Source organism: Rhinolophus sinicus, chromosome 4, assembly GCF_057876585.1.
Source record: "Rhinolophus sinicus isolate RSI-liver-muscle chromosome 4, RSI-T2T, whole genome shotgun sequence".
NCBI classification, from domain to species: Eukaryota; Metazoa; Chordata; class Mammalia; order Chiroptera; family Rhinolophidae; genus Rhinolophus; species Rhinolophus sinicus.
Genome location: NC_142504.1, coordinates 86,393,022 through 86,960,006, shown reverse-complemented (window position 1 = coordinate 86,960,006; position 566,985 = coordinate 86,393,022). Strand labels below are relative to the sequence as shown.

General features: G+C 35.6%; 1 protein-coding gene and 3 pseudogenes across 6 annotated transcripts; 3 read left to right on the top strand and 1 right to left on the bottom strand.

Annotated features, from left to right (window-relative positions):
* The first annotated feature begins 49,896 nt into the window (after positions 1 to 49,896).
* LOC109452096 (large ribosomal subunit protein uL16-like) lies at positions 49,897 to 50,507 on the top strand (annotated as a pseudogene).
* A 69,438-nt stretch (positions 50,508 to 119,945) lies between these two features.
* Positions 119,946 to 181,418, bottom strand: LOC109452086 (glandular kallikrein-like; annotated as a pseudogene).
* A 95-nt stretch (positions 181,419 to 181,513) lies between these two features.
* Positions 181,514 to 491,238, top strand: NOL4 (nucleolar protein 4). Of its 6 annotated transcripts, none has more exons than XM_074340178.2 (11): positions 181,514 to 183,444; positions 268,783 to 268,932; positions 269,920 to 269,982; positions 286,515 to 286,626; positions 287,518 to 287,630; positions 293,182 to 293,314; positions 351,854 to 352,137; positions 400,685 to 400,864; positions 417,925 to 418,038; positions 457,055 to 457,235; positions 489,248 to 491,238. In XM_074340178.2, exons 1-11 carry the CDS (start codon positions 183,178 to 183,180, stop codon positions 489,439 to 489,441), a joined length of 1,791 nt encoding a protein of 596 aa, XP_074196279.1. In that variant the 5' UTR covers positions 181,514 to 183,177; the 3' UTR covers positions 489,442 to 491,238. The 6 variants fall into 6 exon arrangements, with proteins under 6 accessions (XP_074196279.1, XP_019596403.1, XP_019596404.1 ...); XM_019740844.3 differs by lacking the exon at positions 269,920 to 269,982 and adding an exon at positions 401,591 to 401,782 and having other exon boundaries at positions 181,526 to 183,444; XM_074340175.2 differs by lacking the exons at positions 181,514 to 183,444; positions 269,920 to 269,982 and adding exons at positions 184,021 to 184,393; positions 401,591 to 401,782.
* A 10,074-nt stretch (positions 491,239 to 501,312) lies between these two features.
* On the top strand, positions 501,313 to 502,331 carry LOC109452085 (large ribosomal subunit protein eL38 pseudogene; annotated as a pseudogene).
* The last annotated feature ends 64,654 nt before the right edge of the window (positions 502,332 to 566,985 follow it).

Below are 566,985 nucleotides of genomic sequence, written 5' to 3'. Positions count from 1 at the left end.
ATATAATTTTCTTTTGTGTATTTGTATATATTTCCTGTTTCACGTTTTTATATAATTTTCTTTTTGGGATATATATATGTCTGTGTGTGCGCGTTCATATTCATTTGTGTTACTTAACTCCTTAGATAGTAATATCAAGAAATTTTAGCCAATATTTTTGGGGTAGTCACCAATTTCATAATGATTTACAAATTTCACTCAAAACCTTTTTAAATGCCTGATGCATGTAAAGAGCTGTGCTATGTTTTAAAGGATATAGAGAAGTTTAATATTTGGAACCTGTCCTCCACTCGTTTACATCTAGTTGTTGAGAATATATATATATATATATATATATATATATATATATGTATTTATATATATGGTAGAGAATATTCACATATTATAGAGAATATATATATAATATAGAGTATATATATATACATATATATTTGTAGAATATATATATGTGTATATATATATTCTCTATATTTGGTGTTATATCTATATCTGTATCTATATATGTGTGTGTGCATATATATATATATATATATATATATATATATATATATAAACATATATACCAAAAAGTCTACAAGAGAAGCACTTTATTATTTTTGGTGTTATGAATTGTCACAAAGAAAGTACAAGATACACTTCTTTCCTTTTTACCAATGTAATTTCTGTTCCACATTAAAATTATTTCATTTGTCTGTGTGCCCCATATTTCAGTCTCTCATTGACTCCCACAACATCTCAATGGCCAAAGTAATTTGTTACCTTTACCCTTCACCTACACATCCACCATACTCACATAAATACCACATGGGGATTTTTTTTCCTTGTGATTATAAAAGTTTTCACAAAAAACACTGTGTACCTTTTGTTCAGGTGTATATAAGAAAATTCAACAGTCTTCTAATAATACAAGGAAAAGAGAAACGGCGTGTGAGAGAGAATGCCTCAAGGAAAAGGCAGAAGAGTAAGTAGTGAAAAGAGGTGGGGGAAGGGAAGAATAAAAGGGAATTAAGAAATTACAAGATAAGGGAGAGAAAAAGAGGGGGGGAAGCAAAAGAAGAAGAAAAAGAAGACCAACTTTCAAGTGAAAACCAAGATTTTCCACATTTTTCTGTGTGGAAAACAAATTTAGGAAATCACAGAGTTTCTTATTACTATGATTTTTTTTTTTTTTTTTTTTTTTATAAACTGACAGGAATTTAATGGCAATGACACCAGGTGTCAGTCCTGCAGAGACAACACTGAAAGATCTCAATTTTTAAAATTCAAGTGTAGGATCCACTAGAAGAAATAAGTAGGCTGACCCATCAGTATAACGTAATAATAAAAAAGACAATGCCATCAAATAGTCACGGTATACATAGATTTTATGAAGAAATTGACACTGAAATTAAGGGCAATAAATGGGAAAACAAAGGCACAAGAATATTAAGGTGGGCAATAAAGGCTTGCAGTACTTAATGCCAAAAATAGTAATAATTATATCATATATTTTTAAGAGTACTTCAATTTTCAAAGTACTTTTCATACCATCTTTATTGAATCTGATAATAAAGAGAGGCAGGCACTTTTGTGGGCTTCATTTTGAAAGACAGTAATAATTCTTCCAGTTTTCTACATGTCGAATAGAGTATGCTGAAAAATTTCACTCATTGTTTTGGAAATATCATTTATATTTTCTGACCAGTCAACACTAAAGATATTGCTCAGTATCCCTCCCTCCAATCCTTCATAAACAATACAACTAGATGGATACCTGGGCATAGTTTGCAACAGTGATTGATAATCCAGGATTTTACACAGGCTATTAGAGTTAAACTAGAAGCTTTAGCATGTAGCAGATGCTAATGGCTTTGTAGTATCTCTGGGAGATTTCTGTAGAAGAGGTGGAGGCCCAAATTGAACAGCAATATATCAAGAGCACTTTTCTTTTGATCTGCATACTCATGGCAGGATTTGCTTTAATTAGAGGTGTATTTAGGTTTGATGATTATAACATGTGTTTCTGAAATGCATTACAACTTCAGTGACTCAACAGTCACTAGCAGTTTGTGTCAAAATACCTTCAAGTAGGGAAAAATATTTTTAATATGGCTATGTACACATATTTATGGGTCGTAATAATTTAGGCTATCTTTATCAAGAAAAATAAATTGCTGATATTTACTATTTTGCTCTTATAATTTCTTGACTTTTAAGATAGGTTATAGTTAATGAGATTGGTTATAGGTAAAATCAGAATGCTCACTATGGTACAGTGAAACTGTGTGCATGCGTTTTATAAATACAATGATATATAGAGTGTCATAGGTCAAATAAGAATGATTACTATTACCTATGCACTGGTAATAGTTTGGGGGCATGAGGAATTAAACATTTTGGAAACTTTACAAGATTTGAATGACAAGAGTAGAAAAGAAGATGGATTCAAAAAAGTTGAAGAAGTGAAGACACTGCTATTTTTATCAATTAGAAACACTTATACCTCCTGGGTATAGACGACTGTTTCAGAGAAGGATGATTTGGGGCTTGAAGAACACAAACTATACATAAATTCTGCTCCTCCAAGACACTTGATTTTCCTTCTTGATTAGCTTTCAAGAAAGAAAAATTCATTACCAGTTCAACACAGGATTCAAAGTGATGGATCAACTGAGCTGTGGCTTGGAGGATTCATGGTTAGATTTTTTGGGGAGGGTGAGAATTAACAAATTTTGAGGCCAAGATGGGCAGAAAGAACCCTTTGCTGTTCTCTGACTTTTCAAGATACCCCCATTTTGGAACTCATTAGCCTCAGACAGAACATTGTCTTCTGACCGCCACTGAGATGAATAAATTGTGCCCTAAGCATTCATGAAAATTGAGGGGATGTAAAGTATGTGTTTGTATTAATAAACACCAAGGGTGTTCGTTCAGTCTCCTTATGCATCACTTCAAAGTGCATATTTATATAAAGTTAGTATCTAATTGTCTAAGAATTGAGGCATGGTCCTGTCAGTTGTTTGTGAGTAAATGCAAGGTCAGGAGAACAGAGGTATTTTTCCTTTCATCCCACCTGTGTATGCTCCCCGCTCCCTTAGCTAGACTGAAGCCTCCTGTACACAAGACAGTGCCTTGTAATTCCGCTGCTTTGTTAGTACATATTATGGTGCTCAGCCGCAGTGTCTCTTGTTTGATTTTCCTGTCTGCCTAAGATCCTCAGGAGAAATGCGTTTGCATTCCCCATGTTCTCTTGGGACAGGAGAGAACATTGCTTAAAAACGGGTGGGTCTAAGTGGTCAAGTGTATTTTGTTTTCTCATGTTGGTGTGTACAAATCTGTTGCCATTTTACGTAGCTGTGATTCCACCTTGTAATGGCAATTCATTAACTACATATTCTAGTGGTTCACAGCTCTCAATGGCATCACACCAGTGTGCCCTTTATTCCTGGGAGAACTTATTTTTCATTGGACCACAGATAAAACATAAATATTTTAGGTGAAACTCAAGTGTGCTGTCACAGAGGAGATAGTGAAAAGAAGCCAGCCGGAGAGTACAGTTTATCAGGAGGTGCTTATAATCTATATACTTTGCTGCTAGAATTGCTTTTAACTCTATTTTTCATTGTTTTAGGGCTGAATGTTTTTGTCTTTGTTTTGCCCAAGAATACAGAATATCTTGGTACATGTAACCAAGAATAAAATTGAATAAATAATAAACATCATCATAATAAATACACTTGATCAATGTTGATTACCAATCCAAATAATTAAGGACAAAAATGCTGTTTATTGAAGATACATTATCTGAATAGCGATCCACATTATCTCAAGGAACTGTCAAATTTTTCCTTAATGATTCTAAATAAAACCTAATGATTTTAATAATACCAAAGAAACCAGTTACACACGGAAGAGCTTCATTAAAACAATTTTATTTACATGAAATCAGTTCGTCTAACTTATTTCCCAGTGAAATGATTTTTTACATATTATATAGATCGAGCCCAAATCTCCTGTATACTGTCAGGAAGCATGTTAACAAGTGCAGTTTAATTTCAAAGTTAATCCCTATAGTAAATACCATATAATTATTTGATGCTGTGAAGCATTGCATTTTATGAGAAACTAAATGAAAAAAAATGGGTGGGAGAGGAAAGGAAACTAAACTAACCAAATTGTAATCTTTAAAATTGTATAACTAATACATGGGTAGATCCATAATTAAAATTTATTATCGGAAATAATGGTATTTCACCTTTTAGGGGATACATTTTGAGATAGTTCAAAGTGTATTCCTATAAGGTGATAATATATTTATCAATATGTAAATTCTATTTGTTAATTAAGATGCTTATCTTTTATTTGTGCCACAAGTATCATCTATGATTCTCCTGTTTTTTGTTTTTCTTTTCCTCCTTTATATCCCTGATCTGCATCACCAGATCAACTCGAACATTCTTCATGGTTTCAATGCTTTTTTATTTACATATTTCTCTCTCCCCTTTTTATGTCTGTCATTAGACAGAAAGGAACAGGAATACTGGGCATTTTACAATGTTTTATCATAACTACAAGGCTTATTTTATACCCAGTTCAGCATTGTCTATGCTTTTCCCTAGAAATACATGAAAATTTCCTGATTTTGAAACTGTCATTTTTTTTATGTGCACAGATCTCAAAAAGCATTTTAAGATGCTCAAGGACAGAGGCCATGATGAAAACATCCTTTTTTTACTTTTTTTCCTCCCTAGAGAATCAATCACGTTTATCTCATGTAGCAAGTGCTTGGAAAATACTTGTAGGCATAGGATGAGAATGATGGTAAGTAAAATTCAAAAATTTTACTTCTGGCCCTGTGCAGTACGTAGAGACAATTCTTTTAGGCTTGCAAATGTCTTTAATAGAGCATGTTTTTGTATGTTTTATATGAACAAGCTGAACTGGATACCCTGTGTGTGACTTGCTTTTGCTATTGGGGTACATGCAACTTTTTCTCTGTGTATTTGAAACAAACCAAAAAATATTTTGGATGACAGAATTATGTACATGTAAGAATATTCATTTAAATCTTGTTATTAATACCAGTGCAGTATTTCTCTTTGTAATGATATTTCTTCAATTTAACTCCACTCATCTATCTCTGTGTCTTAAATGTTTAGAAGAAAAGATGCTCAGCATTTAAAATATATTGTATAGTTCACATCAGAGAACATAGTGGATATTTTAGATCTTCTGGTTCTTAAAGAAAATAGAAACAATTTACTTATTTTATAGAAGTAGAGTGAATACTTTAAGGATTATATGCATTGTATAAAGTATTTGTTCCAAATCCTCTCTGTTCTTTTCTTAACCATCATTCAAAGTACATTTTCCAACTCAGCATTATCCACCCTCCTTGAACTCACTTTAAAGACTTACTCTTGGAAACACTGTCTTCAAATGTGTTCTGTTTCTGTTTTTATCTAATCATTTTATGTGTATTAGACATTTGGATTGTCCACTCCTTCACCAGGATTGCAAACTCCTTACACTATACGTCTCTTGTACATTTCACAACTTCTTGTAGTTATTCAGTAAATACTTGCTGATTGCTTTGTTGATTAACTGAAAATAAGTTACTGTTTTGACATGACATTGCCCCAAGTATGAGAGAGTAATGTGTTCTTTCTACTTATTATTAATCTGCATGCATTTTCTAATCTTTAGATATATATTCCTGACACAATATTAATTTCTTTATAATTACATAAAGTTTGATAACAGAAATCTTCCTCCTATATCTGTAAATAAATAAATAAATAAGAATTAAACCAAAATCAGTGTGTTGCTTAGTTGCAAGAAGTAATTACTGCCTATGATATCTTATATTTTTGCCTTAACCAGATGTTATTACTACAATATCATTCATTTTGGATAATATAATTTTATTTCCTACTTTAAGGAACTTTGAAAAACAAATGTGGAGGTATTTAAGTATAAAGGATTTTCTTTCTTTGGTATCTTTTCCTCAGTGTTATAAATTTTTCGTAATCTAAAAATTGAAGCTGATTTATTTTTCCAATTACATGCTCATCATACTACAGAATGGTTTATATTTGTTCAGAGAAAATGAACAAATATTTCAACAACTGAAAATATTTGTTGAATGTCAATGTATATTAAACACGTTTGTTTTACAATAAGTCATATCAAAGAGCTGCGATCTACAATCAATAGTTGTTGTGCGGGGCGGCCTGCGGGGTCTCAGCCCCCACTCCCTACTCAAGAACGCAGGATATGGTGAGGCCAAAAAGGAACACCCACAGAGCCATAGATAGGGGAGTCACACCACTATAGTCTCGCGGGTAGCTGGGTTGGAGACACAGGAGCCACATGATCTGCAACCCTCACTCCGCCACTTGCTAGCTCAGGCACCATCTTCTTGCTAGCCCCCATTTTCTGCTAGCATAGCCACGGCAGTTATACTAGTGGCCAATGGCTCACTGGTTACAGCTGATTGGCCAACTAGCCACAGCTGATGGCCATCCAATCGCAGTTGATGGCCATTTACTACCTGAGCCAGCACCTTTCCATGTGAGGCCGAGAGCCTGGAAACTGCACTTCTGGCTCTGTCCCCACAATAGTCTTTAGGAAATTCAAATTTACTACCTTAGCTTTTATTTCTAAAATAAAAACCTCAATTATAATTTTCTTCACATCCTGATAGAAGAACAAAATACACTAGGACTTTCTCCACTGGTATTTTTACCTCATCTGACGTAAGAACATTTCTGGTCATTTTTCTTTAGCTGGAATGCTTCCAGTGACAAAGGACTGGGCTCCTTCTCTTAGTTTTTATTTGCACTGCCCTGAGGCTCCTTTAACCTGAGATAAGACAATCATGGAGCAACAATCCTCAGTCCAACAAGGACAGGATCACCCAGTAGGTATACATACTATGCCTGGGCTTTTAACATTAGCAACAGGGGCACTAAAATAATTAACAGATGTTTGTTAAAGCCTTCAAAGTAGTTGTCATGCGGGGTGTCATGTGGGGTCTCTGGTCCTGCTCCCCACATAAGAACGCAGGATATGGTGAGGCCAAAAAGGAACACCCATGGAGCCATAGATAGGGGAGTCATACCACTATAGTCTCGGTGGCAGTTGGGTTGGAGACACAGGAAGCAGGAGCCACACTATCTGCAACCTGCCGTCCACTTCTCTCTGCCAACCAACCCCACTTGTTAACTGCAATCCACTTTTGCTAGCTCAGCCACCGTCTTCTTGCTAGCCCCCACTTGCTGCTAGCGTAGCCACGGCAGTTATATTAGTAGCCAATGGCTCACTGGTTACAGCTGATGGCCAACTAGCCACAGCTAATGGCCATCCAATCACAGTTGATGGCCATCCAATCACAGTTGATGGCCATTTACTACCTGAGCCAGCACCTTTCCATGTGAGGCCAAGAGCCTGGAAACTGTACTCCTGGCTCTGTCCCTACAGTAGTTATTCATGAAAAGGAAATAAAAACTTCACTGACCTTGTTTAACGTATTTATTTTTATGGTTCCTACAGGTTCCTTCAACTTTCTTTCAAACATACATAATGGTACCCATTATCCAGCAGAAGCAATGATTAACCCATGGCCAAACACTTCCATATCCTCATTTGTCTCTGCACCCATATTGTTTTCAAGGCACATACTATATATCATATACATTCATCTATAGATATTTCAGTCTATGGGTGCATAATTTTAATTTGTAATTACTCAATGGGGATAAATAAACCAAAATACCGTAATATTTTCAGTGTTCAGGGGCTTTACAAAGTTGAACTTGGCTCTCATTGAATACATACATACTTAAAGTCAGCGTGGTTACATATAACATACACACAATTACAAACGCAAGTGTTCAGCAGTAAATAACTTAAAGACTGTTCATCCTTGGAGACGCCGGTCCAGTCTCTAGAAACTGCTCCTTACCATAGCTTTTACTTCTTTGTTTTCTGAGTTAGTCTTGTTTTGTAACTCTACGCCTTTATACATGGTCCAGATTAATTTCTACCCCAAGATCTGGCCAGATTGGTCTTTTTCTTTGGTTTTGTCTTTTGTATTCTTTCACTCTGTGTCCTGCCTTCTTTCCCTCTCCCTCTCTCTCTCTGATTATAGGCAAGCTGTCTGATGATTTAGATAAATGTACCCACGTATACACCCTTATAACCCACTCACACCAATCAAGACACAGGGCACCAAGGAAACTCTCTTGTGTCCCTTTCTAGTGAATATTTGCCTACCTCCTACACCTGGAAACAATCATTATTTTGATAGCTATAGTTTTGATTTGTCTGTTTTAGAATTTCGAGGACAATAGTCCCCTCTTACCCATGGTTTCACTTTCTGAGGTTTCAGTTACCCGTGGTCAACTGGCTCTGAAATTATTAAATGAAAAATTTCAGAAATAAACAATTCATAAGTTTTAAATTGTGCTCCATTCTGAGTAGTGTGATAAAACTGCACAATGTTCTGCTCAGTCCTACTCAGGACTAGAGTCATCCCTTTGTCCAGGGTATCAACGTGGTACACACTCCCCACCTGGTAGTCACTTAGTAGCCGTCTTGGTTATCAGGTCGACTGTCAATGGTACCGCAGTGCTTGTGTTTATGTAACCCTTATTTTACTTAATAATGGCCTCAAAGCACAAGAGTCATGATGTCTGTAATTCAGATATGCCAAAGAGAAGCCATAAAGTACTTGCTTTAAGTGAAAAGGTAGAAGTTCTCAACTTAAGACATTTTATTATCTCACATTATCACAAGAAGGGTAACTACAATATAATAAGATAAAGAGACCATATTCACATAATTTTTATTATAGTGCTTTTTAAAATTGTGCTATTTTATTATTAGTTATTGTTATTATCTTACCTTGCCTAATTTATAAATTAAACTTTATTATAGGTATGTATAGGAAAAAAACACACAAATATATAAAAGGTTCAGTACCATCCCTCAGGCATCCACTGAGGGTCTTGGAACATATACCCGCAAATAAATAGGGACTACTATAAATGAGATCATACAGTATATATGCTTTTGTGTCTCTCTTTTAGTCCAGCTTTATGTCTGTGAGATTCACCACAACCAACATCCATTATGTGTATCAATAGTTGGTTTCTTTTTATTGCTGAGTTCTAGTCCACTGCATAAATATATTACAATTTGTTTATCCATTCCCCTGTTGATAGACATTAGATTGTTTACAGTATTTGACACTTACAAATAAAGCTGCTCTGAATGTTTATGTATAAGCATTTTTGAGGGTCTATATTTTCATCTCTTGAGTAAATATGCCCGATTGGTTTTATTTTTTTTGAATCTATATTTTCATTACTCTTTGGCAAATACTTGATAAGTGTTATAGAAGTTATCAATTTTATTTATCGATTCAAAAGATCAGCTTTTGGTTTTATTTATTGTCTCTTTTGGCGTTCTTTTCTTTTTTATTGATTGCACTCTTTATTCTGTTTTGTTTATTTGAGGATTAATTTACTCTTCTTATTCAAGTTTCTTATGGTACAAACTTAGATTATTGATTAGTGATTTGAGGTGATTCTTCTTTCCTAATATTAGAGTTAAATGTGATAATTTTCTCTCTAAGCACTGCTTTAGGTGCTTCTCACATATTTTGATATACTGTTTTTTCATTTATGTTCACTTAAAATTCTTTTTCTAATTTTCCCTGTGATGTCTTTTTTGATTCATTTTATTTAGAAGTCTAATTTTAATGTCCGTATATAAGGTGGTGTTTCCAGACATTGTTTTGTTGTTCATTTGTCGTTTAATTCTGTTGTGGACAGAAAATATACTTTGAATGATTTCAATTCTATTAAATTCATTGAGGTTTATTTTGTGGTCCAGAATATGATCTGTTCTAATAAATAATCTGTGTTCACATGAAAATAATTTATTTTCTTCTGTTATTGACAGAAGTGTTCTATAAATTACATGTAGGTAAATTGATTGATATTTTTTAGAGTCTTCTATGCATATTTTTTTATCAATTATTGACAGAAGGATGTTGATACCTCCAATTATAATATTTGTGTTAGATACCTATTTCCTCATAGCAAATTACCCCAAATTTAGTGGCTTAAAATGATGACACATTTTTAATATCTCTGAGTTTCTGGTAGCCTTCAAAATTTTCTTTGAATTTTTGGTTTTCATCAGTTTAACTGATGTACTGATGAGTGTTTTTCTTTATAGCTTTCCTGTTTTTGGTTTTCTGAGAATCTGGAAACTGTAAATATAAGTGTTTTACGGAATTTTGGAAATAGTATTATATATTCAAATATTATTTCTACCCTGTTCTCTTACTCCTCTCCTTCTTAACTTTAATTACTATGTGCATATTAAACATTTTGATATCCCATAGGATGCTGGGACTCTGTCACTTTTTCAACCTATTCTTCATTTGGATCATTTATATTCACATACCTTCAAGTTTATTTTCTCATTCCCCTGTATTCTCCATTCTACTGTTAAGCCTATCTTGTGAATTTTTATTTCATATATTGTATTTTTTTTAAGTTCCAGAATTTATTTTTAATTCTTTTTGACATTTTTTTACTTCCTTGCTAGATTTCCTATCTTTTATTCACTGTGAGATTATTTTCCTTATATCGTTAAGCATAGTTAGAATAGCTGCTTAAAAATACTTGTCTGCTAATCCCAATTCCTGGGTCATTTTAGATATGACCCAGGGGTTGGTGTCCATGTCTTTTCTTTAAAGAATAAGTTAACATTTTCCTTGTTCTCTGTATTTTAGGTAGTAACTGAAGTTTATCTAGACACTGTGAATGTAAGTTTGTGAATATCTTTTCTTTCAAATTCTTCCAAAGGATGTTGATGTTTTTCATTTGTTTCAAGAGGCAGTAAACTTGATGAGACTCAAACTGCAAATGCTATCTCTGTTGTAGCAGCTCAACTCACAGTTCAGTTGTTTCATCCTTAGCTGACCTCTGTCTCACACGTGCATGATTTAGGTAGGTAGATGAGCATAGTTTATATACAGAATTAGGGGTCTTTTTCTTTGTCTCTCTCCTTTTTGGTAGTTCTTCCCTCACTTTCCAAGAGTTGTGGTTTCCTTGGAATCTGTCCTCTGTTTCTTTGGGTCAGAAAGTCTGCACATTTTTCTATAGAAATTTTATCCACTTTGTGAATCATGCCTCCTGAAGCATTCTTCTAGGTTAAAAATGGTTTAAAGAAAGGTAAAACACCGTGTGTTGCTCCTTTTTACAAGTATTGACCTCCTCTAATATGCACCTGTTTCTTTTTTTCACCATACAGCGACTTCAGATAGTTGTTTTGTAATGCAGGCAGTCTTTGCATGTACATTACATTGTTAACTGAAACTTGTGAATTTTATAACGATGCTTTCACTTTGCGGAGTAACTGCTACTATAGAATTGTGTAAAGCAAGGACAGGGTTCCAATATGCATGCGTTTCAGTTAACATGATATCGTGCAATATGAGCCCTGCCCTATCTATTAACATCAATCACAACAGCCTTGCCGCAGTCTGACTCCATAGTTGTCATCTGGAGGATGTTTGTTCTGGTTGGATCCATCTTGTCCACAACAGAAAAGGAACCTCTTCCCTGATAGATTCTTGTCATGGGCTTATGCTTTTTTCCTTTGTAGCACTTTTCACAATTTGTAATTATTTATTTAATTTATGTCTGTGCACTTATTTACTTTTATACTCTACTGTTAAAAGGGTATGACAAGTAGGAGATACTCATTCCTTGAATGAAGGAATGAAGCATTGTATAACTAACTATCTTCCATGATGGTTAAAACTTAGGTTGCAAAATGGTTTCAATTGCATTTTCAAGATACCTTCAGGGACCACAATCAGATAAACAGTACTATGATGGAAGCCCAGATAAGATCCCCATGTGTGTTTAAGCTCTGAAATAGGCACTTTAGATATATTGTAATAGCAGGATTATCTGATTCCTGTTTGTGTAGGATATTTTCTTAATAATTTCTAACTGAAGAGATGGGAAAGGACTGGAAGTGTTAATATTATAGTTTTTAACAAAGCAAAGTTTTAAATACATAGATTTTTTTAAAGTAACTTATTAAATGATTAGAAAGCTATGTTTTTATAGTTTTTATAGTTGTGACAGATCACAATAACACCATATTTATATGATAGAGAACAGATCTCTTGTTTAATATTTTAGAGACCCTGGTTCTTTATGTAAAACATCTAGTATAGTACTAAGCACAGAATAGAAGCTCAAGAAATGTTAATTTATTTCTTTTTGTCTCACCCTTCTCTTCTCAACAGCAAATCAAGTAAGTCCTTTTCAGTCCATTCAGTTTACTAGTTTCTAAGCATCGTGGCAAACCTATATTTTAAAAAAGCTTAATGAAGCTCAGGGAAGAAATAGCCCTCTGTGTATGACTTAAAGCAATCTCTATAACAAGACTATAAAAGAATGGACCATTTATTGCAAAATGAGTAAGAACATATGTATGTTCTGTATAGCTCTCCAAAACTCACTTTGTTTTTGCCCTGGTGAATGAAGGGCCTTGGTTGAGATTTTGTTTTTTTAATTAATTATTTATTTATTTATTTATTTATTTATTTAGAGATTTTAAAGTAAATTTCTCTGCGTATTACTTGGCTAGAGTGGAGGAGGTTCACATACATGGTCTGAACCATTCCTTTTTTCTCCAGTTTTATTGAGATATAACTGACATATACCATTCTATCAGTTTAATTAAGATGTACAACATGATTTGATATATATATACATTGCAAAATGATTACTACAATAAATTTCGTTAACATTCATCACCTCACATAGTTACAAGTATTTTTCTTGTGATGAGAACTTTTAAGATTTATTTTCTTAGCAGTTTTCAAATATATAAATACAATATTGTTAACTATAGTCACCATGATGTACATTACAAAACTTATTTATCTTTGTACTGGTTTTATATGAAGTATAATTCAAGCTATTTCCTTCATGATGCATCTCCTCAGTTTCACATTTTTTCTTTGACTAAGTGTATGACCTTCGGGCAAGTGACACCATAAAACTTGATGAGCTGAAGACAAGTAAGACAAAAGTGGGATCTCTATAGGTGGATGACATGAATTTCTCACTCACTGACTGTAGATCCAGTAGGATTATTATCAATGCTTCTCAGACTTTAATGTGCACAGGAATCACCTAGGGATCTTGGTAAAATGCAGATTCTGACTCAGTAGTTTTGGAAGCGACCCAGAGATTCCGCATTTCTAGGAAGATCCCACGTGATGCCCATGCCGCTGATCTGAGGCCCACACTTTGACCTGTTAGGTTATACCACTGACTTACTATGTCAACTACGATGGGGCTTAGAATATTTGCTCCTATTCCCTTCCTTTTAAGATTGTGATTACTACAACCATAGAACTTACTAAACTGCCTGGATAAAAAGACTACGTAAAATAAATTCCACATCACATCAATCACAACAGCCTATGATTTTAGATTTTCTTGACAGTTGTTCTTTCTGGCACATTTTTAGTACACCTAACATGTTCAATAAGAAACTCTTTATTATTGAAAACTTATTTTCTCAAGATGTAGTGTTTATATACAGTAAAATATACTAACTGAAAGGAAACTTAGCTTTCATTCTAACTTTGCTCTTCACAGATGAGGAGACTGAGGCTAAATTACTTATGTGACTGGACTGCTTACATGTTTCGAGCCTCTTTAACATACAAAAAATTAATGTATATTGATTTGGAAGCAGATTATGTTGTGGTTTTATCTATAAAAATTATTAAATAACTGCTTTGATTGTGTGATTTAAGCTATAAATTCCACAAAATAGTTAGAATTGTTTCCCCATTGTCTTGAACCACTTAGTTACTTTGATTTATGCAGACAGCATATTCAGAGACCTCTTTTGCCAGGAAAATTAGCATTTCACATTTTATTGGCAGTATTAAATTGGAACATTCACTTAAATGGTAAAAATTCCCCTTTAATAATAAATATTCAGTTTACTAAGCTAATCTCTGCCAAATCAGAAGACATCGTTCATAATATGGTAGCAAAGCACATGCGTATAAGAGACAAGATTAAATGCAGAATCTGACCAATGTATTTTGGTATAAATTTAAAACATCAGTCATATGAATGACTAGATCCCTTCAGTTTTTCAATGTGATGCTCAAGTTAAAACTTTAACACTTTATTTGTCTATTTTTTCAGTGAAGGTTTATTTAAAATTAAAATGGATATATCCCTGACCTTTCACCCAATTTCCACTACACACAGCACATTTTCTTTCATATATCTACTTATGCTTCAAATTAAAAGTCTGTAAAACTAAACTCACATTTTCTATTTTCTCTAAATGCTTTCCATGTTGAATTAAGTGGAAATGTAATTCTCCCAACATTAAATTGGAATTGTCTTTGACTCTTTCTTCTCATTAGCTTTATACATCATATCAGCCTCTTTTTTCGAAATGCTTTTGTTACTCTTTGAATTTTACTGATATCACCTTTACTCATTAGGTCACACCTAGTTTAGAAGACATCCCCTCTGTTGATTCTTCTTCTTTCAGCCTCAGCTCTCCTTTAATCCACAACTAACTCTTAACACCAGATCATTCCTGTTAAAATCATTATTATGCTCACCTTAGCCTGATCCCTACAATAGCTCTCCATTACCTGTAACATATTCAAGGCTCTTTATAATCTGGCCCCAACCTATCTTCCAAGGTTTACTTCATACTAATTCCAACATAAAATCTATACAATAGTCAAATTGCTTGACTTTCTGTCTCCCAAACATGCCATATACTTTCCAGCCCTTATGTCTTTTGCCATTTCCCTTACCTTGTAGACACTCCCTTCTCCTCTATTGTCATAGAGATACATTTAAGTGAAAACTAAAGCATTTTTGACTGGTAAAAGTGTTAGAGTTAATTGAGGTCAACGTCACATCTCTTACATCATTTTAAGAAACTAAGAACCACAAAAATGTGGGTTCATATTTACTAATGTCTAATGAGTAATATGATAATCATAGTATAAAATCAGTTATTTTGAAAATTATGTGGTTCGTTTTCTATCTCCATTTACCTGAGTTTATGATAATTTTTTGAAAAGACCAAAAATCTACTAAATTTGACCATCATAAACTATTGTAAGGAAGTTCAAATGAAGATCAATTTCCTACATGTTTTATGAACTGGCTAATGAGAAGTTCTGAACTGGCTTTTAATTGAATCTTAGATTTTCATGGTCCCAGGAAAGAAGTGCTCAGACTTTATGCCCTGCTAATATCATGAAGAGTCCAATAAAAATTCAGAAGCTGGGCTTTAAGTAACATTTTAAAATCTCTCAAACATTATTAGTGTGTATGTGTGGGGGTGGAAGCGTAAATTAGCTGATTATAAAAAGTAAATCAACTAATATTTACTGAGAATAGCCCTTAATAGGGGATGATAGTGACAAAGGAGAATTATTCCCCTCTATACTGAAGATAAAAGGAGTCTGCCACGTACAGGTTAACATTCTTAATGTTAAGAATTAAAACATATTCCATAGTTACCTCAAAATAATCTATTCCAGGTGATTTTGTTGGTTGTACAATATTCTGTTAGGCACGTGGAACTATTATATGAATCAGCTGTAGGCATTTATGATTTGCTATAACCTGAGATTAGAAGGGACATAATTTTCTAGAAAATCTGTGTACTGTGATATGAATTTGAAATACAAAATAATTGCAGATATCTGACAATAAACTGTTATAGTTTATGGAAGAAATAGTTTCAGTTGACAAAGCATAATAAAATAGTGTGTCAATTTTCAAAAATGAAAAAGCACCAATGATATAAAGATGTCTTTAGGAAATTGTCTATCTCACAAGGGCCAGCACAGAGAAAAATAAGATGTCACCTCCTCACTGATATAATGGCAACATACTTGTATATACCCCAGAACTTAGAATCAGGGAGGGAAATGGGGAAGAAGGGTGAGTAAAAATATGAACTCTTTATTCACTGGATGAGTTTACTTGGAAATCACTAAGACTGAATATGCTGTTACTAAGTCAAATGATGGCTCAACAGAAATGTAGTTTTAGGAAAATAAAGATATTTTCACTCACTCTTGAGTTCACGGCTTGTGCTATAAGAAGTGATGGTTCTCAATCTGAAGTCTACCTGAAGTAAGTTAGATGTTGTACTCAAGCCTATTTTCTGCAGAGAATGTCCACTCAGTGGCTGAGTGAATTACAAAGTCAGTTACGCTGTGGGTGATTCATTTGCTCTATAGGTGCCTTGCTGTGATCTATTGTTTAGTTTGGATCTGGAATTATAAAATTAATAGTTACCATGACCACCAAAAGCCAGTTAAGAGGGTGTTCACAGCAGCTTTATTCATGAGGGACAAAATTTCAAAATGATCCAAAAATCCATCAACAGAAAATGAATAAACAAACTGGTATATTTATACAATGGAATACTACTCAGTAATAAAAAGTAATAATGTGACCACTTTCTGTTTCATATCTAACATGTGAAGAGCTTAAATGTCACCACTTCTGTTCTTATATCAAAAAGGAAAAAGAAAGCTCAACAAACTGAAAACCAATGACTTTTCTTGGCCCCCATCTGAGAACTGAAGTTTCGGGGCGAACCATCATCCTGAAATCTCAAGAGACAGGCAAATGCAGAAGATCACAACCAAGATATATTTATGTGAAACAGAAGCCAGCGGAGCCACAAACTGGCAGGAAGATGGTTAAATTTCATGGATTGTTAGAGACTGAATGTAGACTAGTGTGAGTGAGAAATTCATGACTGCACTTTGTGGGGATCCCCACATTTTCAGAGGTACTTCTTTCAGGAACCCCTCCAGATTATCATGCTGTAGATCCAAGAAAGAACCTTTTATAGAGACATGCTTGTGAAGGTCACAATTCAGAGACATATGCCCACAAATTTAATAACTTAGGTGAAATGGACCAATTCCTTGGAAGACACAAACCACTCACACAAGGAAAACTGATAATCTGAATAGGCTTATGTCTATTAAATAAGTTGAATCAATAATTAATAACTTTTCAGAAAAAGAAAGTACCAGGCTCAGATGATTTCATTGCTGAATTCTACTGTGAAATGAGACCCAATCAAATTCTGGCTCCACTGAAGGAAGAGTTTCTGAAGTCAGTATTGGGTTTTTGTTCTGAGCACAAAAGAGCTCCCCCTAGGTGTCCTATTCCTCTGTTATCTTCTGCAAACTAGCTGGTTCACAGTTTAGCCTCTATCTTGAATATTCTCTCAATATCCTTTCACCACAACCTCCACTTTTCTTCAGCGCACCTTTAGGCTTGAACTTTTTCACTCTCTGTTGTAAATGAAATCAGTTCCTTGTAAATGAAACCTGTTTTATGCCTTGTTTCTCCCTCCACTCTATCAGGAAAAATCTTTGAGCTTAGGGTAGGAACAACGACAAGCTTCTTACTGAATGACAAACCCACTCTAAAAGCTGAACACTCAGTGGGTGGGGGCCAGCAGACTGAGGACCTCTTTGCTTGTCTCTCCTGGTATGGAAACTCTGTTTCACACGGAGAGGGAGGGCAATTGTTACTCCAGTGTTTTCAGCATGCCACGTTCAAGCTAGAACCTCTGTTCCATTATCAGGGGCTGGACCGAAGAAGGAAGCCCCATGTCTCAACCATACTCAACAGGGACTTAGCCTCAATATCCTTGAGTCTTCCATGGGGAGTCTGTGTGCACACACCGTGTACACTTCTTCTAGTGATACTAACTTCTCTTGAAACCAATAGTAATCAGAATTTTGACTAGATTGGAGCTGAATATAGTATATATCCAAATAATAAAATATTATCTTTATTTATTGCTGTCTAATTTATATTATTCTACTGTATTTATTTTTTAACTAGACATGAACTTAGTTGAAAAGATTAGACTTATGTTAACATGTCTAAGGGAGAGCGTCTGAGGAGAGCAGAAGAATATAAGCAGGCAGAGTGTTTTTAATTAATGATAAGGGCCATAAAATATTAGATTAATAGATTAGCATGTCTCATATCATTATCATTATTTTGTCAAAACAAAATACATAGTGCTAAATGAGTTTTAATATGCCACTGCTTCGATGGCATGAGCATTCAAGCTGCTCCTGCAATGTTTACTGTAGCAGATTTCACATTGGTAGCATTAACAATTTATAAAATGCTGGCACATACATGACAATTTTTAATTTCTTTTCTCGTGATATTTCTGGAAAGCAGATAAAACAGGGTCCTCCCAACTGAGAAGTGAATAGCAGAGCCTGGGCTCAAATCCTTACCCACTCCTGGTGCTTACTTCATTTGATAATTTCCCAGACACTACATGTTATTAACAAACATACATCTACATTTTAATAGGGTTTCTTTACTCTGCTGCTGGATCATCTCTATAGCGACTGCACTTAGAGTTTAAAACCTGTGGGTCTGTTAAGACAATAAAGAAAAACTGTAGTTTTTAACTCGTTGAAAGATAAACTGAGATATTGTGGGGACAGAGCCCCAGAGAGCAGTTTCCAGACTCTTGGCCTCACGTGGAAAGGTGCTGGCTCAGGTAGTAAATGGCGATCAACTGTGATTGGTTGGCCATCAGCTTTGGCTAGTTGGCTGTCAGCTGCAACCAGTGAGCCATTGGCCACTAATATAACTGCCGTGGCTATGCTAGCAGCAAATGGGGGCTAGCAAGAAGATGGTGCCTGAGCTAGCAAGTGGTGGAGTGAGGGTTGCAGATTGTGTGGCTCCTGTTTCCTGTTTCTCCAAACCAGCCTCCAGCAAGACTATAATGGTATGACTCCCCTATCTAAGGCTCCGTGGGTGTTCCTTTTTGGCCTCACCATATCCTGCATTCTTATGCAGGGAGCGGGACTAGAGACCCTGCCTGACACCCTGCATGACAGATATATTAAAACTTTTAAGAGTTTATTTGAGCAAAAATCCATTAGAATGGGGCAGCACCAAACCGGAAGTGGTTAAGAGTGCTGCCCTGACAGAGCTCAGGGAGAGGTTTTTATAGAGAAAGGTGGAAGCAAAGTAAGGAAATTTATTAATTAGCTAGAGCTGAAAGCCTAGATGGCTGTTTGTGATTTGTTGTCCTTAAGTTTCAAATTCATAACCTTAAGGTATTTACAAGCTTAGATTTTGGTTTGCTTATGTAGATGCCATGGTATCAGAGCTATCTCAGTTGAATGGCCTCCTTGTTTAATTAATTTAACATTTCCAATGCTTAGTCTCTGTTCTTAGTTGGAACATATCCCTCTCTGACCACCACTTTTTACCTTGATTATGGAAAGTTGCCTTTCTTAGATTCCATAGTACTCTGAGGTTACCTCTGTCATAGTACCTACCACATGACTACAAATGTTTCTTATCACCAGAATTAGCACAGCACCAGGCATATACCAGATCATCAAGGAATGTTTGTTGGGTGAAGAAATGGCTGACTACATAAATGTGTATTGTCCTACTTCCTGTTAATCAGTTTCTATTTTCTAGTTTGTTGATTTTTTTCACTCTTGTTTAGCTTGTTGGTCATTATCATTGTGCCTTTCTATTCTTCTCTCTAAACCACTATCAATTACATGGCTTCTAGAATTTCTAAAGTATTGGCAGAGGAACTACAGTAAGTGGATAAAATGTTTTATCAAGCAATTTTCAAGAAGAAATTTAATGTCAATACTATTGTATTTTAGAAGATTAATAAAAACTTAATGAATAAACAAAGGAGGAAACACTACATTTTCTCAATGATGTGGATAAATGGGCAGGGACAGAATCCAAAGTAAATTCTGTTCCCCAACTCTAACAGAAGCGGGAGAAAGTAACTATTACCAGAGGCTACATATTTCTATGAAGGCTAGTTTGCAAATCTGATTAACTGAGGGAACTTAAATAAAACTTAACCAGCCGTCTAATAGCTAACATTAATATTGGAAAACATTTTCTTAATGAAAAGTTTTATTTACAAAATTTAAAACATTTACATATTAAAATTTTACATTTATTTATATATTACACATTGCATATTCTATATTATATATTACATAACATTATACATATTATATATTAAATAATGTAATACTATGATGCCATTAATTATACTAGTAAATCATTGTTTATTCATGTGCAAAGAAACTTACAATATATTAAGTGACTAAGCAGATTATACAAAATATGTTTCTGTGTTTGTTAAAAAAAAGTAAATTTCTATATACTCATATATGTATAGGACACTCTCTGGAAAGATGTACACCAAAATGTTAATTGTGGGTCTTCTAGGCAGTGAGATTAAAAGTGATTTTTACTTTGTTCTTTGTATTCTTTTGTTACCTGCATGTTCATAAAGGAAATGAGCAATTTGAAATATAAAAAAAAGTACATTCATTCTCAATAATTTGTAGTGTAAGGCAAGAAAGAGATGGTCCATTAGTCTAGAACGATACTCCTGTACTTCTATCAAGTAAAGTGCCACATAATTTACTTTTCTGGTTTTTACATTTTAGAGAAAAACAGAACCAATTATTTGGAAATTTGTTTTTATCAGCTACTTGGAATTTGTTCAATGATTTTAGCAGATTAAACACATGTTAAATTAAGTCAAATATCTAGTTTTAATGTAGTTCATCCTCATGAAATCAGTTGTTTTGCAGAGGATGGTGATTGCAAACTGTAAAAATGTGCTAATTACATGTTTTAAATGTCACCATATTCTTAAAGCAAAATCAATTTGAAATTATTAGTCCTAACACTAGTGCTTTTTTTTTTTTTTTTAAGGGAAAGATTATCTGGAAATTGGGGGATAATCCAAAGGAGGCCTGTAATTTTTATGGTATTGTTGGCAATTAGAGAAAAAGTATAATGAATGAAGAAACACAGAATCAAGAAATTATAGAGAACTTGAACTTTTATTCTATATCATTTCCCCCCCTTTTTTCTCAGTTTATTATGTTGAAGGAAAGCAGACTGTTACTAGAGCTAACAAATTGGTAGCCTGGGGTGGAGATTAATCCTCAGACTTGGTTTTTTGGCCCACATGTTTTCTTTAAAAAATTAAACAGTAACCAGCATTTTAAAAGCTGCAGCTCTGACGTAGAAATGGAAATTTTTGGAATCCTTTGAAGATCTGTATCATTATTGATTCTATTACTCTACTGTGCAAAAGTAACCAATCAATTGATGTCAAGGTCAATGAATACAAATTAACATGATTTATAATTTTCAAATGGTTATATTAATAATAGAAATTCACAGAGAACATCAGCATCCAAGGGATGAATTGAGCTGGCTGAAAATTTTCGTGACATCTATTGTATGGGTTTATCACTTGGCTTCCTTGATTGTGTATGAGGCAATTTCCTTGTAAACCCTAGGACCCCAATTTGGGACGTTGCCACGGATGAAACTTAAGCTTATAGTTGTTTACAGAAACATTCTTTCCCTGATTTGAAGACCTCAAAATGATGACAAATATACAATTGAATCATTTTCAGTTTTTCTATAACATAAAATATTAAAATAACACAATAATTAACAACTATCTATTTTCTAACAACTATCTATTAACACATTGCGTACGGTGGAGTTTAAATCCCTCGTGAAGATTCTCGTGATCCCTACGCAACGTGTTAACAACTATCTATTTTTAATATTTTAAAATCATGTTATTCAGAAAGCTTGTTAAACAAATTTAAGCATCTAAGTACAATTTTGTATTTTTTCTCACCAAACTTTATCTGCTTTCCATCTTGCTTTTTTTTTTTTTTCCAGATTTCATCTGAAAGTTTGGATAATCAGTCATTCTGAACTTTGAATTAGTCAAAATTATGCTTTCTCCATCTCTGATTTTCATCTTCACATCTCATATTTAAAATTTTATTTACAACTCTTTAGGGGAAAACAATTAAGTTGCCTTTCTAAAACTCCTATTATTTACGTGAAAATGCTAAGTATATCAATATAATATGTTATATTATATACTTACATTATATACTGAACATAAAATGTTCAGTATATAAACTGTAATGGTATATTAGTGTTAATTAGTGTTAGTTATTGTCATTCTTTTTTTTTCTTTTAAGATTTTATTGGGGAAGGGGAACAGGACTTTATTGGGGAACAGTGTGTACTTTCAGGACTTTTTTCCAAGTCAAGTTGTTGTCCTTTCAATCTTAGTTGCGGAGGGCACAGCTCAGCTTCAAGTTGTTGTCCTTTCAGTCTTAGTTGTGGAGGGCGCAGCTCAGCTCCAGGTCCAGTTGTGGTTGCTAGTTGCAGGGGGCACAGCCCATCATCCCTTGCGGGAGTCAAACCGGCAACCTCGTGGTTGAGAGGACGCGCTCCAACCAACTGAGCCATCCGGGAGCTCAGCAGCAGCTCAGCTCAAGGTGCCATGTTCAATTTTAGTTGCAGGGGGCGCTGCCCACCATCCCTTGTGGGAGTTGAGGAATCGAACTGGCAACCTTGTGGTTGAGAGCCTACTGGCCCATGTGGGAATCGAACCATCAGCCTTCGGAGTTAGGAGCATGGAGCTCTAACCGCCTGAGCCACCTGGCTGGCCCCCTGTCATTCTTTCTTTTAACCCAAGGAAAAAATGATGTTTGAAAGTAACAGGAATAATATAGATTATTGGAAGTGATATAGATCATTGCTACCATTCATGCATCTTGGTATGGCTCACATTTAGTGGGAAACAAATGATCACTATAACAACTCCAGCAAGTGAAAACAATTTTGAAACATGACTAAAATTTTTATGGTTTGAAGTAGCCACAGAGGAAAGGCTTTCCTGGTAAATGAAAGGTTTTTCTGATATGTAGTGACTATATGAATTGGTTTTGGAGTCAGGTGAACCTGAATTACTTTTCAAAATTGTACTAATGTTTAATCGCACAAGCGCCTCATGAATAATTTTTTCTCTAAGAATTCAAACACAGCAGATAAATATAAATCTCCTTTGACTATCTTTTCCTACCCTTAATCCTAATCCCTTAGCAGAAATTATTGTTGTCAGTTTGGATACAGTCCTCCCAAAGTTTTTCTAAAACTTATATACCGTGTTTCCCTGAAAATAAGACCTAGCTGGACCATCAGCTGTAATACCTCTTTTGGAGCAAAAATTAATATAAAACCCGGTCTTATATAAGACCGGGTCTTATATAATATAATATTATCATATTATATTATGTTATGCTATGCTATGCTATATTATGCTATATTATATTATATTATAACCTGGTATTATATTATATATTATATTATGTTATATTATATTATACCCTTGTCTTACAATAAAATAAGACTGGGTCTTATATTAATTTTTGCTTCAAAAAACGCATTAGAGCTGATTGTTCGGCTAGGTCTTATTTTCGGGGAAACATGCTAGATAGAAACATATTATAGTTGTTAGCAAACATAGATATAAATAGATCTCCATGGAAAACATATGCTTTTCATTGGTATTTTAGTCACTCAGCACTATGTGTCAGGAATGTTTCCATAGCTAGCAATGAATGCTAATGGTTGTTTCCATTTATTTGCTATAACAAACAGTATAAGTAATAGTGAAATAAATATCCTTGTGTCAGCTTCTTTATGCAAACATAGGAGGAGTGATATTGCCGATTTATGGTATATGGACATTTTTCACGTTTACTGAGCACTAATGTGCCCAGCACTCTTATGAGTATGAGGTGAGTGCTGTTATTTCCCCATTTGACAGATCAGGAAACTGAGGCATAGGGAGGTTAAGTATTTTTAATAAGAAGATGGAAACCAAGGTAAGAGAGAGTAAGTACCTCACTGAAGATGATATGGAGATTAAGTGTCAGAGCGGGAAGCTGCACCTAAAGTATGTCTGAGCTCTTAATCATGTTGTTGCACTGTCTCTGGAATAGATACCACCAAACTGAACCGGTAATTAAACAAATTTGCACTCTCCCTAGTATTGTGTCTGAGATCCCATTACCCCTTACCTTCACCAATACTTGATACTATAAAATGTTGATATATTTGCTAATTTGATGTACAAAAATTATCTTGTTATTTTAATTTGCATTTCCCAGATCTAGCATTGTTGAACATCTCTTATGAATTATCAGACGCCTATATTTCCTTTTCAAGGTTTTATTATAAATATCTTAAAATTGAAGGATTAGCTGTAAAGGAAATGAATCCATACTCTGGATCTCTCTCTCTCCACACACACACATGCACACACACACACACACACTCAAGGGTTGATGTCAGTTTCTATATGTATATAGTGCCAAAAATGTATACACATTTTAAGAAAGGAAAACAGTATGAAAATTGTAATAATATATACTGATAACAAAAGATGAATGCAAGTCATGTTTGACTTCTGCAATTACAAGAGGTGCTCAAAGTGGTTACCATCAGTGTCCAGACACTTCTGATCATGGCAAATTGCTTGAACAATGTTGACCAAAGTGTCCATTTGCATACATTTTTTGGCACCATACATATATATATATACACACACATATGTATGTATATATATATACACACATATATACACACATATATATATATACATACATATACATGTATATATGAAACTATACAGTCAGTATGTGTACCCATATAATACAAACAAATGATTTACAAACTTACAATGTGGCCTTGGTGTTAATGAACTGGTTATTGTCAGCTGTTCCCCATCTAGCCCCATTGTCTGCCTTTTGACTCCTGCCATGGGAGAATGACCTCTAAGGACTGCATCACACTGATTCCTTTGCCCTTTGGCTTCTGGTTCAATGGAAGGACCTGCAGGAGATCAGAGGGCAGCAGGAGAGACAAACTCAGTTCTTATTTCTTCTCTCCATTGCTATCTCTCTGTGGTTGTAGCAGTAGTTGCCTACTCCATGGCCAGCTCCTGTTGGGCAGACTTTGTGTAGGGCTCCACCTCCCAAGGATTCAGGTTGTACAATTTTCTCTTCTTAGGTCCAGGGCTTGTCACAGCTTCCCACTGTTCTACCTCTTGGGTGTTTCCTATTCCTTATCAGTCCCTGTCACTCTGATCACTCTTCTATAAGTAGTCCTTTCATTAAAATCTCCTCAATTAGTTGATTTTGAGTAGCTCCTGTTTTTCTTGCCAAGATTTTGTCTGGCATAACTTCTAATTAGAGTACTAATCACATCCTAATCTAAGAGTAGCTAGAAAATTTCTTTCCTGACTTTGGCCCAAATCCTCTTCTTCAGGAAATCAGATTTCACATAATCTAGTTATTTATTCTACATCAAGTAGATTTATGTCAGTGAACACTTTATTGAGTATTTGCATATCTCAGCTGTGATTCTTTCTAACAAGAGTACAATCTGAAGTTCAAGCTGATGTTTAGATAATATCACCAATTGTTTTATGCAGGTTATACTTCTGTCCCAAATAACACATATATTCTTTGGAAATTTTCAAACATATACAAAAGTAGATAGAATAACATAATGAACCCATACAAGTATATACTCAAAATTCAATTTCAATAATTATCAACACAGAGCCCATCTTATTTCATCTAGACCTCCACACTTTCTGTCTTCCCATATTATTTTGAGGAAATCTTAGAGATTATATCACTTCCTTCATAAATATTTTGGTAGGTCCTTAATATCATCAGATTTATAGTGTTCAAATGTACAACCGTTGTATATTACACTTTTAATCATTTCCATTAAGACTCCACATTTCAATTGGTTATAATGTCTTTTAATTCTTTTACCCATTTCTCCTCTTTCCCTTGTAATTTGTTTGTTGAAGACATGGAGTCAGCTGTTTAAAGAATTTCTCACATTTTGAAATTCACTGTTTACCTCTCCATTTTGTTTTGCAATATGTTTCTCTAAACTCTGTATTTCCTATAAGTTGGTAGTTGGAAAGTGGTAAGCTTTTATCAGTTTTAGGTTAGTTGTGTTCCCATCAAGAAACATCTAACCTCTAGTTGCCTCTCTTTTAGTGACGTTAGTAGCCACTTAGTTAGTAGTCAAATCCTGGGTTCACTTGGGATTGCAAAATGGTAGTATCTATATTCTATTGTTTCTTCTCCATTTATTTCCCAGAATACTTCTGTCAAAAAAAAAATCCAAAAGCAAAATTTTCTCTTATCTACTATTTGTTTATCTGTGAAGGCAGAAGAAATATTCAATTCTTTTGCTTTCTTTGCTATTTTAAAAATATTAAGTTGACTTATTATATCCTCCAGTGGTGACCAATTAGTTTATTTTACTATAATTATGAATTCATGAATTTAAACACATTGATGTGTTCCAGTTATTATTCTTAATGAAAGCCAAGTTGTCCCATCTTTCGCCAGTGGGAGCTTCTTCAAATTGACTATAAGTCTTAATGACATAACCTTAACAGTCTTTGATAGCTTCCTTGGTATCTGGTATTCCAACCTCATTATTGTACATTTCTGTCTCCCGATCTGGGATCAGCCCTTTCTTGCAGGACCCCTATTTCTTTTCTTTTCTTTTTGTTTGTTTTTTTTCAAGTGGAAAATGATTTTTCCAGTTCAGAATCTAAGCCTTAAGGGTGTTCTTTGCCTTTGGTATGCTCTTTGTTTCTAGCCTTTCTACTATCCAAATTCAGGGAGAAAAAAAAATACATTATGAGTTCTTGTTTATACCTCCAATTCAAATTTAGATCTACATTTAAATGACTTTTCTCCAGGGTATAAGAATTAGAGATCACTGGGAATAAGAATTAGAACACTACATAAGTTTCTTTTGCATTCCAAAAATGCATATATAACAATTTCAGAATACCATTAACAGCACCACAACCAATAATGTGATTACTTGAAACAGTTGAATTATTATTATGTTTCCAGTTCTTTCTGTCTTAAGTTATATCTGAGTCAAATTATTATGATTTGACATCACTTGGAATTGTGTCTCTTTACATAATTATGTCACAAATGGTATTCCCATTCAGGTTCAGTTGTTCCATTTTATATTAAAAAAATTTAGAGTTTCTTTGTTAAAATTTAATTAGTTTCACAATTATGCAAAACTGTTTACACAAATTCAAATCACCAGTCCTTGTGTTGATATCTCTTCAGTGTTTTGGGTTATCTGACGTTCACTCCCTAGTAGATGTCTCAGGAAGGACACTTATTTCTTTAATTAATGGATGGTCATAAAAATTTATGATGTTTATAGTAATAAGTGATTATCTGACATTTTATCCTAATACTTTTAGTGCTAAACAGTACTCCTTACAAAATAAAATCCTAAAAATGGCCTCTTCTTGTATATACAAGGCACATCCATGATACATCCAACAAGGAACTTCCCTGATAGGAGTTTTAGCAGTTCTTCCTAATTCGCACATTTTCTTTCTTATATTTGCATTGAACCTCAACATATTAGGTCAGACAATTAGGTTCGTGAATTTATTGCAATGATGTTGCTAATCTTTTCTGATATCAGAGAGATTATTCATTATGAATTTGTACCAAATGGACAAACAGTTAACCAAGTTTACTATTTGGAAGTGCTGAAAAGGCTGTGTGAAAAAGTTAGACGAAAACAACCTGAACTTTTTGCCAACAATTCATGGCTCTTGCATCACAACAATGTACCAGCTCACACGGCACTGTCTGTGAGGGAGTTTTTAGCCAGTAAACAAATAACTGTATTGAAACACCCTCCCTACTCCCCTGATCTGGCCTCCAATTACTTCTTTCTTTACCTGAAGATAAAGGAACTATTGAAAGGAAGACATTTTGATGACATTCAGGACATCAAGGGTAATATGACAAAAACTCTGATGGTCATTCCAGAAAAAAGAGTTCCAAAATTGCTTTGAAGGGTGACTAGGCACTGGCATCAGTGTATAGCTTCCTAAGGGGAGGACTTCAAAGGTGACCATAGTGATATTCAGCAATGAGGTATGTAGCACTTTTTTTAGGATGAGTTCTCAAATTTAATTGTCATACCTCCTATATGTCCTTCGTTCTGCACATATCCTTGAAATTTTAAAATGTTAAAATTTAGTGAGTTTTTACATAGACTTGTTACTCTTAAACGTATATTTTAAAAGACTATATTTTAATTCATGCAAACAGTATATAATACATGAGTATATATGTATAATTAGGCATATGCAGTCAAATTATATATAACAGAGCACTTACCATATATGTGTGCATGTGAGTTGCTCATGGGAAAACGAGTAAAGAAGAAAGACAGACTCAACTTTGGGTATGATACAGAGGGTGCCAAAAACATGTATACACATTTTAAGAAAGGAAAAAACTATTAAAATTACACTGACGGTAACCACATTGAGCACCTCTTGTAATTGCAGATGTCGAACGTGACTTGCATTCATCTTTTGTTATCAGTATATATTGAGTATTAAAATTCTAATACAGCTTTTTTCCTTTCTTAAAATAGTATACATTTTTTGGCACCCTCTCTATATATTTAAGTGAAAATATTCTATAGGCAATTGTCACTGCATACATGCACACATTCACATATCATATATAGTGTATCATCTGTTTTATATACATAATTGGACTGTACATCCTTAACAGGATGCTACCTAAAGACAACACATATACACAAACACATCTATAGTAGTTTTCTCATAGTCTGAATCATAAAAATGGTCACAGGTTCCACAGAGACCAGTATTTTTAATTTCTTTCAGTCAAGACACTGTATTAAAAATATAATCAAATTAAAATGTGCTTCCAAATATATATCTCCTCTTAACTTGTTAGTTATTTACAAATGCTTCTAAAAAGTTTGACTTAACTATACCCAAAATTGAGTACAACTTTCTCCTTCACCACTTTCTTCTTTCATCAGAAATCCATACACATACCAAAATATCACCAAAAACAATTTCCTTTCACATTTCTCATTTCTCTCTTGTCCAATCTTATAACCTGCCAGTCCTAAAGCTTTCGCATCATCTGTGATTTTTTTTCCTCTCTTTTCTCATATATCTTTCATATTCAATCTGTCATATCTCCCTTGGGAAGATCTTCTTTAATCTCCAGGTCTGCTGCATAGTTTCTAGTATGCAGCATTTTTATTGCGAAAGCCATATTGTATTTATTGTTGAAATGAGACTGGGTTTAGAAACCACAGAGGCCTTGGTTCAAATTCTGACTCTACCATTTACTATTTGTGTGATTTTATTAATGGATTAGTCTCTCCGCTGTTGGGTTTCCTTATCAGAAAATCTAGGTCACATTAATTTCTTACAAAGCTGAAATGAATACTAAAGAAATAAAAGTCCTGACCAGAGCACTGTGCCAGGGATGTAGTAGACACTTACTAATGTAGTGATATTTATTTCTGGGCTTTTATTATCAGGCCTTACCTGATTCCAAATATTCTGCTTTCTTCCTCTATTAACAACTCTTGGCACTTAACCAGTCGGCATGATCTATCTCTAAGAACTCTGTGTATCCATTTTCACTTTAACCTGAGTAAATATAAAGAAATTCAGCTACCAGATAGTCTATTCCACACTATCTCATCTCTCCTTTGATTAGGTGCTGGAATCTGAGCTGATCTTTTATATCTTTCCCTAACCATGATTTTTACATTGTCCTTTGTTATTGAGTGGATCTCGGTTGTACTTCCTGTCCTTGTGTCCCTGAATTAATAATCTGTTTAGTGATCCAGTCCTTTTTTGACCAAGGCACCTGCTTTGCTCTTGAAAGTATCTCTTCTAAGCTCTGGGTCTTTCTTCTCAATCCTTGCTTGTTAATTGGAGCTTTGCCAACTGTTGGCAGATTATCCTGGTATGATCCACCAGTGCTGCTTGCCTGCATACCCAGGTCTCCAAATATCACAGGATCTTGGATTCCTCACTAACTCATTTGCAAACGTCATTTGGTCCATGTTGGATTGCTTTGATGTTAACCACCTCATGGAACTTCTGCTTGCCATATCAAGAACCCACCCCAAATATGCTGCTGGGTTGATCTGCTCACTGTCAAGCCCTTCCAAATGTGTAGTTCTGGTTCAAAAATATGACTGCTTTTATCTGTTCTTCTTTTCTAGTTAATTGACAAGGAGACGGGCCTTGATATGTGACATCATTACTTTGTCCTTGGAGTTTTGAAACATCAGATCTGCTCTCCCTGTACCCAGATATCCCTTTCTGTGCTCAAAGTATTCAGTCGACTGAAGCTGGACTAATCTTCAGAACACACACACACAGCTCTTGCTTTGTTACTCCTTACCTACTGACAGACCATACTTCCCTGTTAGAGCATTCCAACGCTCCAAAGCCTGCTTTTGAAGTTCTTCTGTAAACTGATGCTCTGTAGAAAAATGATCCTACTCTCAGACACCCTGTACTCCCTCAGACCTGTCGGTAGTCACCTTTGACCAATCATATTCCTTCTTATCATCCTGCCATTGCTCACCCTATTCCACTCAGAGGCAGCATTTTTCATTCTCACATCTGACAATTAAATACCACCTTTCCTTGAATTCCAATCAAGCTCCATATTTCTCAGAACACTTCTCTAACATTGCCCCGTCCAAATTCTTTTTTCATCTCAACTCCTACAGTGTTTACACAATACTACTTACCTTGATAGTGTATTTCATTATGCAGCTAATTAAAATATATTAGACATAGTTTCATTAAAGACCTTCACAAAGTGGGTCAAATCAGAAACCTGGCAGTCATTCTGGAACTTTCTGTAATCCTTCCCCCATTATACATGTATTCTTACCAATTTCCCCTTAACTCTGCCCTGACCCATACCTTTCTATCTATTTGTGCTGTCCTTGCCAAAGCACTCCCTGTTTTTCTCTTGGTTAGTTGGACCTCCCTCTTAACTGAACACCCTCTCCACAGTCTTGACCTGTAAGCATTTGTATTCTATGTAACAACCACAGCAATCTTTGTAAAAGGCGAACTCCCCCATTTAGACCCTTCAGTGGCTTTCTGTTGCTGTTAGGGCAAAATCCAAACTGATTGTCATGGCTCAAAAGACTTGTATAGTTTGGCCCCAGACACCTTCCCAAGGTTTATTTTTAACGTTTTCTCACCTCTCCCCATCCTATATCTTTTGTACTGCATGCCCCAAGCACTCTAAACTCCTTGTAGTTCCTCTTGTGAGAATGCTCTATCCCTTCTCAGGGCCTTTGAACATGTTAGTTTCCCTTCTTCTAGGAACACTGCCTTGCATCTGGCCCCCTTCGCCTGGATAACACTCTTCTTTCCATTCTCAACTTAGACATCGCTTGATTAGAGGAAACTTCTCTGAGTCACCAAATCTGGGGTAGTCTACCCTTCTTTGTTCTTCTGTATCACAGTTTATTTTTCTCCTCATACAACTTATCATACAGCTTGTGATTGCCCCTTTACTGTCATCAGCTAGTAAACTTCCTTTGTCTATCTTATTCAGTATTATATTTCCGTTGTCTATCACATGGCTTTCATTTAGCCCAGTCTTCAAGCCTTGAACTCCAGAAACAAAATAGGCATATAGTAAATCCTTAATGAAGGGAGAATGGAAGAAGAGAAAGAAGGAGAAGAGGGTGAAAGAAAACAATAAAGAAAAGAAAGACCAAAGGAGGGAAGTAAAGAAGGAAGGGAGAGAGGGAGGGAGGGATTGCTTTCACATCTAAACTACTTATGAGCTCTTTGAAGCAGGCAAGATCTATGCCTTGTACTTCATTTGAATAACTTGAGCATGAAGCAGAGGTATCCTAGCTGACAATGGAACAAGTCATAGTAGCTTTTATAACATACATGTGTTATGTTGTCTTTGATCTTTCTTCTATACCTTGAAAAACTAGGAGTTCTCTCTCTCTCTCAGAGAGAGATTATATATATGTGTGTGTGTGTGTGTGTGTGTGTGTATATGTGTGTGTGTATATATATATATGTGTGTGTGTGTTTATATATGTGTGTGTGTGTGTGTGTGTGTGTGTGTGTGTGTATAAATCCCTCTTTCTTTTCCTGTCTCTCCCTCTTGCTCCACATACTACCAGGCACTAGTAAGAATTGATTTAGCATGGCTTTAATTCAGCTCAGTCTTCAAGCCTTGAACTCTACTTGGCCTAATGAAAGAATTAGTTAGGCATGTAGGGTGAGAAATCACGTTTATATATAGCATTCTAAGATAAAATAAAAAGTGAAGCTGTAGCATGAGGTACTTTTAAAATGATAGGGACATATTAAGGTGTATTGTTCTGATAAAATAACACATTCTATAAAAGGAAAGGAATATATTAAGAAACACATACCTAAATATGAAACAGTTACATACCATTATAGAGACAAGGTTTTCAAGCATGTGAATCAATTTCTCCTTTCTCACATATTTGAATTTTTTTCTACTCACAATTATATTGAATTGTTATTTTGGATAGTAAACATGAAGTGATTTTTTTAAAAGTGGACCATGTTGAATCAATGGTCTTATATATAAGAAAACCTATATTATATTATTGAAACATAGATAGTTGCTATATGAGTATAGGGAATTAATGGCTAGACCACAGCTTTTAAATTGATTTTGTTTTGATTCAACTGAGCACATAAAAAGCAGTAAGCAATTGTTTTAAAATCCTAGAACCCTGTTCTGCCATTTAGATGAAGCATAACTAAATTTGGGAGAGGGTTTGGGGTGGCAATATTTATTACATTTTTAAATTCACATATTCTGATACAACAGTTCTAAGAATTTTTCTTAGAAGTTATGAACAAGTGATTAAAAGTATATAATAAGTCAAGGATATATACTACATCATTATTTTTAATAGAGAAAAAATGCAAACAGTTAAAATCCTCATTATTGGCTAGTTCCGGTAAAGATGGTGCAGTAGGTAAATGCTGTGCTTACCTTCTCTCACAACCACATCAAAACTACAACTAAACTACAAACAACCATTGTTGAGAATTGCCTGAAATCTTGCTAAACCAAAGCCGAATAAATAAGGACATGCAGAAGAAGCCACCTCGAGACTTTTAGGAGGAGCAGAGACATGGAACCAGCTGGTTTCACACCCTCATATGACCATTAAAAATCGGGAGGGATATCTTGGCTGTGGAGGTGCCCCTGGAGGAGTAAAGGGGTCACAGCCCCACACCAGGCTACCCATCCCAGGGTTCCAGTGCTAGGGAGAGAAATCCCCACAATTTCTTGTTGCAAAAAATAGTGGAGATTGTGGCGAAATGCTCCTGTTAAAGGGACCATGCCAGACTTATTCACCAATGGAATTACTGGCTCTGAGTTCCTGTGCTGGGGCAGCAGCTGGAGAGGTGGCAGGGACATATAGTGGGGAACAGTTGTCTTGTTTCAGGACAGGGGTTGAAGGGGCAGCTTTCTCCCAGATGGAGGAGCTGGCAGAGTCCATTGTTTCTTTGTTGAGCACACAGGCAGATGCCTTCTTTCCTGTGTTGAGCCCAGCCGCTCTGGGCAAACCTGAATCTAATTGGCCTGGTGAGCTCCGCTGCTCCACTCTGCTGACTCACTGGGAACCCGCCTCACCCAATTTGGGCACCGCCAGAGACAATTTCTCCAAGAGCAGCAAGCCTCTCCTTCATTGCACTCTTTCTTAGAAACCTAGTGGAGTTTCACCGGGCCCCAGGAGGGTGGCAACTGGTGTCGGTGTGTTTTGAGATTTTTGCTGATTTGCTCCAGGCTCAGCACTGGTACCAAACCCAAGTTATATTAACCTGGTGACCACAACTCTTCCCACTCTAGTGAATCCCTGAGATCCTGACTCATCCAACTCATGTACCACATCAGGCTTTATCAGTGGCTGAATCTTAAGGGAGCTGGCATTTCCAGCAAGCCTCCGGGTGTCCTGGCTTTTTGTGGAGTTACCCCAGGCCTGGTACCAGTGGCAGTTGTCCTCAGTTCACAGTGTGGCCTCTCCCATTCATCTCCAGGTTTAGCACAGGCAATGAAAACTGCGGATCACATTGGAGCACCTACCAGGTAGACCCCAGCAAGTCACAGGCAGTGGCTGACCTGGGCTTGCAAGAGAACCCCTCCCAAAGGGCCCCAGAACCAACATAGTTAGAGGTTGGCTTCAGACTATAGCAGAGCACCACCCAATTAGCCCCACAATTGGCAAACACAAAGGGTGCTCTCAACAGGCACCAGAGCCAACTGTGACAAATCCCACTCAGTAGGGTAACCTCCTGCACAGCAGCCCATAAGCTGTAGACATAGCCAAATCCCACAGCCCGTCAGATTGAGGGTCAATCCCATCCACTGACTTGCCAATAGCAATCAAGGCTCAACTATAACAGGAGAGCACACACAACCCACACAAGAAACATTTCTGGATGATCTGGCACATGTGACCAGGAAGACTGTGACACTGGGCCCCACAGGACCCCTACAACATACAGCCACCTGGCCAAATGGCCAAAACTGGGAGACATAGCAGACCTATCTAATACATAGAAACAAACAAAGAGAGGCAGCCACAATGAGGAAACAAAGAAATGCATCCCAAATAAAAGAACAGAAGAAAAATCCAGAAAAAGAACTAAACAAAATGGAGTCAAGCAACCTACCAGAGATAGAGTTCAAATCAATGTTTATAAGGATGTTCAAGGAACCTAGTGAGAACTTCAACAAAGAGATTGCAAACATAAAAAAAAAATAACATAGAAACCATAAAAAAGAACTAGTCAGTAGTAAAGAATATCATAACTGAAATGAAGAATGCACTAGAAGGAATCACGAACAGACTAGATGAAGCATAGGATCAAATCAGTGATTTGGAAAAGAAGGTGACAGAAAACATCCAATCAGAGCAGCAAAAAGAAAAAAGAATCCAAAAAAATGAGTATAGTTTAAGAGACCACTGGGACAATATCAAGTGTGACAACATTCACACCACAGGGACACCAGAAGAAGAGACAAAGCAAGGGATTAAGAGCCTATTTGAAGAAATAATGATTGAAAACTTTCCTAACCTGGTGAAGGAAAATAGACATACAAGTCCGGGAAGCACCGAGAGTCTAAATATGATAAACCCAATAGGCCCACACCAAGACACATTATAATTAAAATGGCAAACATTAAAGACAAAGAGAGACTCCTAAAAGTGTCAAGAGAAAGGCAACTAGTAACTTATAAAGGAGCACCCATAAGACTTTCAGCTGATTTCTCAACAGAAACTTTGCAGGCCAGAAGGGATTGGCACAAAATATTCAATGTGATGAAAAGCAAGGACCTACAACCAAGCATATTCTACCTACCAAGGCTATCATTTAAAGTCACAGGACAGATAAAGAACTTCCCAGACAAAAAAAAGCTAAAGGAGTTCGTCACCACCAAACCAGTAGTACAAGGAATCTTAGAGGGACTTCTTTAAGATAGAAAAAAAAAAGATCAAAATTATGAATGGCAAAATGGCAAAGCTACATATCTATTAGCAATTGCTTTCTATGTAAATGGATTAAATGCTCTAATCAAGAGCTAGGAGGAATGAATGGATAAGAAAACAAAGCCTTTACATATGCTGCCTACAAGAGATTAACTTCAGATTGAAAGACACACACAAACAGAAAGTAAAGGGATGGAAAAAAATATTTCATGAAAATGGACATACAAAAAACTGGAGTAGCAATACTTAAATTAGACAAAATAGACTTTAAAACAAAGGCTATAAGAAGAGACAATGAAAGACCCTATAATCCCACTTCAGGGTATTTATCCAAAGAAATCCAAAACACTACTTCAAGGGGATATGGGTACCCATATGTTCATTGCAGCATTGTTTACAATGGCCAAGATATGGAGGCCTGGGTGTCTCTCGATGGATGAATGGATAAGAGTATGGGTACATATATACAATGGAATATTGCTTGGCCATGGAACGGAATGGGTTCTTGCCATCTGTGGCAGCATGGATGCACTTGGAGAGTGTTGTACTGAGTGGAGTATATCAGACAGAGAAAGACAGATGCAGTGTGATTTCACTTATACGTGGAATCTAAGAACAAAATAAACAAACAAAACAGAAACAAACTCATAGATACAGAAAACATTTTGATGATTGCCGATGGGAATGGTGTTGGGGGTGTAGGTGAAAGAAGGAGAAGGGTTTAAGAAATACAAATTGGTTGTAACAAAGTGGTTATGGGGATGTAGTGTATCACATAAAGGATATAGTCAATAATATTGTAGTAATTATGTATGGTGGCAGATGGGTACTAGATTTGTAGGAGCGAGTGATGGGAGGGGTTTATGGGGCAGGGTGAAAAAGGCGACGGGATTAAGAAATACAAATTGGTAGTTACAAAATAGTCATGGGGATGTAAAGTAAAGTATAAGGAATATAGTCAATGATATGGTAATAACCATTTACAGTGCTAGGTAAGTACTAGACTAGTCAGAGTGGTCACTTCTTAAATTATATAAATATCTAACCACTATGCTGTACACCAAAAATTAATATAAAACAAGATTGAGTGTCAAATGTAATTGATAAATTTTTAAAAGGGGGGAAAATGGAAGGGGAAAAGGTGTCTAAATGTCCAGGTATAAAACAAATAAGTCATGAGGATGCAATGTACAGAGTAGGGAATATAGTCAATAATATTGTGATAGCATAGTATGGTGTTGATGGTTGCTGGACTTATCATGGTAATCACTTCTTTAGGTATATAAATGTTGAATAACAATTGTGTACACCTGAAACTAATATAATATTGTGTGTTAGCCATATTTTAATAAAAATTTTTAAAGAAAAATAAAAACACAAGAATAGGTTTTAAGTTCCATAAAGATATTGTGGACAATATCTACATAAATATTTTATATTATATTGCTATTCTGGTATTCTTAAGGACACCAAATATCTCTAAATATAGGCACAGCAGTGTTGTCTCTTATGGGCTTAATATAAATACAATAATTATAAAATTAGATATTTTTCAAGGGAAAACATAAGAGATAAACTGTGAAAGCTCCCCAAGCACATTTCTGAGGCACCCAGTGGGTAATTTTGGTAAGCCTACCAAAATAAGTCTTCAGTTTAAATAATGAGAACCATTTCCCTTCAGGGAAATTAGAGCTCATTTAGCTAACTCTAAAAAAATATATAAAATAAAATATAAAATTAAAAAAAAATAATAATAATAAAAAGCAAAATTAATGAAGTAGAAAACATAAAAACAATAAAAGAAAAACAATAAAATCAAAATCAAAAGCTTTCAAAAGATCAATAAACTAATAAACTTTTAGTCAAAGTAGTGAAGTAAAAAGAGAACAGAATTACCAGTATCAGGAATGAAAGAGGAAACATCACTGTAGATTCTATAAGCATTCAAAAGATAATGAGAAAATATTCTGAACAACAAAGTCAATAAGTTAGATGTAATGGAACAATTCTTGAAATATCCACACTACTAAAGCTCACTTGTGAAGAAATATTTAACCTGAATAAGTGTATATCTATTAAAGTATCTTAGTTATGGAAAACCTTTCTATAAAGAAATTCCAGGCTCAGATATCTTTGTGAATTTTACCAAACTTTAAGGAAAAAATAATGCAAACGGACACAAACTCCCCCAGGAATTAGAATGAATAGGAATTCTTTTCAACTAATTCTGTGAGGCCAACATTGTCCTGATACCAAAAACAGACAAAGATATTATAGAAACAAACAAACAAACAAACAAAACTCTAGACTAATATTTTTCATGAGGATAGATGGCAAAGATCCTTAATAGGAGTTTAACTCATTGAATGCAACAGTATAACAAGGAAAATAGTCATGACCAAGTGAGGTTTATCACAGGAATATAAGATTGGTTTACCATTCAAAAATCAATCAATGCAATTCACCATATCAACAGACCATATGATTATCTCAACAGATAGAGAAAAAAATATATTTACAAAATTCAATATCCATTCCTGATAAAAACTCCTAGAAAGGTAGACATTGAGGGGAACTTCCTCAACCTGATGCAAGACACCTATGAAAAACCTATGTCTAACATCATTGTTCATGGTAGAAGACTGAATGTCTTCTTCCTAAGATTAGAAACACAGTGTGGCTATCTGTTCTTAATACCTCTATTCAACATTGTACCGGAGGTCCTAGCCAGTGTAATAAATCAAGAAACATACATAAAAGGAAAATGAATTTAAAAGAAAAAGTAAAGCTGTCTTCATTTTCAGTAATGTTATTTTTATCACCTAAAAAAAAAAAAAACATTAAAATTTGGCAGTGGTGGGAAAAAATCAACTACCTATGTTAAATTTTTACCACCTTTATCCAGTTTTCCGTCAATAAGTGGGTTGAAACTATTTCATTTTTTTGAAAAGCAGACTTTAGTACAGAGAGAATTAATTTCATTGGAGAGGATAATACATATTACCCCATATTCTTTTCAAACTTAATACATCAAAATATCAGTAGATATAAAATACATTATCCTGCAAAGTCAAACAGTCATGAAACTACTACAACTAATTCCTGATCAATGAAGCATGGGGAAAATTCCATATGGAATAAACAAGTGTGATGCTTATTCTCTCCCCTCAGACTTATCCATATAATTTAGGCATTAGTTTTAGTAGATAAGTGATTTAAAAATCTGGAAGATAGAATGTAACTGCCATACTCTTTGTGTCTTATAAAGAAGGAGAGAAAATATAATCATGGCTGTTTGGCTCTTAATTCTGCTTTTAACCACAGATTGTGTAAAATTACAGTGAAACAATGGGTAAATATAGGAAATAACCAATCACTGAGATGATTTCTGGCTTTTTAATTTCTATTTTCAGATCGGCTTTGTAATACTTGTGGCTTATAAATTCTGTTTGAAAAAGTTCAAATGAAAATAATGCAATTGCTATGATCTTGAATATAAAATTACATATTTTGACACCAAGCATTTTCTTTGGTTTGTTTGTTTGTTTACATTTTTTCTTTCTTTTTTAAAATTAAAATTTATCAGAGTGACAATGGTTAGTAAAATTACATAGGTTTCAAGTGTACAATTCTATAATACATCATCTATATATCACATTGCGTGTTCACCACCCAGAGTCAGTTCTCCTTCCGTCACCATATATTTGACTCCATTTACCCTCTTCTACCACCCCTTCCTCTTTGCCCTCTAGTAACCACTAAACTAGACACCAAGCATTTTCTATCTTGGAATTTTATTATGAAAAGTGAAGAAAAATGTTGTCTTATCAAAGTGGTAAATTAACTTGCTAGGAAATACTTTATACCCTAAACACTGTAAAGAAAATTTGTCCTAATTCTTTCCTTACAACTAGTAAATAGCTTGCAGTTTTTTACTATAATTTTTCATATTCAGAGATTAACATCCCATGTTTTGAAAAGTATGATAACTGCACCTATGCTGTGCTTTCTTATTATTTTGGGAAAGCAAATGTAAAGAAAGCACTCTTTCTTTCACCGTGTTAGTTCTGATAATCACTGGGTATCTGTCCATATCCATCCAATCACCTGCATCATTGTGGGCAATAACATTATGAAGTAGAAGGCATACAAATAAGGATATACAAGCTGTAGTTTTATTTGTGTCATTACCTTATTTTCTGTCCATGGACACTTGAATTTTGGGGGCCTCAGGTAATCTTATCAGTAAAATAATAATTCTCTCATATATTTCAGATATTGAATATGCCAAAATTATTTAATCCATGTAAACATATCATTAAGTGGGCCATTTAAACATGATTAACAAAATTTTCAGCCTCTATATCCTCAGTCATTAATTTGTTTCTTAATAAGAGGGAGTAGGGAGTAGCGAAAGGAGCACAGTTCTTGGAATGAGACAGACCTACATTTGAATTCTGGCACCATCACGTACCAGCTGTGAAATCTCAGGCAAGATATTCAACCTTTTTTAATAAGTCTGGAAAATGAAATCAATAGCTTCTTTTGGAATTTTGAGTATTAGAGTCAATATATAATGTACGAGAATGTGGCACACAGTATATAGGGTTAATACAGGTGCACTTATTATTAGATATGTGATCTTTCCTCTGCTTTAGGACAACATTTCAGAGCTGGAAACAGAATGAATATCTGTTTCATCACTTCTTATACTCTGAGCTTAAGATGGACTATGGAGGCAGCATCTAAAGGAAAATCTGCATAGTAGCGTAGTCATAATATCTGGATGACCTTGAGTCCATATTTTTAACCCCTCTATTTCCTTCCCTGTAAAAGTGGGTAATAACACCATTTTTTAAGAAGGTTAAAGGATGGGTGGCCGGATGGCTCGGTTGGTTAGAGTGTGAGCTCTCAACAACAAGGTTGTTGGTTCAATTCCTGCATGGGATGGTGGGCTGCGCCCCCTGCAACTAAAGATTGAAAATGGCTACTGGACTTGGAGCTGAGCTGTGCCCTCCACAACTAGGTTGAAGGACAATGAGTTGACTTGGAGCTGATGTGCCCTGGAAAAACACACTATTCCCCAATATTCACCAATTAAAAAATAAAAATAAAAATAAAGGTTAAAGGAAATTATCTATCTATCTATCTATCTATCTATCTATCTATCTATCTATCTATCTATCTATCATCTATCCTCGCTTAGCACTGTGCCTGGTGCATAGTAAATGATTGATAAGTTCGCAATGGTTTTAGTAAAACTTGGTAAGGATAGGAAGTACAATTTTTTTCATTTTTACCACTGCTCATTATACTTGCTCAGTGAATTCATTCTTTCTCTGTCCTTCATGAGATGTATGACATGCCCTGTAGATTTTCTCATCCTGTTTAGTCACAAGAACAAATCTCATCTGAGCAAAGTAAATGTCTCTCTGATATAATAAAAATTTTAAAGTCACTCAAGTTAAAGTTTCTCCTCATTCCCAGCACAGTTACTGACTCTTTCTCTCATCAATGCACTTTTTATGTTTTTTAGAGAGCCCTCCATGGCATTCCTTGTCCACATAAACGCCTCTCTTAGGGCTGTCCATTTTGCACTCTCCCTTTACCTGCTGGTGTTCTGGCTTCTACCCCTCACATAGTCTCTTTGTTAGAATCTTTGTTCTCCAAAAAAGTAATCCTCTTGAGGAGAAATCATTTTAAAATGAAGTCAAATACAAGTTTGTATTTTCCCAAAGATTAGCAAACATTATCTTGGCCCAAGGGAAAATTCATGCTTCACTGCCTCACTGTTTGTTGAAACAGTTCATTCCCAATTCTGCTCCCCACGACTTTTTTCTTGCTTCCTGCTTCAGGCCAAAATTCCACGGGAAACACATCAGATTCTCAGAATGATCCTCTTGAAGCCTCTGTGGCAGTTAACGCTCATTGTCTCCTGCAGGGGATGGGTAGGAGGTGGAAGATACCTGCAGCCCACAAACAACCACCACCAAACTCACTTTCTCTTGACCTCCTTACTTTGCAGACTCTTCTTTCCCCAGCTTGTCTTTAGAGGAAAGGCTTTCCCATTTCGAGGGCTCTCTCCAAAGTTCTCTTCTCTCTTCTTATAACAAGAGTGGAGGGGGGCAATCCAAAGTTGGTAGAGTCATTTTCACAATCCAGTAGCATGTTTTGAGTATAGTCTCTCACTTTAAGGTCTCAAAAAATTTGGTACCTGTCATATTGTTCTCAGACTTCGAGGCTCAGTCTAAAGCAGAGTAATTCCACTTTACCATTTTGTTGGAGCTAGTGAATATTGTTTCTCAAATTAAAGTTGTTGGCCTCATGCCCAGATACAGCACCATGCTTTTTTTTTCCTGCTGCAATTAGATTAATTTTACTGAGGAAAAAAAAAAATCAACAATTGGGTTACTTTCAAATACTGTCCAATTTGTCCCAGTTTTATTGAGAAATAATTGACATATATCACTATATAAGTTTAAGGTGTATAGCATGATGGTTTGATTTACATATATTGTAAAATGATCACCACAATAGGCTTAGTTAACATTCATCATCTCATATAGATACAATAAAAAGAAAAGAAAAACAATTCTTTGTGATAAGACCTCTTAGGATCTGCTCTCTTAACAACTTTCCTGTATAACATTTCTTATATAGTTAACAACAGGGTTAACTGTAGTCATGTTGTATATTACATCCTAGTAGTTATTTATCTTATACCTGGAAGTTTGTACCTATTGACCACCATCCTTCAATTCCTTCTCCCCCAACCCCTCCACCTTCGACAACCATAAATCTGATCCCTTTTTCTATGAGTTTGGTGTTTTTTAATTGTGGTTTTAGATTCCACATATAAGTGAGATTATATAGTATTTGTCTTTCTCTGTCTGACTTATTTCATTTAGAATAATGTTTTCAAGGTCCGTCTATGTTGTCAGAGATGGTAGGATTTCCTCATTTTTTTGGTGACTGAATAATACGTTATATATATTATTATATAATATATAATGCATAATATATATTATATAGAGTATAATATATCCATTGTATATACCACAGCTTCTTTATCCATTCTTCTAACAATGGACACTTAGTTTGTTTCAATGTCTTAGATATTGTAAATCACACTGCTATGAAGATGAGGATGCAGATATTTTTTCAAGTTAGTGTTTTTGTTTCCTTTGGATATATTCCCAGAAGTCAAATTGCTGGATCAAATGGCAGTTCTATTTTTAAGTTTTTGAGGAACCTCCATACTTTTTCCCATAAAGGGTATTCCAATTTACATTCCCACCAACACTGCACAAGTGTTCCCTTTTCTCCACATCCACACCAGCATTTGTTATCACTTTTCTCTTTGATGATGGCCATTCTAACAGGCATAAGGTGATATCTCATTGTAGTTTTAATTTGCATTTCTCTAAAGACTAGTGATGTTGAACATCTTCACGTACCTGTTGGCCATTTGTATATCTTCTTTGGAAAAAGTGCCTATTCAGGTCCTTTGCCCATTTTTAAATTGGATTTTTTTTTTTTTTTTTTTTTGCTATTGATTTGCATAAGTTGGGTATGTATTTTGGGTATTAACTTCTTATCAGATAAATGATTCACAATGTTTGTGTCCCATTCCATAGGTTGTCTTTTCACTTTGTTGGTGGTTTCTTTTGCCATGCAACATTTTAGTTTGATCTAGTCCCATTTATTTATTTTTTAATTCTGTTGCTTGTGCTTTAAGTGTGATTTCTAAAAAGTCACTACCAAGACCGATGTCAAGAAACTTTTTTCCTTTGTTTTCTTCTTGGAGTTTCATGGTTGCAGGTCTTACATTTGTGCCTTTAATCCATTTCCAGTTAATTTTGTGTGTGTGTGTGTGTGTGTGTGAACACCATTCTTCATTTTTAAAAGTATAATGCCAACATCCTTAAAAGAGAAAAAGCACTAAATAGTAATTTAAAACTTTACAATTTTGGTCTCACCTAAAAATTACAAACTTGGAATTACATTGCACTAATTGTGCTATCACATTATTATTAACTAACATATTAATAGATAGGAGAGAGTATAATTAGTAGATCAGTAAATTTTTTTAGTGTTTATGAAAGAATGTACAAGAGAGATGGAATCAGAATAAATATGAGCTGCCTCAATTAATGTAGGGTCTAAAGTTGTATGATCAGTCCATAGATTTTTTTTTCTTTAAATGACATAGAGGGGTTTCTCTTCGGTTACATGGGATTGTTTAAAAAAGCAATTCTCTATAAACACATTCAAAAGCCTTTTTGTTTGTTGTAATAGGCTATGCCATGAAGAGACATTGTGAACTTTTCCCTGATGTAGACATGGTCATAAAATCATTGTACTTGCTTATAGAAAATTTATTTCTCAATGAACAATTTCTTTAAAAAAAACCAACCAACCAATTAACTAATCAACCAACAATCAGACAAGGAAAGGTATTATTATCTTTGCAGCTCTTCATCCAGTTGAGTATCTTCTATGGTCTGAGCACTATCAAGCAGGAGTTCATAGTTTAGTCAAGGATGATAGGAGTAAAACTGGTCAAATGATTTTCAACAGTGGCAGAGACACTGGCGAGGGTAGGAACAGGGGTTTAGGAGCTTGAATTGCAGTATGGCTACATATTAGAACTTGGAGTGGGGGAAAGAGGATCACTGTAGAAAAGATTAAAGCTAAAGAGTTGAGGAGAAACTGGATCAGGAAGTCTGGTTAGACCTTACCCTAGAAACAATACACAGTCAATTAAGAATTCTAAATTAGATAATCATCTTATGTGTCAACTTCCTTTATAGATTATAAATCCCTTGATGGCAGGGTCCATTTTTCCATGCTTTCAATGATGTAAGATTTGTTTCAGTGTTGTGCACAAAGTAGGTGCTAAAAACATGCTCATTAATGATGATGAGGAAGGCTTGCTCCTAGAACACAAGTTCTATGTGGGCACATAACTAAAAATAGTCCCCTATGAGCTACTGGATTCTCGGTTAAAAGAGAATGTAATATACACTTCTGAAAATATTTGTGTAATTTTCTCCATATGTGAGAATTTGCAAAAGAATTAGAGTCGTATTAATGGAGAAAACACTGACTTTAAATTTTTATTTTCTACTTGAACCTATGTACTTGCTATGTGACCTTGGGTCTCAGTTGTCTTCATCTATAAAGCACAGGTAATAGTACTTTATTCATAAAATTGTTGTGAAAATCAGACAGCAAAATGAGTGTGGTAAAATGCCTGATTCAGTAAACAATAGTGAGATTCCGCTTATACATAATATTTTAAATAGAGTTGACTCTTGAATAATATAGAGGTTAAAGCGCCAAAACCCCATGCAGTTGAAAATCCACATAAAACTTTTGACTCCCCCAAAACTTTATTACTAATAGCCTAATGTTGACTGGGAGCCTTACCAATAATATAAACAGTGGATGAACACTACTTTGTGTCTTAGATATATTATATACTGTATTCTTTACAATAAAGTAAGCTAAAGAGAAGAAAATGCTAAGAAAGTCATGAAAAAATACATTTATTGAAAAAATCTTCATATAAGTGGACCCATGCAGTTCAAAACTGTGTTGTTCAAGGGTCACTATATTTTTGTTTCATGACCTAATAAAGTGTTTTACATTCATGATGACATTTGTTCGAATAATGGAAAAAATTCATTTTTTTTTCTGATTACAAAATAATGCTTAGAACTCAAATTGTAATTTCCCCCCCCCCAAATTTAATTTTAGTTTATTTTTCCATGGTCAGTAAGAAGTGTAGTGTTGAATAAAGCTCATGTACAAATCATCTGTGGAAGAAAAGACAATGAATTCAGCCACAAGTAGGTGAGCAAGAAGGAGGAAAGGTTACATGGGACGAGGCTATTTGTGTTCTGAATAAAAGTTCTTAGTCAGTGAGGAAACTCACTGATTTAAGCTGACTAAACCCAGTGTTCCCTTGGAAATCTTAATAGTGGTATGTCTAAATTTTGTTTTGCGAACATTTAGTTGAGAAAAATTTGAAGTAATTTTTGCAATTACAAAATTTATGTGCTAGTAGTTTAACATTAGCAATGAAATTAATGGTAGAAAATAGATTGCGTACTTATTTCTTCCAGGATAAAAACAACTACTAAATACAGTTTTATGTTTAAGAAAAATGAGAGAGAGAGAGAGAGAGAGAGAGAGAGAGAGAGAGAGAGAATTGCTAATTACTCTACTACTTATTCTAAGCAAAATCTTTAGAAAAAATATTGTAACAAATCAAAGGACAAGCAGAAATCATTTATCACATGGCTCTGTGACTGCCCAAGAGATTCCATCATCATCATCATCAGGAATTGCTCTGTCAAAGCTTCTCTTCTTTAAAATGTCAGGGTTCCAGATGGATGACTGAAGATAATACAGGAGCAATGATGGGCCATAGCAGAAATAATGGAACAGCAGCAAATGCAACATACACCAGAAATTCATGTCCCTATTTTTCCGTCCTCATTCTTAGATGTCAGCTCAAGATGAGCTCCTCAAATAAATTTTCTCTAACCCTCCTGTTGTGGATTGAATTGTGTCCAAAAAGATATGCTAAAATCATAATGCCTAAGGGAGAGAGATTTGGAGACACAGGCAAGAAACTCTTAGGACAATGGATGCAGAAATTGGAGTGATAGAACTGCAAGCCAAGGAACGCGAAGGATTGCTAGCAACCATCAGCAGCTTGGAAGAGGAAAAGACTCTTCCTTAGGGCCTTCAGAGGGCCTTGACAACACCTTGATTTCAGACTTCTGGCCTCCAAAACTTCTGGCCAAAAAAGAGAGTAGATTTCTATTGTTTCAAGCCACGCTGTTTGTGGTTATTTGTTATGGCAGCCATAGTGAACTAACACACCCCAGACTAGGTCTATTCCCCTGTGATAAGTCTCCGTGAGCTTCTATTCCTCTTCCTCAAAGCCCTTTCAAAATAAAAGTGAATGAATTAACATGTAATTAGTTTTAAATGTCTTTCTTGTCTGCTAGAATGTAAGCAGAACATTGCTAGGAAAGGGACTGTGCATGTTTTGTTTACCTTTGTATCCTCAGCAGTACTACGTTGCCTGAAATAAATAGGTACTCAATAAACATCTTTTATCTTTTAAATGCAGAAATGAATTTATCTGCTGTGTTACATCTTAAATGCATATATATTAAAACTCCATATAATTCTGAAGTCAAGTCTATCAGTTTCTATGTCAGTTAGAAATCTTTTAGATACATACAATGGAAAACAAAACAAAACAAAAAAAACAGCTAAAACAAACAAATGAACAAAAGAATTATACACTGGCTTTATCTTAAAATCTAGTGGTACAGCTAACTCAGTATGGACTGATCCAGCCAGATTTTTAAACCATGTCACCAAGATTTGACTTCTCTTTGTCTCTCTGCTCTGTCAGCTTTAATCTCGGGCTTTACATGGTGGCTCCCTTTCAGGTCACAAAATACCTAAGGCAAGCCTCGTACACGTAAGGCATGCCATCTAAATGGAGATCAACCACCATAGCTTGTGCACATGTCATGGGACTTTTTCTCTTTATTGGTCTAGAAAGGGACATGTTTCCATTCTTGAACCAGTTACAGGGCTTAATTCAAAGGCTGGACACAGAGGTCAATCCTGTTCCAGCCACATGACTAAAGATTTGGGAAGAGAGAACTCTCCAAGGAATATCAGAGTACTGTTGGTAGGGAATAAAAGAAATGGATGCCAGGATGGTAACCAATTTATACGTAAAAATTTATTGTGCGATTGGTTGTATTAAAATCTCCTAGCATTGGAAATATTTAGCTATATTCATAAGAAATATTGTATAATAGAATTAAGTAGGTGATTATCAGAATTGGCGTTAAAATGAATGAAAGTATTTGAACAAATGAATGCCAATTCAGTATTTTAGACTGGTTTTAAGATACTTCCTGAATTAAACTGTCTTGTTACTATTATATTTTATATATGATGTGAAGAGTACAATAATGTGATTTTTGTTCCTAATATTTATGTGCCTCTCCTAGCAGTATGAAATCATGAACCTAGCAGAACATAAATTGTTGACAATTATAATCATCATCATCATCTTAGAATTGAGTCTTAATATTTAATAAACATTCTTTAAATGATTTACAAACACAATTCCTTCCCTGAAATTAAACTTAAAAAATGTCTGACATAAGATGATGTAAAAATATTGATAAAACTGAGAGGTAAAGCATTGTATACATTTTCTACATATATTAGGTTGGTGCAAAAGTAATTGTGGTTTAAAATGTTAAAAATAATTGCAAAAACTGCAATTACTTTTGCACCAACCTGATACATGACAATGCATTACTTAATGATGATACTTAAGTAAGAAATTTAGTCTATTAAGTAGATTATTTGACCCAGATATGAACCTTGACATTTTTTTATTTATATAAAGATTATAATACACAGTTATCCTAGGTCCATGATAAGCATTGACATGCAAAAGTATCATAGCAGTTAACATTTATTGATTATATATATATACATATATGTGTTATATATATATATGTATATATATGTATATATAACACACATATGTACACAAAATAGAAATACGAAAAAACATAGCTCAAATGCCAATAATGCACAGGATACTGTGATCTGCTAAAAATGTGCATTGTTCTATGCTTTATTATATGTTGTTTTTTTTCATGTTTTAAAAAGAAGCGAACAGGTAGAATGCATATGCATATGCAGCATTCTTCTAGGAGAAGAGAGAAAGAAGTCCTAATTTGGCAGGCTCAAGCACTTTGTCTCTAAAGATGGTTTCTCTGTGTTGGGGTATTGATAGACTTCCCTACTACTTGAGTGAAATATTTTTCCAAAACACTTAATGATCTATTATTTTATGCACACTGAATAGATTTTTCTAATTAACTTCCTAAATGCCCGATTTATAGAAAAAGATTTACCCTGGCTAGTGGGCAGAAGAATTGATGTGTGTTCTAATTTAAATTAACAAACTGGTGTTCTGGTTTTCTAAACAGTGTCTTGGGCGTTTGACAAATTTGCATCTTATCAGTTCAGGGAGAACTGATGAAACTGCATTCCTGGAGCAACCCAGGTGGGTCCAAACATGGTACCATGATGGCTGTTCCACAATGTGGTTCATCTGAGAGGGATTGCCTGAGTATCCTGCGGCCTCCTTGTTTGGTTGCAGTATTGGTAATTAATGTAAGTAAAGGCAACAGGAGGGAAAAGGCAATTGTCACTTTGTAAGAAAAACTAAAGAAGGAAATAACATGTTATAAACAATTCAGACTGTGTTCAGGATCCCTGCTTAGGACATTCCACTGGAACTAGATAAATAAGGCATAGATGCAGTTAGATTCTCATATCTGCATTCAATCTGTTGCTCTCTGTTGTTTTGGTTGTAGCATATGATAAATATTTAGAAAAGAGAACAGAATTTTAATAGCCTTTTCAGGTAGTAGTAATATTCTTCTTTGACAATTAGTCGTTTCTTAGAGGTTAGTTGTAATCTGTTTTCTCACATAATATCAAGGAAGTTTCCTTCATCTGTTATACATTAAAATCCACTGGTCAATTCTGTACTTTGAATAGAAATTTTTCCCATGCAACATTTTATAACATCATGCACTGGTCATTGGAGTGTTATAGATCTAAATGTTGACATTTCATTTCATTATATTTTAAAAATCATATTCATTATATCATCACCTATCTTATCAGAAAATTCATCAAGTATTTTAAAGCAGAAAAGCTCATGGTAGCAGGTATAAATTTTCCAAAGTTTGAATATTCCCTTGAAAGTAAAATTTTATAATTGGTAATAAAATCTGTTGCTTTCCTCAATGTGAGAGGCTCACCTTTACTTATGTTTTAAAAAGTGTGCTAAATAAGCTAATCTGAATCACTGTAGTGTGTCTGCTAATGATTCTTACAAGAAAAAAAAATGGTGCTCCATAAAAAAACTCAGTTAGCTCAACTTGCAACTCAACCGCACAAGGGCTTTCTCTCAAGGCAGCCATCATTTTCTGGAATGCAAAGGATGTGCTTTATGTTAACTTTCCATTTTGTCACACAGAATACTGAAAGCACATGTACACAAGATTTGAGATATAACAAAGTTAATTTTTTCCTCTTAAATAGCATTTTTGAGTGAATCTGGAACTTTTACTGTGCAGATCTGAGTTTGGTGTGTCACTGCATTGAATCATGCTAAGGTGGCAGCAGTTTTACTGACCATTGTTTTTGTACAATCTGTGCAAATGTCAACATGATGAAACAGACTAACATTTTAGAATTATTAGGAAAACAAATTTGAGCTCATGGGCTACTTGAAAGGTTGAGATTTTAAAAAAGAGCTCTTTCCCTTCGGTGTGCCACTAAAGATCCTGGTGACACCATGGGCTGCCACCCCACCTGATTTTACGGGTATTGCAAGAACAAGCCTTACCCAAAGTCTTGCTTTTGGCTGAGGTTCCCCTGATGCTAAGATTCACATCTTTGTCCTGGGGCAGAAGAAGGCAAGAGTGGATGCGTTCCCACTCTGTGGCCACATGGTGTCAGAAGAACATGAGCAGCTCTGTTCCAAAACCCTGCCGGCTGCCCACATTTGTGCCAAAAAGCACATGGTGAAAAGATGGTTTTCACATCCAAGTGCATTTTCACCCTTCCATGCCATCCACATCAACAAGATTTTGTCTTGTATGGGGGCTGACAGACACCAAACAAGTATGCGGGGTTCCTTTGGAAAGCCCCAGGGTCCAAGTGGCCAGGGTCCACTTTGACCAAGCCATCATGTCCCTCTGCACCAACCTGCAGAACAAGGAGCGTGCGAATGAGGCTCTATGCAGGGCCAAGTTCAGGTTCCCTGGCCACCAGAAGATCCACACCTCCAAGAAGTTGAGCTGTACTACATTTAATACAGATGAGTTTGAAGGCATGGTGACTAAAAAGGTGCTCATCCCAGATGGCTGTGGGGTCAAATACATCTCTAATTGAGGCCCTCTGGACAAATGGTGGGCCCTCCATTCATGACAGTCTTGGCGCTGTCCCCTCCTTACACCCACCAATGAATTTTACTTCTTGTTAAAAAAAAAAAAGGAATATTACAGATATATTTGAAACTCTGTCTCCTCCAATCTAAAACTTATCTGCCATCCTTCTTTTCTAGAGGTGACTGTTATCCTCAAGTGGATATGCATTCTTATCCTTGTGCTTGTATACTTTTAACTACACATACACATACTGACCATTAATCTGTACCATTTAAGGTCATTTCAAACATTATCTAAATTATACCTATTTATGATATAATATTAAATTATACCTATTTATGATATAATAAATATTACACAATGTACTTATTTCCTGTCAACAAATATGTTTTAAGGTTTACCCATATTGGTATATGTAGATATACTTCATTTACTTTAAAGCTTGTACAATCATTCCATTGTATAAATATTCTAATTTATAACTATGTATAAGTAAAAATATATGTAATATTTATCTAGTTCCATTCACCTATCAATATACACTGTGCAGTTTCCAAGTTTTTGGTATTACCAACAATGCTGGATTTAACACCCACAATACACATTTCCTCTTGTACAGATGTGAGAATTTCTTACAGATATTCATTTGAAAGAAGTCCTGAGCTATGCTGGTAGGTTACAAAAAATAATGTAATATAAGATAATAAGCTTAACCTACATTATCGATATTATAAATCTATATATTTATTGGTTGGCTACATTATGGAGTAAGCGTTTGTGGTTTTAGTCTTTCTTCCTTTCTCTCTCTTCCTCCCTCCCTCCCTCTATTTCTCTCTCTCTCTCTCTCTCTCTCTCTCTCTCTCTCTCTCTCTCTCTCTCTTTCATAGGCTTTACAGCGAAGAGAGTACTGCACTTGACTAAGGCAGCCTAATGGGCATCTCACACATTATGCTCAGAAAGATACACAAGATGTTTTTCTAATAAGATCAACTGGAACATGGATTCTTCTGGACAACTTCCCCGACCTCATCCCTCCGAGGAGTCAGGACACTCCAACCAGTTCCTTGAAAGCAACTGTGGATCGCTAGAGATAAAGTCCCTAGGAGTGCCTTCTTATTTTTCATAAAGAAAATTTTCATCAGATTTTTTTGGTCTTCATTTGTTACTTTCATTCTAGGTTTTCTCAAGGCCATCAGCCTAGCTTCTGTACAGATTGCCTTGATTTCGGCACCAGAGACATCATCTCTAGCCGTGATCAAGTCCACCAGCATCATCTTGTTTGTGTGATTCTGAAAGATGCACTTCTTAGTCTTTTTGTCTGGCTAGGGAACTCGATCTTCCTGGGAACCAATCAGGTGGCTATTTGTGATATTACGTCTATGAGAAAAAAATATTTCAAATTTTAAATAAAACAAAATCAAAGGACAATGTTTTGGACTACAATGTGCTTTTAAGTTGAGAACTGCTTTTCTTTTTAATTTCTCACCTGAGAACTTAGTAATAATATAATAAGGACTAACCTTTAGAAATAATGTTTACATGTGGCACATTCATGTCTAAAAACCTGTACTCAGCAAAGTAAGTGCAAAGAGAATCCCATTTTCTTGCATGTAGAGAAACAAAGAAAGAAGATGGAACTATTTTTCACTAGAGCCTATAATCATTGTTCCACTTTCTAAGGAACAGAGGGTAAACTAAAAATGTTGGATAATGGAGATTTATTATCATGACTTAGAGGAAAGAAGTTACTCTCCCATAAATTCTAGGTAATTTGTCTTTTTCAAGCTATCTAGTAATGAATTTCTATTTGTTTACAGATTGGGTAGGAAAACCTTTTTTTGCAAATGGCCAGGGCAACTTGCATCTTTTATCTGTCTTCATTTATCTGAAGCTGTGTGCATCTGGAATTTTAATTTCTTTTTTGACCCCAAAGCAGATAGGTAAGTATTGAATTCTATACCTGATGACTAAGAAGGCATAACCATTTCAAATGGCTAATTTCATTTAGTCACAGGTGAACTATTTCTGCCTATGTCAAGAAAGACCTAAGTAGAAATGTCAGTATATGGGGAAAACATGAACTGCTGAATTGGATGTGATCTAATAAAACAAACAAACAAAAAATAACCGCTTCCTAAAAACAGAATATTCTTGTTAAAAATTCTCATACACTAGAGGGAAAAGACTTTTCATGCTCATGTTTTCCTAAGCAGAAAAGTGGTAAATTATTACCGCTTACCACTTATATTGTCTGTGGTTTATTTATTCTTCATAAAAAATACGTACTGCCTATGGGAGCTTTTGAGAGGCAATCAATTCTTATAGTACACAATTCAGAAACTCCTAACACTTAAATTAGAGTAATTAGCTGTAGTACCTTTCAAAAAAAGCTGGTTTATTAGTTTCTAATAAATGATCTAAAACTATACCATCATCTCAAAGCTGTTTATGATTTCATTCTGCAAGATTCATTTAAAAGGAAGAGATAAAAGCCTGCGTAATTTTAAAAATATGAACATTGGGAAAGTAAATGTAACTTTTTGAAGATTACTGATGATTGGAATAAAAAACTCACAGGATGAAGTCAAAAGATGTAAGTAAAAATTTAACTTTTTTTTACATTTGTTACACTACGTAGTCATGAAGTTTATTCCTGATTGCATACAGACATTTTTCTGCTGGATTGTATCATATTTTTATATAGAAAAGAACCAATGAAATAAAAAGAGTACTATGTAAATAAGATCAAGCTTTTCTCTATGCTATTAAAATTTATATACAAATATCAAGATATTATAGGTTCATAAGCAAGAACATAGAATGGCAGGGCATACAAAAACAGAAGTGTCTCTTAGTGCCACAAACTTCCTCCAGGCCCTCCAAACTCTTCCTCCCCATAGGCTAGAAATTAAAAAAAAGAAAAGAAAAATGATTGATAACTATTAAAAGTACACGAAAACAGCTATGTAAATTATAAAATATAAATCATGGTTTTGTTTTCTAGTAACGTAAAAGCCTGCAATATCTATTAATAGAAAACAAAATCATAGAAAAGATATGACTGCCTTTCATCAACTCCTGGAAATGCTCAGAAAAGTCTGGCAAACAGTAAATGCTGTAAAAGATTTTGCTGTTTTTACCTATGTGTTTAAATACAGTATATGCTTTATTTAAAAAAAAACCAAAAAAAAACCAAAACACTACCCTTTTCAAGAAAGATACAGAGTGCTAGCAAAAGGAAGGGAGATGATTGAGGTAAGGAAGAAGATCTTTGATTACATGGGATATCAGTGGCCATGACAGTGGCCTAGCTCAGGAATCAGTCACTGCCAATCACCAGGGTGAATTGAGCTAATCTGGACATAGATGTCTCACTCACAGGAATCTAGGTTTGTTTTAGGAACTAGAAAAAATGTCCGGTATAATTCCATTTTCTAGGCCTTATTTCTGGTCTGCCTCTCCATGAGTTTTACTGAATAGGTCCCTCTAAGAGGAAGCTTTCAGTTTTCCAGGGCTAGACCTACCAATTTTGGTCCAATATTCAGGTTTAACCTTTGGAGGCTCAAATGTATCTTGTATCTGTCTTGTTCACAGGCATAAGTCACATTCTCCATATCAGTTCTATCAAAACTAAATGAAATACTTTTATTTTCCTACCTGTCTTCTCATTTTTCTTCTTACATAGTTGATAATTTGGGGGGAAAGCTAAAGGATGAAATTTACCAAGCTCTCTCAGACCCTAAGTTATATTCTTCTCTATTCTTTCATTAAAACATTAAAAGAACAAGGAAGCATAATTTCTAGACAGAGGTTTTCCTCAAGAAATTTACAAACATTGTGTGTTATTCCTTTTATTGCTAGAGAAGGGCACCAAGATTTTACTATACTTAAGAACAACAGACAAAAGTCATACTTTACCAATCCCAATGGATTCCCATGAGAGAGAGGTATGCCGTTACTTATACTGTAAGAGTTAGAACTTCAAGCATATAAAGGGAAGTATGAACCTAACCTTTATTTGAAGTGATTATCTACCCAGATTGAGTAAGTACATTCTTTAGGCATAGGTATGAATACTTCATATGCCTGGTAGATCCAACAATTAAATTACACGCTTACATCAGGGAGATGGCAATAAAGAGGGCATGCTCGGGTGTGAGACCTAGGGAGGTAAGACATAACTTTTCTTGAAGAAATCAGAAGTAGTTTCTTCTTCTTATATACTGAGAAGAACAGATAAGATGGTTTAATTAACACCAGTTGAGAATAGTCTGGTAACAGATGGAGGACAGACTTGTGGATCTGATTTCTTATGGGTTTTTTTTTTCCAATTCCTCATGTGTAAATTCTTCCTCTCTTTAAGGATCTCATGTTTTACTTCTTTGCTGAAACTTTCTGTCCACCAGGCAAGGAAGAGGACCTATTTCTGTCTCAGCCATCACAGGTCTTCACCCATGTCAATTTTTCTTAGGACTCACATTACTTTCTTTCTTGGATTAATGTAAGGAACTATTTATGAAACTGCTAATGCATGGTGTTTGAGGGGGCCCAGCACAGGGTAGCTATCTCTTTTCTATCTCAGTTTTGAACAAAATTAGAAATTAAAATCTAGTAGACGGGAATCAAATTGCTCCTTAATTACTGATAAAGCAAAAATGTACTTTCCAGTGCCCTGTCACCCACAATGCTGCCCCTGTAAAATTTATGGTATAAAGGAAGACTCCATTCTGTGCTTCTTGTAGGCAGCTGACTTCCAAGTGGAAGGGAAAGAAAGGAAATGGGCGTTGAATACCCACTTCCTCTCTCCGTCATGCAACTTATTTCAATTCTGTGGGAAAAGTTTGAGAAGAGGCAAGAGATGAGTAGTATTTAGTGATAGTCCTTCCTCATGGAAACCACATGAGGTCTATATAAATATTTACCTAACGCTGCTTAGTGTTTTGGTTCCTTAACACTTTGGACTTCATCTTTAAGCTTCTGGTCCCCCAGAAGTGTGTCTATCCCCCTTGGGAAAGGTGATCAGCAGTCTATCGAGAAGCTCTGCTCCTGTCTTCCTATGGCTGCTTCCCATACATCACAGCTTTATGGGCTCCCCAGGGATGGTGCTGGGTGAATATTTTGTATCAGAAGAAGAGTCAGATATACACCTAAACAGTTCATTACTTTAAAAGATTCCAAGACCACTGTGTATTCAAGAGTGAAATCTCACTTCCTGTTCTAGTCCCATCTCAAATTATGTCCAACTGCGTTGTGCCCTTGGAAAGTTGGAACTCTTCAATAGCAGCATATGGGCTGAAGTTCACTAGAATGGGTACAGTTCCTTCTGGGCTCTGATGTGCCTCACTGTTAGTATCAGGTCACACAAAATTATTACAACACTGACCTTCACTCACATATTGCCAATGCCGAATGAAGTGGTCTCAGGCAAATATTACCAGATCCATTACTTTATACTGGCAAAGCAGAGACACAATGATACCTGACAGAAGGAGGGTAGACAGGGAAAACCTTGATCTCTGCTTCTCCAGAATCCCAGTCAGTCTAAGCCAGTTGTCTGGAGTTCATAACCTGCAAACAAATAATTGGGAGAAATCTTTTTTGCATGAGAGAGTCACTATATCTGGGGAATGAAAGTTTACCTGTGCCCATTGTCTGCTATCATCCTGAGTGGCATTTGAGACATGGCGACTTCTTTCAATTTAAAAAATTTACAATTCTGGTTGTCCCAGTCAGGGGTTTATTTTGAGGTATATTTTTAATGTATCACGTTCAGAACTATTTCATTTCCATTTCTCCTTTGAACCCCAGGGATGTGTTCTGAGAAGACATCTCCAGACTTTTGCAAAAGATATTTTTGGTCCTGTGCCTTTGCCATGTGCTTCTAAAACTTTATGAATGTTTCAGGCCTTGCCTGAAATAGCGAGAGCAGTTAGAAGTCTATTTAATTATCAAGTGAGAGATGATGGTGGCATGGATCCAGGTAGCAGTAGTGGAAGTGGGTGAGAGGACCAGAATATTTTGAAGATAGAGCAGCCATGGTTTGATAATAGATTGCCTGTGTGATGTGGAAAAAAAGGGAACAGAAATTCTTTTTTTTTTTTTTTTTTTGGCCTCATCTCTGCAAGAATAGAGTTACTACTAAGAAGAAGTATTACCTGAAACCTACCCAAGAATGCTGTCAGTATTTTAAGCTCTGTCCTCCTTGTCTTATTCCTTAGATCTGTCCAGCGATTTTACAATCACGTGGTGTATCTGTTCTTATCATTAAAGTTTGTCCCAATTGCTTACACTATGGCTTCTCTAGTTTGGTCCTTACCTGTACAGTTTTTAGAGAGTCTTGATATGGGCTCACTCTATCCCAGGGAGGTCCTAACTGTTTTCTACCATGGGCCCTTTTGTGAGGTCTGGTGTAGCCTAGGGATTTCTTCTCAGAATAATGCTTTTAAATGCATAGAATAACCTACATAGGATTATAAAGGGGACCAATAATATTAAAATCAGTTATCAAGAAATGTTTAAAATGTGTGTCATAGTTATGTACGTGCTTCCTGATCAACGCATTAAATAAAAAGATCTAACATTGAATCCAATAACTAATTTCAAAGTAATGATAAACGTAAGTGATATTTTAAGATCCTAGCAAAAGGATAATGTGATAAGAAGATATATGTGATTTATATTGGTGACCAAGTCCAGGCACTACAAATCTACTGTGGCTTATTATCTACAGTCACCATTGAAGGAAATGCTAAATTTTGGTTCTCCAAGTGATATTAGTTAGTAAAAATGAAATGTATTTTTGTCCTCATTCAAATTCATGGAAATCCTTTGAGGATGAAAGAGCTGACCTGACCATCTGTTGTACAATAGAAACTGTTTGAACTCTGGAGTAAAGTGAACCCAGTATGAAGGAAGGGAAAGTAGTTTTCCCCTCTAACACCTATTAAAAGCAAGGCATTACACTAAGTTTTTAACTTACATCATCCCATTTAATTGTCAAAACAATGCTGTATGTTAAATATTATTTTCATTTCGTAGATAGGGAATTTGAGACATTAAGAGGCAGAGTGATTTGCTCAAGTTCCTATGACTATGAGTTTCCAACCTAGGATATAGATCCAGGTTGCTCCCACCCTAAAAGACATACACTTTCATCTAGAAATTACTATCACCTCTGAGCATTTGGATAGAAATCATATATTACTTCCACAAAACTGTAAACTCCTTCATGCCATGATTACGTTGAAGTCATATCAGCATCTCCCACTGGCTTTGCAGTGTTTCACACCTTGCTTTAAGCCTATTATATTTTGATTTGTAATATTAGCATAACTGAATAGCTTTTGAACACAAAATAAATGTCAAAACATTTTTTAAATGCTTCTCTTCTGGCCATGTTTACAGAAAAGCCAGTTGATGGGGTGACTATAGGGAATTTAATCTCTGGTAAGATCATGGATAAACTTATCCTGTATTAGCTACTGAATAATATTGTGAAGCAAAAGCCTTTCTGGAATGCTCCCTCATGCCAGTGCTTGTATTCTTGGTTATGACTTATATACAGAAGCTACACAGGGAGCAGCATCCAAATCTCTACATTAATTATAATCGTACCAAAAATAAACAATGAAAACACAACTAACTCTTCAGTTGTCCTGCTTACATAGTTTACTAAATAAAACAAAATCAAACACAGGCTTAGAAATTTCTTTAACTGAGAGAAGTAATGGTTGTTAACACTAAATCTTCCTTTTTTTCCATTAAAGGCCTGTAGCATATTAATTGCATCATCATCCCGTTTATTGATTTTAATGCCTTGCAGTTTGCTAAAAATGAAATTCTTTCTAGTTACTTTAGGATTCCTTGAAATTTAATACATACAGTGATTTGGGGACAGAGAGGTTCCACTGGCCACTTTTAATTAAAAAATACAATATAATGAAAAATAACACTCTAGGTTCACCAAATTACTTTTTGTTCAGCGGGGGAAAAAATCCAGATAAATCAGACTTTCTTGCATTTACTTTACTAATGAGGAAGTACAAGCCAAGCAAAATAAATCTCTTTTTGCTGAAATGGCAATTTGTTAGTGCTGGAAGTTTTATTTCTTATTGATTAGGTAATAGAGATAAAGAGATGCATTACTCTTGAGTGCTCTGACTTGAAGAATGCTAACATGAGACAACTTTAGAGAGATTTTGAGTAATTCTAGGAGTCCACCTAGTGCGATTTTGCTCTTGCTGTTTGTTTTTTACTACAGTCTTCAAAATGAGAAGCAAGTACAATACAAATACTGAGTTTTTCAATTTATTTAAAAAAAATTCAGCACTAGAAAATACACTGAAAAGTACTTTTTGTTCTAATAATTTAAATTCCTCAAGCTTCATTCTTGGGTTTGTTCCCCAAAGGCACAGCACATTAGATTATTGAAAAGGGTCTGGAATCTTAAAGACTTGAAAACAGTAAGATTTTCAGGTATATCCCTGTGTAAGCAGCAGTCCCCAGACTCTGAAGTAATATTTACTCAGACAATGTGGGAACGATTCCTGAACTATTTCTTATGTGACATTTTGAGGAACATCTTTCCATTTTTTGCTATTTACGCGAGAGAGACCAAAAGGTATTAGTCGTTCTTATTTTTATTGTGCTGCTATGTGGTTCAATGGCTTGACACCAAGCTATCTTCGGCGTTCTTTGAAGAGTTCTGACTCCACTCAGTGGTTTGATGGGACATTAGTGAGGCCAAATTAACTAGTCCTTTTATATTTGTTTTCCAGTGGGATCCCATTATGTTACTGTGGGAAATAGGCAAAGCCATCTGTGGGTTTCAGGGGTTACCAGCCGAGGCAGCGGACCTCAGCCTTTTTGATTAAAAAACCTGATGCTATCAATTTATCTGAGCATCCTCAGGCTGGGGGATGGGGGTGACGTTGGGGGTGGGGGCAGCCAGAGCCTTCAAACTGGGCAAGGGTTCTAGCTTAGGCAGATATTAGCTTTTTTATCTGCATGATGGTACTTACGCTTGTTCAGCCTTATTTTCTTCCCACGTGACATGGGGAGAGTAAGACGAACACTATGAGGGTAACACTATGGGTCTGTGGTGAAGAAAAGTGATAATAGGTGACAGCCACCTGACTGAATGCCAGCATAAGGGAGCAGTGTGGTAGCATGGCCCAATATACAGTGACCTAAAATGGACTTTTATTTTAGAAAGATAATCTGAAAAACAGAGTATAGTGAAGGCTGGAGGTGGGGGGAAATCCTAGCAGCAGAATTTTCTGCTAAACTCTGAAAGTCTAGGACAATAACCTAACCACCACCACCACCCCCCCCCCAAAAAAAAAAGGCAAATGCTACTTTGCTTATTTGTGCCAAGGTAACTACAATATTTAGGTCTACTACATGTGATATTGATATTGTCAACCATTTAAAAAAAAGACCATTCACACAAATTATATGGGGAAATAATAGTGTTAGTGATTTTCTAAAGTAGGTTCTACCCACAATTACATTGTCATTCAGTCTGTTTGTGGAGAGAAACAAGGATTGTGTTTCACTGGACAGTTAAATGAATGGTGCTTTTCTCAAGAGTCTAAAGGGCCCTTGGATGTTACTGTCATGGGCACTTTATGTAAGTGTGACAAAGCAAATGATACGTTAGAAAAAAGTGAAGATAAAAAGATCCCCTGGAACTGGGTAACTGGTATACATTTTGTATCACTTTATTTTCCAGGTGCATCTGTTTCATATCCCCTCTCTCTCAGCTACAGTCACAGACCAACAAATCCATTTTTTTTTCTCCAGTCAGAGTTAACCGTATCAGTTATCATGTCCTAAGGGCAACCAGCCCATGTCTCCCTTGATCTGTGTAAAATCATGAGGCAAAGTGTTCTTTCTGGATGTAATTGAAAAGTTTGTCTCGATCATCATCTAACCTTTAGCATTGAGCTCATCAGCACCTTTCTCTCGTATTTGGGTATGGTTAGAAGCACACCCTATCCATAGGCACTGTTTTTCATATGTTGTGTAGGGACCACCTGCTTCAGAATCATTTGAGCTGCTTGTTGAAAATTCTGATTCTGGAGTTCAATTCGGACCTTTCGAGTCACTTCGGGTGAGTTCTAGGAATCTGTATTGGGTCCAACGTTGGTAGTAATGGCGATGGGAAGTCTAGGATCCTTCCCTCCCTCTACTGCCAAGAGGAGCTCTGAAACTCCTTGGGACTCCACTGTGTGCTGGGTGTGGGTTTTTTGAGGGAAGAGCACAGTTTGTCTCACTCTCTTAAGACACATCTCCCGTGTGTCACGTGCAGTAAATAGGCCCAGTTGTCCATCCTCACTCATTAAACAGAAAAATCGGAAAACACAGCTGGGCCCTAGAAAGAGGAAGGAGGGAATCGCTAGGCTCACAACTGGACAAACGCAGTTCACAAGGTGGCGAAATTAGACAGAGTTGAGGAATCCAAACTTTGAGGGAGTCATACAAATAAGCATTTGTTAGAGAAGTGATTTTCAAACTTTTGATCTCAGTATCCCTTTACATTCTTTAAAATGACTAATTATCCCCAAAAGCTTTTGTTTATGTTTAATCTATCAATGTTTAAGGTATTGGAAATGAAAGCTAAGGAACATTATAATTAATCAAAAAAATAAAATCATTAGAAGTTAACATAATTAGCATATCTTTATTTGAAAAACTATATTGTTTCAAAATAAAATCAATAGTGAGAAGAGATGTTATTTTATACTTTTATAAATATTGTTACTATCTGGCTTAATATAAGACAGTTCTTATATCTGTTTTTGCAATTGATTTGTTGTAATATGTGTTTTTTGTGTGTGTGATGTATATGAAGAAAATGTGGCCTCATATAGACATGTAGTTCAAAAGGGAGAGATGTTTTAATAGCCATTTCAGACCGCTCCTTTGGTATGATACCAAAAGTTAACCAGGGGTAGTTTTTAAAACTTGGTTGTAATATGTCAAACCATATCAACGAACTCTTTGTGCTCTGCTATATTAAAACCCATTAAAATCTTGAGTGGATGTTTCACCCATGTGTGATTTTGTAACTTAACACATTGATATTGGGAAAATACTACTTCATCTTAGTATACAGAGTTTTCAAATATTGACACATTTTATTTTACAATAAGAAAAAAATGCTGTATTCATTTCTTAGGACTGCTGTAACAAAATATCACAAACTGGGTGACTTAAAAAAATGAATATTTATTGTCTCACAGGTCTGGAGCCTTGAAGTCAGAAATCAAGGTGTCAACAGGGCCACCCTCCCTCTGGAACCTGTGGTAGACTCCTTCCTCGCCTCTTTCTACCTCTGGGGTTTGCCAGCAATCTTTGGGTTCCTTGCCTTGTAAATGCTTCACTCCAATCCTACATCTTCACGTGACATTCTCCCTGTGTATCTTCACATTTTCTTCCTTCTGTGCATGTGTCATACAGGGTGTCATGCGGGGTCTCTAGTCCCACTCCCCACATAAGAACGCAGGATATGGTGAGGCCAAAAAGGAACAACCACGGATATGAAGAAATGAAGGAGCCATTTATAGGGGAGTCATACCACTATAGTCTCGTTGGCGGCTGCGTTGGAGACATAGGAAGCAGGAGCCACACGATATGCAACCCGCCGTCCACTTGTCTCTGCCAACCAACCTCACTTGGTAACTGCAATCCGCCTCTCTGCAATCCGCAATCCACACTCCGCCACACCACGCCACACCATGCCACGCCGTACCACGTCACCACACCTTGCTAGCTTAGCCACAAGTTATATCAGTGGCTAATGGCTAATCAGTAGCAGCCGACGGCCAACTAGTCACAGCTAATGACCATCTACTACCTGAGCCAGCACCTTTCTATATGAGGCCGAGAGCCTGGAAACTGCTCTCTGGGACTCTGTCCCCACAGCATGTCTGTGCCCAAATCCCCCCCCACCCACCCCTTTTATAAAGACACTGGTCATATTGGATTACAAAATACCCTAATGACCTCATTTTAACTTGATTATTTCTGTAAAGACCTTATTTCCAAATAAGGCCTCAATCTGAGGTACTAGAATTTAGGATTTCAACATATCTTTTTCTAAGGGACACAATTCAAGCCATAACAATTGTAATCACTAACATTACCACTGAACTCATTCCACAAAGTCTGTAATTATTATGAAGTGGTCAAGCTCACAGTGGTGGATACAAGTTTTCCAAAATTCTAATTTTTGCTTGGCAGGTCATATTCTGTCATTGGCACCAAATACTATCAGTTGTTTTCCTTGAAGTGACAGGCTCACTTGTTCATTTTTGAGAAAATATCTGCCAAATACTTAAGTTTCAATAGCCACAATTTGCCAGTTGTTCTTTCAAATAAAAATGGTGCTCCATTAAAAAAGGACCCAGTTCACCTTGCAACTCAATCACTTTTCCCTGTGACATCTTTAATGAGTCAGGCTCCTGGTTAAAAACCTGTGTGTGATCTTTCAGGCCTGACCAGGGGCCATTATAAGCGCTTTACCTTGCAGGCCTCACAGGGGAAAGCTACCCTCACTACACCACACTTGGCGCTCAGCCAGTGCATTGCAATCTCTGAACAGTTATAGTCAAAGACAGCATCCCCTCCCCCGCCCTGGTCTTTTATACTCTTTGCATAATATTTCCTCTCCCAGCGTAGGCACCTTCATTTCTAGATCTCTTTATCTGAAGCTTTGGGCAGAGGTCTTCCTCAGATGCCAATGCTTATGGGGAAGTAAGGGAAACGCTTGCAGCCATTTTTCCCCACTCTGATTCAGTACCAGTACTTTTCTACTCCAAGCTGGACCCCAAACCCTACCCCCTGACCTCAGAGCCCATAAAAGAGTTGGAGACTTTTGTTTGGTGTTCTCTTAACAGTGAGACGATCTCCATGTCTGTGCTGATCCGCCTGACCCACGACTGGTGTGCCTTTCCATGGGGAAAACAGCATTTTTTTCCTAACCATCGCAGTAAGTGATCGTGGGGACAGAGCCAGGAGTGCAGTTTCCAGGCTCTCGGCCTCACGTGGAAAGGTGCTGGCTCAGGCCATCAACTGTGATTGGATGGCCATCGGCTGTGGTTAGTTGGCCGTCAGCTGTAACCAGTGAGCCATAGACCACTAATATAACTGCCATGGCTTTGCTAGCAGCAAATGGGAGCTAGCAAGAAGATGGTGGCTGAGCTAGCAAGCATGGAATGTGGCGGAGTGTGGATTGCAGATTCTGTGGCTCCTGCTTCCTGTGTCTCCAACCCAGCCACCAGTGAGAATATGGTAGTATGACTCCCCTATCTATGGCTCCATGGGTGTTCCTTTTTGGCCTCACCGTATCCTGCGTTCTTATGTGGGGAGCGGGAGCTGAGACCCCGCCGGACGCCCCGCGTGACAGTGATTAACTCTTTTAATTCTGGCTTGTTGTTTCAGTGGGCCACTCTGACATATGTCAGCTCAGTTCTTTATCTCCCAGCTCAGCTGAGCTCTTGACACTCAAAGGGCATTTTTTTTTTTCAATAACTATCACACTTTGGAGTGTAGCAAAAGTACTTTATGTGTACCTCTCAGTCACACAGAATATTAAAAAGCCATGTACTCATGGATTGAGTTTAATAATATTTTAACATATTTTACTACACAATCAAAGACATTCATAAGTGAACCTGGCCTTTCTTTTCTTCATTGTAAGTGCATGGCAGTGAAGAATTTAGTGACTTCTGGTACATTAGCTGCCACTGCCTTTTTTTGTTCAGGGCGCCAGTAGTTTTACCAACCATTGCTTCTGTATATTCAGTACAACTATCAGTACAATGAAAAGCAAGCAACATTTTAGTATTATTATGAAAATAGTTTTGACCTTGAAGTTCCCCCAGAATGGTTTCAGGGCCATCCCCCCACCACACACACACACACACACACACACACACACACACACACACACCGATCTCTGTACCACACTTTGAGAACTACCGTGTGCATATATTCTCTGAGCTAGATTTACTCCCCTCATAGTTACCTAACAGGATGGTGTTACAGAAACTGATGGCAGAGGTGGGTAGGGCGGGTTCAGGATTTGGGAATTCATGATCTCAGCTATTCTTTCATCTCTAATACCTGGTAGTTTGTCGCACTGAATATGTAAGTGCTATTCAAATTCAACTGCAAAAGCTAGGCATACTCAAGAGCACGGAATAAAATCCCCAAAGCAAGAGAAGGTCTGACATGGGTTTGTTTTCCTTGGGCCAAAGTCAAAACAAGAGAAGGTATATTTTCTTTTTCTTGTGGACCAAGTTCCATGTAGAGAGAGCACAGCACCTGTCCCAGAAGGGATACTCTAACAATTATATCACACTGGCAAGGTTAGGGATGCTGGTTTTCCCAGAGACCACTGCACATTCTTACGGAGATGTCAAATTGCAGCTGAGTGTATCCACTACAAAATTGTTGGGAACCTGTGATGACAGTAATAGTGATCCACACTGAATGAACAATAAATACAGAGTTGACAAAGAAAGGGGAGGGAGTTTGGGTCTTGTATTAATATTTGTAAAACAGAAATACAATCATTCCACTTTCTTGTTTACAATCTTCCAGGAGTGTTTAAGGTGATAATTATACTCAGCTGAGCACACAAAACAAAGCCCTTAGCCGAACACTCCATTCCTGATTACCTTTCCAATTTCATCTCTTTTGAGTTCCTGCCCTGGCTTCACATGTGCCAGACACCCAAAGCAGAACAAGTCGCATTCCCTCGCATTCCTTTGTCATTACCTACCCTGTCCTGCCTGTGATGGCTTTCTTCTACCTCCCCTGACTTCATCAATTGGCCAAACTCTAAGCCATCCTTCAGGACTCAGCTGATGCCCATTGAAAGTCTTTCTGGTACCAGACATTTTAATTTTGTAGACACTTTGACATTCCAGTTGCTTGTGACCCTGGAGTGTTTTCAAACAACAACAACCAATTCTCTGATTCTTCAGATACCAACTGGGTATCCTACAATTAAATTCTGTTCCAACGCTAACTACCTGGAGTCAGCATCAGGTCCCACAAGTTAAAGGACTGAGCCCCACAGACTGCTCCCACTTCAGCCATTGATGCAAGTCCTGGGCCACCCATCCTTCTGACTGACTGACTATAAATTGGGGGTTTCCATGACCACCTCCTTAGTTTCGATAAATTGCTACAATAGCTCACAGAACCTTGGAAGGCACTTTACTTAAATTTCCTGGTTTGTTATAGAGGACACAAATGAACAGCCAGATGAAGAGGTCTGGAAGGGTTCTTGAACACAGGAGCTTCTTTTTCCGTAGAGATGGGGTGGGCCATCATCCCTACATGTAGATATGTTCTCCAACTCTGAGACTCTCTGAATCCCATAGTTTAGTACTTTTTATGGGGGTTTCATTACATACTTATGATTGAGTAAATTGTTGGCCATTGCTGATTAACTTCAGTCTATTTCCCCTCCCTAGAGGTTGGGGCTGAAAGTTTCAAGATTGTAATCAAGGCTTGGTCTTTCTGGCCATTAGTCCCATCCTAAAGCTACTGAGGGGCCTACCAAGAGTCACCTCATTCAAAGAAAAGATACTTTTATCACCTTCATTACTCAAAAAATTCCAAGGGTTTGAGGAACTCTATGCCAAGAACCAGGAACAAAGACCAAATACCGTTCTATGATACCAAAGACCCTGAAAACCAAAACATTATAACTCGTATCATTCACTCAATTCATTCCCATGTTTCAATATCTCAGACCAGGCTCAGGGGTGAGGTGACATTTAGACATGGGATGAAGCTCAAGGATATGATGAAGGTATCTATGGCATACCTGGTTTGATAATTGTGAAAAGGTGAAAATTAAATTAAAAATTTTAGTCTATGAAAGGTTTATAGTCTTTAATAGCTGCATCTAGCCTTCCTGCTTTATAACCTAATCTCACAGGCTGGTTTACTAATCATAATATGTATCCTGGGCATGCTTCAGTCATGGCACTTACCGCAGTGTACCTGAATTATTTACTTATTTATTACCCTGGGTTTTAAGTAGGAAGTCTTTCCTTTCAGTCTGCCTCTAGTATAGGAATAATTCACATTCCCTACTTTACCCTATCCTCTGCGCCATATGTAAATCTATCGTAGTACCTTTGATGTATTATGGTGATTACTTACATGTTTCAAAATTTGGTTGTTAGACCATAATCCAGCTGATGATTTGGACCACTATTTATTGGTCTGATGTTCCCAGTGATTGACAGTTTGTCAACTTTTATTCAATGTTGGAATACATAAATTGAGTGTCTGCTTCTCTAATGTCATTACCTCCGACTTGTCTTTTCCTGTCACATACTCTAGTAACTCCCTACACATATGTTTTATATCTGCATTCCTGTACCACAATTCCCATCTTGGTATGTTGGACACATAGACTGCTACCTTCCCAAACTCTCTAATAACTTTGCGCTTCTTGCTTGCCTCGAAACTGACCCCTAATATCATCCCATTATTCATTCAGCTTAATTAATGTATATATATGTGTTACTTGCCTACTACGAGACCTGTACCAGAGGTCCACTAAAAAGGAATTTTCTGCATTGATCTCTGCTGATCTCTGATAGACCCACAGTAGCTCCAGTAGTGAAGGCCATGGAGAAGCTGAACTGTTGGATGGCACTACTGAAACCTGAAGTAACTCATAGTTGAATCTTCCTGGTGCATCCAGAGACTATTCTATGTAAAATTATATCATTTTCCTTGTCTCTCTAATGGTAGTAAAGATTAACACCAAATTAAAAAATATCCAAAGGTAATATAACAGCCACAGTGTATGTTTGACAAAGAATTGGATGGTTTGTACAAAATCATCATTGCTTTTCATCATATGAAAGTTAATTATAAAGTCAAAGGTAGCATAACATTAATGGGTCATTTTCTCTTAAGTGAGGCTTGCTCAGTTCTTTTGTTGCTTCAGTATTTAGTTATTGCATCTGCTACATTCCAGATGTTATTCTAGCAATCAAGCACTTTTTTGCCCTCCAGTTCACAGTGTGGTTAGCTAAATGTACATATATAAAAAACACATTGTAGTATATTATGCAATAATTGCCACAATATTTACTCACATATTCATTCAGAATATATTGTTTGAACCTCTACTATGTGCCAGATACTGTTATGATATTAATGAACCATTACTTTTGTACTTTGAAGTTATGTGGTTTTAAAATATTTGTTATCATCTCTGTTAAATCTCATTAATTTTTATTATTAGCTTCAAAAATAATTAAGAATTTGTTGAATTGGTGAAATCTTGATAAATAAATAATAATGAGTTTCAAAGATTGGCAATATTTCATTAAGAAAAATTTTAACTCTTTATATATTCTGTAACAGAGAAAATGGTCTCATTAAATAATTATTCAATTCTGTTATCTAAAAGGGGACCATAGTAGCATTGTCTGTAAGTCCTAGAAAAAGAAACTTATTTTAGTTTTAAGTGGGTCCTTTGAAATGTGAAAAAAAGTAGTTTAGTTGCTTAAATGTGGTATTATTGCAATTGACTTCAGATGAGTTAGCTAGTTTGGCATTAGGAGAAATGTTTATGTTACTTAATTTACCAACGAGGATTATAATTTGCCATGCTCCTAGCATGAGTGTATTTCAGTGGTACAAACAGAATTAAAGATGACTTCAAATCAGATGGGGAAGATAGTGCATGAGTATGGCTATCAACTGGTATTTCCTGACAGAACAAAATAAAAAGGAGCTTGAGTATCTTTTTGATGTATATGCTTATTTCTTGCATCAAAGGAGAGTTCTAGTAGGAAAATAATGGCTATTTTTTCTCCCAGTGAGAAAGGATAGCTTTAAAGAAGTGAAAATTGGCTCCTTAACTCAGAATAAAAGAGAATCACCTTTGCTTGAAATATCCAGAGGCTCCGAACTGGAAACCTGGAAGCTCTAGTGCCAGCATTTTCTGGTGAAAGTGGAAGCACTAAGCCTGAAAGCGAGGGGAGACATCTAATGGCATTCCTCATTACAAAGAAAGCATAGTAAGTCACACATTGTGTAGAATGTTTATTTTTAATTAAATATATTATTAGAAAATAAAAACTACTCTCAAGTCCTAAGCCCTAAGATTTGTGAGAATACTAGATTCGGGAAAATAATTTCCCAGAAATGTAAGAAAATAAAACATTACTTCTAAGGAGATAAGTGGTGCTCTGGAACACACTGGTTTTAAGCAGGAGTTTTTCATCTGAGGTCCAATATTTCGTTTTATTATAAACAATAGCTTTACTCACTAAAATGATCATTTTTATGATTTTTAATAATTTTCATAATTATTATGATGAATAATTATGATCACAAATAATTTTGTGATCAAAAGGGAAAAACAGTTTTACAGTTTTCTTTAATCATTTTGACCTACTTGATTTCAGAAACTAGAGAATAGAGTTGTTTTTTAATGCTTTTGGATTTAGGCATGATATTCATTTCCGCCTTTTTAACTGTTCCAATTCTATTGCCTCTGAGTATATTAACTGCAAAGATTACAAACAAATTATCATAACTAATAAATGCTTCTATAGGCAACGTAAGAGAAAAAACTATATTTCTATGGGAACGTAGTTCATAGTGATCATGCTAATTAGTATTCTGACCAAAATTGTGGTTTCCTTGGGTAGGCATATATTTTGCAACAGAGGAAAATAGAAATTTTGGAGGTCTTTGAACTAACCCATTATTTCATTGTTCATAGCCATCATAATAGCTTATATAGTTTTCTTTTTCCATTTATTTGTATCAGGATTCAAGTAAGTCATATTTTGTGTTTGACTGTCATGCTTCTATAAATTTGCTCATAGTCTGGATAGTGCAGATTGTATCCTAGCGCAATTGTTTAACATGTTCTAAATTTTCTGTAAATTAAACTTAGCTCTAGAGGTTTGATTGGATTTAGGTTTGATTGCCTTGGCAAGATGGTGAATTCTATCAGTAGGCACTCAATGTCTGGATATTTCTCTTTTGGTGATGTCAGTGACCCACTGATACTAGTGCCTAAATTCAATTGGGGGTTTAGAAAATGATGACATATGAAACCATCAAACTGTCTGTTTTTCTGGTCATTTTTTATTTGGGATACTTTTATGAAGATTTGTTCTCTTCATCTCTTACTTGGTTTTACCCAGTTGTATAGTTCATACAGGAAACAGGATAAATGCTTGGTATATTCTCTTTATCTACCAATATTGAAAATAGTAACTTGATTCTTCATCGTGGTCCAAAAGTGACCAATTCGATTATTTTTTTAACTACCCTTACAAACTCATGAACTTAACTGTACTTGGTTATACAATCCACAGTAATCTTTAACATTTTGAAGCTAAACATAGTCTATTTTTGGCCAGTTTGTATCTCTTTAAGCTGATGCCGAAGTCCTATTGACATGACCTTAGTAGTCATTGATAGCTCCCTTACTATCTGATATGGCAAGATGTTTTGGATTTATTTCATACATTGTGTGCTGCAGAACTGGCATTAGCCATTTTTCTAAGTATATCTGTTTCCTTTTAGTGGGAAATGTATTTAGAGACCATAATCTGGGTGCTAAGGATGCTTATTGCTACTAGGTCCATTGTAGTTTTTAAGGTTTTTTTGGTTTTGTTTTGTTTTTTCCAGAGGATAAACTGAGGAAATATATACCCCCAAAATATATAATATATGAGTTAAATAGATTAATATAAACACATATGTATAGATTATCATGAATTCTATTGATACATCTAATTCAAATTTAGGATTATAGTGGTTTTGTTTTTGTTATTCTTGTTTATGAGGGTTTTTTTTGTTTTGTTTTGTTTTTGCCTAAGATCTATTTGCACTTTGTTTTGACCTTCCTTCCCCCACAATAAGAATAAATAATCCTGGTTTACAACCACACCAGGAATATAATTAGAATATTGTGTAATTACTCAGTTTATTCTGCAATCCACATATAACTGTTTCAGAATAACAATACCAACCTGCCAACTACCAATACTACTGTCAATATATGATTAATGAAAAGAGTTTAAGATTTATTTTTCTTTTAACAGTTTTCTTAATCCTCAAATTATATCCCAAAAGGCAGTGAAATTACTGTTTTAATGTCACATAGAGCAGTTCTTTTCTATGTGCCACGAATTAGATACACATTTAATTTTAATTTATTTTATTTTCTGTTTTTTAAAAATCTTTAAATTTTTTATTTTATCTTATAATGACCAAATTTAATCCTTACATTTTTTTTCAGGTGAGGGGCAAGTTAAAGAAAGAAATCAGGGGTAAAGAAAATCTAGGCTCAGTGAAGTCTAGTAAATCATCCAAGTCAAATAGCTAGAATTTGAGCCTACATTTCTGTAGAACCCCAATGTTTTAATACCATACTACCATAATGACTTTGAATAAATTTCACGTTAGTCTAAATGAACTATCAAGTTATAATTAGTAAGTTAGTTTCTGATTTTGAGTATAGTTTTTGCTGAATGTTTAAGTAAAGAAAAAGTGAATTTTTGCTTGCACTCTAGTGACAATATTTTTGTAAAATTATGCAGTTTGTGATAAATTTATTGTTTTAATTTTGGATATATAGCAGACATGTTTTCTAAGAACATGTCTTTATCATCAATCAGTTTCTTTATCTATAAAGTGGTGCCAGCATTTATTCATTAACTTATTTAGCAATTGTTTATTGAGTTTCCACAAAGTGTGATCAAGAAATATGGTGAATGTTTAAATTTTAAAAAATGTATTACAGTAAAAGACACATTGCCATTAATCCCTGTCAAAATACTCCCCCTCACTTTGAACACACCATCCTATCATTCTTGCCATTTTCTGAAACAGTTCTGGAAGTCCTCTTTTGTGAATGCCTTTGGTTGCGCTGTTGTGGCTGCCTCCATGTCCTGAGTTGATTCAAAACACTTACCTTTCATGGTCATTTTGACTTTGGGGAAGAGCTAGAAATCACTTGATGCCAGATCCAGTGAATGAGGTGGATGAGGAAACACTGTAATGTTTTTATTTGACAGAAATTGTCCTACCAGAAGTGATGTATGACTCAGAGCGTTGTCATGATAGAGGATGATTTATAGCACACTTTAAAACACACCTGCTCTCAACTATACCTCACATCTGACTGACTGTACTGAACAAGTTGAAATTTGTCACACATTGCTCCTAAGGTTCGACACGTCACTTCCCATATGGAATATCCCTGTGTTTCTGTTGGATGGTACTGGGCAGCAGCATTCACCATATTTGTTGATCACACATCGTACTGTGCTAGATAACATGCTAGTTATTGATACAGAACAATAAATAAGATACTTTCCATGCTCAAGGAGATTACACACTAAGTGAGAAGACAGAACTGTAAATAAGCAATTGTAATATAGTACAATAAATGTCATACTAGGGGTATGTGCTAGGTGCCATAGGTACATGTAGGAAAGGCAAGGCATGACACCTTGTAGTATAAAACAAGTATAGCTAGGGGGGTAAAGGTGAGGGCTGTCAAGAAGGCTTCACTTACTTGAATGCTGAAGGAACAGTTAAAATTAACCAGGTTGGAGGATGAGAGGAGTGAAATATTTTCCATGTAAAAGAATACAGATGGTTAATATTTTGAAATATTATGTAATATGTGTTTTTGTCTCTGTGACTCTTTTTTCCCTGAAGCCTTTCCAATATTCAGATCAGATTTCAAAATAACAAAAATCTTCATGTATTAATGTTTTTTTTAAAATTAATGTTAAATGAGTTTTGCTAACTTTTTAGGATCAAAGTTGGATTATTTTAAAGAAAAGCATAACGTTCTATTTTATTTTTAAGATATGTAGAAGGAAGAAAAAAGCAGCATTTATTTATAAAGCACAAAATAAAGTAAGATTAGTGAATTATTCAGCTAATTTCATTATTTCAGGCCAGGCTGGACAGACTGCAGTGATAAAATTTACTCTATAATGCCATATCATTCATGGTGTCATTGCATAAGAAAGACATATTTGCTATCTTCTTTACATTCTGTACATTTTCTATTTTCTTATGAAAATTCTTAGTGAAAGTGTAAAATCGTAATTATTTGTTGTCCTAAGTATGTAAGTGTCTCAGTTATTTATTAAACCTATGTTCATATGCTTTAGTGTATATAAATTTAAAATTGTAGACTCTCAAGGAGAGACTATAAAATGGACTATAACATGTTATTTTTCAGATATTTTGAATTAATGTAAATATATATATATATATATATTCTTAATAAAAAGACTAAGATTTATTACCTAGGCAAGGGAGAAAAAGACCTAAGTAAAATAAAGAATCATTTTTTAATTTTTTTACTTTGAGTTTCATTATGTATTTTTTGATAAGTCTATATCAGACAGTATCTTAAAAGCAATTCCGAATTGCAAGAGGCAAGAACTTGAGAAGGAGAAATGCTTTGGAATGTTAAGGACTTTTCTTTGCATGTCAAATACAAAGCCTGGCTGAATCAAGGCATTGAGCCCCGTATCTTAAATCACAGAGAAGAGAAAAAACTTGTAAGGACAAAAAGTTGTTTTCCATTATTCAGAGAGCAGATTAAGATCCTACTGAATTGAAGTGGCATCTAACAAACATTGATAAGCATAGAAAGAACACTTAGATCAGTGTGGACTTCTGATACCATCTTCTGGCCTCTTCTTCAAAGGGAGAACCTTGGAAAAGGAGGGGCAGTAGAAGTCCTACATAGATTTGGAGATCTGAATTCTGGGGAGAGGCAATATTGTAGCCTTCCCTAATCCCAGTGGAGTAGAGGTGGTGAGGAAGACAGATGGAGTGCTTCTTCAAGTCTTTTGGCTCCCATGGAAAATAATGGAGATCAAAAAGTTCCATTGTGCCAAGGTAGGGTGCAGAAGATAACTGAGAACTAAGAACCGCTGTGCCTCTCAGAGGTTTCCCCTCTGAGCTCAGAGAATTAGTAATAAGAGATGAGATAAAGGCTGAATCAGCAGGAAAGACCATTCAGTGCTAGCCTCCAATCCAATGACCACCATTATCTGTCCATGGAGAGAAAACAGATGTTCTTAGAGTCGTTAGAGTCATCAGCAGAGCAGGCTGAGGGCAATCACTAAGACAAGTAGTGACAGTCCTCCCATCAGCAGAGGCTAGCAATAGAAGATGACACTGTGACCAGATGTCCCTTTCCAAATATGAGGAGGGCATCTATCACTCTGGTGACAAGAAAAAGAGAAAGGCGATGGCTGAGAATTCTAGAAATGTTCTTAAACCTGAAGTCTCCTTCAATGTCCTTTCCTTAAACATAGGTACTTATTAGGGTTCTGACCCAGCCCTTTTGTCTCCTCATTTATAAACTTTTCCTGGGTGATCACATTCAGGCCCATCCTGCACTTTCATCATTCTTGCACTAATGATATCAATTCTCTCTCTTTAGACCAGATATCTCCTTTTATATTTCAGACCTATGTATAACTTTGACCTATCCAAAAGGAAACTCATTTTTGCCTCTAATCTGTTCCTTATTTCAGTAAATTACACCTCTTTACATGTAGGTATCAAGATTTCTTGCATGATTTCCTTTTATTCCATTATCAGCCATCAATTACTACTCCTAACACTATTGAATCCCCCAACTCTTGTCCATTCCCTTTGCCACTACCTCAGTTCAGGCCAGATCTAAGGTCATGTCTCATCTGCAATATTAAACAGTGTAATTATTTTTCTTGTCTTAATCCTTGTATTTTCCCAATATCATCTAAACCACAGTCAGAGTGATATTTTGCAAATTTGATTCTGATTAAGTTGGTTGTGAGTTAAGCATTCTCCATTAATAACTCTGATTGCTATCAAGGCAAAATTTAAACTCTTTAGCTTGATAAACAAGTCTTTGTGTGACATGGTCACAATAAACTTTCTATTCTTATTTTACTATTTACTGTCTTAAACTATAACCTCCAAGTATATTGAATATCTTTTAGTTCCAGAATCCTTTGGCTTTCTCCACATGATACTTAAATTACCTGAAGCATTTACCTAACTACCCTTCCCCACATCCACAAATTAGTGCTGTAGATTCCCATCTCTGAGTATTGTTTGATGTCTCCCATGGGATGGATTCTGGGAATATATATATAGTTTTTCCTAAATAATAGAAAGCAGAAAAAAAGAATTAGTTCTTGTCTTGGTTAATGGCACCACCAACCTCCTGAAGCCAAATCAGGGACTAAGTTCTTCTCTTCCTTTCTCCCTTTATATTGAGTTCATCATGAAGTTGTATTAATTCTATCTCCCAAACATTCCCTTTTGATCCCACTCTAATTGTTCCAATTCATATCTTCACCATCATAGCCATTCAACAGTTCCCTTTGTTTCTAGTTTTGCTCTTCAAGCTACCAAAAATGGAAATTTACTATTATTGGTATACTATTTAAAATTTTCCTTTCACTAGCTGTCCATTATCTATAGTCTACATGCATGACATCAAGGAAGAAGACCCTCCCATTACTTCTCTTTGCTTACCTTAAGTCTCACTACTTCCTCAAGACTCTCTTCCAGTCACACTAAACTAGGACACAACAGTTTCTGTAAAGAGCCAGATAGGAAATCTTTTAGGCTTTGAGGACAAAAGATCTCTTTGCCACAACCATTCCAACTCTCCATTTTAGCACAAAAGCAGCCATAGACAATACATAAACGAATGAACATGGATATATTCTCATAAAACTATTTATGAACAATGAAATTTTAATTTTATATAACTGTTGTGTGTTAAGGAATCATCTTTTTGTTTTCCCCTCAACCATGTGAAGAATGTAAAAATCAGTTTTAGCTCACAGGCTGCATGAAAATAGGTGGCAAGCCAGATTTGGGCCATAAGCTGTAATTTGTTGACCCTTTCAGTAAGCCGTTTTGAGAGCACCGAACCATGAGGTTTTAGGCACATGTTTTCTTTGCTTGACATGGCCCTGTTCTTTAGACTGGAAAACTTTAACCTAAGTGGAGCTTACATAGAAGGTAAGCTACATTATCATCTCCTGTGAGGTGTTCCATAATCCTTATATGCCAACCCAGCGAGACATTGATCACATCTTTTACGTTCTTGCAGTATCTTGTAGATACTTCTACTATAGTAGTTTTTATGCTTAATTGCAATTATTTGTTTGCTTGTGTGTCTCCACCACTCATTCAGAGTAATGGATTATGTTTTATCTAGTTTTGAATTTCTGGCTCCTTGGAACATAAAGCCACTTACCATTTTTGTTTTATGAGGTCTTCAAGGAAGAGAACAGCTGGGAGACTTAAGTCCTATTTTGCACATAATCATTTGATGAGCAGAAAAATTTCAATATGTGTAGTAAGAGAAGTGTTTCAGGTGGGAATAGAAAATAACCCAAATAAGAGAGAAAATTAGTGATTAGATGACTGGTATCTAAAATAAAATTGACTAGAGGATAATTTAAAATATACAGTCTTTTTCAATTACAAAGGAAAAAAACTCTTTGGAGGTTAAAATAAAATAAAAAGTTCAATTGTACAAAATTAAACAAGTTGGGGCTCTTTATATATTGCCTTTTCTTCCATTTTATATTTCATCAAAAACTCATGGTCAGTTTTTGAAACTTTCATAGGTAACAGAAATAGGAAAGTAAATTCCTCTTTGGTCTAGAGTTAAAATTTCATATTATCAACTTAGAAAATTAATTTCTCACTTTATAGATTCAGTTTATTTTAAATGAAGTTAACAAGTGTCTTGAGGCTTTCTGTACAACTTTTAAAAAAGATTTTTATTAAAATATAGCTAACATACAATATTATATTAGTTTCATGTATACAAAATTGTTATTCGACATTTAGATACCTAAAGAAATGATCACCATAAGTCCAGGAACCATCTGACACCATACTATGCTATCACAATATTATTGACTATATTCTCCATGCTGTACATTACATCTTCATGACTTATTTGTTTTATACCTGGAAATTTGAACCACTTATTCCCCTTCACCTCCCCCCCTTATAAAATTTATCAATTACAGTTGACTGTAATACAGTTCAATATTAGTTTATATTAATTTCAGGTGTATAGCATAATGGTTAGACATTTATATAATTTAAGAAGTGATTTCCCTGACTAGTCTAGTACTCACCTGGCACTATACATAGTTATTACCATATTATTGACTATATTCCCCGTGCTTTAATTTACAACCCTGTGACTATTTTGTAACTACCAATTTGTACTTCTTTTTCTTTTTCTTTTTTAATTTCAGGTGTACAAAACAACACAGTGACTAGACATTTACACCCCTCACAAAGTGATAACTCCTCCCTAGTCTACTACCCCCTGACGTCCTACATAGCTATTACAATACCATTGACTATATTCCCTATGCTTTACTTTACATCCCCATGACTATTTTGTAACTATCAATTTGTACTTCTTAATCCCTTCACCTTTGTCACCCTGTCACCTAACCCCCTCCCTTCTGTCCCGCAATAAATCTACTACCCATCTGACACCATACATATTTATTACAATATTATTGACCATATTACTCATGCTATACACTACATCCCCATGACTACTTTGTAACAACCAATTTATACTTCTTAATCCTTTCCCTTTTTCACCCACCCTCAAACCCCTCCCTTCTGGCAACCATCAACATGTTCTCCATATCTATGTGTTTGTATCTGTTTTGTTTGTTTGTTTATTCTTTAGATTTCTAAAGAACATCTAAGCAAAATCATATTGAGTCTGTCTTTCACTGTCTGACAGACTTCACTCAGCCCAATATCCTTCAGGTCCATCCATGCCACCCCCGTTGGCAAGAACCCATTCCCTTCCATAGCCGAGCAATATTCCATCGTATATGTGTACCACCGCCTCTTTATCCATTCATCCATTTAGGGACACCCAGGCTGCCTCCACATCTTGGCTGTTGTAAATAATGCTGCAATGAACATATGGATGTACACATTCTCTTGAAGTAGCATTTTGGGTTTCTTCAGATAAATACCCAGAAGTGGGATTACTGGGTCCTTTTTGTCTCTTGTTATAGCCTTTGTTTTAAAGTCTGTTTTTGCTGTTACAAGTATTGCTACCCAAGCTTTTTTGTTTTGTTTCCATTTTCATGAAATATCTTTTTCCATCCCTTTACTTTCAGTCTCTGTGTGTCTTTCAATCTGAAGTAGGTCTCTTGTAGGCAGCATATACTATAAGTGTCTTGTTGTCCTATCCATTCAGCTCCCTTATGTCTTTTGATCAGAGTATTTAATCCATTTGCATTGGATGTAATTATTGATAGATATGTAGTTATTGCCATTTTAATATTGACAGTTTTTTTCTTTTTCTTCTTCATCTTAAAGAAGTCCTTCTGACCTTCCTTGTAATACTGGTTTGGTGGTGATGAACTCCTTCATTTTCTTCTTGTCTGGGAAGCTCTTTATCTGTCCTTCGATTCTAAATGATAGCTTTGTTGGGTAGAGTAATCTTGTTTGTAGGTCTTTGCTTTTTATCACTTGGAATATTTCCTGCCAATACTTCTGGACTGCAAAGTTTTCTGTTGAGAAATCAGCTGACAATCAAATGGGAGCTCCCTTATAAGTTACTAGTTGCCTTTCTTTTACTGCTTTTAAGATTCTTTCTTTGTCTTTAAACTTTGGCATTTTAATTATGATGTGTCTTCATTTGGGCCTCTTTGGGTTCATTTTGTTTGGGATTCTCTGTGCTTCCTGGGCTTATATATCTATTTTCTTCGCCAGGTTAGGGAAGTTTTCAGTCATTATTTCTTCAAATAGGTTTTCAATTCCTTACTTAGTCTCTTCTCCTTCTGGTACCCCTGTGATGTGAATGTTGGTACGCTTGATGTTGTCTCATAGGACCCTTAAACTCTCCTTTTTTTTTTTATTCTACCTTATCTTCTAAACCACTGATTTGATCCTCTGCTTCATATAATCAACTGTTGATTCCCTCTAATGTACTCATCATTCCAGTTATTGTTGTTTTTATTTCTGACTAGTTCTTTTTTATGTTTTCAATCTCCATTTTTGTGTTTTCTATTGCTTTGTTGAAATTCTCCCTGAGATCATTGAGCATCCTTACAACCAGTGTTTGGAACTCTGTGTCTGGCAGATTGCTTGTCTCTGTTTTGTTTAGGTTTTTTTTCTGGAGCTTTGTTCTGTTCTTTTATTTGGGAAATGTTTCTTTGTCTCCCCATTTTGCCTGCCTCCCTGTCTTTGTTTCTATGTAGGGCTGCTATGCCTCTTAGTCTTAGTAGCATGGACTATGTAGTAGGTATCCTATAGGACACAGTGCTGCTATCTCCCTGGTCAACAGAGCCTGGTGCTCCAGATGTGTCCCTTGTGTGTCTTGTGTGTGCCCTCCTGTGGTAGTTGAGACTTGATTGCTGTTTGTACATCAGTGGGAGAGATTGACCCTCAGGCTGATTGGTTATGAGGACTGTCTGTGACTACAGGGAAGAGATGTTGTGCAAGGGCTGACCCTATGGAGCAGGGTTCACTCTAACAGGGCTCTGGTGCCTGCCCAGTCTTCCCTTTGTGTGCATCATTCTTGGAGGTGGAGGGGATGCTCTGGCCTAGTCCAAAGCTAGCAGCTGGGGTTGCCAGCCCCAGGGCCTCCTGGGAGAGGACCCACTGCAGGCCAAGTTCAGCTACAGTCTGTGCCCAGGGCCACCTGGCATGAGCCACAAAGCAATCCAGAGATGGATGCCTCCCATGCTGTGCTTGGAGGTGCCTTGACAGGCCAAGCCTCAAACCAAGGCTGGCTGTCACTAGTGCTGGACATAGGGCTCAGCCAGAGGTCTGGGATATGCAGAAGCCAGATACTGCTTGTGTGGGTTTTGTGAACCTTTGAGAGATTTTAGGCAAGTCCGCAGCATGAGCCAAGGCAGGCTGTTTGTAAGGAAAAGCCGCTGGAAGTGGCTTGGGTGTGCCTGAAATTTGGGTGGGGTGTGGTCTCAAGGAATCAGGGTGGGACAGATGAAAGGTGATAGCTAGTTGGATGGAAACTCAAATATGACATCTGCCTGCGTCTGCATGCAGAGAGGGAGAGGGCTCAACAAAAAAATAATGGCTTCCACCAGCTCCTTCATCTGGGAGAAAGATGCTACTCTAGACCTCACCCTAAAGACAGACAATTCAGTTCCTCCCTGTATGTCCCTGGTGGCTTTTGAACTGCTGCCCAAGGACGGACTGGAACTCTTAGTGAATGAGTCAGTTGGTGGGTAAGTCCAGATGAGGGCCCTTTAAGAGGAGTGCCTGGGAATGCAGCCACCCTCCATCTCACCCAGCCACAATCTCTGCTGGTTTTCACAGCCAGAAGTTATGGGGCCTTATCTCCCTGGCACTGAAACCCTGGGCTGGGGAGGGACTGGGACGCCTCCCTTCTCAAGGGGGGACCTCCACAGCTGAGATATTCCTCCCAATTTTTAACGGTCACACGCAGATGTGGGACCAGCCCATTCCACATCTCTGTCCCTCTTACCAGTCTCCAGGTGGCTTTTTCTGTAGTTGTAGGGCTTTGGTTCAGCTAGACTTCTGGCAATTCTTAGTGATGATTGCTCTGTCGTTTAGTTGTAATTGATGTGGTCCTGAGAAGATGTGAACACAGCATTTATCTACTCTGCCATCCTGACCGGAAATCTCCTCTGTGCAACTTTTTAATGGAGATATTTCTCAATATAAAGTTTGGAGTATAATATGTGTAATAATGCATGGAATTTTGCTGCTTGTCAGGCAGACTGTCACACAAAGTTAGTTTGTAAAAATATCTACCCATGAAATTACTTATTAGATAAGTAAAATATCTGAGATAATTTTTTTTTGTTGTTAACTACATGTGTATTGTGGCAGCTAAACTTTCTCATTACTTATAGTTTTTTCCTCAAAATTTTAGTTGAAGATAGTTTTCAATAATGAAATGGATTTTGGCTAAGAGTGGGAATAGAAGTCACTGGGACTTTGTTTTATCTTGCAGGTATTAGATTGATATTGCCTTACACATAGAACTAACTTATAAATTATATTCCTCTTTCTAAAGTACAAGTTCATTGAGGGCAAGGAGTCATTCTTTTTAAATCCCTTCTCTTCCATACCAAATATCTAACATAGTAGTATAGAATCTCATTGTGAAAGGTAGGTCAACAGCAGGTTAGGGGTGAGAGTTTATGTTCTAAAAATTGCATATAAATAAAAAATTGACCCTGTGAAAATGCTCTTAAAAATATCTTACATTACTAATAAAAAGGAGAAAGCAGACATAACAACTTTCAATAATTCCAGCCCAGTTAGCTTTTCCTACCGTTTTGGAGACGTTGATTGGCTGCAGAACACATGAAGTACTTTGCTTACATTTTAGGGGCCAAGTTGAACCCCCTAAAAGGCAGCCAATATGTTTATATGCTACCATGGTAATTCATGTTTAATGTATAGAGTTGAATTTCTCTAACTTAAAGATACATACAATGTGACCTTATACACAATAAGCCTCAGTGGGTATTTACTAAATACTTGACTGATTGAACAAATTAAAATATTATTTTTTCTAGAATATAACAGATAAATATTAAGCAAAAATCCCTTGATAATTTTGTCAGCCTTCTCTCTAGTACAGGGCATTTCTTTACAAGGTCAGTTTATGCTCTTTATAGGAAGGGTTGAAATATTTGTTTGGAAGCCAGGTGTTATTCTGCAACTCATAAAAGCTAGGAGCTATAGTTCTCTTGAGCTATGCCTGTTAGTAACAGCTACAGATATGACCTCAATTCTGCTGGCAGCTTTACAGTTGAGGGGCCACAAAATGTAATAATTATTCTGGTAAAACCTCATACATTATCCCTGCCTTATGGGAAAAAGTGATATCTTTGAAGTTTTGCTAAGATGTCCATGCCCATCAAAGGGTACCAGAGCTACATTTGTTAAATTAATAGTGTTTGGAAAATATGATGACTTTTTTAGAACCCAATGCAAAACAGTTGGCATGGTGTGTTTACACAAAATGGGCTTGTTAAAGAAGTCCAAGAATATAATATGACATTTTAATAGCTACCAATGCTGTTGATTTCTTTTTGTTATTATTCCATGATAGAGTTTCTAAACTCATTGAATTTATTAAGGAAGTTACCATCCTTATATGAGCATTAAGGAAACATGATTCATTATTTTATGGGTAAGAGATGAAGACTGGCATTAAAGCAAGATATCTCTGGAAAACTTACTGTTAGGAAAACCAACAGGATTATTTTTCTCCCTGATGTAAAAACAAAAACAAAACCTGAACAAAACTTGTAATAAAAGCAGTAGTAATCTTAATGGTGATTTTAAAAAGAATGCTTTGCCACAAAAACTTGCTTTCTCAGTTATAATGATAGATTTACACATATGAAGATCATGGATGCCTAATCCACTCTTTAGAGGAATAATAAATCACCATTATAAATAGAAAACTATCATAACTATCATTTTCCTTTTGGTAATTACTATCCTAGCCGTGATGACTGTTTTTATTGTCTCATATGAAGTCCTTCATAAACCTAAGTAGCTTTTTTTTTAAATGGTGGACATATTTTTTTGGAACTGTGGTTAATTTTGAGACAAGGAGATAGAAAAACTTTTAAGTTATTTCTGCCTTCACATAGGTTGATCCTTATTAATGCAGAGATAAAACTACTCAACAAATTCAGCAGAAACATAATTCAGAGCAAAATGAAGTCATCAATTTGAGTGGCATAAATGAGAAAATTGAGATAAAGAAAAAGAAATCATGTGTTTTGGTTGGTTTTTCTTTTGGACAGATTAATTTCTGGTTAGAGAAATACATCTGCCACATTTAGATACGTTTGCTTGCATTTCATGCAACTAATTTCCATAAAAAATAAAATTTTCACTCATATAACAGGAGAAACAGAGATATACACACAATAAAAATCATTCCCTTAATTTTCAGTGTTATTTATTTTGTAACAAGAATACAAAATATGTAAAACACATAAAATTGTATAAATTGTAAAGTCATTTCTATAGCTTACATGAATCCTTTACATACATATTTCTTTTAGGATATAAAAAGATGAATTGGAAAATCAAGATAAAGGTATTGCTAAACAAACTATAGAATCAATCACCTAATAATAATAATGTTTCATATTTATATAGTGCTTTACAATTTATAAAGCACTTCCATATACAGTATATCATCATGGGTTTAAGCAGTATCTTCCCTTTAAATACAAATATGTATCCTACAAGTTATCCAGGTACCACAGGTAGAAGGAATCAAAAAAGAGAAAGCCCATGAAAGGTGAGGAAATGAATTAGTTAGAAGATAGTTGATCTATTAGAAGACAACTTGGAGGATTTCAAGGAGTGAGTGCTAATGCTACTTATAGGGAAGGAATCAAGTAAAACTCAAGCTGAAATATGTCCATTAGATTTAGCAATTGGAGAAAAGATGGGGGAGCAGTTAGAAAGTGTAAGCAGAGGAGGATATATTGTGAAGTTAATGGAGTTTAAGCATCAGGACTACTCAAATGCATATTCTTCTTCACATTCCTAACCTCATGTTCATAATTTTGTAATCTGTCTTCTGAAAGGAGACCTCAAAACTGTAAGCCTGATCCATTCCTAATTTTGGAGAGGAAGCCTGATACAATGAGTTGAAATGTGAATGGGAGAGAAGAGGACAAGATGGTGAGTGTGGGCTATTCTTTCCAGAAGCTTGCTTGTGGTCAGGGGAGTTGTGTGTGTATACACAGAGCCTACTTTAAGGGTGTATGGCCAGTACATTAACACAGGGCCCCGTGCTCACAAGAGCCCTTCACTTGAATTTAATGTTCTTCCAATGCTGTGTTGATATTCTTTTATCTTTTAGTTATGTCTTGTAAGGGAGGGATGATCAGAAAATGCACTGGGTCTAGGGCTTTGGCCCTCCTGCTGTCCTGCCTCTTTCAGTGAAGAGGTTTTCTGTTACTTGATCCCCAGGCCTCTGGCACTCCAGCTCCACATGGCCTCCACCTGCCTGCCACCACCCTGCAACTCCTGCTGCCCTCCGCCTCTAGAAAAGTGCCTGGGAGTGGGCATGAGAAGTGTCTGGGTTGGGTGTGTATGAGGTCTGACAATTAAGTTCATGAACTCATCCTAGAAAAAGTGCTACATACCTCATTGCTGAATATCACTACGGTCATCTTCGAATACTCCCCTTGGGAAACTATGCACTGACACCAGCACCTAGTCCTCCCTTCAAAGCAATTTTGGAACTCTGTCTGGAATGGCCATCAGAGCTGTCATCGTTTTACCCTTTGTGTCCTGAATGTCATCAGAATGTCTTCCTTTCAATAGTTCCTTTATCTTTGGGTAAAGAAAGAAATCATTGGGGGCCAGATCAGGTGAGTAGGAAGAGTGTTCCAATATAGTTATTTGTTTACTGGCTAAAAACTCCATCACAGACATTGCTGTGTGAGTTTGTGCATTGTTGTGATGCAAGAGCCATGAATTGTTGGCAAGAAGCTCAGGTCGTCTAACTCACGTAGCCTTTTCAGCACTTCCAAATAGTAAACTTGGTTAACTGTTTCTCCAGTTGGTACAAATTCATAATGAATAATCCCTCTGATATCAAAAAAGGTAGGCAATGTTGTTGCAACATGTTTGTGAACTTAATTGACAGACCTTGCCTGTCCTGCCATGTCTTGGGGCTAGGTGTGGAGACAGCTGTCCCCTCACTGGCTGACAGCATCATGGAGCATTTGGTAAGAGGCCGCTAGAGGGCATGTGTCATTGGGGATTAACTTATCGCTCACCTTGGATCCGGGTACTTAGTGCTTCCCAGAGTGGAGGTTTTAAGGTCATTGTGTTTCACCCATTTGTGTGGCTTGTGGTGACAGGCCTGTGGGAAAGGGAGATGATTGGCTAGACTTTTACAAATCCTGCCCCTCTTTGGGATGGAGCACATGGGTAGGGGGCTGGTGCAAGGGGATCCTGGCCGTCATAAGGCTGGAGGGAACGCAGCCCTCCAGATGGTGAGGCAGAGCACCTGAATACCTACAATGGGCTTCACTCCCATGCTCTGTGACTGGAGGGATTCTGTCTTCCTCCCTCCAACTTTCCTGATTCTGGCTCCGTTTTGTCCCTTTTGGCCAGCTCAGGGCACCCTTTGGGGATGAGCAACAAACAATGAATTTCATAATTTTGGTGATGTCACACACAAGTTAAAACTCTGATATTTGCATTTAAAACTGGCATTGCACAATATAAAGATGAATGGTAAAATTTATGCTAAAAATTTAACACTTTAATTTTACTATTTTAGAATGTCATTAAATAGCAAATAAACAGCATGAAAAGTTGAGAGAGATTACAGAAGATATGAAAAATGCTTTATACATACCTTTAAGGGCACTTTAACTCTACTCTGAACAAAAGCCCACATGTTCATTTTCCACTGGATTCCACAATTTTGTAGCTGACCTGTGTGTTTGTGTTTAGCAGAAAGAGAAAAAATGGAGCCAGAGAGAGTTGGGAAAAGCCATCTGCTTGATGAGATAAATTTAATTTTGATAAGTTAACTGCCATTACCTTTGATGAAATGAGAGGGTTTTGCTGAACTTCCTGCTTAAATCACTCAGGTGTGTCTGATTGGGTAGAGTCTAGCTCATGCCTGTGCCCTAGCTGCAAAGGAGGCTGGGAAAGCAGGCATTTCACATTTTATATTTTCGTAATGCTAAGTAGTCTCTGTTTCCTACGAAGGGTCCTAAAAGTAGGAATTGTCTAAACCTGGGAAGAAGTTCAGATGGTATAGCAGTACCTATAGATGCCTTACTCATATCCTTTAAAACTTACCCCTTTGGTATGCTCTGGCTGACCTTGACATTTAACTGCCAGGGTCTTTGCTTAAAGTCTATTTCCAAAGCTAGTAAAGGAGGCACTACTCATTCACAAGGCTGACCAGAAATGCTGGAGAAACTAAGTGCTAACGGGAGCTACCTCTCTCATCCCTCTCTTCTTGGGTGGGATAACTATGCGATTTGTATTTTAAACCATTTCCCAGAATTCCCAGTGAGAGTAACCTCTAATCTCTCACTGTGGCAGTTGTCTTGATAACATCTTTCATTGGCTGCCACTCCTCTGATCCAACTCTCTTCCCCTAGTAGTGTTTCCTTTATTTCCCAAACAATCAGCTTATACTTGAATCTTTTTCTCAAGAATAGCTATGAAGGAGTTCAAACTAAGATAGATGAAGAACAGGTGAAACAAAACAAAGCAAAACAAACCAGAAACAACAACAAATGTCTATCTTTCTAATATAAGTATGCACTTCTCTACTTCGATAACAGCTCTCTGTGTACATTTCTTTAATAAACTTATCTCTCTGCAAGGTAATATTTATGTATCTAGTTCCTTGGTTAGACCCACAAAATCAGACCCACATACTTTTGACTGTGTGTCCTCAGTGTTCATTGTAGAGGCTGGAAGTAATGGGTGCCCAATAAATATCTGCCAATGCACAAGTGAACGAACTGATGAATGGTTATGTGTATATCCAAAAATAATGGCTCATGAAAAATGTACCTCTTATTACTGTTATCTGAAATTCGGAATGAAAAGATTGTGATTATCTCTGTATTTTCCAATCTGCCCAATTTCATTTTTGGCCTGGTTGCTGTGTAGATGTAGGCATGTGATCAGTGCTAATTTGTGTATGTGAGGGTGTGCAAGAACAATGCCCTACTGTTTTGTGTTTTGTTTTTTGCTTGAAATTACAGAAAAATGTCTCTAAAATCTGCCTTCAGAATGCAAAATTATATTAAGCAGACCTAAACTAGGTGGCAAATCTTGTTTCTTTTGCCAGATGCCTGAAAGTTTTTGAAAGATCAAGATGTGTATCTTTTCAGAGACTCAGCTCAAACATGTCCTATCCCCTGAGTTCAGTCTTAGCATTTCCCATAGAGGTGTCCTTTAACATTTTTCTTACTGAGTTTTTAAGCTGAATTTAAAGCTGGTAAAATCTGTCAGCTCAGGACTTGTCAAATCAGAGGATCTGTGTTTCCTAGAGAATAAGTTTGACTCACAAGAGCTAATACCACTCACATTCCAGAACCCTACTAGAATGTAGGCTCCAAGCAAATGACTACGCATACCCTTTACCTTCTCTGAATAAAACCATTTTTGAAAGGGCATTAATTTGAAGGTCAAATCTCCTGATTTTTAAAAATTCTTTTCCACATTATTGTCATAATTGTTCTTTTTCTTCTCCTCTCTCCTCTTTCTTAAAACAATGAACAGGAAACTGTGCAGATGGCAGCGTGTGTTAAAGGCATTAAGCAAGGGACTGTAAACCCTGAAGGATGTAACAGTGAGTTCTTCAGTCACTTACATACAGAAGAATTTGCTAAGGCAATGAAAGCAAACTATGTTTTTCAGTGTTCCAAGTTAAAGATTATTTCTAGTTTGAATATGGAACATGAAAATGTGAATGGAGTTATCTCTAGGATAATTCTAGTACTAGGAGTATTTCTAGAATAAGCAACTGACCCTAAAGTAAATAAATGAATAGCTAAAACTTCAGTTCTGAAATAATTAAGGATTTAAATAGAGTTGTGTAAGTATTTGAATTTCCTACTCTGATATAATATTTAAACTTCGGCATATTTTGTTAGCATGCTTTTTAAAAAATTGGTGACCATGTTTTAGTGAAAGTTTATTTACTTTTTTAATTTAAAAATAATTAAGCTTCAAGAAAGTCTTAAGACTGTATTAATTTCCTATTACAGTTTTAATAAATTACTTAAAAAGGTAGTGGCTTAAATCAATACAAGTTTATTACCATGTAGTTCTGCAGGTTGGAAATCAGGAAAGGGTTTCACTGGGCTAAAATCAAGATGTAAACAAGATTGTGTTCCTTCTGGAGGCTATAGAGGACAATCAATTTTTTCTTTTTTCTCCAGTTTCTAGAGGTTGTCAATGTTCCTTTAACTTACGGTCTTTCCTCCATCCTTCAAACCAGCAATGATGGGTTGAGCTTTCATATCAAATCACTCTGACTCATCCGCCTCACTCTTTCACTTATGGGGACCCTTGAGATTACATTGGGCCTACCCGGATAATTTAAGATAATCCCTCCCACTCAAGGTCAGCTGAGTGGCAACCTTAATTCCATCTACAACCTAATCTTCCCTTGCCATGGTATATATCATATTCACAGATTCCAGGGATTAGGGTGTGGCTATCTTTGGGGACCCTTATTATGCCTAGCACAAGACGATTTATAAAACTACACAAAAATAACAAAATAACATAAACTAAAACTGAGAATAATACAACAACAAAAATAAGTTGATTGGGGCATAAAACAAATCCAGAAATAAAGCCAACAGAAAAATGCACACTAATGAGGTCCTATACACCTTTTTTGAGTTCCAAGTCAGTGATTCTTAAACTAGGGATTTAAATCATACTTTTAAACACTATAATTTTTAGTGGCATTCTTGACGGGATTAAAAGAATCAAAACCAGACTAATCATGTCACCAATAATTATATCATAATCGTTACCCCAGTATAATTCTCTCCCATTTTTATTAAAGCAATCTTAGTTAGAAAACTTGATTGCCCTTAAGCATAGTTATTGCTTACATAGAACTGTTTACTGCTTTTTACCTTATGCTACCATGAAATAATAAGGTAAAGGTCTTGCCTGTTCTGTAAACATCTTCCTTTTGGTGCCAGCCTAATTTTACTTTATGCCTCTCTCATCTTATTGCATCAAGATGAAACTTTCTTTACACTTTATTAAACAATTTGCTCAGTACGACAATCCATTTCATAAAAATTTCTATGACGGTAGGTGTACACAACTGTAACCAAAAAAGAAGTCAAAATGCTGGTCAAAATATGGGTGCGCACTCATGCAATACCAGAGGGTCAAATCACACCAGTTCTAAGCTCTCTATCATTATATACAAAGAGAGATACATACATTAGTATGCATCTGATCTGTATCATTATTCATAATTCATAGCATGTATAGGATAAAAACATTAAGTTTTAGCAGGTCAGCTATCCCTGAAAATAGCTATCATTCCCATTGTACTTACTGTATCTCCACCTATCACTCTTTGAAGTGCCCTTACATACTTTAACTGACTTAATCTGTACAATGAGTAGCTTCTGAGTTTATTCTTAGTTTACAAATGAAGAAATTAAGGCAAAGAGAGGCTAACTGACCTCTCTAAGTTCCCACAACTAATAGGTAGCAGTCTGGGATTTGTATCCAGCTAGTCTGGCTTCGACTCTGTGTGCTGTTACATCAACGATATTGGTCCAAAGAACAAAATGAAAAAAAAAAAAAATACATTAAGCAATCCTCCTAAAGAAGACATCATGCCAGGCTTTTTATAAAACTTATTACTTTGCATAACTACATCTTTTGGATAATTTTACCAATGCAAGGTTGTGTGAAAATGACACCTCAATCATTGGAGAAGATTATATTCTTCTAGAAAGCTCCTTCACCAAAAATTCTGTCCTCTTTTTTTTCCTTCCCCCTTTATTTGTTAACTCCTAATATTGACCTTAGAATAAGTATCACTTCTTTAAGAAACCTTTCTATACTCTCCTGTTTCTATTATTTAATTGCATTTGGTTAAATTCTCTAATAAAGCGATGTTCTTTTTCCTTCATAGCATTCACTTCAGTTTGTAATTAATTTGTTTGAATTTTTGTTTGTTTGTTTAATTTGTTTGTAATTTATTTTAAGATGTGTATCTTCTCCCAGACTGTAGCAGCCATGAAAGAATGAATCTTGTCTACTATTTGCTCCCCATTTACTCCTAGAAATAGCATAGTGCCTGTCACTTAATAGGCGATTAATAAGCATTTGTGAAATGTATGAATGGAATCTTTGTTTCTGTTTATTTGTCCTTCATATTTTATTCTAAGTAAATGTATATCTCAAATTATAGGACAAATCAATTTGGTTGCAAAAATGGTTTAGAAATATTTTTATCTCCGAAATTTTATAGGTATTGCATTTAGTAGAACATTACTTACATGAATACAAGCTGAAAAATGATGTTGTGCTCTTATTACTATTTACTGTTCCTTGCACATACTCTCAGACCCCTTGCTTCTCATTGTATTCTACTCCATTAGCTAAATCAAAATCAGTTCAATGCAGTCTTTTGCCTCCACTGTGCCCTTACCTGCAGAGTTACCCAGTGCTGAAGGAAAACAGAACACTTACAACTGGTAATACCTGAAATCTGTGACCCCTGACTATAAGGGGCTCCTTAATATTTTTTTGGCAATTACACTATATTATTCCCTCCTCCATTCACTCATACTCTCCTAAAAGACTGCCTCTTCTCTCTATTTGCTCATCTAACACAGTCTTCCTTTTCCTTGCTTTCGACTGGTATCCTTGTTCAGACTTTACTGAAGAGAAGACTCCCACAAGGTCACACTACCACCTCAATCTCCTTACCCACCTCTGTTTGTACATGTACAGTCTGTCTTCTTGCCTGCCACCAAGCAGGAGCCATCTTAACTCCGCTCCTAGGTCCTATTCTCTCGTGGTTCTTCAAGCTACGTCCTCCAGCGATTCTCCCTTTACTCCTGCAACTTCAGTGTTTTCCTCTTCTACTGAATCGTTCCAACTAGTCCTCAAAATGCTATTATTTCTCCTATTTTGAAAAACAAAACTAAATAAAGCAAAAAAAAACCCCAAACAACAAAAACAAAAACCCCACCTGTTTTGACCCTCCTTTCTCATTTCCTTTCTTTAACAAAGCTCCTTGAAAGGGTTGTCTATGTTCCCTGTCTCATTTTTTCCCAGCAATTCTTAGGTTAAACCAATTTCAGTCAGACTTTCATATCCTTCCCCCGACAGACATTTCAAGTGGTGCAATGTGTTCAAAGTACTCTGAGCTTTTGCATCTACCACTGGGTAAGCAAAGTCCAGTCGGTCCAGAGTCAGTATCCATTCCTGTCAGGACCTATTAGTAGACCCCTCTCACAGGGCTACCAGCACCAGTCTGACTTGCCAGCTGTGTTCAGGGTCTTCCCACCAGTGAATCTACCACACAGCCATCTGCAATCTTTGTCTCTCTTATTGTCAGACAGATCACTTTTTATTGGCATTTTTGTGCCTCAGAAGGTGCAGGAGGAATACATCTAGATTCAGCCCATCTCTGCACTGTGGCAGTCAGGTGGCCATTTCCAGGGAGCCCATGGAGATACCTGCTGGTCAATTCTAGTCACCTTCCGAACCTGGAAGCAGTTCTTCTGACAGACATCCACATGTTCTTTTTTTAACACACCCCACTAATTTCCGTAGAGCTGAGCCCCGTAAGGGCATCGCTTTAATAGGTCAGATTTGCACTGCCCTCCTGCCTGGCCATACAGCCAGGCCACTGGCCACTGCCTATGAGTCAGTGAAAAAGCCAAACATAGGGGTTTTTACCACCTTTGAATTCTTCCATCACTGCTAGGAAAACAACAAACAATTCAGCTCATTGAACTGATTTGGTTTTTCTGTCTTTGATTAGAGTGGCCTTCCAAACAAGACGTTGTGCATTCACTGTGGACAACAAACCAATCAGCTCTTTTTTGTTCAGTTGAGAGCTCTTCATAGGGCACTGTCCAAGTGTCAGTAGGATCTAGCAGCTTCTCATGCAGTTCCAGAGTCTGTCCTAGGCGAAAAGAGGCTCCCTGCTGGTGAGTAATTCCACTTTGCAGTTCCCAGGTAGCATGATCTTGTATAAACCATTTCCATTTTATTATGAAAATTTTCTGGGCACTGCCATCCCTATTAGAGCATTTCTCTGGCATCAACCAAGATAGGGTGGGTTATTTCAGGTTTCAGGGTCATGTTACGTTCTTCAGTCATAGATAGAACTTCAATTAAGACCCAAGAGCAAAGTTGTAAATGTCCCTCAGATGGAAATTGTTCAGTCCTAAATTGCAGTACTTGTTGGGAGGCACTCACAGGCTTTTTCCATAAGTCCTAGTCTACGCCCCACATAGTGCCAGGGAATTTGTTCCTACAAAAGCTCTCCAGCTTCTAGCCTACACTGTGTGGGCTCAGGCATCTTACTGATTCCCACTTAGCATGTGTAATTAACATTGCTTGAAGGGCAGATTTACAATGCCTTCTGTTTTGTGATAGTAGGTGGGGGAATTGTTTTCTAGTCAGATACAGTATTCATCTACATAATTCAATCAGGTAAAAGCCACACAATCACTTCACATAAAGCCTTTACAAACATACCAGTTTTACAAACTTTACCTTAATTCCATCAACCCTTACATTCCTAACTGTGGCCCCTGTTAGGACTTCATCAACAGGTTTTGATTTTACAGTATATGTAGGGGAAGTGTTTCCTGGCTAGACCTAATCCAGTCCGTAAAAGATTCAGGTAAAGTTTACACAACTTCTTTATATGATATCTGTTTAAACATTTCAACTTTCATAATTGTATCAACCATTACATTTTTATATTCTCTCAGTCTAATTGTAACACAAGTCAAGGCTTCACCAATGGGTTTTGGCACCACAGTTCTATATCAAGGAGTCCCAGAAACTTCTCATCTCCACCCCCTGACCATTTCACCCACTCTTGTGCAAAAAGGCTGTGGGTGCCCAGTGACGAGTCAAGTCCAGGGAGCAGGTCCTTTTTGTCAATTTTTATCTTGATGCATCTGCCTAACCACTGCTTTAAGTGGTTGCTGGTCAGGTTTCTCATAGTAATCCCTACCTTTGGAGTTTTTTAATTTCTACAAACAAAAATAAATAGTGTTGCCAGTGGTTTGGGTGCTTGTGATCTCCTAGGGTGGAAGTCAAGAGAAATCACCATAATCAAGTTAAGGCAAGAGGCAAAGGTTTATTAAGCCTGTGCATAAGGGAACCGACACTGAGGAAGGAAAGGTTTGGGTGGCTCCTTGAGAGAGTCTGGGGCAGGGTATTAAAGGGGAGAAAAGGGAGCGGGAGTTCCAGGGCACTGAGAGAAAAGTCTGTGTTTCTTCAGTCATAGATAATGCTCTGTCCTATCTGACTCCCTTGGAGATGTTCCCCCCTTCTGCAAAACAAACTCATAAATTCTCCTTAAGGCCCTGACATTATTTTCTCCTGTTTGACAAAGAAACAGCACATCAGCAACACAAAATTATACTGTGAGTACAGGAAGAGCAGCTAACCCGTCAACAAAGGCCTAATTGAGAATTAAATTATTTCATTCTAGCTGCCAAAATACCAGGAACATTAAAATTACAGGGACTAGGCTACAGCGTCACCTGGGGTGTTCCACTTGGCATTCATAGGAGGAGTTGGGCATTTCTCTTTTTCAGGGTAACCAGACCTTACAGTGGCTTTAACCCAGTCCACTAGGCCAGCTGTTCCTTCAGGAATAACTCCTTGTGTGTCTGGATCATGTAGAGACCTCTGTGATTGTTCCATAGAGAGCTGTGTGTCCTGTATGAACCCAAACATGCCCTTCTACTCTGCAGCATTCAAAACTGAAAACACTCCTCGTAAATTAGTCACTCTCATAGTAATCCATTTTAGTAAAGGTTCCTCAGGAAGCTGATGCCAATTTATAAATTGAAACCATTCCTTCACACGATACTCTCTGGTTTCAATAGTGTCTTGCTTTTGCCATTTCTCCCATGTTGACTACTACCTTCTTGGTGACCAGAGTTCTTAGAGGTACTTTTGCTATCAGTTGAAAAGTCAGTGTGCCCGACCAATACTCAAACATGAGAGTTCGGAGTAAGAAAAGGTTTATTGATCCAGAGGGTGCCAAATCAAGAAGATGGGGGGCTCTAGCCTTTCCTCAAATCCATCTTAAGAAGGCAGAGTTCAGGCTTCTTTTCTGTGAAGGGAAGGAAAAATGGGAGTGGCAGTTTTTGTAAAAACTCAAGCAGTAAAGAGAGTTCCTCTGATGATTAGCCCATCCAAAGCAGGAGCTATTGGCTCCAAAGCCACGGGAGAAATGCAGGCCCAAACAAGATGGAGTCAGCATTTCACTCTGTTGCACTTTCTGTGATTCCTGTGTAATTTTTCCTTCAGAGGGAAGGATGGGTGGCTTTGAGACTAGTGACTAAAGCTCAGACTCATTGAAATCAAAGCTTGGTCTAGCATCAAGGTCCAATTGTCCCTTTTACTTTTAGTTTAGCTATTACAGATGACAATAACCAAGGGATTGAATATTTTGCCTTTTTCTTATTAGTCTGAATTTCATTATGCATCCAGTGAACCAATGCACCAGGAGATGGATCCATCTCTAAATTCCATTGATAAATTTACCTTTAATAACTAATTACAGCACAGCTGCTGCTCCATATTAAAGATGACCACATGGGCACTCAGGAGTTAAATGTTCTTTATCTTCTATCCTTTCATCTTTTCTCTTCCCAAAGGACAGTTTTCTGTGAGCCAGGTATGATCTAGCATCACTGACACCAACTCTTTTAGGGTTCCTGGACCCAATTCCAATGCATGTGGAGGGTGGGGGGAACTTCCCACACAATACCAAGCAATTCTTGGACACCAGCAGGTTGTCTAAGAATTCAACTCAATTCTGATTGACACTATCTACCTAGAGATAGCATCTTATGCTTACCATTCCGGAATTATCTCTTACCTGGGTCTGTCTCCTGTTCTTTAAGCATATCCATTTGCCCTTTTAACATATATAAAACTGTTCGATGATACACTCCCTCCCCAAATACATTCTATTTGCAGTTGGCCTCATACCGGGAAATGGCAAATTCATTCTTCTACTTATTCAAGCCAAAGTGCTAAGAGCCATCTTTGACTCCTCTCATTTACTTTAAAATAGTACATGAGATCCGTGGACTTTACACCACCTTTAGTATTAAAAAAGAAAAAAAAAAGAAAATCTTATGAAAAACAGCAGTTTACCTGCCTCACTTCTCCTCACCCTGAATTCAAACTGGTCCAAAGCAGTATATTGGCCACATGGGGAGCAGTGACCAATTCTACCTCGTGAAATCAAGAAAAATTTGCAGGTTACACTTACGTTGAATCTTGAAAACTAAGAAACAGTTTGCCAGGTATGTAGAAGACAGAAAAAATGAAATCTAGGTAAAGGAGTAAATGAGAATAAAGACATCTTGATTCCGCTTATTGTTTTAACAGTGACTTTAAAAATAACAGACTGCATAGATCTAAATCTCGTTGGTTTGTCTGGGTACAAAATGTTTTAAAGGATGGAAAGAAAAAAGACTAAGTTTGTAATGACTATTTTGGTAACTATGTTGGAAAAAAAAAACAAAAACAGCCCATATGTGGATGTGAATAGTACTGATTTTTAAAAATCAAACGCTTTTATTTGAATTGATAGGTAAATAGGCTCTGAGAAAGAAGTTAAGTAGCTCAAGCAGAAGGTATAAGCATGTTAATCTCTGAGGGTGTATTGATTTGAATACAAATGCGAACCAACTTTGTCATTAATTTGTCAAAATCTATTTAGGTGGGAGAGTGTAGTTGTGATTGTATTAAGACTCCAGGGCACAAAAGGTTCTACAGCAGGTTCTGAGACCCCTATGGGCAGAACCATCTACCTCCAGATATATCAGATGTTTATCTCTTTACTAACAAAGTTTTTTGCTGTATTTGGCCACTTGACAAATGCTTGTGTGAGCTTTGATGTATGGTTAGAGTTATCCAGCAGGAGGGAGGGGAGAAATAATTTTGAGTGAGGGGATAGGAAAAGGAAAAGGAAAGGAGAATAAAGACCTCAAAAAAGCCTAAAATTTTGGATTTTAGAGAATCACCAAAATAGATTCAAATTTCAAGATACTTAGAATTCAAAACTGAGTAACTTTCTCAGTATTTCTTTGTAAAATTTAACTTTTGTTTTTATTAAAGTAATACATATTCATAGGTTTTTCTAAAAAAAAACAATCTTATGAAAAACAGCAGTTTACCTGCCTCACTCCTCCTCACCCTGAATTCAAACTTTCTAGAGGCAACCACTTTTAACTCTGAGAACTGTTTCTTCTGTTATATTCCTCTGTCCCTCCAAATACTAATATGCTCACATTTTTACTTATTTTTTATTCTTAGGCATTTTTTTTATTGCATCTTACTCTGGAAGAGGAATAATTAGCCCTCTCACCACCACACCCCCTACCTACAGACACTTTTTTTCCCATTTTCTAAATATAGTTATTCTATAATTTTGAATTAAGTCAATATTGCAGTTTTTACAAAATTGGGAGCGTGAGTTGGCATTTCGTATATGTGTTCAAGATAGCCTGTGTACACGTCACAAAATATTTGTGTTTCTTTGGGATTTTGAACAATGATTCAATTCCTTAATGTTATAACTTCTAAAATGTTTTAATTTAAGCTTTTGAGTGCAACTTACAGAATTTATTATTCTATCTATAATTTATTAGTATTAATAGTCATTTATAGTCTTTATTAATGTTTGATCCCATTTACAAATTTAGTTTATTAGAATCTTATAAGCAATTTAAACTTTATTTCCTATTTAATATATATTTTTTATTTTTCAATTTCAATTGGCATTCAATGTTATTTTATATTAGTTTCAGGGGTATAACCCAATAGTGAGACATTTATATAATTTACAAAGTGATTCCCCAATAAGTCTAGTATCCACCAGGCACCAAACATAGTTACTATAATATTATTGAATACATTTCCTATGCTGTACATTACATCCCTGTGACTATTTTGTAACTACCAATTTGTACTTAATCTCTTCACCTTTTTCACCCAGCCTCCCAACCTCCTCCCATCCGGCAACCATCAGTTTGTTCTGTGTATCTACGAATATGTTTCTTTTTTGTTTATTTGTTTATTTGGTTCTTTAGATTCTACACATAAATGAACTCATAGTATTTGTCTTTCTTTGTCTGACATATTTCACTTAGCATAATATCCTCTAGGTCCATCCACGCCGTTGCAACTGGTAAGATTTCATTCTTTTTTATGGCTGAGTAATATTCATTGTATATATGTATCACCTCTTCTTTATCCAATCATCTATTGGTGGGCACTTAGGTTGCTTCCATATCTTGACTATTGTAAATAGTGTTGCAGTGAACATAGGAATGCATATATATTTTCGAATTAGTGCTTTGGATTTCTTTGGATAAATACCCAGATGTGGAATTGCTGGGTCATAAGGTAGTTCTGTTTTTAACTTTTTGAGGAACCTCCATACTGTTTTCTATAATGGCTGCACCAACTTGCAGTCCCACCCACAATGCACGAGGCTTCCCTTTTCTCCACATCCTTGCCAATACTTGTTGTTTGTTCTGGTTGATGATAGCCATTCTGACAGGTCTGAAGTGATATCTCATTATAGTTTTAATTTGTATTTTTCCGATGATTAGTGACATTGAGCATCTTTTCATGTGTTTATTGGCCACCTACTTGTCTTCTTTGGAGAAATGTCTATTTAGGCCTTCTGCCCATTTTTTAAGTTGGATTGTTTGGTTGTTTGATGTTAAAGTATGTGAGTATCTTTATAAATTTTGGATATTAACCTTCTATCAGATATATCATTGGCAAATATCTTCTCCCATTCAGTAAATTGTCTTTTTATTTTGTTGATGGTTTCCTTTGCTGTGCAAAATCCTATTTAATATTTTAAGTATTTTATTTTGCTGACTCATAAACAAAAACAAGAATTTGAACAACCTTAATATATCTAGCAAAGTAAACTTATAAATATGGTGATTCTCCAGTTAACTTAAATAGTCCAACATGGCTGATCTATTTTCTAATATATAATCTTATACTTTCCAACTAAAAACATCAAGACAAAAATCAAATACTCCATAGTATTAGGACAAATTTTTTTTGAATTAACTAATCTGTTGGAATGCCAAATTCTTACATACCAAACTAAAGCAAAGGTATTAACATATTTGTTATGGGCTACATTTAATATAATGTTTTATACTTTAAACTTCCCAGAGTTAAAGACTGTTACACTAAGGAAACAATCACTTCTTCCTAAGCAAATTGGGATTCTTATCTCAGGAAGCCTAAGCCTAAAATTATTTGTTTTTTAAGGTAAATATTTAAAAAATGATTGATCTTCTGATCATGTGCCTGGGATTCCAGTAACTCATTATTTAATTTTCAAGTTTAATTTAAGTCTGAATTTCTCCACTCCTATACTTCTAAAATCAAGTTGTTTCATCACTCGATTGGATTATTCTAGTTGATAATATTCTGAGTTCTTTTAATATTCCTCAAGTTTGGAAAGGTCACAACATCTACAGATATAGAAATAACATTCAATTTTATTTTATATCCTTCTCATGTCTCAATATCTTTCTGAATGACAATCACTATATAAATGTTACTCTAGCTGAACCACGTGATGTTTCATTATTACATTTCCTATCTTGAAAATATTGTTTTTCATTTGCTTTGTTATTTTTGCTCCTAATATAGTCTATGGATTCTAATACATGTTCTTTTTGTTTTACAGGTTAACATATCTGAAATCAGAACTCCACAAATGAATGTTTAGAAATACCTTTATCAATTTATTTTGTTTGTATTTCTTCTTTATATGTTTGTCATCATGATATAAATTCATGTCTATTTAAGTCTAAATATTAATAAATATAAATAAAAGTCATCCTTAATCAGTAAACCATTGTTTTTCTTAGTTGTAAAGAAAATGATGGTGTATTTTAGAAATTGTGATATCTTAGATTTAAGGAAATACACTGTCACTTATTTATCCTAAAACTCTCTGAAGGAAGTGTAAAATTCCTTTCAACATTGCCAAGCACATCAAATCATACCTTGGCTTCTCTCCCTACTCTCTGGTTTGGTTGTTATCTGAATCTGCTACCCAGCTGTTGTTGTGGAACTTCCTTCATCATTATCCCTGGAATCTCTTTCTCTCTCCTGTCTTGAATTCCCTATTCCCAGAATCTTATATCTCCTTCTTCCTTTGGTTATTCCTCATTTGGGAGAGTTCATCCTCGAAATCTTGATTTTCTGGAAAATATTTTGTCTAGCAACATATATATATATATTGTCTAGCAATATATATATATATATATATATATATATATATATATATATATATTGTCTAGACAATATATATATATATTGCTATATATATGTATATATACATATATACATATATATAAAATTTCCTCTTGTCTGTGTTCTTTTTAAAAATTTTTTTATTCCTTGTTTTTTTAGGGAACAATTTATCATTTAGATGCTGTTCATCCTAGATTGATCTTCCATTTCTCCTATCTTATTTCCTATTTTATATTTTTTTGCCTTTCTCTTTTCAGAATCATTTTCTCACATTTATCTTCCAAACCTTCAATTGAATTTTTAATTTTTGATTTTCTATGTTTAATTTCTGCGAGCTTTTTCTTGTTTTCCAAATATTTCTTCAAAACTTATATTACTTTCTTGTTCTCTTATCCCTTTTACAGTGTTAAGTTTATTACACTATGGAAGTTTCTTCTGCTGCCTGTATTATTCCTGTTTCATTCAAGTTCCTTTTTATGTATATTTGTTTGTTTGTTTGTTTCACGCTCTTTCTCACATTAAATGCTTTATTCCAAGGTCTGCATCCTGGGCTGGCCAATTTGTCCCGAGAGGAATCCTCCGTCTGTCTGAGGGCTACAAGCCCACTGCTAGTGATCAGTGAGCTGAGTAAGGTAAGGAAACAGTAAGAGGACTCAGTTAATCCTACTGTTTCATCATAGTGCAGTACCTCACCCCAGCTCTACCTCTGGATCTCAGTCTAGAGCTTCTCAGTTCAGCCTTTCCAAAGAGGAAGCCTCTTTGTTTTCCCTAGATCATGAGGAGGATATAGCTTGAAGTCAAATGGGTATAGCCCTAGTACTTCTAATGGGATATTTAGGTACAGGAGAAAGGTATCAAATGCCCTTTAATAAGTGAATGGAAATTTTAAAGACAAATAATACAAAGTAAAGGCAAGACCCAGTCATATTCATCTTCCTTTCTTTCCTCTTTCACTTACTCAACAAGTATTTATTTAGTATTTGCTTTGCACTTGTAAAAGGCAACACAAACACATGATCATCAAGAATCTTTTATGGTGCTCAGGGACAAACCAGGGGAACAACATTAAAGAAATCATTACTTAATCAATTAGTTAATTATATTTGTATGAGGTGCTATGAAATAAAAGCCAGTATCATGAGAATATATGAAAAGGCAAATAACATATTCTGATGCTTGAATGTGTATGTATCAGACTAAGAGTTAACTAGACAAAGTTGGAAGATGGGATGGCATGAGGGAGGAAAGACATTCTAGGTAAAAGGAACAGGATGCTTAAGACCCTGCAACCCAGAGGCTGGAAGAACATTGGCTTGTTTAGGAATAGAAAGGAAGCCCATGTGACTGGAATACAATGAACCAGCTGGAAAATAGCAGTAGAGGAGGTGGAGAGGTGGGTGGGGCAGAGGCCCCAAAGCTAAGCTAAATATTTGGGGTGGGACTTGATCCAGTTTATTTTTCAAGATTACTCTCCTTACTGATAGAGAATTTATTGAAGGGAGAACATTTAACTGACTGCTGTGTGGGTGTAAAATTATATAATCTTTCTGATAAATGATTTGGCAAAATACATCCAGAGCCTTTAAAAATTCATAGCCTTTGGCCTGTTAATACAATGTCTATAATTCTTTCTGGAAAGGTTAAAAAAAAGACAAAGATTTATATACCCACATATATTCATATTTGTTTATAGAAATGAAAAATTAGAAATAATTCAAAAATCAAATAACTATAGCAACAACTAAATGTGGTTTGCTGTTTTTAGCTATTTATGTATATTAACTTTTAAATTTCCTAATAATTTTATGCATAAGTATTATTAATGTTGCCATTTAGAGAGAAATACTTTTACAGGGAAAACACTGAGGAGTTAAATAAGTATCTTTTCCAAGGTCACAGAGGTGGTGGAGAGGAGACCTGGCTGTCTGAATCCACATCCTGAATTTCTTACATGAAATTACTAATTGGCAACCAGTTAAACAGCTAGTAGACCATAGGATGGAATGTTCTACAAATATTGAAATAAAGTCCTCAAAGAATATTTTATGATGTGGATAACATGTTTACAATTAAGTATTCAATAAAAAAGATCAAAACACAAAATTAATTGGATATGTAAGCTTTTGATTATGCATGTGTGGCAGGACTATTAATCTGTATTAAGCTATAATTCTCTTGAGTCTTCCTCTCCTCCCTAGATCATAGAATTCTCTTATTCTTACTCCAAGGGTCCTTTTTCCAAGTCCATTTCACATAATAGGCATCAATCACCCACATCAGTAACTGCTCTAAAGATGGTAAATCTCAAAGACAGAAGTTGCAAACGACTGATGTGCTGCATAAAAATATTCACAGTCTTGTTGGAGGAGCAGGTTTTTTTACTTCCTGAAAGACAGAGCTGTGAAGAGGAAGAAGCAGCCTGAGAGAACAAGCAGATGGGAAGAAGGAACTGAAAGACCTCACTCCTTGGGGAGGAAAATAGAGCCTTCTTTTGCAAGTACCTGGAAAGTATAGACAACTGACAATGCCAAGCAGTCCTCTTGTTGTTAACTCAGGAGTTTCACCAATTATCAGCTTAGTACCTCAGAGCGTCTGACCCCATCCAACTGGTACTTGCAGTCAGTCTACTAACTGAAAACTGTAGGAGATTTAGATGTCCAACAAGGAAATGATGCCAGGAATAGACTTTAAGCTGGGACAACAGCTAATGTACCTCTCCTGTTACAGGGTCATAGAAACAAAGAAGTTGAGAAAATACAGCAAAATGTCAACATGTTCATATATTGGTGATGATTATAGATGATTGTTATTTTGTTTGTTAAACTTAATTGTATTTTCAAAATATTCTATGATGTATGACTTTCAGACAAATGTTAGGAAAGATAATGAAGGAAAGATAATTTACAGTCTTCATGGGGTTATGTGCCTGATGTACGACAACGCCATCTCCATGCTGGGTTTGGCCAAGACAGCACCTGCAGCAATGTCAAGAGTCTTCTCTCAAAGTCCATCTGAGTTCAGTGCAATTTATATGTAAAGAAATTCAAAGGCCCAGAGTTCTTAACTGTAAAGCACAAGCATAATGACTTTAGTTTGGATAGCCAAAAGTCGAGTCTAGAAAGAGAGGAGCAGTCTGAGGGGTCCTAACTTCAGAGAGGATGAAATTAATTTTTTTTGTCTCTGTTGTACTCTGGACTACTGGTTTGCATTGTGGCCTATAATCTCTTCTGAGTACCTTTCTCCACAGTATTTATTTCAATGCCAATCATTCTTATTCATGTGACTAACTAATGCCTGCCTTCGTCAGTAGACTTGAAACTCCACAAGAGCAGAAACTGCATTATTTTCTTTTATTACTTTTGAAAACTTCAATCTAGAGACTATGCTTGGTGCATAGTTGTTGCTCAATAAAAATGGTGGACTGAATGAAAACCGAGACCCCATTCATCTACAGGGAGAGGGAGGTTTTCCCTGTGGTATTTTAGAGATCAGCCAAGGTAAAAATGACTTGGGAACTTCTGATTTGTGATCATATTCCATGTAGAGATATTGAAAGGCAGGGCACTAATTTAAAGAGCTAGACATGTGAGTGAAGACTTCATCTTGGACCTCCAACTCATTCAAGTCTTCAGAGACTCCAGCCCAGCCACCATCTGTCTATAATTGCATTAGAAAACCCCAGTGATAATTACCCAACTCAACCAAGTCGGCCCATAGAACCATGAGGTATAATAATAGATGATTAGGTTATACCACTGCTTTTTGGGATATAAGTTATTACACACTTATAGATTACAGAAACATCTCTCAATCTCAGGACTTCTATTTTATTCCTATCCAAAGAATAAATCTCCAATTCTCTGCTGACGTGAGAAAGAGGTAGTTGCCTAGATCTACAGAGTAAGGGTGGGGACCTGAGGGTCTAACTTCTCCTTAAAATGGTATTTGAACCATTCTTTGCATTTCAACCACACATTATCCTCACAGCCATTAATTTCTGATCCATTTGGAAGTTCTGAAGTTATTTCTTGTTACTGCACAAGTTCTACCACTGAAGCTTAGAATTTTTCTTTCTCTAGTTTTCTAAGCAGTTTCCCCATATCCGTCTGCTTTCTAGCTTCCAAAATTCAGTTTTGGTTATTCTCCTGTTCTTTTTGTCTCTATAGTTTTATGGCTTTTAAGGATCACTTTATTTGGGTGGAGTATCTTTAATCAAAATCCCTAGGAACCATTTTATTAAGGGCATTACTCAGAGCAGAACATTGTAAACAAACAAAAAAAATAGGGTTTTCAAACAGATTAAAATGAATTACTTTAAAAGAGGTAAGTCTTGAAGACCCTCGTTATAAAATCTGGGACATCAGCTTCAACTCCTGGAGTTCCCTGAAGGATTAGTCCAGGTACCTTTTAAGCCCATACTTATACAAGACAATACACAGGCAGGCAAAGGATGTTCTTAAAAGCACTCTGCTAGGGATTCTGAATAAATATTACCTGGACTTATAACAAGATTTTAGAGAGATTCAATATGGCTCCTGTTTTCCTCAACGATTCTTCCTTCCCCTGGAAATGTCCTATGCCAGTGCAGTTCTGTGGTTCATATATACTTAAGTAATATTCAGAAATAATTTGCTATAATAATTTTGTGATAGCTTATTATGGAAATATATATTTTGTCATAAGCAGCAAAAATAACAAGGCCCAACGTCTTTCAAGATGAGTCATATTTTTTGAGAGCATCGCCATGTAGTCTTAAACTTTTAAAATATTTTATTTTGCCTGTAAAAAGCAATATGACAGCCCATAAATGGTATAAGAGAGCAATAAAACTTGGGGAAGCTATGAAGGACAGAATTAGGTAGCAAATGATTTAAGCAACACTAACCTATTAGGATTTCCCTTTGATTTTTATGTCTCAAAATATAATTTTAGTTTATTCAAGTCTTTAATATGATTTAATAAGGAATCCTCAGACAAATCTTTACTTTCAAATGCAGTGCAACATGACTATCATGAGGCTTTAATTTTGAGTTAATTATCATAATATGCTTGTAGCTTTCATAAAATCTTCTGGAATCCTTTGGGAATGAAAGTATTACATTCTGCTGCCCCCTGCCAGACATTTTGTTTACTGAATATTGTGAACGGCCCTAAGGAAAATGGAAACAGGATACAGGCTGCCCTGTCTGTACATCTCCACAGAAGATAGAATATTCTATTATGTGTTTTTTTGTCCTATGAACAAATATTACCACTGGAATTAAATTTGTTTGAATTAGGACTTAGCTGAAGCAGAACTAGCTCATCTAAATTCTCGGCCTCAATTTCTCTGTAAGTGGGAATAGTTAATATTAAATGAATGCCAAGAGGATGAGCGTTATAAAAAGAGAATGAGTATTATAAATATGTCATAAAAGAGAAATGCTACCATCACTGTTTTAGTCACTTTATCATAAATTCAACCTGTGAATCATAAAGCTAAATACAGGTAGACTTAAAGTCAATGTATATTCTCAAAGGTTCCTGGGATGACGAACACTTTCAAACTATAGACATTAATTTGTGCACACCTGCTAGAAGAGAATAGTAAACAAATTGAGCTGGTGGGAAGAGGTATAGATATCATCCCCTCGATCACCTTGACTATGTTAAATTGCTGTTGGGGCATATGAGAAATAATGTGTGGTCTCCACATGAGAGTCAAGTCCATGTGACCAGAAATCTGTAGATGATGTACAAAATGAGGGCAAAATAAAACACACAGTATTGATATTTCCTGTTTCCACTTGCTGTTTTTGAGAGTAGAAGAGACAAAAAGCTATCTTCATGGTGACAAAGGAATAGACATTTTTCAAATTGCCTAGGATTTGTTATAACTGATGTGTTTCTGGGGGTTATTTACCAGAAGTCAAGTGGGCAATAATCTAGTTCTGCCTGTATCTCTCTTTTGTCAGGACTGTTCTGGGACTGGGCAGGTGAGGTAAAGTTGAAGGAGATCAGAGAGGTATCTGATTGGAATAACAGCCACTGACTGCTGTTACCTGCTCTGGTCCACCAGGATTTTATTGATTTCTAGGTAGGATAGAGTAATTTTATTGTAGATTTTGCATCAAATAATTAGGTCTGCTTCTAAACTTATCAAATTAGATCTCTGAGGATCAAGCAGATAATCTGCATTTTAACATTTTAAGATGATATTTAGGCAATAGTGAATCTTGGTGAAGCAATTTTTGTTATACTGTATTATTTTAACTGTATTGTCTCTTGGAAATTTGATGGTAAAAAATATCTGTCTGATATCATAGTGTAGATAGTGGCAAATTTCCTAGATTCTTTTTATACCTTCTTGTACAAATTCCAGATATGAATCCCATGTGAGTATATTCAATGTAAAATCTGCCTGTGTATAAAACGTAATCAAAAATACAATGGAGGATTGTCTCTTATTTTAACAATAACCTTCTGAAAGGTTCAGGCTGAGTTCTTATTCCAGGGCCAGCATTACTGCCCTTGACAATCTTTTCATTTATCAAGTTCTATGGTCTGCTCTTAGCGTAATGAAAATAGGTTAGCGGGATTAGCAACAAAATCCTTAAATACTTTTTTTTTGTGTGTGTACAGCTAGTCCTGAGTTAAAGGATTTCTGTTTTCTTTCCCCATACAAACATAGGCATACATACCCACATGTGTTTCTGATTCACATGTATTTCATATCTGTGTCAATGCTGGTCTGTTTTCCTGGATTATGTGTTGTATTTTTGTGATTTAGGTTCTTGGTTGTTATTAGGTGTTATATTTTTCTCTGTATTTTGTAATATATATCTTGGAGAAGAGATTTATTGAGTAAAGAGGCTAAACAAGATGATCTCTGAATGTCCATTCCAGTTCTCAGACACAATGATTAAATGATAACTTTCAATTCTTAGGAACTACAATACTTCTAACAGGTCTATGGATTCTGAGTAAGTAGTAAGGAACCATCTTTACTAGATTCTGTTTCATTTTTTATTCATAGGTTTTATTCTGTTATAGAAGTCCTAGGTTTACAGAAAATTTGCACACTACAGAAAGTTCTTGTGTGCTCCCTATCAAACGTCCCCCCGCCCCATGGTTTCTCCTATAATTAGCATCTTGCATTAATTTATACACTTGGTGTAATTGATGAACCAATACTGATACATTATTAACAACCAAGGTCTATAGTTTATATTAAGTTTCAATCTTTGTGTTGTATGGTTCTATAGGTTTTGACAAATGTATAATGCTACATATTTCCCCACTACAGTACTGTATAGAATGATTTTCATTGCTCCAAAAATCTCCTGTGCTCCACTTACTCAACCATCCATTTCTTCTTCCTTCAAAATCCCTGGCAACCACTACTCTCTTTACTGCCTGTCTAGCTTTGCTTTTTCTAGAATGTCATATAGTTAGAATCATATAATATTAGCTTTTTAAACTGAGTTATTTTACTTAGCAGAATGTATTTAAGGTTCCTCCATGTCTTTTCATGACTTGATAGCTCGTTTCTTTTTATCGCTGAATAATATTCTAGTGTGGGGTCTCCTCCCCATACCTGCCCATGTCCCCTTTGGTGAATGTTCCATATAAGATTGAGAAGAATATATATTTTCCTTTTGTTGGATGAAGTATTGTATAAATGTCAATTCAAACCATTTGATTAATGGTATCAGTCTATGTATGCCTCTCTCTGTGCATTGTGTAGACATTAAACTTAAATTTTTACCTGTTTTTTATTTTCTTTTAGTAATAAATGTTTATTAATTATGACTTATCATTACCTTTACATCATGTAGTTTATTTTTGGTAGGAAATGTTCCCAAAAGTTGACTACAGGCCACCAAGTTACCATATAACCTGAGCTGCTGGTACTGTTTGAACTACCAAGCTATAAATTGGGGAATGCACAGCAGCACTCTATTTTCAAATGGAAGGGGTACATACTGGATTTGGCACAAGTAGTTCCTAAAAAGCATCAGTAAGTCACGTGAGGAGGTGGCCCAGATGCCTTTGGCCTCTACTCCTACTATGTTCCATTCTTTCTCCTAATCTCTCAACCTGTGGTCTCATAGGGAGTTCTCAATAACCAGTTGAATGTGGAAGAAAGTCATTGGGCCTGGTTTTACAAATGGTTCTACAAAATATACAGGCACCGCACAAAGGTGAATGGCTGCACCATGATAGCCCTGCTCCAGGATGCCCCTGAAAGACAGTGATAAAGGGCAGAAAGTAAAATTGATCCCTTTGCTTTCAGTCTGTGTGTGTCTTTTGATCTGAAATGAGTCTCTTGTAGGCAGCATATGTAAGGTTCTTGTTTTCTTATCCACTCAGCTCCCCTATCTTTTGATTGGAGCATTTAATCCATTTACATTGAAAGTAATTTTTGATAGGTATGTAGTTATTGCCATTTTATTATTCATATATATGAATGATATATATATATATATATATATATATATATATATATATATATATATATATATATATATATTTACCTTAAATGAATATATATATATTCATCTTAAAGAAGTATCTCTAAGATTCCTTGTAATACTGGTTTATTGATGATGAACTCCTTTAGCTTTTTCTTGTCTGGGAAGCTCTTTATCTGTCCTTCAATTTTAAATGATAGATGCTGGGTAGAGTAATCTTCTTGGTTGTTGGTCCTTGCTTTTCAACACTTTGAATATTTCTTGCCAATCCCTTCTGGCCTGCAAAGTTTCTGTTGAGGTATCCGCTGACAAACTAATGAAAGCTCCCTTGTGGGTAATTAACTGCTTTTCTCTTGCTGCTTTTAAGATTCTCTTTGTCTTTAAACTTTGGAATTTTAATTATGATGTGTCTTGGTGTTGGCCTCTTTGGGTTCATGCTGTCTGGGACTCTTGGTGCTTCCTGAGCTTGTATATCTATTTCCTTTACCAAGTTAGGTAAGGTCATTAATTCTACAAATAGGTTTTCTTTTCTTTTTCTTTTTTTTTTTTGTTTTTTAATTTATTGGGGTGACAATTGTTAGTAAAATTACATAGATTTCAGGTGTACAGTTCTGTATTACATCATCTATAAATCCCATTGTGTGTTCACTACCCAGAGTCAGTTCTCCTTCCATCACCATATACTTGATCCCCCTTACCCTCATCTCCCACCCCCTTTCCCCCTTACCCTCTGGTAACCACTAAACTATTGTCTGTGTCTATGAGTTTTTGTTTCTCATTTGTTTGTCTTGTTCTTTTGTTGTTTTTGGTTTATATACCACATATCAGTGAAATAATACTGTTCTGTGCTTTTTCTTTTTGACTTATTTTGCTTAGCATTATACTCTTAAGATCCATCCATGTTGTCACAAATTTCTTACTCACTCTCTTCTCCTTCTTGTACCCCTATAATGCAAATGTTTTGTATGCTTGATGTTGCCCCAGAGGCCCCTTAAACTCTCCTCAATTTTTTGGATTCTTCATATTGTTTTGATTAGGTGTTATCTACTACTTATCTTCTAAATTGCTGATTTGATCCTCTGCTTCATCTAATCTACTGTTGATTCCCTGTGATGAATTCTACCTTTCCGTTATTGTAGTCTTTATTTCTGACTGGTACTCTTATGTTTTCTATCTCCATTTTTATGTTTCCTATCTCTTTATTGAAGTTCTACCTGAGATCACTGAGCATCCTTATTACCAGTGTTGGAACTCAGTGTCTGATAGATTATTTATCTCCATTATGTTTAGTTCTTTTTCTGGAGCTTTTTTCTTTCTTTTTTTTGGGGTGGGGTGGGGGGGAGAGATATGTTTCTTTGTCTCCTCATTTTGGTTGCTACCCTGTGTCTTTTCTACATATTAGGTAGGGCTCCTATATCTCCTGGTGTTAGTATAGTGGACTTATGCAGTAGGTGTGCCGTGGGGCTCTGTGGTACAGCCTTTCTGGTCACTTGAGCCATGCACTCCAGGTGTGTTCCCTATGTGGGTTGTGTGTGTCCTCCTCTTGTAGTTGAGCCGTCTTTGTTATTTGTATGTCAAATGGAGGGATAGACCCACTGGCTAATTGATTGCAAGGACTGGTCTTGACTATGGTGGAAGAGTTGTGGTGCAGGGGTGACCCTACAGAGCAAGATCTGCCTCAGCAGAGTTCTGGTGCCTGCCCTATCTTCCTCTTGTGTGTGTCATCCCTGAAGGTGCCTGGCTGATGCTCCAGCTTGTTTTGAAGCTGGGCACTGGGGGCGCCAGCCCTGTTGCTACCTGGGAGGGGACCTGCTGCAGGTCAAATTCAGCTACAGCCAGTGCTCCACCCTCAGCCACCCAGTAGGAGCCACAAAGAAATTCGCAGATGGCCACCACCTGTGTCATGCTTGGAAGTACCTTGAGAGGCCAAGCCAGAAACCAAGGCTAGCTGCCACTGGTGCCAGGCCTAGGGCTGCTCAGCCAGAAGTACAGAACATGCTCAAGCCAGATGTCACTTATCTGAGTTCTGCAAACCTATAGAGACTTTAGGAATGTCTGCAGCATGAGCCAAGGCAGGTGGTTTGTATGAAAAAGCCACTGGAAGTGGCTTAGGAGTGGCAGAAAGTTGGGCAGGGTGAGGTCTCTAATCACCAGGGCATGGGGAACCAACAGCAAATGGCGTTGGCCAGCTTGGTGGAAACTCAGATATGGCAGCCCTATATCTGCACACCAGGAAGGCGGAGGGCTCAACAAAGAGACAATGGCTTCCACCAGCTCCTCCATCCAGCTGCAGCCTGAAACCAGAAAACTCAGTTCCCCACCATATGTCCCTGTCACCTCTCCAGCTGCTGCGCCAGTTCTGGAGCTCAGAGCCAGTGATTCCATTGGTGAGTAAGTCTGCACATGGTCCCTTTAGGGGTGCTCCTGAGACTCTAACTACTCTCCATCTCAGTCACAATGTATGCTGGTTTTCAGAGCCAGAAATGATGGGTGTTTCTCTCCCCAGCACTGGAACCCTGGGCTGGGGAGGGGCTGGGACCCCTCGCTCCTCCAGTGGGGGGACCTCCACAGCCAATTTTCAGTGTCACTTATGGGTGTGGCCCAGCTTGTTCCGGGTTTCTGCTCCTTCTACTAGTCTCGAGGAGGCTTCATCTGTGTGTCCTTAGTTGTAGGGCTTCAGTTTAACAAGATTTTAGGTGATTCTCAATGATGGTTGTTTTGTTGGTTGTAATAAGGAAATTTGTATTCAGAACTTACTCAGCACAGTAGAATGAATCAGGATTTCTTTCCCTAAAATCTCAATTTCTTAATTCTCCCTTATAACCGGCAATATATTTCCGGACTAATAAGATAAAATGATCTGTAAGTAGTCACTCTCTACCATGGTTGTTTTAATTCTGTACACATTCTTCCCCACGTTTGATCCTTTTTTGTTGCCCTCAATGCTCCTTTCCTTTATCTCTACCTTAGCAATGTGGTTGCTGAACAAATTGCTTCAGGCTTTTAAAGGAAATAGACAAGACTGCTTTTTGTCCTGATTAACTTTGGGGATTTATGAGGGAAGCTGCTCACAAATGTGGGCAGAAATCATCCACCACCCATATGTTGCTGGCACTGATAACATGTAAAATCTATGGAGTAATTAATTCTGCATAGACAAGCTTGCCTAACTATGAAGAACACTTCACTTGAAGGTTTTGTTTTATGTTCCATTTTTCTTACCAATTATTTATCCTCCAAAGGAGTTACCACCATCTATCTTTCATTGTCTTGGAAAATATTTTAAAATCATGTGAAAATAGGAAGAAATAAATGGATATGGTGAAAGTGAGTGAGAAAATTTGAATCCAATTCAGTTTTTAGAAACTTCATAATAAAAATCACCCTGGATTTGTTGATATCTAAGTTATAAGGAAATAAAGACTATTCATTTTTATGTGGGTGGAAATGTTGCTAGAGCTTCTATTAACTTCAGTCTTAAGTATGAATAGTATTCTGTTATTTATAACTAATCATATCTCTCAAAGGTATTTCAAGGAAAGAAATCTGACTCACATCCTATAGGTAAAATATTTCCAATTTCTCTTTTGAAGAGGAGAGACTACTGAAGTTCAGAGGGCTAAATGGCAAGCCCATAAGTCACATATGTGTGGGATGGAACCTAGAATCCAGATTCTTCCCACCCATCCCTATGCTTGTGATGGTTAGTCACATAACACTCAGGACAGGGGGCAAAATGCTTTCCTCTAAAGCTTGCCTTTGATTGTTTCCTAGGTCTTCACAGCCTGGGTGATTACTGGAGATTACTGGCACATCTCAAAAGTTGCAGAACAGAACGACTTTGGATATAAGAGTAGGGCTAGATGATGGACAAACTAGCTGAGAAATGGAAGAACCCAAAGAAGGGGAATTGTTCATTCTAATGCACATGTAGTTCTAGAGACACACTTCTACTATTTCATTAATTCAGAACTAATTTCTGAAACATGTAAGCCCCTCTTATTAGTTCCTTAGTTATACATGAATGTACTATCTGTGTAGTTTTGACATGAGAAGCTGGTTTCTTTGGAATCTACAATATTGTTACATAGTCCTAAAGAAAGCAAGCATTTAAATAAGAGATCAGGTAGACGGGTTATATTCTACACAGAGATTAATAAGATAGAAAAAGACATGAGGCTAGGAGAGAGTGTAAATAAACTTTACTAACATTGTAGATTTCATTTAAATAGAAAATATTGACTAGTTTACCTTACGATAAATTTTGCACTATAACATATAACTGAATCATATTTTTAAACAAATGATTAAATAGAGAAACACATTTTAAATATCAATCTCATTATTTGGACCCCTTTGAGAACAGCTATACAGCATAGAGAGAGATACTATAAAACAGCAGTTCAGGAACTGAGACTCAAGAGTCAAATGGATAATGGTTTGAATGTAGATTTCACCACTTGACACCTGTGTAACCTTGGATAAGTTATTCATCTCTCTAAGCTTTATTGTCCTCATGTATAAAATGGGAATAATAACTGTGACTGCCTATTGAGGTTGATATGAAGATTAAATGACAGTTCACATTAAATATAAGGTTTTATTACATGATAATATGTTTACTTTTGTGGCTAATGGAACATACTATTGGCAGGTATTAGGAATATATTTATTCTCTTTCTGACCACAAAACCAAGATCAGATGCTGTGAATGTGTACATCACTGAAGGTGGGAGTGGAGTAGTCAGATGGTTGGCTTGATTCATGTTTGGGAGTTTGCAGGGCAAGAGCATCCAAACAAGCAAAATGGGGTTGAGAAGGATGGTAAAGAAGTAAGTAATATAACATGCCTAGTGGACTAGGCTAAATGTGGAAATGAAACCCTTAACATGGTACAATACAGGAGAAATCAGAGACACTCAAAGACTGGATCAAACACTAGGTGGAGATCGGAGGTATGGTAGATGAAAGCTGAGAGGACAGGAGATTATGCCGGGCTGACTGAGCATTGGTGCATACACTTTCTGAGGTGGAGCTGTTATGGACAACAAAGTCCAAGTTGCCGTCAGGCTGAAAAGGAGTGCATATTGGAATTAATTGTGAAGGTCAAAGAACTATGCAGCCAGGGTGACAGATGGGTGACTTACATGTTGTCATGCGGGTTGTCATGCGGGGTCTCTGCTCCCGCTCCCCACAAAGAACACAGGACATGGTGAGGCCAAAAAGGAACACCCATGGAGCCACAGATAGGGGAGTCATATAGTCTCGCTGGTGGCTGGGTTGGAGACACAGAAAGCAGGAGCCACAGAATCCCCAACCCGCCCTCTGCTTCTCTTCCAACCAACCCCACTTGCTAGCTGCAATCCGCCGTGCTAACTGCAATCCGCGCTTGCTAGCTCAGCCACCATCTTCTTGCTAGCTCCCCGTTTCCTGCTAGCATAGCCAAGGCAGTTATATTAGTGGCCAATGGCTCACTGGTTACAGCTGATGGCTAACTAGCCACGGCTGATGGCCATCCAATCACAGTTGATGGCCATTTACTACCCGAGTGAGCACCTTTCCACGTGAAGGCGAGAGTCTGGAAACTTCACTCCTGGCTCTGTCCCCACACATGTTCATTGAAGTCCCCAGAATGGTGGCGGAAGATGGCTTGGAAAGTGAACAGAAGGTGGATAAATAATATCAATGATGAAAGGTAAAGGGTGTAGTAGCCGGATACCTCAGATATTCATGGAAGGAGGGGTTATTCCAGGAAGTTCACTCAACAGTTAGTTAGCCAAAACACAAGGGACACAACTTGTCCTGAGGCGTTTGGGATTTCTGAAAAAGTGTCTAAACTTGAAAGTACTCAAAGGAAAGCAATATTTGGAGGGGAAAACGAAGTTTAAGATAAGACTAGGAGGTGAGGAAGGTGCAGGGTAATGATTCTCACCTGACTACATTAGAATCACCCCCGAGGCTTTTAAAAATCACTCATGTCTAAGCACTTGCCGAAACCAACTGAATCTAACTCTCTCAGATTGGGGTTGTCAACTGTATTTTGCAAAAGTTAAAAATTACTACTTAATGGGATGTTTAGGTGAGAAGTTGCTTAGGTCAAGAATGAATCAGCTGAGAGAAAGAGATGACCTAAGGGGCCGGCATTTAAGGCGGTAATAGGGATGAGAAACATGAAATTAACTGTTCTCTGGATGTGTAATGAGACTTTAAGTACCTCGTGCATTTTAATTGTCTCTACACAGCTTCCTGGGAGCTTTTATTACTCCAATAGGTGGATATTGTGCAGGCAGGAAGTGAGGAAGACAACTGCTGTGGCAAAATGCTTGGGATGAAAGGTCAGAAACAATTTATTTACTTGTATTTCCTTCATGTTCTCATTGTCTTTTTTCTCTCTCTCTAAAACCGGAGGTTGGTGGGACTTCGCTGCCCCTGTGAAACATAAGTAACTTACGAGTATTTAGCTCTGGTGACTGCTGATGGAGGATACTGCATCTGCTTGCCGTATTTCCTTTTCTCTCTGTACTCAGAGACAATGCCCCAGCCCCTTCACCAGTTTTCTCAGAATCTCTTTTCACAAAGCATCGAGCCAGGCTTCTAAAGCAATAGCATTTGGGTTTAAAGGTGTTCTGGATGGTGTATAGCACCTACTAGCAGGCAATGCTTCAAGGAACCTCCTACTTTCAGAGCCACGGACACATCCAAACTAGGAGGCAAACAATGCCAGGTGGCTCCTGGTTCACCTAAGAGCCTCTGTTCAGCATCCTAAACACCCATACCCTTCTTTTTGGCAGTACCTTTCCAGGTTTGTTCATTTATATAGCTATGTGTGTTTAGCTCACCTCTCTAAAAATAAATCTACTGTGGCCATAATGTTCTTATGTCCCACATAATCATTTTTAAAAAGCTAGGCCTTTTTTCTTCACAGATATATATTATATACATATAAGATATATGTATATATCTTTTATAAGATATATAAGATTATAAGATATATATGTATATAAGATATACATATTTATGTATATAAGATATATATGTATATAAGATATATATGTATATAAGATATATATATATCTTATAAAATATATATGTATATATATATATATCTTATATATAATATATATAAATAATATATATAAATAATATATTATATATATAAAATATATATAAATATATAAAACATATATTCTATTTAATTTTAAGTTTCCTCCTGGAGCTACTGTATTCTGAATAAGGCCTAACAAGGGTCGAAGTGCCTACATGGATGCATCTTTCCGATAATGATTAGGGTCCTACATTGGAAGCCATCCGGAGGGCATGGATTCTGACCAGGTCCCTAAGATTATTCTGGGAAACCTTTAAACCAATAGTCATAATGCTGAGACCTTATTTATCAAGGATTTGTCCTCTGGAGGCTGAGTCATATACCTTCAATAAGACCAATTCCCTAAACCTAAACTGGTGATTCAACTTCTATCATAAACGAGTGTTGCTCCCTTCCATGCCTAAAATTTCTCAATTATATTTAATAGTTCTGTGTGTAGCAGAAGACTCTGGTTAGAACACGTGCATGGTGGCTTTGTTCTTTTTCTATGTCAGTGTGATCAGAAATTCTACATGTAGAGCTAGGGTGGGGACAGAGCCAGGAGTGCAGTTTCCAGGCTCTCGGCCTCACGTGGAAAGGTGCTGGCTCAGGTAGTAAATGGCCATCAACTGTGATTGGATGGCTGTCAGCTGTAACCAGTGAACCATTGGCTACTAATAAAACTGCTGTGGCTACGCTAACAGAAAATGGGAGCTAGCAAGAAGATGGTGGCTGAGCTAGCAAGTGGCAGAGTGTGGATTGCAGATTGCAGAGAAGCGGATTGCAGCTAGCAAGTGAGGTTGATTGGCAGAGAAGTGGATGGCAGATTGCGGATAGTGTGGCTCCTGCTTCCTGTGTTTCCAACCTAGCTGCCAGCGAGTCTATAGTGGTATGACTCCCCTATCTATGGCTCCATGGGTGTTCCTTTTTGGCCTCACCATATCCTGTGTTCTTATGTGGGGAGCAGGACCAGAGACCCCGCATGAATCCCCGCATGACAACTGGTTACCCTCCAAATCACTGAAGGCCCCTTGGCATGTCCTCAGGCCTTCCTCCATAGCACCCCAGCCTCACTCCCTCCCCTACACAGGAAGTGCTCTGGACATAGAGATCAAAGTGATGCCAGGCCCCAAAATTGATCTTGGGGATGCCTCTCCATCTCCTATCCCAGATTCTTCTTTTTCCAGGAGTCATTCAATAAATTATTCAACATATATTTATTGGAAAATTATATGCTAGGTCCTGGGAAACGAGTGGTTTAAAAAACAAGTACAAATTTTTATAGTGATTTATAATGCTTATATTCTAGTGGAAGAAGTCAATTAATAAAATACTTAAGGAAAAATGAAATACTTAAGGAAAAATACTATTACATGGTGATAAGTTTTGGGGGGAAAAAGAACTCAGGAAAAGGGATGAAGAATGTTGATGTGATTTATTTTAAAATACAGGGTAAGTAGAGTGGTTAGGAAAGCCCTCACTGAGAATGAGAATCTAAGAAAGATCTGGGAAGATAAGAGAGTAAGCCAGGTGGGTATTTGGAGGAAGAATAGTCCTTGCACAAAGACCAACAGGAGCAATTATACAAATAGAACATGCCGGGACTCTAAACTAAGGGTACCATAGAAAGGAGTCTATGGTCACTTCAGAAAGCACATTAAATATGAGTCAATACAGTAATTCTATCCTGGAAAGGTAATTATGGCATTGAAATGTTAAACGAGAATTCAGAATGTAGGAAACACTTGGCACCTTTCCCATTAAATACTCAAAATTGTCAAAACCTCTACATACTCAGTTCTGATCCTATCACTACACATGGCAATGTACATGGAGAATAGTCAAAGGATGACAATATGTGATAATGCAAACAATAAGGAAGCTAACAAATTGATATTATTTATCTGAGGGAAGACATGACAAAGAGGTACAATATAGTCATCAATTTGCTGGAAAAGAAAGTCCTTTGTCAAAAATAAAACCACATTATAATAGGAAAGAAGACTGAATTTCAGAGTGAAACAAGCATGGAATAAAAAATCCTGGCCCTACTACCGTGTTTCCCCGAAAATAAGACCTACCTGGAACATCAGCTCTAATGCGTCTTTTAGAGCAAAAATTAATATAAGACCTGGTATTATATTATATCGTATCATATCATATCATATTATATCATATCATATTATATTATACCAGGTCTTATATTAAAATAAGACTGGGTTTTATATTAATTTTTGCTCCAAAAGATGCATTAGAGCTGATGGTCCTGCTAGGTCTTATTTTCGGGGAAACACGGTACTAACCTGCATGACTTTGGGGAAGTAACTTAACATGTAGTTTCTTCAGCTGTAAGTGGGGATAAAATACAGCCCTTCATGAGTTATTATATGGATGGGATTAAATTCTATAATGTAAGTAAAAACACCTAGCATAATGTCTGATCGAGAGCAATATTAGAAATGACAATGATAAATTAATAAAGCCTGTTAGTAGTATTGACCTTCATTCTGGCAGTACTGGATAGTGGTTAAGAACATGATTTCTGAAGCTACATTGTCTGGGTTCAAATTCTAGCCATATTACTTCCTAGCTGTGGGACAGTGGGCTGATTATTAAAATTCTCTCATTTTTGTCATTTGTTAACCCAGGATTGTCTATATAGATTTTGTGAGGGTTATATTAGTTAACATGTGTACAATGTTGAGAATAATAGTTCCAGAGACTATTGTTTTCTGCTTTTCCTCTTCCTTTCCCCCTCCCCATTTCCTTTTCCCTTCCCCCTCCTTCTTATAGTTGGTATGGTTTCAGAGCAATATTTTTGACATTTCTGATAAGTTATAAATATGGATATTGATTCATTGCAAAAACACATCAATACTGGTCTCTTTTGTTTGCCTAGTCCTCCTTTCTTCCCTTTCATTTCAGATGATAATCCCAAGAGCACTCCCTAATGAAACTTCTATATCCAGAGTCTACTTTCTGGAGAACACAGCACATGACGACACTCTGGCTACTCTCCTCCAATCAGTAATGACACCTTCACAGCAATACTAATAACTAGCATTTGAATATTTATTATGTGCTGAACACTATGCCAAATGCTTTATGTTTATGTTTATTATCTAATATAACTTTCAACAGGTACTAATGTTACTCCATTTTATCTGTGGCTACTGCGGCTCAGAGAGGTTAAGAAAATGTCCTTGGTCACCCAGCTATAAAATGATGGAGCCAAGATTTGAAACTATGTAGTTCAGCTCCAAAGACAACACATACTTCACCATGAGACTATGGTGTCATTTAGTAGGTACTCAATAAATGCGTATTTATAAAAAATGCTGAGGTGATTGGGTATTTTCACTGAGTTGTTTTAAGAACCTCTCACCATAATACCATGAATAGATCCATTATTGTTGACAATAAATGCGAACAACTGGGTGAATGGACAGTAAAATTGGGAAGAAATGCAGAGAAATGTCAGGTCAAGACATTTCTCTAAGGGAATGTTTTTGCTGAGAAGATAAATGTGTTAAGGAATTTTGAATGCACAGTACACATACAAAAATGCACTCAATGTCACAAGCAGTTGGAGTTTTAGTAGATACCCATTGAAACATCACCGAGATGTGATCAGACTCACATAATTTGGAAGGAACTGATGTTAATTTTGGCAAAGGGGTGGGAAACTGAATCCCACCTTACACTGCTGATCAAAGTTGTAATCACTACTTTGGAGAACAATATGACACTATTCAATAAATCTGAAAAATGCTTATACCTTACAATTTTGCAGTTAAACTCATATATCTAGAGAAATTTTTGTGCACATCCATTAAGAGGGAAATATATGGATGTTCCAACAGCATTTTTTTTTGTGTGTGTGAAGGCCAACAACTTTTTAAAAGTTAAAATATCTATCAATAAGGGAATGAATATATATAGTATGGTAGTATATCTATATAACAGAATGTTCATATAGTATTTAAAATGACTGAATTCAATATATATGCATCAACATGGCTAGATCTTGAAGATATAATGTTGAAAGAAAAAAACAAGTTTCAGGATGTTAAATACAATATATCATTACTGTAAATTTTAAAAGATAATCAATATGTTTATATTGTGAACGCATACAGATGTGGGGTGAAAGCATAAAATTGTGAACTGTTTATATAGCAAATCCATGATAGTGTTTATCTTGTTGGAGAAGAAGAGATGGTGTGTACAACAAAACTGCTGAGAGAAATAGTGGAAACTTAACATTTCCTCCAAAATTTTATTTCTCAAAACAAACTGACAATAACAACAACAACAAAAAAAACTGAGGCAAAGACGAAAATAAATCAACATACTCTGCTTGAGGGCAACGGGTTTTACCTTTGTCCTTTGCTTACCTGTGTTCTTTGGTATTTTATTTATGCTTTTCAAAATTCATAACAATAAAAATAACAAGAAAAGAGAGATCTTGTGTGTAACTTCAATCACGAATTGCTTTGGAAGTGAAGTCTTAATTGAAACGTAATGATTTAAATAGAATCCAGTTATAGAGGTTATTTCTAGGTTGGCTTCCATGTACAAGCATATTTTACACTAAAAACCAGGAAATTTCCACTTTCTTTAAAAAAGGAGTTTTTGTCTCATTGGGGGTGATTTAGAGGTGGCTTTTCTTGTGTAGGGAGCATGGAATAGGTCAGTAGTTCCTAAACCTGGCTGGTCTTCAGAATCACCTGGAGAGTCCTTTGATATGCAAAAGTGGGAACCACACCCCAACTTTAGGAACAATATTCTCTTGGGGTGGAGCCCAGAGATTTGTTCCCTTTATTTCTGTAGTCTCTGATAACTCCCAGAGGAGTCTGATAATTAGCCTAGCTTGGAAATCTACCTCCAGATGTCCTCTCAAGTTCCCTTCCTCCCTATGATTTTTTAAAGACTAATTGATTTTAGTATAGGAGTAGAGTGGTTGCCTCTCAGGAAGAAACTAGAAGAGGGAAATAGAAAAGGATTCCAGTACGTAAAGTGGGCCTATCTTGTAACAAAGACCCCATTCGGTATATTCCTCCTTACCTCCTTATAAATCAGTTCAGGCTTAAGAAGTTCCATTATGCTTTAAAAACAGATACTTTCAGTGTCCTCTTTTATATAAAGTCCAGAATGCTTGTCTTGCTTTGTGGTCGCTTAGTCATTTTTTTCTCTTAGTTTTCAAGAATGCTACAGACAGTTGAATATCAATCAGAAGAGCATTACATTTTTGAGTGCCAGGAAAATCAACATTATTGCAGTTCTATTTTTAGGAAGCTCCTTTTCAGTACAAAAAGTAAGGAGCAAGCACCGATCTTTGATTCTGAATTGCCATGTTCTTTGTACTTCACTTGCAGGTGACTATAACCTCCATTCGTACCACAAAATAAAAATGGGCTAATGATTTGTGCCTGCAAGGCATTTTCTTTTTGAGAGAGGCCTTACTATAAATCCTTCTGTGGATTATGGAGGAGTTATATGTCTTACAGTGCTTGAGACTATAAATATATGGGTCATAAAGGGAGAGCCTCCTGACAGACTTTTCATCTGTATCTGCCTTATAGGGCTTTGCTGAGGACTGGAAAGAGGGAAGACAGCACAGAAGAAATTATCAGTGAAGCAATTTTCTTGTAGAAGCATTTTGTGTTCACCAGGTTTTAAAGACTATATCCTAAGATGTGGCCTAAATATTTATTTCTAAATAATTTTTCGACATGAAAAGATAGAAGTAGCAGGTTGCTATCAAGAGTGATTTTATTTTGATGCATATATGATTTTACTAGGGATCAGGGACAGGACGGGGGCATTCAGGGATTGGCTCCATGGTCTCCTTGATCCAGTCCAGGAAGGACAGAAGTTTGGTAAGATGCCGTGCATATTGGGTCGGCCACACGGGGTGCGTCCCCAAGATGTGATTCCTTGAAACACACCATCACAGATCAGTGGGCCCCCTGAGTCACTCATAGCGATGTCCTTGCCACTCTGCAAGTATCCAGCACACAGCACGACATCTGTCACCTTCTGGGGTTGGGCGTTGGCACACACATCGTTGGGCAGGAGCTTGAGGTCCACACACTGGAGCTAATCTGGGTACTCATCTACAAATGGATCTACTTCGATGTTGCCGCAGCCGGGGTGTAGCAGGTGCTCCCCATTCGGGGTTTCCAGGGGGGCAGGCCCAGGACCTTCACAGTATCTGTTATCTGGGCAGGCTCTGCCAGGTGGAGCAGCATGAGGTCGTAGCTGTAGTCTTCTACTGGATAGGCGGTGTCGTTCTTCAAAAGGCTCAAGTTGAATTGAGGGTGTGGGAAGCTCTTACTGACCTGGACAAACTGTGCTGTGTCTTCATTCTCAAACAGGTTGTGGCGACCCTGCCAGAGCTGGTAATTACTGGGGAGAGAGAGGGACCAAGGGAATGAGGAGAGAAGAGCAGAAAGGGAGAAGGGGCAGAGCAGCAGGGAGGTGGGTCCCAAAGGAGAGAAAGAGAAACAAGGAAAAAACTGAGCACGAAAGGTTTAGAATCATGGAGAAATAGAGGCAGTGAGAAAGCAAAAGAATGTGACGGTGGGAAAAGCAGATCCAGAGACAAAGAGAAAGGCAGTGAAAAATAGCTTAAAAAGATACAGGAAATGACAAAGGCAGAGGGGAGAACAGAGAGATAAAGGGGGCAGAAAGGAGGCAGGATGAGGAGGAAAAAAGACAGAGATAGTGAGAAACAAGACAAATGGAAGAAGCAGGAGTGAAAAAACAGAGCAAGGGAGGAGAGTGAGAAATAGACAAAGGGAAAGGGATAGAAGAAGTAAAGAGAGAGAATGAGAAACAGGCAAGAGGAGGCTAGGAGATGACAAAGTGAGTGATTTTTTATTTTTTTTAAGTTAGTGATTTTTTTTTTTAATTAGTATCAGGTGTACAAAACAATGTAATAGTTACACATTTACACCCTTCACAAAGTGATAACCTCCCCTCCCCCTATCTACTACCCTTCTGACATGGTATATAGCTGTTACAATTCCATTGACTATCTTCCTTATGCTGTACTCCACATCCTGTGACCATATATATATAAAATTATAGTTGACATTCAGTATTATTCAGCTTCAGCTTCAGTTGTACAGCACAGTGATCAGGCATCTACACAATCCATGAGGTGGTCTCCCTAATAAGAAAAGTGCCTATCTGACACCCTGCAAAATTATTGATTATATTCCCCCAACTGTCTTTCATACCCCCATAGCAATATTGTGACTAGTAATTTGTGCTTTCTAATCCCTTTATCTTCTCCCCCATCCCCACCCTCCTCCCATCTAGCAACCATCAGTTTTTTCTCTATATCTCTGGGTCTGTGGTACATTTATACAGTGGAGTATTACTTGACCATAAAGAAGAATGAAATCTTACTATTTGCAATCATGTGGATTGACCTAGAGAATATGATGCTAAGTGAAATAAGTCAGATGGAGAAAAACAAATACCATATGATCTCACTCATATGAGGACTCTAATAGAACAGAATAAACGAGCAAACTAAACAGAAATAGACTAAGGGTGGTTGTTTTGATATTTTCTATTGTTTCCTCCAGTCTGAACACAGAGTCTAAATTCTGCTCTGACCTTGTGCCTTTAGCCCATTCTGACCCACACACCTTTATCTTCATCCAATAAAAGGGACCTCTAGGAGCCACGCTGTTCATGAAGTTTTAGACCATCGTCATTCATTCTCACTCTTGTCCCCTGTCCTGCTTCTGTGTTCACTCAACAGCTCATCTGTGGCTTTCCTGCTAATATCCTAACACTTAGCCCTGAGATCTAATTCTGAATTGAACTTTTCCAACTGGACCCTCACGTTTGCTCTTCACTTCAGTTTTGCCCCCTGTGACCTTATCTGTTCTATTTCTGTATTTTATATACCAACCCAATGTTGTCTTCGTTCTTGTGACTGACAGCTGAAAAGGAGGACACCCTCCCCCACAGTGGTAAGGGCTGATGCTCCCTTGCCCAATTTTGGTCTGATATTTTAAGTAAGTGTTTGCATCAGTCCTCTAGTCCTATCTGAGTCTCTGTGGCTAGATTTCTTGTATAAATACTCATTATGTTTGCAGGGTTTTACATGTATTCTTATGATGCTGCCATTCTCAGAACATTTTCGAAGCACCCCATTTGGAATTGCCTTCTGAACACAATGCCTTGTACAATAAGAACTCAACTGGCGTATGTTGAATGAGTCAAATACAAATACATACAAGAAAAAGTAGCTTCATAAGAATACTTTTGTTAAAGTCAAAAGAGCATTTCTCAGTTTTCATCAGCTACCTTATTCATAACATATCGATAGATGACTTTGGAACATTTTAAAAAATAAACACCCCTCACCCCACAGCAGAGGATTTATCAGCATTGGAGATTATTAAATGCAAGTGCCACAGACTGGAAATGAATTTGCTAAATAGGTAATTTGAACAAGTTTCAATTAATGGTGGAATGTCTAGGAGTAAATAGTCTCCTACAATGAATTCTTAAAAAGGGATTATATTCATTTAGTTGATATATTTGATGGTGATTTTTAAAATCAGTGACAATATTTCATAGCCACCCTTTTTACATTGAACTTCCTGGAAATAGTGTAATCTTGGGCCTTTGTTGAGTATAGCATCATTTGATTGTACTTTATGTAAGACATCTAAGCAGAGAACAGTTGCCTACACCCCTGCCCCAGTCAAGAACTCTCTAATCCTTGTAAAGCTATAATGAGTAACATATTCAAAGAAACAAAGTGGAAAACTTTCTTTCTAATTTTCTGCTTTATAGGTTTTCGTTGTTCCCACATATACTTTATTTACTATGCCACCAACCTTGCCTGCACATTTTCTCTTTCAGGCACTGCACTAGGTACTGGTCATATAGCAATAAATAAAATAGTCCCTGTCTACAAGAAAGAAACAGTTGCTTTGGGAAGGATAGACACATAAACAAATTTGCAAACCGTGGTAGGTACTCTTTAGTGTCTTGCCAAGAATGCTCTAGAATTACAGAAATGATCTAGTGATTAGGAGACTAAGATGGAGTGATTACTTCATAACAAAATTCGTGGTATTTATATAGGCTGGAAGTCAGCGAGTTTTTTCAACAAAGGGCCAGATAGTAAATATTTTAGGCTTTATGGCCAGGCAGTCTCTGTTGTAATTAGTCAATTTCACGGTTGTAGTGTGAAAGCAGACATAGACCATAGGCAAATGGCTGTGTTCTAATAAAACTTTATTTATAAAACCAGGAAAAGCAGAAGACCAGATTTGGTTCATGAGCCATAGTTACTGACCCCTAATCCAGGTAAGGAGGGATGAGTAATATAAAGGTATTCCAAGTACAGGTAACAATATAATAAAAGATCAGAAGCAAGAAAGCATACGAGCTCTGCCAACTAAGTTTGCGAACTTGTTGCAACGATGTTGCTAAACTTTTTTGATATCAGAGAGATTATTCATTATGAATTTGTACCAACTAGACAAACAGTTAACCAAGTTTACTATTTGGAAGTGCTGAGAAGGCTGTGTGAAAAGTTAGATGACATGAACTTTTCACCAACAATTCATGACCCTTGCATCACGGCAATGCACAAGCTCACAGGGCACTGTCTGTGAGGGAGTTTTTAGCCAGTAAACAAATAACTGTATTGGAACACCCTCCCTACTCACCTGATCTGGGCCCCCATGTCTTATTTTTTTACCCAAGGATAAAGGAAATATTGAAAGGAAGACATTTTGATGACATTCAGGGCATCAAAGGTAATACGACGACAGCTCTGATGGCCATTCCTGGAAAAGAGTTCCAAAATTGCTTTGAGGGATGGACTAGGCAGTGGCATTGGTGCATAGCTTCCCAAGGGGAGCACTTCAAAGGTGACTGTAGTGACATTCAGCAATGAGGTACGGAGCACTTTTTCTAGGATGAGTTCACGAACTTACTTGTCAAACCGCATATGTATTCATGGGTAATAGCAATGATAGTCAGAATAAAATTTTTAAAAATGCTGAGAATGAGCTGAGTAAGAGTGACTAAGACTATATTGTGCAACGCTTCATATGTCAATTTAAGCAGTTGGATTTTACCCTCAGGGGAGTCACAAAATGAGCTTCTGTCCTGTAAAACTAGTATAAAATCAACTTGTTCATCGTCAAAAGGAAGAGATGGAAAGTCTATTAGAAGAAAAAGCATAAAGTGAATCAAAATTCTTATTTTTAACATTTTTAATAATTACCAATGGCTAGATTACTGGATGCATTATAATCTTTTTTCTTCAGTTATGTACAGTTTTTTCTGCACAGCAATTACCAAGAACCTGACAAAGGCAGCATACACATATATCAATGACACATCCCCTCAACCAATTCTGTCTTCAACCAACAAATTGTTTTTGCTGTTCTCCTAGAAATAATGGGACACTTTGGAGAAAATTGCTCCCTCTAATGACTTTTCTGTAGAAATTAGAAAAAAAAGCTACTGGAGAGAATAGCATTTAGATGAAATGCTGAAATGAGTCAACTGCAGAGATGAAAAATTGCCCTGTAGCTTAGTAGATTTTATGACAACTTATCTGGATAATAGTTTAAAAAATAATTCTTTAAGAAAAAAAATCTCAGAAATCAACTATTAAAACCACCTGTAGCGTTACGAGAATCTTGGAATATTTTTTCTGCCCAGAAATTGGCTGAACCTAATAGCAATAGTTTGTAAAGGGATTTTAAAGCTAGTTAAGAGTTGATAACGTGTATATGATTAAATATTCCTTTTAATCTTAATATTTTTAATATTCATTATTTAAATAATTTAATAATGTTTAATGTTAATAATTACTTGTATGTAATTTTAATTTTTATAATTGTAATAATCTTCATGTCCATGATTTTCTAACATGAGAAGAATAACATGGTTGGGGAGAGAGTTGTGGCCTGTCAGAAGCCTGGAAGTAATAATCCATCTGCAGGCCTGCAAGTCTGAGCCATCTCTCTGAGGCCAGATGTACCAATTCTTTGACTATAATGAAATAAAAAACATGAAATACCAAAAAAATCTCAGCAAAGGAGGTCAAAGCTTCAGGGATTTCTGGAGGTCTGTGAATGAGCATGTTCAGTTACAACTGGCCACTTCGGGGGCAGGAATGTTCTGACCCACTTCATAATTTCATCCAGGTAATAAGGGGCCAAAATGACACTTTATAACAATCTTTTTCTCCTTGATTTGGGACACTGATCACACGATTTCTCTCTAATCTATGCATAGACTATGTAATATCTAAAAAGTAAGCAGTCATAATTTCTCAAAGAAAGGGAGATTTTTTTCTTTTGGCAAAGAATATTTAAATATGGCATGAATATTGAAGAAAAACTTTTAATAAGGAATTTTCAGAAACTGCATGAGTCTCTTTCATCACAAGCAAGTTCTTTCTTGGAAAGGGCACAGTTTACACAAAAGCACACTTTACACCAAAGCAACAGTGACAGTATTATTAATGCCTTAATCTCGTTACAAAAGGGAAAAATTATTTCACTGAGGTGTCAAGAGGGCCTCAGGTCCTTTTTGGTTATTTTCCTGATTTTTTTTTCCATTCAAGTAGGGGAAAATTGAGACTTAGGTCAATCTGAGGCATTACAAACAAAACACAAATGTCTTCATGTGGGAAATGACTCTCAGATATCGTATCTTCCCTGGGAGGCTTATAATCAAGTTGCAAGTGCCCTCAGTGACTTTGATAATGAAACTATAACTGGGGACCCCACAATGGCAGAATGTCACGGGAACCAGAAGACTTGAGATTGATCAGAAGGAGCACTGATCATTCGGCAATGAAATCAGCAAATAAACACTGGACGTTATGGCACATATGCCACACCTTTCGTTTGTGGCAGTGTACAGTGGTGCACTAGTCCTTGAAATGGCACAAAGTGGGATTGTTATCTACTGTCTTTCTCACCTGTTCCCTTACGCCTATCAGCCTAGTTTTCCTTTTGGGAACTATCCCTTCATTGCATGCAGTCTTGGTCAGACTATAAATCAAGGTCTCAGGATAAAAGTTGATCAGAAAATCAAGCCAAGTTAAACACTCTACTCCAGAATTTAAACGTATAGCAGATGTGATATAAGACACAAAATAGTTGTAACTGATCATTCTAGTTGAGAAGTGGGGTGACATTTTTTTATCTGCTCAAAAACAACAACCCCAAACAAAACAAATAAACCCCAAATCCACAAATACCACCATCATCAACAACACTCAAGTATTAGCTGATAGCCATGAGGAATTGGCATAAAGATGGTTATTCCTGAACCAGAGCGAGTGCCATTCTGTCCTGTGATGGGTGCTAGTGCTAGCCACATTCTTTTTGAAAATAATCAAGGCAATTACATAAAATAACTTCCCTTTAAAAGTCGCATCAATGATAAGTTTGTAGTTTTCATTATGAAAGTGAGAGTCATTATCACACCTTCAAGGAATATGATGGTTAAAGAAAAAAAAAAAAAAAAAAAAATCAAGCCTATCACCAAGCTCTCGAAGACACATAATCTTTGGCATTGAGTTTCCTGGTTTTTGTTATGATGTGCCAACCTACTCTTACAGGTTTTCCTCTCTAAATATTCTCTCAGTCTGCAAACCCACTGGAAGCCTGTGTCAGTCCATAAAGGCTTCACCACATGGTGGCACTCTGGTTGTGCCTTTAGTGAAATAGCTTAGTGTTTTCTTTTTAGGAAAAGGGTTGATCAAAACACGGAGTGAAAAACAAAAACAAACATCCACTCCTCAGCTTTCGATGCTCTTAGGAAACAATGGTCTCGCTAGTATTTTTCTCCATGTCACCCCTGTATCATTCTCCTGTACCCTTGACTTTGTACTCATACAATTAGTTACAGCCACTGGGTCCCAAAAGTGAAGGCCGGAAACTGCCTGATTCTGAACAATAGGAGGCTGATTCAAAGATATTGCTAATTCTTTCTTGTGACTGTTCCTCTCTTTGCCCATTCAGAGCCCCTGTCCTCCTCTTCATAAATGAATCACCGGGGAATTTTCTGCACACCCTAGCTTCCAGACCAACAGCTTGCTCACTCGTTCTAAACACCTGAAGTAAAATAAGTAGTACTAAGTAAATCAAGAAAAACGAGGTCTAATGGATGAGGTCTCCGGATGAAGTTGTTCCACTTTAATCTTCAAATCTGCACAAAGCACTCAGCCCTAGAGTAAAGAATGCTGTAGAACAGCAGTGCCTTTTGCCTCTGGGGAGCCTGTGTTTTCTTTTGAGAGAGAGTTGCCTTAAGGTAGAGGAAGGTCCAGTCCTGTTCAGCACACCAGGAGAAAGGCTGACTTAGTGATTTCTGATAGATAATTCACAGGAGGCAGAATAACATTTCAGCTGAGCTATGTGAAGAGGAAATTATAAATTAATTATTCAAGAAGTACTTTTTTGATAACAGAAAAGACTATTAAATTATCTGTTATTTTTTTCTAGTTGTTCTCTACTGCTGGTAACAAATTCCCATGAACTAAGTGGCTTAAAAAGCACTCACTTATTGGTTCTGCAGGTCAGCAGTTTGCCAATGGTGTGGCTGGGCTCTTGCTCAGAGTATCTCAAGGTTGAAATCAAGATGCTGACTGCAGTGAGTTCTCTTCTGGAGGCTCTAGGGGGACAAAATCTGCTTCCAAGCTCAGCGGTGGTTGGCAGGATCCATTTTCTTGTGGTTATATGACTGAGGTCCACATTTTCCTATTAGCTGTAAGCCACAGGCCACTATCAGCTCTTTACCATGTGGCCTCCATAGGCAATTCACAACATGGTTTTGGCTGCTTCCAGGGTAGGCAGAACATGTCTTCCTCTAAAACCAACCAGAGGGGGAGGAAATATCTCTACTTTTAAAGGGCTGCTGTGTTTGATTAGTTAGTTCACTCCCACTCGGATAATCTCCCTTGGTGAAGATTGACAGATCTGGGTCCTTAATTACATCTGCAAAATGTTTTCACAACAGCACCTAGGTTAGTGTTTGGTTGATATCTGGGAGAAGGTGTGTGTATACCAGGGGTTGGCATACTATCTCACAGTAGTTGATTTATTTTAATTCCACCCCCTCACCCCTGTTCTGCTATGGGCATTGCAGCAAGCCTCGGGGATGGCCACAGTGTACTCTGCCTTAGGAAGAGTTATGGTTGTAATCCTTATCACCCTCCTGGGCTAAGTCAGAGGATATAAAAGTTAGAGCTGGAAAAGTCATTAGAAATGGAGTTCAATATATCTGAGACCAGGAGAGATAGAGAGTCAGAAACAACTCAGGGTCACGTGGAGGCTGGCCCATCTGGCTCCGGCCAAAGCCTTCGGATTTCTGGTCTAGTCTCTAGCTTCTTCCAACCAGCCAGTGCTGCTCCATGGTGGAGTTTTCACCAGGATAAGGGGAAATCAGAAAATGAGAACACTTTAGTAAGTTTTAAATTATCCTAAATATTTTTTTGTTTAAATTATTAGGAGATTATACTGCCTAACCCCCGCCCCCCCCCCCTTTTTCTTTGGTTGTGATGAGGGGTGAGCTAGCTCAAGTGCCGAGAAATTACCTGTATGGTTCTTCCATAATTCATTTTTTAGCCATGAATACAATATCAACCTTTTGATTTCTAGATCAGGACATAAATATGACATCATGCTCTTCAGAGTGTAGGGGGAGATCTTTTAAAAGAGAAAGGAAAACCACATCCAAAATGAAAATATTATGATCCAACTATTTCACATGCTTAATCTGTATTTTAGTTATTATTTGCTTTTATTCTTTAAACAATTCATTGCCTTTAAACTCTTTAAATTACTTTACAATGTCCCCCCCCCCCCCTTTACACTATAGTGGTGAAAAAACTTAGGCATAGAAAAGTCAGTTGTTATTACTGTCATTGATATTCCAGTGAGTGGCAGGATCAAACCACCAATCCCCTGAATTTCTAATCTATCCATCTGATGTGTTCAGAATATATCATGGGCATGACCATTATTTTTCTTGCTGATTGGTAAGTGTATTTGTAGGGATTATTAAGAATTGATGATAGGATAAAGGAAATGGATAAATATATAAAAAGTTATCATTTAGTGACTTCTGTGTGCCTCTAGGATAGGCACTCTGATATATTTTCTTTAAATCACTCATCAACCTGAAAGGTAGATTAAAAATCCTCTTCATTCCACATGGGGATAACAATTTTCAGAGAGATTCAGTACCTTGGCCACAGTTAGAAATCTAGGAAATAGCAGAGCTGTAATTCGACCTCAGGACTCTGTAGTCCAGGGTCATTCTGCTATACAGTATGTGTGGCTATCCATCAGCCACTTCTGTGCATGTGTATTTCTTTCTATCACTGCCTGAGAATAATGATTCCATTCAGAGATGAGAGATGATACTGTAGCCTAGAATACCTAGACCTGGAATAGCGAATGGGGTCTAGACTTGACACTGTCACTAACTGTGATGGACTTGGGTGCGTCACTTTGTCAAGTTCTCTGAGCTTCAGTGTCCTTGTCTGTAAAACAAAGTGATAGGTCGGATAAAGTGATTCTCATTGGTGCCTACTGACCTGAAAGTCTGGCTCCCTTACATTTAGGTTAACTTGTCTTACTTTATTTAATCACGTCCTCCCTTGCACACTGCCTTCCTCATCCTCATTTATTTCTGTGGCTGTTACAATTGCCCCTGTTAATATCATTACTGTGGCAACTACCAATATGACTGTACTGCTGCCCTCATATTTACTGCTATAGCAGCTGCCTCCAATATCACTATTAACTTCCACTGCATACATTCTCCCCTTTGAATTTCAAAATCTCCAAGAAACAGTTATTATTACCTCCATTTTACAACTGAGAATAAAAATGATTGGATAAATTTTAAAAACATACTAGAGGTCACATGACTAATCAGTGGAAGGTATAGAATTCAAAACTGTCTTCAAAGCCCCAGATCTTTATTATAACTACCAACATGACATTTATTAGATTCTCCTTATCTAGTGTTTACTTTAGTAGAAAAACAGTCTTTTAAACCTGACCTAACAGAGGTAAAATGGACTTTCCAGGAAGATGTGCTATGTTTATCCCATGACCTCTCGTGCTCCCTGACACACAGGCATATACTCCTGTGAGTGTGTCAACCTAGATTGAGAAACGGAGGGAAAAGGATCTAATGCTGGGATTTTGTTTAGTCAGCAGCTCTTTACTGGATTCTGTTGGGTCACACGCACTGTGCTAGGTACTGTGGATGCAAAGATGAATAAGACACAATCCCCGCCCAAAGCAGTGAGGAAATCAACTTAGTTCTCCAGTAGCTGCTCCAGGGCCGAGGGGGCAGGTCACCACTTAGCAGTTTCCTGAAAAGGAATACTCTAAGAACTCTGTGTCACCTTCCTATACATCAGTGAGAGATGTGCAAAGCAGGGTTGTCAAACTGGCCTACATACAGGTGCTGCCCAGTTTGGGGAGAGTGATTTTTCTTTGAAATGGAAAGATTTGGCTTTGGGGCCTAATAGGGGAGGGGTTATGGAGGAAGCAATGGGAAAGAACATTCCCTGAGGCACTAAGGAGAGTTTGGCGGAAGATGATTTTTTTTCGGTGATGAAAATGAGCATGAGCTCAGAAGCCCAGAGGCCTGAAACAGGGCATGGGAAGGCAGATACCCTCTCTCTGTGACCAGCCAGGCAAGTGTGTGTCTATGTGTGTGTGTGTGTACACAGGTGAATGTGCCTGCACATGTGCGAGTGTGTCTCTGTGAGCACAGGCCTGTGCACATGTATGTTTGTGAGTGTGCCATTAGCTTGTGTATGTTTTTGCATGTGTGAGAATGTGCGTGTGCATGTCGGTACATGTGTGTGTCTCTGTGCACCTGACTGTGTGCTGTGTTCATGTGTTGTGTTGTGTGAGCATGCATGTGCCATAAGGGAATCCAGCAGGAAGTATTTCTGTTGATGCTGTACGTGCTTACTCTTAGTCTGGAATGGATATAAACTGGAAAATCTATGAATGGATGTGGCTAAGACCCATAAGAATAGAAATAATGTAAATTTTGAGGATTAACAATATTTTTGATGTCTAATGATTCCAAAACCAGCTTGCAAAGCTGATCATTTTAACCACCGAGATCGACATTGTAGGTGAGGAGTGGTGTGGAGGTAAAAAGGGGTTTATTTTCTGTTATAATCTATGCTTTCTATAATGCAGTCCTCTGCCCCCTACTTGCCAGAGAAATTGCTTCCTTTGTCTGAACTTGCTTACAACAGATGCCTTATTACAGCCTGGGTTTTAATTGTCCTTATGAATACTGAAAACAAAATGAAGAGAGGGGAAAAAAAACAAAACAAATAGTATCTATCTACAAACATTTTAAAACAGAGCTGACGAGCATGGTAAATATATTTCAAAATGATTTTAGTTTGACAAGGAGGATGGAAGTCTAACCTTTTCCCAAAGGGGTTAACTCTCTGGGGAAGAGATAATTATGACTATTTGTGTTTGTTATACACACAGAGCTGTAAGGATCTGTTGTCTTTCTCACTGGTATATGATTTCTACTCAAGTGTGCTTCTGCTAAAACACAGCTTTTATATTTATTTCTGAAACCAATTTTAGTCATTTTTCTCTCATCCAATACCAAAATATTGTATTTCAGGTACTGGTTTGATAATAGTGAAATTCCAGGCCTATAATATAATGCAACATTTTTTTTTTTTTTTTGATCAAGAGTATATTTTCATCTGTGCATATGAATGTGATGTTGTATGTATTAAAAAGAAAGCAGAGCCTTTCTTCCTTCATTTACTACTGATTGAGAAAAAAAAAGGCCAAATGTAAATCTAAAGTCAGAAATTACCAAGCTTTGGAAGTATAATTATTAAAACAGTCTCTGGTTCTCAGAAGGCAGTCTTCGTACACAGCTTTGCCTGTCCTTCTCGAAATCTGAGAGCTGTTGCACTACATGTCCAGGCTGTAGCAGCATGACCCAGCTTTCAGGGTACGAAGTGTCTCTCTTAGCGACTTAATGGGGGATTCAGAGAACCCACTAATTATCAAGAGTGCCAAACACCTCTCGTGTTCACGTTCCCTTTGCAAAGGAACATGTTAAGTAGCTTTGAATCATGTAGCATTTAGTCTGTACTTTGGAAAAAACAATATATTGGGGAAAAGGGAGAGATGCTGAGTGTCTTGGTAATCCTGTATATTAACAGCCATATTTCGTCCCTTGTGAAGTCCACAATACATTGATATTAAAGAAGAACTCAATGTGCAGCACAGGAATTATCCTGGCTGACGGGGACAAAACTGGAGAGTGACAAGGAGCTCCAGTGACTAGGGCAGTAATTTGAATCCCACTGAGGGCCGAGCTGAGAGGTAGGCAGTAAGCAGGCAGAAGAAGGAGGAGGTGAGGAAGGCGTGGATGGAGGTCAGAAGACTGCTTTTAAAACAAAATGGCGTAGGGAGCATTTGTGTAAGCAAGCGTGAAGAGGAGAGCAAGATAAACTTCAAAAGGTATTCAAAGGAGAGCAAGCTGGGATGACTTTCACAGTCAGGACCCTAGCACAAAGGCAGGGACTGCAATGAGTCATTTAACATTACTGACCATCAGCAAAATTGTGGACAACTCATGGCCGTCCAGGCTGGATGAAATATTCTCTTAGAAGGTATGGATTAATGGTTGCAGGTGAATTATAAACAGGGAGCGTGGAGGGGAATAGCACATTCAGGAAAAATGGAAATAAGACAGTGTTCAGGTTTTTGCGAGCAGTAAAAGGCTTTCCAATAGAAGCCACGACTCGGGTTTTCTTCTTATCCCCTAGCAGGGTAACTGCTGCCTTCTGACTATGGGGAATTGTTTGGGGCCCCAAGTCATGCAATTTAAGTCATAGAACTCCCTTTCTAGTAGGTGCAGACAATGTAAAGATATGTGAACATGTGTTTGGGGGTCATGGTATTCCAGAAGCTGGAATGTGTTGGAGCTGGAGAAAACTTTGCATATCATCTCATTAAACTCTTAAATTATAAATGTGGAAACTGAGGCTTAACAAGGTGAAAAGACGTAGCTAAAACCCACTCAACTTGGCAGTGGCAGAGCTGGTGTAATAAGCGTCTCCTTGCTGTTGTTCTGTTCTCTCTCTCACTCTCCTTTACCTTTTTTTTTTTCTGTTGCTCTGAGACAAACAGTGAATCTCATTTTGATCAATGAGATTGATTCTTTAAAAAAAAAGTTAACACACCTATGTAAACACTAACAGAAAATACTTGTCTCCTTTTCTTTTTTTTCCGTTCAGAGCTCCCATGCATCACATCATCCAAACTTGAGAGGCAGCATTTTCTCCCCAACATTGACTCCACCTACACTGTGGTTTTATACAATATGCCAAACAATATGCCATAATAGGCTCATCCAATCTCCAACCCTATTTACTTAAACCTTACTTTGAGGCATGAAGCCATGAATTTTCACAGATGAATTCATTTGAGAAGAGCTCAGCAGCTACCATGTGCCAAGCAATGTGCCAAGCAATGTGCCAGAGCAAACTGCAGAGATACAGTTCCCATCTAGGAGTCGTGACATGGAGCATGCAGTCTAGCAGGGAGAGCGCCATTCATGTAAAACCACCAGTCCATATCAGGAATGCATGGTGATCACTGCTGTGGGCTGCCCAATTGTTTCTGCTATAGTACTTTTATTCATGCAATCTCAACATTTTAACAAGCCTATGGGCTAATGGAAGGCCAGCCAACAGCTTAGCTCCAAATAAGCAAGCTACCAATAGCATGAGTATAAGAAAGATCTTATAGATGGCCTTTGTTTATGTGTCTTTACTTAGTAAGTGCCTTGACTTGAGCCTGCGATTTTTGTTGTTGTTTTCAAAGCTTCTTAAAGCACTTATAATAAGCCAGTCAACTCCACAGTCTTTACAGCTACCTTTGTCCTTGTTCTGTTGAAGAACCCCCAGCTATTACAAAAACCAGTGTTTCCTCTTCCATCACATACAGTCCAATCCAGCACCCACAAAAATCTTGGTAATTCTGACATTGTTTCAAGTCAAGGCTTCACACCACTAGTTTGCAGATCTAAGCCAGTTCTCAGACCCAGAGTAACTGACTGAGATGGAAGCAGGGTCCCCTTGAAGAAGAACCCTTCAATGCTATTGAAAGTATATACTCATTCCCCCATCCTTCCCCCAAAGTGATCTTTAGCCATTTACTTGGAGAAGGGGAAATATTTAGAAATTGTAAGTGTTTTCAGATACCAGATCTGACCTGATACTCAGAAACCCAGCAGTTCAACATGATTCAGTGGTTAGAGTGATTAGAAACCAGGAGATAAACAAAGTCCAGACCTGAGTCTCTCCGATGTTGGGTTAGTTGAGTTCATGGATCCAGCCTGTGGTTATTTACTCAGTCCCTGAATACATAATTGGTGTGGATGTACTTAGCAGCTGGCAGAGCCCTCATATGGGTTCCCTGGCCTATAGAGTAATAGCCAATATTGTAGGAAAGGCCAAGTGGAAGTCCCTGAAACTGTCCTACTGCCCTGCCAATGCCTAGCCCAGCCAAAATAGTAGATCACACCTTAGGAAGAATTGCAGAGATTAGAGCTAACATGAAAAATTTAAGGCTACAGGAATGGTAGTTTCCATTATATTCCTATTCAGTTATAAGGCCTCCACAAAACCTCAGTGGGTGGTGATGCATGATGATGAATTGCCGTAAACTTAATCAAATGGTAGTCCCAATTGCACCTCTTGCGTTGGTTGTGGAATCTTTACTAGAACAGTCTCTGGCATTAGATATGTGAGTGTTGAACTGGCATTTTCCCTAATCCCATTAGTAAACAAGACCGAAAGCAGTTCTAATGTGTGGGAAGACCATCAACTCTCTAGCCCCAGAGCTTCATTAACTTCCTTGTCACAATATAATTGTCGTGGACCCTAATCAATTTGATATTCTGAAGAACAGCACATTGGTCTACTATATTGATACCAATATGCTAATTAAATTCCGTGATCTGGAAGTGGCAAGTACTGGGTATTCCCTAGTAAGACACATGGAGGCCGGAAAGTGAGAGAATAACACCATGAAGATTCAAGAACCTGCAATATCAGTGCAGTTCAATGGCCTGGGGAATATTGCCATTCCCTTTGAAGCAAAGGACAAGTGTAGCCAGCGTACTCATATCAAAAAAGAGACATAGCTCTTGGTGACTTTTTTTTTTTTTAGCTTGGAAGCTACATATTCTGTGCTTATGATTAGTGCTATAATCTACTTTTTGGGTGTTGTGGAAGGCTGATGCTTTGGGGACCAGAGTAAGAGAGGACTCTGCAACCAGTCTATGTGACAAGCATATCTGATGCTCTATGTAGTTTCTGTTTAGTCCAAAGAGGAGAGTCAAGGCCCAGATACTTGAGATCCTTAGGCAACATCACATACGCCATACCTTGTGGGTCAGAGAACTATTTGCCATTTGTAAAAGCAGCTTTGCGCATGCTACTACTGGGCTCTAGGATAGGGTGATGTCTGATCACAGGGCATCAAGTTATTGTATCACCAAGGCTTCCCATCAGAAGCCGAGTCTTCTCACACCCACCCATGCCTTAGACTGCCTTTCCTTCCTTCCCTGAGTCATCCCTGTCTGCTGTGTATTCTTGTTCCTTAGGATCAGTTTCCAAAATAAACTGCCTGAATGAAAGCTTTTGCCTTAGGCTCAGCATTGTGGAGCGTCTCAATAAGACAATAGATGTCCTCTAATTCAACTTTTTTGTTTATTTGTCTGTGTCCCATTTATGGAGTGTGGGAGTGGGCATGTATTTTCATGATTATATCTGCTTGTTGTTACTGTGTTCAGATTCTCCTGCTCTGGGTATGCGTTTTATTTTACTCCTCTAGGTTTTGCTTTGCCCAGTGTGCCCTGTTTTTTCCCCCGTCCTACATTTTTTTCCTACCAAGAAGGCTTTTCCCTGTTTACTTCCCCAAATGTTGGGCTCTGGTATCTGTGTAAAAAGTGGGACCTTTGTTTGTTTTTGTAAAGGTATATATGAGGTGAAATACTTATGCTGTTCCTTAATTTTCCATCCTTAGTAGTTACTGGAAATGGAGTATCCATTTGAAAAGGAAAAAAAAATTATTTGTGGTATATTCAGAATATTTTAGAATTTATTAATGTATAATATTTGGATAATCATATGGACTCTGTGGCAATCCTAATTTAAATAACCAGTACAATTATTTAAATTTTAGAGACATAGCCTGATTCTCTATAAATAATTGTGCTGAATTGATTATTCAGAAAGGTTTTATTTTATTCTAGATGGTTTGCATTTGTTTTAAATCATTGAGTAGCAATTCAAAAGAGCTACCACTTGATTTTCAGTATCAATCAGAATTGAGAGAACAAAAGCCATACACTTCACGTAGCTCCTAGTTCTTAATAAGTTAATAAGTTAATAGTGACATTTAAGTAGTATGTCAGAGGGAGAAAAACATATTTCCCCATTTCTGTTTTAGCTGTATGCACATATCTGTAGCATGTATAATGGTGTGTGTGGTAGAAGCAATCTCATCTAATTAAAGCTCCCTTTCAATAGTATCTTTCAAGTGATGAATACCAGAGTGTGTTATAAATGGCTGATAAAATTAATGCTGAAAGTATTCTACAAAAATATAAGTCAACCAGAGCAACTGGAGCTCTGATTTGAACTATATAATTGGGGAAAAGTCTCTCAAAATGAGCCCCAAAGACACAGCTCTAAGAGGAAGGTGAGTGGAAAGATCTTATCTTGGAGATGTTTTAAGCTAGCCGACTTACAGATGCATCCACTATCAGTGGACTTCAAGATATGTGATGTAATATAAAATTTGAGAAAGACTCAGCACTTTTGCCACACTAGTATATCAATTTTAAAACAAAATATAAAAGGCTATTTATTAAAACATTTAAACTTCTAATATATTTATAATAAGATATTAAAAGCCATACTCCTTCAAGGTATCTGCTAAATATTAATCTATTTTCCACAAAGAATGATAATGCAACTTAAACCTAAGATTTATACTCCATGTTTTTACTTGGTTGTTAAATTTAATTTTAGGTCAGACATTTAAAATAATCTTTTTTTTTCTCATCTCCACAGATGCACACAGAAATAGACACACACACACACACACACACACACACACACAAGCATACATAAATATATTATTTTCTGAATAACAATTATAGTTTCATACTCACCAAAGCGTTAGACTACTCTTTTTCATAACTTATACCTATAGACATAGACAGATTTTTAATAAACAGTGCAAAAAATCAATAAAAATAAATTGAACTTTTCCATCAAAATGTAATACATTTCCTACCACTTATTAACATTGTCAAAATATTAAAACATTCTCAATGATCTCAAATGTCTCTAATTCATTTTATACATGATAGTAATTACAAATATATAATTTGAATATTAAATAATCCTCAAAAGAGGATAATGCTAAATAACTAAATAATGCCCACATATGAAAGGTATAGTGTCAATTTTGATAGAGTATTTTTGAAATCTCCTGATGTCAGAAAGGTATTTAAGAAAACACTGTATTAAAATTAAATGTTTTAAAATTTGAGTTTCACAAATAAAAAAAGAAAATGAAATATTTTAAGAGAAAATGAAATATTAGTTGTTTATACGTCTATCACCCAGTTTAACTTGAGGTTTCATTGAGAACTTGAACCACAACATTTTCATCTTTATGTTCCTAGCATTCAACCCAGGGCCTGACCCAGAGCAGTGTTTAATGAAAGCTTGTGGAATAAAAGAAAACCTAAGTGTAATAATCGACAAATTATCCTCACTATGTCCACCATTATTTCTAATTGAGGATAATTATTTATTTTTGGATTCTTCTCCCAAAATATAGAACTTTTCCCTGACTCAGATAGACAATTCATTGTCTGGAGAACACGACTCCATGATGCTTAAATACACAAAAACGTAATAGAGCCTCATGAATCTAGAAGACAGTTTTCAAGGACCTGGAAGCATACAGAAAGCCTGAACCAATAAAATAGATACTGACAGGAAGGAAAAGCCCCTGAAAAAACGTTGTATGAAGACACCCCAAAGATTGTGTCTGACATAACGTAGTTCACTGACCAGAAGGAAACCAGTTTGGTTTTAAAGCCAACTTGCTGCTGTGCAAGTAAAAGCAGTACCAGAAATGGATGAAATAGAAAGGAAAAAGAAGTCAAGATAAAGAAGGGGAACAAATAGCAAAGAGTAGAAGGAATAGCAGCAAGATAGCGACAGTAAGCAAAGTGAAGAAAAAAAGTGGGAGGCAAGTTCTAAGGGCATTGTAGTGCTCCCCTCTTATTCTCCAGAGCATAACTGTGCTCAGGGAAGAAGGTAGGATTGAGGAAACACTGTAGGCATGCAGATGGCTTCACATACCTCAACAGAAAACATTTAGAGAGAAGGCACGCTAAATTCCATTCATTTTGATTGTCTCAAAGCACATCAATATTCAATGTCATGCTTAAGGCAACCCAACAGCTGTCTGTGGCCTGTTCACTACTGTTCAGAGAAGAGTTAACAGTAACAGGGTAGAGTGCTAATGTTAGTGATGCTGTAATCAGGTGTTGCATATAAACTATCCTGCACTATGAGTCAAAATTTACCCCAACTGCCAGCAAACGCCTCCCTTTGCACTCATTGCAAATTAAAAAAGCAAAGTATTTTATATGCAAATACTGCTGACTGAGTTGTGTGAGACACAAAATTAGAAGGTTAGGTGTAACTGGTTAAAAGAAAAAGAAAACAGAAATCCATGAAGTTACAGAACAATTTTGCAGCATTTTTCCCTCCTGAAAAGAGTCTAGCCCCTTAAATAGGTTTTTTTCCCCCATGCTGATGAAATTGGCCTATTTTGGCTAAGCTTGCTAAATTCCAGCCTAGCAGGGGCCAGTGAATCAAGTGCCTGAGGGTGTAAGAAGAATAAGGCAAGGCTGACTGCTATTATATGTGCAAATATTTCAGGCTTCAACAAAATAAAATCCCTGATGATGGAAAAATTCCACTCTTCTAGAATTTTCATAGGTGTCACATTTCTATACTGTTATAGTCTATAAACTCTTTCATAAAGGGATATAAACTTATTCAAGTCCCTTCACAATTTCATTCACTTTATTTTTTGATCTCCGACCCTACAGAGCAGACCTGAGTAAGCTGTACCCGCTCTCCCTCCCAGAGAAAGGGCAGAGAAGATTGTTTGTGTAGTGTTTTAATATTGGAAGTCCTGCATCCAGGGAAACTGTCAGTCCTCGCAAACCAGGACTTTTGCCCACACTAGTTCCAGGTTTATTTGCACCCTTTTTTTCAGGGGCTATTTGCCCCTGAGGAGTAGGGGAATGCAATTGGTCTAACCTAAGAAGCATAATCTCCAAAAGGAAGGTCTGGAAGCATTTTGGATAATATAGGATGGTAGTTCTCAGTCTTGGCTATACATTAGAATCACCTAGGCACCTTTAAAACCTACTAAAACCTGTGTCCCACCACCAGGAGTCTTTGATGTAATTGTTCTATGTGCGTCCTGGACAAGTTCCCAAGGTGATTTCAATGTGTAGCCAAGACAGAACCATTGACGCATGGAGACATTTAGTGTTTTCTCTATTTACTATGTTAAACCTTCAACATGAATACTTTTTATGAAACTGATTTCTATTTAACACCAATTATTGATAGAAGAATATTTAAATTTCACTTTTTTTATATATCAATGATCATACAAAATAGCCTGGAAGAAAACATGAACATAGTTCCCATTCTGTCTTCAACGAATGAAAACATGTATGTAGTTATTAATCTGCCATTTCAATTGAATAAATTATGCATTTTCATAATTAAGCTTCTTAAACATATGACCCTTTTATGTTTCACATCTAATAATGAACTTTTCTTCATTTTTTTCATAACAGTTTCTGTTCTAATTGACTAATTATTCCTTTCTGAATATTTTAATCTCTATTTAGCCCACTTATGACTCAACAAAGTTGTAGAGTAGGGTGATATGCAAAATATTTATCAATTGGTAAGGTACTGGCACTGACCAATTGACAAGGAATGGCCCTGGCTCTAGATCAGGGTCCTGAGGAAACCCTAATGGGGCAGAATTAACCGTTTAATGGCTGAATTAAAATGAAAACTTAGGGGTCCTCAACCATGTCTGAAAGGAGTACTTGTGCGGGCTTTGGACAAAACGATTTTATCAACCAGCACAAAGGTTTAAAAATATATAACAATATCATTTTGCCAATTTAAATCCATTGAATCCTAGTCCTAATAAAGAGTTCATCAAAACCTCTAATTTAAAAATGTCCTCAAAGAATCCTAGTGAAGTCAGTGTTAGAGGATATCACTCCACCCCCTCACTTGCCATGTGAAATCATTTTGTAGCTATCATCGTGTTGTAAAATGGACTTTGAATTCAGGCTGACCTGGATAGCAATTCCAGCTTTGTCACTTACTGCTATGTAATTTTGGGTAAAGTGGCTCTCTGAGTCACAGTTTCCATTACTGCTTAGGTTTTATGAAGATTAAATGGAGGCAGGGGTCTAGGATCTTATTATGTACTTAATAAATGGTAGCTACATATATTATAATGGTGAACACTTTTTAGCTTCTGTTGAGATACTTTTATTGCTCACTGCGCTGCTATTCAGCTCTAATTGCTACAAAGTCACACCTTACTATAGGTGATCATATTTTTTGTTAAAAAATTCACTATCCATCTTCATGAAAATAATATTTCTCTCCATCTGATTGGCTTTAAGCTTGGCCATGGGACTTGCTTTGGCCAATGAAATATGAACAAAACTGCTGTGTTTCATTTTCAGAGAATCGCTTCAAATACCAAAATTTGATTCTGCCTTGTTCTATTTGTTCTTTACCATAAGGCTATCAACATCTCAGATACAGACTTCTCAACAGGCCTGGGTACCACCAGGAAGAACATGGAGTGAACTGATTTACAGTCAACGTATATGGTGAGTGAGAAATGTAATTTTGTTTTTTTAAGCCTGACATTGAGAGTTTCAGGTTACTATGACATAACATTCTATACTATCCAATACAAAAATTGGTACCTGGAAGTGGGGTGTTGCCTAAAAAAAAAAGCAAAACTAAATTTTGTGACTTTGATTTCACTGATGTAACTGTTTTAAGACTCATCCATGTTGCTGCATGTATGTATCATAATTTATCCATTTATTAGTATATGTACATTTAGGTTGTTTCTAGTTTGGGGTGAATAAAACTGCTATAAATAGCTGGCGTGGGTTTTTGTGGGGATATACATTTTATTTCTCTTGAGTTGATACCTAAGGGTAAAATTATTTGGTCATATGGTAAGTGTATAATTACCTTGACCAGAATTGCCAAACTGTTCTCCAAAGTGTATGAAAAAGGAGCTGTACCACTTTGCACGATCCAGTTACTCTTTATACTCACCAGCACTTGATATTGTCGGTGTTTAAATTTTACTAATTTTAATAGCTGTGTGATAAGTATGTGGTTTTAATTTGCATTTCCTTGATGACTAATGTTGAACAAATTTTCATGTGCATATTTGCTATCAATCACTCTCCTTTGGTGACCTATCTGTTCTAATCTTTTGCCTACTTTTGTGGAGTTGTGAAAGTTCTTTATATATATTCTGAATAAAGTCCCTTTATCAGATATATGTTTTGCAAAAGATCCATTTCAAGTTGATTTTTGCATTTTGAGCTCTGGGTGTAGATTCACTTTTTTTGCACATGAATGTTTATGCTTTGAGTTTGAATAAATATATAACATCTAAATATGGCAATTTGGGGGACTCGTAACTGAAATGCAGCCAAATGTTGTTTTCCACTGCCAGAACACATCAAATCTCAGATGTACTCTCCAAAGCATCTCTATACCTTATTTAATCTACTTAAAACACAACTTTAATTATGTTACTTCCTTGCTTAAAAACATTCAGTGAAGAAAAGAGATTATTCAATAACTGATGTTGACACACTTGGATCTTTATTTGACAAGAAAGTTAATTCAGATCTCTGCATCTCATTATATATACAGGTGCAATTCTAGATGGATTTAAAATATAACTGTAAAAATATAACAGTATTAGAAAAATGTAGGAGGGTATTTAATATTCTTGATACAGAAAGTACTTTCCAAGCAAAATGTAAAACCCAAAGACAATGACATGAAAACATTAACATTTGTGACTGCATAGTATATGAAGAACTATGTGGCAAAATAAAAATGAACTGAGAGACAAATGAAATATTAAGAAAGATATTTGCAATATGTAATAGGAATACAGATTTTTCATCCTTTAAAAAATTGTCTTATAAATCAGTAAAAAAAGACTAATACCTCTGAATATAAAAGGGCAAAGGGCATAAGCTATAATTCACAATACAGCAAATATTCAATAAAAATGAAAAAAAAGCATTAGTAATAACTAAAGAATTCTAAATTAAAACATCAATCAGATATTTAAAAATTATCAAATGAGTAAAGATTAAAATGTTTTATAATATTCGATATTAGTAAATGTCATAGGGAAGCAAAATCTTATGCATAATTGGAATATACATTGATATATCATTTCTGGAGATTCATTTGACAAAATACATCAAACTTGAATTATAAACATATTCATAAGAATTTAATATAAGAAAACATTAAACAAGTGTGAAATGGTATATTTATTATAGTCAAAAAGTTGAAAACAGCCTAATCATTCACTAAAAATGTATTGATTAAATAAATAAGTACATCGATTCAATGAAATAATTAGCAGCTGTTAAACAGAGTAAGGTATATCTATATATGATCTATGTCTATATTTTTATCTGTCTATAGCTATATATCATACCATTGAACTTAAAAGGTTACAGTATGGTATATATATAGTATAATTGATCCATTTTATATTTATATATTATTTGTGTTTGTGTGTGTGTGTGTGTTTGTGTTCTCATATCAAAGTGTTAATGATATTTATCTTTGGGGAATATGATTTGTGGAAACAACATTTATATTTAAACAAATTTGATATTGTTTAAATTCCTTTTATCACAAGTACAATGATTTTTGTAATGTTAATTAAAGTTATCCATATTAAATTTAGAAAAATTGAAACAGTAAAAATATGATTATACAACACAGGGATAACTACTGTTCTTATCACCCTGTGTTCCCTGCTACAATGTTTTCTATGCTTACATATGTGTGTTTAGACATATCAGATATCATAGCACACAGATATGTTATAACTGGTGTTATTGAGTCTGTCATTCACCGATCTCCATTTATTTGACATTCATTACCTTTGATGGAAAGCTCTGGTTCATACTGTGGGGAATGCAAGACAAGGAAGGGGAAATATTGAGAAGAGAAGAAATCTACCATCCAAATACTCTTAATTTACCTAATTTATTAATTCAGCAAGTATTTATTGAGGACTTTTTATGGACTAGGCAATGTTGTATATGTGAGAAGCATGTCCCAGGCAATCTTCTGTTCTTAATGGAAACAAATAAAAATTTGTTTGACATGTCTTAGTTTTAGAATAAATAAAGACATGTTTGGTCTTCAGATGACCTAACAGGCATTTAGTACACTAACTCTGTTAAAATTCTTTAAATGACTAGGGTTTTTGTTCTCTTGAGTTTAAGGTCGTGATCATCTAAGTGTGTTTCAGTGAACATATGCTGGCAAACCCACGCCAGCTGAATTAATGAGTAGGAGATAAATGTGTCCATCGATGGAAGAGAAGGGACCAATGGAAAGGCATGTGTGGCCAGGAAATGAATTCAATGATCACCTTTGTTCCAGGAGCCAAAAAATTGAATGAAGGCAAAGACCATATGGAAGAAAATTCAGAAGTTAATATCAAGGGTAACATGGTAATTATAAACAGATTCCTTCCTGCTCCTTGCTTTAATATTCTAGATTGCTCCTCTTTCTTGTGTTAGGGAATTGACTTCCCTGATGACAACAGCAGGTGTTAACAGTCCATCATGATAACCAGGGAGAGGCCATGGTCCAGAACCAGGCAGGTCCTGGCAGGTGACTGGGGAAAAGCAATGAGGAAAATAGGCACACTGAATTTCAAGAGAGGGACTGAGATATCAAAAAATACAGTAGGCAGTCACTGTAGATGGGATACAAGATGGGAGCTATGTCTCCAGAACAAAGCAAGGACTTCGTGAATAGAGCAGAGTATGAGGCCAGGGAGACACTGAGTTCATGGCTTTCTTCCTTTTTGTTTCTGTTGACAGCCTGGTCCCAAAGCTACAGATGTAGCTTACTCTCCAAATGGAGATTCACCCTATTCAGCTATGGAACCTAGCTTTGGGAGAAGCTCATTATATAGAGTGGTCACACCTCTCAATGGTATGAAAGCCAAGGACTTGTATGGAATCGGAAAATCATATCCTTGGGGTCATATCTTTCTAGATCCTCTGATTACTAAGTTGGACCAATTAACTTAGCTGTTTGAGTCTTTTTTCTCCTCACATTGTGATGCTTCTCTGAGGACCCCCTTACTTTTCTTTCTATTTTCATTTTAGATTAAAATGAGAGTTATATTGAAAACATTGTGATGGTAGAGCTCGTTAATTATATCTTGGTATTTGTGTCAAACAAATGCTGACAACTGCTTGTTCTCTATGAAGAATTTTAGATAATTTTATCCTCTGCTACGGCTGGGTCAGTTAACTAGATAAATTGGATTTAATACAAAGGATATTTATCCTCTCCAAACAGTCAGGATGCAAAGCCACTGACTGCTGAACCCCAGGGTCTCCATTCTCACTCATCCTGAGGTATTATATGTTGGGGTGCCCTGAAGTTGTACTGTGTACTGCCTGCATGGCTCTTTGGAGTGACATGGTACACCTTCATCATGTTATCAGTCAAATTTAATTTCCCAAAGGTCAGAAGACTCTTAAATCACTTCATGTTTGCGTACCTTACCCTTGAAAAGAGAAGATGGCAGTCAGTCTAGTTTTACATTAATTCAATTTATCCTTTGGAATTTCTCACCTGGTGATAAAGAAAACTGCATTTGTTATAAGTCGAAGGAGCTTAATTGAGTGTTGGTTTTGTTATAGATGGCTATTTGTAAGTATGCAGAAACTAAATGCCACTTGGGAAGTAGAAATCACTGTTTCCAGTGCAGTATTCTTAATTATGCCTTTTCACCTGAGCTTCAGGGCAAAAGTTCCAGTTTTCTCCCTGCTCATTATTAGCAAAACCCACAAGGACAGGGGTTTCTAATTTCATATTTTTAAGTGAATTTAGCATGCAAAGTATTCTGAAATGACATTAGATATGTATTTAAGATAACATCTAGGCTCTCGGGTTTCTTCACTTTACACATATCTTTACATCCTACCCAGATTGACTGCCCTTCGTTCACATTGAAATACTTAACCAGGCAGTCTCTGTGTTACTGAAAGTATGTTTGCTTGTTTGTTTAATTTGTGTTGAGTGTGATTTTGTGCACCATACAGACTTGCAAACATTTTAACGTTAATTAACCTGGGCAAAATTGAATTCACCGGTCTAGGTTCCTTAATAATATTTTGACTAAGACATTAAATAATAAATGAGAGGAAAATGGAAGTGGTGAGATTCCAAGGAGAGAGAGCAAAGATTGAGGCCTCCTGAGTTTTTAATCCCCATCCTGCCATTGTTCTCTCCTGTGACCCTGAGTCTGCCATTCTTTGCTTCTATTTTCCTGGCTATAGCAGGAGAGTGATAGCAAGCCCAGGGAGTGTTGCAGTGAGGGTGAATGAATGCCTAAAATGTGCTTTGAGAGCCTCAAGTAAAACACACTATGCTGCATGTGGAAATGATTATTAGTTCATTCTTCATGCACTTTTAGTCCTTGCCCTCTAGGCTCAGACTGCTAGCCAAGGTACCAATTACTGTCGATGGGACTGTTGGTCCTTGTGATATGAACACCTGTCCTCCAGCAAATGAACTGAGACAATACCTACCAATTTACTATGTGTGTCATATGCCCTACAAATTGAATCTCCAAAATACACTCGGAGTTGAATAATAAATGACACTGGGTTTAAATGACAGGAAATAGACTCAATACAATTGCTTGGGCATCTGTGTCCACCCAGGCCTTTGTCCACCCAGTCTGCTGCTGAAACGCCAAGCCAGGCTTTCCTCGGCACTCTCAGAGCTGACTAAGGGGCCATCTGTACGGGGAAAGTCACTGCACAATTGCTGGCTTCCCTGGGACAGCCTCAGGCTGATTAATTCAGTCCAGCCAGGGCTTGGCAGATCCAGCTCCACACTACTCATCAGATAAGACAAAATTGCAACCAGATACAATTCCAGGAGCCTTCAAATTCAAATGTTTAAAGAAATATTCATAAGGCAACTGGACAAGCTGCCCCATACAAATCATGGCCCTAAAATTTACAGGAGACAAAATTTCAGAGTGAAAAAGGGAGCAAAACAGTCATACCGTGTTTCCCCAAAGACAAGACCTAGCCAGTTCATCAGCTCTAATGCACCTTTTGAAGCAAAAATTAATATAAGACCCGGTCTTATTTTACTATAAGACCCGGTCTAATATAATATAATATAATTAATATAATATAATATAATATAATATAATATAATATAATATAATATAATATAATATAATACTGGGTCTTATATTAATTTTTGCTCCAAAAGATGCATTAGAGCTGATGGTCCAGCTAAGTCTCATTTTCAGGGCAACACAGTATAGGGTAGTGCTTGAAAGAATGGGCTTAAAGGTCAGACAGAAACTGGCATGAATCTTGGTTCCACTTTTACTAGCTATGTGACTTCTGGCAAGTTACAAACTATAATATCTCTAAACTTCAATTTCCTCAGTGGCCTCGAAACTAGGACAATACCTAACTTGCTCACCATTACATCCCTAATGCCTGGCACATTATTTGGCACATAGCAGCTGCAGAAAACCGATTGGATGAATGAAGATTTTCCTAGTCATTTTTACTACTTGTTACAGCTACTAATTTAACAGCCAGGATAGGCAATGGTGGTGCACAGCCATCTGTGTCAACTCACTCCTGTGCTTTCCTTGAGGTCTCTATGGGAAGAACCTTTGGGAGAGGAGAAAAGACACCCTTCGGTATTTGTCCTGCTCTGCCTAAGCGCCCAGCCAGGAGGTTAAGCATAACGCTTAAGCTTCTTTTGTGTAGCTCAGCCCCCCTCCCTCAAATAATTTATAGTACACAGCCAGGGCTTCATATTTTGATACGTTGCATTTATTTATGGAATTGTGTATATGTAAAATTCTGCATTGTTTCTCACGGTGTCCTTTCAGTTTAATAGCATGACCCTTAAATAAATTCAGGCCTCTGTACCTCCTCTGGCTGTATTTAACGTGGACATACAAGTATGCACACTTTCCCTTTCTTTCCTGTTTTAATTACATGTTAGTCAGAACTACACTGATCCAGATACTACCTATTTCCTATGGCCCTAATCATTCCCAGCACCCTTTACAGATCAAGAGGAAAGGTGGAGAGGAGAACAAATGCCTGGGAACATAGAAGCAAGGCTATGAGAACAGACCAGGGTACTTACTACAATAATGTCAGTTTTCTATGAATAGACATGCCCTTATTATTCTACTTGGTGGGTTTTTGTTGTTGTTGTTGTTCTTCCTCAACTAATGCCTACATAACCTAAAAAGACAAAAACTTAGTCTATTTTTAGTTTCTATGTCACCCCACATTGTGCCTTTGCTTTGTTTTGTGGACTCATCACTTGCAGTCAGGGCTGTTGACACATATAAACTCAGAGAAAAGTGCCTGTTCTGCAACTAGTTCTCATCATTGAGTTGGTGGTGAGCACGGAGGCACTAAAGGAGGCACCGACAAATCTGCCCCAAGGGCTCTGCCTGGAATATGAAGCTGGTAGAACTTCCTTTCTCTTAGAAGGATCCCTTGAGAGTGTTTGTACAATGCTCCCCTTCTGTGCATTTATCTCAGTTTTCTTTACCTCCACCCAGGATAAGCCCTAAGAACCCTCCCTCTGCCACTTCCTTCTAATTTACCTCATTTTCTCATCACTGCCAACACCTGAATTCCCTTCCTCTACCTCATTCTTTGACTGTTTTAGGACACTGCACAGGAAATGTCACATAGGCAAGTTCTCTCTTGCTTTCCCCAGGTTCTAAGATCTTCTCTCTGTCTAGACTTTGCTTTAGAACATATCTCTCAATGTGTCCTCGTTCCACTTCCTCACAGCTCTGCTAAGTGGCACTGGGTGGTCTTAGGTTACGGTGTTAAATGGAGGATAGTGAGAAAGAGGGCTCTTTATTAATTAGTTCAGGTTTTAAATTCCACCTCTGCCACCTACAAACTGTGTTATCTTAGCAAGTTAAAAACTTCTCCATGCCTCAGTTTTCATTTACTAACTTTTTTTTATTTTTTCTAATGCCCTCCAGTCTCTAACCAGCACCTACCTTTGCCTGAATCCAGCAGAAAGCCAGCTGACAGAGCATCCTGAGAAACAGGATGCTGACGGAACATCCTGCAGGTCTTGGCGCATGGTATTACGGAAGAGAACAGGGCAAGGTGGAGGTATGCATCAGAAGGCAGACCAGCCCAGGACCAGCACACAGCTCGTCCTATTTATGTAGGTGTCTGCCCTCTACAAATGTGAGCTATCTAGGAACAGGGAATGCATCTCCTCCTGCTTTGTAGTCCCTGCACACTACCTCAAATGGCATGCCATCTTAATAAATGTTTATGGGGTGGACTGCATAGTGGAGTTTAAGTAATATCCTTCTCAGGAAACACTTTTGCATTTTGTTAGATGGTCCATGCTGCCAGTAATGGGTATTGATGAGTGTGGTGGAGAGAGGTCTGGAGAAAGGACCAACTAAAAATTGTTGAAAATTTTTCCAAAAGCCCTACTAAGCTGGACAAAAGATAGGTTAGTTTTAACAGCACAAGGGAAGAATGAGACATTCGAGAACACGGGAAGCCAGTGGGAGAGGACTGGACAGGTGGGGCAGTGTCATGGGCCTGGACAGACAGATAAGGTATAGCATGAGTCCCTGATGTTAGAGATTAGTGTAAGGAAAGAGGCACTGCCAGGAAAATGAATATACAAACCATGAAGCTGGTATCAAAGGCAGAACCACATTTAATTTACTTTGCAACACTACTTTGGGTTCATCTCATAAGTTTTCTCTTCCCTCCATTAGTTTCATTCTTCTCTATAGCAAAATACTCTCTCATGTGTTTAGGACAGTGCCTCGCACATTAATATGTATTGAACGAAAAGAACGCAGCAGGGAGAGAGTTTTAAGTGTTATAGAATAATGTCTACATGTAGGTTTACTTTAATTCTGAAGCTGGAGATGTAAAAGCATGTGTGGCTTAGAGATCTTTCTGTACTGGTTTTCCTTTTAGAACAGGCACTCTCTGTCCCTTGGAAGAACAATGGAGAATAGTCACCAGAACAATTGCTTTGACCTTCACAGGGATGGTCAGTTTAGCTTAGGAAAAGGTGAATAGGAAAATGTAGCTTCTCATAGCCTACATACATTGTTCGTCATATCTGTGGCACATTGTATTATATATTTGCCAATTACACGTTCGCTTTCCTTTCTGCCAAGTAAACCATGTACTTCTCATTCCATCACTTTCAGTTTGGTCATGTGATTTGCTCTGGCTGGTGAAATGTGAGAAGCTGTGATATTGCACATCTGAGTGAAATCTTTGAATCTACTTATTTAGTTCTGGTTTTATATCTTTCTTGTGTACCCTTTACTTGAGAAGAGCATGACCCAGAGATAGATTGTAGTTACTTCCTCGAACTGTGTTCCAGAATGAGAAAACTCACAGAGTAGAGATGAGCAGAGCCTGTTAGAGCCACAGCTGACTTACCTTCAGGTAATTTGAGCAAGAAATAAATGTTTCCCATAGTAAGATAATAAGTATATGTATTAGTTTTCTGTTGCTGCTGTAACAAATTATCAGTTTAAAGAAGTCAAATTTCTCTCTCAATTCTGTAGCAAAAGCTCACAATGAGTCTCACTGGTTAAAATCAAGGTGTTGGAAGGGCTGTGTGCATTTTTCGAGGTTCTAGGGGGAAAATCTGTTTCCTTAGCTTTCCCAGCATCTGGAGGCTGCCTACATTCTTTGGCTCAGGGCTCCCGTCCACCCTCCACAAAGCCAGTAATATTGCATCTCTCTGACCATTCTTCTCTAGTTACATCTCATTCTGATTATCTGTCTTCCTATTCCATTTTTAAGGACACTTTTGATTTCACTGGGCTCAACCATCTAATTCAGAATTATCTCTCAGTTTTTTTTTTTTAATTCTCTTTTTAAATTATTATTATTAGTTTCAAGTGTGCAAAACAATGTCAATAATGTTGTAAAGATTTTGTAGGTTGTCAGATGAGCACATGTCTTATTAGGGAGACCACTTCATGGACAGTGTAGATGCCTGGGTACTGCACTGTATACCTGAAGCTGAAGCTGAATAATATTGTATGTTAACTATAATTATATATATATCATCACAGGATATTATGAACTACAGCATAGTGGAATTGTAATAGATATATACGATGTCAGAGAGGCAATAGATTGGAGGCAGGGGGTTATCACTTTGCGAGGGGTGAAATGTCTATTACATTGTTTTGATCTCTCAGTTTTAAGGTCAGTTGATTATCAACCTTAGTTTTGTTTTGTCAGGTAACCTTGATATGTTCACAAATTCTAGGGATTAAGAGATGGACATCTTTGGGGAAAATTATTCTGCTGTATGGATATTTTCATCAAGGCTAATGTTGCTAAAAAGGCAGAGAACTAGCAATTACTTTGTAAATAAACATAAAACTGCAGCTTCTGTGGTTGTTTGAAGTAATACGATAAAATATATAGCAGAATGACATTGAATCTGATGACCTGGCTCCATGCAGCATACAAACTCTAGCTGTAGGACCTTGGGAAAGTCATCTGATTTATTTCACTCTTAGTTTTTTCAGCTGTAACATGGAAATACTCAACTCTAGAGTTATTAATCTTTCAGGATAATTGAGTGGATCAAATCAAATAATGTAGTGTAAGAATATAGATAAACTTCATTCTTTTTTCTCTGTAATGATACATAAAACAAGAAGACGTATAGGTTGGTGATAGGGTCATCAGATTCAACCTTCCCCAAATTACTCTTTTAAATGGATTGTGCCTTCTCTGTCGATGTATGTACATTTTGTGAGCTTGTAACTGTCCTGTGAATATAGATTAGGTTCATTCACTTTTCTGCTGAAAAAGTAATAACAGCTTCCAAAGATGCATACCTTCTTTAAGATTTCTTCACCCATGGAACTATTAAAAATTATTCAGTAATAATTGGTAAAATTTTGACTTAAAGTCCTATGTTTTCAGACAGATATGTGCATGCATGTGTGCGTTTTTGCACCACATTGTAAAAATTGTCTTCTATTTAATCTTCCATATCATATCACAGCATGGCCTTGACAATTCTAACTTCCCAGTTATATAGGCATTTCAACAAGAAACTCACTAATGGTATGACCATATAAAATTACTTTTTCCTTTTGTTGGGGGTTCAGCTTGGTGCTCACTGTCTGACCACCTTGGCCAACTCCTAAGGCACCTCTGGCTACGTAGTCAGCTGTCTCTCCCCATGGCAGTTGGAAGCTCTTCTTCCTCTCTTGGCATCTGTGGAATGGAAGAATTTACCTTATCATTCCGCATATATTCATGAACAGTCAGAATATTATAAATACCCAAAGAGTTTGTATCTTTCTACATTTTTTATTCTTTTTGCCAGCTTGTACATGTGCTTTCCTATTTTGACATGTTTAATTAAATGCCTTCCAGTGTGTATATATACTCAGTTATAAACACACAAATATATGTGCTATTATTCCAGGTCAAATTATGATACTTGTCCAGTGATAGATTCACGTTTTTAATATGCTATTTTCAGGAGATCACAAATTTGTCAGTTGGAAGCTAAATTTTTTAGCAAAGCAATGCAACCAGAGATAAATATCACTTGTAAAGAATGTTTTCCATATTCAAGATAGAAGCCTATAACCACTCCATGGACTTTGAAATTATGCTATGTAGTGCTAGGCATAACATAAGAATTAGTCCAAAACATGACACTAATAAACCTAAAATTTTTACAATATTCAAATTCAAACTTTACAAGAGAAATAATAACTAAATATGTGTTGCATACACTGTGCCATAATGGTACTACATGCCCTCAAAAGTAAAAGGATTTGATCTTTTTGAGAAAGAAGTCGTCTTGAAAATTAATGTCTAATAAAATGAAATATCTATTCCTTGCCTAGTTCTGTTCTCTAAAATTAAATATTATAAAACAGTTTTTGTTTTGTAGTTAATTTTAGTGTTAAATGCTACATTCTCACATTTTATAATGATTGTTCTAATTCTTGATTTATATTAGACAGTAGCTGTCTAAAGTAACAGAATAAGATATTGAACACAATACCTTTTAAATGAAAATTACAAGCACATACAATAATTCATACTTTATAAAAAATATATAAGCAAAAGGTCGTTTGGGGGCAGAATGCAGAATTGGATTAGGAGATGACAATAAAGGAATGTATAAATTAAAGAAAGAATAAAACAAGAGAGGTACTTAATATACTATGAGTTAAGGACCATGATTAACTTTACCTTCTGCACTAGGATTTCAAAAATATTAATTTGTTTTCATTTTAGCCTCTTTTGGGAGCAGTGGTTGAATTTTGGATACAAGTTATGATGACTCAAGGAATTTTTAAAAAATGCCCACGTTGGAACCCAACTCCTAGATTTTTTTGATTTAATAACTCTGGGGTGGAAAATAGGCATGTGTATTTTTCGTGATTAAATAGTGCAAAGTGAACACATCTGTATACCTCTAATCCAAATCATGGAATATTATCAGCATCAAAGATGCTCCTCTCCTTGAATAGCAGTACTTTTTAAAGCCCCAGATGTGTTCTAATGTTTGTACAGGATTGGGGATGATTCTTCTAGTTCATACTCAGGTTTCTTATGACACTCTTTCTCTTGCCTTTCTTTTTCTTATTTTGTAATATTCCAAGCGGTATTTATTCATAATGGATAGGGATGTTTTGCAAACCTTCCCTGTCTTTATATCTTAAAAATGTATTTATTTTCTCAAACTTGATTGATAGATAACTATATGAAGAATTATTATCTAAGATCATTTTTGCAATCAAACTTGACAGTATTTTCCATTGTCTTTGAGCATCCAGTGTTACTAAAATCAGTTTGGTTCCATTTGTTGTACATATCATTTTTATTATCTTTTTCCTGGAAGATTTCTTTATTTCCTCCTTAACTTGAAGTCCTGAAATTTCACTAGAATATATCATTATGTGAGTTTCTGCTATATACTGAGCTCATAGGTCCTTTTAATAAAAAAATTTCTATTATTTCTTTGATTATTTCCTTTCCTTTATTAATCATAAACTCCTCCTGGAATGCTTATTATATTAACATTGGCAATGTGGAATTGAACCTCTATGTTGTTAAAATACATATTTAAAAATATATAAAATATATATAAAACTCATTTATTTATATATAACTTTATATATAACATAATTAAATTTATTTATATATGTGTATTTTCATTAACAAAATATGTGTATCAGTGGGCTTGAAGGGGGTGTAGAGAGTGTTATTTGCATAAAATTTGACATCTTCCGCCAGAAATCCTGATGATAGATTTTCATTAATTAAAAGGAAAATGCATATAGTTATTGGTTAAGTCTAGTATATCAATGACCAGATTCATTAAGTTTATGACCAAGATTTTACAAAAAATGAAAATATGACAGACAATACGAACATTTGAATGAAAAATTTAGAATCAAAAAGGAAACAAACCTAAGATGTATTGGTAATTGCAGATCTGATGTACAGATTCAATGTGTTTGTGGGTAGATAGACCAACATTTGGGAGCTATGCCTATTCATTTATCTATTAATTCATCTGTTCATTTGTCTCTGTTACTTGATACTGATTTCCATCTATCCAGCAGGTCTTAAAGAAAATAATGAAAAATGCCCAACTTTCTGAGTCTTCCAGGTAAAGAAGAAGATATTGATACTAAAACTCTGTAACAATATTTAAATTGCACCAAGGGTTTATAACTTTTTTTTTATCATGAACTCCTGAACTTCCTTAGTAATCTAGTAAAGCCTATGGAACCCTTCACAAAACAACATTTTTAAATGCACATAATAAAACACACAAAATTACACAGGAAGCCAAGTATACTGAAACATATTTGTTACAATAACTTAAATGTGTTATACATTTCAAATTTCTGGTGCATATTTTTTTTCTTAATTAGTCATACCAAATGAAAAACAGATTATCGTTCTTTTCCAAGAACAATTCATAAAAAGTATTGCTATTTTTTATTTTTCATGAATTTCAAAGCTCTCATTTTTATTTCCTGTTTTCTTCTACCTTTAACTATATTCTATATTTAGTCTGTTGTTCTTTTTTTCTAGCCTCCTAAATTGGAATATTACCTCATTAATTTCAAGCCTTTTCAAGTATAAGAATGTTGATTCTATTGGTGTTCCTCTGAGTAAAGTTCTACTGCACTGAATACTTTTGGATGTGTAGTAATATTATCACTATTCCAGTGTATTTTCCAGTCCTCTTTCATATTTCCTCATTGCTTGAAGAATTGTTTAACAGAGTACTTAAAATTTTTAAGTGTCTGAGTGATCAGTTTTTTTCTGAAACAATTTTATTTATTCTTGAAGTATATTCATTCACTGTTCCCTTATAAAGATTTTTTGTTTGTTTTATTTTTGTCTGAACGTAACCTTAACTACATCTTCATTTTGTTGTTGTTGTTGTTTGCTAAACATGTCTGTATCTCACCTTCATTCCTAAATAATAGCTATGGGTAGACATAAAATTCTGGCTGGCATCTATGTTTTCTTCTTTGAAGATAATCTTCTAGCTAGCTTCTGGCTTCTATTTTTGTTTTTGAGAATTCAGCTGTTTTGTTGTTCCTTCACTTAAAAAAATGTCTTTTCTCTCTGACTTTTTAAAGTCTTTATCTTTATTGACCTACAGTTCCACTGTAGTTTCTATATTATGTCTAGGCGTGTGTTTCTTTTGAGTAATATTGTTGGGAATTCCTAGGACTTTCTGAGTCTGTGAATTGATATCTTTATTGGTTATGGAAAATTCTTGAATATTGCCTTTTTTCATTTTCCATATTCTTTTCTTAGGAATTCTGAATAGACACATAGTGACTTTTTATTCTATCCTTAACATCTCCTAATCTCTCTTTCATGTTTTAATTTCTTTATAATTTTGTGCTGCATTCTGGGTCATTTGTTAAATTCAATATTCTCCTTCATGAATTCTCTCTTTGGCCAGTGGTAATTTTTGTTTAGCCCATCTATTGAGTATCTCTGTTTAATGATTGTATTTTTCATTTCTAAAATGTTTCTCTCATTTAATGATTATATTTTATTTAGAAATGAAAAATATGCCTGGTCATTTTTTAAAATCCTTTGCTCTGTATCATAGTTTTGTCATCTTGTTCCCCCTTAAGCCTACTTGTTTTATATTCCTTACCTCATAATATCAATATATGTAGTGTTTGGGGTATTATTCTGCAGGCTTTAAAACATTTCTTTCTTGCTTTATTCTCTCTCTCTCTCTCTCTCTCTCTCTCTCTCTCTCTCTCTCTCTCTCTCTTTCTCTCTTTCCCTGATGGTAGCTATGTGGGGACAGAGCCCCAGAAAGTAGTTTACAGGCTCTTGGCCTCACGTGGAAGGGTGCTGGCTCGGGTGGTGAATGGCCATCGGCTGTGGCTGATTGGCCGTCGGCTGTGGCCGGTTAGCCAATTGGCCGCTGGTATAACTGCTGTGGCTACGAAGGATTGCCGAGGAGCCGAGAGAGAGGGGAACAGAGTCGAGAGAGTGGAGGAGAGTTGTGGGTCGGTCGGTTGGCAGAAAGACGGACGGCAGGTCACGCGTCCGGTGGGCCCAGCCTCCAGTGAGACCATAGTGGTATGGCTCCCCTACCTATGGCTCCGTGGGTGTTCCTTTTCGGCCTCACCATATCCTGCGTTCTTGTGTGGGGAGCGGGAGCAGAGACCCCGCAGGCCGCCCCGCCTGAAAGATGGCGCAGCGAGAAGGCCTCCGCGCACGACAAATGGCGGAGCAAGCAGGGTCTCCCGCATGACAAATGGCGCAGTGAGCAGGGTCTTCCGCATGACAAGCTACTTCCCTGATTTTGGGGATTTTGTGAGGCTGAGGTTCAAAAGTAATTCCTTCAGGGAAGACTTGTTCTGGTTTCTGTAGATGAATATGGACACTAACAACCTAGGATTGCTTAATATTTGATATATGGATTTTTGTGGGCCAGATAGGTAGTGTTAGGTAATTTCTTTCAATTTCAGGCGAAGGTAAACTTATGCTTGAGAAATTTCAGGGGGAAATGTTCTTTTCTCTTTCTAGTTCTGTTTAGGTTGATGTCCAAGCTAGGCAAATATCCTACGATGTCCCTCTGTGTTTTTTCTTTTTCTTTTGTCCCTTTGTAATTCAACCTCAGAGTGCACTGTCTTTCAGGATCCCAGGCTCTATGTGGTGGTTTCGGATTCAACCTTTCTCTTTTGAGTTCTCCCCAAACAGTAATTTTGATCATTCCCCATGCCTGTGCCTCATTAAAGCCCAAGTTATATGTCAGCATAATGTTCCCTTTCCTCCCTAAAAGTCTCCGAAACCTCTTATATCTGCCAGCTCATCTATGAATTTAAACATTATTTAAAAAATATCCAGTGAGCACACCTGTGCCCAGTTTGTGGTTTCTAAATACCATTTTGGAGAAATGGTTGCTCTGGCTTAGGACTGGCTTAGGGAAAGTACACAGTGAGCTTGATACATCTTGTTATGCCTGGACACAAAAAAAAGCTCAAAGAATGAAGACATGCTACAAGGATCTAGAAACCAGTTTTGGAACAATTTGAGCATAAAAAAGAATAATGAACATAATTGACTGTAACCTTTAAATATATAAAAATCTATGAACCCATTGTGGTGACTGAGAGTGAGAGATATGCTCCAATGAGGAGATTACTACACTAACTCCTTATCCTCAAAATTAAGTCATTAAAGGAAAAGTTAATCATTTAGCAAAATCCTTGGAGGAAGTGCAGTTCAGCCCATGGTAATGATAAAGCTCTCTTCTCTTTTTTTTAAGCAGAAGTTTAAAAATGCTAGTTTAAAAGGAGGGGTAATAATAGAATTAGAAAATGACCATTTTCTAACCCTAAGGAAAATAATTCAGAAAAGGAACATCACTAGAGGCTAAAATCATTAGAGGAAATATTGTTGAGGAACAGGATACTCACTGGAGACCGAAGTATCACCCCCTAAAAATCACTTACTAATTTCAGTGGGCAAGAAAAAAAAAACACCTTTACAATGGAGAGGTCTGGGAGCCACCATCTTGAACCACCTGGTGAAAAGTAGTCTCACTAACAGTGGACTATGTGGCATTGTACACCTCCCAATGAAGTATTGCAGGACATACAAAGTCATCCTACTTAAAGTGCTACACCTGAATCAAATCAAGTCTTTAGATTTAACTTCCTGATTGTAGGAAATGCAGGGGATTAGAAAAGCAAGAAAAATGACACCAGGAGGAAAATGTGATCCCAGAATGTGAGATCTTGTTTATACTGACTAAGTCTCTTCAAAATATCAGATGGCATAGGAAAAAAAAAAAAAGTAGGAAACATGAACTTTGATTGAATCAAAGTTTAAAAAAAAAAAAAGAAGACTAAATATGCATTTTTGGAGAATATTGGGGAAATTTAAAAATTTGAAATGAAAATTTGAAAATTTATAAATTGTAAAATATGATAATGATGTTCATATTAGAGTTTTCCAGAGGAAAAAACCCAATAGGACGTGTGTGTGTGTGTGTGTGTGTGTGTTCACTTATATATGTATGATTTTAAGGAATTGGTTTATGTAATTGTAGATGCTTAGTGAGTCCAAAATCTGATGGGAAAGGCTGGCAGACTGGAACTCAGGAAAGAGTTACAGTTTCAGGCCAAAAGAAGTCTGCTGGCAAACCAGGAACAGCTGATATTGCAGCTCAAGTTCAAAGGCTACCTGCTAGCAAAATTCTCCTTATTCAAGGAGATCAGACTTTTATTCTATTGAGGCTTTCAGCTGATTGGATGAGACCCACCCACATTACTGAGGGTCATCTCCTTTATTCAAAGTCTACTGATTTAAATGTAAATCACATCTAAAAACACACTCATGGAAACATCCAGAATAATATTTTCCCAAATATTTGGATATATGGCCCAGCCACACTGACATATTAATGTAACTATTAAATTGTTGTAATAATGTAGAAGCAAGTTCTTATTCTTAGCAGATACATGCATAAATAGTGATAAAGTGTCATAATGCCTGCAGCTAACTTTCAATGATTCAGAACATATTTATATGTATATACAACTACATTTTACATATACAAATGTATATACAAATATATGCATACATATATACAAATATACATATGTACACAAATATACATATACATACACATATGTACATACATATACATATACACACATGGCAAAATGTGAACAATTGTTTATTCTAAATATTGGATATAGAAAGTTAAAGCTTTGGGAAATCTTTTTTTTAATTACTTTCACCTTTTTATTTTGTTTTGTTTTGTTTTAAAGATTTTATTGGGGAGGGGAAACAGGACTTTATTGGGGAACAGTGTGTACTACCAGGACTTTTTTTTCCAAGTCAAGTTGTTGTTGCTTGTGGAACATGCTGTTCAGCTTCAAGTTGTTGTCCTTTCAGTCTTAGTTGTGAAGGGTGCAGCTCAGCTCCAGGTCCAGTTGCCATTGCTAGTTGCAGGGGGTGCAGCCCACCATCCTTTGGGGGCCTCGTGGAGTTGAACCGGCAACCTTGTGGTTGAGAGCCCACTGGCCCATGTGGGAATCGAACACACAGCCTTCAGAGTTAGGAGCATGGAGCTCCAACCGCCTGAGCCACCGGGCTGGCCCCCAGGGAAATCTTTTTTTAAATCCAAATTTTTCAGTTGTTCAATACTTTAGAGGGTTTTTCTGGATGTGTACTTTAAGATATACCCATAGCACATAATAGGTAACACAATTTTATTTTTAATTGTTTTTGATAAATGGTCTAACTTTATAATTTATCTAATTATCTTTAGTAATTTGCTATGTCTTCCAGAAATTAAATTGTCAAGACCCAGTGAGTGAACTTATCTTTTCATAAAGCGTTAAGTTAATGCTTCCATAATTTAGACTCTAGTTTGCTGGAATATGTTTATGTTATGGAGTACATGATATATGTTGAAGCATATATTTATGATTAATTTAATTAATATTAATCTCTTAGTAACTATGTGTTTCATTAGTCACATTTGTTAGTGTGTGTTATTCTTTTATGTAATATTAGGTTGGTACAAAAGTAATTGTGGTTTTTGCAATTATTTTTAGCCTCTTAAACCACAATTACTTTTGCACCAACCTAATATTTAGAAGTAATAAAACTACATAGTATTTAATGTACTTATATTTTTTTAGCCAGAAACTGAACTCTTTTTATTATAAACAAATAATATTTTCTCCCATTTGGATTATTCTTTTACATGAGACCCTTTGCCGTATTTTTTCCTCTTTATTTTGTACTAATAGGGATGTGTAATTATTAGAAATATGGCAACTAATGAAAGAATAATGAAAAAAATTAATAAAAAGTTATATTTAGAAATTTTCCTGAAGAATAATAATGTGTCTTTAAGTATTACTCTACTGGATGTTTATAGCTGCCATTATATGAAATACTAAGTTCTTTGCTAAAAATATACAATTCAAATATTCTTTTAAATTGCAAATACATAATCACATCAGACACAGTCAAATAACCTTAATGATACCCAAAAAGCTTAGTTAAGACAAACATGTTAAGATTTTAGAGTAAAGGGCCTAAAATAATGAATTTCTAGTTGTTTTCTACTTCAAATCTTGCCTGCCAATTAGTCTTTGACACTTAAAGATATTTGATTAAATTCATAGTTAATTTATAAGTGATTAACTTTCTTAAAATAATCAGTTCTACTTTAGAAGAAATTAATAGAGCACAATAAATCTAAACAATATAATTTATGTGTTTTACTTCTTTATTATTCAGCACAGGTATTTGATGTCTTCAAAGGAAAGACATTCTAAATAGCAGTGAAGTCATCTCTTCTCTCTAGGAATATCTGGGAAGCAGAATTCTAGGTTAAACACACTTTATTCAAATAGATTCTGTGTTTCCACTAAGAAGAAACACTTTGAGATGAAAGAATATTTTAATTTCACCCTCGCTTTTTCAATTTCTCATTGAAACAGTGACCAGCTGTAAGAACTCTTATTTATGAAAAGGTGAGAATGAAATTCATCTATTATAATTCACATAATTGTGAAACAGGCAACATTCTTGAGCAAAAATAACTTCACAAATAATTTTAAATCAAAACAGAATCAGCTAGTCTGGTTTTCCTAGGAGTTTTTAAAAGCCCTATCTTGGGGCAATTTTAGGCACGGTGTCAAATTCAATATTTTTACTAAGAGTTTAGGAGAAACAAGGTGGTTTAAATAGTGAGAAAAAACAGAAATTCTGGAATCAGAATAGCTGTGTGACATAAGATAAGCACTCTCCTCAGTATCCTAATTTCTTAAAAAAGTGACAAAAGAGTACCAACATTCCCTAGGTGTTGCTTTATTGTTCAGGTTGGCAATGTCTTACAACTACATTCAACATAAGAATCCTCACGTTATCCTTGGTTAACACATACCTTACCACTGGCCCTGCGGCTTTAGCAGCTCCCACCTCATTCACTGCTTTTCCTACTACACATCACCTCTCCACCAATACTAAAGACCAAGTTTTCTGAGACCCAATCCATTGTTTTCTTTCTAGCATGACTACTATTCCTAAAATATTTGTTCTGTTATCACAGACGAGCACTTAGTAGGCTTGTACATTTGATATAATACTTTTCTTATCGAGGTACCACTAGATTGTCATAAGTCAAGCTAAGTATATTATATAGTAACATCCCTAACTTTCCTTTCATGGGCCAATTTTGAACATTTGTGTTAGTTAAGGTATAAATGTTTTATACTGTCACCTAGTGGTGATTGCTTGTCCACTAACAGCTTAATTTTGGCACAGTTGTTTATGTTATACAAATGTTTGTGTAATTATTTGAGTGTTCTAGTCAACAAATTTTTATTGAGTAGCTAGTATGTCAAATCTTGTTTCAGGTATTAAGGCTACAGTAGAAAAAATAAAACCCCAAAAAACAAAACCCCTGCCTTGGGGTGTTTATATACTATTACAATTTGTTCTCTTTTCTAAATAAAAATGCAAGACAAAAACATAGAAAAATACAGGAATCTTTAATAAAATGAGAAGTGTAGAATACATAATTTTATACAATTGAAACTAATTAGATGCTAAAAGTGGAAAATTTTAAACTTGGATGGATGCTCATTGGGAAGAAGATGTGTTGAATAACAATACAAAATTCTGAAAATATGTAATGATCTAAATGCAAAACATTAAGACTTTACAATATGTTCTTCTAAATGAACTGCACACAAATATTCTACTTTAGACTGTATTTATTTTCAACAGAGGTATGTGTTAGCAATTCTGATGCTGTTTTATGAGTGGTCTAGCACTGAGAAAATAAATGTATGTGGATAGTGATAGCCAAGTTTCTTTTTTATTTTTTGTGGAACGTAGTTATAATATTTACCCTTTTTACAAAGGACTATAGTTAGAATGAACCATGCATTGCTGGATTGGAAGTGGAGGCATCAGTATTAACAATTTCATATAGATAGATAGATAGATAGATAGATAGATAGATAGATAGATAGATAGATATAGATAGATAGATAGATATAGAAATAGAGATAGATGTACGCAAGTGTGTATACATATATTTCTGAACTCTCTCCTTTGAAAGGGCCTAGAAGCTGGACCACTTAGCAATGAACACAGCTCATACTCAGATCTTAGTTTCCAAATATCACTCTTTAATAAAATAAACTAGTGCTTTTTGGAGAAACATTGATTCCAGTGTTGGGACAGAGAAAGTACAAAATGAACCTAGAATAATGTGTGGTGTCAGAAAGTAAGCAAGTGCTTAAAAAATTATGACAGCATGTTGAAAGGGTACTGGAGCCAACTTGGAGTTCCCAGAGGCTGCATCTGGAACAATTTGAGCAAAAAATAAATAAAGATATTGATGGCGTATAACCCATAAATTAAAATACATTTTTATGAGCTTATACTGGTATAAATAAATAATTGAATACAAAATTAAAGGGAGGTAAGGGATACCTCTTCATTATAATAGAATTCCAATTAACAAGTGAGGAAGAATTGATGAAATTTTTAAAAATTACCACTTGATGAATATACCACAGTATTAATTGTTGCAGGCAAGAATCATCAGTGGATCCTAAAATTAGTGGGAAGTATGTCATGAGAAATAGGCTATATCCATAAATTCAAACTATTCCCCCATAAGATATGTATTTACTATAAAGGGAAAAGTAGTAACTTTACAGTGGATAAACCTGGCAGACATCCTTAACCAAGTGATCAAAGACAATAGCACCAGTAATATAATTGATACGATGCACTGTAAAGGGCATAATATCATTTCAATATAAAAAATGCATAACTTGAATTTAATCACAAAAAAATAGACAAACCTAAACTGAAGAATAGAAATAACTGGCTGATCTGGTCACTTCAAAAGTTTCAACGTCATAAAAGTCAAAGAAATAAAGAACTGTCTAACATTAGAGGCAATTAAGGAGGCATGGCAATTAACTGCAATGTACAATGCTGGGTTAGATCTTGGATTAGAAAAAGGATATTAACGGGACAATTGAGAAAGATTTGCAGATTATTTAAAAGTAGTTTCAGTTTCCCAGTTTTGATCACTGTACTATGGTTATGTAAAATGCTAATTGTCGGGGTAACTGGATGAAAGGTATACTGAAATTCTGTGAAATATTTTTGCAAGTAGGAAATTATTAGAAAATATTTTAATTAAGAAACGTTTTTACCTGGTAAAATGGAATTTTCCCTTCCAATCCCAGTACGATATAAAACTTGTAAATTTGCCATTCTATTTTCACACATTCAAACCTTGTATGATTTTAGGAACTAATATTGTGACTGCTCGAGGTAGTCTCCAGAGTAATAGAATCATTAATAGTGACTAATTGAGTAACATTTTTTTTTACAGCAGGTACAACACTAACAGACAATTTAATAAGAAAATTATAATTGTATTCCAGTTACAATTGCAATTATAATTTAGTGTGGATCTGTGGTTTTCAAACTTGGGATAGTATCAGAAGCATCAGGAGGGCTTGTCAAAATGAAGATTTTTTTTTTTGGATCCACCATCCTGAGTTTCTGATTCAGTAGGTCTGGGGAGGGGCCTAATAATTTGCATTTCTAACAAGTTTCCAGGAAGGCCTGACACTGCTAGTCCTTGGACCACACTTTGACAAACACTGATCTAGATGATAGTTTGAAATTGTAGGATTAATGTATCACTACATCTCTACTGTTTCTAGTGTATATAGTTACATACAAAGACCAATAAAAAGGCTTATTTTAACCCCATTACTAATCCAGAATATGCATGTTGCAAAACTACAAACAATTTTCATGGAGACTTTGAAATCTTAATGCCCAATGTCATGGTATTAGGAAGTGTGGCCTTTGAGAGGTGCTTAAGTCATGAGAGTGGAACCTTCATGAATAGGATTAGTTCCTTATAAAAAAGGCTCCAGAGAGATTCCTAGCCTCTTCCACCACAGCGAAAAGATTTAAGCTGTGAACCAGAAGGAAGGCCCTCAGGAGAATGTGACCACGCTGGCACATAAATCTTGGACTACCAGCCCCCAAACTGTGAGAAATAAAGGTTTGTGGTTTATAAGCTACCCAGTCTGTAGTATTCTATTACAGCTGCCTGACAAACTAGGACAAGGTCTGATATGTAAAGTATTTGGAAATCCTCAGTCCTGTCCTTACAACAAAAAACAAAGCAGGGGCAACTGAAAATCAATGAATTTTCTTGAACACATCAGAGAATTGAGGCTGCAAGACAAACGGCCAGCCTGAAATTTCAAAAGATAGACACATCCAGCCAGATACAGCCAAGATTTGCCTACTGGAACTGGAGCCACTGGACTTATAAAGTGGTAGATACACTTCAATAGTAATTTTGATGAATTGCTGGAGGCTGAGTATGGACTAGTATGAGAACGATAAAGTCATGGGGACCATCATCTCAGGAGGTCCTCCACACTCTCCTGGTCTTTCCCTCCAAGAATCTCAACAGGTTCTCAGGGTGAAGATCTAAGAAAGATATCCTCAAAGCTCCAGCAGGGGGTGAGGAAGAGTAATTATTGTGAATTATGCCCAAAGCCTTCACATCCTACCCTTGAAGGTAAAAGATCCTGCCAGAGCCTTACCCCAGCTGGGGGAAGAGTAGTTCTAGCCTTCCTGTCTCACATAAAGGGCGGGGGGGGGGGGGAATAGTCAGTAGCAGTCAGGGCTTCAAGGAAATAGGTTAAGAATACTGTAGTCTGGGAAGGGAGAAGGTGGTAAGAAGAAATAAAAAGCTATACCACTGAAAAACAATTTTGATGATCACAGGCTTGAGATAGAGGCTGAGTCAAACATTGAGATTTAATTAAAATATATGCCCCCTCACTGACACCTGCCTATGATGGTCATGGCTCCAATATTATGACAGTGATTACAGCTGAGAGAACTGCAAACACAGACTATGTCTGGGGAGTAATAGTACTTAGAGAATATCAAAGTCAAGGAAGGAGACAAAAACAAGAGCATTGTGAAGGTTCTGGCACCTATACTATAGCAAACATTAAACATAGCTTAAGTCCTACCCAAGTGACCATAAATCCTCACAATAATTGAAGGCTTATTTACCTCAGTTGCTATTACCTACTACAACACGTCCAGCTTTCAATAAAAAACTTCAAGTGGTGCCAAAAGATGATAAAAAAAATACAGTCTGAAGAGTCAAAGCAATCATTAGAACCAGACTTCGATATGACAAAGATGTTAGAATTATCAGAAAGGAAATTAGCATACCTATGATGAACATGTTACATGCTCTAATGGGGAAAAAAGTAGAAAAGCTTCAAGAAGAGAAATGTAAGCAGAGAGATGAAAACTCTAAGAAAGGTATAGAAGAAACTATTAGAAATCAAAATGCTGTACCATAAATGAAGACCTTTGTGAGTCATCAATAGACTGGACATGTCAAGGAAAGAATCACTGGGCTTGAAGGTATGTCAATAGAATCAACAAACCACAGATCCATGAAGAAGGACGCTTGGAGAATACCCAAGTAGAATAAATACAACAAACAAACAAAAACACCCATACAAAGCTAAGCACATCATATTCAAACTGCAGAAAATGAAAGACAAAGAGAATATCATAAAACACCTTATCTATAGAGTAAGAGGGAAAAGAATTATAGCAAACTTCTTGCTAAAAATCAAGCAAGCAGAAGACCATGGAGGAATAAAATTTTTCAAATGTTAAAAGTAAAAAGTCTGCCAGACTAGAATTCTATATCTAGCAAAACTGTCAATCAAAAATAAGGGAGAAAGAAAGACTTTCTCAGATAAACAAAAACTGAAGGAATTTATCACTAGTAGACATTCCGTGCAAGAAATGTTAAATGAAATTCTTCACATAGAAGAAAAATGATCTAGATCAGAAATTCAGATCTATATAAAGAGAGTTAAAGCAGGAATAAATGAAGGTAAAATGAAATATTTTATTTGTCTTATTTTAATTGATCTGAAAGATAACCATTGTTTGAAACAATACTAATAGTAACAATTTATTGAATTATTATAGCATATGGATACTATAAATGAATGATAGCAATGCCACAAGCATGGTATCAGTTACAAGATACCAAGATACTTGAATTAAACATGTAGTGGTATAGTCTTATTTGAAGGTAAACTTGTATTAGTTTACAATGCATATAGTAAATACTAGGGCCACCATTAAAAACTTTTGAAAGAAGTGTAACTGGTACACTAAGAGAGGAATTAAAATGGAATCATGAAAAGCTTCATTAAAACCAAAGAAGGCAGAAAGAGAGGTGGGAGAAAAAACAAAAAACAAATGCAATGAATGACTAGAAAACAAAAACATGGTAGATATTAATCCAACTATATTAGTAATCACTTTAAGTGTGAATGTCTAAATACACCAATCGAAAGACATAAAGTATCAGAGTGGATAAGAAAACAAGACCCAACCATATGTTATGTACAAGAAACCCACTTTAAATATAAAGGCTCAGATAGAATAAATGTAAATAGATGGAGAAATATACATCACCCTAACACTAATTGAAAGAAAGCTGAAGTATAAACATTAGTTTCGGCTAAAGCAGACATCAAAGCAAGAGAAAAGATCAGAGATGAAGAGAGACATTACATAAAGATCAATTGCCTAAGAATACATAATAACCAGTAACACGTATGCAGCCAACAAAGGAGTCTCCAAATACATGAAGCTAAAACTGAGAGAATTGAAGGAAAAAAAGACAAATCCACTATTATTGATGCACACTTCAGCATCCTTCTCTCAGTAATTGATAGAGCAGGCATAAATCACTAAGGATATAAATGACCTGCACAGCACCATCAGTCATCAGGATCTAAGTGACATTTATAGAACCTTCCATCCAACAACAGCAGAATGCACATTCTTCAAGCTCATATGGAACATTTACCAAAATAGACCATATTCTAGAGAATTTTAGAAGTATAAAAATCATACAAAGTATGTCCTCAGACCACATGGAATTAAATTCTAAATCAACAACAGAATGATAGCTGGACTGGACACATATTTTGTGTTAATTTTTTTATAAACTGTAAGGTTTATAAAACCTAACATATGTCTAGGTTCATATAGCTATCCCGTTGTTCTAGCGCATGTCTTGAAAAAGACCACCTATCTCCGCTGAGTTGTGTTTGCACCTTTGCAAAGTCAGTTTGTCTTATTATGTTTGGGTCTGTTTCTGGGCTTTATGTTTTGTTCCATTGATCTATGTGTCTATTCTTTCACCAATAACTTGTTGCCTTGCTTATTTTAGCATTATAACAAGTCTTGAAATTGGATAATGTAAGTACTTCAACTTTGTTCTTCTTTAATATTGTCTTGGTTATTCTAGTTCTTTTAACTTTCCACATAAATTTTAAGATCAGCTTGTTGATAGCTACAAAATAGCTTATGGGGATTTTGATTGGGATTGATTGGATTTATAGATCAAGTTGGAAAGAACTGACATTTTAAAAATATGAAGTCTACCAATATGTGAACATGGACACCATTCCATTTTTTAAGATCTTCTTTGATTACTTTTATCAGAATTTTGTAGCCTTCCACATACAGATTTTGTGTATATTTTGTTAGAGTTATACACAAGTATTTTTATTTTGATGCTATCTTTCTGTTATTGATTTCCAATTTAAGATTCTGGAGTCTGTGCAGAAACAGCTCCAAATATTCCATGAAGTGTTAACCACCAAACTGTTTACAAGGCAGGAGATTTCACCAAATCCAAACAGATGATTCTGTATATCAGGATCCAGACTATGTTTATAGGGTGACAGCTCAGGACAAGAATGAAAGCAGAATGAAGTAGTACATTTGGATATAGTATATATGTTAACATTACATATAATGACATTTTATATAGATGTATGGTGTAGTGTGTATACGAGTTCAGACAATTAGGTTTGCAAACTTGTTGCAACGATGTTGCTAACCTTTTTTTAATATCAGAGGGATTACCCATTATGAATTTGCACCAACTGGACAAACAGTTAACCAACTTTACTATTTGGAAGTGCTGAAAAGGCTGCGTGAAAAAGTTAGACCTCTTGCATCACAACAATAACTCTTGCATCACAACAATGCACCAGCTCACACAGCACTGTCAGTGAGGGTGTTTTTAGCCAGTCAACAAATATCTATATTGGAACACCCTCCCTACTCATCTGATCTGGCCCCCAATGACTTCTTTCTTTACCTGAAGATAAAGGAAATATTGAAAGGAAGACATTTTGATGACATTCAGGACATCAAAGGTAATACGATAACAGCTCTGATGGCCATTCCAGAAAGAGTTCCAATATTGCTTTGAAGGGTGGACTAGGCACTGGCATCGGTGCATAGCTTCCTAAGAAAAGGTGACTGTAGTGATATTCAGCAGTGAGGTATGTAGCACTTTTTCTAGGATGAGTTCGTAAACTTAATTGTCAGACCTCATATACATATGTATTATGTACATATATAGAAATATACAAATACCATGCATATATACAAATGTATGGTGTATATACATTACATATAAAAATGTATTAACATTATATATAATAGCATTTTATATAGATATATAAAATATAATGTTAGACTATTTGAAAATAAGTGTCAATTCTTATACCCACCTATTCAGATGGGTTCTGCTCAGATCGGGGAATTCATTAACATTTTCAGGGTATACGCAGGGAAGCATACATCTGAAGAGTGCCTCTTGTTGTCATTGTTTTAATAAACTTAAGAACTTTTACAGAAGTTTCTCTTTTCTCTTGGGGATTCACTATACCTCCCAGTAATCTGAGATATGGGTTTTGCCTTTCATTCTGCAAAGGCTTGAAATAAACTCAAGTGAAAATTATAAATAGTAGCAAGGACATGGGGAATTTTCAGTGAGTGTCTTACAAGGCAAGTGTAACTCTTACTCAGGCATTTGACCTTGCATTATGGTGTCTTGGTATGACCTTCTTTTATCCTTAAGAGAGTCTTTTTGGTATATAGGTCGTAGATGTAGAATATTAAATTTTTAATTTTGTGATGATGATAATGGTGATTTTTAATTTTTTTCCCTTTTATATACCTACAGTCTTCTCAGCTCTGTGTGTTTCTAGGATTCTTATGGATCAAAAACAGTATAAACAACATTTGCTTTAAAACAAATATATATTGTAACAGTGGTGAGCACTGGAAAGACAGTTAAGGTCTTCCATCCTTAGGAGAAGTACACGATTGACAGCTGGAGTGAGGGCGGTGATCCTTAGTTAATTCATACAGTTTCAAAGCACAAAACACTTTACTGCACAAAGTACCATACTGGTTGCTCAAATTTTCTAGCTTTGGACATTGGTAGCAGTTGCAAATAGCTTCTGTATCTCGTTGACATACCCGATCTTTGGTGTTTTTTTGTTTCTGTTTTGAGTTTTCTCTTTTTCTTTTTTTTACACTTACTTTTTGGCACAACAAGATACTCCAGGCTCATCTTTTATATTTCCTGCCCCAGTCCAATAATTAGCCATTGCTCCAAGGAGCTCTGGTTCCTTCTATTGTAGCAGGGTATTAAAAACCAAAATGTGGGCATTAAGTATGCTCATTACCACTGGGATATTGTAGGCCCTCTCAGATAACAGAAAAAGGCAATGTATGTATATTCTAACTTGGGTATCTACAGACATATAAATATTTCCATATGTAAACATCTGTATCTATATTAAGTTAAACATGAGTTCATACAGATGTCTCCAATTCTAATCCAACTAATATTAGCATGTAGGTTGTTCTAGCCTTCTCCCTTTGCTTGTCTATAAACTCCCACTTCAGCAGTGAGATCTGGCTCCAACCACCTGACATCCATTTACTTTATAATTCAAGTATAAATGTATAAAATTATGAAAAATGTTAACCCTTACCCCCATGGGAAATATGTTTGTCAACTAGATAAAGTTTCTTTTGCCTTTAGTGTCATGGACTCCACTTATTTCCAACATTACATAGGTCAGTATTATTTTCCCCTTCAGTGATATTGTATTCAAACATTTGCAATTCAGTTAGATTGTTTCATCATATTCTACATTCCATTCTGGGATCCCTACATCCAAAATGATTTGACATCTGCATACGTTAAAATTGACTCTTTGTGCAATGAAGTTCTATGGATTTCGACAAATGCAGTGTCTTGGATTCACTACTATACAATCATAGTGAATGGTTTTAACATGCTAAAAAAAAATCCACTCTTCTTCACTTATTCAAACCATCCCCACACGAAACATCTGGAAACGATTGATCTTTTTACTGTCTTTTTCTTGGTCTAGAATGTCATATAATTAGGAAGAATGGTATATAATCTTTTCAGACTGACTTTCACTTAGCATTATGCATTGAAGATTTATCTATGTCTTTTTATTTCTTAACAATATTCCATTGCATAGATGTACCATAGTTTTTGCACCCAATCACCTTTTGAATAACACTTGTTGCTTCCCGTTTTTGGTATTAAAACCGGTATAAACTTTTACAAGCAGTTTTAAGTGTAAACAGATTTTCATATCAGTTGGGTAGAAACCTCAGAGTCCTTTATCAGATATGAGTTTTGCAAATATTGTCTCCCAGTCTGTGGCTTGTGTTTCCATTCTCTTAACAGTGTTTTGCACACAGCAGAAGTTTTCTTTTTAATAAAGTCCAAATTACATATTTCTTTCATAGATTGTGCTTTTGGTGGTGTACTTAAAATCTCATTGCCAAACTAAAGGTCACATGGATTTTCTCCCACGTTTTCTCTAGAAGTTTTATAAATTTAGATTTTACATATAGGGCTATGATTTCTTTAAACATTAATTTTTATGTAATTAGAAGTATAAGGTCTGTGTTTACGTTCTTTTTTTTTTCTTACATATGAATGGTTCCAGCACCATTTGTTGAAAAGAGTATCTTTTCTTCATTGAATTGCCTTTGCTCCTTTGTCAGTGTATTTGTTTGGGTCCATTTCCAGGGTCTCTATTCTGCTTCATTGATCTATATGAATATTCTTCAGTTACTAGTACCACGCTGTCTTGATTACTGTGGCTTTGTATAAGTTTTGAAATAGGGTCTTGTGTGCCCTACATCTTTATTCTCCTTTATTATACTGCTGACTATTCTAGGTCTTTTGCCTTTCTATATAAATTTTAGGTTTAATTTGTTAATTTCTACAAAATAATTGAGTTTTGTACTTTCCTGCATATCGATGCTGTACATTTTTATTTTAGATTTATAGCTAAGAATTTCAGAGTTTTTTTGGTGCTATTACAAATGTTATTAAATTTCAAATTATGAGGGTTCATTGCTACTTTATAGGAGCAATTGATTTTTGTATATTGACCTTGTATCGCGCAGTCTTGCTATAATTGCTTATTGGTTCCAGGAGTTTCGATTTGTAGATTATTTATGGCTTCCTAGATAGACAATCATGTCCTCTATGAAAAAGAATTATTTCTTCTTTCCCAATCTGTGTATTTTTTTCTTCTCTTTCCTCCCTCTTTCCCTTATTTCTTTCTTCATCTTATTACACTAGCGAGGACTTATAATACTATGTTGAATAGAAGTGGTGAGATAGAACATTCTTTCTTTGTCCCCAAATATTGGGGGAAATTATCTAGTTCCTCACCATTAAATATGATGTTAGTTTTAGGAGTTTTGTAGGTGTTCTTTATCAATCTGAGAAAGTTCATTTAATCCTATTTAACTGAGAATTTTACCATCAGTGGTGTTGGATTTTGTCAAATGCTTTATCTTTGTCAAGTGATATGGTCATATGATTTTTTAGCCTCTTGGCATGGTGGATAACCATGATTGATTTTAAAATGTTGAACCAAACTTCTTTATCTGGAATAAATCCCACTTAGTTGAGGTGTATTATGTTTTTGCATATTATTATATGTGATTTTGCTAACATTCTGTTGAGCATATTTACATCTATGTTTATAAGAGATATTGGTCTGTAGTATTTCTTTCCTGAAATGTCTTTATCCAGTTTTGGTACTAAGGTAATGATGGCCTCATTATGAGTTAGGAACTCTTCCTTCTTCTTCCAGTTTTTAGAAGAGATTGTGGAATGGAATCATTTCTTCCCTAAACGGTAGAATTCACCAGTGAAACATTCTGGGCTTGGTGTTTTCTTTTTCAGAAGGTTATTAATTATTGATTCAATTTTTTAATAGATATAGGTCTATTCAGATAATCTATATTTCCTAATGTGAGTTTTGGCAGTTTTTGTCATTCAAGAAATTGGTCCATTTTAACTAAGTTATCAAATGTGTGGGCATAGGTTTGTTCATACTATTCTCTTACTATCATTTTAATGTATATGAGATAAATTTCATTTCTGAATTTGTAAATTTATATATCTCTCTTTTTCCTTGTTTAGTCTGTTAGAGGTTTATTGCTTTTATTGTGTTTTTCAAAGAACCAGCTCTTGATTTTGTTGATTTTTTTTCCTCTACTGTTTTCCTATTTTCAACTTCATTGATTTCTCCTCTTATTTTGTATTATGTCCTTTCTTCTTCTTGTTTTGGCTTATTTTGCTCTTTTTTTCTTAGTGCCCTAAGGTGGAAGGTAGGTTACCACTTTTAAATTTTTCACCTTTTCTAATAGATGTATTTAATGATCTAAATTTCCTTCTAAGCACTGCTTTTGCTGCATCTCACAAATTCTTAATAAGATATATTTTCATTTTCATTTAGTGCAAAATATTTTTAAAATTTCTCTCAAAACTTTTTCTTTAACCCATGTATTATTTATATGTTTTGTTTAATCGCCAAAATTTGGGGATTTTTTCAGCTATCTTTCTGTTACTGATTTCTAATTTAACTCCATATAGTCTTTGGACATACTTTGTATAATTTATATTCTTACAAATCTGTAAGTTTTGTTGTTTGGTCCAGAATGTGGTATACCTTGGTAACTGTTCCATATGAGCTTAAGAAGAATGTGAATTTTGCTGTTGTTGGATGGAGTGTTCCCTAAGTATTTCTTAGACAAGTTGATTGATAGTGCTGTTCAGACCATCTATATCCTCATTGATTTTGTGCCTGCTTTATCTATCAAAACTGGCAGAAAGCTGTTGAAGTCTCAACTATAGTGGTAGATTTATTTCTATGCAAGTCTATCAGTTTTTGCCTGACATATTTTTTATTTTAGGTGCATATGCATTAATAAAAAATTGTTATGTGTAATTGAAAAACTGATTACTTTGTCATTATATACACCCCTTTTTATTCCTAGTAATTTTTATTGTTCTGAAGTATGCTTGTTTGAAATTAATATAGTGGACTATTTTCTTTTGAATGTGTTAACATGGTATAGCTTTCTCTATTCCTTTACTTTTGATCATATGAATTCTTATACTTAAACTGAGTTTCTTATATACGATATGTGTTCATATCTTGTTTTGTTATCCATTCTGAAAATCTCTGTCTTTTAATTGTTATGTTTAGACCATTCACATTTAAAGTTATCATATTGATATCTCTCATGTTTGTATCTGTCTTTTTTCTATTTGCTGTCTTTTTCTTTTCTTCTTTTCCTCCCATCTTTCTCTATGCCCTCTGGTTTTAATTATTCTTTATGGTTCCATTTTACCTCCTCTCTCAGAATATCAAGTATATTAATACTTTTAAAAATATTGTTAGTGATTGCGCTACAGAATTTGCATGTTTATTGCTTTTTAAAAGTAAATTACTTAATTGAAGATTAATATACATGGGGAAAAGTGCACTAAAAGTTAAGTATATAACTCAAAGGATTTTCACAAAGTGAACCACCTGTGTAATTATCACATAGATTAGGAAACAGAATTTTACTAGCATTTTAGAAACCCTCTTAGTGACCTCTACCAGTCACTACAACACACTATGCTGACTTCTACTACCATTTATTAGTTTTGTCTGTTTTTGAATGAAATCTCTGGTGGTTTAGTTTTCTTCTTGTTACTTGTGCTGGCTTTCATAGATGATAATTGGTTTTCTTCTTGTTGGACATTTCTAATTGTATGCTCACATTTGGTTGATCTTAATATGAAACAAACCTGACTACTCAAATTGTGGATGTTTTCCTTTATAGAGGATGCAAATCCTCTATAAATATAAAGAATTTATATTTACTTTACTATGAGCTAGGAGGCAAGGCCAACCTCATAACTATTTTAGCACCCTTCAAGGGTCTCTGGCTTAATACAGAAGTTTCAGGCACAAATCCAACATTATACTACTGATCTAATGCTCCGTCTTCCTACTATAAATGTTGATAATGATTTTTCTTATAAGATACTCTAACCCCTTTGGTGTATTGACTGCATACTAATCAGTATTCGATGGATTTTTTTTTAGAGCAGGGAAGTGAGATACTTTCCCCATGTCCTATGATGCATTCAAAGTTACTCATTGTACATCCTTGAGTTGTTTTCTTGAAAAAGGGCCTCCTAGAGTTTCTACTCAGCAACTGCACGAGAAGCATATATTAATTTTATTCTTAAAATGTATAAATTAATACTATGCCTTTACCTTGATGGGTATTCACAGGAAAGTGAGCCAATATTATTACTATATATTTCTTGATTAACAGATTAGTACTTATAAATGGCATAGTTTTCTGATATTTTAGAAAATAATGGTCATATGAATATCTTGAAACAATTTTTAAAGGTATAAGGCATGAAATCACTTCATTGTACTTAGGATTAATAAATTCAATACTCCAACAAAATGGTATACTCAAATGATTTTATTTGAGTTGAAGAAATCTTGATATTTCAAGGATGATTATTGTTTCAAAATTCATGTATATTTGTGTTTCTAGAAGAACATATTAGCACATAAATATACTCAGAAACATAGCTGTCTTGTAAACCATTCTCTATCACTGATCCTCAAGGAGATGTTTCACCCTCCCCTTGTATATGGGAGTTATCCAGTAATCATACCGAATTATAAATTAATGACTAAAATGACTCTTAAATGTTTGATTGGCTCATAGTTTCATTGTACTTAGTGAGGTTGTTCTTAATAAATTATGCTGTATGATATGTTAGACAATTTGTGTGTTATGCACAAATGTGTAGAACTCTGCCTTGAAGATTAGTTTAATCTGAAATTCACAATTCATTAAGATAAATGGAAGTGTGTCATCTCCATGTTGGTGCTAGCAGTGTATCACCAAAGCAGACAGTTTGAACTGAATTGCCTAATAAATACTTTTGCATAAGATGAAGATTTCCATTTGTAAAAAGTTAACTCTCATTTCCAAAACTCAATATAAGCTATAAAAAGAACTTAGATGTTTGAAACCTCTAAGTGGTTACTCTGCTTGTTGATCAAGATGCCTAATTAAAGAGTTTCCTACAGACTTGGGAGATGTTCATTTGAGAAGAGAAAAAAAGAAATATCTAAAACGTTTTTTCTGCCTTGCTTTTCAATGCCTATTACTATAGTCTCAGTGAAAGTAGCAGTAGTTATTCCTTGAGCTTCCCTTTTTTTCAAAAACAGAAAAACAAACAAACAAACAAAAAACGGTATTTTAGCACTGTTACAGCTATTTTCCAGATTCTGATGTTTGAACTCAAATGGCTCCCCTGTGAAAACTATTTCTAGAGTCTGTGGTTTTAGCAAAGAAATCTCTGTGTCTATTCTTATCACTTTATCTTGCAAGTTAAACAAATGTCTTACATGGAATAACAATATGTTACAATTAAAATATAAAGCCTAGATGATCATGATATTAATCGGTTCACTCAACAGAAATCAGAGTAAAAATTGGAAATATGGAAAAGTATTTAATATAATGGAAGTTGAACAGAGGTGGGTTGCTCCCTCTTCTCAAAAGCATTATTTTCTATGACAAAATAACTATTCTAAAAATAGTAGAAATTCTACAATAGTAATGTCCACTGAGATGAAGATGAATATGTGGATTACTGTTTTAAGACATATATTTTGGAAGAAAAGATAAGCCATATGGCTGGTGGGAAATAAAGCAATATTTGGGACCAGAAAAAAAATGTATATTCTTGTCTATTAGAAGGGACAAGAACACCAGACTTAACTTTGGACTTTATCATAGTTAAAACAGCTAGATAAAAATGTTGGATGGATAAATGTTGAATAAATCCATATGCATGAACTCGCTGTGCCATGGACTTGCTCATACAAAGATGTTAAAGGTAGGAATTAATGAGAAATTAAGCAAATCCTCTAGACTGTCAAATTTAATTTATTCTTAGTTTGCATTCTTAAGTATTTATGGAAGTTAACTTCTGACAATTACATCATATTTATTGATGACCTTACCAAACAAAAGTATCAATTTAATGTTTGAGCCAGACAACAAACATTAAATTTATATATTTTTTCTTTTGGTTAGAAAATAGAATAAAGATACTGATATTATAGCTTACAAATAAAAAGAGCTATTTTTCTGTGTCTTAGTAATGACAGCCATAAAGATCAGGATAATATTTAAACTCTCTCAAAAGCATTTCTTTCTTGAATGAAAGGATAGTTACAGTATACTAAAGATAGGCTCTTTTCAAAATACTTTGAGAGAAGAATCAATAGAATGGAAGTCAACTAATAAAATCAGATTTGTGACTTTTTTTTATGTAGTCCCAAATTTCCCTATTTGCGTGAGCTATACATTTCTGCTTTTTTGTTTTTTTTTGTTGCATTTTGAAATGTTACCATGCTATATGGTAATCAAGTTGCTGATTGAGTTGGCCATTTGCTTCCTTTACAAGTTATTAATAGACTGTTAAGCATCTGAATGCATAAAGATGTTCAGAACTTTCCAGTTTCAAAGTAGGAAGTACAATCTCTAGCTAAAAGGGCTCAAATTCCCTCACTGGCTCAACTCTGTAGACAATCATTGTTCGATCCCTTCAATGACAGATTTGCACAGAGGTCATTCTCAAATTTTAGATTCCTATTTCAACACACCTCCAGGTCATGATCTAATCTAGAATAGGCCTAACCAAAGCTTTCAATCTTTCCTTTTAAAATTTTAAATTATTTTAAATCCACATGAATTTTGGAACTCATGAGACGTTTAGGTCGAATCAAGGATTGATCCAAATGGCTTTGCTCTTTTTCTCAGGCCTTTCCACTATCAGTGTTATACCAATAGAAGCCAACTTCTGCTATTCAGTACATCACATTCTGTTTTAGTCATGGAGTATTAGTGTGTACAAAATCAATATCAAAAGATAGAGGCTTTCCCTTTTAAGGAATGGAGAATTGTGGGTAGAGGTGATGTCATTCATTCCTATGGGTTTAAATCCCCTGTATTCATATCTCCATCCCAGACTTTTCTCTGTAGTTCTAGCTTCTATATTCAAAAATGCCTACATGGTCAACTCTCTTGGTATTTTAAATTTAAATTCTCTGAAATTAAATTCCTTCTTCCTGCCTCTCCACCCGACCTGTTTCTGCTCCTACTTCAGCCGTCAGCTCCCAATCTTTCCTTCAAACTCCCCTCTCTAAGACAATGGCCTTAATAGCCATACTACTAAAGCTATAAGACCTACATGGTTATCCTTTCTTTTCCCTTGACCCTCAGCTGCCACATGCAATCCACTGCAAGCCTTCTTCTATATGTAAAACATATCTTCAATCCATGACTTCTCTCCTTTTGCTTTGACCATTACCTTTCTAATCCATGACCATAATATTTCACCTAATTTACTACAACTACTACAAGCTTCCTAACTGGTCTTCTTGCTTCCATGCTTGCCCCCTTACAATCCTTTCACCTCAAAGTGGCCAGTGAAACTTATAAAAATGCATCTCAGATCATGTAATTCTCCTTTTTTAAATCCTTTGATTTTCTAGTGAACCAATAATAAAATGCAAACTCCTTATCGTGGAGGGCACTGCCCTACGAGATCTGGCTGCAGAAGACTATTCAGACCTCAAACCCTAGCTCTCTCTTTCAGGCTCAATAAGCTCCACTTGCACTGACCTTCTTTTTATTCCTCAAACATGCCAAGAACTCTTGCCGTAGGACCTTTGTGCTGTGACTATAGCTCCTTTTCAGGGATCTTAGTATGTATGGTTGTCTCCATTGCCATCTTTCAGGTCTCATGATAAATGTTACTTAATCAGGGAGAATAGCATTTACCTCAAGCACCAATTATTTCCTTGTTTATTATAGTTTCCTTAGAAAAATTCAAGTTCCATTAGATGAGGACTGTATACAGAGGGTGCCAAAAAATGTATACACATTTTAAGAAAGGAAAAAACTATTAAAATTATGCTGATGGTAACGACTTTGAGCACCACTTGTAATTACAGAAGTCAAACATGACTTATATTCATCTTTTGTTATCAGTATATATTATTACAATTTTAATACAGTATTTTCCTTTCTTAAAATGTGTATACATTTTGTGGCACCCTCTGTATATCCATCTGTCTTATACTTTAACCTAGAGTGTATCAGAGTAATTGGCGCTCAAAAAATTTATGTTGAATAAAAGCACAGTTATATGGATGGATGAATGAAGGCTTCTTTATTCTTTGAACCCTATTTTATGATTACAGATTATATGTTGTTTACACTACAGTGTTTTGCTGATAAATACCTAGTGTTACATGAATATTTGTGATTGATATTAAATTAAAATGCAAGATTTTCAGATTGTTTTTGTCATATACAAGTTTACCATGTGGTTAGGATAAATTTTACTTTCATAAGAAATTTTATTTTTATATGCAAGCTTACCATGAAGTTGGGAGAAATTTTGAGTTTTTCCTCAAATTTTGGATTATCTTTAATTAAAATATGATTTTATGATATAACAATTTCTGACTTCTTCTCCCTATAAATAGCAACCAGCAGCATGGACTGGGGTTAGGGATTCGTATTCAGATACAGGAGGTGAAGAGTCACTTTTTGGAGAGAGGTACTCTGTGGAGAGGCAATTCTGCAGTAAGCGCCTTGTGAAATGTCAAATTAAATTCCAGTCAGCCTGTTCAAATGAATCATATAGCTGAAGGAAAGGATCAGTGTGACCCTCCAGGTAGAGCTGGGAAGACCTCTCTAGAGAAGTTAAAAGTAAACGAGTGAAATAAATCCAAAGTAAATTCTGAAACAGATTTTAGATTTTGTCCGGTGCTTATGCTCTTAGTGAGGCAAGATATGGCAAAGGATGTTGATGCAGCCCATGCAATCGAGTACAAGTATAGAACAGAGTACACTTTGGTTCTCCTGGAGATAAAAGAAGAGTCCACAGGGCTCTGAGAGCTTGGCCCTTACGATTCTAGGTCTCTCTATTCCTCTAGTCCAATGTGAATATTATTTCAATAATTAATCATTTACCTCTTCCTTTTAAAAATAATGTTTCTTGTATGATCTCTTTTAATTTTGTGTAGTTTTTTTCTTTTGCTGGTATACCAAATCTAGTTATTATAACTGAGGGTTGATTACATATTTCCTTGTACTCTGTGAGTTCTTTATGTCTCAAGTATTGTAATTGCCATGCAATGAAGTATCATGCATAGTCATAAATATAATGAACACATGTATGTGGTAAGGCCTGGCATTTCCTTAAGTAAATACCAATTCATTCAAACACCACCCAGCAGAAGTCAAAAGGGATTGTGCCTACTTGCTTCTTCCTTCCTTCCCTTCCTCTCTTTCTTCTTCTTTTATTAACTAACTCATCATATATTTACCAAGCACTTACTATGCATTGTTCATTGTGCTAGAGTTACTTGGAAAACAGGAAAATACCAACTCTCAAGGGTCTTCCATTCAAGATTCTATTTGAACAACAAAAGGTACTTATGTGAAAATATAAATATAGTACAAGGAAGGGTGTAGTTCCTATGATCTAAAACAATGTTTCTAAACTATAGGTCGCCAATTATCCTTTGCTGGATCATAAAATAAACTTATTCGGTTAGGACCACACTTTACATAATAATAATAGTAATAATAACAGGGAGAAAATGGCATATATCATTGTGTACTGCATGTAATAAAATATTTGTTTCATAAAATTTTTGGAGGACAAATTTATTTATGCATTGTATGTCAATGTAAAATGTATGTCTTACTATGAGACATAGTTTAAAAAGTGTTTCAAAGATACTATCCAGAGGAGTTTAAAGAGACATTATTTTAATTAGAGTAATTAAGAAGGAAGGCTTTATGGGTCTGAAAGTACTTGAATGAGACTTAGAGTAGATGGGATGATTTTTCAGGTGAAAGAGCCACCAAAAAGAATTCTGCAATTGTGAGTTAAGTTATAACCGTAAGAGAAAGTAAACTCTACAGAACCAGCTTACTCTTGAATGAGTTACCACCCTAGGACCAGAATCTTATAGGAAACTTATGGCCGATATACAATAAAATCTAGATCTCCAGGCTTGGAATCATCCTCCATCTCTGATGCCACAAGGGAAACTTTTAACAGAGTTGTTCCTGTGAGGTATACCACACTTAAGTGATTCAAAAGATTCTTCTATTCAAGTGCTTATTCTAAATATTTATGTATTTAAGATACTAACAGTGAACTCTCTGAGCTTTTTTGGTCTAATATTTATCGGGCAAAAAGTCAAGGACTCAAGATAACTGATTTATTTTGATATATATATATGAAGGAAATAAAAAAACAAAAAACAAAAGTCAGGGTAGCCTCTAGAGAAGGGGAGCTGTTGTTGTAGAAATCTTGCAAGTTAATGAAAATTCACCGGGGACTCAAGAGCGACTGAGAGGGGAGAAAGGAGAAGAGGGTTGGGGGGGTGGGGGGGGTGGATAAAACTCTTCCTTTGCAGCTGGCCCTCTCCCTCATTTGTTGCTCCAATAAGCAGTAATTAGGTCCTGAGCTAATGGTGTCAGCTGATCTGCTGTTTTTAGGCTAGACCCAGAGGAATCTCCATGGAAACCCTGCTGGAGTCGTCCCCCCACCTGGATGCTGAGTGCTCCTTTCCGCCACCTGGCTGCCGCCGGGCCCGCTGCTACCTCCTCCAGCCTCTAACCTGCAGCCTGCAGCATGCGCACTGCCCCCGGGATCCCTAAATGGGACAATTCTGCCCGTGACGTCAGCGCCCAGCCGTCTCCACAGAAACTTTTGTCCCATTGACCAATCAGAGAGCTTGGAAGGGGCCGGGGAGGGGGGGTTGGGAGGAGAGGGGAGTGGGAGGGGTGGGGGTGAGGGGAGAGGCGAGAGGTTTAGTGTGTGGAGCTGCTCGCGCTCCGCCCGGGCTGTCAGTCCCGGCTCCAGCCGCCGCGAGACCTTCCCGGAGACGCGCGCACACACAGTGCACCCCCCCCACCCCCCGCACATCGCACACCCTCGCTCCCTTGCTCACACACGCACACACTCAGCTTGGCGGAGCAGGAGCCACTGACCATTCTGCAAGTGCTGGGACCGGCTGAGGCGCATTGGGTACAAACACTCCGCGTTCCCATTCGGGGCTTCAGTCTTTGAGACAACGACAAGGGGCGAAGGTGGGCTAGAACGCGGACCAGGCTCCGGGCACTGGCCGGGCCGCTTTCCTGGCAGGGCCACCTCCCGGGACCCGCGCGGGCATCCGCAGAGAGTAGAATAAAGAGGAGCGGCCGCAATCGCAGCGCGAGGAGGATGGGAACTCCCCTATTTCCAGCTCTGTAACAAACGGATGGGAATCCTGAATGGAGGAACCACAGATTTCATTTGCTTGAGAAAATCGTCCAGAGGAACTCATATTTGGCCACTCTGAGCAGTGGAGGGGGTGTTCATGACGTGGCAGGGGGAAAACAGACACCCGAAACCTCCTGTGTGAACTGCAAACTGTAACCAAGCAAGAGGAAAATGATCTCTCTATATATATTTTAATTTCATGCAAAGGGTTTTAAGCATCTGTACCATAAACTTACTTCTATGCTTGTTCCCAATTCAGCAGAAAGCAGAAGAGACCCTGTCTGGAGATCATTATCCGGAAGACCCGCCGTCAGCGGCCTGCCTTCGTTTACCCACATCCCCCTGGAACGGAGATCTGTTTGGGGTACCACTGTCTATACTATAGAACTATGGCCAAATCTCCATGAATGCTTTGCTAATTCTGTGACTTAACTCCTGGGACCTACCTGCAGATCTGGAATTTAGCCTAAATGCCTCTGAAGAAATGACATTTTAAGCCGTTTTAAAAATACCTTAAAAAATTTTCCTGTGGAGCAGGATTTGATAGGTTTAACAACGTGACAGGTAAGAACTTTCTTTCTAGTCCCTTAACACGCCGCGCAACGAAGGCCGAAGCAGAACAGGACCCTGGAGGAAGGAGAGCCCCTGGACCCAGGTGCCCTTTGGGGCTCCAAGGCGCTTCGTCGGGCGGCTGTTTTCGAGAGAGGCGCAGCCCTCGCCCCTGGACCGCAGGGCCAGCGGCTGGGGAAGCTTCTGGGACGCGCGCAGGGAGGCGGCGCTGCGCTCCACCTGCCCGGCTCAGGACACAGCTCCCAGGCGACGCGTCGAGGGACCACCCGAAGTCAATATTGGGATTTTTTAATAAACCAAGGAATGGGATTTTAATTATTCAAAACCCAGCTCCTATGGACCAGATGCTGTTGGGATGGTCCTAGTCACACAATATTAAAGAGACCCATCACTGAGGACGAGAAAAGCGTCCAAGACATCCGTTGCAATTACGAATGAACCAGAGACTTGGCAGTACAGGACATTGACTGCTGTTGCCCAACCGGACCCTCCTCTCCCCATTCCTTCCCCCACCCGAGTCCGGCTCCGGCGGCAGCCGGGACCTCGGGTCCCTGCTTGGTGGCGGGGGCTGCATTTTTCATGAGCCCGGGGTGAACAGGTGCGAAGTGCGCTGGGGACATCCGGCCGACGGCCGGGCGCAGGGATCATGGAGAGCGAGCGCGACATGTACCGCCAGTTCCAGGACTGGTGCCTCAGGACTTACGGGGACTCAGGCAAGACCAAGACGGTGACCCGTAAGAAATACGAGCGGATTGTCCAGCTCCTCAACGGCTCCGAGTCAAGCTCCACGGACAACGCCAAATTTAAATTCTGGGTTAAATCGAAGGGCTTCCAGCTGGGCCAGCCGGACGAGGTCCGCGGGGGCGGCGGCGGCGGCGCCAAGCAAGTGCTCTACGTGCCGGTCAAGACCACGGTGAGTGACTCGCCTTCCTCTGTTATTTGTCTGCCAGAGCAGCCTGGCGGGGAGGGGGGAGAAGGGGGGGGGGGGAAGAAGGAGCCGTGAGCCACCGTTGGCTCATGTGCCCCCACCCTCCTCAACCCCCTCCCCAAGTCATTCCCACTCGCATTAGCCAGGCGCGTTTCCCCCACGGTGGAGTCTTTGTGGTCCTTTATTTTAAAGCGGCAGCGCACCGCCGGAGACCGCGGCGCTCCTCGCCTCCTGGCTCCTGGACCCTGTACAGGAGCTTCCATCCCCGGGTCGGGCGGCATTCCGCGTCCTCTGCCCGGGCCATTGTCCCATGTCCTTCGCTGGGCTCCTGGCGTGTGTCCCGCCGTCGCCACAGCGCATAAAGGCCACGCCGGAACCCCAGCCACACGCTCTGATAATAGATGATTCTGATCGATAGTCTACAGTGCCTCCTTATTGGTACAAAGCCCGAATGTGGCGCTAGTCATGAATAAGGGGTTTCCCCCGACACTATCAGGTTTTATTGTTACACCACCGCCTGGGTGACATGGGGCTGTCGGATCGCCTTGATCACTTCCAGAGATCTTGCCACGACTATTTAGATTGTAGATAAGGTCCTGGAGATTCCTCCCTCCCACCCCCATTTCCTTCCTCACTCCCCCTTTCACAAATAAAGCTGTAGCTACATGATGGACAACAAAGAGAGATGGGTTTGGGCGCAATCAAATGATGTATGTATTTGTTCCTCATTCTGGAATGGCTCTAGTTTTATGGCCACAAGGCTCTAAGCCCAGGCACTGCACGGTAATGGCATTGAAAGCCCAGTGTATTTCAGCCTCACGAGGCAGAGGAAAGCGGCAGCAGCGTCAATTTCCTTTTTAAGAAGATGGGAACTGTGGGCTACAAGTAGGATTGCAGATCAGATCCATGAGACTTCTTTCTTCATCATGCCACGGTGGGTACTCGCCTGGAGTAGGAGTGGGGGAGGGTATATGGCATCCTTTGCATGTTTTGCCTCGCTGTGGGGTTTCTTAAGCATTTGCTCCTTTTCCTCCCTTTCCACTGGCAACTGTTTCCCGGTGCAGTATTCCTGGAGGATGATAGAAAGGAGATGTCTTGAATCCCATTCTTCTATCTCAAACGGAGGTATATTAAATTGAAAGTAAAGTGCATAAGAGGGTTTTCAAAGGGTGATCTGGAGGACTCTTGTTAGGTTTGGAAAACAGTTTACGGTTTCCCGAGATTAATTAGGTGTACTCGTATGAGGGAAGTATATTTGATTTGAATTTATACGGGAAATGTAAATAAAGGTGAAATGGAAACATACATAAAAGTTATGTTTTGTTTTTTTTTGTTTTTTTTTTAATGTGCTATTGTTTGGAAGGTTTCTAGGAGATATATATATATATATAAATGAAGACTTCTCCTTTAACATTGGCACTGCTAAAGACAATGGTGAGATTACTGGCTTGCGTTACTAAATAATGAAGACTAGATGGGCATGGATTAGAACTGAGGTTTATTTACATCTGGCTGAGCCAGAAGTCTGTTGTAGAAAACGAAGTGCTTTGATTCATTTATATTGGGATTAACATTAAGAACCTGAATTTTGAAAATAACTAATTGTTTGGCAAAGTAAATTGGAATTCAGAACCTAATAATGTATTTTCCTTTGGGCAATAGTGGGCTAATTAAATGAGTAAAATAATTATATACGATATATTTACTAAATATTATTTAATAATATTGTATATGGGTGTTTTGTTTTTTTAATTGCTACCTGGGAAGTTTGTTGTTCATTCTTTTCATGTTTTAAACTTAGGTCCCTCTGCTTACCTGTCTGATAGCTTCACTTGTTTTGGCCCAATGCGTTTATACTTGCATGGAATTGGTTACGTCCATTATATGTATGTAACAGATGTGCCCTTTTAAAACATTAATTAAAAATTCTAAATAACAAATTCTGTAATGGTTATAGAGGCACTACTATAAACATGTCAGTAATTCTCATACTTAGATACCCATATTTTCTTTCAAAAATTAATACAGAGTTGTTAAAGAATTATTGCTAAGACATCTAATATAGAGTAACAACTCCAGAGTTAATAATAAAGTAACACGTTTTTCTCTTTTCAGTAAAGATTCCATATATTTATGGGAGAAATGTAATCCATCAAGTGATATTCTTAGATATGGTTTCCATGTAGTATTTAAGAGCTCTGCTCCTCATTCAGCCTGTTGAAATGTTGAAGAGGTTTTTAATTCATGAACTCTTCTGTTGCTCTTTATGAAAATTTTATGCTGCGTCTGACATAGAATTATAGGCTCCTCCTTCTCTAAGAGACAGCCAATCGTCATTTCAATGAGTTTAAAAATAAAAAAATAATCCGTTTTTATCATGTTGCCCCACATCTTAAATTATTTCTTAAAAATATGTTGTTTCTTAAAAATTTTCTTTATAATAGCAAGAATACAATCACCAGAGAAACAACAAAAATATATTGTATTTTCCTTCAATGGCATATATTGGTTGAATAAAATATTGTATTTGAATGGTATTTTCAAGTAGGCTAAGCATCATTCTAGCTATCTGAAGCTAGCTGTGGTGTCAATGAGAGAGATTTGCACCTGATGTTGCAGTAATGCTCTGCTGTTGATAATTAGACATCATTACTAAAGAGAAAAGGGAATGAGAGAAGGGGAGAGGACCGGCTAGGGATAATTAACTACTTGTGTTTAATGAAAGAAAGGGAGACAGATAGCCCCTGGGAGATTGTACTAGAAGAGAGTAGACACCCCACAGACACTTATTTGAAACATAGCTATCTTTCAGTCTGAAAGAAGCTAGGTTCTACCTCTTATTTTCCCAAAATAATAGAGGTAGCTTTGCAAATACTCTTTCCCCTAAAGCCTAAATTTAACTGATGATAAAATCAAGCAAGTGACAACAGGCTTAAAATAAAATTGTAGCATACTGGAAAAGATAAACATGCCCTTTAGTATTTGTCCTGGCCATGCCTAAAGCTGAGGGGACGTATCTGTCACTGTTTAGATTACTCTGTGGCTGAGGAGATACTGTTTGGTCACCAAGCAACAACATCCTGCAACTCAGCCATTTTAGGTCTAGAGTGGGACCTGTTTGCTTGTGCATGCAGGCATGCTCATGCATACACACACATAGGCAGCTTGTTGAGCATCGCATCCAAGTTTTTTTTCCTCCATGTTATCACTATTGTTTTTATGAAAGTGTCAGAAATTTAGAATAATGGAATGATGAATAACTTAAAACAGTTTGAAAAAGATACAGCAAATGTCTGACATTAATTATAAAAATGTTGAATCAGTGATTACTTTAAATTAGCATCACTATAGTTACTCTACATCTTTGATAGTCCTAATTTAGTCTGTTTTTAGAAGCTTTTCATCTTGATTGACATTTTTTCTGGCAACAATTAGTTGAAACATCACACAATTTATACTACCAAAACATATTATACCACTTGATATTATGGAAGGTAAACTTAGAAAATAACCAGAAAATCCATTAAACTTTTCCATTAGTAGTATGATGAATGCGTTATTATGTATTTTTAAAAATGTTAATGTATTTAACATTAAGAAATTTGGTGAATTCACATTTTTATTTGTTTTTTAATCTTACGCACACAAGGTAATGAATATCCAAACTGTAAAATCAAATATGGGTGATGCTTTTCTTGACCTGTATTTGTAAGAACAGATGCTTAGGTCTAATTTTTGCCTTTCAGGGTTTTTTTTTTTAATATATATTTATATATATTCATGGGAAACATGAAATGAATTTTTCATGCAGAGAGGAAAATGCATTACCTTTACTTTTGTCATTTTAAAAATGATTTATTCAGTTCTGCAATCTGTAGCCTCAGATTTCATATTGTTCTTGCTATGTATGCTACTAATTGATTACTGTACAGTGATTAGAATGAATATTCATGGACTGGTTAATAAACAGTTACTGATTTTTTGTTTTTTAGTTCTCTGGCTATGGATTTGGTTATAAATTCTTTATGCTACATCAGAGTGAAGGAAATAATGCCTCATAAGGAGTCTGTATACATTTTTACCTGGCCTAACTTCATGCCTGAGACATACATCACATATATTAAGCCTTGATCTAGAATTTCTACAGAAATGCCAAAAAACAGAGCTGAGGAACAGGACCAGCTATATAGTAGGTTGGTGTAAAAGTAATTGTGGTTTAAAAGGTTAAAAAAAATTGTAAAAACCTCAATTACTTTTGCACAAATCCAATATTATGATACCTTTTATCTATGACACAGAGACAAATTGTGATTGTAGTCACTGAGAGAAAAAATCTTGCTCATCTCCTATACTTTCACAGTGGGCATTGCTATTGATAACCGATGCATTTTTATCTCCATTTAAGTATTTTGGGACACTATAGATAGGTCTTTGGAGTCAAAAGTCCCCAAGTATGAATCGCAGCAATATGACTTATTGGCTGAATTTAGTGGTTCCTTGTGAGTTGTTGTGAGCGGTAAGTCCTAATGGCAATGCCCTAGCATAGGACCTATGTCAGGCTCTCAGGGAATAGTGGGAACCTTTACTAGACACCAGTCTGGCATGAGAATTAAGGATCAATGGGCTTGTAGAGGTAACTCCCTTGAATATAAGGAGGAAGTCAGACCCTGTTAATATTAGGTTGGTGCAAAACTAATTGTGGTTTTTGCAAATTTTTTTTTTATCCTTTTTGAAACCGCATCAACCTAATATATGAAGACTATCCCACACTTATTTCCTAAGATACCAGTTCTTGACTTTTCCATTGGTTCCTTGTCTTATCAGTAACCACTGTGGGGATGAGGGGCAAGATTCAGCACTCATATATATATGCCTTCATAAACCCCCTGAGTCAGTAAGATTCTACTCCTCAAGGTTTCATACTCTAGACTTTCTGCACAAGATAAAGATGAAGAAGCAAATACAGGGATGTGGCAGCAAAACTTCCAAGAGTTTCAATCCCGTGTGAAGAGCATAAAGACCTTTCCCTAGTAGCTGGGGAAGATTAAAGTGAATTTAATATGTTTTAGGTTATATTCATTTGCATAATCCTGGGATAACAAGATAAAATAAACTTCATGAACAACATAGATGGCAGAGTATATATTTTAGACCAAGATTTAAATCCTAGATTTGATATTTACTGGAGTTATGAGTTAGGGGAAGTTTCTTAACTAAAGATGTAGTTTCCCTTTTGTAAATGTCAGTAATAATGTTTGCCTAACTCATTTTGAATACGAATTAATAATCACAACTCATAAGCATATAGCATATGCCCAGCACATAGTAAATGGTAAAAAAAAAAAAGCTGTTCTAAGTATTATTAAAAATGCAAGAACACCATGATGTGATTATAATTAGGTATATGTTATGAACTCAAAATCACACTGCAACAGAGATATAATACAAGATATATAATGGGGGGGGTGCCAAAAAATGTATACATATTTTAAGAGATGTTATCTATGCTCAAGCAGTAGTTCACCGTAATCAGAAGTGTCTGGATGCTGATGGCAACCACTTTGAGTACCTTTTGTAATTGCAGAAGTCAAACGTGACTTGTGTTCATCTTTTGTTATTGGTTGGTATACGCATATACTGAGTATTGCAATTAATGCAGTTTTTTTCCTTTCTTAAAATGTATATACTTTTTTTGGCACCCTCTGTATATACATATGTATGTAGGATTCAGATAGTTTTCCTGCCTACTCCATTTTTAGAAAATAAAAATGACTGTTTTTGTAAAAGTGATACACTCTCATTATTTAAAATATATAAATGAAAAGGAAAGAAAAAAGTTAAAAAGTCACACTACATCCCCTACCCAGAAAGAACCACCATTAGCTAATTATGAGCATCATTATAGATGTCTCTCTAAATATTTATACCAGAGGATTAGACATAAAGATTGATGGATATAATGATTGATATGGACAGGCAGAAATAATTTTCTGAAATTGGGATGATAATTATATGCTAATTTAAGTAAGAGGAATAAAACAAAATGTAACAAAAGAAAAACAAATATATAAAATTTAAAATATTGCTAATAGATGCTCCTCAGAGGTACTTTTTTCTGAAGCTAATAGAAAAGATAAAGGAAAATATTAAAAGGTTGAATTATTTTTTTCAACTACAGATTTCAATTTTATACATATCATTGACTTTTTCCAATGGTAGGTAAGGAACAAGCCACATGATGGGACCTTCTTATTGACCACAATACAATAGCTAGTTTCATAGCCATACTGAACACTCTGTTTTAAAAATAGTTGTTTTATTTATTTAAATTATGGTTAAAAAGCACAACATAAAATTTACCATCTTAACCATTTTTAAGTGTACAGTTCAATAGTATTAGGTATACCATACACATTATTGTACAATAGATCTCCAGAACTTTTCCATATCTCAAAACTGAAACTGTGTAAACACCAATTCTCTCTTTCTCCCCTCCCTCCAGACCCTGGTAACCATCATTCTACTTGCTGTTTCTATGAACATGACAACTTTAGATACCTCATAGAAGTGAAATCATACTTTGTCTTTTTGTGACTGACTTACCTCCCTTAGCATAGTGTTCTCAAGATTCATTCATGTATAGTGTGTGACAGTTTCTTTACTTTTTTTGTTGTTGTTGGTTTCTTTATTATTAATTTCAGGTGTATAATGATTAGATATTTACACTTCTCACAAAGTGATAACCTCCTTCCAGTTTACTATCCCTCTGACATCATATATAGTTGTTATAATACCATTGACTGTACTCCCTATGCTGTACTTTACATCCTGTGTGTGTGTGTGTGTGTGTGTGTGTGTATATATATATATATTAATTACACACATATACATATATATTTGCATCATATATGTATATATATATATATATATATATATATATATATATATATATATATGTTTAGCTAAAATTGACATTTGATATTGTTCTACATAAGCTTCAGGTGTACAGCACAGTGATCAGGCATCTACACAGTCTATGAAGTGATTCCCCCCAAAAAGTCCAGTGCCCATCTGGCACCCTACATAATCTATACATTATTGATTATGTTCCCCATACTGTATTTCACATCCCCATGACTATTTTGTGACTATCAATTTGTGCTTTCTAATTCCTTTACCTTCTCCCCCATCACCCTTCCCATCTAGCAGCCATCAGTTTTTTCTCTGTATCTCTGAGTCTATTTCTGTTTTGTTTGCTCGTTTATTCTGTTCTTTAGATTTCACATATAAGTGAGATAATATAGTATTTGTCTTCCTTAATCTGACTTATTTCACTTAGTATAATATTCTCTAGGTCTATCCATGTCATTGCAAATGGTAAGATTTCATTCTTTTTATGGCAGAGTAATACTCCAATGTATAAATATACCACAATTTCTTTATCCAGTCATTTATTGATGGGCATTTTGGTTGTTTCCATATCTTGACTATTGTGAATAATGCTGCAATAAACATAGGGGTGCATATATTTTTTTGAATTAATGTTTTGGATTCTTTAGATAAATACCCAGGAATGGAATTGCTGGGTCATAAGGTAGTTCTATTTTTAATTTTTGAGGAACCTCCATACTGTTTTCCATAGTGGCTGCACCAATTTGCAATTCCACCAACAATGCATGAGGGTTCCCTTTTCTCCACTTCCTCGCCAACACTTGTTCAGTTTCTTTGCTTTTTAAGGCTGAATAATATGTCATTGTATGTATACCACAGTTTGTTTATTCATTCATCTGTCAATGGTTATTTGGGTTGCTTTCACTTCTTGTCTATTGTAAATAATGCTGCTATGAATGTGAGTTTGCAAATAGCTCTTCAAGACACTGCTTTCTATTCTTTTGGATGTATACCCACAAATGGGATTGATGAATCATACGGTAGTTCAATTTTTTATTTTTTTGAGGACTTGCCATACTGTTTTTCATAGTAGTTGCACCATTTTATAATCCCACCAGCAGTGCACAAGGGTGGGCACTTTTTAAGGCTAAGGAACTGGTGACTTTGCTCCTCATCTAGAATTATTCAGTGAGTATACTTCTTTAGGCAATTGCAAGTATTGAGTGTAATAACATAATTAGTAATAATATTTTAAAGCCTTAAATTTATCAAGTTCTTAGTATAGGTTAAGGATTGGACTAATCACTTGATACAAAAGGTCCCCTTTAATGTTCACAATAGTCCTATGGTATTAACGCTTTATATTATACACATTAGAAAATTATCGTTATAGTTAAGGTGAATGTCTGAAGTCGAACAGCTTCAGAGTATTACAGTTGGGATGAGAAACCATTTCAGTTGGATTCCAAAGTCCTTGCTTTGGTCTCCAGACTTTTTAAATATTGCACTCCAATTTTTTTGAAAAATTGAACATTTCCTCAGTATGTAATTTTATAAACTACATAAGTTTACTACTGTATCAATACTTAACACATTATAAAACATATTAAAGCATAAGTACTTAGGACTGATATGAAAATGCAGATAAATTTTAGTATTTTCTTCTTCACCTCAATAGGTCATCTCATGTACTCCCTATGTACATACCAATTTACAAACAATTACTCTAATCCATAGTACAATGTTGCCTCACAGTTGAACACTGTGATTAAGACTTTACACTTCAGCAAAAATATCACCTCCTCGGTACTTAACACAATATTAAAATAATATCTAAGTCATACCACTCTGTGAAAACCATAAAACAATTATACACATTTGGTATTGGTATGAGGGGAGAGGTTATTTCATGAAAGGCATTTTCAGGGGATGGTGCACAGTTAAGAAGAGTTGAAGTGTAGGGTACAGTGGGAGATGAGGCTTGAAAAGTAGGCTGGGGAAATATTATGGGAAGCCTCTACTACCGTGTTTGGACTTCATTCTGTAAGAAGTGGCAGCTACAGAAAAATGTTTAAGTAGAGCTGTCATGATGTACGTCTTATAGGTAGGGGCTTGATGTCTCTCAGTGGTTTATGTTGCAGAATATAAATCAGATGAGTAAAGAATAAAAGTTAAATAGTTCCTTTGACTCAATTTGTTGTTTGAAATATTATAGTTATAAATGTTATACAGGTATTAAAACAAACTATCAAGCAGTAAATCAGTATTATTCAATAGCTTGTTGCTGTGTAATTGAATCATGCTGTATAGATCTCAGACTTCATTTCAATAAAATATTAAAAATAAGGTTCTATGAAACTTAAGAAAGAACATATTTAAAGGTACCTAAAAAGAATATGTATGCATCAAATTATCTTGTAATAAACAAGGTGTTCTGTTTTGTTTTGTTTTTGGACTTGAGGAGAAATAATTATTGACCTCCTACTTGTTACTACATCCACAATTACAAAGACTTCCCAAAGAAATCTTTCCAAAAACACAAGTGGAGAATTCTATATACAATAATTATTCAAGCATTGTCCTTTTCTAAGTAAAGTAAATAATTCAAAAAGTTCTTAAAATGTGAAATCTATGCTTTAAGGCAATATTCTAGATCTTACCCCCAAGTTGTTTCTTGTTTTTACTTGGGTTTTATACCCACATGCTCATCTCTGTCCCTAAGACCGTTCTGGTTCTTCAATTTTTCTATTTCTTGTGGTAGGCAGGGTTCTAAGATAACTCGCAAATGACCCTCTTGCTTGTATATTCCCCTCCTCTTTGAGTGTAGGTGGAACCTGTGTATAGATGAGCTATTACTCCCATAGTTCTGTTATGTTGTATGACACTGTTGACTTAAGTAAGGGGGTCTATCAGGTGTGACTAATCACATTAGCCTTTTTAAAAGAGAGGTGTGTTTTTTCCTGGCCCGGAGCAGAACAAGTCAGAAAGTTGCAAATTCTGAGATGGATTCAATGCAAGGGAGGTTCTCTGTTGCTGAGATGGAGAGGGCCACGTGGTTAAGAACTGACAGCAATTTCTGGGAGCTGAGAGCATGCTTTGACAACAGCTAGCAAAACAGTGGGGACCTAAATCTTACAACCACAAGGGAATGAATTCTGCCAGCAACGCAAGGAAGATTGGGAGTGGATCTTTTCCTAGCAGTTGGGCTTCCAAATAAAAATGTAGTTGGCTGACACCTTGATTTTAACTTTATGTGAACCTGAGCAGAGGATCTGTTTGAAATGTGCTGGACTTCTGACTCACAGAAATTGTAGGTTAATAAGTTTGGGATGTCACCCAATTTGTCATGATCAGTTATGTTGCAAAAGAAAACTAAAACATAGTCCTTTGGTGTTAATTTTCCCCAAAGCATTTGTGCAGTTAAAATAAGTCAACTATTTAAAAATCGTGTTAACTAAGATTATGTGTGGTTTAAGATACAGCTGGGAACAATTTAAATGTTCTTTCCTCCTAATGTGTTGACATTTTCATAATTTTTGAAGAGTTGGTCCATAAATTAGTAAAATATATAATTTTTAACAGATCATTTAAAATACTGAATTATGGCTTCCATTAGGGAGGGAGGGAGATAGATAGATAGATTAGATAGATAGATAGATAGATAGATAGATAGATAGATAGATAGATAGATTAGGTAGATTAGATAGATAGATAAATAGATAGATAGATAGATAGATAGATAGATAGATAGATAGATAGATAGATAGATGATAGACAGCTAGATACTGTGTTTCCCCGAAAATAAGAGCTAGCCGGACAATCAACTCTAATGTATCTTTTGGAGCAAAAATTAATGTAAGACCTGGTTTTATTTTACTATAAGACCAGGTCTTATATAATATAATAACATAATATATAAGACCCGGTCTTATATTAATTATTACTCCAAAAGACACATCAGAGCTGGTTGTCTGGCTAGGTCTTATTTTCAGGGAAACAGGGTAGATAGACAGATATAGATATATTTTTTCCCTTAATGTTTTAATTTTAAACATTTTTTATTTCATTATATTCCATCTATCTCCTAAATAGACTACAAGATGGCCTACTGTTTTAAGTTTTCATGAGAGGGTGGAGACAGAGGAGTGACTATATTAAAAGAGATTATTATTCACATAGTTATATTAATGGACATCTAAATATTTTTGAAAACAATACATAGAAGAAACTACAACAAAATATAACATTCATTTTCATTTATTAGAAATAGCCATTCTGTCATTTCATTTTTAAATATTTTAATATAGTGTGCATTTTAAAGAACATCTACATAATATTTGAGGAATAGAATACAGAAAGTAACAGTGATAGGTAGATCTTCTTCAGTTGTTAAGATATCAGAGGGAAGTGGAAATAATTTTTCCCTCTCTATGTAGAGAAGGGAAATCTTTATTTTGATTTTCTTCCTTTCTCTCTATGAGGTTTATTCAATAGGCTCTTATGTTCCACTCTTCCTAATTTTAATCAAGTATTCACTTGTGGTAGTTATTCTCACAGCTACAGATATTTCAAGTGTTTGGAACTGTTAGAAAACTGGAAGGTTGAGAAGGAGATTCAGAGTATAAGCCCAGGAATTTGTAAGCTTAATTTTGGTAATAAGAAGGAATAGCCTGTCTTACAGGTAGAGAGCTGGTGTTTTTGTTGTTAGTAATTTTTCTTCCTTCTTTTTAGTTATATTGTGCTTTCAGACAATATTACTTGAATATTAGAGTCTCATCATTAACTACAAAGATAGTAATCATCGAAATAAGATCGGCCAAAGTCTTTGAAGTTTCTTTTTTCTTTTTTTTGTTTGTTTTTGTTTTTGGTGGAATATGGGGGTGGGTGAGTAGGGGGAGGATACTCATTGGCCTGAAGTGAGCCAGAGGCAGCCTATCTCTTGGTTTTCAGCAGTCCTAACTGCAGTTGCCAGATGGCTGGAGGATTTTAGGGGTTTAACCTAGGGCCAAAGCTGAGTGGTACATATGAGGATCTAATGTCTAGCTTGGTCATATTAGTACCATACTCTAACCAATTGACCTAATTAGATGAGATTTTCAAGTCTAATATCAAAGGTTTGTTTGAATTTCAGACATAGGCCCGTTGTTCTCTTACTAGTCTCTGTTTACATGTTCATTGGTTTTTACTTGAGGTCAAGAAGGAGTTTTGCTGTTTGTTTCAGCTCATTTTTCTCTATAAAAGCTACCATTACAAAACAGTTCATTTGCTGATTTGTTTGGTCTCACTAATTTGGAATATGTTGATTTAGAATTAGCATTAATTTGAACAGGGGTAGAATGCCATTCACCTTGAAGTACATATTAAAATAGGATTTATCTACAAATACATAATTAATAATATAGCAGAGAGGGCGTGCTTATCCTCTATAATGAGAAAGACTTTTTCTTAAACCAGCTCTATCCTCATATAAACAATTTATATGTCCGTTCTATTATAAATGGCTCACTACTTAATAAAGTAGGCGTTATGAATAAAGTACCCTTTAGCTAATTTGCATTACTGTGTTTGTTGTCAATACACAGAGCATAATAATAATGTGTCTCCTAGAATTTTCAAATAAGGGAAGTAATATATCCCTCTAGAATTAAAACTTTAAAATCAACAAAGTTAATCTGTACAGTGATCTTCAAAGTCACTTTACAAGGATAGAAGGACTACCAAGATGTAAGATTAGATGGTATTTTGCCTGAAAATATAATAAAAGCTGCCTTAATAGAGCATCACTAACTAGAGAACTAACCAAAACTCTCTCTTCCCTCTTAAACACACTGATTCCCTTGGTAGGGACAGACTCAGTCACAGCATTCTACCCTGTAGTTACTTGCAATTTGTGCGCATAAACTTGACCTGTATGCATAGCAGTGGTTATATTCCTCCCCTACCTTTTTTTCCTTTTTTTGCTAGTTTCATTTATTGTTATCAGTATGTGATTTAAATATTTCATAAACTGATGAAATGAGTATAAGAACTTCAATACTCTATAAAGATTCAAAATAAATGAGTATGAATCACTAAAAACAACTGGGAAAAAGTAAGAAAACTTAGGTTTCCGCACTGCCTGGATTGCTTTATAAGTAATGACTAACTTCTCATTCTACTTTACAGTGACTGTGAGACTCGAAGTCAGAGTAATGCATTATAGAGGGCTTATCCACTTGGAATGTTAATCAGTAGACCTGTACTTAAAGAAAGGATCTTTGTCCTATCACAAAAGTTTAGCCAAAAGAAAATTTAGCAAATAATTACACATAATATGCATTAAATGAAAATTTGATATTAAAGTATTATCTTTTATGACTTCCAACTTTAACTTTTTTGTATGCTGAACAACTTCATAATGGATAACGAGCTTTACGTATTTTTTATTTATTTGTTTTTTTTAATTAAGGTTTAATTGACATACAACCTTATTAGTTTCAGGTGTGCAATATAATGATTCACTGTTTGTAGATATATATACAGAGGATGCCAAAAAAATGCATACACATTTTAAGAAAGGAAAAACCTGTATTAAAATTACGCTGATGGTAACCACTTTGAGTACCTCTTGTAATTGCAGAAGTCAAGCGTGACTTGTATTCCTATTTTGTTACTAGTATATATTATTAGAATTTTAATACAGTTTTTTTCCTTTCTTAAAATGTGTATACATTTCTTTTGGTACTCTCTGTGTTATGATATGATCACCACAATAAGTCTAGTTAAATCTATCACCATATACAGTTAAAGAATTTTTTCTTTTGTGGTTAGAATTTTCAAGATGTACTCTCTTAGAAACTGTCAAATATGCGAGACAGTATTATTGACTGTAGTCACCATGCTGTACATTACATCCCTATGACTTATTTATTTTATAACTGGAAGTTTGTACCTTTTCATTCCATTCACTTATTTTGGCCCACCACTCACCATCTGCCTCTGGTAACCACCAATCTGTCCTCTGTATCTATGAGTTTGTTTCTTCCTTTAGATTCCACCTATTGTATTTGTCTTTCTCTGTCTGATTTATTTCACTTAGCGTAAAGCCTTCAAGGGCCATCCATATTGTTGTAAATGGCAAGATTTCATTCTTTTATATGCCCAAATAATATTCCATTGTGTGACTTATACATATATATGTATGTGTGTATATATATGTGTGTGTGTGTGTGTATATATATATATATATATATATATATATATATATATACTTATATATATGTATATCCCACTATCTTATTCATTCATCCGTCAGTGAGCATTTAGGTTGTTTCCATATTTTGGCAATTGTGAATAATACTGCAATAAACACGAGGATGCATATAACTTTGTAAGTTAATGTTTTGTTTTCTTTGGATAAATACCCAGGAATGAAATTGCTGGATCATATGGTAGTCCTATGTTTAATTTTTTGAGGAACTTCCATACTTTTTTCCATAGTGGCTGCACCAATTCACATTTCCACCAAGAGTGTATAGCGTTCTCTTTTTTTTACATCCTTGCCAGCATTTATAATCTCTTGTCTTTTTGATGATGGCCATTCTAGTAGGTGTGAGGTGGTATGTCATTGTGGTTTTGATTTGCGTTTTCCTGATGGTTAGTGATGTTGAGTACATTTTCATGTACTTGGCCTTCTTTATGTCTTCTTTGGAAAAATGTCTATTTAGAGCCTCTGCCCATTTTTTCATCAGAATTTTTATTTACTGTTAAAAATTCTTTATATATTTTGAATATTAACCCCTTGTCAAACATGTGATTTGCAAATATTTTCTCTGATTCAGTAGATTGTCTCTCATTTTGTTAATGGTTTCTTTTATTGTGCAGAAGGTTTTTAGCTTGATGCAGTTTCACTTGTTTATTTTTCCTTTTGTTGCCTTTGCTTTTGGTGTCATATTCAAAAACTCATTGCCAAGACCAATGTCAAGAAGTTTTACTGCCTGTTTTCTTCTAGGAGTTTTATGGTTTCAGGTCCTACAAGTCTTTAATCCAGTTTGAGTTAATTTTTGTGTATGGTATAAGACAGTAGTCAGTTTCATTCTTTTGCATGTGGCCAAGTAGTTTTTCCTACATTATTTATTGAAGAGAGTGTCCTTTTCTCATTGTATATTTTTGGCTCCTTTGTTATACGTTAGTTGGCCATATTATGTGGGTTTATTTCTAGGTTCTCTATTCTGTTTTATTGATCTATGTGTCTGTTTTTATGTCAGTACCGTACTGTTTTGATTACTATAGCTTTGTAATATAGTTTGAAATCAGGGTGCATGATGCCTCCATCTTTGTTTTTCTTTTTCAGGATTGCTTTGGCAAATTGGGATCTTTTGTAGTTCCATACATATTTTAGAATTGTTTGTTCAATTTCTGTGAAAAATGCTACTGGAATTTTTATAGGGATTGTACTGAATCTTAGATTTCTTTGGGTAGTATTAACATTTTAATATAAATTCTTCCCATTCATGAGCATGGAGTTTCTTTCGCTTTAGGTGTATCTTCTTCAATTTCTTTCATAAATGTCTTATAGTTTCTAGTGTACAGGGCTTTCACCTCCTTGGTTAAATTTATTCCTAGATATTTTATTTTATTTTTTTGATGGATTTGTAATTAGAATTGTTTTCTTAGTTTCTCTTTCTGTTAGTTCACTATTCGTGTATAAAAACACAATAGATTTCTGTATATTGATTTTGATCCTGCAACTTTACTGAATTCATTGATTTGTTCTAATGTTTTTTGGGTGGATTCTTCAGGGTTTTCTATATATAATATTATGCCATCTGCACATAGTGACAGTTTTATTTCTGCCTTTCCAATTTGGATGATTTTTATTTCGTTTTCTCACCTAATTGCTCTGGACTTCCAGTACTATGTTGAATAAAAGTGATGAGAATGGGCATCTTTGTTTTTTTCCTGAACTCAGATAGAAAGTTTTCAACCTTTCACCATTGAATGTGATGTTAGCTGTGGTACTTGTCATATATGATATGACCTTTACTATGTTAAGGTACATTTCTTCTATTTGTACTTTGTTGAGAGTTTTTATCATAAATACATGTTGAATTTTTTCAAATGCTTGTTCTGCATCTCTTGAAATGATCACATAAATTTTATCCTTCATTTTGTTAATGTGGTATATCACAGTGATTGAATTGCAGGTGTTGAAACATCTTTGCATTTCTGAAATAAACCCCACTTGATCACGGTGTATGATTCTTTTGATGTATTGTTGAGTTTGGTTTGCTAATATTTTGTTGAGGAAGAGTTTCATGTATTACTATAGAAAGAAAGTGATACTAAGTGGTGTTATTCAGCCATAGAATGAGTTAAAGATACAAATATTGGTGGTGTTTATAAAATAATATACTGTCGTGATGACAGAAGAATTCAGTGTTTTCTGAATGTATATCCCTATTATGGAGAAAAATATTTCCATCCAGAAGTGTCTGACACCTTAACTTAATCATTTGGTATTATTCTATCTTCTTTAAAGCCACATTTAATAAGCCACCTTTCAATTATTTGGGTTCCTATGTGGCTTAAATAAAGAGAGAGAATGCACTGGTAGAACTGTTGACAATGTCGGGAATATTTAACAGTTATATTTCTCAGTGTAAATTAAGTAATCTTAGGTTTATACAACAATCTTTTGGAATTTTGGTTGAGTTTTGAATGACTATGTCTAATCAACTTATACACACTGATGAAATCTCCAAACAAACATTGGAGAGCTTTTGAGAAGGGAAGGAGAAAATGGATGCAAGGGAGGCAACAAAATGGGGTCCACCATAACCTGACTTACAATTCTTCCATGTATGTGATCATTTCTCTCTTGATTTCCAGTTCCCTTGACATCCTCGTTGCTGTTCTCTTTTGAATCAGTTATTTCCTAAAATATGTTACCTGGCATATTTTTTAGACTTATAATAATAGCTTAACATATTTTTGAATCATGCTCTTTTATTTAAAATTATCATTACATTTTCCAAAGTTACTACATAGTCTTGCTCATTATTTTTATGGCTTCACAAATACTTAATCAAGTATTTCTACCATAATTTTATTTTCCATTTCTATATGTTGTAGCATTTTATTTATTTTCCATTTTAAGTTTTCCTTTCCAGTGAATTATCATTACTCTTTCATTTAAAAATGTATGTGTATGTGCATGTGTGTTAAGGTTCACTTTTTAGACCTTGTTGAAGGACTTTACAATTTTTTTTTTTTTTTTTTTTTTTTTTTTTTTTTTTTTTTTTTTTTTTTAACATTCTAAGAGCATTTTGAATCTGTTCCTGTCATCTAGCTCAGGATATCTCATATTGTAATGTGCTTACCAGTCACTTTGGGAATCTTGTTAAAATGGAGATTCTGGGTGAAGGTGAGGCTCATAATTCTTTATTTTTAAAATGCTACCATATAGGCTTTCATTGCTAGTCAAAATGGCATAAGCCCAGGTGGACTGTCTCTTCCCATTATTACACTAAAAACTCTAGAGAGAGTATAAAACACAACTACCTGAGAATTCTGAAAAATAAACAGTAGCAAGAAGAATGGACATGGAAGTCAACTACAAGTGTAATGGTACAAAGTGTGAGTATTCTTTCTTGTTTCCCTCTTCCTTTTTTGTACTGGATTTAATCCAAAAGTAGTTCCAGTCATGAAACACTATGGTGATAGCACACAAATTCTGAAGGAAACCTCCTTTCTGTTCAGAGGAGGAGAAAAGGGGCCCTTGCTGCCTGGAGAATCACTTTTTTTTCCCACTGAAATCCCTACCATGAGGGCAACCCCAATTATGGAGCTGTGTGGTGGCAGTGCTGGCAAAGAGGGACCTAAACTTTGAACAGAAAACCTGTCTTTTTGGCTAGAGGAATAGGGGGAAAGGGCCCTTGTAGTCCAAAGAGTATGCGTGACAACTCATTACCAGTTTCTCTCTTTTCTCCTGATACATTTTTCTGAAGATGGCCCTAACCTCATGGAACTATGCAAAGGACAGACAGCTAAAACTCTGAGAGGAACTGAGATTATTTTCAGGCCAGAGGAATCAGAAAAAAGGTAGATATTGGGAACAAGAGAGATTGAGGGAAATACCAGAGAGATTTCCTAAATCTTGAGTTTATTGGCAAGCTGTGAAAGTAAAGAACACACGTAAAGCACTACAGCCAAGTCTTTGAGAACAGAGGTATGATATAAACCACTGCAAGCCTCAGACTAACACCTGAGCTGCCCATATGCAGGATAGACCCAAACGAGCATAGCAAAATTTGAAAACTGAACTGATATTGGAATCACTGGTGAGAAGGCTAGACAGAACTCATGGTCTGAATCTAAGAGGGCTTGCTGCATGCTATAAACTTACAATACTTTCCAGAAGATTTTAACAGTACTCAGAGTCTCATGAGCTAATATTCAAAATGTTCAGAATGTAACCTGAAATTATTTGACATATAAAAATGATGAGAATGGGACAAATTTTAAGAGTTAAAAGGAAAAAAAAATCAATAGATGGCAACTCTGAGTTGAGCTAGATGTTGCAATGATGAAGAATTTTAAACAGCTATAACAATGTTTCATGCAGAAAATGCAAACACTCTTGAAATGAATGGAAAAGTAGTCTCAGCAGAGGAAGAGGAACTATAAAAAAGAATAAAATGCAACTATTTGAACTGAAAAATATAAGTGATAATTCACTGGGTGGGCTCAAGAGTAGGATGGAGATGATAGATGAGTCAATGATTTTCAAGACAGATCAATAGAAATTATCTGAAAAACAGTGTAAAAAGTTTGAAACAAATGAGCACAGCCTAAGCAATCTTTGGGACAATATCAACAAATCTAACATCTGTGCCATTAAAATCATAGAAGACGAAAAGAAAGGAATTAATGTAGGGAAAAAAAATTAGTTGGAAAAAGAATGGCTGAAAGTCCTAAATTTGGGGACAGGCCAATTCAAGATGCTCAGTGAAACCCAAGTAAGATAAACTTTATATATATATATATATATATTTATATATATTTATATATTTATATAAATATATATATTTATATATATTATATATATAATATATATATATATTTATATATGATACATTATAATGAAACTGCTAAAAGCAAACAACCTCAAAAACAGCCAGAGAAAAACAATTCATTATATGTAGGTGAACAATAATTGAAATGATTACAGCCTTCCTATCAGAAACCATGAAAACCATTGGACAATAATACAATTTTTTTAAGTGTTGAAAGAAAAGAATTGTATCCAGTGAAAATATTATTTAGGAAAGAAGGTGATATAAAGGTATTCTCAGATGAAGAAAAAATGTGAATTATTTCCAGCAGACCTGCTTTAAAGTAAACGCAAAATGAAGGATGAAAGGGAATGATACTAGAAGAAAATTTGCAACTTTAGTAATAAAGGAAGAGCAATAGAAATGGTAAACACACTACTTTTCATCCTCTAAATTCTTTAAAACATGTATAAATGTTGGAAGCAAAATTATACCATTTTCTGGTGGGGTTTTAAGTCTATGTAGATGTGACACATGACTGTATAACATCTGAAGTATGTTACCTGACCACAAAGGATTTAAACTACAAATCAATAAGACATAGCTGGTAATTCCCCCAAGCATTTAAAGATTAAATAACATATTTCCAAATAATCTATTGAAAAAGGAAATCCCAAAGGAAATTAGATAGTACTTTGAACTGATTGAAAATTGTAATGTAGTGTATCAAAATTTATGGGATGCACCTGAAGCAATGCTTTGCGGAAAATTTGTGGCAGTAAATGTTCATATTACAAAAGATAAAATGTTACAAGTCAATCATCTAAGCTTCTACCTGAGGAACTAGAAAAAGAAGAGCAAATGAAACCCAGTGAAAGCAGAAGTTTAATTTTAGTTAATTCCTGGTTATCTTAGTCTGAGTGGTACCTTTTTGCTTGGGGTTCTAAGGTTTGAGGATGGTTCCCATAATGTAATAGACTCAGACTGGGGAGGACTTGGCCTTGCTTATCTGCTGTTGGCATTGGCATCCACTGACATAATTTCCTCATACAATTTGCTTTATCATGTAGATTGGTAACGTAGCATACCTTGCTTAGGGAATATGCAAGTGTGGGACCTCTTTGGTATTTTGGTGCTCTTCTGTTCTCCTGTGGAAACCTCTGAGACTGTCTCACACAATATGCATTGGCTCCAGCCATCTCTATTCTAGTGATCATAAACTGTTGGATGTGGAAAAGTAAAAAAAAAAAAAAAAAAAAAAAAATGCCATCTACCTGTTATATTTTGAGGTTGCACAAATTCCTAAAAATATCTGGGTATAGCTTCCCAGAATTCTTCAAGTTAGACTTTAGGGAGGCATGGAAAGCAGGGCTTTTTCTAGGGACTTATAAATATGTAGGTTACATTTTCTTCCTTCCATGTCTCTTTACCCACTGAGAGAATTGTTATCTCATTGAAAATGTGAAAACTTTATTACTTCATTAACATGTATGCACATCAACATTATTTCTTATGACATAAACATTATGTGATGAGTTCTCCAGGCTTTAGGTTTCTGAAACTCCAAATCTCAGGCTCTTGCAATTCCAATTAAACTTTTGAAACATAAATCCAAGACTTGAATGTTTTTAAAAAATGCGTTACATTACAGCAACCTATCCCCAGGGTGGTGATGCTGGAATGTCTGGTTTTCTTTGGGAAAAGGACTATTTATAGAAACAGAAATGCAAATGAAATAAATCAGTTAACACTTCACAAAGTCTCCCAACATATGTGAAATGGAGAGATTAAATGATTCTATTTCACATGGTTACTGTGATGATTAAATGAGTCAATGCATGTGCTGTGTCAGTTTCTGACAACTAAGAATTTAAATATTAATTTTTTCTTTTCTAAAAGTCACTGTCACCTCTTTATCTTCCTCAATAAATACAATTGACATAAACATGAATTCTGAAGTATCATCTATATCTGCAGAGTGTTAATATATCTTAGAGCCTATTCAATTATCTATGAAACAATTTAGAAAAATAACGTGCTTGACGAGAGAGGCCCATGGCACCAGAGTAGAACACAGCTGGCCAAGGGAAAGGTAGGGAGTTATTTATACATTCTTATTCCTACCCATTATCCATGATATATTTTGACCATAACACATGTTAGTAGTCTCTTCATGTGAACCCAGTGAGTAATTTGAAACGCAGTATATTTTTAATTATAAAAATCCAAGGATTAGGGAAACTCAGAATATTGAAATAAAAAAGAGTAATATAAGACAAACATTATAGAGAGTGTGATGATAAAGATTGCCTTATGGACCATTGGATTAAAAACACTTATTGCAAACCACAGAATTAATCACTGGCTGATCTTATGTGCAAAAAAGCGTTCTGGAACTCACTGTCAAAGGGTACAGGTTCTTCTCCTGTTGCAGACTATTTATGACAATCAGATCATGGAGATATGTCATAATGCTATTGTGGAGGAATAGGGTGTTTTGTATGCACATATTTAGGTTTTGTTGAGACCTGTTTTGGGGAAAAAGAGTATTTTTAATGACTTAGAATTATATAAGGTGGCATCAAATGAGTTAGGGTTTAATGAGGAGAGGTATTCGTATATACTGTCTGTGCTGCCTTATTAGCTCTTGTCACATTCTGTTCATTTTTTAAACAAGTAGAAATTAATTTTTCTCTCATTTAAAAAAGGCCAAATGTAGGAGTCTAGGGATGATGTGAGGGAGTCCCAGTGTTACAAAGGACTAATGTTCCTTCTGTATTCCTATTCATTATCTTTAATATACAGCTTTCATCCTCACTTGCTGGAGTAGCTTTACTTCTGGCAGACATGCTGTTTTCCAGGCAGAAAGTTGTGTGTGTGTGTTTTGTGTTTTGTGTGTGTGTGTGTGTGTGTGTGTGTGTGAGAGAGAGAGAGAGAGAGAGAGAGAGAAAGAGAGAGAGAGAGAGAGAGAGACTGCTCCAGCTCTAACCTCCACTTTTGAATTGAAATTTTTGTTGAGATACTTGTAGATTCATATGCAGTTTAAGAAATATTACAGAGAACCCTTGTACCCACATCCCACCAATGGTTAACATTTTGCAAAACTATAGTATAATATCACACCCAAGATAATTATGAGTATGTTGGTACAAGTCACCAATCTTAGAGTTCCCTAGTTTTACCTGTTTTGATTTGTGTGTATATCTGTCTGTTAAGTTCTACACAGTTTCATTTTGTGCATGAGTTTGTGTATCCACTACCACATGCAAAATACTGAACAATTCTAGCAATACAAGTGTATCTCATTCTACCCTTTTATAACCACATCCACCTCTCTCCTGCCCCCTTCAACCCCTCATGACCCCCAACTCTTGACCTCCAGCAATCGCTGATCTAGACTACATTTCTAAAACTTGTAATTTCAAAATGAAATCATATAGTCTGTAACCTTTGGGGATTGGCTTTATTTCACTCAGTGTGATTTCCTGGTATCTTACTCAAGTTGTGTGTATCAATAGTTTGTGTCTTTTTTATTGCTAAGTAGTCCTCCATGGTATGGATGTAGTTTAATCATTGGTCTGTTAAAAGATATCTGATCTGATTTCAGTTTGGGACTATTACACATGAAGCTGCTATAAATACTCATGTACAGGTTTTTCTGTGAACGTAATTTCTTTGGGATAAATGCCCAACAGTGCAAAGGAGGTATTGCAGAGTAATTGCATGTTCGGTTTGTTAAATTTCCTAACTGTTATCTAGCATGTCTGTACCATTTTACTTTCCTACCAGATATGTACACATGATACAGTTTCCTATCCTGTCCATTTTTAAATGAATGGTGACTTGACTGATACCAATAATAGCATAAAAAGCAGTACTTTCTCTTGGAGCAATTATCCAGTTGGTGTCTGAGGATAACTCACTGACACAAACACGACCGTATAGGTATCATTGTAATATTTTTTCAGACAGTTTTTATTTTAGAAAAGTTACGGATATTTTCTGAGTTTATCATCTCCAGCATCTATATCTATTACCTAAAAGGCTGGATGTCTATCACTTCCTTTGAAAAGTCCTAATAGTGCTCTACTCTATAGTCAAGGGTAGAAAAATTGACATGTTTAATCACCCAGCCAGAAACTTCATAAAATGGAAACTGTGGAAATGAATACTTTTCATGCTCATGTTTCTAGGTGATGAAAGGAAGGATTCAATTTTTAACTCTAGCACAAAGATATTGAAATGAATCTATATTACAGTAAATTATGAAGACTTGTAATTCATTACTTAACAAATAATTTCAGTCCGGTGGACTGAATAGATCATGCCAAAATTTGTCTCTCAAGCATAAGCACCCTGACAGTGGCAACACTGACGTTAATCTTGGTGTCCCTAGAACTCTGTGTGGTATCGAACTCTTAGTAAGTACTTAGTACATATATAATTAAAGAATAAAACTGTAGCAAAAGTGGAATTGTAACTTTACTCTTTAGGTCAATAGAAATTGAGATCAGCTTTGTTGGTTCTAAATCTCTAACAGATTCCCAGACTCAGAAAAAATAAAATTCAATGGTATTGTTTTACTTTAACTTTTTTAATGCTCAAAAAAGGAAAATCAGCAAATGTACATGTTGATAATAAAGAAGATATTTACACAACTTAGGTAATAAGAAAATTTTCTATATGGAATAAACATAGGTCTAGATGATAGGATAAGTAACTTATTTCTTGACTAGAGCAAATTTACATAGAACGGTGGTATTCTCATAGCACTGAATATAAGGTTTGCATTTATGATAACATATACTTAAAGGACAGATTCAAGTATAAAATTTACGAATATTTTAAAAATGTGATTCTGGCTGTGGAAGCATTTTGAAAAATTCCAAGAGGCTGTTAGGTATTGAACTGAGAACCCCAGATCAAAGTTTTGAACTAAGAAACTTAGTGGACATGGGTGGCCTGATAGTCAGGTAGGTGGGATAAGAAGTAAAGCAGTGAAAGAAACATTTTTTTTTTTATGTCTAATATAGAAAAGATGCTAAGGAAAAGTATCAAATAATTAGGATTTTTTGTATACTTTATATAACTTATTCTGCACAGTCCTTAGAAGTGATAATTTTGCTTTATACACTTCCTACCATTAATTCATATGGTGGCAGCAAGGGTAGCAGTTAAGAACATGAACTCTAAAGGCAGGTTACTACCTGGGTTTTGAATGCCAGCTCTACCACGTATTCACTTTGGGCAAGATAGTTAATGTATCTGTGTCTTACTTTGTTCATCTATAATTGAAGATAGTACTTACCTCACAGGACTTTTATGAAGATTCAATGAATTAAGATTTGTGAAACACTTGGAAAAATGCCTGGTACATAGTACATGTTATAGAAGTAATTGCTATGTAAAAATTGTGTGTTTGGAAATGACAATGTAAAAAGCAAATAGAACATCATTCTCCTTTCTCTCACTCCTCTGTCTCTATCTTTGTGTGTCTCTGTGTCTGTCTTTTTCCCTTTCTGTCTTTCTTCTCTCTTATTATACAAAACATCAACCTTATATACAGGTTGAAACTTACAAGAGAAATATACTGTTAAAGTTAATTCATTCAAATCAAGACAAAAGTGGACCTTTGTTTTTGATCAGAAGCTGAGCTTCAGTTTTGAAATTTCCTCTATACCATAAGGAACTGTTCTATTGTATAGGGCCATTCTGGAAAAAAAAAAAAAAAAAATCCTCTTTCATTTTGGAACTCCTCTTGCCACACAGAACTCTTACATTGAATGGTTTCACTGAATTAGCCTGCTTACTCATTCCAACGGTATATTTTTTATTCCTCTTAGCTGATTATCTCTCTCCTATTGGCAGCTGTCTTTTGGTACCTCAGTGTGAAGGCTAAGTGTCTGACCTCAATGGATTAGGAGCCATTGTATGTGTTACTTTCTCAGACAAGTTCTTGGGACTCATTTTATGGACTAGTAAATTAAAAAGAAAAAATAATGAGACCAAAACAAATTTTCCATATTTTTGTCTTGCCACATAAGGATAGAAGAGCATTGAAAAATAATCCAGTCATCTATTCTACCAGCATTTTATAAAATAACAGAAATTTTACCCTAACAACAATAACAACAAAACTAGGAAGGATTTAATTTGAGAATCAAGAATCACATTTTAAATTGATTGAGTTTAACTTAATGAAAAACTCATTTCTTTTTAACGTTATTTTTTATTATTTCTCTTCAAATAGTGAGAACGATATCATGGACTGGCACCAAAACTGGGACAACGTCATGTCTTGAGGGATACATATTTTGTTTGGTTTGATTCCAAGTGTCTGTTGATTATAGAAGAATAGCCATTGAAGTGCTGTCAAATCATCATGGCTGTGTGGCCCAATTTCTTGAAATGGTGAAAGCCATGACTCAAAATGAAGTTTCTAAAGGGATCTTCCTCACAGTAGTGGTTTTTTTCTCCTATTCTGATGAGATCGAACATGTTAATTTCCCTGTCAACTCTAATTTTGCTTACTGCTGTGATGACACTGTACATGGTGCCAGGGGCTGACAAACTACATAACGATTACTAAAATGAAAGCTGAAGATAAAGGTAGAAATTATAACAGAGGTGGCAAATAATATACCGTTTCCCCCCCCAATTTAAGTTGCTGCTGCTCTTATTGTTGGTATCCAGTAATGAGAATAGGCTGGAAAGAACTAATTGACACCAGCCACCATTTACAGTTGTATATTTATAGTAATCTGCCTCCTCCCTCTCTAAATCACACCAGTTTGATGTGAAACAATATTTTTTAATGAACAATTAAATAAAATAGCTAGAACTATAAGATGAGGATTCATCTTTTGGTGTCACCTATAAAATTTTATATTGTTTTTATGGTTTGGACGAGTAAAGAATGTACCGTGTTTCCCCAAAAAAAAGACCTAGCCGGACAATCAGCTCTAATGCATCTTTTGGAGCAAAAATTAATATAAGACCTGATATTACATTATATTACCTTACATTATATAAGACCCGGTCTTATAGTAAAGTAAGACCCGATTATATTACATTATATTATATTATATTATATTATATTATATTATATTATATTATATATTATATTATATTATCTGGTTTTATAGTAAAATAAGACTGGGTCTTATATTAATTTTTCTTCCAAAAGATGCATTAGAGCTGATTGTCCGGCTAGGTTTTATTTTTGGGGGAAACACAGTAGTTAAAACTACATTTAATGCTGTGGATACAAAAATTAAAAAGTCCAGATTTTTTTCCCTTAAGAAGCTCAATTTTTTGTTTGTAAACAGGTAAACCTGATTATGTTACCTTTTATATCTTTTTTTGATCATTCTTGCCCCTCTGTCCACTTGAAGCTGCCATTCCATTTTAATCAGATTTCATCTATTTAAAATACTAAGACAGATCTTAGCATTGTAACACCTGCTTGTGGATCAGGACATACAGCCCAGGGACCACATAAAGGAGGAAGTTGGAATTGAGACCCCCTCATACAAAGCTAAAACCATTAAAGAATTTCATTCTCTATGGAGAATGGACTAGGACATAAGAAGAAAATTTCTCTGTGTCAGGGTTGGCTCTGGAAAGGAAATAAAACTTCTGAGAATTTATAACCATTGACCCCCATGTATGTTGATTTAGGGTTCAAATATACAGCAGCAGTGTAGTCTGCTAGATTCCAAGCAAAGACATTGTTTTGGGTAACATGTGAGTCAGGGTTGGTAACACCTAAGTGTGAAGTTGGTAGAAGCTGATGCAAATTCCCTTTGGAATAAAATGCATTCAACACAGGCCCCGCAGGATTTCAACTGAGAAAGCCCAAATGAACTTAAATTTGCAATTCAAAATTATACCCATAACTAAGAGTCAGCAGAAATTGCAAAAGAAAGACTTAGTTCTCCAAGAACTTAAGGTATTAGAATCATTGTGTATAGCGTATGTGGTGATTAAATATCTTTCAATGTATAGAATCAAAATATAAGAAATAGGATGTTTATCAAAAAAAGATAAGATTTAAACAAGAACCACATACTTCTAAAAGTGAAAAAAAAAAATCATGAAAATCTGTCTCGGTTTCCCAGGGCCAAAAACTGGGTGACATTAAAAAAAAACAGAAATTTATCATCTCAAAGTTCGGGAAGCTGGAAGTCCAAAATAAAGGTATAAGCAAGGTTAGTTCATTCTGAGGCCTGGGTGGGAGAATCTGTTCCATGCCTCTCTCCTACCTGCTGCCGGTTTGCTGACAATCTTTGGTGTTCTTTGGCTGTGGCAGCATAATTCCGGTCTTCACATGGCATTCTCCCAGTGTCAGTGCAGAAGTTAAACAGAATATTAGACACAATTTAATAGAGAATTTGTGAACTGAAAGATAAACTTGGGTAATTATTTTAGATTTAATAGATGGGCAAAGTGATAGAAAATACAATTAAATTAAAATACATTTAATTAGAGTTCCATTGGTAGAGCATAGAATATGAATAAAAGAGTGTAATGAGACGTTTTCATATGAAAGTTGAAAGATTTTACCATTAATAGAGCCTCACCAAGGAAATTTTAAAGGATATATTTTAGGACGAAAGAATACAGAGATCTCAAGAAGAATGATCAGATCATCAGAAGAAATGATGAACATAAAAATTAGAAAACATGAGGGTGTATTAAATATTATTATAAAAGGATGATAGGTAATACTGAGAAATAAAGAAAAAGTGGTAGCAAAGTTCTGGACAGAACATTTTAAATGGAAGATAACTGATTGGATTTAAAGCAATTTAAGTTTGTATTAAAAGGAGGGCTGAAATATTGTTCAGGTTTGGACTTTATTAAATATGCATTTTAAAATTATAAATGTTATTAATGTAAGAATAGAAATAACATAATGTGTAATTTGTTAGAGAAACAAAAGTAAAATATGAAAAATCACTTTAGTGCATTGCAAAAATGTTATCAAGGGAGGAAAAAAGAAACGTAAAAGAAAGAATAGCATAAAATGATCTAATAGAATTAAACCCAAATATATAATTAAATACAGTAAATTAAAAAGGACTAGACTTTTTTATTAAAAAGGAAAAATTACAATGTTAGATTTAAATAAATCTAATTCTAGCTAATATGGTCTTCATAAATTTTTAATTTTAAAAATTTATTTTTTAATTACTGTTGACATACAATATTATACTTGTTTCGGGTGTACAAAATAGCATAGTGATTAGACATTCATGTACCTCACAAAGTGATAACCCCAATAAGTCTGTTACCTATGACACTGTATGTAGTTATTACAATATTATTGACTATGTTTCCTATAGTATATTTTACATTCCTGTGAGTATTTGTTTCAGTTATAGTTGACATTCAGTGTTATTTTATATTAGTTTCAGCTGTAGAGCATAGCAGTTAAACATTTATATAATTTATGAAGTGATCCCCTCAATAAGTCTAGTACCCATCTGACACTATACATAGTTTTTACAATATTATTGACTGTATCCCCCACACTGTACTTTCACATCCTCATGACTATTTTGTAACTTTCAATTTGTACTTCTTAATCCCTTCATCTTTCTCAACCAGTCTCCCAACCCCCCTTTCATCTGGTAATCATCAGTTTGTCCTCTGTATCTATGAATCTGTTTCTGTTTTGTTTGTTCATTTAGGTTTGTGCTTTAGATTCCATATGTAAGTGAAATCATATGATATTTGTCTTTCTCAGTCTGACTTATTTCACTTAGCATAATATGCTCTAGGTCCATCCATGTTGTCACAAGTGGTAAGATTTAATTATTTTTAATGCCTGAGTAATAGTCCACTGTATATACAGAGGGTGCCAAAAAAATGTATACAGATTTTAAGAAAGGGAAAAAACAGTATTAAAATTGGAATACAATGGATGATGCTAGCATTCATTTAATTAATGCCATCTTTTGAGCGAACGTCATACTACACATTGCTACCATAATTCAATTCAACTTCGAAAAATAATATATAGATACCATCTCTTAAAATGTGTATATTTTTTTGTCACCCCAGGTATGTACCACCTCTTCTTTATCCAATCGTCTATTGATGGGCACTTAGGTTGCTTCCATATCGTTGCTATTGTGAATAGTGCTTCAGTAAACATAAGGGTGCATATATCTTTTCGAATTAATGTTTTGGATTTCTTTGGATAAATACCCACTTTTCAGATTAGTGTTTTGGATTTTATTGGATGGATACCCAGAAGTGGAATTGCTGTGTCACAAAGTAGTTCTGTTTTTAATTTTTTGAGGAACTTCCATCCTGTTTTCCACAGTGGCTACACCAATTGGCAATCCCACCAACAGTACATGAGGGTTCCCTTTTCTCCACAGCCTCCACAACACTTGCTGTTTGTTGATTTATTGATGATGGCCATTCTGACAGGTGTGAGGTGCTGTCTCATTGTGGTTTTAATTTGTATTTCTCTGAAGATTAGTGATGTTAAGCATCTTTTCATATGTCTATTGGCTATCAGTATGTCTGCTTTGGAGAAATGTCTATTTAGGTCCTCTGTCCATTTTTAAATTGGATTGTTTGGTTTTTTTTTATGTTGAGTTGTATGAGTTCTTTATAAATTTTGGACATTAACCCCTTATCAGATGTATCATTGGTGAATATCTTCTCCCACTCAGTAGGTTGTCTTTTCATTTTGTTGATGGTTTCCTTTGCTGTGCAAAACCTTTTTAGTTTGATGTAGTCCCATTTGTTTATTTTCTCTTTTGTTTCCCTTGCCCAAGGAGATATATCAGAAAAAAATATTACTAAAGTAATGTCTGAGAGTTTACTGTCTATATTTTCTTTTAGGAGTTTTATGGTTTCAGCTCTTAACTTTCACGTCTTTAATACATTTTGAGTATATTCTTGTATGTGGAATAAGAAGATAGCTCGTTTCATTGTTTGCATGTATCTGTCCAGTTTTTCTAGCACCATTTACTGAATAGACTGTCTTTACCCCATTGTATATTTTTTCTTCTTTTGTCATAAATGACCATATAGGCATGAGTTTATTTCTGGGCTCTCTATTCTGTTCCATTGATTTATGTGTGTGTGTTTATGCCAATACCATGCTGTTTTGATTACTATGGCCTTATAGTATAGTTTGATACCAGGTAGCGTGATACCTCCAAACTTGTTCTTTTTTTCCTCAAGATTACCATGGCTTTTAGTGGTCTTTTATGGTTCCATATAAAGTTTAGAATTATTTGTTCTAGTTCTGTGAAAAATGCCTTTGGTATTTTGATAGGGATTGCATTGAATCTATAGATTGTTTTGGGTACTATGGACATTATAGCTATATTAATTCTTTCTATCCATGAGCATGGTATATGCTTCTGTTTATTTTTATCTTCTTCAATTTCTTTCTTCAATGTCTTATTTTCCAAGTATAGGTCTTTTCCTTCCTTGGTTAAATTTATTCCTAGGTCTTTTTTGTTGTTGTTGTTTTGATGTAATTGTAAATGGGATTGTTTTCTTAAGTTCTCTTTCTGATAGTTCATCATTGATATATAAAATGCAACTGATTTCTGAATATTAATTTTGTATCCTACTACTTTACTAAATCCATTTATCAGTTCTAACAGTTTTTTGATGGAATCTTTTGGGTTCTCTAAGTATAGTATGTCATCTACAAATGATGACAGTTTGATTTCTTCCTTTCTAATATGGATGGCTTTTGTTTCTTTTTCTCCTCTGATTGCGGTAACTAGGACTTCCAATACTATGTTGAATAAAAGTGGTGAAAGTGGGCATCCTTGTCTTGTTCCTCATTATCATGATATATCAAATTGAAAAGGTACAGCTTAAAATTAAAAGTTCAATGAATATTAACATAGTAGGTGCATGTATATTTATGTCAGACTAAATAGAATTTCATTGTTAGTAACAATATTTGTATGGTAAACAGAATCATATAGACATAAAAACTAAATATTCTAAACTTGTGTGCTAATAGCATTATAACTTTTATTATATGTTCAGCAGAATTTGACAAAATTGTATGGACAATTGAGAAAGCCACTATAATAGTGTGAAGTTTATCACATATCTACCATTTAGTTTTTTTCTGATTTAACTACTATTTGCTAAAGAAATACAAGGTTTAATCTAACAGTAAATAACCTTGGTCTAATGAATATATATTTAACCTTTATCTAGCAGGTACCACATTCACATTGTTCTTGATGTGTTCGCTATTTGTAAAAATTGGATATACAAGTTGTTAAACAAAAATTTTAACTTCCACAGTTGAAAGTATTTTTTTTATAGAAGTTTTATTGAGCCAAATGCTAGCCAAAAGGAAGACCTATTTAGGGGCATGAAATCTAAACCACAAGCAGCATAGCTAGATGGAAAAAAAAATATGTGTTCATCCTCTGGGTGTTTGCAAGTGTTTTTATACATCAAGTAGAGGGGTGAGGAAGAAAGATGTAACCAGTCTAAGAGAATTTATATTAGATATAGGCAAAGGGGTGGGAAAACATGAAGGGGGGTCAGCTCTGGGATAGGTGCAGAGTCGGTAGAAAGAAATGTGTGCTCCTATTATCAGCAGTCCAGAAAGCCCACAACTTGTGCCTGGCTAAAATAATCTAAGGAAATAGCCACCTGGAAATTAATCTGAAGTTCCAACGGACATAAAAGCAGTGTGAGAAGTTTTTTGTGAGTTGGCCTTCAGCCATTAACAGACTAATAGCTGTCTCTTTCTCTCATTCTCTGGTCACTGTAATTTAACTTAGAACATCTCAAAATTGTCACATTATACTATAAGAACAGGTTTCAATAAATTACTAAAACTCTGATTCATGCATTCCATTTTGACCCAAATTGGTTAAGTTAAAATTAAAGATGAATTATTAAAAATATAATCAGAGATTTTAAAAGTACACTTTTAAATAATTCAGCAATGAAAAAATAAAAATGGAAATTAGAAAATATTTTAAACTAAATTATAAAAAATTTTTATATTAGAATTTTTTGTGATGCAGCCAAATTGGTATTTGTAACTGTTAATGCTCTTCTTTATAGACAATGAGGAGGACTGAAAATCAGAGGGATATCCTGTTCAATTTATGAAATTAGTAAAATAATTATCTGAAGGAAGGAGATAACAAAAGAGCAGAAACTAGTAAAACCTTTCAAAAGTTTCAGAAGATATTTTTCCAATGACTTCTGGACTGCATGCTTTCTAATGAGAAATCTAATGAGAAAGTTGTTATTGTATGAAGTGTGTGTTATTTTTTTCTTTTTTTTTTTAAATTTAATACTTCCAATTTTTAAAGTATAGTTGACATTTTTTCTTTAGTTGCTTTGAAGATGATCATTTTATCTTTGATTCTAAGCAGTTTCACTATTATATGACTAGGTGGGGTTTTCTTTGTATTTATTCTCTATGGCATTTGATAAGATTCTTAACACTTGTAAATGTTTATGTATATCTTTCACAAATTTAAGAAAACTTTGCCCATTATTTCTTCAAATATGTTCTCTGTGCTTCATTCTCTGACTCCCTTCCTTCTGGGACTTCAATTACCAGTGGAGGTTCTGATATTTTTCCATAAATCATCAAAGCTGTGTTCATTTTTTGTTTTTGTTTTTTTCCAGTCCCTTTCCTCTCTCTTCAGATTAGGTGATTTCGATTGATTTATCTTTGTTCATGTCCTTAAATTCATGGTGCTCTCTCCCCAGCAAGGGCCTTTGCATATGTTGTTACCTCTGCCAGGAATTCAGACCATCCTCCATAACCCCTTTCACCAAGTTAACCGCTATACATTCCTCAGATCTTATCTCAGGCAATACCTTTTTCAGACATAATACAGGCTTCTGTCTCATTAACATTACTTGTTTGCACTAATCTCACTTTATGATAATATGTGTGCTAAGTGTGATTATTTAATTAAAGCTTTTCCTTTCCATCAAGTAAAACAGACACAATTTAAGTTTTTCCCCACCTTTGTACAGCCCATAGCACAAAGTAAGCGTATAATAAATGTTGAGTGAAAACATATGGCTTTGTTCTTTTATAGTATTTTTCAGTCCATACACATGTGTAGACAAGTCAAATATTTAATTTGCCTCTTTTTTTTTTTTTTACTTCACCTTGTTTAACTATAAAATGAAGGCATTGGGCTAGACTTTACCTGTGAATCTATTCAACTCTGAAATGACATTTTTCACCTACTATTGGTTTAAAAGAATGAACTTACCAGAAAAAGGTTTCTGAACTTACCAGATCATAGGTTTCAGGTTTCTTTCCATTTTCTTAATTGTAAAGGTACAATGAAATGGAATAGTATATTGACTGTCACTGAAACTTGCTCAATTACTGTGTTATATATTGGAATTTTATATGAATTAGCACTTTTTTGTATTGTTTTCTCCACCCACAAATAATTATGTATAAATTAGAGTAATGGATCTGCACAAATCCATCATTACATTCTCCACTCCAAAAAAACAGAACTCAAAACCTTAAGCTATATCTACTTTTTTAAAGGACTTTTGAGAGACTACAAAGGCAGCAGACGTCCATCTTCAAAAGCTCTAAAATATCTGCCTATCAATTTAAGAAAACCTTCTTAAAGAGTGTTATCAGAAATATCTAAGGAGTTATAAAAGTGTGTTTCTGTACCGTATTTGATTAAATTATAGTCATTCAATTTAGAGGAAATACTCATTTGTTGAATATTATTTCTTAAACTTTTAAGTGTAGCTTCTCTACACAGAGAAAGGTAAAAGTTAATGGAAAATAAGTGAAAGTATTGCAAAGGAAAAGTGTCTTCCTGATGGATTTTATAAATGCCAAATAATCTTTTCGTTGTATGGAAATTTGCTGTTAATTCATATGTTTTGCAGTAAAAGTGTGAATGAATCTCTTCAGAAATATTTGCTTGAGGGCCCTCAAATGCCTGCTGTGAATATTTAATCAAAATTCATGTTCTCCTGAAAATAGTTCAGTGATGGCAACTTCACCTCCAGCACAGGCCATTTCCTTTAATATATGTTGAATTATGCTGTGGTCTAAAACCACTTTGTGATTCTGACCCTGCCTGGTTTAAGTTGTGAATACATATGGTTTCCATTTCCAAATCGCTCTGATCAGCATTTTCCATTAGATGTTGTGATGTTTTCATACTTTGATTAAAACAGAGTGATTGAAACTTTGTAACCTATTTGTCCTTAGTATTTCTAAGAGAAATAAGTGCACACATTCAAGTGGCCATCTCCTCCTAGCTTTAAGATTTCACCAACAAAGTACAATAGAACAAATAAGTTTCTCTGTGTCCTAAAGAAATGTGAGGGGAACAATGTTTTCAGCATAGACATTCCTGAAGGGAATCTGTTATTGAATAATTAATACTTTTTTTCCCCAAACATAAGAAAGAAAAGGTGCATACACATGGTGCATAATGATCCTTTTTTTTTGGGGGGGTGGTTGTGTCAGAAAATGAGACTTTATTACCTTGTATGGGTTTTCATGAATACATCTATTTCCTTAGTTTGATCTTCCATAGTTATCTAATTTTTTCATTGGGAAAGTTGGATAGAGATTAGTTTGAAGAGTAGAAAAATGAATTCATTATATACTGGCAGTGATTTTTTTAAAAAATACATATTGATCCACTTGTGCACCTGATGCCAATCAATGATATTTCACCCTACTGAAGTAGTACTAGTAAAGAATTCAATACAAGGTGACATTTATTAAAGTCTTAGATATCTTGACCAATGCTAATGGAAAGTAAAATGCATACATCCATTTGTAAAACTGGCATAATTGCCCTCAATGCAATGGCAACATAAAAGCTTATTTTAGCATATATAGGTACATAACTTTATTAAGGTTAAACAGCATTCGTTTTGAGAAAACTAACATTTATTTTATAAATACTGAGACTTAAAGGAAAACATGTAGGTATGATTTTAAAAGGTCACCATCTATCCATAGACACAAATTTTATGCAAATTGAGTTTGGTCTTTTCATTATTTTGCATTAATAGAATCATTAGGTTTTGCAACTTCTGTTTTCACTTGGCTGATTGGGTTTCTATGCTGATAAATATTAATTTTGCTATTTGTGACTCATCCTTAGGTTATTCTTTTTATTAATTTCAATTTTGAGAAAGAGTAATTAGAAAGCATACACAGGTTAGTAATAAAATCCATAAAATGCACATTTGACAAAAATGATGTGGTCATGCTTTAGTGTTTCATGAACATTCTCTCAATAATTTCTGATAAAATGTCATTTACAATATTATTTGTAAATGATTTTATACAAGCCTCCTATTATTATAAGATTCTGGTAAGTCATTTGAAATTCCCTTTTCACTGTAAACTTTCATCAGTTTGAATTAGGTTGGAGTCAGTTAAATATCTGTATGTTAAATCTTAGCTCTGTAAAAAATATTTGCATTTAGGTGAGTAGTTTCTATATTAATTACATGCAAAAATGATCACAGCCCTATCATCCAAAAATTACTGAAGATGAAAGAGCTAACTTTGTCGCTCTTGGAAAATGAATAAGGTAAAACAAAATATGTAACATGCTTTTAAATTTGGATTTTGAACAAAGGCATTCATCAATGCTGGGAATGGTTACATTTTCCCCAACTAACTTAAAAGATTCATATTAAGTCCAACAAAAATTTTGGCTACTTTTCTTTTTCTTCTTTTCTCCCCCTCCCACCTTTAATACTAAATACAGTACATTTCAAAGAGTTGCAAACCTGTGACAGCTGTTTGTATTTGCAGATGCCAACAAAGTGGTCTGATTCCCTTTAGGTAAAAAATAAAAATAAAAATAAATAGCCAAGATTTAAGAGATTTAGTATACATTCTGGACATAGTGGACAGATGTACATATGATGTCTTAGCACATCATAATGAACAGCATCTCACAGAAGCCAGTAGTTGCAGGAAAAAAGTGCATGTATGTGTGTGAGAGAGAGAGAGAGAGAGAGAGAGAGAGAGAGAGAGAGAGAGAGAGAGAGCAGGAAGGGATAGATAGGTAGGTAGGAAGATGAATTTTGAACAATGTAGGGTAAATTAGACAAATCCAGTAGAGATGTGGCAGACCTATAGATTAACTCCCCCCACCTCCCCAGCCCCCAGCCCTATCTGGCCCTTCTCTGATGGTAGAGCCTGCTTTCCCTTGTAAAAGTTGAATATGCTTATGTGCTTGCTTTCCCAGCTTCCTTGCAGCTAGGGCATTGGAATAGACACTCAATCTCGTCAGTGGAACCAAGGAAAGTCTTTTAGGAGGCTTCAGGAAAAATTAATTTTCCATAAATAAGAAAAAGATGAAAAGTATAAGACACTCTTCTTTGCTGGATTTGGTGGTGCATATACATGAAGGACTTACTTGTATCTTGCAATCACCAGAGAGAGCTGACATGGGGGGGACGACAGAGGAGACCAATGGAAAGTACTTACTTGGGTCATAATAATACCTGCTTGACTCAGAACCAAATCTGAAACAACAATGAAATTTTTGTGTGCAAAATATTAATTGTATAAGTAATTTTAAGGTGGCTATTCTGTTACAACAATATCATCTTAACTGACGCAAGTGTCAATTGTTCATCGTGTATGTTATATGTAGGTGTATATGTGTGAGCTTATGTATGTGTGTGTGTGTCTGTGTATTTTTCTTCACTATTCTATAATTCATTTTTCAAAGCATTTACACAAATTGGAATGAAGAGATGGAAACTTTACTATTTTTCAACTGACAGTCTGTTGGAAAACTATGTAGTTATTAGAATTGGGTAGAGATACACTCAAGTATTTATGGAATTATCTTGATTTATCATGTATATCCAGCATCTCCTGAAACTTTTCGATAATTATATAGCCATATTTTTAAGAAAACACAGCTAAAATTGGGTTCTCATTTCTGTGCTCTGACGTCAAACTAAAGTTTCTTAGCTTATTTAGTAATTTTTGAGCAATATCTCCATAATTTTAAATATAGGATACTTAAGACTCATGGACCCCAATGGGCTTCTTTGGTTCTGTTAGCATAGTTTTGTAATTGCATATGAAATAATTTTACATCACGTACCAGGCTCATATATAAATTGCCATTTATAATTGTTTTAAAATAGAAAGAAATTCCTATAATATACTGAGATGAATGAAGTCATACTACTTTACAGTGGGAAGTAAATATACAGCTAATAAAATGCAAAATAACTTTAAAATCATTGTCAAAACATGGTTATGTGTGTATTTAAATAAAATCTTATTTAAATTTTAAACTATCAAAACCTAAAATTCCATTTACTACTTTTGCATATTAGCCCTGTTTTTGGACTCTTCCTTTGGCCCATTCCACTCAATTTATGAGTATATACCACAAAGAGAATAAAGAAAATGTGACTCAATATAAACTGATAAATCCTACCAACAGTTCAGAACATACATTTTACTTGTGGTGACTGGGTAATCCTATTTTCATATATATAAAGAACAGCACATTAATTCACATAAATATTGAATATATAAACATAATAGAATTGAACTGAATTTAAAGTTATTTGACATTTGTTTATAGAAGAGCACTTGGGAGATATAGAAAATCATTTATATCATTTGTCCAGTTGCATTACATTTTATGAGACTATTGTGATTTGTATTCAAGCTTTTGTTTGCATGTGATCTGTTACAGATGGCCTCTAGCCATTCTTATCAAGAGATAAGCATTCTCAGCTCTTCTAAATTATGGTGAATGAATATCAATCAATCTGTTTTGCCTCTTTATATAGACTATAATTCCAGACAGAAGCCTGCTGTTTATAAATCTGAATTCCTGCCAAAACAGAGATGTTGAAATTCATTTGGATACTATCTGTATGCAGTGAAACTTTTATATATATATATATATATATATATATATATATATATATGTACTTTAATTTTTTTCTCTATGTAAATTGTAACGTAAGAAAAACAATCATCCAATATGTAGTTGGGATGGAAAATCTGATGAGGTCATAACAACAAGCAAAAAGATGGTTAAAAATTCATCTCTAACTCTAAGTGTCAATGTAAATTTTCTGGATTCAAATACCTCACCATATGGAAATCAAAAATATATATTTTGAGGTTGAGGAATGGAAATAAAATATTTTGAACTCAGGCTAAAGGATTTTAGCCTTAATCATTTCAGACTGACTTATTTCTAAACTAGAGTAACATTAATTCAAAATACACTAAATGACGTATGATCGTGAAATACTTTATTTGATATAAGGTGAAAAACATAAATGTATAACTTGGTATTCATTAACTTTATTGGTAATAGAAACTGATTTGTCTCACAATATCTTATTTGTTCTAGACAAGTGCTTAGTATAGTAAACATAGTAAACACTCAATAAATGTTTGTTGAATGAATTAACTTTGAAAATCAAATTGCCATTACTCTAAGTTTGGGGAGGTCCTGACTAGAAGTTAACGTATATAGCTCATTACTCCTTTAATCTCTCTGTCTGTGCAAACAAAGCACCAGTAGTAGAACATTAAGGCTAGGTACCTTGGGACCACAAATCTATTTCATTTGAGAAAGAACATCATCTGTGAACAAATAATACACAAATATATAAAATCACTACAATTCCAACAGTGACTAACTGCATTGTTTAAAGACACATTGGAGGCAGAATTCATCCTTCTAATCACTGACACAATCCTTTTTAATTTCTTTAATTTTTTAAACTCAAATCCTAGCATTTATTCAATTATTTCAAGGCTTTATCGTACATTCAGTGGATGACAAAAAGATGAATAACTTTGGCTACCCTTAGGAAGTTTATAATTGAAATGGAGATATAATGCATAGGAAAGTAGTTGCAATACTGAACATCATATGTTATTAAGGAATTGCAAATTTAAACAGTAATGAGACTCTACACACACTCTTAGAATGGCATCAATCTAAAACACTGACAGCACCAAACACTGGTGAGGGTATAGAGCAGCAGAAACTCATTCATTGTTGGTGGGAATGCAAAATGGTACAGCCATTTTGAAAGAGAGTTTGGCAGTTTCTTACAAAACTAAATAAACTCTTACCACAGGACCCAGTAATTGTGTACCTTGGTATTTAACCACATGAGTTGAAAATTTATGCCTAGACGAAAACCTGAACACTGATGTTTATAGCAGCTTATTCATAATTGCTAAAACTTGGAAGCAACCAAGATGTCCCTCAGTAGCTGAATGGTAAATAAACTGACAATGTAATATTATTTAGTGTTATAAAGTAATGAACTGTCAAGCTATGAAATGACCTGGAGGATCCTTAAATGCACATTATTAAGTGAAAGAAGCCAATATGAAAAGGCTAACTAATGTATGATTCCAAAAATATAACATTCTAGAAAATGCAAAATTATGGCGACAATAAATGATCAGTGGTTTCTAGGGGTTATAGAAGAGGGGAGGGATGAATAGGTAGGGCATAGATAATTTTTTAGGTCGGTGAAAGTATTCTGCATGGTGCTGTAATGATGGATATATGTCATTATACATTTGTCTAAACCTATAGAGTACAACACCAAGTGTGAACCCTAATGTAAATTATGGACTGAGTGATGATGTAGTTTCATCAGTTGTAACAAATGTACCACTCTGGTGTGGCATGTTGATACTGTGTGAAGTTGTATATTAGTGGGTGCAAGGAGTGTATGGGAAACGTCTGTACCCTCTACTTAATTCTGCTGTGAAACCTAACTGCTCTAAAATATAAAGTATTTTTTAAATAGCTATATTATAAAGTAAGGTGTGCAGTGTTCCAAAGGAGGCATAATCCACAGGCTTTGGGATTTTGTGGAAGATAGTTATTAGTTCTGTTTAAGGAAAATTTTGTAAAAGATATAACCATGATATATGGATAAGATTTTTTTAGGATAAAATTAAATATTGCATGCAAGAGGAATGTCAAGGGCAAAAACTTTGGCAGGTAGTACTCAAAATCACTTTCTGTGGAATGGTACATAGTTTCATTGGACTGAACAGCAGAGAACACTTAGTGGAGTAATGGAAACTAAAATATGAAAGACAGACTTGTATAATTTTACTGCTAGTTAGAATGCTTGTTTGAAACACCCATTCCTCATTCTATAGATAATGAAGGAGGCTTAGAGGTAGGATAACACAGTTAGTAATGAATAAATTTGTTCACTTAATTCCTAGTCCAAATTTTTTATTTTATGCTTTAGTAACTACAGAAGATCCTTCAATGTTAAAATAAGGAGTTTTAGATTTTATTCAATTGGCCATTGGTGATTTTTTTATGTTGGAGAGGGGCAAAATAAAACATGATCTTAAGATCAATATGGTGGAATGAGCAGAATGAATCATGCACAAAGTGGAGAGACTCGAACATGGAGAACACTGTCATTTTGGTAGGACAGACCAGCGCTAGGGTATTTGCAGTGGAAAATGGAAAAAGAGACTTGGCATTAATTTGGACTTGAAGAATCAATTTGGTATCATAGTCATGGTTGCATAGACCAAATTTAAACACTGATTGTGTAAAAGGAACTGGACGTGGAGACTGGGGTTGAAGAGTCAACTATTGTATCATGCAGTTTTGGATCATATTAGTTCTTAAAATAAGCCCATATTACAGTTGCACTTTAAACATAACTATAAAGAAATAAACATATATTAAAAGGATAATAGGGCTTTAATATTGACACTAGGTAAGGGAGAAAGAGGAAATAAAAGACCTGGAGGTTGAGCATGGATTACTAGTGCAACCAGGTTCTAAGTGGCAGGGGAAATGTGAGACAGATTTGTGTCTGATGGTAGGTAGATCATAGTAATGAGTTTGTTTTGGAAATGTGAGATTTGAAGATTTTTACCACTTGAAAAATTTCTAGCAGGGAAGTAGCAATACGACTCAGAAATTCTGGGAGGCCAAACTGGATTGGCAAGTCATGCTTATAAAAGTTGTCGCCTTGGAGTCAAAAAGATGTGAAGGAGAGTAAAGAAAAGGACAAAAGAAATACACACATTTAAGGACTGTGAACTTTTATCGGGCACTCATATACTAGTTCTCAGATGGTCTGTGTGTGTGATAGTCAAAGGAATGGGTGAAAATCTTTGCTTTCAAGAAGCTAACAGACTAGCGTTTCTCAAAGCAAAATCTTTGACCTAGTATTGAATGGTCCACAAGCAGTTTAGCTGTTCAGAGAAAAAAAGGAATGAAGCATTTGTTGAAATACATTTAATGAACATGAAATGCAAGACTGAATATGTCATCATCATCAGATTACATTCTTAATACATCCTCAGTTACATTTTCAATAATGGTTCATGACTGTTATATCCTTGGTTGCTCAAGTACTATGCGGGAAGCATTAGTCACTTCGTCGTGGTTAACATTCGGTTGACAGGGAACAGGTCAGGTGGGCAAAAGTGCTTTCCTACTATTGTTTCTATTTGTGAAATTTGCATGTTATTGTATTGCACTTTATCCTGAATTCACAAAAGGGGGCAAGGGAAATACAATGATTTTTTGAAGTATGAAAGTAATGTAACTCAAAGTGAAGTGAACCAAATAGGGAATACACAATATATGTCAGGATAAATGGATTTGCAAATGTAGTATTTCCACCAAGCAGCCCCAAAAGAAAGTTACATAGAGAATATAATGAATATCTGAAAATTGATTTTGACTGTGTGTCTATTTACCCTCTTTTTCCTGCACATGGGCAATAATGAAGTTATCAGCCAGTGCTTGACATCATGAACATTTTGCTTAAATTTCTAAAAAGGAAAACATTGTGATCTCGGCAAAGCAATCAAAACTGTCTTTCAGAGCGAGAGTAAAATAACAGTTTCCACAAAAAAATGGATCAGTTTTGTCAGGAAAGGCCAAAAAGTAAAGTGACATTTTTCAGAACTGAACGTATCTTTGCCAAACAAGCATGATTATTTCTGATTATGTTGTAAGACTAGTTATAAGTCAAGTCACTAACATGCAATAAGGGAAAAAATTTTTTTGATCAAAGAGCTGTTAGTTGTCATATCATATTGAGCATTCAGGGTAAAAGTAGAATTGCTATCACATACATGTTCTAGATAGATGATATTACAGGTCTTTTGAGGTGGAGTAAGAGAAGTTCATAACAATTGTCTTTATGTCCTTAGTGAAGTAGGAGATAGGCCATGATTGGAGTGGTGTAGTGATGTTCTTAGGGAGGTAAATTGTATTTAAGTCTTATGCAAGAATTGGTAGATGTCCTTAAACTCACTCTAAAAAGTTAAAGAAAATGCAAAATTACTTGGGGATCTGAAGGAAACTTCATGGGAAACAAGAAATTTTCATGGAACACAATTAAACAGAGTAGAACTTAGCCTGACAGGAGTTTGTCTTTCTTCTCCTTCGTGGGATTCATGGTGGCTTGGAAGCATAAACATTCCTTTCTTTTCTCTGGAGATTACTTTTTTTTTTAAGTAAGACTTTGCTAGTTATCTTCTAGTGTCTTCAGGTTCACTTGGCACTGTCTTGCCGTGGCACCAATTCTTGGTACCAGTCTTTTGTCTCAATTTCAAATTATTGGGAAGGTGGATTTTGGTCCAGTTAGGTACATTTATGTAGCAAAGGTTTATGTGTTGCGGACATCCTTTGCAGATTATCAGTAGTTCTCTGTGAATCAGAGGGGTGCAATCAGGCTTCTTTAATATAGCCAAAAGATGAAAATAATAATGGTAAGTATCTGTGATGGCTGCCTGAAATTCTTTTTCATGAATTCATAAAGGATGCAATAAGGTGTAATTTAATAACTTTTCATAGTGAAGATATAGCCCAAAAACCAGGAGAGAAAATTTGAGGAGAGTTGGAAAGTGATTCTCTAGCATTTCTACGTCTGTCTGATGAGGAGAGGCACTGTGTAGAGTGAATAGACTTGGAGGATAGAGATGGTGTCTCCCGTTGAGTCAAAGAGTAGCTTTGCTCACTGTTTAGTATAATAATGATGATAGCTTCTTCTAAGGCAAAGTGCAGGTAGGTTTACTATTCATAGAAGAGTCAAGTTCCAAGCGTAGGATTTCATTCTTGTAGTACACCTCACTACATGTGCAGATTACATTTGGCATTCTTCCCATTGCTCTTGTGAGTATTGGAGTTTGGGGTAAGTGATGCAAATATGGATACTCTGGCCACTGCCATTTTTTGTAAATAACTGATGGTCCTTTGTCACTGATGCAGGAATCATGTCTTTTGCCACCATCCACAAAACTGTGACAGGCTAAATTGTTAGCTTGTAAGTAGGGCAAAATTTCAGATCCTTCACAATTGTTGACAGGGAATTATCCAGATTTTAAGATAGACATTGTTTCCCAGGGGAGCCTAAGGTAAGGAGGCAAGTGAAACTGAAAAGTGGACTGTTGACTGGAAAGATAGTAGAGTGTGAAAGTCTTAACTACGGGCAAAATAAAGAGTGTAGAGAAATAAGAGGTTGTATTTTAAATTAGGTAAGAGAAAAGCTTTTCAAAGAAAAAAATACATTGTTTCATATTTACATCTCTTTTTATATTTATAGTGTAATTATCTTTACCAGAGCTCTTTATTTCTTTATGTGGATTTAAGTCACTGTCTCATTTCTTCTCCTTTCAGCTGGAAGACCTTTCTTCAGTGTATTTTCTATGTACAGTATACTACGAACAAATCCTTTGAGTTTTGTTTTGTCTAGGAATGCTTTAATTTCTCCTTCTTTTTGAAGGATAGTTTTGCTGCATATAAAATTCTGGTTGACAGGTTTTCTTTGTTTTGTTTTTCTTTAGCACTGTGTATATGGTTTCTGGCTTTCCTGCTTTCTGCCCTCACTGGTTTCTGATTAGAAATCAACTATTTATTGCACTGAGGATCTCTTGTATATGATGAGTTGCTTCTTTCTTTTTGCTTTCATTATTTTCTCTTTGTCTTTGGCTGCCCACAGTTATGAGATATCTGGGTATCTTCGTCTACTTGGGCTGCCTTAAAAAAATGTCATAGTCTGGGTGGCTTAAACAACAAAATTACTTTTCACAGTTCTGTAGGCTCGAAGTTCAATGTTACGGCACCAGCATGGTCAGTTTCTGTTGAGAATTCTGTTCCTAGCTTGGATGGCCACCTACTGGTTGTGTCCTCACATGACAGTGAAAGAGAGTACACATTCTCTGATATCTCTTCTTATAAGGGCACTAACTCATCATGAAGTTCCCACCCTTATGACCTCATCTCACACTTATTACCTTCCAAAGACCCCATCTCCAGACACTATCACATTGGGGATTAGAGCTTCAGCATAGGAATTTTTGGCAGACACAGTTCAGTCCATAGTACTAGGTGTGACTTTATCTGAATTTAACCTATTTGGAGTTCAGTAAGCTTTCTGGATGTGCAGATTTATTTTCATCAGATTTGGAAGGTTCTTCCCCCCATTATTTCTTCAAATGTTCTTTGTGCTCCTTTCTCACTTCCCCAATCTGGGACTCCCATTTTGCAGTGGTGTCCTACAGGTCTGTAAGGTGTTGCTCATTTGTCTTTATTATTTTTAATTCTGTTTCTAAGAATGGATAATCTCAATTAGCTTTATGTTCATTGAATCTTTGGCCTGCTCAAATAGCTCCTGCATTTTTTTCTTCTGCTTTCTTCTGTCGAGCCCCTCTAGTAAAATGTTTGTTTCCATGATTCCACTTTTCAAATCCAGAATTTCTATTTGGTCCTTTCTTAAAAAAAATAATTTCTTTCTCATTTTTGATATTTCTGTTTGGTGTGACATTGTTCTCATGCTTTTCTTTGGCTTCTTATACAGAATTCTCTTAAGCTCTTTGCACATATTTAAAATAGCTGACTTAAAGTATTTTTCTTATAATTCTAATAAATGGGTTTCCTTTGAGAGAATTTCTATTGATTGATGTTATTTTTGTGTATGGGTAATACTTTCTTGCTTCTTTGAATGTGTCATTCAATTTCTTATTGAAAAATTGACATTTTAAATAGCATGGTGTAGGAATTCTGGAAATGATTTTTTTCCTCTCCAGGGTTTGCTTTTGCTGCTTGTTATAGTTATACATTGTTCTATGTTTAATGAATTTGTCTGAACTAATTTTGTAAAGTCTGTATTGCTTATCATGTGTTAGCCACTAGCATCTTTTCTCTAATGATAGAACAATTATTTCCTTAAATTTCTCGAACCACTAAATGCCTCAGTATTTCCTAAGAGGCTCTCTGTGTTAGGTCAAACATTTGACACTAGGCCATGTAGCTGACTAGTCTTTCCTAACCTTTGCTTCCTGTTTGTGTAGAGCCTCAAGGTCAATTAGAAGTGAGACCTTAGGGCTTTCTTAGATCTTCCCTGGACATGCACACATCAGTATATTGGAGCATTTCAGAAATTAATATACATCTCATTCCATAGTGTTGACTTTTAAGCTTTTATTTAGTCTATTGTTTGACTCAGATGTTATTTACTGTCTTAGGCAGCTGCAAAGATAAAACATTTTTCTGTAATTGTTTTCCATAAGTGTTCCTGGGTGAAGGCTTTTGCATTGGGTGAGCTCTGAGTCAGGTGAACTTCAAACAACCTGTTAAGTGGGGTCTTCCAGGAACTCCAAGATAATGTGATGGTACGTTGGGACTGAGGCTTTGAAAAAGCTCCAGTTCTATTCTCTTCCCTTTGGTGGCTACCAGGCTGCACTAATAAGGTGGGCTGTTATATTTTAAGGCTACTGAAGAACAACACCTTAGGAGATGGAACTAGAGCAAATTAAAACACTATACATTTCCCTGTTCTTTCCATGATTTAGCCCTTTTTTCTTTAAATAAATGCTTGCTGGGTTGTTATAGGCCTGTGTTGAGTTCCCAGTGTTTTGGAAAAGTTGATTCTGACAATTTTTGCCAGGTTTTTCATTGCTTTAGGAAGGGCAGATTTTCAGATCTCCTTACTCTGCCATTTTAGCTGATGTCACTTCCATACTCTACATTTGAATAGTTCATTTTAAGCATCCTGCCAAAAATTTTTGGGTTTTACACTGGCACTTTAGTTCAGGATCACTCTAGGGGCTAGCAAACTGGTATGACACTACTCACTGAATAATGCAAAGCAGCCAACCAATCCATTTTTCTCATTGTTAAATGGTGTTTACTATTTAGTTGCTTGGATTCACTTTATGAGGTCATGTATTTCCTAAGGTATTTTTAAACTTTAACTGAAACAGTTAATAAAAAGCATCAATTGACATCAAAAGGAGGTTTCCAAATGAGGAAATGGGGAACAATTATTGTGATTGAAGTAAAATAAATATTATATTCACATTGAAAAAAACGTATCACTCATGTTGAGATGATGTTTTTCCTTAGTAAAAGCACATTTAGACAATACGTAGCACTGCCAAGATTTGATTTTCATACATTTGTAACATTTTTGAGTGTGGCAAAAATTTGCCTTTCAAAAATTCATATCATACTCTGAATATAGGTCAAGATATGTGGAGCCCGAGCCTGAGAGCAGGTTAGTAGTTTGGTACCCCTTAAACTGATATACTTCAAATGTTTTCTACCATTTATCTGGTGGATACAAGAAAAACTGATTTTTTTATTTACAAAACATTTACTTCTTTATTTTCATATAAAAAAATTTGAAAACTTTTAATTTGGACATATGACAATTTCTTATATTAATCAGCATTTAAAAATGAACGATTCAAAATCATATTCATCAGTAGATTATATTAATATATTGATGTAGTTATCCAAAAGTACTTAGGCCATTTGTTATTATAATACTGGCTGGTAACATAACAGAGACATATAATTTCAAATATGTAACAGAACCTCACTTAGGCTGTCAAAGTATATTTTGTGATAATTTGCTGATTATATATATATTATATATACACATATAATATATATTATATTTGTGATAATTTGTTGATTATGTATATTATATATAACATATATAATATATATAATATGTATATTATATATAACATATATAATATATATAATATAATATAATATAATATAATATAATATAATATAATATATATAATATATATATGTGTATATATAAAAATATACAGAGGGTGCCAAAAGTGTATATACATTTTAAGAAAGGAAAAAAACTATTAAAATTGTAATACTCAATTTATGCCAATAACAAAAATGAATACAAGTCATGTGTATACATTTGTTGGCACCCCCAGTACATATAGGTACAGTATGTATACAAACATATAAAAATGCATAGCATATATATGCGTGTGTGTGTGTGTGTGTGTGTGTGTGTGTGTGTAATATCCTAGGTTAGAAATTATTGGGTTTTTAAATAAAATATTTGTTTTCTGTCTCAAGTAGTACCATATCCAGATTGCAAGAGAAAATATATGTACTTGTGTAACATGGGAACAGTAGTAAAATAATATATTAATCAAAGAAATAACAGGTGATATTAAGGTTGTATATTCAACAGACTGCGGCCTTTGATTCTGGAAGGAAGGTCAAAGTTGAGGGTAGCATGATAAAATGAGGTTTGAATGACTCATAACTCAAGTCTTTTTTATATTTAAAATGCTATAAAACTCCATCTTCTTATAAATTCTACCTAAGTCATATTGATTGTACAATGCCCATCAAAGAAACATATATGGTTTTGATATATAATATATTCATGATACTTAATTTTCAATCTGTCTTTGACATTTCCCCTTAATGTCTTATTCAGTATCTGAATTAGTAAATTTTCCTGAGATTTTAAACCAGATAAATACAATAAGACACTAGCTGGAAATGTAACAAGAATAATATCTATTTTAATTGCTATAGATATGGCAAGTTTTAGCCTCAGTGCTTATTGAAAAATCATGGGCTGCCATATTAAACTACAGATTAACAATCTTGGAAATTTATTTTTAATTATTATTTAGTATGTAGACTATACATTTCTCATCAAGTTTATAATTGACAAAAGTTAATTTTATTTTGATATTTTCCTAGTGAGATTATTTTTTTTTTTAAAAATAGATTGAAATGTTAGTAAATTCAAAACCTAACTTCCTTTATTCAAAAAAAAAAAAAATATTTGAGCATAGTTGTAGACAGAATAATGGCCTCCAAAAGATGTACTTATATTAATTGCCAGAACCTTGAATGTGTTATCTTATGGGACAGAATGGACTTTGAAGATGTGATTAAGGCTAGGATCTTGAGATAGGAAGATTATCCTGGAATTTGCAGATGGGTCCCATGTAATCTCAAGGATCCATATAAGAGGGAGGTGAAGGGCTAGAGTCAAAGGAGATGTGAGGACAGAAGCAGAGGTTGGAGTGATACATTTTGCATATGCCTTGAGCCAAGGAATGCAGATGGCCTCTCAAATGTGGAAGAGGCAAGGAAATGATTCTCCCTTAGAGCCTACAGAAGGGATCTGTAGAAAGTTGGGGGTGCGGTTAAATGGAAGAAACAACATGTACAAAGGCTGAAAGCTAGAGAGAAAATAGATTAAGAATTGAAAAAAGAATTGCATGGCTAGAGAGTAGAATTAAGACAGGGAGACTTGTGAGAATCAAAGTTAAATAATTCAAAGGGCCAAGCCATGAATGGTTTGGCAGTTCATATTGAGAAGTATGTACCTTACTTAAGTGCATATTAAATACAAAATGTAGTAAAATATTGTCCTTTTTCCTATATGAAGTTTCCTTCAATTCCTACTTTCCTGAGTGTTTTTAACAGGAATGGATGTTGGATTTTGTCAAATACCTTTTCTGTGTTGTTGAGCTAAGCATGAGGTTTTTCATTTTTAGTTAATATCATGAATGACATTTAATTGATTTTCAAATGTTAAACTAACTTTGCATTCCAATGAAAACCCACCTCCCACAGTGTTGGCATGGTGTATCTTTTTCCCATCCTTTTACTTGTAAATTATTTGGGACTTGAAATATAAAGTGTGTTTCTTATAAATAACATACAGTTGGATTTTGTTTTTTTCAATCTAATATCTGCCTTTCAATTGGGTGTTCACTAGAACAGTTATATTTAGTATGGTTAGGTTTAAATCTATCAACTTGCTATTTGTATTCTAGTTTTCCACTCTGTTCTTCGTTCTTTTCCCCCTCTTTTTGTGAATTTTTGAATTAAATATCAGTGTTTGCTTTAGAGTGTATAGTATACATGTTTCTTTTCTTTTTTTTTTTTTTTAGAATAAATGAACAAACTAATCAGAAACAGTCTCAGAGATATAGAGAAAAACGGAGGGTTACTAGGGGATGAGGGAGAAGGTGAGGGGATTAGAAAGCACAAACTGGTAACCACAGGATTGCTACGGGGATACAAAAGACAGTTTGGGGAATATAATCAATAATGTTGTGAAGATTCTGTAGGTTATCTGATGGACACTTGTCTTATTAGGGAGACCACTTGAGGGATGGTGTAGATGCCTGACTGCTGTGCTGTACACATGAAGCTGAAGCTAAAAAACAATGAATGTCAACTATAATTTAATATATATATATATATATATATATATATATATATATAGTTACAGGATGTGGAGTACAGCATATGGCATAGAGTCAATGGAATTGTAACAGCTATATATGATGTCAGAGGAGTAGTAGATTGGGGGAGGAGGGTTAGCACTTTGTGAGGGGTGTAAATGTCTATTACGTTGTTCTGTATACCTGAAACTATATATACAGACATATATATATATATATATATATATATACACACACACACACACACACACACACACACACACACACACACATATGTTATACATCTTCAATTTATCAATGTCTGCCTTCAAGAGTTATACCACTTGGAGTTGTCCAGTTAGCTCAGTTGGTTAGAGCATGGTGCTGGTAGCACCAAGGTTGCCGGTTGGATCCCTGCATTGGCCACTGTGAGCTGTGCCCTCCTTAAAAAAAAAAAAAAGAATTTTACCACTTGCATAATTCAAAAAGTTTACAGTAGTGTACTGTCACTTCCCCTTTTGTGACTTTTATGCTATTGTTGTGAAATATTTTTCCTATAGATATGTGATAAATACAATAATGCATTTTATTTTATTCAGAGATCAATTATCTTTTAAAGAGATATACATTATATGAAATATATACTAATATATATAATCCATGTGGTTACCGTTTCTGGTGTTCTTCACTCCTGTTTGTAGATCCATATTTCCATCTGGTATCATTTCATTTTGCCTGAAAGATATTTCTGCTTGAAGGATATTAACATTTCTTATAGTATAGGTCTATTAGTAATGAATTATTTTGGCTTTGTACATCTGAAAAGATATTCTGTTTTCATTTTTTCAAAGGTATTGTGAATATTTGCACATGTCTGTATACAGAGGATGACAAAAAAATGTATACACATTTTAAGAAAGGAAAAAATTGTATTAAAATTATGCTGATGGTAACAACTTTGAGCACCTCCTGTAATTGCAGAAGTCAAATGTGACTTGTATTCATCTTTTGTTATCAGTATGTATTGAGTATTACAATTTTAGTACAGTTTTCCTTTCTTAAAATTTGTATACTTTTTTTGGCACCCTTTGTATTTTAATATCTCATTCTTTGTTTGCTATTTACCTTGCTGTTTTTAGTATGCCCTTTTCTACTACCATGACATTTAAATTTTTTTATTTACCTTTTCTCTTTACTGATTTGGAATTTATATAATAGATTTATCTTAGTGATTGTCATTTAAATTTGACCAAACGTATTTCTTAAATTCTACATCTTTTTTTTTTTTTTTTAAGATTTTATTGGTGAGTAACAGGACTTTATTGCGGAACAGTGTGTACTTCCAGGACTTTTCCAAGTCAAGTTGTTGTCCTTTCAATGTTAGTTGTGGAGGGCACAGCTCAACTCCATTTGCTGTTGTTAGTTGCAGGGGGCACAGCAACTAACAATAGCTATATATGATCAGGAATCGAGGAGTCGAACCGACAACCTTGTGGTTGAGAGCCTGCGCTCCAACCAACTGAGCCATCTGGCCACCTGGGAGCTGAGCGGCAGCTCATTGACTTCATTCTAATTGCGGAGGGCGCAGCTCGCTGGCCCATGTGGGAATCAAACCGGCAGCCATGTTGCCCTGAGCTCGCCCTCTAACCAACTGAGCCACCCGTCTGCCCCTAAATTCTACATCTTGACCATCCTGTTAATCATTTGACTCCTACCCTATTGTTGCGAATTACAATCTTGTGTTATTAAGAGTGTAGTTTAACTTCCTTTTCTTTTGACCCCAAAATGTAGACATTATTGTTCTTTCATATAATTATTTCTTTAAAATATAGATTATATGCAACATAATTATCTTTATTTAATAGATCCTATTGCTTTTAGTTATCTTCAAATTCATTAGTTTCTTTTCCTATTACTTTTCCTAGTCTGCTGGAGTTTTTTCTCCAGGACCATTTCCGCCCTGAAATTTGGGCTTTAGAAGCTCCTTTAGTTTCAACCTGTGGGTAATTTGTTAATTTTCTAGCTGAAAATATTTTTATTTAGACCTGTTATTTTAACTGTTAAATCCTTTTATAAAAGGTAATTTTCTTTTCTGTACTCCATTACACCTCCTATTCAGAAATGTGCTGCATGTACTAATGTCCTCTCTTTGTAGATGATCTGTATTTTTTTCTTGACAGTCTTTAAATTTTTTCTATTTATCTTTCTTTGGTGTTATTCAGATTCACTAGAATGTGTCTAGGCAGAGATTTTTAAATAATTACTCTTTTTGTTATATATTTCTTAAGTTTCTGAATTTATGACTGTTATTAGTTGTGGGAAAATTCTTCAATTAAAGGGAAAAGTGATACAATAGTACTAGCAGATGAAGAAAATAAAAGAAAAAAATGTGAAAGTACGAACTAAAAGGTTTCAGTAGAAATTTAGATCACATTGAAAAAAAGAATTAGTGAACTGAAATCTGTATGTGAAGATATTACCCCAAATGCAGTCATTTTTCTGTCATCCCTTTCCCTGTAATTCCTTGCATTTACAAATCAGCTTCATTTACCCTACTTTTCAAGAAGCCAAGGCTTAGTCTCTTCTTCCTACTCCCTCCAATCCACAGATGCTGTAGGTTCCTATAGGCAGTTGCTCCCAGATAAGCCTGAGCTTTAGTTTTCTGACATAGCTCACTCCTCTGGTTTCTATTTTACCATTTATTTTAAATTTCATTTTTGGATCCTTGTGGATTTCCCATACTTAGGTGATGTGTGACCTCAATAATATTTTAAAATCCCTCTGTCTGTCTCTCTCTCTCTGTTTGTCTCTCTCTCTCTCTCCCTACACACACACACACACACACACACACACACACACACACACACTTAGAAGTTCCTTTTAGAAAGATACTTTAGGCTACTCTGAGAAGAATGAATTATAGGAGTCAAAAATGAAACAGGTAGTAAATTGAGTAAGTAATCCAAGCAAGAAATATAGGCAAGTATCAGCACATTTGAGAATGGCTTAATAGTTAAGTTTAGTAACAGGCTATGTGGGAGGTGTAAGAAATCAAAGATGATTTATTGTAAAGCTTAACAGAACATTGTATATCAATTATTCTATATCTGTTGGAGTAACAGATTGATTGTTATAAATTTATAAGCTTTGGTTAATATTGTTCTATTGCTCTAGTAGACATTATTGCATTTATAGACATTTACTGTCAGCTCAAGTTCTCTGATAATGGGACACTGGAGAAATGGAGATAGACAAATTTTTGTATAATCTGTTTTCTGTAAAAGACAATCATTTTTCAGTCCCCCGTTCCCCCCCCCCCCCCCCCCCCCGCACACCTATGATAGTCTGTTTATTTATTTTAAATCCTGGTGCAGGATCTATCTTCTAAACTGCCATGCCCTGTTGAAGTGGGAATTGCAAGGTGGCTGGATTTATGTTGCGTCCTTTTATTGTTCTATCAATGTCTTTCTATCAAATGCTTTAACTCCAACTTATAAATTAATTGGTACCCATTAGCCCAGATAAGCTATGATGTGGTTATATTCTGATTGAACAGTGCATAAAAACTGTCAACTTTCCATCATATGATGCTTCGGAAATTTGACAGTTTTATATTAAGGTTAATGAATATCTTAAATGTAACAATTTTTTATAACACTATTTAGTAAGTAACTTAGAGACTTATATACAAGTTTCTCTGGTTCTGTTTCTGGTTTTAATAACCTGTGAAATGTTCCCAGCTCTTGGGAAAACATATTTTGTAAATTTTTATTCAGTTGGCATTTTTTCTAGTATATAGTTCAACCTAAAGATTTTGAGCATTGAAAAGGATAGTATTGTTAGTCACAACTAATAGATTAAAATAAATGTATGACAAGCTTTTTAAAATGTAGACATTTATTAATTTAAAAATATATATATATATTTATTATTCAACTAATACCTGCTTATTATAGATTTCTTGAAAAGTAAAGCAAAAGAAAGAAGTCACCTCTGGTTCTATTATGTAGAGATATCTATTAACAAAAATTACATATTGAGTATGTGATGTTTCTTTAAAAGTCATTTCTTAATCAGTTCTTTTTCCAGTTTCCTTAATTCCAGTGTACAGTAATATTAAATGATTAGATAATTATTCATTTTGAAAGCTTTATTAGCAGTTCTGTTATGTTCTATATTTTAATGCTCCAGTATAAATTGTGCATTGAGAAAATGGAAAAGTACTTGAAAATGCAGACATTGAGACCTAACTGAAAGCATGCCAGAACTGCAGAGGCTTCTAATGCCATGCAAAATGTATGATGTGAGAAGCTAAGCTAACCTTTTCAAATGGCAAAATAAGCAGTCCTGAAGGCTGAAAGTTTTCCTACTTAGCATTCAGTTAAACTTCCACACACTAGAACATGGGGTGCTCTGATCATGATCCTTCTGTTGAGATCCTGATGACATAAACTGTGGCATGAATCATCAGTTCGTATACGTTCTATATCTTATATACAGATCTCATGTTTGTCGTGATGCTGCACTGCCAGACGTATACAAGTATAGCACAAACAGTTGTATACAGTACATAATACTTGATAATATAAATGACTGAGTCACTGACTTATGTGTTCACCATACTTTAAATCATTACTTTAGAGTGTATTCTTTCTCCTTATAAAAAGAAAGCTTGCTGTAAAACAGTATGCTGTGTTAAACCAGAGCAGCCTCATATATCTCCTGTTTACCGTATCTCTTGGTTTCATCATTTTCTCTTGTGCTTGATTTAATCTCTCTTGTTTTGTACAGTAACTTGCTGTACAGGTTTGTAGCCTAGAAGCAACAGGCTATACCTTATAGCCTAAGTGTGTAGTTGCAAACCATCTAGGTTTGTAGAGGTGCACTCTATGATGTTCACACAACAATGAAATCGTCTAATGACCCATTTCTCAGATTGTATCCCAGTCTTTAAGTGACACATGACTGCATTTGCCTTTAATCAATGTGGGCGAAAGAGGTGCAAATTTGGCACTTGAGTACTGGATAATATCCTTAGGGAGATACTAGAAAGATTTTGGTCAGTATAGAAATAATTTGGCAGTTGGGAAGATGATTAAAGATATATTGTCTGTTAAAGTCATATTCACTGAACATCACATATAAATGAAATTCTTTAGGAAAATCATCTTTCGAAATAACTGCTTTACATAGTTGAATATTTCAGTGCAAAGACACCAGGTATTAGGTAATTCAGGTTACCAATCAGATGGCACTTCAGTTTGCATTTTAATGCATATATCTAATCTCAGAACTCTCATTCAATGATTCTTTATGTTTTAGTATCCAAATATATATATACACATATCAAATATATACAACAAATCATTTCAAAAATTTTTAAGCAAATGATTAAACTTAATTCTAGTTGATAAATAGTTTTTGTTTCCCTACATATTTTCTCCAGTTAAAGATTGTCTGCCATAAGTGCTAGGGAACCAACAATTATTTAATAACATACTGACTCATCAAGCATCCATCTACATATGTTTGGGAAAATCAATGATACAATGTATATTCAGCAATACATGTATTGCTTTCAAATTTATTATTTTTCAAATTTTGCTGATCTCATTAAAAAGACAACAAAAGCTTTCATTATGGAAAGTTCTGGTTATATTAGTTTCTCAAGATGACAGCTCCATATTGTAAACATTGGAAAACTGTCCTCAAAATTTCAACCGGAGAATGAAAAGTAGTTTCTTTGGCTTTTCCTTTGTCTACATCTAAACAATAGTGTTTATTTCTTTGAAAATCCCAGTGCCTTTTGATGCCGTGGAAAGCAAGGCAACAGTCCCCACTGACTTGGCTGCCAAAACAGACACCCTTCTCCGCCTGTGCTCGTTTTGCTCCAGTAAATAAACACATGCTTCAGTTCTTTTAGGCTCTGAACGAAATCGGTTTGTGTGTGCAATTTTGAATCGTCCATCAGCGTGCATCTGCTGGACCCGGTTTACCTGGCTGGGGGTGGCAGGACATTGCCTGGTGACAACCCCCGCATCCCCGTTCCTCAACCTCATGTCCCTCTCCCATGGGAAGCCTGGTCGAGCAGAGCAACTGACCCTGGGGGAAGCCTAGGTCCTCTAGAGCCCTGACTGCTCTGGCTTCCTTCTCCTGTGTGGCTTGGAGTGTTACCCTTTGCTCCCTGAAGCCCAGGGAGAAGGGCCGAGAAAGGGAGAGGACTAAATGTTCTCGTCTTTGGAGATAATCAATCCTAGGTGGGCGTGAAAGGCTGGGGGAGGGTGTTGCTGCGTGGGCCGAGACGCGGAGGAAATGGGGGAAGAGAGCCCATAGGCAGCGGGGACTTCTCTGGGACTCCTTTTGGAAGGTGGCCTCGGCCTTGCTTCCATGTGGGTGGGGATAGATTGGGCTCTGTTTTTAGAAGGTGACATGCATAACTCCAGCGTGACTGCGCCTCCCAGGCCCTGTCCCTATGGGTTAAGGAGAGAGGAGACACCTCCTGTGGTGCCTGGAGAGGGCGGTCGGGCTGAGCCACTACACTGGCTGCTGGAGGGTCGGATTCGGGGTGTCCAGCCACATCACCCACTCCTCCTAGTGCCCCACGTGGCCCCACTCTGCTTAAGGAAGACTCAGACCTCCTCCAGGCCCTTACACTCCAGGCAGGGGCTGGAATGTGCTGGAGGGAAAAGGGCCTTGGCCTTCCTCTCCCAGCCGTTGCCAAGGCAACTGTGCAGTTAGCCAGGGACGCTGGGGAGGCTGGAGCACAGCTCCGCTTGGGGGAGCACAGGGCGGCAGTCAGAACCAAGCGTGCGTGGTTGGAGGATCAGCCCAAAGCGAGCCCGAGGTCGGGGGGAGGACAGGCGGGGGCTTGCAGGATGGAGGGTGCCTTTCTCACTCCTACCCCCTCCAGCGTTGCCATGGAGAGCGTCAGGGCAACCTCACCTGCACCAGCTGCTCTAGCCACCGCCGCCAAAGTACAAAAAACAGCAACCGGAGCCCTCTTTTGCCCCATCGGTCTCTTCCAGTAACTCTATCCCAGCAGCTGCCACTGCTTGCCTCCCACAAACAGGAAATAGGAGGGCAGACGTCCAAAATTTACTCCGGCTTCCTCCACCATGCCTTTATTTGGCTTTCCATCCAGAATTTTGTATCTCTGTATTTTCCACAATAAACGGTCTAGGGGATGAAAACGTGGCTCCCTTTATACTGCGTCTGCCACACGCCTCTTCTGTTAACAGCTTACTCAGTTCTACAGAACACTGTCCAGGGCCAAATCTAATTATCAACAGAAAGGTTTTAAAAGTTTTTAAAAATTCGAGTAGTTTTCATTCATAGGATATGGATAATATTTATAGGAATGTCCTCTTGCTGAAATTAATCACTTTTTGACAAATGAGTGGAATAATTATGTGTCAGAATATCTGAGTACATAATAAAGAATAGACTGTTCAGAAGTGCCTTCCGTGTGTGTTTGTTTTCCAGTTTTATATGCCAATCCAATGCTAAAATAATCTTTTCTGGACTCTGTTTCTTCCATGCTTGAGATCAGTTTTCGGCTTTGCCAGGGGGTTATTTTAGTATGGGTTTGCCTTTGAACTGGGTGGGAGTAAATGAAATACCCCAGAATATACTTTGCTCAGGTTCAAGATTTAATGCGTGGATGCGTCTCTACTGACCACCAACATGAATGCACTTAGCAAGAAGTACTCTTCTAGATTAGAGTAAGCTGAGCATCTGTGATCTTGAATTGCCAACCATGCCCTGGCAGGCTCTATGACCTGCTCTTGGTCATAACCCTTTGCTTCTCAGTTTTTCTTGCCTGTGTAATGTGTATATGGTACAGCTTTCATTCTCTGAAAGCATCCTGGTAGCTTTCGCTGCTGATAATCGTGAGTTTCCTTACATGGTTGTCCAATTTTGAATAGACCAGCCTTTTCAACTGACTTTAATACTACCTCTTTAGAAAATCCCAACAATGCAGGGTAATGATTTCTTTCCTAAAGCTGACAGGTGAGATACTTAATAATTTGTGATTTTTTTTCACACTTTCTGTGTCATGGGGTTTTCAAAGCCACTAAGACATTTTTAAACAGTCCAAGCCCTAAGGTAAAGCAATGGATTTGAAACAACGTTTGTTTTTAATTTCCTAATCCACTTGGTTGCAACGTCTCCTAGAGATTACCAGGGTTTCCTAAACACCAAACCTGATTCATCCTACTTGACTTCTCCTAAGAATTTGACACTCTTGATCTAATTTGTCATTTTCCTTGAAAATCTCTCCCCATCTTCTCCTGGCACTTCTCTGACATCTTAAAAGGCTATTTCTCAGTCTCACTTCTTCCTTTTCCTTCAAATATATATATATATATATATGGTTAGGTTGGTGCAAAAGTAATTGTGGTTTAAAAGGTTAATAATTGCAAAAACCACAATTAATTTTGCACCAACCTAATATATATATATATATATATATATATATATATATATATATATATATATTTATATATATATATATGCTTTATCCATCTGTTCTGCATATTTTCCTGGGCCTTCACATGCCCTATTATTTTCGTCTTCTTGATCTATGCTACCTTGTGCAGATATTTCTCTGAACTTTAGACCCCTATTTCCAGGTACTTCATGGACATTTCTGCTTGTCTTTCCTGCAGGCATCTGAATTCAACCTATCCCTCACTGAACTATGTTCCTCTCTAAACTTGCTTTTCCTACTGTGTTTCCTATCTCAGTTAATGACCTTACTATCCTCCCCGTTACCCAAGATAAGAAACATGAAGCCATTTATTCTTACATTCATCTAATCAGATTTTTTATTGGTATCTAACATGTGCCAAGCAAACACAGTCATGAAGCTTGATTATAGTGGGAAAGACTGAATAATACATTTTCAGCTAAGTAATACAATTACAGCTTTTTAGAAACACTACTACAGAAGTCACCAGGGTGCTATATGATAAAGAACAGTTTTATGTGTTGAGTTGAGAAGAAGCCACACATGTAAGTTGGAGAAAGAACAGATCATGCACAGAGAAGAATGTTCACAAAGTTCCCATGGTAGTGAAGAGCATGTTGTGTTTAAGGAATTGACATAAAAGCCAAAGGGCATGGTGAGAAGGGGCAAGTGGGGATCAGTGAAGGTGGAAGAAAGAGGCTGGGGAAAGATTTTGCAGGACTTTATGGGCCCTTATAAGGAGTTTGGATTTTTTCCTAAGTTCGGTGGGAAGCCACTGAATATTTTTAACAAGAGTGGCATGAAATGTTTTATAATTTTGAAAGATCATTCTGGCTTTGAGGTAGAGAATGAATGGGGTGTGTGTGTTACAGTTTGGAGGTGGAGAGGAAATTAAAGACTATGAATTGTTAGTGATTAGAAGATTAGTGGTAATGGATGTGGAAGTGGAGAGGGGGATACGTGAACAGACATGAGGTATTTTCAGTGGTCTTTATCCCTCATTTCTGTCCTTAGAGTGTACCATGCCATATGGGACTTTCCACTAAATCTGAATTGGTATGATTCTTATTCTTTTATAGCCTGAACTGTCAGTGATAGTTGCATGATAGCTGACAAGGAGAATGTAGAGAACAATAGATAAGAAAACTGGCTCTAGAGTCAAGCTGCCTTGATTCATATCAAAGCTCTTTGACTTACTAGCTGTTTCATTTTGGAACAATTGCTTAACCTTTCTGCTATAGAATAGCAATAATAATAATATTAATACTAATGCTTATTGTCAGGACTTTACAGGGATTAAATAATGCATATAATACACAGTGCATGGTAAGTCCTCCGTAAATGTTAAATGATGATGTTGGTGCTGGTGGTTATGATAGAGATCTTGAGATCTCGATACTCTGAGATTTTCATATAGTTACTTGGGGGGAAGTTCTGCAGCCTTTATTTCTAACTTACAAGTAAGTTTAAGAATCAGAAGAGGAAGGGCATTATGCCTCGTCTTGAGGGTAGAAGGAAATGGGAAACATATTGACAAACAGGCATCCTCAGGTTGCTACTCCTCAAACGTCCCTTCTTGGGAAAATTCTCTTTGAGAATAGGGTTTGCTGTTCCATGTTGATTTTTTAAATCTCACTCTCTTTAACCCTACATTTTGTCATTTTATTTTCCTTTTTATGAGTGCTCTGAAAGAACAATGAATATGGAGTTGTTAATTATGGCAAAAATGGTAGAATGCCTTTAAGTTGGGAAAAATCGGGCTTTGCTGCTACTTGATCTATTTTCTTTATGTCTTGCTGATTCCATAGGAAGCACTCCTCAGTAATTCCACACTTACATTTTCATAGGTTCCCATCTGCCAATATTGACTGCCTCATTTTATCAGGTTATCACTATCTTTGCTAAATGGCCCCTATCTCATAATTTCCTTCATCAGTTATCAAGTCTTCTCAGTATTGAATAAATATGTGAATGAATTAGTCCTTTGTGAAATACCTCTTTCACCTTTTTCCTTTTCTTCCTGTTATTGTTGTGCTTTGTCTAAATTAGACCTTCATTACTTTTCTCAAGGAATATATACATAATTCTTTTAACATCTCTCTGCTTGACTTTTACATATTCCACGCAGATTAATTTTCTCAAAGTATGGAGCTATTCTTGCCACTCTTTCATTCAAAAAACTCAAAAGCTGTTCACTGAGAAGAAAGTTACAAACTGGCAAAGGATTCATATTCTGACTTTATATAGAACTCCTATAAATTAAAAAGAGATCACGCAATAACAAAATGGGCAAGTGAATAAGAGAGATATTCAACAAAAGTGGCTCTCCAGATGACTAATAAACATAAGAAAGGATTTTCAACCTCAGTAGTCATCAGGAAATGAAAATTAGAACTACTAAATAGTCATCAGGTAAATGAAAATCACACCCACCAGAATGGCTACAGTGAAAAAGAATGACATTCCCAAGTGTTGTGAGAATGTAGCACAAATAGAATGTTCATATACTGCTTGAGGGACAATAAATTGATACAGCTTCTTGGAAAAATCATTTAGTATGCGCTACAAAAGTTGAACATATGTATAACTCTATGAAGCAATTCTACTGCTTGGGTATATACCCAAAATAAATCAGTGATGGGTACACCAAAAGCACGAAAGCAGTATTTTTTTTAATAACTGGAAACAACTATAATGTTTATCTTGAGGACAATGGCTTAAAAATTATGGCATATTCTATAATAAAATACTGGGCAACAATAAAACATTAAAAAAATACTGTTACACACTCGTTGTATGAACCCCACAAACGTAATAGCATATCAAGATAGGCAACACTAATCTATATTAAGAACTTAAGGTAGTGGTTATCTTTGGGGAGACGAAAAATGTTAGTGATTGGGAAGAGTCATGAGGGAGTGTGTGGGAGTGCTGTTACTCTTATATTTCTCAACCTGAGTGATTATTACATGGGTATATTTAATTTGTGTAAATTTAGCGGGCTGTCCATTTATGATTTGTGCATTTTTGACGGTTATATTTGAATTAAATTTTTTTTTTAATTTAACTATTATATTAGGTTGCTCACTTCAGATTGGCATCAATCTCCCCCAGTTGGATTTTAAACCTACTTTCCGAGTCATTTTATTTTATATCTTTGCACATGTCCTATGTTTGTCAGATCTGACTAGTAAATGAGGCAGAGGCATCCACTTTTTCACTATATTCATTGTTTGTTTTCTTCCTTTTAGAAATAAATCCTCTGAATATCAGCTGTACATTGACTGCATTGATCAGCTTAGTGGCTAAGTTTGGCTAAGTGATCTAACTTGCCTTGCCTCTGGGTGTGGTCCTGTGATCAAATTTGGATCAAAGCTGCATAAGCAGACATAATGAGTGCAACTTATTTCTTGTACATTCTAGTTCACTTTTACTTCTTGCTGGGAAATAGTGAAGTCTGGAGAATCCTTGGTAGTCACATGTTTCTGATGGAGCTACCATGATGGCTCCAGCCCACTAGACTGTTAGCTGAGAGAGAAATACATTTCTATTTAAGTTACAATGTTTTGAGGTCCCCAAAAGGTGAGACTTTTTTCCCCCAACCAATAGGCAAATGAAAGTAAGACAAATCACCTTCATCTTGTCATTTCTATTTACAAATGGGCAGATTTTTTTTCTATCCCATCCTTTCAGTAAACATGTGTTTACCTTTTTTTGAGGGTCCTGTTTTTATATGGAGGTTTCTGTTTTAAGTCTTATGGCCCATTACTCACATAACTTAGAAATTTGCATTACTTTGAGAGCTCTGCATTTTAAACTCTGCTTGCCAGTAATCATTTCTAATTATTTTATGGTGGAAAGTTTCTTTTTTAAAACAATATTAATAGAAGTGAATGTTTTATATCCTTAGCAGACTTTTAGTTTCAGTATGAACTCTTCTAAAAAATATGAAGAAATGTTTTTAGAAATACATGCAATTTAAAAACATATAATAAATTTTGTTGTTTTTAGAAATATATGCAATTAAAAGAGATATAATAAATTTTGTGTTATATTTTTTTCTGTGAATTTTCAGTTGACTTTTTTTTTCATTGACCAAGGTTACTTTACAAAAAATACCTTGAGATGATTTTTAGTCCATTTGAGTAACTTTTCACTGTGGTCACACAGGAAAATAAGGTTTTCACTCTCAAAAGGAGTCCATGGCCTTTTACTTAATTTTATCCCTTTAAAATAGATCATTTTTCAGTTCAGTTTTTAGTTTCCTGGCATATTAAGCAAAAGGTAGGGATTTCTCATATAACTGCGACCCTCACATATGCATAGACTCCCCCATTATCAACATCCCACATGAGAGTGGTGCATTTGTTACAACTGATGAACCTACATTGACTCATCATTATCACTAAAGTCTGTTGTTTACATTGGGATTCATTCTTGTTGTACATTCTATGGGTTTTTGATAAATGTGTAATATAATTACATGTGTCAACTGATGGCTATTGGTGCCACTTCAGTGCCAACAGGAATCCCCTATTTGGGGTGCACTGAAGGAGGAAACTAAGATGTAAAAACAGTTCAATCATGATACAGCACAGCTGTGGAACAGCTCAGTAGTGTTATAGCTCAACTATGAAACAGCATGGCTGTGAGGTGGCTCTGGGGCAAGATGGCACAAGGTGTCCACTAGACAGCTCTGGTCTACTCCATTCTGCTCTGCCCTGCTTTGTCCTCTCTGCTATGCTCTGGCAAGACATCTTCAGTGTTTCAGTGACAGCTGGGGAAATGCAGGTTTCAGTCTTGGATGGAAAAAGAAAGTGCACTCCCCAAGCCAGAGAGGAGCTGACTTTATTTAGGGAGAAGTTCCTGACCCTGATCCTTAATTGGTCTGTCCTCATACAAATGAGGACTCCAAATCCTGACTGTCTGATTGGTCCAAAAAGTTCTCACCTGATTGGTCAAAATGGAGCTACTCTGATTGGTCGGTATGCTAATGAGGATCTAGCTGTGCAGCTCTGATTGGATGGGGAAAGTCTCAGTCCTATTGGTTGAAATATGATTCCAGAAACTCTTTGACATGCAGGGGACCCTGCTCACTGCGCCATTTGTCATGCAGGATGTCATGTGGGGTCTCTGGTCCTGCTCCCCGCATAAGAATGCAGGACATGGTGAGGCCAAAAAGGAACACCCACGGAGCCATAGGTAGGGGTGTCATACCACTATATTCTCGCTGGCAGCTGGGTTGGAGACACAGCAAGCAGGAACCACAGAATCCACAATCCACACTCTGCCACACTCTGTGCTTGCCAGCCACCATCTTCTTGCTAGTCCCCATTTTCTGCTAGTGTAGCCATAGCAGTTATATTAGTGGCCAATGGCTCGCTGGTTACAGCTGACGGCCAACTAGCCACAGCTGATGGCCATCCAATCACAGTTGATGGCCATTTACTACCTGAGCCAGCACCTTTCCACATGAGGCCGAGAGCCTGGAAACTGCACTCCTGGCTCTGTCCCCACACTCCTTTATAAGGGTTGATTCAGATGACAGGAACACAGTGCAAGCAGGCAGGCAGTTCAGTGCAGTGGCAGGAAGTTTAGTGCGGGCTTCTCCCTGAATCGCAGCTTGTGTGAGAGGCCCTTGTTTAGCAATGCCTACTAGTCTACATTTGTAAATTTGAACCCAGTTAGCCCTTCTTAGTAAGTATCTTCTTTCTTGGGGTCAACACTTCTGTCCGCCACTATAATATCATAAAAAGTAGTTCTGTTGCCCTAAAAATCCTCAGTGCTCAGTCTCTTCATTCCTTCTTCCCTCCTAACTCTTGGCAACCACTGATCCTTTTACTGTCTCCATACTTTTTCCTTTTCCAGAATGTCATATAGTTGGAATCATACAGTGTGTGGCCTTATCAAATTTGCTTGTTTTACTTACTAATATGCATTTAAGGTTCCTCCATGTCTTTTCATGGCTTGATAGCTCATTCATTGTAGCACTGAGTGTACCACAATTTATTATTTATTCACCTATTGAAGGACATCTTGGTTGCTTTCAAGTTTTGGCAATTATAAATAAAGCTGTTATAAATATATGTGCAGATTTTTGTGTGGCCATAAGTTTTCAACTCCTTCGGGTAAAAATCAAGGGGTATGATTGCTGGATGGTATGGTAAGTGTGTGTTTAGATTTTTAAAAAAACTGCCAAACTGTCTTCCAAAGTGGCTTTACCATTTTGCATTTTCACCAGCAATGAATGGAAAGTTCCTATTACTCTACATTCTTGTGAGCATTTGGTGTTGTCAGTGTTCTGGATTTTGGCCATTCTAATAAGTGTGTAGTGGTACCTTATTATTTTAAATTTGCATTTTCCTGGCGACATATTATGTGAAACATCTTTTCATATGCTTGTTTTCCATCTGTACATCTTCTTCAGTGAGGTATCTGTTCAGATCTTAATTCACACTTTTTAATCATGTTTTTTTGTTTTCTTATTGTTGGATTTTAAGAGGTCTTTGTATATCTTAGAGAACAATCTTTTATCAGATATGTCTTTTGCAAATAATTTCTCCCTATCTGTGACTTGCCTTCTCTCTTGACAGTGTCTTTCAAAGAGCAGAAGTTTTTAGTTTTAATGAAGTTCCGCTTATCAATTATTTCTTTCATCCATAGTACCTTTGGTGCTGTACAAAAAAAAAATCTATTACCATTTCTAATGTCATCTAGGTTTTTTGCTATGTTATCTTCTAGAAGGTTTTATAGTTTTGAGTTTTGCCTTTAGGTTACGACTCATTTTGAGTTAATTTGAGTGCAAGGTCTGTCAAGTTTTGTTTGTTTGTTTGTTTGATTTTGCATATGGATGGGCAGTTTTCCAACACCGTTTGTTGAAAAGACTATCTTTTCTCCATTGTATTGCCTTTGTTCCTTTGTTAAAAATAACTTGATTATATTTACATGAGTCTGTTTCTACACTTTATATTCTGTTCCACTAATTTGTCTATTCTTTAACTAATATGACACTATCTTGATTACAGTAGTTTTATAGTAAGTCTTTAAGTCTGATAGTGTTAGTCCTCTGACCTTCTCTTTTAATACTGTGTTGACACTTCTGAGTGTCTTTTACTTTTGTCCACATTTTTAAAGAAACTATCCCCCAGACTCTGTCTCTTTATGTGAAAGGTTTATTGTAAGGATACACGTTATCTATAAAAAAGTAACAAGTAATCTTTGTTGAATGCTTACTAAGTTTCATGCAAATTTCAAATTACCTTCAAACCAAGCCAAACAGATAAGTGCTATAATTATTTTCATATTTCAGATGAGGAAACGAAGACCCAAAGAATTGTCAGGGAATTTCCCAAGGAAATTTAGGAAGTAAATGGTGGAATGTGCTGGTTTGCTTCAAAGAGGCATAATGTCGTATCACTTCCTAATATCTACAAGCATGAGCCAACTATTTGGGAAAGAGATTCTACCTATTATCCAGGTTATAAAGATATAAATTAGATTCTAATTGGATGTTTACTGATCAAGTACTATATACCAAGGACTACTCAGGTATTAAAATTTTAAAGTAATTATCAATAAGAAGCTTCTCTTAATGAGTGCATTGTGTAGAGTACGGATCTTATAGTGATGATGTAATATAAATACAACAGAGTAGTAGCCTTTTTCACAATAGTCCCAAACTGGAATCAACCTAGATGCCCATCAAGTGGAAAATGGACAAATTGTGGCTTGTCCATGCAGTAGAATATTATTCAGAAATAAAAAGAATGGAATATTGATGCATACAAATACATGAATAAATCTCTAAATTATTATGCTAAATAAAAAAATGAGACACAAACAAGTACACATGTACCTATTCTATAATCCCACTGTATAACCATTTGGAATAGGCAAATACTAACTTCTGGTGATTGAAATCATCAGTCATTGCTTTGATGGAGTTGACTAAGAAATAACATGAAAGAATTATCTAGAGTGATAGAAATATTTGTTGTTTGATACATTTACCTAAACTTGCTGAACTGTATACTTAAGATCTGAGCATTTCACTGTATATAAATTATAAAAAATAAAAAGAACACATAATAGTATATTAAATACTAAAAACGGGAACAAATAAAGGGAGGCAGGAACACGGGAATAAGTGAGTAACTTAGCTTTAAGGAGTCAGGGAAAGCTTTATGGAAGACTGGACATGTGAGATGGGTTTTGAAGGGTGAACAGGAATTTTCCAGTTGAAGAGAGACATTCTAGGAAGAAGGCAGAGAACATTTATTTATTAATTCCTTAATTTATTCATTTATCTGCAAAAAATTATAGTCAATTCTCTGTCTGGTACAATTCTAGGTCTGTGATATAGCAGTGAAAAAGACTAATGAAGTCTTTGCATGCAGAAAGCTTAGATTCTAATGGGGAAGTCATGAGTCATAAGTTTTATGGAATTTTCAGGGAAAGCTGAGTTCATTGTGATTAGAATGTGTTGGAATAGTGAGAGAGAAGGTGAGTAGTGGTAAGTAAATTGGAACTATATTAAGATTTCAATGTATAATAGATTAAGGAATTTGAATTTTATCTTAGAGGCATGAAAGTCTAGTAGAAAATAAATCGTAAGTTGATGTAGTTATAATTTTTAAAGAAGATTATTTTGGAAATTGAGGACAGATTGGAACAGGGAGAAAGGGAGAAATGCATTGAAAAGTGATAAAGATAATGCTGTTTCCATAGTCTAAGCCAGGGCTGGCAGGAACTCAGTACATGTGCTACCTCGTATTTTTGAGTCCATTAGTAGACGGTGCTAATCTATAATAGTACGCCTCCTCACCAAGTCAAAACAAGTCATTACATATTAGATAGCCATTATCTAAAATAGATTTGGCACATGTAATAAAACCTATTTGTGATTCCTGGTCTAGGCTCTAAAAGTTATTTCCTGAGTTAGTTTATTGGAAGCCCAGTAGAAAAGGGGGAAGGAGGGTACTGGAGAGCCAGCCCCAAAGGTAGAATTATTTTATTATTGGATAAGAGAATGATTCAGAATTTTAGATTGTGAATCTAGGTGACAATAACATTAACAATAATCAAATAATAATAATAGTAATAGCAGTAACATAGGGCATAGAATGTGTTTGGATTCTTGGGGAAATATGATGAAGTTTTGACAAAGATCTCATTGACACATTTGATTAATCTTCACAGTTACTTCCCAGTGAGAGTCTATTGTAGCTCTTCTGATCAATTTATAATAGAAGAACCTTTCTTTCTAAGCTTTAATTTCTTCTTTATAATTAGGTCAAACATTTTTACTTTGTGGTCAAATGTACATAACTCAGTTACTACTTTCAGAATTTTCGTAAAATTTAGTCTTTCTTTTTTTCTGGGATTATGACTCACAAGCTTGGCTTCTTAACTGTAAAGGCTTTAAATTATATTTTATCTCGTTAGCATCTCCTTTCAAATATATTCACGCATTATAGGCCATTGGCCATGGACACCATATGTCTTTGGCCTATTGATTTTGTTATCATTAAGTTTTCAATGAACATTAGCATCTCTAAAACTCATTTTTATTTGCGTTGCTCTGGTTCTTAGTACTAAGGGTACAAAAGGACTATACCACTCTTTCAGGTAATGTTTCTGTCTGTTAGATAAGGGAAAATGCAAGAAGATGCAGTTGTACTGCTCAAACACAGCTAAATAATGAGTTATCCACAGTGATGACCCAAAAAGGATAGCTCGAATGATTCTAAATCTTCAGATGAACGCTAAATTTATATAAAATAAATCAGTTTTCAAGGAAAGAAATTTTTATTTTTTACCTTTTTCTTGGTTACTACATAAATGGTTAATAGATGTTAGTGCAGAGAAATAATGAGAAATCAGGGAAACATGCAGCCTGAGTAATATGTGGTTAATCAGGCCCTCAAAATCAAAAGTTATTTGTGTTTCAAAGGCAGCCACAGCATGTGTCAGGGAAGTGGTGCAAAGTCACTCCCATAAGACAATATCTGACAAGTAAAGCTCATTTTGCCAGCATCTGAACATATGGCAAAGCAGTGTTTTTCCAGACTTCTTTTGTGCTGGAAGGGATTGGACTCCTAGTAACTTGGACTTTTGTTTGTGCTGAAGAGAGAATGAATATTCTCCATAAATAATTATAATTATCTTCTCACGCAGAAACATAAACTTGGAATTCAATGTGTTTTCTTGGGTAAATCATCAATTTTGGAGAGAAGTGGTATTAAATTTTCTCTATTTTTGCAAGTGAATTGCTGGTACAAAATGAATACATTTTTGTATAGGTTTGCCTGTTGAAAAACTTATTTTTTTTAGGTTGAAGTATTTAGGTTGAAATATTTCAGTTTTCTCTTTATGCTACTTTTGCTTTGTACTATTTTTTTCTTTTCCCATAAATATTGTTTGTTTAAAATTCTACAAATTATCTTCTTGTTTTCCTTTCTAAAAATAGTAACTCAAACACTGTAGTTGTTAAAATATGCTGCAGATTAAAAGTCATAATTTGGTCTATAAACATACTATTTTACATATGATTAAGGCGATTTCCTTCAATAATCAAAAATGAAATTGAAGATTTTTTTAGCTCAAGATTTCTTACAGATTATTTACCAGATGTTTTGCTGTTTTTGTTTTTAAATCTATGAGTGAACTAAATCCCTGAGTGCCAAATGGCAGGATCTGCCCCTAAGGCTAAAAAGAAAGTTTAGAGCTGCAGATGGCCACTTTGAAAATTAGCACATTCTGCTTGAATAAGAGTGAAAATGCATATTTTCATATTTCTTTCATCTTCGTAGGGGTAACTTCTTGGGCTCTGGAGCCCTGGGTTTGTGTCCTACCACACTCTACTGATTTGAAAAAGTTACTTATGTTCCCTGTGCCCAGCTTCCTGCATATAAACTGGGAATGGTAACGGTGTCTGACTCCAAAGATGGCTGCGAGGCTAAAGGACCATGTGTGCGTCACATTAGAGGGGCTGCCTGCCTGAGCACTGCGCAGGCTCGATGCACAGCTGTTGCTGCTGCTGATTTCCTCCTTTCTCCTCTCTCAGCTCGGTAGCTTCCCCTCCATCTACCAACCTCTCTCTTTCATTTTACTCCTTAATTTTCCCTCATTACTTTTTCTTTGTGTGTGTGTGTGTGTGTGTGTGTGTGTGTGTGTGTGTGTGTGTGTGTGTATGTGTGTCTCATTCACTTCTCTGCCTCCTTTTAAACTCATTTATTGATTTCTTCAACTCACCCTCACATTGAAACAGTCACCAACAATGGCTCAATTTTGCTTTCCCATATTTTCTCTCAACTGTCCCTTTCTTTCCCCTTTTATCATTGCCTCCCTTGTTTAATCTGGATATACTTTACATTTTACTGTTTTAGTAGTTGTTTAAAGCACTGATCTGATTTTGCTGATTTGGGGATTCTTATGTTTTTTAAAAAAACAACAAACCCTTGAATAGTTTCTCATTACAGGTAAAATAATATATTTCTACCAAGTCTGACACCCACTACTACCACACTGAGTCTTCCTGAGCATTCGGGTCCATTTTCATCTATTACTAACTTCTCTACCCTAATTTTTCAACATTGGCTGCACATTAGAATCACTGAGGCAAATATTTAAAAACCCTATGCCCAGGTGCACCCCTGACCTATTAAATCACATTTACTGGGGGAGGAATCTAGGAATCAGACTATTTTTTAGTGTTCACCAGGAGATTCCAGTGTGTAGCCGAGGTTGAAAACCAGGCTTAGAGCACGCTGGCTTTATCGCATTTTACTTATGACAGTCTTTTCTGGCATACCTGTGAAAACTTCTAGTGGTAGACTATAACTCTTTAGGTAGGGAAACTAGAGATTTTTTTTTTTCTTTTTCTTTTCAAATCAGCCGAAGTGATCTATCACAGTGTCTTGCACATAGCAGAGGTAATTTCCTAAGTTTTCCAGTACCTGCATCCCCTCATACTGCCCCACTCTCAGGCTTCCTGATGGCATCTCTTGCAGAACTGTATTCCAAGGCATCTGAATGTCTTTATGTAGTTGCGGTAAGCTATGTTTTGGATACATTTCAATCTTCACAGACTGAATCCCCCTCTTCTTTCATTCCTCATCACTGTATCTTAGAGTGGGAACACTGATCTGCCAATGGAAAGGGAGCTTATGGAGTAACTGAATATGATAAGAGCAAGGGTACCTTTTCAGTTTAGGTAGAGCATCAAAGGTATTAGTGAAAATTATATGAGGTTATTTACAGATGGTCTCTGTAAATTCTTGAATTTAGTACTCTCGAAAATAGAACATTGGGAATTTATACGTATTTCACTATGTCTTTTCTCTTTATTATGTTATTTATGAATTGGCAGCCCTTCATATTACTTTTATTTCTAAATATTTCACTAAAATTGCTACCTATCATATCAACTAGTTTATTATCATGATTTTGGCAGTTAAGATATCTGTTTGGTAACAACTGCACTGAGGAAAAAAGGAGATAAATGTTTCCGTTCATTGATTCCTAGACAATAAATGTGCTATATTTGCCTTAATTTGAGTTCTCTATTATAATTTAAATAAAGCTTACTTCAGTAGACGCTATATTTGAAATATAAAAACTTTGACTACAAATATCATTTTTAATTGAGTGGAAAACTGTCCTGTATTGATCTAAAGAGTATGCTTGAGTTACAAACTAGTGTCAATGGCTATTCATATCTTGCCATATTACGTCCCAAGAAGATAATCTCCTGTGGAGGATGGGAGTCAGGAAGGATTGCAGGAGAGAGATTTACCCCATAATGCTTTGTTTTGTTTTGTTTTGTTTCCCATCAGTTACTCTTGTCTGGCTTCATAATACAGTTGGAAATGAGGAATTTCAAGTTGAAACTCAGGGATATCTTCCAAATAAATAGATTCTGTAAGACCAAAAAGAAACATGTAGAACTGCATGAAAGTCTTTTAACATAAATGACATTTTAATTTCATTATAATAGTGTTAGTATCACTAAGTTTGGTGTCTCTCATTTATCAATCTCATATGATTGTTTTAAATTTTAATGTGTATATATGTATATATGTATATCTCATCAATTAGTAAGCTAGCAGAAGGTTAAATGAGGGTGACTAATTTTTTAGCTTAACCATTGTTTTCCTTTAATATCATTTTATTGTGTTAATATAATACAATAAGTGCATTAAATAAACCAATAATTTTTGAGCACACACTTGCCATCACAAACTCAATTTACAAATTTGATTAGTTTTGCTATCATATTATCTTTAATACAAAGTTTATATTTACAATATAGTAATTATATTTTTTATAACATGCTGAGGTGTCAGGTTAAATAAGTTAGTTTTTTGAGATTCTGTTATCAGAGGCTTTTTGTATGAACAGTTGACCATAGAAACTATACTATAAGATAGTTACTTAATTCTTTAAAAATGTCATTCACTTATCTTGAATGACATAAAAACAATGGTATCTTGCAGCTAGCTTGTACTAGCTTATGAGAGCTAATAGTTAAATTTTTAGAAATTTTTTAAGTCATTTGAGAAACACAACTATCATTAAAGTTAAATAATATAGACTTATTAAGGAATGTAGGGGTAAATAATCAAAACTTATCACTGCCTATTTTACTACAATATACTATTATCTATACTCTTACTGTGGTTATTCTGGTCTATAATATCAGTATGATGAAAATACTATATAACAGCACACTATTGTGCATCTCTTCCCAACTCTGGATTCAGTGACTTCACATTGGTAGCTTAAAATATGCCACAGTAGAAGTACTTACACTACAGAAATCAGTAAATGCCACAAATCAGAGCCAGATTTATGGTTTTGTTTATTGTCTTTGTGCTGAATCTGAAAGAAGTTTCAATTTAATAAGTAAAATTTATATAAGGGAGAAATAGTTCAATGGTAGATCACATATCATATTAAATTACAAAATCTTATTGAGAATGGAGTCTGCAATGAAATTCTATTTGACATATCATAGTTCAATTGAAACTGTAGGCTGTGTAGATAACAGGAGTTCAGCAATAGTCAACAAAAACATTCTGTGAGAATTTGTTGTCTATATGGAAATTACAATAGAAAGTATTGTATATTTTATTATTATTTATAAACTGTATACTACACATCCTTTATATGATTAAAATTGATAATAACCATATATTTCTGTATTTTTTTGTGAGACAGTTGGTAAATGTTTACTAGCATACCACTATAAGCCTTGGTCATTGAGCTGCTTCCACTTCCACTCTAAGTTCATGGGTTTGTGGACTGTTTGAATTTGTACTGTATAAGCTCCTCTTCTTGTTTTTTGTTTGTTTTTCCTTTTTTAAAATATTTGAACTCAAAATCTAAATCTATTGGAGACCCAATATTTTAATAACGTCATTGAGATATAACTGACACACCACACAATCCATCCATTAAAAGTGTACAATTCAATGTTTTCAGTATATTCACAGGATGTAAAATCATCATCATCTAATTTTAGAACATTTTTATCCCTTCTAAAAGACACTTGTAATCATTAGCAATCAATTCCCATTTTTCCCTCCTCATGAGTCCTAAGCAACCAATAAGTTATTTTAAATCTAAGTAAATTTTTCTCATCTGGACATTTCGTATAAAAGGAATCAGACAATATGTGTTTTTTGTGTGTCTGGCTTCTTTTACTTAGCTTAATGTCTTCAAGGTTCATCCATGGTATAGCATGAATCAATTATTCTTTTTGAGGGGAGAATAATATTCCTTTGTATGTTTATACCACATTTTGTTTATATATTCGTCAATTCAGGGCCATTTGAATTGTTTCTACTATTTTTCGTTATTTTGAATAGCCTGCTATATTTTGTACAATATATTTTATGTAAATACATGTTTTCATTTCTCTTAAATATATACAGACATGTGGGCTTGATAAGTCATCTAGTAAGTTTATGTTTTGTTTTTAAAGTTTTTGTCAAATGGTTTCCAAAGAAATGGCATCATTTTGCTTTCCCTTCAGCAATGCATGAGGATTCTAATTTTTCTGTATTTTCACTAATGATTATTATTTTTATTGTAACAATGATGTTGATCATTGTTTCCTGTGTATTCTGGCTTATTTGCCATTTGAATATCTTTTCTAGAGAAATAGCTATTTAAATTCTTTACCATTTTTTTAAATTGGGTTGTTTTACTGAGTTGTAAATATATTCATGTATTATAGATGAAAGTCCCTTATTGGATATACAATTTCCAAATATTTTCTCCCATTTCTGTGGGTTGTCATTTCACTTTTTTGATGGTATCATTTGGAGCACAAAATTTTAAAAAAATGTAATGGGTTCAATTTATCAAATTTTTTGTTGCTTTTGCTGTGGTGTTATAACTAAGAAGACCTTGTCTTACCAAAGGTTAAAAACATTTGCTCTGATGTTTTCTTGTTAAAATCTAAATTTATACCTAGTATTCCATTGTAAATGAAATTGATTTTCCTAATTCATTTTTGGATTGTTCATTGCTAATGAACAGAAATACAATTGGTTTTTGTATATTGATTTTGAATCTTAACCTTTCTGAACTCATTTATTAATTCTAATTTTCTTTTATTGGATTCCTTAACATTTTCTATATACAAAACCATGTCATCTGCAAATAGAGATGTACTTTCTGCTTTTTAATCTAGGTGACTTTTCTTTTCTTTTCTTTCTTTCTTTCTTTCTTTCTTTCTTTCTTTCTTTCTTTCTTTCTTTCTTTCTTTTCTTTCTTTTCTTTCTTTTCTTTCCTTTCTTTCCTTTCTTTCCTTTCTTTCCTTTCTTTCCTTTCTTTCCTTTCTTTCCTTTCTTTTTTGTTTTGTTGCTTAATTGCTCTGACTAGACCCTCCAATGCAATGCTAAATAGGAGTGGTTAGAGCAGACATTCTTATCTTGTCCCTATTAGAGGGAAAGCATTCAGTCTTTCACCATTAAATAATATATTAGTTGTGAGGTTTTTATAGATGCTCTTTATCAGATTGAGGATATTTCTTTATATTTCTAGTTTACTAAGTGTTTTTGTCAGAAAAGTATGTTGCCTTTTGTCAAATACTTTTCCAGTATCTGTTGAGGTGATCATATACTTTAAGTCCGTTATTCTATTATTATGGTATGTTGCATTAATTCATTTTCTTATGTTAAACAAATGTTGTATATGTGGGATTATTCTTCTTGATTATAGTACATAATAACGTATATATATTGTTGGATTTTGTTTGCTAGTATTTTGTTGAAGATTTTTTATATCTAACTTCATAAAATGTATTGGTCTGTATTTTTTTTCCTTGTGATTTATTTAGTTTTGATATAAAGGTAATCCTGACCTCATGTAATAACTTGAAAAGTGTTTTCTCATTTATTTTTTTTATAAAATTTTGTGAAGAATTGTCCTTAATTCTTTGAATGTTTGGTCCGTGCAGTGAAACCCTCTGAGTCTGAGCTTTTCTTTGTGGAAAGTTTGTTTTTTAAATACTAATGTGTCACTTTACTTGTGACAGACTTATTCACATTTTCTATTTTTTCAGTCAATTACAGTAATTTATATATTTCTAGGAATTGTTCATTTTATATAGTTAATCTAACTTATTAGCATACAGTTGTTTACAGTATTTTTTTATAATTTTGTAAGGTCAGAAGTGATGCTCCTTTTGTTACTGATTTTAATAATTTAAGTCTTTTCTCTTTTTATCTGGGTCAGTAAAGCTAAAGTTTGTCATTTAAAAAAATCTTATCAAAGACTACCCTTGGTTTTGCTGAATTTGTCCACTGTTTTCTATTCTCTTTAATTTGTTTCTACTGTTTTAAAATATTTCCTTCCTTCTGCTTGATTTTAGTTTATACTTTTTCTAGTTACTTAAGGTGGAAAGATAAATATCTAATTTGAAATTTTTCTAATTTTTAAATATAGGCTGTTACTGTTATAAATTTCTGTAAGTACTGGTTTTGGCATGCAGTGTTTCTGTTTCCATTCATCTAAAAGTATTTTCTAATTTTATTTTTGATTCCTCTGACCAGCTGGTTTTTAGAAAGGTGTTTAATTTCTTTATATTTGTAAATTTCTCAAATTTTCCTCCTGTCATTAATTCATAATTTAATTCTATTTTGAAAAGAAAACATATTTACAATTCCCTACAACTTATTGAGACCTGTTTTATATCCTAGGATATAGTCAATCATGGAGAATGTTCTGTTACTGTCATGTGGAGTGCTCTCTGTATGTCTACTAGGTTTACTTTTCATAGTGTTGTTCAGGTCCTCTATTTCCTTGTTTATTTCTGTCTTCTTGTTCTATTTTTGAAAGTGGAATTTTGAAATCTCCAACTATTTTTCTTGAATTGTTTATTTCTCCTGTTAATTCTGTCAGTTTTTGCTTCACCAATGTGTGTGTGTGTGTGTGTGTGTGTGTGTAAAATAGTGGTTGCACTAATTTTATTCCCACCAACAGTGCATGAGGTTCCCTTTTTTCCACATCCTTGCCAATGATTGTTATTTCTTGTCTTTTTGATACCGTGTTTCCCCTAAAATAAGACCTAACCAGAAAATAAGCCCTAGCATGATTTTTTTGGATGACATCCCCTGAACATAAGCCCTAATGTGTCTTTTGGAGCAAAAATTAATATCAGACCCAGTCTTATTTTCAGGGAAACACGGTAATAGCCATGCTGGCAGATGGGAGGTGTTATCTCATTGTGGTTATAATTTGTATTTCCCTGATGATTAGAGATGTTGAGCATCTTTTCATATATCTATTGGCCATTTGGAGTTCTGTTGTTTGGTGCACGTATGTTTATAATTATTATGCCTTGTAGGGAATCAACCCTTTTATTATGAAATGTTCCTCTTTATCATTAATAACATTTGTGTGTGTTTTTTAATGCTTTAAATATATGCAATTTATTGTATGATTCTATTAACTCTAATTTAGTCAATTTTATCAATTTTATAACTTCCCAAAATATTCCTCAACATATCTGGTCCATTTGTGGCATCCTTTCTGGCTTTCATTTTAAACCTCAAGTTAGATCCTGAGTTTTACATTCAACTAAGCCATAGATATTCCAACGCAGGATTCTTTCCAGACTAAAATCTTCACCCACTGTATTTTTAAACTTTATTTTATTGAAGTACAGTTGACATAACATATTAATTTTGGGTGTACAACATAATGACTCGATGTTTGCATACATTGCAAAATGATCACTATATTCAGTCTATGTACTGTCACCATACAAAGTTACAATTTTTTTCCTTGAGATGAAAACTTTAAAAATTTACTTTCTTAGCAACTTGCTAATATCCTATACAATATTATTGACTATAGTTTCCATGATGTACATTACATCCCCGTTACTTATTTATTTGATAACTGAAAGTTTGTACCTCTTGATCCCTATCACCCATTTCATGAACTCCCAACTCCCCTCCACTCTGGCAACAACCAAAATATTCTTTGTATCTATGAGGTTGGTTTTGTGTGTTTTATTTGTTCCTCTGTTTGGTGTTTTAGATTCCACATATAAGTGAAATCATATGGTATCTGACTTATTTCACTTGGCATAATACTCTTAAGGGCCATCCATGTTGTTACAAATGGCAAGATATCATTCTTGTTTATGGCTGAGTAACATTCCATTGTACATGTGTACCACATCTTTATCCATTCATCCATTGATGGACATGTGTTGACTATTGTAAATAATGCTGCAGTGAGCAAAAGGTACATATTTTTTTAAATTAGTGTTTTTGTTTTCTTCAGAGAACAGAAATGGAAAAATGAAATTGCTGGGTCACATGATAGTTCTATTTTTAATGTTTTGAGGAATCTCCATACTTTTTTCCATAGTGGCTACACTAATTTACATTCCCACCAACAGTACACAAGGGTTCCCTTTTGTCCACATCCTTGCCAGCACTTGCTATTTTTTTGTCTTTTTGGTAATAGCCATTCTGACAGGTGTGAGGTGTTATCTCGTTGTTGTAATTTCTATTTCTCTGACAATTAGTGATGTTGAGCATCTTTTTATATTCTATTGGTCCTCTTTGGAGAAATCTCTATTCAGGTCCTCTGCCCATTTTTTAATCCGATTTTTCTTTTCTTTCTTTTTTTGTTTTTTTGTTATTCAGTTGCGTTCTCTATGTATTTTGGATATTATCTGCTTATTGGATATATGAATTTGCAAATATTTTCTTCTATTTTCTAGGTTGCCTTTCAGTTTTTTTATGATTTTCTTAGCTGTGCAGAAGCTTTTTAGTTTGATATAGTCCCGTTAGTTTATTTTTTGCTTTTGTTGCCTTTGGAGTCAGATCCATAAAAACATCACTAAGACTGATGCCGAGGAGCTTACCCCCTTTGTTTTCTTCTAGGAGTTTTATAATGTCAGGTCTTACATTCAAATCTTTAATTCATTTTGATTTAATTTTTATGTATAACAGTATAGTCCAGTTTCATTCTTTTGCATGTAGATGTCTAATGTTTTCTGTTTGAAGTCTATGTTCTCGCATACTAATATTGCTATCCATGCTCTTTTATGTTTTTTTTTTTTTTTTTGGTGGTGTTCTTGCTTGCATCACATATCCTTTTCCTTCAACCTGTTTGCATATTTGAATCCAAATTGTATCATCTAGCTAGTATATAATAGCTCTTTATTTATAACCAATGTGATGATCTCTGCTTTATGTTGGATGCTTAGCTCATTCCTATTTAATATTATCATTGACATGATTGGATTTATATTGGCAATTTTGTTTTATTATCTGTATCTCTCATGTCTTTTTTCCTTTATTCCTCCTTTTTGTGGCTTATTTTCTATTCAGTGCATATTTTCCCTTGTAAAATCTTCAATATTTTAGTGATTTTTATTTTTTTGAAAAAATTTGGGTTGCTGTAGGGATTACAGTATAAAATTTAAATGAGTGATTCTGCTTCAGATATATACTGACACAGTTATAATCTAATATAGAAACTTTATTTTTATATAGCTCTATTTTCTCTTTTTTATTTTATGACTTTATAATATCTAGATATGTTACAAATTCAACAATGTACTGTTGTAATTGTTGTTATATAATCTTCTTTCAAAGAGCTGAGAGAGTAAAAGTATATATATATATATATATATATATATATATATATATATATATATATATTTGTATAGTCTTTATGTTAACCATTTTTAGAATATTTTTTTAGTTTCAATTACAGTTGGCATACAATATTATATTAGGTTCAGGTGGACAACACAGTGATTAGACATTTATGTAACTTACGATGTGATCACCCTGATAAATGCATTACCCATGTGACCTGATACATAGTTATTACAATACTACTGACTATATTTCCCATGCTGTACTCTACATCCCCATGACAATTTTCTAGCTAACAATTTGTACCTCTTAATGTGCTTCTGCCCTTCACCCATCCCCTAACACCCTCCACAACCAGCAACCAGCAAAATGCTATCTGTATCTATGAGTTATTTATGTTTTGTTTGGTCATTTATTTTGTTCTCCAGAGTCCACATATAAATGAAATCATAATGACATTTGTCTTTCTCTGTCTAACTTACTCCACTCAGCACAATACTGTCTAGGTCCATCCATGTTGTAGCACATGACAATATTTCACTCTATTTTATGGCTGAGTAATATTCCATTGTATATATGTACCACCTCTTCTTTATGTGTTCATCCATTGATGGACACCCAGGTTGCCTCCATATCATGGCTGTTGTAAATTTTGCTGTAATGAACATATGTGTGTACACGTCCCCTTGAAGTAGTGTTTTGGGTTTCTTTGGATAAATACATAGAAGTGGGACTAGTGGGTCCTTCTTTGTCTCTTGTTATTGCCTTTGTTTTAAAGTCTATTTTGTCTGGTATAAGTATTGATATCCCAGATTTTTTTTTTCCTTTCTATGGAATACCTTTTCCATCCCTTTGTTTTCAGTCTATGTGTGCTTTTCGATCTGAAGTGAGTCTCTTGTAAGCAGCATATATGAAAGTTTGTTTTTTTATCCTTTCAGCCACCCTATGTCTTTTGATAGATATGTATTTATTGCCATTTTGTCATTTATATTTTGATTTCTCTTTTTTTCATCCTAAAGAAATCCCTTTAACATTTCTTGTAATACTTGTTTGGCAGTGTTAAACTCTTTAGCTTTTTCTTGTCTGGGAAGCTCTTTATCTGTCTTCTGATGCTAAATGATAGCTTTGCTGGGTAGAATAATCTCTCTTGTAGGTCCTTCTTTTCATCACTTTGAATATTTTGTGCCTATCCCTTTGGGCCTGCAAAGTTTCTACTGAGAAATCAGCTGACCATTTTATGGGCTCTCCTTTCATGTAACTGCTTTTCTTTTGCTGCTTTTAAGATTCTCTCTTTGTCTTTAACCTTTGGCATTTTAATTATAATATGTCTTGGTGTGGGCCTCTTTGTATTCATCTTCTTTGGGACTCTCTGAGATCCTGAACTTGTATGTCTATTTTCTTTGCCAGGTTAGGGACGTTTTTCTTCATTATTTCCTCAAATACGTTTTCAATTCCTTGCTCTTCCTGTTCTCCTTCTGGTACCCCTATGACGTGAATGTTGGTATGCTTGATGTTGTCCCAGAGGCCTTTTAAACTATCCTCATTTTTTTGGATTCTTTTTTCATTTTGTTGTTCTAACTGGGGGTTTTCTGCTACCTTCACTTCCAAATTACTGATTCAATCCTTGGCTTCATCGAATCTACTGTTGATTCCCTCTAATGTATTCCTCATTTCAGTTATTGTATTCTTCGTTTGACTGGTTCTTTTTTATGTTTTTTTTTTATCTCCAGTTTTGTGTTTCTTATCTCTTTGTTGAAGTTCTCCGTGAGATCATCGAGCATCCTTATAACCAATGTTTTGAAACTGCATCGAGTAGAATGCTTTTCTCTATTTTGTTTAGTTCTTTTCCTGTGTTTTCATTTAGGACATGTTTCTTTGTCTTCCCCTTTCGGCTGTATCCCTTTGTTTGTTTCTATGTATCAGGTAGAGTTACTATGCCTTCTTGTCTTAGTAGAGTGGCCTTATGTAGTAGGTGTCCTGTGGGACCCAATGGTACAGTCTCCCTGGTCACCTGAGCCAGGTGCTCCAGGTGTGTCCCGTTTGTGAGTTGTATGTGCCCTCCTGTTGTAGTTGAGCCTTGGTTGTTGTTTGCATGTCAATGGGAGAAATTGACCCTCAGGCTGATTGGTTGTGAGGACTGGCTGTGACTACAGTGGAAGAGCTGTTGTGCAGGTGCTGACCCTATAAAGCGGGATTTGCTTTAACAGGGCTGTGGTGCCTGCACAGTCGGCTCTTCAGGTGTGTCTTTTGTGGAGGTGGTTGGGTGGTGCTATGGTGTGGTTTGTAGCTGGCCACCAGGTGTTTTGGTTCTGGGGCCTCTTGGGAGAGGCTCTTTTGAAGGCCAAGGTCAGCTCCTGCCTGTGCTCTGCCTGGGACCACTTGGTATGAGCTAAAATGTGATCTGCCGATGTTGCCACTTGTATTGGGCTTAAAGGTGCCTGAAAAAGGCTAATTAGTGATCTGATACCAGCTGCTGCTAGTGCCAGGCTTGGGACTGCTTAGCAAGAGGTGTGGAGCACACCGAGGCCAGATGCTCTTTGTTTGGAATTTGTGAACCTTTGAGAGATTTTTAGGAAATTCTGCATCATGATCCAAGTTAGGCTGTTTGTATGGAAAATCCGCTAGAAATGGATTGGGTGGGCCTGCAAGTTGAATGTGGCCGTGTCTTAAGGAATCACCACAGCAGGACAAATAGTGTTAGCTAAGTTGATGGACACTCAGATATGGCTCCCACTTGTGTCTGCATGATGGGGGTTGGGGGGCAAAATGCACAAGAAAAGAATAATGGTTTTTGACGGCACATCTGTCTGAGAGAAAGCTGCTCCTCCAGCCCTTGCCTTGATGCCAGACAGTTCAGTTCCTCTCTGTATGTCCCTGCTACCTTTAGCCAGCTGCTGCCGCAGCACTAGAGCTCAGAGTGAATGAGCCCATCAGCAGATGATTTTGTGTGCAGGCCCTTTAAGAGGAATACCTGGGACTCCAGCAGCCATCCATCTCACTCAGCCACCATCTCTGCTGGTTTTCAGAGCCAGAAGTTGTGGGGACTTCTCTTCCTGGCATTGGAACCCTGAGCTGGGGAGCCTTGCATGGGATGCATGGGACTGGGACCTCTCACTCCTCAGGGAGGTCCTCTGCTGCTGAGATATGTCTCCAGACTTTTAACCGCCACATGTGGGTTTGGGGACCAGGCTGTTCCGAGTCTCCACCCCTCCTATCAGACTTGATGTAGCTTCGTCTGTGTTTCCTTGTTTGTAGGCCTGCTGTTCAACTAGACTTCAGGGAATTTTCAGTGATGATTGTTCTGCAGTTTAGTTGTAATTTTGATGTGGTTATGAGAGGAGGAAAACACAGTGTTAACCTACTTTGCCATCTTGACTGGAACTCTTAATATTAACCTTTTCATTTAATGTTTTTTTGTTTTTATTCTCTTCCTTTCTACCTACTGATTTGTTACCATCCTGTGTCATTTCCTTATTCCAAACTCCAATACAGCTTTGTTACTGTCTCTGTTGTGTTGTTATTGTCAAGTATATTACATTGCTGTATGTTATTATCCCAATAATACAAGTATTTACATATTGTTTTAGGCAGTTGTCTTTTAAATCAATAAACAAAGAATAAATAAATAATTATACTGTCTTTGACTTGCTTATATTTATTTGTTTGTTTGTTTGTTTGTTTACCTTTGCTTACCTTTACTGGAGCTCTTGGAATTTTAATGTGGTTTTGAATTACTTTCTGATGTCACTTAACACTTAGTTTCAGACTGGAAAACTTCCTTTAGTATTTATTTTAAAGCATGTTTGCTAGCATTGAATTCTCTGTTTTCCTTATTTGGGGATGTCTTTAATTCACTTCAATTTAGAAAGTTAGTTTTTCTCGATATAAAATTCTTGTTTGACACTCTTTTACATTTAGCACTTTAAACATGTCACGCCATTGCAATCAACCTCCATTGCTTCTTTTGAGAAGTGACCTTTTAGTATTATTGGAGGTTTCTTATTTGTGATGAGTCATTTATCTCTTGCTGCTTTCACGGTTTTCAATTTGTTGTTGGCATTCAACGTTTCCTCTATAAAATGTCTATTTGTGAATTTCTTTGTATTTGTGGTATGTGGAGTTCATTAAGTTCCAAGTTCATTGAATATCTTTCTTCCAGCTCCTGAAGTACCTCATTACTCCTTATTTTCTTACCACAAACTTTTGGCTCATCTACATTGTAGGTCCTACTGTTGAAGGCATTTTTGCATTTTAATAAAAGAATGTTGATGTGAATTGAGCTTGAATCTCAGTTTTGAGTAAACAGGTCCATGTGACAGAAGGATAAGAGATGATTTTCTTTTCTCAATATATGTGATTTTAATATTAATGTGTTTCCCCGAAAATAAGACCTAGCCAGACAATCAGCTCTACTGCATCTTTTGGAGCCAAAATTAATATAAGACCCGGTATTGTATTATATTATATTATATTATATTATATTATATTATATTACCTTACATTATATATTATATTATAAAGACTGGGTCTTATAGTAAAATAAGACTGGGTCTTATATAAGACCGAGTCTTATATTATAGTAAATTAAGACCGGGTCTTATATTAATTTTTGCTCCAAAAGACGCATTAGAGCTGATTGTCTGGCTAGGTCTTATTTTTGGGGAAACACAGTATCTCGATAAGCGCTGAACTTACATTTTCTTGAAAGAATGTTGACTGTTAGCCAATGATTGTGCAGCATCTCCAATATATGCTTTCATAGCACAACTTGTACCTCCTGTTCTCTAATACATATCATCTGTAGTTGGTTAAATAATGGCCACGCAGGATTTCAAGTCCTAATCCCTGGAATTTGTAAATGTTACCTTGTTTGGAAAAAAGGGTCCTTGTAGATATAATTAAGTTGAGAATTTTGAGATGAGATTACCCTGCATAATCTAGTTGAGCCTTAAATGCCATCATGTGAGATAGGTTCTTATAAGAGTGAGACACACAGAGAAGAGATTCCTCAAAGAGGAGGAGGCATTATGATATAGCCTCAAGCCATAGAATGCTGGCAACTAACAGAAGCTGGAAGAGGCAAAAAATGGATTCTTCCCTGGAGCTTCCAAAGGGAGTGCAGTTCTGCTGACATCTTGATTTTGGACTTTTAGACTACAGAACTTTGACAGAATACATTTCCCTGTTTTAAGCCACCCATTTTGGGATAATTTTTTACAGAAGCCACAGGGAATTAATATACATCACTGGCAATGATTTATTCTATATTTTTTTTGTACTAGGCAGTGAACTCCACAAAGACCTGGATTATATGTCTCATGCACCTTGATAACTTCAACACTTAGCAGAAGGCTTGGAGACATTTGGTCTTTGTGGGATATCTGTTGAAGGAATGACTAAGTAGGCTGTGATTACTACATCACTCAGAGTGTATGTACTAACTATACAAAATTACTATATTTCTGCTTGACCAGCAAAGGGACTGAGAGGAAACTAAAAAAAATATATGACTAGGAGAAAAGAAGACAAAGTTTTGTGGGTGGTTTTGCTGCTGGGTAGAGTTAGAAATTGGATTTCCAGCCTAGGAAATATAGAGTTCACTGAGGAGTAAGGACTAGGCCATGGTGATGGTGGTGGTGGGTGGGGAGAATCTGAAATCGTGCTTTCCAAGCACTGTCCTCTAAGCTACAAAAACTTTCCAGGCTGTTTACTGCCGTGTCTCATGCAGCTGCTTTGTACTAACTACATAATGGTCTTGCATCACAGGACAATGAGAGATTATCCATGCAACCCAGTTTAGAAGAATGATAAAGGATATAGTAAAGGAGAGAAGCGAGAGAAGCGAGAAAGGTCTGAAACCTAATGCGGATCCACGTGCATCATAGATAATTTGTGAGAGAGCACTTCACATTTAACAAAAATGAAATGCCTGGCTGTTTGGCCTTATATACAACTTCTCATAAATATACTTATTTGAGTGGGCAGCTTTAGGCACTGCTACTCCTGAGGCCTATTGTAAATCAGGAAAAAAAAATTAACTAAATGCACCATGGAACTTCTTTTCAGGTTTTCAGTGAGTTGAGTCTGCTGGGACTACTGTTCGAAGAGGCTCTTGCCATTTGACTCATTGACTGCATAATAATTTTGCTGAAATTAATCACCCCTCTGTGCTGTGTGCTAGCATTAATGGCCATGTCATGTTACTTCAGGTTATGGCTTAGGGTCCAATGAAGAACACTGTGTGTATGTGTGTTTGCAAGCAGGAAACTCATGTTGTAGCCATGTTACATTAAATTTCATTCTCATCCCAACCTTATTTCTTATTCTTTTCTATCATCTATGGGAACTTTTGGCTCTTTGCTACACTTCCCACTGCCATGGCTTTTGCCCTGCTTGAGCTACCACCCATGTCAAATTCTATTTCTTCAAAGAAGCTGCTTCAGCAAGAGGTGATACCTTTATTGTCTAAACTCCTATTTTGCTTATGTTTTTACCATGACCATCAAAGTGACAAGAGCCACCATTTGTTAAGTGTTAACTATATGCCAAATATTGGGTTGCATCTTTTACATATATTATTTCATTTAATTCTTACAATTCTGTTAAGTGGGCTCTATTGTCTCTGTTTTCCAGTTCAGAAAACTGAAATTTAGAGAGATGTAAGTGATTTTCACAAAATATACAACTTCCAAGTGGAGGATTCAAAGTTCACACCTAGATACTCTCTAGAAATCACATGTTTCACCTTTACCACATGCTGTCCCTTAGTCTAATACTGATAGCATGATAGATACATTTTTTCCCCCTAGATTATATAACGTTTAAGGATAGACATTCAATTTTTATTTCTCTAATAACAACTTCCTGTCCTCAGCAACTCAATAAATATTGATTGGATGAATGAATCAATATCTAAAATGAAATTATTGTGATAAGACTATTATTGGGCCTTAAATATATTTAAGAATAATTTCAGAAAGTTATACTGATGGCTACAAAGAAGTCATTATAAGACCTTAAAAAGGATAGTATTTGTGAATAAGCATGATTATGCTAGATATCTTTTTTCATGTTTCTTAAAGTTATATATGTAAATAATGTATAAAATGATGAGATACTTATTCATGATCTTTTGAAATTTCCTATTTAGATGATTTGGTTCAGTTTATGAAAATGTTTTTGTTTAATCAACTTTATGTGTTAACTTTGTATTAAATGCACTTTTAAAAAAATAAATCTTGTGCTTTTTTTGTTTTTTTCCAGGATGGTATAGGGGTAGATGAGAAGCTGTCCTTACGGCGGGTAGCTGTGGTTGAAGATTTCTTTGACATTATCTATTCGATGCATGTGGAAACAGGGCCAAATGGAGAACAAATTCGGAAACATGCTGGACAAAAGAGAACTTACAAAGCAGTAAGTTAAAAAAAAAACATGAAAAAGAAAAGAAAAAAAGGCATGCATTTTGAAATTTGGTATTATTAAGGCTTCTTAAAAAAAGGTTAAATAATTATAAATATTTTATCTTCAGCATAAATTGGACCATATGGTTACACCTAACATTTAGACTATAATTTATTAATAATTATTATTGATTATATTTTGATATATGTTCACCAAGTCTATTATATATAATTTAAACCTGTCTCTGGTATTCTTATATTGTTTTCTTTAAATATACATAAATTGTGGTAGTCCCAGTCAAATGCCCACATTTGAAGATATATTTGTGTTATTTATTCACTGTATCACAATATATGAATTATGGACTGGAACATATGAAACTTTTGTACTACCACTATAGTCTTAACATTCCTTCACCTTTAAATCATATTACTGTGTATAGGTATTTCCTATTTAATACTTTTAATGACATGAATAAGAAAATTTTATGTACTTTTTTTATGTCTCCTTATATTAAATACATCTTTCTCGAAGGGTATACATTTCTTAGTTTTCCAGAATAGATTATTAAAAGATATGTGTTATTTTCATAGATTTAATGCCCTTGAACATTTTTAAATGAATATATATAATATTTTTTGTCATAAATTATGTGAAAAGAAGATTTAATTAACTTTTAGATATTGAAATATATATATATATAGTCAAAATGGAGTTATGTATTTGTTCTCAAGTGTCTAATTACACTTACAGTTTGATGTAGACACTTTAATCTAGCTTTTTCTTTAATTAAAAGTTTATGGAATTATCTTAATATAGCTATTTCATCCTTTCCAGGAAAATTGAACAGTAAATTATTCTTTTCCAATATGAGCAAAGTGTACATCAGAAGTACTTTATGAGCAACAGAATAATATCCTTTTTTAGAAATCTTATTTAACTTTGCTTTTGGCTGCCTTTATATTAACTGTTTTCAGCTATATTGATACACAATATCAGTCTGGATCCATTTTTTTTTCAGATACAGAAAAATGTGTGAAATGCTCAAAGTTTCAAATACAGGTACATATGTTTGAAAATTAGCTACTGAGCATAAGAAATAGCTTCTTTTCCATAACTATTTTTTGCTATATTTCCAGGGTCACATTGAATCTTTGTAGTTGCATAATAACCCCTAATACATGTTGTATTTATCTCTCCTTCTCTATGGTTTTGTTTCTTGGCTGTTTCCAAATTGCATGGTTTGTGGGCAGGCACTATTGTAAGTTTCCTTACATAATTCTGCCACATAAACTTTCTTTTGACTTACATATCTCAGGAGACATTCTTATCATGACTAATGACAATGACCTACCTTCTTTAGGATATTTTATGTAGACTAATATTGAACATACTCATTTCACCTGTCTCCTAAGCCAGGGTTTTATCTCTGGATGATAATAGGAAAACATTGTGTATTGATCTACTAATATCACTAACAGTGTACTCTTATGATAATTTATTTTCATGAAATAGCTACCTGATGTTGATAGGAGTTAGTAAGGTAGAAATACATATATGTTTAATTGTATTAAATGAAAAACAAACAAAAAACAAATGGCTTCATTATTAGTAGTAGTGTGGCAGCCAAATCTGATTAGGTGCCAAAAGCAATTTAAAATGATTTAACCTTTCAAATGCACCTTTAACTAAAGTGACAACATGAGTCAGTGACATAGACCCAAATCTCTTAGCCTTTGTTTTCTTAAATGAAACGTAGAGAATCTGATCCATTGCCATTTGCATACTAAACACTTTCAATAAATTGGCAAACATGTCTCCAACATATATCATTTTGCATTAACATTATGAAGACATTTTATGCATTTGGGGGTAGGGATACCAACCTTGAAAGTATAAGCAGCATCTGAAACATCATCCATTCCCTCTTGAGAACATCCTATTTGAAGATCCTTTTGTTTCCCAAGTTTATTTTTCATTTTCACATCTTAAGTGTTTTCACCTTTTCCTGATACCATAAAGGTTCTTTTTGGCCTAACCTTTTGCCTTCGGGTACCTCTAAATTGAATCCTAGTTAGGAAACATTTCGATTTTTTATGGAGTAGTAACTCATTATAGCAAAAAAAAAAAAAAAAAAAAAACTGCTGCAATACCAGCAAAACTGTGCACTTGACTCTATAATGAACTTAAGTCTGATGTTAAAAATTAATATAAATGTTCAATTAATGGGGCATAAAACTAAATGCAATTTGAAATGGAATCGTTTTGTGCTATTAGTGACCTAGACTGTTGGGTCAGAGTTTAGTTCTCAATACTAATGCAGGAATTGGCTAGTCACTGGTAGAATTAGCTAGATACCTATTGCAATTTTAATGGTACCATTAAGTTTAAGATTTTTTTCTACTTCTAACACATTAGCTCATAGAGCATGCATGATTATGTTTATTGACCTTCTTTTTCTTCCTTTTCCTACATGGCCAAGAAACCATACTTATATAACTAATCATGAAAGCGTGTCATATTGTCTTAATAATATTATCAATAAATTTAGTGATCATTTTATTTACTTTGCCTTTTTTTGCAAATCTTTCTATGTTTTCACTCTGCAGGAAATGGTGGTCCTTTAATATTGGATTAACTTTTGAATGCTATTTGTTTTTACCTATCTGCAGTATATCATTCCTTGAAATATCTAGGCATTATACAACTTAAATATTATTGCAAACTGATCTGACTGTAGATAGAATTGGAGGGTATATGTTCTATCATTACTCATGAGTTCTTTGAAAAAATCCACATAAAATGACACATTTTAGGAATATGTGAAGGCTATCATAATTATTATTTTTAGTCGTTGTTGAATTCTAGTGTCTTTTAGGTCTTCACATTTTTCTGCACTTGTCCTTGTCTCTGTATTAACTGGTATTGGTGCATTAAATGTGTTTCCTTCAATATGTTTGACTATGGTAAGCCCTTGATTATTTACATTAACAGACTGGAGAAGAGGTGTGGATCATTCAATTATCACTTACATTTGAACTTAAAATATATCTTTGTACTGAAAATTAAGTACAGGTACTTAGCACTTTGGAGAGTCACTTCAAAATTAATGATACAACATTATAAAAAACTAATGTGGAATGTTTGTTCTTCCATTCCTTAAGTCTTCTCAACTTCTGCCTGAACTTCACCTTCAGGGAATGCATCACTCTTCTCTGGTTGTCTTGTATCACTTCTGTTCTAACACAGGCTAAGCACAGCTGCCTTTTCAGAATCCTTTCTTAAATTACAGTCCCATTAAAGGATTATGTTTCAAGGTTCTTTCTTGCTACATGTAAAATTAGAGTAACTGGTGGAAATCCAAGAACTAAGGGGGAAAGTTAGTGTTTTTAATAGAGAACAGTCTGCGTATATATATATATATATATATATATATATATATATATATGTATACACACACACACACAAATACACACAACTTGTGCTGTGATACAGTAAACTTACATGTATTTCATACATAGTTGCCAATAATTACATTCATTTAATTCAGAGTGGAGAGCATATGCTACAGCTAGAAGAAAATAGGCTAGAAGCCAGATAAACTCAGTTTCAGATTTTAAATCTAGAACTTCCTATCTGGGTCACTTTTGGCAAATTATTAACTATTTGTTTCTCTTTCTGTTTAGAGCTAGCTCATGATACCCATGTGTGGTAAAATAAATGAGTTAAGATGCGTAAAGTGCTTGACATACAGCAAACTTTTGAATAATGTTATTTCTCCTTCTTTATCCAATCACTATGCATGTTCCAGGTAGAAGGACAAGCAGGACAATCAACACAGCTCTATTACTGCCTTAATGATACTATGGATATAATTTCCTCTGCCCGCCCCATGCCTCTGTGTTGGGAGATAGGAGTAGCAATAATTTAGGCCTTTTTGTGTACATCCTGTAGATGTCACTAATCCTGGAAGTATACAGTGTAATTTTTACCCAGGGTTTGACTGGGCTGATGGAAAATATGAAAGAAGGCCAGAGTTCTTGTGTTTAGGAGCTCTCCCGCTAGATGAAGTTTATGAGAATTTCAGTTATTTCGTTTGCTTTTCCCAAAGGTTAATTCTATTAAATTAATTTCCTGAAAAATTAAAAAACAAAAACAAAAAACTGGCTCTCTTTAAAGAATTTGCTTTTAGTAGTAATTGAATATTTATTTTCAGGGATATACTGTAGAAAAATAACATATCATGCAGAATTTCTACATTCCTACTGTTAAAAGGAAAATCTTTATTCTACCAGATCTAGAACAATTAACCTTAAAACTTTAGTTAGCATCATTTTGTCCTTTTTTAAAACAAACAAACAAAAAACTATTGGTTCAGCATCTCTACTCCTCAATTGTGTATTTTAACTTGCACCAGTTTCTGCTAGCTGGTTACATAAAAATTCCCAGAATTCTTGTCAACTCATAATGAGACTAATGAGCAAAATTTGTAGCCATTGTGGTGTGAAAAAATAGCACTAATAAAAATCCAGGCGTTCCAAACAATTAATTTAACCTCTTTTTGGCTTAGGCTACAGTTTACTCACATATAAAATGAGGGAGCTATATTACAGTTTTCTTCAAATTCTGAAGGAATAACACCAATTAATTTTATGTGTGTAAACCATCTTCTTTCACCTAATATAAAGAAAAAGCAAAATAATATAGCAAATAAACAAATATAGGGCACTGCCTTTCTAACATTGTTTATTTCATTTTATTATTATAAACTAGAATGGCTTAAATAAACAACTATTCTGTATATCAAAATAGAGTTAAAAACTTAAAATTATTCCAAAAATTTAATTTTTATAGACATTCTTTAATATTGAACTCAGTGATACTGTTATACAATAAGTCAGGTTTCACACAGGTGATTTCTAAATATTGAAGACAGCTATTACATTTAAACACAATACACATAATATTAAATCCACTTTTATGTTAGAACAGTCCCATTGTTTTTGAAAACTAAAACTAATATTCAGACTAAGACATCTGTAAAACATCTCAGAATGAAAAAAATCGGTGGCATGGCAATTAGAGTATTAAATAACAATTTTAAAACAGTGTACTGCTATTCATCAGAATTGATTTATTTCTTGTGTAGGTGTAGTTAGAATTATCACAGGTGGGCAGAATCGTAGTGCAATGCTTTATACTCAGAAGCTGTCTTTTTGGTACTGGAGACCATCAAAAGACATGAGCTCACCCAAACCAGTTCATCATCAACTAATGTCACAAACCCTATCATTAATAATTTCCATATTAAACAATACTGTCCCAATAAATAGATATATTCTTGAAAAGGGGATTAATCTTTTGGAGAAACCTCATTAACTCTTTATGTCCAGCCTAGTAATTTGCTACTTCAGTGCACCCTTGTGGTGAAAATGAGCCAATGCAGCTTTTAAAACTAAACGTTTAATGCCTAGTATCACACAGATCCAGAGATTTAGGTATTCCTGGGTACTGTGATGGTGCAAGAAATAAAATCTTTTGAATTTCCTAAAGTATATGCATGTGAGCACCTGTGTAAATACATGCATATGTATTTAATTGGGATAGAATATAATAGGAAGAATAAATAGGATGTGAATATGACTGTTGTGAGGTAATAGAAAATGGTGCCGGCTCCGGATAGACTTGGGATTAAATCCTGATGAGGAAAGTTATATATGTGTGATTTTGGCATGTATTATTTATAGGGTTTTTTGGAGCTCAGAAATAATATATGTAAAGGTTTTAACATAATAATTGCTTTAAACATTATTATATTGAAATGAATAGAAACATGATTTTTTAAAAACATATGAAGTTCTTTGTGTGGTGACAGATGCTGTGAACAACTTTGTTTCTCTTAACTATTATAGATATTGAAAGGTCTATTTCTTTCTTTGTATCACCTGTGCCCCTCAGTGACCTATGGATACCACCCATCCATGTTTCATTCATGACTTTCCGAGATGTGATATTATTATTCTCTAGCCTTATAAGTTGCAGTTTTAGTCATTTCATGATAAATAAAAAGAAAGCAACCTTTACCTATTTTTTATCTGTTTATCTGCTCTACTCATCTTTCCCTCTACTCTCGCTGTCTTGGGAATGTCCTCTGCCAGTCAACTTATATAGCATGACCATAGTTGAGCATGGTTGGAGGTGAGTCCTGAAAGAAACTTGTGGTGACCTAGCTGCTGCTTCTAAGGATTTGAAATTTGGACCGAGAAATGTCTATCTTGATGTACTTTTTCTCTTCAGTAGAGAACATGCAAACATGCCATCTTTTGTTATATGCATCCATTAGTTGTATAATTATTTGTATAGTGTAAAGCCATGTTTCTCAATAGGCCACTGTAAGCTTTTTTGGGCAGACAGTAGTCATTGTCCCAAGTACTCCAAGCCATTTTCTTATCCTTAATGCCTGAGTGTTAAGTTCCAGCAACACAAGCCCCAGTTATTTGTGATAATCAAAATGCATCCTTACTCCCAGTTTTCAAAAGCACCTCTACAGCACAGTAAACACCCCAAGCTGAGAGACGTTTTCTAAAGGAAACCATGTGGCTATTTCTCTAATTGGTATATCACAAAAATGTTTTCATTATTTGCCAGTTGTTGAGCAATTCAAGAGGCCAATGTATTCTGCATCCATGGCACATTATTGTCATCTCACAGATCCTGTACTTTGCCTGCATAAATATATGAGGGTAGTACAACTTACTAGACTCTAGTAGAATGAAGTCTAGCCTTCTCCATTTTTTCTTTTTCTTCTAAGATGGCTAATTCTTGCCTGCTTTGAGTGACTGCAGCAACAATTTTCTTGGCTACTTGTTTCAAAAGAAATGCTGCTTCCCATTGACTAGCAGGGAAAGTTGAACGGAGGGAATTGTAACAGGAACCAGGGAGAGCTTGTGCGGGCCAGGGCATTTGAGACCAGGAAGGCTAAATTCTACTTGTTCTCCCCTAAGACTCAGTAAAAACACTAATATATCATATTATACACACTCTTCAAGAGAAATTAATAGGGGAAGTAAATTTCCCATACTTCTCATGTGTGGCTGCATATCTTCCTGTAGTTTTCATGCTGTAATTGTATAAACACTTGATTTGCTGAGTCATTTTATTTAATATTTAGAGATTCTCTTTATTTTGCTATTAGGAAACATGTAGGAAGAAAAAGTTTTTCAGTGTCCATCTGCTCATTTTTTTTTCATCTAATGTAAGAATCTTTCGTTATGACAGTCTGTTCCTTAACAGCTAAATATTCTAACATAAGAAGCAACACAGAAATAGCACACACAAATTTAGAGATACCTCCAGTTTATTTGACTATGTCTCTTTTTTATATTGTCTGTCTGTTGCATTTGCTCAATTGATGACTTTTAATTATTGCAAAATACAACTCCAAATTAAAGATATTCATCATTATACTAAAGACAAAACAAATGAAAATAAAATTCTTTTTTACAGAGCAGTACAGCTAAATTTGAAGTATAATCAATGAAACAAATGATTTCCAATAAAAATTGATTAATTATAATGAACTTAAATCACATTATATTGTTTGTTTGCCTATACCTTGATCTACTAATGTATAGTGATGTTGTGACAAATTCATCTGATTTTGCCCTGAAATGCCGATAACTCTGTTTTCCTCCTCTCATTTCTTTTTGTCCTGTAGTGGATTTCTGTACCTTTGCTCAAGCTGAGTGTCTTTGCCTTTTGCCTCCCACTTGTACCATTTCTCCATCCCTGGAGGATACTGACCTATGCCGCTGCACCACATTCACTGTTCATTTCTCTCACCCTGCACTTGATGCATTCGCCTCAAATTTCCAAATGGCTTTTGGCTGTCTAAAATATGATCTGAACTGTCTAGAAGTAGTCCTGCCTATTTTAGAGCTCCTTTGGATTTGCCAGTCTTTATTTTAAACTTGACCACATAACCACCATATTCTCTCAACACCGCAACAAATATCTTTGGATTGACAGACTGCATACCTCGTCTTTTGGCCAGTGAATTTTTCATTGCATATCACAACCCATTAGTGAGCTGTCAAGGCAATTTAGTGGCCTGTGATCACTTTTAAAAAGTGAAAAAGAAGAGAATAGAAACTATCCGTTTTATTATATAAATTGGAATATGTATTCGCTTATGGTATAAAATATATTCATACCTGTGCTGTTGGTTTAAAAATATGGAAAACATTGCTTTCAATGGGCACTGTGATTTCAAATTGCCAGCAGACTGCCCAAGAATCACTTCCACCTACTCTGCGTCTCACTTCTGCTCTTGGTATATTCTCAGATTTTCTTGGTATATTCTCAGATATACCAATTTGTTCCAAATTTAAAATTATATTTAGGCTCTAACCCATATTTTCAATCATCTTAGATAAATGTATCCTATAAGGTGGTTAGGATGTATATAGGATGCCCAATTATATTTGAATTTTAGATAGACTGTAAATTTTAGTATGTTTGTCCCAATATTGTATATTTATCTGGAATTAAAGTTTAATTGGGTGTGCTGTATTTTATCTAGCTTAATCCTATTTAATAATCAACAGGAGATATTTCTGACTGGGCCAGACCACTCCCCTCCCTTAACTAACTAAATGAAAAAGGCAAGGGAAGTTGATGAATGGGTATGAAGATTGAATGTAGGAAATGATCAGAGAAGAAAGAAGAGAAAGAAATAGTGGACAGTGATAGGAACTGATGCTGGAGTAAATGATAACATTACCAGAGTCATAGCAAAGCAAGTAATGCTGCAGGGTTGATAGGAACCCAAACAGTAGGTTAGAATCCTCCACCAGGGGAGCAGTGGTGAATTTGGGGTTAAAGTGCAAATCCAGCAGCATCTTTGTTTTGGTACTAGAGACGTTATTAAGGTACAAGAATTCAGTTGTTTATTTAGCAGATATTTGGAGGTAGACAGATACAACATAGCACAAAGTCTTTCTGCAGTTGTAGCTAGGGTTGGTTCTGAAGCAAAAATTGTTGTGGTCCAGAGTGAATCCAGATTTGATTAGACAGGCCAAACGTCTGACTTCTTCTCTAATTGATTATTACTATAAATGAACTTTAACTAAGAGTATGCACTCGTGTATTTATGTTGTCTGGATAAAAGTATTTTTCAGAATCACTTCAAAATTAACCAATTACCAATAGGTGATTTCAATAATTTGATGTATCCAGGCACATTAGTGGTATAGAACCGTATGTAGCAGTATTCAGAGAGAATTACAGTGTCTATGCATTCAATAGGTATTTGTTGAATAAATAAAAGTTTAGTTGAAAAATGTCTTCATCTTTATAAGACTGTTTCCACACACACATCCACAAATTAATAATTTCCTCTGTAGAAGTACAGTGATGTTTACTACTCATCTTTAACCATGCATGAAATGGGTGAAAGAGAACCAATATAATATAAGAGCAAACCATTGGCTGGATATTTAAACTTTGTAGCACATCTAGAAAAATGCCCGGGCCAAATGTTATAGCATTTGCAAGCCAAGCAATATGTATATAGATATCTGTATATCCATATATACGTGTGTGTGTATGTGTGTGTGTGTGTGTGTGTGTGTGTGTGTGTATGTATCCTAATGCCCTCCTTACAAATGTATTTAAAGAAATACAATGTGTAAACCAGATAAAAGCAGAGTGGTCTTTGTTGAGTTGGAGATGTTGCCCAGAAGCAAGACTTTCCTTCCTCAGACAGGGGTCTCTCTGGACCATGTTGTGCTCTGTCTTTATGAATAAGGATATTTAGGGTCTTTATAGCATTTGGGTTTATAGACTTTTTTCAAGTATATTTAATTTTATTAGCTTTTAAAAATAAATTTTCTATAGCTTCATTATTTAATTATGTATATTGCAGGTGGTTTGTGATACCCATATCACAATATTAAATATTCAATATGTAATATTAAATATGGTAAGATAAACAAATTTCAGTGGGAGAATATTGTAATTTTTTTTCTTTATTCATAATCCCAAGAGTGTACATTAGAGGAAATGTCAAGTTTGGCTCTTAAGGGGCAAATTCTTCCATGAATGTACTGCATATTTGGCAAAAAAAACAAAAACAATAAAACCATGGTTTTAATGTTATTATTCCAGTAAAATAAAGATATAATTGCTATTCTCTAAATTCATTTTATAAAGCAAAGGTGGAGAAAGTAATTTTACAAAATATTGTGATTGGTCCAATTTTATTTTACACTAAACCTCGGCGTTAGATATGGTATAACTATGCCAGGGCACCACTCAGTGGAGTAATGTAATTTATTAAAAACTTCAACACTTGCCTACTACTTTTTCTAATTACTGATATTTAACAACATTAATTCTGGGTTTTTTGTTTGTTTGTTTGTTTGTTTTGCTAGATCCTTATAAACAGGACAGAATGGTGTGATTTGGGGTTGATAAGTCTTTTGAATTTAGCTTTTTTTTGCTTTAAAAAGTGATTGCTTATGCTCATGATTCACTAGTGTCATGTGATGTCTCTACTTCAGCTCATGCATTAGGTTCAAATCTTAAACCAAGAATGACTTCTCTACTGGTGAATTCCTTTTAACTAGAAGTCTTATTCCTTTAGAAATAGGATACTTACACTCCTTCTTGTATGTTCTATTAAAAGCCTAAGTCCTGTGCATTTAGTCTTGACTATTACAATATTACAAAGTCATCACTTTAGCTATCAGTTCTGCTGGAACAGAACAGATGGCCTGTTAATTTCCTCCAGGTGGAGCTCTGTATTGTTACTGCATAGTCTGATGTGTTTCCTGTTGAACTTTGTAACCTGAGACAAGGTACAGAGCACTTGGCAGCCCCTTGTATTCAGAAAGGTCACCTCAAACAGGTTAGAGCATTTTATAAAGAACCTCACACCAGGGAACATTATAAACATTTTAGCATAATTAACCTATGCTGTGAGGTTAATATTGCAACTCTTCATGGATGAGATAGTCTCTCTCTCTCAATTTCTTTTGTAATATTGATAACCAAGCTATAAAATATAGTGATTAAAGGGATACGCTCTGATTCCAGATTATCACTTTAGTCTTCTCTCTTTTACTTGTTTAACAAATTACACAACCTCTCTCAAGCTTAGTTTCCTCATATGTTAAACAGAGATGATAATAGTGATGATAATCATCTATTCCTGGGATTGTTTAGAGGATTAAATTATAAAATCCATGTGAAATTCTTACTTAGCCTAATCCACTTATTAAGAACTCAATTAATGGAAAATGTTAACATACATGTGACATTGTGGGGACAGAGTCCCAGAGAGCAGTTTCCAGGCTCTCGGCCTCACATGGAAAAGTGTTGACTCGGGTAGTAGATGGCCCTCAGCTGTGGCTAATTGACCATCAGCTGTTACCAGTTAGCCAATTAGCCACTGATATAACTGCCACGGCTGCGTTGGTTGGTCAGTCAGTTGGTTGGCAGGCAGAGAAGCGGACAGCAGGTTGCTGGTCGTGTGGATCCAGCCTCCAGTGAGCCTATAGTGCCTTCAGTGAGACTATAGTGGTATGACTCCCCTACCTATGGCTCCATGGGTGTTCCTTTTTGGCCTCACCATGTCCTGCGTTCTTATGTGGGGAGCGGGACCAGAGACCTCGCAGGCCGCCTCACATGACAAATGGTGCAGCGAGCAGGGTCTCCTGCATGACAGACATTTAGGAAATATTTCCTCTTTTGTAAAACAGCCAAAGCAATTAATAGTTGTCATATAATGAATGGGAATCTTAATTTCGACAATTGTCAAGTCTCTACCATTTCAGGAACTAGGGAATTGCAGGTTTATGTACAAACTGAGTAAATTTAAAGAGCCTTTTTGTTGGATATATTCAGAAATGAAACAGTTAAAATTAGAGAGGAAGGATGCTTGGGACTGGAGAGACATAAGACAAATAATCCTGTGTTAAAATTCCGTTATCAATTTTGCTCCCAATTTATAAAATTTTATGGCTTGAGTTAATAAGATAAACTTCCATCATGTAATTGTGAGACACAGTCTGAAAAATTATAGCAAGGCAATGATTTATTACACTGTTTTGATTAATTAACTTCTTTAATGTTTTTAACTTTATATTCATCTATTCCGATCCAAGTAAGAAAAATTTATTTCTAAAGATAAAACTCTGCTCTTGAAAAGTAAATGTAAGAAAACTTTAGGAATTATATGTTATCGAAATTATAAGATGAGATTTGTAAATTATTTAACTAGGATGGATTTTTTATTTCATTTCTTTTGGATAACTGACATTTTTACATTAACTGAGCTGTGTTGAGGGGAAGGTAAGTAGCACTGGAGAACTTCCAGAATTTGACTTTATATAGTTGTAAGGTTTTAAATGAAGTCTGTTTCTTCTCTCTTCAGAAAGCCAGGGACGTTGGCAAGGTAAAATGCTCATCATCCTTTTTGTTACAATACTTGTCAGTAAACTTTTCAGAAATGAGTGTGTGTGTGTGTGTGTGTGTGTGTGTGTGTGTGTGTGTGTGTATTTTTTCCCCATAAGTGGAATATCAATAGTAGTGCCCCCTATGGGACTTGATTATTAGGCCTTCTTCACATAGATTAGTTTATCATTAGACTACTAATGTCATACCATCTTTGCTCCAGAGGCCAATTTTATTGTTTAGTGCATCTAAAGATGCTGTAGTGCAATTGTTTTAATGTAGAAATATTGCCATATTTTTTTTTTGATGGGAGAATCATTCTACTTGTAATTTATGTTATATGTTATTTATTATTTTCTGCATTACTGATGAATTCCAGTCTTAATGGACTTTGGATGTAATATTTTCATTTAAAACAATATCAAAATTCACTACACAGATTAAGATCTTTAGAAGTGACAAGTAATAAAAATATTGCGTTGTGCCACAACATCCCCACCCCTCAATGCTAGCTAATTCAAAGTTCAACAACAAATCTACAGCCATAACTCAAGTTTAAGGAAGTTTCACAAGTGCTGACTTTATCCTGTGATAACACTTTGATGTCTTTTGAAATACATAATTTAAAAAAAAATCTATTTTGATGTTCCTGCTTTCCGTGGATCCTAAACATGTGTTTAATCTGTCTATTGGATAAACTCACCATGATCCATTCAATTTATAGAAATAAATCAGGATTTTCGAGATCCAGGGTTGAATTTCAGCTCTTTGCTTTGCCTTCTACTGTCTAACAATGGCAATTCATTTCATCTCTTTGTATTAGTCACTCTATTTATCAAAGCATTACCATAAAATCTGTTTTAGCCACTGTCTAAAACAATGATTGCAAAAGCCAATGAAAAGTATAAAGCATTATATACACATAAGAAAACAAGTCTAGACTTATAGAAAATAATATTTCTAATAAAGAGATACTTGAAATTATTTACCTGATAATGTTAAGGTTAGTAGTTTATATTGTTCATATGGCTACGTTCCAGTCCTTATTTCTGTTGTAAGTAACATATATGGAATGTCACATGGCAGTTGTCTTTAGTGTTTAGTTCAGAGGGAGCAAGACTAATAATATCCATTCACATTATATTTTGCTTTTTATTAATAACAAGATGCAGCATTTATGTGTTCCTAAACAAATTCTAGGGAAATACTCTCTATCTTTCCCAAATAAAGGTGTTTCTAAGAATACATCTTCAAATGAAATATTCTCCTCCCCAATGTCCTAGAAAATGTTCTGTACTGTATATTCAATGTCTGATTTATCTCCTAGAAACAGAGAAGTGATTAGATTTGAAAAGTGGGTTAAAAAATAGACATTCGTGAATTATTGTCGTATTTTATATAATTAATTATAGCATTAGTAGAATGGCATTTCAAGTATCTGAATCAAAATATTTTTCCTTTTCTGTCCCTTATCACTAGGTTTTATATGCAACTGCTTTTACAGATTGCGTGAAAGGGGTTAGGACTTTGATAAATAGACAGCCTGAAAGAACATGTCCCTGAGTTTTATCACCATTTATGAACATATATTTAAAGTTGGTTTAGCATGTTAAACATTCATGGAAACAACCTTTCATTAGGGCAGGGACCGTTGGGACATTTAGCCTGGGACCCAACTTCAAAAAATGCTTCACATGTAGGCTTTCAGTGTTATCTCTTGAATGGGGTTATCAAAGGATATCGGCAGGATCCAAAGACAGAATTTCATCAAATGGCTTTAATTCTGAAAATGTAATTATTCTAATGATTGTAATTTAAGAATTTTTTAAGGATATTTTTTTCATTTTTAAAAATGTTCTGAGAGTGGGCCGGCCCGGTGGCTCAGATGGTTAGAGCTCCATGCTCCTAACTCTGAAGGCTGCCGGTTCAATTCCCACATGGGCCAGTGGGCTCCCAACCACAAGGTTGCCAGTTCAATTCCTCAACTCCCACAAGGGATGGTGGGCAGCGCCCCCTGCAACTAAGATTGAACATGGCACCTTGAGCTGAGCTGCCCCTGAGCTCCCGGATGGCTCAGTTGGTTGGAGCGCGTCCCCTCAATCACAAGTTTGCCGGTTCGAACTCCCGCAAAGGATGGTGTGCTGCGCCCCAGGAGGAATGATTCTAGATAAGGAAAAAGGAATGATTTTCCCTCTTCAATTCCATTTATCCATGGAAGAATAAATATTGTTTCAGAAGTCAGTGTGAGACTTGAAGAGTCCATTCAGAGGATCTTTCGTCCCTTTACCTAAGAAGACTCCATAGTCTGCGGGCACAAGTGAGCATGAGGTGGGAAGGAAAAACCTGCGGACGGTGGGAAGCCTCCGCAGGTCTGCCTATTAAATGAATTCTGAACACCAAGAAAAGTACACCCATTTATCCATTTATATGACATACAGTGACATTCTGAATGCTATGCAATAATACCACCACAAATAATAATGTGATAAAATACTTGCTAAAAATATTTTCTAAGATACGAAATGGGACTTCATATTATTCAATTCACACAGGTGCACATGAATGCAAACATATTTGTGACCATTACAGGTACTTGTTTTTCAGAGTAAAGCTGTAAAAGAAATGCCATATGATTAATAATGATTCTAAGACTAATTGATTCGGAGTTAAGTAGAGCTAGGACAAGTAATACGATTGTGTATGGTCAATCACAAATCTGTTGATAAGGGGTTTCCTACACATGTGCTTTATTAGTATTGGGAAAAAGGCAGGTTATGGAGCTCGTTAGGACCATGGAAGCCAATGGAGCATCCCTGCAACTCCACCATGTGCCTATCTTTCTTTCAATGGAAAGTTTTACATAAGGAGAGGAAAGTTTTAATAGAAATCCTTTATGAAAATCAATGGAGCATTTTTCTCAAATCCTCTTTGTTAATGAATTTACTGGTCAACCCCATTTGTCCCAATGGACTATAATTCTCTGTGAGTTAAAATAGAAAATATCAGGACTGGACATGCATCATAAACTTTGGTTTACTAATGCATGATTGTAAAATAGATTTTCAGAGAGTCAGAAAAAATGACCTCTAATCAGGTAAATAAATTGGGCAAAGGTGTTAGTTCCCTCTGTAAAATAGATAAATAGGAATCAAATTTGTGTGTGTCCATGTGCATGTGTGTGTAAAGAGAAAGAGCATAAGAGAGAGCAAATGGGAATTTAAATTGTGTGTGTGTGTGTATATATATAATTTCCTTACTTAATAACTAATATAAAATAATTTGAAATACTCTCAAAATTTTCTGCTTATTTTTCTCTCACATCTCCTTATATAGTATGAAGAAGTATTTTTTAAAAAGCTGGACATCTTAATTTACAAATGATTGCTATATCAAAAATCAGAGTGTCATACTTCAAATCCTGGTAAAGTTAAATGTAAATTACCTGTGTATAGATTGTCCGTGCCAGATTGTAATTACAGACTTGTTCCTTCACTTTGGTATTCTTAATGGCTTCTTTTCCTGAGAGTCAGTGTGATAGGCTAAGTGACACAGATTGATTTAAATATTAAATTCAGGGAAAAATATGCTTTGCAATTTTAGATCTTAGCATGAAGGATTTCCTCAATGCTGTGCTCCTTCTGTAGCATGGATAAGCAAAAGTTGACCCCATCGCCATTAGTAGAATTGGTATAGACTTGTACTCAATTATACATGAGGGGCATATTTTCCATGTGGTATATATACACAATGGAATACTACTCTACCATAAGAAAAGATGAACTACTGCCATTTGTAACAACATGGTTGGATCTTGAGATTATTATGCTAAGAGAAATAAGTCAGACAAAAAGAGTTGACTTCACTCATCTGTGGGATATAAAACTGCAAGCAACAAGGGAACAAGACAAACAAACAAAAGCTCATAGACACAGACAACAGTTTTGTGGTTATCATAGGGTAATGGGGGGTTAGTAGAAGAGGGGAAAGGGGGTCAAATATATGATGATGAAAGGGAACTGACTCTAGAAGGTGATCACACAATGTGATATATAGATGATGTATTATAGAAATTTATACTTGAAACCTATGTGATTTTACTAACCATTGTCACCCCAATTTAATAAAAAATATGTTAGTGTTCTTAATGGCCATGCATGCACCTGAGAAATTGTCTGTGGCACTTATCTCTAGTTTACATCTTATTTATTCCTCCTACTTACCTCATATTTCCTGTACCAGTATTCTATGGTAGAAAACTAATGCCCTGTATCAGACATCTTAGTAGAACTGAGTCATTGTTAATTTTCCTTTATTTAACAATTTGTCAGTTTCACTGCAGAAATGATTTGCTTTGATGAGATGAATGTCTTGTTTTTTCTTGTTTTTTTTAAGAATATTTTTAAAAAATCAGTGACAGGCGTATTGATTTCTAACTTGACTTTAGATCATGGTTCTGAAAATAGAAGCTCTGTCTGTATGTTGCACTGGGAAAGCTTTCTCTGACAATGTGAGCTATTGTGGACATAAATTATGAAAAACTTACATAAAGTAACAAATGAAATAAGTGGCCCAAATGCATTTCCAGATGTGTCATTTTCTGTGGAAGGGATGATTCACTGCAGTAAATATATACATGAGTTTAGTTAGAATTCTCTTATTTTCACTTAAAATATTTTGAAAGGCAATAATGAAAAAATGCTCATTAATACAAAATCCAATATTTATTGCTTCTACTTGGGACAAATTTTAAAATAGATATGTAAAATTGGATAAAATTTTCATGATGCTAGCAGTAAGTTTTAAAAACAATGTTGGCAATTTTTAATAAGGAAAATTCACAAGAATATCTGTACACTGTGATTATTCTTACTAAAAGAAATGCAAAAATAGAAACATACCCATTCAGATGTGGTTGGTTTCTTTTCTCTCCACATCGCATTATTAGCTATTATTAAGAGACATGCAATCAAGTTGGATAGATATTTCTTGAAATGATGCATGGTATGCAGTGCATGCTTTCATTGTGCTTCCTGCCATTATGGAATAATGCGTCTTATTTGGAAATACAATGATCATTTCTGTTGAATCACATTCAGTCAGCTTATATAATAACACTTCTATTTTGTGAATCATTGCAGATTTCAGAGAGCTATGCCTTCCTACCAAGAGAAGCGGTGACACGATTTCTAATGAGCTGCTCAGAGTGCCAGAAAAGAATGCATTTAAACCCAGATGGAACAGATCATAAAGGTAGCCACAGTGTCAAATAGTGAGATTTAAAGTAATTTTATTCATAATGGCAATTTATATCTCACATTTTTATAAAAAACGTGGTAGACTGAAACAGTTCAACAAGTCAGATCATCTCATTTATTCAAGTAGGAGGCAGTGAATTTTGAATAGCCACTTACAGAGTAGTTCAGTGCCTATTTTCAGAGGAAAGACAGTTTTGACTGTGGCAAATAACTTTTTCCTTATAATAATGTTTTAATATTCAGTCATTATGTGTATCTCATGGTATTTTAGATATATTCAACAAGGAAATTGATGTTCCATTTGTGTCCCTTTAAATCTGCCAATTACTTATTTCTAAAAGTGTTGAAGAGTATGGAGTTCCTTCAATGAAAAATTTTATATACAAATTATAATTTGGGTTTAGCTTTCATTAAAGATTATCTAGATTATTTTCCTAATCTATGAAATTCTCTCAGCAATTAAATTAATCTCAAAGATACCCTTAGGCTAGCCCATTCCCCTGTGTCATAGGATGAGTAGACTGGCAAAAAAGAAAAAGAAAAAACAAAAAAAGCAAATATTCCAGAAGTACATATAGGAAGTAAGTGTGCTGCAAGAGAAAAATACAAAAATACAAATAATTGTGTATAATCACCGTATTGCCTTTACTCATTGTTAACCAGGATCAAAAAGCTCCCCTGTAGTTAGAAATAACTGATTTATCCATAGTGTTAATTTGTCACAATACACCTGGTTATTTTTTCTACAATCCATCTGTAATGCTTCCAATGTCCTAAACAGTTGGTACCTAGAATCTTATTTCAACTTGAACAAATTGGGTCATGCTGAAATTACAGGTAGAATGCCGTATCACTTTCATTACCCATTAAAAATGTTTTATTACAGATAATGGAAAACCTCCCACTTTGGTGACCAGCATGATTGACTACAACATGCCAATTACCATGGCCTATATGAAGCACATGAAACTGCAGCTGCTAAACTCTCAGCAAGATGAGGTAAAATGGAAATATCTATGTTTGCTATCACTTAACAAGTCGGAATGAAGTTTGATAACCATGACTGTCGTATTAAGCATGATGACATTTTGAAGACGGTAATTTATCTTTTAATGACAGGAATGTCATCAGGATTGCACAGATGGAGATGATAGAGATTCCCTGTCTTAAAGTATCTACATTAGTGCTATGTGGGAATTTGCTCATTGACAAGAAGGTTCATTTTCCTTAATTGACCTCTATCAAGCTAAGCTTGGTAAAGTGCTAGAAAGTTTAGGGGAAAGTATCCCAAATGAGTGAGTATCCAAGGAAAGTGTCCAAGCCTTTAGTACTAAGGCTATTTTTCTGGGAAATCAGAAAAGTCAATTTAATAGGTATTTCAAGTATAATCATATTTATTTTTCAAATATGGCATTATTTGGTGAAGTATTATTAAATTCTCTTAAACTTACTTGATTGAGCTAACTTTATAAAACCCAAACCAAATTTTTTGTTTTCCTCTTTATTCGAGCAGATTTAAATTCAAAACGATATTTATAAAATTGTTTTATCTCAAAAGACTTTATTAAGGGTATACTCTATTAGAAGATCTGTATTAATGCAGTGAAAGTATCAGATTCCATATTACCAGATGGCTACCTATAAATGATTAAATAAATAGTACTAAAACCTTTAGTTAAAGACCAATGACAACAAAATATTAATATCTATCCATCCCTGAAAATGGAAAAATGATTCCCATGATTCATGACATAATTGAAAAAAATTAAAAACCTCATAATCTAGTTAGAGCTGTAAAATTATTTGTAGGAAGCTCATTTAGATGTTGATATGTTTATTTCTAGGCCAAAAAGTAAGAAGATCAACTTTGTGCCAACAATAAAGCTCACATATGCTGAGTCCTTCTGGCTTCTAACATCATAAGTATTTCACAAAAAGAAAATAGAATCTTTTAAATTTATAACTGGATTAGGAAAATAACTCTTATCCTTACATTTTGAAAATACCAAATTGGATGTGCACTGCCTTAAAAAATATTCAGATAAATGACTAGTTAGATTATTTATAACATTTTAGAAATTGTAATTATTGAAAGATAGGAAGGTGGTTAAGTAAGTCAAAGTCATGTTAAAATAAAGTTCAAGTGAGGTACTCCTTTGTGATCAGTTATATTTAAATTATAGTAAGTGTTAATTAAATTAGTTTAACCAGTATTTACCAAGTACCATCTATGTAAGTGGCACTGTTATAGATAATGGAGATAAACAGTGAATAAACTGACAAAAATCTTGCCTTTATTAAGTTTATCTTCTAGTGGGAGGGCAGACAAGAGGAACGGAATAATGAAAATATGTATATAAGAAGATGCTAAAAGCTCTTCTGAGAAATGAAGGCCAGCAATGGGATTCCTTTTAGATTACAGAATATTATATCCAATGTAAGATCAGTTGACCTTGTTATAAACTGTTGATGAAATTTAAACCAGAATAAACTTTCTGGGGGAGAGTTTGGCAATAATTATATAAAACTTTAAAAAATTATTTATGTGCTTTGACTAGAATTTTATATGAAGGAATGTGAGATGTGAGATAATTTATGTGTTAGGATGTTTATTGCATTGCTAATAGGAAATGATTGGATCCAACAATGAGAAATTGTTAAATCTGCACTGTCAATGTGGTAGCCACTAACCACATGTGGATATTTAAATTTAACTGAAAATTAATTAAAATTAAATTTTCAGTTCTTCAGTCACACTCACCACATTTCAAGTGCTCAATAGCCAAGTATGGCTGGTAGTCACTGAATAGGGAATGTTATAGAGAAATTACATCGTTGTAGAATGTTTTCTAGAACAGCACTGCCTAAATACCCAGCTTTAGAGGCACCTGTAGAGCTTGTTGAACTGCCTGTTGCAGGACCCTCCCCCCAAGATTATAATTCTAAATCTGATGTGTGGGACCTGGTGATCTGAATTTTTAACATCGTCTACACTCATATACACTAAGGTTTGAAGCGGTGTGTTTCAGACAGGCTAATAATATAGGCTTTAAATTGACTTGAGCATAGGGTAAATGAAAAATGGAACAAGGTGAGATTGGTAGGAGTGGTTTTCAAGCAGTCTTATGGAAAACCCTAAATGTTTGATTGAGGAGTTTACACATTACTTGGTATACTTTGACTTGTATATAGCTACAAATCTATGAGCCGAGAAATGGCTATTCTGAAATGGGAAGATTAATTTGGCAGAAGTTGATGAACAGGACTGGCGGGAAAGAAATTAGAAGTAGATAGATAACTAGGAGACTATTATTTTGTTGTTCAGGAAATGGCAAAAGAGATCATGAACCAATGGGGCACCATAGCAATGGATATCAGGAGGTACATAGTAGAGACTCTCTAGAGGTAAAAACTGGAACTTGAAAACTAAAATGAAATATGGATCAGATTAGGGATCTGAATTTCAAGCACCTTTTCAAAATTGAAGTAAAAGTTCAATAATAAAGTATTTTAAAAAACTAAATAAGTGCCAGTTTAAAAGGGAAATATATAATAAGTGTCAATTTTAAAAGGGAAAAGACCTGGAAGAAAATTATTTGTTACAGTAAAATGTTTTTTCTAATTTTTAAAAATTAAGTTTCAAGGAATCAGAATTCTATGGTTTGCCATAGCTTTTATTATCTTGAGATTTGAGTCACATAAGGAATAAGCTCACATTGTAGTATGTGGAGACTCTTTTTCTCCACAGGTTGTCATACCAAACAAAATGCAGAGAGCAAGTTTGAGATGAATGGCCTAAAAATGATCATGAATAAGATAAAATACTTAATAATCATATGATCAAGTTTTCTGATTCTTTACCCTTAGAAATATTCAATAGTTTTTCCCAGCATGATTATCATTTTCTCTATGTTGATAATTAAAAAAACACAATATTATATTCTATATACTTTTGCCACTTTTTGAAAGATAATAATTTAACCAGTTAATAATTAGAATAGAACTTACACAATGAATGCATGCACTTGGTTTCATTAAAGCCCTTTATAAATGTAAGCAATTGGATAATTCATATTCTAAGAAGTAGTAGAACTGTGAAAAGCAAATTATATTTCATTGGAAATCATGGAGGAAAATATTTAAAATAGTCATAATCATTAAGCCACTTATGATAAATACCTTAAAATGGTGAGTTTTAAAAAATAAAAATACAGAACAGGTACATTTGGTTACATAACCATTTTAATCTCTTGTCCACATTTCTTAAAAAGTATGCTGACATGAGTCATTTGGTGATAAAAAGTATATTGATTACTCATAATGTGCTATAGCAGTTCTATAACCATTCTATGGAACAGAGACTGACATGACTCTTTGTGTCTAGCTTTTCTTTACACACACACACACACATGCACACACATCGTGGAAATGATATTTTACTACGTTACATATAGTTAGCCATAGTATATATAATAAATGCTTATTATAAAGACTATGTTTACATAGAATACAAAGCTACTTTATAGACACATGTTGATCATCTTTACCATTATATTTAAATTTATTTTTTATGTGTTCATATAACATAGTAAATATTAACCTTATTATATAATGTAGAATGTTATATTATTCTGTGTAACAATATCAGTTTTGTGCTTATTATGTATCTGACATCATTCTAACTACTTTGAATATATTACATCCCTGCAATCCTTACGTAGCCCTATGAGATTGAAACTATTATTATTTCCATTTTATAGATGAGGAAATCGAGGCACAAAATGTGTAGGTAACTTGCTTAAGGTCACACATCTAATAAATGGCAGAGCTTGGATCTGTACCAGGCAACCTAGCTCTAGAGAATGTGCTCTAAAATATCATGACATCACAGACACTTTATATATGTATATAGTGGATAACTATATTATCTAGTTATGTGTGCATGTGCATGGATGTAGATGGTACACATTGATAACATTGGTGTGCACAGTGAATTCTGTTACTTTTTCTCCTTGTAACATCTATGCTTCAGATGCTTTGGATTTTCTTAGAATTTAGAATTGGAGAAAACATAATGCAATAAGAGAGAGGGCATGCCATGGGGAGTCTATTTGGCTGATCGCCCAGAGGCCACACAGGGTGGCATTTCCTTGCTGAATTAATGAAGAACTAGTATACCCAGGCATGATCAGTCCTTTGGTAAAGGAAGGGCACGAAAATCACCTTGACCTGATCTATGAGTCAGAATGCCGTTTGTTAGTCTACTAGAATATTCCTGTCCGCTAACCATAGCAACTTCTTTACTGATACCAAGATGTCATTTATGAAGCCAAGGTAACTCTTACTATTCAGAGAAGCTACTTGCTCAAGCCTGAGTGACTTCATATTCCAGTTCTGGTATATAATAGTGGGATAAATCATTTAATTGCTCTGTGCCTCAGTTTTTCAATCTATAAAATTGGATGAATCCTGGTATCTAACTCATAGGTTGTGATGATGATAAAGTGAGTGAACAAATATGAAATATACATACATATATATATATACATATATACACATATATACATACATATATAAATATATACATATATATGTATGACAGTGTCTGCAACATAAATAGCACTGCTACTACTGCTACTGCTAATGTGAAACTTTCAGATCACACATGTACAAATTAAAGTCAGACCTAGTGATTTCAATGAAATATTTATAATATTTTACACAGGTTTCTCAGGCCTTCCTGCCTACATAAGCACACCATTTGTCCAAAAGTCAGTTCTCCAAAAGGAGTTTGCTTCAGTGAAATGACTACAGCAAAATATTTTAGATTTGGTTTATGGTAATATTTGACAGTTTTGATGAATTGGACATTTGGCAAACTGGCCTTTGGCTGATTTAGCTATTTGGTGAACTGGCTTTTGGTAAATACATCTTTCACATTTTACCTAGTACTCCTTTTTATGGTTGCGATACAATTTATATTTACTTGGGCAAAAAGAAAGGCTGTGCTAAGGTATCTTGCTCTCCAACAATGTGGACTTTGATTCCATCCATGTCAGTGTGTCTATTATCAGAGTCCATCTTATTTGCCAATGAATGTTTTTTGGTTAAGGTTTTTTATTGCATTCTAAGATTTTTGCTTGTAATATTTTATCAGGTCATATATTTTAAAAATCAAAACATGTATTTCTCTTTATGCCATGTTTTGTGATTGACTTTTTTAGGAAGTTTTACTAATTAATAAAAATATTCATCCTTTCATTATTCAGAATAATTCTCCAACTATATCATTCCTAAACACGTTATTTTACCTTTTAAATCTGCTGTATATAGATACATTGTTTGAATCTTCACAAGTCATGATATTCCTTAAAGGGAGAAATTATTCCATTATTTGTTATTTCAAGTATCTAATAATGTGTAATGTCTTACTGAGTTCCGTAAAAGCTTACATACAGGTTAAACTTTAATTGATCCTAGTGATAAAATGGTTACTATTTGAAGGTGTTATATTTTATGACTCTTGTTCATATTTTAAAATCATTTTCAGGATGAAAGTTCAATAGAAAGTGATGAATTTGATATGAGCGATTCCACACGGATGTCAGCTGTGAACTCTGATCTTAGCTCCAACCTTGAGGAAAGAATGCAGAGTCCCCAGGCTCTTCATGGCCAGCAAGATGGTAAGCCATTCAAACTGAGCAAACAAATACACAAAACAAAACGGTACCAAAAAATGGAGTCATAATGTATTAAAACTACCACCTCTTACTCCTGTGTCAATTCTTTATTTGTTTCTATGGGGACTTTTCCTGTGTACTCAAGTTACATTACATACTTACATTATCCACTTCGATATTTTTGGATTCAAGTACTTTGTTCAAAACTAGGATGATAGGCTGATTTATAAGCAGATGTCAGTTGTAAAACTCCAAACTGGCCCATGTTTTGCTCCCTGAACTTCAAATGTGTTGTATCAGTGTAGTTTGGGTTCCTGTGGTAATGTTTTCTAGCTTCAGTTTCTTGGACAACCATTCTACTGACTGAATTAAGAGTTTAAATATGACCAAAAGTAATTTGGACATTTTTCTAAAAGACAAAGTTATTACTAAAAACAATTGATACAAAAATGCAGTTTTACCAACTGTAAAGCAGAGAAAGATCATGATCTCTGTTTTCCTGAGTCCATTGAAGATTCCTGAATTATCCGATTGTTCTTGATAGGAAGAAAACTGGATATGTAGAGAAAGTAGACTTGGTAGTTGAAACACTTTGGGTCTAATATTTTCAGCGATCTTTAAAAACTTCCTTTGTAGATTTTTTTCTTTTTAAGTATAAAATTATGCATGCAAGTAAATGTTTCTTACTTGGGTAATTGTGGATGAAAATGAAGCGTTATAAATAGAAGGAAATTGGCCTATTTTATTCAGCATTAGTTTATTATTCCTGTAATAAGTTTACATAAACTTTTTATGACTATAGTTTTGTGCATACATCTGTAGATAGGGAAATAAATTTTTTCCTTGCTTTCTATGATACTTTTATTAAAAACTGTGACTCAGTGGAGTAAAGTAAAAAATTTTAAATATAGTTGCAGTATTTGGTACTTCATTAATGTATCAAATAACGGTTTGTTTATACATTTAAACCTTAATAAACAGTGTCCATCCTATATGCCAGGCAACGAGGTGTGGTAATGTCTAGTAACAAGAAAAGAGGGAGAAGGACTCGTGAGTTAACAATTCTCTTAAAAGAGTTCATCAACTTCTACCCATGATGTACTTACAAAAATATATCCAAGCAACTTTTCGTTCAAAGATGTATTTGATAATTCTATTAGCATTTAGAAATGCATAGCACATTTGCCAGAATTTGAAAATTTCTCCCATTTCTGCATAATATTTGTATCCTAGAAATGTTTTGATATGCCTGAATTGGTGAGGCCATTTTTGATAAACAGGAAAAAATGAATTGGAATTTAATGGCTAACCTGAATACGTTATATTAAACTACAGTGTGTAGGGGTGGATAGATATATAGATAGATCTAGCTTACAAAATCATGCTTAGTTGTAATAAACTTTAAAGAAATTTAGGTCTTGCTTAACTGCTAAGAACAGGTGAATTTTTACCATAAATATCAGGTTAATGAAAATTGAGTAATAATTTATATGTTATAAATATGTTAATTAAATAATAGGTAAGTATTCTGCATTCTAATGATTTAAATTGCTTAACTTTGAGTAAAATTATAATTTTCCTTTAAGAATGTTGTGGTCAGGAACAAAAGGTCAGAAGACAATTACTAAAACTTAGAAAAACATCTTGTTTTGATTCTCCTTAGGGAAAAAAAAAAATGAATCCCACTGATGTCCACTTAGTCCTTCAAAGCCTAGTTAGACTGTATAACAAATGACTGTAACAATTATTCCCCTCTAGAATCTAGAGTTAGATTCTTGCTTTCAGGAATCATAGATATTTTATATAAGAACATATCAGTCTAAAACGCTTTTTCCATAGTAAAATCCATAGTGTACTGGTTTCCAAAGAAGTGTTATTGAGAAATGCGCTGAAAAAAATAATGTCTCTGTTAAATATTTTTCCAAGATCCTTTGAGTCACTTTTGGCTTCTGTAGTGGAGATCTTTGCCTCCTACTAAGACTTATATGATACAGCATTCACCCAAAATAGGAACCATGTTTAGCGACTGGGCCGCCAATATGGAGGCATATGTTTCATTTAGAGAAATAGTTCTAAAAAGTATATTACTTGGAGCCTTGAGTATACTTAGGCAAGGATAAGTGAAGAGAGACCCAATATTTCATTATTCATTCAACGAATACCTATTGACTCCTAGAATGAATCACACAGTGAGTCTATAGCCACGGACGTGCCATATTAGGTTGTGCTATATGAAATTGCCATGTTGGTTCAACTTAATAGTCCAAGCTCTAAAATAACTTAAAATAGAACATGAAGAACATGAAAGCAGCATGTTTTTGAAGTTGGGATGTATTTCTGTTTCAGAACAATGCACACATATATACATCATGTGTATGTGGACTTGTAAACTTGTAAAATGACCACAGTGCTGTTTTGAGGGGAAACATAGAAGGGAGTAAATTTAAAATACAGCAATTTAGGTGTGAGGTAAGTAAATGGTGAAAGAGATGTGGCAGCGGGAGTTTCACTTTTTATTCTGTCCTAATTTACATTACAAGCTGAGTTAGCCGCATAGACTCCTATCTGGGGAACTTAAAAATTAAAAAAATGCAGATTAAGGAGATGCACCTCAGATGAGATAGCTAAGACAACAGGAAGGGAAAAGCATGGAGCCAATGAGCCAGACCACACTTTTGAAAACACTCCTCACATTTCTACCTGGCAGTCTTAGAGTGTCAAGAGGACAGCTGTCTAAAGGACATTGAGTCATGTAGATGCAGTTCATGCTCAGATGCTGTTTTTGGTCGGTGTTACCTTCTGCATTACCTGAGTGAGGATTGATATATGGGTTTATATGGGTTTCAGTTAACACAGTTTTCTTAGTTGTAACATTGTCGTGTACTGCAGTTCTTTTAATACTTTCGAAAACACCCTTCTACTAGTCTAATAAATTTTACAGTCTGTTTGCAGGCTTAACCTATCTGAATATTGCACACATTGGATTTAATTTAAAGACACACACACACAAACACACATAATACTCTTTGACTGTTCTGTGTATAGCTGAATACAATTTTAGTAAAAATATGTTTGTCACTAAAAGTACATCTAATTTAACTGAATAGGATAGTTTGAAGTAATTATTAAAACATATAAGCCAGTAATAAAAGCAACTACTATTCACCATTTAATTTAGTTGAAAAATCTAATAAAACATGTTTTTAATAAAAATGATGTAACACAGTATATTTAATAGGAAATTAAGTTTAGTGGTTAATTTTTTATGATGGTGAGTTTTAATTAGAAAAGCGTTTTTTAGGCTGACCACCAAATTCCCTACTGAGGTTATGTTGTCTTATCTAAGACATTTCCTTTGTTCTGAATCTTTGTGTGTGTTTTTAATGGATTCTAATTGCTTAGAAAATTTTACACAAAGCAAAATTGATTAAAGTAATTTTTTTTTACATAAATCTAATAAAGTATTTGACTTCCAAAATTTAATCTGTTCTTAACAGTATTATTGTTCTCAATTTTTAAGTTGCATGCACTTCTGGATTTAAAATACCTGAAAATGATACAGTGCTGCTGCTTTTTCTTAATTCAAGTTGTTCTCATGCCAGATTAAGAAATAATTTACAGGACAAATTTATTGAATTAATAATTTTCTGGGTTGAAGTAGTTACGCTGATGCTTTTAGAAAACTTTCTCTTCATGGAAGTTGCTCTATAAATAATTGTATCATAATTTGTAGAAATATAAAGCATCTTTATAAGTAATTTAGATAAAATAATTAGAAGGAATGTTACTATGAATTAGAGGAAATTTTGATTGCTAGATTATTTTGTAATATTATGTATGCTTGTGTGTACATTTAATCATTTGAAAGTATTTTGAAGCAGTAATTCTCTATTTCCAAAAGCAGAAGAAGAAATAGCAATTTAGCTTATATATAAATCTTAAGTATGAAAAAGGATGCTTAAGTTATGCATTTATTTAAAATAGTTTTGTAGCGAATATTATTTTTTCTTGCATTTAGTGTCATAATATTTGAAAGTTTACTTTTCTCTTAAGTTGAAATTCTGCTTTTTGATACTTATATTACATAAGTAGTTTTCCGTGTAAGTGAGTGCTTGTTTAGAAATGTAGCTTATTGATTTCAGTGTGAAGTTTGTATACCCTCGAGACCAGTCCAGTCTTAGCTAGGTCCTGGGCCTCTGGAAAAATTAGGGGAAATTGTCTAGGTTCCAGGCTTGCCTTGGAGACTCTAATCTGATCAATGAAGGATGTCAAATTAATTTGGAATTTTACTTCTGGGCGAGTTCTTTGATTTGAGATATTGCTCTGTGATTTGTCATCGTCTTCATGACAGTGTTCACTGGTCCATGAATGATCACATGGATCCAATGTTCAATGTTTCAGCACCTCCAGGAGATACCAAAATTCTGATAGAACAAAGTAGCAGATACACTTGACCCTTTAGGCCTTGAATATTGAATTTTGTCTGTCTGATAATGCATACATCAGGTCAAGAATCCATATGACACTGGAGAGATGTTAGAAAGTATGTCTTTTGAGCATTTATTCATATCAATTTTGAACCTCTAAATTCATGTATCCAGCTGTACTATAGAATCAGAACCCCTTGAATTTTCCCAATTTGAAAATCTTGAGCAGCTGCCTTTTTTTCTGATGTTTAAATTTGTTTTTACTCTCGCCTGGCTAGCCTTTGTAAACTCTCCTGTAAAGTCAAACACCATGCTGTTTTTCTTTACAACTTCCTTTTTGCTAGTGTGGGTCAGCTAGCTATTACTTTAAAAACAAAAAAAACAAAAAAACAAAAACAGCTTTAGCCCTTAGGCAAAAAAAAAAAAATCAGTGTTGAATAGGGCTTTGAAGCTGATGTTGCATGAGAGGTGTACAGAGAGATAAAGCAGGCACAAAATGGGCTGAATTGACCATAACAATCTTTGTTTACCAGGTTTACAGAGATCAAAATTAGATAGAGGATTGATAAAAGAATGCGGGAGGGTATTGAAGAAAGAAGTTGAAAGGATATTTCATGAGATTCATCATAAATGGAGAGTCTAATTGTTTTCTTATCAGTCTCAGTTCTTCACTTGACTGGGAGCAGCTTGGGGACAGGAAACACTACATCTTAGGCATTCTTGCCTTTGGAGCCAAGCAGTATTTGACATATAGTAGAATATAGTTTTCGAATTAAAACGGTGTTTTGAAATTTCTTCCCCATCTGCTTACTTCTATAGTGAAAGTGCACTCACCCTCTGGATTCAATCTTTCTCGCCAAACTTTAGATAGGTAGTTGATTTCCTGGCCCGTGAATGAATATTCTGTCCTTTTCACTTTGGGTTCCTGATGCCTATGCTGTCTCCTTTGTCTACCTCCCAAATCCACTCTGGAACAATGGAACAATAAAGTAGCTTTGAGATGCTAAAGTGAATTTATTAAGAAGGCAGCATGAAGAAACTTCACTTTAAATCTTGAGACCTCGTTTCGTATCACAGCTCTGCCAGTGACTAGTTTTGCAACCTCATATAAGAATTATTAACATCTTTGGGAAACTGTTTCTGCATGTGTAAATGAGAAGCTTAGCTAACCCGCTGAGATTCCTTCTAGCTCCAGAACACTGGAGTGTTCACCCTTTTAGTATTCTCTTTCCCATCTACAACATTTTATGTTGTCTTTGCCCTGACAAAACACCTTCCTTTGAAAAAATAAATGGGACTCCATCATTTTCTATACCTATAAACTAGTTGAGGTGTTTTCTCAGACTAGAGAAAGGGATTTAAAAATGATGGAGACAGCCCCATTTTTCTCCCAGCCAGCCCTTCCTATCTTTAAAGAGCCCTTTTACTTCCAAGATGCACATAAGAGAAATACTTCGAAAACTGGGGTGATGACTGACAGAACAGACTTCCCACTTTTCCTCCAGTGTTGACTGTAAGAATCATTCAGTTATTCTCTGCTTTGTTCCTGCTGCCCATCCTCCATGCCTTTGGTAAGAAAGTGTAGCCAACACAAAGACTTGTGGGTATCACCAAAATGTGAAATTAACTCTTCCTTTTTCTCCCTCTTCTTTATGAACATAGTTTATAAGAACCTTTATCCCTTATTCCTTCCTGAATGTTTGTGTGTACATAAGTGTTTACATACATATATATACACACACATATATATACATGGTTATGTGGAGAGTTTTAGTGCTTTCAACAATGATTATTTTCCTTCAAGTGCTTTTCTAAAATATATCCTGAAGTCCTTAGGTACTGGGGGGTTCCTTAGGATTTCTTTCAATAGCAACATCATTAAAGCTTTGGCAGCCTTAAATGTGTTTTCAAAATTTTGAGAGTTTTTGGTTGTCAAATATCATTAATCAGCTCATCTTTCAGGAAGGGGATTTATTTCACTAAAATTATTGCTAAGGCATAACAACATCTTGGAGAATAGATCCTAGCATTATATAGAATACAAAATGCTACTCATCACTGATTAGCTCTGTCTTTATTCAAATCTATGATAAAGTAATGAAGAAAAATCAGATTAGCGTTACAGGTACTTGGGAGTTTAGTACACTAAACATTGATTCCAGTGTTCTAAACTGGTCTCAATAAGGACATGCTTACTTTCTTAATGCTTGTCAACAACATCAGCAGTTTATCTAAAATGTCATGTGCATAATTCTATTTTAGAATTGGTGAAAAACATTTAAATTCTTATCTAGATTCAACCACCTAAAATCAAATTACTGTTTTAAGATATTTCCAACAGAAAGTGAGGCTAGATGATGACAAGAACTAAAATATCTTGATTGCTTACTTTATGCCAGGCACTGTCCCAAGAATGAACTTTTTTTAGGTTTTCATAACAATCCTATGGGGTGGGGACTGTTGTTATTTTTATGGTATAGATGAGGATACTGAGATGAAACAAATAGCCTGTCATCACCCAACTATTAAGTGTTTGAAATAGGATTGAAACACAGACATTCTGGACCTGAAGTGTATGCCTTTAGAGAGGAGTTTCTAAGTTGCCACACGTCCACCTCTGTAAGCAGAATTTATTATATTCTGTAACTTATGCTTGCTTACACACCTTGTTTTGTGCCATGCATGTTCAACCATCCAGCATGTTCTTATTTTCTGAACAGAGAATTACTATTCTGGCTAATATTTCAGTATTCCCTGTGCTTTTTAATCTGTGTATAATAGCTAATCATAGCTATTTCCCCATACTTTCCTATTTTCGTGCACATATCCTCTTTGTATTCCCATGAAGAAATTATTCTAGCCATTGAAATCTACTGGTTTCGTCTAGCTTTCTAAAACAGGAGTAGCAAATTTAAATTCTGTTTATTTCAATAATATCTCTTGACAATAAACGCCCTGTTTAAAATTCATATTTCCTTTTATCTGTTAAATATGTAATTGACTTTTGACAATTTCTTTCATTTCCCTTATTCTTCCCTTGTATGAAAAGGACAATAGGAAATTGTGATTGACCTCCTCTACTGCATTCATTATTTTCAATCTTCTCATTTTATGTTACTGTGCTTTATTCTAAATAATAAGATCAAGCTTTGGCAAAAGGGAAAAAAGACCATTTTTCATTCATGACCATCCACTTATGACAATAATGATTTCTTTTATTTTGTAAGGTTTTTTTTTTTAAATAATATTTCAGCTTTGCTGTGTGAAATAACAATAAAGGTTATACTATTTTTTTTAAATAAAGAGTATTATTTTCCTACATAAAGCATTCAGATAATAGGCTATTTTGAAATATCAATCATTCAAGTCACATGTCTTAGAATATGCTTTCTATGATAATAATAGTCATATTACTCTAATAAAACATCTTTAAAAGTAATGTTAAAGGGTGCATAATGTTAAAGGGTGCATAACGTGGAAATTTTATGCAGATTAAGTAAATTTATATAATAATGGGATATTCAGCCCAACCCAAATGTGAGCAAACTTTCAAAATTGAAGAAAACATCAAACGTCAAAAGAAACCCTTAATATTATAAGTTGAAATTACTTGCATTTGTGAAAAGAACAAAACTAGACCAATAAAGTTGATTAAATGCTTGTGAGATATGGTGGATTTGAGAATCTATATTTGGTGAACTCAGAGATTAATAATAGAACTAGTTACCAGCTGGTGTTTTTTGTCTAACGGTTATGAATGTCCTTACATGTTTTATAGGGCTTGTCAGTTGGGCAAACTGTAAATAGGCCAGCTCCTGCAATTGCTTCTATAGATAAGGGCCTACTCCTACTTTCTTAAAAAGCAGACTACCAAATGTTATTCTGTGTGTGAAAATTTTATAAATAACTCCCAGACAGACTAGCTATTTTGATTTTCTTTTGAAAACAGTTTCTTACCCCATTGTGGTAATGTTAAAGTAATAAGTATCATATGGTTTATCAGAGTAGTCTCTTGAGTCACATATTATTCTCATTTCAAAATTGGATTCTGTCTTTTGTTTTCTTTCTGTTCAACTATGCTGCTTTTTTCTACCACAAATGTTTTAACTTGGTAAGCAAGTGCTTACTAAGAATTCTTTATAAAGCAGATGCCAAACTATTATTAAAAATGACAGTGGGGAAGGATGTGGCACAATGGACAGCAGCAGACCATGGTTCACAGGACCGAAGTTTAGATCAGTTCTGTGACATAACCAGTTCTGACCAGTTCTGTGACATAACCCAAATGTCCTGATACATGCCATTTCATATGCATTAGCCTACGAGTCCGCCATTTTCAATTAGGGGTAATATTTGCCTTATTAATATTGCAGAGTCTATGGTAGGAACCAATAAGATAATACAGTCATTTACAAGAAATATTTATTGACCACCTACTGTTGCCAGAATTATATGAAGTGCTGAGAATTTAGCAGTGTGCAAAACATACAAGGGGTCTACTTTATTAACATTGATACATAATCTAGTAGGGTGGGGACACAAGACTAAATGTATAACAACAAATGGTGACAACCACTATGAACGGAAGGAGCCGCATTAGAGAGTATAGCCCGGGCACTGATTTAACCTAGCCATGGAGGAGCTGGAAATGCCTCTCAGAAGAGGTGACTTACATCTAGAAGAACAGTTCACAGGTGAAAAGAAGCAGAGAGCACTTCAGGACCATGTACTTTGTAAACTGTTAAGGTATGTGGAACAATATTTTGATGTTATGTGTGCTTGGTTTTTCAAATCTTTTTACTTCTGCTGTCACATCCCTTTTCAAGCAGAATTCAGGGCTTTCCAAATGACTTGCCCTGAGGATAAGTATAGTACAGAAGGAATAAAGAATCAATTGCTTGGCATTTGAGTGCTTAAGTAGATATTTTAAAGTTAATAGAATAGATGATACATCTTTAAAACCATGGCTTTTACTGGCAAGATCCAAACACAAAAAAGAATTCTAAGAAATTGGCTCTAAATAGGAGCAAAAGCCTAGAGGTCTGAATGAATAAATTATAGAAAGGACAGTAATGCATAATTACTTAAGAACTTTGTCCTCCCAAAAGAAGTTAACAGTCCAACTCTGTGGGAAAGAGCAATTGAGAGAGATGAGATGCAAGAATCTCTGGGAAATGCCTACTGGCCATGGCCGGGCCGGCAGCAGGGTAACGGGAAGAGGCTTGAAAGATAAAGTACCCAGTGAGAGTGGGTCTCATTACCTAGGTGTAGTCAGGAAGACTGCAAACCTCATAGAGAGACGCTTTGTATCTAACCTGGTGTCTGAAGAATGCAATAGTTTAGCATAAGGTACTTAGGTAATAGGCCAAAGGAAAGTCTCACAGACACACCCACCTGCATGGGATGGAATGGCAAGAAAAAGCAGCTAAGAGGTCTGGGGAACTGGAATATCTCCATGGTCGAGATGAAAAAGTCCTGAATCGATCACTTGGGAGCCCTGGTAGCATCATGATCATTACCAGCAAATTCAACAAGGAGAGACATCTGATGAGAAATCTACTCTTCCTTAAAAGACATTGAGGACAAAATAAACTGGCCTCCTTTTCCTTCTCGCCCACCCTTCTGGAGCTTCATAGGACGTTATGTCACTGAGGCTCCTAGGGAGAAGGGGAACGGCTGGTGAAGATTAGAATCCTGACTAGTTTACCAGAGAGACTGAGTAGCTATACACAAAAGACAGAGTTTTCACTGAAAGTGACTGAACTACCTTTAATTTGGCCTAAAATTTACCTCCCTGACCAAAAGTGGGGCAAATAAACTGAATTCAATTAAAAAGTGAAATACCCTCTTTTTTGTACACTTGAGCTGGTGACCGTGTCAAGTTAATGTCCTATATGGAATGCAAATGTCAGTAGTAATCATCATTAAATTTGAGACCGAGCACAGAAGTTAACATTTTTAAGGTACCTTCACAGCTATTTGAAATTTTTCATCCTGATCAGTTTCCCACATTTTTTTTTTTAAACACTTTGTAGGAAATTAGAAAGCAGGCTCATTTTTGTACCTATGTTATTTTATAAGGAATCATTAGGCATTTTAGAAATGCTTCTCCAGATCAAGACAAATGTTTTAAAACTAGGCTATATATTTTGACCCTGTATGAGTAATTATTAAATTGCTGCTTTTCATATTGGCTTATTATTATATATACATAGTTGTATTGAACATGACTGATTAAATGTTTTATTTTGTCTTACACTTACCTTTTTCAAATGAGTTATTTGATCACATGTAGCAAAAAAATGCATTCTTACTTGTGGGAACTGGTTTGTTAAAGTGATGTCATTGGCGGTGTGTGTCATTGTCTTGTGGGAATTCTATATCTATAACATCTAATGTCACTTGAAAAATGATGCTGTTTGAAGACATCTTTTGCATTTTTCCAATTGTCTTTATTAATAAAGGGCAAAAGACATTATTAATAAGAATGACTTGAATTTAGAAGAAGGAATTGAACTTCACCTGAGATATTTCACTTTCAATTAGAATCCAATTTACATCCATCTAATGTGAATTTCTGTGACCTGACCAATGCTGACATTCATTTCATTCTAATATAAAAAGAAAACATGTATTTATTGTTTCCATTACAAGTAAAATCATGTATTTGTTGCTCACATATTTAATTTTAGACTGAAACATCTTGGCTTCAAGAAAATGCTAAAATATTTCAGTTATCTGAGATGAGAAGAAATATTATAGCACACAAATATATATTGGATCCTCTTTTTGTGGAAATTGTTTTAAAATGGGAAAGTTAAATGTCTGAATTAAAAAATCTATAAAGGCATTTTTAACTGTGAAAATAATAGAATATATTTTTTGGTAGTTGTGGTCACCCTACTTTGAAAGTTAGTTTTATTATTTTGTTTTTCTAAAGATATGAATAGATATTTGTCACTACTTGCACTGTTGTCTTGGAAGGTAATATCCTGGAACACTTAAACAATTTGTTTTACGTAGAAAGAGGCAGTAATAGAAAATAGTAAAATCATCGATTACTCTAATAACCACTAGAGGTCTTCTGATATCAAATTTCTGCCAACATCCTTCATTTCTACAAATATTTAAAATTAATGATGTTATATTAATTTAATTGAATTTCATTTTCTTTGTTGTATGTATCTTTCATCCTGTGGACTTGAATTCCATTTAAAATTAAGGGGTTTTGGCAGTTTTGGGTTTTTTTATTTACTTATTTATTTAGGTTTTTGTTTTCCTCTCAAGTTTTGTTTAAATACTATATAATGACTATTAATTTTTAGAAAAACTTATATTTTAAGTGGTTGGTGAGCATTGGGTACTTTATTTAAATACGTGTGTGTGTGTGTGTGTGTGTGTGTGTGTATGATAACAAACATTTAAAAAATGCCTGTCTTGCTTTTAATTCACTAGACTCTGTGAATTCCTTTTGATCCTAAAGCAAGAATTTACTGCCTGGTATTACACATTTTCACATTGACTTATGAATATACGTTTGTTGTAGGAGGCAAGGTGATGCTCACCCCTTAACCCCTCCCCGCTTCCCCACCAGGCCCAGAGAAGGCGCCTCAATCAGTGGGTTCTTGGCAGCACATGGGGAATAATTCAAACACAAGCCAAAATAAAAGTAAAGCAAGGATCTGTTTATTCAAGCAGAGAAGGAAGAAGCAGGCTGCTTCATAGACAGAGCAGGAGCATTCCTGAAGAGGTTTAAGCTTATTGTAAGTGTCCCTTTAATTATGTCCCTTTAATTAGGGGCTGTACGTCCAAATTTGTAGGAGGGATATTCAAGGATTTTCTGGGAAAGGGCAGCAATTTCTCGGAAGGGCCTCTTCGGCCATTTTGTGTCCTTCTATGGTCATTCTGTTTCTGACAATGGCAGCAGGGGCTATGTCTTTTAGCATGCTGATGCATTATAATAAATGTATAATGAACCTTAGAGTCACTGCTAGGTGAAATGCTCGCCATGTTGGTTTTTGTGGGTCCCAGTTAGTCTTAAGCAGGCTCCTACATCACCAATGGTCCATCCTGCCTTGGGGTCTGGTGATAATTTCAGAAGGGTGGAGATTTGTTGTCCCGCAGCCATCCCTGCTCTGCAGCTTACCTTTCATCTACCTCACTTTCAGGGACTTTGCAATGTGCATATAAATCAAACATAGGCAGAGGACTGATGTTATCATCATGTTGCTGAAAATAGATGCTTTCTATTTTGTTAGAAATAATAAATGTTGCTATCCACCATTTTGTATAAAATTTGTGTCTAAGAACCCTGGAAATAGTAAATGTTACTGTGCTTTTCAATATGATTTGCCATTTTACATTCTTTTATGTAAAAGGAGATAGCAATCGAAATCTGTGTGAAAGAATTAAGGAGCCTACCTTTGAACTCAGTGCTTAGGAGATGCTCAGTAAACACTGTTCAAGGGACTTTTCTGTCTTCCTGTAGTGGAGCACAGGTGACATTTGAGGAACTAAGATACACCCTGTAGTCCCAGAGTCATCTACATTTACAGTAAGTACTTTGACAAGTCCGAGTTTGCAAAGTTTAGTAGATATGTCACTTTCATCATTCTCTCATTCCTATCCATCTCCAGCCTCATTCTCTTTAAAGGTGAAAAATGAAATTAAAAATATGATGTCATCTTGTTGGGAAAAGGAGGAGGGGAAATGTGTTAGTTCTGGAATTCCTTTTCCTGTTAGCCAAAACAATTATGAATACATCTGTAATAAAGAAAACAGTCTGAATTTGAGGAAACATCACATCTACAGTTTTTTGGAGTGCTACTGCCCCTTAATTTATTTTCAGAGATCACTGTTTCTAGGAGGCAGGGGCAAAAATATGAATGTAGCATAAGGGGTGACTTGCATTCAGTCCAGTTAGCCAGCACTCATTATGTTTTGCCACATGTTGCTAGATAATATTTTACACTATCCAGGATGAACTTCTGAGTAAGCAGAATAGGCTACTGCTGATTGTAAGGGGTTTTGAGGATGCCAGAAATGTCTCCCCTTTGGCTGCTGTGTAAGTGTATGAAATAATGAAGTTTGTGCAGTCTACAAAGGCTGCTGGCCTTGGGGTGAGTGAGGGCTGATTCTAGGTCATGTTCTGCTCAGCCAAGCCAAGAATGCTGGTGCAAGCCTGCCTCCTCCCAGAGGAATGAGCATCTTTCTATAATTCACCTGACAAGAAGCACCTTTTGCCAATAACCAGCCTTATTGTAGTTTTCTGAAGGCATCCCATGTGCATGTGACTCTCTGCCCCCTACTAAAATACCTCCCTCATTTACCTATCATGGGTATAAGATTGTACCATTATACCTTTGGTATCTGAAGCTTCTTATATTTTCTCCCTTATCAAAATTAATACTTGGCACCCCCAGTATACAAAATCTGACGATTAAGTTCATGAACTTGCCACTGTGAGCTTACATTGGCAGCACTGTACAAACAGCTTGGTAAGGTTTCATAATCAGTGTCTCACAGCTGTGTTCGTGTCGATGTGTGGTAGTGTCTTGCTGAGTGGTGTTCATTCCTGTTGTTGCGTGTTTTTGTGCGCCATTGCAAGAATATCTGAGCTTGAATTAGAGCAACAAACAAACATTAAATTTCTTGTGAAACTTGGCAAGAGTGGAAGTGAAATTAGGGACATGTTAGTTTAAGTTTATGGGGATAATGCCATGAAGAACACAGCAGTGCCAAATGTTTAATGGATTAAACATTTTTCTGAGGGGAGAGAATTTGTCACCGATGAAGAGAGGTCAGGGCAACTAGTAACAAGCAGATGATGAAAACATTGCAAAAATTCGTTGAATTATGCATCAAAATCATCAGCTGACTGTGAGAAGCATAGCAGGCCAAGGAAACATCAATAGAGAAACAGTCAGGAAAATCTTACCTGAAAATCTTGGTATAAGAAAGGTGTGTGCAAAAATGGTCCCGAAGGAGCTCACCGATGAACAAAAGTAAAGGAGAGTTGAAGTTTGCCAAGACCTTTTGGAGAGGCAAGATGATATTTTGGGCTGTGTTATCACTGGTGATGAAACATTGGTGTACCAACATGACCCTGAAACAAGGCATCAAAGTGTACAATGGAAGTCAGCCTGTTCTCCATGATAAAAATGTTCCGTCAGTCCAAATTAAGAGTCAAAACGATGTTGCTAATCTTTTTTGATATCAGAGGGATTCTTCATTATGAATTTGTGCCAACTAGACAAACAGTTAACCAAATTTACCATTTGGAAGTGCTGAAAAGGCTGTGTAGAAAAGGTAGGCAAAAACTACCTGAACTTTTCGCCAATAATTCATGGCTCTTGCATCACAAGAATGCACCAGCTCACAAGGCACTGTCTATGAGGGAGTTTTCAGCCAGTAGACAAATAACTGTATTGGAACACCCTCCTTACTCACCTGATCTGGACCCCAATGACTTCTTTCTTTACCAGAAATTAAAGGAAATATTAAAATAAGACATTTTGATGACATTCAGGACATTAAGGGTAATAGGACAACAGCTCTAATGGCCATTCTAGAAAGAATTTCAAAATTGCTTAGAAGAGTGGACTAGGCATTGCTGTCAGTGCATAGCTTCTCAAGGGGAAGGTGACTATAGTGATATTCAGCAATGAGGTATGTAGCGCTTTTTCTAGGATGAGTTTGTGAACTTAATTGTCAGACCTCATACATGCCTCAAAACAAAACCTTTGCAACTATGGATGAATACTTAAATTCAAATTACCAATACCCAACTGGGAAGGCTCCGCAGAAACTTAAAACCTTTTTTTTCTTGCATTTATGGAATACACAAGCTCGTGCACACACAAAAAAAAAAATTACAAAAATATTGTACACATACATACAAATAAACAGTAGAGGGTGTATGTATTCATAGTAGAATATACTCATCCCCCAGTTTCACAAATTATTCACTTGTAAAGTACTTAAGTTGGGTAAAGAAAGGCACTGAAAGAGACCACACTTGACTTTTAGAATTTTGTCTCACTTTGGCCATGCCTCTTGTGCTAAAATCATAGTAAAACCTACATGGAGATTAGTCCCTTCTCTGTTTTTGCTCAACTGTGAGCAAGATGATATAAGGAATGAAAATTATTTTTTCACTGACTACTTCTGGAAGCATTAAATATGATTTAAGAGACTTATGATTAATACACTGTGTTCAAAAATAATTCATCCATTCCTCAATTATTAAGTCCTTACTATGAGCCAGACACTTGTTTATTGCTAGAACCACAGCAATAAACAAGGAAGACAAGATACCCGTTATCTTGGAATTTATATTCTAACAAATGAAAGCCTAATAAATGATATAAACTGAAACACTAAATCCTATATATGAAAGGAAATATGGACCATTAAAACTGCTTTTTTTTAGAACAAAAATCAGAAATACAAGTTTCACTTTTAAGAAAGGAACATTTTAATAAAAGTTTTATTTAAATTAATAACTAAGAGAGGGGAGGACAGAGGACAAACAGTAGCCCCCAAGACTGGAGAATCAAACAGACAACTACAGGGAGTCTTAGCTTACCAGAGCAGAAACTCTTAAGTGGAAACTGCCAAGGGAACCAGTTTTTATTAGTGTCTACTTTATCAGTTAGAGTTCTTAGCATATTAATCATAGTTGTTTTATATTTCTGGTCTGATATTTCCAACATTCCTGCTATGTCTGGTTCTGATACTTGTTTTCTTGATAGTGAGACGTGATATATTGAATAAAAGGAACTGTTGTAAATAAGCCTTTAGTGATGTGGTGGTGAGGTATGGGGGAAGGGTAAGCATTCCATAGTCCTATGATTATGTCTTTTGGTGACTCTGGATCTCTGGACTGGGCATTTCCACAAGCATTTCTCAGTGTCTTTTTTTCTATCCCCTTAGGTGGGATGGGATAGCTATAGAGTGGGCTGGATTTGGATATTTTCTTTCCCTAGGTAAGTTCAGCTCTGATAATACTCAAACAGATTTTGCTCTGGTTAACTCATTTTCCTTGAGGACAGGCCTTGTTTAGACCGGGTGCTTTAGTTTATTTCAAAATAGTTGAAATAACTATATTGAAATAACCGCCCCCCTTTTTAGGTAAATATTATTTTAAATTTTATTTAATTTTTTTTTACTTTTTTATTATTAGTTGATGTATATAAAGCATCATAATGATTAGACATTTATAACCCCTCACAAAGTCATAACCCCCCTCCCAGTCTACTACCCCTCTGACATCGTATATAGCTCTTACTATATCATTGACTGTATTCCCCATGTATACTTTACATCCCACAACCATATGCATATGTATTTAATTTTAGTTGACATCAATATTATTCTACATCAGCTTCAGGTGTACAGCACAGTGGTCAGACATCTACACAATCTATGAAGTGATCCCCCCAATAAATCCAGTACCCATATGGCACCCTACATAATCTACAAAACATTATCAATTACATTCCCCATGCTGTATTTCATATCCCTGTGACTGTGACTACCAATTTGTACTTTCTAATTCCTTCACCTTCTCCTCCTTCCCCTAAACCCTTTCCCATCTAGCATCCATCAGTTTTTCTCTGTATCTCTGAGTCTATTTTTGTTTTGTTTGCTCATTTATTCTGTTCTTTAGATTCCATATACAAATGAGATCATATAGTATTTGTCTTTCTCAGTCTGACTTATTTTACTTAGCATAATATTCTCTAGGTCAACCCATGTTGCTGCAAATGGTAAGATTTCATTCTTTTTTATGGCAGGGTAATACTCCATTGTATAAATGTACCACAATTTCTTTATCCAATCTTCTATTGATGGGCATTTCAGTTGTTTCCATATCTTGGCTATTGTGAATAGCGCTGCAATAAACACAGAGGTGCATATAATCATCAAACAACAAGTGTTGGCAAGGATGTGGAAAAAAGGGAACCCTTGTGCACTGTTGGTGGGATTGCAAATTGATGCAGCCACTATGCAAAACAGTATGAAGATTCCTCAAAACATTAAAAATAGGACTACCTTATGACCCAGCAATTCCACTCCGGGGTATTTAACCAAAGAAATACAAAACAGTTCCTTTTCCCTTCCCCCTTCCAAATGCCCAAGGGTTTTTTTTTTCTCTGATATTTACTGTGGGAATCTGGTTGAGTTCCTGGAGGTAAGTTTCACAGTATTGTGGGCCACACCTCTATTACTGGATTCCCCTGGAGATTTTTACTCTCAGAGTTGTCCACACTGAGCCTCCAGAATTCATGAGTTACAGTTCATGTCTTCCTACCTAATCACTGGTTCCCATGGTGGTTTCCTCTTACGAGTCTCTGCTTCGGTAAGCTAAGACTCCCTGTATTCTCCTTTCTAAACCTTCAATCTTGGGGGCCTCTCTCTGCTCTGTGTCTTCCTTTCTTTTATGGATCCAAGAAGATTTGTTGGTATTTTCAGCCTGTTCGGATTATGTCTGAATTATAGTTTCACTTCCAGAAATTATTCTTGGAATAATTCTTTGTTGAAGTTTTCTCTGAGAACACTGAGCATCCTTATAACCAGTGTTTTGAACTCTGCTTCCAGTAGATTGTTTGTCTCCATTTAGTTTGTGTGTGTGTGTGTGTGTGTGTGTGTGTGTGTGTGTGTTTCTGGAGCTTTGTTCTGTGCTTTCATTTGGGACATGTTTCTGTGTCTCCCCATTTTGGCTGCCTCCTGTGTTTGTTTTTATGTATTAGGTAGGGCTTCTATGTCTCCTGGTCCTAGTAGAGTGACATTATGTTGTAGGTGTCCCATGGGGTTCAGTGGCGCAGTCCCTGGTCACATGCTCCAGGTGCTCCAGGTGTGTCCTTGTGGGGGTTGTGTGTGCCCTCCTGTTGTAGTTGAGCCTTGGTTGTTGTTTGCATGTCAGTGAGAGGGATTTACCATTGGACTGATTGGTTGTGAGGACTGGCCGTGACTAAAGGGGAGGACTTGTTGTCAGCTGACTCTATGGAACACGATTTGCTTTAGCAGGATTCTAGTGCCTGTCCAGGCTGCCCTTTGTGTGCTTCTTCCTTGGAGGCAGCTAGGATGATGCTCTGGCTGGGTCTGAAGCTTGCCACCAGGCATGCCAGCCCTTCTGTGATGGTTCTGCCACAGGCCAAGCTTACCCTCAGCCTGTGCCCTACCTGGGTCCACCTGGCATGAGTCACAAAGTAATTCACAGATGTTTGCCACGTGCGCTGGGCTTGGAGGTACCCTGAGAGGCCAAGCCGCAAACCAACTCAGCAGCGGCTAATGCCGGGCTTAGGGCTGCTCAGCAAGAAGTATGGGACACTCTGAAGCCAGATACTGCTTGTTTGGGTTTTGTGAACCTTTGAGAGATTTTAGGGAATTTCACAGCATGAACCAAGACAGGTCATTTGTATGGAAAATACACTAGAAGCAGCTTGGGTGGGTCTGCAAGTTGGGTCGGGCTTTTGCTTTTCTTTTCTTAAGATTTTTAAATTGTTTTCCATATGATTCAATACTTTTAATTGATTGAGACTTGTTCCATGGTCCTATGTACAATATGATTTGATGAAAGTTTCATGTGCACCTGAGAATAGGAATATTCTGTTGTTGTTTTGTGTGTATTGACATGTATATGTCAATTAAATAAACTTGGTTGATATTGTCTTTCAAGTCTATCGTCATTACTGATTTTTACCTACTCATTCTATTAATTACTGAGGAATAAATGTTAAAATCTCCAACATAATTGTGCGTTTATCTACTTCTCCCTTTAATTCTGTCCATTTTTGCTTCATGTGTTTTGAAACTCTGTTGTTAGATGGATACACATTTAAAACATGTCTTTTTGATAAATAGACCCTTGTCTTTATCAAATGTATCTTTGTATCTCTGGCAATGCATTTTAGTCTGGAAATCTACTTTGTCTAATATTGATTAGCCACAACAGATTTCATATGATTAGAGTTTGAATGGCGTGCCCTTTTCTATCATTTTACTTTTTACTTGTTTATTTATATTTAAAGTATAGCTCTGTATGACACCATGTAGTTGCATGGACCCTACCACCTTTCTCTTTATAAATAGACAGGTAGGTAGATGGATAGATAAACAGATCCATTGATCTAGATCTATTATATATCTCCAGTCTGACAATCTCTACCTTGTAATTGGAGTAATTTAAGTTCTATTTTTAGCTCTGTTTTATTTTTTTGTGATTGTCTAAGAATTTCAATATATATCTACCTTATTATAGCACACTTTTAGTTCATACTTTACCATTTTATTTTTAATATAAGAATCTTAAAATTATATATTTCCAATTGCTACCATTTTTGTGCTATTGTTTTCATGTTTTACTTCATAATTTATAAACTCCATGTTTCTACTCTATCAGAGTCAGAAAGATTTAAAATTGTATTTTATATTTCCTATACATTTATAATTTCACTTTTCCTTTAAGCTGAGTTTTCATCTGGAATTATTTACCTTTGTACTGAGGGATTTACTTTATTTTTTTGTTGTGTAGATTCTACTAATGACAAATTCTCCCAGCTGTTGTTTATTGGATATATATTTATTTTGCATTTTTCAAGGACTTTTTCACTGATTGTAGAATTTTAGTTTATGAGTATTTTTCCCTCAAACACTTAAAGATTGCGGGTTTTGTGTTCTGGATTGAATTGTTTTTATATATAATCAGCAATCATTTTTGTTCTTTATATTAGGTGGAAATCAATGAAGACCAACCAAATGAGAACAGGCAAAGGCTGTTTATTCAGTGCTTGCTATAACAAGAGGTAGCCACCATCAGTTGTGTTTGTCAAAGACTCAAAGGCAGGCAGAGGAGTAGGAAAACTATAAAATGGGGAAAAAAAAAAAAAAAAAAAAAAAAGGTCAAGATTTCAGGTATGCCCTAATTGGAGGTAGTTGGCATGGGGAAACTAAAAGTGGGCTTATTAGAAGTGGGACATCCTGTGCAACTAGTTAGGAGTGCATAGGGTTTTCTCTAGTTTGTTCTAAATTGGATATGTGGACAAAACTTAGGGAAGCTTTGGTTTATTAATCAAGTCTTGACCATTTTGGACTAACTGAGACAGGAATTATTATTCAGCTTCTTAGGCTGGTTGCTAGAGATAATTTTCTGACTTCTTACAAGTCTGAGTTACAGAAAGAGGCTGACTTCCTAGGCTAGTTACTGTTGAAAATGGGTTAGTTTCCTGGAATGGTTGCTGCAGATTGTGGGTTAGAGTTCCATTTCTGTGTTTGGTCTGGTTATTGTCCATTTGTACATTCATTCTTTATTTGTATATTTTGTCTCTGTCTTCTTTTAAGATTTGCCCAGGGGTATGTGTATGTGTCTGTGTGCTGTAAAATCTGATTAGGGCTTGTTGAACGTGTTAGCTTTCTGGGTTGAAATGTTAAATCAATTCTTCAATTTTTCAGACTTTTTACCCCCAAAAACTTCAGTCCCATTTGGTCTCTTCTCTTCTTTTAAGGTTCCAATTCCATAATTGCAGGTATATTAATGGATATTATGTCACAGATTACCGACAGTCATTTTTTAACAATCTTTTTCTCTCTATGCTTCAGTTTAATTTCTTTTCACTTGCCTTCAAATGTGCTTATCTTTTCTTTACTCATGCCCAATCTTCTGTTAAACTCACCCAATCAACTTTAATTTCAGACATTGTGTTCTCCAATTCCATTTCCATTTGGTGCTCTTTTAGAGCTTCCAATTTGGTACTGAAATATGCTATTACTAGACCCTGTATTTCAATCTTTTGCTATAAATTGTTTAACATATTAATTATTATTTTGAAATCCAAGCATGCTCATTTCACTAACTGAATTAGGTAAAGATCTTCTTCTACTTACTTTGCTGTCCCTTTATTATGGATAACAATAATGATACCTAAAGACAAAGTACAGAAATTTATGTAATAATTGATTTATATCATGATTAATTCACAAGTATCACATCTGCTACTATTAGTACTACATATTTGTTTTACATTTCAAATTTTTCAAAGAGCTGTATTACTGTACTTCTCTAAAGTATTTAACTATTATCTTCTGTTACCTGTCTTCTATGAGACTTCCACAGCTCTTTTATTTTTATTCTTTCAAATGAATCTTCATGTTACTCATTATTATTTCATGCTTTGATATTTGCCATTTCTTATTTTAATTCCTCACTTTCCTTTCTTGCCCATTTTTTTCTTAACTCACCCAGTTTTTTCCTTACCTCACTTTTTCCATGTCTGTGCTTTATTTTATTTCCTGTGGTGACAGACTTAATGTCTTCTCTGGTATATATTTTTCTAAATAATACACAATTAGTTCCTTTGGTAATTTAAGCAAGAGTTAGTTCCTAATAACCTATCTAGAAGAGTTGTAGCACCTATGATAAACAGTGTTAACTGTGTACTAACTGTTGATTCTTTTTAAATGCTGTAAGATATAACAGGAATTTAAAACATGGTCCCTTTAATGAATTTATAATATTGCTGGTTAAAAATATTACATGATAAATAAATAAAATAAGCTATAGATGTTACAATAAACTGACTATGCTTTCCTTTTCTTCATTTATGCATGGTTCCACTAATGTAGAGCTGATGAAAATGACAAATTTATCATCCCTAAGATCACTAGAAACTTGATAATCAAACCAGTAGTGCAACTCCAGCAGTGCTGACTATGTAACTCAAAAGAAAGTGTTTAGCTAGACTACTGTTTGACCTTCTTGTAGGAACACTTTAATGCCCTGGCCACCATCCCATCAGGTCATCTTGTGTAACGGAATTCTTCCCAAGAGCTCTTGAGCTTCTCCACTTAGAACCACTGTAATGAACAGTACGAGAGACTATTAGAGCTCTTGTCTCCTCAAACAGCTAGGTGTACAGCATTAGAATGTTGGTAATAACACATCATTGCATTTTTCTTTTTTTACCATATCTTGAAGAGCATCCTTAAGATAATGCTTATTATCTTAACAAATATTATTATTAAATTTATGTAAGGTTAATATTTGTTTTTTCAACACTAATTCAGCAAACATCTTTCAGATACCTATTATGAACTAGTGACTTAACTAAATACATGTATATACTCCTAGTTCTTCATTATACTCTCTCTGACATTTTTATACTTTATAATACATTTAAGTAACTGCTACATGACAATATAAAGCTGTTTTTGTTTTGTAAGACATCGTAGGGTTTCTTTCTGTATGAAACTCAGGCCACTTAGGTCATGTCAGCCTTGTACATTCCTCTAAGTTAATTTGAAGTGTTGTTTTCTGAAGAAAAAATACTGAATATCTGAGAAATATCTCTGCATCGTGGAATAAATCATATAGCAAGGCAAAGTGTGATGTCTGCCTGCATCTATATAGCACCTGCATTCTGAGGATGTCAGGGTGTTTCATATACATTATCTCATTTAAATCCAGATTTTCTTTCTACTATGATTGCCAAAACACAGAGAAGTAAAATTTCTTGTCTCTGACCATGTAGTCCTCCTCCTTAGACACCAACTATGTACTTTCTCTAAGTCCTGGTTTTGTCTACAGTGTGGTTCACAAATATGTCCATTGCCTCCTAAAATAATGAATGAATTCAACCAACAATATTGTGCCGCTGTTGTTCTAGGTACTTGAGATAAATCAGTAAATCAAATAGGAAAAACAATTTTCACTTGTCCTCCTGGCACTTATATTTTAATAGTGGAAAGGGATGCTATGGGTGAGACCACAAATTAGTAACACATAGTATTTTGATGCGAGATAAAAACAAAGGGAAAAATAAAGTAGGGAAGGGGAAGTTAGTTCACGGTATGGGGACATGTAAATACGTTAATCTGATTGGTACAGAAATAATTTAAGTTCCCCAGTATGTAGAGCAAGATCACTAAACATTATCTTGGGGTTTTGCATATTTAAATTTGAGGAGAACTGAATTTATTAATTCAATTTAGTAAACATTTATTGAGAAATGTTCTGTACAAAATGCTGTTCTAGTGGTCGTGAGTACAAGAATGGATACGGTGTGAATTCTGCTCTCAAGGTGCTCAGTGACTGGAGGACATGATATTTTGATTATCTACCCCTGCATAAAAACACCACCTCAAAGCATAATTGTTTAAATCAATATCCATTTTATCTCATGATTCTGTGGGTTAACAGAGTTTAGCTGGAAGTACTTCTGCTTCTCCTGATGTTGGCTAGGACTACAGTCCTTTGAGGGCTTCTTGGCCTGGACCACCAGAGGTGGCTCACTCACATGCTTGATGCCTTGGTGGGAGAAGGCTGAAAGTCTCATCTCAGCTGCAACATTTGGGACACTGGGATAGCTGGGCCTGTTTCTTTCACTCCATGTGTCAAAGCTTCTTATTCTCTTTGTGGCATCTCCACATTGTTCTGCACATGATTTCCCCACATGGTTGTTCCAGCAGGCAGTGAGACTTCTTACCTGGTGGCTCAGGGGTCCACAAAGTGTAAAAGTAGAAACTGACAGGGCCTATTTAAGGATTAAGTCCAGAACTGACACAGGGGCACTTCCTCTGCATTGCACTGGTTAAAGTGAGTCCCAGACTAGCTCAGATTCAAGGAGAGAATTTCACAAGGGGAAAATTATAGGAAGCACATATCACCTAGGGCCATTTTTGGAGACTAACAATTTCAGAAGACAGTGGTTATAATGTCCACAGGGTACTGTGGAAACACTGACAAAGGGCATCTGTCAGTTTGGAGGCACTCAGAAGAATTTTCCAAGAACAAGAGAATGCTGAGCTAGACCTTAAAGGAAAAACCAGAATTAGCCAGTGAATGAGAAACAGAAGGATATGCCAGGCAGGGAGACAGAGAGAGTGACAGAGAGACAGAGAGAGAGACAGAGGAGAGAGAGAGATACATTATACAAGACGTGGTATCAGAGGAGAGTGTGATGTGTTCTGAGAACTTCCAGTTATTTAATATGAGAGTAGCGTACAGCCCCTTTTGGTAAATGCTGAGAAAGAAGACTGGAGAGGAAGACAGGGCTTTGAACCAGGGGCATTTTATAAAATGAGGACCAGCACTCTATCTCAGAGAGTTGCTGTGAGGATTAAATTACATCAAATACCTGGCATATATATGCTAGGGATATATGTGTGTGTGTGTGTGTGTGTGTGTGTGTGTGTGTGTGTGTGTGTGTATGTTGTAAATATGCTAGGTAATTTTTAATACTTGTTTTGCCATGATGAGGTATTTGAACATTACCCCCAAGTTGATGGGAAGACCAATATTCTGAGCGAGTCACTTCGCAACATAATAATCAGTATAACTGTTAAATTCTAATATGTTTGTCTTGGGAGAAATGGGGGCAGGGAGTGTAAGAGGAAGAGCATTTCTCTCTAAACTAGTTTTGAAGCTAAATCTCAAGGCAGTTCTGAAGAAAGAGACTGAAATGCTGGAGAAGGGGAGCAAAAAAAGGTGGTGGTCCAAATGCCATTCATTTTTCTAGAAACCACCCTTTTAAAATAATTCACTTTCTTTTTCAATTATACTTAACATACAATATTATATTAGCTTTAGGTGTACAACATAATGATTACACATTTACATAACTTATGAAGTGATCACCCGATAAATCTAGTACCCATCTGGCACCATACATAATTATTATAACATTGACTATATTCTTTATGCTATTTACATCCCCATCACTATTTTGTAACTACATATTTCTATGTCCTAATTCATTCCCTGTTTTACCCACTTACCCAAACTCCATCCCAGCTGGCAACCATCAAAATGTTCTCTATATCTATGAGTTTGTTTCTGTTTTGTTTGTTTATTTTGGTCTTTATGGTCTACAGATAAGCAAAATCACCAAGCATTTGACTTTCTTTGTCTGACTTACTACACTCAACACAATACCATCTAGGTCCATTCATGTTGCAGATGACAAGATTACATTCTTTATGGCTGAGTAATAGTCCATTTGTACTTGTATATATGTACCACTTCATCTTTATCCATTCATCTATTGATGGGCACCTAGGTTGCCTCTATATCTTGACTATTGTAAATAATACTGAAATGAACATATGGATGCACATATCTCTTCGAAGTAGTGGAAGACACACCCAAAGGGTAGACTGGGCAGGCACCAGAGCCCTGCTGAAGCAAATCCTGCTTTATAGAGTCAGCCCCTGCATAACAGCTTCTCCACTGTAGTCTCGACTAGTCCTCGCAGCCAATCAGCACGAGGGTCAATATGTCCCATTGACATGTAAACAGCAACCAAGGCTCAACTACAAGATGAGGGCACACACAACTCACAAAAAGTACACACCTGGAGCACCTGGCTGAGGTGACCAGAAAGACTGTGCCACTCGATTTCACAGGATACCTACTACATAAGGTCACTCACTAAGACCAGGAGACAGAGTAGCCCTATATAATACATAGAAACAAATACAAAGAGGCAGCCAAAATGGGGAGACAGAACAATGCTCCAGGGGAAAGGAAAACAAAAACCAAAAAAACTAAACAAATGGAAGCAAACAATCTATCAGACCCAGAGTTTAAAACACTCTTTATAAGGATGCTCAGTGATCTCAAGGAGAACTTCAACAAAGATATAGAAAACATAAAACATAAAATTGGAGGTAGGAAACATAAAAGAGAACCAGTCAGAAATAAAGAATACAATAACTACATTAGAGGGAATCAACAGTAAATTAGGTGAAGCAGAGGATCGAATCAGTAATTTGGAAATTAAGGTAGCAGAAAACACTCAATTAGAACAACAAAATGAAAAAAGAATCCAAAAGAGAGTTTAAGTGGCCTCTGGGACAGCATCAAGTGTAACAACATTCACATCATAAGGGTACCAGAAAGAGAAGAGAGAGCCCAAGGAATTAGAAACCTATTTGAAGAAATAATGACCGAAAACTTCCCTAACCTGGTGATGGAAACAAACATACATGCACAGAAAGCGCAGAGTCCAAAATGAGAAAAACCCAAAGAGGCCCTCACCAAGACACATCATAATTAAAATGCTAAAGTTTAAAGACAAAGAAAGAATCTTAAAATCAGCAAGAGAAAAGCAGTTAGTTACCTACAAGGGAGCTCTCATAAGATGGTCAGTTGATTTCTCAGCAGAAACTTTGCAGGCAAGAAGGAATTGGCATGAAATATTCAAAGTGATGAAAAGTAAGGACCTACAACCAAGATTATTCTACCCAGCAAAGCTATCATTTATAATTGAAGGAGAGATAAAATGCTTCCCAGGCAAGAAAAAGCTCCAGACAAGAAAAAGCTAAAGGAGTTCATAACCACAAAACCAGTATGACCAGAAATATTAAAGGGATTTCTTTAAGACAACAACAACAAAAAAAAGATAAAAAATATGAATGATAAAATGTCAATAAGTACATATCTATCAACAATTACTTTAAATGTAAATGGATTAAATGCTCCAATCAAAAGACATAGGGCTGAATGGATAAGAAAACAGGACTCTTACATATGCTGCCTACAAGGGACTCACTTCTGATCAAAAGACACACACAGACTGAAAGTAAAAGGATAGAAAAGATATTTCTTGAAAATGGAAGTAAAAAAAAAAAAAAAAAAAAAGCTGGGGTAGCAATATTTTTACCAGACAAAATAGACTTTAAAACAAAGGCTATAAAGAGTCAAAGAAGGACCCAGTAACCCCACTTCTTGATGTTTGTCCCAAGAAACCCAAAACACTGCTTTGAAGTGACATGTGCATCCATATGTTCATTTCAGCATTGTTTATAATAGCCAAGATATAGAGGCAACCTGGGTGCCCGTCGATGGATGAATAGATAAAGAAGAAGTGGTACATTTACAAGTATATGAGTACATTGGAATATTACTCAGCCATAAAAATAGAATGAAATCTTGCCATCTGCAACAACATGGATGGACCTAGAGGGTATTGTGCTGAGCGTAGTAAGACAGAGAAAGTCAAATGCCATATGATTTTGCTTTTCTGTGGAATATAAAGAACAAATAAATGAACAAAACAGAAACAAACTTATAGATATAGAGAACATTTTGATGGTTGCCAGCTGGGATGGGGTTTGGGTAAATGGGTAAAAACAGGGAAGGGATTAGGACCTACACATTGGTAGTTACAAAATAGTCATGGGGATATAAAGTATAGCATAAGGAATATAGTCAATGTTATAATAATTATGTATGGTGTCAGATGGGTACTAGATATATCAGGATGATCTCTTCATAAGTTACATAAATGTGTAATCATTATGTTGTACACCTAAACTAATATAATATTGTATGTTAAATGTAATTGAAAAAAAAGTTAATTATTCAAAAAAAGGTGGTTTTTAGAAAAATGGCCCTTGGACCACCACGCTTTTTTGCTCCTCTTCCCATTGGCCCCAGTAGCTCAGCCTCTTTCTTCATAACTGCCTTGGGGTTTAACTTCAAAACCAGTTTGAGGAAAGTGCTATTTCCCTTACTCTCCCTGCCCCTGTTTCTCACGAGACAAACATAGTATTGTAGTTTAACAGTTATACTGGTTATTATGTTGAAAAATTAGGAGATTCATAACAATAATAAATGGGAGGTAATTATAAAACTTAAATTTCTAACAGTAGTGATTTTGGCATTTAGATAACCTTAGTTGGTCATAACTCGCTTTCAAAATTTAAAACTAAGTTGTGGCACTCTCAGCATGACCTACTTAAAAAACTTAAAAAAAAAAAATCTTCTTTTTTGGGGGAGGTTGATCTAGAAAATATATAATATGACTGATCTCCAGGTAGTTAGTCTTAAAAGGATTAGCAGATGGTAAACATTAGCTATTAGAGCAGGAAATTATTTCTTCCTAACATATATATATATATATATATATATATATATATATATATATATGTACATTTTTAGCTGCAAGATTCTTCAGAAATATGCAATTCTGGTTGGTTGATTTTGAAAGTAAACCATATGCTGTTTACATGTTTTGGCATTTATCCAGTTTCCCTGAAGATGAGAGTGAAAAATGGGGGGGGGGGGGGGGAAAGAGCTTTTTCCTAATTAGATAGTAACAAACATAATGAATACAGTTGCTGTAACTTTTTGAATTATGAGAATGTGTCTTCAGAACAAGCTGTGGGAATAGGATCATGAGGGAAAAATGTTCCGATTATACCTAGGAAGTGAGTACATATGTGTCCTGGAGATATATACTAAGATGTACAATAAACAAATTTAACTGTTATTTTTTTATTGTGATAGGAATTAAAATCACAAATCCAAATGAGGTTTAACAGGCCCTTTGAATTTTATACGAATTAGTAAATGTAAATACACACATTATTTGCAATGTTGGCATTCTAATTGATATATTAAGGCTTTACACACATAGTTGGCTGATAAGCAAGAAGTAACTAAATGATTTTCCTAGAAGGCCCGTAGGACATTGAATCTTCTAAGTTGTAGATCTCCTCACCTGTGAGTGACATAAAGTCTTGTTCACTGTCTGCACTCAAAATAGTAAGTAGAGATGATGTGGATTATGTTGCTTCAGCCCCAAAGGAGAATAATTACAGCCCAGTGTGGGGGAGGGGTGGTGTATAATAACAGTGCTCCAGACATAAAGGATTGAGAAATGGAAAGGATAGTGGGGAAATTGAGGAGTAAAAAAGGGCAGTTCCGATGATTCCATGGGTGGAAACCTCACTCAAGGTGGAGTAGTAAACTGAACCTCTGCTGTTGAGAGGGGAAACCTTTTCCATCCCACTGTCCTTTCCTTCCCATGAAAGAGATGGACGTGTTTGAATTCACAGGAATATTTCTGAAGAAAAATGAATATTCAAAATAGCACACACTTCGAACTATTAACATGCATTATCAACTATTTAAAATGTCTAATAATGTATGTGTTAATGATTTTCAAGAAAATGGAACTGGATTTTTGCAAATAATATTTATAACCTGCCCTCATATAATATGACCTGATACTAGATCTCTTCTGTTGTTGCATAGATACTTAAATTACACTGATGATTATTTTTCTAAATAATTAATGCTTATTGTGATTATTCTCTGGCTAATAGATGTATGCAAAATGTGGCTTCAAGGATTTGCTTTTGTTAGCATATCCCCTCCCCCACCCTGAAGCCTCAAGGCTCCAGACATTGATGCTGGAGAGAGAAAATGGATGTGTGTGTGTGTGTGTGTCTGTGTCTGTGTGTGTGTGTGTGTGTGTGTGTGTGTATCTAACCTTCAAGTTGACAAAATCGTGATGCTATAAAAACAAAAAAAGATAGAGCTTTCCCTTTGATAATGCAGATCTTAACACATTAATATCATTTTAGAAAAACTTAGAGTAAGCAGAATGCTTTAAATTTAAATGAAGGTAGTGTTTTTAAACAGCTATACAGAGTATTTACAAATGGAAATTTAATATAACCAAGAATGGCACTTTTATTAAATAATTCTGTGATCTTCCAGCCATGTTCTTACCCAGTGATCTCCCTGTAGCAAAATGCATAGATAATCAACAACCCAGTCTGTCCGTAAACTTGTTGGGGGATTAAATCCTAAAGGAAGGAGCCCATCGCCCTGGAGGAAAACTGAGTGCTTGTTTCCCTGAGTCTTTGAAGGCTCATCTCAGTAGTCCCACTGCTAGAATGTGCTCTGTTGTCATAGCAACACCATCTCCTGCTTCATACAGGAAAGATTAGCTCTTACTGTGCAAATGAGAGAATTTAGGGGAAGTCAGACTAATCCCTGGGTGCACTTGGAGAGAAAGGTTGGACCTCGCCTGAGGGTTGCTGTCTCTGCAATGATAGAATTGGCCTTCCACAGACACTGGTATTTAAGTTGAAGAACCGAATTCACAGTAAGTGTCAGTTCCTCCAGAGTAGAATATTGATGAATGAGGTTTGTCTAAGTCTTGTTGAAGACTGTCCCATGTAACAGTAGAATGACAGAAGGGGACTCTGATAAGTAAACTGGCAGTGTTTTCCCAGTTTAGGTGGTATTTAAAGGTTTGACCACATGAGAAACTTGAGAAAAAAATTTAGATACTTTGGAAACATCCATTTAAAATCCTGGAAGCATGTCAAAATTAGATGAAAAGAAAAGTATTACATGCTTCTGGCACTTTTTTTTTTTTAACCCTAGATATATGTGCTTTTAAGTTTAAAATTCCATAGAGAGAGAAAAAAGTCATGAAAAAATCTATATGTCTAAAAGGTGTGTTTTTTCCAACAGCAAAAGTAATGAGATTTCATTTTAGGATTGCAAATGTTCTTTTTCAATTATGTATACATTTTTTCAACAATTTTTAGAAGCATACAAATGGTTTAGTTCTTTTAAGGTAGTTATTATATGATGAAAAGGTATTCTTTGGGGAAGATTCATTTACTTAGCTCTTTTATTTGATGCTGCTGCTTCAACTTGTCAGCATAAAGCAGTGCAATGTGTAAATCTTCCAGGATTTTCTGTTGCTTTGCCTCAAATGGATTTTGTTCTGGGGGGAGCTGTCTGTGGGTTTATTCAGCTTTTATCCCCCTTGGTTTGTATTTGCACAGTTCTTTCCAGAATTACTAATTTTAGCTTAAGATTTGGGAAACATTATGGATTTGAAATGTTTGATATTGATAGCTATTATGGAGATGTCTAATCTTTTAAAAACTTAATTACTTCAAAGTATACTTTAATCCACATCCAAAAATAATAAAAACTTTTTCAAGAATATATAGATTTTACGTACTATATTACTAATAGACAAACTGTGGTTTTGACTATCCGTGTGTTGACTATCCCTGAAAGTATATATTTTTTCAATTTAAAGTATTCATAGTGAAAATTGTGTTATGCCGCATTCATCATGTCTTTCAATTGTTTTGATCATGGCCATATGTTTATAATGTGTATTTAGAAACTGTGTTTTGTTTCCCATGTACCAAATCCTAGGCTATTAATGTGCTACCACATTACAATTAACAACACAATCTATGCTAAATATAGCCATTATCATAAAAAATACGTAATTGTTATTTGAAGTGTGCTGCTTGTGTTTATCAGAATGAGAGAGATTTGGGTGTTGCTGTAAAAGCGGAGCACGGACCACACATACATACTCCTTTTCTCTAAAACTTAGTGCTAGAATAGACAGTAGATCTTAGACTTGAAGGCACAATCATGTTAAAAGGCTATGTAAAATTACTCTCTTTGTATGTAAGGAAATACACACAAAACCATAAAGAGTCATACTTGGCTTAATAGCATTCAGGTTGTAACTATGCAGAAGCTCCATACTCTTAAGAAAATGGAGACAAAGCAGAGAGTCAGAAGCCCCTTTCAGTAAATGATTGCTAATTATTCTGACAACCTCTTTTCAGTGATTTTTATCAATAGTTCAGGATAGGACTTTTAAAAAAATCACAAAGAGAAAGAGCAAATCTGCTGTTTCTCCCCAGGCCCTCCCAGCCAGACCCCGCCCTCCCCCCACTCCTGCCCCCCCCCCCCCGAAAACAAACTAGAGTAACTTATGTGTCTTCATAAATTTTGAGCAAAAATGAGGAAACCGATGACCTTATGCTAAAAAGAGAGAAACTTAGGGTTCGCTATATGATGCTAAGCTCAGAATTAATAAAATGGAACTGGGAAAGAAGAATGATGGCTAACAAAAAACGGGCATCATTTATTGAGATAACAGAATAAAGAATATTAAGAATATTAAGAATAAAGTATATTAAGAAAATTACTAATGTTTCAAAAGTAATTAAGTTGGGGATTTAGCCTGTTCACCACCTTAACCAAAGTTTTTCTAGAGGTAGTCTTAACCGGTTTTGAAAAAAAAAAAGAAACAAAAACTTATTATATCACTTAGAACTTTCCATTTCTCATCTTCTGTGCTTATTTCTTTTGGAAATTAAGTAGTGATTGAATTGGAGCCAAATGCTGTAAGTTGAAGACTGATGGGGATTTGTTACCTCCCCAGGCAAGTTTGATTTGGGCCCTCACTCACTCCTCTGTCAAGATCCTGCTTGGAGAAGAACAGGTCTTTCATCCTCCAAAGCCTAATTATCCCTTGAAAGGCCCCCCTTCAGGAATCTTTGAAAAAGCAAGTTGCTCCATTCTTGAACTGGTCTCAGAAGTTTGGAATGTAATTGGGAAAGGCCAGAAATCAGTTTAAGATAAAAAATATTCAGGACATCAAGGTTTTCTGAAAGCTCTGAGGTTAGTAGGTGATCTGGAAGTGGTCTGAACATTTGCGTGGGAAACCAGAGTACAGAAAAGGGAAAAAGGAAATAATGGCACAATAGAAACTTCTGCTAAGGAACACGCAACAAAATCACAAGGGAGGCATAAACATATGATTGCATAATGGTCAGTTTTCATGTAAACTGAGAATAGCTTCTAAAACTACCCAGTATAGTTGATTGTTGACATGTATGTTATATAAATATTGAAAAATAAAAATCTTCAGCACAAAAGGTTATATTGTTACATGAGCACTTTTTGTATTTGCTTTTAAAAATCAAATTAAGGTTCAATTTGACTATGTAAGATTAAATTCTGTGATACTCTAGAAAACTGTAATATAGCAATGATTCTTCTCTTTTTTGGGGAGATTTATGCTGATGTAAAAGTTTTCTCTTTGTATTTTCCAAGTTTGACTTTATATGTCTCAGGACAAATATATAAGATTCTAAATTTATCTGTTTTCTTACGGTTGCATGTAAGCAAATGGGTAGGTTGGTGTATAGGAAAGATGGCTGGAGCAGTTGGTGAAATTAGATTCTAGAAAGACCAGAATGTCAGCCTGGGCTTGATATTTTTGATGACCTACCTTTGAAGGCAGTGGACATTTATGCACCAGCAGTGAGAAACGGGGCAGTGCTTTGTACCCTACAAATGTGGAGTGCAATGAATAAATGGTAAGGGCGATAGTTAGGGGAGGTGATTAGGACCGAGAGCCTAAACTAGCATAGAAACACTGATATTAAAAGTAGGGAATAGATGAGAAAGAAATCATAGACATATAATCTATGGAATTTCATGTATTAATTAATTCAACCAAGGTTTCTTTGGCCTTTGTCAAGTGGCAGGTGACAAGACAGAGGATAAGAATTACAGGGCAAAATGCTGAAGTTCAGGCATTCAGCAACAGTCTGGTGGAAATGACTGATAGAAAAATCAAAATGTCTTGTGATAAGCAGTGTGACAAAGCAAGCACAGATGATAGAACTGGTCAATGATTGGGTAACATTAAAAAACCTTCAAAGCTGGAAACCCATGGGTGTGGCTACTACACAGGGAAAGTCAATAAAGAGGGTGTTTGTGGGGAAAACAGTGATGATAATGGAGTCAGCAGTAAATTTGATTATAGACAATTTGTTTGATCTACAAGCTGTAAAAAACAAACACTGCATTTAATTATAATAGTTAACTCATAATGTAGTTTATTTTAGGTCACATTATTGCATTACATTTCGTAGCATCTTTAGTATTTGTTTTACTGCTCTATTTCCTCTTTGATATTTGTATATAGCAATTAGAATATGTGAAAACCTGACATGAGTTTTCCATTTCAAGGATGACTTTTTAGGATGATGAAAAAGAAGTTTATCATTTATTACTGGAGTTCGACATTTCTAAAATTTAATAATTTTTAACTAGGGAACTTTTGTACTCTGTCTTGGCATTGACATCTGATAAAAATACATGGGAAAAATGATATATTCACCTGAATTTTTGAGGAAACCACTTTTGTAGGACTTACCAGATTAGCTAGGGACAGAAGTATTTTATTTTTTATGTGGATAACTGGCATAGTTTTCTATCGGTGTAGTCCTGAAATGATAATGATTATAATAATTACAATAACAACCTCAACAATGAAGATATTTTTTGGCCCTTTACAGTTTGTAATTGTTGGGGAAATAAAACAATCCTGCCAATAAAGACTCCTCTGTACCTATATAGAAGAGAGAAAGTGTCGTGCGGGGGAGGCCTGCGGGGTCTCTGCTCCCGCTCCCCATACAAGAACGCAGGATATGGTGAGGCCAAAAAGGAACACCCACGGAGCCATAGGTAGGGGAGTCATACCGCTATATTCTCTCTGGCGGCACTATACTCTCACTGGAGGCTGGATCCACACTGTCCGCAAACCGCCATCCACACTTGCCAGCCCAGCCGCCATCTTCTTGCTAGCCCCCATTCTTTCTCTCCTTCTCCTTCTCTCTTTCTCAAACCGCCATCTTTTCCTCTCCCTCTCCTAGCATAGCCACAGCAGTTATATTGTGGCCAATGGCTCACTGGTTACAGCTGACGGCCAACTAGCCACAGCTGATGGCCATGCAATCACAGTTGGCCATTTACTACCTGAGCCAACACCTTTCTATGTGAGGCCGAGAGCCTGGAAACTTCTTTCTGGGGCTCCGCCCCCACACTCCACCCCTACAGGCTCTCGCCTCACAATCTACGCGACAAGCGTCTTCCGCGAGGGGACCTGTGCGAGGAGCCTGGGGGTGAATGCAATATCCTGGACACAGCCAGGCTCTCTGGGCACAGCCAGGGTTTCTCAGGGCACCACCAGTGCTTCTGGGCACGGCCAGACTTCCTGGACTTCTTAGGGTACCACCTGTCTTCCCGGACACAGCCAGGGTTTCTCAGGGCACCACCAGTACTCCTGGGCACTGCCAGACTTCCTGGACTTCTTAGGGTACCACCTGTCTTCCCGGACACAGCCAGGGTTTCTCAGGGCACCACCAGTACTCCTGGGCACAGCCAGACTTCCTGGACTTCTTAGGGTACCACCTGTCTTCCCGGACACAGCCAGGGTTTCTCAGGGCACCACCAGTACTCCTGGGCACTGCCAGACTTCCTGGACTTCTTAGGGTACCACCTGTCTTCCCGGACACAGCCAGGGTTTCTCAGGGCACCACCAGTACTCCTGGGCACAGCCAGACTTCCTGGACTTCTTAGGGTACCACCTGTCTTCCCGGACACAGCCAGGGTTTCTCAGGGCACCACCAGTACTCCTGGGCACAGCCAGACTTCCTGGACTTCTTAGGGTACCACCTGTCTTCCCGGACACAGCCAGGGTTTCTCAGGGCACCACCAGTACTTCTGGGCACTGCCAGACTTCCTGGACTTCTTAGGGTACCACTAGTTTCCCCGGGCACAGCTAGGATTTCTCAGGGCACTGCCACTTTCTCTGGGAACAGCCACACTTCCTGGACACAGCCAGGGCTTTCAGGGCACTGCCACTCTCTGTGGGCACAGCCACACTTCCTGGACACAGCCAGGGCTCTCAGGGCACTGCCACAGCCACACTTCCTGGACACAGCCAGGGCTCTCAGGGCACTGCCACTCTCTCTGGGAACAGCCCGACTTCCTGGGCACAGCCAGGGTATCTTCAGGGCTCAGCCAAACTTCCTGGACTCAGCCAGGGCTCTACTCTCTCTGGGAACAGCCCGACTTCCTGGGCACAGCCAGGGTATCTTCAGGGCTCAGCCAGACTTCCTGGACTCAGCCAGGGCTCTCAGGGCACTGCCACTCTCTCTGGGAACAGCCCGACTTCCTGGGCACAGCCAGGGTACCTTCAGGGCTCTACTACTCTCTCTGGGAACAGCCCGACTTCCTGGGCACAGCCAGGGTATCTTCAGGGCTCAGCCAGACCTCTCAGCGCACTGCCACTCTCTCTGTGCCTCTCAGGGTACCCTGCTGGAACAACAGCGACTCACAATCAAGGTGCTTACATATTCTCAATGGCGGCCAGTCAAGAGACAAAAGCAAATATCCCCCAGTTCCACTAACAACAGTTCCCAAACAAACAGTCAAGTGGTCCATTAAATTAGGGATGGAAGGCAATTCCCCATAGTCCATAGTCATTCACCAGGGCTGTCCTGGGGGTGAGGGACGACCTTGACCTCACCCTCATCTCCCACGGAGGACTCAGCAAGCGTTACCTCCTGGGACTATAAGTCCTGCATCCAGGCTGCCTGAGCAGGAACTTCCCCGGCCCACAGGGCTGCAACGACCTTCGCTTTCTCCGGCCTGTGCTGGTTGGGGAACCGTCCACATCTTTCCACCTCTCCACGGGGCTCCATCTCTCCAGCAGCTGCATGGCTTTTCCTGTGCTGGTGGGAGAACCGTCCACGTCCTCCCACCCCTCCACGGGGGTCCAGCTCTCTGGCAGCTGCTCCTCCTGGTCTTCCTCAGACTCACGCAGAAACTGCTCCACCGCACTTCGGAGAGCTTTGGCCGGCACCATATCCTGCCGACTACGCCATGTGTCATGCGGGGGACCCTGCTCGCTGCGCCATTTGTCATGCAGGGGAGGCCTGCGGGGTCTCTGCTCCCGCTCCCCATACAAGAACGCAGGATATGGTGAGGCCAAAAAGGAACACCCACGGAGCCATAGGTAGGGGAGTCATACCGCTATATTCTCTCTGGCGGCACTATACTCTCACTGGAGGCTGGATCCACACTGTCCGCAAACCGCCATCCACACTTGCCAGCCCAGCCGCCATCTTCTTGCTAGCCCCCATTCTTTCTCTCCTTCTCCTTCTCTCTTTCTCAAACCGCCATCTTTTCCTCTCCCTCTCCTAGCATAGCCACAGCAGTTATATTGTGGCCAATGGCTCACTGGTTACAGCTGACGGCCAACTAGCCACAGCTGATGGCCATGCAATCACAGTTGGCCATTTACTACCTGAGCCAACACCTTTCTATGTGAGGCCGAGAGCCTGGAAACTTCTTTCTGGGGCTCCGCCCCCACAGAAAGAAAACAAAATTTATTATAGAGTAAGGACGTAAGGTGTCATGAAAGTGACTACAAAGTCTGGATAGAATTTCACACATATTTATACAGTAAAGTAGAATAAAGAACAGTTGCAACTTCTCTATCTCCTTGACACATAAATAGATGCACCTGTGGTTATCTCCTATTTATCTTGTGAGAGAAAGCCCTGAGCTAAATATGGAGGCAGGCATTTAGAGTTTGAAGGGTCCGAAGTTCCAATTTTGCACTGAAAATCAAAAGGTTGGTGGTCCTCTTACCACACCTGTATGTTTTTCTAAAAGACACCCCAAAGAAGGGATGCTGGAAAGGCAGCTGCCTCTCTCCTCAAAGAGGATATCCTTTTATCCGTATACAATACACCTTTTACTATACATTATCTCATTTATCACAATACTGCCAGGCACATATAATTATTAACGTCCCTGTTTTAGGAATGAGAAAAACTGATGCTTAGAAAGGTCCAAGAATATTTTTAAAGTCATAAAACTAATTGCAGAGGATTATTTCAGCTCACTCTGCATCGCACATTCTCATTTCTTAAATGAGACATCGTAGGAACTTATTTTTGGATGCTACGTGAAGAGGTAATGATAAGGAAATAATCATTTTTGTTCTTGCCTTGGGTATCTATGTGCATATGTGCCCTATGTTATACATCAGCAGGCCGTTGGATGCAGTCTGGACCAGTTTTTCTACACAATAACTATTTCATGGAATTGTTTCGGGAATTAAAGGAGATAACATAAAGAAACTTGTACTGCACTAGGTCCTTAAAAATGATAGCAGCCACTTACTATCACAGAAATGTGTTCTACTCCAGGAAAAGAAAACTGATGAAGACAATTGGAACTTTAATAGAAAGCATGCTGTTCTAAGATTCAAAGGATTATTCATGCATCCATCCATTTGCTCATTCATTCATCACACATTTAAAGCCCTTCCTGTGGGTCTCCTTCTGCATAGGCATACTTCAGGAAAATGAAAACAGGAGGCGGCCTCTCCCCTCAAAGATAATACTAAACCCTTTGTTGATATGGACCAGGTGTGAGGCTAGATGCTCTGCAAACATTAACTCATTTAATCATATCAGTTGTTCTCTAATGTATATACTGTACCTGCTCTGTTGTCTCTATGAGAGGTTATGTCCAAACCGCCCAACTTGTAAGTGACAGACCTAGGTTTGCATCTATGTTTCAGTGACTGAAAAACTCATTCTCTTAACCACAGTGTTATTCCATTTATTGCACAAGTGTGAAAGTGCTATAACAAAAGTTGGTAGAAGATACAGTACTAACAGAAAGTATGGCGACAACGTGGGTGTGGTCATCTAGGAAGGCATTAGTAGATACAATTTTTCTTTAGCAGATACAATTTTTCTGTGTAATAACTATTTTATGGGTTTGTTTGGGGAATTAAAGGAGATAACTAATACAAAGAAACTTGCACTGTACTAGGTGCTTAATAAAATATAGCAGACACGTACTATCACTCGTGTACTAACTTAAGTTTCAGTGACTGCTCAGGGTTTTCTTTCCTTTTCTTTCTCTTTCTGATTTCTTTGGTTGTTAGTTTCATAAGCAGTCTGTGAATATACATGCTACCTTTCCTTCACTTTGCCTAAGAGTTTGGGAGATGATTAATTAAAGATCCAGACGACTTTCCCAACATTTGATCTTTCATGTGAATCCATTGGGGTTCATAACAATTGGGATAGGAAATGGTGGACATATCTCAAAACTTTAGAAAACACCATCATATTTTCTGGCCCAATTTTTCATTTTTCACTTACAGAGAGAAAGGGGCCTGAAGGAAGGAATATCTTAAGAGTTTTTCGTATTCGAATGTGAGGATACCATTACTGGCTAGGGAATTCGCCTTTTTCTCTATGCAGTCTACATTCACAAGTTTCACGGAATGTGTTTTAAAAAAGGGTCAGAAAATTAGAGCCAGAGAATGGAAAGGGCAAAGTTTATAGTCAGGTTTTCAATGGAGTCAGGGGGTCAATATCTGGATCAAAACCTCAAAGTATAGTATCCTAAATGATATTCAAACTTTGTAATCTGTAGAAAACGTTCACTTTTTTGGTCCTGAGAGCAAATCTATGTATAATTTTATATTGCTGTCGATTCTATATTTTTAAATCACATCCAGAACTCCACACAGTAAACTCTTTGAAGACTATTGCTTTGTCTATGACAGAATCACTTATATTTCATACCATTTAGTAAAAGCTAACTATAAGATTATACAGTTTAGCTCTGTATAATGAATACTAAGAACAGTAATCTATATTACAATATGGCTAATACAATGATTTGTTGAATAAATCTAACGTAATTTTAAAAAAGAGTAAGAAATTAACTTTGATGCTGCCTATATCTTCCAACTTTGCCTTAGAATAAGTCTGCCCAATTAGTTAACAGAAGAAAGAAAAATCACATATAATGCTTTTCTAATGCTTGGAAAGAAGTTTAGAAACTTAGAAAATCCCAGAAGCCATGACTTTATTAGAGAATGCTGTACATGTGTTTCCTCTCTCTAGAAAATCCTTTAAGTGAGTAGGAAATTTAAGGGTGATAACTAAGATTTTTTCTTCCCCTTTAGCTAGTAAGTTGCCAAGAGATGACTATTACCCAATATCAGGAAGGAGACAGATGCTTCTTTTAACACCTGCCAAACACAGGATATCAGTGATCCTCTTTGCCCTTATTTCTTTCCTCTGGTTGCCATTCTTCACAGTGGGGAGTGGGGAAAAAAGCCCAAGAATGTAACCTTTTTTTACTTTCTGCTCATTTTTTGTTACAAATTCTCACAGCATTGTTCCCAAGTGGTTCTCTTAAGGTTTCTTCAGAGCTCAGCATTTTAACCTGTTAATTTAGCATTGTTTCTTCTTGACCCCAAGACATCATTTTCTTAGTGGCTTGCCCGCTCTTAAAATGTATATCATAGTTTGTAACTGGTCGAGAAATAGCAGTGCTGGGACTAGCATGATATTGTTAGTAACTCTCATTTTCAGCATTTAGGTTTTGGGAAATTATCAATTAGAAGCAAATTATGTGTTACTGGACCTGTGATAGAAAATCAGATTTATAATCTGGCAAATATTGTCATTATGCTTTCCCCATCTTAGACTATTTTTGGTTATTAGATAAAATTATCTGCAGTGGGATGTGATCCTTGCTAACTCAAGGTGTTCTCTGTACCTGTCTCTAACTTTTTAGAGACTAAAGGGATGTCTTACTGATTTCACAATAACAGAAAAAATTCAGTAGGGTAGTTAAAATATAAAATATACTTCTGACCAAACTTATGTGAACAATTTTGTCATAAGACTACCCTGAATTCTGGGTTATATCACTGTCACAGGTGGGTGTCTCACATGGTTTTTTGTTGTTTTTCCACTCTATGATAAGCAAGTTAGAAATACAAAGAGATTCCATTAACTGATACAATGTACTCATTTTTCATTGCCCTGCAGCATAGGGAAATGGGAAGCATGCAGACTTTGGCATTACACATATTTCTTTTGGAATCTCAGCTTCATGTCTCCACCCCAGTTTTCTCATCTATCTACTAGAGGGCTAAGAACCTGCCTTCTATGTTGTTTTATTTCAAAGTTCAATGGATAAAGTAGTAAAATATGACACATTTGTTTTAACATATACATAATGAAAGTCTTTAGACTTACTAGAATGGCTTCTATCACCAATATATTATTAATAAACATTACATATGTAAAACATTGCATATTTATTTAAATATAAGTTCATGAGAAAATTTCCCCAAAGCGTGGAAATGTATAAAGAGAAAGGAAGTGTCCTGTATTCTCTAGTCTCAATCCACTGTAGTGTTAACGATTCGGTGTATGTATTTTTCTAGTCAAGGTAGATAAATAATAGATAATTCAATCGATATCCTTAAAAAAAAGGTTGCTAAGATTTCAAATATAAGTTTTATTTTTATCATTATTTTGAATCAGTGTTGGAAAGAACATTTTGCTAATGATTTGCTGTAGTTGTCTTTGCGTTTATGTTGTTTTTATACTAGCAATTGCTATAAAAGACAATTTACAGATTAAAGAAGAGTAGAATGAGACTGACGACACACTTATCTTTTGGGTATGGTTAATTTCTACTGGAGTGCTGTTTGAATGTGCATCTTAACATTATAGACACAGAAATGGAGGCTAAGTCAAATTAATAACTAGCTCTTAAAATACTGGTCTGCAAATGTGTGCAGGCTGAAATGCGTAAATTAGAGATTCACTGGAGTCTGCTAGCCAAAAGTGAAAACGAAAGTGCTTACAGCTCACTAATTAATGCTATATGTCCAGTTTGTGTACCGACTAAAAGAACCATGGAGGCCTATGAAAAAAAGCCATGGACTGGGAGTCAAGAGAACTGAGTCTCCATATACTCTGCTTCTCCATGAGCGACCATCGGTTAACAAGCCTGTCCTTGGTCCTCAATTTATTATAACTATTTAAAAATTGGGGTTATCATCTCAGATTTGTGGTGGCAATAAAATGCTTGGAAAAAAATAAATAGATCAAATTCCAGAAAAGCCATGATATAATTTATTGCTGAACTGTTAATGTTCTGCTGTCTATATCGCTTAGATATTCCATATGTTATTAATGAGTTTCTACCAGGTCAGGTTCTTAAAGGAGTAGTTAGCGGACCAGTGTTGGTCCTCAAAACTGTTACTGGTCCATGACTATCTAAGTACAGGATTTGGAACAGAACAATTTTATGTCTGTGGAATTTAATAATAAATAAATGAGCTTGTATTTTGTAGGTCACCTTCCGCTTGGAGTCCTGGGGGAGACCCAGATGTTAGTCAGATAACCGTATCTAAGTGATTATGTTATTTAGACTAGAATAAGTCTACGTGGCTCTTCCTCAGCCACTTTCCTCCTCTCTCCTTTACTGCCCCCTCTGCTCTACCTTCTCTTCTGTGCCCTCTCCTGTCTTCCCCCTCTGCTCACCGCTCCTCCTCACTCTCTTCCTTCCCCTGCCACAACTTGTTCTCCCTCCTGTCTGTCCTCCTTGATCTTTCATTTGTTTTTGACCTACTCTGATGTATATATTTGAGAAAATTTATCCATCTATACAATAGAATAAACTATCTTATTAGCAATCAGAGTCAACAAATAAGTATTCCATATTTTTCTTTATATTTTCTTTACACCTTTCTTCCTCCCATCATCTCCTTCCTTCCTTTCACTTGTCTATTGGGTGATTTATTTCGAAGTTCTTGAACCCCTCCTATGCAGCAAGCAGTGTGCCTTGCCCGCCACTATATCCTGGTCTCCCATTTCCTGTTCCTATTCCTAAAAGGAAATAGAAGCAAAAGTAACAAGATAACTGGAAGTCAGGATTCTGTGGATAGTTAACCTTAGCATGTACTATCTTAGGATGCGTTCTTCTTGTGAGTATCCTTTAAAAATATTAACAGGTGAATTTGATGCTGTTTGTCATTAGCCCAAACATTGAGGAGGGTGATAGCTCCAAATCTCAGATATGGAGTCTTTTAAATAGAATCCACCTTATGGTTTGACTAGATATTTTTGTGACTTTGCCCTTTTGTGGTTTGATGGTCCTTTGGTCAGTTGGGGTCCTGGGGAAGGAGGTCATGTAACTATCAAGGCAGTAGGCTGTTGGTAAGTTAATTTGTTCTAGAAGGAAGTATAGAGAGGAGATTCCTACACTAAAATGATATGTTCAATATGATGAGTTGTCCTGTTTAGTTTCGTTGCATGGAGACATTGAGGAAAGAGCTTGCAAAGGTGTCAGCAGGAGTAAACAGCTTTCTAAAGCAGGCCATTCAAAGCTCAGAAAATGTTTCCTCTCTGGCTTAACTCAAGAAACAAGGGCTTTCAAACCAGAATTCCCTTCACTTTATCCAAAGAAAGATTTTACAAATGTCCATGGTATTGTAACATTGGTGTAGCAGCATGAAATAGGGGGATGGGGGTGGGGTGTGTATTTTGAGCAGCTCTTAGCTAATTAGAAATAATCACATTGTAAGAGCTCTTATCTTGGTATTATTCAGTTTAAATTGAAACTCAGAGAAATTGTGTTTTGATAGTCAACCAACACAGATTTTTAATTCTCATTTGAAGAGAATTCAGTGACTTGCCATGTGTGGAACAGTATAAATGAAAATGAGCAAATGTACCACTACTATAAAAAGAATATTCATTACCTGGGAATTCTTCAATTCTTACCTGTTTTTTATTTTTCTCAAGCTCAATCTGACATTACTGTTTGCCAAGCTTTTTATAATGATAAATGAAACATCAGCCAAAACAAAATGTTTCCCTTCTTCTATTGACTTTTTTAAAAATGTGTTTCTACTTGGTGACTTTACATATACTACTTTATGCAAAGGAGTGTTAAAGCAAGGTCCACACTCCCCATGAACATCTAGGAAAATATGATTTACATGTGTGAAGAATTAGTGTATAATATAAAAAATTTTGAAATATGAAAGGCATCAGCTTAGAAAATAGGATCGATGTAGTTTGGAATCATCAATTTAATTCTTTAGGCATTTGCTGAATACCCACTACACACACATCATAAAGCTTCAGGGCATACAGCAAAGAAAAAAGGCCTCGCCTCTGTTTTCTCACTGTTTGTAATTTCGCGGATTTGGTGTTCAGCGGAAGAGGAAGAGGTTATGTCCCTGGAGGATATTTTTTCAACTTCAGTACCCCTATACTAATACGCATTAATAATTAGTTTATCACTTTATTTCACTTTATTTATGACAATTCCCAGGATATTTCTCCCTAATCCCATGATGGCTAGCCCCATTACCTTTCACCAAATACCTATTCTCCTGCCTACTTGACAGCTCCTTGTTTTAGAATTTTTCCAAGCCACCTTCACCATTGTCTTACTTCTCCTCCCCATCCTTCTCCTCTTCCTCCTTAGTTTACTTTCTTTTTATTCTATTTTGATATAAAACCATTTCTAAAGCCCGCCTTCCTTGGAAATCAACATAGCATAGTTGTTTCCAAGTGCTGGGTGTCACATCTGCCATTAAGGGCCAGCTTTGCCATCCATTAACTGTGCTACCTTTAGTGAATCACAGGATCTTTTTAAGCTTCAAACATTTTCACATTAGTAAAAGGAGGTAATTAGTGCCTATCTATTTTACCTTACTGGGTCCGTAGGAAGTATATATTAGATCAATTGGGAAAATCACTTTTTAAATAGAAAAGTAACAAATATGTTGCTATTCTCCTTCAACAATAGGATTTTCATTTTCTGTATCCTCCAAATACTGATGCTAATGTTGGTCTTCTTTTATCTCATATATTTGTAAATTATTTCCTTATTATTTTTCTCCTCCCATTCATTCAAATCTTTAGCAAATTTCCTAAGGTGATTTCATTTGATATCATTCAGCCCTGAATGTCAAATACAGTTGTCTTTGGTTATCAATACCATGTAATTGGTCATCCTGTATTACTTCCTGTAATCATGGTGACATTGAAAGTTCATCTACATTTATAAAAACGTCATGGCTGTTCAATTTATTTAATTGCAAGAAAGGTAGGCAGCAGGCTTTTGTTATAGTTAGTGGAAAGTAGTAGCAGGCCATTCGTTGTGATTCCTGATTTTATAAAGTACTGCAAATGGGTAACCTCAGGAGCCTCCTAAATCTAATGTTAACTCATTTCCCCCCCATATAGCACACCACCTGTCTTTTTCATATTCTTCTCACAATACTTAAACGTGTTTCCTACTGAGGGGTAGCAGTAGGGTTAAGACAGAAATTTGGCCTGGAGTTGGGAAACCAGTCTCTAACCTGTGTTTGTCACTGTCAGTGTGACTTGAGCAAGTTCTTCATTTTGTTTGTAGCAAGATCTTTGAAATAGGAAGCCTGATAGTGTTATCTTATTCTCAGGTCTGTTTTTAATATTGTAAAGGCAATGACTACCAAAATGATTTGTACAATTAAAGTATTTAATGATTCAAAGCAATTGTTATTACTCAGGTGAATCTCTTATAAGCCCTTTTGTTTAAATAAATCAGAATAATTTAGTCTTTGTTAAAAAGATACTATTCCTTTGACAAGTGTTTAAATAATAATACTTTATAATTTGCCACCCAAAACTCTTACTGACTTTGAATCCTTTAAGATGGCTGACAAGTTTGTTAATACCACTGTTACTAATGGTAAAGAATTTCAACTCCTGAGATAGAAATAGTGAAGAAAGCTTGGTGAAATGTCTTGGATATTGAGTAATGAATTGACAGTAAGGAAAAAAAATCACAAAATATTGACTATAATAGTATCACCAGTACTAGAAAACAAGTCTTCAGACCAAAGTAAGGCACATATATCAGTTGCCATCCTGTCTGGAAAATGGAGCCCATTCCATGTCATTCATCAGAAAAACTTAATACAAAGCACTATTTACAATGGTGTTGGAAGAGCCCAAAAGCGGAATGGGATAGTAAAGCAACATAGGATTTAATAACAGAAGAAAGATGCTGTTACAACCAGTGGTGGAAACGCAGGGGAGGAGTTGGTATTATTAGATCCCGAGAGCCAGAGCTACATGGTAGGATGAGATTCACCAAAGATGCTTCCTGGAAAGAGTTGGGACATGAAGAGGAGCACTTCATGCTGGAGACAGAGAGGTCATCTCAATCAAACGGGTGTGTGCGTGGGATAGGGAACAGGGATATCCAAGGATTTTCTCCCATCCTCAATCTCTCTTTTTTTCTTTCTTTCTTTTTTTGGTAGGCATGCAAATCACTACAATCATTTTTGAAAGCAGTATGGCTGTATATTCCAGTGGTGAACATACAGATATCCTCTAACCTAGCTGTTCCTAGGTATATACCGAACAAAAATCTATACATATGGTCACCAAAAGACAAGAATGAGCAAGAGCATTCATAGTAACATTCTTAATAGCATAATGTTCATCAAAGTAGAATGGGTAAATAAATGTTTCTTGGATGATCATCAAGCATAATATTGAACAAAAGAAGCCAGACATAAATGAATACATAGTATATGAGTAAAATTCAAAAACGAGCAAAACAATATATGGTGTTAGAAGTCACACTGGTTACCTTTATGGGAGTAGTGAATGGGAGATGGGGCACAAGGTGGGAGATTTCTGGCTTGTAGTAGTATACTATTTCCTGATGTGACAAAAGTGTGTATATTTTGTGAAAAGTCATGGACTTCACAAGGTATACACGTATAATTTGTATATTTTTTTCTAATATTTTTAAGTTTACTTAACTTCCTCCCACTTCAAATGACTTTAAATGGTATGTAATTTTTCTGGATATCTTACACATATAAACCATATAGATGGTATGCTTCTGCCCCTAGTACTCCATCAAAGGGCTCTTGCTAGATCACTAATAACTTCCATGTTGTCAAAAACTGTAGACAGCCTTCACATTCTTATTGTACTTAATGTCTCAGCAGCACTTAGGTTTACCTTTTTTCCTCAAATACTCTTTGACACCCGGTTCTCTGCCTTTCTCTGGTCATGTCTTCTGAGACACCTCTGGAAAGTCCTCAATTCATCTTGTAATTGCTGGGTTCCTCAGGACTCAATCCTAACTCTTTTCTTACTCTACCATTTCTCCCCAGGTTATCTCTTACATTCATGACTAAAATACCAACGACCACATGTGCTTAAAACTCCTAAATTCCTATCTTCAGCCCAGACTTCTCTTCTGAGCTCTAGGCTCCCGTATCCAGCTAACAACTTAACATTTATCTCAAAGGCATCTTACAATGAACATATTCAATTAAACTCTTGATCTTTCCCCTGTTTCTACATCTCCAGTTTTATCTCTATAAATCTTATCTCTGTAACTATCTACTTTCAGGCCTTCGTATCCACAAGTTCAGCATCCAAGGAGTCAATCCCCATCCTCAATCTCTTGCCAGGATCTCCTGTTGTTTGAACCAAGTCATAAGACAATAAGCAAGGGAATCTGGGAAATGGTTTGCAAACAAATGATCTGAGGGCAAACCAGCAAATTACCAGTATAAGATGAAGGAGTATGTTGGGGAGAACCTTTCAGAATACTTATTTTAGGACTGAGTTATTCTTTAAGTCCAAGAAGTGCTTGGTGGTTTAGGTTTCTCGCCATCTCAGAATGTTGGGACAAGAGCTTCAGCGTCCCTATTGAGTAGTCCTGGTTCACCCACTACAGAGAGGAAATTGGGGGGGGCTTAGTAGAAACATCATGGAGCATACACTTTAATTATCAGCTTCTAAGTTACTCTAAAACCTGGGAATTTAATAGATCTAGTATAATTGCAGAATTTCTCCCTCTACACACACTACCAAAGCACAATATACTTCTTTACCTACTTGCTAATGGCTGAAAATATCAGGAGAAAAAAGCCTTTCATTCCACAATGAGAGATAAAAGGTTTAAATTACAAGTGCCTAGCTGATGGAATATTTTTCTGTGGGGGCATTTCAGTCAAAGGATATTCAATTAATCAATCTGTCAATCTATTCTTCTGTAAAATGACTTACAGAGAGCCAGTGTGCATACAAATAGCTGGAGGACTTGCCGTAAGGATGGAAAAGAGAACATGAGGGACCCAGAGAACAAACTTTGAAGATTTTTGATAATTTTCCCTAGAGTGATACTCTTAACTTACTATTTGAGCAAAACCAACAATGATTTCAGTGCATGTGAACCCGTAGATGGTACACAGCTCTGCTTTATGGGCAGAGTAAAAATTCTTGATTTTGCAAACATGCACTTGGCCTCAGTAAAAACCTTTTTTCCCAGGAGTTTGGTAATCAAGGTAATCAAGGTGATCCTTTTCCCTGAACTTTAGTAAACACATAAGCTCTTTGGGCAAAATCAAAGCCATTTATGAGTCTTAAAAAGTGAGACCAGACTAGCTCTTGTTTATTAGTTTTAATCAAGGGAGAGAATATTTGTCCTACTGGCTTCTTTTTCTGACAATTTACTAGAGATTTATTAAATGGATTTAAAATAACCTCAGATTCAGTCTTATTAAAGTTAGATTTGACGGCTGTCAGTTATATTTAGTTTTCTTGGTGTCACCAGTTGCCTCCCACAATAGCATATTCAACCAATTAGTTGTTTGATAATATCTATGCTAATTTCCTACATGTGACCCCGAGACTCTTATATGAAAAATGTTTCTAAATTCCCTGCCCCTGACCAAGATAAATTAAATCAAGTTGTTGGCAGAGTTTAATTCCTTGAGGTCGTAGGACTGAGGTCCCTATTTCCTTCCTGGCTGTCAGTGGGGATCTCTGTCAGCTCCTTAAGATTTCCTGCATTCATTCCTTGTTATGTGACCTCCTCCATCTTCAGTTCATCAATGGTATCACTGAAAAACCTTGTGCTTTGAATCTCTCTGACTTCCTCTTCTGCCACTAACCAGAGAAAGCTGTGTGCTAAGTGCTCATGTGAATAATTCAGTGCCCATCCCAATAATTTCCCTATTCAAGATCCACTGTACCATATGACATACCATAATCATATGAGTACTATCAAGCAATATCAAATATCATATTTACTGATTCTGGGAATTACTGTGTGGAATCTTGGAGGGGGAGGGAGGGGCACTTTTACATTTCCTACCACAATATCTAATGCAGTAGTACATACAATAAGTAGTTCAAGAACATATATAACAATGTAAAAAGGCTCACAATCTTAAATTGACACTAAATAGACACTAAATAGATATCTGATTGTGATCTCCTGTGATTTTTCAGTTCAACAAATAATTATTGAATATTTATTATCTGCCAATCACAGCTGATAAAGCAATATTATACTAGAACTTACCCTTCAATAGCTAACATTTAATACACACTTCTTAGAGATAGACAAACTTATTTGACATTTTGATAATTTTGTCAGAATCATTTCCCATATATTGTACAAAAAAACTGATTCTGTATAACTTTCAATCCTTGAACTTCTGACAGGTAATACAACACTTTAAAATCTTCAAATGTTTGATTCACTTATATCTCTTCCCATAATCTCTTAGAGTGTTCTTTTTTCAGGTTTAGAACCCCCTACTTCTTTGACTGTATTTTATTACCTGATTTCAAGTCCCTTCAACATATAAGTTATATTTTTAACTGGACATAGTCAAGTCACCTAAAATGTCTGTTTCTCAGTTTTTTTCAGAAGTAAAACAGATATTATGCATTAGTTAAAGTTGCTTTTTCAAATTAAAAAAATTGTCATTGGCTAACTTAAGCAAAAACAGTACAAAAAATGGGATTTTATTGGAGGAGCACTGGAGTTTCTCATAAAATTCATAAAGGAATTAGTCCCCCAATAATCTGGAAAGGTAAGAACTAAAGGCAGCCCAAATTTTAGAAAAATGATGGGAACTCCACTGACAGTAATTTTTACACTTTCTTTCTAGAGGTTAACATAAAAAGACCAAGTCTAGTGAGTCTCTTTTTCTGTCTCATAGCTCTAAACTTATCCACGGTGGCAAGAGATTATGCCTCCTGGAACCTATGTTTGTGTATTAGGAGGGGATTGTATGCACAAGGTTTCCATCCCTATAGGTGCTTAGGCCATACCATCATTTGGCTGCTAGAACACACATACACCATCACACATCACACAACTTTTTCATAAATCCCTAGAAAATTCCACTGAATGCTTACCACCAATTTCACATAGACCACAAATAACCTAATTTGCCCCCAAGGGAACTAAATCTAAGTCATGTCCAGCTAGTGCACCCACAGTTGATACTGAAGGGTCCCACTCTCCTGTGGCCAGATCACCAAGTGTTCGTTCCTCTTTTAGTTCTATAATAATTGAAATTATACACTTAATGGACTAACTAGTATAGTTATCTACTACCACCACACTGTATATACAACAGTATAAATAAAACTTAAGGAATGAGGAATGTGTTTTTAATCTTCAGACACTTGATAGGAAACAAAGAAATCTAGATAAACAGGTAAAGAGAGCCAAGGACCTACCCAGCTTCGTGACACTTGTTTCAAATAATAAGCTTGTTATCGTTGTGTCTTCTTTATTTTATTGCTCTTCCGTTTTTCAGGATAAAGTATTTCTTGATTTATTATTGGCAAGCAGAAAACCTCTTGAGTTGTTGTTTGGCCAAATGCCAAGTTAGGGAAACTCCTTTTGGATCACACTATTTTTAGTTTGTTTTTTGAATTAACCCCAAATCTTTGACATTTTAAAAAAATTTAACTTAGTTATCAGTTTAGCATAATTCATGATAAATCCCTGAGCCATTTCGTCTATAAATTGTCACATCATTTTCTAACAGAATGACTTTATAATAATACTATATCATATTGTTTTTTGTTTCTATTGTCAATTTCATGTGTTTTCTGAGACATTTTTCTCCAGTGGTTGGCTGTCAACTCTCTTTGAAAACAATGAACTGCTATTTAATGATTGTCTTAGATTCACTTTAAATTTAAAATGAGAATTTATCATTGTATAGACTGCTTGTTGTATAAAACAGAACATCAGAAAACCCACAGTAGCAATTGTTTTACTTTTAATTTGTAGCAGTAAATAGCCAATGCGTGAATGCCTTACACAACTGCATTAGTGTATTATACTATCACATTGTCTTATTTATCAGTTAATCTATTTATCTGCAAGACAGACATATATATATCTATCATGTCAACTTGGTGTGAAGCACTAAGCTGGGTTCTATAGAAGAGCACAAAGAAACATAAGATATAAAATACATGCCTTGTGGACACTTCAAGTCTAATTGGTAAATAAAACATAGATTTTAGAGTCATACGATGACAAGGTATTGTGATGTGAGAAAAAGGACAAAACAAACCCCCAGTGGAATCTAGAATATGAAGGTTGGTATAGGGATTTGAAAATCTGTGACAGCTATAATTAGTATGCTATAATTTTAAATAATAATTTAAAAAAAAGGTAGCACATCATCTAGTTCAAGACCACTTGCCTTGGAGTCCATGGATAAGTCAGGGGGTTCATGATTTAGGAGGAGAATATATGTATATGTAAATTTTCACTTCTAACTGAAATTTAACATTTCATTGTATTATTAATGTAGGCAGTCAAACACAATGGTATTCATAGTAAAGTTGATTTCATCAACAGAAAGAAATCATAGTTTCAATTCACATTGTAAAAAATATGAAATGTTTATGCATAGCCTTTTCTATAAAATATCTAGTTCTTTGAAACCCTAAAACAGCTAATGGGTAAGCATCAAAATAGTAGTCTATAATTTATTTTCATTAAGAAACCACTGATATGTTATTGCGTTGATGGCCATTTAAAAAAATGAGTCACCTTAGAATTGGGAGCAAGTTTTGTTATTGGTCAGTTGACAGTGGTTCCGAGGTAGGAACAGAGATAGACTTTTCTCAGACTAGATTTGTAATTAGTGGGTTTCTCTAAGTACTTGCCCTGGAAAAACAATTAATAATTGTACAAGTAATCCAGAAAAAGGACTATATGGTAAAATATCCACCGCTCTCTAAAATATACAATTCCCTGCCTTAGCATGTAGAATGTATTCAATTCCCTACCCTCTTCCAGCTTTTTCCTGCCTTTGGTCCTTCTTCTTATTGATTCTCCTACATTGGAATAACCTCCACCATCACCATCATTTCTCTACATATATCTCACCCTCTCCAAATGACACCTCTTATACAAGTCAAAGGCCTTCCCTGATGCACCATCCTCACTTTTCTTTCCGTGATGAACCCTGTTTATTTACTGTGCCTTATAGGACACTCTTTATGGGTTAGACACTATTTTCTACCTTGCACTGTGATTATTTTGTTATAATCTAAGTTATGAACAGATTCCATATGGAGTCTCAGTGGATTCACAGTGCCAAGAAGAGTGGCTAGCACACAATGAATATTTGGTTAAACATTTTAAACAAGTAATAGAAAGAATATACACCACCTCCTTATTGATAATGGGGAATTATTTTTATTGTGCTGACCTTTAGTTATATGCTTTGAAACAACCAGTTCGTCTCTGTGCCTTCTCTGTATTGCTCCGTAAATTAGAGCCCATTCTTCAAATGCCAAAGACTGAATTAGGAATGACCAGAAAAGGGTAACACCCCCTGAAGAATTTAATTTAGTGGAAAACTGAATCCCCTTGTTACTTTCTTACCTGCAATATCGATTTTATCATTTTAAAATCAATGTCCTTTAATCTTTTAGCAGTAGTCATACATACATATATACACACTTGTATGTATTTATTTACGTTAGTAAACTTATTAGTGTGGAATGTTTTGACTTCAAAATGTAGCATCATTCTTTTTTTGTATGTGTTTAAGAGAGCATTACTAAATATTATACAATCCGGATAATATTTTGAAGATGCCAACAAAAATAGATGATTGCATTTTGACTATCTTTTCAAAGGTTTTTGTGGTATTGAAGATTTGGAAGTACAGGACTTTTGTAGTCAATAATTGGAGTTTTTGCATATAAGAAAACAAATGATAAAACACTGGACAGGAGTTTACTTAAGCTTTAAAAACTATATTATAGAAGATAAGGAAAACAGAAATTCAAAGAATGGAAAGGTCATCAGGAGGATTTGAAGAAGGGAAATGAGAATAATGTGGAAGGAATTTCTAGATGGGCAAAAAGATGACAAAGGCAGGATGAGTCAGGGAGTTGGGCTTGGGTCAGGAATGGGACAGTGGAGGGCTGCAAAGGATCCTTTAGACTAGATCGCTCGCTTTGTATTGCAGAGTAGAGGGCGCTATAGTGTAAGACGTAAGGTATAGCCTAGTGGATAAGCTTACTTTTTTTTTTTTTTTAATTGGGGACCCTAAAGCTGGTAGAAGACTTAGAACAGAGATCAGGAGTGATACAGAGAATTTCATCTAAACTCTACTTTGCAAATAGATTTCGAAGAATTTAAATTTGTTTTTGGATATTATGGTACTAATCTTCTGGAGCAAGGTTATATACATCTATATTTTGGGTTTAAAAGTTAGTTTTATGGCAAAATATGAAAGGGAAGTTTTCTAAGTAGGTATCAAAGTACTGGAGCTGGAGGACTGTGGTACATTTGGGGACAAATGATAAAAAGCTTTAGGCCTCTGTCAACATCTGACCTGGATTTTAGGACTAAATTTCCAAGTATCAATCTTAAAATAAGGATAATATATATCTTTTCCTATTCATTTTGCCCAAGGCACTTGGCCTGAAGACCATAATGAAGAGCTACTGAAAGTAACTGAGTAAGAAAGTAGGTCAGATGCTTTGGGAGATTTCAAATACATTTATCACATATTATTAGATAAATAGATAGATAGATAGATAGATAGATAGATAGATAGATAGATAGATAGATAGATAGATAGATGTAGATGTATACTTAAATACACACACATACATACTGTTATAGGTTAATTCTCTTTATATAGAGAGAGCTAAGCATTGAATCTGATACTGATGAAACTATTTTAAAAATGCCGGTGGGGATGTTGAAATAATTGAAATAAATAGTACCTCTAGGGTCTGTACTAATTGGTAGAGGTAATGGGGAGTAGGGAATGAGAAAGAAGACAGTGAATGGCCTGCCACTTATAGTTCCTGTTACTGTTCCTTAATAGACAAAAGCCACAGCTGAGCTAATTTGGACAGCCCTCTCCACAATACGATGTCCATCCCATTAAAACTAACCTCAGCACAAATGCAGCCCAAAACATCCAACTGCCCTCCTAATGTCACTACATTCCACACTTCCCTGTCATCACATTCCACATTCTCCTCTGTTGCTAGGTACCCTGGGCACTCTTAATTTCCAAAGCTCCAGGTGCTGCTTTTCTTTGGGACTCAAATACAGACAGAGTCTTTGGTTCCAATGCTATGATACCCAGACTAAAACTTGAGAGAAGCATCATCGCCCTGGGCCTGTGAACCTAAAGGCCATATCCACAGATGTACATCCTCTGTGTAGCAGCCGGTACCCACAAACCAGCACCTACTCAGGATGCAGCAAACTATGTTGGGTAAGGAGGCAGATTTTCCCTTTAAAGCGATAAACTGAATTGGTTATGATAAATAGGAGTCTGAGATTTGTGATTTTTAATTCTGAAAAAGTATCTTTAAGTAAGAGAGAATAAAAACCGTTAATGTGGTTACCCAAAACTAGACAATGAAAAATGGTTAATTTATCCTCAGTTTAAAGTGTGCTCACTTCTTTATATTGAATTTTTCTAATACAAACATCAAAAACTTTCTTTTAAATTTTGATTTAGAAATAGTGGCATGTGACATTGATTCTTTACTATTTACTTTATAAAAATGTGAATATATATTTGATACAAATGAGTAAATCATTTATTTGTTCTTCAGAAAGCATACTGCTTCTTTACTCAGGAATGAAATATGTAAAGCTGTTGAATTTAGTTACCTTGGTAACATCTGGAGTGAACTACTCTGTCTAAAAATATTTTCTTCTTTATTCATTTGTTTGTACCAAAATTATAGATACATGATTTTTATTAAAGACTCTCCTAATAAATGTTTATCTTACCTGCAAAATGAATAAGTGGTACATTATTTACTAAATATGTATGATGATTTCAGGTTAAAGAAACAAATATAGCATGTTTAATTTTTTTTTTCTTTTTCTTGTAAATTTTATTGGGGAATATTGGGGAACAATGTGTTTCTCCAGGGCCCATCAGCTCTAAGTCGTTATTTTTCTAGGGCGAAGCTCAGCTCCAAGTCCAGTTGCGGTTTTCAATCTTAGTTGCTGCATGCGGGAATTGAACCGGCAATCTTGTTATTGAGAGCTTGCTCTAACCAACTGAGCCATCTGGCCACCCCTCTGGCAGCTCAGGGGCAACTTGTTGCTTTCAGTCTAGTTGTGGAGGGCACAGCTCACTGGCCCATGTGTGAATCGAACTTGCAACCCATTGTTGAGAGCTTGTGCTCTAATCAACTGAGCCGTCCCGCCACCCTAGCATGTTTAAATTTTAACTATGCTAGGTACTGGATTTATTTTATGGTAATGTAGATTTGATTTTAAAATGTAATATTTATTTAGGGTTATTCATTCTTTTACCACATTGATAAAAAATTTCTTACGTGAAATGTTTAGTCTTTTTAAAAGAATTTTACTAGAAAATGTTAAATCACATTTTTCTTCATGGATTAGGTAATTGAACATGAATATGTCAATGATGCTTTCCTTTGAACTTGTAACTTAAAATAATCTGAAATGACCTTTCAAACTTTAGCATAAGGATTTGACTTAGCATAAAAGAACATGCACAGTTTTCCAAATTACATATGTGTATACATGCATATCTTTATATACATATCATTCCCTAATTCTGTATTTCAAAAACACTACATATTTCACTGTTAAAAGGAGATTTTGATTTCTCAACCTAATAGCTATAGAAACAGCTGTGTCATATTATTTATGGCCAGTTTTCTAAATTCTCTTATGTATGTTTCTCTCCACATAAAGTATTTTCTTGAATGGCTACCTTTCAAACAGTGATTTGATAGTAGAATCTTTGAACACGTTAACTTTTTCTCAAAATAATTTTAGAAAAAATGTTTTAAAATATTATTTTATTTAAAATTAAACATTGATGCTCTTTGTTTTCATTTTTATACTGGAGCAAGAGACCATGCTTCATCCTTAACCCTTTACTATCCCACTATCAGTCTTATCTATTCTATGCTTATGATTTTTCTAGTCCCCTTTTCTTCACTCTTGCTGCCTTAGTTTGAGCTTTCAACAGTGCTGACTTAGATGACTTATAGATCTCTTAACTGGTCTCCTTAGCTTCCATTTTGTTGCCTTCATACCATTCTCGTCAGAGTCTGAGTACCGTATTTTGCTGTGTATAATTTTTGCCAAATTTGTGAGGGAAAAATAAGGATGCGCATTATACATGGGTAGTATTAATTCTGTATCTATACACATGTTTTTAATTATTTTATTTATGCTTATGAGTTAAAAGTGTAACTCTGGAAATCAATAACAATATCCATATGCAAAATAATACCCTGGAATATGATAATCAGTTTTGTTGAACTTACGATGAACTTACAACGACGAAGAGTTTTTGGCCTTCTATGATGAATAAATATCCAAAATTTGTTACCATTACATAAAATTTCTTATACTTTGTATCTGTTCTTGTGTTTTGTAATTATTTGTTTCATACAATTTCTTGTACCATAATATGTTAAAAAATAAATGCTAAAATTCCTTAATAATTAAAAAAAAACAGGTACCTAAATGTAAACAAATAAAAACTCAAATTATTAAAAAAATTAAAACGAAAGATTTATTTCCCTGAAAGTTTGGGCTGAAAACATGGGTGCGCATTATATAATACATGGGAGCACATTACACACGGCAAAATACAGTAATCTCTTTAACACATTATTTTGTTAACATCACTTTCCACAATAGCTTGAAATTGCCCCGGTTTGCTCTCAAGGTACAATCCAAGCTCTCTGATATACAAAAGCCTTTCCGTGGCATTCTCTTCCTCCCTTTCTAGGTTTCTCTTTCTTTACTTTCTCCTTGGTGCTCAGCCCTGCATATTCTTCCCTCTGTGACTTTGCATCTGTTGACTTCTATGGGGAAAATTCTCCCTTCCAATTTCTTCACCTACTTAAGGCCTACTCATCTTTTGGAATTCAGTTGTATGACACTATCTTTTGGAAAACATTTGTGATGTCTTTATCCCTTGCTTTGGATCATCGCCTTATTTTGTTCTTCATTTTAAATTATGTCTCTTTTAGTTATCTGTGAACTTATTGAAGGCAGACTCTCTGTAGACCAAATATTTAACCCCCTTTACGCCATGTGTAGGCACTCAATAAATTTTGAATAAATGAACGAACAGGTGAGTTATACTACTCCTTAGGAATTTAAATATTATTTTCATGAATTTAATTGATTAGAAGGCATTAAATATTTCATTGCCCCCTGCCTGCAAAAATAAAGCATACTTGAAAATACTCAGAAATCAAACAAAAATTCAAATATTGAATATTGTTACTCTTGCTTACTCTTTATTTATTTGGTTTCATCAGTAGCTTTTAGCTAAAAGAAACAATTTAACACTTTTGTCCTTTGTAATCATATAAAATTAATAGCAAATTCTTACGTGTGTAAAGATGAAATTAAGAGAAATAGAGTTTGATATTTTTATATAAACTTGTTTCTTGCTCCCATTAAAGTGTCATTAATATACTATTTTCTAAACAAATTATTTATTTTAAAGCCAGAAAATTTTAATTAACTCTGCTTCTTCCACTTCTTTTCTGTATTGCTTTTTTTCTATAGTTACCTTATTTTTGTTATTGGAAAATTATATATATATATTGTAGATAATTAAGAATATTAGAAAATCCAGTGCCACACAGTTAAGAAGAAATCAATATTATATTAACATTTTTTATTATATCTTTTCAGCCTTTTCCCTCTGTGTTTATGTGTTTTCTTTTTACTAAATGGGGATCACATGGCCCACACTCTTTTGTAGCTAGATTTTTCCATTTAATACTTCATGACTCACATTGTCCATATCTTTAATATGGAATGTTGAATAACCAAAATATTCTAATCATTCCAACATGTATTAAGTCACTTCTCCTCCTCCTCCTTTTTTTTCTTCTTCTTCTCTTTCTTCTTCTTAGTAATATATATCACTGATACATTTTTGCTGTTATAAACAACACTGGTATAAATTTCTTCTCACCTGCACAGAAATACACACAATGATTAAACTCCTTAGACTTTCAAAGTCCAGACATGTAATGGCTAGAGAAAAGTTTGTCAGCACTTCTAATGTTCTAGATGCAATTAAACACTCATAAAGCTTGAACCACTGTATACCCAATCGCAGGATAGATGATGCTTTTATCAGAACATTTTCACCAAACCTGGGTATTCTAACTGGAGAAATGAAAATTGTTCACAAGATAATAGACAATTATCTTACTCTCTTTGTTTAAATTTACTTTTTGAGATTGCATTTGAGCTTAAACTGTTTTTCTATTTTTTTCTTCTTCTTTTGTTTACTTCTCCTTGTGCCTAAATGTGCCCACTAGATTAAAAATAACAATGACTGCTTCACAAATGTATTGCTAAGGATAAGTTACACATATATGTAAAATTAGCACAATGCACATAATAGGAGCTCAATGAATGCTAGTTGAAACAGAAACTGAATAGCACATTAATTAAAATCAAAATGTAAATTTTTCTTTCCAACAGATGATTCCGCTGCAGAGAGCTTTAATGGCAATGAGACTCTGGGGCACAGTTCAGTTGCTTCAGGGGGAACACACAGCAGGGAAATCGGTGACTCCAATGGTGATGGCAAAACTGGGCTGGAGCAGGACGAGCAGCCACTGAACCTGAGTGACAGTCCCCTTTCAGCACAGCTGACTTCGGAATACAGAATAGATGACCACAGCAGTAATGGAAAAAACAAATATAAGAATCTTCTAATTTCTGACATCAAGATGGAACGAGAGGCAACAGAAAATGGAAGCAAGGTAAGATCACATTACAATTTTTAGGGAATTTTTAAAAGGTCACAAAGAAATACATATTTATACAAGAGATGAAGATTATTGTCACTAAACATTTTAAATTAATTCCAATAATACAGTACAAGAAACTTATAAACATAGATACCATGTGTCCATATAATATAAGCAATAAATTTCAGGAATAACAGTGAGCTAAATGAATCATGTCTCAGGCAAAGCTGTTGGTGTTTTTATATGTGGAATCACTTGATTTAATGTTTCTTGTTTATATAATCTTATGATCTGTCTCTGGGAGTTTGTTGATCTTAGATGTGGAAGTATAGCTCTCAGAACACAATTTTCAACTATAAAAAAATCACTATCTTGTTTCTCCTAGATTGGATAGCTCTATGTAGTAATAAAGTTTCAATTAAATTCTCAACTTTGCTTTAAAGACCTGAGGAATTTGGTCAGTAATTTACTTCACATACATAAGAGAAATGTGTCAGTGTTCTAGATGAAATGTATGGATTAAATAATTACTTGAACAAGTAATTTATCATAAACTGTGTTATACAAAAGACAGAAACATGTTTCAGACATATTATCTAAATTTCTAGATTCTTTATATTAGAGTAAGTGACAATCTTCCCCATTCCCAATTGATTTGTTTAAAAAAAAATTAAGGTTACATTGCTACTAGTTTGAAATAATGCACACTGGTGTTGCTGTATAATTTTTGAAGGTATACTTTTGAACACATGAGGACTTTTATAGAATATACATTTTTGACACCCCCCCACCCCCAACACAAACACACACACACACACACACACACACACACACACACACACTCTCTCTCAGTCCTCACCTTTAAATTAGATTTGTAGAACTGGTCTTTTGACAGAGATCCTGAAAACACAATGTCTTACTCTGAATTAATTTCTGAATTTGCTGAGGCACCATGCTTCCTAAATTGACTCTATTTAAATCCTCTTACTTGCCTGAGGGTGTGTTGTTTTATCCTCTTTAAGCAAGTCACTAGACATTATCAGACACTTAAGCACTTCTGCCTGAGGGAGGCCGTTACAACTTATGCTGTGGTAAATGTGCAAATATTCTCTTCAATAGCTTAAAGCCAAGTCACACATCACAAATGACTTATATTCACTAACAAAATCTGGATCACTGTAATACTTTTTACAGAACAAAATAACCCTCAAGTTTTCCTGCCATCCACTAATCCTGTCTTTATAAAATCTAAACAATCATAAAATGTTATGCTATGTATCTGTCAAATATTTTTCTAAAATTATACAGTGGTTTGCTCTTTATCTCTTTGTTTATTATTACTATAGGAACGATGTTCATTAGAACACATTCTAGCATACATCAAACAGAAGGAAGTTACATTTCTACCTCTATTAAAATGGTGCTATAAAAAACACAGTTTGTGCTGTATGTGAGGAATAAGATGAGAAATGGGCCTGGGGAGAAGGAGGCAACTCTGAGAAACTGAAAGTTTAATGGTTTGGTAAAGGAAGAATAGCTTCCACAGCCGACTGAGGAGTAGCCAGAGAGACAGAAGAAAAATCAGAAGGGTATAGTGTGTGGAAGCTAAGTGTAAGTCCACTTTTCAAGAAAGAAAGAGTGGTCAGCTCAGATGGACAGTGCTGAGATATCAAATAAGATGAACATAGGAAATAATTGAACTTGTGAGAATGAAACGAGGCCAAACAAGTCTGGGGCTCATGCTGCCTGCGCTGCTCAACCAATAGACCAACACAGGATGTGGGTCACAGAATAAGCATTTATCAGAGGACCAGTGGTCTGAGAAGGCAGCTAGCTAACACCTCTAAAAACTGCCTTAACACTCTCAGTCCGGCTTGGGGTATTTAAAGGAAAATCTAGGCGTTCCTCCAGAGGCTAGTGATAGTTTCGGGGATCTGCATAGAGCCTTCCCTCTGGCCACATGATTCTCTGGTGGAGTCAGGAACCCAGGAACAACGATGGGATTAGCCAGGAAAGAATGCTAGACCATAGAGATTGTGATCAATAAGCCTAAAGATATTAATAATAAGTTTCAGGGTAATTTTCTAAAACAGGGAACTGGGTGGTACAGGGGGCATTCTGAGCTCAAGCCACAAGGGGTTGATCTATTGTTAAGCTATAGGTAGGTCAAATAAAGGTGAGGCAAGGGACTGAGAGAGGCCTTTACTATGGGGGTGCCAACCGGGCCCTGTTTTAAGAACAGTTTTGGTAGCACACTGGGGAGAGACTCTTAATTCATTCCTTCAAAAAGGACATATTAAACACCTGTCACCCTTGTACCAATGGAGTAGTTAGCAGAGATAACACAGAGAAGAGTCTTTATTCATAAGGCCCGCTTGATAAATATTTTTGGCTAAGAACATACATATATGCAGAGAAGTTTCTTGGGCAAAGTATTAGCAAATATCTACTCCCGTGTTAAAATATTGAGAGTTCAAAGTAAGAAAATATTATTTCTATTGAAGTAATAAAGAGGGCTTCTTAGAGGAAGTGAGCCTTGAACTTTGTAGGAAATATAAGATCGCTATTTTTGTTTCAGAAGGGGTCTCTTGTTAGACACTGTGAAGGGCCTAGAATACAGACGGAACATGAGCTGATCTCATACAGTAGGGAATCATTGTCCATTCAGAACTAGGTATGACTTCATAACACAGTATTTGAGGAAGAACCTGATGTTATGCAAGACAGACTATTTGCCACCAATTGATTTATTCACCAAATATTTACTGAGAGACTCCTGCATGCAAGGTGCTGTTGTGGGAAGCAAAAATATGGAAATAAATAAAGCAGAGTCCCTGCCCCTCAAAAACTTATCTATCAGGAAAGAGGCAAATTTATGATTACAATCTGATTTCATAAGTAGTATGATGGACGTAAAGCTGGGTGAAATGAGAGTACAGAGGTGGGGCACCCAAGGGACTACAATGATTCTTAGGGAAGACTTTATACAGAGATTGATGCCAGGCATGGATGTAAAGACAAGTAGAAGTTATTCAGATGTGGAGGATTATGTATGATAGAGCACGTTTTGAGGTATAGAGCCATGAGAGAGAATAGTTGGCATGGAGATTTGTAAGGCGCTTAGCATGGCCACAGCAGAAAATACATGTGGAGGAATGGAGTGTAAAGAGGCTCCATTGATAAAGGCTTTGTGAGCCAATTTAAAGACTCTGGATTGTATCCTAGAGGTAGAGTTTAGCATGATAAGGTTGTGGTCATCTTGGAATTTTAGAAACATTTTTCTGGCAACATTATAGTGGATGAATAAGATAGGGATTAGAAAAAAAAAGATGAAAACTGGTTCGAGAGCATTTGTGGCAATCCAGAAAGAAAATAATGCTGAGATATTAAAAAAAAAAAAAAAAAAAAAAAAAAGATGAACATGTTACTTTTGTTCTTTGGACATTTTGTTTGTAGGACCACCATACAAAGCTCCATGGATTGTTGCCAAACTCCTAGGGATGTCTTTCACATAGAGTACAATAAGAATAAGCTCCTTACCTCTATACATCCCCATAGGATGTAAATTCAATGGGTATAAGAATGACGCTTACTTGCTTACTGCAGTATGTCCAGCACCTGGCTTAATATCTGGTCCATAGTAGTTTCTCAAATATTTTGAAGACAGAGAGCATTCTAGAATGACTCCAGGATTTTTGGCCTGTTGCCTGAGTGGATGGTTATGCAATTTAACAAGATCTGGAATGAAAAAACATTTGAAGCAGTTTTTGACAGGTAAAGTTTGTGGTGCCTATACAGTATCCATTGGATATGTTTAATAGGCATTGGCAACTTATGTGTCAGCTCTGAAGAAACATCCAGTTGGAGAAAGAAACATTTGAAAGATTCTAGAGAAGTATTGTGGTTGATAAGATGACCTCAAAATAAAGACTGAGGAGAGAAGAGAGTCAAAATATATCATCCTGCAGAATACCCGCCCATCAGGAGCAAGCGGCATAAAAAGGGGTTTGTGGAGCAAAAAGCACTAAAGGGGAAAAATGAAGACAACCGGATAATAAAAAAGAGATATTTTAGAAGCCAAAGTGTAGGGCATTTCAAAACTGATATAAGTGGTTAATTGGAGTAATTCTTAGGTGAAGTGACCTAGGTGTAAACTTGGGCAATGGTTAGGAGAGTTCATTCTAAAAGTTAGATTCACCACATGGCAGAAGAAAAACGAACAGAATTAGTGGGAAATTGGATTGGAGACAGTGTAGTGTTTGGGTAGGAAACCTGAATCATTTTAATTGTGAAGGAGACAATATCTGCAATTTTGTTTCAGGGATTCTTCTTGCAATCTGAATCCGTACACAGAGTACTCTAGGGTTCCTAGCTTTGGATAAATACTTGTCTTACCCCAAACCTATCAGGTGAACTTCATACTAAAAGTTTAGCACTCATCTGTTCAGTCGTTGCTACCTTTTGTAGCAATTGTTCCATCACTTCTGTGCAAATTTATAGTGATGCTATTACCAATTTCTTCCATTATGTTTTAGGTCAGCCTCTCCTTTACCTTGAGGAATATAAAAGCTGAATTATATAGTATCTCTGAGAAGCTTAGATTCCTGTGAGTTTGGTATTGATTTATTTCAAATTTCATTATCAAGAATATAAAACAAAACTGATTATAAAGCATTTAAAAAAACTAAACACTAATAGAAATGTTTAATAAGAATATCTGTGCTGGACTATGTCATTTATTGATTGCTTATTGTTATGCAAATTAACCCACTAGCTTAACTGGGAATCATATTAATCAATCTAAAGAATAAATATGTTGCATTGAAAGAGTTTAGGTGCTATTTATTTTTTACTTGCAGATAGCCACATTTTTAGAGTACAAAGAGTAACATAAGAGCTCAGAAAAAAGTAGAAATGTTGATTAAGTCTTGGAAAATAAGACTTGTGAGGAAGTGTCAAGGGACTAATAGAAAAAGAACGGACAAGAATTCACAAATCTGGGTATAAATATGTTTAAAATTATTAATAAGTGAGAATAAAAACAAAGCTAGAACTCTAATGGAGGGAAATACCTAACTCTAAAATATTGTATCTTTTTTTTTTCTTTTTAGTTTTCTCTTTTTCTTTTAGTATTTGTGATGCAGCTGCATTTTACTTAGTGTAGTAAAATAGTCTGAATCAATCTCCCATAAGAATACTGTTTCAAGCAATAACTGTGCTAAGAGGGTCATTACTGTTTGAGGGTTGATGTGTCACTGTGGTTACTGCATATTTGGTTTTGGCTAAGTTCCCAAGGCTCTTCAATCTTCACTTTATTTAAGTAATATTTTTCCCCCCAATGTGGTCTATGTGACATTTATTCAATTAATCTTTACTTTAAATTTTTACCAAAATGTTTATTATCATTCAAATTAAAGTATGTAAAATATTTATCATAATTACTATTAATAATTGCTGTGTAATTTCATTTGAATATGATGAATGGGAGCACATTATTCAAAATATCTCTCTGAAATAATTTAGGTGTAATGAGATTGCCTTTCAAACATAAGTGAAATGGATTCACTTTTGGAACAGTATTATGTTGGTCTTTCTTATGTGGATATTCCAGCTCACTATTGTTTTAACTTGATGATTTTTCAGTGGCTAGCTTCTTAGTGTTATATGGAGATGTTGGTCCAGATCTTTTTTAGGGTAGCAACAATGTATATATTCAACAAATGTGCCAAAGATGTGCTAGGCATGGTCCAGGGTGCTAGAACAAAGAGGGGAAAAAGGGTCTCTGTCATTAAGAACTCACATTTTAGTCAGAAAGATAGACACATTAAGTAAATAACTGTATTATAGTATGGAAATTAATTTGTATGTGGGAGTACCTTCAAGGCCTTCTAACTATGCCTTGGAAAGTTCCCAAGTTAATTCTTAATGGTTAAGATAGCCACTTGGCAAAAGAAATTAGGAAATTCTTAATAAACAGCATTAAGGTAAAGCCTGTAAATGTTGAAGATGGAAGTGGTGAGAGATTAAGTCTGGAGAGGTAGTTCAGGGTGTCGGACTAGGGCGGCTGAATATCCTTCTAAAACTTGCACTTCATTCTGTAGTTGACAGGGATACACTTTAGGATGTAGGAAAGGAAAATAGCATGGTCAAATTGTGTTTAGAGGTAAATCATTGTGGCATCTTTGCTACAAGATGGCTTTAAGTGGCGTAAAAAGAGAAGAGGCTGCTGTTACAAGACGAGGTCCTGCCTTAGTGAGGTGGTAGGGATGGAAAGGTTTAAGAAATTTTAGAATGTTGAATGGGCAGAATTGGGAGTTTAGTAGGTAAATGATGGAGGGTGTGAAGGAAACTAACAGCTACAGGATACAGGATGTATCGGTTCTGATACTGCGATGTCATGTCAATTCTAAAAATAATGAACACTTGTGTAATGATTTCATATTCATAACTCAAACTAACTCAGTGTGGTAAGGAGAGCAAGTGTAATTACAAACCTCCTTTAAATATAAGGGCATAAAATCTTGTGGATTATAAGTTATTTGACTGATGTTGTTAATTATACAATTTGTTAAGTGATAGAGCCTGGTGTGGAACCCAGGACTCATGACTCTGTAACCCATGTGTTTTCACTACACCCACACTGGCTGATGCTGTGTAAGACTAGTCATCTCTATGGGCCATATGGTGATTATGAGGGGCAAACTATTCAGAGAAGCCAAGATCTAATACAACCGTGTATCCCTGAAAATAAGACCTAGCCGGGCCATCAGCTCTACTGCGTCTTTTTGGAGCAAAAATTAATATAAGACTTGGTATTGTATTATATTATGTTACAATACATTACATTATATATATTATATATATTATATTATATTATATTATATTATATTATATTATATTATATTATATTATATTATATTATATTATATTAATTATATTATATAAGACCCAGTCTTATATTATAGTGAAATAAGACCAGGTGTTATATTAATTTTTGCTCTTAAAGATGCGTTAGAGCTGATGGTCCGGTTAGGTCTTATTTTCGGGGAAACATAGAATGAGTGACTAGTTCCTTGATAATAGCAAATATGTGCAGTGACACTTCTTATACAAATATTTGTTTTGCTCAAATAATTGGTATTACCAGGACTCATTGAAACATCTCAATATTAACCCAAATTTGGGGAAAGAATAAAAGAAGAAAAATTAATATCAGAGACAGAGATCTACACATTCTAATTTGTCTTAATATAATAGTTTATATTATTTTCATTAATATTAAGTATTTGCTGAGTTGTAAAGTATATCCCTAAAAGCAATTGTCTATAGCCTTGCTACTAACATTTTTAAAATATATATTTGAAATGGAGATCTTGGGGTTGGTTGGGGTCAAGAAGATAACTTGGATGACAGAATTAAAAAAAAAAAAAAAGGTCATATACTTGGTTCCAAGAAATAATAATGAACGGTAAGATTTGTTGCCAGGCACCATTGTAAGAACTAATCTTAATGACCCAATGGAATTAGGCTCTGTTACTATTCCCATATTTTTTCTTTTCTTTTTTTTAAATAAAAGTTTATTGGGGTGACAATTGTTAGTAAAGTTACATAGATATTATTCCCATTTTTATAGATGGGAACACTAAGACCCAAATACATTATGAATATGGCTACCCTAGGAATTTCTAGAATTTGGATTTAACCCCCAAATAATTTAGCTCTCATTTCAACCACTACAGTATAAGTTGAGATCATGGGGTAGGGCCTGAAACTGAGTAGCAGCAAATTTGACTTGATGTTGAGACCCCCAGCTGCTCTTTTATGCCTCATAGTTATTTCCTGATCAGGAAGCAACACTTATCAGCTCTGTGACTATGATTAAGTCTTTACCTTTTAAGTCTCAAAACTTCCTCGGTAAAATAGGGATAACAATACTTAACCTGTAGGCGGTTGTGAAGATGAAATAAGACTGTGTGCATTTTTTCATATAAGTACCTAATAGATGGAATTGCTGTGGTGTTTGTAATTGGCTCCAGAATTTGGGGCTTAGCTGAATCTTGCAAAATTGTTCTCAATTCATAAAGATTTGTTTGGGAAGTTGAATATCCATTTTTAATAACCTACAAATTACTTACTGAGATTCGCAGTTTGGAGAAGCATATTAATTTATTTCAACTAGTAAATACTACTTTCCTTCCCTTCCACTTTGTCCTTTTTCCTTCCTTATTTCCTTTTATTTATACCTATTTTCCATAAATCAGTAGCACATAATGCATTCCCAGAAGCATTTTATAGATACTTATTCTAGGACCTATTTCTGTGAATGTATAACATGTACTCAGAAATAAATCCTAGGATACCTTGCAATTTCTGCTTGTGAAAATCTTTCTGGACCCTTCTGGAATCTGTCCAGTTCAAATGTCATTTCCTTCATAATACCTATATTGATCACCTCGGCAAGGGGAAAAAACAAAATGAAACAAAACAAAACCCTCTTACCTTCTGAATTTCTAGAGGAAAAGTGGACAATTCCATGAGGAATGAGGAAAAGGTGGCAGGTGGTGGATTATACAATGGTGGACAGTATGAACATACGCTGAAGTGATTTACATGCATGAGGTTTGCTCCCTACAAAATGTTTACTGAAGGAAAAAGATGAAACAAGTAGGAATATGTTGTATGGATTTTATCCCACCCACTTTTTTATACTAGCAGTTTCCTCACATTGCCGCCTGGCTTCCCCAAACTCCCCACTATGCACTTGACTCTTATCTTAATCTGCAATATGAGTATGTCCTATTCCAGGTAATACATACACGGTCTCATCTCTCTGGACCAGAGATTCTCCTTTGAAAATTTCACCATAAACAGTGACTCAATTGAATATAATACCAAAAGCACAAACAACAAAAGCAGTAGTCAACAAATGGGACTACCTGAAACTTACCGTGTTTCCCTGAAAATAAGACCTAGCCGAACCATCAGCTCTAATGCATCTTTTGGAGCAAAAATTAATATGAGACCTGGTCTTATTTTACTATACTATAAGACCGGGTCTTTAAAATAATATAATATAATGTAATGCAATGTAATATAATACTGGGTCTTATATTAATTTTTGCTCCAAAAGATGCATTAGAGCTGATGGTCCAGCCAGGTCTTATTTAAAGGGAAACACGGTAAAAGCTTTTGTACAGCAAAATGAAACAATCATAATGAAGGGGCAACCTACACAATGGGAGAAAATTTTTGCAAACCATGTATTAGATAAAGGGCTAATATCCAAAATATAGAAAGAACACATACAACACAATAACAAAAAGCAAAGAATCAGGTTTTTAAATAGACATTTTTCCAAAGAAGTCATCCAAATGGCCAACAGATACATGAAAGGATGCTCAAAATCACTAATCATCAGGGTAATGCAAATCAAAACCACAATTAGATATCACCTCACACCTATGAGAATGTCTAGCGTCATAACGATGAAAGATGCGTGTTGGGAAGTATGTGGAAAAAAGGCAGCACTTGTACACTATTATTGGGAATGTAAAGTGGTTCAGCCACCATGGAAAATAATGTAGAGGTTCTTCAAAAAATTAAAATGGTATCTACCATATGATCCAGTAATTCCACTTTTGGATATATACCCAAAGGAAATGAAAACAGGATACTGAAGAGATATATGCGGTCCCATATTTACTGGAGCAATATTCACACTAGCCAAGATACAGAAACAACTAAGTGGCCATCAATGGATGAATAGATAAATACAATTATATATATAAATATATATATATATATAGATAGATAGATAGATAGATAGATATACACACACACATATATACACATACACATATATTCATATATATGTACATGTATATATATGTGTGTATATATATATATATATATATATATATATACACACATGCACTCACACTCACACATACACACGCACACATATTAGGTTGGTGCAAAGGTATCGCAGGTTTTGCAATTATTTTTAACTTTTTAAACCGCAATTACTTTTGCACCAACCTAACACATAGCTACAGAGGGTGCCAAAAAATGTATACACATTTTAAGAAAGGAAAAACTGTATTAAAATTGTAATACTCAATATATACCAATAACAAAAGATGAATACAAGTCACGTTTGACATCTGCAATTACAAGAGGTGCTCAAAGTGGTTACCATCAGCGTAATTTTAATAGTTTTTTCCTTTCTTAAAATGTTGTTCAGCTATAAGGAATGTTATTCAGCTATATGGAATATTATTCAGCTATAAGGAAGAAGGACATATTGCCATTTGCAACAACATAGATGGACCATGAGGACGTTATACTAAGTGAGACTGTTAGACAGAGAAAGACAAATGCTATATGATATCACTTACATGTGGAATCTGAAAAAAACTAACTCATAAGTACAGAGAGCAGAATGATGGTTACCAGGGGATAAAGGGTGGGGAGATGGGACAGATATGTTGTTTAAGAGTGCAAACTTGCAATGAGTAGTAAATAAGTCCTAGTATAGTGAATATAGACAATTTTGTATTATAATTATCAAACTTGCCAAGAGACTAGATCTTAATTATTCCAACCACTAAAAAGCAATTTTAATTATGTGACATGATGGAGGTGCTAATTATCGCTATAATGGCAATTATATTACAATATATAAATGTGTATCAAATTAACATGTTGTACACCTTAAATTTACACAATGTTATGTGCCCAATATATTTCAATTGAAAACAAAAATTGCAGTGACTGAAATAAAGTGAATTTCCAATATGGTGATTGAGGAGGATAGCATCATAGCCAGCTGGCAAAAGAGATAATTGGGGGTTTATGAAGTCTTTGCTGTTATTCTCAAATGTGCAAACTTAATATAAAGAAAATTAAGTGGTTTTTTAAATTGGTTTCACTTTGGTGTTTAAGACAATTTTTTTAAGACGACTTTTTTAGAGCAGTTTTAAGTTCACAGCAAAATTAAGGGGGGAGTTATAGAAATTTCCCATATACCCTTTGCCCCCACACATGCAGAGCCTCCCCCATTATTAACATCCCCCACCAGAGTATGCATTTGTTATAATTGATGAACCTGTATCGATAATTCATAATTACCTGAAGTCCATAGTTTACCTTAGGGCTTATTCTTGTTGCTGTATAGTCTATGGATTTGGACAAATGTATATTGACATGTATCCATCATTATGGTGTCATATAGAGTGTTTTCACTACCCTTAAAAATCCTCTGTGCTCTCCCTATTCATCCCTCCCCTGCTTAAAACAAATTTTTAGAAACCAAAATGAACCTGTGATGTTTGTTTCTACGTTTTATTAAGTAAGATATTCTTGGTATTAACTTTCTCACCATAGGTGCCTCTATAATGCTGAAATAATTCAACAAAACTAGTATTGGAGAAATTGCCTCTGGGTTACAATTGTCCAAGTTATCAATTATTCCTCAGTTCTTGTATAGGCAGGGTGCCCTGCCAGGGATGGTGGGGCTACAGAATTGCTTCTGAAAGGAGCTACCACATAAACAAAAGTAAAAGATAAAAATATGTGAATGTCAATTCTTATGTTCAAAAATGTTGTATGAAAACATAAGGTAGGGAATTGAAGAAGGCGTCCTGGGGGAAAGAACATTTGTATGAACTCAAAGAATAAAGATAGTTATGATGAGAAAAGTTTAAGGAGGTAAAAAGAAAGAGAATACAGTCATAAAAGTAAGAGGGCACCAAAGTGATCTGCGAGCAAATAACCATGGGTTTGGATGGAGTAAGGGGTGCATAAAAGCTAGTCAGAAAAGATATTGTCCAGGTCCAGTCCTGATGTGCTGCTTGGTTTGTGTCTCTGACCATGGGGAACCACGGAAGGATATGAGCAGGAGACTAATGCAGTGGGCATGAGCCTTGAGCAGGAAGATGGAGGTCGCAGCCCTACATGGGGTGGTTTGAGGATGTGAGAGACAGGAGGTCAAGAGAGCCTTCCCCTGGGAGAGGCCCAGGGCCTTTGCCAGGGCAGGAGCAGTGCCAGCCTGTTTTGAGATATGGAGTTTCAGCTAGAAGGTTAGTTAGTTATGCCTGGCTGGGGAAATGTGGGCCAACAGTTATAACAGTTATAACACTAAATGTGGGCCAGTTAGTTATAACTGGGGAAATGTGAGGCCAACAGCGAAGAGAAAGATGGGAAGAAAGAAGGAGTCATCTGCAGACCCCAGCCAGAAAATACAGAGAAACTATCCCAGAGTACAAGAAAGGCAGGTGATAGATCATTTTGAAGCGTGGATCATTTTAAGAGGTAGGGGAGAAGGAAAAGTGAAAGGAGCCATTGACTTGGAAGTCCCTGAAGGCTTTCTAGAAGGCAGTTTCAGTTGAGTGCTTAGAAGAAAGGCAGAACCCAAAGAACTGAGGCATGAGTCAATATATGGTTTCCTTAGAAAAAGGCATGTACAGTAAAAGGGTTCATTGGATTTGTATGATTTTAAAAATTATATTTGGTTAGAGAGTAATACCATGATTATAAAAATGAAGTATAAGTTTAATAGTTTAACACAGTCTTAATATTGACTTTTCAACCAAATATAGCAAATAGTTTTGAGCACCAATTATGCATTAAGCACTGAGAATGAAGAAATGAAAAAGATAAAGATCTGTGTTCCAGGAACATCAGGAAAAGAGAGGAGTCATTAAACACATGATAATACGATACTCTGCTAAGTGCAAGCATTTAAGGTTGGAAATAAGTCACATTTGTAAGAGGATGACTCATTTTATTGAGAGGAGTGGTGGGAGTGGGATATGGGGTGGTCAGAAAAGATTTTCCTGAAAATACCCATACCTGGGTTTTAAAAGAAAAATAGTTTCCAGCCAGAAAAGGGAAGAAAGATGATCCTGATTTCTGCAACTGACTAAATTGTGTGGGGTTTTACAAATTATTTAATCTCTCTTTAACTCAATTTACTTACTCATAAAATGAGTAGGTTAAGTCTGTTATGACCAACATGCAGTACAGATAGGAAGGGAGAGCTAGGTCAAAACTGAACTTCAGAGAAAGGCAACATTTCTCTTTGTCACCCATGTGGACCCCATTTTGTAGAGAAAGAACTTTGCTTTCTATCAGGAATGTTTTGTATAGCTTATCATATTCATTATAGGGACTGAAAACCAGAAAGCTAATTAAACAAATGAAATTTAAGTGGAATTATTAAACTGTTGAACGCATTTTCAGGAAAACATCTGAATGTATTCTACACCACTCCAAATTTTGGACTACAAAAGCAAAATAGACTTTAGGGTTAAGCCATTAACAAAGGATTTTATTTAATTATAAATCAAAACTTAAAGTTATGCAAATGTTAAGCATAATTTTAAGTTAAGTAAATCGGAATGGAGAGAAAATAGTTTTCCATAGTACATCATTATTGCTAATGATTCTTCATTTAGTCATCAACATATATTTACTATTTACTAGGTGCAAGCCCTGAGTTAAATGCTAGGGATATGGTAAATGTGATGAGAGTCAAATGAATAAAAATAAAATAAAAATATTTAGTGTAGACTTAGGACAAAATGAAAAGGAGCTATCGTTATTTGTGTTATCATTGTAAATGAATGAAACAATGTAGTTGGTTAAGCAAAGGATAAGCAGCCAGTCCTGCTAAAGAATAGAATAAATGTGAAGTGGATGAGTGTGAGTGACAGTTGGTGGGGCATGCTCACTCCAGACCAATGGAGAGGCAGGAGTGAGAGGAAACCAGGCAAGGGACAGATCAACAAGGGTCTCTTATGCATGCTGAAGGGATTGGACTTTATTTTATAGAGCAAAAGGAACAAAAGCAGGATTTTTCAGCAAGGGGGAAGATGTGATTCCTTTTGCATTTTAGAATGCCTAACAGCATGCTCTTCTAAATTACTACGGTGTTTAATACGATCAAAGTACTACATTTGCAAAAGTGAAAGGGTAAATTTTATTTCACCCATCAAACAAGCATGTATTGAGGGTCTATTGTGGGCCAGGTGTCATGCTGGGCTGTGAGGAGGCAGAGATGAGTAAAATGCTGTCTCTGTTCTAAATAGCCCAGTCATAAGTATGGTGGTTACATAAATAGATAACTACCTATAATAAAACACATGCAATAATAAAGATATGCACTAGGCTGCGTGCTTGCACGAAAGAGTTTCAGATCTCTGGAAAGCATCAGTAAAAGCCAAAAGATAATTGTATACTTTAACACTTGTCCTTAAGTTCACTGAAAGGGTAGATTTCAGAACTAAATGCCAAAAGCAAAATGTAAAATAAAACTATGTCTGCACCTCATGCAAGAATATTATGTAAGAAACAGAGATTTAGCGTGACTGAGTTTTCCTGGATCTCCTGTTTTTGAAAAATGGGGATAATGTTGACATCAATAATATTTCATACAGTTTGATACACATAATTAAAGGATATCTACATTTCATTTTATTATAATTTCTGTCTCTTCACTGCTATTCTTTATTTAATGTGACAGTGCCATCATACCTTCCTTTAATCATGATTTCCTTTAGTTCTTTGAACATACTTACAATGGCGACTTTGAAGTCTGTTGTACTAAATCCAACATCTGGTCATTCTCACAGTTTCTGTTGTCTCTTCGTTTCCAATATACAGGTCATACTTTCCTGGGTTTTGCGTATATCAGAATTATTTTGTTGGAAACTTGTCATTTCAAATACATATATTCTAGAAACTCTGGGTGGTGTACTTCCAATCTACCAATCTCTTTCTATTATAACTGCTCTGGGTTTGTTATTGTTATTTGCTTAGTGAAGGGCTGGATTATGTTGTGAAGCCAGTTCTCCTCCCTCTACTACACAACATTAAGCCTTTGACACTGCTCTTCAGGGGAGGGAAGCCTTGTGTATGGCTACAGTCATCCTAGGTGAGAGTGGTTTTGTCAGGCCTCTCTCTGACTGTTTCTTTCCTTGGTCACACCCAGCTGTTATTGGCCACTAATTGTTGGCTAATAGTTCTATTTTTCAACAATACACTGGGACATAATTGCTCTACAGGCTAATGCAGTCAAATTCAGGCTCCTTCGAAGGAACAGTTCTCAGTATCTGTAGACCCCAGGAGGGCTTCTCCCAGTTGTCTGTTTCCCCAGTCCTCTCCTGTAAACTAGCCAGCCTACAGCTTAATCTAAATCTTTAATTGATGTACCATTCTTTTCCCCATTGCCTTTCTCCAGAACCTCCAGTATTTCTTAGAGTTTCCTTAGACTTGAACTTCTCTCTGTTCTGTTGCAAATGAAGTTGGTTCTTTTGGGAAGAAATTAGGAGCTACCTATTTTATGGCCTGCTTCTTCCCCCAGGTGGAATCTCTGGAGCTGGGCTTAAAGACAATGGTGCACTTCTGTTGGAGTGACATCCTGCCTTAGATGCTGACATCTAGCTGTGGGTCAGCAGCTTCAGGGCTCCCTGACTTTCTTTTCTAGGATGTACCTACTGCCTTATGGTCTGGGTCAAAGGCAGTTAGGGCCCCATTGCTCTATGCTGCCATGCCGAAGCTAGAGGCTTCATTCCATGAGTGGGGACTGGTTGGGAGAAGAGAGCTCACCTTAACTGAAGTTGACCAGAACAGCCTCAGCAACTGGGAGCTGAAGGCAGGATGACAAATGATGACATCCTGCCCCTCCTGGGAAGATTACCCTCTTACTCGGAGATGCAAAGAGAGGAGCTCTGTGTTTTTGGCTCCATCAATCTGGAATGGAATTTCTGTCTCACTGAGCTGGAAGAGAGTAGTGTGGGTGTCGTCTTGGATTAACTGTCATAGAATCTCATTGTTTTTAGTAAATTTTAGTAAATTTTTAAAAATACACATTTCTTCATTTGCTGTATGCCCTTAGGACATTTTCCAGAGACGTTATTATTATTATATTTTATATAACTTTTACCAGCGTTGCTGGGAATGTGGGTGCACAGAGCTCCTCATGCTGTCATGCCAGAATTTTGTCTGTCCTTTTCAACTCTTGGGAAGTGAAACCAAGTAATTTTGAAAGATTTTGAGGATTTTTGAAGATCTGGTGTTACATTAGAAGGGAGTCTCGTATAAGAAATGTAAATTATCCCTCTTCTGTGTGCAAATGCCGCCGGGACGTCAACCCAGCTTTGAAAGTTTGATCAAAGGAACGATTAAAAAAAAATCTGAAAAAAATGAAAATAATAGGAAACTGAAATATAACAACAAAAGGAACATCTTTTCAACTATTTTGTTGAAAAAAATCTTCAGAGCTACATTTCTGTTTAGTGCCCACAGGCTCAGAGGTTGCTTTTTTTTTCCATCAGAGAATCATTTTCTAAAAAAAGCACATGACTATTGAGCTGATCTTTACTTTCTCCTAAATTTTTTGTTACTGTTTTTTTAAATTCATTTTGAAATAAATTATTATTATTTTTGTTATGAGCGCTCATCATCTTTCTTAGGTTAAGTCTGTGATGACCAAGATGCAGTACAGATGGGAAGGGAGAGCTAGGTCAAAACTGAACTTCAGAGAAAGGCAATATTTCTCTTCATCACCCATGTGGACCCCATTTTATAGAGAAAGAGCTTTGCTTTCTGTCAGGAATGTTTTGTATAGCTTACCGTATTCATTATAGGGACTGAAAACCAGAAAGCTAATTAAACAAATGAAATTTAAGTGGAATTATTAAACTGTTGAATGCATTTTCAGAGAACATTTCAATGTATCCTACACTGCTCAAAATTTTGGACTACAAAAGAAAAATAGATCAAGGGTTAAGCCATTAACAAGGGAGTTTATTTAATTATAAATCAGAACTTAAAGTTATGCAAATGCTAAGCATAATTTCAAGTTAAGTAAATCAGAATGGAGAGAAAATAGTTTTCCAAAGTACAGAAATTGTTCCTGTGTTGATCTTAGAGTAACTGTCATTAAAATTCTTCCATTAGCATTTATAGAAGATTTATGCGTGCACTGATGGGAGAATTAACCTCTGAATCTGTAATGTCAAGTGTTTTCCATAAAAAGCTTACAGATATCTGCTTGAAGAATTTGGCTGTTTACAATTAGGGATGACACTACTAATTTTACAAAAATGATTTTATTTATTTTACTTGCAGATGTGTCAAGTGTGAAAAAACCTAAGACTTAATTTTATCTCAGTTTATGTCTCCATAGATACCTATCCATTTACGGTATGGAATTTAGTTTAGCTAGAGCAGCACTGTCCTATAAAAATTTCTGCAATGATGGAAATGTTCTGTCCTGTCCAGTATGGTAGCCACTGGCCACATGTGGCTCTTGAGCATGGGAAATATGGCTATCATGACTAAAGAACTAAATTTTTTATTTTACTTCATTTAAATTAAAATAGACACATCTGGTTAGACACTATTGTATTGAACATCACAGAATTAAAATAATTAGTGGTAATTCTGCTCTATTGGTTCATTTGTCTTGACCCTCCCTACCTTTCCCTGTTCCCAAACACATGCAGACTAACACTCACCACCAACCAGGATTGTAAAAAAAATAAATAAATAAAGGCTGTATTATTATTTCAATTTAACAAGAATGACATAAGGTTAATAGTTTGTTTCAGAGAAACCAAATATATAAGACAATTTAATGACTGGTAAAAGAGTGGTTGTTAAATAGTGGAGATAAAACCACTAAGTTAATATTTCTTATTTTCCCTATCATTTTTTGAAGCAAACTAAATTTGAAATGAAGATATGTATTAATTTATAAAGTTTTGCTCAGGTGGGTATTTTACAGGAAAGGTCCAAGAAATGTGTAGCAATATAAGATAATAGTATAATATGTATAAATAAACAGGTGAAAGTTTTGTTCATGTTAAAATTGCGACCGTCAGTTGTTAAATAATTATTCTCATTCACACCACAGTAGGTACTGGAGACGAAAGATAAAATTGGTTTTGCTCAAAAGGCATTCCTGTGTAGAGGGGAGGCAGACAAGTAGAGATCATTGAGAGCAAATGTGTTAATGTTTGTGACATGGAATGCGCAGGACAGATGCCTGAGCCATTTGGAAAGGGTGGGTGGGGATCAGTGAAGACTGCCTTGTGGACAGTGTTGAAAGATGAGTAGGAGTTCACCTGTTGACAAAGCTCAAGGACTAGTGTGTATAAAGAAGAGAAAAACAAAACAACATGGTAAGAACAGGATAATGGAACCATGTTAGACCATAGGCTTCCTGGATTGAAGCAGAGGGACGTGAATGCAGAGGCAAAACAATGAGTCTTGAAAGAAAGAGAGATCCAGCATTGTAGGAATATCGGATTTTATCCTGAAGGTGGTAACTGAAGGATTCAAAACAGGGCTATCAGTTTTCTTTTTTGAAATGTAGTCATCGTCATGCGGTTGTGTGGAAACTGGATTGAAGGTGGGCAAAACTAGGGCAGTGAGGTCAGTGTAAAGACTTAGAGGTCAATTAGAAATCCTGAATTAGGATAAGAGAAAGATAGATGCAGAAGAAATAAGTTCTCTATGTAGGTAGGGAGACAGGGGTATTAACTGTGAAGGACGGGAGGAATGAAAATAGGTAATAGGACTGGGGACTTGAAAGAGGCGGGAGAATTTTGGACTCTGCTGATATAGAAAGTGGAGCAGATAGATGAGTAGGGTCACACACAGGCATGGCTGGGCAGCATGAGATATAGCCGAGGTTGGCAATCACAACTTTGAGGGGACACCTTACTCACAATTGTGTAACTTTCTCAGATGAGGACTATAGAGTAGGTGTTTTCTATATTGGATTCAGCTAAATATCAAGGGATAAGTTAGTTGTGGGTATTGGTAAGGGAATGCTTAAAATTATGGTTAACATTTTAGGTGGAATAAGATAATAAAAATGAGCAGGGACTGGTAAATTGGGAGAAATTTTGGGCAAAGTATTAGAAAACTTCATGAAGACAGGTAATAGACAGTGGGTGTAAGAGTAAAAAAGATATAAAGATAGTAAGTTACAAACAGAGAATTGGTAATTGAGGTTTTATATTTCAAAAGAAGAATGCTATCTTTTGATAACAAGATCTAAGATATAATCTTATGTGTATGTGGCTGAAATGGCATGAAAATGAATGTCATTTAAATTGAGGCGTAGATAGTATTGTGCGGCTGGGATGATGAATGCATCACCTAGAAAGACATTGAAATCACTCAGGAAATTAGCACCATTTGGGATGGAAAGGAAGACTGGGCCAGATGAGAAATACACATTTAAACACAGGGAAAAGAACAACAGGTAAAGGATAACAAATAAGGAGGGATAAGGGGTTCTCTAATTGGACAAGATAGACTTTAAAGTAAGAGTTATTTTCACAAAACAGTGGAAAATAAGTGGTCGGAAAGGGCAGTATGAATCTAGGAGGGTAGCAATGTATTCTGTATTTTCTTATGTGATGGTCAGTCATGTGCATCCACCAGAGGCTCTGGAAAACAAAGTTTATTATACTGTAAGTCCTAGAAACTGGAGGCAGTGCACACCAAGCAGGGCCATATGAAGAAGCACCAGTGTTGGTCAGAAGGAAGAAGTGGCATGAGCTAGGGGAGAGCCTAGGCTATTTGAGTTTCTGCAGGAAAGGCAAGGCAGGGCAGAGTAAACAGTAAGAATTGGCTGACTTGAATAATTTCAGGGGACTATAAGCTATAGTGGAGTCCTTAGTTGCCGGGTACCTGGCTCCAGGATGATTAAGACAGAGGAATATTGCCTTCTGAGGTGTTGGAGCTAGACAGAGGAGGTATGACACTGAGTTTGTTAGTTTGCATCTCAAAGGCGTCATCCAGGCTGAGCCCTTTACTATCTTGGGCTAGCCCTGGAAGGAGCAGTCTCTCCCCAGTCAGAAAGGTTTGTTTTTCAAATGTCAAAACATCATAGTATGTAGAAAATAAAATATACGAACAAAGCATAGCCTGATGTCTAGGCCTTGGTGATACGTAGGAACTGGACAAATGTGCAGTATATATGGGCAAACTCCACAGGTAAGGCAGTGGTCTCAAGGACAGCTATCTTTGACATGTGGTAAGGAGAGGGAGGAGGCATGTTCTCTTGTGCAAAAGTTCAAGTGACAGAAGGGTGTGCCTACCATGGAATGGATAGAAATGGGGAGTGCAAACTATGAGAAAGATGCATAGTATGGTACGATGCTTGAGCGAATGAAGTGTTTACATTTTGGGTAGTGATCAAAATGATTAGAAGTGAGATATGAGAAATTAACTGGCTTCTATTTTCCAAAAGGAATTATTTTATAAAGTTGTTTTGATGCTACTGATAACCTCAACCTCCCATCACTATTCTAATAGGTTATTTGATCTTTTTTAGGATACATATCAATGTCTGAAATTATCCTGGTTAAATGTCTCCAGATTATATTCTTTCCCTATTTGAAGGTGGTCTTCCATCTGAGTAGGATCTTGTGTTTTATTGCTTACTACATCTCCAGTCCTCAGAACAGTGCCTGGTACATAAGAAGTGTTTAATAAATATTTGGTAAACTAAATAACTCATTTACATTTTGCTATGTTATCATGAGTGGAAAAAAAAGAGGCTGAAAGGGTTATGCCTAATTTATTGGACATGGTACATTGCATACTGTACATCAAAATCATGCCAAAGCTATAGTGAGCTGTACTTAATGCAGTGCCCCTAATATGGCTATGGTACTTATTTTTATTTTACCAAACATTTCTATAGTGCTTATACATGCCAGGAGTTATTCTAATAACTTTACTAATATTAACTCATTAATTATTAATGATGAATTGTGATACTGCCTTAGTAGTTCCCTAAAGAATTTGCTTTGGGTTTTGTAAAAATCTGGCTTCAACCATTAAAAATGCTGAACATAAGACTGTCATTTCGCATCTGTGTCTCGACAAAAAATAAATATTACAATAAGGTTAAGTGAATATCCTTAGTAGCTCTTTGCTGGGCCAGGCACTATTTATAAAAACATATTCTTCTTGTCTGATGCCATATATAAACTACTTAAAGCCCTATTAATAGATGCTGTATTAAAATTATTATTTATATATTGATTTGGCTTCTAGCAAACTATCTTCATTGTCATGAATTTCTAGTATTTTTTCCTACCCAGCTGGTTCATAATTATTTAACAGATGCTATCATGCATCTCACTAAGATGCAATGGTGAATTACAGCAAATCCCTTTCATATCAGTAATCAGTCTATATTTTAGGGCTTGATTCAGGATGACTTTGCTATTGATTTTAAACATCTTTTTAAAGTAATTTTGATGGAATTTTCTCAATTGTACTTGGTGCTGTTGTCCACAGAAAGGGAAGATAGTATATATAGTATAGGGATTTTCAAGGTAGTCTTTTTCTTTAGCCTTTGATAGAATTCCAATATGTAAACTCTATCCCACAGGAAGCATGTGTAGCTACTTTGGTTGGAGGCGGTGTGTGAATGGGTGATCGCTGGGTCACAATCTACATCATCATCCATACCGGTGGTTCCTCATGGCCCATGGTTATCATTTGGTGGATGCTCCTTGCACTTCAGTAGTGAACAATGAGTCAGATGCCCATGATCGCAATTACTATAAAAGAGAACTACCCCATACCAGTTCCTAATACCACGTATCTTGCCTTTTCTTAAGTGTGTAGGACTCTACTGTCTCGGCCATTTCCTGGGATGAATTATCCTTCCCTAAAGAAATAATCAAGATTCAAGTACCTTCTGATGCTTGAAAATTTTATACTTCTGTCTTCCTTTGAAACTCTGAGGCTCTCCACCTCTGTTTGGTTTCTTGAGAACTCCAAAGGAGGAGAGAGAAAAGAGAAGTGGTAGCCTGTGTTGGGTAGAGAAGGTTGGAAAAACAATGTTGCCAGTATACACTTCACTTCTCTAGCTAAGATTGTATTTTTCTCAGAAATACAAAAAAAAGAAAAAAAATCAAGCCTTGCTCCATGACATTAGTTCTTTCCAAAAAAACACTTTATCTTGTGGTCTTCATGAGAATTTTACATTGTATTAACGACATTTGGACCTTTTTTTTCTGACCTGGGACCCCAAGTCTTTACATACTAAGTGAGCATTTTTATCACCCTATGTTGCTTGACCTCCTCTAGGAAAGGACAAGAAATGAAGAGTTCTTGTTTCTTGGGTAGAGTAGGAAAAGCACTTTAACTGCACTCTGCTTCACTGATGAAAGCAAAAATCTTCTGGTGGTAATGTGCTTTGGGGCATTGGGGCGGCTCCAGGCCTCCCCAACTTAGCCTTCCCATCTGCACCCACCCACTAAAATATCCATCAGTCTAGGTTGCCCCTGGTGCGCAGTTGGCTGGATGGAGATCACTAGTATCCTGTGGAAAGCACAGTATTTGGACTCAGGAGACCTGGGAATGAGTCCTAGCTCTGCTAGATGTGTCACTTTGGGTTAACTATTAAAATTCTCTTAGCCTCATATAACTCATTTGTAAAATAAGAATAATAATTCTTTTTTTTTTTTTTTTTAAATTTGTGTTTTGGTTTTTCTTGTTTATTTTATAGTGAGGATCATCACAGGTCCTAAACCCAAACGTACTTTATACTTGAAATCATAGCTTCAAAGGACTATAATATGTAATAAGTATGTTTTTCTTTTCCAGTTTAAGATGATGAAATCAGGTTATGCCTCTTTATTGCTCATGCCATAATGGTTCTGAGCCCCTACTTGGCCGTATTCACAAAGAGTGCAGTTTTTTCTCCTGTTCTTTTCCCCAGGTAGTTCTTGGAAAATCTAAGCAATATTTTCCAATCATTCTGGTTATCATTTATCATTTTCCCATGACATTTTTCTGTGAAGCTTTCATGGTCACTTCCAACTACTGAATGACTTACTACTCCATACTCCAATGATGGTCATGGTCAGGTGAAATGAGGCCCTGGTATTATTTTTCACTCTTATTTTTATACTATATTTTACATGCAGTGAAATTTACCCTTCTTAGTGTAGAGTTCTATGAGTTCTGACAAACAAAAGAAATTGCCCCCATATCCCCTCTTTTCACAGTAGTAAATGCCTACCACACTGGCAACCATTGATCTGACTTTTCTCTGCAGCTCTGCTTTTCTGCAGAATGTCATAATAATTGAGTCACATAGTAAGTAGCCTTGAGTCTGGATTCTCTCACTTAGCAAAATGCATTTGGGATTTATACTTACAGTTCCATGTCTTAATAGTTTCACTATGATAGTGACTTCATCTATTTCTCCTTGCAATTCTATCAGTTTTTCTCTCATGTAGTTTCATAGTCTGTTGCTTAGGTGCATACATGTTAAGAATTGTTATGTCTTCTTGGAGAATTGACCTCTTATTATGTAATGTCCTTTTTCATCCCTGGTTATTTTCCTTACTTTGGAATCTGCTTTGTCTGAAATTAATATAGCTACTCCTACTTTCTTTTGATTGCTAGCATGTTATAATTTTTTTCTCTATTTACATTTCATTTCTATGTGTCTATATTTAAAGTGCGTTTCCTGTATGCAAGACATGGTTGGGTCATGTTTTTTCAGTCCACTCTGACAATCTCTGTGTTTTAATTGGTACATTTAGACATTAACATTCAACATGGTTATTGATGTAGTTGGATTAATGTCTACCATATTTGTTGCTATTTTCTATTTGTTGTTCTTTGTTCCTATTTTTGTCTACCTTTTTTTTGTCTTTTGTGGTTTTCATTGAGCATTTTATGTTATTTCTCTTTCTTTCCCTTTCTTAGTATATTAATTATACTTTTTTTTTTACTATTATTGGTTGTCTTAAAGTTTACAATATACATTTACATGTAATCCAAGTCCACTTTCAAATAACACTATACCACTTCACAGGTAGTATGAGTACCTTATAATGACAAAATATCCTTATTCCTTTCTCCGTTCCTTGTATTATTGCTCTAATTAATATCACATATATACACATACATAAGCATATACGTATATATACAGAGAAGACATATACATAAGTATGCATAATTTAATACAATGTTGCTATTATTATTTTGAACCAACTGTTATAGGTTAGATTAATTATGAATAAGAAAATAGAAGTCTAGTTTTCATCAATTATCATACAATTGACCCCTTTTGTGCTGAACTCAATGTAGAATATACAGATGTTGAACTATAATGTGGCAAATCTGAAATTTATATGATGGTATAAACCAATGTTACCTCAATTTTAAACAATTAAATAAAACTGAATTACATTTAAATAAATTATTTTTAAAATAGTGCTAGGAAATACTCAAAATCATCATTTCCTAATCATTTTGCTATGTTTATTTTTATGTTTGTTATATTCATATGATGGAACTCATATACAGGGGTGTGCTACTGTGCATCTCTTCCTAACTCTCTGTTCACTGATGTCATGTTAGTAGCTTGAAGTTGGCTAGGGTAGAAGTATTTTACACTACAGAAATTTGCAAGTGCTATCTATCATATGTTCGTTATTTTCCCCAAAGAGTTGGTTGTTAAACATTTACCAGCATGCCACTGAATGTATTTATTTCATTTAGTATTTAATAAACTGTTTTGATGATGATGAAAAAAAGAATAAGGAAAATCAAAGCTTTTATTTTGTTTTCAGTTATTCCTTTCTCAGTGTTTTTCCTTTCTTTATGTAGATCCAAGTTTCTGACATATTATTTTGCTTCTCTCTAAAAAAAATTCTTTTATCATTTCTTACAAAGCAAGGCTACTGGCAACGAATTCTCTCAATTTTTGTTTGTCTGACAAAATCTTTATTTCTTCTACACTTTTGAGTGGTAATTTTCAAAATACATAATTTGGGTTGGTGGGATTTTTCTGTCAACACTTTTAAGTTTCACTTCAGTCCACTCACTCTCTTTTTTGCATGTTTTCTGAGAAGTTGGACGCAATTCTTTTCTTTGTTTCTGTATAGGTAAGGTGTTTTATTCCCCTGGTTTCCTTCAGGATTTTTCCTTTCTTTGATTTTGTGTAATTTGAAAATGACATGCCTAGGTGTAGATGTTAGGGAGCATTTATCCTGCTTTGTGTTCTCAGAGCTTTATGGATGTGTAGTTTGATAACTGACATTAATTTGGGGGAAATTCTCAGTCATTGTTGTTTCAAATTTTTTTTTTTTTCATTTCTCTATTTGTTATTCCTATTATGTGTATGTTACACCTTTTTTGGCTTTCCCATAGTACTTGGGTATTCTGATTTTTTTTTTTTTTTTTTTGTCATTGTTCTCTTTATTTTCTGTTTTTGAGGATTCTACTGATAATTCCTTTAGCTTAGAGATTTTTTTTCCTCAGCTGTGTCCAGTCTACTAATAAGCCTGTCAAATGCATTCTTTATTTTGGTTACAGGGTTTTTGTTGTTGTTGTTGTTTATTTGTTTATTTGTTTGTTTTTTATCTCTAGCACTTCTTTTTGGTTTTGTTTTTCCTTAGGATTTCCATCCTTCTGCTTCATTGCCCATCTCTTCTTGCATGCTCTTGTCAAAAGTTCAGAAATAGCAGAAGTATAACCAGTGAATCACTGAAGTAGTAATTAGTAAAAGTTTGTTGTGCACACACAAAAAAGACAGTTCATGAACAGGAAGCACTCAAACTAAACATGGAATGAGGCTCAGGTGTATATTGTTATAAAGCAGGTAATAGAAGGAGAAGGTGGTGACTGTTTATTCTTCAACAGTGATGGGTTATATGTTAGAATTTTCTTAAATGATAGGGAATTGGTTAGTGGTTACCTCATGTCAATTTTGGAAAACAGTTTATGTTTTGCTTATTATTTCCAGAGATGATAGCAAGAAATGACCGAGGTCCAGTTAGTTTTGCATTAAAACTAAATTAAGCTGTTTTTATTATTCAATTGGTTTTGTCTGCTCAGGGAATTTTCAAGGTTGGTCTCCATTTTTTGTTTTTGTTGTTGTTGTTTTTTTTTTTTTTTGGTTTTACCAATGTTTACTTTATCCATTATAGCCCTTAGCATATTAATCATAGTTGTTGTTTTTTTCTTTTATAAGGAGGGCGCAGCTCACAGTGGCCCATGTGGGGATTGAACCAGCAACCTTGGTGTTATTAGCACCACGCTCTAACCAACTGAGCTAATGGGCCACCCCAGATTTTTGTTGTTTTAATTCCCAATGTATAATTCCAGCATTCCTGCCATGTCCGATTCTGATGCTGCTGTCTCTTCTGATTGTTTTTGGCCTTTTGGTATGCCTTATTTTTTCTTAATAGTCAGATTCAGTGTGCTGGGTAAAAGGAAATGCAAATAGGCCTTTAGTGGTGTGGTGGTGAGATGAAGGGGGCCACCAGTGAGCCACTGGCCACTAATGAAACTGCCATGGTTATGCTAGCAGAAAATGGGGGGCTAGTAAGAAGATGGTGGCTGAGCTAGCAAGCATGGATTGCAGTTAGCACGGCAGATTGCAGCTAGCACGTGGGGTTGGTTGGTTGGCAAAGAAGCAGACAGCAGGTTGCAGATCATGTGGCTCCTGCTTTCTGTGTCTCCAACTCAGCCGCCAGCGAGAATATAGTGGTATGACTCCCCTATCTGTGGCTCCGTGGATGTTCCTTTTTGGCCTCACCATGTCCTGCGTTCTTATGTGGGGAGCAGGAGCTGAGACCCCGCATGACACCTGGCATGACACTGAGAATCATTTGTGAAGTTCACAGTCCAGAGGCACTGGATCACTAAAAGACTGGGACCTAATCATAAAACTATGGAATGCTTCTGTCACGCAGGGTGTCAGGCAGGGTCTCTGCTCCCACTCCCCATATAAGAATGCAGGATATGGTAAGGCCAAAAAGGAACACCCACGGAGCCACAGATAGGGGAGTCATACCACTATATTCTCGTGGGTGGCTGGGTTGGAGACACAGGAAGCAGGAGCCACACTGTCCGCAACCCGCCGTGCTAATTGCAATCCGCGCTTGCCAGCCACCATCTTCTTGCTAGCCCCCATTTTTTTTTTCTGCTAGCGTAGCCACAGCAGTTATATTAGTGGCCAATGGCTCACTGGTTACAGCTGACGGCCAATTAGCCACAGCTGATGGCCATCCAATCACAGTTGATGGCCATTTACTACCTGAGCCAGCACCTTTCTTTGTGAGGCCGAAAGCCTGGAAACTGTACTCCTGGCTCTGTCCCCACACTCAGTTTTCTCCTTCCCCCTAAGTGGGACAGTGGGGCCAAATAGCTAGAGTGAGCTGGAATTAGGTATTTCCCTTCCCCAGGTCAGTTAGGCTCTAATAAAAACCCTGCAGGTGATAAAACCCCAGCAGATTAGGTTCTGGTTAATTTGTTTCTTCTGAGGGCAGGCCTATTTAAGAACAGAGTGCTCTGGTGTGTTTCAAAATGGCTCCCTATCTCCTCCCTCTGCTACAAGTATGAGGGGGATGTTTCTCCAGTATTTACTGTGGGAATCCTGGTTGAGCTCCTGAAGGCTATTCTTACAATTATTGTGAGCAAACCCCTAGACTTGTCAATTCTGAGGTTTCAACACTGAGACTCCAGCAATTCATCAGTTACAGTTCAGGGTTTCCTATCCTGGCACTGGTTCCCACAATGTTTTCTGCTTGTGAGATTCTGCTCAGGTAAGCTGTGAGTCCCTGTATTCCCTTATCTGTCAGCATTTGCTATGTGTCCTACCCTCTCTTATGGAATCAAGAAGAGGTGTGTGTGTGTGTGTGTGTATTTGATATATATTGACTTATAGCTAATAAGTCTAAAATATAAAATATATTTCCTCCAGAAAACATCATGTGATCCCTCACTGTTTTTTGTTTGTTTTCCCTAGTCCAAAAACAAAAAAGTAAAGTTGTGTGACTATTTCTCACTTTAAGACCTACAGTAGATTGGATGTTGATGCTATGATAAAATTCTGTAAGTGGGTTAGAGTATTAGCATCACATTGTATGTAAAACAGCTAAGGCTGGAGAATAATTTAAAAAGTTTCTAGATTTTTATGAATTAAGGATTGACTTTTATGTAGAATATTAAGTAACAAATAGTCGATAAGTTTTAGATATTTTAATGTTTATTAAACTCCTTGTAAAGTTCGATATCCTTTTATTATAACCAAGTATTCCACATCAGTCTAAACAAACATTTACTTTCTAAATAAAAATGGTCTGTGTCCTTGTACAGTTCATGAGTAATATAATTAAGTGCTCTCAGTCTGTAAACTAGGAACGTTGGGGGGGAACATTAACTATTTCAGAGCAATAAGGTGTATTTTAGTCACTAACTGACACAGGCAATACCTATACCAAGAGTTTCCTTTTAAACTTCTCACTTATAACAGGAAGAGTCAAACAGGAGAAATTTTGTCTGATATTAATTCTGTTGCAGGAGGATTGTGTCTTTATTTAAACCTATAAAGAATCTGTGTAATGGAAATAATAAACTTGGTGGTTAATTCTAAATTTCAAATTCAATTTTCCTTAAAAATAGTTGTTTTCATGCAAAATTCAGTATATGATTTAACTCTTTAGCAGAATGCTGTTTGGAATTCTGTTTCATGTAAATTGACTTTATTACATATACATTGGTTTACGGCTCCTCCCAGTTGTAAAATAAAATATTATTGTCCAAAAGTTATTAAAAGTGCATTAATAGACAAATCAATAGATCAAATAGCTATAATTACTATTTTCAAAGTAACTCTTTAAAATTGCATAGTTTGAGCTATAAAGTACTTATAGCCCAACATAGGTAGAAAGATATTTCATATTAGGCACACTCGTTTTTCTATATTGGTTTATTTTATATTGCCTTTGATCTGATCAAAAGCTTATAACCAATTTCAGTGATTATTTATCTACACTTCTATATTCCAATTTCCTCATCTGTAAAAATCAAAGTGGGTATTAACCATTGGCTGTTTATCTGCTTAAGTGTACGTATGATGATGAGGCAATCCATTTATAGAGATTAAGGAAGTCAGAACTTAAGAGTTCATTTAAAATCTTTCTGTATATTTTGTACCTCTCCCAACGCACACCAAAGAGATTATGGTTAGAATTTGACCTAAAATTTGTTGAACATATAGTCTTTGCTGTAAAACTGAAATGTTTGATTGTATTTTATATTATCCACTATTGTATGTTTCTCTATAATAAAAAAAAATATATTAAGGAAGATGAAGACATGAGGATTTTCAAATAGTAGTCTACAGGAGAAATAAATATGAGTGTCTAAAAGGAGATTTTTAGGGTCAGGCAGAAGTGTGAATAATAACCATTGATAAACTATAGTGATGGCCATGAACACTTTTTTCTCAATAGAAGACAAAATAAAGTTTATAGCATTTTAAAATAAACACAAAGTACTGAACTTCAAGTAGTCAAAATGTTGGAAGGTGCAATATTTAGGACTCACAATTAAGTGCATGTGAGGGTTTTATTTTCCCCATTGATCAGAGGGTATGTGCTGCCTGAGTAAACACTCTCAGATGCTGCAATTCCCCAGCTGTCAAAACAGTCCTCTCAAAAATGATCTCCTGAGGTTTTACAATTGGTGTAACTATTTAGAATTGATTTAATTTTTAAAAGAATTTTTAAACTAATTTAAAAATTTTTTAATCATATTATAGCCTTCACTTTAGATACTAGTTTAATTCTTTATAGCATTTCTCTCTTTGGGAAATAATTTTGAATCAGTTTTTGTTCTTAAACACCATCTCATTTATTCTTCATTGCAGTTCTGTGAGTCAGGTACTATTAGTATCCTCAGGTTTTAATGAAGAACCTGAGACTCAGGTGAAATAAATCATTCAGGGTCATAAAGATAGCAAATAAGGGAGGGAGGATTGAATTACTTAAGTTAAAGACAGCTCTTGGACAAATGTTGATAATTTGTAAAACCTACAGCCACATTATATTTCTCCAGAGTTGATAAAGGAACAAAAATCACTTGGTTTTGTGTTGCTGTTTGTTTTGTTTTTGTTTTCTAATGATAAAATTGACCAGCATTGGGAAGCTTGTAATTACATGTGCCAACCCAGGAGAATATTTCTATGTCAGGCTGAGGTGGTATCTTTCTGGAGGTGTATTTCCCTGGATATTCGGGCCTAGGGTAGGGTAAGAGTGAAAATTGGATCAAGATTGAGCTTGCATTACATTTCTTCATAATTTATTGTGTATTGTGAATTTATTCTGATTTAATTTGTTGTTGTGAAGAAAATAATATATCATTTGTTTCCTTGTTATTGAACAGATATGGCCCCGTTGCAAGAAAAATATTTGGTTCATCTTATCATATGTAAGATGTGAGGACACAGTTTTTCTATGACCCTGGAATGTATTTTTTCACAGGCTGTATCTTGTTTAACATTCAGAGGATTTCTTTAGTTTTACTCAGCTCGTGTGCAAGCAAAAGAAATCATCTTTAATAAATGTTATATTTTTACAAGTTAGGCACTGGCTTTTTACTGTAGTTTATTTCCTTAAACTATGTGTGCAATTTGACATTGCCAATATTTAATTTTTTGACTTACAAGAAATGGCAAGTTTATATGATTCAATCTAATATAAAGGCGAATGGGCAACTAAGTTATTGGCTTAGCTGAGTGTTAAAGAGCATTGAAAGAAAGGAAGTGAAAAAAGGAATGCCAAAGATCCGGTGAATGGTCTGACAGCAACAATGTTTTATGTTAGAAACAGAACGTGTTTTTTGTTGTTGTTTTTAAAATATACTTTATTTTTAGAGTAGTTAATAGGTTCACAGCTAAACTGAGTGGAACCTACAGAAAGTCCATATACACCCCCATCTCCACACATGCACAATGTTCCCCACTATCAACATTCCTCACCAGAGTGGGACATTTGTTGTAATTCATGAACCCACACTGGGATGTCATTATCACCCAAAGTCCATAGTTTACAGTAGGATTCACTCCTGGTGTTGTACATTCTGTGGGTTTGGACAAATGTATAATGACGTTTATCCACAATTATAGTGCAATACAGAATAGTTTTCGTACCCTAGAAATCCTCTGTGCTCTGCCTATTCACCCCTCCCACTGTTCACCCCCCCCTTACCCCCCTGCCAGGACCACTGTTCTTTTTACTGTCATTTTATTATCTTCATAGTTTTTTCTTTTCCAGAATGTCATATAGTAAATCATATAGTATAGACTTTTCCAACTGTCTTCTTTCATTAAGTAATATGCATTTAAGGTTCTTCCATGTATTTTTGTGGCTTGATAGCTCATTTCTCTTTAACAGCAAGTATCCCATTGTCTGGCTATACCACAAATTATCCTTTCACCTACTGAAGGATATGTTTGCTTCCAAGTTTTGGCAATTATGAATAATGTTGTTATAATAATTGTTGTGTAGGTTGTTATGTGTGCATAAGTTTTCAGTTCATTTGGGTAAATACCAAGAAATATGATTGCTGGATCATGTGGTAAGAGTATGTTTAGTTTTGTAAGAAACTGTCAATCTGTCTGCTTAAGTGGCTGTACCATATTGCATTCCCACCAGCAGGGAATGAGAGTACCCATTACTCCACATCCTTACCAGCATTTGGTGGTATCAGTGTTTCGGATTTTCACCATTCTAATAGCTGTTTAATAGTGTCTCATTTTTATTTTTATTTGCTATTTCCTAATGACATGCAATGTTAAACACCTTTCATATGCTATTTGCTACCTATATGTCCTCTTTGGTGAGGTGCCTACTCAGATCATTTTAAATTGGGTTGTTAGGTTTCTTATTGTTGGGTTTTAGGAGCTCTTTGCATACTTTGGATAGCAGCCTTTATCATATATGTCTTTTGCAAATAGTTTTTTCCCCCAATCTGTGGTTTGTCTTTAATTTTCTTTTCAAAGTTCTTTCACTGAGCAAACATGTTTAATTTTTAACAAATTCCAGTTTATCAATTATTTTTTTTCATAGATTGTATTTAAAAAGTCATGGCCATGCCCAAGGTCATCTTAATTTTCTCCTATATTATCTTCTAGGAGTTTTGTAGTTTTTTGTTTTTAGGTGTATGATCCACGTTGAGTTAAGGTTTGTGAAGGGTGAAAGGCCAGTGTCTAAATTCATTTTTTTGCATGTGGATATCTAGTTTATCCAACATCATTTTTGACAAGACTGTTTTTTTCTCCATGTGTTGTCTTTTCTCCTTTGTCAAAGATCAGTTGATTATATTTATCTGGGTCTATTCCTGGGCTCTGTTCCATTAATATATCTATTCTTTCACCAGTACGATACTTGCATAGTACTGTAGCTTTAGAGTAAACATTGAAGTCAAGAAGTGTCAGTCCTTTGACTTTGTTCTTTTTCATTATTAGGTTGTTTCTTCTGGGTCTTTTGCTTGTCAATATAAACTTTAGAATCAGTTTGTTGATATTTAGAAAATAACTCATTAGAATTTTGATCGGGACTGCATTGACTCTCTAGATCAAATTGGGAAGAACTGATTTCTTGTCAATACTGAGTCTTCTTATCAATGAAGGTGAAATATCTTTACATTTATTTACTTATTTGATTTCCTTTCATCAGAATTTTGTAGGTTTCCTCATATAGCTCTTACACATATTTTATTACATTTGTACATAAGTATTTCATTTATTTGTGTGTTAATTTAAGTGGTATTGTATTTTTTTATTTCAAATTCCACTTGTTCATTGATTGTATATAGGAAAACTATGGACTTTTGTATAGTAACCTTGTAGTCTACAAATTTACTATAATTATTTATTAATGCCAGGGTATTTTTGGTTGATTCTTTTAGATTTTCTACTAGGAAATCATGTCATCTGTGAATGAAGACAGTTTTATTTTTTCCTTCCCAATGTATGTATTTTATTTCCTTTTCTTATCTTATTATTTTAGCTGGGATCTTCAGTATGATGTCAAAAAGGAGTGGTGAGAGGGGATATCTCGGCCTTGTTCCTGATCTTGGTTTCTCACTGTTAAGTATGATGATGTTAGCTATAGGTTTTTGTAGATGTTCTCTATGAAGTTGAGGAAGATCCTCTTATTCCTAGTCTGCCAGAAGTTTATATCATGAATGGGTGTTGGATCTTGTCACACTTTTTCTGCATCTATTGATATCATGTAATTTTTCTTTTCATGTGATCTGTTTATGTAATAGTTTACAGTAATTGATTTGTGAATGTTGAACCAGCTTTGCATTCCTGGGATGAGTCCAAGTTGGTCATGCTGTAGAACCTTTTTATACAGTCTTGGATTCAATTTGTTAATATTTTCTTGAGGATTTTTGCATCAGTGCTTATGAGAGATACTTCTTTTTTTGAGTGGTTGACCTAGAGTTTGTAACTAATTCCAGTCCACATTCATATAAAACTATACTGCTTCACAGGTAGTACAAGTGTCTTCTAATAACAACAGATTCCTAATTATTATATTATTGCTGTTATTCATTTCACGTATATATGAACTATAATCATTTACTACATTGTTGCTTCTATTATTTTTAACAAACTGTTATCTGTTAGATCAATAAGCATAAGAAAAACAAAATTTTACCTTCATTTATTCTTTCCCTAATGCTCTTCCTTTCTTTAATAGATCCAAGTTTCTGGCCTATATCATTTATCCTTATTGTGAAGAACTTCTTTTATCATTTCTGCAAAGCAGATCTACTGGCAACAAATTCCCTCAATTTTTGTTTTTCTAATAATCTTTATTTCTCCTTCACTTTTTAGGTTGATTTCATAGGATATAAAACTCTAAGTTGCTGTGTTTTTTTCCCTCTCAACATTTTAAATATTTCACTCCCCTCTCTTGTCTGCATGGTTTCTGAGGAGAAGAATGTAATTATTATTTTTGCTCCTCTCTAGGTAAGGTGATTTTTTTCCTCTGGCTTCTTTCAAGACTTTTTATTTATCTGTGATTTTCTGCACTTTGTATTTGATAAACCTAGATTATGTTTTGTTTTGTTTTTGTCATTTATCCTGTTCAGTGTTCTTTGAACTTCATGGATCTATAGTTTAGTGTTTGACATTAATTTCAAGGAATTCTCACTCATTCTTGTTTCAAATATTGCTTCTGTTTCTTTCTCACATTCTTCTTGTGATATACCCATTATACATATGTTACACCTTTAATAGTTGTCCCACTGTTCTTAGATATTCTGTTCTTCTGTTTTTTCTCTCTCTCTCTGTCATTTGTCTCTTTGCTTTTCAGTTTTGGAAGTTTCTATTGACATATCCTTAAGCTTAGAGATGTTTTTTTCCTTTCAAATATGTCTAATCTACTGATGAAGGCATCAATGGCATTCTTAGTTTCTGTTATAATATTTTTTTATCTGTAGCATTTGTTTTGATTCTTTTTCAAAATTTTCCATCCCTCTACTTATCTAATTGTTCTTGCATGCATTAAAGCCATTAGCATATTGGTCATAATTTAAAATTAATAAATCGAACATCTCTGACATATCTGGACCTGGTTCTGATGCTCACTCTGTCGCTTCAAACTGTATTTTGTTTTGTTTTGTTTTTTCTTTTCTTTTAGTATGCCTTGTAATTTTTGTTGTTGAAATGTGGTCACGTTGTACTAGGTAAAAGGAACTCTGGTAAATCTCATCTTTAGTTGTACAGGGGTAAAGTGTGTGGGGAGAAGAGTTCTATAGTCCTGTGACTAGGCCTCAGTATTTGGGTAAGCACATGCCCCTCAGCTGTGAACTTCTCAAGTGCTTCTCAGTCTTTTTCCTTTTCTTTTAACCCCCTTAAATGGTATTGGATGGCAAGAGAGGGTTGGTATTGGGTATTACCTTTCCTCCACTTGGAAGGATAGAGTAGGCTAGAGTTGGGTATTCTTCTTTCACCAGGTCAGATAAGCTCTGATGAAACCCCAATAGGTTAGGATCTGGTAAAGTAGTTTCTTTTTAGAGCAGTCCTTCTTAAGAAGAGTGGGATTATCTGACTATTTTGAAAGTAATTACTTTTGACCCGCCCATATAGGAAGCCCAAGGGGATTTTTCTCTAATCTTCACTGTTATAACCTGGTAGAGCTCCTGGAAGTAAAACACAAATTGTGAGGTCCCCCTATGACTTGGTCCCCCTTGAGTTTTTATATCTCAACTTATTTACATTCAGTTTCCTGAAATACATCAATTACCGTTGAGTTTCCTACCCTAATACTGGTTTCTGTAGACATGTGTTTCTATTCCAGTAAGTCATGATTCTCTTTATCTATCTGTTTGCCTCTCTATGTACGCTCTCTGTGACCTCACTTCCGATGAATCTAGAAAGAGTTGTTGACTTTTCTGTTTTATTCACCTTTTTACTTGTTAGGAATAAGTAATATATTTTGAGCTTTTTAATACGCTGGACCAGAAACCAACAAAAACATTGTTTCAAATTTGACCATACAAAAGTTGTTTGAAAATTTTGAAATATTTAAATAATTGTAATTCATGAAAATTACTTCATGAATAGGCAGCTTAAAAACAATATCTGATTTAAACACTGAGGATTTAATTGGATTATCAGCCCATAGCTCCTTTTCTACAATTCTAAAATCCAAAAGCCTGTCAAAAATAATTTTTTTTACATAAATTTGTGGCAAACTCATTTTTGGTAAAACATGACCTTAATTGACATGAAACTATTTATAGTCTTTATCTATTTTAGTACAAATATTCATATGATTTTCTGGAGAAATATTAAGATGTTTTTGTGTGCTTTTGGGATATTTCAAACTATGTAGTTTATGCCCCACAAGCTATATCTAAATCCAAAGAATTCTAAGTCCCAAACATATCTAGGATGAAGTGTTTCAAATAAAAGATTATGAACCTGTAATAATATTTTTTAATCTCAGTATTCAAGATATTTCTTCAATAGATGGTATGTTATTATGCAATTAACTAGACAGGCGATAAGGTTATAGCATTTAATGGATGGGTTACAAAAAGGTGAACAGATAATTGTATTTACAATTTTAAGGGATACGATTGTATCTGGTATATTTAACTATACTCCCTTGAGAATAAAAATTATAATAGTGCCTCAAAAACCACTACAATATCATAATCATTTGAATTATTTGGTAACGGAATTAATGATTGAGAGTTTAAATCACTTTCAACTCAAATTTAGCTCTAAAAAGAAAAGTGTTCTAAAAACTTAGGAGATGATATTACAGTAAAATCAGGGCTTAAGGAAATGCATTAACAGTATACATAACATTTTCAACTTTTTAAGAGTAGTTGGTCAAAATCTAATTGATATTCACAATAGATATTCTGAGATCAGATATTCACAATAGGCATTCAGAGAACTGATGTCTACATTTACCTTTCATGATTTTAGTTGTAGAACTAAACTGAAATACTAGAAGATGAATTTTGCCATTTGGGGATTTCTCCTTAGGGTAATAGGTTAATATCTTTAATAGTTGTTTTTTAAAGTGTGGAAGTTCAGTTAAATCAGGAATGTACATTATTACTTACTGGGTCACAAGGCTTCTCTAATATCAGTATATTCTAGCCTTGTAAAAGATAAAATCAGTATCCTTGACAATATCTGTCTCTAGAAGCTTCAAGAAAATATACTTAGTTGGATTTGTCTCTTAAAAGTGGTATAATTATAGAAGCTCAGGGTTGAAAGAAACTTTAAATTCATTAGTAACACATATTTCTGTCATCATTTGAATAATATAAGCCTTGACAGATTGGTTACATATATATATATATATATATATATATATATATATATCCAATCATTTAACTACCAATAATTGTTATTTTCTGAGTGTTTGATTAGTAGCCATCCTAATGGATGTATGGTGATATCTTATTTTGGTTTTGATCACTATCTCTTTAATAATTAATGATGCTGAGCACCTTTTCATATGCGTGTTAGCCATTTGTATGTCATTTTTGGACAAATATCTATTTAAGCCCTTTTTAAATCAGTTTGATTGTTTTTGTTGAGTTGTAGGCATTCTTAATATATTCAAATTGTATTTTTAATACTTGCATTCTAAAGAGTGCAAGTTTACTCTGTGGACTGAAAATTAATTTTTCCAGTTTAAATGTAAACTTTCCCATCAAAGAGTTTGATGTTTATGGCATTCAGGGATTTTAGTTTCAGATACTAGTTAATTGCAGCAGCAGCAGCAAAAAAAAAGATTATGTTAAGCAGTCTCTGGGAGAGGTGGAGAATCATGTTTGGACTCTTCATAGACAAGAACAATTCCCTAATTCACATTGTAAAAGTCACCTGATGGAAATACAAGACTGAGCACAGGCAGTTGCTCCTAGAACCACAGATACTGCTGCCCCTGGAGCTGAATATACTGCTGCCCCTGGTGGCCTTCTGACCACCACCCTGGCCAGAATGGATTACAAATATTCTCTATTTCTTTATGTTTCTACTTAGCATTTAAAGTTTGTGGTGGGTATATCCAGTAGGTGAGGTCTGGGGCAAGGGTACCCCCAACTGTAGGGCAGGCATTTTAAGCTTCTGTGTTGAGAGGTGGACTCTGCTCACAAGGAGATTTCCTCAAAAATAGGAAAAAGTGACAAATGTCTACCTTTTTTCCCCCTTAGTTCACCCAATATCATATACCTACACTTTTATGATATCAAAATGCTTCCCTACTTCATACAATGCAACTCCCCCTAGTAAACTGAAAATATGTCCTTCCTCTACAAAAAGAAATTAAGTAAAACATTTATTGATAGTATAACAGTTTTCAACTTTGGAATCTCTGAATAATGTCCTTTTTTCCCCCCCTCATTTTATTGAGATGCCATTTTGTAATGGCTAGATTAAACTATAAAGTTACCACACGTAGAGCACTTTCTATAAAACAATGGAGGAAAAGAAGAGATCCACACCACTTCTGGGTGTATTTGAACTACTGCTAGTTCTGCCAACATAGGAAGATCTCCCAGGAATAATCCTAACACCAACTGTCCTGGTGTCATGCCATGAAGTGTTTTTGGCCACACACGTCCTGATGTGAACATGTGCTGTTGTTGGCATCAGAAATATATGGGAAATTGAGACATGAGAAACAAAGATTGAACAATTAGAGTGTTATTTCTCTAATAATGATGTAGCCACAATTTAGAACGTTGTACATTCTTCTAATAATCAATATATGTAAATTTTTAAAAAGGGGAACATTTGCTTCTTACTGATACCTAGTCCAAAGTCAAGGCCAGTCCTTTGAAGAAGATACTCAATAAGCACACGATATATTGTTTGTCTTTATTTATGGGTATTCCACAAAGTAAATTTCATATGAATGTTTTCATTGTATGACATAAACCTCTAGCAGATCTGAAAATAGCTAATACATGTATATGTGAAGGAACTTCTTTTATGCATCTTACCTATCAAATTGCATCTTAATATATTGCATCAAGCATGCAATCTTTCCAGATGAATCCTGGAAGTTCCAGAAGGGGCATACTGTTGACAGTATAAAATGGCTTAAAGAAATAAGTTGTGCAGTAACAAAACCTCTATATAGATTCACCAATAACTTAATGTATATGGTATAAGGACAATGTAATAATACTGTTATGTAGCCCAAAATAACAGAAGCGATTTAGAAATGCATAAGTCTTAATTTTAGATTAATTTTGTATATTCAAAATTCTTGGTCATTCCACAATTCATACATAAGGAGAAGAAAGTATCCTATAGGACGTCAAAAACAAAATGTGGTATATTGGCAGGAGCTTCAAAATGTCAACATGTCAAAACTATTGTTAAAAATTTATTTTAATGGTCAAAATAAGATAAGGAAAAGAATGATGACAACAAAGAGAATATACATGATGAAAATAACAGATAAAGATGATGAGATTCAAGACCCTCTCTAACAGGAAACAGCAGAACAAAAGGAAGATTAATATGATAGTAAAGAAAAAAATAATTTGTTAGGTCAAGAGAATAGACAGAAATGTCTGCAGCAATTTCATTTAGATTTTGATAATTACTGTGATATCTCATCATGGCCTTTTAGGATGAATTGACTTCATTCAATACCATTCAATAAAAAGAAAATAGGGATTTCCCTCCCAAAATCTTGATCAAATATTATTTAGAATTTCAACAGAACATTGATGAAAAAAAAAATTCTTTGTAAACATATTTTATGGAAAAAATGGAAGGAGAATTGCCAAACTGATATGATTTGCTGAGCAATTTTTTTTTGAAAACCAAAGGTCACATATCCAGTTGTTTGGTTTATAAACTATCTTGAACAAAGCAGACATTACTTATCTGGGTTTATAGAATAGATAAATATATATTAAGAAATCTTAAAGTTTATGAAGATTCCATGGAGCTCATAATGGCTCTTTTTATTTGGATTGCACATAAGTAAAATAAAAATATGCTAACTTCTCAAAATGTGTTCCCCATTCCAGCAGTGTTATGAAATGAATGTGTCCTCCCCAAATTCGTATGTTGAACTCCTAGCCGCCAGTGTGGTGGTATTTGGAGGTAGGACCATTGGGATGTGATTTGATCATGAGAATGACATACTGATAAATGGGATTAATGGCTTTATTTAAAAAAAGACCTCAGAGAATTCCTTGCCCCATCCACCATGTGATTACACAGAGAGAAGATGGTCATCTATAAACCAGGAAACACGTACTCACCAGACACTGAATCTCCTGGCACCTCGATCTTGGACTTCCCAGCCTCCAGAACTATAGGAAATAAATGTTTGTTGTTTAAGTCACTCAATCTATAGTATTTTTGTTCTAGCAGCCCAGATGGACTAAGACCAGCAGCATCTGTCTCATCTGGACACCTGTTAAAAATCTAAATTCTTGGACCCCACTCCAGCCTATTGAATGGGGCCCAGCAACCAATGTTTTAAAAAACCCTTGGGGTCATTCTGATGCATGCCAAAATCAGAGAACCACTGTGCTAGCCAACCAACATCCAGAAGAACAGGCTTGAAAAAGTGTTTCATATCATTTTGAAGTGCCAAAAAAGTAGATGTGGTTTTAAAATTAAGTGAAAGAGATTTCCTTTCAGATGTTATGAGTAAATGGAGTAATTCTGAAATAACAAAAATTTCATGAGAATCTTCAAAGTAAATGTTAAATTTGATTCGTTTTTGGACAAACGCTTGGAAAATGTCAAAATAAAATGTCAAATGTGACTTGATTTATCCAAAAGTGCTTAAGAAGAATGAATCTAAATCATGGGAAAGTGTATACACAATGGTAAACCAGTAAACCAAACAACAAATACCACTCCATGGTTATACAAATGATAGTTGTCAGTTCACGTGCAGTTGTAAGTAATAATACAGATATATCTTGTGTACCCTTCACACAGTGGAATATGACATTTAACTGTCATGTGAAAAAGTCTTTTGGATCTTTTGGATAAAATGAGAAGTTACTCCTAATTTGGAAATATGTGAAGGCTATATCATTTTGTTGTCTTTATTTAATGAAGGATTGAAAGAAAACTCAGATAAAATATTAATGGAATATTTTAAAAATCAATAAAAGTGAAATCAATAGGCCTTGCTATTCTGACACTGAGAAGTTAGTGACTCGTAATAAAAAAAATTTCAGGTCTTACTAAAGGCAGTATTTCTTTAAGGAAAAAAAATAAATTTAATGAAGAGGAATTAATTAATTATATTAACATGTTGGGAAATTTAAGTTTCTGATGGGATATGACAGAAAATACTGATATTAATGAAGAAAATATAAAACTCATAAATGCTACTTTAATGAAGACATTATCAGTCACTTCCCAGGAAAACTTGAAATGCTCTAAAGATTCATGGTTCAGACATGAAAGGAACTTAATTAAGAGTTTCCTCAAACAGAACAATCTAACAATTTGCATGCTATTAGCAACAATCAATTTGAAAAGCAAAGGAAACTTTCTAAACTTTCAACAATAAAGGATACATTTCCATCAAATAGGTCAAAGTAAAGGCTGAGTAATTTTTATTTTTTCTCTGTAGAACATGCTAATACAAAAGCATTGTCACATGAAGAAGCAGTTGTAATGCAATATATAGATGATGTATTATACAATTGTATACTTGAAACCTATGTAGTTTTGTTGATCATTGTCACCCTAGTAAGTTTTAATAATAATAAAAAATTATCATCACATGCACACACAAAAGAAGCCTGCTACCAAGAAATGTGGAAAGAACACAGTATTACAGAGATGGACCAGGGAGTTATTTTTAAAATAGTTTTTCCGCTATTGTGATGTTTGTAGCATTTATAAACTTTTTAGAATCTTGTAATTTTTAAATGATTTTTCTCATTTTAAACATTTATTTTTGTATCTAGTTTTTCAAGTGAGCCCCTTTCCAAATTTTATAACTTTCGGGCCTCACAAAGCTTGAATTTATTCAATCCTATGAGCCTAGAATAGTGCTCTAAGCATAAAGTAATGCTTCTTTAAATGTTGTTGAATAAATGATTGTCATAAAAAATATTCAAAATTGAGGACATGCAAAACATCACAGAATTTATAAAGTTTAAAATTTATGTGAAAGTTTAAAATGTATTTAAAAATAGAGGACATAATACACAGAACTATTAGTATCCATCACCCAAATTCAACAGTAAGACTTTCCGCATTTGTTTGCTTTTTCAGTCTTTTCCTTTTCTCCCCCTGTAGTATTTTAAATCAAATCCAAGATATCCAAGTCAGTTCATCTCTTCATTCCTCAATTTGTGTCTCTGACAAATGTGGCCATTTTCTTACACAAATATTTACTAACCAAATATTACGTCATTCCATCTAATAAAATTAGTGAAAAATCAATGTTATATAATATTCCCATCCATAGTCAAATATTACCAATTTTCTCAAAAGTGACTTTTTGCATTGGGGTTATTTGAATTATGATACGAGCAAGGTCAAAAACATTTAATGTTAGTACATTTCTTAAATCTATGTCACATTTTTTCCCGTGTCACTAATTTATTGCAGAATTAGAGTCAACTGTCCTGTACAATATCATATTTTGAATTTGTCTCTGTGCTTTCTCTAGTGTCATTAACTTGTTATTTTATCTGCCTTATTTCCTATAAATGAAAATCAGCTCCAGACTACTGGCACTCGAATGTGCATCAAAATCTCCTGGAGGGCACGTTAAAACAGATTGCTGGGTCCTGTCCCAAAGTGTCGGACTCAGTTGGTCTGGGATGAGGGCCAATAATTTGCATTTCTAATAAGTTCCCAGGAAGTATGGATACTGCCAATCTAGCAGGCACACTTTGAGAACTACTGCTTTTAGACTTTGGTTGGATTAGATTCAAATTCTTTTTGTTCTTTTGATGAGCTTGCTTTTTAAGTGATGCTGCATGCTTCCTTTTACATCATGTCAGAATGCACAGTTTCTGTCTGGTCATCACACTTTGAATGATGCCAAGATTGCCCAGTAGATTCAATAATGAATACTGAAATTTTAAAAGTAACTGGCAAGATATACTTTAAAATAACAGTTAAAAAAATTAAATCATCTTCTGTAAAAATGTTCGGAAAATATTTAGTTTATTTCCACTATGTGCTAGATATTGTGCAAGGTTATAAAGATGGAAGAGGCATGGTCTCTAAGTGACCCCAACCCTGAGTAAGTCTTAATCTCTGTGGAATATAGACATATAAGCTAACTTCTACAGTACTTTGTAATCAGTGCCTTGACAGAGATATGTATAGAAAATATGAAAAGGTGGATTCCTGGCAGTGAATTCATGTGGTTCTTCCCTTATTTAGGGCATAATGAGGAAATAAAAGTTTTGTCTCTTGGCTGTATATCAAAAATGCACCCCACCCCCAGCTGCATCTCCTATCGAGCACTGTGGTATTGCTGTCTGAGCCATCCGATGCTCTGGCCACAGAGCACACTAACAGATTTAGCTTCCTCCCTGTGCAGATTTTTTTTAGGTCCAGTGATGGCAGTTATATAACGTTGGGAACATATGATAAAAGAAAGTGCAAATGTATTTTTGGGAGGGTCTTTGCTTAGGAGGGCCACATGTTATCTCAAGAGGAACAAATGGAATATATAACTAAGGCAAAAATATACCTTATCCCCATAAACCAACACCCGTGTTTTAAGGGTAAACAGGCATGCATCTTCCCAGAGCATAAGTTGTGAATCTTTAATGTCTTTGTATAACATTAAGATCTCATTTGGATTTTTTAGACGCATATCTGGAATATGAAAATAATTGCTTCTTAAATGAAGGCTTCCTAGGGTATGGTCATCCAAAGTTCTTATTAAGGCAAGCTGGATATATGGGGTAATGACTGCCATATTTTATGTGGGTTATTAGGATGCCTGTATAGTAATTTTTAATGTGTGATTGTGTTTTATCACCACAATACACACATTTTCCCATTTTGGGGAAGGACTTTTAATTTTTTAGAACAGTTTTAGGTTCACAGCAAAGTTAGAGAAAGGTACAGAGATTTCCCATGTACCCCTAACCCCTACACATTCATAACCTCCCTTCATTATCAACATCACTCAGCAGAATGGTACATTTGTTACGGTTGATAAGATTGGGCTTTCTTTACCCTAAGTGACAAGGACCATCCTTCATGCTTCCAATTGGTTCTGTTTGCAGCAGACAGCTGGTTTGTGTGTCTCAGGGTGTGTAGAAAGAATAAGTCTGGCATATTTGCATTCAGATAAGTACAGTATATTATAACATTTTCAAATGTTGCACATTGCCATTTAAAAATACAGATGGCACATTTTTCAAATTTACAGAATATTTGCCTTGTATTTTATTAGGTAATTCCACCTTTTGAATGATTTGAGCTGTACAAAAATGCTGGTTTTTAAATTTTTACTTCACTGTTTTTTAAAATAATTTTTAAATATTTTCAATTAAAAGTTGACATACAATATTATATTAGTTTCAGGTATACAACATAGTCATTAGACACTTATATAGCTTACAGAGTGATTACCCTGTAATCACCCATCTGACATTATATATATATAGTTATTACAGTTTCATTGACTATTATTTCCTATGCTGTACTTAACATCCCCACGACTATTTTGTGACGACCAATTTGTACCTCTTAATTTCTTACCCCTACCACCCGTCCCCCCAACTACCCTCTCATTTGGTAACCATCAAAATGTTCTCTGTATATGAGTTTGTTTTATTTGTTCACTTTGTTTTTTAGATTGCACATATAAGTGAAACCATATGGTATTTGTTTTGATCAGTCTGACTTACTCCTCTCAGCATAATATCCTCTAGGTCTATCCATGTTGTTGCAGATGGCAAGATTTCTTTTATTTCTAATGGCTCAGTAATGTTCCCTTGTATATATGTATCACCTCTTCTTTACCCATTCATCCATTGATGGACACCCAGGTTGCCTCCTTGTCATGGCTATTGTAAATAATGCTGCGATAAAAGTATGGATGCATATGTGTTTTCAAATTAGTGTTTTAGGTTTCTTTGGATGAATTCCCATAAATTGGATTAATGGGTCCTTCTTTGTCTCTTGTTATACTTGTTATAGCCTTTGTCTAGTATAAGTATGGATACTCCAGCTTTTTTGTTTGTTGCCATTTTCATGAAATAATCTTTTTCCATCCCTTTACTTTCAGTATGTATGTGTCTTTCACTCTGCAGTGAGTTTGTTGTAGACAGCATATATAAGGGTCTTGCTTTCTAATCCATTTACCCTATGTCTTTTGATTGGAGCATTTAATCTATTTACATTTAAAGTAATTTCATGGATAGATATGCACTTATTGCCATTTTATCATTCATGTTTTTTAATCTTTTCTTCTTCTTCTTCTTCTTCTTCTTCTTCTTCTTCTTCTTCTTCTTCTTCTTCTTCTTCTTTTCTTCTTCTTAAAGAGGTCACTTTAACATTTTTTGTAATACTGAAATGGTGGTGATCAACTTCTTTAGCTTTTTCTGGTCTAGGAAGCTTTTTATTTGTCCTTTGATTCTAAATGATAGCTTTGCTGGGTAGAGTAATCTTGGTTTTAGGTCCTCACTTTTCATCAGTTTGAATATTTCATGCCATTCCCTTCTGGCCTGAGAAGTTTCTGCTGAGAAATCAGCTGTCTCACAGGAGCTCCCTTGTAGATAACTGTTGCTACTTTTAAGATTCTCTCCTTGTCTTTAACTTTTACCATTTTAATTATTTGCCTTGGTGTGGGCCTCTTTGGGTTCATCTTGTTTGGCACTCTCTGTGCTTCCTGGGCTTATATGTCTCTTTCCTTCACCATCATTATTTCTTCAAATAGGTTTTTCAATTCCTTGCTCTTTCTCTTCTTCTTCTGGTACTCCTATGATGTGAATGTTGGTACACTTGATGTTGTCCCAGAGGCCCCTTAAACTATCCTCATTTTTAAAAATTCTTTTTTCTTTTTGTTGTTCTGATTGGGTGTTTTATGCTCCCTTAACTTCTAAATTGCTGATTCAATCCTCTAATCAGGTTAGATTAGATAAATCTAATCTTTATCTAATCTATGTTGATTCCCTCTAATGTATTCTTCATTTCAATTATTGTGTTCTTCACTTCTGTTTTGTTTGTTTGTTTTCTATCTCCAATTTTATGTTTCCTATCTCTTTATTGAAATTATCCCTGAGATAATTGAAAATCCTTATAACCAGCATTTTGAACTCTGCATTTGGTAGATTGCTTGTCTACATTTTGTTTAGTTCTTTTTCTGGAGCTTTGTTCTGTTCTTTTATTTGAGACATGTCTTTGTCTCCCTATTTTGGCTCCATCCTGTGTTTGTTTCTATGTATTAGATAGGGCTGCTGTATCACCCATTCTTAGTAGAGTAGCCTTATGAAGTAGGGGTCCTGTAGAACCCAGTCTCCCTGATCAACTGAGTGAGATGCTCCAGGTGTGTCCCTTGTGTGGGTTGTATGTGCCCTCCTGTTATAGTTGAGCCTTGGTTGCTGTTATTGTCACTTCAGTGGAAAGGATTGACCTCAGACTGATTGGTTGTGAGGACTGGCCATGACTACATTGGAAGAGCTGTTGTACAGGGGCTGACCCTACAGAGCAGGATTCACTTTAACAGGGCTCTGGTGCCAGCCAAGTCTTCCCTTTAGATATGCCATTTGTAGAGGTTATTGTGTGCTTCTCAGTTATGGTTTGAAGCTGACTACCAGGTGTCTTGGTTCTGGGGCCACTTGGGAGGGACTCTGTTGGAGGCCAAGTTCAGCCACTGCCTGTGTCCTGCCTGGGTTGACTTGGTATGAGCTACAAAGTGATCTGCAGATGGTTGTCACTTGTGCTGGGTTTGGAGATGCCTGGGAGAGGCTGAGCTGTGAATTGAGTCTGGCTGCCACTTGTGCTAGGCTTGGGGCTGCTTAGCAAGAGGTATGGGACACGCCAGTGCCAGATGATGCTTCTTTGGGGTTTGTCAACCTTTGAGAGATTTTAGGAAGGTCTGTAGCATGACCCAGGGCAAGCCATTTATACACAAAAGCCACTGGAAGTGGCTTTAGTGGTCCAGCTAGTTGGTTGGGGTGGGGGTCTCAGACAATAACCAGGGTGGGGTGAATGGTGTTAGCCAAGTTGATGGAGACTCATATATGGAGGCTGCCTATGTCTCCTTGCTGGGTGTGGGGAGGGTTCAACAAAGGAACAATGGCTTCTGCCAGCACTTCTGTCTGGGAGAAAGTCACTCCTCCATCCCTCACGCAGGAGCCAGACAATTCAGTTCCTCTCATAATATCTCTGGTGCCTTTCAAGTTGCTGCCCTAGCACTGGAGCTCAGAGCGAGTGAGCCTGTCAGCAAGTGAGTTCCTGGGCGGGCCCTTTAAGAGCAATACCTGGGATTTCAGCCACCCTCCTTCTCACTCAGCCACAATCTTCACTGGTTTTCACAGCCAGAAGTTATGGAGACTTCTCTTCCTGGCACTAGATCTCTGAGCTGGGGAGCCTTGTGTGGGACCTCTCATTCCTCAGAAAGGGGGGTCTCCGAAGCCAAGATATCCCTCCTGAGTTTTAATGACTACTTATGGGTGTAGAACCAGGTTGTTCCACTCTCTGCCTCTCCTACCAGTCTCAAGGTGTCTTCTGTGTGTCCTTAGTTACACGTCTGTTTAGCTAGACTTCAGGCGATTCTCAGTGATGGTTATTGTGTAGTTGTAGTTTTTATATTGTCATGGGAGAAGGTAAGCACAGCATTTACCTACTCTGCCATTTTGACCAGAAGCTTTACCTTCACTTTTAATGTCAGTGGTCTATTCTAGTTTTATTATCCTTCCTCTGATTATATAGTTATATTAGTGTGATCCTTAAAGCATGCTACACATGTTATTGCATGGAGGCAGTTTTGAACACCGTTAATTTTAAATTTCACTTTGTAAACATCTTTCAAAAGGATTTGGCTTTGCTGATAGATTTGACAATAGCTGGTGCTGTTTACAAATATTATTTATTTAGTTGGGGCCACCTATGTGTCTAGGTTATTGTGTGTAAAATCTGTGTCATTAATCTAGCCTCATAATTATTGATTTCTGTATCACTACAGCCTCAATTTTATGTGACTGAAACTTAGATTTAAGCCAAAAAATAAAATGAGGAGGAGGGTGGAGGATATATGGTATCACACAACTAAAGTGTCTATGGGTTAATTTCAGGCACAGTTGAATCTAGATGTTCAAATGATGTCATCAGGACTGTTTCTGTTTTGTTTAGCTCTGCTGGATTCAACTTGATTTCAGTTATAGGGAAGCTTTCTTCACCTAGAGGTGAAGTTGAGGGACGTATGCCTCGAGTAGAAAGGGTTGATGCCCATAGGATTGGCACCTTCGGTTGGTGAAGCAGGGGCTGTTTCTGAAAGGAAAAGATGCTGGGCTAACAGAGAAGTAGGAGATGGCACAGCAGGACCCATAGTTGGTCTTGGTCACAATTATCAATTTGTGAAAATTGTCTTGGTTGATATTCGTCATTTCTTATGCATTAGGAAACGCTAAGCTTGACAGATGATTTGGAGAAATCCTGGTTCCTTTTATCTAAACCAAAATCAGGTGCCATCTCAAGACTCATAAACAATTTAAAACTCTTTAGAAGCATGTTGGTATACAAACAACACCCTTAGTCTCAATAACATTTTGTATAGTCCTTGCTGTGCAAGGCAATTACACATATACACCCTCAGTTTCCTTATCTATTTAAAGAATACTAATGCAGTTAGACTGACTAAGCTCTGAGGTCATTTCCATTTTGAAGAACATGTGATTCAATGATTCTCTTTAAAAACTGATTACAGGGTAGTTTTTCTTTTCTTTTCTTTGGAACATGGATATTGAGTAGAAACAGTAATTGCTCTCAAAAAGCTAAATTCAGTAAATTTTGTGCAGTGATGGAAATGTTCCATGTGGCTGTGGAGCGCTTGAAATGTGACTGGTTTGACTAAGGAAATGAATTTTTAATTTAATTTTAATTAATTTGGATTGAAATTTAAAAAGCCACAGCTCTAAAATCAACTCATTTAAACAAGACTTTTGAGAAATGGTTGAAATTGAAAATAAAACAAAATGCATACGCTTTTGCAATTAATTTAAAAGTAGCAATTTCCTCCTTTCTTTTCAGTCTCCTGCACATAGTTATTCAAGCTACGACTCTGGCAAAAATGAGAGTGTAGACAGAGGTGCAGAGGACCTGTCGCTAAACCGGGGCGATGAAGATGAAGACGACCACGATGACCATGATGATTCTGAGAAAGTTAACGAGACAGATGGTGTTGAGGCAGAGCGGCTGAAAGCTTTTAATGTGAGTTCTGCCACACTTCCAGTGTGGCTTAATTTTTACCACTTCACTTTCATGTTGTTGCTTGTTGGTAAATGTGGATATTTTAGAGACATGTTTGTTTAATTTACAGAAGGATTTAAAAAGTACATGAAACACACTTTGCCAACCAGACACCAGAATTGCTGTGTTTTGTTTAGAATTTTAAAGCCAAATGTGAGCTGAAAACTGGAGTTGTGTTGTGTGAGTATGCATGTTTACCTAGTGGATGAAGGGGGCCTCAGCTTATTTCTCCGAAGAGTACGCCCGTCATCATTTATTTCTTTTGCTTTCTCAGCTTATCTAATTATGCATGACAAAAGAGTCGATTGTTTCTTTTCAGAGATTAGTACACTGTGTGGTGTAGCAATGTTGCAGTCGTATTTATCATTAATAGAGAACTTTATGGGGTGCTTAATTGTCGCAGTCTGCTGTTATTTCCTGATTTTTTTCTACACAATAGTCTATACCTTTCTGTCTGTCTGTGTCTGTCTGCCTTTCTTTCTCTCTTTTTCTCTCTCTATTTTTTATCCAACCATTTAGAAAGTCTTTTAAAGGGTGTTTGCTTAAAATTTCTGGCTTTCCATTGCAAAGTTCTCCAGTGAATAAACCAGAAAAGAGTATTTTCCTATCGGTTGTCAAGACAGGAAGCTAGAAACAGCAGAGAGCAGCCCTCCAAACCCTTCTCCTCTGTCTCCCTCTTGCCAACAGATGTTTGTCAGGCTGTTTGTAGATGAAAACTTGGACCGAATGGTCCCAATCTCTAAGCAGCCCAAAGAAAAGATCCAGGCTATCATTGACTCATGCAGGCGACAATTCCCTGAGTATCAAGAGCGTGCCAGAAAACGTATACGTACTTACCTCAAGTCCTGCAGGCGGATGAAAAGAAGTGGTTTTGAGATGGTGAGTTTTGAATTAAAACACAGCCCTAGGCTCCATCAAAATCCCACATGTAAACCATGGCACTATTTCTTTTTTCATCTTAGTGTCTTTTTTATTTTTTCCATAATGTCAGGTCAAAGGGGTTTTTGTTTGCCTTGTTTGTTTTTTTCCCTTCTCCTTTTCACCTCCCTGAAGTATTTATCCCCTTTGTTTATTCAATAAGGAATACCTTGTGAAACCAGTGCTCACAGGCCCACATGGTACCATGTTGTAGCAAATGAGGGTGATATGAGTAACATCCCATGAGAACCAAGCATCTCATGCATGTTTGTTTTCTTTCTGTCACTACTGAAGGTGGATATAAGGTCAATCAAGTCTTGAACTGAAGTACCAGTTGTTGCTTTAATGGTATGAGAATGGCTTTCTGTGAAATGAGAGGAAATGGATGGATCTATCTAAGTAACACCATTTTCATACCAATGGTTAACAGATAGGAAGCCTTGAAAATAAAGTGCAGGGAATGAAGATCTTCATATGAAATATAAAGCTTTGTGTACTCAATATATCTGTGTGCTTGTGGATGGTAATGAGCTCTTATAGTCAGCTGGGCTTTATAGATGGATGAGAGTATGCTGACATTAGATTACTTACAGGTGAAAATCAGATAGCAATGTTTTTTTAACTTGATTATATTTCACCTCGCTCTCTAATTGTTACACCTAGAAATAGTGCGTGCAGTTACAATGTATTTTTTTTATTTCTCTGTGTTTTATGTATGTGAGCAGAAATGTATTGGAATTTTCTCTATTGTTTTCTCTCTCTTGACTCTATAAAAGCCAATACTATTAGTGTTTGTGATCTGTGCTTCTCACTTATTAGGTGCTACGGAATAGGAGTGGGTATAGAGAGTAGAGGTTTCACAGTATGTCATATATGAGAAGTAGTTTTTCAGATGTAAATGAAATGACAAAAGTAACAAATCCACTGTCTATTATCAGTTTTTCTACATTGGCTTGCAAAAATATCTGTCATATTTTTAAAGCGAAAAATGACTGTTCTTATAGAGAAGCAGTCTGCCTAGATGGTAATGAGAACAAGGTTTGGTCCCCAGAGAGCCTGGTTGGAGTCCTGCATGCACCACTTTGTAGCTGTGTGACCAGGCAAGTCACTTCACCTGCCTATACTGAGAGATACCTCCTCCTGAGATGATGATAATTTTAATTTATAAAGTTGTGAGAATTATACAAATTGTCACATGTAAAGCTCTACAAACTATTTCTGACTCATAGTAACCAGTCAATAAATCTGAACTCTGAAAATATTATCAATCAAATATTATTTAACACATCATCTGAAAAAAGCTGCCCCAAATGTTTATACTATACAATCACAGAACTCTACATTTAAGTATTTGCTTACTTCTCAGAAGGACTCCATTGAAGTCAGAGTTTGTGGTGCATGCCATTTTAAAATGAAAATGATGTAGCAGTACCTGATCAAACTAAGTTACGACAATAGAGGTGGCATCGTATAAGGGAGAAGGAGAGACTACTTGAAGAAAATAAAGCCATTTTCCCTATTACTGAGTTATTTAAAAATTATCATCAGCTACCCAATAGGAGAGGGATGACAGACAAAAAAGGATATCCAAACAAGTGTAAAAGCCTAGAATCCTGGCATTGACACCTGGTTCAGAATCACTTAGTAATCGATGTAAAATTCCTGTTAAAACTATGTCTCATTTAGAGTGTAAAGCACAATATGCCACCTTTCTCTTTCAATAACAAAAAAAATAATATCATATAGTAAGATTTTTATTTTAACATCATCTGGCATTACTATTTCTTCCTAATCTTTTAATGTTATTTAGAGATTCTGTTCTTTGGTAAAATTTATGTGAATTTTCATGGTATAAATTTTTTAATAATCATTATTTTAGAGAAATATCATTTCATGCAGAATTCTTAATTTCTTTAAGGCATATTTGGGCCATTCATGGGGTTTTTAATTAATTGTATTTATTTACTTCAATAGACATCTCTTGGCTATAAATCTTGTGCTATGCATATAGAAGGACAAAAAGTTGACTAATTCAAAGTCAAGCAGTTTTACAGACTAATCTTGAAGGAAATACGCTGTAAAGAAATACTACTAAATTTAACTTAATAATTTTCATTCACTCTTTATTCAATATATGTATAATGTGTATAACATTATGCAAAGTAGTAAGGAGAAATAGAAGAGTTGTCTGACCTCTTAATTAGGAAAATATAACATGTTCCCTGATTATTATGATTTATTGAGGTGACAAGTTATGGGAAATGAAATGCTTAAGTAATAATAGAAGACCTAATGATAAATGATAAGTGAACAACATGGATGAAAATTGATATTATAGTTTATACATATACATTTTTTTATACGTTAGTCAGTAATGTACTACTGGCAATAGCAAATTAAGTGTACCATCTAGTTGATACTTGGAATTTTGATTTATTTTATGTATCGCTTCATTATTGGAGGTTGGGGAGGATTATGTGTCATTTTGCATACTCATCCTCATCTAAAACAGACAGGAAAAGTCATGAGTAGGACAGAGTAATCACAAGTAGATATTGTACATGAATATTTTTGCCATCATAATTTCACTTTGATATAACATCCACAGGTATTTTTTATATTGAAAAAACATTAAACAATTTTTTTTCTATTGTGTTCAGTATAGGTAGACATGAAAAAAATGTATGATTTTTAGTATATGATTGTTTTTACATGCAAATTATTCTGCAGTACTTCACAAGTCAACAAGGCAACCTAAAGAAGTTTTTAATATACATTCAAAATGGAATTGTTAAGTGTAGGATTATTTGGTAGGGGATTCTGTATTATAAAATGAAAATGTATCATTTTATGATACAGAGCTATATACTAGAGGTGCCAAAAAATTGTATACAAGTGGACACTTTGGTCAGTGTTGCTCAAGCAGTAGTTCACCGTAATCATAAGTGTCTGGATGCTGATGGTAACCACTTTGAGTACCTCTTGTAATTGCAGAAGTCAAACATGACTTGTATTCATATTTTGTTGTTGGTATATATTGAGTATTACAACTTTAATGCAGTTTTCCTTCCTTAAAATATGTATACATTTTTTTAGCACCCTTTGTGTATAGCTCTTCCAGTTACTTTGGGTATCTAAGCCAGGAGACTCCTTAAGTATAGTGCAACACAAAATATTGAATTGTATGTTTCCAGTTGAATTTGATTAAGAAATTCAAAGAGATATTCCCATAGAATGGTTTATCACAGCATATTTTTTTAGTACTATATTTGAGATTCACTTTGACTAATTTTCTGTTGTTATTAGTACAAAATCTATTCATGTTAAATTATTTTATACTAGCCCTTAAGAATTTACATCCCAACACAAATGCTTTTAATGGACTTCATTTTAATTGTTTGTGCACAATAATTAGAGTGTATGTTTATGCATTTTTATTTCACTGGAATTATCAAGACCCCACAAATCTTGATTGCTTAAGCACCCAAATTTTCTGTGTCATTGCTACTAATAGTCTCTGTAATATATGAAGTATAATATCATATTATACTTTTCTGCATATTTTCACTGATTCACTGTTATCTACCATCTCAAATCACAAGATCCTCAGTGTTGAATGTAAAAGAGCATATTTTATGAAAATAAATCAAATAAGCTCGATCCAGAGTATTATCTTAGTTTATTAGGTTTAAAAAACCCAGTTAAGTAGCCATTAAATTAATCCTTAGACAAAAATATCAAATTATTATTGATTCTGTTGTGTGGCTTTGACTCTCAAATTACTTCAATTACATTTTTGAAGAATATTTGTTGATTGTTCCAGAAAAGAAATGTGTTTCTCCAAAGTATCCTGATCCTAAATTCAAGAGTACCAGTAATAGATAAGATCATAAAACAAAGCTTTATGAAAAAGGTGAGGTTGGCCCATACCTGAGTATCATCTGTGCTATGTGATATGATTTCTCTTTTTGTTTTCTGAATTTGCATTGTTAGCAACTCTTTCACTATGTTGCATAAGTTTACATGCATTTTTATGAAACTCAAACGAAAAATTTTAGGGCTGTCCATCCTTCCTCCTGGATCTCAAAGTTTTCCATTGTACCAAGTTAGGTCACGTGTCATACATATTTCAATTTAGTAAACTCAACCTCTTGAAAAATTACCTATTTACTTGCATTTTAGTATTATGTAATTGACTATGTTTAAATAAATAAGTCTCATGCAATATTTTGTAAAATTTCACCAAGGACATTGTCCACTAGGCTACTTAACGTCCACTATAAATGACCTCATTTCAGAAACTTCTTTTAGAAGGTAATGCAAGAAAAAAATTGTTTCTCCTGTGGCAATAGAATGGTTTTAAGTTTCCTCATCACTAGGACTTAGTGTAATTTAGTATGTTCACTTTTGCACCTTACTATCGGAAATTCAGAGCCAAAATCTTTCTAAGGTTCCAATTATCTATTTGCTTGATGTATTTTAGTGGGCATATTTTCTTGGTTTCTCTGATATCTATTTTAGGGGAAAAACTAAGATATAAATTTTAAAAACAAGTATGTAAATAATCTAATTATGTAAACACCATACTTTTATACCATGTTCTAAATTCTTATTCATAGTATTTCTTTTTAATTATATCCTATAATACCCTCCTCTACTTTGATATCTCACCTTTTTTTTTTATTAGTTTCAGGTGCACAAGACAAAGTAATACTTAGACGTTTATCATTTATATCCCTCACACTGTGTGAAACCCCCTCCCCCCATCCACTATCCCTCTGACATCGCACAGAGCCATTACATTTCCACTGTCTCTATTCCTAATGCTGTACTCCGCTTCTTGTAAGTACATACATATACATACATATATACATATATACACACAAACAGACACACACAAACTTTTAGTTGACATTCATTATTGTTTACCTTCAGCTTCAGGTGTACAATGCAGTGATCAGGCATCTACACCATCCCTGAGGTAGTCTCCCTAATGAGACAACTGTCCATCAGATACCCTACCAAATCTTTACAACATTATTGATTACATTCCCCAAATTAATTTTCAGAACCCCATGGCCATCTTGTGGTTACTGACTGTTTTCTAATCCCCTCACCTTCCCCCTTATCCCCACCTACCTCCCATCTAGCAACCCTCAGTTGATATCTCACCTTCTGATATCACAGTTCTTTCATCAGAATATAAATATTTAATGTTTTGGAGATAGTACTTTTTTAAGGGAATTTGACTAATCACATCATTTGCCTCTACTTGTCTAATGCAGCCCAAAGTAGAAGGATCAAAATTTGTTTTTAATTCACAGCTTCCCTGATATCAGCAACATTACAGAAGCTACATTGACACTTGCTATTCCTTATTTAGCAAATAGAGATATTATAAAAAATGAATTAAAGTATTCCTTTAAGCTAAAAATTTGATCAGAAATATACCTAGCCCTTCATACAAGGTCTTGATTAAAAACTTTATAACACCTGTACAGCCAGTATTATTCAAATGTTGCTCTGACAATTATCCCAACTCTTTCACATTTCGTTTTCCTTCTTCACTGAGAGGAAAAATTCTTTCGTCTACTAGAATAAGTTCCCAAACTCCAGAAAAATATTTAATCTCATTATTCCTTTTTCACAATCTGAGTCCATTTTTCTTTGCCAGGTTTCCTGTAAGATTGTGTTATATTCACAGATCATACCTACTACTATCAACTCCCTTGGTAGTCCCTCACATTCAAATTCTGGTTCTCACCACCATATTGAATTGGTTCCTAAGAAGATCACATGACTACCTGTGCACCAAATCTAAAAATTGCATCCTGTTTTGCTTTGGGCTTTTTCCTCAGATTCTGGGTTTGGCCATGTACTGCATGTTACCTTATCCACGGCTATAGAGGTCCACCTGTCTATGCAGTACTCTACTCTCAAAGTAGAATCCCAGTCATCTACAAAGCTTTGGTTATTTCATTCCAAATGCCAGCAACACACTTGACTAATGTGTTGTTATATCCTCACTGAACTCTTTCTCCATCACCCGTTCTTTTTCTTGATCTTCCACCTTATCTACCAAATCACTTGTAAATTCCTTTTGCTTGCCTAGTTCTGGTAGTAGTATCACTATTACCATTTCCACCAGTATTCATAACCTTGGAATGAGATCTGACTTTTCATTACACTTACGGCTTGCATCCTACCACTTACCGAATTCTCTTTATTCTTCTGTTGCTGTGTTTCCCAAATCAGTCTCATCATTTTGAATTTTATTTGCTATCACTTTAGTTCTAGCCCTTCATACCTCATGCCTATTCTCTTGCATGATCCTTTTAACTAAATTTCCTACTTCTGTCTTATACTCCCTTTCTACCCTCTATTCTTAGGTAAGGACAGAACTAGGATTTGTGCCTGAAAATTATAAAATTAGGGCCTTTGTACAAAAGACAAAATACAGAATTATGAGCAAAACATTAGGTAAAAAGATGAATATTGATTTAGAGTTAGAAAAGATACCATACCCAAAAATTTTTTAACAGAGAAATCTTGAAGATTCATAGCCTTTTCTTATGTTATCTTTTTAGACAATTTTCAGACATATTTGCATGTAAATACTTTTTGATGTTTAACTTGGCTTCCCCTCCCTACCTAGAATGCTTATAATATCCAGAAACTTCAGGAGTTCCCTCGAATTGAGGGATCCTGGTGCCTAACCTTCACTGGTTTTATGAAAAAAATCTCCCTTTGCTCCTGGAGTAGTTTTCATTAATTTTAGCTTTGATAGTGTCAAACATTTGCCATCTTAGAAGAAATTCTAAATTTCTTACTAAAACATATTAGAGTATAGCTTTTTGAAACTTAAAAACCCAAGTTCAATTTCTGGCTTACTTGAATTACTGTAGAATTTTATGTGATGTTTCTTATTTTCCATTTTTCTAAAGGAGAAAGCTGTTGGGATATTATATGTGATAACGTATATAAAATGTTTAGCATATAATGGAGCCTCTTTCTACCCTTTCTTTTGATATGCTTAATTATTTCCTTTCACACCTTAGGCCATCACATTGGACCATTGCTCCTTCTCTCAAAGTGTTCCACTTGGTCCACTGATTTTTCCCGACTCAGGAATTATGGGTACTATTCTCTCATTATTTACTAAATGTATTACAACTGAAAAATAACTAGAATGTGAAGAATATAGCCAACATAGTTGTCAGAGTTACTCATCATTGGATCTTTTAGTTTTAGCAAAAATTGACCTGAACTTCATGGAAACCCCCCCCCCCCCCACCCGCCACACACACACCCACCCCACTCCCCTTTCCTCTACAAATACATACAAATCCTGAATAATGTATTGTAATTTTTAAATACCTAGCTAAACTCATAAGAAAGAAAAGGGGGGGGGGGAGAAAAAAAGAAAGAAAAGGAAATTCCCTGGCCCTGAAATTAATAAAAAACAAAAACAGAAACAAAAACCTCTCAAAGCCAGAGTTGTAAGCCCTTAATTTGATAGGGTAGCAGAAAAGGAAGATAGAAAGTGTGGGGTCTGAATACCCACTCAAGTTTAGGAGACATGAATTTTGGTTTGTAACATAGTCTGAAAACTGTATATAAAGCTGAGACCCTGTAAAGGCTACTTCTCTATTAAAGGGGAATTAAAATACTCAATTACAACTTTGAGAAATAAAATAGGCATTATAAGCATTGAAATTAAAACCTTATTAGATGAGTTAACTAGAAAATAAATTTCAACCAAAGAGAAAATCCATAAGCATAAAGCTATGGAAATTACAGAAGAAAAGAGAAGGGAAATATGGGGGGAAAAGTTAATATGGAGAATAGAATGACAAAGAGCTCTCTAGTCCTTCCAGAGGAGAAATTAGAATAAGGACAACATTCAAACAGACGAGCAGGGAGAATTTTTTTTTTTTTGGAATTGAGCAGAGCATTGAATCCTAAAAGCAGAAAAATAGACCAGTCCTGAGCAGTGTAAATAAAAACAAATCCATACCTATGAACATCATAGTGAAACCTCAGACCCAAGAAATTCTTAAATTTCACCAAGAAGAAACAAGAGATTATCTAAAACAGAAAGACAGAATGAACACGATTTTTAATCTCAAAATAGATGTCGTAAAATAAATAAATAAATAAATAAAAACTTCAAAATTCTTAGAAAATCTACTTTTCATCTACAAATCAATGCTCAGTTAAACTCCACCTCCAGAGTGAGGAAGAAAGAGATACTTGAGACAACTACTGAGGTTACCATTCACAGGCTGTTGCTGAATGAACTAAAATGTCCTCCAAGAAGGAAACTGAACCCGGATGGAAACAGTGGAAACTTAGCAGCACTGATGAGGAAACCTGAAGAAAAGCACTGATTTTTATAGTCAGTGAATCTTTGTTTTTATTTGTGCTTTACCGCTTGTTACTTGTGGACCTTATAAACCTGACTTTTAGTTTCCTCCTGGGAAAAATGGAAACAAATGGCACTCACCTTACACATGAAAACCAGTAGCATTTGAAAGAACAATATAAAAACTCCTGCCTAGCATAGTACATGGTATCTGAGGGACATGATAAAATGCAGTCTAATCTGAAATTGCTTTACTGGCAAACCCTCACTGCCTCAATCTATTGAACTACTTGGAGGACTGAATCAAATATATCTTTGTATACTTAATCCTCACTTCTAGCTAAGAGTAGCTAAATCTCTCTCTTTTCTGTGTGCAAATTGTACTTTGTGGTACCTCTTTTGTAGTCTTATTTTATCCTGTCTTATATTACTGTTACTTATATATGGACCTTAACTCCCTAATAAGAAATTATGTTTCTTGAATACTATGCTTCTTAATGTGTGCATCTCTGTATCACCCACAATGTCTTACACAGTGCAACTAGTAGTTCACGAAAGCTGCTCAATACAAGTTCAATTCATTTGAATTAAAATTTGAATGAAAGATGAGTGAGTGAATGGATACTTACTAAGGTATTACTTTGTGGTAAAAATTTCTTGGGAGAAAGATTTTTATTGTGTGTTACGTGTGTCATAGTTTTCTGCAATTGGTATTTGAATTTAAAAGCTACTGCTAACTGAAAATCTATCCTAATATATTATAAATCTTTAGGGATTTTTTCTCCCTAAAGAAGGCAGTTATGTAGTAGTTATGTTAATCTTAACTATCTTTTTAACTCTTGAAATACTATTTGTAAAATATTTTCATCTATTTAGCAATTAATATGCATAGGTAGTGATATAAATTGTATGAATAGAATTTGTGTACAGTTTTAGGTTACACATGTAAACTATTTGGACAAAAAAATGCCATGATTTCCAATAATCATAATGTATATAGTCACTTATTTTCAAAATTAAAAGATGTTTTCTAGTGTAGACTTAAATAAGTGGTCACTTAGTTAAAAATAAAAATCTGTCATTTCATTTGATAATTTTGTTTATCTTGCCTTGATCAGAGGTATTGTCAGATGACATTAGCTAAACTGGGCTTCTAAGCATCAACTATAAGACATTAATTCCCCAAGTATTAGTGAAAGATCATTATTAAAGGCCCATAATGTTTTAACATTAAGTCCAAAGCACAGATTATTAATTCATAATGAAATATTTATAATCAGACCCTCGTTGAAGGTTCATTAGCGTTTTAGTTAAAAATTTCCAAATTCATTTTAAATTAGTCAAGGGAATTTTCTTAAGAAACAGGAAAGTCCAAGGATTCACACATAGCTGGATCCCTGGGCTCAAATGTCAGGGATTTGTTATTCTCTCATTTCTTAACTATGCTATCTCTTGAGTATTGGTTTACCTCTCAGATGGGTCCTTGCTAACTGTTGGGAAATGCTGCCATCAGCAGCTTTCAGCCTCTCTTCTTAAAACTTACAACCCAAGAGCAATTTTCCAGCTCTAGGCCCCCATTGCCATGAATGGACTTGGATTGGCCGTTTGGATCATATATCCATCTCTTGGATCAGTTACTGAGAACAAAGAGATCACTTCCCATGATTGTCCAACCCTAAATCACATGGCCAGGGTGAATGAGGCGCATTGCTTAGCATTTCCGCCAAAACCTTAGAGATGTGTGGTTTTGTTGATCTGCTATTTTAGTCCACATTCACTAACCTTATCTGAAATCTTGCATCATCTATGGTTCAGAATTCAGAACTTTTTAGATTTGGGGAACATGATAGAGTACATATTCTGTTTATTGCATACCACTCACAGCAAGGTCTGGCAAAACATCCCATATACAAATATATTATTATTTCTGCCACAAAAGTTATAAATATGCACAGAAAGTAAGAAAAATACTATAGTTATAGTATTTTTCTCATGTCAGTTTTTTCTGCCAACTGAGCTTGCCCCAAGTTTTAAGAAATCTTTCAGTTTATACCATGTTAGGGTTTCAGAATTGCTGATAAATGTTCTGAGTCTGTAATAAACATACTTTATTGGATGTATGTTGTACCCTTCGTGCATTGTGCTACTTTGCAAATTCTATAATGGCAGAGATAGTATTGTATATCTTCTTATCTTTGGACTTGGCACAGTTCCTGACATAGTGAGTGCTAATTAAATATATTTGTTGAATAAATAAGTGAGGATATCAGTGATTTTATATACATTACTTAACGGAAGTAATTCTTAACAACTGCCCCATGATATAGAGATTATGTGTTTTCAATTCATAACTTACTGAGTCTCAATTTTGCCATAAATAGAAATAACGATATCTGGCAGGATGACTGAAGTTCAGAGGTATTAAATAGCAAAAGCAATCATAAAGATTGCCAATAGCTGGTTACACAGTAATATCCAGGTCAATCTGATTTAGTTGCTTAGCTGTTACTTGATTCCACTGATGTATACAATGAAGCTACCTATTTAATAGAAGGGATCCCTTAGGAGCCGAAACTTCTCACACAGCCTGTAACAATTATGCCTAAAGGTGTAGATACACCATTTGAGGGAGATAGGATGTGCATATCATCTGAGCTGCAAAATTCTTAAATTATATATTTTATAAAATAACAAGATTGGGGGAAACAATCTTAATTTAGACTCCCACCTAAACGCTGATTACTGAATAATTTACTTTATTTTGGAGGAGAGCTCATTCTACTTAAAATCTTGGGTGGATATCACTGTTGCTCCCAATCTGTCTTTGTCTAATACATGATGAGGCTAGACCTAAACACTAAAGTCTAGAAAGTATTGCCATATTAACTCATGAACAGCATCTGTATTTTTAATTTCTTTGTACATTGTTATGATTTTAAAAATCGTGCAACATCTTAAATATACAACAGAAGTTCAGGGGACTCAAACATTGTTTACTTTATAGTTTTAAGATAAAAAAATGGAATAGCCTGTTGGTTTGGTGGTAAATTTTACATGCATATGTAAGGAAAAACATAGGCATATTGTGACAAAAGCAGTCACATCTTAAATCGCTGATTAAAATATGATTTTTTTTTTTTTTAACTCCTAAAGCTCCATGTGACAGTTTAGCCATCTGTTTAATGAAACAACCACCACTGATTTGGGCATAGATAATTATTATGATAAGAACAGTGCTGGGGAAAGATCAACTCATCTCAGTAGAGAATAACAATTAATTATGAAGAGATAATTAGTGCAGGAGTGGTTACCATTATTTTATATCCAGAGAAAGAAATAGGTAACAAATCTCAATCTAGGTGTAAATCATGTAGAGTGTAAGATTATAAACATTTTTAATCATTATTTAAAAAACTAATATGTATATTAAATTTACATAGTAATAAATAGCATATTTGTTGAGCTATATTCAACCAGAAGAAGTGTTGTTTTTCATAAATTATCTATTGAATTCTTTGCATTTGGGTTTTTTTATTAAAATAGTTTTATCTGAGGTTATTACATGGATATTAGCTTTTGTGCTATATGACTATTTCTACTGATGTAAGAGGAAATCTTTAGCCCTCATCCCTGGTGGAATCCATGACTACAGCCCTTAACACACTCTGCTAGTGACCTCTCAGGGAGACGCTAAAGTGATATTAGAATAAGCTCTCTGCTATTCAATGCGGTAAATGAAAGGAGAGTTTCCGTGAAAATAGTTCTCAGAACTCATACTAAATAATAGGTTTAAATTTCTCTATGATAAAATTGTTTTATAAGGAGCAAAACTGATTAATTTCCTTCCATCTTAATATAAGTACTGCTGACCTGTAAAATAAGCAAAAAGCCAAATTATGCAGATGAAGAAACTTTCATATGTAAGATCTTATAACCAGGCACAGCGTAATTGAGGTCTACGTGTATTGAGGTGCATTTGCATTTATTACCAGCTTGTCAGTATTAGAGCCAAGGGGATTTGTAGCAGGATCGCCTCACAGGAGAGAAAGAACTTCTCTGCCTGGCTCCTCATTCTCATTTTGGGTATGAAACTCAGGTTTATTACATTTCATGTACAGTACTTTCTTGCCACTCCGGTTACTCCAACATGAAAATCTTGTGAATTTAGATTGCGTCAGTTTAGAATATGGAACAGAACTTGGGTAAGTTACATTTTACCTTTGTGCTATTTATTAATGAAGGGGGTTTTGAAGAATTAATAAGGAAATATATTAGAAGGATTTCACTTTAAGAGAAGGTTTTTCGAGAGATCCTAATATATTTTTTGCTTAAATGCAAAATGGAGTTCGCTGTAAATGGATTCCTCTGCAGGAATGTGTATTATGTAAGAGCTCTAGCTTTATTTAAGCTCACCTTAGTGGTAAAATAAGAATATGTCATTATTTACAAGGGGTTATTATTCGCAATTTTTGATCAGATTTTAATATCAATCCAGGTATTTCCACATCCATAGCTGTGTGATCTTGGGCAAGATATATAATCTCTCAAAACTTCAATTAATTTTTTTCTGAAATATGAGTAATATAAGTACTTTTCTCAAGGGTTGTTTGGAAGACTAAATTAGATAATGAATCTAAGCTTTTTGTATTAATGCCTACACATCCTAAGCACGAAATATGAGTTAGGTAGTAATTTTTATTATAAAATTAGGTTAGTACTGTTTGCTACTTTGAAGTACATATTTCAATATTTATTTATGATATAGTGAATTCTTTGAAAAATACATATGTTTTAAACTGTAATATAGCTTTTAATAATTCATTCTTCTTTGTTCTCCAATGAGCTTGAATCTGATATTATGATTAAAGTACATACATGTAAAGGGCTATGTTTGTTTGACTTTTTTCTTGGTTGAGCACAACAATTTACATATAAAGATTTTTTGAAATAATATTTTATATTTATAATGAATAACAATGTAAAGAGAGTGAAAAGAGTTGAGAATTGGGACACATGAAACCTGGGTTCTATATCAGGCTCAATTTGTCCTTTGGCAAATTATTTCATCTGTTGGGGTTTCAGTTTCTTCAGACTTTAGAGAAGAAACTTGGTACTGATTGTCATGGCATTTGCAGTGATTATAATTCTGCAATAAACTCAGAACAACTCTATTTTCAAAACTATACTATTTAATTACTGGCAATGTCTAATCATATCTCTTTGCTTCTATTTATTTTTTCCACTTCATACAAAAGAATGCATGATTGCTTTATTCTGATTTTTTTCCCTAAAATCTGAAGTATTAGGTTATCCAGTGACCTTAAAAAATATCTAGATCCACTCAGCCAATACGTTCTAGTTTTTGAGAAGACCAATTTAATATATCTGGGGAAGACCCAACTCTATCATTTTCTCAGAAAGGGAAATTATATAAATTATCATGCATAACAACTTGTACTGTTCTAGTAAGAGTCATTTCCTATTTTATTTTTAAAATTAAAACAGAATTTGAAAGAAAGTGCTACTAATTTTAATTGAAGGGATATTTTACCTTGTGTTCTCTGTTCAACAAAATTTTATGCGTTAAATACTTGTGTGTTCATTACTATAATTTAATCATCCTAATAAAATTATGTATTATACATTTATACACATATAATTCCAAAATTATATATTCATAATTTTGAATTGCGATACCTGATAAAGATAGAAAAATAAATGAGGAATTGAAATACATCTTTTTGAATTTCATGCAGCTATCAATATTTATTTTATTTAGGTTCTGTTAATTCAGTTGCTAGAGCTAGATGAAGGTTCTAATAATATAGTTTATTATTCACTTCTATTTGAATAATGCTAGCTATAATCAAATAAGTTTGTTTTTGTTTTTTGTAATGGAAAGTTTTCCCACAACACCTTTGCCTCAAAACATAATTCAGTTGAGAAGGACAACACTGAGTACTTAACTCCCATGTGATTTAGATTATATTTTTGAGTCATGCTGTGGCCATCTTTTAATCAGACAATGATTTTGTAGCTTTAATATATTTTTGGTTCTGGGCTGAACTAACTTATCTGTACTCAGTGAAATACAGAATGAAATGAAGAAGCAGTATGAGTTTTAAAATTACATTTACATTTTTATGATAATTTTTTAGGTTTGCCTCATTTGACTCTTCTCTCTCTTCCCAGCATACACACACACAGCCTTAGCTTTCTAATTTCCTTCTCAACACTTCTGCTGCATTTTCCCTGCCACTTCAATGGACTGTCTTCTCTTTGTTTTGCAAAAAATAACATTACAAATATCCTGATGCTTTATTGTCAAAGTTGTCTAACCATTCTTTCAGACATCTCACAAGGTTAGCAGATGGAGACTGTATGATTTACCTTTCCTACCTATTGTCTACAGAGGTTACTTTGGAGGTGGAAGCATGAGGAAGTTGGCTGAGGCAGCTACAGAAATTACTTCCTAGTTCAAGCAAGGTCAGAGCCTGGTCTCTTTCTACAGTACAGAAATTCCACTGAAGAGTATCTGTTTCAACATTGTGGTCTAAATTTAGCTATTCTGGAATGTTATTTGAGACATACACCCCATGGTTCAGTTTGCTAAACAGCACATTTTACATGCCAGTGTTAGCAAAATGAATCAAGTACCATAAAGACATGTTCAAATTCATTTACAAAAAAAAAGTTCTTTATTAGTTCAGAGGTTTCTAATAAGTCATCCATACATATTTTAGATTGAGACTTTGAAAACCCTAAGATGTCATGCCACCATATACGCTAAATTCCAGAAAGACTCTTTTATTTTGTAATATATTTTGCTTTCTTATAAAATCTGATTTAATTTTCATGTTACTTATCTTTCATTTACTTCTCTTCATTTAAAAAACTCCTCAATGTCATTAAGTACTTCATCTTTCACTTAGATGATTTTGTATGTAATTATGGGGAAAGAAAATAGAAAACTTTTCCGATTATCACAAATGATATGGTTAGTTGCAAACAATTTATAGTTAATTAGGACCTTAGTTGGGGGTGTTAATTAATTTGTATGTGGGCTATATAGATGATGGATTTCTAAATGTAACTATTAAATTAATATTAACTCATATTTCTGAATAAAACATGTAGACACATACACATCTCAAATCTAAAGCATCAAATTTTTGTTATATCAAAATGGTCCTAGGACTGACTTTTTACTTTGTATTTAAACTAAAGTAAGTACTTGTTAAAGGATTTAATCATATCAATTTTCACAACTTAGACTGTAAATATTCATAATATTTCATATTAAGATTGACATGGTCTGAGTGTCTGTCAATTTTTCCAGTTATGTTTCAGCCCTGTCATTTGTTTTTGTTTTGTTTTGTCATATGTTACAAAAAAATTAAAGGACTTGTTTTATTTGTGAAATCCAGTCAGCAGTTTTTCCACTGCCTGTTCAAACTCCAGCTTAATGGCCCAGACTAAATACTTGTGACAATGGAGTTATGGGAATGAATGATGAATCTGTGTAGTAACTATAGCTTTAAGCTCTGACTAGCTTACAGTTTTCACCTTTGCAATTTCCATTTCCTCTTTTTATTGAATAAGTTCAGTTGAAATAAATGGATACTCCTGCACATCCTGTGAGCTCTTCTGAGAGTAGCATTGGCCTTTTAATGATACTGTTAATAATTTTTTCTTGTTTGTTTTCTCTCTCTCTCTCTCTCTCTTTTGTTTTTTTTAGTCTCGACCTATTCCTTCCCACCTTACTTCAGCAGTTGCAGAGAGTATCTTGGCTTCAGCCTGTGAGAGTGAGAGTAGAAATGCCGCCAAGAGGATGCGTCTCGATAGACAACAGGTACCGAGGAGTTTTGGGGTGTGGTGTACACCAGCTGTAGAAAATACGGTTAATTTAGTCTGACTTATGTAGAAGAGCAAAAATTCTTGAATGAATTTTGAAGTACTCAAATGTATAGTTTTTTTTTATCTGTGATAAGAATTCCATTTGAAAGTGCATGTTAATGAAATCAATGAGGATTCAACAGCAAAAATTTTCTGTGATGAACAATGGATAGTTGTAAAATTAATGAGTTATGTCTCTGTTCACTATCCAAGGTGAAGGCTAATTACTTATTTAAATAAGGGATTCTAACTGGTCACAGTAGTTTTGTAAATTTACCTGACCGTTTATGATAATGACATGATGGTATTCATTTTGAATGAAAGTGAACTTTTCTTTAATTTACTGTGGTTTACTGCTAAATATCAATAGATTATGCTGGGAATGAGGAAAGCACGAGATAATTTGAAAGACTAGAAAGCCATAAAATGGAGGTATAAAATAATGAAAATCTATGTCTAGAGCTTGCTTCCTCATTAATTAATCATTTACTGTATACCAATTAAGAATCATCTTCCTTTGTCTCTTTTCTAAGGAGGTAAATCCTGTAGATGTGTATATTTTTTGTGCATTCCTCACTGATGTTTGACTCAGTTTTTCCCTTGGTTTATGTGTATTAGTCTGTCTCCCTGTCTCATGTCTAGAATATCTTCATCTGTTTTCTTTTTCTCTCCAGCCCTCCTTCTTAATTATCTATAATAAATAACTAAATTATAATATACCGTGTTTCCCCCAAAATAGACCTAACCAGAAAATAAGCCCTAGCATGATTTTTCAGGATGACAGCTCCTGAGCATAAGCCCTAATGCACCTTTTGGAGCAAAAATTAATATAAGACCCTGTCTTATTTTGGGGGAAACACGGTATAATATTAAGTATTACACATAAAATTATGCTTTATTATGACTTTTACATTATTTGGGTGCTTCATATTTCTAATTGAGGTTGGGATGAGAAGACTAAATTATTAATCCAATTTTATTTTTCCTGTGAGCCAATGAGCTTCAAAGAAATAGAAAATAGTTTTTCTATGCCAGGATTAGCATATTGAAAAATGTTCCAGAATGGCATTAATTTTTAATTCATGTGCTTGTTATTAATATGGCATATGCTAATAATTCTTAATGTAAAAAATGAAAGCTTTAGTTAAATAAAAAAATTGTATTAGTCTCAGATAAAATGTATATGAAAAAGCTGGTTTTGAGTTGGTTAATCGTTCTTTGCTAGCAGTATTTATTCACAGATGCATGTCCTCAGTTGATACTTCTATCATTATTATAACTCTAAAATTTATCATACTTAAAATGAGTTATATGCAAGCACTATATACAAGAGCATCTAGCATAGCGATTAGGATTGCACATTCTAGAGTTAACTACATCTGGTTTTGATTCTCAGCTTTACCTTTACTAATTGTATGACCTTCAGAAAGCTACTCCAGTTCTCTGTTCCTAGATTTCTTCACATGCAAAATTAATAATAATAATAATAATAATAATAACAATAATAATAAACCTATAGTGTGGTTTGAGAACCTAAAGGACACATTTATATTATATACTTAGTATTTGCCTGGCATATAGTAAGCATCAATAAATGCAGCCTAGGAAAGAATATTTCAACTGTATTCTAGCTTTTCTGTCAGTGAACTGATGTAAGTAAAACCAGAAAGAAGCATTAATGGTACTATCTCATATATAGGAGTTTTGAAGTCACACTAAGTCTATTTGAGAAACGATCATAATTATAGAAATTAGAATGGTAGAATTCTGGGATTGAATGGGCTCTCCTGGTTGTTGTCTTGCCAATATACCGGACGTGACAAAAAAAATGTATACAAGTGGACACTTTGGTCAACGTTGCTCAAGCAGTAGTTCACCCTAATCAGAAGTGTCTGGACGCTGATGGTAACCACTTTGATCACTTCCTGTAATTGCAGAAGTCAAAAGTGACTTGTATTCCTCTTTTGTTATTGCTATATTGAGTATTACAATTTTAATACAGTTTTCCTTTCGTAAAATGTGTATACATTTTTTTTTGGCACCCTCTGTATATATTCTACCTAGCCTGTATTCTATTAGGTTGGTGCAAAAGTAGTTGCGGTTTTTGCCTTTATTTTTAACCTTCTAAACCACAATTACTTTTGCACCAACCTAATAGAATATCCCTGTATAGTATCAGTTATAGAGCTGTTAGAGTACGAAAATTAAATAACTGATTCTATTATGTACTACCACTACCTATGATATCACTCTACAAAATCCCCAAAGGTAGTCTTCCACCAATATGTGATCAATTACTTGACCATTCTTCTCTTAATCTGTAAAATGGGGATACAAATATCAAATTCATAGATTTATTTTGAGGATTTAATAAGGCGGTGCATATAAAAGTGTACTGCATTTAATAAGTTTACATATTGTTAAAGATAAATTATATTCACCATTTGCTTGAATACCTCAAGTGATAGGACAATCTCACCTCCATGAAAGAAAGACCTACTATTTACTAAAACATGTATCCTATTGTCAAAGAGGTATAATCATTTTGATGGTCATTAAATTGAGCTCAAATTTGCTTCCTAGAGCTTCTACCCTATGAAGAATAGTTGCTAGCGATACTGAGGCATGTCACTTCTTACTATAGTCTTGGGAGTACGGAATGGAAGGGTTCAGGACCAATGGTCCTTGATCCTACTTCCCACGTTAGCTATTTCTTTTTCTGTGTCCTTACACATAGTGGTCATTTATTGCAAGGCTCTGTCACTTGGGAATGGAGGATGTTCAATTGCCCCATAGAAATATTCTTTGCAGGCCCTAGAAGGGTTCAGTGGTCTTGGGATTCATGGGGAAAATGGAGGAAATGACATAGATAATACATTCTAGGTTTATTGGAAACCTAATAGCTTAACATTTTTTTCTTCATTTAGTGTTTTCAATAACCCCATGAGAGCAGGTATTAATATTCACATTTATATACGAGGTCGAACAATTAAGTTTGCGAACTTGTTGCAATGATGTTGCTAACCATTTTTTGATATCAGAGGGATTATTCATTATGAATTTATACCAACTGCACAAGCAGTTAACCAAGTTTACTATTTGGAAGTGCTGAAAAGGCTGCATGAAAAAATTAGATGACCTGAACTTTTCTCCAACAATTCATGGCTCTCGCATCACGACAATGCACCAGCTCACAGGGCACTGTCTGTGAGGGAGTTTTTAGCCAGTAAACAAATAACTGTTTTGGAACACCCATCCTACTACCTGATCTGGCCCCCAATGACTTCTTTCTTTACCTGAAGATAAAGGAAATATTGAAAGGAAGATATTTTGATGACATTCAGGATATCAAGGGTAATTCGATGACAGCTCTGATGCCATTCCAGAAAAAGAGTTCCAAAATTGCTTTGAGGGGTGGACTAGGTGCTGGCAATGGTGCGTAGCTTCCCAAGGGGAGTACTTTGAAGGGTGACCATAGTGATATTCAGCAATGAAGTATGCAGCACTTTTTCTAGGATGAGTTCTTGAACTTAATTGTCAGACCTCGTATGAAGAAACTGAGGTTCAGAGAAGTGGAAGGATTTCTACAAGGTTGCTCAGCTGCCTGGGCAGTCGGTATAAGTTCCTATTATGTGAGGCTGACACTTGTCATCTCTCCACGATCCTGTACCTTATCATTATGTTCACTAAGGGAAAACCTATGTTCAGGTACAAACTCTTCAGACTCATTATTTGTGCCTCTGCTCACAATATTTTTGACAGTGCAGTTTTTTGTTGGAAAACTGTCTGCTTCATTCACAAAGATTGTTTTGTACTCTTCCATAACTAGCAAACCAGGTTTCCCCAGTAAACAAGTTATTTATTCCAAGCATGATGTTTTTCTTTTGATGTGAGCTTGAAAAAGGTTATAAACTTCCGACAAAGTGCTTCACATCATCCAGGGGGAATGGGTTATGCGCTGTGAACACTGATTTAATGTTGGTTTTTTTGTGGTTTTTATTTTTATATTTTAATATATTTTTAGTAGTTAATATATTAAACAGATATTTTAAAATATCTAACCTATTTCTTCTTACTATGAATTCTATGAACTTCATTTGGCACGCTACACAGTGGCTTCTAGCAAGTGATTTTGCACTTCCTACCGAAAAATGGAGATAGGGGAGCCCTCTCCTAATTAGATCTAAACCTTCTTTTTGTCCAAGTAGCGTTAGCCAGAGGTCTTTTGGGTGTTGCCAATGGGATCATCCTTTGCTGTGAGAATTCTTAACCCAACTCACAATTCTTAGAATTTTCTGGTGACTCAGATTCTTCACTGTGCCCCTGCCTGTCTGTAGTTACATGGAAGTTAAAAAATTGGACAGTTAAAGTTGGATTATATTAAGCCACGCATCTGACTACTGGCTGCCTGTAGTAGCCACATGTAGGGCTGTGAATATGTGTGCCCTTCTGAGTTTGTGAAGCTTGATGAATTAATTGGATTTTATAAAGTTCTTTGAGCTGTGAACATGAAAGGAATTATGGATGTGTTAAATACCTTATTTCATACGTCCACCTTGCACCAAAATCCAGAGGAGGCTTGTTATTATGCAGCCTCAGCCCTAAAGCAAGCCAGGGGCAAGGACAGCCATCTTCTGCTCCATCAGGAATCAAATTTTACAGAACTGAGGTCAGTCCCCAATGAGTTATAGAATATATTCCGCATTGCTTTTCTTTTAACATGAAAATTTGGAACTTTTATGTTATCTAGGAAATTCTTTCTCACTTTGACAATGCAAAGGATGGGCAATGTCAGTGTTCACTTTTATAAATCTATGACACAAATTGAAAAATGGTATTTTTCTCTAACTTTATTATTTGGTATTATTTCATTACTGTTTTCTTAGAAACAAAGATATCTCAAGGTTCTTGATTACATATCTAAACAGAGAGACAGAGGCAGAAAGTGAGAGAGAATAGACCCAGCTAATTGCTGGTGATTTATTTTCCATTGGTGTGTACTTTTTGCTGTTTTGCTGTTGTGTATTTTTTGCTTTTCTCTATTTGGTTCATTCAGTCAAATTAATTTATAGTTCTGTCGAAGGGATCACATAAAACCAATGGTCAGGAGCTTCCCCGGCAGCAACAGACACAGCCCTCATGAAAGACAAGGTGGTATGAGTGCTGGGTGACTGAATTTTTGCAGTGACTAGGACAGATGTGATGTGACATTTAGACTCTATTGAAAAGACCACTGTGGGGAGGATAGAGGACACGGCATGTTAGTTGTTTGTGACACAATGAAAGGTGAGATTGCAAGAAATAAAATACTGACAACTGATATATCGCTAAGTTAAATAAAGAAAATCACTGCTAGTAAACCAGCATGAAAACATGGGCCCAGGACCTAAAAATGTTTAGTAAGCCCATAGTTTCTGCTACTCTGTTTTCTTTAGTAATGGTGAATTTACTGCAGCCTGTATCTCTTCATGATGTTTCCTTTGTTGTGTTAGAGTATTAAGGAGTGGGCGTATTATAAAAAGCAATGTAATTGTAGGTACAGAGATTTGAAATATAGCCAGATAAGTGTTGTGGCAGTTTTCATACAGACTTTTTATTTTGTCATGGATGTATTTGAAAACTATCTGAAATACCATGGTGAAGACAATTTTTAGGAGAAATCCAAGATGGTGGAGTAGATAAATACTGTGCCTGCTCCTTCCATGAACACATTACAATTACAACTAAATTATAGAACAGCCAACCGGGAGAACCATCTGAAGTCTGGCTGAACAGAAGTTTTATAACTAAGGATATAAAGAAGAAGCCATGTCAAGACTGGTAGGAGGAACAGAGATGCAGAATGGACCAGCCCTGCAATTCTGTGTGGCGGTTGAGAATCAAGAGGTATATCTCAGCCACAGAGGTGTCCCCTGGAGGAGCGAGGCACCCCAAACGCACACTAGGCTCTCCAGCCCAGAGTACTGGTTCTGGTAAGAGGAGCCCCCACAACATCTGGTTGTGAAAAATAGTGGGGATTTCAACCAAATGGGTGGGACAGAAGGCCACAGGAAACCCAGATATCCTCATAAAGGGCCTATGCAAAGACTCACTCACTTGCAGGCATGCATCTAGGGCTCCAGCAGAGGGATGGTGACTTGGGGGACATCAGAAGCATATAGAGGGGAGACTGATGTGTGTGGCTTCAGAGCCAGGGCTGCTGGACAGTTGCCATTTTCCCTGTGTGGAGTCTTTCTCTTGTGCAGCCAGCAAGCAAGTGCCATCTTTTCTGTGCTGAGCCCTCCCCACACACAACCAAATCTGAATCTAAATGGGTCTGGTTAGCTCTGGGGGGACCCTACCCTACTTAACCCCCAATGCCGGAGGCACTTTCTGAGGGAACAGCCAGCCTTGCCCACATTGCACTCTTTCTTAAAACACTGTCAGAGTCCATGGTCCTCAGGCAGGCGGCAACTGGCCTCCATTTACGCTGAGACTTTTGCTGAGTAGTTCCAGGTTCAGCAATGACATCCAACCAGAGTCTACGTTAGCCTGGTGACCACAACTCTTCCCACTCTAGTGACTCCCTGAGACCCTGCCTCACCCAACTTGCAAACCACACGAGGCGTTATCAGTGGTTGAACCTTAAGGCAGCCAGTAGATGGCAGGCCTCAGGGTGTCCTGGATTTTTGTGGAGCTATCCTGGGCCTTGTATAGAGGCAGCTATTGTTGGTTCCCAGCATGGCCTCTTCCACGTGTCTCCAGGTTTAGCACAGGTAGCAAACAATCATGGGTAGCAAACAACCGTGGATCGCTTTGTAGCTCCTCCCAGGTAGTCCCTGGACAGTCATGGGCAGCGGGTGACCTGAGCCTGCACTGGAGCCCCTTCGAAGAACAAACATACTTGGAGATTTGCTTCAGACCACAGGTGAGCACAACTCACTTAGCCCCACAAGCGACACACACAAAAAGAGGTCTCAACGGACACCAGTGCCTACTGGGGCAAGTCTCATACAGTGAGGTAAGCCTCCTACATAGTAGCATATGAGCTGTGCACATGGCCAAGCCCCAAATCCAATCAGCATGAAAGTCAATCCCACTCACTGACATGCCAATAGCAGTCAAAGCTCAACTATAACAGGAGAGTACACACAACCCATGCAAGGGACACTCCTGGAGCAGGTGACTAGGAAAATCTTGCCAGGACCCCACGGGACAACTACTACATAAGGCCAACTGGCCAAGACTGGAAGACATAGCAGCCCTACCTAATACATAGAAACAGTCACACAGAGAGAGAGAGCCAAAATGAGGAAACAAAGAAATACATCCCAAATGAAAGAACAGAAGAAAACTCCAGAAAAAGAAATAAACAAAATGGAAGCAAGTAACCTACCAGATACAGAGTTCAAAACAATGGTTATAAGGATGCTCAAGGAACTTAGTTAGAACTTCAACAGAGATAGCAAGCATAAAGAAGGACACAGAAACCATAAAAAGTAGAAGTGAAGAATACAGTAACTAAAATGAAGACTGCACTAGAAGGAGTCACCATCAGACAACATGAAGCAGAGAATCGAATCAGTAGTTTGGAAGACAAGGTAGCATAAAACTCCCAACTGGAACAAGAAAAAGCAAAGAAGAGTCCAATAAAATGAGGATAGTTTAAGAGACCTCTGGGACAACACCAAGCGTAACAACATTTGCATCATAAGGGTACCAGAAGGAGAAGAGAGAGAGAAGGGATCAAGAACCTACCTGAAGAAATAATGACCAAAACCTTCCCTAGTCTGGTGAAGGCAATAAACATACAAGACCAGGAAGCACAGAGTCCCATACAAGATGAACCCAAATAGGCCCACACCAAGACACATCATAATTAAAATGCCAAAGGTTAAAGACAAAGAATCTTCAAAGCAGCAAGAAAAAGGCAACTAACTAGTAACTTATAAGGGAGCTCCCATTAGATTATCAGCTGATTTATGAACAGAAACTTTGCAAGCCAGAAGGGACTGACAAGAAATATTCAGTGTGATGATAAGAAAGGACCTACAACCAAGGGTATTCTACCCATCAATGCTATCATTTAGAATCAAAGAACTTCACAGACAAGAAAAAGCTACAGGAATTCATCACTTCCAAACCAGTATTACAAGTAATGTTAAAGGAACTTCTTTAAAATGGAAAAATAAAATCAAAATTATGAGTAATAAAATGCCTATAGCTATATATCCATCAGCAATTACTTTCAATATAAATGGATTAAATGCTCCAATCAAAAGAAATAGGGCTGAATGGATTAAAAAACAAAACAAAATCCTTACATAAGCTGCCTACAAGAGACTCACTTCGGATTGAAAGACACACGCAGACTGAAAGTAAAAGGATGGAAAAATATATGTCATGAAAATGGAAATGAAAAAAACAAAAACAAAACTGGAGTAGCAATACTTATACTAGACAAAATAAACTTTAAAATAAAGGCTATAACAAGAGACAAAGAAGGACCCAGTAATCCCACTTCAAGGTATTCATCTGAAGAAACCCAAAACGCTGCTTTGAGGAGACATGTGCATCTGTATATTCAATGAAGCATTGTTTACAATGGCCAAGATATGGAGACAGCCTGGGATTCTGTCAATGGAAGAATGGATAAAGAGGAGGTGGTACATACATACAATGGAATATTGCCTGGCCTGGGAAGGCAGTGGGTTCTTGCCATCTGCAGTGGCATTTATGGGCCTGGAGGGTTTTGTGCTTAGTGGAGTAGCAGACAGAAAAAGACAGATGCAATATGATTTTGCTTATATGAATATGTGGAATCTAAAGAACAAAATAAAACAGAGGCAAACTCATAGATACAGAGAACATTTTGATGGTTGCCAGATGGGAGGGGTGTTGGGATTGGGAGAGAAAAGGGGAAGGGATTAAGAAGTACAAATTGGTAGTTACAAACTAGTCACGGGGATGTAAAGTAAAGCAGAGCGAATATAGTCAATGACATGGTAATAACTATGTATAGTGCCAGGTGAGTACTAGACTCATCACGGCGATTACTTCTTAAATCATATAAATGTCTAACCACTATGGTATACACCTGAAATTAATATAAAATAATATTGATTGTCAAGTATAATTGAAAAAAATGTGGGGTAGGTGAAGAGGAATAAGAGGTCCAAATATCCAGGTATAAAATGAGTGAGTCACGGGATGTAATATACAGCATAGGGAATACAGTCAATGATATTGTGATAGTGTGGTACAATGTCAGATGGTTGCTGGACTTATTGTGGTGATCACTTCTTCAGCTATATAAATGTTGAATAACTACGGTTTACGCCTGTAACTAAAATAATATTGTATGTTAGCTATATTTGTAATAAAGATATAAGACAAATTTTTAGACAGGCAGCTATCATTTCATATTTCATTTTGTATTTGTATGTTCTTTTAGTAACATTTGTAATCTTTAACAAATACATAGCTAAAAGCAACAGTTTTCAATAGGGTTTTATGCTTAAATTTAAACAAAGAGATAGTAACTGAGATATGGCTTGAAACCTACTTTTGTGTCCCTATTAGGGACACACTCCCATGTCCCTATTCTCAATTATCCTCAGCTTTGATTCTACTAGCATTTTCCTTTCTTACATACAGTATTTGAAGAAAAGCTTCTGTCTTTGAATCTTTCAACCTGTTTCATCATGGCCCTTTCATCCAAAGGAGAAAATTTGTTGTATAAGAAAAACCAAGTACCACTGAGGGTAGTTCTTGAAATACATTGTATTTCCTTTGTAACGTGTAATTTTAAACTGTTTGACATAGAATATACTTCCCAAGTCATCTAATTGTAATGAACCTTATTTTCATCATTAATATTAATAACAACAGTAACAGGAGAACATTTATGGGTGCAGCAGTGTGCAGGGTGCTTTGCCTGTTTTGTGTAATTGTCATGGCTTTTAATGAAGTGAAGAAACAGAGGCTGAGAGCCCTTAGTTTACAGAGTTGCTCAGGATGGACCCCACTTTGATCCAATCCCTGTGCTTTTTAAAATCATGCTTATTGTTACATTTTAAACAATGTTTTAAGACATGTAAGCTTATTTTTGATAATTTGAAAAATAAATGTATAAAGAAGAAATATTGTGCAAAAGTATTTGAGGTTTTTGCAATTATTTTTAACCTTTTAAACCGCAATTGCTTTTGTACCAACCTAATACAATTTGCTAGTAATTTCACCACTGGTTTTATAGTATAATTCTGCTACTTTTTCTGTGCAAAACTTCTTATTTCAAAAAGCAGAATAGTATCACATTGCATCCTTCCATTTAGCCTAACATTTAGAGTATTTGCTGTGACTATATAATCTTACAGATTATTTTTAAAGCCACTTAATAGTCCCTCATGTAGTGTTTTCTAAATTATTATGAACAGACTCTGGGAGTGGTGAATAATCACATTTTTAAATAATAACAATATGGAAATCTTATATCTGTTACATTATATGTTTGCAAACATAGAACATTTTGTAAACAAAAACTATGGAAAAGTAAACATATATGCCAAATTCAAATACTTTAGACATATAAAATACCACTTATGGCTAATTATAATCTATATTTACCAGTCTAATTAAAAATTTTGCATTCATTGTGCACATTATATAATATTTGAGAAACATTATTAGTGGAATATTTATTTACTTGATGGGGAAGGATAGTTTATCTGAATTCTGTTAGTATTTTGTGAGCAAAACAATTCCTTTATGAATTTCAGCATTAGCTTAATAATATGGCTAGGCTTCAAATATGAATTATTAATAATTCCAACTTCTATTTCTTGCAAGATAACTTTTAAATGGGACAAGTTTTAAATTTTATTTTTTCCAAGTTTTTGAATTGCTCTAGGTAATTCCTTAAAGATTTCGTAGATCTGTATCAGTAAGAAATATGATTGAGAGGAGAAAATTACTTATAAATAAGCCTTAAAGTGGTTTATTTAGCAAACATTCCTAACATTGAAGAAATTTTGCTCGGTACAGAGGGTTGAAAACAAGGGGAGGGAAACTTTTACTGAGGTTTTGTCATATACTAGATTTATTTGGATTTACTTTGTGCTTTGCAGATATATTCTTTTAATTAGGGTGTGATCAGATTGTGAGAGCCTGGAGAGACTGCTCCTAATTCCTCCTGGGAAACCCAGGAGGGGTTCCCAGAGGAGGCAGTATTTGACCAGGACCTTGAGCAGTGAAGGAGATTTTTGAGAGACAAAAAAGGTACAGGGTGATATTCCAGACACATGGAGTATTTTCACATGTGGAAGTTTCTTGAGTATTAAAACCAGCAATCTCCTCAGAGGGAAACGTGAAATATTGGGGAAGAAATGAGAGGGAATTGGACATGAAGGATTAAACTAAATGGTGCATGCTATTATAGGTCCTGTTAAATTGTTTGGCTTTTTAAGTACGTGCCAGAGTGGAGTGGGAAGGAGAGTGACACGTACAATTTTTAGGAAGCTTCAGAACCCTAGGGACAAGGAAGTGTAGATGAGACCAGGGGCAAAAATGAGGCTCTGATTCAGCAAGAAATTACTTTCTCTACCAGCTCTCATTTCAGATTTGCTATGTATTGCTATGTAAATACATAAATTTGAGCAAATGCCAAAAAGTAATTATGAAGATTAATCTGGTACAAAATACTCCTATGGTTATAGGGTATTTCTAAGTTAAAAATGAGTGATTGGGGAATACCTACTCTTCCATGACAACATTAGCTCAGCTAATGAGGAATGAAAGTTTAATGTTTTCCTATAGTTTTAGCTTATGTAACTATACGCAAAGATTATTCTTTCTGTCTTAAATGTCTTTTTATCTTTTTCTGTCTTTTGATGGTGTCTCAAAGCACTGACATTACAGTTTTCAGTCAATTTTTTATCTGTTTTTCTTCAATGGAGAATAAAGTTACTTCGGTGTATTTTTCCTTAGTGCACATATTTTCCTTATCAATCAATTCCTATCTGAGCAGTGATCTACAGTGCATTGTTTCATTGGTCCCTCAAAAGCACTGTGAAACATGTAGATCAAATGGTTTTCCTCTTTTAAGGATGGGGGACTCTGAAGCTGAGAAACTTTATTTTTGGAGGGGTGACATGTATGAGTTTTTGGGGGGAGGTAAGAAGAAGCCTCAATTTCTTTTTCTGTTTGTTTGTTTTTCCTTTTTATCTTTCTGTTACTCATTCTACTATTTGGTATTCTGGCTTCATCGAGAATGCTCCCACATTTCTATAGAAATGATTTTCTTTTTTTAATTTTAGGTACATCTTTGGCTTAGTATGTTATTAATTTCAAGTGGATAAATGTCAGGATATGAGTAGGTGGTTTGAATTCAGACAGAGAAATGCAACGTAATATGTTGATACACTTTTCAGTGCCAGTCAGGGGAGCATATGGTTTACTAGGCTCCCCATGAAGACAGCATTTTTGTTAATAGTATTTATTTTTAAAACCTATTATTTTTAGGCTTAGCAGATAAATGAAGAATCTGACATGTTTGGCTTATGCCAATATATTCATTTTTATTATTTATTTTCTCATAATATGTTCATTCCTTATCCTGTCTTTTCTCTGCAATCTAGCCACTTTAAAACCTCATTAGTTACTGTGAAACGACAATATTGTGTGTATTGGGGAAATTTAGCCCTAGTCACAAATTTGTTGTAAAATGAGATAATATAATAGCTTGATAACTTCGATTATGCTTCCTAAAGAGATTTATGATGTTTGACATGACTCGTGTGGTAGATGCAATGAAACCAGTGGCCTCAAGAAACCCATTGTTGTTCTCGGTTACTCAGCACTTGGGGAAAGCAGTGTTTCTGTAAAGCCTGGAGAACCCTGTAATCTAGGTAGTTGAGGATTAGTCTTCTTTTGAAATAGTTTTACTTTTCATTTTTAGTGGAAATCTTTCAAAAATATCAGTGCATCTTCATTTCATAACCGATGTCTTCCGATCATAAATTTTAAGGATTGTGCGGTGCTAACGTTAGAGCTTTAGTTACAGGTACAGGTCCTGCAGTACACATGACAGACAGGTGATTCTAGAGAAAATCCCTCAGGCAGGTCAACTTGCTTTCTTTGGTGATTTATGTTTTTCTGATAATGGTGAAGGGAGCCTGACTTTTTGATAGGCTTGGCAGCAATGTTGATGTTTTTCAATCAATTTTACTGAAATGGTTCAATCTCTTACAAGTTTCTCAACCTCATAAAAAACCACATCTCTGTTCTTTGCCTTGTCAACAATATTTAAAAATTTTTTTTTGCTTCAACCCAGGTATAGATTTCTAAATGACAACGTACGTTTTTAATTACAGCCTGTTAATGGGATGTAAGAAGGAATGCCTCTCACAGTTTTAGGAGTTTATGCAAAACTGTTTTCTAAGAGTCCTTACCTGTGCTCTTTCATCAAAAGATAACTGATGCTCATATACAGCAAATACCAAGCCACCTTTATTTCTAAGCTCATTTTAATGTTTTGCCTTGAATACAAGCAAGATCACCATAGCATTTTAAATTATAAAATTAAATTGCCAGTCCAGTGAGATCCGATGTTAAGATCGAATTTCTCATTAAATCATTTCTCCGGGGACATTCTATGTTCTTATTTTTTTGGTTTTGGTGCTAGTTTTATTTAGGAAACACAAAGTGTTTTCTGGCCCTGATACACAAAGACACTCAGGGAACTCCCAGCACGTGGTGGGAATAGTCACTTTTATTCATCTCTGAGGTTTGTGATTAGCCTCCTGTTTCAAATTTCTCTATGAAAATGTCAGTGAGATTGAATAGAAGTCATGTCATAGTTCTGGGTTTTAGAACAAGGGCAGAGAGCAAAAATACCAAAGAGGTCATAGCTATAACTGTAAACTTAAGTATAAAATAGGTAGATGTAAGTGAAAAGTTTATCTGAATTCCAGAGGCATTACGATTTCCACCAAAAAACAGCAGTTCAAGAAAATCTTTGAACTATACCAATATCTTTCCTATTGGTTATTTCCTCATCTTTGCTGCTTGATTGAATTTAGGGGGTGGGACCTGAGGAATTAGAGGAAGAAGGTAACCTCTGAGTCAGGTCTTTGGAAAACAGTCTAGAGAATCAGCTGCAGTGGAATGTTTTTAATTTATATATAGGCATCTACATGAAATTGCTATACGTGATGGCTAATTTACATCTTTGCAAAAGAAGAGGCTGTTTTTCAAATGATTGAATTATTATATGGGACATATTACACTCATTTAAAAAAGTTAGAGCTACAGATGACCTCACGGACCACTTATTTCAATAAATTTATGTAAGAAATAGGCCTGGAAAAGTTATATTCAGTTTAGATCTTCCCTCCATCTTTTCTTTCTTACTTTCTTTATGATTTTTCCATATTTCACTAGAAGCAGAATTTCTCTTTACAAAGAAGAAACAAAAGAGACCAATACAGTATAAAGAATTCAGCTCCCTTTTTTATTTCAGGGTAATGTTCTAAGTAATGAAAATCAGAATGCTTCATAAATTTCAGATATTAATGCCAGCATACATTCATAGCATGCAAGAATTTGAATACTGTTTTAGATGCAGAACTCAGAAAGTCACATTAGTTTAATTCAATTGAATTTTTCTATCATTTGTTACTGCCTATGAAGCAAGTTGGAGAAGTCCAGTGAAGCTGTCAAGTTTTGTATGTCTCCATATGTGTGAGGAAAATTTCCTTTCTAGGGAATTCCCAGTTATCTGTGTATTTTCTTTAATTCTTTATATACGATTCTGCATTCGAGGTATTTTTTTAAAAATACAGAATCCTTTCTTTACTTTTTTACGTTAAATTTTTTGAGCTACCATTTACTTGGTAATTTATATTCTAAGGACAAAATTTGTTAAAACCATTTCAAATACCCAGATTCAGATTTAAATTCACAGTTCTTAACCATTCAAAGTATCAGCTTAACGATATTCAAGGAAATAATCGGGACATGTATGGGAAATATACATACCTAGTTATACTAATGTATGTATATATACCTTAATGTTGAATTCACATAAATTTCTTCATTTAATTTTTTCCCAAAACTCAGTGAAGCCTACATTATTACTGTTATTATTTGTCACTAAAAATTACACAAATAGGAAATGTAGTTCCTTATTGTTGTTACTGCTGTTTTATATAAATGATATTTGGAGGATTTACAGGTATGTAAAGGTAAAGCAGGATTCTTCATTTTTCTTTAAACAAACAACTTTATTGAAGTATAATTGATATAAAAAAAAACTGCAAGTATTTAATGTATACAATTTGATGAGTTTGGACATATGCACATAACCGGGACACCATCACCACAGTCAAGATAATAAACATAGCCATTGTCTCCAAAAGTTGTTTTTTTTCCTTTTTTTTTTTTTTCCTGTCAGCTCTCTGACTATATAATGCCACTTTCTTCTGGCCTGCAAAGTTTCTGCTGAAAAATCTGCTGATGGGATTCCCCTGTACATAACAAGTTGTATTTATCTTGCTGTTTTTAAGATTCTCTCTCTTTAACATTTGACGTTTTAATTTTAATTCATGTGGATCTCTATATTTTCCACTCAGTGCTGCTGTGAACCTGAAATGGTCTGAAAAATAAGGTCCATTTAGAAAAATAATCCAAGACCATCAACCAAAAAAAACTCTGAACCACTTTAGGGAACCATTATTCCGAATTGATTTCATGATTTAAAAAAAAAGTACCAGTTCCCCATTTCATCCTTGTCAAAACCATCCACCTACTTCAAAACCACCTACTTCCATTTCCCAAACATTATTACTAGAAAAAGTATTTTCTTTCTTTTTCCTATATCAACACACAAAAAGTACAGAATATTATGTTTCATTTATGCGAAATCTGAGGAAAGGGATCCATCATTGTTTAATTTAAAATACGTATTTTTTTATTACAATTGACATAAATATTGTATTAGTGTCAGGTGTACAACATAGTGATTAGACATTTATACGCCTTACGAAGTGACCACCCTGATAAGTCTAATACCCATTTGACACCATACATAACCATCGCAGTATTATTGACTATGTTCCTTATGCTGTACTTTACATCCCCAATGACTATTTTGTAACTACCAAGTTGTGCTTCTTAATCCATTTACCTTTACACTCATCCCCCCAAACCCCCTCACATCTGTCAACCATTAAATGTTCTCTGTATCTCTGAGTCTGTTTCTGTTTTGTTTCTTTGTTAATTTTCTTCTTTAGATTCCATACAGGTGAAATTGTACAACATTTGTCTTTCTCTGATTTACTCCCTCAGCACAATACCCTCTAGGTACATCCATGTTGTGACAAATAGCAAGATTTCATTATTCTTTATGGCTGAGTAATGTTCTACTGTATATATGTACCACTTCTTCTTTATCCATTCACTTATTGATGGACACTTAGGTTGCTGCCAATTCTTGGCTATTGAAAATAATGCTGCAATGAAAATATGGATGCATATGTGTTTTCAAGTTATTGTTTTGGGTTTCTTCAAATGAACACCCAGAAGTAGAATTACTGAGTCTTCCTTTGTCTCCTGTTATAGTCGTTGTTTTAAAGTCTAGTTTGTCTGGTATAAGAATTGCTACCCAGTGCGGCTGGTTAGCTTAGTTGGTTACAGCATGGTGCTCTTAACAATAAGATTGCTGGTTCAGTCCCCACATGGGCCACTCTGAGCTGCGCCCTCCACAACTAGATTGAAAAAACTACTTGACTCGGAGCTGATGGGTCCTGGAAAAATACACTTAAAAAATAAATAACAGTTCAAAAAAAAAAAAAAAACAAAGGCTATCCCGGCTTTCTAAAAAAAAAAATTTTGTTTCCATTTTCATGAAATATCTTTTTCCATTCCTTTACTTACAGTCTATGCCTTTCACTCTGAAGTGAGTCTCTTGTGGGCAGCATATATAAGGGTCTTGCTTTCTTACCCATTCAGCCACCCTATGTCTTTTGATTGAAGCATATAATCCATGTACATTTAAAGTAATTGTTATAGATATGTAATTATTGCCATTTTATTAATCATGTTTTTTATCTTTTTTCTTCTTCTTTTTCAAGAAGTCTCTTTAACATTTCTTGTAATACTAATTTGGTGATGATGAACTCCTTGAGCTTTTTCTTGTCTGGTAAGCTCTTTATGATAGCCTTGCTGGGTAGAATAATCTTAGTTTTAGGCCCTTGCTTTTCGTCATTTTGAATATTTCTTGCCAATCCCTTCTGCTGTAAAATTTCTGCTGAGAATTCAGCTGACTGTCTTAGGGAGCTCCCTGGTAGGTAACTAACTGCTTTTCTCATGCTGCTTTTAAGATTCTCTCTTTGACTTTAACTTTTGGCATTTTAATTATGATGTGTCTTGGTGTGGACCTCCTTTGGTTCATCTTGTTTGGGACTCTATACACTTCCTGGATTTGTATGTCTATTCACCAGGTTAGGGAAGTTTTCTGTCATTATTTTTTCAAATAGGTTTTCAATTCCTTGCTCTCTCTCTCTTCTTATGGTACCTCTATGATACTTATGTTGGTATGCTTGATGTTTTCCCAGAGACCCCTTAAACTCTCCTCAGTTTTTTGGATTCTTTTTTCTTTTTGCTGTTCTGATTATGTGTTTTCTGCTGCCTTGTCTTCCAAAATGCTGATTCGATCTTCTGCTTCATCTAATCTACTGGTGATTCCCTCCAATGTATTCTTCATTTCAGATATCGTATTCTTCATTTCTGACTGGTTCCTTTTTATGTTTTCTCTCTCCACTTTTATATTTCTTATGTCTTTCTTAAAGTTCTCACTGAGTTCATCTACTCTTCTTCTGAGTTCCTTGAGAATCCTTAAAACCAGTGTTTTGAACTCTGCATCTGGTAGCTTGCTTATTTCCATTTTGTTTAGCTCTTTTTCTGGAGATTTGTTCTGTTCTTTCATTTGGGACATGTTTCTTTGTCTCCCCATTTTGGCCGCCTTCTTGTGTTTGTTTCTGTGTATGAGGTAGATCTGCTGTGTCTCTTGGTCTTAGTAGAGTGGCCTTATGTAGTAGGTGTCCTGTGGGACCCAGTGGTGCAATCTTCATGGTCATCTGAGTCAGGTGCTCTAGGTATGTCCCTTGTATAGGTTGTGTGTGCCCTCCTGTCATAGTTGAGCCTTGGTTACAGTTAGCACCTCAGTGGGAGGGACTAAGCCTCCGGCTGATTGGTTGTGATGACTGTCCATGACTACAGTGGAGGAGCTCTTGTGCAGGGGCTGATCAAACAGAGCAAGATTTACAGGGCTCTGGTGCCTGTCAAGTCTTTCCTTTGGGTGTATTGCATGTAGAGGTGGCCTGTTGTTGCCCCAGTGTGGTCCCCAGCCAGACGGCATGCAGGCCTCAGGGCCTCTCATAAGGAGCCATACCCCTGGTCAACTTCAGTCTTCACCGGTGCCCTTACAAAGGTCACCTGGCATGAGCCACAAAGTGATCTGTAGTGTCTTTCACACTTCTTGGGCTTGCAGTGCCTGGGAGAGGCTAAACCATGAACCAAAGCTGGCTGCCACTAGTGCTGGACTTGGGGCTGCTTAGCAAGAGGTACGGGGCATGCTGAGGCCAAATGCTGCTTGTATGGGGTTTGTGAATCTTTGAGAGATTTTAGGAAGATCCACAGCATGAGCCAAGACAGGCCATTTGTATGGAAAAGACATTGGAAGCGGCTTAGGTGGGTCCCCAAGTTCAGTGGGGTGGGATCTCAGGGAATCACCAGGGCTGGACAGAGGATGATGGAGACTGGTTGCTGGAGACTCAAATATGGAGGCCACCTGCATCTGCACACTGGGAGGGGAGAGAGTTCAACAAAAGAACAATGACTTCTGCCAGCATCTCTGGGAGAAAGCTGCTCCTTCAGCCCTCGCCATGAACCTAGACAATTCCCCTCTGTATGTCCCTGGCACCTTACGAGCTGCTGCCCCACTTCTGGAGCTTACAGCAAGTGAGTCTGTCTGTGAATGTAAGTCTGTGCATGGACCCTTTAAGAGGAATGCCTGGGACTCCAGGAGTCTCACTCAGCCACAATCTCTGTTGGTTTTCACAGCCAGAAGTTATGGGGTCTTCTCTCTCCAGTACTTGAACCCTGAGCTAGGAAGCCTGGTGTGGGGCTGGGACTCCTTGCTAATCTGGGGGCAACCTCCACAGCCAATATATCCCTCCCAATTTTTATCCACCACATGTGGTAGTCTGTCTGTGTCACCCCATTACTACTAGTCTTGATGTGGCTTTTTCTATATATCCATAGTTACAGGACTTCTGTTCAGCTAGAATTCAGGTGGATTTCAATGATGGCTGTTGTGTAGTTTAGTTGTAATTTTGATGTGGTCATAGAAGATGCAGACACAGCATTTACCTACTCCGCCATCTTGACCAGAAGTCTAGAGCGGGATTCTTAATTCTCTAAGAATTCTCTCCTTGCACCAGTATATCTTTACCCAGGCTTTTTGTTGGCTCCAGTTCCACTCCTATGTTTATTTGTACATCCACCTCAAAGTACGCCTACTTTAAGAAGCACCTCTTGGATTAAATCTCAGCCCCCAAAATCATGCGCCTTTCCTGGTTCTTGATGTAGCAACCACTATCAGTACTACACATTTAATACTTGATTATATACCCAGCTAACATTGTAATGACCTCCAGGTGTCTTCTGGAATATTGACTACAATTGTGTATCACTCTGTAGGATTAAAACAATTTTAGCTTTTCATCACTGTGAGCCCCAAAAGATACCTAGCTATATACTGAAATTAGGGTAAGCACAAAATGAATTTCCACATGTGGCTTGATGTAGCATGATAGAAAGTTCAGTTTTAAGGAAGGAAAGAGCCTTTGAATGAGATGTGTGCTAACATAATAGGAATGCTCAAGTCTGAGAATGGCAAATATGGCCAAATAGAACAGTGATCACTGCAATTAATACTGTCATTTAAAATGTCTGACAGCCTAATAAACACAATTTCAGCATCAAATAAGGAAAATCACAAATACAATACAATAGGAACCAAGGGCGTAGGCTGAGGAGAGAGAGGATAAAGAATGTTTCAACATTTTGTTCTTTGGACACTGTTGCTTTTCACTGTTCAGTGTGAAAAAGGCGGCAGCTATTAGGTTTCTGACAAAGCAATTACAGCAAGACACAGATGCTGGGAGCTGACCTGACATTTGCCCCTGGATAGTTGTCATAGCAGCAGGCTGAATTGAGCAGCTTGATACAAGTGCTACTGCGAGCTTTGGAGGAAGTTCAGCCCTAAATGCAACACATTTGAACATTAATATACAAGTATGTATATCGTTCCTTAATAGTGGCCATCTTTCTCTTCTATTCAGTGTGTATCTAATTTTTAAGTACTCATTTCATAAGAAGTCCATTTTCAAAGGCAATGATAACTGTGTGGGTTTGGATTTGTAGAGCCATCCACCATGAGTAAATCCTGTGTAGAGTATTGTTCCTTGGGGAGAAGATATTTTTTTCTAATTTTTAGCTATACATGCTGTGTCTATACTCAGCAGATGAGTGATTTTAGTTCATGTTTACTCTTCGCTTTTTCACAAATATATGCATGTACCTCCTATACCTGTCATACACAAAAGATAGCTATTTAAAGTTATGTATAAAAAGATATACATATATGTAAATACATTATATTCATATAAACTAGAGGGTATCTGTCAATGTGTGATAAAAAGGCTTTGGGATAATTACTGGAGTAATAATTTGAGTTTTTTAAATAGTACTTTTGATTTAGTAGGCTAAATTTGGTATTAATGTAGACATGTCCTCCCAAAGCTGAAGTCTTAATAGCAACATTGTTATATATTAGACAATCATATTTGATAAACAGTTATTATGCATACATAATCTAAACATGCAGATGAAATGTTGACAACTGCACAACTTTTAGCAAAAATAAATTGATTTCTCTTCCAATAATAAGATATGATAATCATGGATGATCTTGCCTAAAACAAAAAAAGAATAAAAATCCTGATCAACAGAGAACCTGCATATTCTAATTTATGACCTTAAAGAGTTTCTAAATATTTTCTAAACCATGACCTCATGGTATCATGGAACAGACATCAGGCAAAAATCAAAAATATTAGTACTCACATCCATGAGGGTAGTCCCCCCACCCCCAAATTTCTTTCTCAATCAGGATGTATTTTCACCTTTAGGGGAAATTTAAACATTGTATTTTTTCATTATTTTGTGTGTGTGCAGATGAAAATGTAAATGATGCTAGTGACAAAGGAAAAAATAGAAATATAATTAGAATAGTAATATTTTGTTTTTGCTTAAAGCTTGAGGAACATTAATATACATTGATTCTATAGTAATTTCAAAGCAGCATTTCATAAATTATAAAAGAATGCACATATAATAAACTTAATACATGATAAACTAAATTTAAGATTTAGGATCAAAATTGCTTCAGGGGAGTTTTCCAAAAAGCTTGGAAGCAGATTGGACAGAAGTATATGTAAAATTTAGTTTATTATTATGATGAACTTACCTTTAAGAATGTATTTAAAAACATAAAATATATACACCTCAATGGCACAAAAGTTGAGGTATATCCAATGTAATCTAAATCTAAATATTGTATATGAAGAGAGACACTCTGTATAATTCCTCCAGGAAAAAGTTAAGGAACATCTGTCTGCTTCCCCAGGCCACCGAGATGCAATTGCAAAAGGAAAAAATGGGATAAAAAAGGAAGAAATGGGCTAAAGGTCCCAAACAAGATCCAAACCCAGAAGGATAAATTCCACTCGATTTCAAAGCCCGAGAATAATGATCTGCAGCTCCAACTCTGTCCTCCAAGCCCACCTGGGTGGTAGTCCTAGCCTCTTAGCCCACCTGGGTCCTCTCAGCCCAAGGACATCTGGTCCCGCTGGCCACAGGGAGCTCTGCCTCGCTGGTCTCTGCATCTTCAGCTTTGCCCTTAGAGTCATTCTTTCATTCCATCCCATTTCTGTCTCTTTCAGGCTTTTCATTTTTCTGCCGGTATAAAATTCTCAAAACCTTTGTCAGTCTTCGTGGATGTCAAGGTGATCCACACTATTTGACGTGAGGTTTCCTCAGACATCATTCCTGGATAACCTCTCTATCCTTGGCCTCTGCTGAGAAGGTTGATTGGATCCTGTTAAGTCTCACAGCTAATCTCTTTAGTTAACATAGGATTGTCCAGCCACACCCTATTTCCAACGCAAGCTTTCTGGACAATTTTCCACATCAAGTGCTGGTTCCTTTGTGTTGACAAATTCAACCCATAGCTTGGGTTAACTCCAGTTTTTACATTCCATTTTTTGAAAAACGTGTATATGGCTTTATGCCTATGAGTAACACCTAATAAGAATTTACCAGAAGAACTGAAGGGATGAATTTAAAGTATATCTATAAATGGAAAAATCTGTAACTACTTCCAATGCTACTTAAATGGTAAGAAAACATTTGAGTTTTATTTATATAAAAGTTGACGTAGGGTCAATATCTCTGTTCATTTTTTTTTTTTAAATTGCATGAGTTTTATCACCAGGGAACTGGCATAGATTCTTTCTCTTTCTCTCTTACATAGTAGTGTACATAGTACAGATAAACTCTTACACAAAATGAAAGTTTATGTCAAAATATTCAGAAATGCTAGTCATCCGAAATCAGTGATAAATTTGGAGAGTAATGACATTGGAAATGGAACTTTTTAAAAAGATGAATATTAGCCCTACTGCTTACTGACATGTATATAGCAAATACCTAATCTCGTATGTTGTTACTGTCAAACACATAATAAACAGTTTGTGTAAAGTACCTTCAGACCCCGACACCTCCACACCACAAAATCTGTTCTTTTTCTAAAAACAAATCTTAATCTCTTATTTTTCCTAAAAATTGTGCTAGTTGTAATAAATATGAAGTATAAGATGTGAATACCATGTACATGTAAAATGATTTTTTCTGCGTTAAAGACAAAGATTTTATAGAATGCAGTGTTTTATGCATACATACCCTGTACGTATCCCCTAATTGAGGCCATCTGTAATTAGACTACTAATAAGTGCTTCTTAATGATGAGGAGGAAATCAATTTTTAATGAGCTGCTTCCTGAAAAGTACTATCCATTCATTAGCTATAAAATGCTGACCAAGCTTTACTTTAAATGTGTATATACTGTTCTAAAATCAAACTAAAATTGACATATGTGTGTATGTATGTGTGTATGGTCTGTTTCTTTTATTACCTTACTGCTTTTCTCTAAATATGAAAGCACTGTAGAAAATTTGACAGCGATTTATTAATTGTGGAGGCACCCACTCAAGGTTCTGAAAAGTTGTGTGCATCTTAGCATGAAGGCAAGCACATTACCAGCCCAAATTCACCCCCATGCAAGACTGAGGGGATAACTATCAGGGCTGCCTGGCTACAAATTCCTTCCCTTAACCCCTTCCTGAGCAAGCCACTCAGGTGTCTGTCCATGACAGGTCGCGGCCCCTGTGTTTTTCGAACCTCAGATATGAAGTAAATGCAGTGGGTGCTTTTGTATCAGGCAACTCAGGAGACCCTGGTCATGAAGCACAGATGGGGAACATGGGGCTCGGCTGTGGCTGTGACCACAGGGTCCAAAACAGATTAATCACACTCATTAGGTTTTACAAGTATTTCCAGGAATAATTCAGTATTAGCCCGGTATTATAACTCATAACTTGCGTCAGCAACTCAGACAAGCACTGCTCAGTACATTAAACCTACGTATATCAAAAGTGTATAGGAAAGATAGCAATTAGGTAATAGACTGCAGAAGTGTTTTGTTTGGCCTGAACTTGGTTATAAAATGTTTGCATTTGAATGCTCTTCAATGGGGCACATGCTGTGGAATTTGCCAGTCCCCACAATTTCCTATTGCCCTGTAATCTCCTCAGTCATTTAACTACCTTACTTGGTCCCCAGAGGCAGTTGATTTTGCCACCTGAAATATATCAAGACTTTGATTTCCCTAGTATTAGCAGTCTTTTATCACCTGAAAATACTTGTCAACGATTTCGCTTTAAAAATTAAAGCTTTGCTAATCCTTTGAAAAAATAATTAAGATGAGAAATAAGATAGTCTTTAGATGTTTTACTATTCCAACTTATATGAATGCACAGATACTATCTCTCCATGTTGCTGTAGTAGAATAGAAAATTATGTTAAAAGAATAGGAATAAGAAAGCTATTTAAATTTGACTCTTCTGTTTTCTATATTTTAGAATCGAAAAATAAGCAGTTTTGCCCTTGAGAGGATACTTGTAATATTGGAAATAATACATATATCAGTAACAATATGTGAAGCATATATGACTATACATCAAACTCAAGCTGAATTATGAACTTTGTCCTTAACCAACCACTGAATTAAGGTGTATTTAAAATCCTAACTTTTTGTATGATTTCTGTGAGCTACTTGAAACCAGAAGCCTTGCGTGGTGCAAAACATAAAAGGTCAATTGAGCAAAATTGTTTTTTTCCCCACCATTTTGTCATGTGTCTATCAGCATTTGTTTTGAACTAAGTTACCTGTTATTCCTGGCAAGTTCAGAGGGAAGATAAGCCTCTGGGTTCCCCAATTAGGTAAACACAGCATTTATGTTTGGTCGTGGCAAAGATATGTTTAGTTTAAAAATGGGGCCAGATTCTTTAAGCTAGAATGATAAGCCATTTATGAGGCAAACAAAAAAAATAAATTCACTAAATAAAGTTCTTTGAAATGAAGGATGCCTGGGATTAAGCGTCCTGAAAACTGGTTAGCTCATGAAACACTTTAAAGCCATGGAAGGAGTGAGAGAGCCCAGTAAGGAAAAGGCAGCCTTCAGTCAGCAACCCCCAAAAGGCACACATCTGAGAACGAGGTCCTCATTTTTTAATTAGCCTTCTATAGAGTTTAAGATGTTCATATTGGTTTTTTGGTTTTGGGGGTTTTCGTTTGTTTTTTGGGTGGTGGTGGTATTGAATACTCTACCTATACAGCGTTTTACTCTACAGTACTCAGAAAGCATCACAACAATTAATATAACCATATTTAGATGGATTCTGCAGGGCAGATAGAACTGTGCCCCTTTGTCCACCAAAGCATACCAGAACAAAAAAAAAAGTGGAGAGCTGGGTCCACAATTTTACTGCAACTTCAGATGAGCCACAGACAGGAAATGGAGTGTTCTTATACCCTGTGCACGGGTTACCGTGTTTCCCCGAAAATAAGACCTAGCCAGACCATCAGCTCTAATGCGTCTCTTGGAGCAAAAATTAATATAAGACCCTGTCTTATATATATTATATTATATTTATTATATATATAACATATATTATATTGTATTGTATTGTATTATATTATATTACATTACATTACATTAGACTGGGTCTTATATTATAGTAAAATAAGACTGGGTCTTATATTAATTTTTGCTCCAAAAGACGCCGTAGAGCTGATGGTCCGGCTAGGTCTTGTTTTCGGGGAAACACGGTAAGACAGGACTGTATCCCATCATTCCCTTTGCAAGGGCCGCAAAAGATGAAGGAGATGGAAAGAAAGTTGTAGTGTATTTGCATAAGTTAGGCTCCTGGAAATTAGAAGTATTAATCACCTTGATGATTTTGTATTGAAATGGAGAAACTGCTTATCACCGAATCCAGCCTCCTGCACAGTGCCTGGGTGAAAACAAACAGCAAATCCCATCAAAGGGAAGTTTTGAAGTGAAGATAATGCTGAATTCATAGAGAAATAGCCTGTGTAGTTCCATTATTTTTCACTTTGCTTAATTTTATTTTAACGGTTATCTTTGAATAAAAACAGCCCTTAATAACTGAATGATGTTTGTACTTGATGCTACAGTTTAGGGCACTTGGCAAATTTTAAAAGATTAAAAAAGCAGGTTGGAATATTGCCTATTAATATGTGAAGATACACCTAAAAATATATTTAGTACTACATATGCTAAAAAAACTTACTATTTAGCATCTATTATAGTATTGTTTATTCAATAAACAGATATGAAAATGAGACACTTTTTACATGAAAAAATTTCTCAATTCTGTTGTCATATTGTTGCAGATTAAAATAACAAAGCATTGACTATCAAAACAATATAGCTAGCCTTTTGTGTGTGAGTGTTTGCCCTAATTGTCTAACACAATGAACTTATACTGTGGAAGACAGATTGGTGAGATCTGCTTTGATTACCAATTTCCTTCCATCCATTCTAGCCAAAAGAGTTCCCAACAGTGTTTGACAGAGTAAGCCTGACAAAGGTGATTTCCTGATGAACAAACAAACGAATATTACTTTTTGTCTTCTCTAGTTAAATACCTCCAGTTCCTTTCATTTTATATTAAGTTTTGAGATCTTCTAGCAACCTCATTGTTTTGTTTGTTTGTATTTTTACTGGACAGGTTTAGTTTCTGATGGCTCATAGTGTGGCGTCTGGAAGGTTTGACTTGTTCAGCAGAGCATACTCCTGAAGCCTGCCCACTCTGGAGTCAGAGTTCCTAGGTTTCTATCTCAGTTCCGATACTTAGGAGCTATAGGAACTTGGATAAATCCCTTTGCAGCCTTTGTGCCTACATTTCATCAGTCTATAAAATGAGAGTTTAATAACATTTAATTCATTGGGATGTTGTGTGGATTAAGATATGACAGTCAACTGAGCACAGGGCCTGGCATATAGTAAATGCTCAATAAATATTACCTGATAATATAATATGTATCTCTTTTTGTTGTTGTTGTTGTTGAGTTAGCATCATTCTTTATTCAAGAAATAATTAAGTGCCAGTAGCTCAGCATTCTCAGCATTATATACTTTTAGTAATGCAACCTAAGATGACATTATTCTTTTGTCTAATTCATTTATACATTAGGTCCCCTATTATATACATTCCTAATATTAATTGGGCTCTTTGTTAGACTTAAATTGATTATAATTAATTCTAAAGTGTTATCTGTTTCCCCTGGTATCATGTAAGTTCACTGGAAGCAAGCATTCTGTCTATCATTCACTACAACTGCAGTGTCTTGCAAAATATAATGTGCTCAATAAATATTTTAACAAATGTTTTAGTTAATTATAACCATATTTTTTTTTCAGATATGCTAATGTTATGATACTTCTTCCTCACGTTGTGTAGATAATATTTTAGACTTAGTGTTTAAGGCTATACTTTTAGCCCTGTTAAACTCATCTTATGAAATATCAGCTTGTAATGAAATTGTTCAAATCCTGTTACTGTTGACTTTGCATATTGTTTAGTCTTCTCCCTTCCTCTTTGCATCTATTTCTTGTTATCACCGAAATTGTTCAGTATTCTATCAGTGTACTTATGTGTCTCAATTTAAATATTAAATGGCCTAAGGCTTAGGGCAAAACGCTGTGGTATGACTTCTAAAGACCTTGCTTCTAGTTGCACCAATTCATTTCATTCCTCAGCCTTTGGATGTGGCCATTCTGTTAGCTGTGAATGATCCGCATGGTGCTTTTAGCACATTCTGCTTTATTGTGTCACATCCCTGGAAATTGTAATCAAAAGATCTTTGGATCTGAAGACTGTTTCATATCAAGTGTAGAATGGATTTCTGTGTCATGTTCTCTCACACACATGCACACATGAACTTCTCCTGTATCTTCACATGAATGCCTCTTTTTTATTCTACTTTTGGGTAATTGGCTTATGTATATTTCTCAGAAAAGCCTTCCCTGTTGGACACCCAACTCTAGTCATTCTTTTCTACACCACCCTATTTTATTTTATTATTAATTGTTATCCCGCTGAACTTATTATCTTATAGTTTTCATTTCTTCCTCTTGCCTAGTCTTTTCCCTGTCGCATGCCGCTGTAGGTCCCTTGAGAGCAGGGATTTTTCTATTTTATCTGATGATACATCCCCAGCACCTAGATGAATGTGTAGCCTAGTACACAGAAGACATTCAATAGAACATTGTTTAAATAATTCACTAATCAATAAAGTTGACTATATAAGACTGTCCTGGGTTGTACATGTGAAATAGTAGAAAGGGTACCTATTGAATGTGGCTCAGGAGACTAGATAGATGAAGGTATTGTTAATCAAAATTAAGAATTCAGGATGCAGAGCAAATTATGGCAGAAGAAGTGAGAGACAAAGAAGATAAAGTATATAATTTGACATACTGGCTGGGAAGCACCTGTGTTGTATGTAGGTATGCGTATTTATGTCCAGTGGGTAGTTGGAAATGTGGGCCTGTAAATAGGTCTTAATTACAGATTTAGATTTAGAGGTCTTTAGTAGAAGGGGTAGATGAAGGCATAAATACAGATGACATCTTGCAAGGAAACTATGCAGAGAAAGTAGCAGGCACAAAGAGAATCAAAATGGAAAGAAAAGAGAAGCTTAGTTATATTGTTTCTATTATACCAAAATTTATTATGGAGTAGGGTAATATAATCCAGTATCTTAAAGGAAAATAATACCTCTATTTTTGAAATACAAGTTTTGCTCAAGAACATTAATGGGTTTACTTGTGTATATTTTTGAGAAGTTAGAGAACTTCTAAAAATTAACGACTTTCTGAATAACAAATGAGCTTTTCATTATAGATGGAAAAATTCAAACTTCATATCTGACATATGAAGAAATATGTCAACAGTGATATTTCTGTGCTTACTACATTCTCTACACCCACAGTCAACATTATAAATGAGAGCACTTAACTAAGTTATAAGTAACAGAACTATTAAGGAGAGGAACATTAACAAAAGACATAGTATTCTACTTACGTATATACATAACACCCCTGCATGGTCAGGCTTAAGCAATGTGTTTTCAATTCATCACTAGGTTATTTTTAGATTATTTCATGTTTGATGCATGTTCCCTTTATTATTTAATTTCACATTAATGTAAAAGCATTATAATTACTCAGTGGTTCAGGCATCACCATTTTGATGGCTTTTCTAATTAACTTAGTTTGACTATTTCATAATTAATATACTTGAAATATCAAAATGGATGGGTAATTTTTACACCCAGTTTAAATTAAATTACAATAACCTGTAAGCTTTTATTCCAATGTGTAGGAATTAAGATCTCAATTATATGGCTCCTTCAAGATATACAGTTCAGATGGAATTACGTTTACTATATGATTGAACATAATGTTCATCGAAAGTAGCTATGAAGGAATCCATTATGCTGAGTGACATTAGGAAGGAATCATTCTTCAGTCTGCTCATGCATCCATGCCGACACACCTGTTTCTAATTTTGAAACCATTTATGATTACCTCCCAACATCAGTGTTGAAATAGCATCATTAGTCAAGTTTCTCTATTTATTCAAAAAGAAATGTGAAAAGATGAAAAGTGTCGGCCATGACCAGGTTTTTTAAAAAACTTTAATTGTATCTTTCAATTGTCTGTTTCCCATTTCAGCCTAATTTTCTTCAGCTAGTAGTGAAAACTCCCAGGACCATACTTAGAAGATTTGGGGTAACTGACATCTGGGATAAATGCATAGTATCTGAGAGGTCACTTTGAAAATAGTTGGCCTGAGTTTTGTTGACTTATGGTTACTTAGCCATTTGTGAGAATGTATCCAACCATAGTTTCAACATAAATTATAGCCTAACCTTGTGCTTTGGGAAAACTAATATCCATGGACATGAAAAGAATGTCAGTTTGTTTCTTTTAATTTATCTTTTAAAGTGGCATGCTTTATTTTTATTTGATTTAAACTACAATGTTACAGTCAAAACAGCATTGATACTTCTGAGTTTATTTGCGCATTCATCTATGATATATACATATGATATGTGGACAACATAAAATAAATATGTAGCCACATTATCAGATTAGAATCGTTAACTACCAGGAACTAATTAAATCCCTTGACAAAGCTCCTTCATGGATCACAGATTCGATTACATTGTAGATAAAATAATGTATCTAGTGCTGCCCAACATCACACTGAGTTAGCCATTATGTTGGTATTAGCTTTGATCTTCTGACAGCACCATGTTAATAGGATCTTTATGTAACAGCTAATGGTTAACTGCTTAAAAAAAACCACAAACTTATCAGCCTCCATCCATTGTGCTTCTCAAAGTTAATGCTAAAAATATTTGTTCTGAATTTTTATTATAACTAGTATTGATTTGTTCTGCATTTTTATTACAGCTGTAATGTATTATAGCTAAAGACGCTAACAAAACTATCTTGTGTAGATTCTTGCTTTGATGGAAATTTCTAATTGTTAGAATATACTTGTGTTGGCATTTTTTCGTATATCTGTTGGCCGTTTGTATATCTTCTTGGAAGGAATGTTTGTTCAGGTCCTCTGCCCATTTTTAATTGGATTTTTTTCTGCTGTTGAGTTTTATGAGTTCTTTATATATTTTGGATATTAGCCCCTTATCAGAGGTGGTGTTTGCAAATATCTTCTCCTACGTGGTTGGTTGCCTCTTTGTTCTGTTGATGGTTTCTTTTGCTGTGCAGAAGCTTTTAAATTTGCTAAAGTTCTATTCATTTATTTTTGCTTTTAATTCTCTTGCCTTTGAGGTCAAATCCATAAAATCCTCTCTATAAGTTTAGTACTTATGCTTTCTTCTATGCAATTTATTGTTTCAGGTTTTATATTTAGGTCTTTAATCCATTCTGAGTTAATTTTGGTATATGGTGAAAGACAGCATTCTGGTTTCATTCTTTTGCATGGCTTTCCAATTTTCCCAGTACCATTTATTAAAGAGATTTTCTTTTCTCCATTGTGTTTTTAGCTCATTTGTCAAAAATCATCTGCCCATATACATACAGATTTTCTGGATTCTCAATTCAGTTCCATTGGTCTGTGTGTCTGTTTTTCTGCCAAAACCATGCTGTTTTGATTATTGTCACTTTGTAGTATAATTTGAGGTCAGGGAGTGTGATACATCCAACCTAGTTCTTTTTACTCAGGATTGCTTTGGCTATTCAGGGTCTTCTGTGATTCCATAAAAATTTGACTTTTGTCCTTGTTGTTCTGTTTCTTTTTTAAAAATGCCATTGGCATTTTGGTGGAGATTGCATAAAATCTGTATATTGCTTTGGGTAACACAACCATTTTAACTATGTTGATTCTTTCAATCCAGCAACATAAAATATCTTCCCATTTCTTTGTGTCTTCTTCAATTTCTTTTAATAATTCCTCCTTACTTCTGATGAAAGCCATTTCTAAGCCAGCTTTATCTCGATAACACTTTTTGACTTCACAGAAAAAGTAAAAGGGAGTACTAAAAAACTTTTAAGAAAAAATTTAGTTTGTTATTTAACATTACATACGTGTTAAAATTCTAGAAATAAGATTAAACATTAAATGATATATCATAGGATATAACTCATACGATAATTATGAGAAACTTTCTATATATTGGTGCACATGCAGGACAATTTAGGTGGCTCAGAGTATTACAGTGGTAAGATTCTTTTTTTTTTTTTTTTTTTTTTTTAAGTTTAAGTTATGACCAGAGAATAGAGTATACAAAAAGAAGTGATACAACATGTGTCTGTAAAAATTGTTCTCAAACTATGAAGAGCTTTGGATGCCAGAAGTTTTAGGTTATAATTCCCAGGGAGAAAAAAAAGGAAATCTTAAAAGTTCTTAAAGGGAAATCAACATAAGTGATTTAAAAAGACACATTTGAGAAGATGTGGACAAGATATGAGGGTGGAAACACTAGTCAAGAGGTTAGCTCAAAAGCCCAAATGAGAGATTATGGGGATTCTGAATTATGTATTAGCATTGAGTGTGTCTCACATATATGCCAATGAGGGTCATTTCCAAGATGCAGCTGAGAGGACTTAGGTATTATTTAACTGAGGGAAGTCAGTGTAAGGAGAAAAAAAAATCTTAGCATGATGCATTAACTAGACTAAGAAACATTGGTGATAGAACAGGTATTGTTTTTTAATTACAATTTTTTTTGCAAGGGATATCTAGAGTTAAAGAAAAAATAAATTTAATTTCAAATGTTAAATTTGATATAACTGAATAATAAGAAATTCATGAGCCTCAGAGAGAAGGCTGTAAGAATGTGAGAATAACTATTATATAGTTAATATCTGAAACCATATCTACCATAGAAACACCAGGTAGAGCACTACAATTATATTATCACAAGAGAAGATTGCATTCAAGGGTACTTTTAAAAAATGACTTAAGTTTTGTTTGTTGTTGTTTTTTTAATCAATAAGACCAATGGCAACTAAAGGGGTGGTTTCAAAGATGTCTTGAGTTTTTCTAAATGTAGATTTTAAAAAAAAAGAAAAAGAAAACTGAAAAACAAGAGAAACAAAATTGTACGAAGAACATATTTCTTATACCTAAAATATATTAAAATTTACTGTTACAGATACCAATTTGGTTATTGGTTGTTCTGTTAAAACTGAAAGAGTTTTCTGAGGTGAAAAATACTATAATATGCATATAAAATTAATGACTAAAAATTTTGTGTCTGTAATCAGATTTTAGAACCTCAAAGAAACATTACTTTTTAAATTTTCATTTTTGTCATATTAACAAAGGAACTCAAAATTGAGTGTTAGAAATCTATATAAAAAGATGTTTATATTTTTAATGTGATTTTTTTCGATCAATAACTAAATGGCATTCAACATTGTGATTTAAAAAATGCTAAGTCTCTACTTTTGTTTTTAATAATAAAACTGGCCATCAGGAAGAATTTTAGAGTAGATAACTTTGCAGTGTATTGGATTACTTCTTACCAGCCATAGTGTTGAGCTGGGGACACTATTTATTTTGTATTTTTAAGGCAACAGTTTTCTAACCTGTATTGTATATAAAATTGTGAGGGGGAGGGGAGAATATAAATATTGCTACAAAGAGAGTTTGTTAACATAATAATATGTTCTTCCAAGAGTTTAATCAAACTCAGATAACAGCAATTGTGCTGTGATTGTAGTTTCTCAAGTTAGAAACAAACTTAATCTGGCTTTTCCGTTATTTCAAATCTTATCATTAGGTTCCTTGGATTTAGTCAAAGCACGTCTTTCTCAATTTGTCTTAGTCGGTTTGGGAGCATCTTTGCAAAGAGCCATCTTCTGTTTTAGCATCTTAATCATTGGTATGGCCAACAAGTGGAGGAAACTGTATGGAATGCTCCTAATTATGTGAAAGCAATTACTTCCTGAGTGTTACAATATATCTGAGTGTGTGTGTGTTTTGATGGCATCGTAAGTCACTTGTCATCCTCCCAAGTAGTAAGCACATTTACTTTAAGTGCAGACTTTTTTTTTTTTCTTAGCAGAAAAACAGTTTAAATGGGATCTCTGGTTCTCTCAGATCTTTTATGAATTTCCCTGGAAACTCTTAGCAATGTACTTAGCTCTGGAACACTTTCTATCAAATGCAGGTAGAGAAGCTTTAAGAAGGTAGAGATGTTTTCCAGTAGTTTATATATAAAATAAATTGCACTCCCTCACCCCATCTGTACTAGCAGAGCAAGGGAGAAATTTAGAGCAGTAACTTAAGTACAAATGCTTCTATCATATAGATTACAAAGAACATGTAAAGGTAGGAGAAACCCAGTAACAATCTTACAGAAATTTCAGGCAAATTGATGTCTGGATTAATTATGTGCTTACTATTTTGCACTAATAAGCTTATTTGAGGTCTATTTCTTTACTTTAAAAAAAGTGGACTAGTAAGTGCCCTGACCACCCCAGTGATGAACTAAAAATATAATTCGATATTGATGCAACAATGCCTTGCAAACTCCAACTGCTGTAACAATGTAAGGTAAAAGGCAAACAGAAGAAAGGCATCTGGATTATTGAATCTAGCAGTAAGTTTTATTGGAGTTTTCTGATCATAGAAAAAGAAAAGTTAAAGAAAATGTACAGCATATTTAATAGATGGTAGAGGATATAAAGTCTAAGCAAAAATAGAGATCTTGGGAGATACAGTAAAGGCAATGTAACATTTTTAATGCTTTTTTTTTTTTTTGAAGCCTACTCTCAGAAAGTTAAGTGGAATCAATCAAAATTCATTTTAAAAATGTCTGTGTAAGTTATTTAAGCAAAGGATTCCTTAGGCATCTGTAGTGAGTTAGTAATTCAACCTGTGTGAACCAAGTACCAGATCAGTTTCACCAAACTCAAGTTTGCTTCTGTCCAGATTCTATGGATAGAGTACAAAGGAGTAGAAACCAGTCTTCTCAAAGAATGTGTTAATGAGTGGGTCATGAATAGACAACATTTATTTTTGTAAATCATTCCATTCTTGCCCACCATCTATAAGTAATTACCAGCCGATTGCAAACTCATTTATTAAAAATATGAAATACATAATTATATATATTAAGGTCAGATTTTTACTTTTTAAAGTTGAGTAACATTGGTTTATATTAGGTTGGTGCAAAAGTAATTGCAGTTTAAAAGGCTAAAAATGATTGCAAAAACCACATTTACTTTTGTACCAACCTAATAGTATTATGTAAGTTTCATGTCTGCAATATTATAAATCAACATCTGTATGTACTACATTATGCCCACCACCAAAAGTCTAGCTTCCATCTGCCACCTTTACCCATTTTGCCCTCCCTCTACCCCATCCTCATCTGGTAACCACAAATCTGTTGTCTGCCTCTATAAGTTTGTTTTGTTTTGTTTGTTCATTCACTTTGTTTTTGCTTTTGCTTTTATATTCCACATCTGAGTGAAATCATACAGTATTTGTCTTTTTCCATTTGACTTATTTTACTTAGTATAATACCTTCACAAGCCAAGAAATCAAAACAACCTAAGTGTCCATCAGTGAAAGACTAGATAAAGAAGATGTGGTATAGTTACACAGTGGAATACTATTTAGCTACTAAAAGTTGAAATCCTGCCATTTGCAACATGGATGGACCTTGAAGGGTATATTTATTTATTGATAAGAACAGAGCCAAATTACAGAAATCACCATAAGTATTTCTTTAATCTGTTGTATATTTTTAATCAAAGAAATCTGAATCAAAACAACTCTGCATTATTTAGTGAACTGCTGATGGTCATTCAGTCACTGATGCTATCTTATTTTCATGGAATTTTAAAAGAAAATTTGAAATATGTCTCATAAAAGCTGGGATAGGGATAGGAATTTTTCTGTTTGATGAGTACAATTTATTTTGTTGCCTGTATATGCAGTCTTGTAACATATTAATATTATCTTCTTTTGAAAATAGTCTTCATAGCAGCCCAGGGGGCAAGCTGTCAGCTTTGAGACTTTGGGAACTAATGATTAAATGTTGCTTACAGAGATAAAATGTGACTCCTGGGGACATTATTTTTTATGTCATTAAAATCTATGCTTCTTTGAAACCAGTAATAGTAATCATTCAAGAGAAAAAACATGAATTAACTTTATATTAAAGTTTTGCCCAAAAGACACTACAGACCAGATTTTATTAGAATTTTCTTATGTTGTATTTCTCAACATATAGTGGCCTGCCAAGAACATTAATAATGCAAATCTGTGTTTAACTACAAGTGGCTCCCTACAAGGCCTATTTCGATTATTAATGGAATTAATTATCTGCCCGCTCAGTGCAGTTACTGTGGTTTGGAATAACAATTAATAATGGAAGACTGAGGCAAATTTTAAATATAGTATGCTTATGTTTAATAATAAAAATTAATTCTATCAGACAAAAAAACAATGAGAAGATATTGTGCAGACAATGCCTTCTCCCCTTTTTTTCTTCATTAAGAAACTCTTCTCCTGTGAGTGGATTTTATTGTCATTTTCTAAACACATAAAAATAGACTGGTATGTTTCAGAGGAACCACCCATTTTCCCAGACTAGAAACTCAAATTTTATCATGTTGCCTAAGTTAGTTTCAGTCACAAAACTGGGAAGTTACACTAGTAGTGATGGAACTATTTAAGGACAGCCCCTTCCCAAGGACCTCAGAATTGCTTTGAAGTGTACAGTATTCTGCCTTCTTTCAGGGTTTCAATGGCTATGTGTCTTTACAGAAAGAATACTTTATAGCCCGGTGGTGTTCATAATGCTTTACAGTGATTTTAATGAGTATAGAGTAGAGAACAGCAGAACTGCTAGTCTGGGTAAAGAGGAAGGATGCAGTGTGAAAGCAAGCATCTGTATGCCCTTGTCCCATAATTTCAGGAAGACTCTGAGACGTTTCCTCCAGAAGCCTTATAGTTTCATGGACAGTAGTTTCAAATCTACTACTTTATATAAAATAGAAATCGTATGCATGAAAGTAATCCATGTAAATATCACAAATTCATCTATTAATCTTTTGATAAGCTTTACTCATTTAATAAGCTTAAACAATGAATATGTAAGACATGTCCCTATTCTAGTATGGGTGAATATATATATAAATATATATTATATAATATACATATGGTTATGTGATATATATATATGTGTGTATATTTATATACACACACACATATACATATTTATTTATTTATTTGTTTGTTTTTCTTATATGAATAATAATTTCTGTCCCCAGACAGGGAGGAGATTTGTATTCCTTGAAGTGAGACCACTTCATTGTACCTTTATAAAAGGCTTTTGGATGCTCCATGAGGTGTAGTCATCATTAGTTTGATCATTCTTCACTCACCCTGTCATTGTAACATGCCATTTAAAAGACAATTGGTTACAGATTCTAATAGTTGCTGTTTCTATACCACTAATACTACTACTTTATTAATAAATCTTGTTCACAGTAGCACTGTAATTAGTATGAGTATTTACCCTACACCTACTTCCAACAACATGAGATTCCTCTAAATATCATCTTTAGTATCTTAGATTATTTAACCTCTTTTACTACTGTAATGTAAAATTTTATCATAGTATCAACCACCCCCTACTCCCCACACACATATTGTTACATCTTTAGAAAAAGTCCCTATTAGCCATGGTAAATTTGGTGAAGGCCCAATATCTTCTTTTACAGAAAACTACAGTCTAAAATCCCTGTCTTTGGGTATTTTCTACTAGCAAAGAATAATTTCCAGAATTTAAAATATCTATATATGTAACTATAAGTTGCTCACTTCCTAGTCTAAATAGTAAAGCCTGTGATACCAACAAAATTTGATTCAATCTTGGTCCCTTCTTTAGCGCCCAGGAAAAGTGTTATTTTAAAGTAATTCACTTACCTAGGGATTTCTAAGGATTAAATGACAAAATAGAATTAATCAGACATTTCAGTTTGTACACCAGTTTAGGTCAGTCAGTTCATGTTTTATATTACAAGGCAATTCCGGGGAAAAAAATCTTTTTTTTTTTTTTCAGTTCAGTTTTCAATAAGGAATGTTGCTGTTTATTTCATAATTTTATTTACCTAGAAATGGAAAGATGAAAAGCTCATAGTTCATGTGTCTACAGCTGAATGTAAAGGTCAGAGTTGAATAGATCAGTTAGAGTTGAAAAAATCAGAAGAATAAGAGCAAAATAATAACTGCATAATTCTGATAGTTATGGCTGTGCTTTCACTATGTGAAAGATTAGAATATTTCTGAGTATAACAATACTACTGGGTTCATAGAGCAAACTTGCTCTGTTTCCTCTTTTCCTAGTACTTGGTGCCACAAAAAAAATTGTATTACAAAGTTACATTTTTCCTAAACACGTACTCTAATTTTAAGAGCTGCAAAATACTTCTGATTGACAAAAACACTCCCAGGGATTCACTAGAAATCTGTTTATAATTCTTTCTTATTAAAAGAAAAGAATAAATGAAGAGTGCAGGAGGCAAGTGAAGTCATATATGTTGTATATGTTTTAAACTTTATACTCACAGCTGAAGGGCAATTCATTCAATCAGTTTTACTATTGAAAATATATACAATTTTATGCAAATTTCAATTTCAATGTCTTTACAACTTGACATGGTTAGAAGTTTTAAAGCACAGTTTGTAGACACTAGTGGAGTTTAAGAAAGGAAAAACCAGCTGAAAAGATTGGATTTATTTAGGTCTTTGTCAGGCTGTTGTGATGTGTGTAATGGGCCTGGTGTGGGGTAGGCATGCAATACATTCTGCTGTAACCATAAAATAAAAAGAGGAATGAGAAGGAGAGAGGCTGAGGGGACAGGAGGGAGAAAAGGAGAGAGAGAGCTGCAAAAAAAAGATTTCAAGAATGTCAACTTTTGCAAATGTTTTCTGGCAAATTGTAATTTCTCTTCATGTAATTTTTTAAGCCTAGCTAGTTCTTTTTAAAAAAATTAACATAAAATTCACCCTCACAACAATTTCCGAGTGTACAGTACAATACTGTCAACCACATACACATTGTTGTACAACAGACTCCCCAGAACTAGCCCCTATCCTGCATGACTGAAACTCTACACCCAGGGAACAATTCCCCACCTTCCCCACCCAACCCCTTGTAACTGCCTTTCCACTTTGTGTCTTTGAGTTTGACTGCTTTAGATACCTAGTGTAAATGCAATCATACATGTTTGTCTTTTTGTAATTGGCTTATGTCACTTAGCATTATGTCCTCAAGGTTCACCCACGTTGTAGAATATGACAGGATTTTCCTCTTTTCTTAACGTTGAATATCTCATTGTATTTATGTTCCATATTTTTATTCATTCATCAATGGACATTTAGGTTGTTTCCACCTTTGGGCTATTGGGAACAACTCTCTATATGATTTTAAATTCATTGGAAATTGGAAATTGCTCCATCTCCAATATATCTCGCATTGTTACTTTGCTTTCCTTTTTTAGTTTTTAGTGGTTATTAAAAATGTGCATATGTGCTGACTTAATATGGATTAGAATATATATTTTTTTTCTTACTCAATGCAGACATGTAGATAAACAATAAGATAATTCTGTTCTAGGTGAAATAGTACAGGATTTGGTAATAATGGACTGTTGTTGTCATTGCAGGACGAGTCAGCTCCAGGTGACAAACAGTGTAAACTAGAGGCGGCCCAGGCCACTTACTCAACCTCAGCTGTTTCAGGCTCACAGGAGGTGTTGTACATCAACGGAAATGGGACCTACAGTTACCATAGTTACAGAGGGCTAGGAGGAGGACTGCTCAATCTGAATGATGCTTCCAGTAGTGGTAAGTCTATATTACCTATTGCATTTTTTGTGTCCACTTGGGGGTAGTAAATTCTCTAAACAGGAGAGAAGAAAATAAATAACACTGTTACAAGCAATAGTCAATGCCAATTTGCTAAAAACAAGACTGTTTAATACATAATATCCATCTTCCTACAAGGATATCTCCCCATTCTGTTGCTGTTTCTGAAAGTAGCAGCACTGTTATGCAACTGAATGATTGCTGTTTTATATAAAAAAAAAAAAAATTCTCAACTAGAGACATAGCAATTTTTTTTAACCAAATAGCTATACATTCTTCCCTAAAGCTGTAATGTACTATTCTTCAAGAATAATGACACGTTTTTCTCAATGTTTAAAGGAGTTTTTAATTTGGAAAATTTGAGGCACCAGGAACTTTACTGACTTAAAGGCACATACACAGTTCTTATACCTAAGAACATACAAACTGAAATAACCCCTGGAAACAATCTATGGCCCTTCAGCCAATAGCTTCTCAGTGCTAATGACATGCTCACCAGCGATGTGAGTGGTGTACTGGAGCCAGCTCATATTGGCTCATGCTGGCTAAGTGTTTAGGAATTTCTTGAGCTTGTATACCAGAATGAATTCCAAAAATGTAATATAATATAAAGTCATACATATATTAAGAATAAACTCATGGGTGAATATAAAGTCATACATATATTAAGAATAAACTCATGGGTGAATTTCTTATAACTGGGTTGTAGGAAAAGCTTTCCTAAACTATAAACCCCAAGGAAAATGAGTTTCATTACACACACACACACACACACACACACACACACACTTTTGCACAACAAAAAACTTGATAAGCAAATTAAAAAATAAATGATAAAGTGGAAAAATTATTAGCTACCTATTAGCTACCTTTGTACTTATACTACAAAGGATTAATAGGCCAGTACCTGAGGGTTTTCTAAAAAGAAATACCCACAACTATATATTTAAAAAACAAGGATAAAAATATGAACACACAGTTCCCAGAGAAAGCAATGCAAATGTACCATAAATGCAGGTAAAGTTACTCAACACCATTCATGCCTAATAAGAGAAATTCAGCTTCTGTCAGATTAGCAAAAATCCCAATCTTTACACAATATCCTTTTGGCAAGACTGTGGGGGAAATGAGTACTCTTATTCTTTGCTTGTGGAAATGCAAAAAGTTGGAATGGAATTTGACATTATCTAGCAAAATTACATGTGCATTTACCATTTGACCCAGCAATCTCTTTAGGAATATCTTGTTAGGAATTTATCGCAAAGACCCATTGGTAAAAATACATAGATGCACAAGGCTATTCATTGCAGCATTTTTTACAAATGCAAAAAAAAAAAAAAAAAAAAAAAAAAGTTGCCTTATAAAAATGTCCATCAATAGATGGCTAGTTGATTCAATTATAGTGCATCCAAACAGGAGAGTAACATACAGCTATTAAAAGTAATGAAAAATATCTTTCTATACTCCAAGAGAAGAAAGTACTTATAGTATTCATTGAAAAAGGATTTATATAATTTTTTAAAAGAGGCAAGGATGGGGGAGAACAGAATGGGGAATGGAATGTAAGTCAGGATTCTCTGTGTTTATTTGATTTTTATATTTTGTTTAGTAAATTTAGCTTTGTAACAATTTACATATTCACATAATTAGGAAAGAAACTGACTTTAAGAATCCCTAATATTGAAAAAAATGATTCAAATCAACTTTACCTATTTATTGAGTAGTTGGTATTGCCCCATAGAGAGGAACTTTTCCACATGATCTAAAACAAAATCATACTTTGACTCCACAACATGGAAGCCTGTGATAAAACCTTAAACTATTTTCAGTAATCATATTATTATTTTGGGATTGTTATCTGTGTGTTGTGGTTTAAGCAAAATTTGTAATTATGTTGGTGTCCGTGAAAGCTAGGATTTTCAGTAGGGGGCAAAGTAGAAACAGATGTAAGTAAAATCAATCAGTTAAAGCAAAAACACCATAATTCTTGTATTTGAATTGCTAGTAACAGTGAGAACTCATTTGTTGTTGTTGTTGTTTAAAAAACATGTTTCCTGTCTTTTTCCACTGAAAATGCCTAAAAAAAAGAAGAACAATTTGAATTTGAAGAGGTCAATTAGGCTTGGTGTGCTTTTACTATATTTAGGAGGGAATCGCATTATTAGGGTCAAATGAGTATGTACTCTAGAAAATCACTTACCTTTATAGTACTGGGAGTCTGTTGCATGTGTTCAAGAATGATTCCTCTGGAAGATTGGGGCTCTTTGGTGTGCCTTAAAATTAAAGGTCCCCTAAGGACAGGATCACTGAGTTTTGGTCTATATCCATTGCCTTCCAGCTCAAAAGAGTGGTGCCTCAAGTGGAAGGAGAAAAAAAGAAAGTAGCTTATTTTAGAAAGAAATTAAGTTTCAATTGTATATTTAGTTTTTCAAAAGTTAGTGAGCCCTTCTCAGCTGTTTTCAAGTCTCAATTTTCTTTGGACAGCAAATCAGCAGAAAAGAGCAAATCCAAGATCAGAAAAGGGAAACATAAACAAAAGCTAAGCATTCTTTTATCCTATAAAGCTGGAAACGCTAACATTTCTTTTTTCATATTTTGCTTAAGAAGAACTGATAAGTAGTTCAGAACTTAACCACCAAATCAAAAATTTGGGGGTGGGGAGGGGAGAGTGTAGTCACTAAAGATTTTATGGACACAAAATTTGGGTCTTCTAGATTTAAAAAATCATTCTGTTATTAATTTATTTAACATAAACTAATAACAATAACTACTACTTATTGAGTATGTCAGTGTATTCTCCATTTAATCCTTACACAGTTTTACGGGATATGTTCTGCAATTTGGTCGGGGGGCGGGGAGATTTTATAAAATTAAACTTGCCCCACTTTAAAACATAATGCCCGGGCACCACTTCCTTTTCATCTAACATGATTGAAACCTATTTTGTGAGGCTCAGAGAGAGGTTGAGTGACTTGCCCAAAGCCTCTCTTTTAAAGGGAGGAGCCAGGATTTGAACATAGGCACTCTGACATCAGAATTCACATTGTAAACTACTGAACTAATAATCTGTGCAATGAGAGTAAGTATTGAAGTAAGTGATTGTCCCTGGTAAACACTAATATACTCTCTGTCTCCAGAAACTCTCCTGTTCTGGACATTTCATATAAATGAATGAGTCATACAGTATATCTTTTATGTGTGGCTTCCTTCACTTAGCATGGTATTTTCACGATTCACCTATGTTATAGCATGTGTCAGTACTGCATTCTTTTTATTGCCAAATAACATTCTATTCTATGGATATGCCATATTTTGTTTAGCCATTTACCAATTGATGGGCACTTGGGTATTTCCTACTTTTGGGTTACTATGAATAATGCTTCTATAAACATTTATTTACAAATTATATATATTACGTACTCTATAATCAATGTTTTGGGTATATACCTAGGAGTAGAGTTGTTGGTTCATACATGTGGTAACTCTATGTTTAACATTTTGAAGGAACATGAGATATCTTTAAGTTTATTTCATTCTTTTAAAATTTCTCAACTATGTCTCAGAGGACAAGCTTGCATTTGTTTTGTTACTTTTATTGCTAAGTATTTCCCTTTGTGATGCTATTGTAGATAGAATGTTTTCCTTAAAACATTAGTCTACATATTTCTATTTTATGGAAGAGTCTGTAAAGGAATGTTATTAATACCTTAAATGTTTGGTAGAATTCGGAAATAAATATCTGTGTCTGGGATTTTCTGGGAGGTTTTTGATTACTAACTCAACCTCTTGTTATAGATCTACTGATATTGTCTATTTCCTCTTGCGTTAGTTTAGGTAGCTTATGTGTTTCCAGGAATTTGTCCATTTCAACTGGATTATCTAATTTATTAACAATTGTTCATAATGTTTCTTCATAATTCTTTCTGTTTTTTTATTTTTTTTTGCAAAGACTGAGATTTTTTTCTTTCTTTGGATCCAGGCTTTTTTTTTTTTCTTTTTTTTTTTTTGAGGTCAATAATGATGTCCCCACTGTCATTTCTGATTTTAGTCATTTAAGTGCTCTCCCTTATCTTCTTGGTGAAACTAGCTAAAGATTTTTTCAAATGTCTTGATCTCTTCAAAGAACAAGCTTTCGGTTTCGTTGATTTTTTCTCTATTTTCTATTTGCATTTTCATGGATTTCTATACCCATACTTATTATTTGCTTCATTTTGCTTACATTAGCTTTAGTTTTGCTCTTATTTTCCAGTGTCTTAAAGTGAAAAGGAAGACATTTGTTTGAAGTCTTTTTTATTCTCTTTATATATAGGCATTTGTAGCTATAAATTTCCTTTTAAGCACTACTCTACCTGCATTACATTGCTTTGGTATGTTGTTTTTATTTTCATTCACCTTATTTTCTAATATCCTTTATTATTTCTTCTTTTACTTATTGGTTATTTAGGAGTATGTTCTTTAATTGCCACATATTGGTGAACTCCCCAAATTTCTTTTCATTAATGACTTTTAATTTTATTCCATTGTGATCAGACAACATACTTTATATAACTTCAGTCCTTTCAAATTTATTGAAGCTTGTGTTATGACTCAGATTGTGGTCTATCCTGAAGAGTGTTCCATGTGTACCTGAGAAGAATGTATACTCTGCCTTTGGTGGGGTATTCTGTAAATGTGTATTAGGCCTAGTTGGTTTAAAGTGTCATTTAAATCTTCTATATTCTGGATCACCTGCCTAGTTTTCCCATCCATTATGGAAAGAAAGGTATTGAGGTCTCCAACTACTTTGTTGAATTGTTTACTTTTGCCTTCAATTCTGATAGTTTTGTTACATTTATTTTGAGACTCTCTTGTTAGGTACATATATTGTTTATATTGGTATGTCTTCTTAATGTAGTCATTCTTTTATTGTAAAATATTCCTCTTTATCACTAGAAAACCTTTAAGTCTTCTTTTCCTAGTGTTAGCTATGTCTATAACATCAGGAAAAGACAGTGGTAACTTGGATTATAGTGGAAGTACTGAAAATGAAGAGAAATGGGCAAAGCTTTGGACATGGTAGTGGCATATGAAGAAGAATATAGAACAAATTGAGTATTGCTCATCTCTACTCAAAAATAACCAAAATAACTTAATGTTTGCTCCATAAATGGCTTAAGTAATTTGGGGAGCCCGATGACAAATGAAAATGTGGGGCCTCTTATTTAAAAATTAAAAATTTCTGGACGGTGACAACAAAGCATCCGACTCTTCTAAGCACACGGTCCTGTGGAATGACACATGTTCATTGTCCCACTTTGTTTCTTTAATTTACTTAGTTAGAAAGTTAGAGCAAGCATTGTGTTTTCATGAAAAAGCTACTAGTGGGGGGGAAATATAATTATTTTATATATAAAATATATATACCAAAAAAAGGAAAAGGAAAAGATTGAAGACACAAGGGAGAATGTTTTGAGAAGGCTTTTCGAGAAGAGAGGAGAGAACTTTGGAGCAGCGCCAAATATGAATAAAAACTGAGAGGGAATTTAAAGTAAAGTTTTTGCTATGAAATACTGAGCAGGGTCCAAAAGTTTTTTTTGCCCTTCAACCCATTCTCCACAGAGAAAACAAAGTAATCTTTAAGTAAAGGAAAATCTGATCACATCACGTCCTCTTCTAAAACCCTTCAGTTGACTTTCCCTGTTCTTAGGAGAAGGACATTATCCAGTTTTTCATGCTTTCCTCAGTGTCCACACACCTGAACTTTTCTTTGTCCTGCCTTTTTTCACCTCACATCCCTAATTTATTGTTCATCTTTTAAATCCTGAACTGTAAGTCTAGATTAAATATAGTTATATCTCAGCATCCTGAAGTTGTCCTTTGAAACAGATACCACAGGGCACCCACGTGCAAACACATGTAATCATAATACATTGATATTCATAAATCAGTCGTGTTATTCAGTAGTGCTCCTAAGCCCACAAGTGATCTGGTATAGATTCCAGGTATACGGTCATGTAAGTATTTAGAAAGTAGGTTTTATAAGTTCACAATTTGAACGTAGCTACTATGGTACTGTGGTAAGGTCCACCTGTCTGTACGTGTGCCCCCCAGAAAAACCTCACTATCATAGATAGTACCTAAAAGGACTTGAGAAATATTTTAATAACAACATCTTTATTTTAAAAATAGTATAAAGAAAGAAATAGGCCAGGAAAGTTAGGGGACTTGCTCAAGGTTATATAGGTTGCTTCTTTGGGTGTTCAGTTCATACATCTTTTGGTTTCTGTATGATGAGACAAAGATCTCTCAGGGACATAGCAAAGAACAACTTTGAACTCTACAGACTATCTGTGCACTGCTGAGAAGAAACAAGAGTAGCAGAATAACCAGTATGGCATGAAGCAAATAAAAAATGATGTGACTTTCTTTGAGCAGTAGCATTGGGCGGAGTGTCACTGGGTTAAAAGAAAAAAACAAAAATGACGAAAGACTAGTCTTAGCAAATAGCAGCTTTAGACTTAGACCAGAGAATTTTTTAGCTCACATTTGAGAAAGGACTCCAGTTATAGTAATGGTAGCAAAGGAACTGGTTAATTCCATGTTGTGAAAGAGCTCTAAATAACTTTTCTTCTCAAAACAAAACAAACAAATACAACACACAATGCAATATGTAGATGATGTATTATACATTTGTAAACTTGAAACCTATATAATTTTACAAACCAATGTTACCCCAATAAATTAAAAAAAGACATAAAAACACATATTATCTATAAAACTGATACTGGCTACTGCTGTTTTGATTTTGTTGACTTTTTGCTTGTTTTAATCACAGAAAAGACCCATGATTTCCTTTATTTGAGGACTTTCTTCATAAATTCTGAGAATCCCAAACATTCTGACTTTTAAAAATAGTATTATCTTTAGCTTATTTCTTCATTTTTAAGACATTGGAAAAGCCATTCCCTGTGACAGGTTTGGACCTGTGGAGAAAGAAACTATATACATATACATAAATCGTGACAGCTAAAAAGGACATAGCAGAAGATTAGCAGCATATGAGATGCCAATGTCATATCTGATGGCTGACAACTCCAGTTAATCTAAGTTTGGGACTTACTGAATTTAGGATTTGTAGAGATCTTCTGAAAAGTGAGGAAGACAGCAATAAGTTTCAAGAGACCAAGTTGAATTATAATAGCTATATATCTGACTTAATTTATAAAGCAGGTGAAGATAATCAGAATGCTAACCATTAACAGAAACTGGGGAATGTGATGTGGATTGGTAGCATAAATAGGAGGGCAAAGATTGTAGGAAATACAATGTTCGCTGAACCTTTTAAACTGATGTAATAAGAATGTGAACCCTGCAGATTATACTATGTTCAAGAAGAACGTACAGGCAGAGAATGGAAAAGGATACCTTACCAGCATTTGGATTTAATTTAAGAAGTATTTTAGGGTTCTCATGTTCAAATAACTGTAATAGCTACTTTTGTTAGTCTGTTCAAGCTACTATAACTAAAATACCATGGACTGGGTTGCTTCGACAACAACAACAAAACACTTTATTTCTCACAGTTCTGGAGGCTGGAAGTCCAACATCAAGGTACCTGCATATTTGGTGTCCAGATAGAACCTGCTTCCTGGTTCACAGATGGCCATCTTTTCACTGTGTGCCCACATGGTGGAAGGAGTGGGGGAGCTTTCTGGGGTCTCTCTTAAAAGGGCACTAATCCCATTCATGAGGACTCCAACCTTCTGACCGAATCACCTCCCAAAGGCCCTATCTCCAAATACCATCACATTGGTATTTGATTTCCCTATGTGAATTTTGAGGCGAGTGCAAACAATAAGTTTATAGCAGGTACTTTAAAAGAAACGAAGTTGGGTAAGGTAGAATCATTCTCCTGAAGAAACTTACAGATCAATTAGAGATTAAAAAAAATTGTCTAAACATCAAAATCTTTTGATTCTGATTAAGTAGTATGTCCTCTGTGAAACCTTACTCTACCTGGACACCCTTCCAGCCTCGTGCATGGGCTTTTCTTCCAGCCCTTATTTCATTGAAGTGTGACATATGTTTTCAAATATCTTTCCCTATGTAGATATGCACTCCTCAAAAGCAGAAATTCTGCCCTGTTCACTATTGTATCCCCTGAATAAGGCCAGACATATAGTAAGTGCCCAACCCTGTGGCTTAATGAATGAATAAAATTTTAAAAATAGAACACTTGGTGCCCAAAGACAAAAAGGTGCGAAGAGAATTATTTATGTGTATTTGATGACAGGGGTGAAGCGTTTTTTTCTTTGATAAAGCCAAGGAATCAGAGAAAAGAAGAAAGATTGAAATGAATTTGAGGATTCTGTTGATGAAAGAGGAAGGCTCCCAAGAGTTTTATAAACTCCTATTTAATTTTGTGTATAGTAGCAATAGGAAAAGCTTGCCCGTATCAGTGACTTCTTAGCATAGAAAGGGTGCCCTTGAAATCCTTCGTTAGCCAACTTCCATTTGTTTAGAGCTGGCAAGGGTCTGCACCTAACAATCTAAATTTTCAAGTTGGAGTGTTATAAAAATGACAGCAGTTACAATCTGCATAAAGAATTTATTCAAATTATCCCCCTGAAATGAGAAGCAAGCAAGCAGCCAATCCTCCCATTATTATCACATCCAATTACATAGGACTTTGGAATCATATCCAATTACATAGGACTTTTTATCAGGATGTTCACATTGAGTTGTCTAAAGAGGGCAATTGTAGTTCACTGTGGTTATTCATTGGGTCTCTAGAGTTTAAATTATATGCGTGATGCATAAGTTAACTACTGATGTTTCCTCTCCACGAACTCCATTGGGCAGACTTTTCAATTTGTTTTTCAACTCGCACGTAAACTGGGCTGATATACAGACCAAAATCAAACAAGACCAAATTGTAATAATAATGACCATAATAACTAACATTTGTATGGCAATTTCTTGTTTGCCCGAATCTTTACATCCATTATCTTCTTTGTTCCTCACTACCATTCAGGATCATTGTCTATAAAGATGCTTTGGATAAGGGCCTACAATTATGAGTCTAAGGAAGCTGGCCATGAGATTCACACTAGAGCTGGTTCATCCTGGTATAATTGGCTTTGTATGTGGATAGTGCTGTCTCTAGGTATTAACATTCTGCAACATCACTGATTTGAAATTTTCAAAGGAGTGTTTCTGTTCATTTACAGTCTTCCCTTCTCATCTACCCCTCACTCTAATCCTCTGTAGCCGACTTCTCCCCATTATTTTGCTGAAACTGATCAGGTTAAGTTTACCAGTGATTCCACTTATTGCAAAACTAAAGATGATATTTGCTCTTTTCTTACCAGATTTCTTGGATATATTTGAATCTGTTGGTGATTAGAGTTTTGAAACATTCACTCTTGGCTTCCATGATAACATTCTCATGTCACCTCATGCTCCTCAGATAGTCCTCTTTCTTCCAGCTTCCTTGCATGCTGGGATCCTCCCAGCACCCTACGCTTGTCTTGTCATCCTCACATTCTATACACTGCTTAAAGGAGAGCCTACTGACTCTTATGGCTTCAACCGCAGAATATGCCAAAAGTTGTGTATCCTCCCCATGCTTTGCCCTCAGCTTCAAATTTTGTATCCAGTTGTCTACCAGATAGCTTGATCTAGACATCCCAAGAAACCTAACATTTGATTATTTAAAAATGAATTCTTCATCCCCACATATACTGTTGCCTGTTGCTGGGGTTATCTTATGCAGGAATGCCCTCCCCTGAACCTGACATGTCATCCGCTGTTATTTATGTTCTCTGTGGTAATTTTCTGGTTGCCTCACCCATTAAGTTTCCTTCCTGGATGTTCCCACAATACCCTAGTCATATGTCTTATTTAATCTATGATGGGCACTTTTCTGTATTAGACTATGTACACTTTGAGGGCAGGCAAGATGACTTTTTTGTGACTATTATATCACCAGTGTCAGTAGGTAACTGGCTTATCTTGGTGCTCAATGAATGTTAAATGGATAACTGAAAGACCTCGTGAAACAAATTATTCCGATAAAATATTGTGCCTCTTTGGAGAGCTTAACTAAATCCAGCTGAGCATGGGAATAATAAAGTTGAGGATGTCTTATTGAAGTTTGTTCTCTTTTTATATTAATACCCCTGAAGAGCACAATATCGGAAGAAGTATTTCATATCAAACATTTCAGACAAATATTTTGAAATACTCACAGAAATTCTGTTTTAAAGCATATTCAGCTTAACTTCCCTGATTCAGGAAAGAATGTTTCTCATAATTATCCAGGGAACTGGGAAGGTTCTTTACCTGATCCTCTCAATAACTTGTTCTGGCTCACTAGCCACATGCACAGTAGTGCAGATACAGGGGGAGAGAACCATTGTCATCCTGCTCCCAGAAACCAGCTGGGTGTTTCTATTGTGTGAAAAATGCGTAAGGTCTATTATGTTGAACTGTGTAGATAATGATTTTATAGAGTAGAGCCTAAAATTGATTCACAAAAGTTAAGCAATCCCTTCTCTTTAATTTGTATGCCCTTTACACAATGGGAAGATCCTCGTGATAACATTATCATGTGAAGAAAGGTGACTCTGTGATCTAATTAAAGTCAACATAATTGGTATTGTGCAGTTATTATATCTCAATAGAGTTCCAATAAACCTGCGTGAGTTGTCAAAGCACGTTCTATAGTACATAGTGAAACTTTGTTTGTCACTAGAGATTTTTCCATCAGAGTCCAATTTGTGACTGTCTATTCTGGAGGAAGCACATTTCTCCCATGTGTATACCTTTGATGTTCTGACTTAATCGGATATTTTCATACTTTAAACCCTAATCATTTGTATCCTTACTTTGTTTTCCTTTTCTTTCAAATATGAGTTTATCGATATACGTATGTGCTGTACAATACGATAGCCATATGTGGCTATTGAAACTAAAAGTAAAATTTTAAATTCAGTTCCTCAATCACATTCGGACACATTTCAATCAAAGGCTCATTTGTTAAAATGGTGACTGGCTACTGTATTCAAGAACACTGAATCTAGGTTCAACTATTCTCACCTTACACCATTATATCGGCCTTTATATGGTTTTATTATTGCAGAAAACCTTTGCTACATTTATTCCACCAGACTCCTCGCATTTAATTATGTATGTACTATTCAGTGAAACAAGTGGAGTCAATGAATAACTTGATGGAAACTTGAACGGTGATTCTTAACTAGTAATGCTTTCCATTTCAACTGCTCAGCTTTTAAATAACTTTCAGCTGTTTTAGGGTTCTGATAATTATTAATAAGTTGTAACATAGGTATTGAAAACCTCTTTGACATAGGCTGGGATGAGTTTAAAACCAGAAACTGTCGACCGAAATAAAGAGGTAAACTGAGGCAAGCTAAAAAAAAATGAGTTTATTCAGGAATAGCAGAGGAATTGCAATTCAGGACACAAATTGTAGCAAGCCACAGGCAAGTCCAGTCCACTGAGGGTTTGGGGTAGACTGTATTTATGGGCAAGGAATGTAAAGAGGATACAGTTCTGTTAGAATCTGGTAAAATAAAAAGACAAATGGAGACAAGCTTTGAAAATTCCCTGAGGAGAAAAAACCAGTTCAGTCATAAAAACAAAGCTCAATTCAGCTCATTTTGCAACACCAGCCTGACCTGGGTTATTTCTTGTTCATACCTCTGGAAACCAGAAGCAAAACTTTCCAAGGTTGATATGAGGCAACCCCTTATTAGGTCCCTATCACTTAAGATTCCAATATTACTAGTTTTCTGTACATCAGGCCTTTATGGGAAATCAGTCTCTCAGTTCTTAAGTTTTGTTTTTGCAAGGGCAGATGGGTGAAATTTTCCAGTTTATATCCTCTGGTTCCACTTTAGATTGAAATTCTTTCATAAAACAAACAAACAAACAAAAAATTAAGGAATTTCATTGTGTCAGAATTTAAAATTGTGTGATGTTTAGAGAAAGCAAACTCAAACCAAAACTACCTGAAATGTGACCACAGTTTTGCCTGAGTTTATTCTGTTTATCCAGCTTTTCCACATATACTATAACAACCTAGAACTCAACGGAGACTATGAACGATTTACACACATACATATTGAGATACAGAATTTCAGAGAAATGATGCTTATTTGTAAACTTTAACGATTGGAAATTATGTTAATCACTTGCTGGAAAACTGAAAGGAAAAAGATGAATAATCTGCAAAATAAAATGAACCATCTGTCAGTCTATCTGACTGAGCACTCAAATCTTTCACTAGGCTTCTGTATTTCTGTAGGTCAGGGAGCTTCAGAGAAAGTGTTCTGAAAAGAGAGGTGAGTGGCCCTGGTTGTTTCCTGAACTGCCCAGCGCATGTAATGGTTTTACAGCTCAATATTGATCAGCCTTTTCTGGCAGCAGCTTCCTGAAAGCCTATTCTCTACAGTAAAATGGATCTTTATGTACGCTAAAGGTCCTCTTGAGAATTTTGTGTTGTACCTACTTACGGAAGGGGAGGAATGCAAAGAAGACTCCGTAAGTATTGCGGTATATCATTCAGGGCTTTCCAGGTGGTATGAACTCATGATGGCCGGCTTTAGTTGTTTCCATTATGCAACATCCTTTGAACTTGGACACGTCCTCTGGGAATCTAGCTGAACAAATCAGTTACATTTTACTGGCCTCAACAGCCCTCTGCTACTCCTCAGCAAGGAGCTCTCTTGGGGAGTTCAGAATATTCTACTTTTCTACTAAGTCAGAAATTGTACACTCTATATGGAAATTGAATTAGCCATTTTCTACATTCCTCTTTCCTGGGTTTGGGTACTGATTCATCTTCCTGAAATAGGCACAAGGCTGCTCCCCTAGCCTCACTAGAGATCTGGAGTCTGTCGGCCTGGATCACTTTCAGAGGGTAGGAAGGCCAGAGTTGCCTTACTTTATTTCCTCTTTCATGTTAAAAATGTCAAATGCCAAGTATGATTACAATTACATTCCTAATATTTCCTTTTGTGATTTCAAGGCTTGCGGTCACTTCAAATGGCATTTGGCTCTTGACTAACATACAAATGCTTTTTCTGAAAGCCCTCCTCCAGTCCATGTATAATTGCTAGAACTAGTGGAAGTATATGCGTTTGAATAAGAGTCCACACAGTGCAAACTCTCCTCTGGTGTTGATATTTGGTCCACTCACTCAAATTCAGAAGTAACAAATAATTACAAAATTAAATGTGTGGTGACTGACATTCTGGCTAATATCTCAACAGTCTTAGGGAGAAACAAATTATTTCTGGTAATTTAAACCTATTAGGGAATATAATCCTCTTGAGTACTTGAAATGATTCTAAAAGTAGCTTGTACATTACTCTAATTGAGGAGTTTTTTTCTGGTTCCTATTTCTGGAAATATAAATTATTCTTATTGTTCTTTGGGGCAATATTACAGGGATAATCATGTTTTATTAACACTTTGTTCCTCAAAAGATATTCATGAATACAGTTTATTCATAATTGTGAAACAAGGTTGGTCATATTATGTTAATTTTTGCTGTGATCTTTCAAAACAGACATGTTTTTGTTTATTTATAATATAACCACCTCTTTCATATTCTCATCTTCCACAGGGCATTCTTCTCCCACCACTCTGTCCAACTATGGTCTACTCCCATGATTTCTTGTTTCTTGTAAGGTATTAATTTGTATTCTATGCAACTTAAAAACAAAGGTTAAGAAATTGGGAGGAGGACATTAGCATCTATGGAAATCCATCAACCCTGTTTACCTTCCCATACAAGAAAATATTGTGCCTAGGTTCATAAAAATGATTGTGCTTAACTTTTAAATTTCTTGATTTTTGACAAAGAAAATATCTGATAAGAAGTCATTGAGGAAAAGCAGGCACATGTATTATATCTCCAAATACAGCTTCTTAAAATTCTGTTTTTTAAATTGAGGTATAATTGCCACATAATATATTAGTTTCAGTTGTATAACATAGTTATTTGGTATTTGTATACATTGCAAAATGATCACCACAAGTTTAGTTAACATATGTCACCATTCATAATTACAAAATTTTTTTTCCTGTGATGAGATATGTTTTAGCAACTATCAAATATGCAATACAGTATTATTAACTATAATTACCATACTGTATATTATCAAATATGTGATGTGGAAATGTTTTCTACCATTCAGAAGGTTGCCTTTACATTTTGTTGATGGATTCCTTTGCTCTGCAAAAGCTTTTTAGTTGTGTGTAGTCCCACTTGTTTCTTTTTCTTTTGTTGTCTTTGCTTTTGGTGTGAGATCCGAAAATTTACTGCCAAGACCAATGTCAAGTAGCTTACTGCCTCTATTAGGAGTTTTATAGTTTCAGGTCTTACATTCAAGTCTTTAAATCATTTTGACTCAATTTTTGTGTACAGTGTAATATAGTGACCCAGTTTCATTATTTTGCATGTGGCTGTCCACTTTTCCCAACACCACTTATTGAAGAGACTTTCCTTTTCCCATTGTATATTCTTGGCTCCTTTGTCATAAATTAATTGACCATATATATGTGGGTTTATATCTGGGTAATCTATTCTGTTCCACAGATCAGCGTGTCTGTTTATGCCAATACCATACTGTTTTGATTACTGTAGCTTTATAATATAGTTTGAAATCAAGGCGCATGATCATGCCTCTGGTTTTGTTCCTCATTCTCAAGATTGCTTTTGCTATTTTGGGGCTTTTGTCATACCACACAAAGTTTAGGATTGCTTGTTTTATTTCATTGAAAAATGCCACTGGAGTTTTGATAGTAATTGCATTGTTCTGTATAGTGCTTTGTGTAGTATGGCTATTTTAACAATATTAATTTTTCCAGTCTATTAGCACAGAATATCTTTCCATTTATTTGTATCTTCTTCAATTTCTTTGTGCCTTATAGTTTTCAGTGTACAGGTCTTTAATGTCCTTAGTTAAATTCCGAAGTATTTATTCTTTTTGATATCATTGTAGATGAGATTTTCTTAATTTGTCATTCTGATATTTCCCACTAGTGTACAGAAATGCAACAGATCTTTTTTTACATTGATTTTGTATACTGCACCTTCACAGAACTTATTCACTAGTTCTATTTTTTGATGGTGTCTTTAGGGCTTCCTATACAGTGGTACCTCAGTTTTCAAACGTCTCCATTAACTAACATTTTGGTTTACAAATGCCGAAAATTTTATGGATCTGTGGTATCATTAGATAGTAAAATTCATGCTAACTTTGCAGTTTTAGGGGTTGATTTTATAGGTCTAGAACGGATTAATCCATTTTGCATTACTTTCTATGGGGAAACCGCACCTCGGTTTTCAAACGTTTCAGAACTCGAATGGTCTTCTGGAATGGATTACGTTAGAAAACCGAGGTACCACTGTATATATAACATCACGTCTCCTGCAAATAATGAAAGTTTTACCTCTATCTTTCCAATTTGGATGGCTCTTATTTCTTTTCTTGCTTAACTGCTCTGGTTAGGACTTCACATACGATGGTAAATAAAAGTGGTGAGAGGGCATCCTTGTCTTGTTCCTGCACTTAGAGGAAAAGTTTTTAGCTTTTCACCATGGAGTATGGTGGGCTTTTATATAAGGAAACTGTGGGCTTTCATATATGGCCTTTATTATGTTGAGGTATGTTTCGTGTATACCTACTTGTTGAGAGTTTTTATCATGAATGGATGGTAAATTTTGTTAACAGCTTTTTCTGCATTAATAGACATGATCATATGATTTTATCATTCATTTTGTTAATGTGATGTACCACATTTATTGATTTACTTGTGCTGAATCACCCTTGCGTTCCTGGACTAAATTCCCATGTCATCGTGCTGTATGATCCTTTTAATGTACTGTTGAATTTGGTTTGCTAATAATATTTTGTTAAGGATTTTTGCATCTATGTTCATCAGAGATATTGGCCTATCATTTTTTCTTGTGTGTCCTTGTCTCATTTGGTATCAGAGAAATGCTAGCCTTGAAAAATAGAAGTGTTCCAATCTCTTCTATTTTTTGAAGAGTTTTATAAAGACTGGCATTAATTCTTCTTTAAATGTTTGGTTTACCAGTGAAGCTGTGTGGTCCTGGACTTTGTTTGTTGGGAGGTGTTTGATTACTGATTCAATCTCCTAACTAGCAACAGTCTGTTCAGATATTCTATTTCTTCATGATTCATCATTAAATTGTGTTTCTAGGAATTTGTCCTTTTTTTTCCTAGGTTGTCTAATTTATACGTGCATAATTGTTTATAGTAGTCTCTTATGATCATTCTTCAAATTTTTTGAAGGGTTTAGGAAGGATTGACATTGATTCTTCTTTAATTGTGTGGTCGTTGTCCTCTGTGAAGCCATCTGGTCCTGAGATTTTATGTCCTTGGAGGTTTTTGATTACTTTTATAATCCCCTTACTCATTATTGGTCTATTCACATTTTCTAGTTCTTCTTATTTCAGTCTTAGTACGTTATGTTTCTAGGAATTTATCTATTTCATCTAAGTTGTCCAATTTGTTGGTATATAATTGTTCATAGTAGTCTCTTATGATCCTATGTATTTCTGTGGTATCAGTTATGACATCTCCTTTTTCATGTATGATTTTATTTGAGTCCTCTTTTTCTCTTAGGGACTTGAGCAAAAGATTTGTCAATTTTTAAAACAGTATTTTCAAAAAACCAGCTCTCATTTTCATTGATTTTATTCTATTGTTTTTCTCATCTCTTATTTTATTTGATCTTTGTTATTTCCTTCTTTCTGCTAACTTGCTAACTTGGGCTTAGTTCTTATTTTTCTTTTTCCTTCTAATTCCTTGAGGTGTAAAGTTAGGTTGTTTATTTCAGGTTTCTATTTTCTTGAAATATGCATTTATCAGTATAAAATTCCTTCTCAGACTACTTTTGCAGCATTCCATAGATTTTTGTATGTTGTGTTTCAATTTTCATTGGTTTTGATACATATATTTTTATATCCCTTTTGATTTCTTCTTTGACCTATCATTGGTTCAGGAGTGTATTGTTTAATTTCCACATATTTGTACAATTTCCAGCTTTCCTCTTTTTGTTGGTTTTTAGTTTCATACCATTGTGATCATAAAAGAAACTTCATATGATTTCAATCTTCCTAAATATGCTAAGACTTGTTTTGCATTCCATAATATGATCTATGCTGGAGAATATTCTGTATGCACTTCAGAAAAATGTGTATTCTGCCTTTGTTGGATGGAATATTCTACAAATATCTGTTAGTTCCATTTGGTCTAATGTATGGTTCAAGTCCGACGTTTCCTTGTTGATTTTTCTATCTGTATCTACCTATTTCTAAAAGTGGAGTACTGAAGAGACTTGGTATTATTGTGTTGTCTATTTCTCCCTTTAGACCTGTAATTGCTTATTATATTTAGGTACTCTGATGTTGGGTGCATATATATTTATGAATGTTATTTCTTCATTGACCCCTTTTTCCATCCTTTCACTTTGATCCTATGTCTGTCCTTAAAGTTGAAGTGAGTCTGTTGTAGGCAGCATATAGTTGGGTCTCATGTTTTTTGTTTTTTGTTTTTTAATCTATTCTGACTTTTGATGGGTGAGTTAAATCTACTTAGAGTTATTTTTGATGTGCAAGAACTTGATATATTTCTGGTTATTTTGTATTTTCATTGTTTCTTTTTCTCTGTTTCTGTCTACCTCTATAAATTTGTGATTTTCTATATTGATTTGTTCTGTTTCCTGTTTCTTTCTTTAGTCAATCTACTGTAGGTTTTTGCTTTGTGGTTACCCTAAGACTTAACATGAAACATCTCATCGATTAAAAAGCCCTTTTTAAGTTGAGAGCAGCTTAACTTTAGTTGCCTGAAAAAGCTTTACCTTTTTTACTGCCCCTTTTCATATTTTTTATATCATTATTCACCTCTACTTATAGTTTGATTCATTAGAGTTAACTATAATTATTTTTAATGTTTAATATCATCCTATTACAGATTTAGATTTTCTGTGTATTTACCTTTATCAGTGTATTGTATACTTTTGTATGGTTTCATGTCACTGATTAGCCTGGTTTCGTCTTGCAGACCCAATTTCAGCATTTTTTTCATGTCATGTCAGGTGTAGTGGATGAACTTCCTCAGCTTTTTTTTTCCTTTGAAAAAGTCATTTTTCCTTCATATCTGAAGGATTACTTTGGCATATAGGGTATTCATGGTTGGCTATTTTTTTCTTTCAACACTTTAAATAACACTCTGAATATGACATGCCCTTCTTTCCTGTAGGTTTTCTGCTAAGAAAGCTTCTGATAGCCTAGTGGGTGTTTCCTTTGTTATGTTACAAACTTTTCTTCCCTGGCTGCTTTCTTTGATTTTGGCCAGTTTCATTATAAACTGTCTTAAGAGTTTTCATTTTGCATTGAGATAATAGAGATACTATCTTTGTGAACTTGGATGCCCCGCTTTTTCCCCAGGTTTGGAAAGTTCTCAGGTATTATTTCTTTAAATAAACTTTCTGCCCCCTTCTCTATTTTGCCCCCTTCTGGAATCCTAATTATTCTAATAATTATTCTTTTGATCAAATGTCATAAGATCATGTAGACTTTCTTCACTCTTCATTCTTTTTCTTTGTTCTGCTTTCAGTGGATTATTTCAAAATTTCTATCCTCTAATTCACTTATTTTGTCTTCCATTTGCTCTATTCAACTACAGATATTATCTATTGCAATTTTCATTTCTATTGCAATTTCCATTTCATGAATTGAATACTTCAGCTCCTGAATTTGTTTGGGTCTTTTTCATAATATTAGTAAATGTCATTTTATTTGTACATTTTTTCCTGAATTCATAGGATTGTCTTTCTGGGTTTTCTTGTAAGTTTGTTGAGTTTCTTCAAAATAGCTGTTTTGAATTATTTTTTCAGCTAGATCACAAAATTCCATGTTTCAGTGCTTGTTTATTAGAAAATTATTACCTTTTAGTGAGGACATGTTTTCCCAATTTGACATGTTTCTAGTAGTTTTGTGTAGCAGACATCTCATTAAATCTTTACAAGTTGCCTTTGGGTGGGCTATACTGTTTATTGGTGCTGTTATAATTGGCGTTTGTCTCCATTTTATGGGTTTTACAGAAGTTAGCATTATAGTCCAAGTTTGTGGTTTCTCCTTTGCCCACAGATCTTTGTTTTAGTGACAGCTCTCCATTTACTGGACTTGCTCTTGACATTATACTTCTGAGCATGAAACAAGGAGCCAGCTGCAGAGTGGGGGGAAGGGTGGTATTAGCACTTAGTGCATTGGGGGTGCCTATGGATCTAGTGGGGAGGGGTGAGATGCTCAGTCAGGGTGTTGCTATGGTCATTGGAGTCACCACCTGGGTGACCATGGTGGTAGGTGTCCCCACTGCATCCAGGTCACCTTAGTCTCAGGGCATGACTAGTGGTGAGAGGATATGGCATGTGGGGTGAAGCTGGGTTCATGAGCCCATCGTGCTGTCTGGTTCCCTCTGGCTGCTAGCACCACTGTGCTATAGCTGGAAGGCCATAGACATGTTTCCACTGCTGCTGCCAGGCTCCACCACAGCAATGGGGGGATGGCATTGGTGCTGCTTCTGCCCCCTCTTACTCTCTGCTGGGCTGTTGTGTGGGGGCCACACCGCGACTCTTCCACTGTTCCCATGCTAGCTGGAGCCATAGGTTCAGCTGTGGTATCCAGGGAATCACATCTGTGAACACTGTCTTTCTGCCCCGCCCCCCATCCTGCCTTCCTTATGTGTTCTTTTTATTTATTTTTAATTGGGGAACAGTGTTTTTTGGTTGTTGTTGTTGTTGTTGTTTTGTCTTTTTCTAGGGCCCATCAGCTCCAAGTCAAGTCATTGTCCTTCAATCTAGTTGTGGAGGGTGCAGCTCAGCTCCAAATCCTGTCTCTGTTTTCAATCTTAGTTGTAGGGGACCATCCCATGCGGCCTTCTCGTTGAAAGCTTGTGCTCTAACCAACTGAAGCCATCCGGCTGCCCCCCTTATGTATTCTAATACATTCACTTTCAGGTGTACCGTGCGTAGATTTCTCAGGTGTGCTAGTGTGTTGAGCAGAGGAACCTTTGTTGAAGTCTAGATGTCCAACTAGTTATAGTTATAGATTTAAGGGGAGATGCAAAAGAGTCTTTTTACTCCACCATGATGCTTGTATCACATCCAATTCTATAAATATATAACCTATAAGCTTATATATATGGGATCTATAAATGTTATATCCTATAAATGCTTTCCATAATTATCTACTTATAGTGAACAATGCGAGATATTAAAACACATGAATAGAAACAATGTCATAGACCTACACATTTTTCAGGTTGCTGATAGTGACAAGAACTTTGTAAAATAGTTAAATAAGAAAAAAATAATTTTGTCCTTTATAACAGCCAGTGAGACAAATTATTCTACCATACTTTAAGGAATTTTTGCTAAAAATTATTGTCCACCATACATTGGCCAAGCTGAGTTAGTGTTGCATTTTTATATTACTATAGTAACTATCAACTTGGTTAATTACTAGTAATCCCAATTTCAGAGAAGTAATTACCTCACTAATTTACATGTGCCCTACCTCATGAGCCATCAGTATTTCTGCTATGGTTGTTGTTCTTCTATGTTTTTAAATCACTGGTATAAAAACTGTTATGTGGCTGTGTATTCACTATCTGGCAATTATTTGAGAATGTAGAACAAAAAGCAACTTTCATTCTTTTTTTTTTGCATAACAGGCATCTATCCATCTTACAGTAAACATTTTTATGTATCTGAAAACATTAAAAGTAACTTAGAATACTTCCATTTGAGATAACAGAGAGGGAATTATCTTGAGTAAGGTATATGAATGTAATGGTTAATTTTATGTCAGCTTGACTGGCCAAGAGGAGAACCAGATATTTAGACAAACATTCTGGGTGTGTCTGGGAGGGTGTTTCTGAATGAGATTAACATTTAAATTGGTAAACTAAGTAAAGAAAATTGCTCTCTACTATTGTTGGGCTTCATCCAATTAAATGAAGGCCTGCATAGAACAAAAAGGAACTCCTTCTGCCTAACTGAGCCAGGACATGGGTCTTCTCCTGCTTTGGGGCCTGAAGTAAAATACCAGCAATTCTTGGGTCTTGAGCCTTCCAGCTTTCAGAATGGAACTACACCATCAGCTTCCCTGGGGAGCTAGTTTGTCAACTGCAGATAATTGAGACTTCCCAACCTCTACAATTGAGTGAGCCAATTCATGTATTTTACACACACACATCCTACTGGTTCTGCTTTTCTGGAGAACCTTTCCTATAATGAGATACATCATTTTAAATAAATGTTTAAACTTTAACCTAAATAACCCCTGATTACTGATAAGTTAGGTAAGCGTAGGATCCCAGTTAAGAATTAGTCACATTTTACTTGTGAATCTTGGAGATGGTAAATGACTTACCGAAATTCACAACTCACATATCTAGAAAGTTTCTGCATTAAGATTTGAACCCAAGTTTTCCACTTGCTAGTATTATGATCTTATCACTGTATGCTATATCTTTTTATGTATTAAATGAGATGTCATCGTTTGCAGATAAAATGTCCAACTACAAATTCATTAGTACGTTTTTATTATTTGAGTTATCAGTGTTTTAACACAAGTGTAGAATTTTCATTTAATTTACATCTTTAAAGTGTCTTCAAATATTTCTGGAAATATTGAACAAATACCCATAAATAGATACATTTTACAACTGATATTGAAAAATTGTGGCTTGTGTTTTTTTTTTAAAAATCCCTTAAAAATGGAGCAAAATAAAACTGTCAAAGAATAAAACAAACATCTAAAAGCAAACATCTAGTCTTTCCTGAGGGTATTCTAGAGGTTTTTATCTTATGTTGAGCCTTGTTTACTACACTTACTACAAATCTTTGGAGAGGTAAGACTTTAACAGTGGCCAAAAAAAGGCAGAACCCAATTGTCTAAGCAATTATGATATTTTTTACCTCAGCTCTCTGAAAAATAATGGACACTCTTTTTTGGTTTTAGAGGTTGCTTTCTGTTACTTGAGAAAAGAAGTTATACATGTATGTAAATATATAAACCCATAAATCATGCAGTAATTTATTATGCTATCATGTAGTACATTTGATTCAACTAAAGTTAAACAGTAACTCCTCTCTCTCTACTGTAATATTTGTCTTTTCCCACAAGCCAAAAATAGGCAGAAAACAGAAGCATGCTAAAAGTCTTTCCCCTCACAAATGTCTAAGACTGCTGGGATAGTAACTCACTCTTGTAGTTCATCCTTGAGTTTATCGAAATGATTAATCAGGTCTCTGCAAAACCTTGCGTTTGAAGCTTACACATTGAATAAACTCAGGCAGTTTATAGAACTGAGTACCAAGAATGAGCAAATGTAAGTAGAGGGAAGATTCAAAGACCGTGACTGAGTCTTTTCAAATTGATTGTAGAGGAAAACACATTGAAATGGGAACAAAAATGCTGAGATGTTTGTTCAACTACAATTTTTCTCTTTGATCTTTTTTAAAAACAAGATACTTAGAAATAAAGCAAATGGATTAAAAACAATGGAAATAAAAAAAGATGAACTAGAGAAGACCTGGTAAAAGGAAAACTTAATACATGAATTTTTAAAGGCAGCTACAAGAGCTTTTGAAGTACATAAAAGACTCAGCTAAATTTGTCCCAGGACAATCACGTATAATTTTTTTTTTTTTTTTTAATGTATGGGATATTGACTATTATAGTCTAAAGTAAACAATCAAAATTGCCTACAAATCATCATGGGAAACATAATTTGCGGGGAGAGTACGGGTGATTTATATATTCCTTTCTCCCTTGCATACTGCCTTAAACAGTTACTTGGCCCTGGCAGTGATCTGTATCTTGCTTTTTGTGTTTTCTTAGATGTCTGTAGAATATGCTCAGCAACTTAGTACATAACCTACAGGTAAATAAACTGTTCCTTGGTAACCTAATGTTCACTAATCAGTGTTTGTTAAGTAGATAAGGTATGTAATGAGGTCAAGAGAAGTTAAGTATTTGAAAGCACCATCATTAGGTTTACAGTGGACCTAAATGGGTTAAAAATGGCTTCAGTTTAACATAGACTTCAGAGGAGACAAACATTTCCCACTGAACTGTAGCTTCTGACCATCTCTCTTCCCTAAATCCCTGAAGATGGAGTGACCCCAGACCTTACATTAACACATGTCTTGTTCTATTGAAATCCATTCTTTTTTTTATTTTTTAGTTTTTTTTAAATTTATTGGGGTGACAATTGTTAGTAAAATTACATAGATTTCAGGTGTACAATTCTGTATTACATCATCTATAAATCCCATTGTGTGTTTACCACCCAGAGTCAGTTCTCCTTTCATCACTATATATTTGATCCCTCTTACTTTCATCTCCCACCTCCCATCCCCCTTACCCTCTGGTAACCACTAAACTATTGTCTGTGTCTATGAGTTTCTGTTTCTCATTTGTCTTGTTCTTTTGTTGTTTTTGGTTTATATACCCCATATCAGTGAAATCACATGGTTCTCTGCTTTTTCTTTCTGACTTATTTCACTCAGCATTACACTCTCAAGATCCATCCATGTTGTCACAAATGGTCCTATTTCATCTTTTCTTACCGCCGAAGAGTATTCCATTGTGTATATATACCACAACTTCTTTATCCATTCATCTATCGAAGGACATTTTGGTTGTTTCCATGTCTTGGTCACCGTAAACAAAGCTGCAATGAACATTGGAGCGCACGTGTCTTTATGTATAAATGTTTTCAGATTTTTTGGGTAGATACCCAGGAGAGGGATTGCTGGGTCATATGGTAATTCTATTCGTAAATTTTTGAGGAACTTCCACACTGCCTTCCATAACGGCTGCACCAGTCTGCATTTCCACCAACAGTGTATGGGGGTTCCTTTTCTTTTTCTCCACAGCCTCTCCAACACTTGTTACTATTTGTCTTGTTGATGACAGCCATTCTGACTGGGGTGAGGTGATATCTCATTGTGGTTTTTATTTGCATTTCTCTGATGATTAGTGATGTTGAGCATTTTTTCATATGTCTATTTGCCATTTGTATGTCCTCTTTGGAGAAATGTCTCTCCAGGTCCTCTGCCCATTTTTCAATTGGGTTGTTTGTTTTTTTGTTGTTGAGTTTCATGAGTTCCTTGTATATTTTGGGTATTAGTCCCTTATTGGAGGCACTGTTTGCAAAAATCTTCTCCCATTCAGTTGGTTGCCTCTTTATTTCGTCAATGGTTTCTTTTGCTGTGCAGAAGCTTTTAAGTTTCATATAGTCCCATTCATTTATTTTACCTTTTACTTCCATTGCCTTTGTTAAAGGATAGATTCTTAGGCAGATGTGTAAACAAAATGTAGCTCTATTTTGGTAAAATGGACCCACACAAAACAATCTTCCAGAAGTAAAGGAAATTTATACATATGCACACATGAGTGTGTGTATGTATATTTATGTCAAAAATTGTTTAAGATAAAAGCTTTGGAGTGTGAAAGACTTATTACCTAATAATGAAGGAAATAGTTTATCAGAAAGTCACAATTGTCTAGAAACTATGTGCCTTAATAACATAACCTCAAATTAATTAAATTAAATTAAGATATTGACACATCCACAATCATAGCCATTGACTTTTAACACACTTCTCTCGGAAACTAATAGAGAGAAAATAAAATTATTTGGATTTGAAAAAATAATTAAAATTTATTCCGGTTATATCTCGAACCTGTCCCCAACTATCTGATAATACATATTCATTCAGACATGTTGATCATTTAAGCAAATTATGACAAAGAATATACTGATAACATTATGTTCAGATTTATAATTAATGAAGATGAAAGCAGTACACATTCCATTTGTGGGGTAGAACTATAGTGGTATTTTGCCATACACATTAGAAAAAAATAGAAAATTAATGAGCTACTCGTTTAATTCAAGAAGTTAGAAAATGCAGACTTTAGAAGAAAATAAAGGGAGAAATTAAGTAGAAAACAAAGTAATAGAGAAGACCAACAAAATCAAAAGCAGAATTTTTGAAAGGACTTTAAAAATATTGGACAAGGTAAACTAAGAGAAAGAAAACATAAAATAAGAATTCAAAAAAGAAAATTAAAAAATATTAATAGCTTTATGCTAGTATACTTGAAAATTTAGAGCTACAATACTGTGTTTTACAAAAATATAATTGCCCAATAGACTAAAGACTAGCTATTCCAAATGTACTTTTAATAATTAAATAAATTGAATTATTATAAAAATCTGTTCATTAAAAAAAAAAAAAAATCAGACCAACATGGTTTTACAAATAAGTTTTACCAAAACTTAAAGGACTAGATAATCATTTTATACAAACAGATCTAAAAAAAGGGGAAAAGAGAAAGAAATGGAAATCACCCTGGCTCATTTTGTGATGCTACAGTAATCCTCTCATCCAGAACAGTATTAAAAAGGCAAATTATATTGCAATCACTTGTGAATATAAATGTAGCTCATTAGCATATTGACTCTAGTAATGTGTATCTGCTATAGCCCAGGTGCTGCATAGGATGCTTTAAATACATTAGCTAATTTAGCTAAGATGCTGAAGAATAATTTTTTTCACTCTTTGAGATAAAAGTATGAAAATAATATTAATAAAATACCTCTATTAAACATGTGATCAAAATATAAAATGAAAATTAGCCTGCAAACAAAGTAAGTTTCCAAGTAGCTCATGTATTTGTCAGTTAGGAAAAGTTACTTCACTTCCTGGTAAGTTTATTAAATTGATTGCAGCAGCTGAAGGAATGTGTCCAGAGAAAATAAACTTGTTTGACTATTAGTATTATGGCAAAAACAGTGCTTAGAGGGTTGACGAAATTGAGATATTGAGAATATCAATAGCCAATTAAAAAAACAAGTCAACTGATTTCAAGTGGTTTTCCTTGTATTTTAATAAGTTGAGATGTTACTGTTACTGTTTATTTGAGGAATCAATGATGAGTTTGAAGTGACAGAATGGGCATCTATGAATAGTATGAATGAAATAACTGTAGCTGAGAATATTTTCAAAGTTAAGAAACAACTAAGTACAACTTGTAGAATCTGCTAAGATTCATGAAGCAAAAACAGGCTTATTTGGACAAATTTTCAAAGTTTGTTAAAACAAGGCATTGGGTTGTTCTTTGAATTGTTTATCAGCAGGTAGAGTGTGGAAAACATTTGAATCTTGCATGCATTATTGAAACAGTAGTGTCAACTTTAATCTTCATTTGTTCTCATCAATTTAATCATTTCTGTGAAATATTGTCAGAAATAGATTCTGCATATCCTAATATATATATCCTAATACATACTACGACACAGTAGTTTGATGGCTTAGTGGTAAATTTTTAATGCAATTTTTTTTCAGGTCAGGGCTAATATTAATTTTTTTCTGAACAAGAACTGCCCTCAAGTTTTATTATCAAACACTGAATGGCTTTGGAAATTAGCATTTGCTACAGAAATTACAAAGTTCCCTGATGAATTTAAAATTACAAGGCAAAACAATGCTTTTATGTGAAGTTTGTGCTGTGCTAGTTGACCAACATTGTTTGATCACAAGTAACGGCTAGCTGCTTAAAACCTTCCCATACTGTCAAACATATAATAAAACAAAAAGTTAAATCTCCATTTCCTCAAATTTCTAGTGGATATGTATTACTGAGCACACCCTATAGGCTCAGAGATGGTTTTGGGGCCTTGATGCAATAGCAAAAGTAGATTCCCGTATTTCAAAATCCTTTTCACTATTCAATTGAAGAACTTCCAGCTTAGTGTTCAACTGGAAGTAATCAGTCTGCAATGTACTTCTCAGAGGGAAATTCGTAGCAATAAATGCCTACCTCAAGAACAAAGAAAAATCTCAAACAACTTTATACCTCAAGGAATAGAAAGGGAACAAACAAAGCCCAAAGTTAGTAGAAGGAAGAATATAAAGATCAGAGCAGAAATAAATGAAATAGACTGAAATAGACTGAGAAGACAATTGAAAAGATCAATGAACTAAGACTTGGTGTGTTGAAAAGATAAACAAAATTTGTAATCCTTTAGTTCAGGTAGACTCACCAAGAAAAAGAGGACTTAAAAAATCAAAAATGAAAACAGGAATAATTACAATTGATACCATTGAAATATATAGGATCATAAATTGGACAAGCTAGAAGTGGATAAATTTGTAGAAATAACCTACCAAGACTGAATCATGAAGAAATAGAAAATCTGAACAGACCGATTACTAGCAAGGAGATTGAATCGAGGTAATCAGAAATCTCCCAACAAATGCATAGGACCAGATGTCTTTACTGGTGCAGTCTATCAAATTCTTCCAAAAAAAAAATAGAAGAAGGAACACTTCCAGATTTATTTTGTATGGCTAGAAGTACACAATTCCAGATGAGACTCATCATGATCTCAGGTACCCAAGCTGATAATCTGAGGACCTGGTTTCAAAGGATAATGCAAGAAGGATGTTGAACTACTTTGCAAATATTTAGTCATTGTTTCTGGTATTGCTTTTCCATCATTCATGGACTGATGTCCACTTACAAAAGATGCCAGGAGTCAGAGGACATCACCACAAGCCAACTAGAACTACTGGGACAAGTAATAACCATGATTAAATTGATGCCCGACCATGAAGCCACCAACAGACACCACCTCAGTAGGATCTTATATTAAACCCGATCCCCACTTGGCTCCCCACAGCCAGCACCCCTCAGTGTCCCATGCACCACACTTTTCCTTGCTCTTCCTGTCAGGACATTTGTGCTCCTCTATCCTACTACTCAAATCTCCTCTGAGCTGGGCCACAGTGGTGCAGGAAGGAGGACCAGGAACTCATCATGGCTTTCGACAAGCCAGTGAACCTGTCTGGAACTGTTTCCCCAACTTTAAAATGGGACCAGTCATCCTGTTCTACTGTCCCCACTGAAATGCTGAGAGGCTGAAAGGGTGACAGTGTGAGTCTCTAGTGAGGGGCTAGGTGCTGAGAGCCCCCTTAAATAATTTGTCCATTTGTGAATATTTTTTGTGTTATATATATTTGCCTTCCTTGCCCAACCTCATAACTTTGAAGATTGGAATGATAAACACTCATCCAGAATAATTCCTTGTAGTTTTGATTTATATACTCAATCCTAATCATGTAGATCCAAAAGAAAGCAAGATAATGAAGTCAACTTTCTTCCAGAACACTGACAGAGGTATGCGTGGCTTCTAAATTACGGAGCTATCTATAGAGTTGTCTATGTTAATAATGATCTGTAAGAAAGTAGAAGCCCATAATCTTAGTTTGGAAGCTTATAGCCTTGAACCAGAGATGGAGAGTAATCTATAAACTGCAATGCAGTTGGCCCTCCATATCCATGGTTCTGCATCTGTGGATTCAACCAACCAAGATGGAAAATATTTGAAAACAAAAAAGTTATGTTGTTGCTGACATGTACTCTGTCATTTGATCTACAACATGTACAGACTTTTTTCTTGTCATTATTCCCTAAACAGTACAACTATTTGCACATAGCATTTACATTGTATTAGGTATTAAGTAATCTAGAGATGATTTAAACTATACAGAAGGATGTACATTAGGTTATATGCAAATACTGCACCATTTTCTTTTAGGGACTTGAACATCCACAGAATTGGGTATCCTGGGAGGATCCTGGAACCAATCCCCCATGAATACCAAGGGGCAACTATATTCAAATAAAATCACAATCTCTCTCATCTCAAAACTTGGAGCCTTAATCCCACACTTTGTCAGTTTCAGTTAAGGATGACAACCAGCAACTTGGCTAGTCAGCAAAACTCTCATAAAATGTTATACCTTCTAATGAAATAATGATCATCAGCCAACCAGACACTAGAGATTACATAACTGAGAGGAAATTTCTTTCAACTTTCCTTCATAAAGATCTGTACTAGTACTGGGAACTAGTACATTCTTGAATGTAAAGAAAAACCTATTTAAAATAGTTCATCCAGAGACCAGAAGCCCTGTTATGTCATGAAGTTTTTTAATCCACTCAAAACTTTCCAAATAAACTGGTGGCTGAATACTTATTCAGTAATTTCAGTTTGCAAGTGTGACCTCCCTCCATCTCTCCCTTCCAGCTTGTTATGTCAGTATCATGATTTTATAACATGAACAAATGGAAGCTAACTCCTGCTAGGAAATCAAAGCTTTGAAAGGTCATGGCAGAAGTAGACATAAGTTTCTCTCCGATGTCAGAGTTCTTGTGTGCTAGTCTTATCTCTGTCCTAATTAAATTCCAAGTGAAGCTATTTCTCTCTCATGGGACAACTGCCTCCTGGCTGACAGAAGACTTCTCCGTTTAGGTTAGAGGTGGAGGGGGTTGGGTCTTGACCTGTCTCCATGCCTCAAGGAGAACTAGAAGGATAAAATGACATCCCTTGTTTAGTACATGAAATGAACTGAGAAGTTATATGTTTAGAAACAAATCTGTTAAAATATTTTCACGTTATAGAATAACTATAGTTTTTGAGCATACCTTTAGTTATGTGCTTAGTAATATTCAAGGATTTTACAGTTATTACTCACTGCAAATTTATTACAGCAATTGCTGAAAGGTAAGAACTATAACAATGAACACTTAGATATATAATAAAATAGTATTAATCCAACAATAACTGCTGCAAAGCATCTTAACACAAATGTCTGAATTAAAGATTTTAAAATAACTTTGTAAGTTTATCTATTTAATTTATTGGGGCAACCTTAGTTAATAACAATATATGTTTCAGATATAAAATTCTATAATATAACATCTGTATATTACTTTGGTTGCTCCCCACCCAGTCTCAAATATTTGACCCACTTTACCTTCTTCATCCTCCCCCCACCCCCCTTCCCTTCTGGTAACCACCATATTGTTGTCTGTGTCTATGAGTTTGTTCATTTGTTGCTTTGTTTTATATTCCACATATAACTGAAGTCATATGGTTCTTGACCTTTTCTATTTGACATTTGACTTAACATAATACTCTCAAGATCCATCCATATTGTCTCAAATGACAATATTTCACCATTTACAGACCAATGGAATAGAATTGAGATCCCAGAAATAAACCAACACAAAAATGGTCAACTAATTTTTTTAAAAAGGAGCCAAAAACATACGATAGAGAAAGGAAAGGCTCTTCAATAAATGGTGTTGGGAAAATTGAAAAGCCACATGCAAAATAATGTAACTAGACTGCTATCTAACATCATATACCAAAATTAATTCAAAATGGATTAAATACTTCAATATAAGACCTAAAACAGTAAAATACATAGAAGAAAACATAGGCACTAAACTTACGGACCTTGGTCTCAGAAGATTTTTGTGAACTGAACCCCAAATACAAGGGAAGTAAAAGCAGAAATAAATGAATGGGACTACATTAAAAAAAGCTTCAAAAAAAAAACAAAAAAGAAGTCATCAACAAAACAAAAATGAAACCAATCAAATGGGAGAAGACATTTGCAAATGATACCTCTGATACATGAAGAACTCATATAGTCCAACAACAACAAAAAATCCGATTAAAAAATGGACAGAGCACCTGGACAGACACTTTTCCCAAGGAGACATACAGATATATGAAAAGATGCTCAACCTCACTAGCTGTTAGGGAAATGCAAATCAAAACCACGACAAGATACCACCTCATGCATGTTAGAATGGCTACTATCAATAAGACAAGAAATAAAAAGTGTTGGAGAGGATGTGGAGAAAAGGAAACCTCATACACTGCTGGTGGGAATGTAAATTGGTGCAGCCACAATGCAAACAGTATGGAGGTTCCTAAAAAAAAATAAGAATAGAATTACCATATGACCCAGCAGTCCCTCTTCTGGGTATGTACATAGAAATTTTGAGAACACTTATTTGTAAAGATATATTTGTAAAGATATATGTACCCCTATGTTCATTGAAGCATTATTCACAGTAGCCAAAACACTGAAAGAACCTAAGTGTACTACAACAGGTGATTGGATAAAGAAGATGTGGTACATATGTACATAAAAATGACAAAATATAAATTATTTTTGAGTAAAAATTTACAAAGTGTCCAAAAACCAGATGTATCTCTTTTGGTTTAAATATATATATATATATATATATATAAGAAAAAAAGTTTTGACACATGAGTATTTTGTGCAGATAAACACAGAAGGAACATTAATACCTAAAGGAGTACTCCAAGTTTCTTTGTGAATTGTTTGTATTGATCCTTTACTTATTGAACACTTCTAAAGCAAACTTCGTTCTAGTATGTCCACAGTTTTAAATACTAGTCAACCTGGTGGGAAAAAAAGCATTGGCCTGAAACGAAAAATTACCCAATTCGCATTCTCATTGTGCCACTTAAAAGTTGAACTCTAAACATGTATTGAACTCCCCCAGCTCTCAGTTTCCTTTGTTTTAAATAGAGGAGTTTGTAATTCAGTGTCATTAACATCACCATCTAGGATGTTTCAACTTCTGAATTAGTGGGGTCTAAATTATTTGATAACGAACATAGCCAATAAAAAGCATTTGTAAGTCCCATCGTTGTAAACCTACTACAGAAAAACTTCTACCTGTGGAAAGGAGACTTAAAATTGAATTTTCCAAAAACCACATGTTAAGAGAGGTCTTTACTGACTTGCCACCACGAGAGGAGATTGCCAGAGGCTAGACCAGGAGTCTGAGAGAACACCTAGCTGCTCATTTTGCATCAGTGTTGCTCTTTAGTCTTTCTGAGAGATGCCTTTGATTAAAGGTATCAGCAGCTTCTCACGAAAGAATTCGGGAATTAAGTCAATGGTGATTGATGCTCATGTTCACCGTATCAGAACAAAAATTGTTCGCATCTAATTTTGTCGTTATTTTTTCCTAGGCCCCACAGATCTCAGCATGAAGAGGCAGTTGGCAACTGGCTCAGGATCCTCTAGCAGTTCAAGCTCCAGACCCCAGCTGAGTCCAACTGAAATCAATGCCGTGAGACAGCTCGTGGCAGGATATCGAGAATCAGCTGCATTTTTATTACGTTCTGCAGATGAACTGGAAAATCTTATTTTACAACAGAACTGACTCAAATGACGGGCCTATTCACTGAGGTCTAAATTTGCAGTTTCCACTAATGACATTTTGATTTCCCAGCAGAGATGCTTGTGGTCTTACTGCAGTCTTAAGAGAAATACTTCCATTATGCCACATTGTTCTTGATCCTTAAAGTGATGTATTAAGGTGCTTCAAAGGAACTCTGACCTCTGAAGTACTTGAGATACTTTGTGTCTAGCCGACTGTTTTTTTTTTGTTTTTAGTGTGTCAGCATAACTAGCTGGGGCAAAACAAAAACAAAAAAAAGGTTGTATATTCCAAATTCAAGGATAAAAGAGAAGAAGCTTGTGGTATAAAACTTGTTCAAGATCCAACTGAAATATTAGTGGAATTTGCTACTGACCTATTGGACTGAAAGCTGCAGTATCTGGCAAAAAAATAAATAAAAAGCCAAAATTTCTTGTTGCTATAGGATATAACAATAAAAAGGATCTTGTATTTTAAATATATATATATATGTAATTTTTATAAAAAGAAAACTTGTTTTTCATTCAAAATTGTCATTTTTACTTTGGTAACTTTTCCATAGGTCCTAAAAGAGAACTGTTTTGAGAAACTACTGTAAGTACCTTTCCACATCCATTTGCCTTCTCTTTCCAAATTCTTTCTACAAAGATAAAACGCGATGCTGGAAAAACAACAACAACAACAACAAAAAACACAAAAATAAACAACCCTTGTCTACGTTCTTTAAATCATCACATCAGGAACTACTTCCAAGAGAAGCCTGCATTTCTGCACTCAAGCATCCCACGCAACATTGCAGCTTTACCATAGAGGTTTGCAGCACAGAAGTTTTTAATATTAAAAAGACCTATCACTGGGGGGAAAAAATCACACCTTGGTTTCTTCCAGCTCACCCCAGATTGCTGCTGCTGTCTTACAGGCATCCTTACAGCAGCAATTGGATGTAGATGACTGAATGTTAAGAGATTGCAAGTGACAATCTGAAAATTTGCACTCTTGTGTGTAGTTTTCTTTTCATTTCTCTATTTCAGAAATAGTTTCCAAAAAAGACCATTACCTTTCCTGATATGAGTTGTATGATTTATAGTTCCCGGTAAAAATGATGTAAAGAACTCTAAGCGGATACAGCTGCAACTTACAATGAACTGTCCCCCCCCCCCCCCAACATTTCCCATACTTTGCCCTTCCTTATTTCAGTGTGTTGGGTACACATGAAGGGTGTTTTCTTTGTGTACTGAGGCAGCCTATTTTTAAAATATTTAGGAGAAATACATCAGTTTATGCTTCTTGTACAATTTTTTTCTGTTTAGCTTTGGTTGCATTACAGATTATTTGTGGATTCATGAATTTGCCTTATTTTTATGTAAAATTTATGTCATTCAGTTTTTTGATAATGAGTTTAAGGCATCAGTGATATTTCTTACCTACTTGTTACATATAGTTTTTCAAGTAATGACTGTGATTGTGACCAAGTAATGTGCACTTTTTCTTGTAACTGTGGACATTGCTATGCTTTTTTCTTCTAGTGTTTCTAGAATTACTGTTCCTTACAGTTATGTAAACAAAAAACAAAACAAAAAAAAACCTTTTGTGATACTGTTGGTGAATATAATGTGAAAATCTTATTGAAATATGAGTATTTTGGAAATACATAGATGCACAAACATCTCTTAAGGTGTGGATTTAGAGTTTGCTTATTTAAATGAAAATTCAAAAATTGAGGGCTGGTATAATTTTCTGTTTTGTTGGGTTTAATAAACAGATTTCTGTGTTAAAACAGCTATTGCGAAACCTTATAAACTTTCTGAATGGTAGACTTTTACCTTTTGCTTTTAAAACAGGAAATGGTATTTCACCCCTATAAAATTGACAAATTTGTATCTCAAGAATATCCTAAGGTCCCAGAGTCTCAACATTCAGTCTAATAAATAATTTATTCCAAGAAGGGATAAAGCAAAGTAGCAAACCCAAGAATATTTCATTTATTATTTAAATATGATTTAAGAATTTATTATCTTTCATTCCTCATTTTTGCATGAGTTATCTGGCTCTTTTAGTCACTCCAGATTTAGCTTGGGAGAAACATACCTGTTATAAGAGCCTGTCTTATGCTTTGGGTTTTGTTGTAATACTATTTGAGGCTTTGACATAGTTGTTATTTCACAAAGTAACACTCAGGTTTGAGTTCGGCATATACATAAAAAAATCCTTAATAGTGATAATAAAACAAATGGAGTCGAGAAGCTAAGTTCCAGCGAGGTACTCTTGTTTTTGTTAAATTTTCGCCTTCAATTACAACTCTTATGCCCGTCCACCCAGGACTAACTTCACCAGTGTCTTCTCTTTTTTGTACATTTATCTAAATGAATGAGGGGGCTGGGAATCCCATCATTTCCCTGGGAGAGCTCAGGTGCCAAAATGAAATACCATTTTTGTTCTCCGTTTCCTTTATGACTTGTACCTGAAAATACTCTGGCCCTTTTATACACTGGCACAGGAGAATAACGAGATTGCAACCCCTTTATAAAGCATTTTGGAGAGACTAGCTGTGGGTTCATATTGTCATTCAAATGAGGTGATAGAAAATTGTCATAAACACAGATCAAATACAAGTTTCTGTCACTTCTGTCAGTAAGCTTTCTGTACAACAGCAGTTTCTGGTCACAAATTGTATTACTTTATCATACTTAATAAGAAGTATTACACTTGAAATAACCACGGAGAATACAAACACAAGCAGTTACTGAATTTTCTTAAATTATGTCATTCAAATAAACACTCCAAAAAAAGGGGATTCAGATATAAGGATAACCACTATTTACTGACCACTTACACAAGGAAATACATGTTGTTTCCTTTACTTCTCACAATAACCCCAGGAGATCTGGATAGTCATTGTCCATTTTACAAAGGCGGCTCATGACGTGAACCAACTTGCCAGGAGCTCAGAAATGGTGAGATGTGAAGCGATCGTTTGAACCTAGGCACACCTGTCACCTGTAATCTGCTGCCTCCCAGGTACTAAATAATTACACTTAGCACTGTGACTTAGAACCAGGCCTTTACACTAAAGTTTAGCAGTTTTATTAGTTTAGATAAATAACAGTTATTAAATATGCCCTTGATATCAAATAAATCATTTGACTAAACACTGAGAGTTTTATTCTGCTTATAGAGGTTTAATTTTCTTTCTAAAAAGCAACAATGAAACTCACCACTAATGAAAATCAAATACGTAAAGCATGAAGAGAAGTCTGACTTTTTAACAAGGATGGGTGTCAGCAGTGAATCAGGTATAAAAGGACAAAAGGGATCACTCAGCTAAACTTAGAAAGGTAAGTTCTGAACTGAGAAGGTAAGTTCATTCACACGAGATTTCAGTCTTGGGCACTATATAAGTGCTATCCCTGTTAGTGTGATTAGTGTAATTAATGCTGAAACCATTAATACAAATACCATGCAAAAATTAATTGTTGTATGATAAAAATACTTTCTAATTTCATATGGCCCAGATTACAAACTTTAGTTCATAGAAAAGATCCAAGAATAAAGCAGGTAGACATTAATGTTATTTATCTTTTAAATAATGAAATCGTGTGTTTGGGATGCAGAAATTTGGTAAAGTAAGGATTGAGTACAAGCTAACCTACAGAAGCTTACGATATTAATTACAGTTCAGCTCTTCTTGAAAACTTTTTTTTTTAAGAGTTAAAATGCTACTGGTAGAGTAACATGTCCAGTTTTAAGGTCAATCACATAATAATGCTTCATTTTTCTGATTACAAAAGAAAATTGCGATATACAGAAAAAAAAGGACAAAATAATCCCAGGATCCACAGAGAACAAATGAATGACATTTTATATCTTTCAGATTTTATCTAAATGGGTGTATTTGATATTATTGTATATAGTGCGTCCTCATCTGCTTTTCTGACCTAACAATATACTATTGATATTTTCTACATCAGGTATTCTTCTTAAGTATTAGTTTTAGTGGCTGTGTAGTACTACATTGTATAAATGCACCTGTATTAGTTTCCTATTGTGGCTGAAACAATAACCACAGGCAACACAAATTTATTACAGTCCAATAGGTTGGAAGTCTCAGTGGGCTAAAATCTAGGTATTGGCACGATTGTGTTCCTCTTTGGAGGCTCTAGGTGAGAATCCATTTCCTTGCCTACTCTAGCTTCTAGAGGCCATCTGCATTTCTTGACTAGTGGCCCCTTCCTCCATTTTCAAAGCCAGGAGCTTAGCACCTTCAAGTCTTTCTGTAACACTTGACCTCTTCGTCAACCCCTCTCGTCAACATTTAAGAAACTTTACTCAATACACTGGGCCCACAGGATGGTTAAACAGGATGAGCTTTTTATATTAAGGTCAGCTAATTAGCAACCTTAATTTCATCTACAAACTTAATTCTATAATTTGATATGTAACAAAACATATTGACAGGATCTTATGATTAGGATGTGGCTATCTTTGGGGGGGGGGGGCATTATTCTGCCTATTATTGTACCTTAATTTCCTACTTTGAAAAAAAAATACTTGTCTGTACCCAGTTGTATTTGTCCATTCTCTTGTAGCAAAGATCCTAAATTAGCAGCACTGGTCTTTTGGAAATTTTGATGGTATTTTTCTCAAATGTCTCATGTTCAAATTAAATGTAACAAATAAATATGATAAAAGTGCAGCTAAATCTTTCACGGGTAATGAAACAACTGTCTCTGGAGACTTTCCTCCACTTTGATTCTTAGAAATTACCTGAGATATGTTTGAAAAGGCTCCAATTCATTAGGCCAGAAGGGGTGACATGAGGATCCAAAGCTTAATTAAATTTTGTGAGCAATCCAACCACATTCATAAAATACCTAGTGGTAATTACGAGTTTTATTTACTCTGAACAATTAAAAGACATTTTAACATTAAATGTTATTAGATGGCAAGTCTTTTAAAATTAAGAGTTCGGCAATAACATTTATTGAATTTAGGATAATCCATTGAGTTTAGAAATTAAATCTCTTTGTTTTTATTTCTTTGCTAGAAAACTATTTTTCTTTACATATTAAATGTTTTAGTTCCCCTCATTTTTTTTTCTTTCAGAGGCCATTCACTGAAAGAAAGATAATTCAAGACTTTTTAATGCTATGAGCGAAAAAATACAATAAATGCATAGACCACAGAGAGTGAATGCTATTACTCACAGTGTGGGGTTGGCACATGTTTTGTCCCTTGGAAGTTTGGATTTCTCATATTTGTTTATTGAGGGATGGATCTGATCAGGCTGCCTGTGAGAAATGCCTTCTAACTTATTTAAGGTACTCCACTGCAGTGACAGAACAAGTGGCCAGAGATTTCACAATATTTTTTCTTTGTTTCTTTGCTGGTGGAAGGATTCAACGGTATGCCATGAAGTAAACACCATAGAGTAGTAACCCACTCAGCTCATTTTAATTGTCATTTTAACCAGTGTGTATTCTCTGACCTACTATGTGCTAGGCATTGTCTCTGGTACAGAAAATGTATGCCAGCTCTCAAGAGTCTCATACGTGTCTCATCTAGTGGAGCAGAGGGACAGAAGTGCAGATGGTTATAATACAAAAGGATGAAGAGTAACAGTGCAACATGTCATGAGAAGAACATGCCCGACAGATCAAAGGACGGCAGTCCCTGCCGTGGTGGGGGAGGGGAGAGCTGGGGGGTAGATGGTCAAACAGATTAGAGCTGTGGGGAATACTTGGCAAAACTTTTGAGTATGTTTGGAGAGGATAGAAGAAGAAAGAAAGATGTGTCAGTGAAGGGCTTTTCAGCCACAGGAGACAACACGTGAGGACAGAGGAGACATGGAATAGCATGGTATGCACAGTAACTCAAGCAGTTGAGTGTTGCTGGAGGACAGAATCTGATAATGAAGAGAGATCCCTGGAGAGGAATGAAGGAGTCAGATGTGCAGGGCCTAACCTGCCATGCTAAGCAGATCGGTTGTGTCCTGTAGAGGATGAAGACACACTGCTATGTTACTGGAGTGACACGTGTCTGTTGGCTTCTCTGTTGACTATGTGCATGAATTTCTGGGGAAGGAGATGAAGTAAGGCTGGATCACGGGACATCCCTTCCCAAAAGTAAATTAAATTCCTAAATGTAAAAACCAAAAGTTATTACATGAGCAGCATAGCAACAAGGAAGGAAGGAATGGCTTTGTCCTCTAGACATGGAAGAGTGGGAGCCAGGAAAATTTAGTCAATGTCACAAGTTAATGGGACTTCTTTCTCAGGAAATAGATTCAAACAAAGACAGACAAGTGGGAAATAATATTGAAAACCCCACTCTTAAATCCCTAGTTTGGAAGGGAGAATGAGGAGCGGGTGAACCACCTGGGAGTAAGTATGTACATAGCCCTTTAAGAATACAAGTCCCTGCCCTCATAAGTCTCCAGAAATAGAACCACTGTCAAGATAGACTTCACTTTTTGGGTGTTCTCTGGTGGAAAAGAAAGGCTGAACAGTAAAGGCAGGAAGACAGTGATACCCAGGGCAAGTTTTCTACAAAAATAAGTGGAGATTTCAGCCAGCATCCCCCTCTTCAAGTCCTGTCCACTTTTTCCTCTCCTTTACCTCCACCCCACCCCTGATTACAACACAGCAGCCCAAACTTGGGAGCCCCATTGGTCATGTTTGCCTTTTATAAGAGGGAAACAGGCAAAGCTGCTGGGGGAAAGGGTCAGGATTCAAGAGAAATGGATTACTGGGTCTCATTGCCTCTGTCAAAAGCAAACTATCAAAAAGTCCAGCCTGAAACGGGGGTGATTTGGGAATCTTTAGACAAATTTCCCATCACCAAATACCAGTGGCATCCAATCCTGCCTAAGTGTAGTGAGTTATGAAACTGGACTATCAGTGATATTGCAGAAAATAATCACAAACTGGCACCCCAATCTCAAAGGCCAGCAACACATCCCAGGCTCCTGCTCTCCATACCCTCAAGCAAAATAAAAGCAGAGGGAACTGGAATACCTAACCCTCCAGCTGCACGCAGGTCAAAGAGAAGAGGTCTGAGTTTCAGAGAGGGAGAAAGAGATGCCAGGGAGCATTGAATCATACTGAGGAGAAATAGTACGTTAAACAATGACCCATAAATATGAGTGAACTGTAAAGCAACAGCATAACACCTACATATCCAACCAACAGCAAAGAATGGAAAGCAGGAAGATGGACAGGGAAGAAGACTTTGTAAAAGTTAAAAATATTTATATTTGAAATAAAATGAAACTTCTACAATCAACGCTTTGCTTGTAACAGTCAACCATAAGACCAGGGAACAATTTTCACCTCATTTGACAACCCTAACTTATAACAAGGTCCCCTATGACAAACCTTTCATTATAAGGAATCTTTCATAAACAGCTATTAAAAACAAAAAAGTCTATTACTGCACACATTTTCTGTCCACTATAGAAACATAGGAGGGATGCCTTACATTTCACGCCAGACCACGGAGAATATATGAAGCTGGGAAAAAAGACCATTGAAGTCTCTCTAGTGGGCCTGGCACAGGAGAGGGACCTGATTGAAAATAAAACTGCCGCCTCATAACACGGTATATGTGTTGGGTTTTGTTTTAGTTTTGCTTATGACATAAGAATTCCTCATGAGCTGTGTTTCCTTTGGAAGATGTAACAATGTGACATTTGTACTCTGTGTGTCCCTTGAAGAGTGAAGTGGTGCTGGACCTTAGAGCAGCAGGAATGATATGATGTGCCTGTCCCACTCCTAAATCAAGTATCCTCCTTCTCTTCATTATTACACAGCTCGGCTACAGATACTGCCAATGTCAAAGGTCAAATTCAGATTTCTGCATAAGATCTTTGAATTAAACAGGAAGTCATACTTCTGACTGGTGCCTGCAACGTCATGTTTGGATAGGATTTCTTTCTCACAGGGCTTAACTGGTGTGGTGTGTCCTTCTTCCCAAAGCCACGTATAGTTGGGAATCTTTCCTCACAGCAGCCCACCCCTCTCCTGCTCATGGGCCCCGGGGGAGTCGCTGCAGATGCTTTTAGCCACAGTGACCCTTGGGGGAGGCTGAAGCCTGGAGGGTAAGGAGAAGCAGCTGGAAACAGAAAAGACCTTTGTGAATTGGGGATCTGCCCATCAATACAGCAGGTCTGCTCAAAGGGCACCTTTCTCAGTGCCACTAACATCTTCTAATTAATCTAAACATCACTGCTGGTGTTGTGACAGAAGGCCAGCTCTAGTGACACTTGAAATGAATCCTAAATATACAGGCAGATATGGATGCTCAGAAAGGAAAGCCTGGTTTAGTTAGACAAACCAACATGACACAATCATTTATCACCCTCTTCACCACCTCAAGCCCCTTTCAATACATCACTAAATAAAAAGCAGAATGTAAGAAACTGCACAGGTACTCTTAATATAGTACATACGTAAAGGCACATAATATTTATGTTTAGAAATACAAGTTTTAGTGGACAATTTGGCAAGCTTTTAGGAAATCACTGTCATATGTGATATTGATTTATTTGATCCATATCGTAGAGAAGACAGAAGGTTTTATAATCATATTCTGAAACTGAAGCTCAGAGTTTTGGGACTCTCCTAAGTGTTCCAGCCAAGACAAGAAGCCAGGTCCCCTAATTTTGAATCCTGTGTTTTCCTTGCCTCCCACTCCCACCCAGGCCCATTATTTCACATTGCATTTCAAATAATTCTTTTACATGTTACAAACATATATTATCTATGTTTTCCTAATCATTTGCAATACCTATCTTTTGACACATTTATAACCTTGGAAATATTCAAACCAAAATATCTTGATGTTCTCCCCTCCTTGGCATGTACATTGTTGTGTTTTTTTTTCTTAATAAAAATTCATTAGGAAAGTTGTTCAACCAAAATGTATGAAATGCCTGTAACCTGCAGAACCCCACGCTCCTCTGGAGTCAGAAGTGGATGATTTAGTAATAAACACATGCTTCTGAAGGGTCTGCAAGTCACCAGTGAGGATTTTGGCCCAGGCCTTATGCTGACAGCCACTGGGCCAGATCCATTTGTCCATGCATAAAATGAGAATAAGCTCTTGCACAAATACAAACATGGCAGTAAATATGAAAATAGAACAGGTTTTGAGGTACACACTAATAAAATTTAGAATCTCAGAGTACTGTTCCTTTTTGCATTTCTATTTGAAGCCCTCAGCAGTGTTGTTTAGTTTTGGAAAATAAGAACAATTCTTGCCAGACCAATGTAACCAAATGAAAACTAAAAACGTAAATAAAGCTGCAATGATAATCGGAGCACATATATCTTTATGGATAAATGTTTTCAGATTTTTTTGGTAGGTACCCGTCCTTCCATAGATGATTAGATAAAGAAGATGTGGTATATATACACCATGGAATACTATTCTGATATAAGAAGAGATGAAATAGTGCCATGCGACAACATGGATGGATCTTGAGATTATGATGCTAAGTGAAATAAGACAGAAAAAGTCAAGAACCATATGATTTCATTGATATGTGGGATATAAAACTGAAAGCAACAAAGGAACAAGACAAAGATACAAAAACTCATAGACACAGACAATAGTTTATTGGTTACCAGAGGGTAAAAGGGATGGCGGGTGGTTGATGAGGGTAAAAGGAATGAGATACATGGTGATGGAAGGAGAACTGACTCTGGGTGGTGAACACACAATGTGATATATAGGTGATGTATTACAGAATTGTACACTTGAAACCTATGCAACTTGACTAACCATTGTCACCCCAATAAATTTTAATTGAAAAAAAACCAAGAAAACTAAAAATGTAAGTGCTTGCCCCAGTATTTACAGGAAACGTGCTGCTCAGCCTACTCTGCACTTCTAGGCAGAATGCAATATTCACAGATGATCTAAAAGGTTGCTCACACAAGGTCCCTGTCGGGTCTGCATGTTCACTAAAAGCAACATAGACTCAGAAAATGAAGTTGAGCCAGACCTAATTTTTAATCTGTTTGCTTGCTCTGTTTTGGACACAAGTTATTTAGCAATTGGATAAAGGGACATTTGAAAACAAAAACAAAAACAAAGGATCATACATAAAAGTTTAATTTACATTGTATGGGTTATTTTTGCTAATTCTTTAAGAGACTGATCCAAACAGGCACCAAATCAGTCACGAGGCCTCCTTTTCCCTGCTGAGCCATGGGATTCCTTCTGTGTCCCATCCCCTTCCTCTGTCAATCACTTCCCCTCTTACGTTGAAATAATACCCATGACTAATACTTTCTGAGCTCTTACTGTGAGGCAAGAACTAAGGGTTTTCCATATATTAGTTCTCCATCCCACTGTGAATTCAATTATATATATCTTATTATCACCCCAGCTTTGTCCATGAGGAAACTGTCCATGAGCACCAGTGGCTTAACAACTTGTCCTTCACAATACACTAGCAAGTGGTGAAGAGGTCATTTGAGCTACTCTGTCTAGCTCCAGATTTTGGCCACTCTGTTGAAATACCTGTGCCCTGTATTCCATAATTCTATAAGAAGTTCCCACCAAACACAATAAAACCTTAGCTCTTGTTACTTTTTTTTTTTTTTAAAGTGAAAAAATAAGATCAGTGCAGGATTTACTACTTTTCTGCAGTACCAGATCAAGTGTATGATGCCCTGGTCCATAATAGCTAGCGGGTCTTAAGCAGTACTATCTATTAATGCTGTTCTAGCAGGTATACTTCCTACCCCTTTATATATCCATATATGTATGTGTATGTGTGTGTGTGTGTGTGTGTGTGTGTGTGTATATATATATATATATGTATATGTATATGTATATAAAATTTATATACATATATAGTGGTACCTCGGTTTTCGAATGTCTCCATTGACAAACATTTTGGTTTACGAACACCATATATTTTATGGATATATGGTATCATTAGATAGTAAAACTCATGCTGAATTTGCAGTTTTAGGGATTGATTTTAAATGTCTGGAACAGATTAATCCATTTTGCATTACTTTCTGTGGGGAAACCGTGCCTCGGTTTTCAAACGTTTCAGAACTCGAGCAGTCTTCTGTAATGGATTATGCTCGAAAACCCAGGTACCACTGTATATGTATGCATGCATGGATGAGGGAGGCAGTATTATTCTCAATTTGCAGATGAGAAACCTAAAGCCCAGGAAGGTGTTTTTACAATGCCAATCAGCTAAAAAAAAGCAGAATCTTAACTACCATGCTACCTTACCTTGCTAATAATTTTACATCAGTGAAAAATCCTAAGATTTACATAAAGCCTTGACCTATGATCATAAAATAAAATGAACTCACTATAAACACAAATGCACATGCCTAATTCCTGGTCCCTTTAATATTCCAATTTCCAAAAAAAAATTTTATGCCATTTTTAAGCCATAAATACTATCTTTATGCCAATTTAGATCTCTGACACCAAACAATTCTTTATGCTAGAGCAGTATTTCTCAGAATAAAATGATGCTGAGTTAGTTCTGAGTAATCTTTTAGTTACCTTTTCGTGTGGAGAGGAGGATAGAGGGAAATATGCAAGATGAGTATTTTTTTTTAAGATGTGTATGTTTTAATTGTGAAATTGTTGACACTTTCTCTCATGATTCATATGACAACCACTGCTTATTCAGCAGTGGTTGTCATATGAATAGGGGGCGCCTAACACTGGGCCAGTTTCCGTAGTCTGGGCCAAGGCTCAAGGGCAAATTGAGGCAGGCAGCCCACCCGTCTGCATACTTTTTATGCGTGCTTCCACTTCTCTTTCCTCCCAATTCCCTCTCATCACCCTCAGTTCTGCAGTGTACTTCCCTGGTTACCCAACTGACCACGTAAAGTAATGAGAGGTGTTTCTATGGTGGCAGAACTGCCTGGTAAGGACAGAGAAAGGGCAGAAAAGAGCGAGCCCAGCCTTTATGTCAGTCTATATCTCTCAAATGCCAAACAATTCTTTATCCTAGAGCAGTATGTCTCAGAAAGTGTCAGCTTAATGAGCTAGGGTATGTTAAATTAACTAAACAAGGAGACTATTACATCGATATAGTGCTAATGCAGTGGTGGCCTGCTAAGTAAGCCAAAATCTATGCCTGTGAATGTCTCAAGTTTACAAAATCAAAACGCTAAGGACAACTAATCCCAAATAGCCCACTAGGCTTTAAGCTATAGTCAATCAAGTAATTTCCTGTCTTTGTTTTCTGTACTTTATCTGTGCAGGTTTTTCCCCGGACTCCATTTGGCAGAGTGCTCCTAACTGCTTCTGGTTTGGAGCTACCCTGTTGAACCAATTTTTGCTCAAACAGATTTTACTCTTAAAAGGTGAACTGAGGCATATTAAACATATTAACAGTGTGTACATATTAACAATTTAGACCCCCAAGCACCCCCATAGCTGTATCTGAATCAGCATGGAGGAGGAGGGGCACAGAGTAGTTAGGGCACAGCAATCTGTCATTTTTGTAAGCTCTCCCAGATGATTCTGAGACTACTTGATAGTTTCAAAACTTCTAACCCAGACCAGAGAAAGGGGATAAATGGGCCAATAAGTGGACATGTTTGAAGGAAAATAAAGTGACATACTGAGAACCCAGAGTTGAGAGATGCTCTTATGAGTGTGTCTGGGAGGTGTGGCCGTGCGCTCTCCGCGCCTCATAGCCTTGCCTCACAAAATTGAGGAAATCAAGTACTTCCTGCTCAAAGCCAGGCAAAAGGACAAACCTGTCACATCAAGAAAGATAAGGATAATGTGAGGTTTAAAGTTTGATGCAGCAGATATCTTTACACCTTGGTCACCACAAAGAGAAGGCAGAGGAACTGAAGCAGTTCCTGCCACCAGGTGTGTCAGTGAAGGAGCTGAAATGAACTAGACGTGCGGATCTGAACTGTATTAAAATTTTAAAATTAAAAAGAGAGAGAAAAAGAAAGAGAGAGAGAGAGAGAGAGTGAGAGAGAGAGAGAGAGAGAGAGAGAGAGATGCTTCTGCAATATTATGCTCTTGAGAAGCTCTGAACCCTGTGGCTACTTTCCCAACAAATAAACCACCTCTCTCTCACCCCACAGACTCCACTTTATCCCTTTGCAGCTTCTGGTCTGACAGAAGGATGGCCCTGGCCATGGACTTCTTCTGATTTATAACAAGAAAAGACTGGGTGGTGAGGACAGTCCAGTCCCTCTCTGTCCAACAGGGTAGAGACAAGTTTCTGTCACCCTGAGCTTTCTCTGGATGCTTTTTATCACAGAATTAGTGCCACATTTGCTGATTGGGTTCCCTTATACTCCAATTACTGATTCTTTTATTGATACAGATATATAGATACAGATATAGATATAGATATCTATCTATATAGGTAGATATTTTCCAGAACAGGGGTCATAAAATTATGGCCAGTGGGCAAATTCCAGCCTGCTTATTATTTTTGTAAATAAAGTTTTATTGAAAGACAGCCACATTCATTCACTTACATGCTGTCTATGGGTGTTTCCACACTCTAATAGAGAGTTAAATAGATGTAACAGAGACTATATGCTCCATAAAACCAAAAATATTTACTATCTGACCCTTCACAGAAAATGCTGGTCAACTCCTGGTCTAGAAGATTATATTATAGATTATAGTTATCTACTGCTATTACTATATGGCAGACACTTTACTAGGCCCCTTTTAAAGTTACCTTTAATGCTCCCAATAACCTTGCTATTTATATTATAATCATGATATTCCTGAGGAAAGGGCCTTAGAGAGATCAGCCCATATAGAATTTGAGGACTGCCTCTTCGTCCCAAGAGAGGTCTTCCTGACCACCTGGCAATCCCTCCACTCTAACCTATTTCATTTTCTAACAATTATGAGTTCCTACAATCATTTTATTTAATTGATAATTTCTATGTGGATCTTCTGTCTCCTTTCAGTGGAATGCAGTCTCCTTGCAAGCAGAGCTTTTGTCCCATTCACTTTTTCAACTCACAGCCTGGATGAAAGCCAAGCATGCATGTTGCTGCTCAGTCAGTAAATATTTGCTATCTAGCTCTCCTAGTAATAATAAATGTTTACATTGTCTTCTTTCCTAAACTATAACATCTGGATAGAGACTGAAGCATATAGTAAATTTCTATTTATTTATTTAGCAACAGTGGAAAATACTTTCTTGAAATCCCGGGAAGCATATAAGTACTCTGGAGGAAAACTGGGCTAGGTGTCGATTTGGTGCAATACAGTATATTTGGCAAATTACCACAGTCACCCTTTTGGGGAATTAATAGAGATAATCAGGAACATATATGTCAGGAAAAAAATACCAGCTTTTTACTTAAACGGTAACTCCAAATCAACATGATAGGACTCCTCATTTAACCCCTTAGAAGCTTGGGAGTTCAGATTGCTACATCCTGCCCCCTACTGGAAGAGAGAGTAACAACAAACAGTAACTAGTAGCTTAAAAGCACTTCAACAGTTTTTTAATCTGGAAACAAAATTTTTCACTTTGCTAGAGTAAATTACATACTCAGCTGTATTCTCCCCTCTATTTCCTTCTACTTCCAAAATAAACAAACAGTGAAGCAACAGGAATATAAGATGGCTTCCAGTGAAACAGGAAAAAAGAAGCCTAATACAGGACATGTTTTAAGAACAAAAATAATCTTTTATTTTTGTATAATATTTAAAAAGTGTGAGCTGTTTAGTAATTATTTGTTTATATAAACTCTTACTATCTGGCATTCTCTTGAAAAATGTAATTGTAAGGGTTATCTGACTTCTAAAAATTAAACATTTTCTGAATATTAGAGCTAGCACATATTCATATTATATTAACTCATTTACTTCAGTTTCTCTTTAACTCTTAATATATAAATGTAACCCTTGAATTTAAAAATACTCTCATAAGATACTATTAATATGTTTCTTTTAGATAAGACTGATTTTTTTCTTCTGCCCAAATTTGTCCCTTCCAGTTCCATAACTCACCCTATCAAACCCCATATCTATGTGGAGGTAAATAAAGCCACCCCTAACCCATAATCCTGTGCCCACCCAGATGAGGACACCATTCTACAAACCAGCATTTTGACATCTGCAGGTATACAGCTTTAATCAATAATCTGCACTATATATTTTTAAGCAATGGTTAAATAAGCCAACTCCGCATTGCTTTCAAGCTGACATTTCCAAAATCTTGTTTAAAACGTCTGATATATGACCCAGACAGTCTAAGAGACAGGTTTACTACCATATCTCCCTGTACCTTTAACCCCTACCCCTGTGCTAGGTAAGTTACAATATTATAGAACAAAGCGTCTATGCCTCCCAGTTATGGGTTAATGCTGTTCCTCTAACTTTAGGACTGTGACACAAGAAATTTCTATGTGGAGAATACATTGTTTCTTTTGTAAAACTGGAACCAAGTTCTTGATTTGAATGTTTCTATATCATCAACCAGTCTAAAGCTATAAGCCTACATACTAAAGACATTTTTCTTAAAATCACGACAAGGCAAAGCTTTTACTTTTTATTGGATTTTTACTGGAAGGTGGGAAGAACCATTTTGGTTAAGAGCATAAACTCTGAAGTCAGATTGCCTGCTTTCAGATTCCAACTCTCTTATGTACTAGCTATGTAACTTTGGGCATGTTATTTTACCTTCCTTTGCCTCAGTTTACTCATCTGTACAATGTGAGTATCAATGATACCTGCCTCATAGGGTAGTTGTAGAAGCAAAAGAAATTCACCCATAAAAAGACCCTCAGAACTAGGCCTGACACAAAGTACGCATTCAAGACATGTCTGCAGCAAATTTGTTTCTGCTCCTGACCCTGTTGACAGGAGGCTCAGAGCTACGGTAAATGTCCCACTCTTTTGCTGTAACTAATTCATCCCAGACACCATCTTCGTCTGTCCCCCTCCTTCTTTGATTTACTTAATATAATTGATCTGTTTAGTATCACCTTTATTAATATAGGCTGACTTTAAATATTTTAAGGACTTGAACAAGATTTAAATTATAAATAAAGTAGATTAAATTAAGCTTGACTTCTTTGGCCAATTATTTCAGACCAGGTTACTTAATATTCTGCTTTGTAAAATACTCTTAAGTAAGGTCACCTCAATTTCAGAAAACACATCTTAGAATAGGATGATCTTCCATGTGCAGGAAAATCCAGAATTAAAAAATATCTTATCTTCATATGAGGCTACTTTGATGGCACACATTGCTGTTATTGTTTAATAAATCCATAAAAAGAGATACCGCTTAAAACGTCAAATGTGCTGATGGGTTTCCATGTTCAGTGAAACTCACTGAACATGGAGCAGAGGACAGCTGTTGTCCACTGGCCCTGAGTTTGGAATACATTAAAATCAAGCTTCCAGCAGAGTCCAATTCTGGTTAAAGGGTGTAAGAGGGAACCCAGTATGGAGTTCATCAGAACAGACCGATCTGGTTTACATGAGATTCTTAGAGCCCTCCTGGGAGAAATGTGGATAAAACTTGTCAAAATGGATCGGTGTCCTCATGACTTAAGCTCTCAAACACAAGTGATGAACAAAGGCTGTCTTTACCTCTTGGGGAGTGCCCCTCCAGATAAATGGGGATCATTCCTCAAGGGTTCTATTCTGGGTACCTAATCGCTGGGGATAGAATGTTTGGGCTGCATAACAAGAAGGATTAATTTTATTGCTCTCTGATCAGCCTTAAGGAAGCCTTTATTTCAAGTTTCAAAAGGAACGTGCCTGAAAATGAAAAACGTGGAAAAAAAAATTGCAACACAAGAAACTGGATGGAGCAAGTTTGTCTTACTGGGGAAACGGAGTGGAGATGGTGACAGGGTTATTAACAAAGGAAGAAAACAGCAAGAAATATGCATTATCATTGTTCACTATCAGCCAACTGAGTGTGACTAAGGGAACTATTCAGGAATGCCCACAGGTGACGGTTAAGGAATAATTTTTAGGAGTGGAAAGAAAGAGAAAATGCTAGTATTCTAGTGGTTTCACTTAAGCGGTAATACTAATATTCTTGTCACGCTTGTTATTTTTCTCTTAGGCAGTGAAAGCTGGAGAGTGTTATTTACAGTATAAATAAGATAAGGGTACTGTCTTCCAGAACGCATTGTTAGAAGACACACACTTGAAATGTGAAGTCATCTGTCCCCACCTGCAAATGATATTTATGCCCCCACTACATTGAAACAGTACTCAATACTTCTCCCAGCTCAGAAGGAATCCTGTATTACCCAAAGTGTTACTCTTAATGTACATTTAGGGCTCTCATGTGGAGGAAGATGTGGATAGCAAAAAGTAACATCACAGAATTACCAGAAAAGAATTTAAAACCTTAACCAAATGGGTCTGTTGTCTAAAACTTATTCTTCCCTATAGTACCATAAATGTGCTCCTTTACTGCCCGGCCTCATTAACTTTTTTCTTCCTCCTGGATTCCCCCCCTTCCTCCACCAATCAAACTCAAATGTCTCCACCACTTATTAGACAAAGCAATTCAATACCCCCCCAATTCTACATGTCATCTTCATCCTCACCACCATGAGCCTCAAGGTCATGACCATAACAAACATTATTGTGTACTTACATGTCCAACACTCTTCTAACGATTAGCTCATTTAATCCTCACAAAGACCCAAAGGGTTTAGTTTTATTATTATCATTTGCATATTTTAGGCATAGAGGTGAGATAACTTGACAAAAGTTAGATAAATTGTACAGTTTGAGATAGAGCAGGGCTTTCAGATGCAGGCAGCTGAAACTCCAGTCTGTGGTCTTAGCTGTGGACACTGCTTCTGATGTCACATTTCCCATCCTACTCAGCAAATAATGGCCCACTGGTTAACAGTACACAGCTGCCCATATAATGCAATAAAAACTCGTAATCTTTTTTCTCTATAAAAGGTTAAATAATGAAATAGTGCACAGAACATCTGAACCTGCCAAAGGGAAGGCCTCTTCAGTAAAGTCTTTACATAGTGAGCTGAGTTTTAAGAGATGCATAGAAGTTCAACAAGCAAAATATGACACTGTAGCTATAGGCAATGTGGAAATGCGAGGTTTATGTTGGAATCTGTGAGACTTTTGATTGGAGGACACATTATTTGGGGAAGAATGGCTAGAGCTGCAGCTAGAAAAAAAATAAAAGAGAGACTTGAGGCAAGATAATAATTGGCTTGAATGCCAAAATAAATATGTGATTAAATTTAGGTACTAGAATTTCGGAGATTTTTAGCAGGGAAATTAATCAGATTCATATTTTGGAAAATTCCAAGTGCACAATGGAGAATAAATTGGAGGAGGTCAAAAAGCTTGTGTGTGGAGTAGGCATAGGGCTGGGTGCAAAGATATGAGTTAAGCCACTATGCTTGTTAAACAATAGCCTTAATTTCATTCTCAATTCCAAATGCCCAAAATATTTTCATTTCTTTTTTTTCTTTGTCTTTTTTTATTTTCTTTCGTAAAGGCAAGTTATTGCAACCATTTTCCTTAGATATTTTTCTCTTAATCAATGTTCAATATTTTCCTCCTGTGTTCTACAAGAGAGATCATCAGAAAGCATTAAAAAACTAATTTATTATCTTTCCTTAAATCTATTTTTCTCTGCTTCAAATTCCTCCACTTAGGTTCATTCATTCATTGATTAAACAAATGCTTGCTGTGTGACTACTACCCAGTAGGCATATAAAGCTATTCCTTCCTAATTTTTCTCTGCCTTAAGATGGACTGTTACCTTTTGGGGAGGGTTGACCTAACTGAGACCTTGAGACAAGATTTTAACACAAGGTAAGAGGGTGAATTGCCTACTGAAGGCAGCCCTCAAGTGAAAAGGGCAGATCTCCAGCTAGAATATGCTTGGGGAGACTTCTCTCCTCTCTCTCTCAATGTCTCTGATCTTTGATAAATCTAAAAATATTTGAGAAGGCTCCAGAAGGTCAGAGATAATATGATCTTTGCCACAGAGAAGCAGCCTGGAAGCACGGCAAAGAGGTCACTTGTGGGTAATCCTAAACTTAAATGAAGTAATCTGTATCCTATAAACCAGATAATCTCTGTGATGATAATTTCCCTGTGTTATCCTCAAGTCTTTTGAAAAATCTTGTTTCAAAGTTCCAACAATCTCCATTAAAGGATAAAAGCAGTCTTATTTCCACACATAGCCCCACCATTGAAGAGAAGGAGTGCCCCCTTATGGACAGTGAAATGAAGATAATTACTTTAATGTTACAGAACAAAAATCAAGAAAAGGGGACTTCCGGTTTTAGCTTTGACATGTAAAGACCTTGGAAGTTGTCTCTCCCATACTAATAAAAAGAAAAAGCTGAACAAAGTTAACTTTATCCCAACTGGGGAAAGACATCCCCGCTCTCTGCCTTTCCCCCCAGTCCTTCCTGTCTCAACTAAGGGGTGAGGAGCTACACTACCGGAGAAACCTTTGAGAAGGTGGAAGCCCAGAAACAAAGGACCACTAAAAGACTGAGATTGAATCATAGCATTATAGAATGCTCTCCCTCCCACACACCTTACCATTACACCAACAGGGTTTCACTATAATAGTGGATTACAGCTAAACAAACAGTAGGATGTATATTCTCTCTGAGGAGAACTTAAGATAGCCAAAGTCACGAAGAAGGAAAACAAAACAAAACAAAAAAACTCAACCCTAAATCAAAGGCACTCAAGGAACTTGAAGCCTCTGGTACCCCCAGTTACAGCAAACATTAAACACGCACAAGGCCTGGACACATGAATATAAATCCTCACCCTAAAAGCCAATTTACTTCAGTTGCCATTACCCTCTGAAATATGTCTGGCTTTCAAACAATTATACAACATACAAATACATAGCAAAACAAACAAACAAAACAAAACAACAACAACAACAACAAAAAACCCTCACAATCCGAAGAGACAAAGCAAGAATCAGACCAGACTCATATGGCACAAATATTAAAATTATCAAACAGGGAATTTAAAAAAAACTATAATCAATATAGTTATTGGATAAAAAGACAACATGACAGAACACAGGTAATGTTAACAGAGAGATGGAAACTCTAGGGAGGCATAAAAATTAATGCTAGAAATCAAAAACACTGTAACAGAAACGGAAGGCTTTGCTGGGCTTATTGGGAGACTGGACACAGATGAGAAAAACAGTGCACTTGAAGGAAGGACAGTAGAACCTTCTCAAACTGAAAAGAGAAAAATTTTTAAAAAACAAAACATCTAAGAAACATGGAACAATTTGAAAAGATATGGCATATGCATAACTGGAATATCAGAAAGAGAGGAAAATAGAATGAAGCAGAAGAAATATTTGTATTAATAATGGCTTGGAACATTCCAAAATGAATGACAGAACCACAACCACAAGTATAGGTAGCTCAGATACAGGAATACAGAAACTTCAGGTTTATCAAGCAAATAGACATTAAAAAAACAAAAACAAAAAACTGGCAAGTACTTCTGGTTTATAATCCATCCAGCACACAACAAGCTTAGAAGTTGCCCCTCCATCTGAACAGCAAGCAAAAATCTGAACTGAGAAAGCAATTCTTCTTAGATTTTTAAGAGAAGTGAGATCATAGGGCAAAACAGCCCCCCAAATTGGACAGAGCAGCAATGAACAGAGAATCACAACTTACTGGGGCAAAACACCATAAGCAGAAAACTAGGTGGGAACCAGTGCCGGGGTAGGAAAAGCTGGACAGTAAAACCTGGACTGTAATTAACAAACTCCTAGAGGCGCAGTGTGAACAAGTCTGAGAATTAAAAACTCCAGGAGGATCCAGTCTTAAGCCCCTCATCCCTACACACTTTTTGAGGTATATCTCCAGCAGATCTACATGATCCTTACAACAAATTTCAGAGAATAATCCCCTTGTGCTTCCAGCAGTGGGAGGGGACAAGGAATCAGTTGGAAAATACACCAGTGTTCTGTTTTTGTTAATAAGTCCTACCCTCAGGAAAAACTATTTCACTAGAGCCTAACCTACTTGGATTTCATCAAACAACCTGGGGGAAGGGACATAGCTAACTCTAGCCCACTGCAGCCATCCTGTCTCAACTGAGAGAGGAGTAATCTGAGAAACTTTTTGTGACATTCCCAATCCAGAGGCGCAGGCTTACTAAAAGACCAAGACCTAATTATAGGTCTAGAGACTGCTTCCCTGCCTTCCACATTTTACTACATTAACCAAAGGCCTATTTCAGCAGTTCTTTTTGCCCAGTAAATCATATCTGGATATTAAGAAAAAATAACAAGACATATTGGGAGGAAAAACAAAAATAAAAACACAGTTTGAGGACACAGTGCAAGCATCAGAACCTGACATGGCAGGGACACTGGAATGATCAGACTGGGAATTTAGACTATGATTAATATGCTAAGTGTTTTAACCGACAAAGCAGATAACATGCAAGGACAGCTGGGCAAAGCAAGCAGAGATGGAAATCCTAACACGAAAAAGAATTGCTAGAGATAAAAACAAATAAACAAACAAACAAAAAACACAAACAGAAATGAAGAAAGCCTAGGATGAGCTTATTAGTAGGGTAGACATACCTCAGAAAAAATTCTCTGTGCTTAGGATAGCTCAGTAGAAACTCTGAAAACCAAAAAGCAAATAGAACAAAGACTGAAAAACACAACAATATCTAAGCATTGTGGGGCAACTACAAATTTGTAACATACACCTAATAGAAATACTAGAGAAGAAGAAAAAGAAACAATGTTTGAAATAATGACTGAGAATTTCCCCCAAATTCTTATCAGACACCAAAGCACAGATCTAGGAAGCTCAGAGACCAAGCAGGATAAATTCCCCAAAAAGCTACATTTAGGCATATTATCTTTAAACTACTACAAAAATCAAAGACTTTAAAAGAATTATGAAAGAAACCAGAGGAAAAAATACCTTGCCTATAGAAGAGCAAAGAATTACATCCAACTTCTTCCCAGAAACTATGCAGGAAAGAAGAGAATGAACTGAAATATTTAAAATATTGGAGAAATAAAGACTTTCTTGGACAAACAAAAGTTGAGGGAATTTGTTGCCAGTAGGCATATCTTCAAAGAACTATTAAAATAAATTCTTTAGAGAGTAGGCAAATGATGTAGGTAAAAACTCAGATCCACATAAAGAAAGGAAGAGTGTTGGAGAAAGAATTAGTGAAAAAATTAAAAGCTTTTATTTTTCTTATCCCTAATTGATCTGACAACAAAACCACAAAAATAGTACTTATAATATATGTTATCATTATTCTTTAATGGAATCTAACCATGACCAATGACATGGAAAACCATTGTTGTATTTCAACTATAATAATAATAATAATGCCTTACATTCGAAAATCCTACTCACTAATTGAAATTATCATCACTCATTTATTGACCTACCAACCCCACCAGATATTTCTTCATGATGAAACTTTGGATCCTATCTAGGAATCTGCCTAGCCCAACAAATCCTAGCAGGACTTTTTCTAGCTATACACTACACCATCAGACACAATAACTGCTTTCTCCTCTGTAACCCTTATCTGCCAGGACATAAATTACAGCTGAATTATCCAATATCCACGCACCGACAGGGAATCCACATTCTTTATCTGCTTTTTTCTCCATGTAGGATGGGGCCTATATTAGGGATCTTATACATTCTGAAAGACCTGAAATACTGAAATCACCGTACTGTTCACTGTAATAACTAAAGATGATGTCAAGTATCTTTCTGAGGAGCAACAACCATTAGAAATCTCTTTTCAGCAATCCCTTACGTCAGAACCAACCCAGTCTAATGAATCTCAGGAGGGTTCTCAGTCGATAAAGCCACCCTCACCTGATTCTTTTCCTTCTACTTCATCCTTTCACTGATTATCTCAGCCCTAGTAATTGTCCATTCACTATTTCACCACAAAATGGGATCTAACAACACTTACAGGAATTCCACCTGACACAGACACAATTCCATTCCATCCATACCATACAAAGATATCCTAGGATTTATTCCTAATTTTAGCATTATTCATATTGTTCTTATTTTCACCTTCCCTCCCAGGAGATCCAGATAATGACACCATAGCCAATCCCCTAAATCTTCCCACATACGTCAAGCCAGAATACTTCCTATTTGCTTATGCAATCCTCTTATCCATTCCCCACAAACTAGGAGGGATAGTAGCCCTAATCCTCTCAGTCTTAATCCTTGCTATTACACCTATATACCAGACCCCAAAACAATGGAGCATGACATTCCGACCCCTTAGCCAATGCCTGCTCGGACTACTAGTAGCAGACTTATTTACACTAACATGAATTGGAGGACAACTAGTTGAACATTTATTATCATCAGCCTACTAGCATCCAGTCTATATTTTTTTCCTTATTTGTATATAAATAACCCTAAAATATTACAGAAAATAATATCTTTAAATGAGTCTTTGTTGTGTACTTATTACCCTGGTCATGTAAACCAGAGGAGAAGAACAATTTCCCCAAACATCAAGGAAGAAGCTCAATTTCCACCATCAGCACCAAAAGCTGAAATTCTACTTCAACTACTCCTTGGAAGGTCCTACAGGAGTGGAACGAAATTAATTTTATGTATTATGCCAGTATTGAAATATTTTTACAATTCACCCGTCATTATATACTTCATGCATTAGCTTATATACCACATATATAGTACATAAATGATTTATAGTACATAATACACACTCTGTAGAACTGTGTATTAATTATTTACCGCATGCATATAAGCATGCATGTTAAACTATATATACAGAGGATGCAAAAAAATGTATATACACTTTAAGAAAGAAAAAAAACTATTAAGATTGTAATACCCAATATATACCAATAACAAAAGATGAACAAAAGTTATGCGTATACATTTTTTGGCACCCCTGGTATTATATAACACATAAATGGCCCTCCGACAGTCCTATTTCACCACATGAATTTACATGCCACAATAACATGCTTGATGTTACATAGTACAAACTATTATTGATCATACATACCACATTGGCAAACCATTTCCAGTCAAAACATGCATAGCATAATTGATAATCAATTCTTAATTAACAAGATTCAAGAAAACAGTAACCCTTCCACAAAAGTACCCCTTTTATCGTTCTAGGCCCATTGATCATTAGGGTTTCCCAGCATCTGGTTCTTACGTCAGGATCATCTCACCTAAAATCACTCACTCTTTCCCCTTAAATTAGACATCTTGAGGGATTAATGACTCATAAGCTCATGCAGACACATACTGTTGTGTCATGTCTTTGGTATGTTTTAAATTTGGGGTGTGCTAGGATCCAGGTATGGCCTCCAAAGGCCTTAACACAATCAAGCAACTTGTAGCTGAGCTTATACTGAATATATCACCAACATAAAAAACTACCAAAGTGTAGTTCAGTTAATGGTCACAGGACATAATCATGGCTTTCTCGCATGGCAGGTTTAAATGTACAATGATTTAAATATTATCTGCCAGCATGAAAAAAGCATAAGGTACAATTTAGTCAATGGTTACAGGACATAATGAAGATTTATACATATGTTTACGCATATATATATGTATATATATGTAAATATATATATATATATGTATATGCCTATGTTTACGCATGTTTATGCATATGCACATGTGCTAGCCTGTACTAATAACTAGCTTAAAAAACCCCTCCTCCCACCCTGTTAAACATAATGTATGCAATTATTAATATATTGCCAAACTCCCAAAACAAGATTAAGTATACAATAATTCATAAGGCCTATCCCCCACCATTATATATATACACAAATAAACCTATTATATATAATCAAGCAAAATTGAACAAAATCTACTCAGCCTAATCATTATGAAACCATTCAAAAGAAAAATCCTCCCCTTGATACAACCATGCTACTTTGATAAATTAATATTCCTTAGACAGCTACGCCTCTAAATCTGTCATTTCCTTTTAATCATCCAAAAACAACCATATATACATACCCAGAAATTTACCAAAATCACTAATATTCCCAAATTAGGGCCCAATTAACACCTCAGGCCTCATACCAACCCATTATCTAAATGCAACCTAAACTCAATCTGTTAATATATCTTAATATCAAAGCAAGTCACTGAAAATACCTAGAGGAGTTCACTTACTTAGAGGAGTGCACTTACTCGTGCCAGCCTTTCTATTAATTCTTAGTAAAATTATAAATGCAAGCATCTGCATCCCAGTGAGAACACTCTTTAAATCAAATTAAAAATGATTAAATGGAGCAGGCATCAAGCATACTTAAAAGTAACTCATAACATCTTGCTTAACCACACCCCCCATGGACAACAGTAGTGATAAAAATTAAGCCATAAATGAAAGTTTGACTAAGTCATATTAACCAATGAGAGTTGGTAAATTTTGTACTAGCCACCATGGTAATATGATTAACCCAAATTAATAGAACCCTGCATGTAAAGTGTGTTAAAGATTTTTTAATGATAAATTATATTTTAACTAGGCTGTAAAAGCTATAGCTAAAATAAAAATAAGCTGCGAAAGTGACTTTAAGAATCTTTACTACACTATAACTAAGACCCAAACCGGGATTAAATACCCCAGTATGCTTAGAGCTAAACCCAAACAATTTCTGTAACAAAATTAGTCACCAGAATACTGCTAGTAACAGCCTAAAACTCAAAGGACCTGGAGGTGCTTTATATCCCTCTAAAGAAGCCTGTTGTATAAACAATAAAACCTGATAAACCTCGCTAACTTTTGCTAATACAGCCTATAGAACTTCATCTTCAGCAAACCCTAAAAAGGAACTACAGTAGGCACAAATACTAAGCATAAAATCATTAGGTCAAGGTGCAGCTTATGGGGTGGAAATGGGCTACATTTTCTATTTCAGGAACATTATATTTTATATGAAAGTTTTTATGAAACCAAAACTGAAAAAGGATTTAGTAATAAGTTAAGAATAGAGAGCTTCATAGACATAGACAGTAATTTAGTGGTTACCAGAGGATAAGGGTGAAAGTGGGTAGTAGATGAGGGTAAACGGGATCAAATATATGGTGATGGAAGGAGAACTGACTCCGGGTGGTGAACACCCAATGTGATATATAGATGATGGATGAGAGAATTGTATACTTGAAACCTACATAACTTTACTAATCATTGTCACCCCAATAAATTTTAATTAAAAATTTAAAAAAAGAATAGAGAGCTGAATTGAATTAGGCCATGAATGAACACAACATCATCCATCAGTTCAAAATATCATAGCAATAATATATTCAACTATATGCATATATGCTTTTGTATACATAAAATGATGACAGCAATGATACAAAGGATGAGAGGAGGAGTAATTTCATTATTACAAAATACTCAGATTACCTGTGAAGTGGTATAGTGTTATGTGAAAATGAACTTGGATTAGTTGTAAATGTATACAGAATATTCAAGGGTAAACCCTACAAATATTTTTAAAACCAAGAAATGTAACTGGCAGGCCACGAAGGGAGAGAAAATGAAATCATAAAATGCTAAGTTAAAACCACAAAAGGCAGGGAAAGAGTGGCAGTTAAAGGTAGGAAAAAAAGAATAAGGGCTACAATAAAAAATAGTAACAAATATAGTAGGTATTAATCCAACTACATCAATAACCACTTTGAAAACCAATGGCATAAATGGACCAATTAAAAGACAAATATTGCCAGAGTGGGTCAAAAAACTTGACCCAAATATATATGGTCTACAAGAAAACCACTTTAAAAATAAAGACATATATTGATTAAAAGTGAAGGGATGGGGAAAGATATACTATGCAACATGTATCAAAAGAAAGCAGGAGTAGCTATATTAATTTCAGACAGAGCCGATTTAGAACAAGGAAAGTGATCAGGGATAGAGGGTGTTACATAATGATGAAGGGATCAGTTCTTCAAAAAGAGAACAATCTTTAACATGTGTGTGTCTAACAACAGAGCATCAAACTATGTGAGGCAAACACTGCTAGAACTACCATGTTTTCCTGAAAATAAGACCGGGTCTTATATTAAGTTTTGCTCCAAAAGATGCATTAGGGCTTCTGTTCAGGGGATGTCCTCCTGAAAAATCATGCTAGGGCTTATTTTCCGGTTAGGTCTTATTTTCAGGGAAACACAGTACAAGGAGAACTAGAGAGAGCCACTATCACAGTTGGAAATTTCAACATCTCTCTTTCAGAAATGGACAGATAACAGCAGGCACAAAAATCAGTAAGAACACAGTTGAATTATAGAGCACTGTCAGTCACCTGGATTGATGTAATTGCCATCTATAGACTACTTCATCCAACAACAGCAGAATACACATTCTTCTCAACCTCACACAATACGATTCACCAAGAAAGAGCACCTAAAAAAGGTGAAAACTTATAATCACACCAAAACCTGCTTATGGATGTTTATAGCAGGTTTTTCATAATTGCCAAAACTTGGAAACAACCAAGCTATCCTTTAGTAGGTGAATGGATAAATTGTGATACATGCATACAATGGAATATTATTCAGCACTAAAAGAAAATAAACCTACAAGCCATGAAAAGACATGGAGGAAATGCAAATTACTAAGTGAAAAAAGCCAATCTGAAAAAGCTACATATTGTATGATTATAACTACACGATATTCTGGAAAAGGAAAAACTATGGAGGCAGTAAAAACATTAATAGTTGCCAGGGGTTATGGGAAGAGAGAGATGAATAGAGAGAGTTGAATAGAGAATTTTTTAGGGATTTTTAGTAAGGAAATTACTTTGTATGATATTAATAGTGGATACATGTCATAAGTTTGTCCAAACCCATAGAATGTGTAACATTTAGTGTGAACTGTAATGTAAAGTATGAACTATGGGTAATAATGATGTATTAATGTACGTTCATTAGTTGTAACAAATGCATCACCACATCGGAGCTGTGGATATGGTAGAAGCTATGTATGTGTGTGGGCAAGGGATTTCCCATTTGGGAAATCTCTGTATCTTCAACTCAAAATTGCTGTGACACTAAAATTGTTATAAAAAGTAAACTTTAATTTAAAAACAACAACAACAACAACAACAAATTACAGGTAGTCATACATATTCAACAGGATGAAAGACAAAGACAAAAATTCTTGAAATAAGCCAAGGGGTGCTGAAGTATCTTATTTACAGAGGAACAAGAATAAGAGTTAAAGCAGACTTCTAGTCAGAAGCCGTGCAAACAAGATAGTAGGTGAAATATTTAAAGTTTTGAAAGAAAAAAAAATCCAACGTATAATTTTATATCCAGCAAAATTTTTCTTTAACAATGAAAGAGAAATAAAAGATTTTCTCAGAAAAAACAAAACAACAAAAACTAACATAAATCATTGCCAGCTGACCAGTCTTTATGAAATGTTAAAAGAACTTCAAGGGGAGGAAAATTATATAGGTTAGAAATTTGGATCTAGATAAAGTACTGGAGAATAAATATGTTAAAGTAAAATGAATTTTTTCTTCTTCATTTATCTACAAGATAATAATTTGTTTAAAATAATAACACTAAGGTAACGACATATGAATAAGTGAAATAAATGACAATGTCATAGATCTGAATGGGGTAATTAAGAATACTCTGTTATAGGTACCTGCACTACACAAAAAGTTATGTGTCATTTTAATATGGGCTTACATTAGTTTAAAATGTCACAATTTGCAATAGTCCTATGAAATTCTTTACTGTGTTTACACTAATAATATCACCTAGTACTTTGTTTTCCTGAAATAAAAGTTGCCCTCTCTATGAACACCAGCTCAGTATCAGATATAATTTTGCTTCCCATAGGAACTGATTTTGATCTAAATTATGGATCTCCTAAATCATGTACTTTTTGGTGATTTTTGCATAGTTCCCCAGAAAGTGCTTTATGACATGCTTTTTGGGGATTAAATCACATTACTCTGAATTCATCTTACATAAACTCCTTTTGCCTCATTTTTCCTTTGTTTTTTCTTTTTCCACTTTTTCCCCTCATGCTATATAATGCGGGTCTTTGTAAGCTACCTTAACACCACATAAAATAAAACAAATAAGTGAATTAGTATTGTTTTAAGTATACTCCTGAGGAATATTAGAATGAACTACAGCTATCACTTAGAGTGAACCAAATGGCATTTATCCTTTTAATCGCTGATGAAGTTATTTATTTTTGTAGTTGCCTCATTGTCTTTGAACCACACTAGGGAGCAATAATGTCACTATGGTTTTGTCATCTTTTATATAGTTTTCTTATGTCACATAGTTATTATAGTACTCGTCACTCTCTGAAAAGCATTAATTAATTGTCAGCAAAATAACAAGGATTATTATCGTGATGTGGTTTACACTTGTCATTTCACAGAAACATCATCTTAGAGTTGGGATCTATTTCAAGGGATCATTTATTCTACTCCTTGCTATTAACTGATAATTATTTGCAAAGCTCCCAATTAAAAAAACAAAACAACAAAAAATACATCAGGTTCTCTGAGAGGTTTTCAAAGATCTTTACACTTTCTTCTTCCAATAAACCCAGACTGAATATCGAATATCTAATTTACAAAATATATATATATATATATATATATATATATATATATATATATAATTTCCCCATCTACAATAAACATGTTAGTGTTCCTTGAAAACATTTAATACCATGATCAATAAACATTTTCTATTTCTGGGAAATGGCTATTAGAACTCTTAGCTGAGGACAATGAGAAAAAAGTGCTTCACATTTTAAAGAAAGCTATAAAAAAGTGAGGTCAGATTACCCTCATCCGCCCTGGGTTTATTAGGAGGCAGCCTCGGAAGGCTCTGGTACCACTGTACCATCGCCTAGGTGCTCAACTTCTCCTAGGCTGCGTAAGGAGAATAGGGCTTGCACAGAAAGAGACAAGCTCTGTCCGCAATCACTGGCCTGTGGGAAAATGTTGTGCTGCCTGCCTGCATTCCTTGCTCTTGCCCTCTGCTACAAACCACGTGAGAGGAACTGTCTGAAACAATCATTCATTAAGACTGGGGATGCCTGCGAGAAGGAGAAGATGAAATCTCATTCCCTACTTGGTATGTGCTGATGAAACCGCCAATTGTATCCTTGTCAAAGTAACAGGGACTCCTGATTTGCCCTTGTGAGCTCATCCTAACTTCCCTTGAGAACACTGTCAGCTCATTTTTGTATCCCCCTTCCCGCCCTCCAAATTAAAAACCCCGTGAAGTTAAGTACAAAATCATTTCCTAGTTAAATGTATTTTACAGAAGATTTGAGGAGATAGAAGAGAGAAAACTGCTAACTTCCAAGAGGGGCAGTATAGGGAGGAGTGTTTCCTCAATTATGAAATCTTTTGGTTTCATTTTCACAGTTCTTATTGTGGGACTAGTGTTTCCATGGAGTACATGTTGGGAATATTTCACTAGATTTATTAAAATCAGCAACAAGAGAAGAAGGCCCATTTACACCTCACCATTACTATTTAATATTGTTTTAAATTTTATTCAAGAACAATGAAACAAAAATTTTAAAGAATAATTATTGGAAAGGAGATAAAATTATCATAATATGCAGATGGTGTGATCATACAAGGTACGACAATTAAGTTCATGAACTTGTTGCAACACTGTTGCTAACCTTTTTTGATATCATAGGGATTATTCATTAAGAATTTGTACCAACTGGACAAACAGTTAACCAAGTTTACTATTTGGAAGTGCTGAAAAGGCTGTGTGAAAAAGTTAGACGAAAATGACCTGAACTTTTCGCCAACAATTCATAAAGACAATGCACCAGCTCACATGGCACTGTCTGTGAGGGAGTTTTTAGCCAGTAAACAAATAACTGTATTGGAACACCCTCCCTACTCACCTGATCTGGACCTCAATGACTTCTTTCCTTACCTGAAGATAAAGGAAATATTGAAAGGAAGATATTTTGATGACATTCAGGACATCAAGGTAATATGACAACAGCTCTGATGGCCATTCCAGAAAAAGAGTTCCAAACTTGCTTTGAAGGGTGGACTAGGCACTGGCATCAGTGCATAGCTTCCCAAGGGGAGTACTTCGAAGGTGAGTGTAGTGATATTCAGCAGTGAGGTATGTAGCACTTTTTCTAGGATGTGTTCAGGAACCTAATTGTCTGACCTGTATAACAGGATGGAGAACACTAAGTGGTCATGACAACTAACTGCAATGTGGGATTCAGGATTGGATACTGAAGGGAAAAAAAGATGTTAGTGAAAAAACTGATAAATCCAAAAATTAAGTCTTTTGCTTAGTTAACAATATTATACCAATGTCCATTTCTTAGTTTTGAAAATTGTGCTATGATACTAGTTATGCAAGATACTAACATTAGGGAAAAATGGTTGAACAGTATATAAGAACTGTGTACTATTTTACAACTTTTCTCTATGTCTACAATTATTTCAAAATGTAAGGCTTTTTGTTTTGTTTTGTTTCTTATCTCTTTAAAAATATGTAGGATTTTAGAAAAATATGGGCTTGATTAACAAATTCCAAAAAACATTTTATCCCCCAGCTCAGGCTCAAAGATATATAATATTATATTACCAAAATAATATTACAACTATATTAAGGTTGTGCAGGAAATGGCATTCTGCTACATAATGTGTAGATGTATGTTTTATATTTGTGTAACTGAAGGGCTAATTCCTGGAGTTTCCTTAACACAAAAGAAGGCTGCCCCAAATGTGAGTTAAATGGTTTATTCTAGAGAAGAGAAAAACCACTGGCAACTTGTAAATGACAGTTTTTTCCCATCTCCTCTCATCAAGGTTCCAAATCTTTATGTCTGGATTCCTCCAGGGCAACCTGTTAACTGTAATATAATTTGGGATGTCACTGTATCCTATATATATTGTATTGAAGAAAAAGACTGCTCTATGGGTGGGTAATTATAGAGCCTTATGATATTTCTGAAATGAAAATGAGATTTTTATGATAAATGCCAAAGCCTCCATTTCAAAAACTGAATAGGATGATACTTACCAAAATTAGGCTTCCTAAATTTAGGGCAATAAAATAAGAGTCCAATCAAGAATATTCTCTGGCTTTGGGCCCACCTCATTTCATTTAATTGCCAATAGAATATGTTTCTATTCACAATAATCATTTGCCTTCTAGCACTTCGTTATTCTGAGAGAGGCGACAAGTGTCAGTAACTATATTTGGTCCATGATAAATGCTTTTATACATGAAGGTTCTATTTATGTTTGTTATTGCCCACTCAAGTTGGCCACATGCTTGTTGACAGTTTACTAGAACAATCAATGAGACATGTTTCTCTTCCTTGGCTTGTTGGCATGCAATTTACACCCAGGCCGACCCACCCCTTCACCATTTTGAAATAGTATTTCTTCTGATCTCAATACAGTACTAGAGACAGAATCAGAGATTCAGAATGTATCACACATTATTATTTTTTGGTAGAATAATATAAGAATGTGAATGTTTTTAGTCTTAGTTTTCTTTCTGAACCAGTTTCCTTTTTCTGAACCAGTTTTTTCTTTACTTTTTTTTTTTTTTTTTTGCCTACTGTGTGCAGACTGGGATCCCTACTTTCTGGCTTCCATGTGAGTTTGGCTAATGAGAGGCACAGAAAGTGATGGAGACATGGAAAGAGAGAGGTCATGGTATTTTCCCTGTTCTTTGTACATGCCTTGCAACACTTCCGGCCATGGTTGCATTCCTCCTGAGAATAGATGTGTTCTAAATGTGGCTTTACCTCCCCTTTCCAACATGTTACTGCCAAACTATTGTACTTGGAACAGCTGAGTCCTTTGTTTATTACCACGATATGCCATACAACTTCATCTTTGACCTTGGAACATTTTTATAGCAAAAGGAGTTTGACTGTACAGTCACCCCGAATTTTACTTGTCTTACCATGGACTGCATCCTCCAGAAGCAGCTAGTATTTGGGTCTTTTTGAGATGTTCTTCATTAAGTTAACGAAATTCCCTTCTAGTCCTAGACTCTCAGAATTCTCACCATGAATGGGTATTGGATTTTGTCAAGAATTTTTTTCTGCATCTATTGAAAAGATCATGCAATTTTTCTTCTTTAGCCTATTGATACAGTGGATTACATATATTGTTTTTCAAATGTTGAACCAGCGTTGTCTACCTGGACTAAATCCCAGTTGTTTCTATCTCCTGGAAGAGATTGTAGAAAATTGGTATGATTTCTTTCTGAAATGTGGTAAAATTCACTAGGGTACTCATATGGGCCTCGTATTTTATGTTTTGGAAAGTTATTAATTATAGATCAAATTTCTTTAACTGGTACAGACCTATTCAGATTACCTATTTCTCCTTGTGTGAGTCAGGCTAGATTGTGTCTTTCAAGGAAGTGGTTCATTTCATCTTGGTTATCAAATTTGTGAGTATAGAGGTATTCATACTATGTTAATGTCCATGAAATTAGTAGTGATAGTCTCTCTTTCATTTTTAATGTTAGGAATTTATGTCTTTTCTTTTTTTCTTAGTTAACCTGGAAAGAGATTTATCAATTTTAGTGATCTTTTCAAAGAACCAGCTCTTGGTTTCATTAATTATTCACTATTGATTTTCTGTTTTCAATTTCATTGATTTTTTGCTTTTATTTTTAAATTTATTTTTTTATGCTTACTTTGGGTTTAATTTGGTCTTCCTTGTCTAGTCTTTGCGTCTATCTTTGGATTTTCCTAGAGATGTCTTAATAAAATCTGAGACATGCAGTTCTTGGTGCTGCATTTTCCTGTTACTACGCCAGAGCCCTATTAGTATAGTGCAAGATGTGGGGAGAAAGGAAGCATTCTATAGTCTTATAATTAGGTCTCAGTCTTTAAGTGAACCTGTACCTCTAGTGTGTGACTTTTACCAGTGTTTCTCAGTTATTCCCCCTCCCCCCAGGTAAGACAGGGGGGAGGTAGAAGGGGCCAGAGTTGGATATTTCCCTTGCCTTCGGTCAGTTACACTCTGGTGAAACACCAGTTGTTTGGGCTATGGTAAAACAGTGTCCGTTTATGTCATGCCCTAGCATGATTTTTCAGGATGCTCGTAATATAAGCCCTACCCCAAAAATAAGCCCCAGTTAAGATCATCAGTCAGACAGACGGACGTATTTAGTACGTCTGTGCAACACATGATGGATGTATTGAATTACAAAATAATATATAATTAAATATAAACAAATAATATTGACACTAATACTTAAAATAAATGATAATATAAATTAATATAATATACATTTACAAATTAAGTATTTGTAAATACCCAAGCGGGCGCCTTTGGACGAAATTGTAAATGCCTATGTAAACAGATGAACTCCAGACTTACTGGTGAATGACCAATCGGAGCACAGACACAATGCATAAATAACATGCGCACTTGATAACGAACGGACATGGTTGTGTCTAATACGAATCTTCATAATTCAATATGTCGTATGCTGTAACGGATGTACTTAATGTACTCGTGTGAAATAAAGAAACATTTTCTGAGTTTTGGTGCCTGCAACTTTTTTGTCGCTTTTGTGTGGACCATCATTCTTAACTATCATGATTTTTGTTGCCACTCTTGTCTCAATTAACACTGGATTCAATTGTAGATTTAAAGGGAATAATGTCTTGACCCCCTGACAAGATGAGTGCAAAAAGAAAGAGCTAGTCCATCAAGTACAAGAAAGGAATCCTGGAGGACTCCTGGGGCAAGAATCTTACAGTTTCCTGCAAAGAGAAGAAGTTGGATCTCTGAATGCTCCAAAAATGGCAAGCAAGGTACGATAACCTCAGTCAACAAGGTGGACGAGGGAAATGCTAAGAAACGCAAGTGTGGATCAGGTCCGCACCATTATTTCCTGAGCTGGAAGACACTATCTGTGAATGCATTGCTGACAGGAGAGCAAATTCTTTGGTTGTGCGCAGAGCTGATATTCAAGCATTTGCCCTTGCAATAGCACCACAGTTAGAAATATCCCCAGAATTCAAAGCATCACGATACTGGCTGGCTTCCTTCAGCGATATGAACTATCTCTAACATCGACAACACTGTTCAAGCTGGAAGATACTGAAGTTATTAAACATGCACTTGCATTCAAGTCCTTTGTTGATGGCATCGACTTTTCTAAATACCAGCTCTCCTACATGATTGCTATGGATGAAACTGCAGTGTTTATGGGCCAAGGATCTCAAACGACAATTGATCAGAGGGGTGCCTCGTCAACCTACATTCCCTCCACTGGTTACAAAGTGCACGTGTTACCTGTATTTTGGCAATTCGTCTGGATGGAAAGAGAGCCCCACCTCTACTCATCACTAAGGGCAAGAAAGATAAGGTCGAACATGTTTCAGGCATTTATGTTCTTGAAACTGAAAAAACCTCGTGCACACAAGCAGTTATAAGGAAGTGGGTCGATTTAATGCTGCCACTTATTTTGCGAGGTGGCAAAAGAGGTCTGCCAGTCTGGGATTCAGCCAGCACTCACTGTGCTAAAGACATGAAGAACTTCCTTGTAGAGAGAAGAATAGATTAAATAATGATTCCCGCAGGAATGACTGCCTATCTCCGACTGCCTATCTCCAGACTCTTGATATTGCAATAAACAAGCCATTCAATGACCATTTGCACACGGAAATCAATGACTACATTGAAACATCAGCATGGAAACTTTGTGAAGCCTAGCCTGCAAGAGGTTGTGACGTGGGTGAAGAGTTCATGGGATAAAGTCACTGACAGCTGTGTTGCCAATGCACTACAAGCAGGCTTCATGGACAAGAAGTGCTCATTTAAGGAGAGCTCTGTTGCTGGACATGAGAGATTGGGGCCAGTGGTTCTACAGGAAATTAAGTTGCAAGAAATTCAAGCCAGAATTCGGGGTTTGGAGAGTTATGACAATGTTTCAGAAGAAGATGACATGACTGTATTTGAATCAATGTAGATTTTTGTACATGAATAAATGAATAAATCTAGATTGTTGTACAAGAGAAGAATAAGACATCCTCTGAAAATAAGACCTAATGCGTCTTTTGGAGCAAAAGTTAATATAAGACCCAGTCTTATTTTTGGGGAAATATGGTAAGAATAGAATGCTTTGGGCATATTTCAATATGTTACTTTTCCACTCTACCTGCCATAAGCACAAGTGATTTTTTTTCTGATCTTTACTGTGAGATCTTGGTGGGGTTTCTGGAAGTAAGACTCACAAAAGTATAGGGTTCCCTGAATATGGATCTACTGGAATTTTTGACAATCAAATTTGTCTGTCCTGAGCCTTCAGCAATTTGTTAATTGCAGTTTACATTTTTCTATCCTGCGACTTATTTCTGAGAATATTTCTGCTCCTGAGCTTCTGCTTCAGTAAGCTGTGATACTCAGTGTCTGTCTGTTTCTTCAGTTTTGGTGTCAACAGTTTGTCTTTAATTCTCTAATGACTGTAAGAAGAGTTATTGTTTTTCAATGTGCTCAGCTTTTCTGAGGATAGGAATGACTTCTAAACTCTTTCCATGCTGGACCAGAAACAAGAAGTTCTCAACATGTGATTTTTAGTTATGAAAGTTGAAAACACATACAAGTAAATGGCCATTACTAGGAGAGTGAATAAATATACTGTGTTATATTTATATAATACATTTTTTATATCAATAAAAATTAAAAGTTACTAGAACTTTCTCAATACTGTTAAATAGCATAAACATTTTGTTGAAGGAAAATATCAAATTTATTTTGATACTATTTATAAAAGTTTGCAAACATGCAAAAACATTATATAGTATTTAGGCATACATAAACATGTAATTAAAAAGTAGAAAGACATGCAAAGCAATGGTAAACCTCCAATTCAGGGTTGGAGTTATTGGAGACGGGGAGAGGGCAGGAAGGGAATGGCATGGTATCAGGAAAGGGTTACAGACCGTGCTTCCACAATATCGGTAATATGTCATTTCTTAAACTGGACAGTAATTTCATAATCAGTAATCTTTATCTCTTATCTTAAATATTACTACTTAATAAACGAACATCCATACTTTGTAATGCTATGTAATTATTAAAATGAATGAAGTAGAATTATGCATACAGGCTTGGAAAGACTGCCAAAACATCGTTTAAAAAAAGCAAGCATGCTACCATACAACTGTATGAATAAAATCAGAATGAAAGATGAGGAGAAAGTGAGAAGATTAAGCAGGGAATAGAAACATTCAAACTTCCCAACTGAAACACTGACGTTAAGGTGAGGAACCTCCTCTCTTAAAATTCATTACTGTGGACTTGTCAAGGTAGAGAAGACTCATGAACGAATCTGTGGGCAGTAAATAGAGTAGTGGATGAAATACTTCAGCAGCCCCAGGACCTGAATTCTTTAGAAATTTCTGGAATAGCATTATAGTGCCCTAATTAAAAGTCTAATGGTTTTCTTTCCTACATATGTTTACGTGGTATAATCATGAATATCACCCAATGAGTACCCAATATCACCCAATGAGGGAATCTGCCATCTGAAAAAGGTTTTCTTCCCTTGTAGTTGGTTAATAATCTCAAAGAGGAACTTTCTGATTGTTTGCTTGTGATTCAAAATTGTCAGCTCGGGGCATTGATTTTATACTTTGGTTTTATCTAGTGGAAGAATGGAGATTTCCTTAAATAGTTGGTTATGATCTTGAGAGATTGCATAACATTTTACATTTTACAAGGGTTTAATATCCACATTTTGGAAATAGAAATTATAAGCTTAAAATTTTGATAGTGTTGTTAAAATTAAAATAAACTATAGGTCACACAAATATTTTAAACTTGGAGGAAAGAATATTATTGGCCAATACTTGACAGTTAAAATACTTGGCAGTCTTATGATGAGTAGTTAGAATATTTATATACGGTGATCATAGACGCAAAGTAAACCAAGTGCATAGTAAGGGACAGTCAGAAGGGGGAGAAGGTTCTATTTACATTTATGAAGGTTGTCTCTTACTATGTCTTAGTTTGGATACTGAAATGATACTGAAAAAGGAGAAATATTCTTCAGGGGATATTCAATGGGAATTGCAAGTTAGTTTGGTGTCTGTTTTTCCTGGAACATTAAATAGCTCTTGTTTTATCTCCCAGAAACAGAACACTCAACCTTCATGAAGCATGCAAAACACTGTATTTTTTAATTGAACCTATAGAATATATTTGTTACAGAGAGTGAAGTATTTTTATTTAAATTGAAAATGAACTGATCAGCCCTGTGTATCAGTAGATAAACTACATAGGCTACTCTGTTAGAAAAACACTGTCTCTGGGTCTAGTTTTCTCCTATAGATTACCAATGAAATAAAGCAGTGCCTCCAGCAGATCACAACTGTATTTCAATGCAAAGTTCTTTGGCAACTATACACAAAATCACCCTCTATGTGTGTCGGCATAATTTTAATTATTTCTTTCTTCTGTGAATCAAAACGATTTAAGCTAACTTAGGTAGTAATTTCTTTATGATGAAGTAATATGTCTATTCTAATTGGCTGTTCTTTCCAGCCATGTCCATATGTCCTTAATCATTAATAACATTCTTTTAACTATGATAATCACTTTTCTCAACACCCATTTCCTTTGTTATTGACTTTCGGATGGAGAGCCAATAAATATTACAACATTAACAGCCTAATATAAATCCAGATTTCATCTTCATTGATTATTACATTAGCAGAAAACAATTTTGAGATTCTACATTTGCAATATGAAGTTTTCCCATTTCTACCTAAAAGGGAACTTACTTTCTGGAGGTCAGAAAGTAAGCAAGAAAGAAAAGGACTGTCTGCTGTGCATTCTGTAGGAATTACTTCAAAGAAAATTACATACTAAAAGAAAAAATGAGTTAAATTCTAATCTTAGTAGCTAAAAACAATAGTAATTGGTGTTTATTTACTGAGAGATGGGCTCTATTTTTAATGCTTTACTTGCATTATCTATTTAATCTCCTCAGTAATCTTATGAGATATAAAAGGTCATCTCATTTTACTAAAGACGAAACTGATTAACAGGGACAGTAACTTGTCCAAAGCACAAAGCGGGAATTTCAAAAAATCTGGGAATTGAGCCAGACTTTGGCTCAATTTATTCTTTTAATTTTATGATTACTGTTTCCAACATCCAACTCACATCAAGTATATGCTATAGTATCCTGTTCACACTCAATATCCTTTTAATCTGCAGTCACTGTCAGTGAAACAGCTGCAACAACAAAACCACCTAAAATTGTAACATGAACATCAAAAACAAACACATGCCACACCGACAATATTGAGTCCTTCTAAAACCAGAAGTAAACAAAGAATAATTTCCCTTTTATTTCTACTATTTGTAAATATAGTCTTAGGACTTTTATTAGTATACCTTTTTCATATTTGTTCTCTGATATGTATATTCTCTATTTTCTTTACAATCTTTTTGTTGTTGTTGTTCACCATACAGTTCATTATTCTTTTTTCCTCGACTCCCTACCTAGAAAATGACTTTTATTCTTTTATGTTATTTACATATAAAAACACCACCTGCTTTCCCCTTAAGATCAACTGTCCCATATCTCTATTTGATAACATTAACTTCTTACAGTTATCCATCCTGGTGTATATCTTTGGCCTGTCACAGGAGAAAGTTTTCTTTCTCTGTGTGAATTCCATCTGCTTCTACTTCATATCCTTTTATTCTACTCTTCCTGTGCTCAGCAATGGCAAAAGGTCAAGTCTATTTTATATAAAATGTATCGTTGCCACCTGGTGCTTTTCCTGATTTAAAAAATCAGCTTCTTAACATGGTTTCAAATAAGTTTTGATGGAGGCAATTGTAGATTCTTAGCAGACACCTGGAAATGGTGGTATATATTTTTTTCTCATACATAATCGCCTCTAAATTATTCTGTGAAAGTTTTTAAACGCAACCTTAATCACAATGGTGAACATTAATGAAGGTTTGTGCCGGATGAAATGGGAAGTTGAAGGTCACACGAAGCTTGATAGACTTAAGAAAACTAACTTTGAGTTTCACAAGCAGTAAATCAGTGGTTACGAACTATTTCCTCGAACGATGGGGAGGAGAGCATCAAAGACTCACATTTCATGCAAAAGCCTTTTCCACAGAAAGTAATAAATCATATGCTGAGTGGTCTCCTACAACCATAAATGTGAAGATGTGGCCAGTTTCCAATGGTCAATACGAACCAGGAAGGGTACTTTTAGAATTAACTTTACGGAAGAAACACCAACTAGATTTGCATTTAAGCAAAGGAAGAAATCATAATTTCTCTACTGCTTCACTTGTGTCCAGGACTATCTTACGTGTTTTCATATATTGCCTTTTAATTGAAATTTCCAAAATAGCCTTCTGTTGAAGGTGTTGATACTGTTATGTGCATTTTTCACAGATGAGGGGACAGAGGCTGACAATGCTTGACCTAGTGGGCAAGTAGGATTCAACTCACTGCTCTACCCAACATTTACCCTCTTCTGAGGAAACACGTGAGCTTCATTAAGGATAGACAAGAAAGGTCCAGTCATTAAGCATGTTGCATGCAAACTGGAAATGCCTTTCATTCCCAATACCCTCCTCTCTTTGCTGATTCTTAATATTTCAGGTGTTTTTGTTTTTTGGTTTGCCCTTGACTTAATATTTATCATTTTATCCTAAAAGCAAATTTCTAGGGACAGGTAACAGAATATTTGATATCAGCCAGTGATATTTTAGTGTGAATGTGTCATGCAGGATGTCCGGCGGGGTTACTTCTGGGGTCTCTAGTCCCGCTCCCCACATAAGAACGCAGGACATGGTGAGGCCAAAAAGGAACACCCACGGAGCCATAGATAGGGGAGTCATACCTCTATAGTCTCGCTGGCAGCTGGGTTGGAGACACAGGAAGCAGGAGCAACACTATCCGCCACCCGCCGTCCACTTCTCTCTCTGCCAACCAACCTCACTTGCTAGCTGCAACCCGCTCTTGCTAGCTCAGCCACCATCTTCTTGCTAGCCTTCATTTTCTGCTAGTGTACCCAGAGCAGTTATATTAGTAGCCAATGGCTCACTGGTTTCAGCTGACGGGCAACTAGCCACAGCTGATGGCCATCCAATCACAGTTGATGGTCATTTACTACCTGAGCCAGCACCTTTCCAAGTGAGGCCGAGAGCCTGGAAACTGCACTCCTGGCTCTCTCCCCACAGAATATTTCTAAACTTCTTTCTGGGAGGCAATTTTAAATAAAGGGAAGTAAATGGAAAAAGCGATGCTTGAGGGCAGGTTCAAAGTACACTTCAAATACCACACACTGTTAGAGCTTTATGGCCACCTTGACTGGGGACAGAATATCAGGCACTTTTTCAATGAAAAATTCAAAATACAAAGGATACAGCTCTAAGATAGCATCATTACACTTCTTTATTGAATTTATTGAGTTTCCACAGCAATAAAATTGATGGAAGAATGTTTTTCCTGGTAGATTGCTAAGACCTACCAAGCATGTTTTAGAAATAAGCCTCTATGTGCGTCTCCTGAGTTCACCTGGGATTATTTTACCAAAGAGAAAATAGTTTTAATCTTACCTTTGGGAAATCTCTAGATTTTTACTTCTTCCACAAGATGTTTCCCATTGTTTGTAAAAAGGCAACTAAAGATCCAAGTCACATAAGTATTCCAAAAAAAAAACCCCCAAAACAAAACAAATAAATCCAAAAGCTATGGTGATTCTTTACACTTATTTATATCCAGCATGAATATTAAGGTACTTTTCCTGTGTCAACTATTCCAAGAAGAAGAAAACTTTAACCAAAGGAAAAGACAGTGAGATTTTCAGCATTGGGAGAAAATTGTTTGATTGTATTTATTGTTTCATAAATCAGTTCAGTAATGACAATTAAAAATTAATGTGTTATGTCTCTAGATAAAAGTTTTTTACCCTCTTTGGGGTGCTTTCTATGCTCTTTAAGAACAGCTGATAAATGTAAAGTAATAAAATCTTCATAATATCCAAACTATGCTTGTCTACCAGGGCAAGCAAGAAAGTGCTTACATATCATATCTTCAGCCCTTGGTGGAGGGTGTTGTAGCTATTCTTTCTGCTCTGTCAGCTAAACCCAGGAAGATTAAACGCTATGTACATAATAGCCAGTTAGCACAGGCCTGACTTGGAGGCTGGCAGGTGTTTCCATGAAATTTTGCCCCACCTGTCACAGCACCTAGGGAAGCCAGCACCTGGCAACCTAATAAACAGTCCACTCTTTAATTGCTTTGAAACAGCACAGGCAGCAGCTGCTGCCACAAACATTGTTAAGTAAACAACAGGTTTTGCACCTGTTGGGGCAGAGTCCTGACCTTACTACTGGCCAATCAGGTGATACTAGGTAACTCAGGCAGTGGATCCTAATGCAAGTGACCTAGGAAATTAGTAGAAATTAGAGTATTGATTCTTTTACTCGTATATGTGATACTTAGCCCCTGGTTGCCTCTTGAGGGCATTTAATTCAAACCCTCAATATGAAAATCAGAATAGTTAAATTTGCCTTACAAACAGTTCCTTTTAGTTCTTCTTCCTTCCCTCTCTGCCTTCTTTTGAGGATGATGAGAAAAGATGACTTAGCTCTAATGTTCTAATTTCTATGTTATGAGCAATAGCTACTCACAGATTTAGGTTGGAGGAAGGGAGTGGTGCAAATGAACACTCTTTCACTGACCACCCAAAGATCCAAGTTTTCAGCCTCCAGGACCAGAAAAATGGGGCTGCCACAAAATATATGTGTTTATAACAGACCAGCTGGATTTTTTTAAAAGATAATTTTCAGTGTTTTATGGGCTTCTATAGCTGTCACCTTTACTACCGTGTTTCCACAAAAATAAGACTGGGTCTTATATAAATTTTTGCTCCAAATGATGCATGAGGGCTTATGTTCAGGGGATGGCATCCTGAAAAATCATGCTAGGGCTTATTTTCCAGTTAGGTCTTATTTTCGGGGAAACGCGGTCTATGAAGTGAGAGCAGGTAGCTCAGCTTTTATCTTTTGAAGCTGGAGTGAAGTCACGTTTGATAGGGCCCGCATTTGATATTTCCCCTCACCCTCCATAAACACACATCCACTATTCTGAGATTTTAGCAAGATCTATTCCAAGGCTCCGTAAGAAACACAATTCAGGCTTTAGAGAACACAGGCCAGGAAAAAATAGAAAGCAAGGGGAGCAATGGAGAAGCGCAATCCCAAGGTGTTCATGAGAATTTTTCTCCTTGTTCACAACTTCTACCATACAGAAACGATTCTCTGAATGGAGAAAGCACTGGATTGGACTAAAATACACAAGCACTTCTAGGTGGAGAAGGACAAACCACCTGAGGCTAATCCAAAGAGCAAATCACTCGATATTCTCAGAATCATCAGATGACGATGCATTGGGCTTTGGTTATAATTAATTTGTATGCAATTTAATCCTCAGAACAAATCTGCTTGTGACTTGTCTGTTTTCTAAAAATGGTAAAGAACCAGGCTTTGGTTTAACAGAGAGGTAGTACATTTTCAATAGGAGAAACACACAACAATATAACCTCAGCCTTGAGAAAAAGAGAGAAAAAAAGAGTATTGTGAACTATGGGTGGAAATATACTAGAAGATACAAAATTTTAGGTTGTTTGTTTTCATCACAAGCACACAGAAAATTCAGCCTAGTAGAACAAAGACTGGATAGGCCTAAAGGCAAATGATCAAAAGTCTGTTTCAGATTCTAAAGCCAACAGAATATTTTGCTTATGGGCTATTTATGCCTTTTTTATCAAAAAGAATAATGCAATTGTGAGCTTGTCTGAGGTTGAAGAATATTTCCAATGAGATAAGTTAATTATTTATTACTATTGATTTGGGAGCGCATTTCTGCAAAGTATATTTCTTTTTTCACTTTAACATTTCTAAAAATTATGTAACTCCCCAAAGTTATTATTAAACCAAATAACTATTTTTATAACATCCCTGAAGCAGCTGGTTAATTTGCTATATCAAACACATATATTCATATATTTTTAATAAAATAAAAGTATGTGCCTTATACATAATAAATGAAGAATAATGGTAAGAATGTAAATTTTCACTTTTCAACTATTTCTTGGGTCATACTAACTAACCACTAAAATACTAGCAATGTACAATTGGAAAGAAATATACTCAGAAATTTGTGGGGAAATCTCTAGGGTTTTGTTGAATTCAATTTGTTGAAATTCCAAAGAACAATTAGATGATTTTAGCCAAGACCTATAGGTTATATAAGTGGAGTGTGAAGAAAACAGTGAAAAAGATCACTCTTTTTCTCTTATTCTATCCTTTCTTTTAACATCTGCAGCAACATCAAAAAGAAAAGAGATATTTCAGATACAAAGAAGGGGCAAGTGTCGTGATGTGGATTATAGCAGGACAGGAGTGGCCCTATTTATTCATGAAATATATAGATGAGTATTTGAGGTAAGTAAATAGAATTATACAATGAAAACTAATTTTTCATAGACATAAAAGGGATTATTATGACACCTGAATCCCAGAGTTTTTGTTTTGGTATATGTGAATCTGAGAACATTATTTGGCCTGAGCTTTAGGGTCTTCATCAGTACAGAAACAATAACCCACTGACATTCATGGAACTATTGTCTGAAATAACTGGTAAGGGTCAAGAGTGAAAGCTGGATGCTTATCTGTTTGTGTCTATTGTGTGCCAATTTTTTTACAACACAGATGAGGCTATGTCTTTGCAAAACTAACAAAACAAACAAAACTTCTTAAAATCATTATTCTTCCTTAAGCTAGTTTCAAAAACTAAAAAAAACAAAAACAAAAACAAAAATAAACACCCATGATAACTGATACTGCATGTGAGTGATAAAGGTGGAGGGCAGGAAGGAGAGATCAATAAACATAGTTTGGGGGGAGGCTAACAGCTACATACAAAAGGGAGATCAACTTTTCTAAGTAACATAAAATGGTATGTTAAGGCTTTACACCCAGAATTGTGCCTTACACGTAATAGAACCTAAATAATTATTCAATCAAAATTTGTATCAGTTCTGATGAGGTATAATTTACCTATAAGAAATGTAGAAGTTTTAAATCTACAATTAAATGAGTTTTAACAAATGTATGCACTTATATAACTGCCACCTTAATCAAGGTATGGAAAATTTCTATCACCCAAGAAAGTTTTCTCTCATGCCAACAATCCTCCCCTCCCCTCCCGACTCCAACAGGCAAACACTGATCTCAATTCTGCAACTATATTTAATTTCACCTGTTACAGAAGTTCATATAAATGGAAGTGTACAATATATTCTTTCATCAGACTGCTTTGCCCAACATACTTGTGAGTTTCATCCACGTGATTATGGGTATCAGTAGTTCATTCATTGTTACTGCTGAGTAGTAATCCATTGTATGAGTATGCCATAAATTGTTTATTTATTCATCTGTTAAAAGATACTTGGATTACTCCTAATTTTTTGGCTACTACAAATAGGATGTTATAAATATTTAAATACAAATATTTGCGGACTGCATTTCATGTAAGGTGTCAAGTTTACTGTTATAATTTTTCTAATATTTATAATATTCCCTATTTTTCATTTTCCTGCTTTCTTTGTTTTAATTGAGCACTATTATGATTCTATTTTACCTCTTTCTCTCTTTTGCTTACCAGCTGTACTTCTTTGGTTGGTTGATTTATTTTGTTTGTTTGTTTTTTGTGGATGAATCAGGTTTTACACATCCAAGGCATCCACTCCAGTTGAGGTCATCAAAGAGTTTTCAGGTGAAGAAAGGCTAATTTTCTGAGGCACCAGAGGAGGGACCTACCACAACCTATTATGGAGAAATACAATACTTCATATGCAAAATGAGAACCTTACAAGAGTATACCTCCATCTCCCCCTGTGCCAGTTATCAAGTTATTGATGTGGCTCCAAATTCATCCTTTGTCACCTGCTCTGTGATAAGGTAGCTGTACTAAATATATTCCTTTTGTGAACTGACACAATGTCACGTTTTATCAGTAGAAGTTACTGGAGAGATACGGGAAGGGGAAGGTATTTCTTCCCCGTTCTGTTGTGCTCCTCTCTCTAGGCTCCTGCATGGTGTGGCTTTTCCAGGGCCGAGCGGCCAGCAGTTTCCCTGGCACTCCGCAGGAGGCTCTGCCATGAGTTCAAGAGCCAGTTCTTCTCTCAGGGCAGCTTATCCCATCAATACAGAAGGCAAACTTCCTGCAAGTTTCACTAGTCCAGCACCTTAGTGACTTCTGCCACCTAATGAGCTATAGCCATGCCATGTGTAACAAGTGTAGAGCTGGGTTCTGGAAGTGGGTGCCTCTTCCTTGGGCACTCTGTCTTAGCTCTAGATGCCACTTCTCCCTACTCCATCCTTCATTATGCCAATCTCTGTTAAAGGTAATAATTTTGTATATTAAACTTTCCCTGTTCAAATTTCTGTGTGGTTTTTGTCTTCTACTTGAACTCTGCCTGATACAGTTTTGGCATCAGAAAAAACACACAAACACACACACACGCAAACCTGACCTGGTTTACTGTACTATTGAATCCAGTTTCTAAACCTGAGTCAATTCACAGACCCAGATACCTGTGATTGAAGAGAAATTCTGGTCCCTGTGAAGAAGGACTCTGTACCACTGCCCCAGCTACATATTATAAATCTTTATCGAAGGCTCCCCACAAGGGACCTGTGGCCACTTACGAGAATTACTGTGCATTAGTGAAGTGGAACACCCAAACCTTTGGAGGATTACTGGACACTGGCTGGCTCTGAATTGAAGCTAATTCCTGGGGACCCAAAATACCTCTGTGGTTGGGTGATAGATGGAGTAATACCTCAAGTCCAACTTCCAGTGAGCCAAGTTAGTCTCTAGACCCACCTGGTGGGTTATGTGCCCAGTGCCTGAATGTGTAATTAGAATAGAAAGACATGTCAACTGTCAAAATTCTCATTTTGACACTGATTCATAGGGTTTGGACATTATAGACAGGGCTAAGTGAAAGGCCCTGAAACTTCCTATTCCCTATGAAGGGATACCACAAGCATCCCACATAACTGGGGAAATTTCAGATATTAATGCCATAATCAAAAAGTTGGAAGAAGCAGAAGTGGTGAAACCTATAATACCCATATATTACTCAACAACGGAACCTGTGGAGAAATCACATAGATACTGGAGAATGAATACGTAGCTACTACTCTAGATGTAATAGCTTCACTGGAACAGCATGGGCCCTGCCACTCATATGCAGGCAGGAGTGTACCTTCAGAGGCCTCCTTCAGGTGTCCTACTCTCTGCAGGAGCATAGTCTGCAAAAACGTTGACCTTTTGACATTCCCTAAATTACTGGACTAGTCTACTATATTGATGATATTGTGTATATTATCTATGATCAACTGAAAGTGACAAGCATTTCAGATGCCTTTAGTAAGACACAGGTGAGCTAGAGTGTGCCAGGTAGATAAAATTTCTGGGGCCCATCTCAGTAAGATTTCTGAGGGATCAATAGTTTGGAGCATGTAGAGATATCTTCATCAAGATGAAAGATAAATTACGGCACTGCACGTCATTCACCATTAAAAAATGCTTGGTAGGCGTAGGCCTTTTTAGATTTTGTAGGCCACTTACATCACATTTGAACGTAGATGTGAACCCAGCTAAAGAGTCACCCCTAAGGCTGCCAATTTTTAGTGGAGACCAGAGTGAGAGAAGACTCCGGAGTTAAGTTCTGCAGTACACACTCTTCTATCACTTGGAGTTTATGGTTCAGCGTATCTGATAATACTCAGTATCTGTGACAAATAAGGAAGCTGCATGGAGACCTAGGCAAACACCAACAGGGGAAATCAAAGTGTGTATCTTTAAGACCCTGGAAAGACTTTATCTGCATCTATTTCTATTTCTTTCTATATACAGTTATGCTTATATCTATATGTATATACAGAAAACTATTCTTTTAAGAAACAGCTTCTTCTGGTTTTCTACTGGGTGTTAGTAGAGACTGGACAACTAAATGGGACATCAGGTGACCGTGTCCCATTCATCTGAGTATACATTCATGAACTGGGTTGTCTGATCTACATAACCATAAGATTGGACAGCGACAGCAGCAGCAGCAGCAGCAGCAGCAGCAATCTATAATCAAATGGAAATGGTACAAAATAGTGCATCTTGGGCAGATCTGGAAGGTATGAGTAAGTCGCTTGGGTAGGTAGCACTGACTCTTTCAACATCAAGTAATGTCGCATTGCCTCTCAATAATACACCTACGGCCTCCTGGGGTATTTCTTATGACCAGTTGTCTGCAGAAGGAAAAAAAACTCAGGTCTGGTTTCCAAATGGGTCTTTAAAATATGATGGTACTAATTGAAAATGGATTAGACTATAGTCCCTGGGGTACCCCTAAATGACAGTAGTGAAAGAAAAACCTTTTCACTGGGCAGGGCCTTGAGCAATACATCTGGCTGTTCACCGTGTGGAGTGAGAGGGTAAGAAATACAGATGTACATGATTCTAAGGCAATGGCTACTGATTTGGCTGAAGGGTCAGGTACTTGGAAAGAGTAGGATTAGAAAACTGGTGACAGCAAAGTCTGGGAAAAGAGGGGGACAAAAGCTGCTGCAAGAAAGGTACTCAGATCCTTCTCTCCTCTCATACTGAAATGAGGCAGGATGGGGGCAGTCTATGCAGACGCCCTTAGGACACCTGAGTAAGCTTTTGTAGCTGGGGAAAGAAACAAAAGTTACCTCTCCTTCTGGCAGTGGACAGTACTAGGCCCAGAATTAGAGCTCGAGGAGAAACAGGAACCCTGAGAAGGCCACACGTACAATACCCAAGGACTGTGTCTACCTAAGACTGAGGCATAATGAGAACCATCTCGGCACACTTTTAAAAAATAGATAATCAACTGATTTAAAATTTTATATAGAAAGCCTAGGGAACTAGAAGAGCTAAAACAATTCTTGAGGGTAGGGCAGGGATTGAGGGTATTTTCTTTGTGTTTTTTTTCCTCTGCCTACTTTTAAGAATTTTCTCTATCATAATTTGCTTTTTCTGGCAGTATGACTAGGATGTGCCTAACTGTGGTTTTCTTAGTATTTATTCTAAATACTCTGAGTTGCTATCTTCTTTTTAAATAAAATTTGATGATTTTTATCCAATGTTTTTTCAAATATTCTTTTCTCTTTCATTCTCTCTTCTTTTTTCTGCTATTCCAATTACATGAATGTTAAATTGTTTGATATTTTCCCATTAAGACTCTGTTCTCACGTTTTCAATCTTTTTCTCCCTCGGCTTCCGTTTGGATGATGTCTATTGACCTGTTTTCAATTTCAGTGATCCCTTCTTTTGTCTGGTTTGGCGTTAACTTCCCTGACTACCTCCCCAGTAAATAATATTTCTCCAAATAATTATACTCATCACTTCTTGGTTTTCTATTTGGACCTTTTCAGGGCTTCAATTTATTTCCTGAAATTTTCCATCGCTTCACTCATAAGATTTATGTTATTTTATGAATTCTTTAACATGTTTATTATAGCTATTTTAAAATTCTTGTTTGATAATTCCTACATCTTTATTATCTGTGTATTTGTATTTGATGACTGATTTTTGTCTCCTTTACTGTGAGTCATCCAGCTTTTTTTACATGTCTTTTTATTATTATTATTATTATATTGTTTATTTTATGCCGGACAGTGTATCTAAAAATATATGTGTGCATTTCTTTTTTAAAAGAAGAAAGAAAAATACTTTTTTCTGTTAATGTTAGGTAGCTGGAGTGAAATAGGGTGAGAAGCTGTTCAGCTTGACTCAATCAAAGGTTGAGCTGGCTGTGGCTGTAATTCCTGTAGCAGAGCTTTGGAATGAGAACACCAGGAGTTTAATAGATTTCTCTTTGCTCTTCAGCCCCACTTATACAGCCACAGCACTGACACATTTGATCTCATCAGAAGTTAAATTGAATGAGAGTTTGGTTATGAATTAGATTAAATTAGTTCATCTCTGGCTTTAACTTGTGTGACATTTAGTCCTGTCCCTACACTAGTTCCCCAGGACCAAATTACAAGTCTCGAAGACCTCAAGACTGCATATCTGTGAAACCATGAGATTGTTAGACCATGAGACTTCAAGAGTAGGAATGCAGATCACAGGTTGTGGAGCTCTCTTTCCACTTTCCAGCCCCACCCTCAGCTTCTATTTACTTGTCAAAATTCCTATATAAGAAAATGACTTGAAAGCATTGGCTTCACTTTTGAGGCTTCTACAATTTCAAATCCAGCATGCCAATGGATGGGCTTTTTAAAGATTTCTCCTTGTGTAGGCAAAGACTGTGCAGGGCTGATCCTATACCGGCCTTGCCTCCACCTCAGCAATTGTCCTAATTTAGTTCTTGTATTTCATGTATCCATAGTTCTTTATTACTTTTAAATAAATGTATGATCTTTTTTGTTATCTGGTGATTTTTTACAGTTTCAATGGAGTGAGGACACTGTATGAAGATTATATATGCCCCATCGATATAGAGTATCCCTGCTGAAGCACAGAGAAATTCCTTTCTTAAGGTATAGGACAGATACTAAAATTAATAAAGAAAATAATTTTTAAAAACCAAATGCTATAAAAATCACCCTAATCCCATCACTGCTTTTTTAAGTATTTATACTAAGTAAAATTATCTCTCATTTCAGACCTCAAAGGTAATCATTATTAACACTTGTGGTTAATATAATTTAAAATATTTCCAGATTGGATTTTTTTGCTACTCATACAGATATAACCATATGTACATAAACTCACATCTGTATTTTTACTCAGAAACTAGAATAATACAGCACATATATTGCTCTGTAACTTGCTTTGCTCACTGTCATTCTTCCAAGTCAAAATATATAGGATTTTGTTCATTTGAATTGAAACAGAGAATACCATTGTGCTGGCAAACACAATTTATATTAATAGTCCTCTGTTGAGAGAAATTTATGCTACTTCCCTTTTTCATTGCATTTAATATTCTTATATCTTTAAACATTCCTTAAAAAAACATTTCTAAGACATAAAATAGATTTTAATAGATAAAAAGGCAGTTTCATAAGTCCAAGTACAAAGATGGAGCTATTGCATTTGATGTAGTAGTTTAGCTTTCATGTTTTCTACTTAGTAGTCATTCATATAAAGGCATTAATCACTGTTTACATGCCAGCAATTAAGTTTTCTATTTAGGCCAAAAGTTTTGGTTTCTAAAATATGTAATGCATAATTGTAAATGCTTCATAAATGCTTGAAATGTTCCAGTAAAACTCAGTGAAAAGAAGAGGGACTTTATTAGCCATATATGACCGCAAGTCCCAGGTCAGCCATGCAGCGGCTGTGTGTAAACTTGGAGGGTGTCAAGTGACAATTCTGTGCTACACAATTGTTGTGAGGATGACATGAGAATGTTTGAAAGGCACTCAGACACTCTATGGGTATATGCTCAGTAGTTCATAGAGACCATCACTGTCGTTCTGGAAATGTTGATCCCAATGAAAGAGGGTGAGGAAGGACGAGAAAAAATTAAATTAAAAAATGAATGATTAGTAACTAACATAGGACAAGAGATAAAAATCAGTTTAATAATACATGATAAGTATAAATTTTAGGATAATGAAATGCCAGCTTTACATTTCCGAAGTGGTAAAAATCAATACCAAGGAAATTGAATTGAAATAATGTGTAATCAATTCTTCTCTTGATGGGGAAGACCATTAAAAGACAACAACTCTTAGATAAAATAAAGAAGCTTTGGGAAAAAACAAATGTCCAAAAGAGGAGAGAAAAACTGTTTGTCTCATAGGGTAGAAAAAGCTTATGACTGGTAACATAGTAGGCAATTTTAAAATAAATGATGTCCTTATATAAGGGGTAATTTTGTTCTATAAATACAAAAAAAATAAAAAAGAAAGCAAGGAAGGAAGGAAGGAAGGAAGGAAGGAAGGAAGGAAGGAAGGAAGGAAGGAAGGAAGGAAGGAAGGAAGAAAAGAAGGAAGGAAGGAAGACAAAGAGTATTTCAGTTCATACTTTACTGGTCACCTAAGTACAGAAAACGAAACAAAACAAAAGCAAATATATTGCATTATTTCCCCTTTTTATGACACAGTATTAATCCATCTTTAAATCCATTCAAAGAAATGTTCTGCCAAAATCAATGCTGCTCAGTGATTGTGCTGCAACTATTTTCCTGTGAGTTATAATGATTAGTGAAATAAAATTTCCTAAAATAAGGCCATCTGGTAACACTCCCCTGGGATACCAGATGACATAGAGAGATGGAAAGAAGTCTAAATAACCCACAAATCCCCTTTTAGGAAAAAACACCTCCTTTGATTTTCAGCTCTTCACTCCTGTCCATGGGAGCCTGTGTTCCTCCAATGCTCCTGCCAAACCTCAAGGGAAAGAAATCCATTGAGTCCCAAGCATGGACTGACAGCCTCCTTCTTCTACCGTCCTCTATGTTCCACACAGAATGTCAGGTATGATTTGCATCGCATGAACAGACTAATTAATTGCAAACTGAGGCAACAACCTAAGTTGTGGAAAGAAAAAGTATGAGTGGCAATTCTACCCAGGTCTCTTAGGTGGAAGCAGAAGACAGGTGTCAGGATCCATTCTTCTATTTTCAATTTCCCCCATGCATGTCCAGATACAGGGAAGAGAAGAAGGGCGAGAGCTGTAAGGACCCACTGATGAGCCAGCAATATATACATGACCACTACAAACAAATGTCATGATCCCTCCCACTCAGCCTTATTCTGTGTATGGAAAACACAATAACCACCACTCAATGACTAACCATGCTGTTACCAATTTCTCTGTACATAAAGAATAAATAAGTAAATCAGCTGTAACCATGGAAAAAATGTGCCAATAGCTTTTTAAAATCTGTTTTCTGCAAGGGTTAGCACTCTCATGCCCTCTTTATATTGAAGCCCTCTTCCCCCATTCAGTTTTTGATAACCTAGAAACCAAACTGGATTTTAATCAGATTTCTATGGGTGTCCTGTTTTACAGGGCTTGGAAAAATTTTAAAACAAAGAACAGCAGATTATCTTTATATATGTATAGTTTTTAGGTCTAACCAGTAAGCTAGAGAGGAAACCGCATAATGAGAAAAATTACACGGAAAAGGAGACCACACATGCACTGTCAACTCTTGTTATTCAGAAATACACATGGTGTATTGCACATGGTGTCTGTTTTGCTTTTTTCCTTCACATTATACTATCCATTAGCTACTCTACCAGAGAATATACCAAATCACAAAGAGAATGAAATGAACAGTTATTTTTTATTAGGTGTCAAAGGCACCCTTAGCACAAAGTTCCATTTTTAAAAAAGTTACCGTTTATCATTGTGCTAGACATTAAGAGGAGGTCAGGATCCAGATTAGCTTCTGCTTAAAGACGTTCAAAACAAATCAGTGTATATTATACTCATTAAGATTTGTTTTTTAATTAAAAAATACTAACAGTGGAAGAACTTCCTTAATTCATTTTTTGATCATTGAACCAATAAAACGTTTACTAAGAGTGAGTTGGTGTGTGTGTGTGTGTGTGTGTGTGTGTGTGTGTGTGTGTGTGTATCCAGGGTTGTGCTAAGAACTAGGAATACAGGACTAAGCCCTTTAGGGGTCAACAGCCTAGGAAAGTACTTGGGACTGACAACCCTACTAAGTTCCAAGCACTGGTACATATATTCAGAATTTGTGTGTTGTACCAAATCTATGCAGGTCTGTGAACTATACATGAGGTCTGACAATTAAGTTAGTGAACTCATCTTGGAAAAAATGCTACATACCTCATTGCTGAATATCACTATGGTCACCTTTGAAGTACTTCCCTTGGGAAGCTATGCATCAATGCCAGTGCCAACTCCACCCTTCAAAGCAATTTTGGAACTCTTTATCTGGAATGGCCATCAGAGCTGTCGTCGTATTACCCTTGATGTCCTGAATGTCATCAAAATGACTGCCTGTCAATATTTCCTTTATCTTAGGGTAAAGAAAGAAGTCATTAGGGGCCAGATCAGGTAGTAGAGAGGGTGTTCCAATACAGTTATTTGTTTACTGGCTGCAAACTCCCTCACAGACAGTGCCGTGTGAGCTGGTACATTGTCGTGATGCAAGAGCCATGAATTGCTGGTAAACAATTCAGGTCATTTCATCTAACTTTTTCACACAGCCTTTTCAGCACTTCCAAATAAGAAACTTGGTTAACTGTTTGTCCAGTTGGTACAAATTCATAATGAATAATCCCTCTGATATGAAAAAAAAAAAAAAATTAGCGATAGCATTGCAACAAGTTCACGAACTTAATTGTCAGAACTTGCGTTTTATAGATGACGACACTGAGGCTCAGAGACGAGATGTAATTTGCCCAAAGATATTCAGCCATTAAATGGGACCTGTAAGATGCAACACAGAGTTACAGATGCAACTCTGTAGCTCCAAAGCTCCAGTTTTCCCCACTGCACCACACTGTCTCGAGTGGGGAAGACAGGAAGGTAAACATGGTACGGTACAACCCAGAGGGCAACACACAAAAAGACTCTCTGGCATAATATGATTCTTCTTACTCCATCCTAAAATGGTATGGGCAGGTTAATCAGAAGGAAAGTCAATGTTGTGACTGCTTGTTTTTGTATTTCTGCCTGACAATCCAGATGAAAGGCTTCAATTCTGAGTATCTTTGAAAACACATAGCCTCTGAGCTCTGAAGCACTGATTCAATAAGTACTTCTAATTAAATGATTTCACAGGCAATCCTTACCTAATAAGAGTCACGAAAAATTTACATATGCACTCAATGCTCAGTTCCCATCCTCTCAGCAGATCATGATTTTTCTGTGAGTGAATGGACTGATTGCTCTCTGGCCCCGCATTCTGTCTGTATTGCAGCTAGCCTAACTTCTTTTCCCCGATCTAGTCCCTCCAAAGACCAATATTTTCAACTTCTATACCACTTTCTGTAGTTCTTTGTCCCTTCAATAGTTCCTCACTTCCCTGTATCTTCAACATTTCTCTCCCCTGGCTGAAGGAAATTCAATTGATACATATGCTAAAGTCTCTTCTATTTAAAAATAATAAAAAAAGCAAAACAGAAACAAAACATAACACTCTTAACTCTGCATCACCTTTTTCTTATTACTCATCTTCCCAGTTTTTTCCATTTTCTGGGAAGTTTTGTCCATATTTGCTGTGTTCAATTTCTTACTTTTCATCCACTCCTCAACCCATAGTGTTATGACCTCTGGCCCTTCAAAAAACAAAACAAACAAACAACACCCTGAATTATTGTAGAACCTTATTCTTTTACTCATTCTATCACTTACGACATATATATGAAGTATCACAAAAATGCTTTGGAAAATCTTAAGTCCAAACACACAGGACATCTTTAGATTCTGACTTTTACTGGCCCTTGTAGCGGTGTGTGATGTTGCTGACACACTTGCCCCCCACGGCATTTCTTCTCGCTTTTTCTCTTAGACCGTTACTTCTGAGTCACATTTGGGAGTGCTGGTGTGTCCCTCTGTTCCCAGAGTTCTGTCCTCAGGCCATTGGCTTCTTTTCTCCACACACTAACCTTGAACATTGTCATTCATTCTAATGCTATGAGCAATCATGTATAAGCGGATGACACTCTAATATTTATCTTTGGCCACATCTTTCTCCAAGGCTTCAGAATCATTTATTCAATTGCTGATAACAATTATAATTTTGCTGTCTCACAGACACATAAAGTATCCAGTTGCATTTTACACCATTCCCTACATGGCGCTCCTCCCGTATTGGATAACTTAGATATCAGTGCTGTTATTCACTCAACACTAAAAATGCGCAGTCCTCCTAGTCTCATCCTCCCTGCCATTGATCCATTTCCTCCCCCACTACACCCACACTTTAAAGGGGTTCCCCAAATCTGTTTAACCTAGGTTTTAAATATCTCTCAGATCTATCCCCTATGATCTCTGGTATCATCTCTTTTCTGAACTACTGCAACAGGCTCCGCCTGAGGGCCTCTGTCTGTTGTGTTGCTCTCTTGCTCTCCTTGTTCTCTACAGTGATATCAGAGTGGTTTATTCATAACGTAGAACCAACCATGTGTCAGCTCTGCTAAGACTCCCTCATGGGCTTACCGTTGCCAGTGGGCTGAAGTCCACACTCCTCAGTGTGGCACAGGAGACCCTCCACGACCTGGCTCTGCTACCCCTCTCCAGCCTTTTTCCCACCACTACTCCCTATTTACATTTTATGCTCCAGCAATACTAAGTAGCTTTCAATTTCCTGTCTCTGCCATACTTACATATATTTTTCTACTCTTCCTTTGCTTTGAATATTTCTTTTAATTTTCTTTCCCTGGATAAACCCTACCCAATATACAAGATTTAGGTTCAGAACTGCTTCTTCCAAAAGCCAATTTTCAACCCCAAATCTGATGTAGGTGATGATTTTCTGTGCTTCCACAGTTACCTATACCCTTTTGCCCTGAAAATAAGACCTAGCCAGACCATCAGCTCTAATGCATCCTTTGGAGCAAAAATTAATATTAAGACCGGGTCTTATATATTATGTAATATATAAGACCCGGTCTTATATTATAGTAAAATAAGACTGGGTCTTATATTAATTTTTGCTCCAAAAGATGCATTAGAGCTGATAGTCCAGCTAGGTCTTATTTTCGGGGAAACATGGTATCATAGTACCTATAACATTGTTTTAAAATGTCTGTTTCCATGCCATCTTCCCATCTAAACTAAAAGACCTTTAGTACACTTACCATTGTTAATTGTTTATCTCCACAGCCTACCCCAAGGCCTTGCCTATGATAGGAACACAGTAAATTTTTCCTGAAATGTCCATTACTGCTTTGGTCCTGAGGAATTTGTTCTTCTGTGTGTTTGTTGTTTAAAAGGTGTCTATTCTGCAGTCTAGTTGAACCAGATGGAAGAGTCATGATATTCCCCAAACAGCATACATTCCTTTGATTACTTTTAGAGTAATCAAATAAATGATGAGTCGTTTGGTATGAGTCTACTATTTGGAATCTCTATTATCTTTCCTCCTTAGGATTGTTTTGAGATGCCTAAGGCATACTTCTCCAAGGAAAAAGAAAATACAACCATAGGACTTCATCCGTTATTAATGCTTGAGGCAAAACAAAGAACTTTATAGTGCATAATGGTCTGAAACATTATTGAAACAATTATCTAATATTTGCTACTATTCTTTTCCTTCAGAATTAAAGCAGCCAGTTTAAGAATCTTTAGAAATCCAGGTGGTAGCCACTTCTTTGCTGAACATTTCCAATACAATGTCTCAAACACACATAATATATACCCCTGAATTATGGTATTAGTATTATTTTATATGACAGTGATTAGCAATTATCTTTAGAGTATCAACTAATAAAAACTCACATTAGGATAATGATAAAATTTTCCCAAATCATTTGTAACTACATTATCCTAATCTTTAAGAGAGCCCTTAAACAGATATCAGTGTACCTAGTTTCCTTTTGAGCTAAAATTCCAAAGGAAACATAGTTAAATAAGTGGAGAGCAAAGTCAAAAGCAGAGAGGATTTTAGCCCATTGACTATTTGGGACTCTGAGAAAGACTCCTCTCTCTCAGATTGGCCCCTGCCCTGGTGAGGAGATACATGAAGAATAATCAGATGCAGATCAAATGGCCTACATTGTCATAACTGTGGAGGTCTGCAGTTCCAGCAAGGCCAAGTTGGGGCTGAGTCAGCAGAGAAAACCACTGGAGACACAAAAGAAAGATCGTTGACTCACTAGCCACAGACCTCAGTTGCTGATACTTGCTGAATCATCATTAACCAGATATGCACGTGACATCTATGGGAAGACCTGATAAGACACAAAGCAGATCAAGAACCTGGGAACATACAGAAAGGCTCCCTTGTACCCTCCACTATAAGATTACATATACCCCTTCTCCCAGATGCCAGTCCAAGATGGAGACAGTTATTTAAAAGAGGAGGTTTCCTGGGCTTCTGGATTCAGCTCTGACATGAAAAGAACTTAGAATAGCTGTTTCCATCCTTACAACAACAAAAGTGATGAAAAAGCTAAAAATCAATACTTTTCATGGATCCATGAGAGAACTGACATCACAGGACAAATTGCCCCCCTGAAATCTGAAGAGAGACAGATGAGTAGAGAGAAACACAGTCAAGATGTGCTTATTTGAAGCAGAAGCTGCTAGAGCCATAACTGTAGGAATATTTAAGTGGTAATTTTAACAAATTGCTGGAGGTTGAGTGTGGGCTAATTTGAAAGTGAGAAACTTCTGGGGATCAAAGTATCCATACTTTCATGGGTTTTACATTGATGATCCAGATTCTTATGGTGAACTGCCAAGAAAAATCACCTCCTGTCTCTGACTGGAGGTAAAAGTAGTCGTTATGAAATACTCCCAGTGAATTCTCCATAATACAGGTCTACTCTCCAGGTAGAAAGAATTTACCAGAGCCTTTTCTCACTTAGGCAACAGAAGGACAATTACACAACCCCAGCCATCTCAATCTAGGCTTCTTGGCCCACCTAAAGTATGTATGTGGGGGATGGAGAGGGAGGAGGTACACTTATAAAAGTTATACTCCAGGGACTCAAGTCCACTAAAAGAATGAAATTTAATAATAAGATTATAGAAGGCTTTCTTTCCCTGACTCCTTATCACTATATCAATAGGGCTCTAGTACAATAACAGTGGATTAGTGTGAAGCACTTTAAAGCACAGGCATTATTTAAGGAGTTCTTAGCGGGGATTCCGACCCTCTGGGTGGAATGCAAAGCTGCGGGAAATCCATATGACATCTTAAAGGGCCTGCACACAGACTCACTTGCTTGCAGGCACTCACCCTGGGCTCCAGGGGAGGAACATTGACTTGGGATGGGGTGGGGTATGCATCACAGACATATGGGGAGAGACTGAGTGGTATGGCTTCCAGGTGAGGAATGGAGGGCCAGTTGCCATTTTCCCTGTGCGAGGTCCCCTTCAAACCTGCAGCCAACAGACGGGTGCCATCTTTCTTGCGCTGAGCCCTTCCCTCATGCCCATTATCAAATCTGACTCTGAACTGGCATGTTCTACCCTGGTGACTCCCTGGAACCCCACCCTACCCAACTTGAGTACCTCATGAGGCTTTATCAGCGGCTTAACCTTATGAGAGCCAGGAGGCAGCAGGTGGCAGGTGTCTTCAGTTTGCAAATTGGCCTGTTCCATGCACTTCCAGGTTTAGCAGAGGCAGAGACCAACCACAGATCACTTTGTAGCTATTACCAGGTAGTCTCTGGCTGGTCACAGGCAGTTGCTGACCTGGGCCTGCACTGGAGCCCCTCCCAAGAGGCCCCAGAACCAACATACCTGGAGGTCAGCTTCAGACCACAGCAGAGTACCACCCACTTAGCCCCACAAGTGGCATACCCAAAGGGCCATCTCAGCAGGCACAAGAGCCCACTGGGGCAAATACCACTCAGTGGGGTAAACCCCCTTTACAGCAGCCCATAAGCTGTGGATGTGCCCAGATGATCAATCCAACCCACTGATGTGCCAAGAGCAATCAAGGCTCAACTATAACAGGAGGACATACAAAACCCACACAAGGGACACTCCAGGAACACTTGGTGCAGGACCAGGGCGACTGTGCCACTGGGTCTCACAGGGCACCCACTACATAAGGTCACGTGGCCAAGACTGGGAGAAATAGCAAATCTACCTAATACATAGAAACAAACACAGAGAGGCAGCCAAAATGAGAAAACAAAGAAATACATCACAAATGAAAGAACAGGAAGAAACTCCAGAAAAGAATTAAACAAAATAGAAGCAAGCAACCTACCAGATACAGATATAGTCAAAACAATGATTACAAGGATGCTCAAGGAACTTTGTGAGAACTTCAACAAAGAGATAGCAAGCATATAAAAGGACATAGGAACCATTAAAAGGAACCAGTCAGAAGTGAAGAATACAATAAATGAAATGAAGAATGCACTAGAAGGAATCACCAGTAGGCTAGATTAAACAGAAAATTGCATCAGGGATTTGGAAGACAGGTAGTAGGAAACAGCTAATTAAAACAGAAAAGAAAAAGAATTAAAAAAATTAGGATAGTTTAAGACATCTCTGTTACAATATCAAGCTTAACAACATTCGCATCATAGGTGTACCTGAAGGAGAAGAGAGAAAGCAAGGTACTGAGAACCTATTTGAAGAAAAAATGACCAAAAACTTCCCTAACCTGCTGAAGGAAATAGACATACAAGCACAGAGAGTCCCAAACAAGATGAAGAGTCCCAAACAGGCCCACACCAAGACACATTATAACTAAAATGGCAAAGGTTAAAGACAAAGAGAGAATCCTAAAAGCAGCAAGAGAAAGGCAACTAGTTACTTATAAGAGAGTTCCCATAAGATTGTCAGCTGATTTCTGAACAGAAACTTTGCAGGCCAGAAAGGATTGGCATGAAATATTCAAAGTGATGAAAAGCAAGGACCTACAACTAAGGGTACTCTACCCAGCAATGCTATCATTTAAAATTGAAGGACAGATAAAGAGCTTCTGAGACAAGAAAAACTAAAGGAGTCCATCACCACCAAACCAGTATTACAAGGAATGTTAGAAGGATTTCTTTAAGATGAATAAAATAAAAATAAAAAATATGAATAATAAAATGGCAATAATTACATATCTATCAACAATTACTTTCAATATAAATGGATTAAATGCTCCAATCAAAAGATACGAGATGGCAAAATGGATAAGAAAACAAGACGCTTATATATGCTGCCTACAAGAGACCCACGTGAGACTAAAAGACACACAATCTAAAGTAATGGGATAGAAAAAGGTATTTCATGAAAATGGAAACAAAGAAACAACAAAAAATTGGGGGTAACAATACTTATATCAGACAAAATAGACTTTAAAACAAAGGCTATACCGAGAAACAAAAAAGAAACCAGTAATCCCATTTCTGGGTATTTATCCGAAGAAACCCAGAATACTACTTCAAGAGGACTTGTGAATCATATGTTCATTGCAGCATTGTCCGCAATAGCTGAGATGTGAGGGCAGCCTGGGTTTTTGTCGAGGGATGAATGGATAAAGAGGAGGATATATATATATCCAATATTGCTCAACCACGGAACGGAATAAGTTCTTGCCATCTGCAGCATGGATGGACCTGGAAGGTATTGTACTAAGTGGAGTATGTTAGACAGATGCAACATGGCTTTGCTTATATGTGGAATCTAATGAACAAAATAAACAAACAAAACAGAAACAAACTCATAGATACTGAGAACATTTTAATTGTTGCCACCACATCAGTAGGCTAAAGGGTGAAAAACGTACAGTTATATCAATTGTTGCAGAAAAGGCATGTATCAAAATTCAGCATTAGTTCATGATAAAAACTCTCAGCAAACTAGCAAGAGAGGGCAACATCCTCAAATTGACATAAAAAAAACAAAACAAAAAACAAACCTACAACTAATATCATACTCAGATACAAAATTACTGTACAAAGCCAAGTGCTTTCCTATATACAATCAATGAACAATTGGAATTTAGAATTAAAAACACAATACCATTCACAACAGAATGAAAAAATGAAATACTTCGGTATAAATGTAACAAAACCTGAACAGGATCTGTAGTCAGCAAATGATAAACTTCTGATTTTAAAAAAATCTAAGAAGATCTGAATAAATGAAGAGACACTCTATGTTTATAGATTACAAGGTTCAGATTGTTGCCACGTCTTCTCAACTTGATTTACAGATTCAATGCAAGCCCAATCATGATCCCAACATGCTATTTTGTTGATATTTACAAACGAATTCTAAACTTTATATGGACAGGCAAAAGGTCCAGAAGAGCCAACACGACACTGAGGAAGAACAATACATTCAGATGACTTATGCTACCTGACTTCAAGACTTTGTGTACAATTACAGTAATCAAGGCAGCATGAGCTTCATGAAAGGGTAGACACCTCGATCAATGGAACATAATGATAAATAGGTTCACTCAAAAATAGTCAACTGATCTTTGACAAAGGAGCTAAGGAAAGTCAATAGAGAAAGGACAGTCTTTTCAACAAATGGTGCTGGAAACCGATGTTTGTGTGCACAAAATAAACTAACTAGACATAGACCTTATGCCTTTCACAGAAACTAACTCAAATTCAATTGAATATCTACATGTAAAAAGCAGAACTATAAGACTTCTCGAGGAAACAAAAGACTATGTGACCTTTGGTTTGCAGATGTGTTTTCATGTACGACACCAAAGCAAGGTTCATGAAAAAACAAAAACAAAAAATTTGGATTTATTAAAACTAAAAATCTCTACCCTGCTAAAGACACTATTAGAGAATTAAAATATAATCCATGGTCTTGGAGAAAATATTTGCAAAACACAAATTTGATGACATATGTATCCAAAATATACAAAAAACTCTTAAACCTCAACAATAAACAAACAACTCAATTAAAAAATGGACAAAAGATCTGAACAGAGGACTCACCAAAGAACATATACAGATGCAAAATAACCATATGAAAATATGCGGAGCATAAATGTCATTAGGGAATTGTGAATTAGAACAACAAGATACCACCACACATGTATTAGAATGGCTAACCTTCAAAAACATGACAATACCAAATGGTGGTGAGGATGCAGAGCAACAGGAATTCTCATTCATTGCTGGTGGGAATGCAAAATGGTTCAGCTGTTGTGGAAGACAGTGTGTCAGTTTCTTACAAAGTTACACTTGGTCTACTACACGAGTATGAATCAACAAGTATGCTCGTAGGTACTTACCCAATTGATTTCAAAGTTCAGGTCCACACAAAAACTTGCAAGCAAATGTTTATAGCAGCTTTACTCATAATCAGAAACAACCAAGATGTTCTTTAATAGATAAATGGATAAATTAACTGTGATAAATCCACAATGAAATATTATTTGGTGAACAAAAGAAATAAGCTGTTAGGCCAAGGAAAGACATGAAGAAATCTTAAATGTATCTTGCTAACTGAAACAAGAAATTTTGAAAGGACAACATAATGTATGATTCCAATTATATAACATTGTAGAAAAGGCATAACTATAGAGACAGTAAAAGCATCAGTGGTTGCTAGGGGTCTGGAGGGAAAAAAATGGGTGGAATAGGTAAAACACAGGGTATAGTTAGAGCACTATAATTTTACTGTATGATACTATAATGGTAGATACATGACATTTGTCAAAACCCATAAAATAAAGAGTAACTTTACCATATATTAGATCCCTTTTAACCTCATCTACTAACCCCTTTCCCCTTTACCCTCTGGTAACCACTAAACTACTGCCTGTGTCTATGAATTTTTGTTTCTTCATTTGTCTTGTTCCTTTGTTGTTTCCAGTTTTATACACCACATATCAGTGAAATCATATGTGAAAAAACAAATTAACTCAAAAAGAAAACAAGGGTAACATTAATATAAGCAAATTAAAAAACAATCATTTATGAGGTCAGGGGATTGCAAGGTGGAATGCAGACTGATCAAGAGAATCTAATGGTATTATAAATGTATGAAACAACCTCACTGATAGGGATTGTAGGAAAAGGTGCTGACCTAAGTAACTTTGGGAAGGAGTGGAGTTTGTTAGACTACCAGCAATAGGAACTCCACGTAAGCACTGTACTCTAGTTGATAAAACTGTTTCCCATTGTGGTGTGGGCTGACACTTCTGATACTGCTATGCATGTATGTTAGAATTGAACAGTTAAACAAATGGATGGCTGATTGTGGGAGCCAACCTTCTTACTGTGGAGTGGGAATTTAGAGATAAGCAATGGGAGGGGACTAGGATTATACGAGTGTGACAATTAAGTTCGCGAGCTTGCCACTGTGTGCTTATATTAGCAGCACTGTACAAACAGCTCGGTAAGGTTTCATAACCTTGGTATATTAGTGTCTCACAGCTGTGTTCATGGCGACGTGAGGCAATGTCTTGCTGAGTGGCACTCATTATTGTTGTGTGTTTTTGTGTGCTATCGAGAGAATATGAGCTTGAATTAAAGCAAAGAACAAACATTAAATTTCTTGTTAAACTTGACAAGAGTGGAAGTAAAATCAGGAACATGGTAGTCTAAGTTTATGGGGATAATGCCATGAAGAAAACGGAAGTGTATAAACGGATTAAACGTTTTTCTGAGGGGAGAGAACATTTCACTGATGAAGAGAGGTCAGGGCAGCCAGTAACAAGCCGAACTGACGAAAACATTGCAAACCAAAGTTAAAAAACACTAAGTCCACCAGGTGATCAAGGTCAACTTCAACAGTGCTAAATCATGTTGATTGTATTAACTCTTTAGATAATGTAATGAGAATGGCACTTTACCTCTGTTCTTCCTCCCCCAAACCTATGTCCCCAGTCTAATCATGAGAAAGATATCAGACAAATTACAACAGAGGGACATCCCATAAAATACCTTATCAATTTTCCTCAAAACTATTATAGTCATTAAAAACTAGGAAGTCCAGGAAACTGTCACAGCCAATAGGAGCATAAGAAGATATGCTGACTAAATGTAATGTAGTATCCGAGATGGGATTCTGAAACAGAAAAAGACATTAGGTAAAGCTAAAGAAGTATGAATAAACTAGGGACTTTAGTTAATAATAGTACATCAATATTGTTTTATTAATTATAATAAATATATCATACTAATGTAAGATGTTAATAATTGGGGAAACTAAGTACAGAGTGTATGGGAATTCTTTCTACCATGTCTTCAGTTTTTCTGTAAATCTAACAACTACTCCAAAAATTAAGTCCATTATAAAAACAAAACAAAAGAGTGTTACTTTAAAAATAACTTTAAATAACTAGATCTAACTGACGTTATGATCAAACTGAGGTTACCAGGTTTGATTAGATTTGATTTCTGAATCTCCCTCATGCTTTTCTTAAATAGAACATAAAGATGATACATTTTCTTTGTACTCCTCAGTGTAATGTGTGCAAAAGAGCAAAAAAAATTAAAAATCAGAGAATTAAAACTCACATAGTTACTAATGACAAAGATGTGATTCAAACCCCAGATTTTAGAAGACTCTAGAGTCCTTTGGAGTGCTTTAAAAAGCACTGTGGGAAATTAACCAAAAATAAAACACACTCTTTTCTTTCAAGCAAGCTACTTTATGCTTATGGCAAATTCACCTGAATATGTGAAACAGCAAATTTCACATAGTCTGAGAAAGCCAGGCAGTACGTTTCAGGAGGAGAATACAGAGATAGCCATTGTGTAGACACAGAACAGGAAATATATATAGTGAAACCAATGAGTCAAATTTATTTCTGTAATGGTTCAAAGAACCATACTTAGGAATGAAATGAGAACAAAGTTAACTCAATTATTCACATCTAAAGAATCTTTATTGCTGTGTCTTTTATGAGCTTTTTTCCAGGTCATCTGGTCACTGTGGATCAAAAGCTTAAAGGCTCCACCTGTAACCTAATTTGTTATGGTTTGTTACTATTTTATAATCTAGAGGATGAGAAAAATGTAATTAGTTCACTTTACAACAGTCAATTTTTAACACCACAGTAGCAGTTAATTACCCAATATCTGAAATAGTCTCTTTTCAAATTCTGACTATGTGTACTTATTTCCAAAGCATAAATAGAAAAAGTAGAGAAGAGAAAACTTAACATTATTAAATTGTGTATTAGTATTTACAAAGGCAAGTGCTACACAATTAGCCAAGATCTTGTTTAGCAATTAGCTGTGCAAATTCAAAAGTTAGTTGGAGGATATTATGAATAGAATAATATTAATCCTATACATAAATTAACTCTGTATTAAATTTGTAGTATATGATTCCACATATATGTAAATAAAGATACAAAATATTTAAAATAACACAAACTTGTTCAATGATGGAAGTTTCCTTTCAAGAAATAAACACTTCTGGTTTCCATCAGATGAGATAAATAATTACGTAACTCCAAGTCAGCATAAGGGCTGAATACAAGTTAGAAAATAAATTAAAGCTAAGAGACTTCACTTTTAACCAGAGGACACATTTACCTTTCAGATGAAACACTGTTGAGTGAAAAGACTAAGAGAAAATTATTATTAAGTATATGAAACTCATAAAGTGGATTTAATTTGTCAAAAACTTTCTTTTATCCCCCTACTCAAATAGCCTACGGGGCAAACAGTCAAATAAATTAAAAAAGTAAAGTGGAAGAGACATAAATGCTGCAGCTGAAACTAAATTTAAAAAGCAAGGAAAAGGAAAAATATCATTTGCTTATGTGCAAAACTGTGAAATGAGCTCATTTCATATGTTTGCAAAGTCCCAGCCTATATACTTTTTCCACAAATCCAACAAATCAGCCTTCTCAATGTAATCTTACCCGTCAGAGGTATCTATATTATGGCTTTCACTGCCCACTTTCGTCCAGGAATTACGTTCTAAAGAGATTATATTAGAGTTACACTACCTGTCAGCATATAATAAAAGCAGGTGACAAGGTGACAATCATATTTTCTAAATATCTGCCCTATGCATATCAGAATTACCTGAGTTACCTATTGCATATATAGATTCTTGGGCCCCATTCCCGATATACCAATTCTTGATGGCAGAGACCCAGAATATACCTTTTCAATAAGCATCCAAGTTAGTTCTTGGCACACTAATACTTAATAACCTCTGCTTCAAGCTAATAATATTGATTATAGTATAAGATATATAACTACTGAATAGGAATTAAAATGTAAACAAATACTAAATAAAGATTTAATTACCTAATGCATGAATTTATTAGATTACAAAGTTAAATAAGAATGTCTAAAAATATTACAGTATGTATTAAGTGATAGTCATGATCAAATCTCAAATAGATTTCAGTGATCTTTGAAGACAGCTTATGTTTGAAAATTGTCCTTTTTTTCCTTCTTTCTTTTCTTTCTTAAGAAAAAATAACCTCATGTTTGAGCTGACTTGAGATCAGAAAAATATGAAAGCACCATATCTATGTTATATAACTGATTTCTGTGCTTTTATTTTTATTCAAAGCCTCTCTCTAACCTTTGTCTTCAATAATGATAATTATATAGAGGAAAATAAAGCAGGGAAAGAGAGAGGTGAGTGGGAAAGGCTATTGCATACAGGTGGTCAGCAAGTATTTAATTTTATAAAGGCATGGCAACAAATACTTTAATTGGTCTTAATGTATTTCCTGTGTTGCTTACACAACATTAGCAGTTTCCTCAGTAATATACATGTATGTCAACTGCTACTGTTCTGAAACTCATAAGATAAATTTTGAGTAATTGATTTTCAAACAGTTCAAAAAGATAATTTGAACAAACATGTGCTGTCATTTTACATGTTCTCAATTTAACAATTTCAGTCGGTTATGTTTCTAAATTGGTCAATAGAAGGCAATCAAAAATTTACCTCTTTTATGTTTGCTAATTCTCCAAGAAGAGAAAAATAAAAATCAGATCTCCATATGCTTTTGCGGTCAAGACTTCCAAAGTAAAAACCTGACAGGAATGAGCCAAATAAAAAAGGTGTCATAAATACAAGAGGCCTGGGACAAAATTAAAAAAAAAAAAATAGTGAAAATCATGTTCATCTCTCTAAGCTTAAAATAGGACCTGATCCAAAAAGATCTATGCAGGAATGAAAGACTCTGAGACCCACGTCTTAACAACTGACCAATCCTTGCCCTACTCTCCAACAACTTGAAAGCCCACTTCCCTGCTTTAGAATTAATAACCCATAGGAACCAGTCATAAGTATGACTTTTACAAGTATTGAAGGGTTTTCCAGTCTGCCCTGTACAGAGCAACCATTGTAGGTCACTGTGGCTCAATCAGAATTTGAAATGTGCCATTATCCCATACAAGTGCTTTTTTATTCATTTTCTTTCAGCTCCTAAATTATTTTTTGACACTGCCCTTTCAAAAGCTTGATTTAGTATTGGCTTCAACTTTGTGAGCTGTCCTTCAATCAAAAGATGTCTCTATTTTTTACATGTATTTGACCTGGTTGCTATTTGGTCCCTAAATTGCCTTGCTTTGTGTTGAGGCATCTCAACCTTTACTTTTTCTTATATTCATGTCTTCTTTGAGAAAACGGACTTTTTGACAGCCCTGAAGACAATTCCAGGTTGTTTATTCTCTTCTCTACCCAAAGAAATGGAAATGCAAGAAGGAGCCACTAGACCAGTGCTTATAATGTCCTTCATTTCACAATAAATATTTCATAGGCTTTTTAAATATATATATTTATTATTATGTGCATTCACTGTAACAATTATTAATAAAAAAAAGTAGAGGTGGGGGAAAGACCATTTTCCCCTTTTATTTCACCCACGTCATGCAAGCAGTGATAGTACTTTGGTGTATATCTCTCCATTCTTTTCTTAAGGCTTTTGCAAACCTATGGAAACACTGATTTACAAATTTGACCTTCACACTTCTCATCTGGTGTTCTAGAGGTGGCATGTTTTCTAAAATTTCTTTCTATTGGGATTGGAACTTGTTCAGATATTGTTTTTTCTTACTTTTCCTTCATATTTGTACTTGTTTTCATTCAAATCATATTCTGGGGACCTCGCTTCAGCTAGTGGTAGACTTGCAAACCCCTTTGTATCTATGTGTGTCCCTGTCAAACTCTGGGGACGTTCAAGTATAATTTGGCCTCACCCTCACCTTTTCTCTTCTCTGAGACTTAAAGGTGACTGGATCTAATTCAGTGAGTGGGTGTTGACGATTGCTTCTGTGTGGCAACTATCCCTCGCACAGGATCCGTGGAACATTAGCTTAAGAAGGACTGTGCTACAGCAAGAAAGAGATTCTAGAATTGGTGGCACAAACTGGGTGTGTAGGCAAGTCACTCATGTGGACCCAAAACATCTTAGTGGTTTTACCTACAAATAAATGATGTTCTTCAAGAACAACTTTATTGGCCAGTCGGCTCTGTGAAAAATACATGTAAAACAGATTGGGCAGCCACTGGGTGGCAGCAGAAATTTGATAAATATACTACATGAATATACTTTCCTATTGTTTTATCCTATCTCTTACTGTTTAGTGAAGTAAAAGACAACATTATTTTCAACAAAAGGTCTTTTTGTGGATAATTTATATTAGAGAGCTCAGTTGGATGAATATTACCCACAAAAAGACCTTTTGTCATCCAACTGAGCTCTCTAATATAAACTAGCATATTCAACTATGAGAAAAAAATATAAAACATTAAACCTTATCACCCAATATTCTATGAATATAATATAAAATTTTAACATTACTCAGAATGACTTTGTAGATGGACATGTTGTTTTCATAATAATTAAAAGCTGCCATTAATTTTAATAGCTTTAAAAATCTGCTAACAAAAGTGTTATATATTCAAAGAATAAGTCTTGAAGAATTCAGAAAAGACAAAGAATAAAACAAAAATTACTCAAAACCTCCAAACCTAAATTAACCATTGATAGTCACTTGCTACTATATATTGTATTTTTTGATGTATAGTTGGTTTTTCAATAACAACGTCTTTTTTAACCTAACACTTTAAACTGCTATTTTTTTTCATTCAACATACTGTGAATTACTTCCCCATGTCACTAAATATCCTTTTGTAATATTATATTTAGTGATTGTATTGCATTATATCATATGGCTAAACCAATATTTAACCAATTCTTTTTTGTTAAGAATTTACCAATTATTTACCAATTTTTTACTATTTACTCTTACAGACAACTGTTGTTAATTTTAAAAGCTAGGTAGCTGATAGTTTTCAGCCTTCTAATGTTAAGTGGTAAATTAATATTTTATACAGTGAGAGATCTTCGTGCAATGTGTTTTCAGATTTCTCATCAGAATTTTCTGACCAGAATTTCTTAGACTGGTCCTAAATCAGAACCCCAAGGTTGAGGCCCAGACTTGCCCATTTTAACAAACTTCCTCAGCTTTTTAAATGCATACTGAAGTTTCAGAACCATTGGCACTCTGAGTAAAACTGTATACTCAGAGAACCTCAACAATAATATTAATAGGAAATAACACAAACTTGGAAAAACATTTACATTTCATTTGTCTCTGTCCCTTTATGAAATGGAAATGATAATATATCCTAAAGTTACGGTGATGTCAAGGGAATGCTGAGTCTATTTCCAACATCAAAATGCAGTCTTTGCAAACACTATGGGGAAGAATATGCCTCTATGAATACCACAGATCATTTATTGTGAGTGTAATATGTAACAAACATTATGCTAAGCAGTTTACATGTATTGTTAACCTTCACAACTATCTTGCCAGGTTACCATCACTGCATCTTTATGGATAAGCTCCATAGGTTAGGTGGGTTAAGTAAATTAACCCAGACTACATTCTTTGTCAATGTCAAAATCAGAATTCAAGCAAGTCTTTCTGGTGTTATGACCTGTATTCATTCAACTCCAGGACTCTGTCAGGCAGAAACGTGCATGTATAAGTAGGCAGATGAAGTTTCTTCCTGATGCCACAGTTACTGTATGGTTACTAGTTTGTCTCTCCCTCATGCTATTTATAAATGGCAAGGGAATACTTCAGAGCTGATGCTATTATACATCATAGACTTAACTGAGAGGCAAAAATTGGATTTATTCATTCAATTTTTTTGAAGCTTTTGCATTTTAAATGGTGCAATTATCAAGTACAGGTCAGACAGTGGTGTATACATTGTTCAAAGGTTTTGAAAAAAAAAGTAATAAAATGCTCCACCAGACAAAAACATATCCCTGCTGACAGTTTCTTTAAAATTTACAGCTCCCCCCAACTAGAAGTGAGCCGAGGGAGAGGAGCTAATTCTGGAGCAGTGCATTCATGCTGGCGCGTACCTAGAACTGCATGGTTTATAAAAGGCATGGCCTTTGGAGACAGAGGGCCCTTTCTGGGTGACTTAATATGTTTGACTCTTACTTTCCTTATCTGAAAATGGGGATCACACCACTTTCTTAGCTCTCAGGGGTGGCTTCAGATCTAGCAAGGCACTAGATGACATGATACTTGAGGCCCTTTTAGTATCTCACTTGGTAAATAAATAATCCAACTTTTTGTTAGAAGCCTAATAACATGGGCAAAGGAAAAATAATTGATTTTCATCATTTACTGGGAAAATTCTACTTTTTTCTCAGGTTAGGCCTTTGGAAATAACTGATCCCGTCAGTCATGCAAGAGTCTTGGTAAATGAAAGTCCCAGAAAGTTCATTATTTTGCCTTGTGTAAGAGCCTCCCCTTCTAAGAGGGACATTCTGAGAGTCAGAGATAATTTTATGTAAATTATCTACCACAGCATACTGAGACCCAGGCGCCCTGCATTTGCTTTTGCCTGCACCCAAAGGGTGCTCCATCAGATGTCCCCTTGGCATGCTCCCGCATCCTCACATCTTTTGCAATTCTCTACTCAAAGGCGACCTTCTATGTTAGTCAGTTTGAGCAACCACAACAAAAGACCATGGACAGGGAGTCTTAAACAACAGAAATTTATTTTCTCACAGTTTTGGAGGCTGGAAAGTCCAAGAGCAAGGTGCTGGCTGATTTGGTTTCTGGTGAGACCTCTATTCCTGGCTTGCAGATGTCTTCTCGTATCCTTACATGGCAGAGCGAGAGACAGTGAGAGAGCAAGAAGGAGGGAGGGAGGGAGGGGGAGGGAGGGAGGGAGGGAGTGGGAGAGAGAGAGAGAGACAGAGAGAGAGAGAGAGAGAGAGAAGGAGGACACTCTGGTACCTTTTCTTGTAAGAAAACTAACCTTATAGTATCAGCCCCTATCTTTATTCTCATTTAACCTTAATTACCTTTCTATAGGGTTATCTCCAAATACAGTCACATTTGGTGTTAGGGCTTTAACGTATTAATTGGGGGACACAATCTATTCCATAGCACTGTCTCAGTGAGACCTTTCCTGGGAACCCTATATGCATTTACAACCTCCATACCATGATACTCTATACGTCCTTTCCTTCATAGAACTTTCCATTTTCAAACATAATATATATGTTATATATTTATCTCTTTGCTACCGGTCCCGATACATGAATAAAAACTCAGAGATTTTTGACTGTTCATTTCGGTACTTGTAGTACCCATGACAGAGCCTGGCACAGAGGAAGCCAACAATATAAACACTGTCGGGCACATGACTGGACAATCCTATGTTATGCGCTATGGTAGCTGCTAGAGATACCAAAATAGACCCAATCCTATATCTGCTTTTCAGTCGGTTTCAGTCCGGTTACACATACGAGGCTCACTATAAAATGAATGGCAGCTCTCTCTAACTATAAACTATCACTCAGGAAATGATTGAAAAGAAATGTAGACCTCCATTTGTGCATAGCCTGGGGAGACATTTGCTTCCTATGCAGGAGCTAACCTCTTCAGATTTGCATAAATCTATTTGCTGAACAATGGATCAAGAAATCAGATTTCCCATTATTAAAGTTATCCTTCATTCTTGGTAATATTTATATGAGCCAACTGCAAACCATAAGAACAGGTCAAATCTATGTGCCGAATACCTTTTAAATATCCATCTTCACAGGCAAATTACAGACAGAAATATCCCATGACAATATTTTAATACATGACCATGTATAAGAATAGCCAATTGCAGAGCCCAGTTTTTCCTTTATGATAAATTAATTTGATGTTAACTTTAAAAAGTATGATTTACTAAATCTCGGCCAAAGAGCTTTCTAAGTCAGACCATGTATAAGAATAGCCAATTGCAGAGCCCAGTTTTTTCTTTATGATAAATTAGTTTGATGTTAACTTTAAAAAGTATGATTTACTAAATCTTGGCCAAAGAGCTTTCTAACTCAGGGCATCCCAAATTTTATTAAGCTTGCAAAGATTATTTTAAAGCATTCCTTCATTAATTTGAATGTAAAACTATAGGGAAAATACTGTCTAATCTAGCTAGAAGATAACATTCATTTTCCTGCTAAGGGTGAGTGACAAAAGAATGTTAATGCACATTGCTATCTATGACTACAATAGTGGAACCAAAATGAAATGAGCAGATGCTGACTTACCTTCTCTGGTAAATCACGCAGGGCTTGGAACCACATCCTGAAGCAAACCAGACCATCTGTGCTGTTTTCTCCAAGTGGGCCCAAATTGGTGACAAACCATTCTCTATACAAAGGAGATTTTCTTTTTCTATTTTAACTGAGAAAGTATAATTTCTCCAGTAAAAAATGCAGAAACGCATTCTGCTTCTTGTACTATATCGCCTAAATATTTTGACTCTGAACCCCAAGTAGTCATGAAGTTAAATAACGACTTCAAAGAGATTTATCTTTCCAAAACTTCATCCCCTCAATTATTCCCCCCATCCACACCCAAGCTGTTCTGGGAAACAGGATGTTTCCTAGAAAGGTACTTTCGAGAATGGCATTTTCTGAGAAAATCCGTTTTGTCTAATGACAATGTTTCATGGTACGATGCTGAAGCACAAAACACTAAAGAATCTTGTATTCATCAGTAAAATCTTGTATCCCTATAATTCAGTACCTACCATAGAAGTCGTGATTAAAAAAGAAAAAAAAGTGTTTGCTCATTGAATGTTGGATGAATCTTGGCACCGAAAGTGCCCCAGTTGAATCCCCTTACAAGTACTGAGAGTCAAAGAGTAAGGTCTGCTTACATTCAGTGAGATGGCACACTCCACTTAAGTAGGAAGGAAAGTTAAAGTATCTCTTTCTGGAAATGGCAAAATGCAATTTCTCATACAAGCTAACCTTATAAATAGATTTATGATTACTTAGACAGATCTTCAAATTACTACTTATTAAAATACTGAAAATATTCCAGATGGCTTTAAGAAAAAAATATTTATAAGAAGTGATAAAAGATGGCTTTGTCCTGTGGGGAAGATGGTGAGTGAGACACTGAATAGAAATGTGACTAAGCAAAATTCATGCTCTTACAGCTCTGGCATAATAACGGACAGGAGGGTAGATTCCCTTGAGTGTTACAGAATAGGCTTCTGTGTATGTTAATAGCTATCATTCATGTTCCCAGTGCCCAGGCTGGAAAGAATGAAGCAGTAGATTCACTTGTTTGTCTGGAAAAAAATATTGAGGCAAGTGAAGTTTATCTCTGGCACTATATATCCTGGTGTTATCTGTTGGCTGCCTCTTTTATGCTTCTTCATTTTCCCCAATGGCCAAAATGCTTTCCTCTTGTGATCATCAGGAAAGTGGGAAGCTTTTATTTCTCAGAAGTACTGGACAAGGTACTATGAGCGCTCTTACTTCAATCCAAAAATGCAACTTGCAGGTACACGATTCACTGTTTTCTTATCTGAATCCTATCGAAGAACCTGAAGTCAGAAGCAATGTCTTCACCTTAAAAAAATATATAGTCCACATTGTAATTTATATCAGGGCACTGCTCCTTTTTTTGGCTATAGGCTCTGTAATACTATTTGACATTTAACGTAAGACTATATTACATTGATTTAAAAACAAACCAAACTCAATGACCACTGAGAACTTGGGGTACCACAAACATCGTTTCAATACATTAACGTTTACAAAATCAATTACCAGTATCTAAACAAATTCCTAGACGCACGTAAGAAGAGCTCAGGGACCGATCTCTAAAATATGTAAAGGATTATACACCTTGCAGAAATCATTGTCAGGAAGGACTATGTTTTTACTGAATCCTGTTCAAGGGAAATGATTGGGGTGTTTACAGGGAAAAGCACGCCCTCCCACCAGTGGGACTGCCCTGAAACTACACCCAGGTGAGCAATGGCTGCTCCTCTGCAGGTTTCATCTCATCCATTGGCAATCCTAAAAGGTTTCGTCCACTTGGTTGCTCTCAGCCCCACTGCACCTTGGACATGTCTTGGTCACTCTCTTGTCACATTAAAATTATTTTATCATCTTTCCTCCTATCCTACAACTTTTTTCAAGATTTGAGATCTTCCGATTTTTCTCAGAATCCCCAATACCTAATAGTCTGTGTAGAAGTCATTGCATCTTGTAGCAAATAAGAGGATGGGCTTTGGTCTCTGAAAAACCTTTCATACTCTAGATCTTAGCTGTATTCTTTTCTTTTAACACTCGAAGCCTGTTTCCTCATTTATAACATGGATATAGTAAAAGTGCCTACCTAACAGGATTTTTCTAAGGATAAATGTGATACTACCTATGAAATGCTTTGCAACACTCGGTCCATAGCATTTCACAAGTATTATCTATTATTTTCTAATAAAGACAATCGACCTTTTGAAACAACTCTGGAAAATTGCCTATATTTGGTGTAGTATACAGTTAAATCTCTAAAAGTTTATATGAATTTTTATAATCTCCTTCATATTCAGGTTATGAGAGCTAAAGACTTGGAAATGATTTATTACTGAATCAAAATTAGAAAACACAATGTAGAAAGTGGTATCTTTGATTATTCCCAGTTTTTGCCAAGCAAAGCTTTTTGGACAGAAAAGACTCCACAAAAGAACCTTTCCAAGCTCCAGAGTGCTACTCTAAAAGTAGTTTTATAAAAATGTTTCTGAATTTTTGAATGTTTCCTTTTAAGATGCCAACTCATTTCCCATAGCTTTATCCCCCCCTGGAAGTTTAAAAATTATTTTACCAAAAAGCACGTAGTACTGAAAAAAAAAATCTATATTGCGCTCACATGTTAAAGGAAGAGAAAGTATAAAATGTCTCAGTGGCTTCTGCTTAGAAGCCATTATGGAGAACTGTCCCCTCTCATACACCAAGACTTTTGATTCCTCATTTTGAAATTTAAACTGGATGGCAAATGAATTTTATATTACAATAAGAAATCATGTTTTTTATTTCTATATAAATGGACATAATTTCATGCTGCAGCTTCTGTATAGGAAGGGGGTGTCGTGATTAGCTCATGTGATTCCAATAGTCATTGAGTCCAACCACACTTTCCTATATATGGAAGATGTTAGAGCATCCTAGAATTGGATACTGAAAACCTAATGTATCAAGGAAAATACACCCATATTTTCTGCACTCCTCTGAAATCCTTCCATGTTCCCTTATCATTGAAGAATAAGGCTTTGGGGCACAGTGTTTTCCTGAAATATAACTGTAATTTGAAACTAGAGAGACAAGTTTGGTGAAAGGTAAAACCTATTTTCCATCTACAAGTTTATCATAAAATAATAAAGACTTTCTGAGGAGCCCACAGAAAACAAGATATATCTTATATGACCTCAAATGTCCAGGACCTTCTGTTGAAGCATCTGGTGCTCCCATCCTTTGGTCACATTGCTATTTATGGGGAGTGTCCACTGAACAGGCTATCTATAAAAAGCAAAAAGGGGAAACTCCCGGATATTTTATTGTGCTTGGGTTAAAGCTCACCTTTGAATCACCTCTAAATGAATTCCTTCAAAAAATAATATGAGATTGTAGATGGAAATTTTAGCTTAAGAAAAGTACCTCTGAAACAAACATTCCCATAAATGCAATGGATATACTAATAATAAATCAAACTATTAATAAAAGCAGATTCAAGAGTTCCTTTGTTCAAAAAAACTAATATTCAGCCAATCTTCATTAGTTTGTTGTAATAGAGCCATCTCTTTTGATTTGTCTGGCATCTGTTTGGATTGGCTCATGCTTTGCAGGATTGCTAAATATTTTCAATATCAGCTTCACTTATAGTCAGGTATCACAATGGGATATTATTTAATAAAGCTGAAAAACAAAACTGGATATTTTAAATAAAATGACAAAGGAAAAAAATCAACTCTTTGCAAATCCAGTGACCTTTCCAGTTAGTGAGAGTGTATGGTAATTAATTACACTGGCAACTTGGATAAAAGTTTCTTTAAGAGGAGAACTAGATTCATTGCTCAATTTAGACTTCCACATTAGCTGTGACATTGGATTATTCCGACTTCTCACTTCTGCATATCACTGTGGATAATTGTATGTGATACGAAGTTGAAGTATTAAGTCTAGGCAACCTATAACTAACATTTTCAAATAATTATGTGGAGTGAGAAACACTTTTTAGGATTTCTGTTCATTGTATTCTACAGAAAGAAGCCCAAAAAAGTTGTGTCAACTACTCTCCCGGTTACGTTCTTTTAAAATAATATACTTACCTTTGATAAAAGTAAAGTATCTGTGTGAAAACTGACGAATCATTGGGTAAGCCACTTGTCCTCAGATTAGCACTATGACAGATGTAAATAAATACTTTAGATCCCAAGAACTATTTCTCAAATTAGGCCACATTAATGTATTAAGAATAATGGAATATTTATATAAAAATTGTATAACTGTACCTGTTTTATGAGAATA

Coding starts and splice junctions, on each gene's coding strand:
- NOL4 (XM_019740844.3), top strand. CDS start 183,178: ATGGAGAGCGAGCGCGACATGTACCGCCAGTTCCAGGACTGGTGCCTC. Junction 268,933..286,514: donor AAAAGAGAACTTACAAAGCA/GTAAGTTAAAAA, acceptor GAATCATTGCAG/ATTTCAGAGAGCTATGCCTT. Junction 352,138..400,684: donor CAACAGAAAATGGAAGCAAG/GTAAGATCACAT, acceptor CTTTCTTTTCAG/TCTCCTGCACATAGTTATTC.